The 576716-nt window shown below is 35.0% G+C and overlaps 2 protein-coding genes, 1 non-coding gene and 2 pseudogenes across 3 annotated transcripts; 2 read left to right on the forward strand and 3 right to left on the reverse strand.

Annotated features, from left to right (window-relative positions):
• Positions 1-2318: 2318 nt before the first annotated feature.
• Positions 2319-2906, forward strand: LOC129509790 (transforming protein RhoA-like; annotated as a pseudogene).
• Positions 2907-91680: 88774 nt separating this feature from the next.
• Positions 91681-467733, reverse strand: HCN1 (hyperpolarization activated cyclic nucleotide gated potassium channel 1). Its single transcript, XM_055324802.1, has 8 exons — positions 467312-467733; positions 419862-420285; positions 256587-256748; positions 197138-197356; positions 154071-154217; positions 135048-135288; positions 96122-96286; positions 91681-92776 (listed from the first exon to the last, which is right to left on the reverse strand). Exons 1-8 carry the CDS (start codon positions 467731-467733, stop codon positions 91866-91868), a joined length of 2691 nt encoding a protein of 896 aa, XP_055180777.1. The 3' UTR covers positions 91681-91865.
• On the reverse strand, positions 217448-217551 carry LOC129510074 (U6 spliceosomal RNA). The gene has a single exon (XR_008664516.1). It is a non-coding gene; the product is annotated as a U6 spliceosomal RNA (small nuclear RNA).
• On the forward strand, positions 402221-403244 carry LOC129509341 (casein kinase II subunit alpha-like). Its single transcript, XM_055324803.1, has one exon. The coding sequence runs from the start codon at positions 402353-402355 to the stop codon at positions 403151-403153; it is 801 nt and encodes a 266-aa protein (XP_055180778.1). The 5' UTR covers positions 402221-402352; the 3' UTR covers positions 403154-403244.
• On the reverse strand, positions 442213-442439 carry LOC129509673 (guanine nucleotide-binding protein G(I)/G(S)/G(O) subunit gamma-5-like; annotated as a pseudogene).
• Positions 467734-576716: the final 108983 nt, after the last annotated feature.

A 576716-nucleotide genomic window follows, 5' to 3' on the forward strand; every position in this document is an offset into this window, starting at 1 on the left:
GTAACTTTCAAAGTGAGAGTTGGGTCACATGCTGGGCAGAGTTAAGATCATGCTTCCAACAAATCCAATGCAATTATTACCCTTTAGAATTCCTGGCCAGTTATGCTTCAATTAAATGCAGTACTGTTGTTCTTCAACTTCTTTCTTTTGTTTTGTTTTTTGTCTACAGAATATTATCTATAGTGTACTATTGAAGCAGATATAATCCAGTTCACTAGGTATAATTACAATTCACTACTTGCCCTGCACAAATATAAGACTGTTAGAAGATTTTTCCAAGATTTCACAAAGATGGCCCTAAATAGCAAACTTTCTTTAGTTTATATAGTTTCATTTTGGCACTTTCAAACACCAGTGGCTGTACATCATTTACAAGATTTGGAGAAAGAAGTATTATGAAAGAATAGACCAAATGTCACAACTTGTTAGCCTCTTTTTAAATAGATGCTCCAAAGGATCATTAGAATTGCTATTTTGGCTCACCCTAAAATCTATCAGTGAAAGAAACAACCTGAATTTCTTCCTTTCTGAGACTGACAGAGAAATCAGGAATGTCTATGGAATGAATATACCTTACTAGATTACCTGGTGTGATTAAAATCATTGAATGTTATTATGTATGGATTTGATTACCTTCACTGTATTAATACCACTTATGTAGATCTCTAAAAATGTGAACCTCATTCCCAATAGGTAATGTGGAAATAAGTAGTGTATATTCGACACTCTGGGAGCCTGATACCCTTTACGAGTCTAATAAATATTTTAGATTCTCTTTTAAGAAAAAACATAAGTAAATGTTAAAATTAAATTTTCATAAGATTTCCGTGGATCTCTCCCCAGTAGGACAATTGACCCCAAGTTAAAAAACACAATTCTAGAATAATTTGAATTCTTAATTGCTAGTTATTTTTCACACTTCAACCACCACTGGAAGGAGGAATCTAAATCTTTAGCAAAAAGTGTATCTCATGATAATATATTTTCTATTTAGCACATGAAAGAAATAATTAATATGAAGTTGGTTACAATAAAATGAGAAGAAAATAGCAAAAGTGGAAAATATGTAATTAAATAGGTTTTGTGTCCCCTGCCTTACTATGAAATACAGCTGGGTATGATGTCCAACCATGTTCATCCTAGGACAGCTGACTGGCAGAAGAAAAATGATATCTTTCCAAGTACATATGTAGTAAACAAATGGCAAAAATATATAATTATAGGATTGTTCTTACATTCTGCTGAAAATGGCTATAGTTTATTTTCTTTCATTTCTTCATTCATTCGTTCATTCAAAAAGAACTTATTCAGCTCTGCACTTAACACTGTAGGAAGAAGATAAATAAAAAAATATATTCTTATTATACTCAGGGAATTTCAAATCTATTTGAGTTTCTTTCAATTTCCTTTTGAGCATTGAGTACAGAAAGGTTATCAAATTTACCTATTCCTCTCTCACCCATCAAAGTTATTTTTTCTAATAGACCCATCAAAGATATTACAGTAAAACTTTTTTGCCTATTTAATAAATGTACAATCATGCCATGGCCTATAATTTGGAGAAGTGTATTAAGAATGTGCTATGTATCTTTGAACCCATGTAATGGGGGCAAATAAATTGAGAATATCTTCTACTAGCAATACAATGAATAAAATCTACTTTTATCTAATATGAATTTATTAGTGCCATCATTTCAAGAAGATAAAGTAACATTTGGAACATCATATCTAATGATTTGAATTTGTTCAACATATTTGATGTTCGCAAAGGTTCTTTCCTCCTGAAAAATAACAAAGATATTAAGTGAAGTTAATAATAACGTGCACAGTTCTTGGGTAAACCCCTCCACCTTGAAGGTGAATCTGATGACCTCTAAATTGAAGAAGGTCAAAGAGTGAAAGATGGAATGAGTGCTGAGAATAATTTTCCTGAGAAGAGCATCAAAGGGCACAGGTATGCATGTCTCTCTTCCAGGCTTTAATCCTAGTCAACATTGGAAAGGATGTAGAGGAAGATTAGCAGGTTTGTTTAGATGACTGTGATGGGGCTTAGGGAAAGTTGCTCCAAAATATGCCAAAGTAGCATATTGATTATTTTTAATTTTAAAGTACTTGAACCGTCCTCCATCAGTTCTCTCATTAGTCCGCCGCGGTCTTCTCAGCCACCCGCCCCAGTCTCCGAGCTTCCCACTCACGGACAGGTGCACTAGGCCAGAGAGGCTGGACTGTGGGTCGTGGCCTGAGTGCCTTCATCTGAGAAGTTCAAGGCACCTGTAGAACTTCCGCCACACAGCCCATGGGTCTTGCAGCACATTTGCATGGCTGCCATCCAGAAGAAATTGGTGAATGTTGGTGATGGAGCCTGTGCTAAGACTTGTTTGCTCATCATCTTTAGCAAGGACCAGTTCCCAGAGGTGTATGTACCCACAGTGTTTGAGAACATGTTGAAGAGGTAGATGTTGAAGTTGATGGAAAGCAGGTAAAGTTGGCTTTGTGGGATACAGCTGGGCGGGAAGGTCATGATCACTTGAGGCCTCTCTCCTATCCAGACACTGATGTTATACTGGTGTGTCTCTCTATTGACAGCCCTGATATCTTAGAAAACATCCCAGAAAAATGGACCCCAGAAGCCAAGCCCTTCTGTCCCAATGTGCCCATAATCCTGGTGGGGAACAAGAAGGATCTTCGAAATGATGAGCACACAAGGTGGGAGCTAGCCAAGATGAAGCAGGAGCCAGTGAAACTGGAAGAAGGCAGAGATATGGCAAACAGGATTGGTGCTTTTGGGTACATGGAGTGTTCAGCAAAGACCAAAGATGGAGTAAGGGAGGTTTTTGAAATGGCCACAAGAGCTGCTCTGCAAGCCAGACGTGGGAAGAAAAAAATCTGGGTGCCTTGTCTTGTGAAACCCTGCTGCAAGCATAGCCATCATGCGGCTAATTTTCAAGTGCTGTTTATTAATCTTAGTGTATGATTACTGGCCTTTTCATTTATCTATAATTGACCTAAGACTACAAATCAGAAGTCATCTTGCTACCAGTATTTAGAAGCCAACCATGATTATTAATGATGTCCAACCCACCTGACCACCAAGGTCCTTCTGACACTGCTCTAACAGCCCTCCTCTGCACTCCCACCTGACACACCAGGTGCTAATTCAAGGAATTTCTTAACTTCTTGCTTCTTTCTAGAAAGAGAAACAGTTGGCAACTTTTGTGAACTAGGCTGCAACTACTTTATAACTAACATGTCCTGCCTGTCATCTGTCAGCTGCGAGGTACTCTGGTGAGTCCCTACTTCAGAGCTTTACTCCTTAACAGATTTTATTGGCATAGCTCTGTGATGGTCATCCAGTTTTTTGAAAATGTGCTTATCCAGAAAGGCTCAAGTCCATGCAGCTGTGGCAGAGTTACAGTTCTGTGGTTTCATGTTAGTCACCTTATAGTTACTGTGTAATTAGTGCCACTTAATGTATATTACCAAAAAATAAATCTATCTACCCCAGACTAGATGTAGTATTTTTTTGTATAATTGGATTTCCTAATACCGATATTTGTTGTCCCTGCAGAAAGTGTATTGTTTTGTTTTTTTTTAAAGAAAGTGTATTTGAAAATAAAGTCAGATGGAAAATTCAATTTTAAAATTCCCATTTTGTCAGTTTCTCTGATAAAAGATGACCCGCTTTTCCTGTTTTCAGCCCCACATATCCCAGTATCCTTCCACAGAGCTGGGCTAAATAAATAGGAATTTGGTTTCATGCCTGAGGCACTCAGACTCTTCAAAAGGTGGCATAACCTCTCACCTGGACCGCAGGGTCTGGCTCTAGTTCACAGTGCTTTTTCCTCACTGTATTCAGGTCCCCTACCAGAGGAGCCACCAGTTCTCTTGGGTGGCACTCAATTTCTTCTCTCCAGCTGACTAAACTTCTTTTTTTTCTGTACCAGTTAATTTTTCCAACAACTAATAGAAAAAAGGCAGTTTTCAATAAATAAATAAATAAATAAGTAAGTAAGTAAGTAAGTAAGTAAGTAAGTAAGTAAATAAATAAATAAATAAATAAATAAATAATAGTTACTTGAAAAAATGGTACCGGCAGGACACTCTGACCCTTCCACCTGTCCCCCTTGAAGCAGGAAACAAATCTCCCTTGTGAATGTGTACTCCCTGCACCAGTAGATAGAGAGACAACCTTATCACCAGGGACAGAAAATCCAGGGCTGAGAAGTCTCTGTAAACAAATTCTTCTTAGTTTCTTCACTAATTAGTTCCCAAGTCCAAGTGTCTTTGTCCTGTCAATTCTTCACAAATGTATTGTTTCTTTATCTAAAAAGTATATAAACAGCCTGCTTTGGTGAATTCTTGGGTCCTATATCTAGAGGACTTAAGTACATACAAAATTAATTTTTTCCCTGTTAATCTGTTTTGTGTTATTAGACCAGCCAAACAACCAAGAAGGACAGGTAGGAATTTCTCCTCCCTGACAATAGTAATGGCTGAACTACAGATGTGTTTTCTTTATTTGACCAAGTCCAACTATGGCTCAAGAATTCTAAGGAAGTCTTTTGAAAAAATTCCAATCTATTTATTAGTACCCAATTTTTGATAGATTAATACATATTTAAAATAGGTAAATTTGTAGAAGAGGTTATAATCATTACAGATCATTGTCATATCAATACCTTGAAAATTATTTGGAGTAAATGTAGATTTGTGGTAAAACTATCTATATATGCCTTCTAAATGGTCGACCTGGGTTAGGGCTTAAAGCAGAGAAAAAAACATTAAAGCAATACTGCAGCCAAATGACATCATTCCTTCCGGAACTGATAATATATTTGTATAATACATTGAAACAGGCCAGCTATATAATGGCTATGGAAACAGGAAGCTATGTAATTCATATTTGACTTTTATAAATATGAACGTAGGTAGTCTTTCAGTTTAGTCAAATGCTAATGTTTATCAATTATTTTTACCGTAATGCTGTCCAAGAATATTTCCTATTTTAGGAACCCCCTTTTAAGGCTGCAAGGGCTACAACATCATTGTAATGGTGAAGAATTTATTTGCAATATTAAAGTTTTACTTGGGCAAAATTTTCGAAACTCTTTATACAGATGAAGTACTTCTAGTGCTTGGCAACACATCTAGTTTTACTGTGTTCTATATTGCCATGCATTAGCATCAAAAACACAGCTAAAAATATCTGAAAGAAATGTTGTCAACTGTCATGAAATTTATCAAATTTATCAGCACAAGGGGCTTAAATCACTGCCTCTTTAAATGTATTGTCAAAAGTCGATGCAGCTTATGAAGCCTTCATTATCAATAGGTTCACTTTCATTCTCAAGGGCAAATCTTAAAGAACAATACCTAACTTAGAAAAGAATTTTCACATTTTGTGAAAGTTTTTATTAAAACTATTTCAAATAGAGAATTTGGCAAATATTTTCATCTATTTGAATGAGATGAATCTTTTCACCAACACCTATCAACTGTAAGAATGAATCTTGCTGAATCACTTTGTTTTGAGTTAAAATAAACATTTTATTATTTATCTAATTTTTTTAAACAAATCTGATTACAAGTGGACACTTTGAATACATCCTTGAGAGATTCTAATGCTGCTGCAGGACCTGCTTGGGTGAGAACCCACAGTTATAAAGCCTTTCCATTTTCCAACAGATAAGAATCCTTAGACACCAAGAAAAAACAAATCTCTTTAATCTTACTTTCACTGAGAACATAAAAATATACATTTTAATTCAAATCTATATTAGTCTGCTCATGCTGCCGTAACAGAACACCACAGACTGGTAGTTTAAACAGCAGATTTATTTTCTCACAGTTCTTGATGCTGGAAGTCCAAGATTAAGAGGGTATCAGGATTGGTTTCTGGTGAGACCTCTCTTCCTGGTTCGTAGCTGACTTCCTTCTCACTTTGTCTTCAAATGGCCTTTCTGTGCATGCACACTCCTGGGGTCTTTCTTCCTGTAAGTACTCTAATCCTATTGAATTAGCATCCTGCCCTTATGGTCTGATTTCACTTTAATTACCTCTTTAAAGGCCCTATCTCTAAATGCAGTTGACCCTTGAACAACTGGACTGTTAGAGGCACAAATCGCTGCACAGTCAAAAATCCATGTATAACTTTTGAGTCTCCAAAATTTAATTACTAATAGGCTACTATGGACTGGAAGCCTTACAGATAACCAAACAGTCAATTAATAAGTATTTTGTATCTTATATGTAATATATACTATATTCTTGTATATAGTATTATACTATACTATATACAATTGATTCTTCAATTGTAAGAATATTGTATATTCTTACAATAAAGTAAGCTAGAGAAACAAAAATGTTTTTAAGAAAATCATAAGGAAAATATGTGTACAATACTGTACTGTATTTATTGAAAAAAATCCACAAATAAGTGGACCCATGAGTTCAAACACATGTTTTTCAAGGGTTAACTGTATAGTCATACTGGGGGCTAGGCTTCTACCAGTGAATTTGGGGAGCATAATTTAGCCTATAACATTACCCTACTTGCAAAACTTGGTCAGTGACAGAAACATTTCCAAGGTTGATCTCATTGTTATAACAAATTAAATGATGCAATTTGAATTTATTTTAAAGAGTCCTTAAGAATTATAATATTCCTTGACACAAACCTATACTTACATCAGTGGGAACTCTGACATAAGTGGATCCTTTTGTTACTACATATATGTGCATGTCCAGGTTTTCAGCATATGCTACAATAAAAAAAAGTAAAAAACAATATTAGATATCAAAAGACATGAATGTTGTCAAGGCAAAGACCATCCTGCAATTAGAATTTTAATTTTTGTGACAAGCAAGTAAGAACATGCTTTCTTTTCAGATTTACTTTACAACAAAATTAACTATGTATTTTGCAATTGGAACTCAGAAACAGTGAGTAGAATGGTAGTTGCTAGGCATTGGGAAGTGGAGGAAATTGGGAGATATTGTTCAAAGGGTACAAATTTCCAGTTTTAAGATGAGTAAGTTCTGGGAATCTAATGTACAGCATGGTGACTACAATTAACAATATCATATTGTATACTTGAAATTTGCTTACAGAATAGATCTTAAATGTTCTCACCATACACACACACACACACACACACACACATACACACACATATGGTATGTGAGGTGATGTTTGCATCAATTAATTTTATTGTGGTGTTAATCGTTTCACAATGTAGATGTATATCAAATCATCATCTTATACACATTAACTTTATGCAATTTTATTTGTCAATTATACCCCAGTAAAGCTGGAAAAAGAGATATTACTTTGGAAGGATTATTTTTAAGTTGAATTTATTAAAAATATCACTTTCACTACAATAAAATCAACTGTACAAAAAATATTATGTATCTACAGACATTACCTGAGAAAGACTTCTCAGTGGTAACTGATATTTTTGCATGCATACTAATGTAGGAACAGTTCACTTAGTTTCTGAACCACATAGACATAATTCTACTTAGTCCTAATTAACAAATAACCTTTGGGCAAAATCACGCAGAAGTCTTCTCATTAGTAATCAGAGAAAAATCTTCAATTTTATTCAGAGCTGTGTTTGTGATTCTAAAAATGTAATTGGATTCCTCAGGTTCATCTTGTTAGGCTTGTGCTTTTCTCTAGCAGACACTCATATATATCTAATATGCTTATAATCTCTTTTTATTCTCCTTAATTATTTAACTTTAGAGGGTCTAGATTCATAATAATTACAGTACATCACATATACAGGCTTAATCACTGTTTGTATGATCTAACAGTCATTGAACTATTTATTCTTTGTGCCTCTACCATTTTCAGAGTTAAAAAGTCAATTTCATTGGGTAATATAGTTATTTGTTTTATACTTATGAAATAGTCCACACATACAAAAAGGCATGGAAAACAGAAATATAATAAGCCATGAAACTGTCACCTAATTAAAGAGAGGAAAAATGACTAGGGATTTTTTCTTCCTATTTCAGAGAAAGAGTAAATGAAGTAATGTCAGGTAAAATTATGTTACTACATGTCAAACCCAAATCTGAAATGGAAAATGTTATTTACCCTTTACAAACTAAATGCTCCTAATGAATAAATACCTAGATTTTGCCACACATATCAACAGTGGATAAGGTTAAGCTTGGTGTTTGCAAAGTATCGAGAAGTGATATGGACTGGAGCATCCATCACAGCTAAAATTGTCATCAAAATACACCTAACCACTGAAGTTATAGTATACACTCATTTTCACATGTGGTCTATAGTACTTACTTGCTTCTCTCAGATTATATGTTCTTATATTTTTCAATTCTTCTTTCAAGTGACTAGGAAAGTCTTAAGAAATGCACTGAACTGCATTCATCTAAAGTTCTTAGTAAATAAAAACAACAGTAAAATCAAAAAGAAGATGATAAAGATAATTTTGCAAGTGGAAATAATGGGGGAAAGATACTAAGGGAGTGAATGAATACGGAAAGAAATAGTAAAAGGTAAAAAACTGAAAAAAAAATAAGACATTACAGAAAAGTATAAGTTATTGTTGAACAAGAATACAATCAATACACCTCTAAGAGAATTCAACCACAAAAGCAAAAAGATTCTCTTGAAAATTTAATTTCACAACTATTTAATCCAATCTCTAACTAAATTATATGATCAAAAAATGGGCATATTAACTTTGCTGATGTATGAATTCATATCAGATAAAGATCACTGGGGATACTACTGAGCAGAATTTATGATAATCTACTATTTATTTATTTTACTTTTTTTATATAGGCCAGGATGGTGAGCTAAATGATGATTGAGACCATGCCCTGACATATTTTGGGTCTTTAAAATCAACATGAGATACTCCAAAAAGGAGAATCTCATGATATCTTTTAATTTTATTTTTTCCTGGCCAATTATTGTAGGCATGGGGGCCAATTTCAGAGACTTCTACTTGTCCTTTGTCATTACTTATACAGCTCTTACCCTTAAGGCCAATGAAGTAATGCAGTGTTTCGCCAACCTACAATATGTCCAGTTTAATTATATATTCGGGGGCTTAAAAAATGACAGTGGATAGGTCTGTAGACCCAGTGGAATTATGCTAAGCTGGATCTGATACAGGATTCTATTTACTACCTGGGCCCTGCTCTACAGAGGTTCATGATAATGTTTCAGGCTCCTAGGTATCAATGTCCTCAAGAATTCTGTGCCCATTGGTACCTGAGAATAGCTAAGTGTTTTGTTTTTGTTTTTGAAAAGGTCTAAAAGAACCATTATCATATGTACTTGCCATAATTTCTACTTGGCATGCCAATTCTGTTAGTTTTGAGTTTTTAAAAAATTGTTTCTGTTTTATTTTTCCTCTAGCAAACTGGCTCTGGGATGGAGATTTATAGACAAGAGGTTTTTTTGTTGTTGTTGTGTTTGTGTGTGTGTGTGTGTGTGTATGCTCTTAGACACAAAACCTTTAAGGAAGTGAGGGACACAGGGTTGAGAAGGAAGAGGTGAACTTTCATGAAGTTGAAACAGAGACAACCAATCCCTCAGTGAGCTTTTAGGGCTAGAATGACCCTTCAAAGTGATTCTAGATTGAGAAAAAGAAACTAGACCTTTTAACCACACATCTATCATTCCTTCTCACTGTCCTTTCTCATAGCCTTTTCTCTGTGTACACACATCCCTGGTTTCTCTTCCTCCTCTTTTTTTTTAATTTTTTTTAATTTTTTTTTATTTATTTATGATAGTCACATAGAATGAGAGAGAGAGAAAGGCAGAGACACAGGCAGAGGGAGAAGCAGGCTCCATGCACTGGGAGCCCGACGTGGGATTCGATCCCGGGTCTCCAGGATCGCGCCCTGGGCCAAAGGCAGGCGCCAAACCGCTGCGCCACCCAGGGATCCCCTCTCTTCCTCCTCTTATATAACACTAGTCATATTAAATTAGGACCCCACTCTTATGACCTTGTTTAGTTACCCTTTTTAATCCAGTCTCTAAATACAGTCACATTGGGGGTTAAAGCTTCAATATATGCATTTTGGGAAACAGCTGTCTATTAAAGTAAGGTTTTAGTAATATGTTCCTCTGGATTAGAGAGGCTTCTCTACATATTGACAATTCTCTTACCTAAGTATAAATGATAGGTCCTTCAGATCATATAAGGAAATGAAGAATAGACTTTTGTTTTCTTACTACACCATCGTGACTTACTCACATGTACACACACACACACACACACACACACGCACACCCCACCTCCTTGGTCCATCTAGTTGCTGGGTAGATTTTTAGGTCAGAAGTAAATTGAAAAGTTACACTATGAAGTCATCAGTACTGGAAAAGAGAAAATGGAAAAGTAAGGAATCAGAAATGGATTGGTCTCATTATCTCTAAGGGAATATAAGCATTTTCTCTATAGCCTTCTGTCAAAGTATAATTCTAAAATTAAAAAAAAATTCATGTACAATTAGATAGCCCATGTTATGACCTGGGGAACTAGATGGATGACAAACCTATTTCCAAAGGCATGTTGAAAAACTGGCATTCTGTAATCTATGAAAAGAAAATAAATTTTGAAATACTGTATTTGCTACAAAACTGATTGATTACCTATAGGACAATAAAACATAATTTTTGATGTAATATTCTTGAATGGACAAAAAAGAAAATCACTGTATTTTATTATTTTCCTAGTAACTAGTTTCTAACTTTACATAGTTGAGAAATGTCTAGACATAATCAATAGTAAGTAGTATGTTAAACAAAGTTGCAATTCCTTAAAGAGTAGGATGATATGGGGTAGACCAGTTAGACAATGCTATAGGATGCCATTACCTGCCTGAATAATCATCTTAGCCTTAATTACTGTCTTGGAATATTTCTTAATACTCTGGTGTCTTTTCCATGTAAACCAAACCAACGTATGGCCAAAATTACAGAAGCAAGAAACCAACAAATGGTTTTGTTTACTCTTTATATTAGGCCTACATTCTTATCAACACCAAAGAGGTTGTCATTATTACCTTGTAATTATAGTTGATTAATTTTGAAATAGGTCAGCCATGTTTACATCAGTACAACTGTGGGATCTAAATATTCTTCCTCCACATTATAAGTATTGAGTCTCTGATGGACAAATAATATTGTATATATATAATAATTATTAGGGATTAGGGCATAAGCACCTCTGTTTTACTGCTTTGTAAAAACTACAATAGTTCTGTAAAGCATTGAAAACAGATTAGGGTGAAAAATCCCCATTATGAATTGGATACAACACATTTTTTAAAGGTTTTTTTTTGAAATGTATTTAGTAATGAGAGACACACACAGAGAGAGACACAGGCACAGAGGGAGAAGTAGGCTCCATGCAGGGAGTCCAATGTGGGACTTGATTCTGGGTCTCCGGGATCACACCCTGGGCTCTGAGCCACCCAGGCTGCCCTGAATGCAAGATATTTTAATAATGTAAGGTATCATTGACCAGGATGGCCTTCACATTTCCTTCAGTTTGACTAAACTTTTGGTGGACTTCTTTCTGCCTCAAAGTCCCTAATTTCCCTCTCACACTGCTCCTTATAGAATTCAGATGGTCTATACACAGAGGTCCTTTCCCTCTCTACACCTAGAGAACTTTGTTTAGAAAATTTATAACTGTAAGCTCTTCTTTTGTCCCTATGAAAAGTAAACATTTCTGAATCCTCTTACCAGTTTTTCAACACAAGGATCATCTTTCTCAAGGACCTGGGACCCACCACACTAAAATCTTATCATCAAGGGAGATAACCTCCATACCTCGAAGTCTCTGTGTAAGGGTAGAGGCCTCACCTCTAACTTCCATGTGATTAGCAAACACAGATGGCCTAATTACAGACAGATATTTTAAAACTCAAGAAATAACTCAATAAGCTCAACACATCCCATCAATCAGCTACTTCTTCAATGTCCTCCAGTACTTTACCATGAGCTCTTCCCCGCCCATCAAGACCCTCCCATTCTTTACTTCAGCACTTGAGTCCAGACTGAGTTCTGGACTCTCTCTCTACCATAGACAACGACCTTATATAAAATCTCATTTGCCTATTTTTCCTCTGACATCATTTTCGATAATGACCTCCTCATTCACCATGTAACATATTTCTGAAATAGCTCTATAGTTTTCTGTCTTCCTAACTGTATACTAAACCAGAGTAAAATATTAACTCAACATTTCCACCTATGCTTTTATTCATAGAAAAGAAAATTTGCTTGATGAGCTGGATCAGTGTTGTAATGTTTGTTACTTGAGAAGAATAACCTTTTTTAAAAAAAGATTTTATTTATTTATTCATAAGAGACCCAGAGAGAAAGGCAGAGACAGAGGCAGAGGGAGAAGCAGGCTCCCTGTGGTGAGCCTGATGCAGGGACTCAATCCCAGGACTCCGGGATTAGAACCTGAGCCAAAAGCAGACACACTCAACCACTGAGCCACCCAGGGGTCCTGAGAAAAATAACTTTGAATGATAATTCTTAAATCTTAGCTCTAAATGAAAGAAGCAGACGTTTTTAGTTTGTTTGAATCAATTGATTCTTTACGTCATGTCAAACAAAAACATAGACTGTCAAACTACTTATTCTTCCATAATTTTAACACAAGAATAAAATAAATTTTTCACATGATCAATTTTAAAAAGATATTTGAAAATAACACAGATTCTGTTTAAAGATACACCAGGGACGCCTGGGTGGCTCAGGGGTTGAGCACCTGCCCCTGACTCAGGGCGTGATCCGCGGTCTCCCACATCAGGCTCCCTGCCTGGAGCCTGCTTCTCCCTCTGCCTACATCTCTGCTTTTCTCTCTGTGTGTCTTTCATGAATATATAAATAAAATCCTAAAAAAAATACACCAGATAATTGCAAGCCTATTAAGTTTGCAATTAGCTGATTATAAAATAATAAATCCTCACCTTTGAAAATTGAGAGAACATGAGTGATTTTTACGATTTACCAAAATGTTTGGAAGCAAAGGTAATTTCTGAAGATGTTGATGACTTAATCATTCATTCTTATGAAAAATTAACAGACTCCACAATAGCATTCTACAGAAATGGAATTGCTTAATTCTGGTCCTGCGGTTCCCTCCCCAAAAGCAAATAAAGATTTTACCCTCTTCAGATCTTCTCCAACTCATAGGGGGAAAAAAAAAAGCTCAACTGAAAGAACTAAACTCATCTATCATCAACGCGGCAAATGTGTTATTTAAAACAATTGATTCGGAAAAATTGAGCACTGACCGCTTCATTATATTAAAAAGGAGTCACTTAAAACAGCAGGGGTTCTTTAAATAGCACGCTCTCCTATTGTATTTAAAATGTGTTTACACATCATTAACTACTTGAAAGTGAACAAGGGATAAAGAAACTTGATGCCTAAAAATTAAGAGCCACTGCTATGTAAATATAACAGATAAAAATGAAGCATTAGTCATAAAAGGCATCTCAGTACTAAAATAAGTACATTCACAGGTAGTCCATTGATACTCAAATTTTCAGACACATGTTTCCAATATTCTGGCATCAGCCATGAACTGTGAGTCTTTCTGTTTTATAATTAATGAGCTTGTTCCAGGTAACTAGAGACCTTCCATTTACATAATCTTTGCTGGTACTTCATTGTCACTAGTATATTGGATTTTAGGTTATTTGTTGTTCTCTCTTCTGTCCCAAATCCCCTCCAAAGATATCCCCAAACCAAAAAACAAGAAAGATCTGACATCTGTCTCGTTGAAATATTCAGCATGTATATATTGAATACCAAGGAGATTTCTTAGAATAGAATGTATAGTGGTAAACAAGGCAGATAGAATCACCATCCACATGCCACTTTTATTCTAGTGATGAGATACGGAAACTGAAGGACTCTGTACAAATCTGCTTTTTGTCCCCTTTATTGCTTCTATTCTTGCTAGGACATGGACCCTCACTTTACACATTGCTCACGGTGCAATAGCATATGTCCTCCTTGTAAGGGACTACGAGTTAATGATTTCTCTAGAATCAGATAACATCTGAGGAAGGAATGATCAGACAAAGCCATTAAATGTGTATTCCAGACCACCAGTGCTTGACATCTCAACAACAACCCCTGACTCCAAGGAATAAGTGACTTAGGAAGGACACCTGGGCCCTCGTCCTTGTTCTAATCAGTTTTTTGATGCCCAAGAGGACACATATCAGACCACAGTCTTCGATAAATATCCCAGTCTCCAAGCAAAGAGACTTTCTCTCCTTTGTTTCCTGAGTCTCCTAGACACTCTGTACCTGTACTCTCTCTACACCTTCAACAAACTCTGCTCTCGCTACCTGTTGGTTCACATTTGATTGTGTCCCTGCCTCTAAGCTAGGTCATACTTGAAATTTAAAGATTTCTTTTGGGCAGCCCCGGTAGTGCAGTGGTTTAGCGCCACTGGGAGCCCGGGGTGTGATCCTGGAGACCCAGGATCGAGTCCCACGTCGGTATCCCTGCATGGAACCTGCTTCTGTCTCTGCCTCTCTCTCTCTCTCTCTCTGAATAAATATATCTTTAAAAAAAAATAAATAAAGATTTCTTTTTCTTCCAAATTTAGAGAGGTTCCATGACCAGCCTGAGTCTTGGAATAGGCTAACTCAGTAGTCCATTGGTACAATCAGCTGTTTTGCTGAACTATTATGTCTGTCTTAAGAACTAGCACAATTTGCTGAGGCTAAATCTAAGGGAAAGTATCAGATTCCTTCTCTCTTTTTGAAACACATTGTTTTGGCCATGTAAACATATGCCATGTAAGCATATTCATATTCATTTATAACATTTTTGTTCAATTTGATTTCTCTTCCCTTCTAGAGATTCTGAGTCATTTACATATTCATATGTACAATTAGTACACCTTAGTCTTCCATTAAAAAAAACAGAATTAATATTTATTGGATGCACAAGAACTCTAAAATCACTTTGGAGAGGTTATGGCATTTTGGCTGTCATTCAGAACAAAATTTTATAAGTAATTATTAAAGAAAGAAGCAACTTTTATTATTTTTTTCAGGATTTAAAAATCTCTGTTGACCGTTTAGATTGTTTTTTTGGAAGAAATTTTGATAACTATTTGGAAGAATGTACTGACTCCAAATAGACTAAAAATGATATTTATTCATACTTAAATTTCGTTTTAGTTTCTGAATATTAAAATTAAGAAAATGTATTCATGCTGTTAAAAAAATTCAACCAAGTGCATTTGAATATCTAATTATCTTTATTAAACAATTCATAAATCAGGCATTATCCCATCTAGCAAGTAGAAGGGAGCTCCGAAGGTCTACAAAAAGGAAACAGTTTTTACAGACTGAACAAGGTATTCATAAACAGAAAAAAAATTATTTCAGGTGAGCCCACCTTCCTTTGGGGACAAACAAGTCTTCTTAGGTGGATTATCTCACCTTCCTTTGGGAAAAGGAGAGGGCCTGAATGACAGATCACCTTATTGTTACTGTCCAGAAAATTTCTGACCAGCCAAGACTATATTTTGGGGGGATATTGGAACTGCAATTAGGTTAAGTAGTAAGCCCCAGTTTGGTGTTGACCTAAATGATACCATTTTTGGACCTGTGGTTTTCTTTTTAACATTGTTAATGTGATTTTTAAATTTTAACAAACCTCTCTGTCTTGGGTACATTTTTTTTTTCTTTCCTAATTCTAAGATTCTGTATAAAAACAATTCTTGAAAAAAAAATTCTTTTTTTCTTTGAGTTATAATTCAACATTGATGTAATTTAAAGGTCAATAAACAATGCAGACGTGATTTCCTGTCTTTTCCTTTCATTATGTAATTGTCAAAAGTACATTTTGTACAATAGGACATGCTGTCACCTGAATAGCAGTATCATTTCCACCTGTCCCAGCACTCCGCAGCACCTGCTCTTACTTGAGCTTGAATTCTTATCTCTGGTATTAAAAATTTCCATCTTAGACACAAAACACATTTCCATATCATTTCCTTTATTAATCACAAATATAGGTAAAACTGTAATTATAGTTTTTCAGGGTTAAGTTATTGTTGAAAATAGAATAAATCCAAACTTCTACTGGGAAATTTGTTTGGTAAATATTTCTCATGGTACTTTTTACTCTGCCTCCTGAAGAAAATGTTGTGTTTTTTTTTTTTTTTTTTTTTTTTTTTTTTTTTTACTTTTGGCTTTTGACTTTTGACTTAGTACAAGTTGAGAGAAAATAATATGGCTGCTCTACATCGACTTGCTCAAGTCAAATGCAGATGAGTAAGAAAATGCAAATCTTCCAAAGTTTTATTTTTACTACGTAAGGAATGCATATCTTTCATTGTGTGTATGTGTGTGTATGTGTGTGTATGTGGTTAACTTTGTAGAACTGGTTTTTTATTGCCTAAACAATGTATTGTATTTAGACAACTTCTAAAAAGTGAAGCATTTCAATACTGAGTGCTAGTTGCATTTCTTTACACAATACCTTAAGAAAACAGAGAATGAGAACACTTTTTTAAAATGATGATCCAAGACTCTCTATTTAAATCAAGCATGTTAATCTTGATCTACTACCATAATAAGCATTATATCTAGTTTTCACAATAGCAGTATAGTTTATTAAAAAAAACTTTTCAGGATGCATAAAAACATTCAGGAGTAACAAATGTTATAGAGAATTCTTACTTGCTCTCTCACTCCATGTCCTGGTGTGCTCTTGGAGAGTTAGTTTTAGAGGGTCACCTGGAATACCTTCCACAAAACTGCTGACAATATGCACCCCTTTGTGATTTAGCTTTGTGATAGACCTTCATGATGATGTACCAGCCTTTGAATTTAAGGTTCTGTGACTCATTTCTAAAAAAATAAAAAGTCAATTAACTAATTCCAGGAAGCACAAAATGCTGTGTTTGGTACTCTGTATTCTCTTTTCAGAACTGGTTTGTTTCAAATTTGTGCACCAGTCTATTTCCATTAAAATCATCAAGAACATGTCGGACATAAGAGAAGAGGTTCCATAGACTATTGCTCAGCTTTCACAGAGTACTTTAAGCCAGCTTCCATGAAAATGGTACCTGACACTCTGGTGAGTACTAAGGATAAACTCCATTGAGGCAGACACTGGTACTATCTGCATGGGGCTTATAGATCATGCACATAAGCCACTGCAAACTGTAATAAGGACTGTGAATGACATAGCATTTGAGTCGAGCCTTGAAGGTTAAGTAAGAGTTAACTACATACAGATGGAGAGAAGCTCTCCAAGCAGAGGGAAGCATATGTGCAAAGACTCTCAGGCTGGAAGAAACATAGTGCATTCTAAGGAACTAGAAGGTACGAGTGTTTCAACCTGCCCATTTGACACAATGGCTTTCTTCCATAGTACAGGTAAATATCTAGTCCTTCTGTTCTCAAACCTATGCCAGGTACAGACCTATGAATCTAATCATCAGAGTTTGGGGGGATCCTGTCCCTTTCTTTTTAGAAAATGTTAAGTTGTTACCAAATGCCACCTACATTAAATAAATCCTAAGGCAGAGGTCACTTTGCTTTGTAAGTCCAACTATCTTGCACTTATTATTTCCTCTGCCTGAACTATTCTTCTAGAATATATGTAGATGGTTCTTCCCTTCATTCAATTTTTATGTCAAAAGTCATTCAATGACAAAATCTTAAGATTTTTTCCTCTTCCTATTATCCCTTTTTATTTTCTTCCCAGCACAGGCTTTTTGAGAATATCTGATTTGTTTATGTGTATATTTATTTATTGTCTTATTATATACCCACTAGAGGTTAACTACCTCAAAGTCAGGGCATTCAGTGAAGTTTCTGACGTACTGGCATTCAGTAAATATTTGTGAAGAAATGAATGAGTTTTCCCACCATTTTGTCTTTCCTCCTCCAGTTGTCACATCTCCTGCTTTTGTTTTCTACAAGTATTGAACAAGTTTACAGGCCAATTTCATATACAGTCATTCTCAGCCAAAATCAAAACAAATATAATGATGATTTTCCATTCTAGAATACCTTTCTCTGCTCCCATTCCACACCTGTCTTGCTTCAAATGCTTTAGCTTGTAACTCAAACCGTGAGGTGGATTGACTTTCAGAATCAGCCGTGTAGCCAGGCAGTAATTAATACGAGGCAGACTAGTGAGTCAGATGCAGAATATTAGCTGGGAACCAGCAAAGTCACAGAAACAACCCAGCAAAGGGGTGAAGAATGGAAACTAGAGAAGTCAGATAGGCTGAAAACAAATATCAGGTTCAGTTTAAGACCAGAATAAACCCCATAGAAAGCTAATTCACAGAAAGCAGCTGCTGAGTTTTAATCTTCTATTTGTTTAAAGAGACCAAGTTAGTTTTACCCTCAAGAAATCATGTTTCATTCCAGACTAAGTGAAGCCTCTCTCCCCTCAGATTTGGAGCAGCTCTACCCCTCTAGCATCGTTTCTAAACTGGGTGGGTTCCCTTCCTGAAACTCCATATTCCCAATCTCTGAGGCTAGGGAATCAGTCTTTCAGAAGAAGGTCAGAGATTGGTCTCATTATTTAAATGAGAATTTCAAGGCAAATTTAAATTGTATAGAAATTTTCATTTATAGATTGAAAATGGTGCCCCACTTGGGGCACCTGGGTGGCTCGGTGGGTTAAGCATCTGACTCTTGATTTCTGCTCAGGTTATGATCTCAGGATCTTGGGATCGAGCCCTGTTTCCAGCTTCCAGTTCAGTGGGCAGTCTGCTTGTCTCCCTCCTCCCTCTGCCCCTCCCTCTGCTTGCTCTCTCTCAAATAAATAAATAAATAAATCTTTTTTTTTTTTTCAAGAGTAAGGTAGATTCTTTTCCTTCCAGCTGGGTTATACAGTGACCACTAACCAAGCAACTTAAATTTGCCACAGAAATTTAATGAGGAGGTTAATTAAGTCTTTAAATTTAGCTGCTACTAGATAATATTGTGTCTGGTGTAAACCTAATTGCTTATCATTCCATTATTAAAACTTCTATTCTTTTAGACATGAGAGCTTTTTGCTCTATAACTGCTCTTGAATTAGAAATCAATTTTTATTAAGAAAAGAGCAAATGCAAGGAGCTTAAGGTGTAAATAAACAAGATTCACCAGACTATAGGAAAGTTGTGAATACAATCTGGAATGATTGTAGCAAGCATGAGTATTTCTGATTGTGGAATTACTTCCAAATTGTGATGAAATTCTCTCTGCTTGATATTATTTAGTATTATCTAAACTAGAATCAGAAGAATGGCTTTTGAGGCTTATTCATATTTTCTCCCAATTTTTTAAATTTTTTTTTTTTTTTTTTTTTATGATAGTCACACAGAGAGAGAGAGAGAGAGGCAGAGACACAGGCAGAGGGAGAAGCAGGCTCCATGCACCGGGAGCCCGATGTGGGATTCGATCCCGGGTCTCCAGGATCGTGCCCTGGGCCAAAGGCAGGCGCCAAACCGCTGCGCCACCCAGGGATCCCTATTTTCTCCCAATTTTATAGAGTCAAATTGTTCCTTGTAGAATATTTCTTAAAAATTGAAAAATTAAAATCATACATGATACTGTTAAGTATCAGTAATCATTGTTGCTATTCTGATGTATATCCTTCCAGTCTTTTTTTCTACAATGTAATTTTAGAGTATATAGCCTTAAAAAAACTATACTAAAGTTTTTTTGGGTTAACCATGTATCATAAATAAACCTCTATAGCATCACACATTTTTCTCTTGCATCATGTAAAACTACTGAAATTAATTGCTCTGATTCAAAAGTCAAAATCAAATAGACCCTGATGCAGTTCAGGACACACTAGCCCTAAATTATGTCACCTTGGTATATTGAATATCTTAGGCTAAAGAAGATTTAAAAATATCAGAAGCAGGAAGTTCACTCTGACCTCCCCCAAAACCACCCTGCCCTTCCCTGAAACAGTCCTAAAACTCCCATGTGAAATGTATCCTCCCTGTAGCAGGAGGAAAGAAAACATAATTATCATCAGGGATGGGGAATTTGGAACTGAGAATCTGTGCAAATAAACTTTGTTAAACTAACCCTTATCTTCCCTGTTACTTCTTCCCTCTTTACTACTGTCAACCCAAACCCCTGTGTCTTGTCAATTCTTCATAAATATATTTTTTCTTTAGATATAACAACTTCTTACTCTGGTCACTCCTTTGGGTCCTCATTCTCTTGTTAAGGCTCACATGTATATATAAAAATTCACTAACATGTGTATGCTTTTCTCCTGCTAATATGTCTTTGTTATTTTAATGTTCAGACCCAGCCAGGGACCTTAAGGGGGTTGAGGAAAACTTTTTCCTCCTTATAACATGTAGGTATCCTAGATATTTTTGATTACCAGCGTGGATTTCAGATTTTCCTTTACCTCAAAATTCACCTATGATGTTTCTGGCCCTCGTAGTTCTTTTTCCACAGAATTCTATGGTAAATTATTGTATATAACTTTGAAAATAAGTGAAGACTGTAAAACCAATGACAAAAGTGTCTGTACTCTTGTTGCTAAATTTATTTCTTCTTCTTTTTTAAGATTTATTTATTTATTGTATATAGAGAGAATGAGCAGGAGGGGCAGAGGAAGAAGGAGAGAGAATCTCAAGAAGACTCCATGCTGAGCACTGAGCCCCATGCAGGGCTTGATCTCACAACCAGGAGATCATGACCTGAGCTGAATCCAAGAGTTGGATGCTTAACCAACTGAGCAACCCAGGTACCCCAAAGTTATTTCTTATAGGGATAAAGAATAAGATTTCTGAAGTCACTGTACATATGTACCAGAGTCGAATAATTCAGTGTACAGCAGAGAGAAGTCATAGGTCTCACTGTTAGAATGGAGGGTTACAGATAAGCAAGGAGAAAGGTAGAATGATGAAAGTGATAATGAGTTACAGCCAGAGGCATCAAAATGAATGCATATTAAGCTTAATGTAGATTCAGGTGAATATAGATAGAAAGATTTATGGATGTGTACACAAACACAAGTAAGTACACACATATACTTTTTGCTCTGCCAACTATGAGGGTCTGGAAACAATGATACCTCAGTAGCAACAAGCACATCTAGCACCGGAATTCTTTTTCTAATATCATCGTCCAATAAAATAAGCTGGGGATGATTCTAGTGCTGGAGGAAGAAACACACAAGATAAGCCTGGAGCATTGTATAATATCTGAAGGTAAGGAAGAATTCAGAAAACCTACAATGATGGGAGCATATCAAAAGGACACAGAAGCCAGCTGAAAGAGCTCCCATTGGTCAAAGATAAAACAATTTGAGCAACAAAATACAGTAATAATGAATTATAACCCATGATAGAATATAAATATGAGTTCATATTTATATAAATCACTTAGATATAAATAAATAAATAAATAAATAAATAAATAAATAAATAAATAAAATCTTCCATGAAGAAGAATTCCAAATATTTTTGTAGATGCTCTATTGTTATGTAGATGGAACATAACTACTCACTCCTTAAGGGTGGCATATAGTGACTTCTTTCCAAAGAGTTCAGTATAGAAAGGAAGAAAAGGAACAGTGCATAAACCTGACAAGTACGACCTCAAGGTTAACATCAGCAGTGATGTCATGTTGATAATAATTACCCCTGATGTGATGAGAATGGCACTTTACCTCTGTGGTTGTCCACGTAAAAAGTCACAACTCTACTATAATCATGAGGAGAACATCAAACATATTCTAACCAAGAAACATACTACAAAATACCTGACCTGTACTTCTCTGAACAGTCAAGGTCAAGGTCATAAAGACAAAATAATTCTTAGGAAGTATCACAGCCAAGAGGAACCTAACAGACATGCTGACCATCTGCAGCATGGTATCCTGAATGGGATTCTAAAGAGAAGAAGACCTTAGGTGAAAACTAAAGAAATCTAAATAAAGCATGGGCTTGAACTCATAATAATGTATAATTACCATTTCATTAGTTGTAAAAAAATATAACATAGTAATATAAGATGTTAACAATAGAGGAAATTGGGCTTGGGGTATACAGGATGTCTTTGTAAACCTTTGTAACTTTTCTGTGGTCCTAAAACAATTGTCAAACAAAAAATTTTATTGATAAATAAATAAAATTATGATCAGTTATGTTTCAATACATTTTTAAAAATAAAGAATAAGATTCTAGAAGTCCTAGAAGATAGCACTTGCAATCCATTGGATCTCCAGAAGTTTCTGAAGACTTATTATATATGTATAATATATATTGATTAATTAATATTAATTATAATATATAATATATAGTGTATAGCTATATATTAATAATATATTATTATTAATATATAATATATATAATAATGTATATAATATATATAAACATATATATCTAAATACACACATACACATAACACCAGCTATACACAACGAAGTCTCTCAATTATTTTTGAGGTAAAAGAATGTATTAGAAATCTCCACAGAAAATCACTTTTTTTCAAGATTTCTAAATAAACAATGACATTTATACATCTCTAACCATGCATATTCATAATTATTTCTTCATTCTGACCTGTGAGAGTAAAATTTAAATGCAAATGTCATGCTTTTCTGATTAAAGCATGCATAGTTCAAGCTCTTCAGTTACCAAAATAAGTGCATTCTATCTTCTGGGAAAGTGCTAAATATGTTGTACTGAATTATCTTTAGACATTTAAAATGGTGACTCCAGGGATCACTTAATTAGTAAAGACTTTTCTAATCAATTCAAAGGGATATTTTTGCACTATGAATAAATGGAAAATGCTTACTTGTCCTTTACCCAGGGAAAATAAACTGAGATACAGAGGTTAATATACAATAATTCAATTTTCATTCAGTTTTCTACCTGTGTTGACAGAGTTGAAGAGGCCAAATTACTTGTCACATCACAATGATCCAGTTGGGATTTTATCTAATGAAGGGTGAAGCCCTCTTAAAGATTTCTGAGCAACTGCAAAGTGACAGCGAGAAGGTTGAGAAATTATCCTTTTCACTTAATGGTACGTTTTATGGCCTTCTAATAAAGTATGTCTTCCAGAAGTGTTTACTAGGAGTCTATACTGTTCATTACATTTTAAAGAACCTTTTCTTATTATTTAAATATTTAAACATTTGACTATTTAGAACAGATCTTCAGTGAGTCACAACTAACATGTGAGTTGAGAAGAAAACATCTCTAAGATGTTCTACATTCTTTGCAGCCAAAGCCAATTACCTAAACAAATATTTACCAACCACCTTTTAATAAAAATTTCTTTGCTAGGCAGGAAATCTGCATTTCATAAACTATGAAATCAAAAAAGAGGATATACAGATGGAAAATAAGCACACAAAAATGCTTCACATTGTATATCATTGAGGAAACGCAAATTAAAACAGTGAGATACTACTACACATCTATTAGAATAGCAAAAATCCAGAACGCTAACAACACCAAATGCTGGCGAGCATGTGGAGCAATAGGAACTTTCATTCTTTGTTGGTGAGAATGCAAAATGGAAAAACCACTTTAGAAGACTGTTTCTTACAGAACGAAACATATTCTTACTATACAATTCAGCAAGAGTTGAAATCTTACCTCCATACAAAAACCTGCATATGGATATTTAAAGCAGCTTTATTCCTTTTTATTTTAAAGCAGCTTTATTCCTAATTCTGAAGCCTAGAAGCAGCCATGATGTCCTTCAAAAGATGAATGGATAAGTAAACTAGTATATACAAATGATGGAATATGATGCAGAAATGAGCTACCAAACCATGAAGAGATGTAGAGGAAACTTAAATGAATTTTATTTAGTAAAAAAATATATCAGTCTGAAAATTCTACTTACTCTATGATCTCAACTCTATAGCATCCTGGAAAAGGAAAAAAAAACTATAAAGATAATAAAAAATTCAATTATTTTCAGGGGCTATTGGGGAAGAAAGGATGAATTAGTGGAGCACAAAGGATTTTTAGGGCTGTGAAACTATCCAGTATGATGCTGTAATGGTGGATATATGACATCATACGTTTGCCCAAACCCATGGAATGTACAACAATAAGAGTAAACCTTAATATAAGCTATGGATTTTGGGTGCCTATGATGTGCCATTGTAGGGCCATCAATTATAACAAACGTACCACTCTGGTGAGAGATGTTGATGGTGGAGGAGGCTATGTATGAGTGAGGGTAGGGAGTATACAGGAAGTCTCTGTACCTTCTGTTCAATGTTGCTGTAAACATCAAACTGCCCCCCCAAAAAATAAAGCCTATGTTTTAAAAAGGAAGAAAAAAGCACAATACATTAATTTTTGCTGTGGTTATTTGGGTTAATTGACTTATTGGCACTGACAAGCCATAGGCTAATGATACACTATGATATGGTTGAAAAAAATTCCATAGGCCTTCTTCTTTCCTTCAGGCTAGGATCCATAATCTTTTTTGGTGCCATGAATCCTTTCAACTATGACGTCTTTCTCAGGATAATGTTTTACAGGCACAAAGTTTTAAGAAGAAAAGCAATTATATTGATATAATCATCAAAATATTAAGAAATTTGTTTCAGTAATATATATGCTACTTTAGTAAAACATGAAACAATAATACTTAGGAACAAACATAATGTCTACTATAATCTTGAAGTAATCATGAACATAAATATTGTTTAAATATATCCATAAAAACTATAATTTAATATGAAAGTATAGAGATTACTAGTGATAAAAGAGCAGATAATTCAAATAGCATGCTGTTATGTTTCCCTATTTTCGTAAATGAAGACAAAGACAGATTTAGATTTCATTCACCCTATCATTTTTGTATTTCCCCTGACAACAACTTTCTCACTGAGAAAACTTGTATTCATTGTTCATCCTGCCCTTAACGGTCTTTCTCTAAAATCACTAAGACTGGGTCAAATTTGCCCTTCCCATCTGAGCTTCAGTTTGTCTTCCATGGAGAGGCTTGCTTTGAACCTTAAAATCAGAGCAGCAAATCATTTACTTCCTTTACATGACTCACAGTCTCCTTATTCCTCTCTCTTCTCTTTAGGTAGGTTTAGTCCTTCTTTTTCACCTCAGTATCTGCAGTATTTAGAATGTTTCCTGGTATGCAGTAGTTAGTATTTGTTGAGTGAGTAAATGGATGATATCTTTCCACTTGTGCCCTACAATTCACAATCGCTTCCTAAACTCACAATCTGATAATTCTAGAAGTCTAAAGAGGAAAAGGAAAGAGGAAAAATCATGCTCTTCAAGGGAAACACCTTGTAGATACGTATATTCCTGATTTTCTTTGTCCTTTACTCCAGAATAAGTTCAACCAATTATATACTAAAAATAGAAAAATTGCAGAATCGACAAACATCTTTACGTGCATTTTCTTTGTTTAAATTGACATTTCCTGAAGGATTTAAAAATACCGCATCAAGAAACATAAAAATACTCAAATTCTTTGACACCATAATTCCTCTCTTATAAAATTAAAGAAGTAACAATTAATATAGGAAAAAAAACTTTTCTGTACATATATGATTATGGCATGTGTTGCTGCCAGGATAAAAAAAAGAGAGACTAAACCTAGGTAACAATATGGGATTGGTTGAACATAGGAATATATAGATTGCAGAATGTGAGGCAAAATAATAAATTATTTCTATAAAGGATTTTCAATGAATAATTTTCTTATACTCTTGAGTGAAAAAATTATGTAAAATTTTATACATAGGAGAATGGCATTATATATCTATCACTTATTTTTTCATGTATTAATTTATTAACACACTATTCAAAACAATAAGTACATGCAAATACAAAGAAATGACACAAAAAATTTCAATGATCCTTGCTTGGGAGGAATACAGATGATTTTATCTTCTACTTGCTCCTTTGTAGAATTTTTAAAATTTTCTCTGTCTATAGTATTTTGTAACATGAAAATACACTTAAGTCAGAGGCAGTACTGAGATGTTTATGGGTCACATCCTTTTCCATGCTCCACTATTACTGTCATCTTGTTCTGAAATGATGTGACCTGAAAGAGATAAAAAAAAGTCTTGATTTTACATATTAATTTACACATGGAATTGTTTGGATGGAGCCCCTGAGAAAGAATGCCAGAAGAGGCTGTCTCTGAATGGCCAAAAGATGACATCAAAGCAGCTGCTTCACCATGTGTGTTAAACTAAAATGTGTGCCCAGGAGATTCTAGGACATGGAATTCATGCTTCTATATCTCAAAGTCCCTAAACCCTTTTTCTTATATCTATTTTCCTTACCCTTTAAGACTTCAATTCCTGAAACTGTAGAAATCTTCTTTTCTATGTCTTGGTCTATGCATTTAGATGAGGGAGAAAATTAAAACTTATCAGAAGTGAAACTGAGCAATGCTGAGAGCCTGGGCTCCTGTCATTTCTGTGTCTTCTCTTGAACCCATCTGCAATCTGATAGCCCATGAATACTGAAACACTTCTTTTGAAGATTTAAGGTATACTTACAGTGGGCTTGTAATTATTGACTCCTGACAATTCCCACCTGGGAAATAGAAAAGATGTGAAACTTAAAGCAATATATTTTCTCATTTAGTACTAATCCATGATGGAAGACTATTAATTCTATATCTGAAATTTCATATACTACTATATTTTATTTCTATCTGTAGAACTATCCTCAATCACTGACAAATGAAAGGTGTCAAATTGGGTAAAAGGCTGACATACCAAACCTAAAAAGCTACAGTTTGGTTGTTTGGTAGAACATATCACAAAATAACTTCCACTAGAAGCAAAGAGAAATGAGCTTTAGTTGATGAAATTAGAACAATAGATCAGTGCAATGAGATCAGTGTGGGCTTTGTCTCTAAATCACAGGAGAATGTTCTTTAAAGAAGAATTTTGGGTTATACCAGGCCTACTGAATCACCAATATTCAAAAGAAAAGGTAATTCTGATACTGTCTATCCACATACTAGTACTTCAGAACTAGTATAAATAAATTTAACAATCAACGAATTCATTCATTCATTTATCCATTAATTTATCCAACACTTATTGATAAACAAGTCTGTGCAAGACACTGGAAATTCTTTGAGAAAAAAAAATAAGCAATGCCTCCCCTCTCCCATGCATCACAAGTCTTCTTACACTCTGCTCTGGGGTCTCCTCTGATATGCAGGAGCCTAGCAGCACAGCCTGGAACTATGAAGCAACCCTCAGACAATGGGAGATAGCAGTTCAAGGGTAAATGATTCCATTCCTTCCCTTCAGAAAGTTCTGGGAAGTATTTATACGCTTCTCAGGAAGTTCTGGCAAAATGAAGTCCCTGTTGCCCACTAGAGTAATCCCTCTAATCCTTATATTGGACTTTTCTCCTTCCCTACCTCACTCTGGTTTCCCAATCCAGCATAATGGGATCATCTCCCAGATAAACAAAGCCCAAGAATTTATTCCAAGTGGGGCTTTGGGGAGAATTGAAACCAAGTCAAAATTGAAAGATAAACCCCTCTTTTTCAGTTAAGGCCTTTAAGAAGAAGACACCAAGATACAATCAGATGCTGAGGATATTTCCTGGGGGGAAATCACCTATTATGCAAAGGAGGCTGAGAAATCTACAGACCATGATAAAAGCCTAACACCTGTGATGATGAAAGTTGGATCAGAAAAGTCTTAGACTGATGTGCAGTTCTAAGAACATTTTGAGAAAGCTCATCAGTCCTTGAGCCAACGTTGCCATTCAAAGTAACTCCATGTCTGCCAGGAATGATCCTGCCTTATTTTTAATTCCTGCCAGTCATTGACTAGCAGCAGCCAGCGGGAAATGTAGCCTTGGTGCATACTCACTGATGAATTTCAAGCAAAGCATTTGAATGTATATGTACATCTATGTATTTATCTATCAAGAGGGATTTATTATAAGAAATTGCTTCACATGGTAATGGAGGCTGAGAAATCCCAAGATCTTCAGTTAGTGAGCTAAAGACTCAGGAGAGTTAACGGTCTAATTCTAGTCTGAAACCAAAGGCCTGGGAACCAGAACTGATATAAGTTCCATTTTGAAAGACATCAGGCTCAAGATCCAAGAAAGGCCCATATTTTAGTTTAAGTCCAAAAGCAGGAAAAGACCACTATCTCAGCTCAATCATTCAGGCCTTCAAGTGATTAGATGGAACCTGCTCACATTAGGAAGGGTAATTTGCTTTACTCAGTCTACTGATTCAGATGTTAATCACATCTAGAAACATCTTCACAGACACACCCAGAATCAAATTTAACTAAATGTTTGGGCACCCCGTTGCCTCGTCAAGTTGGCATACAAAATAAACCATCACACATATCTAGGTTTAATTTGCCATTCTGCCCCTGTAGAATCTAGATGAATCCAGGATAGTTACTGTAGACTTCATACTTTGTAGGCTACCTAAGTAGAAGCTCTGGCTTCATCCGCTGTGCCAAATGTGGCATCATTGCTAAAGTATAAATATTTTGAGAAACAGCTCCTGGTGTATAACTGGGCCGAGAGAAAGAGAGAGAGAGAGAGAGAGAGAGAGAGAGAGAGAGAGAGGACACTTGGCCATGGGTGCTATGTACCAGAAATTCATTTATTACCTCCTATAAGCCCTTCTCTAACAGGCCACAATGATGCTTTGGAAATGTTTGGATATTCTTATTTCCCCAGGGTAAAGTCACCTAAGTAAATACCCACAGGTTCCTTTGGTGAAAAACTGGGGGAATCTTCACAGTATATTCTTGCTATGGTATTTTATGTTGCTTCCTCTTAGTAAACCAGCCAGCTCTCTGTCAATAGGTTCTGGATTTAAAAATGGGCTTGAATCTGGGATCTGAGCAAGAGAATGTGACTTTTTAACCACCCTCAGTCTCCTGTTCTTCCATTCTTACATCTTTTTGGTTGTTGATGTTAACCTTTAAAAATAAAATACTTGCCTACCTTTCTGTCAGGACACCATGTTCTGCTAGCCATCTTCACAACTCTGTGTAGGTTGAGCAAAGTGACTGGATCTCCCTTCAACCTGTTGGGCATTACAGAAATTGTTTGGCAATTAGGCATTATGACTTAGCCTCTATCACCTCATCAACTTGACCTCATCAACTTCATGGATATTAATGAGTCCAAGTCTATAAGGGCTTCCCCTACCACCATCCCTGACCTGCAGAGAGCTACTAATGAACTTCTTAGTGATGCCAATGATGATTCACTTACCAGATAATTTCTGATATATTTGGTAAATATTGTGTTCTCTGAGCCCTTCCATGGCACACAATCCTTTTGGGGCCGGTGTGGGGGAGGTTTTCTTAATTTATATCATATATCATATATCAGCTGCTCACTTCCCTCAATCTATTTTATTCCTTCCTCTGCCATGTTCCAGGGCAACTCAGACATTCTATTTTGTTCAGCATTGGCCAAGTTTCTTTAGACTTCAAAGAACCAACTTAGCAGTGAGTTTGTCCCATTCCCAGAGGCCTTTGCCACAGTTTCAAGTGTTGTGTCCCGAGAAAGTGCCCTCAAGACAGTGAATTATTGCTTCTCTAGTCTTGTAGTCTTCCCTTTCCACCCAAATACATTCCCAGGGGTGTTCTTCTGGCTCTTCTTAAGCAAGCAAAGATAATTGCAATAGTTATACTGTCACAGTACAAATTATAGTTCCATTTACTACTTTTGTAGACTTGGGAAAGTTATTTAATTTTCCTATGACTCAGTTTCCTCATATGCCTAATGAGGATGATATATTGATATATTAGTTCCCATCTCAGAGGGTAATTCTGAGTTATTAAACTGTAATGATATATAATATATGTTAATAATATATTATAATAATATATAACATATAATAAAATATATAATAAGAAAATATAATATATAATTTATATACAATAAAAATGTGTAGCATTGTGCCTGCACACAATAAACATTCAAGAAATATTAGATGCTTGCTGTGTAATGACCTGTATGTAAAATATAGGCTTGACTACTCTCTCTCTTTGGCTATCTTACATGACATACTGGGATATGAAGTGATCCTAGCTAGTTCAACCATGTATTAAAATACTGGACTACAAAATAAGCTGCTAATAACCCTACGTTAATTCTGTGATGGTCATAAAAAATAAAAGCTGATATTTGTAATTTGCAGCAACTTTTCAAAATACTGCAGAGTGGCACTGCTCCAGTGGTGTCTCTTAGTTTCTAGCCCTTTGTAGCCAACTCCCATTGTGGTGGAACATGATGCATTTTAGAAGCTTCTGTCAGCTTTCCTCTGGAATTAGGTATTTTCACTTGCTTTGGAGGCTGTGAACCATGAACTGTCTGTCTCTTTTAGCTTTTGATGAGCTGACCTTTCCATGCAACAGGGCCTTCTGGTTGCGTATCTTTGAGGATGAGATTGAGAACTTGGGCAAGATAATTTTATTAGGAAAATGGTACAGATTGCATGTGAAATGATAGCCCTCAAGAGCAGAGAACATCAGGAAAAAAAAAAAAAAAGTGTCTCTCCACAGCACCAGAAGGGGGCATAGATATAAACAGGACTTCACTAAGTATTTCGAATTAGACCACAAGGGAGATAGGCAGGGGAGACAGACAAAGTGCCCCAAAGTCATTCCTATGGGACCTTGTTATTGCTACAGGCAACGGCACTCAACAAGCCAGACTGGGGTACAGTCACTAGATAAAATGCTGGTAAAGACAGTGAGGCTTCTGGGGGACCACTGGGGCAGTCTTGCAATGGAAATACTAACAAAATGATCTGTAGGTGTTTCCAGAATTATTTTGAGGGCATATGCTCATGTTGGCTGTACTAAACCCCCATAAGCTCTACACTGGACAAGTAACAGTTCACTCAGCAAACATTGAGGGCCTACTGCACATACTTTTGCTAAGAGTATCTGGGTGGCATCTGCATGGTTCTGAATCTCAGCTATTTCTTAGGTATGTGACGTAACTTCTCTGTGATTCAGTTTCTTCACCTATAACACATAATTATCCTTTACAGAATTGTTGTGAAGACTGAGCGACCTAATGTATGTAAATTCTACCTGACATATGATAAACTTTCGATAAATGCAGTAATTAATTTCATTATGATTGTTCCTTTGGTACGAAGCTCTGCATAAAACATGGTCTATACCAGTTGGGGGCTTATAAAACTGTCAAAACTAATAACAAATGCATAGTGCAACAAATGCTAGAGTATAGTAGAACTCCTTAGAACTCTTTTAGTCAAGGGTAAACAGATGGCTTGGTGGATCTGCTTTATTAGCAAGAATGAATTTAAGAAGGGAAAAAGTAAAAAATAAAATTTTGAGAGACAAAGAGAGTTCACTTTTCTTCTTTCTTTCTTTCTTTCTTTCTTTCTTTCTTTCTTCTTTCTTTTTTTTTCTTCTTTCTTCTTCTTTTATTTTTGTGAAAGAAGAAAACTATTGTTAAGGCATATCCCCTGAAAGCTGCCAAAAATTGGAAGTCCTTTCCTTTAAAGAGGTACATACAGAGACAGCACTTTGCATATAGTACTATATACAATTTGTGTTTTTTTAAATCAGCATTCTGAAACATAGAATTTCTTGTTTTATTAATTATCAACCATAGGGGAAAATCCTTCTCCAAACTGTAGCTGTAATTTAGGAACTGAGAAATGGCTATAGAGAAAATTTGTACTGACCCTAAAGACACAGTGAAGAAGCCAGAAAGCTAAGAAGCATCTCATAACTCAATCTGGCATGGTCTGTGGCTTTTAATGGCACTTTACAAAAAGAAGCATAACGTTTTTTCCTGCACTGGGCTGTCTGCCAGGCAGCCGAGAACATTTGTACATTTATATGTGCACCTAAATCAAGAAGCCTTTCTCAGGAGCTAGAAGATGCCACCAGGTCTTTGGGATCTTGCAAATTGATCCTTTGTCCCAGGACATCCTGGGGGTCCAGATTATATGCAGCAAGGCTGGAAGTGTCCTGAGAACAACTCTGTCATTCTTTTAAGGCAGGTCAAGTCAATGTTTATTAAGGGGCTGAAAACACCTACATCTCAGTGCTCTCTTCATCCTGCTTCCAGATCTTTAGATAAGGCAGAAAGTTATTTTTAAATTGAACCTCGCAGTGGAAGATACTCTGGCAGGCCTTACTGTTCCCTTTAGCCATGCCTGTTTGATGAGAAAATTGTCAACACTTGTGACAAAATAGTTAAAATTGTTTCTCCAGTGAAATGAGGAGAAAATTAGAATATTTTTTCTAGGTCTTCTATTGAATTTCAACTTATTTATCATTCAATGGGACACTTTGGCTTCATATTATATTGTGGTCATCTAGGGTTTCCTCATCACATCACTACTAAAGATTAGAGGGAAAAGCTCCATGCCTTCCTCATAACATCCTCACAGTTAGGCAAGAAGGTATAAATACATTGTCCTATTTTTTAGTTCTTCTCTTCTTTACTTCCTGGGTTATTCTTTCAGTGTTCCCTTTGGAAAAACATTTTTTAAAAAGACTATTTATTTATTCACGAGAGACAGAGAAAGAGAGGCAGAGACACAGGCAGAGGGAGAAGCAGGCTCCCTCTGGGGAGCCTGATGCGGGACTCCATCCCAAGACCCTGAGACCATGACCTGAGCCAAAGGCAAGATGCTCAATGGCTGAGCCACCCAGGTACTTCTGGAAAAACATTTTTAAACAACATGTACTGGTCAAACTCATGCTTTCTTTAATGCATCTGTTCAATCAACAAGTATCTACTGAGTACATATTTTTTAACATAGGAGAGAAGATCATCAAGGTCGCCCTTGGTTTCTGTGTGTGCCTAAGCTGGGGGCAAAAAAATAAGTGTATGTGATCAAGTAAGCCATCACATCCTTCAACAGTTTCTATAAACCATCACTCCAATAAAGTCATTTATCATTTAATCAACAAGTTTTATTGAATATCTATGAAGTTCTGGGCACAGCTTTAGGCACTGGGGTTCCAGTGCTAAGCAGACACAAAGTCCCTGCTCCTAGGCTGCTCACATTCCAAAGGGATGGAGACACACAATAGCTGAATAGCAACGTACAATTTAATAGGTCAGGTAGTGAAAGGGCTAAAAAGAAAATAAACGCAGGATAACAAGCTAAATGATGATGGAAGAGATTTGTTTTAGAATGGCTGACCAGAGAAGAGCCACAGCTAAGGTGACATAGACTGGAGTCCTGAATGGAGGGACATCCCTCTCCAGCCTTCAAGAATTATTGCTGAGAAGGTGATGAGCAAGGGTATCCATGGCTTAGCTATACACCTGTCTGATTCTTTGGGAATTTGTATGAGCAACAGCTCCAATTGCTAGGGAGCAATGTTTGAGACAAGGGTCACCCTCTTCTGCCTGAAAAGTGGATGTAAACCCTGCTGGGAAAAGAAATAATGATGCTTGTTGGACCCGGCCCGGCCAGTCTGTGGAGCCGAGTGGGGGCAGAGTGAAGCTGTGCAAACATTAAAGAGGACAGTCATTCTTGAGAATTTCTAGTCTCTTCCAAACACAGCCCAAACTCATTTATTATCTCAGTCTCCCGAATCAAAGCTGTGAGAAGGGAACATGTCAAGATAGCAATGGAACAAGATAATGGGTGTAAAATGACAAAAAACAGGAAACCTCTTCCCCAATGATTCCAAATACTGTCACAAAGGAAAAAAAAAAAAGTCTGCTAGTTACGGAAAAGGCAACCAAAACTGCAGTTCAGCATCTATGAAACAACTTGCTAGCTTTGCCTGTCTAAGGATTCTGGTGAGCTACTGGCACGAATCATACCCAACTAGCAAATTAGCAGGGTTAGGAGTAGATACAGTGAACTGAAGCAATGAGATCTTTAAGTGACATAGTTTTGGTTGATGCTTAGCCGGGAGGCGCCTCACTTACATAATCATTATCTTTATTTTAAACCAAGAAAAAATAGAAAAGAAATAGGCCTTAACAACTGCGTATCAGTGTTCTGTTCTAAATTATATTTTATACAGGATATATTTTGTACAGGATTATTGGCTGATCTTCAGAGAATACAAAATTATAGTTTTTATTCCTTTGGTGACATCGAGAGGCAGCAACTGTATATTTCATGATGCATGGGAACAAAGAATTCTCACCCCAATGAAGCAGACCACATCACAAGATGGGCTGGTAAGGGTGGTCACACTTAGTGCGGTCATTCTCAAGTTCCTCTGTCATTTTTAATTTAGTTTTCTGATTGCTTCAATATATTTTCTCAGTTGTTTGCAAATTCAATGAGAAACTGAGTATCAGAAATAATGTCACTTCCAACAATGAGATAAAGTATAGTAAATAACTTTTATTCAGCTGTTTGCAGGGGATAATGTTTCTACATCCTTGGGATTACGTGCAACTTATCTTTCTTCCAGCTTTTCTTGATTTTTCAAAATTTCTGCTATAAATATCTATGGCTTTTATTATTTAATAACTTTACATTAAAAAGCAATAAAAGGGCAGCCCAGGTAGCTCAGCGGTTTAGCGCTGCCTTTAGCCCAGGGCGTGATCCTGGAGACCTGGGTTCGAGTCCCACGTCGGGCTCCCTGCATGGAGCCTGTTTTCTCCCTCTGCCTGTGTCTCTGCCTCTCTCTCTGTCTCTGTGTCTCTCATGAATAAATAAATAAAATCTTTAGAAAATAATAAATAAATAAATAGCAATAAAATTCTTCCACAGAATGATTCAAATCTATTTTCCATTCAGTTTCTTCTAGTGGTTCAGACTCAACTAATTCTTCTCTAATTGACAGCTAGGCCACTTACATATTTGAAGATAATTATCTTTTTTTGCTGTTGTTGTCCCCTCTGTCTAGTCTTGGCTTAGCATTTCCCTTCTCTCCACCTTGACTCCAGCCACATTTCACATTCCCTTCCTCATCTTAACATTGTCTTTAAGTGAGAAACAGTTATCTATAGAACTCAAACCTGAATGAAGAGCTATGGTATTTTTATTTAGAAAGGGGGAATCCACTGTGTAGACTAAAATAATGATTTTTCTAATATTTATTTTACCATGCCGCTTTATGGAAAGGTTCCAGTGGACTTAAAGCTTTATATTTGGTTTTCATCTACTAGACTAAATTATGGCTCCCTGCCCCCACACCCACCAAAGTTGTGCTTAAACAATTAGTTTTTCAAATTAAGACCTTATCATGTTTATAAATAGTAAATTTCAATTTCTTAGGTCACCTTACATCTCCAGGTGATGTTTTTTTGTTATGTTGTTTGATGTTATTTTGTTACTGCTGATCCCTTCATCTCATATAGTTTTCTATCTCACCTAGGTCCAAGGTTTGCATGTATGTGATGAGTAAAAATTTTTTTTTGATGAGTAAAATTCTTACACAAGTTATTAGTGAAAATGTTGAACAGATCAGAGTGAAGAAAAGATTCTTGTGACAAGTTATCACAGGCCTTCCCTCTTACTGGTCATGGGTTATTAATCAGGATTTTTTTTAATAAGATAATTAGCACTTACTAATGACTGCCCTTAAAATGGTCCTAATGACTTTGAAAATAGGTAGTGAAGAATGCTCGCCCTATCCCTTATGAGAAAATCAAAGCATTAAGAGGGTAAACTTGAATCCCAGTCTGGGTGATCTGACTCCAGAATGCAGGTTCATAACCTCCATCATCATATATGTCACCCATTCTTCTCCAAAATTTCTGGCTTCACTTCACTGTCAGATACCTCTGTGGTTGCTTTCCTTCTCATCTCGCTTATGCTCTCATAACTTTGGTTTGGCTCCCATCCACTGCTCCAAGACTTTTCTATAAAAATAAAAAATGTTAGGCTATCTTGAAAATGAGATCGTGTTGAACACATCTGTTCACTTAGATTTAGGGATTAAATATATTTTCCTCGGACAAAGAATCTCTGATCTTGCTTAACCTGGATTCAGTCAGAACTCCTTATTAGAATACTATAACATTTAAGTCTGTTCCAGCTGATCTGAGATGTAAGGGAGAATAAAAATCACTCTATACTGGAAAACTATCCACATAGGAAGATAAGGAACCAACATGGAAACCCAGAGTACCAGGGAATAAGAAGTCTTCTATCATCTGGAGCAACATCCCTACAGTGTACAACCTTACATACCTGAGAGATTGCATGTGACAATTAGCTTCTTGATGTCAGGAGCAAAAAAAGATGCTTCTACCTGGTGCTACAAAGGACTGTTTATTCAATACATCTCTTCTGCCCTTCACCTTCTTTCAGCATTCTGCAGAATCTTTCACCCCTAAATCTTTATTCATGATCTTGACCTCCAGTTTCTTCTCCACGTGATTTCTCTATTTTTGCACTGAAGTCATGGTAGGTGAAATGAAACGGCGGCGGGGGGGGGGGGGGAGTGAATCAAGCTGAGGAATCTAGGGATTCCAACTGCCTGCATGACAAAGGGATGCCTGACATTGGTCATGCCCCTTACCAGTAAGAGCAATGTGGACATCTTTAACATCCTTTAAGAAAAAAAGCTAAAGTTTTAAGGTTCTTAAAAATTCAGGTGATAAATATTTCTATTTATTTAGGAGACAAATTTTAATTTTTTAAAAAGTCTATTCTTCAAATTAATACCTGAAAATTTGATGATACATAAGTGATATAATAATAATCATCATATCAGATTCTGGGAATATTGATGGATTCCTCCCTTTATTTATAAAAGTAAGGAAAAAGAATAAAAGGATATTCATAATTAATAAATATCCTTTAGGCTATCAGTCATAAGTGTATATATATGGATATACATATATATTTAAATATATTTATTTATTTATTCATGAGAAACACACAGAGAGAGAGGCAGAGACACAGGCAGAGGGAGAAACAGGGAACCTGACATGGACTTGATCCCGGGTCTCCAGGATCACACCCCGGGCCGAAGGCAGATGCTCAACCACTGAGCCACCCAGGCGTCCTCGGTCATGAGTATATTGAGGTCACAAAAAATTTCCAGCAGTAAAACTGTGTTTCTCTGGGTCATCACTATCCTGTAGAATAACAGGTAGTCAAGCTTTATCCAAATTCTTGATTCTGTCATGTGGAGATGAGAAGAGAGAGAGAAAGGAAACATTCTAGAATATGTCACCAAATAACTTATGGCTTCAGATCTTTATAGGATGATAGGCTTCTGTCATCCAAAGGCAATGCATAGACATTGCACATACTACTACTATCTAGTCAGAAATTTACACTATTGTCCATTTGTCTACCCTGTCATTTGTACAATCTGTATGGGAAGCAATAAAATGGAGCTGTTAGGACAGTCACTGCTTCTCCCCCCCTTCCTTCCACAGGCTTCTGACTCTTTCCCTTTGACCTAACCCATTCTAGAGGCTCTATCTTCCCTTTTGTGGTAGGAGTTCCATATAAGTCTTATGACTCCTTTGGTCTGTTAATCTTATTTATCACAAATATGCCTATTGCCCATCAGGAATTGAGGTCCTTTGTCTCTCTCTTCCTATCATCTTAAAGTAGATTGAGCTCCAAGAAGACTACTCATTAACTCAGTATGCAATTACAATGTCTGTTCTTCTTATTCCCGTTTAAGGAATTAGCAAATTCATCCCCATGATTTTTGTCTTGGAAGAGCTTTTGTTACTTTCAAAACACTGAACTAATAATAAGGAATATCCTTTAAAAACAAAGATAATTTCATTAAGATAATTTTGAAGATTGGCATTCTAACAAATAGTTAATGCTAATTTGAGATCTTGAAATTTGTGAAAATGTTCCTAATGCTGATTTCACTTGATGGCCTATTCCTTGGAGACATTAATTCAAACAATGCAGTAGAAACAAATATAGCATGATCATTATATTTATATAATTCAGTTTCTGCATAAACTAGTGTGATGGGGAAAAAGCCTCCTTTTTCCTTATACACTATGTTCTTTTAGCATTCCTATTTAGACTGATGATTTCCCTTAAGGCTTACAAATAATTAATTTTCATTTTTATCAAGCTACCCTAATGTGATTGTCTATTTTCCCAAAAATGATACTTTTCTTCTCTTGGCAGATATGTACAACATTTAGCAGTTCTTCCAGCTTTTGTTGTTTTTTTTTTTAAGGCATAAGCACACACATTTAGCAAGAAGAAATTAAAAACAGAAAGTGTCAAATTAAATGCTTTCATTTCTGCAAACAATTTCACTACACTGTAAAGTCATATAACATGTCCTAAAAAAAAATAGAAAAGTTGAAACTACTGAGTCACAGTACACTAACCTTGGAAATGTTTTATTATGAAGCCAGTGAGATCGTTTCCACTTTTCTTACCATAATGGAATGAAAGGATTGTATTTGGTTCTAACTTAAAATATGTTAAATCTCTTAAAATATCTTAAATTTATTACCGAAATTTCTTTGTAACAGATAATTTTATTTCAAGTTTTCTTTTATTCTTGGAAATAAAGCAGGAGCATGAGAATATCTTCATAAAATTTCTTCCCTCACTACCTCTTTTACCCAATGAATGATTATAACAAAAATACATGTGTTAGGAAAAGGACCTAAAACATTGTTTTTAATTTTTGTCTCAAAGGATAAGAGCCCTATAGTTATTATAAGCATAAGGATCTCCAGTTAAGGAAAAGAGATACTACTTAAGGAATTCTAAAATGGAAGTATGGAAATGATCTATGAAGCTTAACCAACTGAGTACATCTCCTATTTCCCTGCTTTCAAATAGATATAATGTGGCATAGGAAATGATTACTAAGTGTTCCATATATTGTTAAAGGTTTTGGCAATATCCTGTTTGTGTGAATTCTATTTAGTAAGCTTTTTTACGGTGATATACCTTAGAAATTATAAATTATTTCATATTTAATCATGGATAAGCAAATATATAAATGTGATCTCTATGATGGTCAGATTTATTACCATTAGAAGTTAAAAATATGGAAAAGAAGAAGACCGGAATTATACCTACAATGTTGGATTGGAATTGAACTCATGTTTAAATATAAATAAATAAATAGAAAAATATAGACAGATAAATAGGCAAATATAAAAGTAGATGTAGATATGCATGTGAGCATTTATTTCAAAGCATTATCTGTGATTGGATTTAGAATCAAGACAATGCAGTTGCAATGAGCACACCTATTACCAAGATCGTGATTTCTAAATACCATTCTCCAATAAAAGCAACCCAATTTCTCATATAAGTGACTGGTTCCTGAACTGGTGCAAAGAATATATAAAAATCATCTTAAAGCCAGAAAGAAAAAGAAGGGCTCTAGGAATGATGGGAAATAAACAAAGCCTTAAAAAGGCTGTCAGTCACCAAATGTGGGAGAATTTTGTTATAAAAAAATGATATTAACAGATTATGACCCATAAAGCAAATTTAGATTGAGGGTCCATATTAATATAAATGAATAAAATAAGTAATTGGGAAGAAAGAAAATCTCTTATAGTAGAATTTCAATAAACATAGAAGAAATGATAGAATTACAAAATCACCATTTCACAGATATTATTATAATAAATTTGTTTAGGTAGGAATTATGTGAGTGAACTATAGTGGATGAACATGATAAGAAACAAGGTATTTACTGAGTCACAAAGAATTCACACAATATGTGTTAATTACAAAGAGTGACAACATTACAATGAACAAATCTGGTAGACATAATCTAACTAAGTGATCAAAGTTACCCAGTAATGAGCCAACTCAGTATCATCTACTTACTGATAACATGAAGTAAGAAAGACACAGTTTCACTTTTGTGATACTCCTACAAAAAGTGCAGATCCTGAATCTATTCATAAGAAATCTCAGTACAGGGACACTTGGGTGACTCAGTGGTTGAGCATCTATCTGCCTTTGGCTCAGGGTGTGACCCCAGAGTCCTGGGATCAAGTCCCACATCAGGCTCCCTGCATAGAGCCTCCTCCCTCTGCCTCTGTCTCTGCCCCCCTCTCTCTGTGTCTTTCATGAATAAATAAATAAAATCTTAAAAAAAAAGAAATCTCAGTACAAATACTAAAACACAATTAAGAAATACTTTACATGCAGCCTGGCTTGAACTTATCAAACATGTGAGGGTCATGTAAGTTCATGAAAGACTTGTCTTCCAGATTAAAAACATCTGAATATACATGACATGTAATTGTTATTTGTGATTCTGGATTGATTACTGGACCAGTGTTATAGCAAATAAGTGTATATAGATAGATATAGATAGATAGATAGATAGATATACACACACATATATGTACACATATACATAGTAATATATATGCACATACATAATACATATATACATACATATATATGTATCTATATATACTTCTTTGCTATAAAAGACATTAATGAGACAATTGGTGGAATTTTTTAGTAAATCTGTAAATTAGATAACAACATTGTATCAATGTAATTTCCTGATTTTGATTATTGTACTGTTATGTAAAAGAATGTTCTTGTCTTTAGGAAATACACAGTGCAGTATTTAAGAATCCAAATTTCTGCCTTGGGTTTAGGAAAGATGTAATAATCAATTTCTTTATTTCTTCTAGTTCTTCTATTCTCCACTTAAGAAACTGCCTCTGGTTCTTCCAGGATGGAGCAGAAGGAGAAAAGGTGTAAGGGGTAAATCATGTCTTTCTTAATTGGAATCAGTGTGATTTCCATTGGTGCTTTCTGGGCTTCATGGGTTTGAGAGGGAACAGATGGTTTTATTGCTTCACTAGAAACCTTCCTCCAGGACCACTTGACTGGGCTTCCCAAGGTATGGGCCAAGCATTTTCATCTAGCTATCAAATTACAGTTTTTCTTTGGTATCTGGAGATTTGGTACTTCAGCTTGTAGCCTGGTGTTACACCCCACTTCTACTACTGTCAGGCAAGGTTTAATATGCCTCCATATTTTCTGTGAGAGTCAGATTTGGTCTTTGAAAAATTTCTCCGTACTGAGAAAATCTTGAATCTAGAACTTCTCCAATGCAAGTACTTGTCTTCATTCAGAGCTTCCAGCAGGCTTATTTTGAAATTTAGACTTTTCGAGGTATGGTTTAGAGTTAAGGGCATATAGTTTATGCTCTTTCTTACTTAGCCTTTTCTCTTCTCCCATGGTGAAAAGGTAAAATGCCATGAAATCCTAACCCATTTTTCTCCAAATAAAATTCTCTCTCAGGCTTCTCACCGCTAATTCTTTTAGAGTTAAGTTAAGGACTTGTATGGTCTCAGAATTCTCTGCCTTGTCTTTTATAAATACTGCATGAAATGTCTATCACCTCTCTTTGAAGTGTGAGAATATTCACCACCTATTTTTTGTAGTTTTGGGGTTTATGACAACTTAACTGAAACTGAGACCAAAAAAAGTTTTATTTTAACATCTTAATGTATATGTTGCAATAATGATCATCTGAAAAAGCAGCAGGATCTCCTGCAAGCTGAAGTTTATACTTGTTGAGAGATGGTCTAGAGTAGCCATCCTAAATACATGTATTTTTACCAACACTAAAGTGCACTAAAGATTACTTCTATCATGTTTCTTGGGATTTGGTGTTTGTTTTATAGTTTTCATATGAAACACAGGTGAAGATAAGGTGGGCGTCAACAACTCAGGATAGAGATTCAAAGTCATTGATCCAAAAACACTGAAAGGAAGCCAACTAGGAAAAAAAAAACAAACAAAGAGTAATTGTCTGATATGCTATGGGTTGATTTTTTAAATTTATATTTAAAGTTTTAAACAATTATAGATTCACAGATAGTTGACAAGATAGAACAGAGAAGACCTATGTACCCTTCAATTTCCCCATTGGTTACATCTTACCTAACTATTGTACAATATCAACATAGGAATAAAGTGTATTTTATCACATGTGCAGACTCATGTAACCACCGTAGCTATCACTATACAGAACTAGCCTGTCACCACAAAACTCTATCTTGTGGTCCTTTACAATCCTTCTGCCCTTGACATCTCTAAACCCTGGCAACCACCAATCTGTTCTCTATCTCTGACATATCAAGAAAGTTAAATAAATAGAATTATACTGCATGTAATCTTTTGAGATACTTTCATTCAGGACAAGATCCTTGAGGTCCATCTAAGTACTTGCATGTGTGACTAGTATGTTCCTTTTTGTAGCTGAGTACTATTCCATGGCATTGATGGATTACGATTGAACCATTCATGTATCATACATTTGGGTCATTTCCTATAACTGCCTTTTACAAATAAGCTAGTATGAACAATCATGACAGGTTATTGTGGAGATGAGTTTTCATTTTTATGAGCCTAAGGCCCAAGAGAGTGATTGCTGGGTTTTATGGTAAATGCATGGTCATTACTGTAATAAACTGCCAAACTAATTTCCAGGGTGGCTGGATCATTGCACATACCCATTAGCAACATATGAGGAATGTCGTTTTTCTGCATCCTCGCAAGTATTTAGTATCATCACTATATTTTATTGATGCTATTGTTCTTATAGCTGTGAAGTAATAATTCATTATGGTCTCAATTTGCATTTTCCTAATGGCTGGTGATGTTGAACATCTTATGTACTCATTTGTCACTTTTTAAATTTTAATTTTATTTAAATTCAATTTTCCAACATATAACACGCAGTGCTCATCTCATCATACACCCTGCTTAATGCCTGTCACCTAGTTACATTATCCCCCCACACATCTCACCTTTTATTTGTCACTTTTATATTCTTTGGTGAGATGTCTCTTTTGCCTTTGTCCCATTTTCTGCTGGATTGTTATTTTTTGTTTGTTTGCTGTTGAGCATTGAATTCTCTATGTATCCTAGATATCAGTCCATTAAAAATATTTTCTCCAAGTCTGTAGTTTGGTTTTTTTGATCCTCTTAACAAGGTTTTTTCACAGAATTTTTTTCTTATATTGAAGAAGTTTAATTTAACATCATATTGAGAGTATGTACCCTTGATAAGATAATGTGATAAGAATGGCACTTCAATTCTGTGGTCTTCCTCTCAAAAACATATTATTCCATTCTGGTCATGAAAAAACTTCAGAAAAATTCAAATGAAGGAATGTTCTACAAAATACCTGACTTATTTGCCTCAAAATGTCAAGGTCATCAAAAACAAGGAAGTCTGAAACTGTCACAGTCTAGAGAAACCTAAGGAAACAGAAGTACTAAATATAATGTGGTATCGTGATAGAATTCTGAAACAGAAAAATGACATTAGGTAAAAACTAAGGAAATTCAAATAAAGTATGAGCTTTAATTAACAATGCATCAATATTGGTTCATTGTTCACTATGACAATTGTACAGTACTAATATAATGTCAATAGTAGGGGAAACACAGTGTAGGGTATGTGAGAGCTCTCTGTACTGTCTTCACAATAATTCTGTAAATCCAAAACTGTTCTAAAATTTAAAATTTACTTTAAAAATAGAAAAATAACTGAGGTTTAAACGTTATATAAATTGCTCAGTGAAACACACATAGGAAAAAAATTGGAGCTGGAATTTGGATGCAAGACTCTAGAACCAGAGCCCCAAATTAAACCAGGATTCTATAGGACGGATTAATGCAACTATGTCATTCTGCAAATCATGTAGAATTACAACCAAGTGAATTCTAAAACAAGTAGTACAACATGGCATAAAGCTGCTTACCAGAAAAGAACGTTTTGAAAAACCATTTACAGTATGAACTTTTCAAGATTACTTAAAAGAAGTTGTTTGATTAAGAAAATTGCATATACATACACATGCACACACCAAGGCCAACTATCCAAAACATCCAAATGTGGGTAGCAAAGTGAAAAATATTTTGCAAATTTCTTTTGGCAGTACATTAATTCTATTTCTAATAGTGAAAGTAGAAGAGGTAAACATGTCTTCTTTTTCAATCTTAATCAATAGGTAATCTTTTAAGTCTTAAATTTTTTAGTAAAAACTATACATATTTAAGGTACACATGATTTGATAAACATATACCTAATAAAATGATTAGTATCATCAAGCTAATAAATATATCCATATCCTCACATAATTACCTGTGTGTATGTGGGTGAGAGTGCCTGAAATCTCTTAGCAAATTTCTAATATTCAATACGATATTATTAACTGTAGTCATATGCTGTATACGGGATCTCTAGACTTATTCATCCTACATAGCTGCAACCTGGTACCCTTTGACTAACATCTCTCCATTTCTCCTACCTCCCTGCCTCTGGTTCTCATCATTTTACTCTTTGCTTCTATGGATTTGGCTTTTTTAGATTTTGTACCTAAGTAAGATCATTTAGTCTTTTTCTTTCTGTGTCTAGCTTATTTCACTTACCATAATGTCCTCCAGGTTCATCTGCATTGTGTCAAATGGCAGGATCTCCTTCTTTTTTAAGACTGTATAATATTTCATTGATTTATTATTCCATCTTAGTAGATGTTTAGCAAATATGTAAGGAATATTGTCCAGTGACTCTGAATTATTAGCTACCAGAGGTGTAAAATCATGATTCTTCCTGTAATTTTACTTGTTCACTCTGGTCTGAGCAAACATCTGGAGTGCTGGCTTTTATCAATGATCTTCCCTCCAAACACTTAATTAACTTAGGCTCTTTCTCCTTTTTTATTTTCTTTCCTTTCCACTTTCCCTCTCTTCTTTCCTTTCAGAGTCAAACACACACACACACACACACACACACACACACACTCCTTAAGTATATTTCCCTTATTAAATCCTGCTGGCAACAAACTAGAACAACAGAAAGGCTTGGATAAACCAATTAACACTAGGGTGTATATAGCTGACAAAACCTGAAATGTGTTAAATATTTGCATATTAATAAAGGACAGAGTATTTCCCTCAAGGACAGAACTTTTAATGAAGGAATTTTAGCAGTAGGAAAGCTGGTGCAGTTTTGGAGTTAGAGCCTGTCTGGACGCCCCTCTAGTTCTGTTCAATCCAACAGATTTGTGTCAAACCACAGGAGTATGATAGATTTTGAGAATTCAGAGATGTAAGATATAGCCTTAGCTTCCAACAACTCATAATCTAATGGCAGAGGTAACTCTAAAAGAGCATAATAATTGCCATAATGAGTAGAGAAGTATAGGAAGCTGGGAAAGAATGGGGAAGGGGAATGTCCCACACAAGGCAATATTGTAGAATAAGTATTAATCAGCAAATAGTGCCGAAGCTGGAGAAGGTGAGAATAGGATGAAACCAATCTTACATTCCTGAGATAACCCCCCCTTGGACATGATCTAGTATCATTCATATATATATATATATATATATATATATATATATATATACATATATATACGTATATATGTATATATACACACACACACGAATTATACATATATAATATATAATAAAATATCCAATTTTATATTAGATTGTCTTTGTTGATGATTTATAAGAATTTTTCATCTGTGTTCATGAGAGATAATGACTGGTAGTTACCTTTGTCTTAATGTTTCAGTCAAGTTTTGGTATCAGATCATGACTCGCCTCATGGAGGTTGCTTTAGATTTTGTGATAGATATCTTTTGCTTATTACAATCTACTTTCAAGTAACACACCATTTTACACACCAACTTCAGGGTTGTAGTAAATAAAGATCAAATGCATTGATATACATCAAACATTTAGGACAGTACCCGGTAATAGTAAGTGCTATTTGTTTGTTGATAAGCACATTTAGAAATTGTTTGCTTTTCCCCAATACAATGTGAGCTTCAGGAAAGAGGCATCTTCCTCTCTTATTCAATGTTGCATTCTAAATCCTTATGACATTTTGCTGAATAATTTTAATCAATGGTTTAGTTTCAAAGATGTTGATCGAGCCCAAATGCTTTTGGGAACAACTTGCTCTGTAATTCCTTCATTGGGATCTTTACTATCATTATCCCATAGCAATGTGGTGAAAATGATAGCTCTACCTACAACCTGAGGGCTCAGGAAAACTTAAAGCTATAGCAAAACTACTTGGGAAAGGAAAAAATAGTTATTTTCCTTGGCATGATTTTTTTTTTTTTACTTATCTCTTCTTGGATTTCACTTTCAATGCCTTTGGATATACAGATTAAAATAAGAGCATATGTCTTTAGCAAAAGGTCTGTTTTTGTCTAGTCCTTAATTCTTCCTAATAGGATGGAGGACCCTTAGAGTATCTTGTGAACTACATAGGAGATGGAGTCCTGTTAATTTCAAAAGATTAATGTTCCTTACCCTATCCTCTCTCTTTTCATCTCCTACCTACCCTCAGCCTACAAATGAATACATTCTTAAATGTCATTTGAAATAAACTTTGCAGGAGTTAAATAAATAGATTTACGTCTGAAGAGAGATATAATTTATGCCTTAGATTGGTCAGAATCGGACACTGACAGTCTGGAATATAAGCCAGTTTCACTATAATTTGAATTACCAAAGTTCATTCAAGCAGTATCTGTAACTCATAGTAGTGATCTAGTTATTCCCTGCTGCTGGACACAAAGGCGAAAGATTGCTATCACAGAACCTCCTGAATTTAAGAAAAAAATGAAAAAGAAGAAGGAAAAAAAAAAGAAGAGAAAGAAGGAAGGAAGGAAGTCCCCCAACAGCTCTAATTTCCTTTATAAGTGAAGAAGATGGTAAATTTAGACATTCTTGCAGTTCAATCATTAGTTATTTTAAATCCTTTGGGGTCCAAATATAGTTAACTGATAGAAGACTGTCAGCACATACACTTTTAATTTTGCAACTTGGGCTTCTTTCCAGAGTTCTCATATTTTAAAAATATTATGCATAGGTAAAAAGGGGAGCATATTTGACTAAACTTAATAACATCTCCAAACGGATCAAGCAAGTAAGTTTAGCACTCACTCCAAATTAGACTTAATTAACTTCTGATTTGAAATCAATTTTCATTACCAGATATTTTTTAGGTGCTGGTTACTTTTCACCACTCATCTCTCAGAATCCAAAAACCAAATATTGAGATTATGACCCATGACCTTCCGGTAACTTGTTTCTACTCTGCCAGCATCCTGCATTTAGAACATTAGTCTCATTCATGTAAGCACCACTTTCCTAAGCCAAGACTTCCATTAGGTCAAGATTAATGTAACTAATGAGCATTCTGTGCCCATGTTTAAACCCCCCTCCCAGCTCATCATTTGTACTCCCCCTTCACGATCTGTCATTATGACACAGTCACCTTTGAGATAATGAATGTTGAGCCAAGTTTAGAAATCCTATCACAGGCTTGATTCTCCTTTTTCCCTTCTCCCTCTCCCTTCTCACCTCATCCCATTGGCTCCCACCCTCAGGATAGCATTTATGCCCGTGACTTTTGAATTAATTAATAAGCATTTCTTTTGTTTATTGAATGAATAACTTCTTTTGTTTATTCCTGAAAGAATGTCTCAGGAAAAGATATAACACTTTTTTAAAAGTTTCAAGCATTGACCTTAATTTACCTGCCTTCCTGGTTATTCTCGAATCCTCCTGTCTTACAGTTGGACACACTAATGAGAGGAACAGTTACTACCTTCTCCCAAAATAAATCTGACTAATTGGGAAGTTTACAAGATTAATTGCAAGGAGTTTTGCAAAAAGTACTTGCCCTAGAAATGATCAACAATTTGGTAACATAAGTGCACTCTTTTGAATTATGATTCATTGAGAGCTTAAAGCTACTTTGTCTACTTTAGTATTTGTGGGCATAGGCTCCCTTTTAAAAAGCTGTAAATTAGACAGTGGTTATACATGGTTGAACTAATTATTTGATCTTATTTGATATAGTTAGAGTGAGTGATATCTGAAAATGGCATGTAAATGTATGGGAATATGTGAACAAAGTCATATAAACCAGTTTGCAAATATATAATACAACTATCTCTAGAAATAAATAAACAACTTTAGACTTTGGCTTTTTTTCCTTCCTCAATATATTCCCCACCTATTTAGATGCCAAAAGGTTAATATAGAAATTACATCTGTTTCTTCAGAATGGAAGGATCCAGATGAGGCAACCATTCTCCTGGAATTCTCCTAGGAGCTCCTGATGTCTGGGTCTAGTTATTTTTCTTGCAGAACTCATATGCTGAGGTGATAGAAGGAAAAAGGAGAGTAGATGAACAAATTGGCCTTGTAAATTCTTACACGTTTCTTCCAATTTCTCACTCGCTCTTCCCTCCCTGTGAAAGCTCCTGGAAGTGGAGTTTATCTGAAAGTCTTAACTGTGGGGTAAGTTAAGCATAAAATGAAGAAAATGCAATAATTAACATGAAAGATGATATTCTATTAAGCATCTATTCCTTATCTTCCACCAACCCCCGAACCCTTTTTTCTTTTCTACTTACCTAAAATCCCGATGTGAATTGAGAGTCAGGAAAATACAGTTCAACACCTAAAATTGTACTTGTCTTGTGTAGTTATCTAGTCAATTCATGCTTAAATGTATCATTACTCCAATTTAATTACAGCTCATTGAAAGGAGGTTATAATGTTCATAATACTGACATGGTGCAAGTAATTAACACATTTATATGTTTAATTGATTAACAATATCAAAACTCCACTGGACTTGGCAGAGTAAAAGATATATTTCCTATCTTTCTATCTCAGGATGGCCTTTATGAGGTAAGAAGTTTATAGCAGGAAGTGATAGTGTACAATCAGGGGAAAACAGAACATACTGGGGCTTCTTTTCGGGCTCAGGATCAGCAAAAGAGCTTAAGAGTAGGAAGGAGAAAATGCTGGTGGTGGTAAGTAAATGAGACCCTGGTGTTTCTGTGCTATGAAATGTCTCCCGTGGTTTTATTTATATATTATACCTCTTAATATTGGAGTTGCTCGATCTTCAGAGTGAGCAACAGTGAAATGAAGAATCCCTGATTTCAAAATTTCCTTTAGCCCGTTGAAGATAAAAGCATAGTACTGAGTTAAGAACATCAACACAATAATTATATCTTTGGCAACCTGAACATGCACATTCAGGTTGTATCAAAGTATCTGTTGGGCTCTGACCAGACTTTCTTAATATCATCCATTTTCAGACCAATTAAATTACCTCCTTAGAATACCTCATGAACACTCAATAGCACTTTAAGGAATACCCAAGGATAAATATTCTTTAAAAACAGTGTTTAAAGATCATAACCCATAGTATTAGAGGGCTTTGTCTTCAGCTTTAATCAAGAAATTACTCCACGGATAATGCATATTTTCATTTGAGAGTGAGAAGATGTAACCATTGAAAAAATTCCCAACTTTCTTTTACCCAAGAATTGCTTATGTTTCAGTGTAGGCTTTTATCAATTCTGTGTGCATAATTTCACATTTGTTTGATTTTCTCTGGGATTTTTGTTCTGACCTGCCTGCATGGATGAAATTACATATTGCAACTGATAAAAGATTGATGATGTCTATCTAAACTGTTTTGCCTGGTTAGAGCAGGTTTTTCCTAGCTTTACACTTTTAGTAGCTTATTGGGCTCGTGGGGATGCCTTGTGAGATTAGTCAAACACACTTCCTAATATTTCAAAAGGCGTATTTTCTGTCAGTCCACAAATGGGAATCTAAAATATATTTGATTTTTCTATGACCCTGTGAAATGTTGGACCACAGTGTATATCTCAACGTGCTGCTCTGCTGTTCCAGTTAAGTGGCATGTCTGTCATTCTTATATTCACTAAGAGTTCCTTGATTCTAATATCTGTTTCAGAAAACCACTCCAAAAGCTACAATCTTCATATATGTATGTATTCCATGTATTGTCACAAGGAATCGATCTGTTATTTGTAAAGATGGTTCTGATTTTTTGTTTTCCTTGTTTTTGAGTCCTAGTGGTGGGTTCTTGTGTTACCCAGATTCACTCACTAGTCATGCAGTGCAGAATGGCAGGAGACTGAGATGGGACACCTTGTGTCCTATTTATCTTCAATTTCATCCTTCTTTTTCTCTTGGTAGCTTCAGTTCAAGAATCTCCAAACTTAGCTGATCATTAGTACCTCCTATAAGATATAGATTTCTCAGCTCTTTCCCTGGAATTTCTGATTCAGTGCTTTTGGAATGAGGCTCGAATTTATCTTTTTAACAGATAGTCCTGACCTGAGGACCAAAACAATTTTGGCATAGAGGTTGCTCAATAACTCTTTGAATTGATAAATTAATTAATGAGAAATTGCAGTATTGCTTACTCAGCAAATTTGTATCTGCTATTTTTCCAGTGACTGAAAAATTAAGTGGAATACAGGAAGAAATATGACCAGTTTCTTGATGTTAAGGAACTATCTACATTAAATGATTAAGCAACAACCAAAGGCAACACTTGATTAATCATCAAAATACTGAGTGAAAGTGCTGCATTTGTTCAAAGAATAAGAAAATTGGAGAGGATAGAAAAGTTACCCAATTCATTAGCTTATCATTACTGAGCATCTACTACTTGAAAAACTAGTTCTGGGGAATCAGAAATGAATAAGACAATCTCCGACCTCTAGAAATTCTGGCTAGTATAAGATGAACATTTAAAATAATAAATAATGATATGACATCGATATGATTTTATGGGAACTGAGAGATGGAAAAAATTATCTGTGCCCACAATGGGTGTGTTCAAGGAGGGCTTAATAGGAAAGGCAATGCTGGAGATTAATCATGTTATTTTTAGAGACATAAGGTCTTTTGGGCTTCAGTATTGCTTGTGTCTACCAGGTAGCTTTGCATGCAAACAAGCTCCCCCTTCTATGAAGTTGGAGGATCCCACAAGAAGTTTGAAGGTCACTTAAACATCATTCCTACCGTTATAGGTTTAGAAATGTCAGATATAGGAGCCTGATATTTTGAAATTTCTACAAAAATAGATTATTGCATCATCTCAAAGACTATTTGAAATACAGTTTCAAATCAATTGTAAATAAGATCATTCCATTTTGAAAGGAATTTATGATGCTAATGTTAAGGTTGCATGTTAACATAACCCCTTGCTAATTGAGAAAGGTCACAGATTATTCTGGTCCGTGAATTATGTGACAATCAATAATTATGAGATGAGAACATGTGTTCCAAGACAAGATTGATACAACATAACTAAATAGGTCTTAAGAGGTTAGAGGAAGACATTTCTTTCCATATAGGAAAGCATTTGTCTCTCTGTTTTTGGTTGTTGTTATGCCATACACTTTAAGAGTATTATTTTTCAAGTACTTAATCTATTATTCTAAAAATTCAATCACTAAAAGCTTCTCAATCAGCCTAAAATCTCATGCAGGGTGGGTTTCATATGACACAAGGAATGATACAAGTTTATCTTGACAAGTGTAATGCTGATGGAGGCTGGGGTGAAGAGGAAAACAGCATAATGCTACCTCAAAAATAAAAAATATCTTCAAAATGGAGTCCATTATGAAGGTATCAGTGTTGTCTCTGGGGGAGGGATTCTCCATGGAATAGCAATAATACATTACTTTATTTGCAAATTTAGCGTATTAGTTTTATTGATGTAGTCCATTCTCTGCAAGACAGCTTACCTTGTCTTGAATAGAAGCTGAATATTTACTTAGAACATTTTAGCTATCTGGTCAGATAGCAGAAAGACATGAGAGTAAGATAGGAATACTTAACAAGGACACAGGTTATCAAAGGAGACTGTTTAATCTTATTCTTGAATATTTTTAAGAATAAGATTGACTAGGGTGTAGGGAATGTAACAGAAAGATAAGACAAGGAGCATAGGTCAGGTCACACTTGGGGGACCTTACATACAGCTGAGGGGGTTCACATTTTACTCTGTAGGTAAATGGAGAGTGACTAACTGTTTTCAAGCAGGGAAATGGAATGATTGAAGCTGGCTTTTTGTATTACTGAGACAGCAATAACAATAAAAAAATTTCTTTTCTGTATTTTATCTATTACAATAACATTTTAAAACTGCTGCAATTAATTACTTAAGAATTTCAATTATAATTTTTCAAAGATAGCCTTCCTAGTAGTCTTAAAGGTTTGAAGTTTTCAAATAGGATTTCTAATATCTAAGCCAGTAGAGACCTATTAGAAAATATATTTCTAAGATAATAAAAACTACCCTAGAGCGTACTTTATACTGTTTTTCTATGTAAATTAACACTTCAATACACTTCTTTTTGGGCTTATTTTTCCTATAAGGAGGATTCAAGTTACTCAGGACAAAGAATAGGAGACCAATACTGATAGGAAAAGAAAGGGTTAAATGTGAACTACTTTGAGGCTAAAAGAAAGTAAAGGTAATATTATTCAGTTAATGATGATTTGATCTGCTGTTCAGCATTTGTAATGAGCACAAAGTGATTCTATATTTTTTTAACCAACTAAAGGCCATTTTTGTTCCCATAAAATACAATCTTGCAGGAACAAGAATCACAGAAGCCATAACAGGGTAATGAAATCATTCATGGCAGTGAGGTCACAATGCTCTCTACAGAAGTACAGCCCCGGAATACATATTATGACTTGCTCACTCCAGGGTTGTGTTTGTGCATCCAAAGCTGATATGCTGTGAAGTAATCAGGGAAATTAGTTCCATCTGCACGACCACTTTTTAAAAAATCAATACTTGCTTGACTTTTAACAGGAAAGCTTGAGTAGAATATTTGAAGCAAGAAATTATCATTTTATTTTCAAGTTAAAAATAAAGGGAAAAATGCCTGCAGCTAATTGTGGCCACTTACACTGTATTTGAAACAATGTGGTTAAGAGGGAAGACAGTTCTAGATGCTCTCTAAAATAAAATAATTATATTAAAAGTGCTTTAACTCTTAAAATAATCAGGTGGTGTCATTGAGTGACAGTGACCAGTCTACAACAGCTGTTGTCCCTTCAGCAAAGTCTTCAGTTACATTGAATTGGATACTTTAGGTTGGAAAGTTGTCTGATGAAGAGCAGAATGTTATTTGAGTCATTATTCAAAAGGTAAGGGAAGTGCCTGGTCTAATGGTCAGCAGTGAACAGGTCAAGGATCCATTCTAACTTCTGAAGCCCAAAAGACCAGTGGAATCTAGGTAACCATGACTATTCAACTTATATGGACTTTCATCTAAATTAGAAAAGGAAAACTGGCAGGCTAAGTGCAATGAACTTTGTAATGATGTGGCTTTTAAACATGGATCTATCTTGCCTTTTCTCAAGGAGAAAAGAGGAGAAAGAAAGAATTTTAACATTAATTTCTAACTGATTTAAGTGAATGGAGTACATAAACAAGCCTATCTTATCTTTGGCATCAATACTTTGACCTTGGGAGTCTCCAAAATGGTTAGTTGACTCATTATATACCAACTTTAATTTTGTTAATAACTCACATCAGTATTCTTGCAAAGAAATTGATTAGATATTTATCAATTATTAAGCTATGTCTAAGACATCAAATATTTTTAGTGCATTCAAATAGTTTGACAGAGCTAATTTTGTTATACATTATTTATAATTTGTTATACATTAATTAATTAATTGATTATGTCTTTGTAGAACAAAAATAACCCCATGTGTATCAGCATTCAGTAACAGGGACAAGGTAATAGAAATAAATATATGGAGAAATTGTGTTACTATGATGTTTAATAAATGTCATGAACTACCGAAAAGTACAAACCTACTGTTCTCCTACAATTATATCAAAGCAAGCAAACAAAAATTAAAATGAAACAAAACAAACAAACAAAAATGAAAGTAATAGATTAAAAGAAATCCACCAAACTGAAAATTCTGAGAAAGTGAAAATTCCTGAAGCTCGTCTGGAAGGGGTACCAGACAGCCCATAACAACATGTTTTGCTAGATATGCACTGGCTTTGCTAAAAAGAATGCTTTCAGCTCCCTAGAACAATGTTATCTCAAGAGTTCGATTGAGTACAACAAACATTATTATTGATGAAAACATTAGGCACATACTGCCTTTGACTGACGGTATTGTTCTGTACTTTGCTTTCAACTATAAAATAGAAAGTCATCTGTTTTATGCTCTGCCAGAAAACTGTCATGATCTAGAATATAAACTGGAGTCTTGGGGGTCGAATCCTTTTTTTGCCACTTAGAAGCCAGTACCTTTGGTCAAGACTGAACGTTTTTATACTTGGGTTTCCTCCTCAGTATAAGAGAGAAAATAGCACCTTCTTCATTCTTGTGACAATTAAAGGGTTCATAATATAAAGGGTTTGGAACACTGCTTGACACATGATAAATGCCCAGAAGAAGTCAACAATTATTATTCATAAGCCCAACATTATAAGAGCGAGGTACATGGGTCTCATTGTAAAGTTCTCATTCAGGCAAATTTATTAATCTATCTAGGATCTTATTTTCTTTATCTCTTAAATACAGATTAGAGCTGTGCTTTCCAATATAATAGTCACTAGGCATATGCTCCTTGTGGTTATGTGACTAGTCTGAACTGAGATATGCTGTAAATATAAAATGTACACCTGATTCTGAAGATTGGATTTCTGCCTATCCCCCCTAAAAAGAATGTAAATATCTCAATATTTTTTTTTGTATTGGTTGAGGTGGTAATATTTTGGCTATAATAGTTAAATAGAAAAAAAAAGTTAAATAGAATATATTATTAAAACTAATTTCATCTGTTTCCTCTATTTATATTAATTCAGTAACTGAAGAATTTAAAATTATATATATACGATTCATCTTAAATTTCTATCAGACAGCACTGGTCTAGATAATCTGTTTTCTATATCTAATATACTAGGACTCTGATTTTACTCTGAAATTAAGAGATACTAATCACATATTTTTTTTAAAAAATAAGCTAGATAAATCAAGAAGGATAATATAAATATTTTTTACAATTTTGTACAAATATTTTACAAATATTTCTACAATATATCAAATTTTCTAAAATTTTAGAAAATTTTAAGATTATGAAATCCTAAAATGAGAAATGTCAATTTTGAGGAGTGGAAGAGGGAGAGGACAGAGGGAAAGGGAAAGGCAGAGGGCAGGAAGAAAGCAAAAGGCAGACTCCTTGCTGAACAGAAAGCCAGTCACTGGGCTCAATCCCAGTCCCAGTACCCTGAGATCATGACCCAAAGCCAAAGGCAGACACTTAACCAACTGTGCCACCCATCTTCCCCTAAAAGAGAGACATTTATAAACTTCTTTATGAACTCAGTCAAGTTGGAGGCCATGTCTTCTGCTTTTTTTTTGTACACAACTATCTTTAAATTGAGGAAGTTTAGATTGTATTCTAACACCAGATGAACATGACCTCAATTTGTTTCCCTGGCCCCACCTGTTGCCAATATACACTTTGGTTTCTCATGTTCTGAATGTCTTTGTCTGACAAGTAGAGGTGATATCTTCTGATAATGCTGAGAGAATTCAGTAAGTTGTGTTCATTGTAATACCTAGAATCTTATAATTCTTTTCTTTGTTAATAATGAGTAACAAGAATAATGGCATTAAGTGAAAGGGTCATTCTATTATCAATTAATTTGATTGAGATATAGCTGTATGAAAACCCTGAAATTAGGATTATTTATGTGTTTTAGTGACCAAGAGATTTTTTTTTCTTTTCCATTTCCTATGTTGTGTTTATTAGTTATTATTTTATTACTCCTTAGTTTTCTGTCTATCTGTGTTTTGGGTTATAAACTATAATTGAAATCACTACATCCTTTATAGCTTTTGTCACTGACTTTTTTAGATCAAGGGAGGAACTTACTACAGTGGAGCAAAATGTTTACAATTAAGAAAAGATAAGGGTAATTTATTTTGGTTTTTCAAATCAACTGACACACACTTTGGTTTTGTCAGGTTTATGGTTTTCATGATTTACATAATAGGGTGTATACATTATCTGAAGTCTTCTAGACTATGGAAGATTTGTTTTACTGCCCACTTAATCCACTTATAAATTCAAACGTTGGGTTTTTTGGGGGTACTGCGTGAATTCAAGAGTGGAAGGTTTACTTGTTTTTTTTTTTTTTTAAATGCTTTCATTCCAAAGTTGTTCAAAACCAGAATAAGCTTGGAAATAAAAACGGATAACATCTTTATATGAGAATTCTATATTTGTTCTCCCTCTCAAACAAAATAAAATTTATTCTCCATATTAGTTATCTAAATTTAATTATCATGCCCATCCTACACACTAAGCTGAAATAGCTTTATACACATTCAATTTTATCATCTTTCTATATAATATTCTGACTCTTATAGATAATGTGGTAGTAAAAATAGTTTTCCACTTAATGTATACAGTGTGCTCAAAAGTCTATTTACAAAGTTGGATCGACTCTTACTAGCTTGAGGACTTGGCAGACATATTCAGAGATGCTAATAGTTGACCTGGTGTCACCAAGAGATCTATCAATCAACATTTACTCCTTATATGAAATGGCAAGATTCCTTGTTATAATTGGATGGTCCACCAGCAAAACTTATTTCCTTAAGAAACAAAATCTCAATCCATATAAAGTAGTGCTTATGTCTGGACCTAGAATGGAGATATGGGTTAGTTTCTAAAACATCACAAATATTAGAGTGAATAGGATCCCAGAAGGTGCCAAGAATATGTGATTAGTATCATCTACTGAATGGTGAGTGTGATGTAGTTCAGGGCTTTGAGAACATTCAGATCTATAAGATGCCCCTATTGGGGATCAGCTGTACCATCTGGATCTATAACATGTGCAGGCCAATTACAAAGTATTTCAAAATAAGATCTTCTAATTTTAGAATTCTATTCTAAAATAGCAAGATATCCAGCTGGAGAGATCCAGTGAACTTCAATTTAAATAAACAGTTGGCTAAGACACTATAAAGCAAGTTAACTCAAAATGTGTTTTCCAAATCTTTGATATACAGAGTGGCCTTAACAGCGGTAAGAGTTATACATAGTGTGGATAGATGATGTTATATCACTTTGGAAGATGGATTCTTTTCTGCACATGCCTTTTTTCCATTTGCACAAATGCACTCAGATGATCTTATGGAATTATGGCAAGCATGAAGAATGCTCTGGCAACAAATTCTTAGCAGCGTTGACTTTCTCTGTGTGCCTTTTATAGGAAAATGTTGTTCAGTGTCTTCTCTGCTTTGCTCAAGCCAAGAAATTAGCTCATGGCCTTTTCGGGTAATAAGTACACTAGAAAAAAACTAATCTGACATATGGAAATGAAAGCCTCATTACTTCCTTAGAGTTCCCTAGGGTGCATCTTTATAATTTACTCAGTGAGAAAGCCTGAAATTGAAATTCTGAAAAGATCACTCTTTTAATTACCCCCAAGACTAAGCCAAGTCTGGTTTCTAGAGCCATTATCATCCTAGACAATTGTACTTAATCCCATAGTAAACCAATGACTATTATTCACTCTTGATGAAAGTCTTAGAAAAATAATATAAATAATTAAAGAATAATAATATTATAGGTAACATAGTACCTATAATTATAATAATACATAGGTAATATTTTAAACACATACCAAAAAACCATGTCCCCTTTTTAAAGGACAAATTTCAATTTTAAACTCTTTTCATTTGCAGAAAACACTTTTAAGCAAGGATGTGAAGGCAAATGGTGCTAACTGACTGCTATCATTACGTAACTTGATAATTTTCACATTGGTTAATAACGCATAATGATGGTGGTAATCAGGGCCACAGATGGATACTTATCCACATCAGGAAACACAACTGAGTTTAATTTAACTCTATGGGGAATAAGTGCCAGGGGAACCCATTCCCCCAGGAGAGGTGGGAGGTGGATAAATAATTCTCCACATGATCACTGAAATGCTTTATTATCTAGTGCAGCTCTGATAACTGATTTTTTATATTTAATCACTATATGTGACACAGAGAAATTTATTTGCATTATTTTTCACTTTGAAACTCATATAGGATATTCCACTCAGTGAGATACAGAATAAAAGTGACATGTAGAAGCAACAAGTCACAATGAAAGGCTGTGAAGGGCAATAATCTTTCATCCCCACACTTCCATCATAGTTTGCATGGTTGCTGAGAAAAAAAAAAAACAGAAATAGTATGCCTTTTCTTATTTCCTGAAGAAAGATAGCAAGGAAAAAAAATGTGGAGATGATATTATATAATGAAGCTTCTTGGATGTCTCAGACTCTTCTTTAAAGGAAGCTTTCAACATGAAAAATATTCATCACAAAAGACAAATAAGATTATTTACATAATGTGTGTGCAGCTAAATATTAATAATGGAGCATATTAATGCTCTATTTGGTTAAAAAAAAAGCACCAGCAGTGGCATGATATCTGATGTGATTAGATTATCTTCTCTACATTATTGTGTATCTGTTACCACATGAAACCTGTGTTTCATCTAAACTGAACATCTGACACATTTGAGCATGTTACTTTCTATGATTTGTTTAATGCTATTACCTCCGTAGATTGTTTATTTCTACTCCCATAAGCTAATTCTATTCCCACCAATTCCTCAAATGCTTCACAAACTTTACAAACCCTGCCATGGCTTCATAGCTCTTTGTACTCTGTTTCTAGACTTAAGCCCAGAGAAAAAATAATTCTTTCATTAATTGAAATTTTTCTAAAATCCAGCTTTCGAAAAAAAATAATCATTACCCCTCCTCCCACGTTCCAAACAACAGCAGCAACAACAATACAGCCAGAAAGTATTAAAAAATAAAAACAAAAAAACATAAGATTACAAAGACACAGTCTGTTTATAATTGGAAAAAATCCAAACATCTCAGTTTCTACGTTGTGATTATATATCTGCAAGTTTATCATGGATCTTCAGAAGTCATATTCCAAAGTCAGAAACAATTATTTTACAAGGACATTAGTACCTTTCAGTAAAAAGACTCAAGGCTTCATAAATTTAAGTGCTAGTTACAGAGTGTCCCTGTTTCTGTTTACTGATTTGCTTATTTATATACAAAACAAAGATTTTTGTTTCTTTATTTTTACCATGGTATTGGATGTACTTAAACTATAATGGAGGCAGGAGACAAGTCAGTCTGCTTACTCAGTTTTTAGAGATTTTATTATTTGGTAGCCATTTGGAATTTAATCATGATGACTAGTGTTATTATTAATATTTTAGGTGTTTTACCCTGATTAGAGCTCTTGAAATAGATTATGTGTTACTAAGGAGTTACCCAAGAAATTATTGAACATATTGAATTTTGAACTGGTTGATGTATGCTAATGGGTGCTAACTGATGAAGAGTATTAATTATTGGTTGGGCAGCAACTAGTTCAGACAATCATGGAATGTATTAATGCAATGAAGGCAGAAAGAATGAGTGACATCATGTGCATCTAACTCTTAGAGGCAATCATGTTCAGATGATGTGATCAAAACTGCTGGAAGTAACTTTTTAGGCTTGTTTTTTACCTCTCTACCACCCTCACCATTACTCATGTGGGTGGGTACTGTTCCCTTTTGCAAAGGGAAGTGTCTGTGATGTCTAATAACTTTGTTAGGTGGAAGTTCTCAGTACTGATTGATGGCTATGGACAAGAGAAGATGTTTATCTTTTAATCGTTTGGGGGGTTTTGTCATTGTTACTGTTGCAATTGAAAACAGTGAGGTCAAAGTGAAAATATAACGTTTCCTAAGAAAGAGATACAAAAAAAATCATGAAGCTTTGGAAGACATGAATGAATAGAAATATGAAGCTAAGAAGAGAAAATGAGACAAGTTATTATCTCCAGCTTTTGAAAACTGGAGAAATATAAACCATAGAGACAAGAGTCACAGAGTATCCACAGAAGCAGAGCCTTAGGGGAAAGACCTACCAAGGCACATTGTGTTCTGATACACGACTTCATCTCATGACATCTGGAACCGAGGCCAATCCTATGATATCTATACTTCTGTGAATATCCTTATCCACCAAATAAATGTGTTCTGTTCCTCGTTTCCCTGTTACATGTAAAAGACCACCATACTCTAAAATTTAATTTAATCTCATCTAGAAATGTCAAATTTCTGCATTGAAGCCAGTAGAAAGTGCCCTTATATAAGTCAGTATGCCTATTTAATGAACAGCTATATTCTCACCTCTTCAGTTAAAACCAATAGAATCACTCAATAGTAAAGAACCTACTGAATAACAAAAACAAAAATAGGTTAAAAGTTTCAGTGTCTGTCCTCAAAATGTAGAAAACAGATAAGGAAATAGATAAATATAGAGGGAAAGTGTAGTATGTTAAAAGCCAACACCAGTTGTTACGGAAACACATACAGCAGATACTTAACCCCCCTTGAGGAGTGGTGGAGGCATTTCCAGAAGAGATGACATCTCAGCTGATCCTAAAATGATAAAGAGTGGCCACCCAGTTGAAGAAGAAGAGTTTCTGTGGTAAATCACTCATGACATTTTTTCCACCAAATGTATTTTGCATGTATGGGCCTGACATATTTTTTAACTCTACAAAATTGCTCATCTAATGGGAGCAATTCAGAAACAAACTACATTCTTTTAATCTAGGTTCTTCCATAATCTATGCCAATCTCCTCTCATTTTCTCCTGCAGTTTAGCAGTCCTATTATCCATACTGAGTATTGATTTTATTTGCCAAATTCATTTCATCTATTCACACAAAAATATTTATTGAGTACAATACTAGGCCATGCAGTGATTAATTGTGCTAAATGAACTGTAAAGCTTTTTCTAATCCAACATTATATTTTTCCTAACATTTAATTTTAAAATTATTTATTTCATGACATTAAAAGGATCATACAATGAGCCATGATATACCAAACACCTAGATTCTTCAGTGAATAGTTTGCTATATTTATTTTGTTACATATATGTCTGCCTACCCATTCATTATTTCTCCTTCTCCTTCTTCTTCTTCTCCTTCTCCTTCTCCTCCTTCTTCTCCTTCTTCTTCTTCTTCTTCTTCTTCTTCTTCTTCTTCTTCTTCTTCTTCTTTTCTTCTTCTTCTTCTCCTTCTTCTTCTTTCTTCTTCTTCTTTCTTCTTTCTTCTTTTTCTTCATATTTACCCACTCATAGGAGAGAAAGAAAGAGAATACAGGGAAGGGCGGAGAGAGAGGATTGTCAAGCAGACTCCTTGCTGAGCACAGAACCTGAAAAAGGGCTCCATCCCACCACCCATGAGATCATGACCTAAGTTGAAACCAAGAGGTCAAACACTTAACCGACTGAGCCACCCAGGCACCACTATTTGTTCATTCTTCTCTCCCTCCATCATTCCATCTAATATTTTTTTGTTGTTGTTATCCTATTTAACTTTGTGGTATTGTTAGTTTTAAATCCACATGGATTGTATTTAAATAAGATAAGAATTCTCTAAATTACTTTCACTGCCTCCTCTAAGCTAAATAATCAGCTCCTTATATAGGCATCATTTAAGAAAAGTGTCATGGGAACTATATGTCATAGATCCTTCTAAGAAAATCAAGAATTGAAGAGATTGGGGATTGGTAGAGGGCAAATGGCAATTCATCTGGAGCACTATTAGTCAGCAGGGGAGAAAACAGCAGAGAAAGATGCATAGACATAATTATAGATACATATACATATATATTTGTTTTATCTTTAAGAAAAAAGGCATAAGTAATGTCATAGTAACACACTTTTACCTTGTTTGCCATGTTATTTAGATTTGTTAACGTATTGTTTTAGTTTGGGCTGCAATAACAAAGCACCATAAACTGAGTAGCTTATAAATAGCAGAAATAGATTTCACACAATTCTGGAGACTGGAAAGTCTGAGATCAGGGTTCTAAAATGGTTGGAATCTGGTGAAAGTCATCTTCTGAGCTGCAGACTGCCAACTTCTTATTAGAGCCTCACATGGTGGCAAGAAAAAGAGAGTTCTCTGGGGTTTTCTTTTGTAAGGCACTAATGCCAATCATGAGGACTTTACCCTCATGACCTGATTACCTCCTGAAGGCTCCACCTCCTAGTAAGATCACATCAGGGGTTAGATTTTCAACATATGAATTTTTGGGAGACACACTTAATCTATAACACATGCAATGCTTCAAAAGACAGTATCTGGTACATAGACCTAATTTTATACTCACAATTCACACACGCTTCCCTGTCCACCACCTGCTCACAATTTATCTTGCATCCACATTTAGCTTTTCAGAGGTTGCTCTAAATAGCTTTATAATATCACATTACCTAATCAATACCCATTTGAGGTAGGCTCATTATCATTTCTACACTTGATGAAACAAATGTTAAAAGCCTAAATAAAGACATAGCCAAGGTCACCTCACTTGAGATTAAAAGAGAACATTTTGGTTTGTTCCACTGCTATGCTCCTATAATCTCTGTTCTAATGATATAACCATCTTACTGGGGAAAAGGCCAAATTCAGATCTTAACCCAACATTCTCAGCATATAGTCTATGGTACCTGAATCCTCAGACAATTTCAAATGTTGCAGAAATACTCTGGAACTTGTAGCGGGGATCTGAAGGAATCTAAGGTAATACTTGGAAAATTTTTAAGCAAGTGAACTGAAAAACTGGGGCATATTGAACATTTGTTTGCACATCCTTTGAAAACCCTTCCTTTCTCTACTTTTGCTCTACTCCCAACTCTGTGGTAGTTAGCAGAGCTCTTCTCTTTTTATTATGCCCAAGAATAGCAGATGCCTCTTTTCCAGCTGCAAGACAGCTTAGGTATTTGCACTTAAGCAATGTATAGCCATTCAAGTTCATCCATTTCCAAATGTTGGATTAAAAGGCCATAATGACATACAAGAGTGACTATGGAGACCAATTTCTAGTGATGGTGGTAGCAGCACTCGCAAGCATTTGCTAGGGACAATGAGGCCAGTGGTTAAGGCTGTGTTAGTGTCTGGAGTTGGCAGGATTGGTGGAGCAAATGATTCTGTTCCACAAGAGAGGTAGTGATGTCTTCATCAAGTTGGTTCTTAGTCATGTTTTTGGCTAAGGAACGAATACTTAGTTTTTGTTCCTTCTTTTCTTCTGAACTGTTTCTTCTTCCTTTCTCTTGATATTGTGAACTACTTAAAATCTCTTTAAAAAAAAACCCAATTAATAATTGACTTAAACCATCATGAATAAGTGCCCATTAATTGTACTGGGAATTCAGGTAGATATACAAATTGGAATAAGTCCTAGTTTCAGATCCAGGTTTTCAGAAAAATGATGGGTTATTAGTTTTCTGTGGCTGCTATAACAAATCACAAGAAATTTAGCAGCCTAAAACAACATCTACTTATTATATCACAGATCTGAAGGTCTGAGTTCCTGGTATACCATGGTTCAGCCGGGCTTCTCCTTAGAGTTTCACAAAGTGGAAATCAAGATAGGTTATATTGTCAAGGTTGTGTTCCTTTCTGGAGCCTCTGGGAATAAAACTGCTCCCAAGCTCATTCAGGTTATTGACTGAATTCAGTTCCTTGAAGTCATAGAATTGAGGTCCCTGTTTCTTTGCTGGCTGTCCACTGGGGTCTGGTCTTTGTTCATAGGGGCTGCCTGAATTTCTTCTCTTGCTTTATTTGTGGTCTCCATTTAGTAACAATGGGTCAAGTCCTTCTCATGCTTCACATGTCTCCAACTTCTGAATTTCTCTTACTCCAGCTGGAAAACGTTCTATATTTTTAAGGGCTCATATTCACTAAGCCCCCTGGGTAGTCTGGGTTAGTCTCTCATTTTAAGGTCTATAACTTTAATTACAACTACAAAGATTCTTTTGCCACATGACACACATATTCACAGGGTACAGGGATTATGGTGTGGGCCATTACAGCTGGGGGCCATTCTGCCTACCACAGTGTTTGTTAACTGGTTCTGTTAGGGCTGAAGATAGTAAAAAGGAATGGTCTCTGGAGGCCCATGATCTTTAGGGGCAAAGTTAGTTACATTATCACCCATGGTTTTCTGGGATAAAATGCTCGTTGAACACAAGGCTTTAATGTGACCTAGAAACACAAGCCTAAAGGAATAAATGACAAACCCAAGATCTCTGAGATGGGCCGGCTTCTTTTAATTGCTCTGTAAAGCTCAATGAATTAGAAGAACCAAAAAACTTTCCTCAATTTTGGCTGAAGATATAGTTAAGAACTGAATCAGTTTCTATAAATGTGTTAAAGAAATTTTCTATGTCATTTGAAACTAAAGGAATGAAGTACCTCAAAGTTTGATTGCTAAGGTTACCTTGTCACAATGTCAATTGAGTTTACAGGCTCTGTGGGTTATTGGTTCTTTTGAATTTAAGGCAATAATCAGGAAATAAAGAGCTCCTGAAAACTGAAATGTAAATATACAGGAAGAATGAGAACTACCCAAATCTTCAATATGTTGTTAATTAAAATCATTCTCTATTTTCAGCTAAAATCATCATTATCTTGATGGAGACATTTACCTTGCAAGGGGAAGTCATTTTACTATATGCCTGTCCTTTATCATCTATCACTATTTCCAGAATTTTAGTTACTGTGAGATCTCACAGTGGGATGTCTGCGTGTTGAGGTCAGTAAAGCTCACATAAGTTGGTGGAGAGTTCCCAACAAAAGAATTGCAAGACATTGATAATTGCAGTAAAAATCAGGGGGATATATGTGAAAACTGCTTCAGAGAGTGTTAGATTTCATAGAGAAGTATCCATGTTTAGAGTAGGTTTTGGTTTGTTAAAATAGTACCAAAGATTCTAGATTGAATATTCTTGGTTAAGCAGCTTCAAATATCTTGAACTATCCTCTTAATTGATTGGCTAAAACCTGAGGTCAGTAGTAACTTACCCTACATGAATTTGAAATGCCAGAAGTCTTTGGTATATTGTGGAAGTAGGGATCTAAAAACTTCGGTACTAAAATAGAATTATGCATTACTCTTCTCTCTCCATCTTCTGATCATGACCCTGAGAATTATCTTGATCACACTAGCAAGGCCAGTGTCTTTGAAATGCTTTGTCGTGGCTGTTCTTTATAGGCCAGTGCTTTTTGGTAGTTAAAATGAGTTGCCTCAGTTATCAGTGTGAGATTAAATGGGTTCCTTATCTTCCAGGTGCCTTAGTTTGCTCATCTATAAAATGGGAGGAGATAGTAGTAGCAGCTTCCTCATGGGAATATTATGTGAATTATCTAAATTCATGTTTGTAAAACACATAAAACAGTGCTTGACATAGTAAATACTACATGACAGTTTCTAAATAAATTAATAAAGCTTTGGACTTCTTCAGATCAAGATGGAGTAACAAGTACCAACTCTATCTGCTCACCTGAAGCAACTCAAATATTGGGCAAACTATATGAAACAAACCACACTGAAGTCTTTGAACAACAGGCAACAAAGGACAGTGATCCCTGAGAAATGAGAAACAAACAAACAAAACCAAAACAACAACAACAACAAAAGAAAAGGAAAGAAAGAAATGAGAAACAAATAAGGTAAGACCTATAATTGCCCCAGCTTACTGCCTGAAGAGTTTTCAGGCAGTGGCTCAGGAAGGTGATCCCAGGCAGAGCCCGGTGGACTTCTTCAGTTGAGAAGAGAGAGCTGTGACTCTGGGGAAGACAAGGTGGCTGGAATGTCCAGGTTAGAATAGTGAGAGAAGCAAGATGCACATAGATAAATACAGGCAGCCCCAGAGGGTCACCCTCAAGGGCCCACCTAAGAACAGATCAGCAAGTACAGATGAGGATACTGTTCTCTGACGGGGGAAGACACAGCTGAAAGGACTAGAAGAATAGGGCTAGAAGTTCACATAGGGCAGAAAGCATGCCAACAGAAACCTGGAGTGACATAAAGGTATAAAGAACATTAGAAGTGCTTAATGCATGGTTAATTATATTTTTTTTCTTCTCTCCTTCATATATAGTCAAATGTTTAAAGTAAAAATAGCTACAATATATGGGAGATTTAGATAGAAGTTAAATGTATAAATAATTGGATCATGAAGGCCTGGAAAGGATAAATGGAAGAATAGGATTCTCCTACTAGAAGTGAAATAGTGTAAGATTAGATTAGATTAGAAGAGAAGATTCGATTAGATTAGAAGATTAGAGGAATGAGATGAATATATTTCATAGACACCCTAAAGCAACCACTTGGGTAAGGCAACAACGAGTTGGAGCTTGTAAGCCAACAGATAAAAGACAATTAGAAAAATATCCAATTGAGGGGTGCTTGGGTGGCACAGTAGGTTAGCCTCAGACTCTTGGTTTCGGCTCAGGTCATGATCTCAGGGTTGTGGGATTGAGCCCTGCATTGGGCTCTCCACTCAGTGTGGAGTCTGCTTGAGATTCTCTCCCTCTACCCCTCCTTGTGCTTTCTCTCTCTCTCTCTCTCTTTCTCTCTCTCTAATAGATAAATAAATCTCTAAGACAAAAGAAAAGAGAAAGACTCAATCCAGAATAAAGTAATAAGGGGCGTGGAGAACAAGGGGTGAAACTAAACATAAGATCCTAAACCCTCACTTATGTTTCCACTTTCTTGTCATACTATTTTTTAGCTCTCTGGAGAGAGTTATAAACATTTCTTTATTTTTCTTTTGCCTAGCAGTTCAAAGGATTCAGAGCAGTTGGGCTCAATACACATTTCTACAACTCTACTATTTACTATTTATAGCTTTTTCCTTTCTTGATCCTGGTGTAATGGAGCAGTGAAGCAAAAATCCCTTCCCTGGTGACATCCCAAATCTCCTTATTGTCACCAGTTATTTTTGTTACTACCAATCCAGGCAGAGCAGAAGTTTGACTTTGGCTACATTTCCAGGCCATGCTATTTTCATTTCTATTATCTTCTATTTTCTTCCTCAGGCATGGTATACTTTACTCCAGCATCTTTACTGGAACTAAAGCAAATCAAAATAGGACAGATACAGGTAAGCAATTCAGAACACACAGTGTGTTTATTGTCAGCCTTTAATCTGTGTTAGCCATTGCTATTTCCCCAGAAACTATAGCATTCCTAGGAGTGCTTAAGGCTGCTTAAGTAATTCTGAATGAATGAATGAATGAATCTTAGATAATATAATTTATATATTTTCAAGGTTGCAGTCTCTTTTTTTCAGGCCCTGTAAATGTGTGATTCTTATTCTAACTCTTTCTGGAAGAAAGAAAGAAAATGAATTTGGGGTTTAAATATTCAAATTTTATGTAGTGGGCATGTGATCTTGGATAAAGTAACTTCTAGGACTCTCCATTTCTTTGTTTGTACATAGAGACCTGTTAAAAGCTAAACTGAAGTATATTACACATTTTAAGAGTTTATTTGGGTAAAAACCTATTGGAAGGTGGTAGTATCAAACTGGAAGCAGTTAGGAGGACTCCGTGCATAGGAGTGAATGGAAAATTTTTCATACAGAAAAGTTGGAAACAAAGCAAGGAAATTATTTGATTGGCCATAGCTAAGTGTTTTCCTTGCCTATAGCTAAGCATTTGCCTTGTTTGAAAAAACCTAGTTATAATTTGTCCTTAGGTTTTTATTTCCTAACCTTGGGATATTTATAGGCTTAGGCTTCAGTTTGCTCACTAGGCTGTTAAGGTATTAGAACCACCTCAGTCTAATGGCCTCTTTAATAAATTTAACAGAGCATTATAATTACCCTTAAACAATGGTTGGAAGGGTTAAAGAAGGTTATTTTCTTAAATGTCAATGGCAGCTATGAGTACAAACAACAATAAACACGTTCCTGTTACAAATAATTGCCTGGTCCATGAGGGACTGACAAAAAAATAATGTGTCTCATTCTCTAGAGTCACTAAGACAAAATTATGTCAATTTCTCACTCTCTTGAGTTTACAGCTCACTGCACACTTCAGGTTCCTTTTAATGTCCCAGCTCTCCATATATTTTCTATTGTCCCATTAATGTACTACCTGCTACCTTGTGACTCAGAGCAAGCTTAACCCCTGTTCTGGGGTTTCCTACCTGCTGACTCATTTTATCTCTTACAATTCCCCCCAATCCTTTTATGTGGCATGTGGTTTCAACCCACCACTTTATATGCTTATTGCGCATCTTTGTAGACTCATAAAGGAGCTATTTTTAGTTCTTCAGAAGGGAACATTCATTCACCTTTTAAGCATGAATTTTACAGTTTATGGTGATCAGGGTTTGATTAAAGGAATCAATCCTATTAAAAAGTTGGGGTCTTTTCAACAGTGAAGATAAGAATATGGGAGCTTGAGAAAAGAGGGAAGTTTGAGAGTGAGGCACCAAACCCACTAAGTGCATAGTGGAGAGAAAATGGACTTGTTACTTCAAGAGCTCTCAGTAGTAGAGAGGAGAAGATTGGAGTTCCAGGAATAGAAAGAGAAGAAACCGTTGGAAGTGTGGCAAAACAAATATTTCTGCATTGGCTTCTGATTTCTTTCTTGAATGTCTAACTAAAGAATATTTAAAATTTAAAGTTGTGGGTTGTGTCCAACAAGGAAAGGTTCTGCGGGGCATGATTTGAGGCTGTGATTGAAAATCTATAGAGAAGTTCTATTTATAGATTTTATAGCTAAAGTTGAATGGGAGGCAACTTTAAATAATTTGTGTTTGCACGGAAGTAGATCTTAAATAATATGGAATTTCTGTCCATTAAAGGATTAGCCCAGAAATATCAATAGAACTTTTTACTGGCATTTCTGCAGAGCATAGTTAAGCCTAGAAACTTTAACTCAAAAGGAAAATTTAAAATTTTAGCAGACCAATATTCAAAAAACATTTCCATTTTCTTCTCTCCTTAAGGCATTGTGCCTCCAAGTGTTGTCTACCATCTACCTACTATACTTAAAAAAAAAAGATTTTATTTATTTATTCATGAGAGACACACAGAGAGAGGCAGAGACATAGACAGAGGGAGAAGCAGGCTCCCTGTGAGGAGCCCGATGCAAGACTCAATCCCAGGACCCCGGGATCATGACCTGAGCTAAAGGAGACGCTCAAGCACTGAGCCACCCAGGTGCCCCATACCTACTATACCTTGAATGTTTGTTAAAATGTATATTTCAAGACTATGCCTAGGTTCTACAGAAGCACTGACCTAAAGCATAAAGGAAAAAAACAAGATTCTACAAGTAAGGTAGTGGAGTGTGATATTCAAAGTACCCAAAAGATATCCAACTGTTGAAACACTGATGCTACACTTGGCTTAAACTATTTTTAGTTGAGTAAATGAGAAAAACATCATATTCTACCCCTAATTACACTAGCAGGTGTGCACCAGATAATCAACTCGACTGAAAATCCATCTTGGGTTTCTATAGGCTAGGTGAGAATGATTAAGGTTAAAACCGCAGGCCTTGCTATTATGGGGGGAAGAGTGTAATTAAAAACAGGATTCAGTGAAAGCAGGATTTGTGGAGAGAAGACCTGCTTATTTGTCTCATTAGTTCTATTTCAAGAAAACACTTCATAGGCATAAGGTAGGGGCATATGTTCAGATATAGTTACACAAGCTTTGTATAAAGATTTAATCCCTAATGAGACAAAGAACACTACTAGATACCAGAGTGTGGGAGGACTACAGAAAGTTAAAGATTATTTGATTTTATAATTCTGCTGTCTTGAGCTAATGGGAGTAAGCCTGTTTTTTTTTTCTTCCAGATACTTAAGGACAGAAATCTCTCTACCATTTGTCCAAGACTCCAAGTGAGACAATGACAGTTATGACAGGCCTTTTAAAAACAATATGGTTTTCAATATTTCAGCAAATATTTATTAACTACTTATGCTGTAGGCACTGAGGAAACTGGTGAACAAGAGAGAAAAACCTTGCTGATCTAGTAGAGCTTACATTTAATGGAAGACACACCATTCCTGATTGTTCCACTCTCTTAGTTGGATCAGAAACAATAGGCTAAGGTTAGCACTACCATGATTCTGGCCATACAACTCTATTACTTAAACTAAATAGTTAGCTTCACTGGCAACCGTGCAAACCTTCTGTTTCTATTAATCGTATGGTCAACTGAAATGTTTAGTTATCAAAGTTCAAAAGTTAAAAGATCTTGATAAAGCAGACTAATATAGTCTGGAAATTAGAATTACCCCCAAAGGGCAATAATAATATTGAGGGAATTGACCAAGTAATACAAGATGAAAAAGAATACAGTCTATTCTTAATTGAATGGTTTCCAAAAGTGTCTTAGTCAGAGATCATTTGATTCCAAGTAACAGAATCCATTCAAAGCAGCCTAGAAAACAAAAGATGAATTCATTAGAAAGATTGCTTCTAGCAAAATGGCAGCAACAGAGGATTCACAAGGTACTAAATTTTGGCTCTAGAAGGTCAAGAGGACACAGTTTCTAGTTTATGTTTTGTACATATGCACATGCCTGTATTATTTCTGTTCATACACCTGCTTTGCTTTATTAAGTAAATGACTAGTCCTCCAGGTTTATGTTGCCTTTTTAATTTTTTAGCTTTATTAAGGTATAATTGATACACTTAATGTACACCTCTAGATTAGTTTGGATATAGGCATACACTCATGATACCATCACCACAATAAATATATCTATTACCTCTCAAACTCCTCTTGTGTTTTGTGGTGTGTGTGTGTGTGTGTGTGTGTGTGTGTGTGCACGCAATAAGAACACTTAATATGAGATCTATCTTCTTAATATATTTTGAGGAGCACAATACCATGCTATTAACTATAGATCCTATGTTGTACAGTAGATCCCTAGAACTTGGTTTTGCAGAGCTGAAACTTTATGCTCATTAAGCAATGACTTCCCAACTCCTCTTCCTAGCTCCTGGCAACTATCACTCCATTTCCTGCCCCATGAGTCTGACTGTTTTAGTTACCCCACATAAGTGGAATATTCTGGTATTTATCCCACTACAGACCCAACAACAATTGTGTAATCACTTCAATCTCAGGAGAAGGATTGGTCCAGTTTATACCCAGGTGTTTACCTCAGTAGAATTGCGGATGATCATAGTGATATGGTCCACACTCACTTCGCGTCAATCATACCTGGCGACTCTAGATAACCTTACCATCTGACTTCTCCATCCCTACAGGCAGTCATTGAATTTTCCTGGGAAAAATTATACAACTGTGCTAGATATTTTCAATGAAGTATGTGATAAAAAAAATTGAAAAATACTCAAATGTGACCAACACTTTCAGATCTTTCCAAGAGTTCACATCTCTCTCCATAAACAATCTGCTTTCCCTCTTCACCCTCACTTGGAATCATGGCCTGGTCTCATAGTTCAGTATAACAATAGAAATCATCAACATGTAAGCTTCTGTATCTCCCAGCCACCCTGGACACCATATTATCTTCCGTATCCTTATTGTTGTCAATTACAACATTAGCAACAGCATCAAAAATAATAACAAGAGCAACTGCACTTGTCATTTCTTTTTCATTTTTTTTCATCTATTACAATGGAAAATGTGACTTTCAAAAGTCGGTTCCTTTACTGCCATTCATGGTTTTCAACCCCTTTCACTTTTTAAAAGAATCTTTTTCCTTTCAGTTATCAATTTTTAATCTGTTGTCAATCTTTCCTCTGTTGATCATAACCAGAAATATATCTTTATATTTATATACACTCAAATATTGTAAGAATCATATATAATGGCTAAGATCACAAATTGCACTGTTCTTTCAAAGTTTTTCATTGGAACATGCTGGGGAGAGAGCAATGTTTATAAGTCTCAAAAAGTAAATACATGATACATATAAGCCCATGGATCCTACTGAGAACCAGGCTTGAAATTCCAACCCTAAGAAAAAATTTCTTCATTACAATTTTAGTTAACAATATTTAAGTGCAATTTTATTAATGTTTCCAAGATGCTTCTCGGCAAGTATGCTGAAGGAAATAGTGACAAGAAACTTAAGCTATAATTTCAGATGTAGAATAAACTTTTGCAGAATCTTCTTTTTAAAAATATTTTACTTACTTATTCATGAGAGACATAGAGCGAAGGCAGAGACACAGGCATAGAGAGAAGCAGGCTCCTTGCAGGAAGCCTGATGTTGGATTCAATTCCAGAATTCTGGGATCACGCCCTGAGACGAAGGCAGATGCTCAACCACTGAACCACCCAGGTGTCCCAACTTTTGCAGAATCTTAAGTCACTAATAACAAAGTTAAGTTAAAACTAAAAATTAAATAAACTTAAATTTTAAAAATTAAATTAAAATACTAAAAATTTTTAAATTAGTGAATTCCAGTCAATGAGCAAAGCTGATGCCAGAAAAATATCTCTAAACTCTTTTACATGTTCTATTATATTCTAATATATATTATATCTAGATTATAGAATATATCTAGGATATCCTAATGTATATATATTCTAGACTACATTACATATCAGATTTAATTGTATCTCTCAAATATATTACTATTCTTTCAAAGAAAAAGAAATCTAAACTTCATTTCCTAATTTTTGCCATATGACATATGAAATAAATGGGATATAATATCCCCCATTCCAAAGGATTGTAATGAATATATAATGAGATAATCTATTAATATTCCTAAGATATGTTTAAAAGAAATGATTTATAAAGTATCTTATGTAGGGGTGAGCCTGGGTGACTCAATTGGTTGAGCATCTGACTCTTGATTTTGTCTCAGGCCATGATCTCAGGGTCAATGAGATGGAGCCCTGCAATGGGCTTTGTGCTCAGCGGGAAGTCTGAGATTTTCTACCTCGCCCTATGCCCCTCCCCCCGCTTGTGCATGCTCTCTCTCTAAATGAATGAATGAATGAATGAATGAACAAATGAATGCATGAATTAAAAATCTTTTAAAAAATTATGTAGTTTCAGACAGATAGTAGGTATCTAAAATATTATATATAATAAAATATAAATAAAATATTTATAAAATAAAATTATATATATATATATATATATATATAATATTCTTCTTTCTTCACCATTTTACTTTGAAAAAAATAAAATTCTACGGGCACCTGGCTGGCTCAGTTGGTAGAGCATACCACTCTTGATCTCAGGGTTGTGAGTTCAAGCCCCATATTGGACATCGAGTTTACTTAAAAAAATAAAATAATAAAATAAAATTATAGCTGTGTGTGTATCAGCAAATTAATGAAGGGTATATTTTAATGAAGATAAGACTACAGTCATGATCTCTTCACTAGAATGCTTTCTTTGACCTCTTCATTGGGCTAAGCTCTGATTTCCTCTCAAGACTAAACTGAGATTTCATTTCTTAAAACTAGGTTAGAGAACCTTCTGGTACCTCTTGTCTCCTGATTGTGAAGCTTAATCATAGGGATATGATAAGTAGTCATATCATAACCTCAAGTAGAGATTTCATTTCTTAAAACTAGGTTAGAGAACCTTCTGGTACCTCTTGTCTCCTGATTGTGAAGCTTAATCATAGGGATATGATAAGTAGTCATATCATAACCTCAAGTAGTCTCTTCCCTACTTGAATACAAATCCTGTAAGAATAGGATCATATTATCATATCATAACCTAGTGTCTTCTTTGTAATGGATTCTAAACAAATGTTTATTGATTGAACAGTTTATTTTGGGTATGAAATATTGAGTTGTTCAGTAACTCAATCACTTTTAATTTTGGAACTTCCTGATTGGCTAAACATTTGAGTGAGGGTTTTTTTCAATTGCAAGTGACAGGAATCCACCTGAAACTAGTTTAAACCAAATAGGGGAATTTATTGTTTTATAACCAAACTCCAAAAAATAGACAGGAGCAGACTTGGCCTTAAGGGATACTTTTAATCATTGATGAAGATGGTCAAAAATGGCTTTCTCACGCTGTCTCTTGTTTTTATTTCCTCACTTTTTTTTCCTATACATGGTTTTCTCCATTCAATAGGACGCCCAGTTTTAGAAAGTTTTAGAAAGCTCATATACTTCCAGTTCGACAATCCAAGAAAAGGAGAGTCTCTTTTCCAGCTGAAAATGTTCTGAGGAAGAACTTAAATCAACCTACCTTTGTCTACCCCTTGGATCAGTCACTATGGCTGGGCAAATGAGGCTTTACTAATTAGCTTTTGATGCAAAGCAACCTCAAAACTTAGTGGATTATATTACAGCCATTTATTTGTAATATAATTCTTTAGGGTGTTCGTTTGAAATGGGTTAATTGTGTGGTCCTTCTGGTCTTGGTTGAGCTCATTTCTATAGTTAGAGTCAGCTGCTCATCAACTGTCCTAGGATGGTCTCAGCCGGCATCTCATGTCTCTGCTTAATGTACTTTCTCTTTATCTAGCAGGATATTTTGGGCTTCTTATATTATGGCTGGGCAGGCTTTAAAGAGAAAGAGAGAATGGAAATATGCAAGGACTGTTGAGGCATAGGCTTGGATCTGGACTTTACTTACTTCTACATCCTGTTGGCCAAAAAAATGTCATAAGACCAGGTCGAGTTGAAGAGGCAGAAAGAGACTCTACCTTTTAATGGTAGAAGGATTATGGTAGGGCTTCCAAATGTTGAGGACACAGGCAAAAGTAAAGGGTTGTGGCAATCTGTGTTGTCTACCACAGAGGTAGAATATTGATAATGTATCATTTGTATACTTTATGAAGTATAGGTCAAGAGCAGAAGAAATAGTACAGCATATATATATATATATATAACTTTTAAATGAGATATCTTTTCAAAAATCATATATATGTATAAAAATTCTTAAATGAAACATCTTTTCACAAATCATAACTTTTTCTTACTTTAGAAAATCAGTAAGGGGATCCCTGGGTGGCGCAGCGGTTTAGCGCCTGCCTTTGGCCCAGGGCGCGATCCTGGAGACCCGGGATCGAATCCCACGTCGGGCTCCCGGTGCATGGAGCCTGCTTCTCCCTCTGCCTATGTCTCTGCCTCTCTCTCTTTCTCTGTGTGTGACTATCATAAATAAATAAAAATAAAAAAAAAGTTTAGAAAATCAGTAAGGTAATTTTTCAGAAATAGTTATAAAGTCAGCAAAATTTGAATATCAAACTGATTTATATTTTTGATATGTTAATTTGCAAATACTTTTTTTCATATACATGTATTTTTTAAAGATTGTATTATTTATTCATGAGATACAGAGAGAGAGGGAGAGAGAAAGGGAGAGCAGAGACATAAGCAGAAAGAAAAGCAGGCTCTATGCAGGGAGCCCAACATAGGACTCCATTCCGGGACTCCAGGATCATGCCCTGAGCCAAAGGCAGACGCTTAACCACTGAGCCACCCAGACGTCCCACACATAGATGTGTTTGATTTTGTCTTCCCAACTTTTATTATATTACAGGAAGCTTTTTACTTTATTTTATATTCCTCTGCAATTATCTCCCTCCCTGGCCTAGTATAATGTTAGTTGATTATATTTGCTGGTGTATTTTTAAAATCATTTTAATGACCAAAATACAAATAATTACATCTATCATCTATCTATCTATCTATCTATCTATCTATCTATCTATCTATCATCTATATGTCTATCTATGTGTGTATGTGTGTATATATTTATATACATAAAATTTGATTTTTGCCATGGCAGTGTGGGTGGCTAGTAGAAAAATGTGAGTTACACTTGCCTTTAGACATTAAAAATAATATTCAGCTAAGCAACAAATCAACCTTAAAATATAAATGTATTTTCACAATAGAAGTAGGGGAAGAAATGATTGACTTGAATTGCTAAGTCATTTCACACAACGATACCAGGGTAAAATATTTCAAAATTGTTCTTACTGAACACTCTTCTATTCCTCCCACATACACAATAGAAAAAAGAAATCGTTATACAGTCAAAGTAAATTTACATACTTATATACAGTCTGAACTCCCTTGGAGGAGCAAGAACAAGAAAAATATCTTTTATGTCCTTGGAACATATTTGTTTAAAGAAAAGAGATCTTACTCCTGTTACTTTGGGTATTCGTTTCTTCTCTAGCTAAGGATAATGGTGGATAAAATAATAAAGAGTGGATAAAATGATCAAGAGGAGCAAATATGAGATTTATTTATGTGGAAATGCCTGAAGGTGGTATGTGTTTACACATATTTGACCTCCGTTTTATGAAGACATCAATTCATCACTTAAAAAACATGGCACTGTTTCTACTTCCCTCAAAAAAAAAAAAAAAGAAACAAATTTTAAAAAACAGGTACATATAACAAAAGGGCAAAGAAGGACTGATGTCCTCAAAAAACGACAACAAAAAACCTGTTTTCATCATGAAGGCCTTGAAATTCTAGCAGTGGCTTTAATATATATCAAAACTTGATTCAAGACCTTCACATTTCATAACTGAGAAATTAAGAAATCTACCTAGAGTCATCCACATACATACACTCAGGAGGAGATGGGCAAAATGGCACTGTATATTTACAATAAATAATTTAGCCTGCTGTTTTCCCATATTCTTTGACTTTCTCATTATTTTGGGCTAAATAGTAACCAATATGAGGAAAGTAGGCTTGGGAAGAAACTTTTCCATATCAGGAAAATCAGGTGTTTTATAATAACACTGTACTTTTTATTATGTGAAAAGGAGAAAAGAAATACATACCTGAAACAAATGAAACATTCCATGTCAACTATTCTCAACTAAAAGAATTAAAAGAAATACATAAATTATGAGTTTTATAATCACCTCCCCTTGCTCTTCCACGAAAGAGTTTCTGCTAGTCCTTGGTGACTGAGCGTTTCCTATACAGAATGAAAATAATGGGTGGTGGAGTGGGAAACAAAAGACTGGCTGTGTAGGTTTTCTTCTGGAAAGGGTTTTTCCTCACAGAAGTTGTCTTGAAGTTGAGAAAGGGGATCCAAAAATATTAATGGGGTAGAACTGACAATACTAGCTGAATAGTTGAATGTATGAGGGTATGATTTTCAGATTCATTGTTTGGGCATCCGTGGTAGGCAGGATTAGTACATAAAATACAGGAAGAACAAAAGGCCTGGGAGTAAAATAAAGAGTTTAGTTTTGGACATGTTTGGGTAATTAATACCTGAAGAAAGCAGTTGGATGGATGGGTTTGGAGTTCAGAGGAGAAGATTAACTGGAGCTAGAGCATTTCGGGTCTAGTAAGAACTAACACTTGAACAGTGTTTGTTTTGTGTTCTGTACTCTTGTGAGCATTCAAACTAGAGGATGAGTCACTTAATACAAGAACCTCATGAGGAAAGTACATCACTGTTATCACAGCTCCATTTCACAGATGAAGCCATTTAATCTCAGTGAGTTTGAGCAACTTGCTAAAAAGTGGCAGAAAGTGGAAGTGGCTGAGCTACTGTTCTAAATCAGACATCTTGTCTGCAGAGTCCAACTACTACCCTCTATTCCTTCACATAAAACAGGTCATTGAAATAGTTTAGGAAAAGTGAGATAATTTATTCAATGCTTAAAATTGTGGAACATGTGACTTGATATTCTTGAAGTCTTTGCAACCTAGTGAGACATTTAGATGTCTAAATTTACAGATGAACAAAGCAACCCAGTTTATCCATACGTACTCAAATATGCAGTACAGATCTTAAATTCTGTAGGCATTGAGGAATGGGAGCAATAGTATGAGATGGAGTTACTGAAGGTATCTGACTGAATAGCACTAGCACTCTCTAAAATGGAAACTTTAGAAGTTGTCAAGAGCCAGGGAATGAAAGGCCTCCTGTGCCATGACAAACAGTTGGAGCTTACTGCTGATAGTAATTAAATGCCTTCAAAAAATATTAAGATTGGAAAGAGTTGAGCAGTAAAGAAAATTCAATGAGGCCTGTATAAGAAGAGGCTGCGTGATCATAATTAAAAAGGAGTCAGTTTGTGGAGAGTATTGGGGGAGAGGAGACAAGAGAATTTCCAATTGATATTTTAAGATAAATCCGAAGAAGAAAGAGATGGAAAATTTCCAATGATTTCTTGTAAGATTATCTCAAGACCTAAAGGATTACTCTCAGCCATCACATGAACTTGCAAGAGATGGTAAAATGATAAGAAATGGGAGCTTTTTCAAGAATTTAGGCCATGTGTTAAATGTGTATATCTTTTTGGCTTTATCTTTCCCTTCTTTCTCAATGTTCTGCTGGAACTAAATAATCCAGACACACTAACTGTCTTAGAATAGATGCTTTTCCTTGTTCAAAGGTAATAAAATAATCAAACAAGTGTAATGTACTAACTCGGCACTAAGTTGGCAACTCTAGGCTTTTGAGTAGCCACTTAACTTTGAATTGAGTAAAATATTAAGGAATTTACTAAAGAGATGTCAAACCATCACATTTTGTCTAAGATTGTTCCTCAATGGGAGCCTTACAAAAACACTGGTCACTTTTTGGAAACTAACTTGTGTCAGCATAAATGCTGGGCAATACATGATGATGTATTCTATCTTGAAAAATTCTGGTTTTATAACTGATATCTTAGTAACAATATTCTCCCAACTATTCTTTAAGAAACAAAAACTCCTAGCATAAAAAGAAAGAGAGATAGAGACAGAGAGAGAGAGAGGCAGATCAAGAGAAAGATTCCTAACCAGGAAGAAAAAACTGATGGTTATCAGAAGGAAGGTGTGTGTGTGTGTGTGTGTGTGTGTGTGTGTGTGTGTGTGCAGGGGGAAGGTATGTGAAACAGGTGATGGAGATTAAGAAGTGCACTTGTATGTAAGTGTTGTATCACTACATTGTACACTTGGAAGTAATATTACAATGTATGTTAACTGAAATTTAAATAAATTTAAATAAAAACTTTAAAAACTCCTATTGTAGACATAAATATTTATTTATTTATTTAAAGATTTTATTTATTTATTCATGAGAGACACAGAGAGATAAGATTCCAGGCTCTGCATCAAGTTTTTTCTATACAATAATATTCTTCCTAAAAAGACGTCTTGTTGGTTTTCTACTCAAATGCCATCAATGGCATTTGCCTGTTAAGTTTGAACATTTTTAGGGTTATAATTTAGGCCTTCCTCAATTTAACACCTTTTTCTCCATAAAATTTCTTCCCTTGAGTCAAATATACCTGGAAGAATTAAAGTGCTAATCAACTCACACTAAGTTTCTGCCAAATTATTTTCTTCCTGATGAAAAATAAAATGGAAAGATTTAAAACAATGGAACAGGGACATCTGGGTAGCTCAGCGGCTAAGCACCTGCTTTCAGCTCAGGGTGTGATCCTGGAGTCCCAGGATCGAGTCCCACATCGGGCTCCCTGCATGGAGCCTGTTTCTCCCTCTGCTTATGTCTCTGCCTCTCTCTCTCTCTCTCTCTCTCATGAATAAATAAATAAGATCTTTAATTTTTTAAAATAAAAAATAAATAAAACAATGGAACAATATGGAAAAGGGGGTTGGAGACTTCAGACAAATTCACTTTTATCATATTCACACTGAAATATAAATTGTAATTCTCATTTATGCATGACAGACTGTCATGTCTGTCATGCAGACTAGGAACTTGTCTCTAAAGTAAGAAATATGCTAAAAAATATGACTCAAGTGCTAATGGTTCCAGAGTCTAGGAGAACTAGGTATCTTAAGAGCATTGGAAATATCTAAGCATTTCATGTCATGTTCGATGGCAGAAATTCATGTCTGTAAATTGTAGCTTAAGTTAAATTGCTAACCTGCACATACACCTCATTTTAAGAGAAACATAGGCAAAAAAGGTCACGAAGTACTGTGACTGGTATATGTAGGAAATTATCTCCCATGAAAATAACATGTCTTTTTCCTAGTTATATCCCCAGTACAATGCGGCAACTAAATTCAATCTCTAAAAATAAATTAAATTTAAAAGTAAATTTCTTTTTCTGCCTAACAGAGATTCATCTCTCCCCAAATCTGTTAAACTGTAATATCTATTTTAGCAATAAACAGTGCATGAAATGAACATCTCTAGGCTTCTGTTGATGGGCCAAGTGTCTGGTTAAATAGATGCAGCCGATTTGAAACTCCTGGAAGCTTCCAATTTTCACTCTTCATAGTTATTGGCTTATTTTAGTTTTTTACTTTTATCACCTGTCTACAGACCTCGAACAACAATGTTCACCATAGTGACTCTAAAGTACTCTGACATGAGATGGATGCTTTCTTTGTGATTTATCACAAAATGATAGTGAGAAGTTTAGATCTCAGCTCCTGCTGGGAACAAAGCTTTCAGCACAAAGGCCTGATGATCTCCCACAGAGAGCTTACCAGCTCAAAGGATGTTACGGTTTTGTAATTGTAGTAGGGGATTTTAAAGTATCAGTTCTAAAAAAAAAAATCGTCTTGTATCTTCTCCCTGGGATCTTGTTGTCCAGCAATGAACCTGAATTTAAAGGGCAGGGCAGGGCAGAATGTCAAATTCTTAGGGGCAGGATGCTTGCTTCAAACCAGAGGAGTTCAATGATCTGTAGATGCCTACAGAGCTTCAGTCACCCAGTTCCTATCTCTCTCAGAACATCAAGTAGGTGGTTGAACACTTAAACTGGATCTGCATTTCAAAAAGGAGAGTACTTGGAATATATTTCAAAAAACTGCTGCCTCTTCCTAAATAAGTCATAAAGACAAGTCTTTATATGTGTAACCGAGTCTGCGTGTGTGTGTGCATATGCATATATTTTAATTATCATCAACTTCATCAACAACAGTGACTACTGCTCTCTATTGCAGGTTCTTAATTTAAGGAGACATGATTATAATAATGTCTAGCATCACATATATCATACATGGCGACCTGTCTGGAGCTTGACCTCTCATGCACCAGGCTTCAGGATAAATTCTACTGACACATGTTATATGTGAAGAGTAGGCTCATATTCCCACCTCTGTGCATCTCATGAAGAATATTGCTGAGGCCAAAATGCCAATTAAGGGACATTGTTCTCTTGCTATTTCACCTATTACAGGACAGACACGAGAAACTAGCCTGATCAGTATTCAGATTGACTGACATCAAGAAGACTGGTTATGTGGTTGCTTACTGTTCACGGAAGTCATCTGGAAATATAAGTTGCCGAACACATGGAAATCTTAGGTTCTGAAGAATGTTCTAGTGAATAAAAGTCTGAATTTCCCTGCAAAATCAAGATTGCATGCCTAGCTCCTTCTGCTGGGAAACCTGGGAGTTAGGTATCAGGGTCACCTAGTTCACATTCCAGGTAACCCAGGATGATTTAGAAAATGCTGCTTGTATCTAGAAAGTTTGATGTGAGTCAAGAGTTGCGATAAACTCTTTGCAAGTTATCTCACGTAGTCCTCCCCAATTCCTATTCCCTTTCTCTCTTCTCTACATTGTTTTCCTCCAAAACTCCTTTCACCATCTGAATTATTTTATTTTTATTTATCTGTTATGTATTTCTTCCTAGAATGGTATAAACTACATGGAGGCACAGATTTATGTCCTTCTTGTGTCATATTCATATTGTCTAGAACATATGTTGACACAGCACACATGCTCAAGAAGTGAGTTTGAAGAACTAATTATTTTTTAAAGAACTAATCAGTTTAACCTAAATTATAAGTAGAATTAATGGTAGTATAATTAAATTATAAGTAGAATTAAATCAGTTAGTTTGACTGAACCTCTAAGGTGACATGTATGACAAGAAAATGGAAACAAATGAAACCAAATTCAATGATTAAACAGCAGGAATTCCATGCAACATGGAGAAAATATCATGGATGAAAGGACCAATAGACTTTCTTCAGATGGTGACCATTCAGGTGACTCCTCTGGCTGTTCAAGAAATCAGCTTCTATTGGGCAATCTGGAAGACTAGCTAATTAACAATTATTACAAAATAAGATCTATATTCTTTCTACTTTTAGTCATTTTAAATAACTATATTCTGCATTTCAAATTTCATAAATCTGATAATGGGAAACCTATATGAAAATAGAGTATACTTTGCTAGTTTTGAATTAATTTAATAAATGTTTTCCTTGCTGCTGCCTCTTCTTACTCACTTTTGTTCTTCCTAATCCTAAATCTTTACTTCTTTTTATAAAATGTACTATCATATAAAAATTAGAATATCTGTTCAACAGTAAGGGTATTACAGAGAGTGCAGCACAAATCCCTGTACAATAATCCTTCACCCTATCAATACCTCCTTTTTATAACTAATATTTTATAATAGATGCATTTCTCTCCTGAAATGGTAATCTTTGATAGAATCAAATTTAAAAAATAATGTTATGCCTTACATGTAATATGAATGAAACCTAATAAAAAGATATTTGTAGTAAAATAATTTTAAAAATAATGTATAAATACTAGCATGCAGTTATATCAGAACTTTTCTGAAAGATCCTCATTTTCCCCAGACAAACCCACACTCTAGGGCTTGGTACCCACTAGACTGAAATTCTACATAAAGAATTCTGCTCTTGTAAGTGCATGAGAAGATATGTACCTTGACAGTGTGCAGTTTTGTGTGAGTGTGCACAGTATTTGATGACTTCTTATGTTTAAGTTCTGGAAAATTTTGACAACTTTTCACTCTTGAATGTGCTCTGGTAGTAGCAGAAACTCCCCATGTGTACCTAGCAATTTCCTTCCTGCTGAGCCACTGCCAGTAGGTTTGCTTCTTTCTGGGTTGAAAAGCTGCCTTTGGTTGTATTTTTAAATTTCTGAATAGGCATCACTTTTAAGTCTCTTTATATACCTACTTTAGTCCATACTATCCAGTCTCCAAAATAGTCATGTTCTTCTGGAAGGGAAGTGCCCAGGATTTATAGCGAGGCTATTGTTAGTGTGTTTTAGATAAGTCATAAGTTCTTATCTATGTCAGTTCTGAAGCACAAACATAAAAGTGCCTCATTTTCCCAAAATTCCCATCTTCCTATTTTTTTAAAACATATTTTATTTACTTATTTATTTATTTATTTATTTATTTATTTATTTATTTATTTATTTATTTGAGAGAGAGACAGAGATAGTGACAGCAGGAGCTAGGGCATGGAGTACAATGCAGAGCTTGATCCTGGGACCCTGGGATCATGACCTGAGCTGAAGGCAGCCGCTTAACCAATTGAGCCACCAGGCACCCCTCCTTCCTATTGTATTCTGTATTTTTAATATCTTGACACTGAGTTCCTATAACCTGTGACTTCTGCCTTCACCTGTGCATTTCCATTGTCATTATAAACTAACTAGTTCTCCATCATTTTAAAAATTTGTTATTTATGAAGATTTTGTGACTTCCTTTGGAATGCATATCTTTGTTTAAGGCATCCATTTTTAGCTCCACTATACACAAAAGCACATGATTATTTGAGAGGATTTATCATAGCAAATAAGCAGATTAGGAAGCACATTGTTAAGAAAGGCCCATAAAACACATCTTTAAAAAGATTGAGGGATCTGTAAAAACATGCCAGAAGGAAAGTAAGAAGAGAGAATGTGGAACTAAGTGATGGAAAAAAAAATCAGTTCCTTTATAATAAACCGAATTCTGTGTTACATATTCTAAGAAATCTTCATAAACTCTGCAATGTCATATTCCCTTTTGTTCTTTAGAACTAGACGCTACTTGCTATCAAAATGAATATTTAAAGCTCCTTTCAGATATATATTTGATCTCCTTTGTTGTCATTTTCCCTCTTTATAAGCACATACTTGAATTGCTTTTCCAAAGTGGATTGTCAGCAAAGCTTGTTTCCTTGTGAATCCAAGGGCTTGTAGCTCCTGTAGATCCTGAAATAATTCCTGATAAGGTGGGCAGATACTTGTTTATGTATAAAAGATTAAACTAGGATAGTTTAAAAACTGAGATGTGCTGGGCCTTTGATTTTGGCTGGTGGTCAATCTCCTGGATTTATCTTGCCTTTCTACCTAAAATAAATGAATAAAACCACTTTTCAAAATTTCTGAAGCCATGGTCTCCTTATATAACATGAGCCCTTGAGTCTGTCAAATACTTTGTAATTGGGAGATAATAGCACCCTAAGAAATGTCACAGCTTCTCTTGCAAGAAACTTAGCTGGTTTTGGTCTTTATTTTTCTTTTTTTTTTCATCAAAAACACATGCGTTTTAAGAAATATGTTGTGCTTGCGGGGAGCCTGGGTGGGTCTGTCAGTTGACCATCTGACTTTTTATTTCAGCTCAGGCCTTGATCTCAGGGTTATGATTTTGTGCCCCACATTGGGCTTCACACTGGGTATGGAGCCTACTAAAAAAGAAAGAAAAGAAAGAAAGAAAGAAGAAAGAAAGAAAGAAAGAAAGAAAGAAAGAAAGAAAGAAAGAAAGAAAGAAAGAAAGAAGAAAGAAAGAAAGAAAGAAGAAAGAAAGAAAGAAGAAAGAAAGAAAGAAAGAAAGAAAGAAAGAAAGAAAGAAAGAAGAAAGAAAGAAAGAAAGAAAGAAAGAAAGAAAGAAAGAAAGAAAGAAGAAACGTGCTTGAGACCATAGACAGGAATTACTTTAGATAAGCTGTCATAGACACCTAACATTTTGCAGGTATAAACTAAACTCCTTACATAGATATAACTGTTGAAGTCACTTAAAAATACATGCAGGGAAGTTTACCTTTTACTTTCCTACTATATATGTTACAACTTAAAAGAAAAGGCATTTCCCAAACCTACTTAGGATCAGAACTTTTTCTGGGACATATTATACTGGCTATTTGGAAAGTAGTTAATATTCATGATAAAATTCTTGAGCAATTTTCTGACAGACTTTTAAGAAATTAAGATCTCTACAGAGAATATTTCCTTACTCAACTAATACTCTGATTTATAAAGAGGTTAATGATTTTTAACCAGTAGTTTTCTAAAAGATGATTGTCAAACCAATAATTTTTTTCGTACAAAATAGTTCTACTTCAAAGGAATCTTTGCATTGACTTGCTAACTCAGAACCCTCTTGTCAAGTTTAAACTAAAACTTTGACATGTTTGTAGTCAAGTTAACTGAGAAATTGTTTGAACAAACTAGCCAAAGTCTCAAAACTTGCCAACATTCATAACTTGAAGCAATTAAAATCATGTAAAAGTTTTCTGCTTATGTGGCTCATGTGGAGGCAGATAATAACCTGGCTTCAGAAAGACTAAACTTTGATTATGGGTACCAATTATTATCTGAGAGTTTGAAGAGTCAATGCCATTTATTCATAAAAATGTAGAATGCCATATGCCAATAATCATCCATTTAAAAATAAATGAAAACAAGCCCAAATTAGTGGCTTTGATCATTGTTTTTTTTTTGTGAGAGTAACAATAACTTAGGTTAGATATAAAACTATCAAATTATTAGACCTTCATAAATAAATCACAAATCTTTAGATTTTTGAGAGTTTGAATTTGGGAAGACATATATATAGAGAGATGGGTGGGGAGTGAGAAAGAGAGAAGTAGAGAGAGTCTTTTGGAACATGTCTAGGACTTCAGATGCAATTTATGAGCCATACATATAAAAACAATCACATTTTGTTTTTAATCGCAAATAGTGACACTAAAAGACATCATTTCCTGTGAAGGAAAATAGGGCTTCAGAGGAGTTTTGGCTAACTCCTAAAATGGAATCTACTCTTACTGAGATATACCACTGTTGAGACTCTTCCTATCAACTTGCTTTGAGTCCTAAAGGCTGTTCTGAACTGTTGGGGGAGTCAAAGGTATTTTGATTCATGTGAACATCCTTGGGATATGTGTTTGGTATTTTAAGATATTACTGTGAGGAGGACAGTAATCACCTGATCTTTTAATATGTTTGTTAACAAGCCAATATAGTTAATTTACTTTGATGCTTGGTATGGAGATATATGGAGAATGCATGCTGTATAGTGCATACATACCTTATCTGTTAAACACTTTAATTTTCTCAAATGAGATATTTCATTGTTAGATATCAGAATATCATACCTTGATCAATTCAGAAATGCACATTTTCAAGAGAATTTTAGTATGTTAGGTTGATAATAGATCTTAGAGGATAGTTAGGCAAACCATTTTTATTTTGAAATGCTTGGAAACTAAGGCCTTGGGCAAATACATTATAAGAAACAAATGAGAATACATTCGGCAAACTTCTTTTGAATCTTTTAAACTTTTCTGAGTTATGCTCTTTCTTCTCTCAAAACAAATTCTCCCAAATCTGAGCAGTTTCCTTCATAAATTTAAGAGGAACCAAAAAGTCTTTCAAAAAAATATCTTTGCCTCTACAAAGCTAAATTTTCTCTGGGGAAAGATATGATTAGTCTGGTAAAAAATCAATTTGTTTCTTTTCGGTAAAATTGCTTCATTTTTAAAAGAATGTCTGAATAACTCTGAATCACTTGTATTTATTTATGTAAACCTAATGAAAACTTAAAATAGTCCTTAGCTTTTGAACATTATATTTACTCAGACATGTTCAATTAAATAAATAAATTTTTATTAACTGTTATTATTTAAACATTTACAATTAAAAAAATGAAGAGATGTTTCCCTTTGGGAATAAGTGGCCACTGATTCTACATTGGGATGTATAGCCCCCCAAACTACCCATCTTTGTTAATCTTTGAAGTGTAATGCCTTCTGTAAGATTTGGAAAATCTTTGGAGTTTTAACCAAAACTGTTTCATCATTTCTTTCTGTTCATACGGGTCCTCACTCTCATATTCTTAAATTCTCCTCCATCCCCTTTATGTTTGTCTTAAGCAAAGCAATTTCCATTTCAACTTCTAATCCCCTGTTGTCCTGTTCAGCAAACCTAGGATTTTCCTTGGTATCCAGCCTCTCTGCAGGGTTGTGTGGGATTCTAAATAGTTACACCCCCACCCCCCAGCTCCCCCTTTGCTTTCACAAATGACTTTTCCTGTCATGTTAGCAAAACACACATTTCAACATGTATCCACTCAACTGGAAATCTTGGTTTCATAAAATTAAGAAGACAAAGCATAAAACTGTAACACCATTGGTCCAATATTAAAAGCTCTTTAGGAGGTTTAAAACCGGATTTCCCATTCATTTTATGCTCTTCTTTGGCCTAAGATAGTGGCCAGCAGTAATGAAATGCCCATGGCCCCAATCACCTGCTCTGGTGAACATCCATATTTTTAAAAAGTGCGTTTCCTTTGTCAGGAAAGGTTAATTCTTTGTCCGGCATTTCACACATTACTCTTGGAAACAAATCCAGAACCTTATGGACAAGACCTTTTTATATCGACTTAAATAATTCTCAGGGTGTGATGGGGGCAAATAAGGGCAGGGTCTCTGACACAGAAACACTTCGAAGCCCCTTTTTGTCCCATCAGAGGCTCAATAGGAAGCAGGATCAGGATGAGGGAGGCAACTGAGGCAAGTCATGGAAGCACAGGTTTGGATCTTGTCTTCATTTAAGATCGTATTGTGACATTCGGTTCGTCATTGATTATTACTTTGGTTATTTTTAAACATTGCATTAAAATACTGTTTGCCTTGGTTGCTGAGAGCTTTGGCACTTCAGATTTTGTGTACGAGGCCTTCCTCATGTTAGCTCGTGCTGCCTGGCTGAGGGAGACCAGCTCCCTATCTGATCGTTCAGTGACAGAAGAGAATATGCTTGAATTTGGGGGATAGGGAACAATGATTTCAGTATTCAAAACCTGAAAAGAACAAAACTGCCAATATTTTCTTCTAAATAATTAATATAATTATCTTTGTTTTGTTATAGATTTGTGAATAGGCCACAAAATTATTCTTATGCAGAAAAGCTCATGCTTCACATGTCCTAGAGTGATAAAGAAAATGATGAAGAACAAAAGGACAAATATTCACAGAAATGTCCATTGTCCCTGGGGAAGGAAGGAATGTGGCCTTTGGTCAAAAAACTCTAAAATGGGAAGAGGAATAGGAGTCTTCTCACTGGATTTGCTCCTACATCCTTGATGAATTTAGGTAGAGTAATTTATACTTTCTTTGCTCCCTTTTAAAAGCAGGCCTTCTCTTCATGATTGAATTCATTGTTGCCAGTTTATAAAAAATAGATGGCATTTTTAAAAAGGACAGAACCAAAATTGCTTAAGAAAGTCACTACTTTTCAGGGCCAGTAGCAGGTATACTTAACTCTGAATACAAGCAAATTTTCTTTATTTCATCTTATTTTCCTGGAGAAAGGACATATTAATAAAGCTATAGAACTGAGCTAACAATTCAGTGCATGTAGCCGGTCACACTTGCTTAAATTTGCAACCATTACTTTCAGGACTCAAAATGCCTATCCTATTGATGCTCAGCATCCAATTATTCTATGAGGACTCCATTTCTTTTGCATTGCACAGAATAAGTAATTTTCAACTAGGAAGAGCATGTGTTAAAATTTTGCGAGGTGTAGTGCAATTCTACGAGCAAAACAACTAGACCCGTATCCTAGAAGGATAGAGGCATAAGAGAGGTAAATCTTGTTCAAACAGCTCAATGTCATAAATTATGAAAGTAAAACTCGTAAGAGCAAGTTAGCATAGTAAAATTATAAAATTAAGAAATATAAACCCTTAAATTTAAAAAGAAGTCATGAAGATTAAAAAAAAAATAGGCCTGAAAGAGGATAGAGATCACTTCTATTTTAAAGTGTAAATAACTTGGGATTTGAAATAATAGCATCTAAAATTTAAAACACACATATTGTTTAAATCACCCAAGTCCTTTAGGAACTATTCTAACTTGACTGTGAACTTTGTAGTGTCTTGCAGATGTTATGCTCACTTAAGCTTACAGATGGCAAAATAACTGCCTTTTTAAAAGTGGGATGGTGTCCGTCAGGGAATCATTCACTTATGGAGTGGTCACTGAGACCCAGAGACAGGCTATTTATTTGATGAATAGAGTCTATTGCCATTCCTGCCATTTGTCCTTACAGTTTTCAAGAATTCTTCATTCTGTGCAATAAACTCTATGTCAGGCTCTTTTAGATCTGATTCAAAATCCACTTGTAAAGGGAGGCTCTATCACTGAAAGCCTTTGCAAGGCCCACGGCTATCATAAATGAGGTTTGTATAATAAATTATCGGGTCACTTTTTTTTTTTCATCTCTAAATCTAATAGCACAGAAATGACTGTGTTTTTGAATTGGGCAACAACCACATGTTAAGGAGGCACACAGAATTAAAAACTTCATCTAGTACTACACAAAGAAGTAAAACACAGGGATAACTGGGAGACCCATGTTCTATTTACCTTCCTCACTACTGTCATAGGCTATAATTAACTTTATAATGACTGTCAAATATAAGCCCTCTTGGAAATCTTATGAGGTAAAGGTAGAAGAGGCAAATCTTTACTCATTAATAAAACAAAACATTTGATTAGAGTATATTGATAAAATAAAATATTCATGATTTTAGTTTATTTTCTGTTGAATTTATTAATAATCTTTATATATATTTATATATGTATGGCTTTGAGCAAAGACAAAAGAAATACTCTAATTCGTCCCTGACATACAGTTGTTTTAAGAATCAGCTATTCTACTATTTTTCCAGCAGCAGAGAGACCAACCTTTTCAATAATACATTTCTTTCTGTACAGATTAAAACTCCATACTTGTGGGCTTGACTATGTACAGAGAAAAGAGGTCACTTTTCAACTAGCAATGGACTTTTATATTACAGGAATGTGAGTCAACTTTTTTTCTTAACCTAAGCATATATATTCATTCATATATATGTATATAATTTACCCTGTGCCATTTTATTAGTTTAACATATAAACCTTAATTTTTTTGTCCATTCTGTTACAAAGTGAATAAAAATTTTATGGTTGCACTGAAAGACCATGCAATTCAATTTTGCTTATGTTTCCCAATAGTGCTCAAAATAAAAAACCAAAGATTTATATATAAAAATATTTCACTACCAAACCCATTAGTGCTATCAAATGTAAACCTTTAATAATTTAAAGGACCAATACATGATCTTAATAAATTGAAGTTAATTCTCAATATTTTAATAAAATAAAGGAGTTTTGTACTGATATGTAAATGGTCTTGCAGCTTTCCCAAAGGCTCTAGGGAGACTGAACAATCCCCTTCTTACACCAGTCCTGACATGCCATCAGATGTCACCAGCATGTTAATGACAACATTACATTGACTAGCATTGTTGATAACTTCCACACAAGCTGGGATCTGTTAGAAATGAAACATAACAACTCATTTTGGTATAATAGGTATTATATCCGTAAAAGGCATAACAGGCAGCATGGATCCATTTTAGAGTTTTTGCTTTTATTTTGTATTCTGTCCTCAAGTCTGTCTGGAGGCCCTGCCCCATTGAATGTGTGATCTTGTTAGGTTCTTCTTAAATGTATCGCCAGGGTCAAAGATACTGAAGACCTCCACTTTAGGTCATCCTCTTAACTTGGGTTATTTACAGAAGTCGGTTATTAGGGATCTTCCAATTGTGTTCCAGTCATCCACCACATTTGTGGGGTGCATTAGGCACAAATGATTACTAAGGGACTTCTCTGAGAAGAAGCAGATGTTCACAGGTCATGGAGAGTTAGGGAAACAGACAAACAAACAATGCTCACATTCAATTTGCCCCTGGCTTTCTGTCATCACGTCCATACATTTTCCAGCACATTCCGAATAACAAACCTCCTATCTAAGGGCTATGTTAGTCACCACATGCCTTAAGATTTACTAACCATTTTATTACAATATACATAGAACAAAGTGTGTGCTCCCAAAAAGACACGATGCTATCATGTGTTTAGTTATTTTAAATTAACACCAAGGTAAACTACCAACTATCAACAGTGAAGACACAGAACACACTGGCAACTCCAAATCAAGCTGTGGTTTACAAATCATCATTTAAATAATAGTAATAATAGTAATAATATTAAATGAAAGTGAAAACCTCACTTCTAGACTTAAGTCAGAGATCCAAGTCAGCCTTATAGGAATTTTAAGATAGGCAATTAATGAATGGTTATACTTTTCTAGAAATGAGAAATACTGTAAGCCTCTCCCTACAGTGACTGATCTGAACCTATTTTTTTTTTTTTTTCCCAAAAAGCATGCAGGGACTATTTTCAGATGCTTGGTTATGGCAAGAAGGAAGAAAAGTAATGATTTTTGGTGTAATACAAGCAATTTGTAGAATTGAGCATACAGTTTTGCATAAAACATTGCAGGTTAAAATAATATTGTAGGTTTCAAGCCATTGCAGTACAGTTGAATAACTGCTACAATTAGGTTTTGTAAAATTTCAAACTCTAAGTTTTGAAGTGAAGCAATAAAACTAAATTCTTGAGTGATGACTTTTACCTTCATACAGCACAGAATAGCTATTTTTATTTGGGTTGAAAAAGTTATTTACAACTAACATTGATTGAGTCTTGGTAAAAGTCCGATAACACATGAAGACAAATATCCCCTCAGCTTTCTGAAAGATCAGTGAACGTGTCTGAGGTTAGAGATATTCGTAACAGTGGCAATGCTAGTCTCCAACCGTGGCCAAGCATCCCGTGTGTTCTGTAACCTAATTCAAAATTGAAAGCACCAAAATACAATTTAGATCTATAAAATGGGATTCGCTATTTGATTCTCCGTAATTAATGATTAACAATTTAGATGCAGAGACACAGCTAATGAAAGAAGTTTTAGTTGGTGCTATTCAGTAGCTCACTTGAGTTGCCTTTTAAAATCAGAGTTTTGTTTCCACCGAATCCAAGAACTCCTCATAAAGTAGAAGAAATACACATATCAAAGGAAGTCAGTAAAAGTAGGTTAAAAATAAATGATCTTACAACAACATTTTAAATCCTTTAATGAGTCAAAGAAAGGAAGACATATAACACTGAATGCTAAACAGGTCTTTTGAACTTCTCTTGGGAATTTAGATAGATATTGAATAGTAGATATATATTTATATATTTTACATTTTGCGTGTAGGCCAGAGCTGTCTAAAATATCTCTTCATAGTAGGCTAGAGGAATCTATCAGGAGATAGAATAAAATAGGATCTGAGAAGATTCTCAGTTTATCAGAGTATTTCTTTCTGCTTTGACAATCAGCAGGGATCATAAATTCGAAGCAAATCGTGGCTTTTCGGCCTCTGGGTCTGCAGTTAAGACTGAGGAAGACTCTCTGGGGAGAGCCGCTGCTGGTGGAGGGGGCGCGGGGGGCGCTCCTCGGTTCGGGGGGATGGCTCCCGAGGACATCTGTCGGAACAGGGTGACTCGCTGGGGGACGGTGCCCCTGCCCCCCGCCTGCAGGCCCGGGCCGTGGACAGCTGTCACGGGCTGAGGGATGGAGGCCAGGGACTCGCCCACAGTGGGGTGCGGTCTGGACATGAGCGTGGCGACCTCGTGGGGCAGCGAGGGCTGCGAGGCCGACAGGGGCCTGACCTCGCGGGTCAGGCTGGCGTTGTGCAGCGCCTGGGTGCTCCTGTGCACGTCGTTCCTCGGCGTGGAGCTGCCGGGCGTCTGCGGCGGCTGCGGGGGCTGCGGCTGCGGCGGCGGCTGCGGCTGCGGGGGCGGCGCGGGCTGCGGGGGCTGCGGGGGCTGCGCGGGCTGCGGCTGCTGCGCGAGCGACAGCTGGGACGCCGTGGGGGAGGCATAGTGGAAAGTTCGAGCGGCCAGCGGGCTCTGGACGGGCGGGCTGCACACCGCGGTGGTGTAGGAGCAGGGCGACAGCACGGCGGAGGGCTGCGGGGTCTGGGTGCTGGGGCTGGGGGAATGCAGGTTGCCGTGGGACAGGCTGGGCGCAGTGTACACCGGCGGGGACTGTGTCCTCGCGCGGGAGGTCGGAGTCGCGGTGGAGGAGGTGGCGTTCAGGGCTGTCATCTGGGGGTAGTTGATCGGGGCGATCGCCTGCACCATCTCGCGGTCGTGCTTCACAATCTGCTTCAGGATCTCGTTCTCCTGATTGTTGAACACACCGGTGTTCAGATCCTTCTGGAACTTCTGCAGGAGAATCGAATTTTTCTTCCCTGGCAGCGAAAGAAAGAGAGCCACTTAGAGAGCCTCCGGAGGACGGTGGCACGCCCGGGAGAGCGGCTCCCGGAGACGGAAGCGGGCCGGCGCCTCGCACAAGCGGCTTAAAAGCCAAGTACTCACCTCTAGACCCAAACGCACGGGCGCCTCCTGCCCCCCACACTTCCTCTATCTGTCTGGGAAATCTTACCTCCTATGCAAGTCAGGTTGAAAAGTCTGTAATATGGGCAAAGCCACCTTACAGAAGAAAGGGAGAGACTTGACACGAGAGCTACTCTGAAGAGTGGGAGAAGAAAGGGCATTTGGGGGTCAGGATGGGCCTGGAATCAAATTTAAGTTTAAAGCTACCTTCCCCCACCCCCCCACCCCCAAAGGACAATAGGACATTTACTCTGTGACAGGTACTCTACAAAAGGCTTTAGGTAAATTTGTTTTATTTAATCCTCAACTCCTGGAGGGGGGTGTGTTTGTAACCCCATTTCACCCAGAAGGAGAACGGGGACATAGCAAGGTTAAGAACAATGTCCAAGAAAACCTGGTGAATAAGAAACAGGAATGGGGAAGGGAGATCCTTAGGAAGGACAGCCAGCCAGCCACATGCATTTGCATCATGTGAGTGCTTTCTAGAAATGTAGTCTCTTAAGCCCCATCCTACTTGCTGACCAGGGCGCTGCATTTTATTAAGATCCTCAGGTGATTCGCACAGGCAAACTGGAGAAGCCCTGTGGCAAGTCCTTTACTTTTGACCAGTGCCCTATAACTGTGATCTCCGCCCCCCCCCCCCCCCAAATCATATTCTTCTCATCTCTGGAGCTTTGAAAAATACTGATTTTTGTCTGGAGCCTACCAATTAAATCAGAATAGCCAGATTTCAATACTTTGGAAGCATATTTCCTCAGAGGATTGTTATGCGTGGCAGGTTGAGAACCATTCCATTTTCTGGAAGGTCTTTGTGAGGATTAAGGGGTATGGTTTATGGCAGGTTCTCAGCTCCCTCTAGAATCTCAATAAGCATTACTTCTCTTTACTGCCACTGTCTTTGGAGTGGTTTGCAATAAGTAGACATTCTCTGGCAGGATAACGATAGAATCAGAATTAGATTGATGAAAGAGGGAAAAATCAGCGATTTTTGGTGACATCATTGATAAAATAATTCCCGGATAAGTATTGTAACTGAAAAGTGAATCAATTTGCCATATTACTAAATAAAGTTAGAGTTAGAAGGGATGTTTTTTAATGGAAATATATGTTATAATTTACTGCTAGAAAACTATCATTTTAAATGACTTCCAAAATAAATGCTTGTCTCTCCTTATAGAACTGTTTTAAATTTCTAAAGAAGAAAAGCTGCTATATTAGTAAAAAATATAAATGCTGTTTCAGCATATTGCCTTAACTAAATATGTCTACATATATAAGCAAAAGACACAGAATGGAGAGGGACAATATTTCTTTGTGATCATGTGAATAGTCAACATTTCATAATGCAAGTATTTATGAACTTGTGGAGAAATACTATAATTTTAATGCACTGTTCAAATTTTATAAGGATCAAAACTGCAAATGCTTGGTGCTTATTAGCAATTTTATTGTCTCTATTATTGATTGTAAGCCATTTCATGCAAATTTTCTTATAAAAATTAATTGGAAAAAGTTAGAATAGAGTGAAGCTGTATCAGATTAACATAAATTCTCTATTAAAATATCCTCATTTTAATGCTTTCTCTAGAAGACATCTAGCTGGCTTAGGAAAAAACTCATGTGCTCAGAAATTAGTCTCTAGCTCTACCATGAGCACTCACATACCACAAAGAGGTAATTATCTTCAAATTAAATAAAGATGCTTTCAGGAATACCCACTTTTATGGGCACTGTCTCGACACTATGTCCTATTACATGTCTAAATTGTCAGTATGATTTTCTAATCTGTGTGTTATGTCTAATGATAATGTCCAAATACCACCTTTACTTCTCCTAATCTAATTTCAGGCCCCTATGCATCTGTCATCCCACTTCTGTAGAAGGAAAGAAAGACACAAAGTGCGTAAGAAAAGCTGACGTAAGACTACATCAATAAAAAATCCTTACCTTAAATAAGAATGAAGCACTTGTTTACTTCCAAGTGATCTCAACCCCATCTCCTTTGAGATCATTGATTCCTTCATCCCTCCCTACCACCTCTCTTCAAGAATATTCATTGTGTACTAGGTACTGTGAATTTAATAGTGAATTAGACATGACCTCTACATTCACGAATCTTAGCATCCTTAGAGCGGTTACAGTAATAAAAGCAGTATTGTGATGGAGGAAATTCCTAGGAGCATGAGAGAAACTACTCAAGATATTCAGCGTAGGAGTGGGTAGGAGATCACAGAAGCATTCTACAGGGGATGGAGTAGAATTAAGAGGGAAAGGGGGCAGAGCAGGGTAAGGTGGGGAAAAAGGATTTAAGTGTAGAAAATGAATGCATACCACCTTCTGACATTAGAATGTTCCAGCATATCTTGGGAAGCTAATAGCAAGCCAATCTGATCTAACTTTACTATAGCAATTACTCAAATCTTTAAACTAGAGTAACTAATGAGGTCTAATTTATATATTCTTATTTGAGAGCAGAGAAGACTTTAAAATAAGTTGATGTTTACAAAGTAAAGCATCTATGTAGGGTACTTCTATCAAGGCTTTTCCTGCTTGAGTCTGTATTACAAACATTTCGAGAAGTTTCTACTGAGACAATTAAAGTGTACAAGCTTTCAGTTCTCAATATAAAGATAAAAATGTAAAGTTGATACATAAATTTTTAAAAAAAAAACCTTGTGGTAAAATTATTTGGTTTGTAATACAGACTCATACTATTGTATTTTTAGTTCTATTTTAGTGCTACCTAAAATTTTTATCATTGCTTTTTACCTGAAGATTCAAATTGTTTTGGCATCACTGGGGAAATCAGATTGAACAGCTAGTAAAAATAGAGATGATTAAATAAACCCAGAATACTTAGAGAAGAGAAAGTTAGTAGAAATAAGGCTAGAGCTAACTGCTATTTCTATGCTAATTAATTAGGCAACCTATGATAGCATTTAGGACTTAACAATTGCAAACATGTATCAGCCCACTGGAGCATAACTAAATTGTACACCAAAAATGATAGAAAGCTGAAGAGAGGGCAGCCCCGGTGGCCCAGCGGGTTAGCGCTGCCTTCAGCCCAGGGCGTGATCCTGGAGACCTGGGATCGAGTCCCACGTCGGGCTCCCTGCATGGAGCCTTCTTCTCCCTCTCTCTCTCTCTCTCTCTGTCATAAATAAATAAAATTAAAAAAAAAAAAAAGCTGAAGAGAGTACCTATCCGATCTAGTCGGTCAATGGCAACCGTCTCAAAGGCTCTCCTCATCATTGGATATTCCTCCAGGACCTCATTGAAATTGTCCACAGAAAGTGAATAAAGACGGCAATATGTATCAGCTCGAACACTGGCAGTACGGCGTCCCTTGGTAAGCAAGCAAATCTCTATAAAAACAAGAAAGAAAGATTTATTTGGTAATTTTGGTTCAAAGACCGCTAAGACTCACAATTTTAACAAAGTGTCATGGTGTGATCAACCAATGATTGGCAGCGTTTTCTATTTTATCAGTAAATTTCTTCTGACAGTAATATCCAATGGACAATACTCAACTTTAAAATAATATTCTTTGTTAAATAGTTAAAGCTTTTAGTTCAAATGGAAAGCTGAACTGAGGTTGCCTATCCTTCGGCCCTCATTCCAATGCATCTGAAATAACAATAAGAATGTAGAAGAGGAAATCATAAATACACAGTGGAGTTGAATACTGGAAGAAACCATAATGAGATAAGATTTTTATAAAATTTGGAAAGCAAAAAGCAGATCATATGATATAGATAGAAACCAAAGTGAACCCAAACATTGGCCTAGAAAGTTCTAAGATCAAGAAAAACTGGACCAAGGATCCTGAGGAATGCATTTTGGGCATGCCTCGTGTAGTTCGCATATTCCCAATGAGATTGGTATAGAAAATTATATTCCAAATGCACAGAGAGGCTTTCTATTTCAATAATTTCTAAGAAGATTTTTTTCTTGAGAACTGGATTTCCAAAATATAGTAAGCAAACATTTGCAAATTTGGAATCCCTTATTTGCTAGCTAAATAAATCTGCAAGTGATAATTTTTATTTTGTTTTCCTAAATTTAATTAAACTGTATATATTTTGAGTTTTTAAAAAATTCAAAATAATTTAAAAATTTAGTTTCAAATTTAAATTTGGTTTCAATTTAGATAACCAATTTGAAAAGAGAAATGAGAGAAGTATTTCTGAATGCACAATTTCCTAACAAGGAAATAACAGCAAAATAATTATTGAAAGGGGCTAAATTCACACTCTTCTCAACTTAACTAAGTTCAGTTCATGTTAATAAACACAGTGAATTGGGATCCCTGGGTGGCGCAGCGGTTTGGCGCCTGCCTTTGGCCCAGGGCGCGATCCTGGAGACCTGGGATCGAATCCCACGTCGGGCTCCCGGTGCATGGAGCCTGCTTCTCCCTCTGCCTGTGTCTATGCCTCTCTCTCTCTCTCTCTCTCTCTCTCTCTCTCTCTGTGACTATCATAAATAAATAAAAATTAAAAAATAAATAAATAAAAAATAAACAGTGAATAAATTATGTGGTAGGCATTATGTACTTGATCCTGGGCTGGAAATATGAATCAAACAGAATATCAAAGTTTGAGTTACTTATATACTGATGGTTTTAAAAAAAGAGTTCATCTTAATTGGGAGTTCATTTAAATGCAATCTGGTAAGAACAATGATACAGACGGTGGGCATTCTGGAAATATTAAGAAGCACATCTGAACCAATCTGGGAGGATAGCATTTTAGGAAATGCCACCTAAGCAACGACTTATGTTGTTGTTCATGCTGGTAAACATGTTGAAAATTTAATAAGTAATATTGTGGAGTGTTCATGCTTGTGTGCATGTGTGTGTATACGGGGAGTATGTAGAAAGATGAGTCTATATTGGTAAATATTTAAACATAAAGCTATTATGACGCCATAGGATTTTCTGGCCACTCTAACCTAAACAATGCAATTAAAGGAAGTGTTTTCAGCACTATCCCAATATTAAATTCCCATTGGTCACTCAAGTACTAATGTCATATTATATAATTTATGATTGGCACATTATGGTCAATAAGCTGATGAGAAATGTATTACTTCTAGGTGTTGCTTTCAAATCTGTGCAAGTTGTCATGTAGAATGGTTAGGTTATAAGCCTCATGGAAAATAACTAGCTAAGATGTAACAGAGATCTTAAAAAGTATCTGTTATCTTCAACCCAGAAATTTCACTGGACAATCTAACCCAAGGAAATAGTCTGTAATTAGAACAACATATACACAGTGATATATATATTTATTTAAACATCTGAAAATGTGAGAATGCACTAAATGTTTAACAAGTCAAGATTCAACCAGTTACGTGGCCACTGGGTGAACTATGTGGCAATTATTAAAAGTGAAGCTTTCAAAGTCAATGTGATAACAGAATGGTTGTGAAAGCTTAAATGAGAAAAGAAGGAAACAAGATTGTAAATACAATCTGATAAAGATGATCAAAATGATAATGATATCTACCAATATGCCTTGTTCTGGATAAAAAACATTCCTTTTTGCAGATGTGTATTTTTCAACCTCCCTTTATATAAATTATTTTTATTTGTGGTGTGCATAATTTTTATTTTAAAAACTTCAAAAAATTGATATCTAAGTGCACAGAATAGGAAACAAAAAAACAGGAAATGAGGGAATGCAAACCTGTTATTAGTGATTACTACTGGAGGAGATTTCTTCAACTTTACCTTCCATTCTTTTCAATATATTTTTGTTTTGGCCCTTAGATGTTTAATTTCCAAATGCTTTCCATTTTCCTATGTTTATTGCTCTCTCATTATATCCTTTTCTTCCATTATAGATGTAATGTCCACTCTCTTCTGATGGGTGTTAAGAGTTCTGATTGTGAATGACACATATGAACAGACCTCAGTATGTTTCACAAACATAAGTGGAAGAAGCAAGACATGAGTCCACACATTATACGATTCCATGTATATGAAGTAGCCAGAAAAGGCAAATCTATAGAGACAAGCAATTGGTTGCTTGGGATAGCAAGTGGGAAAGGAGAGTGACAATAAATGGGTACAAGGAATCTTACCAGAGTGATGAAAATGGTCTAAACCTGGCTTATGGTGATGGTTTCATAATTTGGTAAATTCACTAAAAAAATTGAATTGTACATTTTAAATGGGTGAACTGTATATGTAAAATATATTGCAACAAAACTGTGAAAATGAAAAAAAAGGGCTTTGGTTTCAATATTTTATACGTTTATATTTTAAGTCCTCTTCTGTTTTCCTGAATTCTTTCTCTTCACTACTTCTGCTAGGTCTACTCACTACGTCTAGATCTTTCCCTTAAATGTTTAATGCTTTCTTTGGGTAATCCATTGACATCTGAAAAGTCTGGTGAAGTGGCATAATTTGTTGATTTGGAGCTTCTCTTTAGAGAAATGAGATGGGCAGTCTGTTCTCATATGTCCTTAAATGCCAGAATGGAGAAGGCTTTACTCCAGGATCACTAACCTCTGTTCTAGCTGTCCTAGTTCTCTGCCTTCTTCAATCGCTTTCATAGAAGAATATTGGGAGAACCAATGCCTGGAGAACAGGCTGTTCTGCAATGTGGGGTGAGGGAGAGAGAGTCCTTTGTACCCTATGCAGGCCTTGGGTAGGTCACTTGTTTTCTCCCTCACTTTTCATTTGGCCCTCTTAGTCCTAGGGTCTCAGCTGGGAGCCATTCTTCGGTTCTGTCAGGCGATCTGCTCCCTCCCCAGCCACAGTCTACCTATATCCATATCATCTATATCTATCTATCTATCTATCTATCTATCTATCTATCTATCTAGCATCTATCTATCATATATCTATATCTATATAGTCCAAGTTCCTTCTGTTTTCCCTCCAAGCTTCAGTAGTAACCACTAGCATACTTAAAACAAATTTTTGGCTTAAACAACTGAAATTTTATGTCATCACAGTTCTGGAGGCAACACAAACTTCTTCAGTCATTATTTCTTGGCATCTCCTCAATAATTTGTAGTGAGAACCAGAACAAATGAAGGTATATTCATGAGAGGAGAATTAGTCACTGGTCAGTGTGAAAATCACTTTAAATAGTCCCTTCTTTTAAAGCCTCCAGACTCTTTGTTTCTATCATTAATAACAAAATGAAAAAAATGCCACACACTTAGCAATGAGAAAAGCAAACCTTCTGATCATAAAAGAGTCTTAGATTTCATAAACTGAATTTCCAGATTCAGTATGTGAATGGAGCAGTTGCTTCTCTGTGAATTAATTTTTGCTTAATCTTAAAGTTATTTCGAAGATCTACTTATTGAGGGAATACAGTCCTGTGTCAGGTGTTACAGAGGTTTTGTGTATTTACTTGGTGTGTGGATTAGGGTTTAGGTAAAAAACAGAGAAAGAAAAACCATTTTATTCATCTGTAACTCATACTATCCTTTAGGTGCCTAAGAAATTATGTATTTATTAGTCTGTCACTGTTTTTATTTTTTTATTAGATTTCCTAAATATTACTTATCTCCCTCGTCAGTTTGACTCATTTTAAAGACAGCAATCATAGAGTGACATTACTGTTAGCTTCCCTGTGAGTGCAACCTTGAGTTTTGAGCCCAGAGAAAATTATTTTAAAAAGCTTATGCGTACATCAATGATAGTGGATGAATTCAAGACCCGCACTAAGTTCTATTCTTAAGTTTTAGATAATGTAATATCGGGTCCTTGCGAGGTATAATAGAACTTGCCAAAAGATTTGTAATAGAACTTGCCAAAAGATTTATGTACTTTCTTTAAACAACACAACATATCTTTGTGGGTTTTGTGCAATATCCATAATGAAGAAAGTATCTAGAAGGTCTAGTAATATTTTCTTCAGTGTAGATAATGTCGTTACCCACCAGGTAGAAAATTAACTTGCTTTTGGGTGCTCAGATTGACGTCACACAAAAAGCAAAACACGCAATGAAATAAAATTGAACTCCCAAAGAACACACTAAGTGCATATTACAGATGTAAGCTTCTAAAAGAATCTTACGGCATATTTTCTAGACCATGTTGCTTGTTCCAATCTCTCTACTTTTCTTCTCATTTATTTACTGTTTGAGAACTCAGCTAGGAATTTCCCAGTGGTGCAATCACTGCTTTAAGAATTTTAATGCTGGGGGATCCCTGGGTGGCTCAGCAGTTTAGCGCCTGCCTTCAGCTTTGGGTGTGGTCCTGGAGACCGGGATGGAGTCCCACATTGGGCTCCCCATGTGGAGCCTGCTTCTCCCAATGCCTGTGTCTCTGCCTCTCTCTCTATTTCTCTCTCTCTCTCCCTCCGTCCCTCTCTTTCTCTCTATCATGAATATATAAATAAAAAAATCTTAAAAAAGAATTTTAGTGCTAATTTACTTGGAAATAAATCCCTTTATCAGGATACAAATTTCTAAATTATAATCAAGAGCACAAGTATTTGAGGACTTGACATATCAATTTTAATTTTGTATGATTCTCCTGTTTTTCTTTACAGGATAAGTTATTTTCTTTACAGGGTAAGTTATTTCAGTTACTGAAGAGGATAACTGACAGTAATGCACCCTATTACAGGCACATTGGAAAATTGTGTTCAATTTTAACATTATGAAGAGTATGTCCCAGGAGATTAAATTTGACTCACCACTACATAAATATATATACTTTTAATAAACCTTAGGGTATGAAATACAGCAACTACTCAATGCTATTTTTATTGACATTAGTTAACCTTGATTATAAGCATTTCAGGCTATCTGACATTACTGTCACCTATATAAAGTCATTTTATAAATGGCGTCAAGAATTTTGCAACTCAGAAATACTTCCATGACCTCTAAAACAGAGTTTGACATTGCAGTAACACAGAAACTTACTAGAACTTATGACAGAAATTTGTAAGGTAATAAGTTTAACCTGAGGTTCTAGAATTTATTGGAAAATGTGTACTTGGTTGCTCATAGTAACTTAAGCAAGAAGCTGCTTCCTTTTTTGTATCCAATATTATGAAGTAAAAACAATTCTCCATTGTATATCAAAATACTAATTTCCTGTAAATTACTTAGGCTCCTAGTGTCTTTCCTATAATTTACTTGGGCTAACAGTGTCTCATAGAATGTGCAAGAGGAAATATCATTTTTTTGTTGTTTTCTTTCTATATTTGTAATCTTTCTATATTTATACTAGTGAACTAGTAAAATATCACCTCTTTTCCCATAGGAGGTGGTAACATCTGGCTTAAATCAATCTGCATATCAAGCTTGGCTTGCAGAACTTGAGATGTCACATGGATTTGAATAGGAATCTAGGAAATTTGGAGTAGAACATTGAATAGATGTAAATTTGTAGTATTTGATAGATTTTGAAATATTTCACATCTTTTTTAAGCTTCTGAAACAGATTGGATATAACATATTTCCAAGTTCAGATATTATAAGTTATGTATATATATTACAATAAGTAGTCTAATAACTGGAACATTCAATTTTGCTCTATTTTCTGAGATTATAACTGATCATTTCAGTTCTCATAGACACAGTCACATTCGTACAATTATTAGTATCTTCTACCACTGGTCATGCTGGCATTTATATCATCTAAAATTATTGCTTTGCTAGAAAACATCTTAGCTCTTCTCCATACATTTTGTCAATTCATCTCTCTTAAAGTATAGCAATTAGGGTGACCACCCGTGGCTCTGAGTATTGGCCTAGTAGTGGCATCTCAGACAAGTTAAGCATTGGCAAAGTTGTTACAAGGATTAACTAAAATAGTGCTTTAGTGAGCCTCTCACAGTGTGGGCACTCCTAAAGCATGAGTCCCTTCCTTTCCCCCTTATGTTCCCTCTCTTCTCGTTATATTTTTCTCCTTCGTGATTTTGACTCTACCTGCTGGAACAAAGGAAAAAGTAATGTTTCATACATCAACTAACTGTTCAAATTTGTGAAATACAATTATCACCTCCCACACCCTCCACCCTCTTGTAAACAATCTGTTCATAAACTAACCATCCCAATTCCTTAGACTTCTCTAAGGAGTGAGAAGATTTTACACCCATAGACACCCTTCTTAATTATCTTTGTGTCTCCACTGTACTTGATGGTCGTGTTTCTTAGTGCCTACAGCACACTTTCAGACTTACTTGTTTATGTGATATTGCTCTAAGCTAACTTATAAGGTCTTTAATGAAAAGTACAACCATCACATTTACAATATCTAGTGCTTGCCATAGATTTAGTCATGTAATATCATTGTGGTTCAAGAAATAAAGAATGAATGAGTGAATGAATAAATGAAAAGCAGAACAACTTATACCAGTGTGCAAATATTTTTCATAAAAGAAAATGCTCACATTTAAGCATAATATTCCAAATAGTCTTATCTTTTTGAGGAGCTCTGACCCTATCCACCAAACGTTACATTGCTCTTATCTTTTACCCGGTTCCTATTAATTGCAAACATATCTGTGACATGATTGTTTCATGCTGTTGGATATACAGATGTTTTCATTAAGGTTATACTTTCCACTTCGAAACCTCTCATCCCTTCCCTTTCCTTATTACGGATGTGTCTTGAAATTCCACTGTGACTCCTTCAATTGCCTAAGGTCTGCATAAAATCTGCTTTACACAATACTACTTATAAACTGTTATCTACTATATATTTATACTACTTGTCTTTGGCAAGTTAAAATACTTGATGGACTATCTCAGTAATTTTCAAGATACCTGTTGGGTAGATAAAAAACAATCACTGCTGGCCCCATGTTAGTCCATGTGACATACAGAAGATTAAAGGGGATATGTTATGTGATTGGAACAAAAATCACATAAAAAATATCAAAGCTAAGAAGGGTAAGACCGTACTTTTCCTGATTCTATCCATCTTTAAAAATCCACTGGACCACTCCAAATCTTTCCTTTTGATTTTAAATCTCCCAACAACTCTTTAAAAGTTAATCAAACACCTTGAATTATAAATGCCTTTAAAAAAGCAGCCAGCTTTTAAAAATTGATCAAATGCTTTTGGCTCTTAGCTACATCAAGTGTGTTTTTTGAAGTGATATCTTGACAGCTCTGCTCTCCTATGTGGTTTAATATGCTTACACCAAAAAAAAAAAAAAGTATAGCAGAAATAATAGTCTAAACAGAAAATATATTCACTAGGTATTTAAGAGGCAGATGTACTACAACCAAACAGTTATTTGTCTACAAAACTTTCTCCTGGTCCCCTCTCTCTCTTTCACTCACATACACACATACAGATGTGAATGATTACATAGGGTTTTAAATACACATTTTCTTGGTTTATTCGATGTACCAATTAATGGTCAACTGATTCATACTGGAACCTTCAATGCAGTGCCTTCCACACTTTAATATGCATAAGAATCCCCTGGACCTCTTGCTAAAAACAGACTAGGATTTAGTAAATGGGGATGGGGGCGGGGGCTGACAATGCATTTTTCTAACAAGGTTTTAGGTGATGTCAGTGATGGGCTTTTTTGGGGAAAAGTCTTTCAGCTGTCAGATTTACATCTAAAACAGGCTTCCATGTTTAAAAGAAATTGGAAAAATGTGGCAAAAAGGAATGGAAATTAAGGGATGGTATAATTTTTTATTTATTTATTTATGATAGTCACAGAGAGAGAGAGAGAGGCAGAGACACAGGCAGGGGGAGAAGCAGGCTCCATGCACCGGGATCCCGTCGTGGGATTCGATCCGGGGTCTCCAGGATCGCGCCCTGGGCCAAAGACAGGCGCCAAACCGCTGTGCCACCCAGGGATCCCTAAGGGATGGTATAAATTCAAGTCAACAAATGACTTTCTTATTGCACCTTGAATGAAAATGTGGGGAATATACAAGAAATGAAAGAAAAATCCTTAGAGTTTATAGTTGATTAGAAATCCAAACACAATATGTAAGACAAGCTTCAGAATAATTCCAGAGCTAAAGCATCTGCTAGGGACTTTAACTTGATAAAAATCTCAAAATTCAGATAATAACATCATCTGTTATAATTGATTTTTGTACACTTTTGGGGACAAGAGAAGGCCTAGGTAGACTCTGAAAACAGTGTAGGAATTGCATTGCTTAGGTCCCGAGGATGGAGAAGACAGATAAGTGGGAAGGGAAGGAAGATGGAGTGTGATAGTATCATGAGCACAGATTCAAAGAAGAGGTTGGGTAGAGGGTTTCCATGGAACTGTAAGGGCAGCTTTCTCAGGACCAAGGGAGTTTGAGTAGAGACAGAGAATATCCCTCCACAGATAAGAAGTTTGGTCTTGATCGGCAATATTTTTGCAAGGCTTCTGAAGGAAACAAGTTGCATGTAGAGTATTGATTTAGGAAAGAGTAAATGCAGTAGAGCTGGAGGAGTTCTGCCTCTCGGTATCTTGCCATACATGGGAAAAACATTCAGCCTCTCTTTTTCTAGAAGGTAAACTTGTTCTCTTTCAAATTGTTTCCTGATACAGGAATATTAATCTAGAGGTGGCTTGTAAAATGAATGGGGAGGGGTTCCTACCAGGTAAAAAAAGATTTGTAAAGAAGTTTCTATTATAATTTGGGTATGAGGTAATGGGGATTTGCCTAAAATAAAGCTGTAGCCTCCAGAACAAAAGTGACCTCTTTTAAGAATTATTGTAAATGAAGCTTCAAAAGAACTTGAAAGGTGATGAAGCATCTGTGAATTGTGAACCTGATGTAAAGGCAAACCACTAGAGGATGTCTGCTTTGAGTAAAATAACATAAAAGATTGTTTGGAAAAAAATCAAGCAAAACTTTGGCATCCGGAGAAAAATCTCATTTCATGAAACACTTCCTGACATGAAGCCAATAGTTCCTTTTTATAAAATTGGTTAGATGAAGCATTTTTTGTGTGTGTTCAAGTTGGTAAGCTTTCACCATGTGACTGAATATGTGTATTAACAAATGCAACCACAATTGATGCCTACGTCAAAGACTAGCATCCCACACCTGGCCAGCAGCCTATAGGGTAGCCTGGCTGGAGAACTGTCCCTGATGGGGATGCTTTATATTGGATTGTGACTGACAGGCCTAATTATATCTTCTCCTGGGGAGATGGAAAGCGAGGAATGAACAGCTAGGAAAGTCAGAGATTGCATATGCTATGGGAATGGTGTATCCCTAAAATGGCTCCTGGGGTACTGGAATTGCTATGGCTTCCTGGAGGGCAGTCTTTCTTGCCATAAAGTCAGATGACTTTACTGAGGTGGTTTGTTGTGCTTCCTTTCTTCTTAAAGAAAGCTAACCTGAGCTTGACTCAATGCCACTCAGCCTGAAAGTACCTGACTCCCACACATCTCCATCTGTGACCTCTTCCTAGATATTCATGCCAGTCCATTTTGTTAAAAGCCTCTTCCTTGTATTTTCTTACCCTCTCTTGAGAGATTATAGTGAGTTCTTCAAGTCCAGTACATGAGTAGTCATAGAGAGGCCTTGAGGAGAGTAGAAAACTAATATTCTACCTACAGAGTTTCCATTTTCTACTTCTGAGTAATCCAAGATATCAGTAGAGAGGCCTGCTGGATATCTCTTTTTGTGTAAGGTAAAAGTAAAAATTTGTCAGACAAACAAAGCAACCCTACTACCACTCCCCACCCAGAAAAAAGGCACAATCACAAATTCATCCTAACACTGGTAAATATCTATTGATATCTTCCCCCTCCAAGAAATATCACTGTATATGACAACAAAGAAGCAAATTCAAGGTAAATTTTATGATTTTACAATCATAAAAATGGCACTTAGGTTCTGAATTTAAAAGTTTGCATAGAAGTTCAAGTATGTATTAATGATAAGAAATAATCCGCATCAATGATTAGTTGGTTTATTTAGTAGTATGAGGTGATAGAGGTAAAACGCATATGCATTAAAGGGATAATAATAAGTAAAATACATTTTACAGAATGCTTTTGCTTATGTTATTCAGAATGAATTAAATTGGGATTAAAAGCTAATTTTAAAATTAGAGGATATATCATGGTTCCTATAGCCAAATCCAACCTTCACATTTTTGCCGATTTTTATTATATTATGCATAGTTTTCACATTTTAAAGATTTGTGAAACAATATATAAATCAAAAGATAAATAAGCAACAGAGACCATATGTGGTCCATGAAGCCTAAAATATTTACTATGTGGTCCTTTACAGAAAAAGTCTGTTAACTCCTAGGTTATATAGATTTTTCCCCCTTCCAAATAAATGACCTTTATCATATCCTAACTTAGACGAATAAAATCTGAAAAGAATAGCAATCAGTGGACTAAAGATGCATAAGTTATGTTTTAGCTTGTGATTTCAAGCAAAGTGAGCTAAAGAATTGGGTCATACGCCCCAACAGTTTATCTAAACTACATTAAAAAATTCTTTCCTGACCTACTTGGTCAGTATGATAAATGGACATCAGGAAACTCTCCTATCGGAGATGGTCTGACTCTCACCCTGGAGAAAAAACATCTTCTCATCCTTTATAAGCTTAACTGAGATATAGCCACATCTTTTTCAAACTATATCCAATAGAAACTTCACTTAACCAGGTACTCAGTTAACCAGGATTTCCTTCTCAGGTTTGTGGAGAAGGTAGGGATAGAAGGAACACATCTCATCTTTTTTTTTTTTAAGATATTATTTATTTATTCATGAGGAACACACAGAAAGAGGCAGAGACATAGGCAGAGGGAGATGCAGGCCCCACGCAGGGAGCCTGATGTGGGGAGCCCCATGTGGGGAGCCCCATGTGGGACTCGATCCCAGGACCAGGATTACGACCTGAGCCAAAGGCAGACGCTCAACTGCTGAACCACCCAGGTGTCCCGAAGGAACACATCTTAATGATAAAAGTTAAAGGAAGGGTTCACTTTTCTTCTACTTTTTGCTTATTAAAATTTTTACTGTAGAATATTCTAAATACTTTTAAAAAGGCAGAATAATATACTAATATACTGTTACGATGCTAGTAGGATAGCATAACATCATAGTCTAATGAACTGTAGAACAGTGTAAATACTAATAATAAAATAAATTTCTAAATGTTCACCACCCAGCTTAAGCAAGTACTAATTAAGAGCTAAGTTTGTTTCACTAATACTTCGCATATTTCCCCCCCTTATTACTCTGAGGTAAATTGCAAATATATTAATTCAACTGTAAAGTTCCACTATGTATTACTAAGTATACTCACTGTAATATCATTATTATAGCAAAAAACTAATAATGATTTCTTAATATTATCCAATATTCAGTCAGTGTTCAAATTTCTAACTAGGAGCAAATTTGCAGGTCACGTCACAACTCTCTCCCCTTCCCAGAGGAGTCTTCAGCAGAAACATCCCCTAGGACCTACAACATTGGGGCACTGGGTGGATCAGTCAGTTAAGGACCCAACTCTTGATTTCAGCTCAGGTCATGATCTCAGGGTCATGACACTGAGCCCCACGTGGGGTTCCATGCTGGGCATTGAGTCTGCTTAAGATTCTTTCTCTCCCCTTCTCCCTCTGCACCCCATGACCAGCTTTCTCTCAATCAATCAATCAATCTACATCATTTAAAATAAATACAAGTAAGTGTTGAAAGATAAATGATATGTAATCTATTATAACACTATGCCAGGATAAGAAAAGTATACTTATATATTTCAAAGAAAGAATTAACCTATTTTAAGATACTCTCAATTGAGTCTCTTAAATTGAATTTCAAAAAGAAATTCTGCTTTTGTTGAGCACACTAAAATATAACGAGAATAACTTAGTCCTAGAATATTGATTTATCAAGGTATAATTCCATTACTATTTTCTACACCATCATTATCATTAGCAGAAATCCCTAAACAGAAAGAAGGATAACAATGGAAACTTCAGAGACCAAGTGAGAATGAAGGAAGAGCTGAAAGGATCTCAGGAGAAAAGCAAAATAAATGCAAGAATGATAATTCTTCTTGTCAGATTTGTATTAATTATTGGATGTGTGTTTCATTATATAAAATTGAACGAGATTCTCTGGACCAGAATGTCTCAACCTCAGCCCTATTCATTTAGGAGTGAATAATTCTTTGCTGTTGGGAGCTGTCCTGGGCATTGCAAAATGTTCTGCATCTCTGGCCTCTACTTAATAGATGCTAGTAGCAAATCCTTCACCTAAAAGCACTGGACTGATGGATTGACAGTAGTGCTGATGAGGACATACAGTTGGTCTCATCTCTCCATAAACCTTGCCCTAAAAAAACAAGGTGGCTGGGGAGCCTGGGTGGCTCAGTCGGTTAAGTGACCAGCTCTTAATTTTGGCTCATATCCTAGGAGGGAACTCTGAAGTGGGCTCTGTGCTCAGTGGAGAGTCTGCTTGAAAGTCTCTCTCTTTCTCTTGCTCTCCCTCTCTGCCCCTCCCCCACTCAAGCACGTTCTCTCTGTCTCTTTCTAAAATAAATAAATAAATCTTTAAAAACCCCACAAAAACCCAAGGTGGCAAATCTGCTATTGCTTTGTGTCTTTGTACAACTTTTGTATCATCTTGAGAATAGAAGCTTAAAATTATGTTTTGGACCTCAAAGCATCTATAATTAAACTCCTTGGGGCATTTGCTTTAGTTATACAATTTTGGGGGATAATCTTGAAACACTGTAAAATAAAACTGATCACTTTGTTAATAAGAGAAAGCTAATATTTAATCACATTAGAAATCCTTTTTTGAAAGCTCCATCTATTTTTCTTTTCCATTCAAGCATCAGATAACTCCAGTTGGTTTACAAGGATAAAAAAAAAAAATTGCTAAAGAGTCCATGGCATTTAGATACAGGAAAAAAATGAGAAAAGGAACATAAAATTTAGTGTTAATAAGTAGTAACCAATGTGCAAATTTTCTGTGACAGAAAGTTTAAATTGGGGCGTTTTGATAGTGTGTGGGCAAAAAAGCATTTGAGAATATGCAAAAACATAATACAGAGATGCTCTTCTCTTTGGTTAGCTATATAATATGATTAGGGAAATGTTAAAAGATCCACATATGATGGTATTTCTTTTGTGCTGGGATGCATGGTTAAATTGCATAATATTTTCTCTGATACAAAAGCAAAAAGAGGTTTTTATTTTTGATAGAGAAAAATGAATGAAGTATGTCCAATACGTGTTATGTAGCCCTGTTACATAATGAGCAACATCCTCAACAATACACTTACTCTTAAGACCAAGACTAATCCCATAGAGTAGATAAGTGGGTGTGTAATCCATGTTACCCCAGTGGAACAAACAGGCAATACTAAGCATGGAAACCCTCATCCAGAAACTGTTTTATTGTTTTCAATGCATTTTTAACTGTCTAAAATTATTTTATTTATTGATTTCTTTTCTTTTTTACTTATCTGTCAATGGGATGAGGGCAGGATATAATTTCTCTTCCTCGTGTTGCCATTATCTACAACGGTAGCTGACACTTTGCAGTTGTTCAATATTTGTCGAAGAATGAATAAATCAATAAATGAGTAGTTGTGATATGTTTAGATATTATGAACAACTAGCATATTTTAAAAATTGTTTAATTAAGACCGAAATATGGTCAGTACACTTTTTTCCAGATCTGGACACAAGTAAAAAGACATTAAAAAGATTTTTAAAAAATCCTCCATCATCATCAGTACATAAAAGAAAAAATATCATAATATAGAAAAATATTTTAGTATAAAAATAAGAGTAATTTCAAAATAAAAAATACACAAAATAAAGACATGACAGTTTAATAAATTCACCTCTAAGGATAATTTACTCCATTGTTCTTTTTAAAAAAATTATTTATTTATTCATGAGAGATACACAGAGGAGGCAGAGACATAGGCAGAGAGAGAAGCAGGCTCCTTCTGGGGAGCCTAACGTAGGACTCGATGCCAGGACCCTGGGATCAGACACTCCACCACTGTGCCACCCAGATGCCCATACTCCACTGTCTTATACTCCTTATTTCAACACAGACCAGAGAAAAATCCAACACAAACCTGCACCAGCTTGCACTCTAGGCTTTTGAGAGGCAACAGTAATAAGAGGCTTTCCATCATGATACGTGGAGATGGCATGAATAACCATTAATGATTGCTAATTTTATCCTGAGCTCGTGTTTTTCCAAGCTCCAGACTACGGAGTTAATCTAATGTTGAAGTGTTAAAGTATACATGTGGTAAATGATGCTGAGTAATCAGTTTTTGGGTCAGAGATTTGTCTTTATTCTCCTTGTTCTCATTGCCAAAGTTCTTCCTGCTTTAGTTTCCCTAAGGTCTAGTACCTCTTTTTTTCTCCCACAAAAAGGTTAAAGGATGACATGTATCTTTCTACCACTGGGCTGAGTTGCCTTTTCCTCAGCAGAGACAGCTGGAGGCATTATATCAAGGATGTTTGTTTTTTACAGCCTAATTGACAACTGGGGTATTAGCATAATGGGATAGGGACTTCTTTTCCTCTCTTTTAGGTACTATTTATGTAACTTTAGAACATTATATACAAATTCTAGATGTTATAAGGTTCATCTATAGACTCAGCCTTTTTTGACAACAGAAACATCTTGTAATACACGCAATGGTTCTATAACCAAAATGATAGTTGTAAATGTGGAAATGGCAGAAACTTATGAAAGGTAGATAAGAAGACTGAATAGGACCCCTAATGAGAGGAATATCAAGTTTCTTTTGCTTTTCCTATTACTAGCTCAGAATACTAATGGAAATAGGTTGTTCTAATATTAAGGGGAGAAGAAGGGGACTTTCTCAGCTAGCATTCCTCATCTAAAACATACAACACAGAAAAGCATTTCAGTGATTATTTTATGAATTCTCACAAGGATGGTACATAAATACTACCATTCTAGATGCAGAGATGCTAAGTTAATTCATTATTGTAACAAACACTTTAGGACAATAGGACTTAGTTCTCTCTAGGATCTATCTGGTTCAGAAGGGCTGAGGAGTAGTAGATGAAATTGGGAGAGGATTAAGTAATTATAATAGGTTATAATAGGAACAGAGATGCACTCTTGCAATTTTGTGCAATTCCTCATGTTTGTGAGGTTAATGTAGCATTCTTTTCTGCTCTCATGTTAGTGGTAGCTTTCAAAAGGGAAATGAATTCTCCTAATTTCTTGTGAACCAGAGCCATCTTAATCTTCATTTCATTATTGGAGGTCTCTGGTATGGCAAACAGACTATTGATCCTTCTAGGCAATTTATAAGCTGTCTGTTCTACAGGCACTCATTCATCAATTCAAAAAATAGATACTGGATAAGCTCATGGATTAAGTTACTGAAAATGTGGCAGATGTTGGTGAGAAACTGTATATATGACCAATATAACTCCTGCATACTTAGAATGTGTGTAGTCCAGCAAGCTCTACACCTAACTCATCTCTTACTCCCTTTCACCTCCACCCTTGCAAACCTGCTTTATCTATATTCACTATCATGTTAAATAGCATCACATTTACACAGTTACCCAAACCCAAAACATGGTGCCATTTGTAAATTTTCCCTTTCTCTTATTTTCCATAAACAGCTGGATTGTAAGTTCCACTGATTCTTTCCTTTAGCATCTTTTCACATCTTTTGCTGAGGATTACTTTAAATCTTCATTACTTCTTGTCTGGGTTATTTTTAAGACTCTCCTGTCTATCTGCTTGCATGGGTGCCTCCCTCTATGAGAATTCTTATTCCTTAATGCAAATTTGGTCATTCCATCCTTCTTGCCCATTGAGTGTAGGATGAAATCCTAATTTCTTGCCAAGACATAGATCCGCATTTACTCATCTCTTGCTACTGACTGCCTCCCACTCTACATTCCAAACAGACTGAATACTGTATGGGCATTTCTTCAAATCACCATGCTTTCTGTATTCTCTGCTTCTACACTATCTGCCCCTTCCATCTGGAATGCTCATTCCACAAACATCTCCTCAATCCACTACCTCCCACACAGCCTTCAGGACTCAAGGTAGCTGTCATCTCCTTCAGAGAGGACTTTTTGAACAAATTCCTCCATCTTAAATTATTTTATCTTATGTTCTTAGTGAATTGGATTGTACTGATGTGCATATCTATATGACTTCCTACATGTTTGCTTTCTTGAATACATACTGATTACAGGACATAGTGACTGGAGTATAAAGAATGGTCTCAATAAAGCTTGTTGAACAAATGAATATTAGTCAAAGCATAGACTGTTAACATTGACTAGATAATGTTATTTATATATACTCTAATTACAATGGCTGGTATGTCATAGGTCGAAAATGATTTTATGTCATCGGTTGAGAATGATTTTATGTCAATAGATCAAGTAGGAAATATTAATGTGGAATAGGGAAACACATGATTAATAAAAAATAAAATATATTTGTCTATACGTATGTGTGTGGAAGGTTATTTCAACTGAAGGCCTACAAAGCCCCAGGCCAGAGAATAGAATTATGAGAATAGAATTATAAGGTTTGAAGAGATTCAGTTTAGTAGGCAGACAAAGATAACCTAATTGTAATATATTCAACAAAAAGGTAGAAATAAGCTGGAACTACTATCAGAGAAAGGAGCAATGCATGGATCAGCCTGGAGTTCAGAGCAGACTTGCTGGAAGAGTAAGTCTGAGTAAGCCCAAAGTAGGTAAGTGAATGAGATGAACGAAAAGCTTTTGCCATGAAAATGCTACTAGCTATCCACTTTGGCCATGAAATCTATATAAATATTTCACTGAAAATGATATATCTCATGGTTATCTCAGAATGGGAAGACATTAAGATATAGGGTCAATCAGTGTAATCATACCTCCCTATGGCAACTATTTACTAAATGGATATGTAGATGTATGTGAATATGCCAATACGAGTATGGATTATTATAAATCAATGTTTCATTTTGTGTCTGCATCTACCTTACTAAAGCACACCTAGTATTTTACACACACATACACACACACACACACACAATTTCATCACTTATCCCATGGAACTGCTCCATAAAGTGAGTATTATTATCATTATTTTACTACTACTGCACTTGGCTAAAAGAATTTGATTAAGTTACTTAAGGCTAAATAACTAGTCAGTAATAGGGCCAATATTTGATTCTCATCCTGTGTGAGGCCATACTTGTTCCATCCTGCACCTTCACAGATATTGTATTTGCTGATTAAAAGGGAATTCCGTTTTTTAAAAGACTTTCTTTATTTACTAATGAGAGAGAGAGAGAGAGAGAGAGAGAGAGGCAGAGACACAGGCAGAGGGAGAAACAGGCTCCATGCAGGGAGCCCGATGCGGAACCCGATCCGGAGACCCCAGGATTATGCCCCGAGCCGAAGGCAGGCACCAAACCACTGAGCCACCCAGGGATCCCCTAAAAGGGCATTCCTAAAGAGAATATTTTAATACATGGTAAGCCCTTTCTTTCCCAACAAACATTTTTGAAGTATCTTAGAGGAAGAAGACTATATTAATATAAATTACTGTGAAGATAAAAATTAAAAGTAATTGAAACAAAAATATATTTAGTTGATAGCTAAGTAGAAGGAAAGTGATCTACAGCATAACTCCAAAGAGACTTAGCATCTGTGCACTGAAACGCTCATTTGAACAAGTCCAACTGTGTTTCCTAACTATGCCAATCCTTTCCCTTGGCTAATACAGAATCCAGTTTACAGAATATATCAAACTGCAGCCTGCTTGCTGAGAGGAGCTGAACGCTGCTTTAATTTCCCAGCCGGGAGCTGGTATTTCATCATGAACCAGGCATATTAAATTGTTGTGTAAATGGAAAGACCACAATGTAGGCCATATGGCAGTTTCTCTTTGCAGAAGAAGAGAGACCTTCAAATCAAACTGTTAAGTCTGTGAACCATTTGATGTCACAGTCATTAGTTTGGAGACACGGACAAGAGATTTCTTTATCTTGTCTAAGTGTTCTTCCCTCCTTCTGCCCCATAAGAGTGATGGGTCCATTTATAGTTGAAAAAAACAATCTAGGTCAAGCTTAAATCTATTATACTGTGAGTGAGATGTCCAGAAGTTTCTGTTCCATAACAGAGGGAAATATGCTACTTTAAAATCAATTTTCCAAGTCCACATTTGGGTCATGTTTCTCTGTGGAATGAGTTGGACGGATTTCAGATCATTGGAAATGGGTTTCCTGAGGTGATAGAGCAAAATTAGTTTCATATAATTTTTTCTCTGAAACAGACCATTTTCAACCTCTACCCCAACTTTTACTTGGCACACCACTGTTTAGCTTTTACGACTCAGCTCAGACATTACTTCATTCGTCCATCCAGGAAATTTATACCACAGTCTGTCTCAGGTATATTCTAAGTGTTGCAAGTGTAAGACAAGAGACTTACACCCATGGAACTCACATTTCATAGAAGGACATGGAAAACCTCAAAAAAATAAGATGACTTGAAAAATGACAATTACAATAGAAAAATACAACAGAGTAATATGATGGAGTGATAGTGCATGTCTAGAACATCATAATCATAGAACTGTTGATGCTTCAGGACTTTTGATATCCATTTTAATAATTTCCATTCATTTTAATGATTATGTTTTTCTTAAAAAATTTTCTTCTCATTTCAAAACACATAGCAGTTTCTGAAGCTTTGACTTCCAGTCTAAGTTCCTCACTGACATGTTCAAAAACTCATTTACTCTCCCCACTGCTGTTGTAGCAAATTTTTGTTCAAATCCTTGCAACTATGACAATGTCACAAATTACAGATCTTTTTATCAGGGATCCTTCGTGAGAAAGCAAATCCTCTCCTTCAGAGTCACCTGGCAGAGTCAAACCACTTATCCCTTTCAAAGGATAATCATTCTCTCTGTTCTTTGGAGTTCCACCTTTTCCCTCTCCCTGACTACTCCCAGGTCTATAGGTATTTGGTTCTGGCACAAGTGAGCCAATAAACACAGCAAATGCAAGGAACTGAACGATGAACCCAAGATATCTTCCTAAAATGTTATCTTCTGGGCTGGAAATGAAATTACATGTCCCTTGGTGCCATTGGTTTTTTTCATTTTCACTCTTCTTATATGATTATAGACTTCTTGCTCAAAAGCCAGTGGGAATTAGGTTTATTCTTAGGTATTTCTGAAGTCCTACAGACACAGACACTTTAAAAACAATGAATTTCATTTGGAAGGGTAGTAAACATTTTTACTGAATCTTTTTTAGCTTTCAGGTAGTAAAGGTATCTGTATTTTGGCTTCTTATTCATTTCTGTGGTTCCAGAGCAAAATCTCAAGATTGTTATCAGAAAATGTAGCCAAGACCAATTATCACCAGTTTTGATTCTCTCAGTCCACAGTTTTAGTGACAAAAGGGCTTGGCTCAAAGATGCTCAAACTAATGATGGCAGGGATGTTAATTTTGGCTTTTTTTCCCCTAAAAAATAAATATACTTTCCAGCAAAATTGCAAGGTATATGTCTATACACACACACAAAAAAAGGTAGTTATGATAAATGAGTGTTTCAGAAGGGCTTCATAAACTGGAAATGACCTAGGATTTGTTCAGCAACACTCTGTGGTTTTCTTACACATATGGTATCAGACACCATCAGACAAATTCTCTTTGTCTACAAAAGACAAATTCAAGTTTTTAGCAACTACGTAATTAAGAAACTTTACAAAACTAAGCCTTTTGGACAGCAGCAAACTTTTACTGGATCAAGTTCACGTGGGGGGAGGGGTTGTAATTAAGTTTTAAAATTTCCTTTCTTGATATCTTAAACAGGGATAGAGTCTTATCATAAAAGCCTAGGATGCAAAATGATACTTTCAGAATGTATTTGCTCAAGTATGGTCATTTCCCCTAATTTAGCTTGCCAGAAATTTTCCATGTAGGATTATTTGTCTGGAGCACAAGTATTTTGAAATTCTATAGTATGTATTATTCTTTGCTGTAACATCCTCTTGTCCTTGCACAACTAATCTTATTGCAGCACAAAGAAATCAAATCAATTTAGAAAAATTAATCTCCATCTATAACACATATCTTTGTAAAGCTGTGTCACACAATGCAAGGAAGTGATCAGACATCTGTGTGTTTCACCCAAACAGAAGGTCAATCAAAAATTTCACACTGCAGAATGAGCACATGGCTTAGTTCAAGCCCCTTTTTTTTGCTCTGACCTCTGCAATTATAACCAGAATGCCTTGGTACTAAAGGTACTGAAGCCAAAATCAAGCCATTATCAACTCCAAGATTCTCAGAAACTTCTCTCTGTATCACTTCCTTTCTAATTAGATAAAAGAAGGGGGAGATACACAGAAGACAGATATGGGGGTATTATTTTGGTTTCTCTCTAAAGATGTATAATGATAATATATATATATCTCATTGTCACATCACAAATATATAATGATAATAATAATTTTATTTACCTATTTATATTATTTCTTTAAAAATGTAACCTATTGGAAATTGAGTCCATTTGTATTATGTCATCTTTCTCTTCCAACTTACAGTAATACATGCACAGACATGCATGTTGCACATATAAAAATGATTTCAGTATTTAGTAAATATTGCACCAATATTTCTAGTCTTTTATTGAGGCAGAGAGAATCAGTGGCTGTTCTATAGTTACGAGTATGTTATAAATTCCAAGAAAACAAGAAATTTTAACGTGCTTGTTTTGTCTTTACTATAAGAAAAGTAAACATGTGCTGAATTAATAAGTGAACCATTGCACTGCACAATGAATTCAATTAAGATTTCAAATGCTATTTCTTTAAACAGTCTGATCTGTACTAGACTTTAATATTCTCATTCTTGTCCAATTTGACTGTATGAGTGGCTATTAACTGACTTGCTAGTATCAAGAATATTTAGACATATTTTTGGAAACTTCTATTTCTTTCTTTGGAGTCACTCACTGCACGCCAGTAAAACATTCATGTGTTATTAATGTGTTAATGTGTTTCTCTTCTGACATATGTTATCAGGTACAAAGAGACTTTTTAAAACTTCTGGTATTTTAAATTTGCTAAATACACTCAAACATTTCAATAAATGTATAATACTCTGCAAAATAGGTGTTAAAATGTAATTTGAAGTGCATTAGATTTTTTCCACTTCATTATCTTTTTGCTGAACTATTCTGACAGGTAATCTCACTTTCTCCTTGTTAGTAAATTCAACTACAAAGAGTATCTCCATAGATAATAGATAGGTCAAAACAGTCACACTTAATTGGAAAATGCTTAGAATTAGTAATTTCAGGTTATTTAGCAAGAGTCCAGAAGGAATTTGTGCTCATGTATATGTATGTGTGCAATGTGTTTGATAATTCAGTCTAAGAAGAAAGAATCCTTATTTTCTGAAATGCTATAAAGTAACACCTTTGGTAACAACTTGCAGAAAATTCACCTGTTACTCTATGAAGAGTAGTGGCCTAGAATGATAGTGCATTCCTGCCCCTGACAATCTGTGTGCTTGTGCATGTCTTAGGCTCCTCATTTGCACAAGGTGATGAGATAATGGATCAGATCCCTCCTAATTCTAAACTGTACAAAAATGTTTCTGAATAATTCAGCTTTTGAAAACATATATATTTGTTCTTCCATTTCCCTCTTAATGCATTTAAAAATTGATATTGAAAATGGTAAATATTACATATTTTTGGAGTTATTTTAATCTAATATGGAGTTATATGTATGTGAAATTACTTAGTATAATGCCTGGCCCATTAAACACTGCTTGTTTGGAGAATTTGGATTCTATTGAATTCTATGATATTATTTCTTGTGTGTGTGTGTGTGTGCATGCACACTCACGGAGTGCATATGGTCAAGAGATTAGGATTTTCAGAGTTAAAGATATCTTTGATTTGAAAAAGCTTTCAAGATTATTTATCCTATCTCTATATCCCTATTTCCCACCATTTACACACTTGATTTAGAGTGAATTTCTTTGCTACTGGATTAAGACTAACACTGACTCCGGAGAATAACACAAATTGACAATCAGATTCTCCTGTGTTGATTCACTCCACATGAGCACTGAATCAATAATACCTCAGTAGCATACATGCATCTGCTGCCCTAGAGTACACCAGCACTGCTACTTTCATTGCTACCTAACATCACAGCACATACTCTGTGCCGTTCTCAGTATTTTATATATGTTAAATCATTTATTCCCCTAAGCAAGGCTAATGAAGTAAGTATTATTATTACCCTGATTTTACCACCTCTGATTTTGAAACAGGGGTTTGGGGAAGATCGTGACTTTCTCCAGGTACAACAGCATCTCAAGATCTGACTTCAACACGTACACCCTTAAATAGTACCCTTCTGTAACACCACAAAGAGCTTTTCAACCAGCCTCTGACACTTTCTATTTTTTTTCACTACCCATAAAAAAGATTTGTAGTTAATTTTTATCCACTAGAACATGAAACATCACAAATATCACTTGCCTCCATTTCTATTCAGAATGCCAGGGTCTTGTCTTATAAAATACCCTCAAAGATAATACTACAAACACAATATACAACCTTCATTAACTGAAAAAATATGATGGACTCTAGAATAGGCCAGAAGACATTTTGGATGCTCAGAAAGCTATTAAAACAAGCAATTTGGCAAAAAGATTACATCCTCAAGAGTCGAATTCCAACATAATCATAGTACTGGATGACTCCAGATGATGATCCCAAGCCCCTAGATGTTGAAAAAGTTGCCTGGGGACATGAAGTTGGGTCCATTGACAAAGATGGGACTAGAGCCTGGCTCTGTGGATGCTGAGTACTTTGCCACATCATGCTGTTTCCTGATCCTTTTTTAGCTTTGTTCCTAAAGATAGAATTTGACTGTTTAACTTGAAATATTATGACAGAGGAATAACAAAGCAAGAAAATATGCTTAGGCTTCTCGGACATAAACTTTTAAATTGAATGTGGTTCAGTAGGGAAAAATCACTGGGGCAGTTGTATAGTTTTAGTAATGTGGACCTTAACACTTGAAGGGGAAGGTCTAAATTTAAGAGTAAGTAAAACCTGGGCACAGAATAAAAAGCCTCTGTTATTAGCACAAGTGGGAGGCCACTTGGAAAAGGAAAAAGCTAGAGATAGAGTTGAAATGAGGACACAGTGAGAAACCAGCCATCTGTCCACCAGCAATGATGCACATAAAGCAACCCACAGGATACCATCGCCTTCCGAATGAACATGTTCAAAGAGTGGATTCTTAAGATCATAAACAGTATGTGTTGGGCATTTATCAAATAAAACCTTAACAATGTTTGAAACTCAAATACTACAGTCTGGTAAAGAGCCTGGCATGTTTCATATGCATATCTGTTAAGTCTTACGTAGGATAACAATGTGACTTTGAGAACGTCAAAAAAATTTGTTTCCAAGGGTATACTTAATGCCACAAACCATAATATTTATTATACCCACAGAAAGATGGTCTTATTTCACCTCACCTCACTCTAAGCTAATAGCATAGAACAGAAAAAGTGAGAGGAGAACAAGATCATAATTAAAACTAAAAATCTGAATCCAAGTTCTTTCCATACAGTTGCTCTACTTGCACAATTTGTTGAAGTGTGCCTAGCTAGAGACACACTTGTCCCTCATTTTTTTCTCTTAGATTCCAAAAATACAATGAAGTATGATAATGGTCCTTAAAAAGAGTGTCCCAATATAATAATAGTTTGCACAACTTTTATCCAAAGAACTCAAAATGCTTTACTAATGTTAGCTCATTCATCATACCCAGCTGTGATGGAGGAAGAGCAGATCTGCTGAAGTAGGGCAAGAAGTACTTAGTCAGCAATGCTATGCTGAGGCTTTGAAAGCCAAATGTGAGGCTGGAGAGCAAAAACACAGAAGCAGCAAAAGAAGTAATCATAAAGGAATCTTGCTACTCTGTGCAGCAGTAAGATATTATCAAAATACTAAGCCTAATATCTAGTTCACATTTGTGACTTCTGTTAAGAAGTTGTGGAAAAAAATAAAGAAGAGTAGACATTATAATTTCATGTTTGAAAAATTGAAAAGAAATATAAATAGAGAACATTTATTAAAGTTTGGTAGTTGGCTTAATGATATGAAATATTATTCAATTAAAGATGGCTCCAAAATTAGATTTGCTGCCACAAATACTGATTCAATAAAAATGATGTACCTGAAAATATGCTAAGGTTGAAGATACAAATAAAAATGGTAAATGATCTTCTATATTATCGATATAATATAGGAGTATCTTAGTCCTGTAGCCCCTGTTCATCTTTTATATAAATGCTGCAAATAAATCACAAGAAACATTAGAGATGGAGAGAAAATAAAAGAGTATAAATAATATATAAAAGAAAAAAATAGTCTTAAAAGGATAGCCATCAATTTAGTTTAATTGAAATATAGATAATTCTTATCATAACATTTAAAGCATGTCATCATTGTGTCCATCAGAATGCTTGGAGACACTTCGTCCAACACACTAGCTTCAGTATTCTTTGTTAAATTTGCTATTAACAATCTTTCATTTTAAAATTCCTATTTAGTCATTATTTCAAGTGTTATATCCTAGAACTCATTTATCACCAATAAGTTACTTGAAAGAAAGGAGCAGAAAGAATAGAGATAAAGAGTAGAGACAAGGGAAAATATGTTCAACCAACCATCCATCCATCCATCTTTTCATCCATCCATCCATTTACTCATTGTACAAGTTCTTACTGAATGTGTTCAATCACTGTGCTTTGATACCTCATGTTTAAATTGGAAGAAACCATAGTGTCTAAGCTCATAAATTTCATAATTTAATATGAAAGACTGATATATAAAATAATAATTAAAATAGTTTCAATAACAGGTTAAGATTAAAGTGTTATGAAAGTAGAGAGATAAATCACTGTCAAAGGTGAAAAAAATTTTGAGTGGTATCTTAAAAATACAAGAGGCAATGTATAAGACTGAGGAGTGGAGAGGGATGTTTTTTAACCAAGGGGATCATCTTTGCAAAGGCAACCTTTGCTTGCTTAAGAACTAGTAGTCTTAGGAGCCAGTTTAAGGGTATCTAGAGGGAAATATATGAATTGAGATTAGGAAGATAGGTTGGGCCAAATTGTACAGAATTTTGGAGATTATGTTAAAGGATATGGATATTAATCTTCATATGGAGGCCAGGGGTCACAATCCTTGTGGAAAGAAAAAAAGCTGCAGAATGAATGAAAGCAGGAAGTACATGGTGTTGGAAGCTCCCCTTTGGGGAATCCTGGGAAATACAAATGGAGTAATTTGGGGCTTCAGAAAAGAGCACATTGGTTCTTCTCCAATCATGAATACAGATTTACTCTAAGGAGAAGACTTAAAGAAAACATCAATCTGGGAGATAGTTTTCTCTTAGATTATCCTTGGTGATGTACATCCTGCTTAAATAGTTTTTCCTCCAGGTACACTTGACAGAAAGCCCTGCTACTTTTTAATCTCTGAGGTATGCATACAAAAATGGGTAAAAAAAATCCTTCCATCTGTTCTATATTACCAAAAACTCCTCTAGTAGCACACAAGTTTATCATTACAAAAATTATCATTTGAGTAAAACAAGTAAAACATGAAATCCGAAGTCTACAATAATCAAAATTTAGAAATTTATATTTTCAAAAGAAAAAATATATTTTAAAATATTCAAAATAATTTTATGTTTTGAAGTGAATCATAACTTAGATTTGTTTCAGCTTGCAGTATTATTGCAATATCATATTTTTTAAAAACCCGTATTTTCCCTGAAATCATTTCCCCCAGTTTCTGATGAATATTAAAATTTAAGAACTAGGTAGAGACACATTTTTAAAATTCAGTGCATGAATTAGAATTACAGGTAATGATTAGGAAGCAAACTTGCCCTATAAAGATTTTACTTTGGTAAGTTCAAGGTGTGTCCTGGTATGGCCTATTTACAAAGCTCCAAAGATGGTCCTTGTGAACAACCACAGGGATATAGGAGAACCCGGATTTGTAACAAAGACCTTTCTATTTTCCATCCCTTTTCTTTCACCTCTTCCTCCTTTCCTACTTTAGTAAAGAGGGAAAGACATTATGACTTCAAAATACCTAGATTATCTGTTTTTTTTTTTTTTTTTTATATATTGATTTATTTATCTGTTTTAGAGGGAGAGAGAGCAAGGGGAGGGGCAAGGAGAGAGTGAGAAAGAATTTCAGCAGACTCTGTGCTGAGCATGGAGTCCGGGATGGGGCTTGATCCCACGACTTGAGATTATGACCTGAGCCAAAATCAAGAATTGAACACTTAACCAACTGACCCACCCAGGTGCCCCCAATAAAACGTCTTCTTAATGTTCATCCTGATTTTCATTGATTGTCTCAGACACTTGGATTTAATTTTTTTATTATGCATTGGTGCATTTATACATAACGTTATAGAATCATAGAACTGTGAGGTGGGGACACAGATGGGGATTAACATCTCTCTCACCTGATGACTTAGCAAAGCTGTGGTTGTACATTATCTGGTATAGGTAGACTCCTAGGTGGGCTAAAACTTGTAAAAAAAAATCTTCCAGATCTGTCTTATCAGTATTAAAACAATTATTTCATCAGCCTAATCTAAGAAGAAAACACATGAGGAAGCAAAATACAATAAAGCAAAAAAAAATCGACAAGAATATGTATCGTTTTTCTCTGCTGTGATCTTCTCATAAATAAAATGGAAGGACTGAACTAATCAAGTTTTGAGCTTACTATCAACAGATACGTTACACTTTCTAGAAAATCTGTATCAGCTTTTAGAAATGTACAGTTCACCAGAGGTGGCATCAACTGTAAACTACAGATTGGCAGATGTTTCAGTCCTCTTAAAAATAATGAATAGTCATCATGACAGGGATTTCCTGTGGTTTTTCAAATCTGTGGCTCTAAATTTAAAAATGCCAGATGATCATTATCTGGCCAAATGCATTTTGGGCATAAAGATTCTAAACGTAAACATTAGCTATATGAAGTTCCTGGCAGTCTCCTTAAGACTGGCAAAACATTAGACATTATTAAGCAGCACCTAATATCAAATTATTTATAATAGCAGCAGTTATGGGAATTATTTTCCTTCTAGTAGGTTTGTTTCATATGACCAACCATAAGAAGTACCTATGAGACAGATATTTTGAAGGAAAGAAAGTTGGGAGGCTGAATTGGTTAGAACTCTTTGGTGTGGAACGGCAAGCAGCTGTTAAGAGGTGACTAGAGATAACAATGATAATGAATTACATTATATTTGAAAAAGAGAGGCTTTTATTTAAAAATCATAAACTATTGAAAAAAGATATATTAAAAAAAAGAAAAAAGAAAAAGATAGATTACTTGAAGTTTTAATAAGGCATATTAAAAACACTTTACCTTACTCAGTGGATAATGTATTAATAATATGATTAATTTAATAAGAGGAACATATGAACAGATTTCAAAGGTGTTTAAGAAATGCATGTATAAAAGGGCCATGGATGCCTTTGTAACGAAGCTAAAGCTTAGCTGATGTTTAAAGTTTATATCCTAGAGGACAACCATCACGCCTTCTCATAGGAGAAGGCTATATACAGTAGACAAAACATAGGCTTTGAGTTCAGGACATTCATAGCTGAGTTTGAAACATGATTTTGTTGCTTTTCAGGTACTGGCCTTGGCCAAGGCTTATTTTATAACATTTTCCTCAGAGGAAGAGTCAGGAGGAGTTCAGGAACTCCTCTTCCTTTGAACAAGACCCTCATTCCTTCAACACCCGAAACTCATTGCCTCACCATCCACCTGGCCTGAGCCATGATCTCACAGGTTGCTTTATCCTCACTCACTGTCACTCCCAATGGGAAGCCTGGGACTTCCTAATTGATCCTATATGCCTGGACCTACTCCTTAAGTGGGTGTATGGGCAGGGAGGCATTCCTTACGCTTCCTCCTAGCTTTAATTTTCCTAGAAGTATTTATCGCTATGTGGTAATGTAGTTTAATATTTCAGGAATTTAGTTTTCCTTATTGAATTTTTATTTCTAAAATTTAAGTACTGTATAAAATAAAAGCTACATGATTGGGGAATTTTGTCTATTTTGTTCACCGCTTTATATCCCCAGGGACTATGAATGTGCTAGGCATGTACTGTATGTTCATTCTCTTGCACTGCTTCTCCTAGAACATTACTTGAGACTTCTGTTGGTGAGAACACTGGATGAGATGATACGTGTGCTGACCTAACACTTTCCCCAGCCTTAAAACACACACACACACACACACACACACACACACACACAGAAAACAACAAATCAACACAAAAACTTCTCTGGGTTAAAACAAAACAAAATAAAATCAATTTCTTCTAGAAATATATTTTGTATTATTGTAGAAATAAATCAAGTCAGGCAAAGAATACAAAACTCTGAGTTTGGTCATTCTTTGAAAAGTCTCTACATTTCACTATTCTGCTTGCCATTCAGTTGGAATGTTCTGTGTGCTGATTATGTTCATTTAATTCAGATATTTGAGAAGAGTGGAAAGAGTGTTCCTCAGTTGGTCCCTGCTCTTCTGTTTAATTATACTATGAAGTTACTGCCGTTGGCCATGCAAATATAGAATCAGTATAAAACAAGAATCTTTCTGTTCATTTTAAAATTCCATATCAGATACTTAAAGAGGCATGAATTATAAACCTTGACATGCTAAATAAGTACAATTTGTTATTATTAGGTTTCAGCTGCTTTTCATGATCTTATTTGGAGTTTAACTTGAACAAATATCAACTATATGCATAAAAGAATTGAAAGTGATATAGATCTATTTTTTTCCCATAAATTACCTATCAAAGGATTGTGCTTTCAGTACCCTGGGGTGCACTAATAGCCACTTTAGGTCTCCATAGTGAAGATATAAATGTGGCTATCAGCATCGTCCCCAAACAAAATATTATTTTACAAAATTTCTTACTGAAGTGAGTTGGGTTGAATAAGTACATATTTGACTCTTATAGGAATAAACTATAGGAGAAATATTTGCTAAACTGTTAAAAACTGTGAGATGACCTCATTGGTTAATTTAATAAGGCTAAATTTAGAACTGATCATTTATGTCTCAAGAAATTAGTAGAATGGAAAAAATATTCTGTATAGAATTGGATTTTTTTTTTTTGAGTGAGTGAGAGAGAGCGAGCGAGCATGCATGGCAATGGGGGTGAGGGGGAGGAGAGAGAGGCCCAGAGGGAGAGTGAGACTCTCAAGCAGACTCCACACCTAACACAGGCCCAACATGGGACTTGATCTGAAGACCCTGAGATCAAGACCTGATCTAAAATCAAGAGTCTGACACTTAACTGACTGAGCCACTCAGGTGCCCTTAGAATTGTATTTTATTTTTTAATTATCTAGTAATTGTAGACCATTTCATTTCTTTAAAAAATAAATATCCTTTAATCTTATCATCTTATGTATCACTTACTATCAATATAATTTATTATTTAACATATTTGATATTCTGTAATTCTCCTATTCAAATATGTGTTTGTTTTTGCTCTGCCACTCTATCTCCAAATGTTTCCATTAAAAAAATTAAAAACAATATAAATAAAATGCAACTCATGCACTATGCAATAGCTTCAGACCAAAAGTGCAACCTATTTAGAAATAAGCAATAAGCAATAATAGGGGCATCTGCCTGGTTCAGATGGAAGAGCATGCACCTCTTGAGGAGTTTGGATGGGTCTTGAGTTTAAGCCTCACTTTGGATGTGGATATTACTTTAAAAAATAAATAAACTTTTAAAAGTATTTTAAAAAGAAAGAGTAATAACAAATTACTATCTAAAAAATGCAATGGAATTTGACCAAAGCAGTATAGTCAGATTTATATGTACTCAAATTGCAGTCATCAGAATGAAGAATGGTTAAGAAAAATATACTAAATTTTTTTCACCCAAGAAGCTAAAAGAAAAAAAGCAAAAAACTAAAATCTAAAGACAGTGAAAGGTTTCATAAAGAAAACATTTCAGAAATTCATGAAAGGAAAAAGCACTTTCTTTGGAAACACCATGAAAATAACAAGTACTAATGCAAGTGATTAAAAAAAATGAGAATGGCATTAGGAAAGAGATATATATTATAGATTTAGATGTGATTAAACAAATATTAAATGGCTTTCAGTTTTAGTTGTGACATGCGTAGAAGTTCTTACTCCCTCTTAGTAAATAAAATAAAGAAAAAATAAAAAAATACAAAAATAAATAGATATTCTGTGTACATGGACAGGAAGATAAACTGTCGGGCAGCCCCGGTGGCTCACCGGTTTAGCGCCACCTTCAACCCAGGGCATGATCCTGGAGACCCGGATCGAGTCCCACGTCAGGCTCCCTGCATGGAGCCTGCTTCTCCCTCTGCCTGTGTCTATGCCTCTCTCTCTCTCTCTCTCTCTCTCTCTCTGTGTGTGTGTCTTTCATGAATAAATAAATAAAATATTAAAAAAAAGAAAGAGTAAAATACAATTAAAAAAATAAAACAAACTGTCAAGACGTCAATTCTTCCCATTTTGATCTATAGATTCAATTCAATCAAATAAAAATCCTAGCAAGTTATTTTATGGATATTGACAAACTGATTCTAAGTTTACACAAAGCAGCAAAAGGCCCACAATAGGCAACCCAATAAAGTTGGAGGATTGATAGACCCGACTTCAAGACTTACTCTAAAGCTACAGTAATCAAGACTGTGTGGTATTGGTGTAAGAACAGACAGATTGACCAGTGAAATAAGACAGAGAGCCCAGAGACAGACTTTTATATATATAGTCAAATGATCTTTGATAAAGGAATAAAGCCAATACAATGGGGAAAAGACAATCTCTTCAACAAATGGCGCTGGAACAAGTGGACATGAATATACAAAAAAAAATAATAATCTAGGCACAGTCTTTACACCCTTCACAAAAATTAACTCAAAATATTTCATAGACCTAAATATAAAACATAAACTATAAAACTCCTAGATTACATAGGAAAATTTTAGATGCCTTCCTTAGATACAACACCAAAGTCACAACCTATAAAAGAAATAGTTGAGAAGCTAGACTTCATTAAAATTAAAAACTTCTTAAAAAAAAAACCCAAAAACCAAAAAACAAAAAAAACTTCTGCTCTGCAAAAGAAAATATCAAAAGAATGAGAAGACAGCCACAGACTGAAAGAAAATATTTGCAAAATACACATTTGATAAAGAACTTTCATCTAAAATATACAGTCTTAAAACTCAACAATAAGAAAACAACTTGATTAAAAATGGGCCAAAGACCTTCACAGACACCTCAATAAAGAATATATACACATGACAAATAAACATCTGAAAATATGTTCAAGGTCATATGTCCTCAGAGAAATCTAAATTAAAATACAAGAAATCACTGCACACCTATCTAAATGGCCAAAATCCTGAAGACTGACAACACAAAATAAATACTGGTGAGCATATGGAACTACAATAACTCTCATTCATTGCTCTTGGGAATGCAAAATTATAGCCACTTGAAAGACAGTTTGGCAGATTCTCATAACTAAAAATACTCTTACCATATAATCTAGCAATCACACCCTTTGGTATTTACCCAAAGGAGTTGAAAACATGTCCACAAAAAACTTGGGTGTTTATAGCAGCTTTATTCATAATTGCCAAAACTTGGAAACAACCAAGATGTCTTTCAGTAGGTGAATGGATAAACTGTGATGCATTCAGACAATGGAATATTATTCTGCACCAAAACGAAACAAGCTGTCAAGCAATAAAGAGACATGGACAAACCTTAAATGCATATTACCAACTGAATGATGACAAAAAGGCTGCATGTTGTATTATGACAACATATGACATTCCTGAAAAGGCAAAACCATGGAGGTAATAAAAAGTTCAGTGACTGTTCCAGAGAGAGAGAGAGAGAGAGAGGAGTAAATAGGGAAAGCACAGTGGATTTTTAGGGCAGTGATAATATTCTGTATGATATTATAATGATGAATATATGTCATTATACATTTGTCAAAACCCATCAAATATAGCATACCAAAAATGAAACCTAAGGCAGATCATGACTTGGAGTGATTATGATGTATTGGTGGAGGATCATTCTTGAGGCCATTCTGGTGAGTGATGTTAATAATGTGGAGGATGAGCATGTGTGGGGGAAGGGAGTATATGGAAAATCTCTGTACTTTCAAATTGTAATAAACCTAAAACTGCTCTAAAAAAAACCATAGTTTTAAAAAAATTAAACAGTTGCAGAAATAAACTCTTGTATATATATCAAATGATTTCTGACAATGATACCAAGATCATTTAAAAGTAAATGATAGTCTTTTCAACAAACAGTGCTGGGAAAATTAGACATCCATATGCAAAGAATGAAGTTGAACCAATACCTAACACCATACATAAAAATTAAAAACGGACCAAAGACCTAAGTGCAAAACCTAAAATTACAAAACTCTTAGAAGAAAACATAAGAGAAAGCTCCACAACATTGGCTTTGGCAATTATCCCTTGGACATGACACCAAAGGCACAGATAACTAAAGAAAACAGACAAATTGGACTTCATGAAAATTTAAAAATTTTGTGCATCAAGATACACCACAAGCAGAGTAAAAAGGCAAATAAAATATTTGCAAATCATGTATCTGATAAGATATTAATATCCAAAATATATAGAAAACCTCTAATATTTTGTGAGGTGGTGAAACTATTCTATATGATATCATAATGGTGAATACAGGACAGTAAGCATTTGTTAAAACTTATAAAACTTTATAAAACTTTATAGCACAAAAAGTAAATCATATGGTATGCAAATTAAAACAATAATTTAGGAAGTCAGAAGTTCTCAGGATAGAATGCAGAATGTAACAAAAGGATATAAATGCATTATAAATGTTGAAACAACCTCACTGAAGGAGATTAGGGAATAAGATGCTGACCTAAGCATCTTTGCAAATGAGTGAAGAGGCAAAAAGAACTTTACATGAGATTTATTCTCCAGTTGATTAACTTATTTCCTATGGATGTATATTTTTACAATTCTAAAACCACTATACATGCATATTACCACTGAACAGTTTGGTAAATATACAGTGGAAACCAGATTTCCTACTCTTGAGTGAAGTGTTATAGATAAACAAGAAAAGAAAGTCAAAATAATCCATATGGTAATGGATTAGAGTTGGAAATATCAGTAGAATGAAACCTTGCCCCCCGTACTCTTTAAAAATAAATAAATAAATTTTTAAAAAACAAAAAACCAAAAGCAAACCAGAGGATGTTACAAGTAAATGGGATCTGAATGAAAAGAATATATTGGGTAAAACCTGGGAAAATCAGAATAATGTGTACATTAACAATGTATCTATATCGGTTCATTAATTATGACAAAAGTATCATAATAATGGTAAATAAGAAACTGGGTAGGACATATATGGAATTCTCTGTATAATCTTTGAAATCATTTTCTATCTAAAATTGTTCCAAAATTAACACTAAAAGTTTACTGAAAATAAAAAGGGGACTATGTATACATATATATATATATATATTTATATAATGTGAAAATTATTTGGAATCTTCTGGAGATTTTGTTTTTACATGCGGATGTTTGGATCTCAATTCCATTCAATTCCATCAGAAACTCTTAAGGTATAATTTTGGTTCCAGCATCAGATTTTATTTTTTAAAGCTTTTTAGTATTATGAATAACTGAGTTCTATGAATGGAATGATTACTCATAAACAAGTAGAAAACTGAAATAGCTTTAATATCCATAGGAGACAGAGATTCAGACACAAGTGGCTTTTCATGTGAAACTTAAGAAGCCTTCAAGTATTAGGCAATGCTTAGATCGTTTAAGCTTCCTTAAAGTAGAGAATACATTTTTTAATGGTTTTCTTACTCTCTCCAAGAAGTAAACAAAACCTGATATCCAAAATTAGGTAGGGGATCACAAAAATAAGCACCATTAACAATAAATAACAGCCTAATTTCAGTTATAGATGTTACAAGGTGTTGAAAAATAATAATACGTCAGGACAAACTAGTTTTTATCCTAGAAATGATTTTATGGTCCAATACAAGGATATTCATTACCATAATTGACTTTACTAATAGTGTAACCAGATAAATTTAGGGAGACAAGTGTTCCAGACTTCGTATAAAACCTTAGTCATATTAACAAATACAACTGCACAGTAACTAAAAGTTCCTTTGAATTGACAAAATGTATGTTGAATGTAAAAATACATTCTTCATACATAATAATGCTTCCACAAAATCCTTTCCAGATGTTTCTATATTTATAACACCTTCCATTAATTGCATCAAAAATGTTTTCTCTCCCAAACCACCTATCCCTACACTTGGCCTGTACATGTACACTTTTTATTTTTTATTTTTTACTCCATCAGCTTTCAATTACTCTTTTTTCTTTATTTGAACATTAATCCTCTGTGCTTTCGAAAGTAGACTTTTTTGGTATTAGCTTTCCAAAACTCTTTTTTCCCCTAGTACAATGCACAAAGGCTTGGGGGCTAATGAGGCAGCACAGAATCATGACGAAGAGTGGGAAGAAGGGGAAGCTGGAAACTTCAAAAGTATCTTTCATGGATGAGAGAGAAAGTCAAGGAAGCTAATTATCTTGAGTTGATATATTTTGTTCAGCCACAATAGATTAATGGATAAGAACCTTATGGTTATTTTGATATATTCCAAAAAAGCACTTAATAAAATTCGAAACCTTCCCTAGTTAGCATTTCTCAGCTGTTATTGAAGAAAACTTCAACTCAGCATATATTTATTTTTATATAACAAAATGGAATTGTCTTTTTCTCAACTGCTAATTTGATTTGAATACCTTTTTATCATTACTGATTTTTTTTAAGGGACTCAGATGTACAGACTGACTAATCTTCAATGAACAACAACAAAAAAATATATCTCCAATCTGGATTTACTGATTCAGAATCCCTGGTGGGTGGGGCCTGAGCATCTTTGTCTTTAAATAGCCCTCTGGTGATTTTGATGGACATGCTGAAAATCAGAGGGAAGATAGGCAACTACACTATTAATTTCAGTGTGAGGTAGACAGAGACCAAGACTTTAGAAAGCTATGAGAAGTACTATGGAGACACAGAAGTAGGAGACATTGATTCTGACTGAGAAGTCTTCTAAAAAGATGGCATACTATAAAGTCTGTGAAGGATGAACACAAATTAGCAAGGACCATTTATTCTATACCTCATTTCTGAGAAGGAAAAGAGCTTCACTTGAATTGCCTCTTACAGGATAAACCTATAGATATTTGAGGACAGATTTCTTGCCTTTTCCTAAGAAAAATATTTCAGTTTCCTGGTGTTAAGGAATATTTAAACATTAAGCTTGCCAATTCTGATACTGTAGTACCAGAGGTCTAATTTAATCATTAGGTTTCTGATGTTTTGATGGAATTGGTAGAAACTAAGAAAAATGTGTAATATCCCTCTTCTGCTTGTTCTAACATTATTTCCTCTATGCAAAAGAGCCTCTACTGGCCATATATTAGCATAACAGCTCCTCTATAGTTTTACTTTTTTTGTCTCAATGCTATCTGGAAGCATCTTTGATTGGGATGATTAAAGCCCCTCTATGGATCAGCATGTATGCTAGAAAATGTACAGAACATACAATTTTCTTCCTGATATATAAAAAACTAGTGGATTTAATATATGTATATTTCTTTTCCCCTGGGGATTCTCTCTCTCTCTCTCTCTCTCTCTCTCTCTCTCTCTCTCTCTCTCTCTCTCCCTCTCTTTTAATTGACACAATATGTTAGTTTCAGGTATACAACTATATAGTAACATGGAATCACTCATGTCAAGCAGTAGCATGTCAAGGAGTGACACAAGAACCAAGGGCATTGGAGGTAAGATCAGATACTGCTGAAATTAGCACCAGCTGACCACACACTCAGAACTGATGACAAGCAGAAACAGAGGAGGTCTGAACACAGATCAAATCCCTTTAAAAAAAGGAGGATTTTTGCAGCAAATTGTCAGACTTTCAAGATACTGATCCTTTCACATTTGACCACATCAAAAAGCTGCCCCTGAAGCTCTGCCAGATTGCTCTCTGAACAGAACAGACACCCTCCACTCCTTGGACACAATAAGCAGCACACGCCGAGGGCTGACCCCGACACACCTGGGGCTTATCTCAACTGTGTGTTCACAGACTGACTTCATGTTTGGTTCATTAACTTCCTACCGCCTGTTCTACCTCGTTTGCTGTGTAACTTGTCTTGTGCTTTGTTTTGTGTGATGAGTAAGAAGCCGAGTTAAATGAGTAGTAAAATGTTACTGAGTTTGGAATCCTGAAACTGCTTTACAATTATGTCAACCTTGCTTTACAATTGAATAAAACTGACATTGTGGAAAGACACAATTCACGTGTGTGCCTTCATAGCATGTTCGTGACAACAACATAATACTTTGATATTTATATATATTGAGAAATGATCACTGCAATAAGTCAAGGTAAAATCTGCCACCATATATAGTTACAAAATTCTTTTTCTTACGATGAGAACTTTTAAGATCTACTTTCTTAGCAACTTTCAAGTATGCAATACAGTGTTATTTGCTATTGTCACCACAGTGTATATTATATCAGCATATCATTAAAGAAGTACTTTAATTTTTGCAGAAAGGATGAAATCTTCCATATGTGATGGTGGAAAACATCTCTTTTGGGGAAAAATACAGAATCTTGCCTCACACTATACTCACAAATATATGCTTGGTAGATTAATACTAAAACATAGTATTCAAAATGTAATCAAAGTATGGATAATAATTAGTAGACTGTAGTAAAATAGTAATAAAATGCAAAAGTAAATAAGATAGAGGTAGAGATAGAAAAAAATTTAGTAATTTTACAGTGTACAAAACCCACCCAAGGAACACAAAATCTCTAATACCTTAAGGGAAAGGAAAGGCAGGTTCATATCACATCAATGATAATGAACTTGACTGGCCATGGGGTGCCCAGATTGAACATAATTGTTGGATGTGTTTGTGAGGGTATTTCCAGATAAGATTAGCATTTGGATCAGTAGATTCAGTAAAGTAAATTGCCCTCCCCCATGTGAGTGGGAATCATCCAAATCACTAGAGGTGTGAATAGAACAAAAGTAGGAGGCGGGGGTGCGTGGGGAGTTTGACCCTATTTTTCTCACTGCTTGATTAACATCTCATCTCATCTTCTACCTTCAGACTGGATGCACACCTTTGACTCCTCTGGTTCCCAGCTTGGGAAGCCAAACTAAATTCTCCCACCAGCTTTCCTGGGTCTCCAGCTTGTAAATGGCAGATCACAAGACTCAACAGCCTCCATATTTGCTTAAGTCAATTCCTTTCCTTTTGTATATATATTATCCTATTGGTTCTGTTTTTCTGGCGAGCCCTGACTTACACACCACTCAACCAGAGGATGCATTCCTCAGCCTTTCTTATATGTAGAGGTACTCTGATAATTAAATTCTGGCCAATCAGATATAAATAAGCACAACATTGACAATTCTAGGTATACCTCTAAAGAGAAGTTGCTCACTCTTCACTTCCTCTGTCCCCTTCTCTGTCTCCTGTGGGTCATATCTAACATGATGGACAAGAAATAGTTCCTCTGGTATAAGAGAGAAAAGCACTCAGATGGATGGCAGACCAACAAAATAGATGATATATGGGTCTCTGAAAGCTGTCTTGGGGAGAGGCATCTGACCCTCCTGGAATTTCTGCATGAGACAAAAATATACTTTTCATCTGGTTTAAGCCAGTGTTCATAAGTTCCAGTTTGGGAAGATAAAAAGATACTCCGACTAATACAGCAGCAAATGTACATGTACTGAACATGTGACACCACTGATATGTGAAAACATACCATTATAGACAATTTTTATCAGAATTCAAATACAAGTTCATAGTCAAAAGCCACAAATCAACATTCTGATATCTCCAAAATTTTGATAAAGATACATAACCAAAGCAACATTCAGCCCTATTGCATTTTCTTTTTCACTAACCTCCAAAGTAAGAGCCATCTGTCAGCTTCATTTCCTTACTGGATTTTGTGATGACACCAGCAACACCATGTTGAATGAAATACATTTTTTTACCCACAGCTCCTTCTCGTATGATATAATCTCCAGGTTGAAACACCTCAAATCTCAACTTGCTCAGCATGGCAGTCACAAAATTGGGATCCGCATTAGCAAACAGTGGCATTGTAGCCACTAGCTTCCGACAGTTGAAGTTGACTATCTCCTAAAGATGGCAAGGGCAAACAAATATGAAGAGAAATATTAATTATATCAGGAAGAAAACCACATGCTTAAGTTAAAATCTACATATAACATAATATTGCAATTTTAGTTTAGAACCAAAGACACATAAATTCTTATAATCTGCATATCTCTTCAAAGCGAGAAATTATGTTTTATTTATGTGTAGAAATTCTGTATTCCCAGCACCTAGTGCAGTATAGGCATATATTAAACAATCAGTAAATGTGAATTAAATACGTATGCCATACCTTTTATAACTTCCAATTCCTTTACTATATATAAAATTAGAACTTAAATGTGGAAGAGTTTTGGTTTCCCTTTTATCTTGTATGAAGAAAAGAAGCCACACTACCTCCTATTAGCTATAATATTACTGCTTCTGTGCTCCATTGCGTTGAACAATCTAGCTTGCACCTACTGACCAGAATTCTGAAACAAAGGCCCAGCTGCCAGACAACAGCATTTTGATGTTTTTTTCTTCATGTTATTTACATTAAAGTAAGGACGATGTGGGTGTGCAGAGAAAGGTTATACAAAGAAGACTCCAATCTAACTATACTTTATAATTGTCAATTCAATCTGTTTCTGAGTTAGATCAGACGATCACTGTTTCTAAAGCCTCTTGGGTTTCCACTTGAAGTCTTAGAGTGGAGGGGCCATATTTTCTTTTTCCTGAATTGTTTGTTTGTTTTATGTCTGGAACCAGGCCAGTTCTAAACTATAGTTACACATTTGATTTCATTCTGTAGATCTGGTCCAGATTAGACATAGTAGTATCTCTTTGGGCCAAAATAGAGATATGGGACCAAACTTTTTTTTTTAAGATTTTATTTATTGGAAAGAGAGAGAAAGAGAGAGAGAGTGCACAGGCAGGAGGAGAGGTAGACGGGGAAACAGATTCCTGGTTGAGCAGGGAGCCCAATGTGAGGCTTGATCCCAGCACCCTGAAATCATGGTCTAAGCTGAAGGCAGATGCTTAACTGACTGAGCCACCCAGGAGCTCCTGGGACCAACCATTTTTTATCTTGCAAGTTAGATGTGTTAAGAGATAAACAGTAGGAATTAAATTTTACCACAATGCCATTTCTCAAAAATCTCTTTTCCAATGAGCCCCAAAGGAAAAGGGTTAACCCTGAATTTGTGATTTCTTTTAATAGACATAGATACTGAAGTAAACCCTCCTAAGAGATGGGAAGAAAAAAAAATTGAAAGTATTAACAGAGGCTGAGACCTGAATTCTTGCTTTGAGAAAATATGTTATACAAACTAAAGGATTCTAAGACTGAGGGGAAAAAAAAAGTTTCAATCTTGCTTCATGAAATGAATGACCTGACCTTATTCCGGAATATGTAGGGAAATTCTAGCTGATATAGGGAGGACAAAATTTGGGGTACACCATTGAAAATAAAGTATTTCATCTTTAACAGTATTATCTTGTCAGTTGTGCAGAGCAAAGAAGAGTCTCTAGTGGTGGGGCTACATGGAGGATGGTACAATATCTAAAAATCAGCTATAATAAGCAAAAAGTGAACACAGCAAAAGAAACAAGAGAAAGATGTTACATGTGGTATCTACTGTATCTACATGTGGTATCTACTGGGTATCACCCAATCCCAAATAATGCTCACCTGACTCCATGGGTGGCTGTACTGAGGACAACTTGTAGTTAATTTTAACTGGTGCTGAAGAGCCGGGGTGGGAGTTGGGACTATGGTAAGTTTCAGTTCATAGGAAGTGCTCAGTAAATATGCATTCAGGTATGGAAGACGGAAGGAAGGAGGGAAGGGGAAAAAACAGGGAAAAAGGGAGGGAAGGAAAGAAGGGAGATGGAGCTTCAGCAGTGGAAAAGAGTGCCTACAAAGACTAATTTTGTTCCCATTGGGAGATATTTACTTAAAACTCTTAGAAAGCTCTCTCAAGCAAACAGCTTGAGAAACAAGTCTCAAAAATATGTATGTAATATGTATAAAAATATGTTTTTTATTATTCAAAATACTTTGATACAAAAACTTCATGAAGATAAATGGTGAACCACTCAAGGTACTCAGGGTAACCTTAGGAGTTGAAAGAAGACACACAGAGGTCATTAAAAGGACCAGATTGATTATTTGAGAATTAATGATTTCACATGTAAAATGACATTGAATACTGTGGAGGAAAGTGAATGTAAGTCAGGTTACAGAGAAAATAAGAATTTTCAAACAAAAATAATACAATAGGGAATTCTTTTATCTGTGTTCTTAGATTTAAACTACACAAATTTTTCTCTTCATTGTTCTCTCACCATTTATTTTAGAAAATAATTGGAAATATATTTTATAAACAATTTAACTGTTCTTTATTTATATGAATAGCTCTTTTTCTATTACACATTGCATATTCAGGTACACCTATTGTAACTGCCTTGATTATAACACCATGGGGATAATTTCATATTATCGTTATGGCTTAAAGGAATCCATTAAATTTTCTCTCCCTCTCTGTGGAACTTTTACCCCCAATGTGACAACTATCAGATTGAACTATAAAAAGCATTTGATAAGAAAAAATGTAATTAGACAGAAAGTTATTTGCATTTAAAAGTCCTCTCTGCCCACAAAACTGGCTTGCTTTAAGCTTAATAGACACAATCATGTGAGTCTAGAAATGAAGCAAAACTTTTAAAAGCTCTTCTCCATCAATCACATTTCTTTATAGCACATTTTCTTAAGGAACATATTTAATTAAGTTATTAATATCTCTCCATATGTAAAACAAGACTTTTAAAGCTCCGCCTCCATCAATCACAGTTCCTTATAGCACATTGACTTAAGTAAGACACACAGTTATTAATATCTCTAATTTCCATCCAGATTCTTTATGGCAGTTGTTACAATGTGCTATTTTAGCAATATGTCTGGCCTGAATTAGGAGTAGTGACCATATCCATTAAATTGAGGAATGCTCCATTTCTAAGGGTATCAGACATGGCCCTGACCTTAATAAGGTACTCCAAATTACCAAGCTTACTGCCAACACTTAAAAAATGAAATTACTTCTTCCTGGAGCATCCTGTAGTAACAGAAAGTATAGAAGTGCTAACAAACAAACACAAACATCAAAAAAAAAAAAAATCCCGTAATGATGAGTGTATTTCAAAGAGGGTCAAATGAAAGAGCTACCAATAACTAAAGCTTTAACGATTGGCAAAACAAGGTAAACAATGCAGTATAAGATTAATTCCAGAGTATAAACTAAGTAATCATGAGATCATATTTACATAATATAATTAAACAATTGAGTAAATTAAAAAGTAGGGGAAAATAGACAAATCTGTTTAAATTCCAAATAAACTTTTATCTATTAAATAAAAGCATAATTAATGCACGCAACAAACAACTATAAAGAACCCTGCATTTGATCTTACTTTGACGTGTAATTTTATTTCAGATATGAAAGTCTTTCATTTTCAGTGGTCCTTCATTTTGTTTTGCTAACATATAGCAGAATTGTTTATGTTCATTGTTTAGTCACAGACTAGAGGTTATTTTTTCAAGTGTCATACAGAATAAAGTGCACAAATCTTAAGTGAATTTTTCAAATGCATAACCATATCCTCTTTATCTATTCATTTGTCAATAGTTGGGCTCCTTCTATTCTTTGGCTATTGCAAATAATGCTGCTATAAACACTAGGATGCATGTATCCCTTTGAATTTGTGTTTTTGCATTCTTTGGGTAAATACCCAGTAGAGCAACTGCTGGATGGTAAGGCAGTTCTGTTTTTAACTTTTTGAGGGGCCTCTGTACTGTTTTCCACAGTGGGTGCACCATCACTGATTTCTCTTGAATATTTATTTACCTTATATTGGAACTGCTGGATGATAAAGTAAGCTATATTTAATTTTAGTAGATAGTACCAAAAGTTTTCTAAAATGATTGTATTATTTTTTCACATACAAACAATATATAATTTCCAGTTATCCTACATCCATAGTAAAATTTGATGTTATCACTCTTTAATTTTAGCCATTAGTAGGTATGCAGACATATATTATTGTTTACAAAATCTTTCTCATTGTAATTTTATCTTACTTTTTCCCAGTGATTACTGTTGTTAGGCACATCTTTATAGGATGACTGATCAGATGAATATCCTGTTTGGTGAAATGCCCTATCAAGGTTTCCTCATTTTTTTTTTTTTATGTTGTTGGAGTTCTTTTTATAGTCTTGACATGAATTCTTTGTTGGGATATATATTCTAAACATCTTCTCCCCATCTGTGACCTGCCTTTTCACTCTCAGGGTTATCTTTTATTTTTTATTTTTTTGGTTTAACTTTATATATACAGAGTTTGGTATATATATATATTTAAATATGGTTTAAATATAATTTAAATATGGTTTAAATATATATTATATATATAGAGAGAGACAGCGCACTTCACAAAGGATTTTTTTAAAAGATTTTATTTGTTGGATAGAGAGATCAAGAGCGAGCACAAGAAGCAGGGGGAGCAGCAGGCAGAGGGAGAGGGAAATTAGGCTCCTGATGAGCTGGGAGCCCAATGCAGGACTCGATCCCATGATTCTGGGATCATGACCTGAACTGAAGGCAGATGCTCAACTGACTGAGTCACCCAGATGCCCCTGGCTGCACAAAGGATTTTTTTTATTAATTTTTAAAAGATTATTTATTTGAGAGAGAGAGAGAGAGAGAGAGAGAGAGAGAGAGAGAGACGAGCTGGTAGGAGCAGAGGGACAAGCAGACGCCTTGTTGAGCACAGAGCCCAATGGAGCTCGATCTCAGGACCCTGAGATCATGGTCTAGCCAAAGGCAGACGTCTAACCAACTGAGCCACCCAGACAACCCACAAAGGATTTATTTTAACCATAAATCAGTACTTAGGAATCATGCAAACTCTGAGACCCTGGGAAAGCTTAAGCAATATTTTTTATTATTATTTTAAAAATAGTAATATTTTAAGGCAACCTGAAGCACTGCAATTCTTTACTGATAATTTAAGTATCACTGTGGAAAGTTCCATTTTGTGAAACATTTAGTTCTCCTCTATTCTGCGTTATTTTATTCTACACAGGATAGTTCTAAAATGTTTTAGGCATGTAGCTATAAATATAATTACCATCATTACAATAATGAATCATAGAGTATCTTAACAAAACAGAGCTGCTGTTACATTGCTAAATTCCTACACCCAACACACACTATATTTTTAGACTTTGCAGAACACACAAGACCTTCCTTCTAAGAACTTATGTTAGATGTCCAATGGCATCCAGACATATAGACTTCTATATTAACTTCAAACATAAGGAAATAAATATAGTCAAATATATATCAATTGATACTTTATCACCTAGAACATCCTGTAAAAGAGTGCTGGTGACGTTGCCCTATTCCTGTCCCCTATCCCTGCCCCTCTCAAGTTCAGTAGCCTGGACTAGTGAGAATTAGAGTAAGTGAATGTGTTAGAGTTTTGTCTTTTTCTTTTTTTTTAAGGCAAGGATAATTTTAAGAACGAACATAATAAAAATAAAAGAATATTATCCTACACCTTAAGTATTACTACCTCATTTTATAGAAGATACTGAATAATCTGCCAAAGAGCACATGCTTGCAAGAGGAATAGCCATGGTTTGCTGGGCAACCCAGCTAACTTAGGTTTTGGGTGGATTCTAAGAATCCATCTTGCTTTTGCACATATCTGGAATTATCACAAACCCTAAAGATTTTGGTGGTAATCATAAATTTGTTCTTTTGAAATTTACACATTTTGAGAGTTCAACATGAATATTTGTTAATTGTGGGGTAGTAAACTGGTGGCTATGAACTTGGCTGTTTTTATTTTACAGCAATTATATTTTAAAAATCTAAATCAATGCCTTTATTTCTTGGAAAATAAAAGAAACTATTCAGGATTATTCCATGGATCCTTGCCCTCATCATGGATTTCATGTAGACAGCATCAATTTAAAAAAAAAAAAAAAGGCTTCAATGACCTGCCAAAGATGACATTCTCTTCCCTGTTACTCTCCGTAGGAAGATGATAATCTTGTGGACATACTTAAGGTATTTTTTACTAAAATACCAGGCTCAAATTCTGATTTAAAGAATCTGGAGCTACATCTCCAAGGGTTATGGCTCAAAATCTCTACTTTTAATAACACACTCAAAGTTATAAGTAGTCAGGTTTGGAAACCATGCTTCCTAAAATAAATATCTAAAAGTTTACATCTAGTTGAGGGAAGAAGATATATATGTATATATTCAGTATAAAATGGTTGAAAGTAGTAAAATAAATATAGGTTAGCCTCCTCTCTCTTTCTCTGTGTGTGTGTGCACACACATGTTCAATCCCTGATTCCAAAACTAAATGGCTCTGTGCCCATACAAAAATGACTCAGATTCTTCTAATCTTAATCTTCTCATCTGTAAAATGGAGATAACACTAGAAATTCTATCATAGATTATGATAATTAGCACACGTAAAGCATTTAATGAAACTCAACATTACCTGTTTTTAACCACTATAACTTAAAGGTATACTAAAAAACAATATTGGTTAAGATCAAATGAATTGTGCAGACCATATATAGCCTATACTTTCAAAGAAGCAAATGTTTTCAACAAGTGCTTAATTTAGTAAAAGAATATTAAGTCAGGTTAAAAAAAAAAAAGTTGAGTTGGGGATTATTTATTAAAAACCAAAGTTAAGGTGAGTGTAGAGATTCCAAAGAAGAAAGTGATGAGATATTCTTAGGGCAGAGTCAATGAAATTCCCTTTTTGGCTAAAGTCAAGGAATAAAATAAAGAATTCTTACAATAAAGCTGCTCTATTGATATAATAAATTTGGAGGGTGAACTGTACATACACATTCCATTATTTTTTTTTAAGAAGGAAACACATGAGGCAATTTAAAACCAATTTTCCTCAGCATCCCCAACTGGCTTATATTGATCTGGTGGTTTGCCTTCTAAATTGCAAGATGATTGACAGCATGTGTAAGAAAACCATCCCATACAGGCATACCTTAATGTTTAAAAATGTCCTTAATATTTATCCAAACATTGACTAACAAGTTAGGTATACTTCAATTTCTTAAACTGAAAGCATTTCCCTTGATTTCTATGTCTTATTAGGGAATATTTAAGATAATCTATTTCTAAAAAAAAAGATAATGTATTTCTCTAGTTGAGATAATCTGTCTTATATTTTAGAATTTATTTTTTTAAGATTTATTTATTTATGGAGACACACACAGAGAGAGAGAGAGAGAGAGGCAGACACAGGCAGGCTCCATGCAGGGAGTCCAAGGTGGGACTCGAGCCCTGGGCTCCAGAATCATGCCCTGGATTGAAGGCGGCGCTAAACCGCTGAGCTACGGGGGGGGGGGGGGGGGGCTGCCCTGTCTTATTTTTTAAAAGAAACCTTTAATTGCAACTCCTAACTAATTTGAATATCAGAAACTATGTAATAAACTGCAAAGCTAAGGAATATTTGCCTTTAACATGTATTTTGGGAAAGTTAAAGGGTTTAGAAATAGAAAAAGGAGGATTGTTGAATTAATATAGAATGCCTCAATTTTAGTGTACTGTAGTTTTCCATTTCATTAAAGAAGAAGGAAATCAAGTATTTTTGTATTAGCAAAGAGGTGCATTTGAAAAAATTTCAGAAAGAAATGAATATACACACATCTCAAAATATATAAAAGAAAGAAATCTCTGTATTCTCATCACCTTAATAAGTGTTTTAATATGTTTATGTGTTCCCTTAAGACAAATTTTTATGCACCTTAATATACTTTTAATCATAATATGCATTCAGTATTTGTTTCTTTTTTTCCTCATTTTTATAATATAAAACATTTCCCATTTTGAGACATGGTCCTCATTGCTATTTTTTTTTAAATGGCCACTGGATATTTCATATTGTATTAGTCATAGTTATATTAAGAAAAGTCCAAGAGAGGTACAGAGAAGTAGTCTGCAATGGCCTCTTTAATACTGACATTTTTTTGTTTACTTGTTTTGAAATCCAGCTCTATCATTAGTTGCTAGATTAATAGTCCCTTCAGATTATGTTAAAGGTAACTATCCTAAGATCTCTGCATATACAAATGGCCAATTATGATGAAGTGGCTTAAATGAAATCTGACTGCTTGTGAAGCATAGATCAGAACAAGACAAATTTTGGAATGGACAAATTCAAACATTTTGATGTCTGTTGTTTCAGTTCTCATATGCATCTAATTTGGTTTTGAGGCATTAAATCACATTTAAGCCTTACAATATGAATGCAAATGAAGTTTGAAATTAATTTAGTCTTAGCACAGTCCCATTGATTTGCCTTCCTAGAACATGGAGACATATCGCTCCATTAGATACCAGGCAGAATGATAGCAAGTGACAGAAAATTCTCTTAACATTCATTTAAATCTGATTATGATTATGAAGCAAAGAAAAAGAGGTAGAAACAGACCAACCAAACTAAATCAAGGAATTGTGTATATTAACAACATACGTGTTCACTGGAGACTTTGTGTATCAGCCCTGCTGTGTGGTATTCTAGGCTGAAGCCCTGTAAAAATTTGTATAAACTCCAACAGAATGCAGCTCCAGTGGCCTGCAAGCTATAAGCACGATGTAAGAATAATTTGCATCATAAGCCTATCTGACTTGGTAAACACAGACTGATGTGAACAGCAAAAAAAGCAGACAGATGTCCAGAAATATGCTGAACTAAAAAATATTATTAAAACAGAACCAGCAGATAGTAGTGTGAAATAGAAGACAATCCTGAGAGGTGTTTGGAGAATATGATAAGACCCTATGTTTGAGAATTTAAAATACAATCCACATAAATTCATTTTTATTGTTAACAGTGATTTTATCATTAACAGTGATAGAAATAATCTGTGTATAATAGTATATGAACATGTACAAAGGACATGAGGAAATCAGGCCAGGCCCTAAAACCAGGCAGGCATCCTAAAATGCATTAAATATTCATTTATATGTTAACATTAGTTAAACTTGCAGGGAGCACTGCATGTGTTGGCAAGTGTTACGGGCTCAACATGATGCATATGCTGAAATCCTAATTCCCAGTACCTCGGAATGTGACCCTATTTGGAAAGAGGGTCTTTACAGAAGAAATCAAGTTAAAATGAATTCATTAGGGTGGGCTTCAATCCAGCCTTCCTGGTGTCCTTATGAGTAGAGGAAACAGATACTGGAGATACGTTAGCACAGAAAACAAAACAAAACAAAACAAAACAAAACAAAACAAAACATGAGAGGTCATTGGAGGAAGGCTTACTCTTTCTTGTAAGCCGAAAAGAGAGGTCTCAGAAGACTCCAAATCTGCTGACACCTTATCTCAAACTTGTAGCTTGCAGAAGAGTGAAAAAATACATCTCTGTTGTTTGAGCTACACAGTCTGTTGTATTTTGTTAGGGCAGCCCTAGCAAACAAATAGAACAAGTTAGGCTGGTAAAGTGTGGCAGGAAGAAGGAAGCTGCCCCCTTCTAATTATCTGCCAAGACACAGGGGAACCCTGGCTCCCAAAGTGAGGGAGTGGCAGCAGCAAGATATATTCATGATCCAGTGAGGGTCACTCTGAAGTGACATGGAACACAACCCATACCCTTCAACAGCTCTGAGTTCTGGCAGGTGGAAGTAGCTCTAAAGATCCAAACCAGGGATACAAGATTGGGTGCTATTTTATAAGATTAATTTTGAGAATTTTCATTATATATATATATATATATATATATATATATATATATATATATATATAAAACAATTTTATAGTATCAACCATTCCTGAGTGTGCAGTCCACACGTATGTTCACAATGCTGTTTGACCACCACCACATCTAACTCTTCCATCATTCTCAACAAAAACTCTGGAAACCATTAAACAATAATCCTCCCTTCCCACTCCTCTCATTCCCCGGTGACTTCTGTTTAACTTCTGTTGCTATGAATTTGTCTATTTCAGGAACCTCATATAAGTGGAATTATATAAAAGTTGCATGGAACTAATTTTTGAAGTCCTAGAAACAAACAATGCCACTAGGGAAAGCTTGGTGGGTGGTCGGGAGGGAAGTAATGAACGATGTTTGAAAAAATCAAGGAAAAGGCCCAGTTGGTCTGGCTCTCCCTCATTATGATAACACATTTATTTTCTCCACTCCTCTTCCCTGATATCCCTTCCACATCCTGACCAGCACTTGCTGGTCTTTTTACTAACAGCTATTCTAACAGATGGGAAGTAAGATCTCATTGTGGCTTTAATTTGCATTTCCCTGATGATTAATGATGTTGAGCACCCTTCGACATAGCTGTTGGGCATTTGAATATCTTCTTTGGAAAAAAAAAAGTCTCTCCACATACTTTGCCTATTTTTTATTTGGACTACTTATCTTCTTGCTATTGAGTTGAGTCCCTTATATCTTTTGGATATTAACCTCTTATCGGATGTGTGGTCTGCAATATTTCCTCCCATTCCATAGGTTCTTTCACTTTGCTGATTGTGTCTCTCACTGTGCAGAAGCTTTTTAGTTTCATGTAGTCCCACTTATTTATGTTTTATGTTTGCTTTTGTCACTTGTGCTGTAGGTGTCACATCCAAAAAAAATCACTGCCAAGATCAACATCAAGAAGCTTTTTTTCCTGTATTTTCCTCTAAGAGTTTTATGACTTCAGGTTGTACATGTAAGTCTTCAATCCATTTAGAATTTCAGTATGTAGTGTCAGCTTTCCTCTGGCAATTAACTCTACGTGAACTTTTTACATTTCTTGTATTTTTAGTAATGTACTTTAATTTTTTTTTCACAGCTTATTTTTTCCCATGTATTTATATCTTGTCTCTCCGCAAGCATATGGTAAGCACTTTGAGACTAAAGCCATATTTTATAATTTACCTTCCCATTATTCCTGGATCAATGTTTCGCACACATCAAAAAAATTGATAAATGTTTGTCTATTTGTTTTCCAAATGCTAAGTTTGCAAGGGAAAATACACACATAGAGAAAGAAAAAAACTCAATTTCTTTGTTAAGCAATGTGACCAAGACCAGGCCAGTTAAAGTTTTTCTAGTCTTTTGTTACTGTGCCTGTTACATGAATATCTGATAACTTATAAGATCCTTGTATAACTTTACAATTCTATGATTCTAGCCTGTTTTAGGTAATCTTAACTAAATACATTTTAGAGGGTTTTTAAAAATCAACAAGTATATACTTTAAAAATGATTCAGAATTGCCCAAAGTAAATATGCATGCAAATTATGCTTTCTTCTCTAACAGTCTATTCAACAAATTAAAGGTCAGAAGGACAGTATGATACTCTCAGCCCGATTCATGTTCTGTGAAAATGAAATATACTGACGTCCTATATTCTACTGGGACACATGATCTGTACCTATTTTCAGCCCATGGCTCTTCACACTCCATTGTTTAAAAATAGATCAGTTCTGAACTTTGGAGACAGGCTCAGAAGGGCATTAACCTCTTTCTTGACAGTTAAGTTTGCCATTTTGCTCTAATCGAATAAGTATAAATCTGATCATGTTAAAAATAGACCTCTTTACTTTGTACACATTCCAACAGGCTTTCAGTAAGCAGAGGGGGATAGTTCACTGAGTTTTTCTAATTGGATTTTTAGTTTTAAATACACTGCCTGCTTTTGCTAAAGCTTTCATAGGTCTCATGATCCTAACATTTTAATGCCAAATTTTGATGCTAAGACATTGTCTCCAGACAATGTTAAAATGAAGTAAGATCTTATCAGCAGATTGTTTGAATATATTCCAGAAAGAAGGAGACATATGATAAGGTTGGATTTGTTGTCTCTCCTATGTGTGGCCTAACACTCTCTGTCTGACCCTCTCATGGCACTTACATGCAGTTATAATTAATTATTTAAATTTTTGTCTCTCACTAGGCTGCAAGAGCCACAAGAGCTGGGACTTAATCAGAGTCTTCACTGAATCTTAGAAATATCAAAAATTAAATTTTACTGTGCACGTTAGTGTGTGCCAATGCATTTCTATTTTTTTAAAAATATTTTTTGCTCATTTAATCTTTATAACAACTCTACATGGTATTTATTACCACCATCATCCACATTCAAAAATGAGGAGAATGAAATACATACAAGTTACTAAATGGTTGGTCCCAAGTCACACATACAGTGAGTTGTGGGACTGGATTTACGTATGTGTGTATGTATGTATGTATGTATTTTTATTTATTTATTTATTTATTTATTTATTTATTTATTTGGACTGGATTTAAATGCAGCTGACAGAACCAGGGCCACACTCTTAACCATGATTCTGCAAAGCCCCTCCATAGCAGCTTCTAATTCATTGTTGTACAACTGAAAGGATATAAATGACTATTAGTGGCACTGACAGTATCATAAAATGAATTTAAACTGAAGAGTTTAAAACAATAAAACTGGATACTTCTGAGCAGCTATGGGAAAATAGCATATTATAAGTGAATGGAAGAAGAAAGAAAAGTTATTTCCAGGCAGAGCAAGGAAAATAACAACTGGAGTATGGAAAGGTTTTTAGAGATTAAGTTGGGTTTTGCAGACTAGAATACTAGAATTTTGACTAGATACAGCCACAGAGGAATAAAGATTGAAAATTGTAGATAATGAAAACATACATCATAAAATAAGAGCTTTAATTTACAGTGCCAAGTTTCTGAGAACCATCTTCAAGATTTTTCTCAGAATATTCTAGTTGTTCTGGTCCAAGTATTTTAGTTCACAGTGAAATGAAGACAATTTTTTAAGATGATTTTACTTCTCAGAATGCTGACAATTCTAGTGGGGCCAGAGCTCATGAAACAAAAGGCTAGTTTAGTTTCCCTGTCCAAACTGAAATAGTGAGCCACCTCACTATTTGGTAGACAATTCAGGGTGGCAGATGAAGCTGTGTGTCCACCCTTGGGTTAGGCCTGGACACTGGTTCCACTCTAGAATTGTCTGGGAAGACTTGGTATGGAATATAAAAGATGTATTGTCTATTCCATTGATATTACTGCATTATAGAAATTGGACAGAATATCTATTTACCTTCTATAATGGTACTCTATTGAAATATCTCCTTTTCTGGGGCACCTGGGTGGCTCAGTCAGTTAAGTGTCTGCCTTTGGCTCAGGTCGTGATCTCAGAGAGCCTACTTCACCCTTTCCTTCCCTTTTGTAGTCTCTCTTACTTGCTCTCTCTCTCAAATAAATAAATAAAATCTTAAAAAATAAATCTCCTCTTCTCTCACCCTGATTGTACTAAATCACTAATGTAAATGTCTAAGAAAAAAAAAAAACGTTTGAAAAGAAAAACAACCACAAGTAAAATAGGACATTCTGGCTTATAGTAATAAAAACAAAAATCACAGAGGAATCTAAAGGTGTCAGCATCCTTCTGTTACACATGAGAAACCACATTTTCACAATATAATTGAAAGTGATATTAGGAAAATTCTATGGCCAGAGTACTTCATAGTTCTGGGCATCCCTTTTTATCTACACAAATACCACTGTTTTGTTGATAAAATGCTCTCTTTGAGTTCAAATCAATGATTCCTTGAGATGATTTGTGAAATGTGAGATCCAAACTCTCTGTACTTATTTATCAAATAAGTAATCATTAAGTATATACTAAGGACTGAAGTTATGGTGGAAATCAAGAAAGACAAAGTTCTTGTCTTCTTGGGTCTAAGACAACACAGTGTACACAACAAAAAGGCTTATGGAATGGAGAAAAGAGTTCAAGAGAACTAATTTAGGTAAACTTCTCAGGAAGGCCTCTTTGAAAAGGTGCCTTTTTTATAGAAACAGGAACAATAAGAATGAATCAGATATTTGTTGAAGGCATATCAGCAATTTGTCCCCAACATAAGAAAAGATTAATGTATGCACTATAAACCTAATTTATGCCACAGAAATAGAAATGGAAGAGTGCATTCAATGTAGTGTCTTTATAGTGTCTACTAATAGAATTAATTTGCATATGGACTGTATGAGATTCTTGTAAGAGCTTTCAAAGGTCATGCAAGTGAAATTCCCTCTGCCATTTTACATATTTGGGAGTCTTCATATTAAAAAGTATTCAGACACATTGAAAAAAAAAGCTGGGATATAAATGGATAAAGTATAATATGGGCTTAATTTATTATGAATATAGAGTAATATTCACATTCCTTAACATTGCATTTTATATTTTTAAACAATAGATCTTTTTCATATGTTTTTGAGAGTCTGAAGATTTAACTTACCTTTCAGTTCTGTATATTCCTAAGTACCCAGACCTGTGTTAGCAGAAATCACTACTCTTTAGTATACAGTAACATCTCAAATTAGGCTACATATTTTCATAAAAATAGGCCTTCTACACAATGAAGTATTTTAAATTAAAAGTCTTGTTGCAATATAAAATGGTGGTTGACTCAAAATTGAACATATGATTAGCAATTATATATGGCATGTGTGTGCGTGTATACCATGCATATCTTATATTTTTACCTTTACTCACAAAATAAATATCAAATAATCCACCTTCTGCATGTTGAGTATTCTACATTCACTTGTTTGGCATTTATGGTATTAGTCACTAAATGTCTTCTCTGCACCAGGTACTTTCTAGATACACTAGATACTTTCTAGATACTTTCTAGCAGCACAACACTGACCAAAATATGCCTTTGCCAAGTTGATGCCTTAACTTCTAAGTTAAAAAGATTTCTTGGGATCTACCACTATGACTTTACTACAGTAAGTACATAATACTCCAATTTAATAGGGAGCAAGATATATTTCTTGTTTTTATTGAACTTTTCTTCAGAAAATATCTGGCTTTTTTAGGTTCAAGCTTCATTTAAATAATGACTCCTGTTATCTCTCTGCTATGTATTTTCTTTCTTTCTTATACTACTTATCTTGTTACCCTTCTAATAATGTCTTGTTAACTTGATATAATATTAAGTGTAGGCTTTTGCATGATTCTGATGCCAGACGAGCAAAGGCTGAAATGCAAGGAACAAATAGAGAACATTGTTTTCACCTTCTAAGGTGTTAAGTGTCTGAGCATTTAATGATTCCACTTACAAAATCTTTAACTTTATTAAGTAGTCACAACTTACTCTGTTTTTCATTCATAATTCTGTTAAAGGCCATTCACTCAGTAAATACTTACTGAGTTCCTACTATAACCTGTGAATAAAAATATAAAGATCAAGGCATAGTCTCTAGCCTCAAGAAGCTCATAGTCTTAAAAGAGATAAACAATAAACTGACAAATAGTAAATACAATGTGAGAGACAGAATGGTCAGGGAAAATTTATGAAGAAGTTCATGTGTGTTAAGAGTGCTTAATGGGAAGTGGAATATAAGCTGAACAGAGAGGAGTGAAGACAGAGGGAGTAGCATGAGGAAAAGCAATGAGGCAATGAATGGCACTCTTCTTTTCCCCAGAAACTTATGAACAATTCCCTGTTGATGAAGTATTAATGAAAAAAAATAAAGATGAAGGCAGGGCATGGAGCATCTCATATGACACGTCAAGTAAGTTGGACTTTTTCTTGCAGGGGATGAGAGAGCATGATCAGGTTCTAGGAAGAGAGTAGAATTGTCAAACTTGTATTTTATACTAATCAATATGGTGGCTGTGTGATGGTATGCGTTCAAGCTAACTCCCCACTCACAGGTGGGGAGACAAGTTGGGAGTGCACTTCAGATGCTGAATTAAAAGATGCTGAGACTCTGAATTATGGTATTTGAAAATATGATGAAAAACATTGGTCATAATTTAGTGACTGAAGAGTTGTAGGAATTAAGGAAATCGTACATATGGTTTCATTTGGCTGTGGATAGGTGTAGGGGTAAAACTGAAAACTGCACTTTTTTTCTATTGAAGATCAGAGTAAATTAACGTGTGGCAAGAGGAAGGGTAGTTAATAAAATACACATGATTAAAAAAATGTTCTTGTTAACCTGATTTTATAGTACACTGCGTTTTCAGCACAGAGGAATGCTTCTCATTTAAGCATGCAATTTTAGGGCTTTTACACTCACTTTTCTCCTGGCTTTCTGTATTCCCTCAATGACATTTTATGCAGGAATCATAACATTTCCCTGTTTCTTTGAAATATATCCTTAGTTATATAGTGTCTTCCTGTATTTTGATAGTTTTAATCTCATACTATCTCTTGGATTACCTTTGTCTCCCTGTTATGGCCTCTCCCATCCTGCCTTTGAACCCCTTTAACCTCTTGAGAACCCAGCCTGGTTCCAGTTCCTCATCTCTGCCTTTCAATGAAGGGGATTTGGAATTTTTTAAATTTAATTAATTAATTAATTAATTAATTAATTAATTATTTTAGAAGAGAGAGAGAGAGAGAATCTTATGCAGGCTCCACACCCCCACAGAGCCCAACACAGGGCTTGGTCTCACAACCCTGAGATCATGCCCTGAGCCAAGGTGAAGAGTTCCATGCTTAGTGGACTGAGCCACCCAGGCACCCTAGGGGATTTGGATTTAAAACAAATTCTATAATCCAACAAAGAGATAAAGCAAAGCATATTGATAGATATTTTTAAAAATTATTCATTATTTTATTTAAAAAATACAACAAAAATGAAGTATGAATTGTGTTTCCCGAAGTCAAAAAAAATTATGACATTCTTATTTGAGGTATTTGTAAAGAAAATAATTTTGTAAAGAAGATTTTTGATTCCTATATTGACAAACTTTTAACTGGTAGTTTAAGGCTCACAAAATTTTTTCCAATGACTTTTAAAACATGTAGAATCTTAGGAATGGTTATAAATGGTAAGGACATTAGTTGCAATGAAAATATTTATTCAACATTTAATAGATGCTACATGTACTAGGAATTTCAAGAAAAAATTAAACTATAAATAAGCCTTTGCTTTTAAGAAACTTTCAAGACAAAAGAGGAGAAGACAAATAAGAAACACTAATGATAGCATAGACAGAATGGATAAGGGGCACAGAAGAGTTGTGGACTCTGCTCATTAGGGGTCATAGAAAAGAGAAATGAAACCTAGCCTGGAAAAGAAAAGCAAAAGTGATAAATAAAGAAATATTATTTGAACTAGGTTTTGCTAACAGATGACAGACATTTCTGAAAAAACATATGATGTAAGGTGAGAAATTATAATTGATTTTTGCAAAACAGCAAGTTGCACAGTTTGGCTGTAGGCCACTTTGGAACATGTAGAGCAGCAGGGAGGATAGAGCTGGAAAGTTAGCCAGGATCAGAGCACAGAAGGGCTGGAATATGAGCCTCGGGAGGCTAAATCTGATTTACTTTGTATGTAAAGAGTGAAAGTTACCGAGTAGAGAAATGAGTAGCTTGTATAAAAAAAAATAAATAAAAAAAAATCTGGCAGTGATGTTTTAAATGGTAGTTAGAGAAAATAGCCCAGAGGCTGGAAGACAAACTAAAGAGACAGTTCCAATTGTCCATGTGAGAGGACTAAGGTTCGCGTAACAGCAGTGGAAAAGGAAACAAGGGCACAGGTGTGGGATGTACTGCTGCAGTGAATTGATTGCACTTGGTGATTGGACAGGAAAAACAGAAAAAGATTCAAAAAAACAAAAAAGGACTACAATTTTACATTCAAAATGACTTGAGAGAATGACTAAAACATTTACTGAGAGACATCAAAAGAAAAATGGTTTAGTGATGGAAGATAATGACCCTATTACATAGCTTACTACACGCACATATATATAGGGTTAGGGGAAAATCATGTAGATTTTAAGAAAACAGCATATTAGCAAGAACTTAGAGCTCAAAATTTATAGAATTAAGGTGCAAGAAAAAAAATAAATAAAAAAAAAAAACAAATTCAGAAATGAAAGCCAACGGCTTAGTTACGGTTCAGGGTCAAGGAAGCCCAAAAAAGAGATTCAGGATGTGTGTTTTGTTAACAGCTTAAGAAGTACCAATACAACCTGACAGATAAAGGTTTTTTGATGAGTAACAGGTCACTGATAACTTTCCAGGAAATGATTTTGCTCAAGAAGTGGGGATCAAACCACAATGTAATGATTACACAGAAATCTTTTGAGAAGGTTGGTAGTAAAAGAAAGAAGGGAAAGAAAAGCACTGTAAGAAATACAAACAATCAAGCCAATATTCTTTCATCTAGGAGTGACCAAAGCATTCTCCTGGGCAGAGAGAAGAATTCTAGGGAGGGATGGAAAGAAGATACATGGCAAACAGGTGATTACCAAAGTTGAAGTGTTTTAATGAAGAAATAGGAGGAAAAAAAAAGAAATAGGAGGAAACGAATTACTTGAACAAGTCAGGTTAGTCTGTAATCAGGGCCTAAGGAATAAACAGGTGAAATGAACATGGGAGGAGAAATCAAAAAGAAGATACAGAAACAGTTTAGTAAATATGAGAGACAGAGTGGAAGATGTAGACAATGAGGCCACATGAAGGACTCATAACTAGGGATACAGAGGATAAAACTGTTCTGACAATCATAATTAGAAGAACAATTTTCCAGTACTTTTTCAATAATTTCAATAAGTCTGTATACAGGGGAACATATGGGAGAATAAAGGCAAAATATATGTATCAACATTTATTCTGTGTAGTGTCATAACATGGACTTGAAGATTTGCCACAAAAAAAAAAAAAAAAGAAAAAAAGAAAAGAAAAGAAGCCATGACCATATACCATGGGGATCAAGGACTACAAATCTTACCTCTCTCAGAGGATCATTGAGTTCATTGAGAATGTTTTCTTCATCAAAGATTTTGCCTTGGTATCTGTGTTCATAGTAATCATGTATCTTCTGACGCATATCAGCTGGTAACTTATGGAATGACATGTATTGTTCCACTTGTTTGTACTGTGAGGAAAGGAAAAAGGGAATTAGAAAACATTGTTAGACTGTATGAGGAATCATCATGTTACTTGGTTGTGCCAAATTCAGTGACATTTGAATAACAAATAAAAAGAAAAAAATCATTTGAGAGGAAGGAAACAATGTACAAGGATATAATGTATTTACTCTGCCTCACAAACTCTGGGAGGAATTTCTTTAGGGAAACATTTCCTGTAAAGAACTGAGATGAGGAGGGGCATGAAAGCAGTTCAGAATAAATTAAGAGTGTCACCCCAGAAAAGCCAGTGATGGTACAAGAAAAAAAAAATGTGATGTTATTTTTTTGGAATCTTTTTGTTTAGCTCTGTTATAAAAGAAGTATGAAGTTGAGGTTTGGCCCCTCACCTGGATACAGAATCTCCTAAGTTTGGGTAGAAAAAAAAGGTTTTATCTTAGACCTTACAGCAAAAGGTCAGACCTAATTAAAATTTGAATTTAGTGACAGAGAGCTTGGAAGCTGTCTCCAAGTCTTATACTCAAGCAACACAGATGCCCTATAAAGTAAGAGAATATGTCACTCTTTAATTTAGGACTTAAGAGAATATCAGGGTGAGACTAGATCCATGTAATTTTATATCTAAAACTTAACTTAGATGTTAAATTCACTTAACCGAGTAGTTCTTAAACTTGATTGTTTCTAAAACTTGGGGTGAGGTTGGCATTTGGGAATGCAGATTTTCAGACTTAACTCCTGAGATTGATTCCCTTGATGTATCTGCTTTTATGAATTTACACACACACACACATATATACACTTTGAAAATAAATTCCTAGTATTCAAAAAGGCACGTAGAAATTAACTGGGAACTTATTAGAAGAGTTTCAGGCTTTACTCCAGACCTATGAAATCAGAGTCTACATGTTAAAAAAAGATCGTCAGATGACCCATACACATTTAAGTTTGAGAAATATTTCCTTGATGCTGCAAATGCAGGTGATCATGAGTGTATACTTTGAAAAAATTAATTAGAGCCCCCCAAATGAGTTTCATTGTACAGATGATAAAACTGAATACAAATTAAAAAGTAGGAACCAGAATTGGATAAACATACTGGAATAAGATTCTTCTCTTAAACAAAACACATTTGATGTGTTTTGGAGAACACATGGAAATTTATTTTCTCACATCTTTTCCTGATAACTTAGCTTTTACTAGAAGATAGAGGTCCCCAATTCCTTGTCTGTAATTAGCAAAGCTGTGATTAGTACTCAATAGCACATATATCTAACCAGAAACAGCAACCTATGTCATTTCTTCATTTTTTTTTTTTTTTTGTACATACCTTACTTTCACAGAACATTCTTATTTTTAAGATATTCCCTTTTGGAGATTAGTATCCTTAAAGGAAATACAACTTTGTCATGAGACTTCCTTTATTCGGTCACCAGACTGTCCCCCAAGTATTTAAAGCCTGCAGGCCTATATATATCTCTCTCTCTGAAGCAACTTGATTATGATTTAAGGATTTTAAATTTAGGCACCAATGCTGTCACTGTCGTTGTGTATAAGTGGCTTCCAGCATGTACTTGAGAAAGATTGGCTAGTTCATCCTGAAGAACTCGAATCTGTATGCCTACCTAATCTTGGTAACCCACTTCTAGAGACCTGGGAGTCTGTCTGCTTGATCCCTCATGCAGCTGGTCTGAAAGTAAGAAGTTTCAGTGACCTCTAAAAGACTGTTGTGTAGGATAAAGTTGATTTGCAGCTGGGTTGAAAACTCTACCTTTATTTCTAGAGACACCTGTGCATCTGAGTTTTACTCTTAGCCAAAAAAAGAGGGCAGTGGGATATTTGATGTATTGTTTAGGGTCTGAGCCTTCACCCAGACTTAAACCCTAAGTTTAACATTTGCACTAATGATTTGCAACCAGTCTATCTGGTTTGACTATTTTAACTTATTTAAAGAGCTACTGAGAGCTTTGTTTTTGAGCTCCTGAAGCCAATCCAAGGCTCTTGCACAGATTTTGGTGGCTCAAGTCAGAAACTCTGCGTGTTCCACATGCCTAAAGATGAAGCCCATCATGCTGGGGAAAGGCTCTTGGGTCTTTGATGCATGTCTGCATCCTCTTTCTCCAAAGCACTGTATCCTTTGCCTTTAAACAAAAGCCTCATATGAGTAAAGTCTGGTGAATCCTGTTAAACATTCAAACTTGGGAAAACAATAAAACAGCTTAAGAGCATAGGACTGCCTCAGTTTTAACACTTACTGCATTGATGACAGTTCTAGACAAATAAAGGACTCAACTTGTTTCAGGATCAGTAGGGGTCAAGTAATCTCTTTATTTTTCTCAAAAAATTGCTTGCCCAAACACTGCTTGGATTGGTGAGAATCTTTAAAATTAACCAGGATACTAGATTTCTCTGTCCTTTGCATGCATTTCTGTGGGTGTGGGAGACAGCATTGCAAGTTAGTAGTATTTCAGTTCATTTTTATGAGATCTATGGCTATGTGCAAAGGCCTATTCATCTAGAGAAACAAGAAATCTGCTCAGTATCTATCTTGAATTAGAAAACTAATCCTTAATTAGCTAAATACAAATGTTACATATAAAGTTATTTTTATGGAAAGTCAGGATTGGTTGAATCTAGTTAATTTTCCTCATACAAATCATTTAATCCCTTTAGACTTTAGTTTATTAGTCTACAGTAAGACACTACTACACCAAATGAGTTTCTTTGCTCTTTCAGACTGAAGTTCTATGAATATTTTTCACTTAATCATACAGTTGAATTTGATTTTTGAACCTATAGTATATATTTCAAACATTAATCAATTTATAATAATTATTGATCTAACAAATATTAGCTGATTGCTGTGTGCCAATGGTTTTCAAGGAGCAGTCAGGATGCATAATCCACCAGTATCACTGGAGAGCTTGTTAGAAATGCACATTTGAAGTTTTCACCCCAGACCTACAGAATCAGAAACTCTGAATTACAAATTCTAGCAGTCTGTGTTTTAACAAGCCTACCCTACACTAATGCCAAGTATTGTGTTATCTTAGGACATAAGAAGCAATTTGAGTGAGAATAGGGGACAGAAAGGAACTTCAGTTTTAATAAGTCAACCTTACCATGTCCATGGCACATCCTAATGCTTATATGTAGGTCAGGCACTTAGAAGAGAAAAAAATAAACAAAGTCAATGACTAAGTGATCACCAAGGGAGAATGTGTCAAATAGATTAAAAAAAAAAAAGTGGAACCTACATTTTAAAAGCAGATGAATCATGGAAATTGATCAAGTTAAGGGAACTGAGATTAACTAGCCAGATGGGACAGAACCAAAAAAACTCAACTCAGCCAAGAAGGACCAAGTTTCAAGGGGCAATGTAGGGGTAGGGGGTACTCAAAAGGAACATATTATAAGAAAAGAGGTATTGTACCATAACCAGTGAATTTGGGAATTAAATAATTATCTTTGTTAGAATATAATACTTATTGAAAATAGGAGCTTTCTTTTTGTCTGTTTCCCTCATACCTAACAAGACTTGCAAAATTGAATGAAAATGTGACCTGCCTGTGATGTGAAGAATAAAAATAATAAGTTACTCGTTGAAAAAGACACCTAGTGGTAGGCGGATAATGGAATCAATGAGGCATTGGAAGTTACATATAAGATGACAAATTCAAAAAAATGATAAAATGGAAAAGTTTCTGTTAATTGCAGTACTATACTGTATGCGAAAGATGATTAATACTCAAAATAGTCACTGAAGAAGGGACTTTTGAAAAACAAAGTTGCAAATATAATTTTTTCTTGAATATATAAAATCAGCAGTTCATCTTATCAGATCTAAAGAGACTATGATGATCTTAGGTGATGATCAGGTGATGATCTGAGGGTAGTAACAGCAAAACCCACACCTGGCACTGTGCTCAGTGCCCTCCCCTGCTCCTCCCTCTCTCTAAAATAAATAAATAAATCTTTAAAAAATATTAAAGAGACTATAACATCATTGCCATTTAAAATTCTAATGAAATTTTATTTTCAAAATTTTCTGTGTGGTTAAAATATAAAGGGAATGCACAAACATGATACTAAAAATGACGTCTAATACACATAATGAAGACAACATTCCATTATTAAACTCACTCACTCCTCCCATGTTACCACTTTCAAAAGGTATTTTGTCTATATTGCTAAGTAATACGTTTGTTTCTTTTTCTTATGTGGGTTAATTATGGCAACATTTATTGACTTTTCACCATGGAAAAGTAGTGTTAGCCACTGACAGCCACCCCTATTTTCTCACTTTCTCTCTCATTCTGCAGTTGTGTCCCTAGTGTTAATTCTTCCTTTGGTTTCCTTTGCAACTTTACATATTTATATCTCTATAGCTTGTTTGGAGAATTCTAGACAAATTTACCAAATGAAATGTAACAAACTTATTCTTTCATTTCTACTTTTTAACTTTTGTCATCTTTACTTTTACAATATATAGGTAGATTATAATTTTATACTGCAATTGAACCTATCAAACCATACAGCGTTTGCATTACTCTGACTGTTTACCACAATGTTAAGTACAGCATTTGATGGCATTTCCTTTCGTTATGTGGATTTTTAATGATTTTTATTTTTTTGCACAAGAAATTTTCTTCCAGCATCCCTATCCTAGCTGATATCCAGTAGGATTTCCCTTTATAATATCCCTGGTTGAGTTCCCTATTTTCAGAGCCTATGTTTCTCTTTTGGTTTATTTATTCATATTGTGGGAGTCAATCCCCAAGTAAACCACTAAGGAATACTAAATGGGATATAAGTTTCTTGAAGCTTTTCTTGTCTGAAAATGTTTCTTAAACTCAGCTGATAACCTGACTACATATAGAATTCTAGGGTTGAAATTCTCTACTTGGATCTTGAGCCTTTGCATTTGATCCTTTATGCTGGATATGATCTATGTTTCTTATTATTTATTTCATATATCTTGTCTGCATTTTCTCTTACATTTACGTATATTCTTTACATTTTCTCTACATTCTCTTACATTTCTCTTACATTCTTAAATATTTCCTGAAATTCGTAGAGTTAATTTTAATTTCAAATATCTTCTCTTTTTCTTTCATCTTTTATTTCCATTATTTTATTGTATTCAGTTTAGAGAAATACTACTAATATATGAGTTTTAAAGAAAAAAACATTGTAAGGCATACTTTCATCCCTGAAATGTTTGGGACGTCTAAATAGAGGTAAGCTTAAGTGTCCACTGGATTTAGCTTTAGTAAAGGCTTTGGTGATTTTGCTTTAAATGGTTTCATTGGAGTATGTATAGAAATATCAGGATTAGGGGTTATTACAAATAGATTGAAATAACTTGAGAGTGAGTGGAAGTAAGAAATGGAAGTGAAAACATCAAGTATAACTCTCTCTCTCTGACCCTTTTTGGTTAGGATGGGAGAGCCAGAATCATAGCATGGTAAATGTAAGAAATTCAAATAAATTTAAAATAGAAGTTTTAATCACATTTATATTATTTTTATATCTATGATTTATACCCTTATCAGGAAATGGAATCACCTTATTTTAGATCCACTACAACTTCATCCCAATTGTCAAGACCACCAGATCACGTAAATTCGAGTGCCAGAAGTTTCAGTAATTTTCCATTTCCCTGTAACACCATTTCTAACATTCTAGTCAAAGTAACAATCTCTCCTTTAAACTCATTCCGAACTTTCTAACTATATTATCTGTATCTATATGTCTCTGTCTGACTGCAACTCTTATTCTTTTCCATAATCCAGGCAGAAATCTTTTTAAAATGCCAACTTTATTGTCACTCCTTTCCCTTAAGCCTTTTAATGGCTTCCTGTTGCTTTCGAGATGAAGTTCTGACTTCCTAGCCTATCTGGCCTTTTCCTGCTCTACAATATACATTTTCCCTTTGCTCACTATGCCGTAGTATATTGAATTTCTTTAATATTATTTTTTCTTTTTTACTTATGAGAGAGAGAGAGAGAGAGAGAGAGAGAGAGAGAGAGAGAAAGGCAGAGACATAGGCAGAGGGAGAAGCAGGCTCCATGCAGGGAGCCCAATGTGGAACTGGATCCTGGGTCTCCAGGATCATGCCCTGGGCCAAGGTGGTGCTAAACTGCTAAGCTACTGGGGCTGCCCTTCTTTAATATTCTTAAATGTACCCTAGTCTCTGGATGCTCACACACTTTCCTCAATCTGCAATGATGTTCGACCACATAATTTCCTGGCTAGTTCCTATTCATTCTTTAATTTTCTTCCTCAAATTTCACTACATCAAGGAAATATTCTATGACACCCGGCCGCCTAAAGTCCTCTTGGTATGCACTTAGAAAAAATGCTGAGTTTACACCTTAGTTATTCTAAGAGCATCTACAATTACTTGTTAATTGTCCTTGGCCCTCTTGTTCACCACTGAACTGTTAAGGTGTTTGAATGCAAGTAGTCACTGATTGAAAATCTGGTTATACATTTTCTGAAAATTCTCTGGGTAAAAGAGACTAAGAATGTGATATCTGACTCTTTTTCTGTTGTAATAATGGTATCAATGAAGGATACCAGATATGGAGGTTCTCCCACAAGGACTGAAATTTTGAATTCATATTTCATTTTTAAGAGTTGTTTTGTATATTAGAGCACATTTACTAAATATGAGATTCTCTTGAAGTTACCCTGGACAAATTCCATTCTTTAAAGAATTTGCAGTTTCTGTCTTAATCTGTGGTATCAGGCTTTATGTCAAACACAGCTCTAAGTAGGAGGAAATTATTGATTAGAAAAGAGAAACTGCCTTCTTATAATTCCAAAAATGTTTATAACAATTAGGAAAACAGCAGAAGTTAATAAAAACATACGTAAAATATATTAATTATATTAAGTAATGAAATGATTAACCGATTGCCAGCACTTCCCATGCTCTCTACTTTAAAATCTCCATCAAGATTTTCAGTGTGGGCAGCCTGGGTGGCTCAGCGGTTTAGCGCCACCTTCAGCCCAGGGCCTGGTTCTGGAGACCTGGGATCGACTCCCACATTGGGCTCCCTGCATGGAGGCTGCTTCTCCTTCTGTCTCTCTCATGAATAAATAAATAAAATCTTTAAAATTAAAAAAAAAAAAAGATTTTAAAAGTGTGATGATTTCTTTAAATTTAACTTTATCCAATAAGCTAGGATTTTTATTTCGGGGCTATATAGAATAAAATCATTGTCTTAAGAAGATTAGTGGCTAATTAGCTGATTAGAACATAAGTGATTATTTAATGACTTGTTAGGATTTCCTTTTATTAAATATGTATTCTCTTTGAAAATAAACAGTTTTCTTCATCACCAAGACAGGCCTGTGTACATCTGAAAAAGTAGACAGTTTTCAGTTCTCCAAGCATGATTTTACATACTGAATGCTCTTGGAAGATAGGAATCAGAATGGATACTTTTCATTTTATTATAAAAGCAAATTCCATAAGAATGAAAGGTAGTATGGTTATTCATAATTACTAATTAACTCAAACAGACCTCTCAAATTTTATGATTCTAACACCAGTCTTCAAATTTATGAAACATTGCATATAAGTAGTCAACTTTTTGTTGAAATCTTTCTCTTAAGAAGCATTGAATTACTCTACAATGTTGTTATCTACTATCTCAAATCACTGTTTACAATGTAGCACATTCCCAGAGCAGATTCTTAACCTGTGGGATGTCTTTGTAATTTAAGACTATAATGATAGGGCCAAGCTAAGATAGGAGAGTAGTAGGAGGACTCTAGGCTTGCCTTGTCCCTTAAACACAACTAAATAAATATCAAATCATTCTGAATACCTAAGAAATTGATATGAGGACTGAAAACAAACTATACAACTTGATGGAGAACATATTAGAGATTCATTCATTAAAGAACATATGTAGCTGAAAATGCAGTTAAATTAAAACACGTGCTTCATGATAAATAAAAATACATCATTGTAAAAATGGTGTCTGAAATGACATTTTTTCATACATAATGAAAAATTGCTGTAAATTTTGTATTCAATGCTTATATGTTGTGGATTTTTATCATAATTTTAAGAATAATAAAAATTAAATATTTAAAATTGCCCTTTAATAACAGATAATCATCGATCACTTTTTTTTTTTAGAGTGGGAAAGACAGAAAAGAGGAGAGGGGCAGAGGGAGAAAGAGAGAGATATCTTAAGCAGGCTCCCAGCATGGAGTCTGATGTGGGGCTTGATCTCACCACCCTGATATCATGACCTGAGCTGAAATCAAGAGTTGGATGCTTAACTGACTGAGCCATGCAGGTTCTCCAATTATCACTTTTTTTCTTTTTTAAAAAAACTATTTAAGCCAATCATCATTGAATTTATAACTAAGCTATCTTTTTTTTTTTTAAATGAAGATATTTTTAGTATTGCCATTTATTTACATGGTAACTGAAGCCATGGTTTCTATTTTGATCCCACATTTAAAAGTAAACTAATCCCGGGATCTCTGGGTGGCGCAGTGGTTTGGCGTCTGCCTTTGGCCCGGGGCGCGATCCTGGAGACCTGGGATCGAGTCCCACATCGGGCTCCCGGTGCATGGAGCCTGCTTCTCCCTCTGCCTGTGTCTCTGCCTCTCTCTCTCTCTCTCTGTGACTATCATGAATAAAAAAATAAAAAAAAAATAAAAAAATAAAAGTAAACTAATCCCTATATATTACATATATATAGTTGCATATAAACTAGCTATGTGTGTGTGTGTGTGTGTGTGTGTGTATTTGCATTAATCTAGCTCTATATATAGCTAGGTTATATGCAAATGAGTTTATCAAGCATTATTTCTAAAATATTGAAAATAAGATTGAATCATTTTCAAGAATTATGCTATAAAATCTTCAATTCATATATACTGAGGAGGAAGTTTTTTTTTTTCACTGAAATGATGGCTTTATTCATATTCACAACTAGTATTCTTTTTTAAATTGAAGCAGGAAGAAGTTTCCTTTCCACAAAAATGAATTCATGATTCATGATTTTTAAAAAAAAAATCTTTTAAGCAACACGATTATATCAGAATAAGTCATATAGTAAGAAAAGTATCCTAATATACCTAAATTCTATTTCCAATAAATTCAATGAGGAAAAAATTAAAAGCAAATAACACAGGAAGAAAAGTAGATGGTTGAACAGTTATCTTTTCTGCAGAAGTTTGAGTGAAATATTTCTACTTCATCTTCACTTTTTATCTTTTTTTGAAAAGCTAGGTAATGAAACATGTTTCTCTACAAATAGAGAATTCTTCAGCTGTTAAGATGTGGGGAAAGCTTTTTGCTGTAATGTAAGTATCTACTTGGCCTGGAAAACTCAAAATTACAACCTACCAGATGATCTTAAAATCCTTACAGAAAATATTATCAGATAAAAAGTATTATTTCTCCATCCAAATGATGTCTTCCATATAAACATATACTGGCCCTCTGGTTTATGGAACCTAAAGCTATTCATTCAAATATTTCACAATGGATTATATTTTCATAAATTAAAAAAACAAAAACAAAAACAAAAAAATCTCAAAAATTGTTTACACTACATAGTTCATTCTTTCTTTTATAGTTTGGTTTAAAAATGGACAGATTCTCAGAAGTTTTCCAAAAGTTACTATAACACTGTTTAAGACTTAACTAAGCAAGTAATTAAATAATAATAATAATAATAATAATAATAATGAAAAGTCATTGTATTTAGCAATCAAAAGAAAGCACTTAATTACAAAGCAAATTGTTCACAGAAAACATTACTAGAAATACAATTTTTTAGTAATTACAGAATAAAAGTCAAGGGGATAGATGATCACTAGAAGTTGAAAGCCATTATAATTATTATAATAGAGTTAAAATGTATGCTTGGATATTTTTAAAAGCCTTTTCCTGATCTAAATGGTTTTCATCTTTATTACTATAGCTTTTCTTGTGTGTGTGTGTGTTTGTGTGTGTGTGTGTGTGTAGGAAAATGGTTTTTATCCTTTATTTAACAAGAATACAGATTGACATGCATGATAACTGCATCACATTTCATTTTAAGTGGGACCACTTAAACATTCTATGTTTTCTAAACACCTTTATTTCCCTCCTCCAACATTTTTTTCATTCACAGATGATGATCTTACCTAAAATTTCAAAAAGAAGTAGAAACTTTCACATAAGAACATCGATTAATTCATTTAGAATGATACTCTATTTCTTTCCTTCTCTTCTTGCTCTTCTGACAATGGAAGTGTCTCTTCTCCCTTTTGAATCTTATTTTTCAGCTGTGTTTGAATATCCTTTCTTCATCACTCCTCAGAAACATTATCTTTTCTCTCTATATATTGGCTCCAGCCAAATAGCACTTAATATACTCACCTCTCCACTTAAAATAATGATAATAAGAATAAGAATATGAATAAGAATATCATCTAACTCATAGATATGGCATATTATCTTCTTGGCATTCAACTAAATACTCATTTAATTGTCACAAAAATCTTAAAAAAGATTTCTGCCAGTATCTTCACTTTACAGAGAATGAAATTGAGGCACAGAGAATTTAAATAACTGGTGTAAAGTCACACAGCTAATTAATGTTGAAACCAGGTATGGAATCGAGGCAATCTGGATCCACTGTCTGTGCTCTTACATGCTATGTGACAATCCTGTCTTCAAAAAGTGACTCTCAATGGAGCATGAGTAGCCTTCCATCTACCACCTTATGCTTCTTCCTTTTCTCAACCATTTTTTGAAGAGTAGTTTATACTCATTATCTAATTGCACATTTCATTAAACATTTAATTTTAGCTGCTCTTCCTTCTATTCCACTAATACTACTTTTTATTTCCATGATTTTCCAATGCTTATCATGATACTTAATTAGATACTTTGCAAAGATTTTCTTATTTGGTATCTGGGTGGCACGGAACATGAGTAGCATACACTATTGATGTACCATCATGCAATCCCTCTCCCTTTGCAAAATGGCCCACTTCTGACCTCAACTGTACCTGTGGTGGACAGTGCACATCAGGCTTTCTGTCTCAGCACTGAGAAGCTTAGAAAACTTGCTCAACTCAAAGTAGAGTTACATGGAAGTTTGGGATTAGGGAAGGTTGGAGGTAATACCTCCCAGGGCAACATTCAACCAATGGGAGACTTGAGTCTACCAATTATGGCCACACTTCCTATTCTTCAGAGAGAGAACTCTAAGGTACATTTTACATGGTTTATCAGAGGGTCCCAGTAGGACTAAGTCTCACCTGCTTACATTGGAAAACAAGTCTAATTGTTCAGGGGCTTTCCCTTCCCATTCTCACACTTCCTGCTTCACTATCCTGCTTCTTGAAATTACTCTCCAATAAATTGTCTAAACCACCAAATCCTTTCCTTAGGTTCTAGCAAGAGAACTCCAACTAAGACAACATAACTATTGTTCCTTTCCTCTTAAAGACACCTTATCCCCTGGTTCTCCATCTGTATATTCTTCTAGCTCTCTTCTCTTTTCTGGCTGCTTTTTGCAGTCTTATTGTTGATGGCTCTTCTGTATATGTTAGTGTTTCCAAGGACTATGCCCAAGGCCTTTTTTTCCCCCTTTTCATCTTACATATTTTCCCTTAACAATCCTTCCCACTTGCATGACTTCAGTTATTATCAATATATCGCCAATCTCTAAGTCAATAGCTCTAGCAGGAAACTAATCCCTTATCTTCATATTCACATGTCCTTCTTCCTCTTAAGCATCTGCTCTTAAAACATGTTTCAAAATCACATCAAAGACACCATGACCCAAATTGATATCATCCCCCTTCTTTCTCCATACCTTCCTTATCCAACCAGCAGCCTAAGTTATAGATCTGGCTTAAAAGACAACCGTCTCTGTTTCCAACATATGTTTATCGTCATCTTCCACAAACTAACCATATGCCTTTGAAGTTGATTTTAAATGTTATTTTTTCTGAGTATTTTTCTCTGATACCTGCCTCAAACTTTAATGTACGTTAAAATAACATGGCGATCATGTTAACCCAAAGATTCACATTTAGTATGTATGGGGTTGGAACTAAGGTTTGGTATTTCTAACAATGTCTTCAATGATATTTATCAGAAAATCACAGAAGTAGGAATCTAGATTAGATTAGATGCCTCCATAACACCAAACCATACCTTGGCTCTTTTCCCACTATCATAATTGCTTATTAAATTATCTATATTTTCTGCTAGACCATAAGCTCCTTAAAGGCATGAGTATTCTCTACTAGACCAACTTGACGAGTCCTCTTACCATTGTATCTCTATTCTCTCTTTAATACAGTGATTCACACATAGTAGGTGTTTAATATTCACCAAACTTATTAGTTATATATAATCTAAAATATTATTTTATTGAGAAATTATATTATTTGGTCTTGATTGAAAAGCAGATTTAAAGTACTTATTTGAAGTACCAGCACAAATGCTGCTTTTCTTTGACAAAATCAAATATATGTAAAACATTTATACTTTTTAACCTTTTTAAAAATTAATTCTAATGATACATTAAAGAGAAATATCAAATACCCATTCATAGTCACAAAATGTTTAGCATTTTTTCAAAGTAGCATAATATGCCTTATTTCAAGTTGTAATTTCCATAACTTAGTTCATTAACTTTTAACTTAAATGATGTCATTTAATTTTCAGAAATTAGATAGTGAAGGAAAAAGTGTTCCCTAAACTATAAAGCCTGTTAGCCATAAATATAGAAGTTATATTTCACAGTGAGGTTAAATCTTATAGGCTACACATAATTATAACTTTTAGACTAATAATAGGGGCTAGTGTAGAGTGAATAAAATGGTATAAATAAAAAAATAGGTGCATTGATTATTGCCACATCATATTCTGTGTCTGTGTTTGTGCATGTACATGTATGCTATGTTGTGTGTGTATGTGTGCACACTGTGTTGTGTGTGTATGTAATTCTTCAATGAAAAGATTCAAGTTTAGATATGTTGGATGGAATTCCACTGGGAAGATATATTCACTCTTTTCAGTGAAGAGTTGAATAGGTTGCTTTAAAGATTTTATTTATTTATTTGAGAGACAGAGAGAGAGAGAGTGCGGTGAGGAGGGGCAGAGGGAGAAGGAGAAGCAGACCCCCTGCGGAGCAGGGAGCCCATGTCAGGGTCCTTGCTTATAGGACTCTGAGATCATGACCTGAGCGCCAGGCAGATGCTTAGTGAACTGAGCCACCCATGGACCTATGAACAGTTCTTTTAATAGTATATTTCCAATATTCTCTTTCCACCAGGTTCAGCCAAATTTTTAAATCATCAGTGATAGCTATGCCTGGATGGCTCAGCAGTTGAGCATCTCCCTTTGGATCAGGATGTTGTCCGAGAGTTCCAGGATCATGTCCCACATCGGGCTCCTGCATGGAGCCTGCTTCTCCTCCCTCTGCCTGTGTCTCTGCCTCTCTCTCTCTGTGTCTCTCATGAATGAATAAATAAATAAATAATCCTAAAAATAGTTAGTGATGGATGATAAATTATTTATATAAGCTTTGTGTACATGCATTAAATAGATTAATAATTTGAAACTAAGGACATCATTTAAATATCACTAATATTCTTCATTATTTCTGGTCAAAATATTTCTTAGTATTAGTGACAGCTTGATTTACTTTTGAAAGTCTCTCAGTAATGCAAATTATTTTAAAAACATATTATGAGCAACTATATGCCAATAAATTAGGCAATCTAGCAGAAATGGACGCATTTCTGGAAAACCACAAATTACCAAAAATGGAACAGGAAGAAATAGAAAACCTGAACAGGCCAATAACCAGGGAGGAAATTGAAACAGTCATCAAAAACCTCCCAAGACACAAAAGTCCAGGACCAGATGGCTTCTCAGGGGAATTCTATCAAACCTTTAAAGAAGAAACAATATCTATTCTACTAAAGCTGTTCTGAAAGATAAAAAGGGATGGAATACTTCCAAACTCATTCTATGAGGCCAACATCACCTTAACCCCAAAACCAGACAAAGACCCCACCAAAAAGGAGAATTATAGACCAATATCCCTGATGAACACAGATTCAAAAATTATCAACAAGATACTAGCCAATAGGATCCAACAGTACGTTAAGAAGATTATTCACCATGACTAAGTGGGGTTTATCCCTGGGACGCAAGGCTGGTTCAACACTCGAAAGGTGATAGATCATTATCAACAAGAGAAAAACAAGAACCATATGATCCCCTCAATAGATGCAGAGAAAGCATTTGACAAAATACAGCATCCATTCCTGATCAAAACTCTTCAGACTGCAGGGATAGAGGGAACATTCCTCAGATCTTAAAAGCAATCTATGAAAAGCCCACAGCAAATATCATTCTCAATGGGGAGAATGCCTTTCCCCTAAGATCAGAAACACGACAGGGATGTCCACTCTCACCACTGCTATTCAACATAGTACTAGAAGTCCCAGCCTCAGCAATCAGGCAACAAAAGAAAATAAAAGGCATTCAAATTGGCAAAGAAGAAGTCAAACTCTCTCTCTTTCTACAGATGACATGATACTGTACATAGAAAACCCAAAAGACTCCACCCCAAGATTGCTAGAACTCATACAGCAATTCGAGCAATTCGGCAGTGTGGCAGGATACAAAATCAATGTCCAGAAGTCAGTGGCATTTCTATACACTAACAATGAGACTGAAGAAAGAGAAATTAAGGAGTCAATCCCATTTACAATTGCACCCAAAAGCATAAGATACCTAGGAATAAACCTAACCAAAGAGGTAAAGGATCTATACCTTAAAACCTACAGAACACTTCTGAAAGAAATTGAGGAGGACACAAAGAGATGGAAAAATATTCCATGCTCATGGATTGGCAGAATTAATATTGTGAAAATGTCAATGCTACCCAGGGCAATTTACACATTTAATGCAATCCCTATCAAAATACCATGGACTTTCTTCAGAGAGTTGGAACAAATAATCTTGAGATTTCTGTGGAACCAGAAAAGACCTCGAGTAGCCAGGGGAATATTGAAAAAGAAAACCAGAGCCGGGGATATCACAATGCTGGATTTCTAATTGTACTACAAAGCTGTGATCATCAAGACAGTGTGGTACTGGCACAAAAACAGACACATAGATCAATGGAACAGAATAGAGAACCTAGAAATGGGCCCTCAACTTTATGGTCAACTAATATTCGACAAAGCAGGAAAGACTATCCACTGAAAAAAGGACAGCCTCTTCAATAAATGGTGCTGGGAAAATTGGACAGCCACATGCAGAATAATGAAACCAGACCATTCTCTTGCACCATACACAAAGATAAACTCAAAATAGATGAAAGATCAAATGTGAGACAAGAATCCATCAAAATCCTAGAGGAGAACACAGGCAACACCCTTTTTGAACTTGGCCACTGCAACTTCTTGCAAGATACATCTATGAAGGCAAGGGAAACAAAACCGAAAATGAATTATTGGGACTTCATCAAGATAAAAAGCTTCTGCACAGCAAAAGAAACAGTCAACAAAACTAAACGACAACCTACAGAATGGAAGAAGATATTTGTAAATGACGTATAAGATCAAGGCCTAGTATGGAAGATCTGTAAAGAATTTATTAAACTCAACAGAAAAGAAACACACAATCCAATCATGAAATGGGCAAAAGACATGTACAGAAATTTCATGGAGGAAGACATATACATGGCCAAAAAGCACAAGAGAAAATGCTCCACATCACTTGCCATCAGGGAAATACAAATCAAAACCACAATGAGATACCACCTCACACCAGTAAGAATGGTGAAAATGAACAAGACAGGAAACAACAAATGTTGGAGAGGATGTGGAGAAAGGGGAACACTTTTGCACGTTGGTGGGAATGTGAACTGGTACAGCCACTCTGGAAAACTCTGTGGAGGCTCCTTAAAGAGTTAAAAATAGAACTTCCCTAGGAGCCAGCAGTTGCACTGCTGGGGATTTACCCTGAAGATACAGATGCAGTCAAAGACTGAGAGACCTGCACTCCAATGTTTATAGCAGCAATGTCCACAATAGCCAAACTGTGGAAGGAGCTTAGGTGTCCAACAAAAAATGAATGGATAAAGAAGATGTGGTCTATGTATACAATGGAATATTACTCAGCCATTAGAAATGACAAATACCCACCATTTGCTTCAACGTGGTTGGAACTGGGGGGTATTATGCTGAGTGAAGTAAGTCAATTGGAGAAGGATAAACATATGGTCTCATTCATTCAGGGAATATAAAAAATAGTGAAAGGGCTAAAGGGGAAAGGAGGGAAAATGAGTGGGAAATATCAGAGAGGGGGACAGAACATGAGTGACTCCTAACTCTGGGGAAACAAACAAGGGGTAGTGGAAGGGGAGGTTGGCAGGGGTGTTGGGGTGACTGGGTGATGGGCACTGAGGGGGGCACTTGACGGGATGAGCACTGGGTGTTATGCTATATGTTGGCAAATCGAACTCCAATAAAAACACATATATATAAAAAAAGAAAGTCTCTCAGTTTGTTTTTAATACAACTGTTTCTAATTCATAGTCCGTGGCTTTCCAAAATTAAAGCAACTAAATATCTGAGGATGCACAACAATTACTATGAGTAAATATCATCTGGAGAATAATTAAAAGAAGACAATGATTTAATGACTCACCAGCAAATTACCATGGGGAAGCAACATATTTGATGAAGAAAGGAATTTTTATAGTGCTTACAATTTACATTCTTTTGGATTGATTTGTTTTTTAAAAGTGAAAAATTGTAACAAAATACCATTCCTTCTGTATAAATTAAAAGCACATTTTTCTTTAAGTGCACAGTATAAAATAAGATTAAAATTGATGTCATTATAGTACTTAAAAAGTCTGACATGATGTGGTATTAAAAAGTAGTGAAGTAGCACACATATATATTAAACAAAATCCGTCAAAATCCATGTTTCAGACCAGACTATTGATCAGTTGTCAGTCTCACCACAAAACAATTTAAATATCTCTGTTAATCCAGTGGAGAAGTTACATTATATAATTAATACAATAATCTTTGGTAAATATCTACTAGAGAATAAGGAGATGTTTTTAGTAGAAAGTGCTAAGTATAGCACTGGAGAATGAGAAAAAGCAAAGAGGTCTTATTAAGCAAGGCCTAGCTTTAGAAAAAAGGTATTGGTAAATGATTTCAAAAGAAAATATGCACCCCCCACACAAACATACAAAATACATACATATGTTTGTATTTTGTGTATATATATATCTCAACATACAGAAATATCGATTTCTGAATATAACATACAGGTAACGCAAACTGAACAACAGTATTTGAACTGGCAATTATTTATTAATATCTATTGAGATTGCCTTGAGTTTGGTAGCAAGCCAGCATCATATTCATTATGTATAATATTACCTAAAAAAGGAGACACTTTCAGAAAACTAGTTATGGAATTTATGAAAGAAAAGAATCTAAGGGAGACTCCTGGGTGGCTCAGCAGTTGAGGCCTGCCTTCTGCCCAGGGCATGATCCTGGAGTCCTGGGATCGAGTTCCACATCAGACTCCCTGCATGGAGCCTGCTTCTCTCTCTATGTCTCTGCCTCTGTCTTTCTCTCTCTCTGTGTCTCTCATGAATAAATAAATAAAATCTTAAAAAAAAAAAGAATCTAAGGTTTCTCAACTCAAGTATGATAAAAACTAGTAGTCACTGGTTGATCTAAAATATGACTGGCTTTCCAGAACCAAGCCAAAATCATATGTTCCAAATTACTTTTCCTGAAGTAACTAGAATAGACAAAGACATCTCATCTAACTGACATAAATTCGTAAATTCAGTGCCTTGTTTAAGTTAGAACCATTTAGGAAGAGAATACAAAACAAGCTTGCCAGGGAAACACCTTAGCAGAAGATGAGAGTAGCTATGTACTTAGAGACCTACTGCAAGGCCAGTAGTATCAGACACATATGGCATCAGGCAGGTAATGAATTGGCTGTTACTGGCCAAGCAAGGTAAAGAAGTAGGTACAAGAAATGGAGCAATGGGTCACTCAATATCCATAGTCAAAGCCACGTGAGGACAGAAAGCAAAGCAAAGGAGTTTCTAATCCTGTTTCACTCAATCATAAAGGGGTCAGAGGTTTACACTGTTTCTAATAATCAATAAGACTTTTTGTTTATTTATTCTGAATGGAGAAGAGTAGATTCTGTTTCATTTGGTAAGTCTTTATGGCTTCATGTTATAATTTCTCAAAATCAGCTAAGACATTGAGATGATGGCACTAGTTTGATATATTTCATTTCTTCTCAGTATTAAATGATTTTAAGGAGGCACATTCAACCAATAGTCATTGCTAATGAGCATCTTTTTAGCTAGGTGTTTAGTCATTTTAGTTAGGCAATTGGAATGGCTCATAGACAGTTATATAGAAATGATAGAGAAATTTGGAAATTATTCTAGTGTGCCTTTTTTGCATTAACACTCATTGATAGGGAATGCTGTCTTCTTTAAATTTTCTGCTTTAACTATATATATATATATATATATATATATATATATATATATATATATATATATAATATGAGAAGTCCTATCTGCAGACTTGAATTCCTTCAATCCAGACTCATATGTCCAATTGCCTCATTGGCACCTTCACTGGATGTGTAATAACAATTTCACATTTAACACATCCGAAGCTGAAATCTTATCTCTAAACTTCATTTTGCCACAGTAGGTCTTATCTCTTTTTATCATATAATGATGGTTTTTTAAAATTATTAAAAAAATTAAATTTATTTATTCATGAGAGACACAGAGAGAGAGAGAGGCAGAGACACAGGCAGAAGGAGAAGCAGGCTCCATGCAGGGAGCCTGACATGGGACTCAATCCTGGGTCTCCAGGATCACACATTGGGCTGAAGGTGACGCTAAACTGCTGAGCCACCGGGGTTCCCTGATAATGATTTTCTACCTGTAGCAGAGAGCAAACACAGCACAGTTGGTTTTGCAATATTTCTTTCTTTCTTACACAACTGCTGTCAGCAAATTTTATCAAAGGCTCTTACTTTTTTCTTTGCATCTCTATTGAAGTATAATTTACATAAAATAAAATTTATGAATTTTATCCATGAACAATCACTGTGATGCCCATTGTAGAACATTTCCATCACTCCAAAATGTTCCTTCATTCTCCTTTGTGGTTATCCTATCTCTTCAACCCTGACCCCAAGAAACTAATGATCTGTCACTTGTTTTTCCTTTTCTAAAATCCCATGTAGATGGAATGACACAATATGTAATCTTTTGAGTCTGACATTTTTTTTCACTTAGTATGACATTTCTGAGATAATCCATAGTGTTACGTATATCTGTAGATATTTTCTTTAATTTTTTTATTGTTGAGTAATATTCCTGGATCAGCTTATTCAATATATTCACTTATTCATCTCTACTCCCTCAAACTTGGTCCAGGTCACTATCATCTCTTACGTGGATGACTTCATTAGCCTTCTAACTCGTCTGTTTCACTTCTGACTGCTCATAATTTAAGCCTAACCCAGTAGCCAGTATTATCCTCTTAAAATGTAAGTCTCATCATGTCATATCTTTATTTAAAACTTTCCAAGTATTCCAGTCTTAGAGTGAAAGCAGAAATCTTTCAATGGCCGACAAGGCCAAATGTGACCCAGCCTTCTGCTACTTCCCTATTACCATTCTTTTTGCTCAATGAGCTTCATTCTGATTGGTACCTTAAACCTGGAAATACAGGAAAGAGTACATGAATATCAGAAAATAATAAATATATATACCTGTCATCCATTTTCCTCAGTGGTGAGAAATTTAAAGCCTTATAATATTAATGTAAGCTGTAAAATCTATTCTAAAATTTGAACTTTTAAATAAATTTTCATATTGAGACATGTGGCTTTAGTCTATACACCTAAAACATCCCAATGCATGTATCTAAATTTCTCTGCATTTTAGTTGTACTTGGTAAAGTGTGAAAATTATAATTGACTTGATCATTCTGGGACATAAGCTTGACAAAATTTAATTATATTTAAGCTTAGCTAAAGCTGATTAGGAGAACCTCTAGAAATGGATAATTTTAGCTTTAAATTTTGTTTAATAAAATTTTCAAGTTTGTAACAACAACGAAATATACCGTGTTAAAGAATCCAATGTCTGATGCAAATCTTACTTTTACTGAATGAAATTCAAACAGACTCAGCTAATTTTTACTTGGGAACATGAAAAAGGTATGAGATTTATATTTCCTTTAGAAATGTAGCACTGTAGGCTCTATTTCAGTGCTAATGGAGTATATTAAAATACTACAGTGTGCGAAACAGAATAATGTTTTTGTTCTTCAAATAGACATAACTTTGAAACTGTTTAATAACTATGAAACAATCAGCTCTTCACACATTCACATAACAAACACACTTCTCTAATATTATCAAATAAAAAATCCCACATAGGAATAAAACTTCGAAAATAAAAATGAACTTGGGATCAGCAAGCTACTATAAAATAAAGGTGTTAACTGAAAAACTTGACTCATTCAGGCTGCCAACTTTCCTATCTTAAAAATAATATTCTAGTACTTTATGTTTTCTATACTTATGTAGATATTTTTAGAGCTTCAGGAAATATCCAGCACATCTCCAACACAATATTATAGTTCAGAATAGAAAACCTGTTGATATATAAATTGTTTCATATATCTTCCATGCTTTACCATCAAGATTTTAAAAAGGGATGAAAAATTTAAGAAATTATAAATAAAAATATAAATCAAATGTTTAAATAGTAGAACCCACATAGATTTTTTTGATTGAATTTGAAATTTTTTATAATTAAAAATAGTTTCATCCTAAAACAAATTGATATTTACTATTCATTACATTCATATGCCTCTATTTTGTTTCCAAATACTTTCTCTACCTTTATTAGGCCACAGAGACTGTTAGTGACAGAACAAAGAGTAGCAAAATATTCTTCTGATTGCAGAATAATGTTCTTAGATAAATAAAAAACACATAGAAATGTTAAGAAATGTAATGTGTGCATACAGTTTGAAAGAAATAAGGGACAGTAAAGTAAATATTCAGCCAAATTGGACATTTAGTAACTTGGATTCTCCTTTTAATTCTTCTTATTAACACTCCACAGATGTACCTATTTGTTGAGAAGTTGTGTGGTTGCCTTATATTCACTTAAAGAAATAGGGAGAGGAGAAGATTTTCTCAAGGCTGGAAAAGAAAGAAAAGGCTGTAGAAGTTAGGGTGTAAATTGAATAAGAAGGCATCTGGACAATAAGAATTATAAGAAAGCAATCTACGTGTTTTAAAATTTAGTGGGTCATGATAATAGTAATGATAACATTTCTATAGTGATCTACAGTTTACCAAGAGCATTTGTTCTTCTCAACTGCCACACGAGGCAGGAAGAGCCCATATGATTATGTGTATATCTACATGAAGCTAATGAGAGTTGAAGGAGGAAAATAACATGCCTATGGACATTTAGTAATTTCACTGTGGAGCTAGGACTCTCAACCATGTTCTTCATACACAGACCATATGCCTATATTTTCTGTGTATTATATGTTGCATATTGTTAATGAAGCCAGTGAAAACCTATTGCAACTTCCCAACATTATTTTTTAAATGTTGAGAAGTTCAGCCCAGGTTGAGAACTACTGGTATAAAATAAGGAGAAAACAATAGGTGTTTATAATATGAAAAAAAATACATCATATGAAGACTTGTTGAAAAGAATAAGAATGCTATGCTGGAAAAGAAAATAACTGAAAGACCACATTTCATTTAGCATGCACTGCTTTTCCAGGCAGAACTTGACAGTAGGAGTTCTAGATGCTGAATTAATAGAAGGCTTGACGCTCACAAAATTAAAACATTTCAAAACAAATGTGTGCCTTGTGAAGTTGTAACCTCCCTGTCAAGAAAAGTGCTCAAGCAAAAATGGATAACTACAAAGCAAGGAAAATAAAAGATCACTCAGACTCTAAGATTTTGACACTTTTTCATTTGTCTTGAACTTAACTTCCACTTCTTAGTTCCTGATTAGTTGAGATGTGTATTTGCTAATTATTAATAATAAAACAGATGTGCTCATTTAAAAAATGACTTGTCTTATAAAATTTAACAAAGAAGAGTGTGTCCACAGACTGTAGATAATGCCAATATCCATGTCTTCTTTTAAGAATTTTTTTTTTTTTTTTTTTTTAAGGAAGGAAAACAGCAGAGTTGAAAAGAACTTTGCCTTTGGAGATAGATGTGAATTCAAATTCAAATTTTAGTTCTGTTGCTTCTGGGTTACACAGCCTTGAACCAGAAACTTGACTCCTTTGGTCTATTGTTAATCTAATCAAACAGTGTAACAGAAATTATAGAAACTAAATTTAAGGACTAAATGTAATATGGCATAGAGTAGTGCTAAATAAATATTAGTTTCCTAAATTATGACCAACTTAATTAGTACCAATTTCTTACCCTGGCACAAGCAAAGACACCTGTGAAAGATGGCTAAGGAAGTTCAGATATGAAGGGGTACAAAAATTCATATGTTTAGATAAACACTGAAATTAAAAAAAATGGAACATGAAGATATTTCTTTGTCTCCCCAGAGATTTCAAATTTGGAGCTCTCTGCACTTCATAAATCAAACAGCTTTGGAATTCTGTGATTCTAAATCATTCTCAAACCCTTTACTTGATGGCCAGAGTAAACATGGCATACTGAACATAATTTAAATTGTTTTTGATGATTCATGTAATCATTAGGAGTAACATTTTCTATACTCTACACAGTACATTAGTTGCTGCCAGGATATTTCCATATTTCTGGATTGCCTTTTCCTAGGGCTTCTGCTTAACTGCACTTCTCATTTTAGAGGCTCTTACGTTGTATAGTATTGTTGGCTTCCCACTAATTTGCCCTGCTTACTGCTGATGGTGCTTCTGTAGCTCCTTTCTTTGTGAAATGATCTATTTTTTAACTATAACTTTCCAAATACTTGGAGGTCTGTTAAGCACACAATCACCTGCAACCAAATCTTTACAGCCTTAGTTGTCAGACTGCTGTTCAAAGTAACCTAGAACAAAATTAATGGTTTTTAGTAAAAACAGCTAAAAAGATGTTAAGTATTTGAGAAGCCAAGAAATGCACACTCTTTATAACTACAGATTGCTATTTATTTACCTAAGACTAAGGGGTTTTTTAGCTTAATTATTTCTGGTTTTGTCACTGACCTACTTGAGATTGTTGCAAGTCAGGTAGCTGTGTGATTGGACGTTACTATAAAAGTGTAATGCCATAACAAACTAGGTTGTAGTTCTAAACCCAAAGGTAGTGGAATAAAATCCCTCAAGTGGGTTACATAGGGAAATGTTATTTAGTATTAAAAATAATTGTTAGCATAAGCCCTGGAAGTCTTTTATAAGAAGAAGTTAGATAATTTTAAGAAAGAGGATTTCCTTACCTTATATCCCCAACCAGCATTATACATTATGAATTATGTTTATGAGGATGACCCAAAAGACATTTAAGTGCCTTTGGATTGGCCCAGGGAGATTAACATATATTTAGTATAAGAAGGAGACATTCAGAGCTGGAGGGCACCACAGAGATAATTGTTGCTAATCCTCTCATTTCACAGATGAGGAAAAGAGGCCCAGAATGGCAGATTCATTTACACAAGTTCCACATCTAGTTAGTAAATGTCAGGAATAAAACCAGGTCTCTGAATTCTTAATGTGATGCCTTCTCATTATTCCCATGGCTATCATACCATTCAGCGTGTTTTATTATCCTTTGGTACTCTGAAAAAGTTAATTCTTTGGCCACATTTTTATAACTATTGCTATAGCTTGAATGTTTGTGTCCCCACTCTCCCAATTTATACGTTGAAACCTAATCCCCAAGGTGATAGTACTAGGAGATGGAGATCACCTCCCAAAGGAGGTGAATGAACAGAATTAATATCCTTATAAAAGTGGACCAAGAAAGCTCCCTTGCCCCTTTCTCCATGTGACATTACAGTTATAAAGGCACCATCTATGAACCAGAAAGCTGATTCTAACAAGATTCCAAATCAACCTGTGCCTCCATCTTGAACTCTCCAGTTTCCAGAAACTATTAGAAATACATTTACGTTGTTTATAATACACTCTGTTACGGCATTTTGTTATAGAAGCCCGGACTAAGACAACCTTGTAATAATTAATAAGTCAGAACACCAATTTCCTTAACAAAACCACATAAAGAGACATTTAGAAAAGTTCCTAGTGATGGAGAATTGTTCCCTTTTAGAACAACAGCATGTGTTTCCTTTGAGCTTGAAGATGAGGCTGGAGCCAGGCAACATCAGAACATGTTCTTCAGCTCTCATAAGGAGCAGAAGAACCCCTCCCTTTGAATGGGTTCTCTAAACAATTGATGTTCCATCAGTCCATCCATCCATCCATCCATCCATCCATCCATCCATCCATCTATATCCATCCATCATCCATTGATTAATTTTACAATGTTGAGTCACTGACAATTTTTTCTCTCATGCAATTTTCTATGATATGTTCCTCTTAATCTGCAACATTACCCTAGAAAATATTCACTTCTTCTTTATCCATACAATGGAATATTACTCAGCCATTAGAAACGACAAATACCCACCATTTGCTTCAACGTGGATGGAACTGGAGGGTATTATGCTGAGTGAAGTAAGTCAATCGGAGAAGGACAAACAGTGTATGTTCTCATTCATTTGGGGAATATAAATAATAGTGAAAGGGAATATAAGGGAAGGGAGAAGAAATGTGTGGGAAATATCAGAAAGGGAGACAGAACATAAAGACTCCTAACTCTGGGAAACGAACTAGGGTTGGTAGAAGGGGAGGAGGGCGGGGGGTGGGGGTAAATGGGTGACGGGCACTGAGGGGGACACTTGACAGGATGAGCACTGGGTGTTATTCTGTATGTTGGTAAATTGAACACCAATAAAAAATTAATTTATTAAAAAAAAGAAAATATTCACTTAACAGTATCTGACTGTGTAGCTTAGAAGTATGCTTTTTTCTGAAAATAAATTATTATAATGATTTTAGATTTTGTAATTGAAACCACATAAAATATTTTATTTTGTTATCTGAATTTTTTCCAAGTACAAGTTAAATTTATTGAGCCTATTTAGAAAATATTACCTAACAGATTTTAGGTTAATACTTTAAAATTATTTTTTCAAGAATAAAATCTTCATTTCAATGGTAAAATGTCTATCTCTTTTCTTCCCATAATTTTTGTTAAAATGTAAGTAAAAATAATTATACATATAAAATAAGAGGAAATTATTTCAACAAGAAAAATAACAGGCAATAACTGGTTTCAGTTTTTAAAGAGTCTCATGTGAAAAGAGGTAAATGAACCTTGACTAAAGTTAAAATAGAAGAGAGACTCTAAATTTATAATCTCAGTGGCCGAAATTGTTTAATTTTTATTCATTTCACTTAATAAATATGCCACATGCTAACTATGAACCAAATGCCATATTTATTTGGTGATCTATGAATTAAGAATATAAAATCATCCTTTCTGGCCTTATAGAAACTTTCAGTATAGTCATGCATATTGTGAAAGCATGAAATGGCTGAGAGAAAGAAAAGGAGAACTCTAGTTAAGTTTGAAACACGTTTATTTTATGTATAATTTTGATTAATTCTTTGAAATTAAGTTAAACTTAACTATGGCTCCTCCATCTCAAGTGAACTCATTCTTTAACATAAAAATGATAACAATTTCCTGACAACTGTTCAAAATAGATAAAAATATGATTTGTTTTATATTTACAGTTAATTTCAAACAACCTATGAGACAACAGTCAATTATGAATTAATCAAAATAGCCTTGCATTTTGGTTTGGAAAGAAGGGAATCACCCTGGTAAAATCTGAAATAATACCATAAAAAATGAAATAAACCTTTAGCTTTATAATTACTTATATGCTTGAGAAACCTTAGATCCTTTTTTTTTAAGATTTTATTTATTTATTCGTGAGAGACACAGAGACAGAGAGAGAGGCAGAGACATAGGCAGAGGGAAAAGCAGCCTCCATCCAGGAAGCCCGCTGTGGGACTCAGTCCCGGGACCCCAGGATCACACCCTGAGCCAAAGGCAGATGCTCAACCGCTGAACCTCCCAGGCATCCCTAAGATATATTATTAAAAGGAAAAGCAAGAACTCAGAGTAAGTTGAAGTGTGCAAATTCACTATTTTATATACATGCTATGGATATCCCATGCATGCTAAGAATACACTCTGGAAGAACATAAGTTATATTGGGGGTGACATTGTGGGGACATAATGTTCTAAATTGCTGAGTTCTGGGTTATTAAACATGTTTATATCATGAATGAAGAAAAATCTGGTTTAAATGGTAAATTTTGTGACATTTATATCTTAACCACAGAAAAATTAAAACAGCTTAAGATTTCATGACCCTGAAGCCTGGTAAGACAGTTTCCTGTACATTGTGTGTCCTTACTAGACCTATGGCTCATTTCGTATACCATAGATATAGAAATATTATCTTTTAGTGTTGGAGGATCTGAAGAAAATCTTTTTTTTTTTTTTTTGTTACTTAAATAACACAGGAAACCTCCTGGGACTAAGCGATTAAGACATCCTGTTGCTTGCTCAAAGTGAGGTTAATTCCTTTACCCTTTGTAAAACTAGAAAATATTAAATGTTATTTCTTTTCTAGAGAAAATGGCACAGTCAAGATAAGTGTGCTGTGAGCATAGTAATTATTAGCAGCTATCTTCAGCTACTCTGAATCATACCGTGTTTTCCATTAGAAGAGAGTTGTTATGATATCGCAAAGCTCTTTTCATGGGAACAAAGCTAGATTCCTTACACAATTTCTTAACATTCATTTATATAAGAATCTTAATAATAAGTATAGGACAGCAGGTGCAGAAATGAAGAACATGAGCCTTTTAGTAAGGTATATTTCACATGAAACCTGATATCTTTAATGATAATTTAATATTTTTCTGAAAATACTCAGAGAATTGCTCAGAACTTGCATGAATCTAAGCTATGATAGAGGAATGTCAGATAAGTTTCTACAGAAAATAACAGCCCCTACAGTGTCCCTCCTATTGTTCTGGAAATATCAGAACCAACATTATCATGCAAATATTTGCTTATTTGTTACAGATCACTAGACAATTGGGATTTTTGTTTATTTAATGCCATCACATTTTCTTTTAAATTATTGCAACTTTTTGTACTTTTTTTTTGAAAAATGAAGACTATTTTAAATCATGAGTACATAATTTCCAAATATACAAGTTTTCGAATTTCCTGAGGAAATAAAAAAACAATATTAACTTTTGCTCATTTAAAATAATGGATTATTTCAGGCTAATGTCAAAAATACTTAATATTTCTCTGTAACATTTTAATATTAAAACACAAAAAAATACTAACCAAAGTATTATTTCCACATACTTTTACTCCAGAAAAACAACTGAATTTATACAGCATCAGAGAAACATGAACAAAGTTGCTAGCAAAACCCATGGAACTGACTGACTTATCTATATTCTAAAACAGTGAAATGCTGTCTTGCATGTGAGATAAATTTTTACAATCCATTTATACTACAGTTTCTCCAACTAGCCAATAAGAAAAGTAACTGCTCTACAAGCTTGTTTGCAGATTTTAATGATAAATGCTTAACAGTCACATTATGGCCTCATGTTTCAGATTTCTCTTCATTTATTCGGGGTTTTATAAAGTTGCTTGCTGTGCCAAGCACATTTTCTTTCAGATAAATGAGAAGGTTTGTGTACATACCTGATTGATAAATGTAATGGGATATTAACAACCCTTGGACATTTGAATGGTGTGTACATTACATTAAATATAGTCAAGATAAAACTTTGCAACAATATGAAATCTGTGGGATACTATTTTGTCATCAACAAAGATCATGGACATTGATTTTCTCAAGTGTAAATGCACTATTTATAAAGCTGAAAGTACTTAAACTGCATTGGCAAAATAACTTTTTAGTAAAAAGTTATTTATATCTGGATACAGTGCCCACTTACACTCTAGGTCACCAAGTAAATGGGCTCAACCAAAGAAAAATGTAAATAATTTGCTCTGACTTGAGCATCATTGCTTTTTTCAAAAAAAAATGTTTATACAAATGCAACAATCTCGGAATAGTAATTTTAGATTACAAAAATGTCTTTGGATATTTGGTCTGTTTTGGAGGTTGGAAGATAAATGCAAAGGCTGACCCGTAAAATACCCATGATAATTTTATCCTCTTTAATTATGCATCTCTCCAAAGCACACTGGGTTAGAAAACAAGAATGAATTGCTGCTTTGTATCTTTGCCACTGCTGGCTTGATGTGTGAATATGGAATATAATTTAATCTCTCTGGATCAAAGGCTTCCTATCTCTAAAATGTGAATTAATTGAGAGTAAAATCATAAGGATACCTAAACAGAAAAAAAATCTTCCTTCTTTACATTAACCATAACATTAAAATGTAACCTAATATATTTTAAGCTAAGGAAATATTTATGCCAATGTTGTCTATACAGCATTAGTTACCTGGGCAATGATTTAAAAAAATGCAGATATATTCTTAGAGATATGTTCTGATACAAGTGAGCTCCATGCACACTCATTCTTAGAATATTGATTATTTTGTTTGTTATGATTTTTTAAAGTTGCATAGATTCAGCCTCCAGTTATAAATATCTAAAACAGAGATGGAAAATGGGATATTTTATGATATTTCTATAAAATGTGATGATATTGCATTAATTATGCTAGATTTTTCAGATTTCTAATACAAAGAAACATTGTTGTGATTGCATAAAGAATACTTTATTAATTTATTAAAGTTAGAATCTAGTCATCTGAATCATTTATAAAAAGAGAATTGATTTGTAAATTTAATTTTTAAAATTCTGTGATTTCTCCAACGCATAACTTCCTGTAGCTTGCATGACTAGGAGGCTGTAATATTGCCAAGAAGCCAGGAAGAATGAGTCATCCAACCAGAAAACAGTGTTCCAATAAAGAAAACTTCCAGACAATTAAGACTTTTACCCATTTACCGTTTCAAAACATTTAATATATTTCAGAGGAATCATTCCTCAAACCAAAGGTAAAATATCCTGATACTTTAAGTAATGTTTACCACCTTTTTTAAAATATATTTTTTGGTATTTCTTAGAATTTTTATGTTTGTTTTTAACCACTAAAAAAATTTGGATGAAAAAATTGGAGTATTTAAATGGTGAATGTAATTTTTAAAAAAGTAGGTTTAAGCAAACTGGAAAACAAAATTCCACAATTATCATCTACTTGAGCCTCATGTGATTGTCTGAGAATGTTCACTATTATTGAAGGAAGCACGAACTATTCATTATTTGCTGGCCACTGCTACCATGTGGTTCAGAGCCTCCTCACCTCTTAAGTATGTGTGAGCCAAAATTCTCATATAGGACTGGCTCAGCTTTACAATCTGCCTGCCATATGTCATCAAAACAGAGGAACTCTCATTGTAGTAAAAATACATTTTATAAATTGATCAAAATAAACTGGAGCCCAGATGCAGGATGGGAGTCCTCCAACCAGAGCCTGATCTAAATCAGTTGAAAGCTACCCAGGCAGACAAGGCATGGCTCTACACTACACTGTGCCACAGGACTGGCTATTTAGTTGTGGAATGTGGTTTTTATCATTTTCCCATTTCTGCTCTTGCTGTGGATTCTTTGTTGTTGTTGTTTTTTTTTTTTTCCTCCACATGTACCTACCTTTAGCAGCTCTCTATTTGCTTCTATGATGTTGCTTTTCTGCTAACTTCAAGGGTGGAACTTAATTCAGAGAGTCATTATTACTAGCAATCTATTCACTCTGAGGAAAAAGTGGAAATAATCTATTTGTATCATTTAGTAGACATCCTGAATCCCTTCTAAATATTACTTAATACAACTGCAATACTGATGTTGAAGATTATTTTCCATTAAATATGATAATACTAAGTATTTTATTTTTAAAGCATTTTTAAAAAGATTTTATTTATTTATTCACAAGACACACACAGAGAGAGAGAGAGAGAGAGATTGAGAGAGAGAGATTGAGAGAGACAGAGGCAGAGGCAGAGGGAGAAGCAGGTTCCATGCAGGGAGCCCAATGTGGGACTCCATCCTGGGACTCTGAGACCTCACTCTGAGTCAAAGGCAGACTGCTGAGCCACCCAGGTGTCCCAATACTAAGTATTTTATTTTATTTTTTTTAATTTTTATTTATTTATGATAGTCACAGAGAGAGAAAGAGAGAGAGGCAGAGGCAGAAGCACCGGGAGCCCGATGTGGGATTCGATCCCGGGTCTCCAGGATCGTGCCCTGGGCCAAAGGCAGGTGCCAAACTGCTGCGCCACCCAGGGATCCCAATACTAAGTATTTTAATGGTGACTTTTCCTCAATTGCTTAAATAACTTTCAAATTTTTGGCTTATTAATTTTAATAGTAACTTGGTAAAGTAGGAAGACAGCAAGAAATCTCTTAAATTGAATATATTATTCTAAGATAATTTTATTTGGCAAAACCAAAGCAGTGAATGTGAGACGTAATCATCTATCTTATATTATTATCTGAATATATGTTTGTACCCTTAAGTAAAATATTGGTATAGTCAGAAAAAAGTTGAAAATATTTTGCATCAAAGCAGTTTAGACTTGCTTCTTTTGTATAGTAGAAGTACTTATTTTGTATTTGAGGTTCACACTATCAATATACTAAGTTCAAAATTCATGAGTTCTCATGTACTGTTGGTGAGAATGCAACCAGTGCAGTCACTATGGAAATAGAAAATTAAAAATAGAATTACCATATTATCTAGTAATTGCATCACTGGGTATTTACCCAAAGAATATGAAAACACTAATTCAAAAGGATATATACACCCCTATGTTTATTGCAGCATTACTTACAATAACCAAAATATGGAAGCAGCCTAAGTGTCCATGGATAGAAGAATGGATAAAGAAGATATGACATACTAAAGTAAACCAACAAACCATGAAAAAGAAAAATAAGAAAGGATCAGAGAAAATCTTCAGAAACAGTCACAAAACAAGTAATAAAATGACAATAAATACATATCTATCAGTAATTACTCTGAATGTAAATGGGCTAAACACTCAATCAAAAGGCATAGGGTGTCAGAATGGTTTATAAAAACAAGACTCATCTATATGCTGCCTACAAGAGACTCATTTCAGACCTAAAGACACCTGCAGTTTGAAAGTGAGGGCATGGAGAAACATCTATCATGCAAATGGATGTCAAAAGAAAGATGGAGTAGCAATTCTTGTAGCAGACAAAATAGACTTCAAAACAAAGACTGTAACAAGAGACAAAGAAGGACACCATATAATCATAAAATAATCCAACAAAAAGATATAACAATTGTAAATATTTATGTACCCAATATAGGAGCACCCAAATACATAAAACTGTTAATAGCAAGACAAAACAAAACAAAACGATAAAAAAACAAAATGTAAAGCAAGTAATTGATAGAAATACAATAATAGTAGGAGATGTTAACACTCCCCTTACATCAATGGACAGGTCATCTAAACAGAAAACCAACAAGTTAACTATGGCTTTGAATGATACACTGGAACAAATGGACACACACACACACACACACACACACACACACCAAGAAATAGACTCTTTATTACAGAGTACTGATGGTTACCAGAGGGGAGGTGGGTGGGTAGATGGGTGAAATAGGTGAAGGAGATTAAGAGCACACCTATAATGAACACTGAATACTGTATAGAATTGTGGAGTCCCTATATTGTATATCTAAAATGATTATAACACTGTATGTCAACTATATTGGAATTAAAATTAAGCAAAAACAACAAAATTCACAAATTTTGAACTTATTTCATACATTCTTCAAAGAGAAAAAAGTCTGATTTTAGAGAGTGAATTATAACACTGTGATAAATCTGGTATCATTTTGTTTTATACAAAACAAAGTATTTGTTTCACTGAAAATGGCAGAGAAAATCCATGTTAGTGATTCAGAATGAATAATCAGATCACAGTTGAAAAGCCAGAGGAAATAAAATTATTGGTACATAAGTATATAATTGATCTTAAAAAATATTTTATTTAAATTCAATTCTCCAACACATAGTAACACCCAGTGCTCATCTCATCATGTGCCCTCCTTAGTGCCTGTCACCCAGTTACCCCAATCCCAAACCCTCCCCCCCTTCTGCAGCCCTTTGTTTGTTTCCCATGGTTAGGAGTCTCCCATGGTTTGTCTTCCTGTCTAATTTCTCCCCACTCAGTTTCCCTCTTTTCCCTTATAGTCCCTTTCACTCTTTCTATTCCACCTAAGAATTAAACCATATGATAATTGTTTTTCTCCAATTGACTTAATTCACTTAGCATAATATTCTCCAGTTCCATCCATGTCAAAGTAAATGGTAGGTATTCATCCTTTCTGATGGCTGAGTAATATTCCATTGTATATATACCACTCACTTGGGTTCCCATCTTTCATTATTAGTGAGATTATATAGTTCTTTGGGTCACTGAACTGTTGGATGTCCTCCTTGGAGCAGCTCAGCATTTGCCCTAAGTAGTATTTATTCAATGTGGAATGGCCTCTTTAATATTTCCACCTTGTTTAATATTTCACCTGCTAAAATTGAAATCTTATCTGGGTCTTTGTAAGTTAGCACTAGCCCATATGCCTAATGCCAAAGAATACCTGGCCATTTCCACTTTCCTTTAATCTATTATGCATATTGTTGACTGAACGCTCTCCTGGAAAATCTCAAATAAAATCTAATGTAACTTTTCTGCTTCAAATTCTTACTAGACTCTCATAGCAGTTAGGCTAGAGTACAATATGGTTGAATAGGCCTATGAAGTTCCCCCTAATCTGATACAAACTAATCTCTCCAGTCTCATCCAGAACCATTTCACTCTTCTCTGCTTTAATCGCACTTTTCTCTCTGTTCCTGAATCATGGGAAACTTTTTCACACTTCAGTGCTTTTCCCCATGTTGCTCACTTCACTATCTCCCTTCTACTCATTCTTCAGGTTTCTTCTTAAATATCATTTTTTCTTCTCTCTTATCCCCACTGCATCTCATATGAATTGAGCCGAAGTCTAAGAGATTTAAAAATCTCTTATCATGTCTTTACATTTCCCTTCATAGCACTTTAAAATTTTTATAATAATTTATTGTTTTCTATGAATCTTGTTACTGAGTGTCACATTTCCTCCCATCCCCACCCACTGTACTATATGAAACTTTATGAGGGAATATACCATACCTTATTTGCCCACGTTTGTGCCTAGCATCTACTACTAGGCCCGACACATAGTAAGGTTTAATAAATATGCATTGAATGGATAAAAAATGGATTATTTGAGATCTGACTCACATAAAATCTACCTCTGAAGACTACCTACATCACAATTCCTTATGAAAGAATGTCATTTCCAAGGGTTTACTAATCTGAGTGTCCCTGCCAATTTACAATTTGTGTTCCTGTTGAACATGTTGTATTAATCTATTGGCGAGCATTTTTGTAGTGATCTATTTGATCTCGGAACTTACAATCTAGGTTAAGAGTACACCATATGTCATGCACTGCTGTGGTTTATTTTACCATAAGACAGCTTCAATTACTATATCCCATTGTTAAAATTTTGCAATTTTCCAATGTATAATCTCATCATTTCCATATTCAAAACTATTATAGATGCACTATAACCCAATCGTATTTCACAGTTTTCCCTAGCAAGTTAGTTTTTGCTTTATTCAAATTAGACAATTCAATATTCCCACACATATCCACCTCTGGGCCTTTGCACATTTCATGCCTGTCTGCCAAGAGTTTTCTCAAAATTAGGGCTCTATTCTTGGACATCTGTCTCATAGTGACTATCTCTGCCTGATTTCCCCTGGAATTCTTCAAGGCCCATTTCAAATGGGCCCCAATGATCTGACTAGATAAATGCAAATTACATTCAGTAATTCTTAACCATTCTGGGTCCTTGTCAGATTAGTGGATCCCTGGAGACCAAGCTTCTGCTCTGTGAGAGTTTAATAATGTATTTATGTCTTATGATATGTAAGGAGCAGAAATACAAGATAGCAACACACTTGAAAGAGAACTTCAGGGAGTACATTCAAATGCAAATTCAAACATTTCTAAAAAAAATAAGTCAATAGATCAATCAAAAAAGAAAAATGGTATAAAATGTGACTCTACTTTAGAGCTATGACAAGAAGCTGTCAGATGAGCTATACATGATAAATGTAAACTGCAAAGAATTAAGTGAAAGATTGCTAAGAACCAATTTTTACCACTTTGTACAGTCCTGAAACCATGAATACTAACAGTAAATATATGGGAAATTTTAGCCTATAATGTAAAATACTGGTACAGAAAGTATCACTGAGTAAAAATGGATACCATATCTCCCAGTGGAATATATTAAAATACAAAGGTTGGTTGAAAATTAGTGGTATAAGAGATTTTCAATTGGCAAAATTCTATTTTTCACCTTAGTTAAATTAACAGGCTCAAACGCCTACCCTTTACCTATCCCTATCTTTATAACACTACTTATTTAATATAAGAAAACTTTTTCTTAGCTGAAATTGTAAAGTATTATCATTCTGCCAGGAGCCTGATTTGTTAGCAGCTCAAGAGGCCACACACATGAAGCTAACCCAAGGGCTACTGCACTGCTGTTTTCCTAGGAGAAAATCTCAAAGATAGTCCCAGTCGTACGATCTCCTTGGCTTTTGAACATTTGGCAGTACTACCACTTTAACATACCAGAGTACGTTAAATTCAGCTCCTGGGAAGCAAAAGTATATGGTATAGCGGAATTGGAAATCTTTCTGACTAATTAAGGAACCATGTGGGAGTTGTGCTCATGGCATTCTCATTTGTAAAGGAAGGAAGAAAGCCTTTACGAATAAGGAAGAAAAGCAAGTGAAACATTTTACTGAATGCACATGCATTTTAGAGCTATATCTTCCCCCTAAAATTGTTCCCGATGAAAATGAAGGCATTGAGCCATTTTTAATTTAAGCATTGGGTCAATTTGATTTTCCCAGGTCAAGATCATTATAACTTCAAAGCCTCTTTGCTCTTCTGAAAACAAATAATATCATAGCCTACAAAATCAGTAAATCAAATTAGCACCTCAACTGACTAAATTTCTTGATAATAAAAATAGGTTGAAAAGCAGGATATAACTATTCTTTTCTTTTTAACTGAGTAATAGAATTACCTACACATTATTGTAGTCACTACTCCATTTTTTTCTTTTGCTCTGGTCATAGTCCTCTTTTTATTTTATTTATTTTATTTTATTTTATTATTTTTTAAGACTCAGAATTACAAAAAAAAAAAAAAAAAGACTCAGAATTACAGGATGGCAGTGATAAACTCTCCCATCCATCTGTTTGAGACAATGGGTTCCAGCATATCCTAAAGGAGAACACAATCCTGATCAACCCAGAAACTAAGAAATTCATCAACCCTGATGAGCACTTTGATAATATACCTTTTACTTACAGAGAAATCAATCTCAAAATTCCAGAGGGGAAAACATACTTAAAATTAAGTTTTTATCTGTGTTTAAGCTAAATACATATGCACATTAGCAAGTACTTCCTATAACATGTGAGGCAATATCTTTATGATACATTTATATACAAGTAAATAAATAACAACAAATATGTTTTAAAGATATGGTCATGTACACTCAAGTAACAGCTTTCAGAAAAGTTCAAATTGTGAACTGCTACTACTACTCATGTTAGAATAAAGGCTGGACTTGTAAACACTCTAAATCCTCATTGTTTCATCTGTGTACTCTTGTGTCTTCAGTATCAAAATACCAAGGTCTCTATGTATAGCACTGAATTACACAATAGGTAGACACAGTTGTTCCCAATATGGTGCTTATACCTCTCTGAACAGATAAAATATACACAATAAGCAGATTATTATAGGTTGAGATGATTTGTGAAGATGCCACAGCCCTCCAAAGGGAAGGGCATAACCAATGTGAACAGTGAAAGGGGTAAAAATATATAAAGGGGGTAAGATGAAAGGTGTTAACAAGACAGACTCATTTGGTTTGTCGAGAGAATAATGATTATCTGGCTGGAAATGAGGTTTGGTTGAGAGTTTTATAAGAGTTGAAGAGTTGATTTGCATCATTCTTCCTCTACTCAAATTATTTTTGAAGGTCATATTACCAAGACAATGTCTATATTAACCATATTAACTTTATTCTAGCTGATGTGAAATCTGTTTTATTGCGAATGAGATTTGAGTGGATTGAAAACGAGAGCAGATCTTGGTGCTTAGCCTTTTGTCTCTGGTCATACCATTAGCTTATACGAATTTGGAAGATTAGACTGATTAAAAAAGAAAAGAAAAAGATTTCTATGGAATAAGAAATGTATGTGATAGTCCTGATTATAGTTCTTCATTTACAAGGAAAGGATAAGGATCTATGGATTTTTAACTAAAACCAATAAAATATATTTGCCTGGACTAGATTTAAAACATTATGTTTTAGGTATGATTACATGAAATTATATAATTTGATATAGTTTCATATAGGATTATATACAACTCATTCTATGATTAAGAGACTAGATATGTTCAGCCATACCTTCTTATTCCAAAGGGCCTTTAATGAGCATCATATAATCTCTTGTGGAGATGAAGAAAATTTTATCATTGTTCTTCTAGATAAAATTAGATTTTAAATCTCTTATTATTAAATTGAGAATATGACACTTTAAAAAATTTATAGAACATAATCAATATTTGAAGCCTAGAGTAGCACTGGCTCACTGTCTTATGCTTTACCATTAGACAAAGCATTGCCTATTTAAAAAAAAAATCAGTGCTGCACCTGTCTTGGATTTATACACTCTACTTCCTGGATCCAGAAAGCTATTCAGTGTATAAAAATATTTCAATTTGATAATTTCCTCTTATATTTAAAGTGATTCTTTGGTCATATTCAAATTTTACATTAAAAATCTTTCATGGATTTCTGCCCATGGACACTGCTGAGTGAGCATCATTAAAGTCATCCCTCCCATTGCTGTCATGTCTAAATCAGAGTCTCCCAAAGATCCTGAACAGCTGCAGAAGTTTGTCTGAGATCTGAGCTTTGAAACAACCAATGAAAGTCTGAGGAACCATTTTGAGCAACGGGGAACACTTACAGATTATGTGGAAATGAGAGACCCAAACACCAAGTGCTCTAGGGGCTTTAGGCTTATGTATGCCACTGCGGATGCACCCATGAATGCAAGGCTATGCAAAGTGGATGGAAGAGTTGTGGAACCAAAGAGGGCTGTCTCAAGAGAAGATTCTCAGAGACCTGGTGCCCACTTACTGTGAAAAAGACTTTTGTTGGTGGCATTAGAGAAGACACTGAAGAACATACTCTAAGACATTATTTTGTTTTCTTTTTTTAAGATTTTATTTATCTATTCATGAGAGACACACAGAGAGCGAGAGAGAGAGAGGCAGAGACACAGGCAGAGGGAGAAGCAGGCCCCATGCACAGAGCCTGACGTGGGACTTGATTCCGGGTCTCCAGGATTACGCCCTGGGTTGAAGGCAGCGCTAAACTGCTGAGCCTCCTGGGCTGTCCTAAGACTTTATTTTGAACAGTATGGGAACACTGAAGTGATAGGAATCATGACTGACCAAATTAGGGGCACAATAAAAGGCTTTACTTTTGTAACGTTTGATGACCACTGCTCTGGAGGCAAGAGTGTCATTCAAAAATGCCACACTGTGAATGGCCACAACTGTGCGGTAAGGAAATCCCTATCTAAGCAAGAGATGGCTAGTGCTTCATCCAACCAAAGAGGCTGAAGTGGTTCTGGAAACTTTGGTGGTGGTCATGGAGGTGGTTTTGGTGGGAATGACAACTTTGGTCATGGAGGAAACTTCAGGGGGCATGGTGGCTTTTCTGAGGTGGTAGTGGACATGGTGGTAGTGGAGATGCCTATAATGGATCAGGTAAATATGGGAACAACTTTGGAGGTGGTGGAAAGTATAATGATTTTGGAGAAAATTTTTGAAGGCAGAAGCTCTGGCTCTTATGATAGCGGAGGCCAATACTCTGCCAAACCATGAAACCAAGGTGGCTAAGGTGGTTCCAGGAGCAGCAGCAGCCCCGATGGCAGTGGCAGAGGTTTTCATTACTGCCTTAGCTTAGCAGGAGAGGAGAACCAGAGAAATGACAGAGGAGCTAGAGGTTACAACAGATTTGTGAAGTCAGCCAAGGAGAGTGGTGGCAGGGCCTAGCCGCTACATAGAAGACATGTTTTAAACAATACTCATGTGTGTGTGCAAAAAAACTCAAGAACTGTGTTTGTGACTAAATGTGTACAACAAGTCATTTTATTCTGTGGAAAGTATAACCATTCTAACAAAAGGTTTTAATGTAGATATCTTTTTTTTTTGCATCATGTTGTTGATTGCTACAGGTAATAGTCTGATCATGATGCTCAATAAATGTGTCTTTAAAAAAAATCTTTCATGTACATCAAGTATACCAAGGTGAGTGGGAAATTTCTTATTCTAAATTCATACTGTGTATTGTGTTAAAATTCTTGCTTATTACAGAGGAAAAACTGCACACCTAAAAGCTGCTATTACTATAATTACATGACAGGAAAGAGAATGACAAGTCTAAAAATAGTAGTAGGTTCCCAGGAGTGCCCAAGTATAAGAACTAAGTTGTGGTAGTATAAAGACACAGTATGATCAAAAACAGTTTCATCCCCTGAAGACTAGATGAACTCCAGACTTATCTAGAAAAGAGAGTAACTACCCAAGGTCAGTTAAAAAAAAAATATATATATATATATATTACTCACTTTGGGGAGTTTGTCTAGAAAGATATGTTCCAAAGTACATGCCAATCAATTAAAATACATGGGAGTTTTGCATGGAGGGGAAACACAAGTTAAATGTTCAAGGTGCACATGTGATCCAAGAATCAAGACTCCTGGAGGTCTCAATTCCATCAAAGCTCCACAGATGCTAGGAGGGTAGAGGGAGAATTTTCCTGATGGGATTAGTGAGGGGATTTCTTCAGAGAGAGGGATTGTTCTGCTATGAAGTCTTTTCCCCAGCCCCCATAACTTCTAACACTTGACCTGTAGGTACAGCTTCAAGAAAACCACTTGAGGATCTCTGAAATAAGATCACATAGTTGGGAGACACGGGTCTGGGGATTGAGTCTCACATATGAGAGAACCCATAAATAACTTGTAGACAGGGTCTGATCCTGCCAAGGAGTTAGAGAAGGCTAGACACAGGTTCTTTATTGCTTTGGTGATGGAGACAGCTGATTAGTGAGGGATGGGTTAAGAGAAGGATGCAGGGGTGCTTCTCTATGGACCAGACCTGAGCCATAGAGTGCAGTGGGGCCAGCATTCTATCTTGGGTCTTAGCCAAGATTATCTCTTGGCAGACAGAGCAAGAAGCCCAGAGCAGAAAAAGGTTAGAGGTAACTACTCAATTTGCAGGACCTCATTTAGGGAAGTACAGGTGAAAGACTCAATGGGTTTTACCTGAAGAGCTTAAAGGATCTTATAAAGGAAGCATCAGCTCTACCATCTGCCATACCCACCAAGGGATACTAGCTTAACAAATGTAGCAGATGATTAAAACTGCCTCTTCCCTTCCTTTTAACCCCTCTCCTTGTGTCTTTTCCCTGTTAACAAACAGAAGTTCCTAATAGGAGAGAGGGGAGAGCCTATGGAATATGTTTACCTTCCTCATTTTGGCTTCTTGCCCCAAAAAGTTCTGGGGGAGGGATTTTTTTGATGTTGTTCAGAAAAGATGACCTTTGCTAAATAAACTCAAAGTGACAACTGGAAACAAAAAATAGGATCTCTTTTGGTTATTTCTGAAGTTGAGATTGTTCAATATGCTGGTTAAAGAAAGTATGAAGCTTGCTAATGATCCAGAGCAGAGCATCAAGAGAGGTATATTTTAAATGCCACCTGTCTCACACTATAAAGTCTCCACATCTGACAGAAGGGGAATATGTTACTCTCTGAAATGTCATAGAACACAAAACACGATGACCCATGAAATCAGCAGCATACATTGTGATTCAAGTTAGAATTTAATCTGCAATGCTACAGGGTGAACATCATCGCAATTTTTTGGTCAAGAGAGAAAAGATGATGATGATGATGATGATGATACTCTAGCCCTGACAGATTATCATCATTGGTAAATTGTGGAGGTAGGGATCTCATAATCAGAGGACCAACTGCTACTGCTTAGGATGACGTAACAACTTCGGGTTTGGGAGACCCTGAATGAACAGATGTTCCCTAGGAAGGCAGAATTAAATGACTCTGAGATTCCAAACATGCACAATGGGTTGGATGACTTGCAGTAGACAAGTGCAGTAGACTAGATTTGGATCAACACTTTCACTAGAGCCCAGCAGTTTGGTGAGTGATGGAGAGACAATAGAATGGTATGTTTAGGAGTGAATTCTGGGGTAGGTTAGGTGGGTTGAACACCAGTGCATTCTGAATGGCTATATAGAATGTATTGGAGCTCACTTTTTTTTACATCAAAAATATGTTATTAATGGGTATATGGCAGTGAGAATAGAATCAACATCAATTTGACAGTCATTCATGGCGGATGGTTCCAATACACCTACAGATAAATATTAACTACAAAAAACCCCAGTTCCTTAAAAAGTTAAACATGAAATTATTATATGACCCAGCAATTCTTCTCCTTGGTACATAAGATCTCACATTATACTTGTACTCAAATGTTTACAGCAGCTTTATTAACAATAGCCAAAGGAGGAAACAACTCAAACATCCATCAACTGATGAATGGATAAACAAAATGGGATATATCCATACAATGGGGTATTAATGAGCCAAAAAAGAAAAGGTAATTAAGCACTGACACATGATACAATTCGGATGAACCCTGAAAACACTTTAAAGGTCAATTGCACTAATATGAAACATCCAGAATAAGGAAACCCATATATATATATATACACCTATAATCAGCTCTTTCTGATTAGATTGCTCCATATGTCAGCAAGTAACAAAGAAAAAAAATTAAAAAATAAAAAAAGAAAGTAACAAAAGACTACTTTAGTAATATCAAGAACATGATGAATTATGGCAGGCATCATAATACATTTGCTTATAAATGTCTATGATTGCATAGTTGAATAAATTGGGTTTCCAAGTTATTCTTAGCTTATAAAGCAGGTCTAAAAACATAAAAATAGGTGAATTCACTTACTATGACATACAATGGTAATTAATACAATACTGGAAACTGAAGATTTGTTTGTTTTTATGAAAAACATGTACAAATTATGCAGACTAAAGGGAGATGGTAAAAGAGCATTAAAAAAAATAATGCCAACTGGAAGAGAAAAACCAGTATAATAGAAACATATACCTTGTTAGTCTTATCTTAAATCCCGATATAGTTAGCCCAAATTCCTTTGAGTATAAATTTTCAGTCAAAGTCACCATTGTATAAAGTCTCCTCTCCTTTACTATGTGCTTTGTTCTTTCCAATTTAATTGAAGGCTCTATTTTAAAATGTTCCTAGAAGCAATTTTTGTGGTTCATCTTTTCATTGCTTCAGTAATAAAATACCAACTTGGTCACTGCAATAGTTGGTGGCAGTGTAATTACATTCAAGGGAAATAAAGTAACTGGGTTCCTTTTCTCCTATTGTGTGATTATAGTGTTGAAAACTTCTGTAAATAAAACAACAAGTGAAACAATCTTTGGCTATTTTGTAAGGAATTATGAATGTAGTCTGTTATCACTCATGAGGAGAAGTATTCTATACGTATTTTAATCATTACTTTCAGAAATGCTCTTTGGCAAGGTGTACACTATATACTCCATGCCATTCAACTAAACTTCTACATTATAATTCCTTCCTTCAGCTATGAAATACTCTTATTTGTCTGTCCTGAAAGTTAATGATGTTTGGTCAATTATATATGTACTGTCCGATTATCAAAAGTTTTGTCCCACACAAAATATTTCAGCATATGATAAAAGAATCCAATGAATATATCATTTCATATATTTACTTTTCTTCTCTCTTTGGAGAAAAGTTTAGAGCAGCGATCATTTTAATTAACACACTGTGCATAAGAATGCATGACAGCAGCTGTTAATATGCATTTTTAAGACGAGAGGGTGGGGTGACTTGTCTAGATGTAAGAGCAACATATGTTCAGCTAGGCATATGATTTGTAATATAAATTATGATTATAATGCAGAGAAACACAGAGGGACATGTGCAATAGCTGCCTATTTCCATTTAATCACTAACTTATTTTTCTAACATATACTAGAGAAGGCTTCATATTATTTTAACTGTTGAAATATGATAGAAAATGATCAATAATAATACTTTAGATCAGCATCATGCATTCTCAAACATGTAACTATACTTTCTGTGAACATAAATTCAGATTTTTAAAAAAATGCTATTCAAGAAAGGAAATGGAAACAAATGAAAACTATAACAAGCATCTTGAAGCAACCTTAAATTATCAAAACTGATAGTGTGTGCCTGCTTTATACATCTTATTTCATTATATTTTTGATGGAGTAGTACTTTAGTTACCTTGAACACTATTAATTTGATTTACAACCTAGCTGATTGAAGATATTAGAGGTAAAACAAATTACCTTCTCTTGGTACTGCCGTCTTGAGGAATCCAAAGACTGGATTAAAGCTGTGGCATGGCCAACAAACATGGCATAGCAGGTGGCCCCAACAATCATGCTCAGCATGGTAATCCAGAGGTCAGACATGCTGACTGGGGCCTGGGCTCCATACCCGATGCACAACATGTGACTCATAGCTTTGAAGAGTGCATATGAATACTGCTTTCCCCATGAATCATTCTAGAACAGAAGAGAAAAAAGAAAACAGGCTGAGCCATCACTAAAGCAGAATAAAAAGTAAGAGTGACCTATAAACAAAAACATTATAGAATGAGTATGGAGAAACATCCTTGTTATGGGACATTTACACAGACACTCCCTTCTTAATTGCTACTTAAATGATGTAATTTTTTTCAAAGCTGCTTACCACTAGGAAACAATCTACTGTTAATATTATGCATCCCTAGTCAGTTTTAGGTTTGTTGTTTTTAAAACTAAAATTTCTTTTGGGACAATGGTGTGACTATCATATAAAAATGCTAAGAATGGGGACACCTAGGTGACTTAATAGTTGAGCATCTGCCTTTGGCTCAGAGTGTGATCCAGATGTCCCGGGATTGAGTCCCACATCAGGCTCCCCACAGGGAACCTTCTTCTCCCTCTGCCTATATCTCTGCTTCTCTCTCTGTGTCTCTCTGAATAAATAAGTAAAATCTTTAAAAAAAATTCTAAGAAGGAATGTTGATGGGCTCATTCCAAAGTTTCTAGGAAATCTGGTCATTTTCTAGCTGAGAAATGGTACAGGTTAACATGAAGCCGATGGACCTAGGCAGAAGATTTTTTATCAAAACTATGATGTTTAGATTTAAAAAATCCAAATATATATTTGCATAGTCCTTAATTCTATATTTCTTAAATGAAAAATAAACATATTTTGGAAATGCAGGTGTGAATAATGGAAAGACTTCCTTAAAGTCCTCTCTCAGAGTAATGTAAATTAGAATTCATATGTCAGAAGTGATGATGGATGAATCTTGTTGGCTTTTTATAAAATAATACATACAATAAAATAAGCAAAATAATATTTTGGCAAACCCTCTGGACAAAAAATTTTAAAAAGCTGACTTCTGAAATTAGTTATTGCATGCAATTTGAGTCCTTTCAAAAATTTATACCAAGCTCAATTCTACAAAAATAAGTTATTCAATATCTATCCTTTGATAAAATTTAAAGGATTTTTTTGGGATCAATTTGTATCAAACCTCCTGGCCCAAGACTTACATAATTTATAAGGCTCAGTGCGAAGTGAAAATTTGGGCCCCTATAGTTCAAAATGTAGGAAAAAAATACTGTTAAAGATAATAATATATAAATTTTCCCCTTTAAAATATTTTATTACTTATAGTAGCAATAGTGATGAGTAATAACACAAATTTATAAATTTCAAAAAATAGTTTTGTGTCAAGAAACACTGTATTATTGTGATATATTGATTGATCATATAATTTTTCTGGCTTAATTTTCTGCAAATTCGATTTGTTAGGTCTTTAAAATTGATACAATTAGTAATTTCATTTGCAATGATAAAATTGTAAGTGACATCATTTGTTTTGGATAATGCAAGATCACAAATAATTTCTGATAGTTTCTGAGAAACTTTAATAAAGATCTTTCTGTTGATGCAACTATTAATGGGGTTAAGAGTATTTCATAGATTGTGACAACACTGAGATAAATTTTTGATTTAATATATAAAGTTTAGTACATCTGGAGCTGATGGTATTAATGGAACAATTTTTCAATAAATACAAATTAGTTTCATGTATGAATGTGATTTTTAATTAAACATTTTTTAAAAGAACTGTAGATTAACATGCAGATTATAAGAAATAATAGAGAACCCAATGCACCCTTCATCCCAAATGGTAACATCCAGGAAAGTGTGTACAATGTTACAACCAGGAAATTGACATAGGTACAATCCACTGATCCCATTCATATTTTTCCAACATACCAGTACTCATTTGTGTGTGTACTTAGTTTTATACAATTTTATCACAAGTTTATGTGTTCATCACCACAGTCAAGATACAGAATAATTCCATCACAACAAAGATCTCTACACTGTCTGTATACTGAATTTCATGTTGAATGTAAATGTATGCATTGACATTTTAGTATTTCCTCTGACATTTCCTGTAACTTGCTGAGGTTGTGCAAGAAGCCAGAAGTAGTTTCATAATTTGCACATATATATTTTATTCCTTTATTTTCAATTACAAGGAAAATTTAATTAAAAATTGTCCTCTTTGTTAATAATTGTCTCATTTAAAGTTTCACATGAAAATAGTGAAATAGTGTTATTTTCCATCAAATGTGATGATCTTTCAATTTAATCTGTATTTCTAGGCTGGTGGAAATTTGCTTTGCAATGTTGCAGGAGTTTCCAAAACTGGACATTGTAAACTGTGAAAAATTCTAACACCCTGACATGCCTTATTGCAATATTCACGTATACTCTCTATTTTGTAATAATTTATTGACAAAGTTTGCCATCTGAGTGCTGCAAGTGTTATCTTGGAATTTAGGGAGAAGATTTAATATCTGTGTAGATACTGCAGGGATAGGAACGCTGGGACTGATAGTCTGCTGTTTTCTCACCAAGATTCCTGTCTCGGCTGGCATGGGGGAGTCACTCCTACCTCCCACAGTCGTGCTGTTACGGTTGCTGCTTCGGGAATTGCTGTTGCCACTGGTATTCTGGCTCAACCACGTTGGGGACACAGCATTTCAGATTGCTGGGGCATGCATATGCATGCCCTGCTGTCAGGTCAGGTGCTTGCCTTCTTCGTTGCCTACTGTGCCTGCAGGCCTGAACCTGTGGATGCAGAGCTGCCACCCTGCAGCACTGTTGCTCATGTTCATGCTGCACTGTCTCAGTGGACCTCCCATACAAAACATAAGTTCACAGATAAAACTATTAAGAATATCAAGATAGCAGCAGCTGAGCTTCATAACAAGCACAGGGTCCTTCTGGAAGTGGGTGCCTATGCAAGTATAAGGTAATATCTCATGCCCACAAGGCCATTCCTTGCTTTTGTCAAATTAATTCTTAAATTCTCAGAAAGTATTAAGTTATTTAAAAATACAGTGAATATACATAGATCTTTTTTTTCATGTTTTAAAAGGCTTTTCCAAAAATAAAATTTATAGATTTTAAAAATAGGACATGATAAAGTTTAAAAGCCCAACTTCATAAACTTTGGAACTGCATGTGGCTGTGGGCAAAAATTAACCATCCCCATCTGGTTGCAAGAGTTAATTTTCTTAAACTGAAATTCATTGTTACTTATAAAATGAGGTCATGTTGCCCTATTTATCTATCTATCCATTCACTCATACATGTATGCATGTAAATGTATATGCATGTGTATTTGTATATATACACACACAAGTGTAAAAATGAGATTCAATTTTAAGAAAATTATTTGTATAGTATATTATACTATGCAGATATTATGACGGACCTATATACAAGTTTTATCTTTTCATACACGAAAATATGTAACTATTTCCATGAATTAACCTAAGGTTTCTCAAATTGTAGATATTCCAGGAACAAGAAATGGAGTATTCAATGAACAAAGGAATATGTCCCATAAAAATCTTGAATGTACATGTTATTTAAAATGAAGTATTAAAATTGCTGAAATTCAACTCAGTAATATACTGACATACTAAAAATGAATTCATTACAAACCACATTGCAAAATAAGCAAAGGCTTTAATTCCTAAGATCTATTCAAAGAATGAATAAAAAGAAAATAAGCTTGGTTTGTTTCTGACTGGCTTTAAATCTCTTCTGGGCTCCTTCAGGACTCCAATTCCCCTCTCATGGTGACTTCCATCAGTACATGATGATCTTCTCATGGGCCTGGCATCTGCCCATAGATTAGGGTTGGAGCTATGTCTCATCGATCACATTAGACTCTAAATTGCATGATTCAGTGGAGACACTAAATATTTTTAGGTGAAAACACTTGTTGAAAAAGAAAGGATGAATAAATATATTTTGACTGTGCTGTTAAATCTAATGCAAGATTCTCTTCCTTTTATGGGGGCACAGTCATGTTGTTAAGGCAACTTGATGGACTTAGATATAATGGGAATAATTCAAAAGTCCAATGGCATGACCATTAGAGACTGCACTTTAATTCTGTTTGCATTGTTTATTTCTTTGTTTTTGAGGGGAAGCAGTATGAGGAGCTGGAGAAGAAAGTTTCAATTTACCAAAGGAAGGCAGTTAGATAATAGCCAAACTATTTTATATAAGAATGTGTGTTGATGTCCATTTTCATTTATCTCTTTGGGCATACACAAAATACACAAATGGACCTTGGCCTTTCTCTCTACAAAAATGGATCATATCATATACACTTCTCCGCGTAAAGCTTTTATCACAGGAAAATTCCTCCAAATAATCTAGTGTTCAGATAATATGTAATATGTAATAAACTATTATTCATTATGCTGTAGTTAATTCTCCCATTTCTTCTAGTGTTTTCCAGTTTTTGCCACTACAGACTATTCTGTAATAAACAACTTTGTACATATGACCTTTATCTCTATTAAATATATTCACAGGAGTGTGTTTGTTGGGTCAAAGAGTAAAGTTTTCAATTTGTGCCAGACTGTTTCAGAGGCTGTAACTTCTCCAAAAATAAATAAAAATACACTTCATCACCTATGCTATTGAGATAAAATAACCACTGTTACTTTCACTTACATTTCTCTGACCACAAAATTTGAGAAGATTTTTATATACTTATTAACTAATTAGACTTTCTCATTTCTGATGAGATTCTTATTTTTTTTCTTATTAACTTGCAATACGTATATGAAGACTGGATATCAGTTCTTTAACTATTTGCTTTATTTTTAACTATTTGCTTTAAATATCTATTTCTAATTTACCCTTTACTTATTGATTTTTAATGATATAATTTGCCACATTTTAATTACTTTTTAAAGATTTATTTATTTATTTGAGAGAGAGAGAGTATGTGAGTGGTGGGAGACGGAGAGAGAGAATTCTCGAGAATCACTTCCAAGCACAGAGCCCATTGTGGGGTGATCCCAAGACCCTGAGATTATGACCTAAGTAGAAACCAAGAGTCAGACACTCAACCAACTGAGCCACCCAGGTGCCCCATTATTCTGATTATTTTATGTAAGAAGACAAATCTGCAATTTCTCTGTGAGCTGCTGAATTTCTGTATTGGTTAAAAAGATCTCTCTAAATCTGAAAGTATTCATATGTAAATATTTTGGAGATTATGAATTTTTTTTTAGATTATGTTATTTTTATATTGACATATTTACTTATTTTACCTGTGATTTTTTTTTATATATGTGGAACAAAGTTCATATTTTCATTCATTCTGAAAGAGCTGTTTCTTGAGCCTGTATACAACTTCTAACGAACTATCTGGTCCCCAGTGACATAAAAATGCCTCCTTTGTTATATATTGTCTACAGACATTGTTTGGTGTTTGTTTCTCAGCTCAATATTTTGTTCCATGAATCCATTTGACTATTTTTCTATGCTGTTATTGTATGATCTCAAATTACAGTGACTTTATAATCTATTTTAATATGCATGTAAAGCAAAGACCTTTCTCAATTTCAGTGAAGATTTTGACTGAGTTACTATGTGAAAAAAATTGAGCAAGACCATATTTTAAAGCGAAAATGTGGATACATGATGCTGGATATAGGATAGGCATGGTATCTGAGGGGAAACTATGGGTGAGAACAGTCACCAAACACAGATTATTCCTGTCTGTCTGCTTATCTATCTGAAGAGTTTCTCATAGATCAGCCAATCTAAATTATAGAGAAGAAACAAAACTTAATAACTAGGAAACACAGTGATGGCCAGCACTGGAGGGGTCAGAACATTCTTCGGTATAGTATGGGAGGCCACAAAATTTTTCAGCAGGAAATGATAAAATCTAACCTGTGCTTTAAGATTGATTGGAAGAATTGTTGAGCAGTGATTCTCAACTGAGGATGATTCTGTCACTGAGGGACCATTACTGAACTTTTGTTTTTTATAACTGGAGGAAGTGCTACTTTTAAAAAAGATTTATTTATTATTTGAGAAAGAGAGAGACAGCACATATGCATGAGCAGGGGGAGGGGTAAAGGGAGACAGAAAGAATTTTTTTTTTTTTTTTGACAGAAAGAATCTTAAGCAGACTCCCCACTGAGCATGGAGCTGACTCCGGGCTCCATCTCATGACCCTGAGACCATGACATGAGCTGAAACTGAGTCCAAAACTTAACTGACTGAGCCACCCAGGTGCCCCCGGAGTAAGTGCTATTACCATCTACTGGATAGAGGCTAGTGAAGCTGCTAAATGCCTGCCAATTCACAGAGAAGCTCCAGCAAAGAATTATTTGGCCCAAATTGCCACCTTTGGTGAGGTTGAGAAATCTTGGTATGGAGGATGGATTTAACAATGGCTAGATAAGGAAGTCAGTTTAAAAGCTATCATAAGGGGCACCTGGGTGGCTCAGTTGGTTAAGCATCTGCCTTTGGCTCAGATCATAACCCCAGGGTCCTGGGATTAAGCCCTGCCATTGGGCTCCCTGCTCAACACGGAGACTGCTTCTCCTTCTCTTCCCTGCTTGTGCTCTCTCTCACTATTTCTGTCTCTCTCAAATAAACAAAATCTTAAAAAAAACTAAATAAAAGCTATTATAAGTTTAAGGGAGGTTAAATGAAAACTGAAGTAGCATAAAGCTGTAAAGTATAAAATAAGAACAAAAATAAGAATGAGAAGGTCTATAGAATGTAGCATATTAGATTCTCACAAAATGGTAAAGGAAAAACAAAAATAGAATAATTCATAATTCGGGAGGTTATGGAAAATTTAGAAAAAATCATGCAATTTAGGCTCTTCTTTATGGAGGAGACTGATTAGGTGTAGGCATCTTTTCTGTTCTTCTACAAGACCAGAATCGTTCTTTTTAGATATTGAAGTGTGTATACACCCAGACCTCATGGGAGAATGTCAGTATTTAGGCAGCAGCCATGTGATTTGGAGGCTGCTGCTGAGAGAATCCCAAATGGAGTAATATTACTTTATACTGTTACCTCCCTCCTCTTTTTCCCCTCCTATCCTCCCCACCCGCCCCACCCACTGTTACAATCCCAACTACAAAAGCTTAAGCCAGAAAGATAGATTGATTGCAGAGATAAAATACAAAATACACAGATAAGTAAAAACATAGTGTGTCAAACAAATGCTTAGAAAATAAGTTAAAATCGGAATACAAAATATAAAATATTTTTCAAGTTATCCTTGGAAAACAGTATGATGATAACAACGTGCATGGCTCTAAAGTGTTCAAAGTACCAATTATTACATTAACTTAGTCAGTCTTACCATCATATCATTCTTCTCAACACTATAAATGATAACACTGAGGCAGAGAACATAGTGACTTGCCCAAGGTTACAAAGTGTAAAAAGTTGAAGATTCATTGTTTCAAACCCAATCTGGTTCTATGGACCATACTTTTAGCTACTATATGACACTGCTCTTGATTTTATAAACCTATTATATTTATAATTTCAGGCAAAATATTAAGGCTGAAAGACTAACTGATCAGTCCAACTCTCACACGCAATGTTGTAGAAAATTAACAGCAGGCAAAAAAGGAGATGTAAAGAAAGAAAAACTAAGTCTGATAGGGTTTGGTGAAGGTTCAGGAATATTTTCATTCCCAGTACATCCTTTTTTTTTTTTTTAATGTAGCTGTTCTCCTTTCATCTTTTTTCAAAAACAACTCTACTGAAGTTTAGTCTACATCAATAATAATAACATGAATGGAGACCATAAACTCCAAGTGCTTTACCATATAATCCAAATATTACCAACTTACATGTAACTTGAATCCTATTGAAAGTAAACAAGTCACCTGTTAACTCTGATTTAATCAGGGTTTCTCTTGTTTTCATTTTAGTCAATGATTTATCAACAAATTGTTCCTTATAGATTAACTTTTTATTATTCAAAAGTGCTCATTCATTTAATTCATCACTGAGGCATCACTGAAATTAATTATTGTTTGAGGAAAACATATTGAGCCCAATTAGTGGGAATATATATAAGTAAATTTAATTATTCCATCTGGGAACTTTCATACAAAAAATATTTTAGGTTTATATTCCCAGCTTAACTTATTTTCTAAGCATTTGTTTGACACACTGTTTATGTTGTTACTTAATTTGGATCAGGGTTAAGGGCTATGGCAAAGAAAGAAAAGAAATCGTTATTCTAGAATGTCCTAGACCTCCTGACAGGACATTCAAACTCAAACTAAGCCACAGGAACAAAAGTTTCTCTGGTCCATCATCATTCATATGAACTAAAATTTTGATAATTTAGAAGGCCAAAACACTCCATTATTGAATACCTGAATGAATCTTCTTTATCATTTCAAATCAAAAGCAAGTATGAATATGTTAAGTAGGCAATATCTTAACAAACTTGGCAATATCAAACTTGACTCAAATACATACATCAATAGCTAAAATATCAAATTCTGACCAGTTACAGTTTACTTCTTTAATCACTGAATAAACTTATCACTTACATCAGTTATAGCAATGCCAATCAGATAGAACGATACATTAAGAATTTCTTAAGATAAGAAATATAGCTGAACATAATCTTCCTGAAGTCACAAGAAGTGTAGCATTACAGGTCACCAATTCAAAAGGTATGATCACTTGAACATGCCATGATTTTACTTTATCTGTGTATAAGAGAATGGAGTCAGGGTAAGGAACTGTTGTTCTCCATCAATTTCACAGTTCTGGGGGTATGGTAATAGTGGATAGGTATTGGGAGCAATCTTTATACTGATTAGTGATTGAAACAGAATTATAGTTGTTTCTAAGTATCATTTGAACATTTTTATTCTTTGAAGTATGTCCCCTAGAATTATTGGATTTGTATATTACAAACAGAGACATTTAAGAAACATCTTTGAGGAGGTCTTTATTTTAGTCGAGTTAAACATCATTTGTGAGTTTTTGCTACAGATCATAGTAAGTGATAATATCAGTAGGAAGACACAGTGCATGCAACTCTAAGGATACTCAGGGAAAGGACTGACAGTTATGTTGCATATAAGGTCAAAATGCAGAGAGCAAGAAAGACTCTTTTCTTTCTTTAGATTTTACTTATTTAATTATTCATAGAGACACACACAGAGAGAGAGGCAGAGACCCAGCCAGAGGGAGAAGCAGGCTCCATGCAGGGAACCCGACGTGGGACTTGATCCCAGGTCTCCAGGATCAGGTACTGGGCTGAAGGCGGCGCTAAACCGCTGAGCCACCCGGGCTGCCTGAAAGACTATTTCTTAAAAAAAAAAAAATACATGAGGTAGCATTTTCCCCCAGTATAGGTATGCTTTGAAAGTAAACATTAATGCCCCTGTAGGCAAGAAGAAAAAGAACCTACCAACACTGTGCTTTGATTTCATAACTTGTCAATCTAATTCCATAACATTAGCGCTTTATTTTTAAAATGTACTATTAAGTAATGAATTATTTCCCTCCGATTCACATGATAGAAGCTCTTGAATTCTTGAAATACATATTTGTATTCTTGATAGCATTATCTACCAAAAATTTAAATGTCATGATTTCTAGAAATAACACTTTAAAAAATATATACAATTACATATATTTTTTAATTGGAAACATGTATTTGTTTTTCTTATCTGTACTGTTTTGATCTGCTTACAAACATTTGTACCTCTGATATCAATCCTTTTGCTTTATAGAAGAGTTGAAATAGTTTTAAGCAATAAAATATAAAATTACTGCATAACTAGATTACTGTTGCCTTTATAAAAGGAATGATATTTGGTCATTTTAAGTTCTAGACTTGTTCCCTAGTCAATTAATCCCTCAAATTCTAAGTGTATGTTTTCTTACATCAATAATGATAAAATACAAAATCTGCATTAAGTAGATTTATCAATTAAAATGTAATGATGCTTGAGATCATGGATATTTTTTCTCATATTCCTTTTAACATTGGTTGCATTATTGTAAAATAAAAATTAAACATGGGGTACCTGAGTGTCTCAGTCAGTTGAGCATCTGACTCTTTATTTTGGCTTGAATCATGATCTCAGGGTCCTGAGATTGAGCCCCAAGTGGGGCTCTGCACAGCTTAAGATTGTCCCCACTCCATCCCCACCTCTGTCACCTTCTTCCCCTCCTCCTCACTCTCATACTTTCTTTAAAAAATTAATTAAATTAAATTAAAATTAAACATATCAATAAATTATTTCTTAATTTGGTGGGTCTATTTTTTATACTAAGAGTTGATTACCACTTCTTAGAGGAAGGCTCTAAATCAGATATTTCAAGTTTTAAATGTGATTTTTCTATAATTAGTGCTTTGAGCAAAATATTTTCATTGTACAAGTAAATATTAGCAAATATATTTTACGTATTTTTGCACATATATCAGTAAATATATTTTATATATGCATAAATATAAAGGAACACTGGAGGAGATTAGCATACACTGACTACTTTATTCCTTGCAAGGTACTGTTATATCAACTCATTGTTCCTCATAAAATTCTTGAAACCTGATACTGTTCTTACAAGTAAGAAATGTAAAGCTTAGAAAAATTAAGAAACTTGCTGAAAGTCATACATTTGTGAGTGCCAAAGCTGAAATTCAATCACAGGTCTGTCTAAACTGCAGTATAAACCATCTCCATTCTGAAGATCATAGCGACATATTTCATTTATATCAGTAAAATTCATAATTCTAATGCAGAATTTTCAAGCATTTTAAGAACATAACCATGGCACAGAAATTCTCTAAAATATATGTTTTCATCTCAACTAGCAAAAGGGAACCTCTACTACATCTTAAGGGAATTTAGAGGAAAAATTATGTCAGGTTTTCATCAGAGAAAACCTCTAAGGGAAAGTCCCCTCGAGAGTTTGAGGTCAATAAAGACGGTTGGGTCATATAATCGTGCTTCACTTTAATGTTTTCCTACTGGCCAAGAATGCTCAAAGGGTCCTCTCCCTTTACTCCTATGTCCAAAGCCCTGGATGGAGTCAACTATCCTGGTATCTAAATAGGAAGAGTCTCCTGGAAGGAAGTCCTTGTCTGAGGCTTAATTTTTCAAAGCATGGAAGATGCACCTGAGGCAGAGAGGCAGGTTCAATCTGAACCACTAAAAAGAAACTGTTTCACTAACACCTGGCCAAAGTGAAATAAGTAGTGATATAATATTGCCTAAGTGCTATTATTTAATATGCACCTTTAAATTAATCGTATGGGTTTTAGCAAAGCAACTCTGCACCTATGGTTTTCACATTAGTAGATCATCTCTTTTGATGCTATTCTCAAGTTGTTTAACTCTGCTAATTAGAGGTTTTAGCATATTGGTCGTGTTAAAAACTGCTAAAATTAGAGTGAAATTGAAGTAAAACAAAGAACCTCAGTCCTTTTTTGCTAGGCTCAAACTTCTGCTCTTAATAAGGAAAGCAGAAACCTAGGACATAAAAGAGGCAGGACTTAAGAAGCTTTTCAGGGATCCCTGGTTGGTGCAGCGGTTTGGCGCCTGCCTTTGGCCCAGGGCGCGATCCTGGAGACCCGGGATCGAATCCTACGTCGGGCTCCCGGTGCATGGAGCCTGCTTCTCCCTCTGCCTGTGTCTTTGCCCCTCTCTCTGTGTGACTATCATAAATAAAAGAAAAAGAAGTTTTTCACCTTGAGTGTAGTCCTTGGGTGGTTATTGTTAATAATTAGGACAGAAGAGGCACCTGAGTGGCCCATTTGGTTAAGCTTCTGACTCTTAGTTTTGGTTCAGATTGTGATCTCAGAGTGGTGTTGAGTGAGGGACAGGCAGGGCTAGGTAAGGAGAGGCTACGTGATCAGGCTTGCAGAGATTACAAAAATGCCAGGGTGTAAGTAAACCAGAGATAAGGGAACAAGCCAGACCACCCTGTCCTAGGTGTGGGCAGGGAGGGTGTCCTTTTTATGACAGTTATCTGTGAGCAACAAAGAATGCCCAGACCCCAAAGAAGCCATTAAAAATGTTATCACTAGTCCTTACTTAAACCAAGACAGCACAAGAATCTCAAGGCCACAAGTTTCCCAGTTAGTTCTCAATAAAAGACTACCAATAAAAGCTCTAAATGGCAACCCAACCCTGTTGGGAACCCTCTCACTCCTGAGACCTTTCTCTGTATCTTTACTTAACAAACTATTGCTTTACTCACTCTCCTTTGTCTGTGAGATTCATTCTTTGACTCCATGAGACAAGAACCAAGCTCTCCTGTATCAGTGCAATCCAGCCCCACGTCAGGCTCTGTGCTCAGTGCAGAGTCTGCTTGAGACTCTCTGTTCCTCTGCTCCTCCCTTCCTGCTCCCCCTTCTAAAATAAGTAAATAAATCTTTTAAGAAATAATTAGAACATAAATTATTACATACACAATTTTTGTTTATAGAAATGTTACCATATGAAAAATAAGGCATTAGATTTTTCCTTCTAAATAATCTGCATATATATGTCAATTGCATGATAGTGTAATGTATAAAGAATCTCTACTTTTTTTTAAAGATTTTATTTATTCAGGAGAAACATAGAGAGAGAGGCAGAGATATAAGCATAGGGGGAAGCAGGCTCCATGTGGGGAACCTGATACAGGAGTCGATCCCAGGACCCTGCCAGGACCTGGGGATCATGACCTAAGCTAAAGGCAGATGCTCACTCAGCCACCAAGCGCTGTGAGAATCTGTACTTTTTATGAAGATTAAATGAGAGGCATCATATAAAAGGCTGATACATAATATGGTGTTTAGGTGTTTTCCATCTAGCCTAGTTCTCTAAATGAAGATCTAAATTTATTAATAGTGTGTGGACATGTGTGTGTTTTCATTTAACAATTTGTTTATAGCACTTTCTACTGCAAGATACAGCTCTAATCTCTTTATAGACCTATACATCATGAAGAATTTTATTAAAATCTGATGTTCAGAGAGCAGCATAACTACAGAGAATTTTAAACTATATAGAAAAGAAATGTGTAAGTTTACAAGAAACTTACTTGGTAATTGGTTATTGATGCTGAGGTTAAAGCTAGCTTTTCCACTATTCCAAAAGTAAGCTCTCACCTTTAATAGATTCTGAAATCTTACCCCAGTAAGGGTAGAATTTTCCCTTAACATTTAACACATACATGTAGCAGTATGATGGTATGATAAATAGATTTCTGTTTTTTTCTTATTCTACCTGGATTTTCTACTGGGCCAGGCTTGACCACCAGAGATAAGAGGAGCTAGTGAAATAAAATAAAAGACTTGACCCATTAAGCATTTTTTTTCCTATGGTAGATGGACTTATTTCCATAGATTCATAAAAAGTTGGAAGTGTATGGGATCTGAGTGAAACTCTATCATTTTGATGGGCAGTTTCAGAATATCCCTAATTTTAAGATTAAAATAACCAACTAACTAAATACATACAAAGTAAGCGTATTCGGACTATCCAACTCTATTTTAATCTAACACGCAAGAAACAATACATTTCAAAGGTATAGAAAATATTGTTAATTGCTCATGAGCTCATTTAGTTTGCCTAAGAATTGAAAAACAAAAAAGCCCTCATTTCTCTACATGCTTGCAATATTGCTTCCATTAGCTTTTGTGTAGTCACGATAATAATGGAAACACCACTACCAGCAAAAAAATTGAGTATGGTTTATACAGATCTCTTACAATAACAATCTAATTTGACCTGGTGATTATCACAGCAACCTTATGGAAACTAGAACTGCCTTTATTATCTTCATTTTATTGAGGAGGATGAAGTTTAGAGCTTCATTAACTTGCCTGTGGCCTCATGATAAGAATTAGTATCTCTTCATTGAGTATCTGACCTGTCCATTGCAGATATAGTACATTTTAAGCTGTAATTGCTTAACAATTGATATCCTGTACTCTGCTCATGTATGGGTATTTAAGAGGGAAGAAAATCAACCATGGTTTGGGTTAAACCATCTCTGTCTTGAAGGTGATAGTACAAATCAAATTATTAATACATTCTATCTGAGTAAAATGATGAGGGTAGCAACTATGATCTGAATTGCCCAACATTGCCATAAAGTTACCTATTTGAGAAAAATGCTGCTTATTAGGTCAGTGGCTAATTAAATTGTATAGAAAACTATTCCCCTATGCTAAAGTTATTTCAATCACAAGTTTAAAAGATAAACTATCTCAGTTAAAATTATGTTAATTTAGAAAGATTCTTTCTTTTCTTAAGCCAAAGAAATGTATACTTTCATTATTCTGGAACCTAAAATTTTGATATCCAAGTCAGCAGGACTTTGATTCTTCCAACTTCCAGTGGAGGCTGTAATTATAGGCACTTATGGGCTTGCAGCGACATCACTCCAATCTCTGCCTCTGTTGTCATACTATGTTTTTCTCTTCTTGTAAGTCATGCTGGAACAGGGCCCACTCCGATGACTTCACATTAATTTGATTATATCTGCAGAGATCTTATTTATAAATAAGGTCAGATGCTTGGGTGTTAAAACTGCAACACATCTTTTTTTGGGGGCAGGGGCACAATTCAACCCATGAAAGTAACTGCTCCAAATTGGAAGAGTGAGTTTGAGTGTGGAAAGCGTAAGTCTATGTGACAATAGCAGAATACAGAACCTGCCACTTCAACCATAGTCTGATTTGTGTGTATTTGTAGCAGGCACAGCTTTGAATTCTCAAGTGAAAACAAAAGAGAAAGAAAAAAGAGATGCTTTTAAAATTCATCTTATTTACAGCCAAGGAGTAGCAACACAAATCAGCAACAGTACATGTTACTTAGTTCTAAAGGCATGACCTTAAATTGCAGATAAACAAGTAAAGCCTTAAATTATAAGTAACACTCCAACTTGATATATTGATTATGCAACCTAACAGGAGAAGCCTAGGAAATCCTCCTCTGTGTAAGGCTGTGTAGAAAACAGAAAGATTGAACACTTATAGTTATTTTTAGCGGCCAAACTCCAACTTAAAGCTCTTACCCTATGATGTGTGCTCAGTGCAATCTTAGTGTGGAAGGCTTCTGTGTCAGTTACTGCTCTCAGAGACTTTCCTGCTTTGACTTCTTAAGTCCATTTAAACCTTCTACAAATGCAGGTTTTATAAGGTCTGGACTGTCTGATCTCATGTACAACTTCACAGAAAACTGAAACACCAAATAGTACTTAAGAGAGGCAAAAAGCAACTTCTTGATCAATAGAATCAAACCAAAGATACTATATGCTAGTATTTAGAAAAGTTAAATCCCTCAGTTGTCTCTGATAAATCAATTCTCCATTCACATTACGTGTGTGTATGTGTGAGTGTGTGTGTGTGTGTGTGTGTGTGTGAAATGAGAGAGAGAGAGAGAACAGGAATTGATTGATCTTCAAGGCTTAGACTATCTCATTTTAGCGCTCTCTCTGAATTCAGATATAGATTGACTTAAGCAATAAGCAAACAAACTATAAAACAGAAAAAAAAATTCAGGGACACCCGGGTGGCTCAGTGGTTGAGCATCTACTTTTGGCTCATGGCATAATCCTGGGGTCCCGGGATTGAGTCCCACATCGGGCTCCCTAAAGGGAGCCTGCTTCTCCCTCTGTCTGTGTCTCTGCCTCTCTCCTTTGTCTCTCATGAATAAATAAATAAATCTTTAAAAAAAAAGAAAAATAAAAAAATTAAAACAATCTTTTTTGTTTTTTCTCTCTTTTCTTCACTTTTTCTAGCTTTTGATTCTACCAGCTTATAAGAAGACTAGAAAAATGGTGATTCAGACATAATTCCCATTTCTGATGCACTTGTTTCAATTCTTTAAAATCAGAATAAAAATATATGGACAATTGTCCCATGTTTAACCATGATATTACTATCCAAAAACATATTCTAGCTATTTTCCTATGGCTTGGAGAGGAAAACCAGGGTTAGTTTACTTTTAGAAAGTAATTTTTAGTCTGCTTATACATGATAAAAAACTATGACAATAAAAAGGTAAATGCTAGCAAAACTGAAGTATCCCTAAATACTTCAGTAGAATTCTTATTTCTGGTTATAACATTACCTAATGCTAACACCTCCGTTAGTTTGACCACTTTGGTTGTGACGCATAATAATCAGTGTTTCTTGAGAAGAGCATATTGCTTAGTGCAATTCCTGTAGGGGACTGACCTATAATATATCAATTAGGAAAATGCTAAATTTTCCAAAAACTTATAGGTTATAAAGAACATATCCAGACACATCATATATGTGTCTTCCTTAACTTCTGATGTGGAAGGAAACAACTGTGGCTTACTAGCCACGCAAGAGAATGTCTTAACGATTAACAGCGTACGTTTCTTGGTCAGTAGGGACTGCTCAGAAAGAAGAGGTAAACATTCAAAGCTTAATGATTTCTCTTGTGCATCACTTCCATGACTCATGGCAGATTTTCCCCAGCTAGTTCTAAAATGATTAATCTGCTCCAATGAGTCAATAGTCTCTCATCTTCACATTTCCTTAGGCACTAGTGACAAAGGTTAATAAATCATACAATAGTATTCGTGTGGGTGTGTATGTGTATTTCTACTCCAGGCTTACCTAGAAAAGGTATAGAGTAGTAGGCTCCCTGGTGTACATTGTGTGTGCCATCCCTGGTAGCACTGTGATACTATGTTCCCAGGACAGTGGAGATGGAAGCAGCAGTAAGCCTCAGTGAGATAACTGTTCACACTGTAGATGAGGTTTGGGATAAGAATACCTTATTTTCCAATCAGAATCGAGACAAAGAATGGCATACTCAAAAATCTCCCCATACTGTCTTCTAAGATGCTAGAAACTACCTAGAGTCTTTCTGTTTTAGTTGATGAAGTCAATGTTACAATTTCTGGAAGGTTATAATTTAAACGCCTGCATATTACTACTAAGTCATTATTCAAATATCCTCTTTCCCTGGCTGGCCCCACTATGGTTTAGGATTGACTCCTAAAACACCAGAATTGCATGAGCATAGGCTAGCATGGGGTGAACAGAGCATGAAGAACATCCCAGGATAAATTCTTTAGGGAAGGACAAGGCTTGAATGACATGAAATTAAAGGCAAATATCAGAGACAGGATCTTCCAAATGAAAGAAGATAGGATGGGAGTAAATGTGTACATAAGATGGGATATATATAGGCCGATTACCATTGCTTTGACATATCCATGCTTACCTTTGTCTATCACTGGAAGTATATTATGTGGTTAAAATGGAATCATTCAAATATTCTTTTTATTCACTATTCTGTTATGGTGAGGTGGCATGCTTGGTTAGTGGGGAGTCACCCTAGAAGGTTGGCAAGAGATGAAAAATCAGATACATAGGTTTTCATATGAGGAATAGAAAGGGCCACAGAACTTAGAATAAAAAATGAATAACACACAGGAGAGTAGATCCTAGAGCTTTTAGTATTTATGATGAAGGTGGAATCCAAGCAAGGGGGTAGGGATACATTATAGTGAGTCAGGAAGAAAAAATAAGGAAGGAAGAAAAAAAGAAAATCTTTTCATTTTTAGGTATTTCTACAAATTTACTTGAAATTAACAGTATTGAAGCAAAGGACAGCTTTATTAGAAAAGATAAAATATATTGACATTCTTTGTAAGCCAGCAGGTGCCATTAAAACATAAATGACAGTATCACTGTTATTATTAGTACTATATATTGATAATGGCATGGTTGCCTGAGAATACTAATTATACATGCCAATTCGAAGATACTCATATTTGATTCTTATTATGTATTTTCTCCACAATTTGTAAGCTACACCAAGCAAATTTCGTAAGTAAAAGGGGTGAGTATTTTAACAAAGTTTAGGTAGGGAAAGTTTAGAGATGGGAAAAAAAGAAGAATGTTTAGCATTTAGAATAGTAATATAATCACAAGAATAAGAAGGGGCAGGAAAATTGAATTAAAGTAGTGATATTGATGGCATTACCCATACAGGGATAAAATATTATTTTACAACACACTAAGACATTTTAAAAGACAAATTTGACAGTGAACTAAGGCATTTTCAAAGGCAATAATCTACCCCTTGGAAAATATCTTAATAAAATAGATTCTTGGAAAGTTATCTCTTTCAGGAAGCTAAGTGACCAAAAATATCCCTATGACTACAGAATAAAAGGGATTAAAGCTAAACTGAAAGGGATTAAAGTATTCAAAGTCCAATACATTTTCTTCAAAATTTAAGAGAAACGGCTGAGCCTGGTAGTATTCTGAATGTTAATAAAATGCACCATTTGTTCAAGAAAACAAACCTTGAATACCAACTGACCATTGCTATCCCATCAAAATACAAAGCTGAAGGAATCACACCAGTTCTGATGCTATTCACTAGATGGAGACATTCTTTATATATTCTTATTTACTACTGAGTGAACTATGACAGGTCTCATGCCAATCAAGAATTTAGTTATTTAGTAATCTCGTCTCACTCTTCCATGCTGCTCCTTCACATAAAACAAGCAAAAAGCCCCAAACGAATTTAGTTTACTCTCAATTATTTAGGTGAACAGAGTTCAATATGATTCATCGAAGGATGCCTGGGTGGCTCAGTGGTTGAGTGTCTGTCTTTGGCTCAGGATCCTGGAATCAAGTCCGACCTTGGGCTTCCTGCTCAGTGGGGAGTCTGCTTCTTCCTCTGCCTATGTCTCTGCTCTCTCTCGGTGTCTCTCATGAATAAATAAATAAAGTCTTGAAAAAAAAATACGATTCATCAAAATAAAACAGACCACTCTCCTGACCTCTATTCCTGTCTACCTGGATGTTCCCTATTTGGCTTTAAAAAGATATACCAAAATCTATGTGTCCAGACTATATTCAGCTCACCTGAATGAACATCAATGAACTCTACTGTCTCTCAACCCTGCCTCCCCCCTGTCCACCCCCCCTGTGCCATCTCAGTATCACTTAATTGACTACCAATCTTACTTCTCTTTCCTCCACTGGGTGAACCGAAAGCATGCACACAGGCAGGAGAGCATCTAAACAGTATCTGCTTCCACTTTGGGACCTAAATATTTCTCAGGCTAGCAGTCTGGAAAGTACTTGTTTATCACAAAACCAACAAATGCATGCAAATAACAACCATTAAGAAGAATCCTTCTTTTGTCCCCATTTACATGCATTTATGCTCTCATTCCCTGCCTAGGACTTTCCTTCAGGACACCTTACAGTGTGGTTAAAAAAAAAAAAAAAAAAAAAACACCCAAAATGGTGTCACTTAGGCCAGGTACTCGAATCTGAGATCAATACCTAGTTTAATTGCAGTTTTAATCTCCTCCAGAAATGTAGTCTTAATCAGTTAGTAGTATTCTGATGGGTTCCAATTGAGTCTGGCAGGGGCTCTCTCCATCCCCTAAGGAGGAGGAAGGAATCTGTCTGATAAGATACCCTCCACTTCCTTCCAGGGAAAGCAACCCTGTAGGTAACAATTCTTTTATTTTGCTAATAACTTTCTTGCCCCACCCTCCTTCCTGTAAAACTCTTTCATTTTGTAGAACTCCTTAGAGTTCCCCTCTACTTGTAGATGGGATGCTGCCAATTCATGAATCATTTAATATAGCCAGTCAGATCTTCAAATACACTAATTTGATTTTCGTGTTTTAACAAGTGTCACTTGACTTGTGGCCCTGCTTTTGGTCATTTCTGTTATCATGGGGTTACAATATGGAAAATGACTTGGCATCCATAATAACCATGCCCATGTTCAGTGCACTTCTTCCTTGATTGTGGCCCTTAATTACTCTGAGGTCAGTTGCTTCCCTTCTAAGGTTTTTTTTTAAACCAACTTATACTTCTGTGATAAAAAATATGCTATAACTCAATAATATCATACTGTAAGCTCTAATCATCTTATAAACAGTGGTTAATATGGAACTAACCCTTCTGTTCTTTCATCATTGTTGGACTTTGATTCTGCTCTTTTATTTCTAAAACTGTATGGGGTTTATTTTCATTGTTTCTTTCTCTTTTGAATAGATAGAGCTCCTTTTTCTGACAGTTTTATTGAGATATAATTGACATATAACATTGTATTAATTTAAGATGTAAAATACAATGATTTCATATATATAATATATATTTTATAAAAATATATATATATTGCAAAATGATCACCACAAAAAGTTTAGTTACCATCCACTAGCCCACACAGTTACAAAAATATAAGGAATACTTCACACATTTGCATGTCATCCTTGTGCAGGAACCATGCTAATCTCTGTAGAGTTCCAATTTTACTCTGTGTTCTCCCAAAGTGAGCACTAGAGCTCCTTTTCTTTATTCCAATGGGAAACAATTTTCCACATTTTTCTTGTCTGGATTCCTACAAATTACAATTTACCTTCTCTACTTAATCCTTTCCAGTCTGTTCTTTGGAACAGCCAGCAACAAGTCCAATCTAGTCACTTCCTTGCTTAGTTTCCTCATAGTCTCAAGAGTTAAGTCAAACCTACTAAGGGAATCATAACAAGCTGGTCACCATGCAGTCCCTCCCTGGCCTTCAGCAACACTCCTTAACTTTCCTAACTCCTATATGAAGACCCAGACTGCTCTTGCCACTTGGAATCACTTGTAGTTCCCCAAACAGGACAATTCATTCTCCTCCGTGCCTTTACATAGGTAGCTTTTCTCTTACTCAGTATGCATTCTGACCTCTTGCCTCTCTGCCTGGCCACTTCAGCTAGTCTTCCAAGATGCAGATCACTTTGTAACATTCTCAAATATCTACCTTCATCTCTCCAAGTCAGTCCTTCCAGCTGAGTTCAGCTTCTCATCTCTGTAGCCCAGTACCTAATGCTTCCATTTATCATGTGATTGCATTGCATCATCCGTTTACTTGTTTGCCTTCAGCAGTATAACCAAAGATCCCTAAAAACAGGGACCATATCCTAACCATCTTTGTATCACAAGCATCCAGTAATGACTGATATTAATGGAATCTAGGAAAAATATTTAACTGAGAATAACAATATTCTAATATCGGTCTGTTCTCTAATGTTGACATAGCTACCTTGAATTGTGTTGGAAGTAGAAAAGGCAGTACCTTCACTTGAACTACAAAGGAAACCAGTATCTCTCATTAAGGTTCAGGGTATTTCCACTGTGAAGTATGAACTTTAATTTTAATAAAATTGAACAGATGACCTTACCAGTTTGATCAACTCTTCTCTCATTGGTATCTGTATAGCAGATGGCATAAATAACTCAACATGTATTTAACTAATGATTTTTAAAATTGAAAAAATATAAAATATTTCAAATTTATTAGGTATGCTTTCCTTCGTGAGTGCCTTCTCAGGGGATTAGCCTCCCTGCTAATTTTCAGACATACTTTCATATGGTTCTCTCCTCACTTGTTTTCTTTTGGGAGGAAGGCAAATGTCCTTTCACAATGATATACTTATGCTTTTCTGGACTCAAAGTGCTGAGAGTTAAATTTGAAACACCACTTTTTTTTATTTTCATTTTTTGAAACACCATTTTAATAATGCAAATATCATTTACATATTTTCATCAGGCAAAGATGGAACACATACCCAATATACATCAACGGACAATGACCTAACAGAAGTTGCTTTGGTTCCCTTAGATGAGAATGATCTAACATTGACATTGGAGGTTACAAATGTGGTCCGTTATCACATGTGGAACGGAATGAGACTAGCCTAGTGAAAACAGTTCTTAGAGGTGTAGGGAGGCAAGCCCTTGTGGAACATATATAAAATGTGCAGTATTATTTATATGGTGTTCTTATTTAGCTTCCCATGATTCTTGTGCCTATGGAAATAAAACAATGAAAAATACTACTTTTGCTTTCCAAATATAAACAATCGAATATGATTATTCTCAATATATTTCAACGTTCCCTTTAGGGTAGAGAATAAAAGTGGTAGAGGTTTCTCCATATTAGAATAAGTAATGAATCCCTTGTGAGTAGGGGACACTAAGTCATCCTTTTTTTTTTTTTTTTTTTTTTTTTACTATTCCTCACCACCCTTAACTCCTATAAAAATGATGATGGCAGTGCAAAACCCTGGGTTGCCAAATTTTAGGATTTCTTGGGCTTCCCAGAATCATTCCCCATGTATGGAACAAGTAACAGAGAACACATTTAAATATAATAAAGTTTGAGTGTGCTTTGCCAACAACCCTGAACAGGTTAACATTGAGAAGGGCCGAAAACTCAGTAGGTAATGAGAACATCCAATGTGGTTTTCTCTTAGTGCAGTTTCAGGCATTAAATATTAGTGAATTGACTGTTTTTGATAGATGGCCTGAGGTATTAAGTAGCTACTCATGATTTAGTATTGAACAAATTACCACTAATAACTTTTCTGACCAAGTTAATGTAACATTTCTGTAATATATTATGATCTGGAAAAATCACACAGCAATTATCAGAAAAGCAATTTTTTAAATTAGTATTTGGTACTAAGTTAGGCCAAGGTCAGAGTTAAAGGCAGAATCAATAGTTTGTTTTTACTAGGTCCTTTAGTATTTGACCTTTAAACTGCTGTTTCGTCATTCCATAGCTATTGCAGAGTAAGTGATCATGTTATATCCAATTTCATTACTAAAATAAATACAAGGTCATTGCCTCTAGCAGGTGACTGGAAAGAATACAGTGCAATCTTCTTATTCATAATACCCCCCAAAAAACTAAGAATTTTTCTCAAGGCCTTTTGAATGTACTTGGAATGTAAATTAATGAAACAATAGGTTACACCTGTAGTCAGCTATGATCAATTTAATATGGCCAAACAGACAAAAGCAGTTTCCTTAAATAAGAGCTACCCAGGGTCTTATTAGTGCAGAGAGAAAAAAAAAATCAAGGTCATGCTAAAGGTGTATGACTTCATGGTGGAAAATTTCAATCCTCCAAACACCTCCCAGAAAAGAAACCAAAAGCAAGAGGAACAATAATCATTAAGCAGATTTCAAAATCTCATTTAGACCAATGGACAAATACTAAGGAAAAAGAGTAGAAATTCTAAATATACTGAGGTATATGTTTTTACAGAGTAAGGTTGACAAGGTTGGCAAGGCATGGTATGTCTCTTATTAGAATGGCATATAGAGGGGTATATTGGTGGCTCAGTGGTTGAACAGATGTCTGCCTTTGGCTCAGGTCGTGATCCCAGGGTCCTGGGATCGAGTCCCACATCAGGTTCCCCTCAGGGAGCCTGCTTCTCCCTCTGCCTATCTCTCTGCCTCTCTTCTGTGTCTCTCATGAATACATAAAAAAAATCTTAGAAAAAAAAAAAAGAATGGCATATAGCATTATCACCACACAAGTTTACATATGAGAAAGTAGGTACCCTGAAATTCTAAAGCAGCAGTTTCATGTGAATTACATCTTAGAAAGAAAAAGGTCTATGAATTGATTTTAGAAAAAAAATAAAAATTTTTACTTATCTTTTAATCCTATCTTGCCAAATTTAGATTGATCAAAGAAAAAGTGCTTATAATGTACTCTGCTAAAATATAAGCAACGTAAGGTGAAAAAACATACTTGTTAAATGATATTTATTCAACAATATGCAAACATAAAGATTAAACATGTTTGCCTCATTATATTTGTTTCCAACTATTTTAATATATAGTTAAATTTATATTATATAATATTTATGCATATATAAAGTGAGGGCAATCACCATCACAGAGCTTGCGTGAGCTAAAAAATAATGGTCATAGCATTAATTGACTTCTAATCTATTTAATATTGTTTTTGCAAGCAGCTTTCAAAACCAAGCAATCTAATCTTTTCTAAATGGCATTATAGTAGGAAAAAGGTCATGTGTTTAGACTGGCAAGCCCACGAGGAAAATAATAGTAAGTTTCTAGTTAGACTCTGATGTGATAAATCAATAGAACTGTCAACAGCTGGGTCCTGAGATTAACACAGATGTGGGAAGAGAAAGCAAACATAACTGTGGAAATGGAAGCAAATACTATGCTTACAGACAATAGCCATCTGGGAATCGTTTCTTTGAGCAGGAGTTATAAATCAAGGCAGTTTGCCTGTAGAAAGTTCTAATACCTTTTTGTAAAAGTACTTAATTATAATGTGGAGATTTATCCTAATTCTATATGCCATTGACATAATCCAACCCAAGAGTATTACCAAAGCATAAATTGTACATTTACATTGGCATGACTTCTCTTCACCATAGAATATTCAGAGGTAAATAGTAGTTTGGCATTTACATCCTTTTGTATCAGGAAGCACTACTGATGAAGAATTTCTATTTTTGCCAGATATCCTCTGGAACACTTAAAGGAATTCAGGATGAACATCATACTATGTCAAGACTGGGCTTGCTTAAAAGTATCAAATATCATGTGCTTTGCTTGGGGGAGCTGATAGTGTGGCATGTTATGACACTATACAAGCTTCCTTTGCTGAATAAACTTAAAGGACTATAAGCTATTATTTCATACCCTGAAAGACCCAAGGCATAGGTACTAGGATGGGAGAGTCTCATGGAGACACTGGAACAGTTTACCAAGTGGATGTTTATCCACCACTTGCAAGTAATGAGAGGTATGTCAGATGCAAGTAATCAGTATCTTATGTGAGAGGCTGATTCCTTGAAATCATGAAGAATGAGAGAGGAATAAGTGAATGTCAGCATACTAACCAAGAGCCCAAAGGAGTGCCAGTAACTAGGATGTTGAAGCAATCAAGAGCTAGAAGTCCCCTAAGATATTTGTGTAAGTGAAGTGTTGCTATTTGAAAATAAGCTATGATACTGGAAATCGTCCTTTCCATGTCTGTCTTTCACCTTTCTCTGCTCTTTACTCAGGAAACTGATCCTTGTAGATTACACTTAACAGGATCCCTTGCCCCTGATTTCCAGCTGGATTCAATCGCCTGACAAAGATGCAAGGGAAGAAGGAAAATGTAATCAGTATTTTGAGCTTCCACTTTGAAGAGAGTGAATTGGCGATATTTTCTGTTAAAGTTAACTCCTATCGATGTGGCCCCATTTACAAGACTCCCTTTTCTGACTTTCAGTGTTGGTAACAGTTCTGTGATAACTCTCCCTGGGCACCATGCTATTCCCTGTGGTCACCAATATCCCACTCACAATGTGGTAAATGATCCTCTTTTATTTTTTAAATTATTAAAAAGATTTTTTTCAAGTATAATTAACACACAGTGTTATGTTATTTTCAGGTATAAATATAATGATTCAACAACTCAATAGTATTCAGTGCTCATCATGATAAGTGTACTCTTTATCTCCTTCACCTATTTCAGCCATTCCCCCTGCCATTCACCTCCCCTCTTCCAACTACCAGTTTGTTCTCTATATTAAAGAGTATATTTTTTGGTCTTTTTCTTCCTTTGTTTTGTTTTTAAAGATTTTATTTATTTGAGACAGAGAGAGATAGGGTGAGAGAGTGTTCTGTTTCTTAAATTCTGCATATGATCGAAACATATGGTACTTGTCTTTCTCTGGATTATTTCACTTAGCATTATATTCTCTAGATTTATCCATATTGTTGCAAATGGCAATATTTCATTCTTTTTTTGTGTGTGGCTGAATAATATTCCACTATCTCTATTTTCTCTCTTCCTTCCTAAGGACAAATATTCGGACTGCTTCCATATATCGGCTATTATAAATAATGCTGCAATAAACATATAAGTACAAATTTATTTTTGAAATAGTGTTTTCATTTTCTTTGGGTAAACACCCAGTAGTGGAATTATTGGATCGAATGATAATTCTATTTTTAATTTTTTGAGGAACCTCCATGCTGTTCCCCACAGTGGCTTGGATTCTACCAAACATTTGAAGAAGAGTGAATATCTATTCTCAAACTATTCCAAAAAAATAAAAGAGGAAAAATAGATTAAAAAGCCAGTATTACCTCAATAATGAAACCAGATAAAGACACCACAAGAAAAGGGAACTATAAGCCAGTATCTCTGATGAACATAGATGCAAAAATCCTCAACAAAGTATTAGCAAACTGAATCCACAATACATTTAAAAAATTATTCAGCATGATCAAGTGGGGTTTATTCCAGGGGTGTAAGGGTGACTCAACATTTGCAAATCGACTGATGTGATACATCACATTAACCAGAGAAAGGATAAAAAAAAAAGTGTGATTATTTCAATAGTTGCAGAAAAAGCATTTGACAAAGAACAACATCCTTTCATGATAAAAACTCACAACAAAATGGGTTGAGAGGGAACACATCTCAACATAATAAAGAGCATATATGAAACAGAGTGAACATACTTAATGGCAAAAAACTGGAAGCTTTCTTTGTAAGATCTGGAACAAGACAAAGATGTCCACTCTCACCACTGTTATTCAAAATAGTACTTGAAGTCCTAGCCACAGCAATTATATAAGAAAAAGAAATAAAAAGTATCCAAATTGGTAAGGAAGAAGCTTTTCACTATTTCCAGATGACATGATACTATCTATAGGAGACCTTAAAGACTCCATCAAAAAACTACTAGAACTGATAAATGAATTCAGTAAAGTCACAAAATACAAAATTAGTGTACAGAGTCTGTTGCTATTCTATACCCTAATAGTGAAGTAACACAAAGAGAAACTAAGAAAACAATCCCATTTACAATTATACCGAGAAAGATAAAATATGTAGGAATAAACTTGGCTAAAGAGGTAAATGTCCTACACTCTGAAAACTATAAAACATTTATGAAAGAAACTGAAGATGATACAAATAGAAAGATATCCATGCTCATGGGTTGAGAGAACGAGTATTGTTAAAATTTCCATACTACTCAAAGCAATCTACAGATTCAATACAATCCTTATCAAAACACCATAAGCATTTTTCACAGAATTATAAATCATCCCCTTTTTAATACCTTCCTCTACTTTGTAACTTCAGAATGCCATCTGTTCCTGTGGCAACTCTACCTGTGTACTATTTTAGATAGAGAAGAAACACATGAAGATACAGAAATAAGTTTCTCTGAAAGTCAAGATATGTCATCTCAAGAGACCAGTCACTAATAACTCTATGAACCTAGGAAAGTTATTTACCTTCTCTAGGTATCTTTTCATTAAAATAAAAAAAAATGGACTTCTGGAATCTAAGGTTTATTTCTGCATCTAATATTTCGTCTTTCTATTATTCTAGACACAGAAATCTGATTATAAGAGAATATATATGTTATATCACACCCTTCTTGTATCTTGGGGCACACTGCTGATTGCTTTATCAATATCCATTCCCTTTTCCTTACAGAATCCCCAAAGTTTTGGGATGGGAATGTGGTCAGCATAATAAAATAGGATAGTTATACTTTTTGGAAGAATGAGGCAACCTAGTGATTCATTACTGGTCAATGAGATAAAGTCAAACTTATTGTAGAGTTTTTGGAAACATAAGAGGATGTCCCAATTGGGGTTGCCTTTTCTGCCATTTGGCTTTTCTCTTCTTGCCTGAAATATGGACTTGATGGCTAGGGTAGGGAATCCTTCCTGAGAGTGACAGCAGCAGTTGCATCCTACAGCAGATAGAGGGTGTGTGCTGATAACATCATTGAAGTGGCATCCCAAACCTGGATGACCTATCTTTCAGTTTTTCACCTGGTAGACCTTATTTAATGCACTTTTGACTTTCTATAAAGTTGTCTATGGAATATTATACTGCATTGAAAATGAGTGCTTTGCAGCAACATTCAATGACATGGATGAATATGTCAATAAAATAGGGCGCCCGGGTGCCCCAGCAGTTTAGCGCCACTTTCAGCCTAGGGTGTGATCCTGGGGACCTGGGATCAAGTCCTGCATCGGGCTCCCTGCATGGGGCTTGCTTCTCCCTCTGCCTGTGTCTCTGCCTCTCTCTCTGTGTCTCCCATGAATAAATAAATAAAATCTTTAAAAAAAATAGTCAAGGAAGCCTATCCTATGAAACAACACACAGCTAATTAACTTTTCCATAAAGTTAAAAAATGAAAAACCAAACAGTATGTTTTGAAAATTGTACTGTGGAGATGCATGTTTGTTTTTATAACTGTTTTTTAAAGGCAAGGAACTGAAAAATATAGAATTCAATGTTGAATGCAAATTTTCTAATTTATAGATATTAAATGAATATATCAATATACATATGTATATGTAGCTAGATACTTTCCATTTTCAGTTTGAACACCTATGTATGCAGCACAAGTTAAACATGCTAAAAGTCCAATGTCTTTCTCCATATATGTCTACAAATATTTTTTAGGCTCACTTTTTTACAAGTAATCAAACTTCTTCAGAAAACCTTCCAAATTCTGATTTTCCTTTCATTCTCATAATTTACCAGCTTAAAAAATATGCTATCAATCAAGTATCTCATCCATTTTACAACTCTGCCATTCAAACTCCTTCTGTTACCTTCCAGCTCTTTTGCATTGCTGGGATGTTAATGGAAGAAACATCAAGCTCAAAAAAAAAAAAAAAAGAAGAAGAAACATCAAGCTCAAAGAGGAGACTAGACACTAATTATTGCCTGTGGTTGGATAGTAAGAGACACAAAATCCTTCAGTGACAATCGCTTACTTTCAGCTTCTTTCAGACCAGCATTCAAAGTTCCTCACAATCAGGCATCAGTCAACTTTTCTAATTTTCTTACCTTCTCTATCTCAGTCCTTCTCCAGAAATTCCACCAGAACCAAACCCCTTCTTCCCTCTAAACAACCCATAGACTTTTCTGCATCAGAGTCCCTCCAAAAGTGTATTTTTGTTCTCTTATATTCTACATGCATGGGAGACTCTTCTTTCTATGGATTTAAATTCAATTCCATTCTTTAAAATCCAGCTCAATTTTTATCAATTTCTTGGCGATATTTCCTTGGAACTGCTGCAACAGTTTTCATTAGAAAAAAAATCACTTGCTAACACATCTGTACCATCTCTTCTGCTCCCATCTCACTTGTCACCATCATATGCCAGGACTTATCCCAGGGTCTGGCAGAGGATGGAAGTTCAGTGAAGAGTTTCTGATTGCCTGGATCCCAAGATATTTGCAACTACTCTCTTCAACTACTATGTTGGGATTTTCTCTAAAGTGTATAATTTTATTTTTCTCTTGTCTTCCCAAGTAAAATTCTTTGTTAGAAATAACTATGTCTCTCACATACTGTTCTGATCTTGCCAAGTTCATTCCTCATAAAAAGTACTCCATAGGGATCCCTGGGTGGCGCAGCGGTTTGGCGCCTGCCTTGGCCCAGGGCGCGATCCTGGAGACCAGGGATCGAATCCCACGTCGGGCTTCCGGTGCATGGAGCCTGCTTCTCCCTCTGCCTGTGTCTCTGCCTCTCTCTCTCTGTGACTATCATAAATAAATAAAAATTAAAAAAAAAACAAAAAGTACTCTATAAAAATTACTCATTTACTTTAAAAAGATAAGAACATTAAATTTGTGATTAAGAATTACCTCAGATATTAATTGCTTTACTTTTAAAAAATACACAAAGAAACCAAATGCCTGCTATAGAAACCAAGTGATTTCTATAAAAATTAGGAAGTTGACGCTATCTTCTGAGTAAGGTCACCTATGAAACATAATCAAAAGCTAGAGGAAAAAACAAACAAACAATAAAAACAACAAAAACTCAACACTTCATAAGCAAATTTACCAAAATATTCCAAAGTTTTTGAGAAAAATGTTACTTTCATTAGGCAGATGGCATGGAATACCACTATTAATTTATAATACTATTACACTATTTCCCAGATTGCATTTGAGGATTTATTTTCCTTAATAAATCTTAACATATTCTCAGGATGCCTGGGTGGTTCAGCGGTTGAGCAACTGCCTACAGCTCAGGGCTTGATCCTGGGTCCCAGGATTGAGTCCCACATCAGGCTCTCCACCGGGAGCCTGCTCCTCCCTCTGCCTATGTCTCTGCCTCTCTGTGTCTCTCATGAATAAATAAATAAAATCTTAAAAAAAATCTTAATGTAGTCTCAGGATACTTATTTTCAATTTGTTTATTGCTGACAATGTTGAAATTTGTAGCATTAATGTAAAATACAGAAGTGTCCTCTCAGTATTTTAGGTCTTCATTAATAAACACATTTATTTAGAGTAAACCAGTAACTCAGTAGAAGAATAATTTCTACTACTACTGTCTATACTGAACACATTTTCATAGTGTAGATATGTAATATGTAACAGTGTGTGTGTGTATATAATATGCACTTACATATACACACATGGCTTATATGTTACTCATAGGAAATTATTCACATCACTAATGATAAAATATGTTATAAATCAAGGAATCATTTCTTGTAATTTTCATTAACAGTACATAGTTTGGGGGTTTAGTACTTGAACATAATGAAATCAGAGAAGATGGCATTGATGTTTTATTACAATTACCTAGCATATAATGTCTATTACACAATGAGTAATTAACAACAGATGAATGGTGGTTTGTGATTTTCTTGCCAGTCCTTTAAACGTGTCTCTTGTTGCAGGGAATAATATGAAGTCATTATCATAAATTTAATTGCAGTGGTGTATGTTCACAATTAACAGCTTGTATCGTTTTACCTTATTCTTACACAATAAAGTACTGACTTATATAATTTAGAGTCACATAATACTAATTAGCTCCATCTGTGTGGCATTTTATTTAATACTGAGAAATCCAATTATGGGATCATTTGATAAATTAAAAAATCATGCCTCAAATCCTTGGAGATAAATGGCATGAGTGCATGAAAGAACTATAGGTTAATTTCTGGTAACATATTAGTAATCATAACAAGATGTGAAATAACCCTTTCAAGTATTACAGAGTCATTTAGTAATGTTAGCTGAGAACATAGTAGAAGATATTTCATATGAAGATGGTAGTAATGGAAAGAAAGAACGAGAGAAGGAAGATTGAGAGGACAGAATAATCTAATTCTGTGCAAATGAAAGAAAATAAACAACTAACCATGCAAAAGACTAAGTAATGGAGCAGTGAGAGACGCCATGTTCGACCTATTTGAATTATTCCATGTTATACAGTCTAAAATGAATTACAAAACATATAAATAAAATGAATTGCAATCAATTTGTGATTATGGACTAGAAAAGTAATGTGATTGATTTTTATTGTTTGATTCAGGGATCAATTAAGAAATTCTAATAACAGGAAGGTAAGACATGAAATCATGTCAGGAAAGAAAGGAGGATTCATCTATAATTTAAATATGAAATAGTGACCTAAAACAGACAGATATTTGGGAATGGCAGAAGGAACACACACACAAAGCATTTGAGAAACCAAGATTTAGAACTTGATGATGTGGAAACGAAAATGAGTGAATGGTGGTGGTGTAATTCTGTGGGAATGAGAAAGTAGATACCAGGTGTTAACCTTCCTGAGCCTAGACAAGCAAGACTCTCCCATTCCTTCTAACCTGAAGAAGGACTTCATATCTCCCTGCATTTATTCCATTTAACTGTTTGAACAGGCAAACTTGTTTAAAGTGTGATGATCAGTCATTGAAACGTCCCAGATCTCCTCATGGAGGAGCAAGAATTTTAACAGGATCTGTCCCTGAGGACGACGGTTCAGAAGTGCTTAAAATCTGCTCTTCCTGTGAACTCCGAGAAAGTTTCCTTACATATTTAACTAGAGAGGAAAAACACATTTCTTCTCCGATCACCTGGTGAACTAAAGGAAAGGAAAATGTTCAACTTTGGTGCAGAGAAAAGGAATTCACAAAACAACAAAACAACTTAGTGGTGTCTATGTCTATACTATGGAAGGCATATTCACATAGTCTTGCTGTGCTTCAAGTGAGAGGGATAAACTGCTTTGGCAGACCAACACTTTCTCTGAGTTGAGTCCTACACAGCCAGCTGACACTGGTCAGCTCTGTATTTCTTAAAATGTTTTCTTCCTAAGTTGGTTTTTACTGCTGCCTGTTTCCAAGATACCAGGAGCTGAATATATTGCAATTTTCTACCTTAAATGTCAAAACAAAACAAAAACACCTTGTGGCTGTCCCCAGAATGTACTTCACTGTCCTATCTTTATTTTTTTTTTTTTTGATCAGTAGTCTAAAACCCAGGTTTCAGTTAGTTAAAAACATTTTTAAAAATTCCACAATTTTCTATGTTTAGGGTTAATGTTTAAGCCTTATAGCTACTCTGCTGAGAAAAATCCTTTCATCTTTTTCTAAAATATCTGAATATTTATGTGTTCACCAAGATCCATTCATCCTTTCCTTTTACATAACCCTAGTTTCTCTTGCAAATTAGCTTGCAAGTATCAAATGTTTTATTAGGTTTGACCAAGTTGAAGATTTTGGTAACATCATTTGCAAGAAAAAAAATTGTCTTTCTGCACTGATTTGTGTTGGAAAAATGTGATATTTCCAACATATAGATCAGTGTATCAAATGTATGGTTCAACTGAATTGTTCTTATTTTTACTTGTGCTTATTGACCAGTTTTTTTTTTTAAACTTTACAACTAAAACAAAGTGTAAAAGGCTCATAAAGAATATAAGTCATCTTGAAGTCTGTTAGATAAACTAGGCAAACACTTTCAATTTAAATATTATTTTATTTAAAGTTTTGATTACTTAACACTGATGAAACTAGCTGATTGAAATTATGATACAATATGTAATGACATTGTTTCTAAGTCATTTAAAGTACAAAGGAGTATTTCATAGCCTTATTCAACTAATCTTTGGCTCTGAGGACAAATCCTACTTTCCTAAGATACTATGGAAGTAGTTCTTAATTACTTTTCATTTTGAAAATTTCAGGACTTTATCTGAAGGAGAACATTCTGTCTTTGGCCTGTAAAATCTGTACTACAGTAAAAAGAGGATGCACAGTGAGAGACAGTTCTTAAGTAAAATTCTGTGTGGCTTCCTACTAGCTGTTTTACATTGAGGAGGCACTTAATTAAATCTCTCTCTATTGTCCTCTACAAAAAAAAAAAAAAAGTGGATAAAACTTGCAGAATCACTACAAGCAGTAAGTGAGATAATGAATGCAAAGCCTGTGGCACTTAGGAGAAACATAACTGGTAGATACTTAAAAGCAAAAAGAAAAAAAAACTATTCTACACATTCTCACTATGTAAAAATAAATAATATACAATTTTATTTTAGATGCGATTTTAGTCAGTTTCAAATTTTCTGTTATGGATTAATTTCTTCTGTTAGCGCTAATGAGTTTCAGACTTTTATTTGTATTATTTTTATTTTTAAAGATTTTAAAAATTTATTTGAGAGAGGGGAGAGCAAGTAAGCATGAGCATGGCAGGTGGGGGAGAGAGGTGGAGGGAGAGGGAGAGGAAGACTCCCTGCTTACGAAGGCCCTGACCCCTGAGGCTCCTAATTTCCAGGACGCCAGGACCATGACACCATGATGCAGATCCGTAACCAACTGAGCTGCCCAGGCACCCCTGGACTTTTTCATATTCAAAATTCTGATCATCCATGTTAAGAGTCATTTAGGTTTTTGTTTTTCCTTTCTCTCTGTCAGAATGTCTGCTTTTCAATTTAGTGCTAACTTGAAGCAATACAGAAGCATTTATTTTTTAAAAATATTCAAGTCATTCTTATGTACTCCTTATGAATTTGTTAAAATGAATTACATTAGTTAACTTTGTGTAACTTAAGTGGTTAATAGCTAATTTATATACACATTTAATTATTAATTTTAACTTACTAGCAATGAAGACAATTGAACATTTTGTATGATTTGTAACAATTTAATATCTCTCATGTATTATTAAATCCATGCTTTATTATCATTCTGCAGCTTTTGAAAACAAATTTGGCCAAGGGACAAATATCGGAGAAAATAGAAAAGCAGAAATAAGGAAAATAGTCCATTACAATGGGAGATAAAAGGCTGAATTTCAAGAAACAAAAGGATAAGAAAGACCCTGCAAAAAATCTTTAAAATATATTAATGTAATATATAATAAAATATAAATTTTATATATAGTCTGAAAGGAGAAGAGAAAAAGGAATACAGGATTCAGAGAAAAAAATGGAAACAGAAACAGTAGATACTATATTATATTGGGGGAAAATACTTATACAAAATAATAATAATAATGGCCAGAAATTAATGAGAAATTATTATGAGCTAAATAATCTAAGAACTTTAAGTATATTATCTATTTTAACTGTCAAATAACATTAAAAGGTAGGACTATAATTACCTTTTTTTCACAGACAGCAAAAGTGATGCTTGAAGAAATTAATTGGCTACCCAGGGATCACAAAGTTTATAAGAAATTATGGCAGTTATATTATCAAGATTTTGTCCCTACAGCCACATGCCATAGTTACATATTATTATATAACAAGTGATTCTAAAAGTTGTTGGCTTAAAAAGCAAGTCATTTACTTTTCTCAGGAATCTGAAATTTGGGTGGAAATCAACAAGAATGGAGAATCTCTGATATTTGCAGCTTCACAGTGAATTTTTCAACTGGAGTAGATAATCCTCTACTAAGATGTCCCACATAGCTTACAAATTCATGTTAGCTATTTATTAAAACTTCAGCTGATGCTGATGCTTGGGGAGGGAGAGCTCTTAGATCTTTTTTTGGGGGGGAGTGTGAGGACATGAACTGTATGAAAGATAAAGAAAAGAAGCTATAATCACTTGGTTGATCCCAGTGGATTGTGAAATTTGTTAGAATTAAGGAAATGGAGTGATCTGGAAAGCTATGAGGTGGTGGCTGAGAGCAGAATGTTTGGAACTGAGATTCTGGAGGAAACAGAATTGGTGATGAAAATGACTGAAGAGAAGCCTGGGTGACTCAGTGGTTGAGCATCTATCTGCCTTCGGCTTAGGTCGTGATCCCAGGGTCCTGGAATCAAGTCCTGCATCAGGTTCTCTGCAGGGATGTGGCTTCTCCCTCTGCCTATGTCTCTGCCTCTCTGTGCCTCTCATGAATAAATAAATAAGGTCTTTAAAAAAAAAGAAAAGAAAAGAACTGTGAAGACCAGTGAGTGATTGTGGTAGAATGGAGATCATTGGAGGGGATGACTTTGAGGTGTTGGAAGGGACCTCTTTTTGGATATTGAAATCCATAAGAAAACAATAGGGGTAGTTGTGGACACAGTGACAGTGAGCATGCAGCTGAGACCTTCAAAGAACAAAGAAAACTAATTTGCATGGGTAGGAGAGATAGTGAGGTCAATTGGGATATGGAGTCAGGACATCAAAGCTGGATGTTGTAGGAAGAAGAGGATGACAGACTGTAAGCAACAATATAAATAAGAATCAAACTAGTTGTAAGTTCAAAATTATACTTGTTATAATATACATGTGTGTATACATATATATGTATATATACACAATACCTGTATACATATATATATAAATATATATACATATATATTTACCTCTAGGCATAAACAAAACCAAACACACACAAAAATCTCCCAGTAGGATAATTAAATGAATATAGAGAGCAGAACTCCAATGTTTACAACTTCTCTGTTTTATAGTTCAGGAAATTTTAATCACAAAAAGCATAGACAACAATGACATCCCCAATGATATCATTTATCCTTAATAATTTGCTGATTTGTTCTCCATTAGTGAGATTGTTTTAATCAATATCATGTTTCCAGGCAGCAAGGCACAGCTGCTGGTGCTCCTTTCTCTTCTTTTCTCCTCTTTTGTGGCTAGCCTGATAAAATGTGTAATTTTTATGTGCTTTCCTAAAGGTTAAAATGCCCAGGAAACATACATTTTTTTCAAACTAGCTGTCTCCTTTTTTTGAAGTGAAACTAAAATGGAAACCATGTTTTCCCTTTCTTCATTTTGTCTGCAAGTCCTCATTGTGTCTACATCTGTGCCTGAAGTATGGCAGGTACTCAGTTAATCTTTGTTGAATGACTGAATTGAAATGGCTAAAGGGAAAATTGCAAAGACTCTTGGTTTACCCTCACACCTAACCATTGTGATCTATGGGGAAGAATTAATTCAGGAATGGTGCATTAATCAAACCAGAGTGGTATCCCAGAGTTAAGAGAAACCTGAAGGTAAATTCCTCATTTCCTACAAGTAGGGTGCATTCAGTAGAGCTGATTTAATAGAAGGCATCAGGTTATAGCTCAGAGAGTGCTTTTCATTTCTCTGGAGAAAATAAGAAGAAATTAATTTTAAGTTTATGAGGGGTTTATAGACTCAATATTTGAGCCTTGTGACTCAAGGTAATAATTTATGGAGAAAGTGGTAAAATTTTCATTTTTATATAGGTGTAATGAGATTGTAGGTTCCTAACTATTGGTAACATCCTTGGAGAGTCACTTAGAATCTGTCCCATAGGACATCTGTCCTAGCAGTGTTTCCATCCAAAAGGTTTGCACAGTACTGGCATGGATATCTCTGGCCAGCCTTTTGAAATGAAGACTATTATTATTTGCATATTGCACAAAGCTTTGTCAGTAGGAACCCAGAGAAAAAGTGGAAATAAAGATTTCCAAAAAAAGAGAAGATGGAAATTACCGCTGATACAAGCCTGAGGGAAAGGGTTGATGTTTTCCTAAGAATAAATCAAATGGAGTTAAAATCATCAGTTGTCTTAGTTGTAGGCTGATGAGGTATTTAGCCAATTTCTGAATAATCAAAGAGCATGGATGAATTTCAAATAATGAATTTTGCCAAATTCTGGCACTAGCAGATTCTATTGCTAATGGCTAAGATTCTTGAGCGTGGAATACATGGCAGATATACATGCTAAGCATCTTATTTACTTATTTTTTTAAAGATTTTATTTATTTATTTTGAGAGAGAGAGAGAGCAGGGGTGGGGAGGAGCAGAGGGAGAGGGAGAGAAAGTCACAAGCAGACTTCACGTTGAGCGCAGAATCTGATGCAGGGCTTGATACCATGACCTTGGGATTGTGACTTTAGCCAAAACCAAAAGTCACACGATTAACCAAATGAACCATCCAGGCACCCATGTGCTAAACATTTTATAGACAGTGTTTATACATCTTATAAAAACCCAGTGATGTTGGCATCATTAGGTGTTTTGAAACTTTGAAAAGGAAAATTCAAAATAACTAAAATGATGTTCTATTTTCATAACATATTACATCTATGTTCTAAAAAATACAGTAATTTTCAAAAAGAGCAACAGAGTATTATAAGGATATTATAATCTTAGGTTGACATTTCTTTTTAAATGGCAATTTCTACATTATCTTTTTATTAAGACTAATGTAAGACAGCCTAAAGTCCAAGCTAATTGAAAACATCCAATATATTATAGAAAGAATACCATTAATTCTATTTTTGGCCAAAAGAAAATACCTACCTAACTTGAGATATAATTAACATTAAAAATTTATAAAGCAGATAAATATGTAAAGCATGTGTTTTGTGTACTATAAAGGAAAATGTATTAGTTTGGAAAAATAATAAAAGACATGACATCAATAATCAAAACATTTGATAAGCATTTTTATCAAGGCAGGTTTACTCTTGTGATGTATCTCTTACGGAACGGAATTAGTCAATAGATGATATATTTTACTTTTAAAAGTTTTTTAAACTTATTTTTTTCTAATTTCCTCTGAAAAATAAGTTATCCAAATGTGTAATATTTTTTTTGAGTAAAATGATACATAAAAAATGAAGAGGTAGACTCGGCTTTTTGGTAAACAGGTTTCCACAAAAACATATAGAAATAAGATAATACCGTATTTGTATTCTAGAAAGGTATCTTATTAATGACAAAGACAAAAACATATAAAGCATATAAAGATCTGGCAGACATAAAGGAATAAATTAGTTATTCATAATGACTTTTGGAAATGGGCTACACATTTAAAACCCATGAAAATAATGAAAGGTATTACACAAAGCTTTGGTAACCTGGAATCTAATAATCAAAATTCTCAATGACATTTTCTTATAACATTCTGTAAAGGAGAGTCAACTCAATTACACATGCCAAAAAAAAAAAAAAGGTTTTAGAAATAAACTCACCTAAACACAAAATTAGTAATTGAAACAGAGCTATATTTTTCTTCAATGGCATGTTTAAGGAAAACCAATCTGCAACAAATGAAATACTGACATGTTTTCAAGATAGTGTATATTTCAGATTTGAGGTCTGCTCCACAGAGACCCCAGAACCCAAAATATAGTTCTTGCTCAATAGGAAATTCAATTTAACTGAAGATTCTATCATTTGTACATTTTATCTGGATTTCCTGAATTATTCCATGAGTGCTAGCAAAATAGACTTTAAGCCTCAGTTTTCTCTATATTTACAAATATTTAACATACATATATAAATACATGACTATAAGAATGTATAGATAGCACTTGTGTGCAATATGCTGTATGGCTTCTGTGAATGTCAGTGGAGAAGCCTCCTTATGGCACAGATCTGCTTATTCCCACAGTTTTACTTCATGTTGGCAGTAGATTAGTCAGAGTCTTAGGGTTTGTCCAATCAGCTTTCACTAAGTCCAGCACACATAGCCAGTGATGAATTCATTACCTCAACCCAACAGACTATTTGAAATGCTACAGATGTTCTTCTTAGCTCAAACATCTGTTGCTCAAGACAGGGAGAAAGTTCTACATTTTACCACACCTGTGTTACTTGCTACATTATTTATTTCACATGAGAGGCTGAATTATCCCACTGAATTTTGATGTAGAAATTATGTAAAGAAGTTACCAGTTACAGTATAATAATAATGAAGAAATAGTAATCATTTACTCATAAGATAGTGGAAAAGAAATGATTACATATTAACAAGAGCTCCAAAAGAAAGGCACTTTATTCAACCTCCTTTGCCATAGCAAGTAACAATATATTTTATTACCTGGTTATACTGAATAATTTTGGAATATTATACACATAAAAGTTCTAGAGAGCATCTAACCCACTGGATTGTCACTTTATGCTGCAATCAACAGCATTGATTAGGTCTTTGAAGGACTTCGTGAGAAGGAAGCCTTAATTGGCTTCGAAATACTTTCTTTAAAGAAAATGAAAAGTCAAATTTCATTCTTGTTCCTGCCAAATAACCAAAATTCTAAATTTACAGTGTTTGAATAAAGGCACTTTATTTTTTCAAAGAATATATGTCCTAATGTCCTCCATTCATATTTATGGTATGGTACATGACAAACGTGTCACATTATGTTTTTAACCCAGGATACAACTTTGAAACCTGAGTGTATCAAAGTGAGTAACAATTTCCAATTGAGGTATGCTCTCAAAAAGAAGAAAAATGGCTTGGAATCTTCTCTGGCCAGGTTGATTAAAAAAGTAAAAGATAATGACAGGTGCTTCAGTTATCTATTGATATGTAACAAATCACCCTAAACTTAGCAGTTTAAAGTAATAAATATTTATTGTCTCATACAATCCCTGAGAATCAAGGGGTAGCTCAGCTGGGTGCCTGTGGCTCAGAATCTCTCATGAGAAGGTCAGTCCAGAAGTAAGCCAAGGATGGATCAATAGAAGAACAGGAGGAACCAACAACTTTCAGCTGCTCCATTGTCTCTTGACAGGAGACTTTATAGTGTCCTCTCAGAGGGCAGCTTACATGTGGCAGCTTGTCCCCTGCCTCCCCTGGCCCAAGTGATCCCAGAAAGATGGGAGGTGGGGAAGAAAAGAGGGAACCCAGAATAGAATGTGCACTGTTACCATATTTTATTGGTAACATAGAGCAATCCTGGTACAATGTGGGAGGGGATTACATAGGATGTGAATACCAGGAGGCAAGATCATCAGTGGCTGGCTGGCTACTACATGAGATGAAAAAATAACATGCTGACACATCCAATTTTGATCACCTAAAAGATGTGCCTGGCTGGGATTAAACTGGAAAGGTGGGTTAGGACAAGTAAGATGCAATGCACTGAGTTGTGTTTCTCCCTCTTCCCACACAAATTCACATGTTGAAGCCCCAACTCCCAATGTGATCATATTTGGAGATGGAGCCTTTGGGAGGCAATCAGATTTAGATGAGGTCATGAGGGTGGGACTAATTTTTACAGTGGGATTTGTCATGAGACTTTGTAAGAAGAAAACAGAGAGCATGCTCTCTACCAAGTGAGGACAAGGTAAGAAAATAACCTTCGGCAAGCCAGGGAGAGAGCAATCACCAGCAACCAACTTGACTGACACCTTGATTTTGGACTTCCTAGCCTTCAGAACTGTGAGAAATAAATATCTGTTGGTTAAGCCAACCAATCTGTGGTAATTTTTTTATAGCAGCCTGAGCTAAGACAATAGATACTAAAGTCCCAGATGTTAGGACAGAATGGTCAAGTCATTAAAGAGCTTTTGAGGCTTGGATTTAGACATTCTTGAGTAAATCACAGCTGTGCCATGTATAGTGGTGATATTAACAACGCCAAGCTCTAGTTCCCTCAATATAAAACTGGGACGAGCAATTTTGAGTTGGTGAAGATTAAATGAGATTATGTGAATGTGAGGGTTCCTTACAGATAGAAAATACAATTACTAAGTGAAGGACCGAGTAGAAAGAGGCACAGTCCCTCTTAATCTGGCATATAATAGTGGCTAATATGTTTCTTCTAGGGCTACCTATGGGAAGAATATGCATTTAAATCATGTCTTCATAGCAACCATTGTGAAAATAATTAGGCATAGCTATCAAATGTCTAATATGACAGTAATTGCATGAAAGAATTCTGTAATGTTCTAAATATTCCTCAGACTCCATGAACATCTTTTATTAAAAAATCTGCAACTCTTCTGCAGAGCTAAAGATATCTTTCAATTGATAATCTGTGCGTACTCTCACCTCATATTTATATTTTTAATAACACACTATCTCCATTTAATAAATTATTTTATATTTTCAACTACCATCAAAATTTCACTGGAAGGTCACAAAGAAATATTTTTCTTAGGAGTTTAAATGTGACTTTCTCTTCAGAAAAGTAGCAGGTGATGGAGGGAGGGGAGAAAAACAAAAAAAGGAATCCTGAATGTATTTTTTTTTCTTAAACTAAATTTAATAATAATTCAAATTAATCCCTCTCTAGTACAATCCCATATGCCTATCAGAGTAGCTATAGTGTGTATTTGATAAAATGAAATTTTAGATAAGAAAAACATATCATTATGTCATAGGCCAAGGCCAAGGGATACCTTAGTCATCAAATTAAATACATATAGAGTGATGTATTATTTTCTAGTAAGTGGTTTTCTTCTGGCAAAAGAAAAAAAAACAGTAAGTTAAAATAGGAAACATTTTAAATATGCTATTTGTTGCTTTTCTAAGATAAATGAGTCAAATACAAATCCCCCATTGTATTTAAACAGAGTTCTGTTTTGTTTGCATGAAGTTATTCTAGTCCCCTGCACTGCTAAGTAATGTGAGATAGAGCAAATGGCTCTTAGAGACATGGAAGATCCTCTTCAAGGTCAAAAGAAACTAGCCAGTTAACTAACAGGATATTATTTATTGTAGCAGCATTTTTAAATGTATTTTTCATGATTTCATTTGATATAAAGGCAAGTTCACAGAGTGCTTTTCACAAAGACTTCCTGGAAGTACTGGTATTAAAAGAGAATCAAGGTTAGGTAAAAAGAAAAATCAAACATTAATATTTGATGTCATTATATATATATATATATATATATATATATATATATATATATATTGACAAAGAATCAGTTTCAATTTGAGATAGATATTGAGAATCTTTCAAATAATTAAGACAGCAACATAAATCATAGAGCTCAAGCATCACTAAATATCAGAGTCTGCCAAAAATCAAACATTTGTTTTGGTTTCTCTTCATTTAACATGATACTGAGGGAATCAAGCTTACCGTCAATTATTTTTTATAGTTACAAGTTCAATTAAAATGTAGAATTCTCAGGATGTGATAAAAGCACCTAAAACAGTGCCTGGCACAGAGAAGACAATCAATATTTTCTGATTGACCGACATAAAGAAAGAATGAATTTAACTAAATTATTTCCCTTTAGAGAACCAAGAGTATTAAGTCTGCTTAATATTTATATCTAAATTAATTTCTTAGCCATTCCCATCTTTAAGACGAAATAAAGTTAGGTCCCTTCTCCCACCCACAGTACTAAGGAATGTGTCATATATATTTTCAAATCAGTCTGGCCTACTTACATAGGCCACTGTGACCCCTTTCTCTCTGCAGGTGGCAGGTGGCTGCTGCCCCATTGCTGAACCAAACACACCTGCTGGTGTGAATTTAGGACAAACTCACTTGCTGCTGTTCATTGCTCTGCCCAGCTGCCTTGAGCTTTCATTACACACTGCTGACTTCTGTGCTACACTAGACTTCCACGCTTGCCCCAAACTACTCGCTGCAATTCAATGTCTGGTGCTGTAGTATTTTCTGTGAAACAGGAATATAGGACTCTCTCCTCTGTGTTCTGCCCTGGTAGGGTTTTCATAGTACAGGCAACTAATTTAGCTCTCCATTTTAGAAAGAATTAATCCTCAAATTCTTCCCATTATCTACAAGGCCCTGTGATTTGGATGGCCCCAGATATCTTTCCAACATCATTTTTGTACTCCTGTCTTATTCTAGTCCAGTCATACCAATCAGCTTTGCATGCAATGTCCCTTCCTCCTGAACTATTTGCCTTGGGGATATTTGTGCAACTCATTCTTTCATTTCCTTGAGTTCTCTACCTGAATGTCATTTTTTCAGAGATGCATCTAAGAACAGTTCCATCTTAAATAGATCTGTTTGACACAGGTCACTGCATTCTGTTCTCTTGCTTTTGATTTCTTAATGTGATTTGTGCTACTTGGCATTATCTTTTAAAGCTCTTTATTCTGTTTATTTTCCATTTTCCTGGGGAAAAAAAGACAACATGAAGGCAACACTTTGTTTTATTATCAGTTTTTCCTATTAGGTCATTGGGTATAAAAATAAAATAAGAGATAGGTAGATAGATAGGTGATCGATTAATGCTAATAAAGCATTCTAATCTCATTCAAATAAGTGGATGCATATTGATTCTGTCACTATGGGGGAGGGAATATTATATCTAATTGCATATATAATACTTTCCCAAATCCTTTTCAGTCCAGCCTGAAAGACTTTTACACTGTTCAAAACTGCCTTAAAACAGCATTTTACATACTTAAAACTGAAGACCATTTCTGTTGTGATAAATTTAAGATGCTGTATAATTTTTTCTTTTATAACTGGAGTAAGGGTGATATCATATTCCAGAAAATAAGGCTCTTCTTTATCTGAAATACTTAGAATCAAAAGCTTGAATTCAGGTTCACTGCATCATCTGTCTATTATGGCTATGGCTGCAGTAAAGCTCTAGATCTTGATTTGTTAATTGATGGATTGCTCATCAGATACTTCTCAGCAAAAGGCAACATGAGAAGTGAAGAAGACAAGGGATATTCATTTTGAGAAAATACTTCTCAATAGGTTCTGCTTGAACTTTTGCTCTTTTTCAGTAACATCATAACTGCAAATGCATTTTATTTTCTTCCTTGTAATGACAAAAATTCTAGTGGATCATACTGAATTAACTCATCTGTCTTGTCTTCTATTTATGAATTTTATTTAACCCATTTCTTTCTCTCATAGCTGCCTGATAATTTATCATATTATTGAAACAAATTACCAAACCAGTAAGATTCATGTAAGAAGAAATCCAAATTCGTGGAACCCATCTGATAAGTTCAGGATAAGCCACTAATAGGACAGATTCCCTCTCTCCTATTTTCCCTATGTGCCCTTAACATTAATCGATTTTTCCCCTTTTGTAAATGGGAGAGAAAGGAAGAATTCTGTTAGGGTCTGAGTCTGAAGGAAGAGACTGATGCATATAGTGATAAAGCATCCAAGAAGCTTTAATGGTGTCATCCTATGAACTATTTGATTAATTCGAGAAGTTGGAAACTAATGGCCTGCTGGTTTGAAATCAGACTTTTTGATGTGCCCCCCTCCCCCTGCTTTGGAACACATACTATTTTTTAGAAAATAAAAATTATGTAAAATAATATATAAATATATATAATTAAATATTATAATGTTTCTATATCTATAAAATTATGGCATTTCCTATACAGATCTGAATGTCTAGTTTTCCTTGATAACTCTGGGCACCATTGGATATACATTTCCACATGACAATTACCAGCTGAAATTGAGAAGGCTGTGTCCCTTAGATGGAATAAGACATGTGTAGTTCACTGGAGCAAGAGGCTGCTTTTTGTCTTATATGTGGTCAAATTCATACTTCTATATCACTAGATTGGCTCCTGTAGGCCTTTTAAGTTTTCTATTGATTTTGAAGTCAGTTTAGTCAGGTCATACAATGTGTGGATAATGCCCTTTAATGGAGTTGACTGTATTTTCCTATTTGTTTATTTTTCCAAAGCTAGTTTAATTTGATAGCCTCAAGTTCTCATGTATTTATTAAATAATTTTATGTACAGTAAAATATATACATTAAATACTATTTTTAGAGAACAAAATTTCCTTATTGTTCTTGTTGACTTAGTTAACCCTTATAGTAGCTGGGAATACTTGGTTTCAAAAGTTGGGAAAATAGTTTTCTTTCCTGTCATGTCATGGAATAGTATAAACTATATTAAATTGTTATTTTATAATTAAGATTTTAGGAACTACCGTTATATATTCCACTGTAGTAAGCTACAAAAAAATCATAGACTAGGGCACTGGATTGGGTTGAACCTGCATTAATCCATAGTCAAGAATTATTTTATAGAATAAATTTCAGATATTTTCCCCATTTCTCTTGTCATTGAATTCTTCTGCACCAAAGTATTGGGAAATAATTGGAAAAAAATGAGCTACCTAAAGACTTTGAGTAGTTATGTTTTATTAATATTAATGCGATGTGTTATAGGTATTTGTTTGATTGGCTATTAATTTAATATAATTTAAGACCTTCCTCCAAAGTTTGCTCTGGATCCTCTAATGGAATGTAATTTCATAAATGAAAGATTCATAGAGAGAATGAGTTATCTTATGATCTGTTCTCTCTCTTTTTAAAGATCTGTTTATTTATTTTAGAGAAAGAGTGTGAGCAGGTGGAGGGGTGGGGGGAGGAGAGAGAGAGAATCTCAAGCAGACTCCCCGTTTAGTGTCTTACCTAAATCTCACCACCCTGAGCTAAAATCAAGAGTCAGTTGCTTAACTGATGGAGCCACCCAAGCATCCCAATCGACTCTTTTATCTTTAAATAAAAAGGTAAGTGTTTTTTGGAAGCTATTGGTTCAAATTTCCAATAATTTGGCTGCCATGAAAGTAATCAGCAATAAAACAAACAGCAAGTGCATCACAATTACACTAAGAATGCCATTATTTTTGGTGAAATCAATTGGGAAATAGACAACTTCCAACTTTCTTTCCGCAAGTTAAAAAGTCAATCTTTTTCTCTGTGATCCAAATGGAAATTGGCAAATGACTATCTAGAAGGATATTTTTGTTATAATTTAAAATATTTTCTTATTACTACTAATAAATAAAAATATAATTAATATTTATGAGACAAGATGTTAATAGTCTGTGGAAGTAGAGCCACATACTTTTAAATATCTTAGTCAAGGTGTTTTCATTAGTGATCTGTCATAATGAGTGATATAAATTTTTGAACTAAATTCAGCTACACAATAAGAGATGTATTACAAAGAAAAACACTTTGAAAAGTAAAGAGCCTCCATTTCTTGTTTACGTAATTGGAAATATGAGTGTAAAATTAATAAAATCTTTCTTATTCAATTTGGAGTAATTCTTTTCTCTCTGTTACACTCTTGACAGATTTTTACAATATGTAGGTGTGCTTAATTCTTTCTTACTATCTAAGTACCTTGTTAAATAATCAAGTGAATTATTTGAGAAAAGTGGTTATTGAAAACTAAAGTTAATTATTGATGTGTCACAATGTCCTTAATTTATCTTACATACAAATGATTTTATAAATGGATCTAAATTAGTTTTAAAAGCACCATTTCAGGCATAAAAGTAGATAACCAGTGAACACTTAATTTCAAAAAGATAATTAGGTATCTTCTGGTCAGAAAAAAATTGCCTATAGAATTAAAAGATCTTAGAATTTGATGCCCAAAGTTAAATTGATTTTTTTCATATAAAATACAGTTAGAATTTTCTGTTTCATAAACATGGGCAGAATCTCAATTATTGACATATACTGAAAAAAAAAACAGTCCCCCAAAACCCTATGTATTTTTCACATCCTTGTTTGAGCCACATTTGAATCTTGTACCTGTCCTTTGCCTTTTTTCTCTCATCTTATAAGACTTTATTCCTTGAAAAATTCATTCTACTAGACTCAGTTTATCTTCCTATATAACATGATATTCTTTTTTTTAAGATTTTATTTATTTATTCATGAGAGACACACATCTCTATGCCGAGAGAGGCAGAGACACAGACAGAGGGAGAGGCAGGCTCCTTGCAGGGAGCCTAATGTGGGACTCGGTCCCGGGACCGGGATCACACCCTGAGCCAAAGGCAGACAGACGCTCAACCACTGAGCCACCCAGGCATCCCTAAGATGATCTTCTTGAATATGAATTTATAACCCAACATATTAGCCATTTAATTTTTGCTTTGTGTTAGCTGCATCTTTGAGACTTCAACCAGTTTATTATTAATATGCTGAAAAGACCTCACATCATACTAATATGTTGAAAAAATATCATATCCTAAAGACATCCACTGAACACCTTCTATGTTGGTATAAATCAATGTGTATTTTGGGATGTGGGAGCAGAAAACAATAAATTATTAACCGATTCAATTCTATTTTCTGTTAGTACAAATATTTCATAATAAAATATTAAGAACTTTGCAGAAAACGAGTGAAGATATCAGTGAGGGTGACAAAACATGAGAGACACCTAAATATGGGAAACAAACAAGGGGTAGTGGAAAGGGAGGTGGGCAGGGGGTTGGAGTGACTGGGTGATGGGCACTGAGGGGGGCACTTGGCAGGATGAGCACTGGTGTTTCACTATATGTTGGCAAATTGAACTCCAATTAAAAAAAAAAGAACCTTGCAATAAGCTTGTATAAAGTCCATGTTCAAGCTAATATTTATCTCAAAGAGGAAATAGTGGACTGGCATATGTACTTTGCATGGTCTTCCCCAAATTTTCAACAAGTCTTTTTATCCCCCATGATATCTTCTAGATAAAGATTTTATTTATTTATTTATTTATTTATTTATTTATTTATTTATTTATTTATTTATTTATTTATTTGAGAGAGAGCGAAAGAGAGCACACGATCAGGGGAAAGAGGCAGAGAGAGAGAGGGAGAGGGAAAAGCAGCTTCTCAGCTGGGCAGGGAGTCCCATGTGGGGCTCAACCCCAGGACCCTGAGATCATGACCTGAATGGAAGGCAGCCATTTAACTGACTGAGCCACCCAGGTGCCCCCATGATCTCTTCTATATAATAGAAGAAAAAAGAGAAAAATGCTGATCTGTTATGACTTGCTTTCATTAAATCAGTGCTTGCTTTGATAAGAACAGTGCATTTTCTTAATGCTCACAAATAATTTCTTTCATAACTTGGTGCAATGGCTTACTTGGAATTAACATCAAACATATCAGGTTGCAGTTTACAGCACTTTTCTTCATTTTCTCATTGTAAATTCAAACATTATTTACAGACGGCATGGAGAACCAGTTCTTTCCCATTATCATGGTTTATGAAAGTCTATGCAATCAATCAGTCTACCTTATTTTCTCCAAGATATCACCATTTTAAGGTGCAATGTACACAGGCCAGCATATGGAGCTCACTTAGAGTACCAAAGTATTGACTTTGAATTCAATTTCCTAGAGTTTTCTCCAGTCTATTCAGTTTTTTAAAAATATTTTATTTATTTATTCATGACACAGAGAGAGGCAGAGATATAGCAGAGGGAGAAGCAGGCTCCCTGTGGGGAACCTGATATGGGACTCGAGCTCACATAATATAGAGCTTACCAAAACCTTTCTTAAGGAAGAGTTTGAATAGGATAACCATAGTAAAACCTATGGCCTTGAATTTTCAATATTCTAAGGCTTAAATATGGGCAAAATGACATACATTTAAAGTAAATTGTAAAATTTGGTGGGCTAAAATGTATGGTTGAAATATGGCTTTTTGAAAGAAATTGACTAATAGGAGGAGACCATGTGTCAAATAAGTGCATGTCTACTAGAAGTCTAGTATGTTGGAGAAGATTAAAATAAAGGGTATAAAGAAAACATTAATAAAGTGATAGGATAGAAGGGCATACTAGAAGGTGCTAAACTATTTAAAAATGGGAGGATTCATGGCACATCATAGCACTGGGAGAGAATAACAGTGATGGAGATTGAATACTTACTCTCCCTAAACCGGAATACTGATGAAATCTTGACTTGCTTAATTCACAAAATTATTTCCTTAAGTATAGAAGAAATGACGAAGGACCACTTAAACCAAAGTTGAATTTGTTTGTTAAGGTTGAATATTAAGAATCTGAAAGGAAGCATGCAAGTAATCTTAAACTAAACATGAGAAATAGTAATATAAAATGTTAAGCATGGTCAAGCTCTGGAACCAGATTGTTTAGACTCATCTTTTTTTCTCATACTTATTAGCTCTGTGGCCTTAGATAAGTAACTTAACTTATTTGTAGCTTAGACTCTTCATCTGTAATATGGAGATAATTATAAAAAGTTTTGAAGTAAATGGAAGAGTTTATACATGTCAAATATATAGAATAGTTCTTATATTACTGAGATTTTACACATAAAACGTTATTAAGAGTTGTAGTTATGTATAAGCTAGAACTGATTTTTCTTGTCTATAAATTTGCGTGTAATTCTCTCATTTAAAAGATGACTTGATGTAGCTTGAAGTAGAAGCAGATCTAGCATATACCTAGAAAGATTAAATGGCATGCAAGGAAAGAGTTTATTTTATCATGCATAAGCCTGCCTGAAGAAATCAAAAGACTTTGAATGTAGCTTTGCTTTTATTTTCCTACTTCCTACAGAATACTGGAGAAAATGGTTTGAATCCATTAGAGTAGCTGTATATAACATTTAGAATGAAAGAAACATGAATTTCATTTAGTAATAGTTGAAACAAAAATGAAGAAGTGGATAGACCCTTCACTTGGGATCCATTGCATGATAATAAATGACAGAATGTAAATGGAGTATTTTCAATCTTGTTTAATAATATCTTCTCTGAAGGTGAATATTTTAAACTGAAGAGACTAGGGACGCTTGGGTGGCTCAGTGGTTGAACGTCTGCCTTTGGCTCAGGTCATGATCCTGGAGTCCTGGGATCAAGTCCCACATCAGGCTCCCCGGGGGGAACCTGCTTCTCCCTCTTCTATGTCTCTGCCTCTCTGTGTCTCTTCATTCAAAGTTTTCAACCACTCGTCGTTCTTGCATTAATGGAAAATAAAGACAGTACAAGTAAGGAGACTGCTGTCCTAGCTCCACTTCTGTCACGAATATTCTATTTGACCTTGACCAGATATTTTGAAAGTCTCTTTCTTTATTCATTACATATTCATAACATTGATTGTTGTCTGTAAAAGTATCTTTAAAAGATAAGCACTGTAAAATATGACACTGTAAGTCATTCTTTATTCATGACTGAATAAGGACAGTTTGCTGAGCATGGTTGTGAATGGATATCACAGCAGAATGAATAAAGAACCAACTAATGATAATACCTGATTACATATACTAAATATTAGATATATGGTAGAAGTTACAGAAGTTATAACAGGTTATTATGAAAAAAAATTTGGCACAAATATACCTATAAGCATATTGCTTACTTACTAGATGATAAATAAAAGATCTTAAGAATAGAACTCAGCAAAAAAAAAAGTTAAGATATTAAACAATAGCTGGTAATGATAAAGAGTATACCTTTTCCTCCCCAACTGGAAAAAGTATCAGTTTTAAAGACACCTAGTAACTCCGCCAAATGGCCTGAATGGTGGAAACACAGCCAGAAGAAGAAAAGGCAATCTGCTTTTTGGCAGATTAGCTATTTGGCTCCTATCTTCTACTTCTATTTTTCTTTTTCCATTCTTCTGTAAAATAATGTATTTATCTTCCTTTTTGTTTCTCTTTCAACTTTTGTGGTCATTTAATTCCCACAGAATACTAAACCACTAAGACAATTTTTCTGTTCACACAATGCATTAGGATACAACTAAATGATAGAGAAATACATGAGAAAACATTAAACATGTTACTCTCACGCATTTTCACATGTAAATAGCATTCAGATCTATCATATGCAAGATTTTCAAGTTTGTATGTTTTTTATAAAAAAGCTATATGTGTTTGAAACTCTTTTTCATATTTTCCTAAGAGCTAGTTTTTAAAAGTTCTAATCGTTTGATAAAATGATAAATTATAGATAAATAACACTGATGGCTGAAATGGAAAATTATCCTCAAAAGAATGACTTCTATAATGTAGGTTATTACAAACTTTGATTTGATTTTCCTAGTATTTAGTGCATCGAACTATTTTTTTTTCTTTTTCCTTAAGAATTGATAACGAGTTGAGAGCAAAATTATGAAAGTGCTACGCAAAATGTAGTAATCATTTATTGGAGGATTAATGCTTTATTTTTAGTTTGGGGGCAGTAGGGAACTAGTGATGGGTACCACATGAAATGGTATTTTTCCCAATCATCTTATGGTTTTATTTAACTAAGTAAATTATTAAAAATATGAATTAATAGCTGTTCTTACAACAAATGCAATAATTAAAAAAAAAGATTTTTCTACTGGAAGTCTTTCCTAACTTGCAGGAATAAGGATCTTAGCTTATAACATTGATCATAATGGAGTAGGCTAACAGATGTTTGGTGTATATATGTATCAATTCCTTTGATGGAAGGTATAAGTAGACATTTTAATTAATATTTATTTCTATCCTAAGAATATATTTAGAGAAAAATATTGTTCAATTTATGATATACTCTAGAAAATGTTAATGGAATATAGAGAATATATTATGGCTCATTATTATCTCTTTCTATGAAATGCAAAAATTAGATGGCAAATTCTCAGTCTCCTAATTTTCATCATTATTAAACTTATCATTTTGAATAAATGTTTATATTCCACAGGTGGATGTACTCATATCTCTGTGCATGAAGTACAAGATGGCAGGTTGTACAATACAATCAGGGATTAATCAACTCTTGGTTAGATGGAGCAATGTTTCTGAGGCAACTGGCTCAGAATACCAGAAGAACTGGCTGGTAATACCAGAAGAGTATTTAATTGTTGGTCACATTGGACCCATCACCATATCCTCAAAGCACAGAGAAAGTGAATAAATGATTCTAACAAATATTTTTAAGATCTTATCTGATAACTTGCCTACAGTCGTTGGCATGTTGTAAAAATATATGTAAAATAACTGAAATAAAGATTCACAAGCCAGGTTCAATTTTTTTTCATAGAATTACTCATTCCCAGAATATATTACATCTTTATAAATAACAAAATACTTCTCAAAAATGAAGGGGCATATAATGTGACTGTGAAAATGTTCATGCTAAGATTTAGAAAATGTTCTTGCTATTCTTTTTTTAACATTCGTCACTTATCACATGGCTTTCTTCATGTCATCTCTGATTCTGCAACACATTTTGGGGTAGCATATTTAGGTCAGTGGTAGTGGGAGGAGGAAAAAAAAAAGATGAAATAGGATGCAAAAAAAGAAAACTGTAGAAAGCCCTCCACTCTGGGAAGTAACTATATATCTTGTCCAGAACATTATCTGAATACAGGTGATATAACCTATATAGTTCAGGTCTATGCAAGTCTCTATTTTCTGTAAAAGAGAGATATAACCTAGCTCTCTTTGGGAAGAGGGGACATTCATGTGAATTGCCTCATGTCCATATATCCGTATGTGAACTAATACAGTAGAAATAATCTGCTATTCCACTGATTCCCAGGTTGAAAACAATCTTAACATTTTATTCCAACCTCCATAAATTAATTTTAAAAATATTTTATTCATTTATGAGAGAGAGAGAGAGACAGAGTCAGAGACAGAGATATAGGCAGAGGCAGAAGCAGGCTCCATGCAGGAAGCCCGATGTGGGACTCAATCCCGGGACTCCAGGATCACACCCTGGGCCAAAGGCAGACGCTCAACCGCTGAGCCACCCAGGTGTCCTATCAATTATTATTATTTTTTCAAAAGAAATATGAATCCCTTTGCTTTTTTAAAAGATTTTATTTACTTCACACACACACACACACACACACACCACACACACACACACAGCTAGTACAAGCAGGCAGAGCAGTAGACAGAGGGAAAGGAAGAAGTAGGCTCCCCGCTGAGCAGAGAAGTAGATGTGGGCTTGATCCTAGGATCCTGGAATAATGACCTGAGCCAAAGGCAGATACTTAATCGACTGAGTCACCCAGGTGTCCCCAACCTCTATCAATTTAAAACAATATATCTCATGTGAAATCAAAATAAATGAGAAATTCAGAATAAGTGGGAAGATATAATTTCATTAACAGATTCTTTGGGACTTAAAGGCAGTAATAAAAGGAGAAAACTTCACCAATATATAAATACAAAATGCATTGAGTTTTTCAAATATTTTCCAAGTTTTTCTAGTGTTGCAACAATATATAGTTGTTTTCTGTAAAGATAAATTGAAAAATGATAATGGTTGAAGTTCTTTGGGACCTGTGAATTAGAATGCTATGGTAAGTTCAGCAGGGACTCAAGGGGAAATATAGATTCCATAACCAGCTCCCACACTGTTTGCCTCCGACTTTATGTAAACGATGTTATAATTCTTTGAGTCAGATTTTTCATTTTAAAAGTGGGAATGAAAGTGTTTTCATTTTATTTAGAATAGATGAAATAATGTGATACATGTACTTTCATACTACATTCATGAAAGTTTTCTTAACATTCATATTTGGAGAAAATACTGGGTTGCAAGATATTTTGTTTCCTTCCCCAATTTTAATAGGTGTCTCTTGTTAGATAAAGTAATTTAATGAATGGTATTTATTTCCATATATTTATTCCCATAAAAGAATACATGTCTGAGAAGGATCGATGCGGTATATGAACTGTTTCACTTCTGTGATTAAGTCATGTTTCTATCCAATAGAGAGCAGTCACCAGGCTGGCCTTCCTAACAGGCAGAAACAGGATGGCAAAGGAGAATCACAACACTCAGCAGGCTGCTGACCTATTTTATTATTATAACTTATTGGAGCTATGAATGCATTTTTTTTTCCTGTAAAGCTATGGTGACTTGTCAGCAAATTGGTTACATTTGTTAGGACTTCAAAAAAATTTTGTTAAAGCAATACATTCTATTTCTAAAAAGTCAATAATATAATAATACAATTTCAATTTTACAGAATTTCAATTCTAAGATACATTGCTAGACTTCAAGAGAGGAAAGACATGTTTTTAATTTTTAATTATGTTATCTTGGTTATATTGTTTCAAACAATAATTACTTAAATAGTTAATTGGGCTTTGTAAAACAAAAAGTAACCTATTTTATCTTAGGTTTCAATGTTCTTCTTATATATGAGGGCATGCATATAAACAATATAATCCATTTTTCCCTAAATAATTTGCTTGAAATAGAGATATCAATAAACAACTATCTTACCCAAGCCACCCTCCCCAGCACACATTTACTTTAATCATTACCGTTTTTGAGCTAGAAATGACTGACATGTCTTAATCTCCACTCTTTCTCAAGTTTCCTAATCACAAACCAGCTGATAGTAGTTGAAATAAATGTCTCCCTATTTTGTTTAGACTCCTCATAGACTTTATCTTAATTCACACAAAGCCACCACTAGCCTATTGTGAGTTAGAAAAAAAGTAGTGCTCTCTGGATGCCTAAATCAGGAGGACTAAATAAGAGTTTCATAAGAATGGCTAAATTTTCAAGTTTCTATAGCATGGCAAGAAAGAGGGCAATTATCTAGCTAGCATTCTTCCCCCTGTTTAGGAGTCTGGGCAGTGCAACCTTTCAGAAGCCTTAATTCAAATTCATATTAAGGGCTTTTGCACAGAATTTTCTATTTCCTTAGATTAGAAAATCAAAAATTTAAATCTCTATATAGTTTTTGACACCTCGAATGAAGTAGTATGAATGAAAGCATGTTTAAATATGAAGGCAGAAACTTCGTCTCATTCTCCAGTGTACATCCCCTGCCTAAGATAAAGCCTAGTGCAAAGCAAGCACTCAATAAATTACCTAAATGCAAGAATAAATAATATATATTCATTGCATAGTTGAACTACAGGAAAGTTGAGTGATTTGCCTAAAATCATAGAAGTTTTAACGGTAGAGGCAATTCTGGAATGTGTCTCTAAATTCATTTCTGCCAGATTTTCCCATCCCTATTTTGTCGTCTAAAAGAGTCAGAATAAGCTATGTTATGTTGTGGGCTACAAATTAAAAGGATGCCTCTGAATAAGGGGAGAAAAAAAAAGAACTGGAGGGTTGCAAACCAGCTTCTCAATGCTTAGACCTCTATGTGAAATATGACACTGCCACTCAGAGTCCATTGACCATAACCATCCAACAGGAAGGGAACTGGAGAATGTGGACTGTGTGACCATTGCGTTATTGGTAATACACTAATAACTTGAGGTACACTGTCACAAATGAAAATGAAACTTTGTAATAATCTAGATTTTTCCAATCAGATCTCTTGTTTTCTCCACATAGATATTATTAATTGAACCCTTCCAGACATTTATATATCTTATTTTCTGATACTTTTAGTATGGTTCATATAAACTTGATGAATTCCCAGTCTTTGAAATGAACTGAAACATTATAATACACAGCACTTGAGTTAGCTCAAATTATTTGGATTATGATATTAAACAAATACAACTATAAGACTAGATATAAATTTCTTATACTTATAATTCTTATAAAGTTAAAACAATTTTACAAATCAAATACTAACAAAATAATAAGTCAATAAACCTATCAGTGTAAATTTATTGTGATGGGAAATGTTTTGCTAAAAACAATAGGTGTGTACAATGTAAATTTAGTGCCTTTATGGCATTAGTTATTGTAGGTTATGCAGTTTAACACACTACTATATGAGGGTGTGGTATGTAAAAAGTGACTCTCCCATCTCTTCATTTTGACTACAGTGAAAATTTTGTAGAGCATTTGATATGATGTCACTTAGCCTTCATTTGATATAAATGGATCCCTAATTATTGTCAATAAGCGAGAATTATTTTATATGGCACAGGGTACTTTAACTACAAAAGCAAATCCAGACTCCATATTTAGAGCACTCATATGACTGAAGATTCATAATACTTTTACCCTGAAACCTTTCAAACTATCACCAGCATATATTTATATATTTACAAGATTGCTGGGAGAGAACTGTGGACTCCGTGAGAGTAAACCTGCAGATTTCAGTCAAAGAAACACTTCTATAGGAATCCACTATTTAGCTGCAAATCCTTCTTTATTCTGTAAAGTCATCCCCTAAATTATGACAAAATTATTATTTAAGTTCAGATGCATCACAATTTTTATTTTCTTAGAGTTTTAAAATGAATACTTCATAATTTTTAATTTAACCCAAAAACCAACACCTCTAATATCCTTAATAATGAACTTTACAATTTTAGTGTGATATTGCTTAAAAACAGTCAAAAAATGTGATGATAAGATTTTCAGAATTAATTTTATTAGACATTAATTATCTCACCAAGATTTTCATTCAACAGAATTCTATAATTCAAATATTTCTTGAATGTAATGTTCAATACAAAATTATATTATAAATGTAGAGTAAGATTAATCCTGTGCAAATTGGATTTTTCAAGTCAGTATCTCCCACCTCATCAATCCAAGTAGCCCACCATGCCTTAAAGATTGACTTTAAAAAAAATGGCATTTAAAGAATTCTTTCAATAGGAATTTAAAAACATAGCAAAGGAATTAACTGAGAGGAATTATGCCTACTTCTACAGAATGAACTGCAGATTAGAAATAGTTAAGATAAGAATAAATATATTGAACAAATTACCAGTTAAAGATATAGTATAGGTATAGCACTACTCTGGATTTCTCATTATAGGACATATATGGGTAACTAGCTAGTGATAAATAGATATAAATACAAACGTGTTTCAGAAAGATTTAAAATACATATAAAAAGATAAATGTACATATAAGTGAAAATATGATTAAGGAGGATTTAAAATAACATTGAAGGATATAAATCATTTAAGAATACAAAATATGAAAAAGAAGGAAGGTATGAGGAATTGACCCAAAACCCTAGTCTTTACCATAAATTATTTAGTATCAATGTCAAACATCATAAAATTGTCAAGCACATACCTAAGAATGAAGAATATCATGTCCTGCATCTACCCTGATCTGGCTTCTCACTTTCTTTCCCAGCTTGATTTTGCTTTTCTACATCTATATCTCATATCTGTCTTGCTGCTTTTTAGTGTCAGAGCTCAAATGCTGATATTCGAGTGACTTTCTACTGCAATCTGTGTTTCTTAACTATTTTTTACAATCTATGCAACACAAGATATTCTACTGTGGTTTAGAAGAGAAATTACATAGTCAGGCATTCTAATCTCGCTTCTATTAATCTAGTAATTTGTGTGCTATAGAACAATTAAATTAACCTTTAAAAATTTCAGATTTCTGAACTGGCAACTTAGGGATAACAATGCTCACCTCATTTGTTGCTATGAGGACCAAATAAGAACATATTTCAAGGCACAAGGGCTTATATACAGTAAGCAAAATATATACATGTAGGTTGTTTTTTTATTACATTGGATTTTTTACTTCTTTTAACTCCCTTATTGTTTAAATACACTTTGCTTTGCTTTGCTGTGATGGAAGGTATTCTAGAATTCGATGACTTTGGGATAGAAAATGACTATCTTCAAGGTCAAATGACATGAAGATTCTCTAAATGATACAAAAATTGTCTTTTTTTTTACCATTATCTCCTTCATATCACAAGTATTCACAATATATTTTTGGTCTTTATAGTTGAACATAGACTTAACTGTCTCCTACCCTTGATATTAAATATGAAAACAATGTTAAAGAAATGTGAAAGAAAGTAAGAGCCAATTTCATAAGTAAACCTGCCCCTCAAAAAAGATGCAAGAAAAAAACACTGCAAATACAGGAAAGGTATTTTGTATAACATTAGGATATCATAAAAGTTTGACTATGCTAGATTAAATATAAACACACAAAGCAAACAGACACACTTAAAATGTGATCAAGATATTAAAATTTTTCTTCAATAAATGCGCTTAGCACTGGATATATTAAGTAGTGTATTCCCATATATTATAACTACGCAACTATATGTACTTTATGGATATTCCAAAATAGTCCCTTAACTCCTTTACTAAAGACAATTCCTATTTTTCTGAAAGATACTTAATGGTAATTTAAAAAAAATTATTTGTTAACTTAAATATTAATCTGTGCCGGTGATGAATTATCTTTTGGCAATAGTGTTAGTGTTTTTATACTATACACTCAGTCAGTAGCTACAGTATAGAGCTGCTGTTTTTGTTTTCCTTCCACCCCCACCAAAATATCTTAGTAATGTCTTCACAATTTTTCCTTCAGTGGTAAGTAAAAAGACATATCTATAATTAAGAAGAATTCATAAATTTGAAAAGTGACCTGATCAAACACCTTGCTTAGATTTTTGCTTAGGTACAGAAATACAAATACAGTATTTCTCAAATGAACTTTTAATAATGAGTGGCTAGATTAAAACAAACTACAGTTTGACCTACACTGACCATAAAGTACAGAACAAAACAGTCAATTATTTGACCTAATGGAACAGACATTTTGTGTTGAGGGCACAAGCAAATATAAATAACAGTGTGTTTAACTAAATTCTTTTAAGATAAAATATAAACCAGTTGGGTGATAGATTAGACAGAGTGGTCACACAGTGGCTTCAGTGAAGTAGTGACATATAAGCATATATAATGAAATGAAGGAGAGATCCAGGTAAATATCAAGTCTCAAAGAAAGCAGTTAAAGAAATAAAGAAGGAAGGGAGAGAAAGGATGGGAAGGAGGAAAATAGGTAGGCAAGAAGAAAGAAGACCAGACTTCTCTGCATGTAATGTAAACTCCTCTTTTCTTCAAATACAGAGACTGAGCTATAGTTATTAGAAGAAAAACATACATGTTCTTAAGATGTACACATCATTTCTACAATAATAAGCCCAGAAATTAATATGGAATATTTTGGGAAGAAAGAGAGTATTCGATTTATGCCAAAGTTAAAATTTTGTGAGTCATCAAACTTAAAATTTTGTGGAAGAGTCATAAAATTTATCTTCCGATATTTACTATTCTTTCAATTCCTTTGTAAGTATTATACAATATAGATTAAAGCACATGTTCTTTTTTTAAAAACTCATGTTCTTCAAATTAAATGTGACTATTAATATACTTAAGTTAATCAAATTTATATGTAAAATATAAAAATATTATAAAATATAAAATATTTTTTATGAAAATTTATAAAAATAAAATATAAAAATATAAAATATTAAAATATAAAATATTTTTAAATATTCATACATCTTTCAGGTTAAAGTGTACATCTGAAACTAATGTAACATTGTGTGTCAATTATACTAAAAAATAAAAAATAAAGATAAATAATGGCTTTACCCTTTCCATGAAGCTTTTCATTGTCTTCCCTAGCAAAAATTACTATCTAAAATACCATGCACATCACACATATCTCATTGCATATATACTAATATACATGTCTCTATATGTTAAACACCACCTAGAATTGCGTGTCTTAAAATAGTAAATGCCAAAATCAAGTAGAAAGAAAGGAGTTATTTTAAGCAGTAGACAGTTTTAGAAGAATATTGTACCATTCTTATAAATATGATTGTACATACATATGTACATATGTGAGTGTACATGTAGCTTGGAAATAAAATATGCCTTCAATATACACAGAGTAAGATACCTAAAAAATAGATCCCATAACACATTCCCCAGAAACATTTCATATAAACAAAATGTAGTCATAGAAAAAGCAGTAGAATATTTGATTTTACATCCATGAAAGCAAATTAAGTTTTCTCTAAACATTTACAGAGAAGAAATTAGATCATTCTAACCTAAACACTTAGAAATCTTTGGCAAAACATTGAATATGCAGTGTGTAAAATAATACGAATTACTTACAACCATTTCATTCAGAGACACCCAGCAATCTGGTGGGAAATCCTGCAGTAGTGGTACTAAGAACTGAAGACAGCCATCCCAGTGGCATAGGAGCAGCATCATGCCGATGAGGTTAAATATTCTCACCACTGCACTGGCAAGGTCATATGTCATGTGGAAAATCTGTTGACCAAAATATAAAATCAATTCTTATAATGCTTATCATCAATTTTCTTTAAAGTCAAGAATATTACCAATGTCAGAAGACACTGACATTATGTATAAGTATCGATTTAATAAATACGTGGGAAGAACTTTTGCAAATAGAAACAGAGACATTTCTTTATCTTTACATTGAGGCCTGGCACTCTGCTCTATGAGTACTACAACCAACTGTGGGTTTTCCACAAAGAACAGAGATAACATAACTACATTAAATGCATGTGTCATGTTTTAAAGATCATTGTTTTTTCCAATAGTTTTAATTTACTGTCCTTTCTGCACAGTTTGGCAATGTTGCTCTAAAACAAGTTAATGGATTTAACCTTCTTCTTTGCTTCTCATCCCTTCTTAAATTAACAGATTTGTCAAAGGACCAAAAAACAACAAACAAAAAACACAAAGACCGAAAATCATAAGCAAAAGTAGATTAATTTCAACATATAAAATAATATTGAGATTTAACTGTAGTGAGTTTTATAACTATATGAGTGTAGGTATTTCTTTTATTGTGTATACTGAACATGAATAGCACCTTTTGAGTTAAAAAGTTCTCTGAAATCGGTTAAAAAACAATTGTGCCACACTTCTTAAAAAAATAAAATTGTTAATTCCCTTTCCTGTGAAGCTTTCTCACTTATATTTTCATGAAATCCAATAGGACAGGTAAGATTATTTCAGAAAGCACAAAACAGGACAAATCAATGATCTCTATTAGAACTTTGGGAGTGTAAATTTACATATAGCTGATATCTATAACTTTTCATCCATCGAATATTACAAGAAATTAAATGAGAACCTGAATCCTTTCTTTAGCAGCTCATATATTATATCACTCCCTACTACTAATATTTCTGCTTATATTTTACCTATTCTAGAATAACAAAAGTCACTTGAGAGCAGACCTACATTCCAGAATAAAGGGTTTTTTCCTAATTGTTAAAAGGCTATTGAGTTAATGAAATCAATAAATATGCATAAATACACAAAGAAACAACACTTTGAGATATTTAGGATCACATTTGTATAATTCATCAAAAGACTAGTCTATTTTTGAAGTAATGAGGACACCATGTATTGAGAAGTTATCTGAGAAACAGAAAACTCACAAATTTTATATTTTGATTTATAAACTATATCTTTGTAAGGAATAGTCTATAGTTCTTAAGAGGTACATACTGATGTATATGGAGGTAAAATTACAGTACATCTGGGATTTTGTTTTTATAAAATCACAAAATCTGTCTTTAATTATTTTTCACTTTGACACATTTCTAGAAGCCATTAATTCTTTCTTTAAACAATCTTCCTTTTTGACATAGTAATTATAGTGAACAATTCTCACTTTCTTTCTGGAAGTGTATCCATATTCTGAATCCCTTTTAAAGATAAGATTGGGGTCCTAGATTTTAAAGGCAATGGGTCATGTATTTTTATATCATCTATACACAGAACAATTAATTTTAAAGAATTAGGAATTTTATTTTTCTTTATGTTACTTCTTTTAAAGATTTAATTTACTTGAGAGAGAGAGAAAGAAAGAGAGAGAGAGAGTGAGAGAGAGCATGATCGAGGGCATGGGCAGAGAGAGAGGGAGAACCAGGCTCCTGGACAAGCAGGGAGCACATGGGGCTCGATCCCAGGACTTGGGCTGGGTTCACTATCAGCACAGAAGGCAGATGCCGAACTGACTGAGCCACCCAGGCAATCTGCTTCTAAGTTATTTTTAAATTTGGTTTTGTATTGGCAAACTTACAGAAAAGTACTTTTGATGTTATTCCCCCTGATATTTCTTGGTCACTAAATACGTAAATAGAAATCCTAACAAAATTTTCATCAATAATTTCTCATTAAAAGCAATACAACAAAATATAATTTAAAAAGCTTTCTACTATTAAAGTAGGAAAATATAATGGGCATGGATTTAAAGATTTTTGTTTAGTACTGGAACCCTATACATTTTTACCTAAGGATTTCCTGACAAAATGGTTCAATATGGCTCGAGTAAGTGTTGCTTTGCTATGAAATTGGGTAAAGGTTCAGAATATAAACTTGTGGGTCAAACAAGGAACTAATCATCTTTCAACTTGATTATCTGAAATAAACAATATCTGAAAACTCTCTGCCAAAGTCTATAAATTATAAGCATGTAGGCAATCATGCAATTATGAGACTTTGGAGCAAAGTCTGGGATGTTAAAGAGACCTAGGTCTTGTTCCTAACACATCTGACTTTTATGGCTTTTCCACTTTTTTTGTGAGCATTTAGATTATTTTTTATGGGGTTTTAAAGAGATCATTTATAGCAATTTATACCACATGCAGTAATTCAGCAATTCCTTTAAGAAAATCCTATCATTTCTGAAATGTTTTCCCAAGAAGCATAACCACCATTTTCAGAAAGGAAGTTAATGGTGATACAAGGCCTTTCATAACATAGTTGAAATGCAGTTTTTGTTCCATTTTGCTTCCATGCGGTTACTGAACTCCCGATTGTAACAAGAATTAAAGAATTAAACCTATTTTCTACTCCATTTCTTTTTTTTTAAATTTATTTATTCATGAGAGACGGGGGGGGGGAGAGAGACAGAGAGAGAGAGAGAGAGAGAGAGAGAGAGAGAGAGAGAGGCAGAGGGAGAAGCAGGCTCCATGCAGGGAGCACAATGTGGAACTCAATCCCAGGTCTCCAGGATCATGCCCTGGGCCGAAGGCGTTGCTAAACTGCTGATCCACCCAGGCTGCCCTCTACTCCATTTCTATTCCAACCTTATATTTCCAACCTCCATTTCCTTTTTATTTCTATTTCCAACTTCATACAGTACTAATACTAGATTCATGTACTAACTCTGCTATATAGACAATACTCAGGAGCAGTCTCCCTTTTTGGTCTTTAACATTCTGTGTTCAAAAGTAATTTTACTTTTTGGAGCTACCCCAAAATCTAACTTTGGAAGAGGCATGACCAGGTTGCCTATCCGGACACTGGTCAATACCAGAGGTTATATTCAAATAGACAAATCTGTGTATCTCCCTCTCAACTTGTCTACCTGATAAAAGGACATCATAATGTAGTATAACTTGTGATGTATACTTAACGTGTAGAGTGCTTAGGTTCAAACTGTCTCTTGAGCTCTTATTAATTAATACACCCTGGTAGGCATAATCATTTCACTGACTGGTTGTTGAGACTATTGAAGGCTCTCTTAAAACCTTGGTCACAGAAGATTTGGAATAAGAAAACTATTCCCTTATGGAGTACATTTATATAAAGACACATTAACCAAAAAGGGAAAAATCTGGTCCAGTTCATGCATAGCTACAACTTCTCATTGTCTAAGGGCAGCTTGTACGATAAATCTAAGTATGACTTTACTCAAATTTCTGATCAAGTAGCTAATACCATTCATTAATTAACATTTTCTTTTTTTTTCCATCTACAAGGTAGATATCCTTAAGTGATAAATTCCCATCTAAATCAATTATCTTAAAGCTCCTGCATGCAAAACCCATTTCATACAAAAATGGCATCACGTATGACCCTCAATAAACTGTCAAATGAATGAATGAGAATATTGCATTTAACAATAATAGCATAAGCACTTTTTACGATCTTAACAGTGTGAAGCTCTGCTTTCATGTTTCAAACCAGATAATTTTTTTAAAGATAACTCTATAATTTTCTACCTTCCAAGTAATATGACTTGAAACCTGATTTGACTGCTCAGAATGTGGGTAGCAGTAAGACAGGTTGCTCTGACCCACTCTCAATATGCTGCTAAGTGGGACTTGTAAGAGTCAACTAAAACAACAACAACAACAACAACAACAACAACAACAACAACAACAAAAACCTTAGAATTCAGGTAAGTTTCAAAAGCAGCTCTTTAATTTTATTTTCATCACAACTAGACTACAAAATATGTCAGTGGAATGCACTGTGCTTTGCATTCATCCAGCTCAGAACACTGTGTTGTTCATATAACTTCAATGAAAGGCATGATCTGGTCACAGATTCCCTTTGAATTCTTTTTATAATATTATAGTTCTAGAATTCATCCAGTTGGAGCTTAATGCTTCTAGATAAGATAGCTAATTAACTCTCCAAAACTGAAGAGTTCTCTAAGATAATTTGATTCAAAATCTCCAATTCTGCCTTACTATTTGCAAAATTGTTTACCATGTTTTTTTGTTTACTTGTTTGTTTTTTGCTTTTTTGGTATATTCCATCTTGTTTTTGAAAGGTTAAATCCCAAACTGTGCTGTAAGGCAGTATCCATAAATAGCTGACTTCTTTCAAACCATGTCCACATTCTTTCTTGATAAACTGGATTTAGGGGGTTTTATTATTATTTATTTATTTATTAAGATTTTATTTATTTATTCATGAAAGACCCAGAGAGAGAGAGATGGAGACAGAGACACAGGCAGGGGAGAAGCAGGCCCCATGCAGGGAGCCCGACGTGGGTCTCCAGGATCCTGGGTCTCCAGGATCATGCCCCAGGCTGAAGGTGGCACTAAACCACTGAGCCACACAGGGATTCACAAACCCTCCCATTTTTTTTAAATCTAATAGTTGGATTATGATCAGTAGGACCTTAAGTACCTTTAACCATTTGGTGTACTGTGTTTCACCTAACTACAAAAATTGTCAACATTAATTTAAGACTTTCCATAGCATGCATTCATCTGTCCCTTCTCTTTGGCTTCATGAACAGGAATCTTTCAACGTCTAGGTTTCTTCTGTGATCTCAATAATGATTCAAGGCCTCAAATATACCTGAAAAAATCTTATCAAAGTAACCTTAAGAGAATCAAATGGGTCAGAAGTGATTCTTTTGACAAATAACATTCTTATTTTTAAGGGTTCAGCAAGGCCGGCTACCTTTGTTTCTTTTGTTGTTGTTGTTGCTCTTTATAAATCTGCACCTGCATAAATCCAATTACCTTTTGTGTGGAGTGTCTATATGCCATGTTGACACAGAATACAAGAAAACAAACACTTACCAACTCAGTCTATTTCACAGCTCCCATGTTATCCAGGATTCAAGGTGTGGTAGCCCTAAGTCAATATTTTAAGAACCCTATTGCACCTTCTGCAATTCTTAGCTTGAAAGTGATCCCGGTTATCTTACCATGCTTTCAGTACAAATTGCAGAATGTTTTACTTGATCTATGAGAGAAGTGCACTCTTCGCAGTAATCTCTTTGAACACTGAGCAGTGACTGCAGTTCCTATCCTATATAGGATCTCACTCAGAATGGCCAGCCCACAACTTTCAGAAAAGTCAACTGCTGAGGCTTCTCATCTCAGCCTCTATAAGTACTCAAAGTGCAATTATTCACTCCACAATCTCTTGCTCACCTATTGTCAAATTCTCACACTATTGAGTGCTTTCTTCTGGGATTTTTTTTTCCACTTTCCCTTCCAAAATTCTCCTTTCATCATCAACTAACTCTCATACACCCTCATTCTCTTTGTGACATTCTCCCTCTCCTTCTCTGCTTTTCCTGAGATGTAGGAGTCTCCCTCAACCTCTTGGATAGCCTCAGTTTCCCTGCTATCTTTCTCAAACAGAGTTGGTTCAATTCTTTCTTATTTCATAAGCCTTAGGTTCTGATGGTAGTGGCCTCATTTTCTCAGCTTGCTTTTGCTGCTTTCAGATCATTATTTGTCCAGCTGTATTAAAAACAAAACAAAACAAAAAACCTTTCTCTTCAGTGCTCATCCATTTGGCTATTCCGCTCATAATGTCCCCTCATTTCTGCACAAAATAACCTCTCAATCTCCAGCCTCAGCACATCTTCATTTAATAGAGGACTCTGTGTTTTTCTATTTCCTTTTCTTTGCAAAATGTCAACTGCTGATTAATCAAAAAAAGCTACTTTCTATACCTGAGCTACTGACAATTACTGGAGAGGAAATTAGATTGTGGCTACTAATTTTTTTTTTTAAATAGCAACCTTATTTGAGACCTTTATGGTCTATTCATTTCCTTATTCCTAACACCATTCATCCTATATTTTTTCCTGTCTTCCTACCTCCCCAAAGCTCATGACTATCCTACTCAGTTTCAGATTACAATTTTACCTTTTTCAGAGGAAACACATTCTTATGTTTGAATCCCCTTGACTCTGACCCTTCATATCTTCCAACAAACAAACCTTTGCAGCTTTTCTTACTGGCCTTTTCCTAATATCAAAATAAAGCATGCCTTTTATTAAAATGAATCTCTACCAACTTTTGATATTAATCTAAACTTCTTTCTCCTCCAGGAACCTAAATAATTAGTTCACAGTTCCTCAGTCTCTGGGGAAAACCAACTATCTTCCCAACGGTTGTGGACAGATACTTTTGTAAAGTTCAGCAAAAATGAACTAATACATAAATGAAATTTAAAAACCTATGACATATGTTATACAAGCCTACTGCTTATGATCTTGGATGTGGTGGCAATATCAAATTACTATAATTACTAGATTACTTTTCTCTTAAAAATTATTAACTTCTACACTAGCTTTACCCCGAATGTGTAGAAATAAAATTTCTCATTTCTTCAAAAACATTCCAAATTGAAAAAGAATCTTCATTGCCTAGGTACTTAGCTAATTCTCTCTCTCTCTTTTTTCCCCTTTATAGTCTTTCCAGTTTGGCTTCTCAAAAAAATTCTCCTCCCTGGAATTTTGAGGCAGAGAGAGAGAGCTGGCCTGCCTTCACCCACCTTTAGTGGGTAAAGTGGTTTTCTTTTCTCAGTTACATGTGCAAATTACCATCTGGTGCAAAATCTGATTTCCTGAAGGACGTATGTGTCATAGCTACTTTGTGCCTCTGTCCCCCTCCCCCTTCTCCATAGATGTAAGGAGTGTAAAGATATTTAAGGCTGACTTCATTTTCCCAAGTGGGAAATTGAAGCTTAAGAAAAAAAATACATCTACTTGAGCATTCTTTTTGAAATGGCACAGATATATCATTGGAATTATAGAGAAGAATATGTCTTATCACATGACTCTGCAGTAAAACCAAATAGTTCTGATGTGGTCATAACAACTACTTATCTACAGAAGAGGATATACTAGTTATCAACCATGACTATTAAAGCATGGAGTATAGTCGCTTGTGTGTGTATTATTTTGGTCATGTCCACATATTTCTTTAATATACATATGTACATATAAAGTTTAAAATTCAATTTGAGATATTTTAATTGTAAAAAATTGTCACATTTCTTATATATTCCCCTTACTTCTATTTAGACTCTATGACCCTTTCATCACTTTGCCATTTTATTGTATATCATCTATTTTTAATTATAGATATTTTTATATAAGATATTAATTGCATATACCTAAACATTTAAAAAAGTAAATCTTTAGGCAAAATTGTTCTTCAAGTTGCTTCATGTTAGTTTTACTAGTCTGACAAAAAATCCAAAAGCATGAGAAATTAAAGAAACATAAAAATGGTGAAATTTTGTAATATACATTCTTTGAAGATTTCTGGTAGGAAACGATGATAGGAAACAGTTATAATGTGAGGTATAAAAGTAATGAAAAGTGGGAAACACAATGACTGGGGGCATAGAGTTGACTCAGCAAATCTTTTTTCTTCCACAGAGGTTACTCCATTAACAGTGAATTTTCATAAATGGGTCAGGGCTAAAGAATACCTAACGGAGATAAAATGTTTCTACTAAGCTTATTCATTTTCCTTTGAATTTCAAGTCATTATCAGCTGACGACTGGGAATAAGTCAGAAACAAAAGTGCTTATGATAGGTTACATTTTTTTAACTGAATATAGCTACATCTTCACATTTAAAAAATTCCTTAAGAAAAAAAAAAGTACATCTTTTTAACTTCTGTAAGGACTATGTTGTATAACAGAACATCTATTTATTGGACTATGCCCTGGAAAAACCAAAGAGCAAGCGTGACCCCCTCATGTGCTTAATTTACTTTAGGAAGTAGTTTACACACGGGAAAAACAAAAAATTACAAAAGAATATTTAAAACGGCCCTATTAAGAGGAAAATGTGATGGATTCGTATTATGGGATAACTAAATGAATTAAAATCTAACAATTTAAGATCATTGCCTATGCTTCTATTACAAATTTCAAATTGCTATAACTGTAGACAATATACACATATGTATAAGATATATTGAAAAATTTAAATGAGGAAAGTAAAAACATATATTTTTAAAAAGATTTTATTTATTTATTCATGAGACACACACACAGAGAGAGAGAGAGAGGGAGAGAGAGAGAGAGGCAGAGACACAGGCAGAGGGAAAAGCAGGCTCTATGCAGGGAGCCAGATGTGGGACTCGATCCCGGGTCTCCAGGGTCAGGCCCTGGACCGAAGGTGGCGCTAAACCACTGAGCCACCCGGGCCACCCCTAAAAAAACATATTTTATGAGGGATCTTTGCACCTTATTTTATTTTTTAAAGATTTTATTTTTGTTTATTTACTTGAAAGAAAGAGAGAAAGCAGGAGCAGTGGGAAGAGGGACATGGGTAGAAGAGGGAAGGGTTTCTGCTGAGCCAGGAACCCAGCTTGGGGCTCCATCCCAAGACCCTGGGATCATGACCTGAGTCGAAGGCACACACTTAACTGACTGAGCCACCCTGGCATCCCTGCACCTTATTTTAGTAATGGCTGTGGGAAGGCTATTTCATGCTTAATTTAAGGCACACTTAATTTCAGAATAAAGTCAGCACTAAGATACTGATTGAATGAAATTTAATTATTTTTTTTCTGAACTTTAAAAAAATCTTATCTTGAAAATTCAAAATGAAAAATTTATTTTTTTAAGATTTTATTTATTTATTTGTGTGTGAGAGAGAAAGCATGAGCAGAGGGCGATGGAGAGGGAGAAGCAGACTCCTTGCTAAACAGGAGCCCAACTTGGGGCTTTATCCCAGGACTGTGGCATCATGACCTGAGCCAAAAGCAGATGCCTAACTGAGCCACCGATGCATCCTGAAAATTTTATTTTTTTAAATAAAAAATTAACATTCACTTTCTATTATCTAGTACACAGTAAAAACGGTATTCAAGTTAACAATCATAAGTGGTTACATAAGTTTGTGTGTGTATGTGTGTGTGTAGAGAAAGAGGGCGAAAACTAAAACTAAACCACATTAGCAGTATTCAGTAAATTCTGTAGCTCTTGTGAATGAATTTCAAAGATATTACCATAACACTGTTGTTTTTACAGAGAACTGGGGAATAATTCATTTTAGAAATAACATAACACAAGTAATAGTCTCATTTTTATCTTTATAGTTTCATGCAATTGTTTGTTCACTCTCTTCACTTTTGTATAGCTGCAGTTTCATCAGATTTGTAATATGTTAGACGCTCTAGTGAGTATAAATGTGATTGTCTCTATATTTTGAGCTACAAATAGTAAAATTATTCTAGTTGTTATCAGTTCATTTCCTAAGCCTATGAAACCAATCACATGGATTCGTGCTTTTTGAAGGACAAAAACAGACCATACAATAGAGTGGATAAATATATTTAATCTTTGTAAGATGATATTTTATTTTGGAGACTTCATCTCATTAATTTGTATTTTAAAATTAATCTAAGTGATGAACACTCTTAAAGCAGAAAGACCACGTCAGTGTTTAAGTTCTAATGACTAAATTATAAAAGCAAACAATGAAGAGGATGTTTAAATTAATTTTATACATGGTATAAATTGTTTTCCTACAGACAGTATCTTGTTGATATTATATAGTCAATACATGGCCATTGAATTGCTTTGAAATTACCAAGTAAGAATATCACATATACTTGTAGTCTATTCAGATATGTCATCCAGAAATAATTTTTGTACTAAATCCTCAGTTAATCAAATATTGTATAAAATTCATAATATATTTTGGTGGTCTCTTGTGAATATTTTTAAGTATTCCCTTATGGTATTACATATTGTTACATCTTCTGTTTTCTATAAGTTCTGTGAGAAAAAAGATTGACTGCAATATTCTTGGTTTCACATTCATGAACTTCCTTAAATTGAAAAGTGAAAATTCATGTTTGGCTTCTTAACCAATATTTTTGGCCTAAAATATTAAAAATTGTAGTGTTTGTTGTACGGCGAAAGGTTTAAAATTTGAACATATATATTTTCATGGAACATTGAATTGCTAGGTACATAATATATATTTATTTTTTACTTTGAGCTATCATTTTGCCAATCTTAGAGATAAATAATAAGGTTAACATAAAATTATAAAAATACTGAACAACAGTTTTTGCAGTGTAAGAACTTTAAAAAAAATGCCTATTGGAGAAATGCAGAACTTGAAACCAGGAAACTAGATTTCTAATTCTCACTTTGAATTAATTAAGTGTCCAAAAATTTGCCTTAGCTTTTCAACTAAAAGAAAGGAAATGGAGAGAAAACGACCCCTGAAATACAATACATGTTTAAAATTCCATAATACCTTTTACTTTAGGATTGAAGAAGTATAATTTTAAAAAGTGAAAACACAGAGAAGCCAACTACACACACACACACACACACACACACCACACGTCCCAAATGGAAGATGAAACAGAGGTAAAACACTGACTTATATAAGTAATTTCCCTAAACCCTTGTTTATAAAACAAATAAGGTAAACAAAAATATAATAAAATTAATAGTAATATAAATATGTGGTAAAATAAAATGCAATAAAGGACATTTTATTTAAATTAACTGTATGATGTCTTTCTCAACATCCCCAGCCTCCACTCACCATTTATAGTCTAGAAAGATGGTGTGCAAACCAGCTCATTGCACCATTTTCCAAGAGAAGCCAATAGGAAAGATAAGAGAAAGGAAAGCTGCCTTCGGAAAAAAAAAAAAAAAAACTATTAAGATGAAAACAATGCTTCTTCACAATTTTTTAGTGGTAGCCATAAGAATTACCTCATGCATTGGCATGTCATCTTGATACTCTGGCCAGGTGAGCCAGTCAAGTTAAAAAATACTAATTTATTTGAGTGGATTTGTATCAGAGTCACTCTGGAAGAAAAAAACGGTTCTGGAATTATCTTGGCAAATGCCTTCTGAAACAAATCACTAAGTACATGATTTTGGGCATTAGGCCATAAAATACAGCTATAAATCTTAGTGAGTAAACCACACATGATGAAACCCAGTAAGTGAGAAAAACATATTATTATTGCAACCTCCCTAAAAGATGCTTAAAAAATAAATAAGTGTTACCAATGTTGCTAGCAACCCAAGAAACATTTAAATAAGATTTGATCTATTGGAAAATGGCATGATTTCAGATTTACTGGCTGGACACTTTCCAGAACCACATATGCACTATAATGCTTTGTCAATTCAGATAATAGTGCATCAATGTATTTGCTAGACCACCTGAAGTGTTGAAAATACTTATGTATCAGAAACATTATAAGAATTACATCAAATACTCTATGTGGAAGGACCCTCAAGAGTAACAGGCTTTTTTTTGGAATACATTTGATTTTTCTTATCACCAAAAACACTTATCAGTATTGGCTCTGTGCAGAATAATGGTAGGCAATGGATTCTTCAGTGCTCCTGGAATCACCTCCACCACATACACACTCATGCAAATACTTTCTTCTCCAGAATCACCCACCTGTTTTAAGAAGGGCTCATTTTGGGATGTCTGGGTGACTCAGCAGTTTGGAGCCTGCCTTTGGCCCAGGGCATGATCCTGGAGTCCCAGGATTGAGTCCCACACTAGCCTCCCTGCATGAAGCCTACTTCTCCCTCTGTCTGTGTCTCTGCCTCCCTCTCTATGTGTCTCTTGTGAATCAATAAATGAAGTCTTTAAAAAAAGAAGGGGTCATTTTTCTCTAGACCTGCTGCAGGATCACCAGAATTGTTGCTCCTTTGAACACATTTTGTAGTAGCCACACTTAATCTCAGTTTATAGCTTTTGGGGGGCAGGGTGTGGTTAGGGGAGTCGGGACATGTATGAGATATCTTTTTCTCTTTTATTCCTTTAACAACAACTTTTCTGAGTATAGAATTTTAGATTGAAGATCATTTTCTCACAGATATTTAAAGACTTGTCTCCATTCCTTGCAGCATCTAGTGAACTATATCTTTCCCCAAATATGTGTCTAATTTCTTCAATGAAAGGATGAGGAGTTTTCCATGTGTGTGCAGGGTGTGAGAGTGGGGTTGTAAGTAATGATTTGTGGAGTTGTCATATTGATCTTAAATTCAGCACTTTTCTCTACTGCTCAGTTACGTTCTGCATTAAGCCTTTGACTTCAGATGCAAATGCCTCCAACAGTTCACAGGACAGACTGGTTCTCACTTCTTTTGCAGACCATTTTGTAGTATATTTCAGGGTCTGATTTTTCTCTCCATGTATAATACTTCACTCTGCTCCCTTAAATTTAGAATCTTGTTAGAATTTTGAGACCTTTCTCATCTAAATAAGAATTCCCTAGTCTTGTTCCCTTCTGTCCTATAGATGCACTCTTTTTTTCCACTTGGTTTCTTTCATTGTACTGGAGGGACAAAATACCCACATATTGTGTCTTATCTGTATTCCCCAACCAGAAACCTTGTATTTTCTTCTCAATTGTTTGAATTGTCAACCCAAACATAAAAGGCCTTCTATAACTCAAATTCATAGCTACACATTCTTTCTGGAATAAGTGTTTTGTTCCAATGAACTGCTGATCTATTCAATTGCCAATAAGTCATTCTTAAACTAGTTTAAATTTGCAACATAATTTCCAACCTCTAAGTTACCTTCCCTCAATAATTATCCTTAGAGTTTTTGTTTCACACACTTATACTTAAAAAATACATTTAGAATCATATTGTCAGGAAGCCTTGGTAGCTCAGTAGTTGGGCACCTGCCTTCAGCTCAGGTCACCATCCGGGGATCCGGGATTGAGTCCCGCATCCGGCTCCTTGAGAGGAGCCTGCTCTTCCCACTGCCTATGTCTCTGACTCTCTCTCTTGGTCTGCGTCTCTCATGAATAAATAAATGAATCTTTTTTTTTTATAAGAATGACATTATCAAGTCCTTATCCCATTCCTAAAATTATGTTGGTCGTTGTTGTAACTGATTTAATTCATTAATTATTTTATGTCTGTCATTTTTTTCAACATTATTATCTCATATCTCCAACCTCCAGTCTCAACTTCTTAGTGAACTACCTTCTCACCAAATATAGTCTACTTGGCATCTAGAATTATCATTTTACAATTCAAACTTGATCATATTCGTTCTCTGCTTGAACTTTTGTTAGAGGTCCAAAGACTCTTCAAATGTCCAAACCCCTCAGCCTATTATAAAAAGCCCCTTGTGATCTGCCCTCCATCTGCCATTTTACCATCATCTCTCATACCTCCTTTCTAGGTATTCCATGCTGGGGCAGACCAAACTCGTCATAATACCCTTAATAAACATCGATTAGAGCCTGTATCTGTTTACATACTATTCTTTCCTGGTACAAGGCCTTCCATTCTATCCCTTTTCTGACAGACTTTCTTCTTCATATTTCAAAACTTGGCTCAAACATAGCTTCCTCAGGAAAAGCTAACTTGACTTCTCCAGGGAGAGAATTAAGAGTTTCCTCTCATGGGATCTAGCCCATAACTCTATGAAAATGCTTTATACTTGACTCTAATTATGTGTTTATATGTCTGTGTTGTCACTAGATCATAAACCTGTAGGTCAAGGACTGTATTTGCATAGCCAGTACTTAACATGTTTACAAAATATAAGAATGTGAACAAGAGAGGAAGGAAGAAAAGAAGGAATGGGTGGGGTGAATAAAGAAAGAAGTTCCCAGTTTGGAAACAAGTGGCACATTTTACTAAATGGGGACCTTCAGGATTACTCAAGATTATTATATATTTTTTTCGAATTCTGCGTGCGTGATCACAGAATAGAGACTCTGATTTGAAAAGAATATCATGTACATGTAATAAAATAAATTGCATATAAATTTTGTGTGTAATTTTGGTACTCATTAATTCTGGAATATCTGTCATCTTTTGTTCCACTCTGGTTACAAGATCAATGTCAATATAGACATTGTCATCACAGTCACTTATCTTTATTCAAACTTTTAATTATCAAAATTTACCTCTCTGATGACATCTTTTTTTCCTTTCTAGTTTTTATTTTTCATTATCTTACTCTCACTAAACTGTTTTTTTAAATTGTTTAAGGTGGATACTGTTGGAAAAGTTGTAATATTATTATTAGGGCCCAGATAATTTTGAGTTTGTGTGACTATTTTAATATAACTAAAAATATTGGCCTTCTCTGATATTGGTCTCCTCTGATATTGGATCTGACAACATAAATCCCACTGTATTTTAAGGAGTTCCAGATCCATTATCAATTTGAGCTAATGGGCTAACCCTGGAACAGACACCTACACTGAGCCAAAATCCACTCTATAAAACAGAACATTTGGACTTATTCCTGTTAACTTGGCATGATTTAAAGTCAAGAGGATTCAGTATTTCTGACAAGTTCTAAATGGAGGAGTCCAAAAGGTTACTATCATTATTATCTGGGCTTTCACCCAGCATTCAAACTCACAAATCACTGTCATGTATTCTGCTAAATTCAGCAACGATTCTGGGCTCCACATTATTTCATATGTTTGGTATATTTATGTAGCATGAGACCTAATAGAATATAATATTTTTGTATTATGCTTAGTAGTGTACTTAGAAATAAAAACATGGCAATTTTATTTAAGACTTAATAAAGGTGAAAGTTTTAATATATCTATGTCTCTATATACTTACATTTCTGTAACCCTTTTTTTTCTAACTTTCTTCAAAAAATATCAACATTTCCCAAAGTAAACAGTCATCATATTGCAGGGGCCAATTTCTGGGTTGCATGTCCAGAATGTGAGAAATTCTAAAACTTTTAGAATTAAATTTTAATGAAAATATTTACAAAACATTTTTAAAAAGCAGCAGGTGGGCAGCCCAGTTGGCTCAGCGGTTTAGCACTACCTTCAGCCCAGGGTGTGATCCTGAAAGACCTGGAATCGAGTCCCACATCAGGCTCCCTGCATGGAGCCTGCTTCTCCCTCTGCCTGTATCTCTCTCTCTCTCTCTCTCTCTCTCTCCTCTCTCTCTGTGTCTCTCATGAATAAATAAATAAAATCTTAAAAAAAATAATAAAATAAAAAGCAGCAGGTGAAGTAGCTAGGTCATTTTTACCCTGAAAGGGAGACAAAAGCATTTTCAAGATTCCTATAGATGCAGTCAATACCACAAAGCTCTTCTAAGGGTTTTAGAGTCTCTAATATCCCTCAACCAAATTGATAGATAACCATCCTTTAAGAGAATCCTATAGATTGGATTGTGTATCCCTCAAATTCATGTTGAAGCCCTAACATCTGACATAATAGTATTTGAAGATAGGGCCTTTGGAAGGGAATTAGGACAGGGGGGTAGAGTTTTCATAAAGGGATTGGTGCCCTTATAGCAAGAGACCAGAAAGCTTGTTCTTTCTCTTTCTGCCATGTGAGGATAAAGCAAGAACATGGCCATCTGTGAACAAGAAAGAGGGCTCTAACCAGACATCAAATCTGCCAGCACTTAGATCTTGGACTTTCCAATGTCCAGAACTGTGAGAAATAAATGTCTTGTTTAAGCCACTTAGTCTATGGTATTTTATTATAGAAGCCCCAGATGACTAGGAGGGGACAGAATTAATTCTGCTGTAAATTTGCAAAGCAGAAGTCATATTCATTTAGCAAACTTAAGCCATTTAGCTAAATATATGAAAAAGGCATACTTATTTAAATATTCAGCTATAATGTTATAAATGAGAACGTAATGTGAAACCACTGAGTGGTATGTAATAAAACCATTATTAGGTGAATAGTGTGTACTAGTGTGAAATATGTGTGTTTTTAAATATAAATGAAAAATCTTTTCATTTTATGTTCAAATAGACTTGTCTCTTAGGGCACATCAGGCCACAGAGAGCAAGTTCAAGTCCTGAATAGACTAGGAAGTCTACAACAATGTTGATAGGGTTTGCAAGACTGGAAGTTAACACAGAGTACAACTCTTATTGCTGTACTAAAAACAAAGTGAAATGGGATATGCAGCAGGCAGGTTTAAAAGTAGACTCACTAGCAAAAATTCAGAGCAAAGAGGACCTAACACTAGGGGAACCACAAGGTCCAGACTCTTCCAGGTACAGTGGGACCGTGATCAGCATCCTAAAATCAAGGAGATTCACTGCCTCCATACAACTGGCCAAACCTAGAAATACTTTGAGTTTCATGATCATTCAATTAGTTGGCAACTATTTTTTATTTGGCTTTCTTCTCTTTTTTTTTCTTTTTTTAAAAGATTTTATTTATTTATTCATGAGAGACACAGAACGGTGAGAGAGAGGCAGAGACACAGGCAGAGGGAGAAGCAGGCTCCATGCAGGGACCCCGACGTGGGACTCGATCCCGGGTCTCCAGGATCACAACCTGAGCTGAATGTGGCGCTAAACCACTGAGCCACCCAGGCTGCCCTCCTCTCTTTTTCTGTCCCTCTGCTTCATTTGTATTCTAGACCTACATTAATGTACTGAGTTTGAGTTTCTGCTTTCTAAATGGTTTCCCTATGTTTGGGCTGGCTTTAAACCAATGAGTTCTTCTTGATGGCACTGTGTGAAGTCAATCTTAAACTCTATTCTTTATAATCTGCCTTATACCTTTGGTTTGTCTCCTCTATAGTCAGTTGGTATGTGCCAAGAGTGGAGTTTTATGTTGGCCAACCTAGGCTCCATTTAGAGGGAAAAAAGAATGAAAGGAAAATTTAATCACATTTGATATGCTCTTCTACATTTCCCCCCCTTAATTTGAGCAATTTTTGAATATTGGGATACAAAGATATGGTTGTCTCAATCATCCTTTAAAAAATAAAAAAAAATAACGCAAAACAAGAACAAAAATAAGATTGGAAAGAACTCTCCACTTGAATTCCCACCTAAATATCATTCTCTTTCATAGTAACTATCTACACTTCCTCATTTTCTACTCATTGTCTTAGCCCAGTCTCATTTTGTGCCCATTGTCCATATCAATGTCCTCAAGCAATTTATGTTTTGCAGCCTATGTTTTTTTTAACATCTCCATTGCTTTTCACATTTTTGATTATTGACTTTCTGAAACATTTCACTCTCTTAGCTTTTAACACATCCACACTATCATACTACTTCTTTTAGCCTCATTCATAGATTTTATTGTTATTGTTGTCCTTTACTAAAAATGCACTTTCTCTAGATGATTCCTCTAATTATTCTCCTAAATATCTCTTCTTATAGAATATGTGTTCCATATTTTATTTCTCTAGTTTTTTTTTGTTTATTAACTTTAACATATGCTCTAAACTCATGTCACACTCAATATGTGCCAACTTAAACTCTCTTTTACTGAGCATTCTGTATTTTGGTCATTTTAGTTAGTGGCAAAGACATATATCCAGAAAGTGAAGAAATTTGTGCTTCAACCTTAACTATTCTCTTTTTATCATCTTCTATTCCTAGTAAATTTATCTCCTAAATATTTTGTGCCTTTCTCCCATTTATATGTTTCTTGACTACCAGTAATTCACATTCTCATCAATTTTAACCTGGATTGTTATAAAGACTCACAACAACTAAAGGAGTATATTCATTGATGAAAGCTTACAAAAACTAGAGCCAATCAGAAAAGCAAATACAAAATTGGGCTTAATGCTACCACTGACTTTACCGTTGTTAATATTTTGGTATTGGTCTTCCTAGATATTTTTTGCTATTTGCAATCTCTCTCTCTCTCTCTCTCTCTCTCTCTCTCTCTCTCTCCATATATTTTATTTATTTTTTATCTCCATATATTTTAACATGTACATATATTTAAAAGGAGAAAGCAGTGCATAATTTTTTAAAAACCAGTCTTTCATTCAAGAGTACATAATGGGCTTTTACCCCCTTAGAAATAAATGTATTATTCATGATTATTTGTTATAGAGCTTATTCTATGCATATGAATGGAATTTAAAATTTCTATAGGGAGAAGAAATGTGTGGGAGATATCAGGAAGGGACACAGAACATAAATACTTCTAACTCTGGGAAATGAACTAGGGGTGGTGGAAGGGGAGGAGGGCGGGGGGTGGGGGTGAATGGGTGACGGGCACGGAGGAGGACACTTGATGGGATGAGCACTGGGTGTTATTCTGTATGTTGGTAAATTGAACACCAATAAAAATTAATTTATAAAAAAAATTTCTATATGGAATATTGTAGGTCAGGCTCTAATTGTTAATATATAATTAAAATATCCACTTCTTAATTCATTGTATAAATGAGCTGAAGTTTATCCAACCAATCTTCTATGACTGGACATTTAGTGAGCTATTTCAAACATAGCTTAAAATTTTGTAATTGAACCATACCTATAAAAAAAAGAAAAAACAATAAATGTCCTCAGCATTACATATGTGACTCTGAATTATCCAACCTTCTCCTCTATTTCTAGTCTATATCCTATTATTCTAGAATTAAAACATCTACAGAAACTGACAAATAATACAATCACACTGTAAGATCATTTCAATCTGTATACAGGGATATATTTAAATGCTAATAGATTTGTTACATGCTTCAAATTAGAGATTGAAGGTCATATATTCTTCCATTTGGACCTACTGTAAGCCAGACACTTTGCTAGGTACGGATAAATCACAGGTGACCAAGGGGAGCACAACCCTTGGAATATTTATTCTCATGTAACAAAAGGGGGTCTGCTTTACTTTGGCTTAAGCAAAACAAACAAAAATTTAAATACAACTAACCCTAGAAAATCATATATTTTTATCTTTTGGAGGAAAAAAATGAGGGGAAAACACAGGAGACGAAGGCTGACTGGAAGCATGGGACACTATCACGATGACGTACTGAAGTTTCTAGGGTGTAGTGGACAGTCAGGATGTAGATGCAAACCTGTTGTGCCTGCAAGTAAGAGAACCAACAAAAAGCACAAAGATACATGGGGAATATGTTAACAAAAGTAAACATAAGCTCTTGTGTTTCCTCAGCGATACTAACTTATATGTACAACTGGCATGTGCCGGGTCTAAATTCAATATTTATATGAAGTATTTCAAGAAGGAGGAGTTAAGATGGCAGAGTAGTAGGGGAACCCTGGGCTTGTCTCAACCTTTGAACACAGCTAGATCAACATGGAATCATTTTGAACAACTAGGAAATCAATCTGAGGATTAAGAAAACAATCTGCACAACTGGAGGAAAGAATGTGTCAAATGCGACGTTCAGGGACATGAATTGGGGGAGGGAAAAGCTTAAGTGCCTTGGAGGAGAGGGAACCCTTTTTCACAGAGAGAAGTCAGGGAGAGAGCAGGAGAGAGAGAGGGGCATGTAGGTTTCACACAAGACACTGTGGTGTGGGGTCCCCTAGGTGGCACTGGGAGACAATATTCCCCTTCCTGATCATATTTAGAAGAGGGTATACTGCATCTCCAAGGACAAAAAGTCTAAGAGGTGCCATTGAGTGGTAATTCAACAATAGGGGACAGAGGCACATGTGGAGGGACAATAACCTGGTCACAACTTTTCGCTGTGCTTCACCATAGACTACAGGCACCTGCGCAGGTGTGCAACAGTTTTCTGGGACAGAACCATGCTGGATGCAAAGCCTCAAGGATCTCCTCTGGGGTAGAGGAACCAGTCTTCACCTTGCTGGGTCTTTTAAGATTTGTTTTGAATTCCAGCCACCAGCCAGAGATAAAATACAGGAGAACTGTGATTCTGGGTGTGCCAATGGCAGGGATCTGATGAAAGCCTGGACACAGGAGGGGAGAGTCTTCACTGTTTTGTTAGGGTCTCCTAAACAGTGGTGGCCAAGAGTTCCCCTCTCCTGGATCAGAGGGCAGGGTGACACCACCTTCCACCGGACAACTCACCAGAATGTCAGACTTCAGAGAGAAACACAGAGCTCCCAGTGGAGTCTAGAGTCATATACACCAAATCCTGTCCACACTATGCCCTGCAGGGGCATCTTTACTAGGGAAGATCCAATTGTAAACAGGTACACTGGGCCTCTCCCTCAGAAGACCAACACAGAAATAAATAAATAAATAAATAAATAAATAAATAAATAAATAAAACATACATACATACATACATACATACATACATACATACATACCAACACAGGCACCTAAATGCATCAAGTGTACTGTTATTTTTTTAAATATACATTTTATTTTTTTTTATTTTACTTTTTTTTTCCCTTTGGAATCAGGCTTACAGTTTTTGTTCATTTGTTGGTTTGTTTCTTTCCTTTTCTCATTCTTTGGATCAGGCTTCTTTTTTTTTTTTTCTTTTCTTTTTTCCTTCTTTATTTTATTTTGGAATCAGGGTTATAGTTTTTTGCTTGTCTGTCTGCTTTTTTGTTCCTTTTATTTTTCTCTTTTCTTGGACCATGCTTTTTTTTTAAAATTTTTTTCTTTAATCAGGCTTATCTTAACAAACAAAGCAAAGGACACATAGTTATGTAAACGAACTAAATGTTCCAATCAAAAGACATAGGGTATCAGAACAACAGGACCCATTGATATATCCCTTATAAAAGACTCATTTTAGACAAGATATCTCCATACTGAAAATGAGGGAGTGGAGAACCATCAATTAAGCTAAAGAACATCAGAAGAAAGCTGGAGTAGCCATACTTATATCAGAAAAACTAAATTTTTAACCAAAGACTATAAATAAGAGGTGAAGAAGGGCACTATAACATAATAACGGGGTCTACTCAACAAGAAGATCTAACAATTGTAGCTATTTATGCCCCAAACTTCAGAGCAGCCAAATATATAAATCAATTAATAACAAACTTAATAAAACTCATTTACAATATAATAATAGTAGGAGACTTAAACTCTCACTCAGCAATGGACAAATGATCTAAGCAGAAGATCAATAATGAAACAATGGCTTTGAATGACACACTAGATGGACTTCACAGAGATATTCAGAGAATTTCATCTTAAAGTAGCAGAATACACATTCTTTTCAAGTCCACATGGAACTATTCTTCAGAATAGATCACATACTGGCCACAAATCAGGTCTCGACCAGTATAAAAATATTGAGATCATACCATGCAAATGTTCACATCAAATGCTATGAAACTGGAAGCCAATCACAAGAAAAAATTGGGAAATACAAAGAGGTTCTGTCTCCCTTTCTGATATATGAACTAGGGGTTGTGGAAGGGGAGGAGGGCGGGGGTTGGGGGTGAATGGGTGACGGGCACTGAGGGGGGCACTTGACGGGATGAGCATTGGGTGTTATTCTGTATGTTGGCAAATTGAACACCAATAAAAAACAAATTTATTATTAAAAAGAAAAGAAAACAAAAAAATCTAAAAAAAAAACAAAAACAAAAACAAACAAAAAAAAATCCAAAAAACAAAGAGGTTAAAGAACATCCAAATGAAGAATGAATAGATAAACCAGGAAATTATAGAAGAATTAAAAAAAAATAGATGGAAGCAAAAGAAAGTGAAAACACAGTAGTCCAAAACCTTTGGGATATAGCAAAGGTGGTCATACAAGGGAATAATATAGTAATACAGGCCTTCTTCAAGAAACAAGTCAAGTCTCAAATACACAGCCAAACCTTACACCTAAAGAAATTAGAAAAAGAACAGAAAATAAAATCAAATGCTAGAAGAAGAAGGGAAATAATTTAGATTAGAGTAGAAATAAATGATATAGAAATTAAAAGGACAGTAGAACAGATCAACAAAACCAAGAGCTGGTTCCTTGAAAGAATTAACAAAATTGATAAACCTCTAGCCAGACTTATCAAAATAAAAAGAGAAAGGACTCAAATAAATGAAAGAGGAGAGATTACAAACACCACTACAGAAATACAAACAATTTTAAGAGAAAATTATGAAAATAAGTATGCCAACAAATTAGGATATCTGCAAGAAACAGATAAATTCCTAAAACCATATGAACTACCAAAAGGAAAACAAGAAAAAAAGGAAATTTTGAACAGACCTAAAAACACCAAAGAAACTGAACTGGTAATCAACAACCTCCCAACAAACAGGAATCCAGGGCAGGATGGTCTCCCAGGGGAAATCTAGCAAGCATTTAAAGAATAATTAATTAAAACCTATTCTGAAGCTGTTCCAAAAATAAAAATGGAAGAAAAACTTCCTAAGTCATTCTATGAGGCCAGCATTGCCTTGATTCCAAAACCAAAGACATCACTAAAAAGAATTACAGGCCAATATCTCTGATGAACACATATGCAAAAATTCTCAAGAAGACACTAGCTAATTGAACCCAACAGTACATTAAAAGGATTATTCCACCATGATCAAGTGGGATTTACCCCTGGGCTGCAGGGGTGGTTCAATATTCACAAATCAATCAATATGTTACACTGCATTAATAAAAGAAGGGATAAGAATAATATGATCCTCCTAATAGATGCAGAAAAAACATCTGATGAAGTACACCATGTATTCTTGATAAAAACCCTCAAGAAAGTAGGGATATAAAGAATATACCTCAAGTCACAGATGCCATATATGAAAGACACACACCTAGTACCATCTTCGATGGGGAAAAACTGAGAGCTTTTCCTCTACTGTCAGGAACAAGACAGGGTATCCACTCCCACCATTGTTATTTAACATAGTACTAGAAGTCTTAGGTTCAGTAATAAACAACAAAAAGAAATAAAAGACATCTAAATTAGCAAGGAATAAGTCAAACTTTATTTCTTTCCAGATCTATGTAGGAAGACTCCACCAAAAAATTGCTAGAACTGATACACAAATTAAGCAAAGTTGAGGATACAAAATCAATGTATCCTCAATGTATGTTGCATTTCTATACACCAATAATGAAGCAGCATAAAGAGACATCAAGGAATTGATTCCATTTACAATTGCAACTAAAATCATAAGATACATACCTAGGAATAAGCCTAGCCAAAAAAAAGTAAAAGATCTGTACTGTGAATATTATAGAACACTTATGGAAGAAATTGAAGCTGACACAAATTGAAAAACATTCTATGCTCGCTGATTCAAAGAACAAATACTGTTAAAATGTCTATAGGACCCAAAGCAATCTACACATTCAATACAATCCCAATCAAAACAACACCAGCATTTTTCCAAGAGCTAGAACAAACCATTGTAAAATTTCTATGGAAGCACAAAAGCCTCTGGATAGTCAAAGTCATCTTGAAAAAGAAAAGCAAAGTAGGAGGCAGCACAATCTCAGACTTCAAGCTGTATTACAAAAGCTGTAATTGTCAAGACAGCTTGATACTGGCACAAAAACAGACACATAGATCAATGGAAAAGAATAGAAAAGCCAGAAATGGACACGTAACTATTTGGTCAACTAATCTTCAACAAAGCAGGGAAGGATATCCAATGGAAAAAAAGATAGTCTCTTCAATAAATGGTGTTGGGAAAACTGGACAGCCACATGCAGAGAAATGAAACTGGACCATTTTCTTATACCATATACAAAAATAAATTCAAAATAGATGAAAGACCTAAATGTAAAACAGAAAACCATTAATCCTAGAGAAGAAAATTGGCAGCAACCTCTTTGACCTCGGCCACAGCAACTTCTTAGTAGACACATCCCTGGAAACAAGGGAAACCAAAGCAAAATGAACTATTTGGACTTCATCAAGATAAAAAGCTTCCGCACAGTGAAGGAAACAATCAACAAAACTAAAAAGCAACTGACAGAATGGGAGAAGATATTTTTAAATGACATATCTGATAAAAGGTTAAATATCTAAAATCTATAAAAAATTTTCTCAAATTCAACACTCAAAAAACAAATAATCTAGTTAAGAAATAGGTAGAAGACATGAGCAGACATTTTTCCAAAGACGATGGAAAGATAGTTAAAAGATACATGAAAATATGCTTAAAATCACTTATCATCAGGAAAATACAAGTAAAAACCACATAAGGTATCACCTCACATCAGTCAGAATGGCTAAAATTAACAACTCATGAAATAACAGATGTTGGAGAGGATTCAGAGAAAGGGGAACCCTTCTGAACTGTTGGTAGGAATGCACACTGGTGCAGCCACTCTGGAAAATGATATGGAGCTTCCTCAAAAAGTTAAAAAAAAGAACTACCCATTGATCCTGCAAGTACACAACTAGTTATTTATCCAAGAGATACAAAAATATTGACTCAAAGGGGGCACATGTACTTCAATGTTTATAGTAGCACTATCAACAATAGCCAATTACAGAAAGAGCCCAGGTGTCCACTGACTGATGAATGGATAAAGAAGATGTGATTATATATATATATATATATATATATATCACAGAATATTAATCAGCCATTGAAAAGAATGAAATCGTGGCATTTCCAACAACGTGGATGGAATTAGAGTGTATTATGCTAAGTGAAATAAGGCAGAGAGAAGCAAATATATGATTTCACTCATATGTGGAATTTAGAAACAATACAGATGAACATAGTGGAAGGGAAGGAAAAATAAAATAAGATAAAAATTGAGAGGGAGACAAACCATAAGAGATTATTTTTTTAAGATTTTATTTATTTATTCATGACAGAGAGAGAGAGAGAGGCAGAGACACAGGCAGAGGGAGAAGCAGGCTCCATGCAGGGAGCCCGATGTGGGACTCGATCCCGGGACTCCAGGATCACACCCCGGGCTGCAGGCAGCACTAAACCGCTGAACCACCGGGGCTGCCCCCATAAGAGATTCTTAACTATGGAGAACAAACTGAGGGTTGCTGGAGGGGAGGTGAGTGGGGCGATGGGCTAAATGGGCAATGGGCATTAAGAACGGCACTTGTTGGGATGAGTCTTGGGTATTACATGTAAGTAATGAATCACTAAATTCTCCTAAAACAAACTCTACACTGTATGTTAACTAACTTGAATTTAAATTAAATAAATACCTGCAATATTTAAGTGTGTCAATATTTAAAAAGTTTAACATGTAAGTGAAAATTTTATACTTTTGTACTAATATTTACCAAAGACAAAATTTTAGAATTATTGATTGTAGTATAGCATTAAAACTTTTTCTGAAGTGTAGATAAAATATCTACCCTTAAAATCATATTATCTTTTGCAAAAATAATATATATTATATATATTTTATATATATATATATATATATATATATATATATATATATTTCCCCAAAGAATGGTAAATTTGAGGAGATGTTCCATCCTTCAACTGGTGGGGAACTTCAAGAATGTTCTTTAGGAGTCCAACATGAGGCTACTATTAATGTTCTTAGAAGGACTGGTTGCCCCTAGGGGAAAGGACATGGCTCAGCTGCAGTGAAAATGCCTGCAACACTCAGTCCATGATATCAACTTGAGTCATGAAAAACAAGCTCAGAACCTGGCAACCTATTTGTGTTTCATAGGATTACGGAGCTTGAATGAGATGGAACATGCTTATATAGTGGAGTGTTTTCACTGTAAGATAGCTCTGATTTTGCATAATCAATACGACAGTAGGTAGAATGCTGAATGAATAAGCATCTATTAAAAAATACAATTTTTTAACTGCAACATTCATTCAACAGGGTGCTAACTTGCTCTTGTTTATACATAGAAAGAATGGAAGCCAAAGATCACAATTCTAAAATTCAGGGACTAGTATTCTCCACTCCCTTGGATGCTTTTCCTATTCATTGTGATAAATTTCTCTATCTCTGCAACTGGTTTTGGTTCCAACTACTCTGAAGGGTGTTTGTGTGTGTGTTTTCTCACATTGTAATACATCTTTACCTTTGACATTCCTGATTATCTTAAATAACAAAAATTTTGTTTTATATTTACATTTTGCTGAAACAAGTCTAAATTAATCTAAAATCTGCCAGTTAAATCTCTCATAGGGGATTCCTGGGTGGCTCAGCAGTTTAGTGCTGCCTTTGGCCCAGGGTGTGATCCTGGAGTCCCGGGATCGAGTCCCACATCGGGCTCCCTGTGTGGAGACTGCTTCTCCCTCTGCTTGTGACTCCGCCCCTCTCTCTCTCTCTCTGTGTGTGTGTGTGTGTGTCTCCCATGAATACATAAATAAAATCATTAAAAATAAATAAATAAATCTCTCATTATGCTTTTATAATTATGTGCATATGTTTTACCTAGAGTCAGGGCAATAAAGTATAGATGGCAAAAAAGCACATTAACACATGATGACTTACATACATTTTTTAACTTAAATTCAGTTTTACAAAGAATTTATTAACCCTTTGAAGAATCAAAAATAACATGCACAAACCCTAATAATTGTCAAATTATTCATCTGAATTCATAAAAAATATTTTAAAAATTCCTTTTCATTGAACTTAATAGAAAAAGGCTTATTCTCTTTGCAGTTCAAGTGAATAATACATTTTCAACACACGACTCATGTTCTATTTGTCACTATGAAAGATTAAAAAACAAACATGTCTTCCACTGTGACATAACTATAATGATATTATATAGACTATACACAACAGAGTTTACTTCAAGGCATGACTCCATTTAACTCTAAGTGAATTCAACATCTTTCTAGATAGACATCATACAATTTTTCATTTAAAAAGAAATAACTTCCCTTTTTTAATAGCTTTTTCTTAAAACTATTGCTACTTTGTTCATTTTTTTGTTCATAAATGCTTTACTGAAACTAGGAAACAATAATAGAAATGGTTTGTGAGGTATCCCTTTATTCCATTTGGGGAATATATATATATATATATATATATATATATATATATATCCAAATATAGTGTCTATTTCCCTAAAGACAGAAGGCAACAGCTATAAATTAGAATGTACAGAAACCTTAATTATATTTTTCTGTAAAAATATTTTTCTTTATTCAACAGAATGGTACATTATTCTTCTATAAAGAATATACACTGGAAAAATGAACAAAGTAACTTTTACTGCATTTAATAAAATGGAGTTTTATTCTAATAGAAATTAACAATGTGAAAAGAGGGGCTAAGCTGTGGTAATCACACACAAATTTAATTTTCAAATTATATAACTATTCAGGTAGAATAAGCTCAAAAATGAAAACAATAACTAGTGCTCACAATTATAATTGTACCACCACTTATTTTTTTTAACAATTTTAAAATACTTCGTCATTTTATCATTTAAAAAAAAAGCTTTAAAGTGGCCATGGTTGCCCATGTACTTTTTTTCACCTTCACTACAATGTCATCTAATTCTTTTATAAACTTTAGTGTCAGCGTAGCCTTCACTTCTAGAGAAACCTTCCCTGTGTCTCTTGGGATTTCAGTGGAAATCCTCCCCTATGTGTTCCCACAGCACCTGCATGCTTTTTTTTAGCACTTATGCTGAGGCATAATTGCCTGTTTATTTGTCCTCTTCATTAGGTCATATACTCCATATATATAAGAACTGTGCTTTGTTTTTCGTTATATTTCTAGTACGTTACACATATTTTTAGATTTGCATAAAGTTCAATAGTTATTGAATTAAATATAATAAGAATTTAAACAAATTTGCAAGATCATAGATCCAGCTGATTTTGCTCTATACTATTCTTACAATACATTCATACCACCCTAAGGCATCCTTGATTGAACCATTATAAAAATATCAGGACATGACATCCAGCCTAATTTCAAAATCTGACCTACCTAGGATAAATCAGTATGGTGTCAATGACAACACTTTGCTTTCTTACCAAACTAATTAAAACTAATTAAAGCATTCTTCCAGAAACAGAAAATCTATAAGTTTTATTACTTTATTGAGAAGATCTGAGATTCAAGCAAAAGAGAAGGTGGTAAATCTACTATCATACTATACCAATATTGTTAAAGGTTATGAGCACGGGCACATTGCTCATGAAGTGAATCATGAGGAAAACAATATCATTGTTCACAAGGGTGATCTAAAGTAGGTCCATAGAAGAAATATGACCCCCCCAAAAAAAAATACCTAAAATGTGTTTTGAGAAATAATGGTCAAAGCCAAGATTAACTCTATTAAAGTCAAAAGCAAGTTTTATATAAAAGAATACAAGAAGAAGGAGAAAAAATAGCTCATGGATTTGTTGGCAAGAGCATCAATAAAGTTGGTAATAACTGTTTATGAAGCTAGCATAGGCAATAAATAAAAGAAGGCAGAAGATAGATTATTAGAAAAGAGCAATAATTTTTTAGTAAAAAATTTAAGTTAAAGGAATAACCTAATGTGCAAAAATATATCACAAATAGACAAAGGAAAAACTAACATCCAAATGGAAAATTATGCAAAGGTTATAAATATGTTTTGCAAAATAAAAAATAAATTTTCTAATAAAAATATGAATAATGTTCAATCTCTAAATAACAAATTGTAAAACAATTTTTAAATGAGATACCATTTCTTACCAATAATATTGGTGAATTTGGGATATGTTGTTTTACTGAGGACAAGGAGAAATGGACTCATTCACAATTTGTTGTAATAGAAATTGGTACAACATTTATGTAAAAACTGACAATGCATCAATATTTCAAAATATGTATATGTACAATATTTCAAAATATGTGGATATGTGTACATATGGCTGAGGTCCAATATGTACATATGGCTGTCAATATACATCAGTGAACAAAACAGACAAGGATGTCTACTCTCCTGAAGCTGACATTCTAATGGTAGAGGAGAAAAGTACACAGACAATACAAGAATACAAAAAATAAATACATAAATTGTGTGGTATATCAGTAAGAAGATTACAAATTTTATGGCAGAAAAAGAAAAAGAAGAGTGACGTCAGAAAGATTAGTAAATGCAAGTGGTTTAGCTAGAATGGAGGAAAGGTTTTGCATTTGCAATATAAACAGATTATCAGAGTAGGTAGGGCCTTGCTGAAAAAAGGCTTGAATGAAGTGGCAGAGATAGTCTTAATCTTTCTGGAAGAAAAGAATCAAGAATCAGCCAATGAACGTAAAATCCCTAATGTGAATGCATATCTGGCCTGTCAAAACAAAAATGTTAGGTGACCAACACGGCTAGAATGAAGGGAGCAGAATTTTCCTAGAACATAAAATCAAAGAAGAAATGTGTGTGTAGTGTGTCTGTGTGTGTGTGTGCGTAGTGTGTGTGTGTGTGTGTGTGTGTTAATCTTCTGGGGCAAAACAAGATTCTAAATGATGTCTAAAAGTTAGCTAAATCAAAAGGTAGAAGGCAGAGGAATGAAAAGGACAGTGAATCCATTAGACAAGATGTGCTGTGAGGAAAGATGATATTGGTGGTTGCAAATAATGAATGGCTTTACAAGTCTTATTTAGGAAAATAAGAATGTTATCTTATGAGTTTTAAATAAGGGAATGAATGACCAGATATGAATTTTCCAAATACCGCTACTTTAGCTACACTGGAGAATGATTTGTAAAGGACAATGTTCGGCTAAAATGAAATTGCTTTCAAACTCTTGTTGAAAGAGCTCAAGCCTGAGATAATGGTAGGCTGAAATTGTGACAGTAGGGGTCAAAAGCAGTTTAACAAACAGAACTGATGGTCTTGATGGTGGACTGCTTCTGGAAGAAAGGAACAAGGCAACTACTCCCACATTTCTAATGGTGCTATGTAAGTGACTGGAAGTATCCAGCAACCAACATAGGAAATATAAAACAGTTTTCACAGGAGAAATTATTGAGTTTCAGTGTTGTACAATCTGGGATTGAATTCCCCATACCTTATCCCATTGAAAATATTCAAGGAAGATGGAATTGTGGATATCACATCCCCAGAAGAGGGATTTGGCAGGAAGTAAGAATTTGAAAGGCACTGGAGTATTTGTGGTCAGGATCACTGATAGTCTATAATTCATCATTGTGTTTATAAGCAAAAAACCTCAACATTACTGGATAGACAATTAGGCAAAGTCAACCTTCAATGAAGTCTCAGCCTCAAAGACATGAGGTTTGGAATCCAAAGATGCTTTTGTGCAAAGAAAATGGAACATCTTCCCTTTGGATGAGGAAAACTGGAATTAGATTCATGACTGTGAAAAATGAAAGAGGCTGGGTTTTCTGCTATCACCAAGATTCCCAGTACATGCTACACAATTTGCAAGACCCAGTGAAAAATGAAAATGCAAGGCCCCTTGGTCTAACAGTATTATTTCAAGATGGTGTCAAAAGAGCATTAAACCAAGCACAGGGTTCTTCAAAGCCAGTGTTCTGCACAAGACACATACCCATGAAGACAGTCTTCCAACTTCCCAACCACATCTAAAATCCCAAGAATCAACAAGATATCCCTGAAGAGTATGTAGAATGAAAAAAAGGTGACCTAAAACATAACCCTGAAGTCCAACATTTTGTAAAAGCTAAATAAATTTCTTTAAAAAAGTACTGAGAAACAGAAGTGAGTATAATAACTATGCTTAGATTGATAATAACACCTACTTTCCTTATCATAAATTCCTAGGTTTGCAGTATATAAATTCCTTTCTAAAGTTTAAATTTTATAATCAGAAACGAATAGTTTAAAAAAATTCCAACTCTCTCCTTTAAGGGAAGAGTTTAGAATTGAAGTAGTATTGATGCAATAGAGTTAGGTTTATAGGCTAAAACTCTGGTTCATCATACTGCTCAAGAAGCTCGATTTAGGGTCAGATTATCAAAATGATAATCTAACAAAAAAGACATTTTCCTTTGGGTAATACAGTATTATAGTTTTAGTTCTGTCATCATTTAGATTAGGAATCATTTTATACAATATTTTGAAAATTATTTAAGGTAAGCTGAAACATGTGACAAGTATCAAACTAAGCTGCAATAACACAGCAACAATTATCTTTAGCCTCTACACATCCAGCTCGCAGAATAGAAAAAAGATAATTTAACTCTGACCTTTCAGATAACGTTAGCATTATCTTCTAAAATACAAGAGTATCATTTAAATTAGAAACAATTGGTAGGGATCCCTGGATAGCTCAGAGGTTTAGCACCTGCCTTTGGCCCAGGGCCTGATCCTGGAATCCCGGGATCCGGTCCCACGTCGGGCTCCCAGAATGGAGTCTGCTTCTCCCTCCTCCTGTGTCTCTGCCTCTCTCTCTCTGTCTCTCATGAGTAAATAAATTAAAAAAAAATTAAAAAGAAACAATTGGTAAAGGGGTATCTGAGTGGCTCAGTTGGTTAAGCATCTGACTCTTCACTTCAACTCAGGTCATGATCTCAAGGTGGTGGGATTGAGCCCTGCACTATGCTCTGTGCTGAGCATAGAGCCTGCTTATGATTCTCTGTTTTCTTCTCCATCTGTCCCTCACTCTCTGTCCTTCACCTCCCCTTTCCCTGCTTGCACGTGCATTCTCTCTCCCTCTCTCTCAAAAACAAAAACAACAGACAAAAAACACAAATAAAAATCCAACTGGTGCATTCATTGTGAATAGCAAAATTCAGTTTTTCTAGGATCTTCCTTCTTAAAAGCAAAATGAATTATCACAGGAAAATGCTTCTCCATGTACTCAACTGTTTTCCCAATCATTTTCCCTTATTGGTTTGGTCACTATTCTCTAACATTTTCATTTTCAGAATCTCTTTCCTCGGGAGAGAATAGTAGAGAGTAAGGGTGTTATGCTAGGTGAAACTGCTAAAGAAAATTTTGTGCTGGCAACTGCAACCTCCACTATGAAAGGGGAAGTAGTTCACTATCCATGAAAATATTCATCATGAGAAGACTAAGATAGAAGTTGTTCTAAAAATACAAAAACTTAAAAGTTCAGAAATTTATTTCATTGAATGTAAACAAACTTTATTCATAACGGGAGTTAGAGTAATAGCTTATGCTGTCAATTTTCTCTTTGTGATATAGATAAAAAAAAAAGCAAAAAAGGGAAGCTCCTATGAAAAACATTGTTTTTCTCCATGCGATTATACTACTTGAAATTTCACCTTATTAGCCCACTGATACCCAGCATTTATGAATTTATCTGAATTATTTTGGATGTATTTAGAATTTTAATGTTATAGCCTAAGGTAGGACATTTCATAGGCAATGTAAACTTCAAATTTTGTGTAGATTTTTGGAGTCTGTGAAATCATGGTTTGACTCACAACTGCCACTTTCTCAGTGAGGAGTGGTACGTTCTTTTTTTAGGATTTTATTTATTTTAGAAAGAGAAAAAACACAAACAAGGGGAGTCGTAGGGAGAGAGGGAGAAGTAGGCTCTATTAAAGCAGGGAGCCCCATGTGGGGCTTCAACTCAGGACCCAGGATCATGATCTTAGCTGAAGGCGGATGAGCTGACTGAGCACACCCAGGTATCTATTCCAAGGAGTGGTAGGTAATTTAACCTCTCCAAGCCTCACTCTTTTTACCTGTAAAATGAGGGAAGGATCCCTTACTTAATAAAATTATGGGGATTAATAAGTGCACTAATAGTATGCATTCAACTAGTATTGGTTCTTGTTTTTGATTATACATCTTTAACACTCTGAAAAGACACTTTAAATTAATATAATTAAAATATTAGTGGATTATTATTAATTATTCTAAGATAATCTTGTTAGGCTGTTTCCAGGAAATATTAAAGAATTCAATATTCATTTCATATTTTCCAGATATTCATTGTGATTTAATAAACTAAACTATTTCTTTTATTTTCAAAGCCATGTGTATGTAGTATGTTGTAGTATCTAACTTCTGAAATCCATATGTAACTGCTTGAACATTTTACTTCTTTTCCTTGAACCTCTCCTACCTAGTTCCAGCATGTTTCTGGGTGCATATGTGTGTACAAACACACACACACACATATATATTTACAAGTATTTAAATGAAATATTGCACACTTAACTTTAAGCATGCTTTTATTACATAAAAGCTTATAACTAGTTTTGAGTTCATAACTTTTATTATTACTAGTAAACAACTAAGTCATAAATATGTATTCTTAAGAAGCAAGGGTAACAAAAGAAAGAAGTTTTACTTACCTCCATTTACTTCAAAATAGCCCAAGAAAATCTAAAATTATGGTCCTAATTATGGTCCTAACCTGGTAAGCAGGTTAGATATGTTCAATTTTCACATCCAAGCAAAAGTATAATAATACTAATAGTAAGAGTAAGAGGAGGAAGAAGAAGAAAGAAAAAAAGGAGAAGAAGAAGAAGAAGAAGAGGGAAAAAGGGAAGGAGGAAAAAGAAGGAAGGAGAAGAAGGAGGAGGAGGGACACCAGGAACAGCAAAAATTGGAGGAGAAAAATGAAAAGATGCATTCCAAATGTCTTAATAAATGTCTTAATAACATAATATTATATGAAACATGAACATTCATTATATCCTGGCAATGCTAGAATTTTCTGTAGCTCCCAACATTTCTTAGTAGATTTTATATTAATCATTCCGTTTTCTGCAATAACCAATCAGATATGAAAGTAACCATTCCAAGGAAATTGGCTTTTTGAAGTTGTCAGTATATAGCAGGTAGTGTAGAAAATGATTTTTCATAGCATTCATTATATCTGGAAGTGCTATAACTGGTAATATTACATTTAATGCTTAAGGTAAAAGAAATATTCATTTCTCCAACTTACTGAGTCTCATGATTTTTAAACACATGAAATCCACATTGTTTACTGGTCACTTTAACAGAACATTCCATACTTCATGTTGTATTGAGGAGAATCTTTAATAAGTAAAAGAAACATGTAAAGCATATGTGCATGATGATAAATCAGTAGTGAGAATTTTTGCATCAACTTTAGTTTCATTACAACTATTTAAAGTCGTGTTTCTCTGTTTCCCATAGAATTTGTGACTCCTCTGACTCTTGGATCTCTGTTGCATACTGTTCTTACTTATTTTTATAAAGTGATCTTTCTTTATTTTTTTGTAATCAATTTAAGGGCAAGAGTTTCATCCTAATTGTCCTTTGATTCATATTGCCCAGTACAGTGAATGAATGGATGGCTTGTACAATGTAAGTATATCACATCCCATTAGTGATTTTAACATTAGTAACTTGATTCCGGTATGGTAGCATATCCATGAATGGTTTTAAAATAATGACAAAAAAAATCAAAGTCTTTCCTGGCATCTTTTTTAACCACAATGCTATGAAACTACAAATCAACCACAAGAAAAAAATCTGGAAAGATCACAAATATATGGAGGTTAAATAAAATGCTACTAACCAATAAATGAGTCAACCAACAAATCAAAGAGGAAATTCAAAAAAATACATTGAGACAAATGAAATTCAAAAAATACATAGAGACAGATTAAAAAATACATAGAGACAAACACAATGATCTAAAATCTTTAGGATGTAGCAAAAGTGGTTCAAAAAAGGAAGTTTACAACAATACAAGCCAATCTCAAGAAGCAAGAAAAATATCAAATAAATAACATAAACAATCTAGAAAAAGAAGAACAAAACCCCAAACCAGTAGAAGGAAGGAAATAAAGATTTGAGTAGAAATAAATGAACTAGAAACTAAAAAAATAATAGATCAAAAAATCAGGAGCTAATTCTTTAAAAAGATCAACAAAATTGATGAACCTTTAGATAGATTCATCAAAAAGAGAGAGAGAGAGAGAGATGACTCAAATAAACAAAATCAGAACTGAAAGAAGAGAAATAACAACATACACCACAGAAATGCAAAAGATTATAAAAGAATAGTATGAAAAATTACATACCAAGAAATTGGATAACCTAGAAGAAATAGATAAGTTTCTAGAAACATATCACCTACCAAAATTGAATCAGGAAGAAATAGAAAATTTGAAAAGAACAATTATCAATGTTATCAATGATGAAATTAAATCAGTAAAACAAAAACAAAACAAAACAAAACAAAACAAACTCCAAGCAAAGAAAATCTAGTACCAGATGGCTTCACAGGCAGAATTCTATCAAACATTTAAAGAAGAGTTAATACCCTATTCTTTTCAAACTTTCCCAAAAAATAGAAGAGGGAAGAAATATTCCAAATTCATTCTATGAGGCCTGCATTACCTTCACATTAAAACCAGATAAAGACACCACAAAAAAAGAGAACTATAGGCCAATAACTCTGATGTACATAGCTGCAAAAATCCACAACAAAATATTAGCAAACTGAATCTAACAATACATATAAAAAATCATTTGGTATGATCAAGTTGGATTTATACCAGGATGCAAGAGTGGTTCAGTAGTTGCAAATAAATCAATGTAATTTATCAAATTAACAAGAGGAAGGTTAAAAACCATGTGATCATTTCAATAGTTGCAGAATAAGCATTTGACAAAGTACACAGCCTTTCATGATAAAAACTCACAACAAAATGGATTGAGAGAGAACATATCTCAACATAATAAAGGTCATATATGAAAAACCTGAATGTAACATCATACTCAATGGTGAAAAACAGAAAATTTTCTCCCTAAGGTCTGGAACAAGTGATGGTCCCATCACTTCTATTCAACATAGTACTGGAAGTCCTAGCTACAGCTATTAGACACATAAAAGAAATAAAAGACATCCAAATTAGTAAGGAAAGTGTATAAATTCCACTATTTGCAGATGACAAGATACCATACATAGAAAACCCTAAAGACTTCAGCAAAAAACTACTAGAACTGACATATGAATTCAGTAAACTCATAGTATACAAAGCCAATGTACAGAAATCTGTGACATTTGTATGTACTAATAATGAAGCAACAGAAAGAAATTTAGAGAGCAATCCCATTTACAGTTTTAGTAAAAATAATAAAATACCTAGGAATAAACTTAACCAAAGAGGTGAAAGAACTGTACTCTGAAAACTATACAACATTGATGAAAGAAATTAAAGACTACACAAACAAATGGAAAGACATTCTATGCTCATGGATTGCAAGAACAAATATTGTTAAAATGTCTATACTACCCAAAGCAATCTACAGATTTAATGCAGTCTTTATCAAAATACCAACATAATTTTTCACAGAACTAGAGAAAATTATCCAAAAATTTGTATGAAATGACAAAAAACGTTGACTGGCCAAAACAACCTTAGAAAAGAAACACAAAGCTTGAGGTATCACAATTCTAGATTTCAAGTTATACTACAAAGTTGTAGTAATCAAAACAGTATGGTATTGGCACAAAAATAGACGTATAGATCAATGCAGCAGGAAATAAAGCTAAGAACCAAGCCCACAACTATGTTCAATTAATCTTTGACAAAAGAGGCAAGAGTATGCCATTGGAAAAAGTCTTTTCAACAAATCATGGTGGGAAAACTCGACAGCCACATGCAAATGAAACTGGAGCACTTTCTTATACCATAAGAAAATGAATTAGAAATGGATTAAAGACCCAAATGTGAGACCTGAAACCATAAAAATCCTAGGAAAGAACACAGGAAATAATCTCTCTGACATTGGCCAATAGAAGCAATTTTCTAGATATGTCTCCTGAAGCAAGGAAAACAAAAGCAAAAATAAACTATTGGGACTAATAAAAATAAAAAGCTTCTGTGCAGCAAAGGAAACAATCAACAAAACAAAAGATAACCTATTGAATGGGAGAAAATGTTTGCAAATGACATATCCAATAAAGGGCTAGGAATCAAAATGTATAAATAACTTTTAAACCTCAATACTCCCAAAACAAATAATCCAATTTAAAAATGTGCAGAAGACACGAACAGACATTTCTCCAAAGAGCACATACAGGGGCCAGCAGACACATGAAAAGATGCTCAACATCACTCATAATCAGGGATGTGCAGTCAAAACCACAATAAGATATCACTTCATACATGTCAGAATGGCTAAAATCAACAACAGAAGAAACTTCAGGTGTTGGTGGAACCCTCTTGCACTGTTGAGTGGGAATGCAAACTGGTGCTGCTGCTCTGGAAAATGGTATGGAGGTTCCTCAAAAAGTTAATAATACTACCCTATGATCCAGCAATTGAACTACTAGGTATTTACCCAAAGAATACAAAATAGCAACTCAAAGGGATATAAGCACTCTGATTTTTATAGCATCATTATTTACAATACCAAATTATGGAACAGCCCAAGTATCCACCAACTGATGAATGGATAAAGAAGATGTGATATACATATATTATTCAGCCATAAAAGAGAATGAAATCTTGCCAATTGCAATGACATGGATGAAGCTAGACAGTATTATGTTAAACGAGGTAAGTCAGTCAGAGAGAAATGCCATATGACTTCACTGATATGTGTAATTTAAGAAACAAAACAAGTGAGCAAAAGGAAAAAAAAAAGAGGAAGGGATGCCAACAAGAAAGAGTCTCTTAACTCTAAAGGACAAAATGAGATTTACTAGAGAGGAGGTGGGTGGGGGAATGGGAGAAATAGGTGATGGAGAATAAGGAAGGCACTTGTGATGAGCCCTGAGTGTTGTATAGAAGTATTGAATCACTATATTGTACACCTGAAACTCATAATAAACTGCATGCTAACTATACTGGAATTTAAATAAAAATTTTAAAAGAAAACCCCAATAAAGTAATTTAAAAGCTTAGGGCAGAGTAGAAAGAAGAGTAGGGAAAACAAGAAAAGTGACAAAGGCAGTATATAAATAACACATTCCATGATAGGAGAAGTTTTGCTACAAGATGAATCACACACATGGTTACACATTTTAATCACCAAACCTAAGAAACAATGAGGAAGAATAAGGTAAAATTTTCAAATAAATTTTAAAAATTATCTATGTAATAATACATGGGGTTTTCATGTCTGTGATTTGCTAAGCCATTTCATAATACATCCATTTTTCTAATCTTCATCCATCATTTTTAAATTAAAATTACTGACATCCTATTTATAATTATAACTTGATTCTATGGCACCTCTTAAGCTAGGGCTAGATTGAAAATTATTGAGATCAGAAATATTTCTGATATATTTCAGAAATATTTCTTTTTGGTTGCTCTGCTTTTCTTCTGGTCTGTACTAAACTTTGAAATGCACTAATAATACAAAAACACATTCCCTTTATACAAATTCCAACAGTACAGAAACATGTAGAATAAAAAGCAAGAGTCTTCTTCCTCCTTTGCAATTATCCTGTATTTTTTTAACTGGCCAGTTTACATTTCTATATCCTTTATCCTAATATTATCAGAAAATCAGTGGTAGAATGAATGACAGATTAAATTCCTAAAACATAAAAAAATAAATAAATTCCAAAAACATGTCTCTGATCAAATGATCCCCTAGTTTCCATGATTTAGCATTCTCTCCTGGATTAAATAAATCATTCTAGTTTATGATTGAAGCAACTTGCATCACAATTCCCAAAGTGTGGAAATAAACTCTTACATGTACTCTTTGCTCATGACTAATTATTTGTATTCTCACAAAACTGCTTACACCTTCCCATATGTTTACACCTTCCCACAGTATTTTATACCTTTCCACATGTAGCTCTTCGTGAAAATTCACATCACTAAACCTCATTTATTAAAAGCCTGCTCAGTCTTTTGGGTCCAGTAGCTCTTCCCTGTAGCCAATTATAATAAAAAAGCTCATCAGTGGTTTCTCTCTCTGCTCTCTAAACTTTCACTTTGCAGTTTAAATATGCGAGTATTTTATATTTAATTTTTAAAACAAATAATTTACATATTTCCCTAAATTTTAATCACTTGGCATACCTCTAGTTCTTAATACATATTTGTTAAATAATGAATCGCCAAAAGGGGATGGAGCTTACTATCTACTGAAAACTCTGACAAGTCTGAGCATGCAAGAGCCAGCTGGGAAAGACAGCATTTACATGAAGGCCTATCAGCCTTCAAAGAAAGAAAGGATGGACATGTCAGAACTGGTGATTTGTTCTAGGACTAAGAGTTTCAAATGAGAAGAAAGGACAGTGATCATGCCTTCACCCCTGGGCAATGCCTGTAATGAACATAAAACTTTCTGGGAAGGTCAAGAAATTCCAGGGACAAAGTAGGGTAAGTTTTTAAACCTGAGTGTGAATCTATTCATTGTCATTAATAATATGTTTCCCAAGTCAGGCTTGAGAAATCTTGCCCTGAATTATTTTTTCTATCAGTACACTTTAAGAAACTAGGAAAGGAAGTCAATTAACAGAGATCTGCAACATTAGGAATATTGCATTAAATGCCATCTTTAGAAGGATCGCAATAAAATTACAAGATCGGGATGGGGATAGCATCTTATAGCTGTCAAGTGGTTTTTGTGAGTTATCTTTCTACACATTCAGAAAGCACTTATCTGCTGGTTTTAATATGCTAATATTTGAATATAAGGCTCAAAGTTTACATAATGTACACCAATTTATGCAGTTGGTTAATGGCAGAGAAAAAAGTTTAATAGCCGTGATATATTGCTTAATAATATCTAATGATTCAATAAGAGCTGCATGAGAGCCCAAGTATAAAAAGGATAAACATAAAAGAAATGATGTCAGTAGAGCAGCAAAAACACCACATCAGGAGACTGTCTGGCCATGTAGTAGCAGAAGAGGAATTAGTATCAATGGCTATTGACATCTGTCATAAGTAACAACAGACATACACACCACCTTTTTCTCCTTTCAGGAAAACGGGTTATTTAAACAACTTGGACTTCAATTATCTGCCTAATACAAGTTTAAAGCTAGATATTAATGTGGTCATATATCATTTATTTGCATTTTCTCGTATTTCAGTCAGATGGAAAGTAAGAAAGCACTGGATATAGGGTGATGGAACAAGACACGATCAACCATGAAAGGGGGTTAGTGAGAAGGTGAGAAAGTTTGGAGAAGAAAGAGGAGTGATTAAAGCCATGACTAAAAATTGTGGTTAGGCAGTGCATGAAGGGCTGATGAGTGGGAAGGAGCACAAACTCTGACATAGCAGTGGAAAGTTAAAGGAAATAATTTGGGGTATTATGGGAGGATGTGAGAGTGAGACGAGAACTCTCTTGGAGAGGCATGTTTGTGAGAGCTTGGCTTTAGCATCTGGCTCCCTGCCATATGTCCTATTCCATTTTCCTTTCCCAATTTCTTTCTTTTTATTATACCAATTAATTAGGAGATGGACACAGTCTGGTTGAAGGAAAGAGAGGAGTTTTTGGTTTTGTCTTCTTCCTTCTCCCATAGAATCATTATGGCAGAGTCCAAGGAACATGGCTTTAAAGTTGGTGGGATCCAGGTATGAATCTACCTTTATCTGTTACCAACTGTAATTTGTTTTGAATAGTTAGTTCAACCTCAGAGCCTCTGCTTCCTCGTTCATAAAATGGAAATGGTAAAATACATACTTTGGAGGACTGTGTTGAGGATAAATTAAAATCCTCAAAAAATTTTAAAAAGCCACCTAAGATAAAAATTTGGTGGGAACTCAAAAGATGAAGATGGGTAGGCTTTTTATTATTCTCATTTTCTCTTCATTTGGCTGATCTGTTCTTTCTTCTTTTGCTATCACTCATCTGATAAGTTAAATTCTGCCTCCACTAGTATCAAGAACCTCAGAAAGATAAAAAAGGAGAATAAAGCCTGAGTTTGAATCATTTCAGAGATTTGTTTATCCTCTCCTGTGCTGTAACATATGGAGTTAGAAGGTAAGCAAGGTTCACAGTGACAGCACCAAAGAGTGGGGAAAGAGGGTCCACCCACAAACTGCATCTGCCCAATTCTTTGATGTGGAGTAGGGGTATGTTCTCAATTTTATGTAAAAGACTGCTTCTGTAGCTGCCAGCACTCTATACACTTTGAAGGAGACTTCAAGAGGTTCCCACTCATAAGCTCCATAGAAATTCTTGAGTTGGCACTGTTGAGAAATATCAAAAGGAAGGCTTTCCATAGCAACATAGCTGGGGGCGGGCATCAAAAATTCTAAGATCATTCAGGAACCTCCAAAGAGATTTCTGAGCTTCGGCAGCTTGTGGAATCAGAATTTCCAGAAGTGCATTTTATACAAATCTTCATTACGTTCATTATGTTCTTATGCAAACTAAACTTTGAACATTATGGGTGCATGAATAGTGCCCCTAATCTAAGGCACATCTATATATAAGCTATAGCTATATATATGAACTATAACGTATATACATGTATATGTGTGTATATATACATATATATGTATATACACTAGCTATTTGCTGAAATATTTGCTCTACCTATTTGCTGAAATATTTTTAAATAATCGATCTAGTTTAAACATAAAAGGGTGTGGTAGAAATTCCAGGCTGCCCATCCAATAGCGCTTCACCCCTTCTTCCTTAAAATAACTTTATATCGATATCGTCAGAAATGTTTCTAGTTATAAATTATATTTTTCAGGCTCCTTCAGAAATAGAAGTAGGCAATAAATATAAATGGAAGTACTTCATTGGGGCTTCCAGGAAGGCTATTTAAGAAGGAAAGGGGAGTGGCTCAAAGAGGGGAGTCACATTTTGCCCTTCTTCTTTCAAAACGAGGTCACGAAGGTGAGGGTTCCAGCACCCAAATTGTGATTAAATTGTAACCTTGACAATGAAAGCCATAAGCTAAGGTTGATGGAACAGAGAGGAAGAATGGCCTGGGTCCCTGATGACCACAAAACTGTTACGTAACCCTTAGACTTCAATTGTTATTTAGGACCTCTAATAATAATAGCTGAGCCTGGTTCTAACTGCTACAGAATTTGTACTTTTATTGTTATTACCTTAAAAAATAGATTGGAAAACGTTCAAAGTCAAGTGAATGTCAATGTTTGGTCCATAAGTGAGTATCGATTCAGTGTGTGAGCTCCTGCTGGGTGTGTGGGAGCAAGGCTGGCCTAGAAATCATTAGGAAGAAGAGCTGCTCTGAAGGCCTGAACACCTGTGGTATATAGGGCACAGGTGGCAATCTGGCAAGTGTAAGCCTGGCCCTTTGAGTCATGGCCAAAACTCAATTTGGGTAAATTCATTACCCATACATATGCCCTAATTTCCTAATAGATTTCACTCAGGTATGGTAGTTTTCTGCTTAGCTTCCTTATGTTATCACTTACTACATTTGTTAAATGGAAAAAATCATGTTCCAGGAAAATATCCAAAAGCAATCGATACTTCAATGCAGGCTCTAAAATAATCAGTTTACTTAAATCAGTGATGACTTCATGCTGTGCAAATATCTTCCATGCACACTTTATTCCAGTTCTTTTTACTGAGGCATATGACTATCAATACTGTTAAACTCTGAATGGAAACCATGTTCTTTACCTCTCCTATCTTCCCCAGTTTTCTAATTTGTCTTTTCTCTTGGATGCCGAATTACAAACTTAAGGAGATTACTACAAAAATGAAAATACAGACAATAACAAAATGAAATTTTTGTCTTGTTAAAAATTATGCCTAAGCAATAAAATTGTTTTCATCATTAAAAATAATTTCTATTTTATAAATTTCCAACAAGTTATATAATAGAGAATTTTTATACATTTTTTCCACTTTTAGATTTTTGGTTTAATTTTAAAGCTGTAAAAGCAAAAACGTAAAAAGGGAAGTATTTATATTTTAACTTAGCAAGCTAGCCATTCAATGGTGCCATAGACTAGGGATTAATTTGTAATTTATCTTTTATAAAACTACCACCTCCTTTTTTTTTCAAAATAAAGTCAAAAAGAAATTTATTCATGTACTTAGAAAAGTAAAAAGTTGGCAAAAGATGATAGTGCTGTGGTTTTCAGTTTTGTATACTAGAGAAGATCAAAAAGGTAAAGATTAAGTCATTCCTAAATCAGAAAGCTATATTCTCATTCATGGTACAGAGGGTGAAGGTCAGTAACAGAGGAGCATAAACACATAGCATTAGTAGTGATAATTTCCTGTGCTTAGAAACAGCTTTGGAAATTATCCTCCAACATGGATTTTGTAATAGAAGGAATCGTAGCTATTACATATTGATTAATTTACATGTAACCCTTCAGAAGCATCAAGATTGTTATTATCCAATTATTTTCATTTCATACAGAGCAATTAAAGAGTTATGGAAATTAAGTAACTTAACCAAATTTTACCAAGCTAGAAGAAGTGGAGCCATATTTTAAATCCATTTTGTTCATTGTTAAAATCATGGCTTAAAAATCAACATCTCTGGTAACTATTCTTTTGCTAAGAATCATATAGGAGATAAAAATTACATGTGATGTTAAATAAAAGACATACACCTCAGGGATGTATCCAGAATTACAAACCGCCAAAGCTTGTCATACTAGCTATAGTTCCATCTTTTATGGGGAGATGATCATTCTTTATCCTATGATTGATGACACATATTCCAAGGTGAATTTTTAAAATATTTAATATAATGAGTAACATACCTAAAAAATAAAATGGAACACTAACAAATAAACGGTGAAGAATTATCTTACTATACTTATGTAGCTCAGGCTAACTATAGGTGTGGACTTATCTCCATGAAGAACAATAATATCTCATCAAAATCTTCAATGCGCTATTTAAGTGAACTATTTTAGGACTATTGTAAATGTCATTATTGTAAGAAATGATGTACTACAGGAATATATATATACACATATACATGTTTTAAAAATTATATTTATGCATATAAATTAAAATTTTTGAGTTTTTTAAATTAATGTGTAATTAATATAAATCTTCAAATATGAACGCAATAACAGTACCCAGGCAAATCATCTATTTTAGTTGGTAAAACATATTCACAATTATCCTAGCTGTCCAAAGGCCAATCTCTGCTGTCTACTTTTTTTTTTAAGATTTTATTTGTTTATTCATGAAAGACACACAGAGAGAGAAAGGCAGAGACACAGGCAGAGGGAGAAGCAGGCTCCATGCAGGGAGCCTGACGTGGGACTTGATCCCGGGTCTCCAGGATCACACTCTGAGCTGAAGACGTTGCTAAACCACTGAGCCACCCAGGCTGCCCTGCTTTCTACTTTTAATGAGTATCTCTTCTATATTTCCATTAGTGCTCATCAGGATTTTGCATCCCCTTTAGCAGTAATTGTTTCTTCCATTCTTAAGCTGTATACTTGTAAAAGATACATTAAAACTTTGAACATTCCTCTACCTAATGACAAAACAAGTTGAAACAATAATGTCACTACATTAACATCTTTAGGTCCTTGTCCGCAGTGTATTCAACAATAATTTTGAGTACTGAAAAATGTATCTGAATAATATACTTAAAATACAAATCTAATTTGTATTTTGATACTGCATAGTATCAATAGATACTTAAGAATTTGAAAATAGTGAGTACACATCTTTTGCCATGTCTTGTACTTCGTGAGTTTATATATAAAGAATCAAAGTTTTATGTGGTGACACATTCAGGTTTTCTCAAAAATATTTTTGTTCAATATCAAATACATTTTTGATAACAGTACTGTACAATGAAAAGGTAAGAAAGATGATGGAAATTGTGCAGAACAAGCTCTATATATTTTTTGGTTAGAGCAATGTATGGTGAACAAATCACTATTTTTGATATATCTAGGGTATTTCAAAATAAAAAGGCATATTCTATCAGAGATTTACCCTAATGTGAACACCACAAACATGAAAATCCATGGTCATAAGTGACTGTTAAATGTGCATACACAAGGGCACTTTCTGATCTTTCATTCTTCCTGAGGAAATAGAAAAAATAATGTGAGTTCTTGTTCCAATTTCTATGACTTGAACACATTTTATAGTTTCAAAATAACCTAAAGATATTATTATTATGAAGTAATGTGTTAAATTTATCAAAGTTTGAAGGACACTGCAGTAAAAACTTAGTGAAATTACGTCTTTCAGATGGGCATGTTTAGATAGGTAAATAAAACAAAATTAACATATTCAGGTCAAGTTCTTAGAAAATGCAAGATTTAACTTGTGTACCATGTGGGTGAACTAATCTGGAAAGCCCGGATTAAATAAAGTCACAGCCAGATCCCATTGGCTGGGTGACAGAGAAGAAACACAGGTCTTGAACTGGAGATACTAATTTGACTTTTGCTATTTTAAAATGATATAACACAACTGATTTTTATACTTATGAGCAGATGGACTGTGAATATAGTAATCTTGGCTAGAGAATATGTAACATGTATTAAATAAGGATTGTCTAAATTTGGATGAATGCATATAGGACTTACCACCAACATCTGCCATTTTATCCCTTGTTTAAGTCTTGGCTCAAATTTCCATTTCACTGAGGCTTTCCCTGACCACCTGGCTTATTACTACAGACTGCTTTCTCCCAACACTACCCAACACCTGTGTTCTCAAATTTCTGATCCTCTTACCTTGCTTTTTTAACATAAAATTTGTGATTTCATAACAGTATGTAATTTATTTTTTATTATGTTTATTTCTGTATGCCTCTCTATTAAAATAGAAACTTCACAATAATGGAAACTTTTTTTCAATGAAGGATCCTAAGCACTTAAACATTAAGAGATACTTATAAGTAACTCAATATGTATTTGCTAAAAGACTAAGAGTATTTTGTGTTGAGAAACATTGAAAAAATATTTAATTTTCACGTGTTACAGCAATTTATCAAAGAGCAGGAACTGTTTATAGTCTGTTGTAATATAAAACTAATACAAGTCACTTGCACTTTCACTGGATTCTGAATAATACTCTTTTAAAAGACATAGGGCATTTTCATATTGTCATAAAATATATTAAAATGCCCTTGGGGCTTACCAGAGTTCGTAAAAATTGATCTTTAAAATCTGCTGTAATATTTCTATATTGGAAAAATGAAAGCGATTCAGAAACTCCAAAGGTTGTAGTTCTGTTTTGCTTAAAAGGGATGTAGTAAGTTAAAGAATACTGGGGGAAGTACCCAAAGCTATATAGCTATATGATAAATAATATTACAGCTACTGCTATTCCTCCATCCATCTTTATACTTAACAGTCTATGCATCTTCATGGTCTATGATTTGATACCGGGTCTTGGGACAACAATTCTATTCAGAAATTAAGGACCTATAATTCTTCAAAGCTCATGTCAAGGCAACAGGATTTATGTTAAGAGAATTTCTATCCCTGGGGGCCCTGGGGGGCTCCCTCAGTTGAGTGACAGACTCTTGGTTTCAGCTCAGGTCATGAATTCATGTGTGGTGAGATCAAGTGTGTGTAGAGCTCCATGGTCAGGAAGAAGTCTGCTTGAGATTCTCTCCCTCTTCCTCTCTCCCTTCCCCTTCCCTTATTCATGTTCTCTGTATCTCTCAAATAATTAAACAAATCTTAAAAGAGAGAAAGAAAGAGAGAGAGAGAGAACTTCTAGCCTTAAAGCTTTGATTATACAATTCACTAGGTAAAACAGTTACTGAGTGCTTGCAACAAAAACAAATCATACCACATTTTTGCCCTCAAATATTTCATGAAGTATTGAGAAAGCCAGGAATATACCTAATTGATTCTGATAAAGGTAATGCCTTAAGAAATTCTGAAAAAGGGAATAGTGAATCTTAAGTTCAGAAGAGTGAGGGATATTGCTTATGGGCTTCACAGAAGGCAATATATTTTATTTGAGTTGCAGTTTGCAGTAGGATTTCTCAAGCAGAGAAGAAGGCTAAGGTATAGCATAAAACTACCAAGATATGAAATTTCATCATATTTTTTGGGAAAAGTCAGTTTTGTGTGATGGGAAGCAAGGGCATTTAGGAAATATATAAGCACTCTGGATGGAAAGAAAAGTTGAAGTGAAGAGCCATGGAACTCATCAAATAGCATTTAGATTTTACTTTGGAAGTAACAGTGAGGAATGCCTAAAGAAATGTAACAAGAAAATAAAATAGTGTTTGGATCAATTATAGAAAAAAAAGTTTTTACAAGAATAAGTAGCCTGACAAGTATACAAGAACTGCAGGGCTACAGAGGTTAAGTGATTCTTCAGAAATCCTGTGAATCTCTCACATTCAAATACACACACAAGGAGAAAGCCCCACAATCAGTGATTAAAGGTATGGTCAAACTGGACCCTAGTTTCTTTTTAGCCAGATCTGTACCACTATGGCAACCAGCTTAAATTTCTCCAAAGAAGGCACTAAACAATTGAGCATGATGAGCCTACGATAAATCAACCTATTATGTGGTGTGTAATCTGTGTGATGAGTGCACCAAAATATGGTCCCTAGTCCTAAGACATTTCATAAATTGATGCGAGATGGAGCAGTATCTTGAAATATGGGAGCTAAATAGATGAAACATGTTAAAAAGAAAATTTGAAAAAGAGGGAGCAACATGAAAGTAAAAGAGAGAATTGCTCATTTGGAAAACTGTTTTGCAAGGAAATTCAGTACTAGGTCATAGAATACCAACAGTGTAGGAACAAAGAAATAAATTTGTAAGGTAAGGATAGTCAGGAGTCAGATCATGTTAGGATTTGCCTTGCAGATAGATTAGCTATGAATTCATGCTTTTCACAATTGATTGGTCTTCTCAGTGATGTCTGACAAATTTAGAGGTCATATCTTCTTTACTTACTACATCTAAAATATTATTTCTAAACAGTCATTTCAAACTTTTGCATTTTCTTCCAGCCTCCTTCTCAGTATTCTCACAATTTTAGGATTTTGTTCTGTTTTTCTCAGAAATGAATACTGATGCCACAATTCCCAGTCTGCACCTCCTCATTATTCTTCCACCCCAGTTCCCCTCTATCACAGTAGAGTGGCCCCTGCTGCTGCTAACATAGCTATCACTACCAAATTGTTTAATAATCATCTTTTCTCACTCTTCATACCCTTTCTCAGTGCAAGAGGAATCTCACTTTTGTCAACTGTAGATATACTTCTGCCTTTGCCCTAGAATTAATACCGCCCTTTTCTAATTATACTTAGCCTTTCTCTACCAATCATCCTTTGCCTCGTCTATGACATTAACTTCTCCTTTTCAAGTGGATATTACACATATGAACTTGTTCAAGGACCTTCCATCTTAAACCGGGAACCCTCCATCATCTTGCCCATTCACCGTTGGCCTCTCTGCCTTATCAACCTTTTCTTTTCTTTTTTTCTTTTTAAAGATTTTATTTATTTATTCATAAATGACAGACGGAGAGAGAGAGGCAGAGACACAGGCAGAGGGAGAAGCCGGCTCCATGCAGGGAGCCCGACGTGGGACTCGATCCAAGGTCTCCAGGATCAGGCCCTGGGCTGAAGGCGGCGCTAAACAGCTGAGCCACCTGGGCTGCCCATAACCTTTTGTACAAGAAGCCATTTCACTAAGCCATCTTTCAGGAAGTTTCAGCTATAACACTCACTGTGTGTGTGTTTGAAAATTAAAAATTAGCTTGCACTGTCCCAGAACTCTAAGATATTATTTGAGGTACATATTTTGGATGTCACTTTTTCTTTTATTTCTAGAGAGGTATATAAGCTAACTCATATTTGGTAAGCCTTGCCATGTCAAGCCTTATCCAAAATCAGCCTCAAATTTACCCCTTAGTGTTGTACAAGTTTTGCAGAAAATGTTATCTATGCTCCAAATAATATATAATACTTTTGAGATTTTATCTTAATTTTATGCAATCCTGCCAAAACTGAATTTGGGGCTTTTACAGGGTGGTTTAGCCTACCGATATGTGGCTTGATCTTCACACTGTCCAAATCTTTGCCACCTGTTCACAGTTTCTCCAGCATCTACTTTTAGAGTAAGATACTAAATAATCCTGATTCTACCATTCTACTATAACAATTAAAATTGTAATTGATTTCCTCAGAAGTTATGAAGCTAGTTGGAGTTAAGTTGCATTGGTATTCTGGTGTGTGTGTGTGTGTGTGTGTGTGTGTGTGTGTGTGTGTGAATGAGTGTGTGTTTTGTGGATGTAAAAGCTAACAATCTTCCAAGGAGTAGCTCCTATATTTCCTAACATTTTAAATGTTCCTATTTTCTTTCTACACCCATTGTATTGTCTAGCATATGTATTGAAATGTATGCATCTTCATTTGGAAATCACAAGTCTGGAAATAAGAACCAATTCCTTGTCTAGATTCAAACTCATATAAACAAAAATAATGGAGACCACCTTTTAGTCAATTCTTTCTTTACTACTCCATAACCAAGCTATCTAAAGGTTCTAACTTTAAAATATATTCAGAGCCTAGCCTCTTTAACTACATCTTCCACTAGTAGCTTGGCCCTAACCAGTCTCATCTCATCTGTGTCAGTACAATAACTGAGACATTTACACCATTATCAACATGGCAGCCAGATCACTAAAACATAAGTCATATCATACCATTCCTCATAAATCTGTTGTATTTTAATACACTAATAATGAAGCAGCAGAAAGAAATTAATAAAGTAATCTCATTTATAATTGTACCAAAAATATTAAGATACCTAGGAATAAACCTAGCCAGAGAGATTAAAGACTTGTACTCTGAAACTATAAAACACTAATGAAAGAAATTGAAAATGACACAAAGAATGGAAAAATATGCCATTTTCATAGATTGGAAGAACAAATATTGTTAAAATGTCTATACTACCCTGCAAAATCTACATATTTAATGCAATGCTTATGAAAATACTAACAGTATTTTTCATAGAGCTAGAACAAACCTCCTAAAATTTGCATGGAACCACAAAAGACCTCAAATAGCCAAAGCAATCTTGAAAAGGAAAAAGCAGAGCTGGAAACATCACTATTCTGGAATTTAAATTAGGTTACAAAGCTGTAGTCATCAAAACAGAATGATACTGGCACAAAAATAGACACATAGATCAATAGAACAGAATAGAAAACTGAGAAATGAACCCACAACTACATGGTCAATTAATCTTTGACAAAGCAAGAAAGAACATCCAATGGAAAAAAGACAGTTCCTTCAACAAATGGTGCTGGGAAACTGAAGAGCAACATGCAAAAGAATAAAACTGGACCACTTTGTTACACTAAATACAAAAGTAAATTCATAATGGATAAAAAAAAAAAACGAACCCTAACTTTGAGACTTGAAACCATAAAAATCCTATAGGAGAACATAGACAGTAAATTCCTTGACATCGGCATAGCAACTTCTTTCTAGACATGTCTCCTGAGGCAATGGAAGCAAAAGCAAAAATAAACTTGGGACTACATTTAAAAAAAAAAGCTTCTGCACAGCAAAGGAAACAATCAACAAAACTAAAAATTAACCTACTGATTGGGATATTTGTAAATGACATATTCAATAAAGGGTTAGTATCCAAAACATATAAAGAACTTTTAGAATTTATCACTCAAAAAATGAATAGACAAATTTAAAAGTGGGCAGAAGACATGAAGACACTTTCCCAAAGAGTACATACAGATGGCCAGCAGACACATGAAAAGATGTTCAACATCACTCATCATCAGGGAAATACAAATCAAAACTACAATGAGGTATCACCTCACACCTGCCAGAATGGCTAAAATTAACAACACAAGAAATAACAGATGCTGGTGAGGATGTGGAGAAAGGAGAATCTCTTGCACTACTGATGAGAAGCAAACTGGTGTTCCTGCTCTGGAGAACAGTATGGAAGTTGTTCAAAAAGTTAATAATCAAACGACCATATGATCCAGCAATTGCACTATTAGGTATTTACCCAAAGAATACAAAAATACGAATTCAGAGGGATACATGCATCCATTCTTTATAGCAGCATTATCACCAAAAAATTATGGAAACAGCTAAGTGTCCATTGGCTTATGAATAGATAAAGAAGATGTGGTATATATATTCATATATTTTTACATGTTATATTTAAATATTATTCAGCCATAAAGGAGAATGAAATCTTGCCATTTGCAACATGGATGAAACCAGAGAGTATTATGCTAAGCGAAACAACTCAGAGAAAGACAAACACCATATGATTTTACTCATATGTGGAATTAAGAAACAAAACAAATGAGCAAAGAGGGGGGCAAGTGGGAGGGAAGAAAGCCAAGAAAGCCAAGGAACAGACTCTTAACTACAGAAAACAAACTGATGGTTACCAGAGGGGATGTGGGGGAAGAGGGATGGGTGAAATAGGTGATGGGGACTAAGGAGGGCAGTTGTGATAAGCATAAGGTGTTGTACAGAATTGCTTAATCACTATGTTGTATACCTGAAACTAATATTACATTGTATGCTAACTAGGGTTTCAATAAAAATTAAAAAAAAAACAGAACCTTCAAATGATTTTCCAAAGCAAGCCAGTCTTCACAACGGTTTACAAGGTGCTAGAGCTATACTGTCCACATGTGGCTGGCTACTGAGCACTTGAAATATGGCTGGGTAGAATTGAAATATGCTATATATATAAATTACACACTGAATTTCAAAGACTTAGAATGAAAAAAATGTAAAAACATTGTTGATAATTTTATATTGATTACAACTGAAAATTTTATTTTTCATGTTTTGGAGTAAATAAAACATACAACAATAATCTTATCTGCTTATTTTTTATTTTAATTTTTAAAATTAAAAAAAGATTAACTCTAGTAGTTAAAGTTTTGGATGTACCGTATAATGATTCAACAATTCCATACGTTACTCAGGGCTCATCATGATAACTGTACTTGTAATCTACTTCACCCATTTATCCGCTTATTTTTATATTTTTATCTTGGCTAGTAAAAAAATCAAAACTTACATATATGGCTCATATTATTTTTTTTGTCTTGGAAATCACTGTACTAGAGCATCTGGCTATAGGTACTTCTCTGAGCCCATACCCTAATTCCTGCCTCATCTCTGGCTGAGTAGTGACCACACCGGTTTCCTTGTTCTTCCTTCATTACTTATGTCATGTGCACACCTGCCTAAGAGTAATATCAAATTTTATGTGCTTTAAAACTGGTGAATTGGTGTGTCAGTCAGCTAGGAAATTTTTGTTAAGTGTCGACAATGCCAAATAGTCTTCTAGCCACTGAAATTTTATAGTAAACATAATAGACAGATGCTCTCTATACCCAAAGAGCCTACATTCTACCTGGAATATGTTATAATGCTCATAAAAATGCAAATTGTAAAATCTTCATTCATTCAATATAATAATTGATTAAATATCCGAAAGTTAGCAAACTGAAGTATAATCTATTGAGATCAAAAGGTAGAGAACTTTGCGCTAGAAAATATCATTGCCACAGAAGTGAAGATGAGTAATTCAGACAGACTCAACAAAAATCTGTCTCTCTCTCTCTCAATCTCTTTCTCAACCATACACATTACCCAGGTTTTATTTTTCCCATAGCTCTTCTCTCTACCTAAAATTATTTTTTGGTACTGTTTACATATATATTCAATTACTCTGAAACTAAAGGTAGGGTCAATTCTGGTTTAGGATAGTACACGATAAGCACTCATTACATATTTATTAAATGGACATATTAATTAAATGTCAAATATATTTATTTAGTCATTTAATTATCATTGTTATTCTAAGTTTTTTGAAGGAAAATCAGTATCCTAACCTAAAGTAGAATTTGACTATTTTGAGAGAGCCAATGACTATTGTGAATTTTAACAATTATTTCTTTGCTTACTATTTTAATTATTCTGAACTTTAAATCAGATGGCTAAATAAGAAGTCACTGTCTATTACAGAAAATACTTGGTAATAAATAGAGAAAAATTATAGTTAAAAAGTTGAATGTTAATACACTGTAATATGACACATGTTATATATATCACATGTAATAAATATTTTACATAATAAGATTCTTTAAAGCTTCTTATAAATCAAATTATTACACAGATCAATTATATTAAACAATAAAACACATCATATAAAGTTTTGCTTTTGGTGAACTTTATAAAGATAAAGCTTTTTTACACATACATATTCATGTCTAGCTTTTACTGATACTCAGTTTTTAATTGTATAGAATTATTAATATAAAAATGTTTTCATAATAGCATTTTTGGTACTAATTTTACCATTTACAAACATTTTTACTTGAAATTAACAACATCTAAAAATACACAATTTCATTCAAAATCTCACTTTGAAAAAAGTAATCTCACTTTAGGAGACAAAAAATAAAATGGATAGAGGATGTATAATGAAAGTGAACACATACTAGAAATATTTTTTAAGGTCTTTACAATTATTTCTAAGAACAGCTTATTACTTCAATATTTCCTGTCTCTTCAATCAAACAATGCTAAAAATAACATCAATAAAAATAATATTAAGAATGCCTTGGAATATAGCTAAGGTAAACAAACATGCAAAAAGATACTGTTTGCTACAGCTAAAATAAGAAAAATATCATTGAGTGAATTTTCTAAAATGATTTAGAGACTTCTTTCTTAAACCTGGAAGCATCTAGTGTCACCTGAGGTTTTTGGATACCTTTTGGAAGCTTTATTACTATTAATAATCTAACAATATGCTTTATCTTTTCAGTAATTCAAATTATTTCCAATATTAATTCAATTATTAATCAAAATTTTGAATAATCATGCTGATTCTTATTCAAAAGAAAAATAATCATGCATTTATTTTCCTAAGAATATTACTAACCAGTAAACAAAATTTGTACATGTTGCTTGAGATTTTTTTTTTTGCTTGAGATTTTTAATAACTAGATGGACGTCAAGCAATGAAATAACAAGTGATCAAATTGAAAGGGCAAGTTGCAGGGACTCCTAAATAATTTTAGCTTTTACAAAGACACAAAGTGTGTAGGACTTTGGAATTTTATTTTTCACAGCTCATAAAGAAATATATAAATATTCCCATTAAGACATCAGTAGTAATAATTGCTTAAAATTTAAATCATACTGGTTTCAACCATATCTTCTCTACGTTAACAGTGCAGTTTCCATAAGAAAATAAAATTCTAAATTCCTGCTGATTGAGTAATATATTAGTAATAATAGCTGATAACACATGACTTAAAACATGTAAACAGATCAAAAGTTTATATCTTTTTAAAGGTAACTTCAAAGTCACTTCCTGAAGGTGAGCACTGTCACTAAATTTCTTATGTTTCTAGAATTTTTTTTGTGTAAATACTTTATGTGTGCATGGACACTCGCATACACACACCTTTTTAAAATGAACATAAACAATATTTATACATGCTTTATTTACCTTGCTCTTCTCAATTATTGTACTTTGGAAGGTTTTCTTTATTAACACATAGAAAATTGTTTCAATAGAGTGTTAAGAGTTTAGTAGTATTTTAATATACAGATGTCCTAACATCTACTTAACCAGTACACTGAAGATGAATTCCACTTTTGGGGTTAAAATAACTTAAATCATAAATGGCATTTTGAAAATATAAATATAATCAAAGAAGTTAAACAATTAAATCACACATATAGTTCCATCTTCAAAAATCTACTCACTGTTAGCACTCTAATATATATCTTTACTGTATATTTACAGTATATGGACAGTTAGAATGAACTAAGATTATGCATGGGTTATTAAAATTAGTTCACCTTCATTTACTTCATTTTACCTAATAATGAACTCCTTAAGAGATCATATCTTATTTCTTATTTTATCTCTAGGCTTTCAGAAAAAAAGAAATGTTCAAAAATACTTTTAAAAGTAGTTTTATTTTAAATAGTTAAGAACTAAGTTAATGCTAGATTCTTTCTTCTGCTTATTCTTCTAAGAAATTGAAATATTAAAAAGCCTCCTGAAATACAAAATTTCAAAATTTTTAGGCAGTACTTATTAGTATGTCCCACATTACCTGGACTGAGATTATACTTCCTTTAAATCAGTTGCTAATTTCATTTGTGTTGGAATTGCCCGGTCAACCAGGTTGTAAATTGCAGGAAAGAAATAATATTTTATAAACCTCTTCTCTTGGGGTGCTTGAGTGGCTCAATGGTTGAGTGTCCATCTTAGGCTCAGGGCATGATCATGGGGTCCATGGGGTCCTGGGATCAACCCAGCATGGGTTCCTGTGGGGAGCCTGCTTCTCCCTCTGCCTGAGTCTCTACCTCTCAATCTGTGTCTCTCATGAATAAACAAATAAATTTCTAAATAAATAAATAAATAAATAAACAAACAAACAAACCTCTTCTCTTTCTCACATTATTTGATACAATGGTGAACATGTAGTTAGTTCAGGCTTATTAGAAGATTAAAACTATAATGTATCATTTGCATTATATTAAAGATAATGTCAATTTCAGGCTTTGGAACAAAAGCTAAAATATTATTTAGTGTTTTCCAGTTGCATGTTTGAATAACCTCTTCAAGATTCAGAAGGATATGGCCTCACAAATTAAAATCCAAGTGCATAGAAAAGATTTTACTACACTACACTTTTGTTCCATATTTATCCTGAAAAATAACAAAATTAGGACTCACAGCAAATAGATGAATTTTGGTTGATTTTGAACTGAAGTTAATGTATAAACAAAGATAGCTAAGAAGAGGTGGATGGGGTAAAGGATATATATATATATATATATATATATATATATATATATAGCAAAGTAGAAAGAGAAATCAGAATGTCCCACATTCTATAAAACAAGCTTCAATATCAACAGTAATCAAGAATGAATGTGATTTCAAACAGGAATGGGATCTACCATTGTTTAATGATTAAGATAATATTAGGTCAAATAATTTTGACTCTATCCATTACTAGCTATGTACAAGTTACATGATGTGCCTTCACATTCCCACTTTTATATTCAGAATAATAGTATCTACCTAATAAAATTGCTATGTAAATTAAATTGCCTAAAAGAAAGTCTGAGCATAGTAATCATGCAACAAATGCTAGCCAATAATAATAATAATACATCATTCCATACCTGGGAGGTTAACAAAGATAATAATGATGATGAACATTTAAGGGGTACTTGGGTGGCTCAGTGGTTGAGCATCTGACTTTGGCTCAGGTTGTGATCCTGGGGTCCTGGGATTAAGTCCCACATCAGGTTCCCTGTGGGAAGCCTGCTTCTTCCTCTGCCTATGTCTCTGGCTCTCTCTCTGTGTCTCTCATGAATAAAATAAAATCTTTAAAAAAATAATAATACACATGCAGTGAAATGCCAGGACACCTGCACCCCAATGTTTATAGCAGCAATGTCCACAATAGCTAAACTGTGGAAGGAGCCTCGATGTCCAACAACAGATAAAGAAGATGTTGTCTATATATACACAATGGAATATTACTCAGCATTGGAAAGGACAAATACCTACCATTTGCTTCGATGTGGAAGGAACTGGAGGGTATTCATGCTGAGTGAATTAAGTCAATTAGAGAAGGACAATCATCATATGGTTTCACTCATATGGGGGATATAAGAAATAGTGAAAGGGATTATGAGGGAAATGAGGGGAAATGAGTGGGAAATATTAGACAGGGTGACAAAACATGAAAGACTCTTAACTCTGGGAAACGAACAAGGGGTAGTAGAAGGGGAGGCAGGCGGGGAGATGGGGAGATGGGGTGACTGGGTGATGGGCACTGAGGAGGGCACTTGATGGGATGAGCACTACGTGTTATACTACATGTTGGCAAATATAACTTCAATTATATATACATATATAAAATAATGAATGTTTAATAAATAACAATGTTGGGTCAGAGAAATTTTTGTGTACTGCATGTGAAAAACTCTGGCAATATTGAAGTAGAAATTACCTATTAAAAAACAGAAACAATGCAGATGTTGGTATATACATATGATAGAATACAATAGTTGAAATGAATAAACAAGTAAATTAACGGAAAGAAACATTTATCTCTCCTTCCCTATATGAAACATGGTAGGTTAACAAAGTATTTGATGAAATGTTAAAATATTCAGTGAATAAATGAAGAAGGAGTATGTTAATTGGAATTTCACTGTTTTGTGACCTTTAATGAAATAATGGATTTAGGCAGTGGCTGCTAACATCACAGCGAGAGACATTATGTTCCTTCTGACATAAGCACACACCACCACCTGTGATACTGTCTTGCCAAAAAAAAAAAAAAAAAAAAAAGAAAAAAATTACTGTGAATCTCACTACTAATTTAACAGAAATAAAGGGAAGAGAACATTTTGAAATTAACAATTTCCAGACCCCAGGAAACTTAAGGCAAATGACTAGGTTTCTCCAACAGATAAACAGCAGAGGAAGGAGAGAGAGAAAGACACAGAGAAAGAGGCAGAGATAGAAATTGATTTTAGATCTAGATTCAGACTAAATAATATTTAAAATAAAAATTATGGGGTGCTGGGTGGTTTAGTTGGTTCATAGTCCAACTCCTGATTCCGGCTCAGGTCATGATCTCAGGTTTGTGGGATGGAATTGTATTTCTGGTTCCTGCTCAGCATGGAGTCGGCTTGAGATTCTCACTTTCCTTCTCCCTCTGCCCCTCACCCTCCTTGTACTCTCTCTAAATAAATAAATAAAATCTTAAAAAAATTAAAAAATATATTTTTTCTAAGCACAATAGTATTTTTTTAACTTTCTCATCTAACAGTTACTTATTCAGATTTTAATAAACTGAATGATATTCTTCCTGGGATTTTTTTCATGATTGTATGTGGAGGGAAGTTTGCATATAGATAAAACAAACTGTCCAAATATTGAAAATTGTTGGAACTTGGGAAGGTGAATTAAAACTAATTATATCATTTAGTTTTGACATACTTAAAATTCCCATAATTTTAACATATATTAATTTTTACATAAAAGAAAATATGTATTTTACCACTAGTTTGATTTTTCATCAATAAAATATTACTATTACTGAGCACCTATTAGAAATAAGGAAAGGAATGTTAGCTAATCAGGCTTGCATTAACATGTCTTTCATTATCATTATCTAATAAGGGTGTTATTATGTCTTAGTAAGTTCAAACCTAAATAAACCAAAGTGCAATCTTGTTCATCTTCTCTTTGCTGAAGTAACAAGAACAATATAGTTCTATGCACTGAAATGAAATAAAATTGACATTTCTTATGTTAGATAAATAATGATTGCAATTCACAATAAAAATAATAAAGTGTACTTACAGATTACATTTATTTATCTACTAAAATAGAGTTCAGACTAAGATTGTCATTTTCCATGAGAAAAGCAAAAAAAAAAGAATTTTGGAAAATGTATTTTATTGTTTTTAAGAAAACTTACATATTTTACTTCTAGGAATCAATCTATGAATAACCACATTTTCATGTCTGTCAACTAAATGAGTGGTGCCAGTTGGGTGTTATACTATATGTTGGGAAATTGAATTAAAATTGATAGATGATAGATAGATAGATAGATAGATAGATAGATAGATAGATAATGGATAAAATGAGTGGTGCCATTTACCTGCTGAAGGACACCAGTCATTTTTGGGAAACAAAATCCATCTCAAATTTGATTGCCAGTTTGAAACTTCTAGAAAAAATAATGAAATATCATTGAAATATTAATAATAATTGACCACACTTTTACATGTCTGTACCTGTTTTCTAGTTTTCATTTTAGCAAAATAAAGGGAAAAAAATCAAGCAACACAAATATAAGTTGTATTATCAATACAAAGAAAATTACAACTCAAATATATCTTGTTAAATTATTTTTATCTCCATCTTTATTCATGAGTTGGAAGGCTTTAAAACCTTTCCCTGAGAAGAAATTGTTTGCTTAAAAGTACAGCTCTTTAAAGTGATCATGGTTTTCTTACTAAATAGTCCTTCTTTTCCATTCATTTAATATTAATCCTAAATATTATACCATAAAAGCTCATTAAGGACTCTTATTAACTCAGAGGAAACACTTTGAAAATATTTAGAAGAGAAAATGTTACACATTTAGTAGCTACAAAACTGCAAACTAATGGTAACATTTTATATATATATATATATAAATATATATATATATATATATATATATATAAATTATTCCTACTGTCACCATCAAGGATAAAGAGATACACTGTTAATGATAAGAATAAGGAGATCATTAGTCTTGAGGTTAAGGAGAAAGGAGAAAAATAAATTTGTAAAGGGAATGTTTCATAGTAAATCAGAATAGAGTTTGTATCATGAAGCTTTTTTTTTTGATAGAGCATAGACATTAGCACGTTTTACATCATTTAAGAAAATACGTAGAAAAATCTAGATTTTTAGATCAGCATGGACCACACTCAAGTGAACAATTGTGCAGCTTATGTGATGCTCCATAGTTTCTGCCCTTTTCCTTCCTCTTCCAACTTGCTTATTTATTGGAGAGGAATACAGCCAAGTTCAATTCATCACTGCTACACACAGCTTCCCTGCGATGCTGCCACTGGCACCCACTCCCTCCATCTGGCCTTAGTCTGAGCATGGTTTCCTCTACAACTGTTACCAGTCTGTTGCTATAGCAGCAGCTGAGAGGGCTAGGACAGTATGGGAAAAGAAGGAAAGCACATTCCATATCCATGCCCCTTGTTGAGATTTTGAAATGGTTCCAGTGTCCCACTGAAAATGTGACAGAAAAAAAAAAAAAAAACACCAAAAAACAAATAAAACAACCCAGCTTTACAAAAAGCATTATGATAGAGAAACACTTTTTTTTTCTCCAAAGGAAAATAACATGTATTAGTGAGAAGCATGTCAACCCTGCAAATTGAGAATTAGGAACATACTCCCATAGTTGGAAGGGACGCTGAGGGTTATATAATGAAGGAGAGTATTTAGGCCTTCCATAATGGGAGTTCTAAAATACGTTCTAAGCAAAGGTGTTATATCTCAATGTTTGCAATTCTTTTTTAAACTAAAAATCATGCACTTGCACTAACTTCTCAAATTCTACATCGATATTTAAATCAATATACAGGTAAGCATTTTCTAGCCACTATATTATAACTCCACATTAAAAGTCACCATTACCAATATTTAATTCCTGATTTTATTTTATTTTTGAAATTCCCAATTTTAAAATGACTATAGTGTATACACCTTCAAATATCTCCAGAAATATATCTTACCAGAATTTCACTGAAACTTATTTTAACTTTATAGATTCTGAGTATAATCAAAGGGATATACAAACTTGTATGCAGGAAAGCAACATAACATAAACCAAGCACTGACAACTAAAGGGAAAATAGAAATCAACGAATGCTAACCTTAGCTTTTAAAAAGTTTACAGTCAAAGCTTTTGGCAAGTAGAACTATTACTGACCCTTAAGGTTCAGGTGATAATTACTGAGTTGGAAATATGTCTTAAAAGGTCATCTTATCTTTCTCCTACCTCCAAGTAGGAATACAGAAAAATCTCAGACAAAGGCTGCTGCATACTACTTTTGAAAGCTACAGAAAGTCAGATTGTGCCACCTGTCTTACAATCCAAACTATTCTCCATGTTCATAATTTTCACTTTTTTCTAATTTAAATAACAGAAGAGAGATGGCTCACTTTCCCTCAAATACTCAGCATTACCTCTGTTTCTAGAATCAAACATTGTGCATTGTCTTTTCTGAGAAAAATGAGGGAAAGAGGAAGATAAGGGTCATGTTGTACAAACAAGCAGAGCACTGAAGAGCTTCGAAGCACAGGGTGACCTCAATGAAAACACTGACATTTTCAAGCATCCTCACTAAAGGTCAGAATTTCTTATACAGAATATCTATGATCTAGTGTTTGTCATTAATGTCTAAAGAAAGGGTGGTTTTAAGAGATGATAGGTAAGTCTGAGACATTAGGAGGATATGAGTGAGCTGTACTTCAGTCAGAGTTTGAGAAACTAATAGATAAAACCACATCCAAGGCCAGGATTTTGCCTCCAGACTGAAGCATTTAGAAAGCCAAACCAGCTACAGCTGGTGAACTAATGATTTTTAGCATCTTGGTTGCTTTAATTTTATCTAAGTGATCAGCATGCTTTTGAAAAATGCCACTATTATATTTTGAAAATCCTGCACATATTTACTAAGTATCAATCAACCCTGCCCAAAGCACCCATATGAAAAGAATATTTACCTTACTTTTGAGGTAAGGAAATCATGAACAATATACAGCAGGCTTCTTCTCTGAACGTTATAAATTGTTACAAGTAATGCTAGTATTTAACGTCTTTGCATCACGTCATTTTCTGCTAAATCATCTTTTACAATTTTAACTATGAGGATACCTTTACCCAAACAAGAAGAGTGAGATTAGCACTCTATAAATGTAATATCCTAAAGGTGGAAGTAACCCAAGAGATTTGGTTGTTCAGGAAAGTGAGACCCATTTAAGCTATTTGGATAAAGGACATCACATGTATATTGAAAAATTCAACTATACATGCTTATTGTCTGGAGAAGAGAGATAGATAAAGAACAACATGGAAGGAAGGAAGGAAGGAAGGAAGGAAGGAAGGAAGGAAGGAAGGAAGGAAGGAAGGAAGGAAAGACAGGAGGGAGGAGAGAAAGGAAGAGAGAGAGAAAACATTTGAACAGTTCAGAAGATTCCAGTCATTGCCACACTTTAGGCTTATATGCTGCAGTGTGAGCATTGAACTGCACTCAAAAATGTTCAGACTTCCCCTTCTCAGTGTATATGTGTCTCTTAAGGTAAGAGCATCTCAGTGGGCCAAGTGTGATTCTTGTGTTTAAAGACAGGACTTCTTTCTCTAATATGGCCCCCAAATGCACCTATGTGCAACTAAAATAAAGTGGTTAAAGTGATATATTCAAATTTGAGCATGAAAACTGGCTGTGTTAAAGCTATTGACCGATATTATCTATGCTGCTGTTTGAAGGATTTTCAGGTTTGTTTGTTTATTATAATGAGATACAATTTGGAATCTAAAAAACATGATCCTTGCAATGCATCCTGTTTGTGGACAGTAATTATTCAGACCTCCACATCATGACCCGGTTCTGGCACCCTCTAGGCCATACAGGATTTTGATTGTAGAATCATTGTGTAAACTTCTGGTCATTAATTGGGCTTCCTTGTCACCTTGATAAGAAAAAGGAAGCTCCTTAGATATTATAGTAGATACTAATATTGCCTTTTTTTTTCAAATAGAACATCACACATTGTAAATTTGTAAAGTTGAATTATAGCAACATCTTGGATCTGCCAGAATTTTGGTAGGTGATAACAATGCTTGGGTGAAAATACACAACCAGTTTATAGGACCTGTGATCTGCTAGATAAATGATATGACTCTGTATTGAGATCAGAGGTTCACAGCACATACTTCAGGAGCACAGAGGAAGGTGTGACTAGGCTGCCTACATGAGTCAGGGAAGATGTCCCTGAAGAGAGAATGCTGTCACTGAGTCCTTTTTTTTTTTATTAGTGATTTTATTCATTTATTCATGAGAGACACACAGAGAGAAGCAGAAACATAGGCAGAGGGAGAATCAGGCTCCCTGAGGAGAGCCCCATGCGGGACGCGATCCCAGGACCCCGGGATCACGACTTGAGCCCAAGGCAGACAGACACTCAAATGCTGAGCCACCCAGGTGCCCCTGCTGCTGAGTCTTAACAAACAATTCAGAGATTTCCATGCAGAGTGTAGAAAGCAAAGGGCTTCTCAAGTAGAGGCACGTGTACAAACGTGACATAGGAATTGAGTCATTTGTTCAGTAAATTGCCTATTATAGGACTAGAATATAACCTCAGTAGGGCAGGGATGTTCTTTTAACATGTTTATTTTTAAATTTCCTCCTAGGTCCTACTACAGAGCCTGGCTCACAGGGGGTAGTTATTTATTTATTTTAAAGATACTATACATTGATTTACAAGCGGTGGGGAGGGGGAGAGAGAGAGAGGGAAAGAATCCCTAGCAGATTCTGTGCTGAAGTGCAGGGCCTACCTGGGACTTGATCTCATGACCCTTCATGACCTGAGGTGAAACCAAGAGTCAGATGTTTAAATGACTGAGCCACCTGGTGCCCGTCACAAGGGGGTCTTTGGTAAATCTTTATTTAATTAGATGTAAGGGGCTGAAACACATATCTGAAGTGGGAAGCTATGGTCAATAGATCAATACGTATTCAAGATTCATATCATAAAAAAATCTGTTTATATCAAATATAATCAGGATTAGGTTTGACTGTGAGTGAGAGGAAAACTCCAAATAACGAAGGGTTAAAAAGGATTTTATGTCCCTCTCTTTTAAGCGTTGACGTCTCAGGTCTTGTATGATGACTACATGAACAACAAAACTCAATTCTACCATGTTGTCATACTTCACCTGGCTGCTCTATCTCCCACCATCATAACCTCATTCCAGCCAGGCATAAAGAAGGAGCAAGAAGAAGGGTATACCTCCTCCATTTAAAGACCAGAAGAATACTTAAAGATATCGGCTTCATTGCATCTTCATTAACTGTCACATGACCAAATTGAACTGCAAAACAGCTTACAAATAGATTAATTTCTATTATCCAGATCTAGTTAATGTTTAGGGGTTCTATTAAAGGAACAAAACAGAAAATAAATACTGGGGGACAGGTAATCTCTGCAACCCAGCTTAATGCAGTTTGGATTTATCATACAAGTAGTATGTTTTAAACAGTTACTTAATTTGATGAGAAGGTTTTGAGTTTATTTTACAAAGGTTAATAACACTCCCAGTAGCAATGAGCACTCCCAGCACCCTGATCTTGGTTTCTAAAGCCACTTTTCATGAACTCCCAATGGCTAAAAGCAACAAAATCAGGAACACAGTATCAGATTATGATCCAAAGTACAAAATAATTTTGTGAGTATTAATGAGTCCTTAGTAATATAAATGAATGATTGAATCAATACATGAATGCTAGACAAGATAAAAATTTCCTTTGCTGAAGGATTCCAAACAATTTATGTAGATACACTCCCCTAAAGAAGACACAAAGCTTCCCATGCCTTAAGAGTAGGCTTCCCATAATGACTTCCTTTCAAAGAGTATAGTATGGTAAAAGAGAAAAGAAGAAGCTTGATACTCGAAAACCCCCAAAACACTACCTCAGCCAGATAATCAAGGTAAATATCATCAGTGATAAGTTATATTCAGGTATATACCCTTGATATGAATGTGTCATCAGAGAATAGCACCTTATATCTACGGTCTTTTTTACAAAAATTCTTAACTCTTATGTATGAGAAAATATCAGGTAAACCCTAACTGAAAAACTATTGTCCTCAAACTATCACTAAAAACCGAAGAAGTCTAAGAAAATATCATAGTCTAAAGGAGCCTAAAGAGACATGAGGACTTAATGTAAAGTATTTTTTTGGATGGGATCCTGGAACAGAAGAAGAATATTAAATAAAGAAACTAAGCAAATCTGAATAATGGCATGTACTTTAGTTAATAACATATCAGTACTGGTTCATTAGTTTAATAAGTGTACAGTATAGTATGTAAGATGTTAATAAGTAGGGAGACTGAGTGTGGGTATATGGAAATCCTCTGTACTTTCTTTGCAACAATTTTGTAAATATAAAACTTTGTAAATATAAAATTTTGTAAATATAAAATATAAAAAATTAAGTTTAGTTAAAAATTTATTTTTTTTAATTTTTTTTATTTATTTATGATAGTCACACACAGAGAGAGAGAGAGGCAGAGACACAGGCAGAGGGAGAAGCAGGCTCCATGCACCGGGAGCCTGACGTGGGATTCGATCCCGGGTCTCCAGGATCGCGCCCTGGGCCAAAGGCAGGCGCTAAACCGCTGTGCCACCCAGGGATCCCTAGTTAAAAAGTTATAATACTGAGTTTAAGAAGGTATTCAAAAAGAAGCCAATTTAATTAATGGCCTGTAAGGTTAAGGATAAGATCTCCATTCTCACACATCCTTACACTCTGTAAGTGTGTGAGCAACTAGCTGGCTTTCCTAGATGGATTCCCTATCTTTTCACTCTATTTGCAAAACCTTATTTTATCTTTCACATTGACTATAGACAAAAGCATTTCAATCACATATAATTTTTATATATATTCCACTGGTCAAAATTTCTCTCTCTCTCTCTCTCTCTCTTTTTAAGTAGGCTCCATGACCAGTGTGGAGCCCAATGTGGGGCTTGAACTCACAACCCTGAGATCAAGTCCTAAGCTACAATCAAGAGACAGATGCTTATCCCACTGAACCATGGAGGCTCCCCCCAACCTTTTTTTTTTCCACAAAATGCTAGGATCTCCTTAATGTTTTCTAAAAATTCAATGACCATGTTTTCTGGAATATGATATGGTTAATGCAGTCGAAAGTTCTAGAAAAACGCTGCATAGCCATTGTGTCAGATGTAACTCATTTTCCCAGTATATGGTTAAAGATCTAATTTCAAGCTAAAATAATAGAAAGCTAGTTCCAAATGACTAGTTTACAGACCTAACTAGATATTAATATATTAGTGCAATACAGTGAGATCATTTTATTGATGATTAGTCAATAATTTACGTAAGATGTAGAGATGGAAAAATATAATCTATTTTTTCCATAAGACTCAACAATTTTAAAAGTCATGTCCCATCCATGTTTTTTATTTATTTTTTATTGAATTGGCTCTCTAAAACCTAATACTCTAGAGAACAAAAAGTTGTAGCACTTATTTCCACAGTAGCTATTGTCACATCCATAGAAAAGGTCCTATAAAACATATCCTAAATCTTACAGAAGAATTCAAAACGCTGCAGATGAACTAGAAAAAACATTGAAAAAAATTGTATATGGTACAAGTTGTACCATGTTGCAGTAAAACAAGTTTGATTTAGCAAAACATAGACCTGATTGACAGGGAAGGTGCACATTCATCTTTCAGTTTTAGATATGAAGTAATATTTAATAGAACAAAATTCTTAATTTACCAAGACTTATTTACTATGTTCTAACACCACACACTGACTTAGATGAATAATAACAGCCTCGTCTTCTAAAAAATTTACTGTTTAGTGAAACATAAAGATGCAAAAATATGGCATTACAATATAATGTGAATCACCTTTGAGAAATGTCCATAGAGAATTAAGGAAACATTGGGCAAAATGACATTATGTGAAACAAATGCCTTAGATCTTGGCATTAGTAGATAACATGCACATATCCAGAAAGTAACTGGAAATTAAATTTTAAAAAGGTGTGAAGAGTCAAGAATCAAATATATCACCTATTTAAGCTAGGAGAAGTACTACTCTTAGAAAAAACTACTACTTATGATAAACCAAGAAATAAACTTATGATATAAGTATCTCAGAAGCCTGGAATAAGAGTTCATGGAAAGGTATATCAGATTTTTAAAGCAAAGTAGGAGGGGAGTAGGAAGGTAAGAGAGAAAAATGCAGCAACACCATTTCCTACATGATGAAATTGTAGAAGCAAAATAATCCCCACCTGCCTTAACGATGCTCTTTTCAACTATATGAAATCATCCAGATTAGGAAAAGCAGATCTATAGACTCACCATCTATAGACCCCCACAGAAGTAGGGCCTACTTAGAGCTAAGTAAGTAAAAACTAGAAATTTGCAAGTTTCTCCATAACAGAACTATTTTTAAAGTGACACAAATTCTCTGAGGCTTAAGAGGTACCAAGGGACAAGAAGTAAACATCTAGCATACTGATCAACTTCCTTGGTTTTTGTTTTTGTTATTTGTCGTTGTTATTTTTGTTTGCTTTGCTTTTGTTTTTGTTTTTTGTTTTTTTTTTTTCTTAATAAGCTTTTACCAGTTCACTGTTTCTGCAAAAGGACGAATTAGAAGCTCTATTCCACAAAATGTCAATAGTAGGCATATCTTAAGCCTAATAAACAAAATATTAGAATGCAAAATGAAAATTCTCAAAAATTTATCCTTTTTATCTCCTGAGTTTTAAAACAAAGCCAAAATTACTTATATATCTATATCACTTGTGACAGTAGTTTTAAAACTTTATATTATAATTCAACATCCTTAGGAATCAGTATCCTAAATTTTTAAAGTCTACCTCAAATATCCTGCCTTGTCTTTCCTTCTATTTCCTTACTATCTCCTTCTCATTGCTTACATGAATCATGAAATAGCCTCCTAGCTGTTCTCTTCACTTCCAGTATTTCTGCTTCAATTCAGCACTCTTGTAACCAGAAGCGTCCTTAAAACACTAACTTGATCATGTAGTTCAAAACCTTCAAGGATTATTCTTCAATAAAGAATTAAGACTAAATTTCTTGATGATTTCAAGACCTAGTACAAGATGGTTCAAATTTATTTTTCAAGGATATTTCTCCCTCCCTATGTAATTATTTTTGTTGGGATACTATCTTTCTCCACATTCCTTCCTTCTTGTTAATCTGACCCCTTGAAATCACCTTTGTCTCATCCTTTCATAGCTGCTGAATTTCTCCCCATCTTTGAAAATCAAGTTAGGAGGAAATATTTTTAATAAAGCTTTTAACAGAACACACATTGCTGAGTATTTACAGAATTGATTTGGAACATATTCATGTTAAGAAACTCCTGACCAAAAAAAAAAAAAAAAAAGTTCATTGCTTCATGAGTAAATTCATTGTTGAAGATGGTTTTTTTAAATTTTTTGTTGAATTGCAATTTGTTATCTTGAAACTTCCATTCAGTTATCCTGAAAATTCTAATTAAGAGGGAGTATATTTAAATGCTATTTGCATTAAATTTCATTGGATATAAGGTTCCTTATTTACTTTCTGTTTATTCAATAGTAGTTTGAGATAAGAACTATACTAGATGCATGCCAACAAAACCTTATTATAATATATAGACCATATGTGCATAGTTTTCATTTTAACATATGGAGGACAGAAGGAAAATCATAGTTGATGTCAAAACACATGACAACTGCTGCTACACCATGTTCTGTGAAGTCCATTGTGCTGTATTAGTTTTTTTTTCCTTATATATAATCTAGTTAGTTGCCCCAGAACATTTTAACTATTAGTAATAGGAGCTTCTTAATTGTCTGCAGTCAGATTAAAGAAAATCAAGAACTTAGCATATTGGCCTAAAACCTAAAACTATCAGCAGAGTCACTGTTGAAACTACTGTCGCCAGTCAATTACTCATTCAACAAAAACTCACTGAATATCTGTTGATGTCTTAGAGAAACATGAAGAAAATTATGTTGCTATAAGTACTATTCAATTCAATTCAAGAAAAATGTATTAAGCTTCCACTCTATACAAATCACTTGCTTAACTAAAATGATATGCTCTTATCTTCAAGGCTGTTATTGAATAGCAGTAATGTCAAGTATGGAAGTTATTATAAAAACTAGAGGTGGTGAATATGCAAAGAGATATAGTATTCATTCAATGATACCATAAGCAAGTAAGACCACAGCTCTATTAGAGTTCTGCATGGAGTGGATATATAGAAATTGTTCACCTGTCCAGTCAGCTACTTCACCCTCTACCCAGAACCACATTTTTAAAAAGATTTATTTATTTATTCAAGAGGGAGAACAAGTGGGAGAGGGAAAAGCAGACTGCCTGCTGAGCAGAGAGTCCAACACAGGGCTCAATCCCAGAACCCTAGGATCATGACCTGAACCAAAGGCAGATGCTTAATTGACTGAGCCACTCAGACACCTCAGCATAACTACATTATAAAACATCTTTTCAGATTCTAGAGTATTTGCTACTGGTTTCAAATAGTAAATATGTAACCTTTGAAATGTAACCCAAATCGAGTAATATATCCCATGGGATAAAATAAAATATGAACCCCTCAAGATATTTTATTAAATTTACCATTAATATTATTCTTTCATTTAAGAAAAATATAAAAACATTATGAATAGAGAAGGTGACTCTTTGTGATATATAAATGCAAGTCAACTTTTAATTCATGAAGCAGTTATTATTTTAATATCTTGGCCTTTTTCTTACTTTATATTAATATCCATCATATGCATATCTTGCAAAGAGATGGTTTACTTTATCATTACACAAACACAGAGATCATTCTCAGGTCTGCCCTTCTGGGAAATGTCTCCTCACCAGAGTGGACCTCTGCAAATTCCACCCATTCTTTTAGGCACAGTTCACATCTCCCCTCAACACATTCCTTTCTGGCTGTTTCAACATTGAGCAATGTTTCTCTCCTTAAACTAGGATAGTATGTGTGGTCTACAAAAAAAAAAAAAAGGCATTTTATTAAAGACAGTGTACCATGCATATTCCCCAAAAATGGTTCATGGCATATAACACATGTATTACATAACTCATTTTTATATATATTAAGATTTTATTTATTTGCCAGACAGAGAGAGAGCATGAGCACAGGGAACAGCAGAGGGAGAGAGAGAAGCAGACTCTCTTGAGCAGGGAGCCTGATTTGGGGGTTCCTTCCAGGACCCTAGGATCATGACCTGAGCCATGGCAGAACTTAACCAACTGAGTCACCCAGGTGCCCTAAAGCTCATTTTTTTAAACAAAGAAGTGAGAAGGGATATTGTTGCTTTTTGTTTCTCTTCTTCATTTAGTCCATTCAGCAGTTTCCTTGAGACGGAGAGCTACAATGGCCAGAATTCAGAAGTAAACCTCCTCCAATTACAGTAAGTCATATCTTGAATTTGGTAAGTTATAGTAATAGAGATTTTTATCGGTAATTATATAGGAAATTTATATTTTGGTTTTATAAATTAAATTTTGTCCATCCCAGGATGATTTGCATATAGGTCCATGGAATACATCATAGAGTATGATTAATGATTAATATGATTAATCATATGATTAATCATATGATGAGTAAGCTCAAGCTAATAATGCCATTGGGGGAGGTTTATTGCCTGGAAGATTATTGAAGCTTCGCCCATGATTTTTCATCTTATCACATTAACATTCTATATTATTAGAGCCAGAATACATTATGTATTTAAAAATGATGATATGCAAATGGACAAAATGGGTAAGTAGGAGTGGGAGATACAGGCTTCTAGTTATGAGAGGAGTAAGTCATAGGGCTAAAGAATACAGCATAGAGCTTATAGTTAATGGTATTATAATAGTGTGTATGATAATACAATTGTGATGAGCATAGTATAGTGTTTAAACTTGTCCAATCACCATGTTATATACCTAAGACTAATTTAACATGTGTCAACTATATTTCAATTAAAAAAATAAATATTTATGATCTATTCCAAATCCTGTGGCATATTATAGATTCATTAACTTATTATCTCATCTAAGATGTAAACAAACTTTTGTGAAGTTTGTTCAGGATAATATTTGAGAGTATAAGTGCATAGGTTTTAGACATAGTCCTTGCATATTTAACTACGTTTTTTGAGTGAGAGAGGTGAGACAGAGAGAGAGAGACAAAACTCATGAGTGGGGAGGGGCAGATGGAGAGGGAGAGAGGCTCCCTCACCCAATGTGAAGCCTGATAGGAGGCTCAATGTCACAACCCTGAGATCATGACCTGAGCCAAAATCAAGAGTCAATGCTTCACCCGCTGAGCCAGCCAGGCATTCCTTTGTTTAACTACTTTCTAAAGAAAACCTTAGGGTCTTGTGGGAAAACTGTTAAAAAAAAAAAAAAAGAATCCTTGGAGTTTTTATTAACATATTCTGATTTCACAAACAAGAATAAGCCAAGGGCATAAGTTGCATGACCTCAATATAGATTCCTAATATTTATGGTTAATAAGACCCTGTATATAATCAACCACAGCAGGAAGTGCTTCTACCTAGATGTAATTTCTTTGGGGGTAAAAATGGGGATACATTCTGATTACTGCCTTCTTTTTAGTTCTAAATTGATACATTGATACTACTTTTGTATGAGTTGGTTGTATGTGTTCTTCTAATCTTCACCCTACTCCCACCACATACACACAAGCATACATGCATGCATATTCACATACATTTGCATTGTGGAAAATGAAGATATTTTTCCAACCCATAGAGTATCATATAGTCTCAAAAGTTATTTTATCTTTTATGGCAGAGACTGCATTCCCAACTGGCCTCTTATTTAAAAGCACAACATGATTTTTGTCAGGGTCGGCACATTAGCTAGCTAAAAGGCTATATTTTACACTAAATCTTAGATGTGTCTGTGTGGTGCAAGTCAAAGTGTTAGCACTGAGGTTCCAAGAAGACTGACTCAAATGATCTACATTCTACTATCATTGGCTCTTTATCTCTCCTTTTTGGAAAAAAAGGAAGGCTGTAATTGCTTGAGTTCCAGCAACCATCTTGTAAATATGAGGATAAAAACACACCCTGGAGATGGTGGCTCAGACAGCTAAAAGGAGATTACTGCATCTCTGAAAAAACCATGTTGTCACCACACCAGCTTCTCAATGTTTATCTTTGGACTTCTCTCAACATGGCGGGTGGAGGGGAAGGGGACAAGGGAAGCAAAGCAAACAAAAAACAATCTTAAGATATTATAATTTGGAGTATTTGGTATATGTATTCCAATGTAATCCCTAATGATACATCCTAATTTCCCCTAGAAATAAGACATCCAGATAAACTTATCTAAAACCCAAGTAATCAGTTTTAGTTGATGACACTCAGCATTTAATTGGCTCATACCTGAAAGGTTCATATTGTAAGTTAATTTATCCAGTTGCCTAGAACTGGATACAGCTTACATCTCTTCAATGTTTGTAGAAGAAGAGTACAGCTCTTCTAATTAGGGGCTTTCTGAGTAATTTATTAGCATTTTCTTTGGATAACGAGTATATTTGGTAACAACCCTTAATTTTTTCAGGATAAACTATTAAGAACTTTATCCATGATGTAGAACATTTGGCACCTCAATCATTATTTCTCTTTGCATTAAATAAGAACTTAAATTATTGTAAGCCAAAATCTCAACTCAGTTTGTAAGCATCTCATTTATCCACATCTACAGAGCAGAGGAAGAGCCACGTCTTCAAGCTCATGTCCATGTCAGATTTCTCACACTGTTCAAAAAGTCAGCACCTGGACAGAGACATGGTGGTATGGCAGCCTGATCACAGAACTGGCAGGATCACACTGGCTACTGGGTAAAGCCTCTGGTGGCACAGGGATGACCGGGAGTCTGAGCAAGAGAAGAATTTGAAGGAGATCCTTTGAAAGTGGAGGGAACCCAACATACATACAGCCTGAGAAGGCAAAGAAAATATGCGACATGGCCCTGCTGGTATGAAAAAAGGTGCAAACAGGAGCCTCTGTGGACATTTCGTTTGGATGAAGACAATCAGAATTGCATGAGGATAATTTAGAGGAAGAATCCAACCAGGGGATCGTTAATCAGCAAAAAACAACAAAAAATTATTTGGTGAGTACTCTGAACCAAGAAGTTCTTGAAGAAGAGGAAGAGAATATTGGCATATGAGGAACAAAAAAGTAAACTGAAGAAATAAGAGAAGTCTTTATAGGCTCTCAGAAACATATGCATTTCTAAGAAAAACTGACAAGATACTGAGTGACCCAAAGTAAACATACTAAAGATCATAAAGATATAGATAGATGCTATATTCATATGCAAAATTTATATACATACGATTTTTACAGAGGGTACTTGAGACCATCCTGGAGGCTGAATAATAGAACAACAAAATCACCCAAACCAAATTACACTACTATGCTATTATGAGGGAGAGAGAGAGAGTCATGTTAATCATAGGCAGTAAAACAAATTCTATTACAAAGAATTTAATGCTTCCACATAGAGAAATAAAAGCCAAAGTCTGGTTCCTGAGATTGAATGAATCTGAAAGTCAGAATCTGAGTTTTCTCCTTTCAACTCACCAGGATAGCGGATAGACCAATTATTGCTGGCACTATGAGAAGTTCAAGATGCCCAGATGAGACTAAGGGAAGCTGTTTGGTCTTAAAAAAGGGTTTCTATTTTTTTTTTCTTTGACAAGAATAGGAAATACTGTAAACATAACTTACACATGCACACATACACTCTTTCCTCTCTAGAGACCTCTGATTTGTTAGTAGATAGGCTCAAAACTGGGCCATAATTATTCTACTTCCTACATGCTGAGATTTGTAAGCAATGGATCTGTAATCTTTTGAAAGCAATCAATGTTTTTTGTTTTTTTGTTTTGTTTTGTTTGGTTTTTTGTGTTTTTTTTTTGGTTTTTTTTGGTTGTTGTTTTTTTTTTTTGTTGTTTTTTTTTTTTTTTTTTTTAGGACAAGTAGTAAGCCATCTGTGAACTTCTTCCTGGTATCATCTTCCCCTGGGGCAGAAAAAGAAATAGGTGTGGATTGTGAGATTTTATCACATAAGTTTTTTTAAAAATTTTTTATTCAATAATGGTTTTCATGTCAAATAGCTGATATACGGCTCAAAAATCTCATTATTTACTGGGACTTGCTCTGGAAAATGTAGGAGGAACAAAAAGGACATATTTATTTTTGGCTTTTACAAACTTACTTGTATTTATTCATTTTAAATTTATTTCCCACTTTGAACGTTTATCTCTTTGTAAAATATGAAATAAACTTAACCAGGTGGTTGAAAATATTCATAAGTAGTTTCTACCTCACAGCCTGGCTTTCTATAAATACATGTATTTTCATCTATAACAGTTAACAATTGTTATCTCTGTTCTTAGTACTGTAAGACTTAATATCATTGCCATCAAATACAGAAAGCAGTCTGAAAAAAATAATATTTTGATACAGATATTATGGGCATGAATCATAACATCAAAACTATAGGCAGTCATAAATAGTCTAGGTCTGGTGAAGGTATGCTTAGATAAATCCACTCTGGCAGGGCACGTGATTGATGCTGGACCTGACTGATGTTTAGCCTGTTTCATTGGAGTAGTCTTTATTGAACGTTACTTGGGCATTATACTATTGGCTACAAGAGAGCATAGTGCAAACACATGCTTATGAAACTCCTTTTTTAATTATCTATAGAAGTATATTGAAGCCATTGTTCACTTCATGACATGCTCATCTCTTCAGGAAGATCACTGGAGATTAATATTTGCATCTGGTCTCAGTATTTGGAATTTGGGCGCATTGCCTAAGTAATTAATTAATATTTAACATATTTATACCATGATTCATGTAACTGAGTTGCTTTTGCCTTCACATTGTCTGTCAGAAAGCACAGAGCCATATTTGTTTTCCAAAACGAATACAATAGATAAATATAAATATAATGCTACGGATCTGCGTAATATGGCGTTTCATGTACTAATCTTATTCCTACATTCATGATTCTTTCCCTGACCTTATGACTCTTTAGTTTTAATTTTTTCACCTATTAATGTTTAATATTATATAATGCTTATTTTTGTTAGCTACCTGAAGTCACTTTTTGTGGTTATCTGTAAACAGAATATGCAAACATTTAAAGAAGATAGGCAAACATTTAAGAAATAAATATTAATATATGCATCCATTCATTGATTATATTTTGAGGGCTTACATTATGCCAGAACCTGTGTAAGTTGCTGACTTTACATAGGGAATAAATAGCTTTTTAAGGAACTTCCCTTATAGATGGAAAGACTTAAGCAAATCATTACAACACGCAGTGATTAAGTGCTATCATATGTACAATGCCCAATAACAGTATACAGGGTAATCAATTCCCTTTAGGAGAGGAAGCACTGTATTAGTCAAGGTCCTGTCGGAAAAAGTGTTACCTACAAAGCAGATACTTCCATAAGAGTTTAACAAAGGGATTATTTCAAAAATATGTGGAAAAGATTTAGGTGAACAGTAAGAGATAATGCATGCCCCTGAGACTTGCAGCAACAGGGAGCCTTTTGAACACCTGGAAATAAAGAAACAAGGAGAGAGAGTGCTTTCAGAATCTAGAGGGGACAACTGTATGGAGAAGGCACCCTAAGGAGAGCGCACCATGAAAGGAGAAACAAATGCCCTGACTCTGCTTGCCTATTCTCTCTTATCTTCTGTGGATTCCCATCCTGCAAACTTAATAAGAAGCCAGAGGACAAGGAGCTGTAGTAACAAAGGGCCACAGACTGGGGGGCTTGCAACACAGAAACTTGTTTTCTCAGTTCTAGAAGCTAGAAGTCCAAAATCAAGTTGTTAGCTGGTTCCTTCTGTTGCCTGTGAGAAGGAAACTGTTTCAGGCTTCTCCTAGCATCTGTTAGCCTCACATGGTCCTTAGTTTGTAGATAACATCCTCTGTTTTTTCACATCATCTTTCCTCTGCGCATGTCTGTTTCTGTATCCAAATTGTCCCCTTTTACAAGGATGGCAGTCATACTGGTTTAGGGCTGTCTAACGACCTCATTTTAACTTAATTACTTATGTAATGACCCAGTGTCCAAATAAGGTCACATTCTGTGGTGCTAGGGGTTAAAGCTTCAAGATATTTTGAGGAGACACAATTCAATCCATAACAGCAAGGATTCTTATTAATGTGGTCTATATATTAGATGATTTTTATAATTTTCCTTACACGGGATCAGCAAACATATTGCCTGCCAGTTTTCAATAATCTTGAATTACCTCTGTTATTAAAAAAGGGAATTATTACCTCTGGCAGAATAATTTTACAGAGTATTAGAGACTTTTCAATGTAACTAAGACTCAGATGATTTTAAGAACATTCTAGAATCTAGATGTTCATGGATGACATTGCTTTACTGAGTTTAAATTATTCCTAAATTTTAAAAGACTATATAAATGAAGTGACTTTAAAATTTTATCCAATTGTATTTTTCTGTATTACCTAATAATATAGCTTAATATAATAAGACAGTGATCTTATTCCATTATTTTAAAATATAGAAATTTACTTTCTAACAGTCCATTATTTTAAAATATAGAAATTTACTTTCTAACAGTAATTTGATTCTCCTAAATTATTATGAAAGTCATCTATCTAGAATTAGTTTTGCTTTTATTACCTTTCAGCTTCATTTCAGGTCACATATTTAACCTTACTGTATAAATAATTAAATATCTGAGACAATTTTAACAGATTATAGAAATTATCTTTAAAATCTTTGGTTAAAATCTCTACTGTCTTAAAAATTAATGTTAGATTTACCCATTTGGATTAGATCACGCATTGATTTTCAAACCTGTGCACAATGATTTTTCAAACCTATGTGGCCCTCAGCAGCAATCTCAAAATACGAGCATTAATCAGCACTATTCTCCTACCACCATTATTTAGAAAAAAAAATGTTATTTGAAAAGATAATTAATTTTGCTTACATTGCCAGCAGTTTCACCAAGAAGATTCTGTGACTTAGGAAAAAAATTTTAAATGTGAGTCTCTTTTCATTAGCAAACTGAAAAGGAAAATTTAAAACTACAAGCACTGGTTATCCTAACCTTGATTAAAGTTCCCTTTTCTCTAATTAAAAAAAAAAAAGAAACCACATAGAGCATAACAGTTTTTCATAGTAAATTAAATTTGTAAAACAAAACTGTCCTTGTCTGCAATGAATATATACATAAAGAAAAACTGAGCAATATATTATTTTGCATCTAAGTTAGAAATAGTTGAACATCTGCCTCAAGTAATTGTAATGATAAGGACAAAGATGAAGAATTATTCCACATAACATGAAGCCAATATATTAAGTCCTAAAAAACTCAATTGCTTCTTTAAATTCTATTTTAAATATGATAAAGATAAATATTAACAAATAAAAATAAATTAAGTATGTTTTAGGAAATCATTAGGTCCCCCAAACCAAAGTCAAATGCAAATGAGGAATGTGAAGATGAGGTAACTGACTTGCACAAGGCCACCAAACCAGTCACTTGCACAAACTGCAAGTGAGTCAAGGAATTTACTATAAAATTCCAGATTTGAATTCCCAATTTTTGCCACCCATTTCTCCCATTGTTGGGCTCATGTGAGCCCTTTCTTTAGACTTGGTCCTACCTCAATTTCTAGATGAATGCTTACCTTAAGCAGGAGGGATTAAAACGCTTTATCTAAACTATTAAGAATATAGGAAGAAGAGGCCATTATTTATCTGACAGGATCCATGGGCCTCAGTTTCTGCAACTGGCCTTCAGCCTCCAAGCATATTCCAAACTTTTCATTCTGATAATCTGTTTATTGTCTTCTAGGTCCTGGACTCCATTTTTCTCTTGCCTGTTCGAATCCAACATTCTTTCTGTTTAGACTAAACTTACCTTCCTTTATGCAGGCCTGGTGATGGTGGCTTTGCCAACTAGCTCTTCTGTAGATAATCATTTGTTCTGATCCTTTGGTTTTGGAAAAATTATCTCTCCTAGAATTTTCTTTTCTTTTGCTTTCCCATTGCTCCTATCTTTCAGCTATCAAGATTCATTTCATGGACGAGATTTTTTCCTTCCTGGCATGCAGAACTAGGGATTTTATGCCAACATCTCATAGACTGCCATTCCAATATAAGCCTTCCTTCCCAGATCCTTATCCTCTTACTGTGGGCCTTGTTTTAGGTTCTAGTCTGTTTCAAGCCAAGCTGTCATGCTCTGTCACACAGGCTTCCAATAATACTATCATATTAATCCTCCTGCCCTGCAAAAGTACCCTGGGTGTTATTTCCTCCAAATTGCAGAAAATGGAAGGAAAGCCAAGTAAAATGATTAAGGGCCAGTCCAGGTTTTGGCTCTCTACCAGAAAGTTCTCCTTCTTTGCTCTCCTCCCACAAACACACTGACATTCACATCCCTTTACACATAGACAGAGACAGATACTCTTCCTTTGGGATCAGAAACTTCCTTTACTTTGTCACTAACTCTTTCCTTCTGTATCTCCCTAAACTGAATGTGAGAAAACTGAGGGAAGAGACCATGTCATTTTTTATATATGTATTTCAATTACATGGCATGTAGTACACACATATAACAAATGTTTAGTAGATTAAATTGCTTAAAGGGACATCGCCTGTAATGGTGAAGATAGGATCTAAACCAAACTACATCTTATTCCAATGTCAAGGCTGATTTTTTTTTTTAACTCAAGTATACTCCATAGTCCTAAAAAAATAATAAACTTTAAATTGAAAATAAAACCAATAAGTTTGTTTTTTTAAATTTATTTCTTTACCAATATGTAGGCCAATTATTCTGGTGTTCTAATCTTATAAGCAAATCTAGGTTAAAGCAATGAAACCTTTACCTGTATGCCAGTGCATTCTCAAAAATAGTAAACAGAACTATTAACTACTTATGAAATCTGAAAAGATACATTCTAGAGGGACATTTTTCCTTTAAATATATCTGGACCATCTTCCCTAAATCCTATCATTCCTGATTTGTACTTATAAATTAAGGTTCTCTGTTCTGAGAGTCATCTATTAATATTCCTTTCAACAATATAACTAATAGCTTACATTTCATATATATATATCATTATAGTTACACCAAATGTTTTAGACCAGTATTGACTCTTAGCCTGCATGCACTAGTACTGTACATCAGCGGTCTTTGTTTTATTGATTGATATTTTTATTAAAACTCCTAATAGAATTTTTCATTTTGAATTTTGGTTCTTCAAACAAGTTTAGGAGGAGGAAAAACAGGCATCATTATGTCAATCTTATCAATGTGGAATCCAAATCTCATGGAGGTTAAGTAACTTTATGAAAACTCATACTGCTTAATAAATGATAAATAAGCAAAAGCCTCCAGAAAGAAGAAATGGAAAGACACCAAAGAAGACATTGTCTCTTTTCAAGTTTTGCCTTAGGGCCTACATTATCTTCAAAATCTATCAAATGTGGCAAGATAATCTTCTGAAATATCTTTGCTTGTGATTTTTAGTCTCAATGATAAGGAAAGTATAGACCACATCATTGAAACTAAAAGCATAGGTTCTGAAGACAAATCTAATTGGCATGGTAATTAAAGATCACAGATATGATTATGATAAAGACGAGTAAAATTTAGTGAAGGTACCATTGGATTTACTGAGTCTAAAAGTTTAATAGAGACAAATAGGGCAAGAAATAATCTTACTCCTAAATGAATTCAAACACAGTAAAGACTGACTTATATTTTAAACTTTAAAATAAAAACAGATCATTTATAGGTCATCTATTCTCTCCTTCATTGCCACTGAACTAATGCTTCTTAAAGTACCCAAGATCTTTTTTCTCATTCAGCATAAAGGAGGAAAAGTTCTTCATGATGTATTAATGTTATATTGTTTTTCTTTCCTTCAAAGAAGTAAAAAACCCTTTCCTAAATATGTCCTTCTTTGACTCTACACTAAGTAACTCTAAAGAAGGCAGAACTCCACTTTCTCTCACCTCCCTAAAAGTATAAATATTATATTTTAATTTACTCTTTCAATATGTATAAGCTCATTAGCCACTAATTAGGTAGATAATAAACAATGAGGTCAAATCAGAGCCCAGATAAAGCCAATTTCCATGATTTCATTAGACAATTAAGAAGTAGAGACAAGTATAAAGTTCTCTTTGGAGATTCATTCTAATATTGAGGCTGTCCAGTGTATTTTATTTGGTATGTAGGCCGCTGTTCACCTAATAACTATACCAAAGTAATGAAGGAAATGCTGTGTGGCTTGGTGCGGGGGGAGAACAAGTAATAATGATGACTGGAAAAATCCAGAAATGAAGAACATATTGAAACCAAGTCATTTTGATCAGATCCAAATGGTGTCTGGGCAGAACACCAAATTAGGCAAAATCAAAAGTACTCACTTAAAATTTAAAAATGGCTACAGATAAACATTTTCTCCTAAGGTAAACTCTTAAAATCTAGTTTTCTCTATAATGGCCAAATAATTATTTTATGTTGTATTATGAAGATTTGATACATTGGAATGACAGAAAAACTATTAGAATCATGTAATTAATAAGAACTATATGCATTTTTAAATGTTTCATAATTGTGAAATCCTAATCTGGATTTTATGTATAAGTATGGTTGGTTGAAAAAATTATAGCCAATGAACATCTTAAGCTCTTGGTTTTCACGATAACTATGATCTGAAGAGTCCTCCTAATACTTACTCTCAAAGGACTTGTTAAAAATAATAAAGTTTAACTTTAATTAAATTCCATTTTCCAAAAAGATAAATAAATTAAGAAGTTCATGTGCATTAACTTAAATCTTGCATTGACTTTATGAGGTACGTCCTATCATTATCATCTCTTCATTTGACAGGTAACATAACTGACAGCACAGGGAGGTTTCCATATTTTTCCAAGGTCACCCATCTAATAACAGGTGGAAACAGGAGTTACCCAGTCAGACTAGATCCATAGGGAGAGAGGTACAAGAGAGGACATAGAGCCTACTGGTGGCGGAATCTTAAAAAAAAAAAAAAAAAAGCCACAGTTCAGATCCGAATGGCAAGAAATACCGGGTATAGTTTACCAATCTAAAATTAAAGTAATATTCTCACACACACAAAATCATCGCATGAAAAAATATAATCATCATGCTTAAAGCTGCACTATTACTTCTGTCCCAAATTCAGTTATTTTATATTAATAATCTATGAGAATAGTGAAACTGAGTAATCCCTGATAATTTTTTCTTCTTGCTGCCTCTTCTCTTCTAATTGGCACTGTTAATTCTACTTCTTAAAAGGTTCTCTAATTTGTTCTATTCTCTCCTCATGCCCCCTCTTTCTACCACTTCTACTTTAATTGCTCTTGTCTGGGCTTTTAAATAGTCTCTCCACTGAAATAGGTCTTCCTATAAACCATAAATCTGATCGTGGTGTTTTGCTGATTCCGTTTCTTACAAGGATAACCTTGGAGGCACTATGATGAAGGAGTTTGAAGCAAGAAATGCTTTTTTCAAGTGCCATTCCAATATGACATCTCTAAGATGCTTTCCCAAGTGATAATGTCTCTCCTCTATGTTTCCATAACATTTTGCTCATATAATTTTAGGACTCATCTCACTTTAATAATATGTGAAATATCATCTTCACTAGGCTGTGTACCTTCAAAATAAGAGACTAAAGACCTTAACAAACCTGTTGAGGCTAAAACATTTGAGGTCATAGAAATGTGTAGCTCCAGTAGTTTATTTGCTTTTATATTTGAGCAGATAGAAATGATGGAAGATAACATTGGTCATTGTTGTAGCCTTCTGTTTGGCAATTTTTCTTTATTTTTACTCCATTTTTCTAAGAGAATGTCATTTCCAACCTTTACTCAGCCAATAAAATTTGATTCTATATAGTCACTTGAGTATAGCCAAGGAATCATTCACATTCACTTTTGTTTAAGAGAAAACTAGATTGAGAGAAATTATATTTACAGATCAGGAATTTAAGTATATTTATTTCATCCATTATCTATTCTTAGAAGGAGAAAAAATCTACCTTTGGCTCTTTTGGGTTTTTTTGTTGTTTGTTTGTTGTTTGTTTGTTTTAGAGAAGAAGAGAGGGGAAGAGAGAAGGGGCAGAGGAAGAGGGAGAGAATATCTTAAGCAGACTCCGTGCCCAGCAGGGCTCAACTTCATGACCCTGAGATCATGACTTGAGCCGAAATCAAGAGTCAGTTGCTTAACTGACTGAGCCACACAGGTGCCCCCAAATCTACCCATCAATTAAAACAAATGATCAGAGTGTTACATATGTTTTATTTTTATCACAACATATGGTACTAAGGCACTTCAAAACTGAATATTAAGAGATTATCCTACTTTATTTGTTGTCCTTCAGCCAAGGTGGTGAAAATCTTTCTACTATATTCATTTGGACCAGCGTACAGTATTCTGTGTGGAATTTTTTATAGAAAGGTATTTTTATTATGCAGCATTTAATTTATTTAGACAGTGCTTAACCTGCACTTTTCCTGCAAGTGGAACTTTGTAAAGAAGAAAAAAATTATGTAATTCCCTGAGATATGATGCATTCCAAAGCATAGGTTCTCTTTTTTCTTGGAAACTGGCCTTATTCAAAGTGGCTGTAAGACAAAGCAGCCTGGCATGAACTGGCTCTTGAGAACATGCCACTGACAGAGACAAATGAGTTCTAATGAGTTTAGGGGAAGTTTGACAGCTAAGATGTTGAGCTCTGAGGGAAGAGCTACTGCACTGAGAACACAATTCCAAATTGTGTCAAGGTTCAGGATAGCTTTGGAAAAATCAGTGCCATTGGTGTATGAGGCATATGTTTCTTACATATAGTCTTTTTTCTTCTTAGTAAATATTGCACATTTGTAAATAGAAACTGATTAGAAAAATAAAGATCCTTCATGGTTCATTCAAGTAACTATAACACACAATCAGTGAACAAACAAACAAATAAGTAAAAGCAAAAATCATCTCACTAAGGTCTAGGACTCCAAGTCAGTTCCTTTTTATATCCCCAGAATTCAGGTCTATTCCAGGCAAATACCTCATTAAAATGTCATTTCAAGTTTCTCTAAGTCAAGTGATGTAATCAAGTCAAATTCTTCGTTTCTTTGCTAAGAATTCTAGAGAGACAGTCTCACATGTATTGATTTGCCTTTCCAAGATGGACGATAACCTCATTGATTCACATCCTCATTAATGTATGTCAATATTATAAGGAATAGGAAGTATTTTCATTATGCCACACCTCCATGTGTACCCTCTGATAAGCACAGAGCTAAACTATACAGGAGCATGGCAAGAATTGGGGAAAGGCTCCCCCTCAGCTTTTAAATGTAGGGAAAAAACAACCACCACCAAAAACAGTTCCTTTGGGTAGCTTGCCAAGTGAATAAAATTTGGGTAGCAAAGGCTGAGCTGTAATTCAGCTCTAACTCACCACTCAGGGACAGGCTTTCCTGTGTTGTGCAAACTACATGATCCCTTAGAAGATAAAGAGTGCTGACAATAGGGTCATTAGTGGAGCATGGGGGCATAGTTCTATGGGCTGGAAGCCATCTGCTAAGTGGCTAGTGGAGAGAAGACAGAACAAGGAGTGCTATATGCTGGCATCATTTTAAGATGCATTAGCTAAAAGTGTTTTGAGATTTATAAGAAAATCCAGTTCTACTGGGCACAGATTTCTGCTCTCAGCCACCTATGGAATATTACCCAAAACCCACATCATATGCTCTGAGATGTTGATTTAAATAGGGAAAATAATAAATCATTGGCTGTGGATGGAGATCGGTGTGCTTTCCAGGGGTTTACTGTAGGACCACTTCTGTCTGACATTTTAGAGTAATTTCAAGACACTCCAGAGAGGGAGAAAACAACTGTCTTACACAATTTGTAAAAAACTAATAAAAGTTTATGAAGAAAGATGAAGAGGTAGTTTGAGCTTAACATAGCCCGTAGGGCAATTCAAAGCAAAAAAAAAAAAAAAAAAAGTAGGAATCAAGCTCAACATGCATCAATTGGTTCAGCAAAAATAGTTGGGAGGAATGATTTTGGAAATAAAAGAGCTAACCTTATACTTTGCATTCATTTACTAAATAGCCCATTTTAATTGGTTACAAGCACAAGGTTTCTTTTTAGAGCAGAAACATTTCTTACAAAGTATAAAATTTAAAATGTAAAAAAACATTTCAAGCATAACAACATATTTTAACATGCACATACATTAATTATATGCTTGACTTGAAAGCTTTTGAAACAATAAGGCCTAGCAATCCTATCTTTTCAACATAAAATATCAGTATTTTGCTCAGCACCACAATTTACATGCTGGGGAGCTAAACAATGCACTTATATTAAAATGGAAGACAATAGCATCATACCCTTATAGTAATTGTAAAATAATGCAAATCATACAACAACATAATTAAGGGAAACAATCTCTACATATAGCAAAAAGATGAATAAAATTTGGATCTTGCTATATTGAAATACAAAACTGGAGACTATCATACAGTACAAACATGTTTGGCCCTGAACTACATGCAACAGATGTAAATGTCTTAATATATTCCTTAATTGTATCCTTACAAATGAGGAAGATGATAGAGAGCAAAACTCATCATTCAGAGATGTTATGTATAATGCAATATCACTGTTTTGCATTAAATAATTATTTTAATAGCAAGTCATTTCCATCATTTTATTCAGTGTTTTTTTTTTTTTTTTTTTTTTTTTTTATGATAGTCACAGAGAGAGAGAGAGAGAGAGAGGCAGAGACACAGGCAGAGGGAGAAGCAGGCTCCATGCACCGGAAGCCCGATGTGGGATTCGATCCTGGGTCTCCAGGATCGTGCCCTGGGCCAAAGGCAGGCGCCAAACCGCTGCGCCACCCAGGGATCCCGATTTTATTCAGTGTTGAAGTTACAGTCCATCATATTTTTTCAACATTTTATACATTTACTACTGATATTTTTATTTCTTTTATTATTGAGCTGTTCAGACTCTAATAATGATACCTGATGGGTTCTGCTTGATAAAAATATTTCACCATGTATTTGTTCTTTAATTTTAGCAGGCATTTCTAGCTTCATGTAATCTTAAAATTAAAAAAGAAATGTATGCCTATAAAATGAGGCAACAAAATATATCCCATACAGAACAAAACATATACACAAAATATACCCCAAGGGTGCCTGGGTGATTCAGTCGGTTAAGCATCTGCTTTCAGCTCAAGTCATGATCTCAGAGTCCTGGGACTGAGCCCCATATCAGGCTCCCTGTTCAGCAAAGGGTCTGCTTCTCCCTCTCTCTGCTAATGCACTTTCTCTCTCTCTTTCAAATAAATGAATAAAATCTTAAAAAACCAAAACCAAAATATATCCCACATTAAATGGAACAAAACTGGGATACAAAAAGAATTGTGTTTATAACTGACTTGGTCTGACGAAACACACAAATCTTTGTTAATATGCTTTAGTTAGTGCTCGCCTTAAACATTTCATTATATCCATGCAGAAAAATATGCTAATCTAAGAGGATAAGGCCTAACTTATTGCTCTGTTACACAATGAATATAATCTGTGGGCTGTACTCCACATGTATTGCTGCAAAATGCTTGCTGTAGAAATGAATCTATGTAAAGTAATGACGGCAGTGCCACACTAGCTCCATAAAGCTCCTGTAAATGCCATCCTAATTAGGTAGAGAATACAATTTCTTGATGGTCATAAGCTATCTATCATTCAGCTCTCCTGAGCTATGACCTAGCGGGCATCCTATCAACAGCTCTGTTCTCCAAATGCCTTGAATGTGACTTGCCACGTGCTGACCATGTCATGTTGTCTCTTTGCACACGCCTAGAACAGCCAGCCACCCTTGCTTTAATCTAGCAATCTCCAGACCTGTTTAAAATGTTCACTTCCTTAAAGACACCTTCTATGACCTTTTTAGACTGGTCGAGTAAAGCAGCTCTGTCCTTTCAGCAAATCTTGAACATCTAACCACGGCACTTATCATAATTGTGATGTGATGGCTTCCAGCCCACAGAAGCATTTATTTTTTTTTTTTTTTGTCTGACATCCCAGATAGGAAGTGGACTCAGCAATAGCATAAAAAACAGAATACTCAAGAGAACTACAAAATCTAAGTGATATAATGTGAGTTTGACTTCAGAGTCCCCAAACATATTTGAACAAAAGTGAACAAAGAGAACACTGTGGTTTACTATCATTTCTTTTTCTTTGTGGAGGAGATAATCAGAAACTAGAAACTGGATAATGAGTAAAGGAAAAAAGGTACAGAACTTACAAACAGTAAACTCAAGTACAGAACAAAAACTAATAACCACAATTTATATAGTTGTAAACGTTTCCTTAAGCAGTTATGACTCTGAAATAAGCAATAGGCTAATGAATTCCCACACTGTTAACATAAATACACTTGTAGACCTAAAAATATTTTGAAAATACTATATGTTTAAACCTTGATTGTACATAATGAAGAGGAGTTAATTCATATATTTTTTGTAATTCAAGTGAAAGAGGCAGATAATTAGAAAGGAAATATGAATTGGAGATTTAGTCAAATAACATTGAAGAAACAGCATATCATTACGATCAAGTCACATGCAGTCAAAATTCTTCCATACATTCTTCATCATCAATACCATAAAATCTTAACTGATATTTAGACCAATAGCACTGACAGGCTGCTTGAGTTTTAATCACCAAAGAAGGGTTACCTCATGTTCATTAAATATCATGATATTTATTGGAACGTGAATTGAATATACAGTTTGTATGTGTGTGAGTGTATGCGAGAGTGTGTATGTGTGTAAGAAAGAGAAAATGAAAGAAAACCGATAAAGAAAAGCAAGAGCATAAGTAATACTAATTCAAAATAAAGGCTACCCCTGGAAGAAGGGAGAGGAGGTAATACTTTTACAGAGGGTCTTCAAAGGCTTTAGCATTGTTCTATTTTCTAAGCTTAGCGGTGAACCTGTAACTTTTGATCAGCATTCTTTAAAGAGGACATACATGGTAAAATGTGAACTTTTTACATAAAACAAAAATCCATTTAAAGTGGAAGAAGAAAGTGAACAGCCACATAAGTCAGAAAAGATAAATTCTTTTCCTGAGTATTACTATTTCATTTTCAGGGACATGAATATGCGGAAGCATGAGCATTAAAATGTTTTTCAAGGTTTATTGCTTAATACAGGTTTTCTTTCTTACTTCAGCAGGAACAAGCATAGTCCTAATTGATAAAATAATAAGAAGAAGAAGAAGGAGGAGGAGGAGGAGGAGGAGGTTGTTTGGTTATAGAATACAGCTTTGTCTTTGCCTCTCCAACCATTCACATGAAAACTAAAATTGTTTTTTTCCTTCCTAACTAGTGCATTAAGGTTGAAAATACACACAGGCAATGTCAAAATAACCAGTTACAGCACAATAAAATGGAGATATTTTTCTCAAGTATTTCTAATACCCTAACTTCATTTTGCTAATTAATTTCCCAGTAAGCTGATGAATGCTTTTTTGTATTTTGGACTAGAGTAGATCTATCCCATCCCATGCTGGTATCTGATTCTGTTGTATGTCAGAATTTTTTTTTCTAGTGCTTATCTTTTCTTCTTTCAATATCTGCTAATGTAGTTTTAGTGCTTTTTTTAGTCAGCCAAAGGAAAAGAAGCCTAAAAAAAAAAAAAGACTTTCTTTCAGATTAGCAGGTCTTTGGGAACATTTCTGTGCTTTCTTTCTGAGGTGTTATTTTGATGAGCACCATAGTGGTGACAGTGCATAGAACAGCAACAGTTCTGTTAAAGGACTAAGTGCCCTCTACTAAACTCAGCTAAAAACTCTGTCAAGTAATAGGCACTGGAAGTTACCCAAGAAGTCTGAGTTGTCCTGTTTATTTTCCAGTGACAGGATTTCAGCTCCTTGTGTTAAGTTTGTATTTCCAACTGAACTTAGCAGAAATCAGATCTTGATGAAACTGGGAGAAGCTACTGCACTGAGACACTGAACAGCATCACTTTAAAAAATGTTCTAGCCACTCAAAGTACACTGCATGTTCAGGCGGTTGGAGATTTGTTCCATACACAAGAGATGTGAGCTGTTTTAGAGCAAATTTAATTGAATGCAAATATAAATAATAAAAATATAAAGGTACTGATCCTTCTGTCTTTGCATTATAATAATTATTTTTTATCTCAACCTGTGTCAAAATAAAATAACTCCAAACTGTGTTGGTGCCACAGATTAAGTTAACTAGATTCTAAAGCGTCATGAAGTTTTTTTGTTGTTGTTGTTGTTTTTGTTTTTGTTTTTTTTTTAATCATGGAGTTTTTAACCAAAACCAACTACGGTTACAGTTTGAAGAGATGACAGTCCCCAAAGCTGCTAACTGGCATCTTTCTTTCTCATTCTGAAGAGTAATATTCTTCTAATTTTAGATTCTTCTTATTCCTATAAGGAAGAACATTTTGAATGCAGATGTATATTGGGAATGATTGCTGTGTGGATTGAATTTGGTAAATAAGGAGCCATCTCAAAATCAAAATGACAATCAAAACCGTTATAACCTAAAACTGAAGGTTTACTTTATTTACAGTGATTCTATACTAAAAACAGTGATTTAAAAAAAAAAAAGATAACCTTAGTGTAAAATACCAAGAAGAAGCCTATGGAATTGTGTTAATTTCCTAATTAATGATAAATGAATCACTTCAGAAATAACTTCTTTTTCGCTGTTATTAACATTCAACTCACATAATCTTTCTTGCTCCTTAAATTTCTTGGTATTCCAATTCTTTTACAAAATTTTATCTCCTTACTGGAGTATACACCCTTGAAAACACAATCTTGTAGTCTGTATTCAATAACCATTGTTTAAGTCATTAGGTGAAGGAATGATGCATAAACAAATGAATGAATATTGCTATTTTTGCTCACTTTGAACCCAGTTCTAAGTAACTCCAACTATACTGGCAAAACACACATGATACACCAATTAATTATTTGAAAGGTATAAAGTTGAGGCTGACTTACACATTTCTCAAATTAGCAACTGAGGCAAGAGGAAGCGCTGGAACAGTAAAAGCAGAATGGTCATTTTGGGATGGAGAATTTCTGCTATTATCATGATTATGAGGTAGCTATTGACATTGAGGTAGAAATATAAGCTATGGAATAGACAGTATAATATCTGAGATAGGATGCACTCATTAAAGCATCTTTGTGAGATCAAATGAGCAGTTTCCCTACTCATATCAGGCTAAACATAATGTAGAACTTACTGCCTTCTGAGTCTTCTTGCTTAGTATCAGTATTGTATGTGTGAATATATTCATATTTTTATCTATATTTTAACATTTGAATGTGTTTTGAACCCAAGTGCACAACATATATCAGTGTTTATTAAAATTGATTTTATGGATCTTTTTTTTTTTTGGATGAATCATTCTTGGTTGTGATATTTTAGGTCCTGATTCTGTGTGTCAAGGTATTTTTTAATAATATCAAGAATCTGTTTCATCTACAAATCTTGTAAATAAACATTCAATGTCTTGGTCTAAGAAATATATAAAATATTTAAAATGCTGGTGATGGGTAGGTCAAAGAAAAGAGTCCCTCCATTAGAAATTGTCCATCAGGGGCAGCCCAGGTGGCTCAGCAGTTTAGCGCCACCTTCAGTCCAGGGCCTGATCCTGGAGACTCGGGATGGAGTCCCAAGTCAGGCTCCCTGCATGGAGACTGCTTCTCCCTCTGCCTGTGTCTCTGCCTCTCTCTCTCTCTGTCTCTCTCTGTTTCTCTCTGTCTTTCTCTCTCTGTTTCTCATGAATAAATAAATAAGGCCTTTAAAGAAAAATTGTCCGTCAGACTGATATTAACCTTTTTAATCAAGGACTTTGTGGTAATGTGGTTATGTTAGTCCAATGTTTACTAGTAAATACATTACCAATCACTTATTTATATCTCACCATAAGAAGCTTTGTCAAATACCTAGTAGTATTTCAGATATAATGCATCTTCTATATTTCTTTGTTCAATCAGAATAAAAAATTTGTGAAAGAAAAAAATAAGATTATTTGAATATAACATTTCAAGTATTATACTTACCAGGAGCATCAACTATCATCACTTTTTTTCCAGAATTCAAAAATTGTATATTTAATGACTGCCTAGAATTGCCTAGGGTCTATAATCAATCTGTTGATACACATATCTTATCTCCCCAAGGAGTTTATAAACTTAAAAAAGACATGTACTCTGGAATATTTTAATTTTTTTTTCCACCAAGACTAGTAAGTACCAATGCCCTGCATAGCGTAAGAATTCAAATAACACTTTATATAAATGTATTTTAGAGGCTTATATTTAACAAAAAATAAATGATGGTCATCATCCTGCATTACTAGATTATATAAGAGTTCCCTGTTTATGTGAATAAACAAGAAATTCATTGATTTTTTTTTAAATCAGTAAATATTGTAATAAATGAGCTTTCCATTTTTTTGGACAAGTGCTAAAGCTTCCATTGCTAAAACATGTATATGTTGGTCCATTCCATAAGAATGGTACTTATTTAAATGTCATCTTAAACTAGAAAAAATGTGGCCATCATCTTCAAAAATTATATTTAATATATTTAGTAGCAACAGTGGAAACTCACAAACTTCCCATCTGCACGTGCTTACAAGAGTGGTATAAAACTCATTTGTAGATTGAAGTTTCCTTCAATGTAGTTTCTAGGAAACTGGTTATTCATAAAATCACAGCTGCAGCTAATTTTCATTTCTATGGATTTTGCATTTGCGAGAAAAAGAGAAAAGGGATCATACTATTTTTGAAAGCCATGAACAGAAAACTAAATTACATCATTTTAAGCATAGAGATCTTAATAATTCACAGAATGGCAACTCATTATCCCTATTCTTAAGTAAAATTTTGATGCATATGAGCATCTTATAATAGCCCATTATATCTATCTACTTTACTGCCCTAAACTTTAGTAAGTTACTGAATATTCTGTGATATGCATATCTGACTGTCAGAATTTTCTGCCCAATATTCTGGTTGTGTACTATGATAAAGAACTCATTGGTAAACAATGGACAACTAATCCATGACCATAGTGAAAGATGTATCATGATCTTATTGATTATACATTTAATTTCATATCAAACACATGAAAAAAAAACACAGGAGGATTTTAGTAAAATCTGCCCAGTTTTTTTTTTTGGGGGGGGTCATGAAAAAATATATCCATAGGTTCAAATATAGATAAAAATGAATGATATCCTGAGATACTAATGAAACTCTCAGATGTCATCATGGAAATGATATCTTTAAATAACTATGGAAAATTAGAAAGTGGTAGAAATTTGAAGATGAGTAAAGTTATCTTTATTTTCAGAAAGAAGATAAAACATTACCTCACAAAGGACGTGCTGATTCAGATTATAGTCAACATCATGATACAAAATTTCCTTGCTAAAGGACATTCATTTTCATATTAGATTCTTTTCAGAAGTAATAGTTATTTCTGGCAACTATCTTTTTTTGCATTTTGCCTGTACAATTTAGTAACTGTGGAATATGATTTTGAGTAAGTCTATTAAGAATTTAGAATGATATCCCTCCATTAAAAACCAAAATGGTGATTAGAAAAACAAAAGGAATTTATAATGAAAATAACAATTTGGAGTTTAGTAGAGAATTTTTCAAACAATGACTATTTCTCAATTATGTATAAGGTACAAAAGCTGTCTGGCTATTTTTAAAAAGTGATTTTATTTATTATTCGTAAGTAGCCAAAATGATAAGATTAAGCAGCATAAAGTCATTAGTTTTACATACATCCAAATCCTAAAATACACTTAAAATACATGCACAGTGACCACTGATTTGCTCTCCCACTGACATTTTTGCCCATATTTTAACTGCACCTCAAGATTATCCTACATTCTTCAAGAAAAATCCATGAACAAGATAGTGATTAGCAGAAGCAGATTCATCCTCAAATTTTGCATCTGAGCTTCAGTAAGGGAAAGGCTGGTCTATAAATAACATCTGTAGTGAAATCTATCACATTTCTCCAAAGAACTGCAAAGGCTTCATTAAATCTGACTTCTCCATTAACTTCAGCAGCAGTACATTCCCTCTTTAATGTTTGAGCAGTACTTCCCATCTCTCAAACTGCGAATTTATAATGCAGTAGTTGTTGACACAGTTAGGCTTAAAAAAAAAAAAAAAGTAATGAATTCAAATAACATAGTAGTCAACAAATTAACAGTTTTTTTTTTTATTTCAACTGGCAATTGAAGTGTTCCTTTGCAATATAGCAACATCTTGTAAGTATACAACCCTCCAAAAAACCCTACCATGTCCGTAATATTATTTTATATTATTTATTATTTCTATCCATTATTTTAAGTTAATCAAAAGACTTGAAATATGTTCTTAGGTAAACAGAGAAGATTTCTCTCACAAAGATATCATCATTACATTTAATTATGTATTGGAAATGTCATGTCTGAAACAGTTTAGTTTTGTGTTTTGTTTTGGTTTCCATTTTGGTTTTTGTCAGCTTTACTTTAAAAAAGGAATTGAAGATCAGAGCTTACAAAGACACTAAGGAGGATTGAAGAAGTCTAGAAACATGCTATCTTTTTCTCACCCTCTCAGAAATAGCATTTATCTTATAGGAATGAAATCTCAGGAAGGTCATAATTTTAATGATGAAGATTCTCTCCTTGATCAAATAAGTTCTAGAAAGGAATTCTCTGAAGTCTCTTCTGAAGCATGCCCTGATTTTCAGGCTTCCATGTTCGTATTTTCATCATCCAATTTTAGCAAAAATCCTGTTCAGTTTATTCAGAATTCCCCACTGAATGCACATCCTCTTAATAGCAGATGGAGATGCACATATTGAGATATAATCTTCAAAGAAGATTAGATAATTTGAGAATGATAAAATTAGTCACCATCAAAGATACACCTGCAACTACCCTAACTTTAGGAATGCAAGAGTGTGGTGATCCCTGGATGGCTCAGCGGTGTAGCCCCTGACTTCGGCTAACGGCCTGATCCTGGAGTCCGGAGATCGAGTCTCACATCAGGCTTCCTGCATGGGGCCAGCTTCTCCCTCTGCCTGTGTCTCTGCCTCTCTCTCTCTCTCTCTGTGTGTGTGTCTCTCATGAATAAATAAATAAAATCTTAAAAAAAAAAAAAAGAATGGCAAGAGTGAAGTATTCTGTAATGTATTCATCCACTGGATTTGGTATCTCTGCTCTTTTCCACTTTAAATTCTAACTGGACCTCAACATCCAACTTAGTTATAAGATGGCTGGCCTTGCCTCAGCCTCAGTCCTAGACACCTTAGTCTACCCTTGATTTTAACTTCTCCTACTCCTTCTGCCAGTTAACTCATAGCAACTGCCTCATACAGGGCAAAAAGGAGCCTGCAATTTCGCAGGACTAAACACATAGTGGTTGATTCTCATTAGCAGAGAGACCCACTGAAACACAGTTTGCAGCTATGTGAAATGATAACTCCCAGGGAGTAAGTTTAAGGTCAGAGGTGCTACAAAGGAGGTCCTCAAGTTCAGAGAAATTACGATATTCTGTCTCTTATTAATCTGAAAAAAATTAATACATAAGGCCCTCATTAATCAAATGTAGTGCTGTCTTGTTCTCATCCTTAGAACTTAATGGAAGCCAGGCCTGATCTGAAAGGAAGGGTCTCAGCCCAGGGTTTATCAGATTGCTATTTCCTGAAGACAGAGCACCTAGCAAACTTGGAAAGCTGGTTAACACAACAAAAGCTATTCAGCTGGACACTGCACTACAGCCTTATCCACCCTGTGGGGATTCAGAACAATCCTTAAGGAAACCTGAAGGAAACATAAAAGACCAGCTATATTGAGTGAGGAGCTGTTAAATTGCCCATTAGTAATCAGTGTGCATTTAAAGCCAATTTGACCTTAAAATGTGTTCCTCTGGTCTGACAAACTGTGTAACTTTCTTCTGTATTATTATTTTTTCTTAATATTTTATTTATTTATTCATGAGACACACAGAGAGGAAGAGAGAGGCAGAGACACCAGGCAGAGGGAGAAGCAGGCTCCATGCAGGGAGCCCGATGCAGGACTCGATCCTGGGTCTCCAAGATCATGCCCTGGACTAAAGGCGGCGCTAAACCACTGAGCCACCTGGGCTGCCTTGTATTATTTCTTAATAATGTGCATGATCATCTGTAACACTTAGCCTTTCTCTGAGTCTAATGGAGGCTCAGAGATAGGGATGAAGCTCAGGCATGAAATGTAAATAGAGATTTCTTTTTAATAAAAAAAAAGAAACATTTTTACATTTTTATAGTAGTTTTGATGAAGCTGCTTCAAAATGTCCCTAAGGCAAACCACCCACATCAAAACACTCTTGTTCAGAATAAACATGTTCACAATCACTTTCCTTTAAAATCTTGCAAAATGTTCACCTATGTCATTATGTCATTTAAGAAATCCTAATTTTTTTTCTTAAAGAGACAATAGAAAATTTCAGGAACATTTCTCAAATTATGTAACTAATACATATTTATTTGATTTAGACTTCTGAATTTTTCTCCTACATATATCAGTTTAATATTGTAAGTAATATTATCTTCCTTTAACTAGTAATAAGTAGATTGACTGCTATAAAAATCCCCAAAGTCTGTTCTGTTGTGTTTCTGCTGAAACCCTATCTCAAATTTATCCTTCTCCTCTTATATTAACATATTTCCAAGAAAGTCTGGATGTCAGCATAGAAAGTAAGAACCTCCGATAATGTCCTAACCTTTCTCAGACTAAAATGAGCTTGTCAAGGCCATTGTTCTCTGTCTGCAGCTCAACATTCTTTTCTAATTCACTTCAATATATTAGTCATACCTCACCATGACTGCATGTGAACTTCTACAGAGACCTTCCTTTCTCTAGCCCAAAATCCCTTAAATAACACTTTACTATCAGAGCATTTATTTCTCACTCTCCTGGTTTCCTTCTTCCATTTGCTGCTCTATTCCTATTTAGTAATGGGACAAGCACTAAAGACAGAAAGAAATTCTTGGCCTTTGACCTTTTTATTTACCCCCAGGACCATACTCACTTCAGTTGTCTCTTAACCATTTCAAAAGTCCCTCTTGGAACTCTTTCATGCAGAATCTCCACAAAGTTCATTATCTCCCTTACATGGTTTCCATCTATGTCCCCTTTCTTAGCCAGTCCTATCGATTCCCCTATAATTCTGTGATGATGACATTTCTTTCCCATTCCAACCTCCTCTCTGGATTGTCAACTGGCAGATAAGGTTCATCTTTTGAACTCACCTATCTACTTCTCAAAAATCACAGGGCTAAAGCTGGACTCACCTCTCAAACTTGCGACCCACTTCTGACTTGTGGTTTTCCTTGAAACTTCACTTTCAAATCTCTTCCCATCCTTGTCCATTCAGTTTCCTCTGCTCCTGGCCTATTACTCATGCCCCTTCCCATGGACTTACCATAAACATCCAAGGTCACTGAAAGTTTAGAGTCATGTTTGTTTTAACTGCCATTAGGAGAGAAATATCAGGCCCCTGGGTGGCTCAGCCGGTTAAGTGTCTGTCTTGGGGGGACACCTGGGTGACTCAGCAGTTTAGCGCCTGCCTTCGGCCCAGGGTGTAATCCTGGAGACCAGGAATCAAGTCCCACATTAGGCTCCCTGCACGAAGCCTGCTTCTTCCTCTGCCAGTGTCCCTGTCTCTGTGTGTCTCTCATGAATAAATAAATAAAATTTTTAAAAAAATGTGTCTGCCTTGGGCTCAGGTCATGATCCCAGGGTCCACAAGCAGGGAGCCTACTTATCCTTCTCCCTCTACTTATGCTCTCTCTGTCAAGCAAATAAATAAAATCTTAAAAAAATAAGAAAAGAAATATCAAATCTCCCTAATGTCTTACAATGTACCTGATGTTCACTTCCAGAATTTGGAAACTTTTTGTGTTTTTGTTCTGATTTTGCTTTTTCCTTTTCATTATGTATGTATGTATGTATGTATGTATGTATGTATTTGTTTGTTTGTTTATTTATTTATTTATGAGTCCATTCAGGGCCAAAATGGAAATAATCCTAGTACCTACACCATGCTCAGTCACTGGCTGGAGGTTTTCCGGGAAATGAAAGATTCCAGCTCGAAGCTCTGGAAACATAAAGGTAGTAACAGCTGGAGGCTGTCATTTTGCCTTTTCTTTCTTATTCTCTTTTATTCAGTGCCATGCACATTGATCTAGAAACCCCAAATTCTCCAAGGTCTTTATCATTAAACCACTTGAGTTTTCAATAGGAAATAATTACTGCTTTTACCTCTTTTACTGTCAATTACTTTATTAATTTTTCTTTCTCTTCTTGTTCTATATTATGAAGCAAACAACGTACAATAAAAAGGTGTTAGTATATCACATACTTCTTCCAAATTGCTTGAAATGCCTTGTCATTGCTACTGAGTCAGGAATATAGGGAGTTCCATTCATTCTTATTATTTGTTCATATGCAAATTCCTTAGTAATATGCTGAAATTTTATGTCTATTATGTGTATCTACATACCATTGCAAGTGACAACATGGAAAGAAGCTTCCACTTCAATAGCATTTATAAAAAGTATTACATGGATGAAATATTATTGGATAAAGTAAATAACATTGGTTAAAATTTTTAATTAGGTATATAGCACCTGAACTTCTCAGAACTGACTCTTTGTAATAATGTGTAGTCATTAAGAGCACAGACTCTGGATACAGACTGCCTAGGATTTAAACCCCAGCCCAAACAAATTACTTAACCTCTCTGGGTCTGCCTTGGTAAAACAGGGGTAATAATTACATCTACCTTATAAGGTTGTTATGAGGTTAGCTGAGTTTATATATGTTAAGGGCTGAATTGTGTATCTCAAAATTCATGTGTTGAAGTCTTATTCCCAGTACTTCTGAATATGACTGTATTTGGACACAAGATCTTTAAAGACATAATTAAGTTAAAATGAGGTCATTAAAGTGGACCCTAATCCATTATGACTGGTATCTTTATAAAAAAGGAGACAGAACATAGTGGAAAGACTATAAGAAGAGAGAAAAGATGATGATCTACAAGGAGAGTCTTAGGCCTCAGAAGAAACCAATCTGAGTCTCCAAATCTGTGAGAAAATTAATTTCTGTTGTTTAAGTTATCCCTTCTGTGATATTTGTTACAGTAGCCTCAGCACTAACAAACTAATAAAATATACACAAAACACTTAGTAACTGCTACATAACTGCATTCTCTTATTTCAGAGTTTATAATTCCATGTGTTCAATGCTTAAAATCCACTTAGTGCATGATCAAACCAGAACAAACAGAATGTGTTCATTGTTCTTCTTGCATTTGTTTTTTTAAGATTTATTTATTAATTCATGAGAGACACAGAGAGAGAGGCAGAGACATAGGCAGAGGGAAAAGCAGGCTCCCCACTTGGAGCCTGATGTGGGACTTGATCCCAGACCCCAGAATCATGCCCTGAGCCAAAGGCAGATGCCCAACCACTGAGCCACCCAGGCATCCCTACTTCTTGCATTTAAATATAGAAAAAAAAGCACCTGACAAATTATAACTTTGAAAAGACTACCTAAAGTTGTACATCACACATCCTACTGCATAGGGTCTTCTGAACATTGGCTCTGAATTTGGAATGAGACCATAGAATAATCACTATAGACTCTTTCAACAGTGCCCTTGGCATTTTTCTCAGCCTAAGCCTATGTAGAGGCTGACACAATTAAAAAGAATAAAATAAAATAAGTGGGCTTTCTTCCCAGCAGCCTCTATTTCTTTCTAAGAAAGGCAATTGAGTGACTTACCTTTACTTATTTATTTTTATTTTATGGTGAGTATATGAGTATTTCTTTTTTTTATATGAGTATTTCTTAAACTGAGTATAGTTGATATACAATATTGTCTTAGTTGAGGGTTGTACCTTGAAATAAAGCAAAATCAAGTAATCTTTATTCTAGCCTTTCTGTCCAGAAAAATCAAGCAGGATACAGTGTCATATGATAGCAGTGACAATCTTTCACTGATATTTGCATGAAAGTCGTTTTCAGAGATGGAAGTATCAAATTCCTACCAGGAAACCATTCCTAAATTATTATGTTTCAGGGCTTGCTAAAATGAAATATATAGTATTTTTTTAAATATATAGTATTAAATGTAATAAAGAATTTGTCTGACCTTTGCCCCAGGTTCCCAGGAGGGAACCCAAATAATAGGAGCATCTTTGTTATTTATGAGCTCCTTGCATCTCATCTGGAGTCTATACTGAGATTACTCATGATGGAGGCTGGTCAACAGAAAGATGAAAGTGAAATGGGGCTTTAGGTCAGCCTGACCCCCAGGGAGCGGAACAGGGCTGGAAATTAAGTTCAGTCGCATGACCAATGACTCAGTGTTTCAATCATTCATGAAATCTCAATAAAAATTTTGGACACTGAAATTTCCTGATTGATGAATGTGTCAATATAACTGGAGGGTACTGCTCCCTGTTACCATAGGGGAAGGGCAGGGAAGCTTTATGGGTGAGATTCCCCCAGATGTCCGTGTATGTGTTTCTTCATTTAGCTGATCCTGATCTGTGTCCTTTATAAGGAAACTGTAATGCTAAGTGTAAGGCTTTCTTGAGTTCTTTGAATCATTCTAGTGAATTATCAAACCTGAGGGGGGCGGTCACCGGATTTGTGGCCAGTTGATCAGAAGTACAGGTGGCCTGGGAACCCCCAAATTTGTGGCTGGCATTGGAAGTGATAGCTGTCTTGCTGGGTTTCATGTCCTTAAACCTATGGTGTCTGACATGAATTCCAGGTAGTAAGAATCACAATAGGGTGTATTGCAGTAATCCAATCACACACATTTTGTGGTTTTCTTATTCTATTCTTCTCTGGGTTCATGAACATGTCATAGCATCCTAATCTACTAGACTCTGTTTCCCAATCCTCTTGCTCTGAATACCGATCAGCAAAATGTCAGAGAAAAGGTCCTGGGAAAGCCTGATGGCTTAAATTTAGGTAATTTTACACACACACACACACACACACACACACACACACACACACTGCAATTAAGATACTATGAATGAATATCTGGGTAAAGTTAACAGCCACAAAAGTAATTCCTTGAGATGAATCCTGTGATTTGGGATATTAGGAAGGTGAGAATTGTCAAAGTGAAAGTGATAAAAAGACCAAAAGGAGAAGTGTCACACTTCCATTCTACAGATCACCTCAGAATAAAAATAGCTTAATAAATGAATACTCTTGTATGAATCAGACTTAATATAAATTGAATGATTCCCTAACACCACTGCTGACATTTTGTTTTCGGAATGGAGAAACAAGTAAAAGGCAAAATTAATCTGATTAAGTAAACTATACAAGGTATGTGATAGACCATATAAAACTAGAACTTGAAGAAAGAAAGTATGTTGCATAACAGAGTGATATTGAATGGGAGAGTACTGTAACATAGCTTTCCTAATAGGGACAAATTTATATGAATACATTTTAAGTATCTTTCTTTTTTTAATACATTTTAAGTATCTTCATAGTTTTTCTTTATTTTTTACTTTTTTTAATAATAAATTTATTTTTTATTGGTGTTCAATTTGCCAACATACAGAATAACACCCAGTGCTCATCCCATCAAGTGCCCCCCTAAGTGCCCGCCACCCAGTCACCCCCATCCCCCGCCCTCCTCCCCTTCCACCACTCCTAGTTCGTTTCCCAGAGTTAGGAGTCTCTCATGTTCTGTCTCCCTTTCTGATATTTTTCTTTAAACATTCTCTTAATCAACCCAGGGTAAATAATTTAATACTTGCCATATCTAGATTTTTCTTTCTGTATAGTGACTTTATGAAGTGAATTGTAATATACACATGGAATCTCTGTATCATTTCACTTATAGGTTGAATATATGTTGAAAGAAGCATAAGGTTTACAAATATAAGATTTACTTTGGAATTTTTACATGTAAAAGGGCGATCCCTAAGTATTCTCAAATCAGAAAATTAAAAGAATATAAATTATTCCCACAAAAATTCCAATAACATTTTACATAGCTCATAATCAAATTTTTGAAAATGTTAAATTTATTCAAGCACTTTTTAGTAAACATATAATGACTACTTATAAGTATTCAATCATATGCCAGATACTTTTTATAAGATGTCTAATAAACATTGTCTCTAATCCTACCGATTTGATTTCTATTTTACAGATGAGAAAACTGAGTCCCAAAGGGAGTGATATAACAAATATAAAGGTCTGAAGCAGCTAAAAGTGGATTTTATGTAGCTCTCTCCTATTTTTGTTTTGAATTTTGTTTCAAGTTCTATAGAAGTTAATTTAACTTTTATTTGGTAGTAGGTGTTCTTTCAACTATGTCTATGGGTTAGGGCAACTTTTTACTTGTAAACGTACAAAGACATAAGACATCTGGGTAAAAGTAACGGCCTCACCACTGACCATCTGTATCCTCATATCTAATCATATATGTAATAAAATTGTTCTTATACAAAAGATAATTTGTTGATTAATCAAAAATTAAACATTTAGTTAATTTCATTCTGCTCCATAGAGATATTTTAAATGATTAATCATTTTCTGGTACCTCACAAATGCATCTCCCATTCAATATAAATATTTGAACAAGAAAACTAAGTGTGGACGCACCCACAAGAAACTTACCTCCAACTCCAAACACCTATCCTACTAATATATCATATTCACATTTAAAAAAGTCAATGTACACTTTCTTGGCTGTTTTAAGGGTGGACCTTTAAGATAGCAATTAATTATGTTCTGGCTATATATTCTTTTGAGTGGGTCCCATTTTGTAAGAGCAAATACACCAAGCATTATCTTCACTCTTTATAAATGATCATATTTCACAGACAATCTGGTTTTAAAATAAGCTTTCCATAATTATCAGTAGTAAGGAACATGAGATGATAAAAAGGAAGAATCTCAAATAAACAAGGGACAGGTGGCAGCCTGAGTTACATCTGTTATTAATCTGTATCAGAAGGGAAGGAAAGAAAAGACAGCAGGAGAAAAACATAAAGGGATTTGTAAGGCACACTGGAGTTACACATTTGTATTTGTTAAGAGCTTCTTTCTTCCTCTGCCTTATAAACTAAAAATATCTTACGAAATAATCCAGAGTAATTATCTTGTCAGAAGAATCTTCTGTGTATTGTAGTCAAATTAATTGAACAAAAATTCATCATGGGAAGAATACATGAGAGAAAAAGCAATGAAAAGGTAAATTAAAACTGAACTGTTGGATTTAAGAGTCCATCCAATGGAACTGACAATAAATTCATGAGTTATGATACACAAATTGGGCATTTCCTCCTTTGATCCTTTGAATACTCTGCTACATTCCCCCATGTTCTACCCAGGGAACCATATCAAATTCTTCATAGAATTTTTTATCTGCAGAAACCAAAGGGAGTAACGAATGAAGGGAGTGTCATCACTAAGCTGACATCTTTCCTAGCACATAGTAGGCTCTACTCACTCTGTAGCTTTGGGTGGTCTCAAAAAACTAACCCACACAAGACAAATGATTTTCTCTAGAGAATACATAATGATGATTGTCCCACCATCACCAAACAATGTTGTAATGCAGAAGACTATTTCCTAGAGAAGTAATACTTTACATGCACAGCAATCAGCTTGTGTTGAGACTGCTAAGCAGTTATAAAAATAATAATAACCATGTTATTTGTTAAGACCCCTCTCTTGGTTTAAGGATTATTGTAGTTGAACATGATTTAAAGCCCTGAGGCAAAAGTACTTTGAAGGATATTCTCATTCTGGCAAGAAAACAAAATTGAACTGCATTCTCTGCATAACTTGATATGGTGGTGTAATGAGAAGTGGATAAGAAGAACCTGAATGCTGTGATTTCATTGTGGTTCTATTCAATTGAATAGCTCTAAGAGGTCAATACTATTCTCTCTCCAACAGAAGCCAGAATTGTTTCTATCATCCTAACAGTACAATTACTTATTTTTACTCATTCCTCTTCATCTAAGATTCTATTAGCACTGACCGGTATAATGCCACCTTGATTATACACATATATGGCCTCTTTTTCTGAGCTCTATATTTAGTTAGCTCCTTTTCAGGAATAAACTACATCTAATAATGTGGGGAAGGTAATTTCATTTTAAAGAATACTCTCGTCATGAGTCTCCCACATTTGTAAGTGTAAAAGTTAATACTAAAATACTCTTTTTTCATTACTCCACACTTTCTGCAACTAAGTAGTTTGGTATCTGAGTATACAGAACTTTTCTGCTTATATTAAATGAAGTCAGAAGTATATTACCCTATATCTTAAGTTAGAATATTAAATTTCTTATCAAGTGTCTAATAGCCTGATGCAAAGGGCAACTGCAGATAATGTAAATCAAAATCCAGAATACCAAAAGAGCATACTACTGGCACAATACAAAACAACAATCACAAAGTAGAAATTGATAATATTTTTTTACCCAAAGAGTAAAGAGGAAGGAAAAATAAAGATAAAAAGAACAATGAGGCCAACTTAAAAGATTCTCTTGACTACAGGTCCCCATGTCTGAGTGGAGGGTCATCATATGGCTTTCGCTAAGATTAGATCTCCTGCACTCTGAGATGGGTTCTCCCTATGAATAAAAATGCCTGAACAAGAACTTTTGGGTGGTGTCTTGTGCAATTAATGGTAGCTTTGCACAGGTAGAAATCCTTTGAATTAGGACAAATCAATATTGGGGTAAGCTACACACATGTACTAAAAGTGTCACTGTCTCCCTCATTGCTGTTTTCTCTCTGACAGAATTCAGGCCCACCTTCCAGACCTGAGTTTCTGCAGATTTATTCACTTGAAGACAAGAGATGTTTCAGGATTTAATCATATTGTCCCTAATTCATAAGGAAAATGTACTTGCTTTTAAAATTATGTGTAGGGATCCCTGGGTGGCGCAGCGGTTTGGCGCCTGCCTTTGGCCCAGGGCGTGATCCTGGAGACCCGGGATCGAATCCCACATCGGGCTCCCGGTGCATGGAGCCTGCTTCTCCCTCTGCCTATGTCTCTGCCTCTCTCTCTTTCTCTCTCTGTGACTATCATAAATAAATAAAAATTAAAAAAAATATGTGTAGTGTACAGAATTTAAGACAAGATGGGTTAATTGCATCAAAACAGAATTAAGACATATTGACTGAGTTGAAATATACTCATCTTCCTGCCTTACAGAATTTTCTTTCTCTCTTTTGGTCTTCCTCTATTAGTAGCTCCCTTCTTGTTCAACACCTAATATGTGCCAGAAACTGTTCCTGGCTTTGTGAAAACAAAGTCAAATAAAGAGTTTTAATTTCTCATAGAAGGAGGGGGAAAATATTGGTAATAAAACAACGTCCTGCAGGGTGAAATGTTTATGAATATTCCTAGAAAGAAAGGAGCTGTGGGGACAGAGAGCAGAATAGTTTTGAGCTATCATCAGAACTAAACATTGGCATGCAGAACTAAATCATAAGGATTACTAACAAAAATTAACTAGACACAGAGGGTAAGGGAGAGGAAGGTATTTATTTTAGACAAAAAAAAGTACAGAAAGCATGATGACACAAAAGAACACAGATTCTCAAGAAAAGGTAGAACTGGATAAAGTGTTTTGTTGAAAATATTGATCAAAGAAGAATAGCCATTTAACACAGTGACTATCAACCAAATGATGGTAAAATTGAGTTCTAACTCTGCCACTGAAAAAGCCATTTTTGTGTTATTGGTATGTTTTAAATTCTGGATTCAGCCATCTTAGCTTGATTCTTAAAAGTCTGTTATACTTGATTACATTTCAATATGACCATACGTTTAAGCCTGTACCATATCTATCTTACTTTCCATATGTAAGATGACACAAGAAGAAGAAGAAGAAGAAGAAGAAGAAGAAGAAGAAGAAGAAGAAGAAGAAGAAAAGACCATGGTACATAAGATGTTCACTAAGAGACTTGTCTAAAACCATATTGTTGGGCAGCCCAAGTGGCTCAGCGGTTTAGCGCCACCTTCAGCCTGGGCCCTGATCCTGGAGACCCAGGATTGAGTCCCGTGTCGGGCTTCCGACATGGAGCCTGCTTCTCCCTCTGCCTGTGTCTCTGTCTCTGTCTCTCTCTCTCCCTCTCATGAATAAATAAATAAAGTCTTTAAAAGAATTAAAAAATAAAACCATAGTGTCAGTAAAGACTTAAAACAGGTATCAATCTCATATATGATAAGGTCTGTCTTTTCTACTCTAGTCATTTGTGGCCAGGGCTTTGTTTTCATTTTTGTATTTGCTCTCTCTACTATTTAGCCATCATTGTCACTTGTAATTACATATCAAGTAAACCATAATTAGACCTTTTTCTCCTTCTTGAGCTACTTTCATCTCAGATTTTTTTTAATTACATTTTAGGGGCACCTGGCTGGCTCAGTCGGTAGAGCATGCAACACTTGATTCTCAGATCAAGGTCGTTGAATTCAAACCCTACATGGGATGTGGAGCTTACTTAATAAAAACGTTAGTAAGTAAGTAGTAAATGAATACATAAATAAAATTGCATTTTGAACAAGGCTTTTTTCTTAAAAATAGCTGATCTTTAGTTGACTTTTTACTTTAATAAACAGGATTGCATCATGAATACAATCCAGTTTCCCTGTAGAATTCAGGTTAATTTTCTGATCATGTTAATTTTTCAGAAGAAAAGTCAGAAACACATGGTAAATTAGGCTGAAATAGTATTGGTCCCAGAATGATCCTCTTTGCTTCAGTTTATCATTTATAGGTACATTAATTGTGTCTCTCAATTATGTGAGAATTAAACACTTAATATGTGTAGTTTAGATTTCCTTGAAAGAAAAAACACTTATTAAATGTCCATAATTATTATTCTTCCTCCCTTCTTCCTCCTCCTTCTTCTTTGTTTTTAAGAAGAATCATATTAAGTACCCTACCATTCACTCAATTGGTAGGCAAAATGTAAAATAAATAAATAAAAATAAATGCCCATTGAATTTTAAAGTATTCTCTGAATCTTAGAAGAATCATGACAATAAATAACTTTTATTCAAAAATATTAAATTCACTTTTTAAAACATAGCTTTATTTTTAAATTATGCAATCATGAAGCTTTTGCCCATGTGAAATGATATATTTATGTTTTGGAAATTAATTTGTCAAATGTAGCGATGTTGAGAAGACTGTTACATATAGCTGATAGTCTGTTTGACATGAGAAAGTTTAAGAGTTCTATGAGTTTGCTCTTAGAAACTCATAAACACTACACATTTAGCATTACATTTATTTGATTAAATCCTATGTTTTTGTCCTGATTGTTAATATTTTACAACAAAATTAAAACTACTCATTATAAATTTCTACAGTAATATGAGATTTATCTCATTTTCAGTCTGTGGCTGTTCCCATAAAATTCAAATATTCAAGTTTTTCAACAGATATAACTTTATATCTAAAGTCTTAATACTGCTAATGGAGGCTTAAGAATAGCAAGTACAATTTTAATTAATCTATATTTTTGTAAAAATATGGATTATATGGACTTATTACTGTTGCTATTATTTATTATTATTATTTGCTTTGGGCCAGGGTTATAACGTTTTCTGATAAATTTAACATATAGAGATGATTCCCTTATATAACTTGATGAGAAAAACAAGCTTAATTTCCAAATCTTCCAAAGGGACTGGACTAGTGGCAATCCACTGACTGAAATACAACATTTCCAGGTACTTGCAAAATGGATTATCTCAAATTGTGCTATAAATTGAAAAAATAGATGAAGGGGTTAACAGGTATAAAATTCAGTTCTAAAATAAGTAAGTCATGGAGATGAAAAGTATAGCATAGGGAATATAGTCAACATTATAAGGTGACAGATGCTGATTATACTTATCACAGTGGGTATTGAGTAATGTGTAGAATTGTCTAAATATGTTATGTACACCTGAAACTGATATAACATCATATACCAATTATACTTAAATAATAAAATTTAAGAAAAAATGTGTTACTAAATGTTAGTGTAAATTGAAGCGCGATCACTATTTTTAATTATCAGAGTTATATTTTAATTTAAAACATGACCATAAACATGTTTTATCTGTATTTAATTCCAAATGATCTTCCCTCTCTTTATCAGCCCACATCGCCCAGGCTATTTTTTATTATATCTTTAAAAGCTCACTTAGATTCTTCTGTTGTCTACTTATGTTTCTTTCATTTTACATTTTCCTAAATTCCATGTCATCTGGAGCATGGAATCTACTGACACAGTCATTTTTCATAATTCTGTCTCCATGTTAGGCAGAAGGCTAATCTATTATTAAAGACTTTCAGCAATAGTCTTTCCACCAGGATACTAGCTCAGCAGTGGGAGAGATACTTAAGTGAAGCAATAATTCAAATTAAGTAATCTATTGTTGCCATCATGGTTTACTCAGAACATACGGAAATCGGCAAGCAAAATATCTTCAGTATTAGATGGCTACAGCATTACTTATATCTTTTAACTAACTTTTATCCTGATATCCTATGCACCCTAATTTGTGAACTGGATAGTTGAACTGGCCTAGCTATAAGCAAAATAAAACCAAAACAAAACAAAACATCTGACATTGTTATCGTTTTAATTTTAAAAAGATTAAAACTTTGAGTAATAAATACTCATAGATCAAAAGACAAATTTAAGATGAATTCTTTGAGTTTTTATTACTTTTTTTTTTTAAGATTTTATTTATTTATTCATCAGAGACACAGACAGAGAGAGGGGCAGAGACATAGGCAGAGGGAGAAGCAGGCTCCATGCAGGGAGCCTGATGTGGATCTTGATCCCAGGACTCCAGGATCATGCTCTGGGCTGAAGGCAGATGCTAAACCTCTGAGCCACCCAGGCAGGGATCCCCTATTACTCTTATTCTAGGGTTTATTTGATCTTTCTAGCACAAATATACAAAAACATTTAATGTGTAAAAAGTCACCAAGGGGATTGCAAATTCATGTGTGACAATTTGTCTTTGTGGCAAGTAACATTTTTTCTAACCTGCTCATAATTTATACTCTTGGTATTAGCACTGATGAGGATTATGGGCAATCTTGCCCACTTAATCTAAATATCTGATATACTTATATCATTGAATAAAATAGAACAGAAGTGAGCAGCTCCGGTGGCTCAGCAGTTTAGCACCTCCTTAGCCCAGGGCATGATCCTGGAGATCCGGGATCAAGTCCCACGTCAGGCTTCCGGTGTGAGGCCTGCTTCTCCCTCTGCCTCTCTCTTTCTCTCTGTGCCTCTCATGAATAAATAAAAGAAATCTTAAAAAAAAATAGAACAGTAAGTCTATTTGTGTATTTTACATTTTCAATCTCTTCCCTATCAACACTGAGTTAATTAAGCAGTTCTGGTTTCTAATGCTTTTTCCTTCCTATAGCAGGCCCCAATGGTTGCCAATTATGGCCACTTCTTCAATCTTTGCTAAAGGCACAGTGAAGCTTGTTGGTAGGTCCACTAGTCTCCATGTAATTCGTATAAATCCAGATTAGTAATCCCACTTCTTTGTGCCAATGATTGGTGTAAAATTAGGTATGTGGGGAAAGCTTCATGAGTGCCTCTTGGAAATATCTCCTAACTCTTAATAGGAAAACCAGAGAAGGTGCTTTTCTCTCTTCCTCTGGAATTTCTGTCATATTGTGATCTAAGGTAAGCTGAACTGGAGACCAAAACTGACAGACACACCGAGGATGGTTAAAAGCTAACAAAAAAGAGGCTGGAGGCACCAAGTTAATCAAATCCATACCTGCCCTACCCCGGGATACATATTATGAATTACAATAAATACTAATTTTTTTAAAAAGATTTTATTTATTTATTCATGTGAGACACACAGAGAGAGGCAGAGACATAGAGGGAGAAACAGGTTCTCCATGGAGAGCCTGATGTGGGACTGAATCCTAGGACTCCAGGATCAAGACCTGGCTGAAGGCAGATGCTCAACCACTGAGCCACCCAGGTTCCCCTAAACATCTTAATTTTGAAGTGAATAAGAGTTATAATAAGTTTATTTATAAATGCATTTGAGAGCATGCATGCCATTCCTCATTAGGCATTGTGATGTATGATTCAATCAGAAGACTGTTGATTTCTAAGCTGTGACCTATCTTCCACTCTCCTCTCCTTTCACTTGTAGACATGATGTCCATTGTTATCTTTCACTCCGCTATTCCTCACTGTCAAAACTGTTTTGGTAACTAACTAATGTCGAAGGATAAGTAATAAATACACATCCTTCAAGAGGCACTTCCATTCTAAGTTGGGACTTTAAATCAGACCTTAGCCCAGAGGAATGGAATATCTAATCAAAGAATTACAGGAATTGTGAAAGACTTGGAAGGACTTCTCACTGTCCTTTAATATTCTCCCTATGGCAGGTACATACTTAGTCTGTTCCTTGGCCTTACAACTTCATTCTGTCAGGAGTGTTCAAAATACTTTAAAGAGAATGAACTTGGATATCCTGAGGTTCACTCGGGGCTAACATATTAAGGATTCATCCATTTGGAAAATATCTGCAAGTATTTCTCATGAGAAAGCACGGCTGTGTCATTTTGGTATATGTGGATGTACAACTGTTATATTTCAAGCCTCTATAGAGCCATGATTGAGGTAATAAAATCATATTGCTTTTTTTTTTCTTCAATTGGAGAAACATGTTTCCTTTTTTTAAATAGTGACTAGCCTCACCATACATAAAAGATGTTCAAGGATGGATCATTGACTTAGCACTCATTGATTCATTCAGCAAAATCATGAGCACCTATTATGTGTCTGGCACAAAGGTAGCTTCTGGGGATTCAGCACTGAACTCAAGTCCCTGTCTTCTTCATGGAGGGACTTCATAAGATGTGAGTGAGAGGAAGATATTAAAAAAAAATTGTGGAATGCATAAAATGTCAATGGTGATTAGTGATGCAGAAGAAAAACTGCAGAGAAAGTAGAATAGGATAAGTCCTGGAGGCCTGCTTTTTTTTTTTTTTTCTTTTTTAAATGAAAGGTTGTCAGGAAGGGCCTTATTGACAAACATCTGAGCAAACAGCTGCATTAGCAATTGCTGTGCAAGATATTTTTGGTATACGTAGAAATTCTGAGTGGGAGATTGACAATAGGAGTTTATTAGCTTTAAGAAATGTCCAGGTTTATCTCTGTCTCTCCATGTAAAGATCTCTACTCAAATTTCCCAAAAAACCTCAGCTTCAAGACATTAAAAATAAAACTCGTCATCTTCTCCCAAATCTATTTCTACTTTCCTTCCTCTTACAACTTAGTGAGGAATATGACCACCCAGGAATGGCAGTCCAAAAACCTGGAGATCATTAAGAAAGCCTTCCTTTAACTCAACTCCCAGGCTGACTGAGGAATTTTATCACCAGGGAAGATGCACTGTTCTACTAACTGAAATCCCTTTGCTAGTATTGTCTTGGTGTAAATACAGCTAAATGTGAGTTCCTTTTATTTATTTATTTTTTTAATGTTTACTTTATAAATTTGGCCACTTCGACAGAGAACAAAATCCAACAGAAGAGGAAAAAATGGTTTTGTGTGCTACTAACAGGAACAGTGCCTTCCAGAAATAGACTTGCAAATTGCTCCCCCAGTGCCATCCCATTCACTATATTTGCTTACAGACAAAAACTATGTGGATTGAAAATGTTAAGATGATTGATTTACGGTATTATTGTTGACTGCTAACATTTAGCCTTGGGAAATTCCACTCTGAGTGGAATTTTAACAAATATTAACTGAGGTTTCTGGGGCGGGGCAGAGAGGGTAAGGTATATTATGAGAAATGTTTTTAAAATTTGTGTTTAAAAAAAACACTGAACAAAAAAATACAAGAAAGAATACAAGAAATATTGTTAAGGTCTGCCCTAAAAAAAATAAGGTCTGCTCTCACAATATTAAAATCTGTAACTATTATTTAAATTCAAGATAAGTAGATGCTCAATAGTACATGCACAATGAAACAGCTTAGAACGGATCATTAAATATAATATTAAATTTGGAAAAGTCATTGAATGATATAGATTAATTTTATGCCATGAGAATACATAGCTATTACATCTGGAAAAATTTACATAAATTTTTCCCAAATCCCCAACTAGTCCATCTTTCAGATTCTTGAATCATCCTAAACCCAATCCTTCACCTGTGCCATCCTCAAGGAAATATCCGAAGGCTATTATTCTTCTGTTTAAGCTTGAAATATTTCAATGTTACAGATCACATTTTTCATGTCTTTATACCAAATGAATGACTGATATTCCTCATATCTACAACAGTGTCTCTAAATCTACACCAGTATTATGGGCTGGGTTGGACCATCAACAAGCTATTTACTATCAGTTACTCTCACTACAAAAATACTTAACTGACAAAAACTATTAACTTCCTAATACAGAGTGTTGTGGAAGATAAATAAGATGAATAAAATGATTCTTTCTTTCAATGTATTACAATCTAATTTAGGAGAAAAACACGCATAGAAATTATGCAACATGAGTAGTATATGCAGAAATTGCTAGAGGTCAGAGGAAGAATGAAATTCTTCTGCCTGGAATAATGCAGAAAGCTTAATAGGGAAGGTGACATCTGTGCTGGGCTTGTGGTTTGGTACAACTTAAAAAAATGTCAGTATGGAGAATTAGCTGTGCTATATCATGTTGTATTCAGTTGAATATACATAAATTAGTTTCACAAGTTATCATGTATTCAATTTCTAAAGGATTTTATAATTTAAAATATATGCACATAAGAATGTAGGGGATATATAATTATAGGCCTAGCATAGATATATTACAATAGTTGTTTATTTAATAAATAATTCATAATTTTACCAAAAGATTTTGCCTCTAGTTCTTAAATAACAAATCTTTCATATGGAGAGAAAAGGATTTAAAATATAATTAGTAGGGATGCCTGGGTGGCTCAGTGGTTGAGTGGCTGGCTGCCTTTGGCTCAGGGTGTGATCCCTGGGTCCTGGGATCAAGTCCCACACCAGGCTCTCTACAGGGAGCCTGCTTCTCCAACTCTGCCCATGCCTCTGCCTCTCTCTCTCTCTGTGTCTCATGAATAAATAAATAAAACCTTTTAAGAAAAATTAAAAAATAATAAAGCATCATTATGTTCTAGTCATATTAACATTACATTGACAATACGCAAATTATAAAATAAGCTTTATAAGAACCTTTCTGACATTGTAAACCTTTTCTCATTAAGTATTGTTTTTATTTTTTCTTACGTCTGAGATCTAGTTTCCTTAAATGTCCTTAGAAATATATAGCAATGTATCTGCCCTTTGAAGTGAATGAAGAAAAAACAAACCCTAAAAAAAAAAAATTAAGAGAACAGTATCATTGTCTGGATTGATATTAAGTATTAGGAATTCTCTAAGTCATATTAACCAAAGATCAGGCTGGTTGAAAATACTGTAGCTGCACTTTTGTACCCTGTCTCTAACTCATGGTATCTGAAGAGGTGCTTCTAACTCCTAGAAGTGAGGAGGCTCACAAACATTATATAATATGATTGGTTACAGTAGAGTTAAGCTAACTTAAACCCCTTTTCTCTGACAGGTGTCGTAAGGAAAGATCTGGATGCTTTCATTGCTTATGTTTACCCCCGTTTTTCCTTTTGAATGATCCACCACTGGGTCCTGAGAAGTCAAATGGGCTAAACAGGCTCTCCTAGAAGCTCAAATTAGTAGGATAAAAAGCCTACCCTACAAGTCTCACATGAGCATGTCAGAAATGTCAGTGCCAGGCTCGGAGCACATTCTAGACAGTGATGACGTAGTTTCTTCTTGGCAATGAATATAAACTGACTTTAGGTTCAGGCTTGACAGTCAACTATCTGAAGCCTTTTGACCTATCATGAAGCACATATTGTTCCTTTCTTGTTGCCATAGAGAGAAAAAGAAGAAGAAAATGCAGCTAGTCAACTTCTTTCCAGTGTGTCCACGACTTCATCCCAGTGTTTCTAGGAAGCATTAGATAAGAGTGGGAGGTGGTGTCACAGTTTCTACAGTGTCATACACTGTCTCTAATCCAGTTTTGGAGACTGCATGACTCCTGAATATTAACAGCTCATTCCTACTGAACATAAACTTTTCCCAGGCACTGTTCTAAGTGCTTTACAGGTACTAACCTACTTAATATTCCCAGGATACTCCATAGGTAGACATTATTAATATCCTATTTTACAGATGAGAAGATGAGGCATGGAGAAACACTACCTTGGCCAAAGCCACACAACTAAAACAACAGGGCTGAGAATCAAACCAGGCAATTTTGCTCTAGGAAAAAAAAAAAGATATTTTCATTATTCTGAGATGGAAAGATATACAAAACAAAACTAACACAGTAAATCCGAAGTGACATCTCAGTTACACATTCACTATACTCTACTGTTATTCACTCATACGAGGGGGGACTCATCAGTACACATGTGTAACTAATTTTTGCAGATGCTATCACTTATTTCTTTATTTCAAATTTCCTCGAGTAGTTTATCATATCAAAAAGGATGTTTTAACCAAACTTTATCATTTGTCTTTACACATAAATATTATAAAATCTAGTATAATCAAATACACATAGAACTATTGGATAAATCCAGATTAAGACATGAAGTTTTAAAATTTGAAGATATCCTAAACATTTAGTGCAGTCCTCAAAGCTGACGAATGAAAAATAGAACTTCAGTGTTACTGATGGTCAAATCAATTCCTAACAGCTAATTTGGATCAATATTTTTTCCTATGGGGATGCCTGGGTGCCTCAGCATTTGGGCATCTGCCTTCAGCTCAGGACATGATCCTGGACTCCTGGGATAGAATCCCACATCAGGCTCCTTGCGTGCATTTTGCTTCTCCCTCTGTCTGCGTCTCTGCCTCTCTCTCTCTTTGTCTCTCATGAATAAATAAAATCTTTTAAAAAATATTTTTTCCTCTGAACTAAGCGGTGAGGTACAAAGTAATAATTTTCTACAGTTATCATCAAGTTCTAGGTGGTAAATGACCTCATAAAAGTTGGGCCCCATCAATACCACCTCTGTGAACATCCCATGTCCCATCTGAAGGGATGCGCATGAAGCGAGGCTCTTCTTCCTCTGGTCATGTTTCTGTCCTCTACAGATGTCTCCCAGGGACTCTCAAAAATCTTGCCCACAAAAATAACAAAGAGTGAAATTATCAAGGGGAACATTTAGTTATAGACAGGACTCCATAAAAACAGAAAAAGAGCACACCCAAAAAAGGAAGTTAAATGAGTGCTGACTTGTAATTGAGTTTTTAATTTTTAGCATTACAATCCAAAGCTTAGAGACTAGAAAAGAAGCTACAGAAAGAAAAATAAAATATTTTCATACTTTGGAGGGAAGGAGGGTATGTCACACATCAACTTAAATGGTAAAATAAATCTTTGAGTTACATATCTGCATGCTTTCTAGAGAGCACTATATGTATGAATAGGAATATGTGTTTCTTCTATCCAGTAGTAGTATTTCTACAGATTCTGGCAATCTATTTAATAATTCTTATTTATCCAATGATTGCAAGTGTCAACTAGAAGGAAAAATCACCTAATAGTTAAGCTCTATAAAATATAAATTGACATTTGAACAAACTGTCTAAACAGAACAATTCCATTATCTATAAATTTGCAGGCTCATGGGGACGCTGGGTACACCTTTGAGATACTGCAGCTTCTTTGTCCTTTACTCTTGACATTGCCTATCTAGTCTTAGAAAATAGTATCAATCAATCATCAGAGAGAAGATAGCAACTGAATGGGTGTGAAAATTATTCCAGTTATAGATATTTTTTCCTCCTTCAGTTTTCTTGTTTAAGTGAAGAAAACTTATTTTCCTGGTGTACCTTTTTCAGGCTCTAAGATTCTAAACCCTGGGGTAGTTTCTGTAGTTTCCAGTAGATTCTGACTATAGAATTATTGATAGTTAATTTCAAATCTTTTTTCACATTACTTTGTTGAAATGTTCACTCCATGAAATACCTTAGCCAAATATCACACCATATTAAGTAACATAGTATATTGTGATTACAGTTTCAAGGGTTTTAAATATTGAAAATCTTAGAGCTTTTAGGATTTATAAAGAAAATAAACAGAGAATAAAGGGATGCTTAAGGGATGATGTAAAATGATTAAAGATATTTCACGAATTAGACTGATCATGAAACATTATTGGGAGTTCATTATTTGATTGACTTTAGATATTAACATAATCTCATTTTTCATAAGAGTGAAAAATACCTTAAAGAAAATAAATAATAGAGAATTCCATTTAACTGCTGATTTTCAATTATCCATGTATTCTTCTATTTATACATTTCAATGGCTTCAATAAAATTTTATTTCATTATAGCATATGTTCAAAATCAAATATATTGGTTTTCTTTAGGAAATTTTCCTGGAATAGGCTTTTATCTTGAATCATTATTCATTTCTCTGTACTTCAATACTTAAGAACATGTTTACAGAAATCTAAATAGTTTTAATACAACCATACAAATTTAAGCAAACACTTTCATGCTTTAGAGGGATCTGTATTTGCATAAACAAAGTCATAGAATAAGACCTTTTAAACCATCCTAGAAGATGCCTATTTCAAAGTAAGGGGAAGAGAAAAGCTATTGAAGATTTAGAATTAAGTTATGTACTTGTTTCTCTACCTTCACTAAAGCGCATTGTCAGAAAATTCTGGTTACTTCTTTTTAAAATATATCATTGGATCAAATTTTTCCCTTTTGGAAATTTTAAAATATGTCTTAATATACATTTACACTTTTATCTTAAAATATTGTTTAATAAAATCACGGACTGTTTAATTTTCAGAAAAGAAAACTAATTTGGAAATAGATTTTTTCCCTCAAATCTTTTGGATCCTCAAACAGAAATATTTTTCATATACTTACTCCATACATAACTTTCCTTATTTTCAGAATAATCATTTTATTAGTTTTTATAGATGCGCGCACACACACACACACATACTCTGGTAGAGACAGCCAGACTGACAAAGACCTAGACATGCACAACACATACATACAACACACGAGGCACAGTATGTTGTGTGAGTATTAGCAAACAACAAGTTCAGTTTTTCTCATTGCAACCTTACTTATCCCTGACGGCGAGCCATATTTAGCAAGACAGTAAAGCTGGTAAATCTCTGTAACACCTGGGCAGAGTTCCAGTGGGAATACCCACAAGTTTAACAGACAGGCAAGAAACCTCATTTAACCTTGCTACTGCCAACAGAAAAATGCAGAGGAGTAAAAGAAATGTGTTCTAGGCTTTCTAAATGGCCACAAATGGATAGCTCTTTTTGTTACTATTATTCCTTAATTTTCCCTAAATTTAGAGTATCGTTATTCCTCCCTGAGCCTGGGCCAGACACTTTGGGAGGTACATTAACACTTTCAGACCTCTTAAGGGACTCTTAGAGTATTCAGGGGCAATTTACTACATGGATGCCTTTAGTGAAATGAAAGTATTATCAAGATCAAGCCTCCCTTCCTCAGTGCCTCAGAGCTCTAGCACTCAGAGGAAAAAGGTACTCTCTGTGAGGTTTGATGATGGTGCATCTTCTTTGCTTTAAGCTGGCCAATATTGCATCAAAGTATCATGCTATAGTAATTCTGCTATTTTAAATTCAGATAAATTGCTACCTCTGGCTTCCTTTCTTTGAGTTGAAAGAGGAGGCATCAGTTTTGATGGAAATTATAGTGAAACCATCCCACTGAGGCACTCCTGACTTGTCTGTTGAACATGAGGAATCCTGGAAAGTAGTCTAGTTCAACATGTTGACCATGTTGTCCAACTTTTCTGTATTGTAGTTTTCTGAACTGAAAGTAAAATCATTAGATTGAATGATTGCTAAGGCAAATTCTAGCTTTAACATTACCTTTTAGTGATTAAACCTCAGCATTAGCAATGCCACATGGGAGTCTTCTAGAGACAGAAAGAAGTGAGGGAGGGAGAGAAGGAAGGAGGGAAAAAAGAAAAAAATATAGATAAAATATAAATAGACACATGTCCCCCACACAGATTCTCTACTCTCTAAACTACAACTCTAGCACAGCACTAGTTCCTTAGTCCAACTATGTATTAGAGATATACCCTTGAATTAACCAAATTCTTATGTCTCTCACTCCCAAATAACCTCCCCTTGCTGCCTTTTTTTTTTTAGTTATAATGAAAGGACAGCAGTTACAGCAGTGTGAGTATAAGAATGGAATTAATTAGCCACAAGAAGGAAAATTACTCGGAAATTGTGGCCTGTAGAATGTGACTGTAGAATGTGACATCTAAGAACAATCTGGAATTGGAGCTCAGGGCAGAACTGGAGGTGAGATATACATGCAGGAGTCTCTATAATGGGAAATTATGGATATAGAATAAGTTTACATGGAAAGAAATGCAAATGATAAAAACAAGTAATAGAGAAAAAAGGTGTTGTTGTTTTTTTCCCCAAGTAATAGAGATCAATAGGCATTGAGATGCAGATACATCCAAGCTTTCAACTACATGCCAGAAGCTTTCTAACATCCAAGCTGCCAGGACCAGTCATGCACAAGAAGAATTTCAGTCCCTGAGGCTGCCTTACTAAATGTGTTTATTTCATTCTGATTCTTACTGGGTTGGGAGCTCTAAGGATAGTCAAGCAATGTATAAGTTAAGAAATAGATGCCCAAACACCCTGTGGAGCTTTGTTTTCTCTAATTTTGTTCAAATAGAATAAGTTTATCTCTTGAATACTTCATCTTTAAGTTTCAATAAATCATTGTGTCTCAAGATATAATTAAATAGACGTTTGTAAAATGAGCATAAACTTTGAAACCCTTTAGTCCAGCATCTTATTCTGGCTCTACCATTTAATAAGATACGTGACTTTACAGTTTTTATTTGAGCCTATGAGAAAGTTATGTAATATCCAATCAATCAAAAGGCATTCTGTGTCTCAGTGTCTTGTGGATAATAAGGGTATTGGCCTCACTGATGTTATGAAGAATTAAATAAAGCAGAGTATAAACATGGCCTTGTCTATAGCAGGTGATCAAAAATATTAGCTATTCTAAATGACCATATCACAGTAACTATACATAGTGGCAATGCCTTACACAAAGTCTGCAATCTACAAATAATTCATTTAATCTGACTCCTCAGTCAAGAGAAATTCAGCTGACCAAGTAAAAATGTCAAAGAATAGAAAGATTACATATATCATCATGCATGGGTCAAGAGCACACATGGAGACAGATAAGAAACAAAGAAGTGGCAAACAGCAAAACTCCAACTGCTACCTTTTCAGAACAGAGTAGTGGAACATGAACCAGCTAGGTGAGGCTGTGATTTCTCCCTGTCAAACTGCCATTTAGTGACAGTTTTTAAACAAAGACCCCCATGGAGGATTTAGGTAACCAATGACTCTTATGAAATTATGTGCACAGTTCTATATTATGCTATGCATTTATTTTCATCGAAGAGATTCCATAATTTGCACTAGAATTACATGCTGAAGGGAAAGTTACCAACTGGACAAAGTAGAATAGCTCCAAAACTTTTGCATCATACAATATAAAATTGGAAGAATATCTAAAGCGAGACCAGAAAGAGTAAGAAAAAGAATAAGTATTTAAAATTTCCTTCAAAGCAAACAGTACTTTTATCTGCTTGGCTGTTAATTATTTGTTCATCTTAAAAGTTCAGATAAAAACTGCTGAGGTTTCATTAAAAACAAAAATCACTACATGTCTGGGGCTTAGACTACTTTGAAGTTCCTCCCATATCTGAAAGTTCCTAGGAAATCATAGACAGTGAGTTGTTTTTTATCACCGTAGGGACAAATAAGTTCTGTAATGTTTTAGACTCAGATGACAGATGCCATGGGATAAGTGGCTATGTCATTGGTTAAGTAGCCTCTGTGAGTAGGTTACACAGTATTATTTTCTATTTTTAAAACCTTTTTCTTTTCTGTGCTATTTCACTGCAACAAATATGGGACTGAATTCACTGCAGACCTTAACATGAAGCTTTCTTTTTTCTCTCATTTAGGCCACACAGAGACAATAAGCTGATAAGAAATGATAATTAGATCATTACTATTGGTGCAGGCCTGCTGACAACTCAGCACCTACTGGCTTCAGGAGGATAAAGACTAGAAGCATCATCAAGCCAGCAAGGGTAAGCAGTGAAATGTGTTTACATATGTGGCCATGTCCTTTTATAAGAAGAACAGATTAAGTAAACACTTTGATTTGCTCTATAAAAAGTTATAGTTTAAAGCACAGTTTCCCACTGTGCACTCTCTTTCTCTCTCCCCCTCTCTTGTATGTGTCTTGTGTGTGGGTGGGTGTATCTTAATAATGTCATCTGACTAGCAATAAGAAAAAGGTGAGTTCTGAGCAAAAAATTTAATTAATTGAATCAAAAATATGTTTTCTACTCTCTCTCCCCTTTTTCTCCAGAAATCCCCATCTCTTTTTCAAGAAATTCCATATACCTCACATCAAAATGTATTAAATTACTCCCATTCCTAAAATTATTGTATGTTTCCAGTATTTAATAACTAACTAGGGTCACTGGAATTCTCACTTGTGATGAACGTTTTAGTAGCTGTAAGAACTTTAGAGCCCATGCAAATGCTCTCTTTCATGTAAAATGATACTAAGAATGATATCACCCATTAGAAAATCCTGCCAGAAATTTACAGGCCAGCTCCCCTGGAAGGAGAGGTCCTAATAGCATCTCACTTTGAAGCTATCAGACTGGAAACAGTTAGAGGAGACAGAAATGCACTTTGTTGATGGTTCCTGACCTGAGAAACAGCAAATTCATAGAGATATTGAACAAATCCCTCGTTGCCAAGAGATTCGCAATCCATTTAAGAAAAAAAGCACACACCACCCAAGATGTTAAGTGAGCATTCCAGCCAGTGGGTATTATTGAGAACTTCAGAAAAAAAATGGCCTTGTGGGTTAGAGAAGTTAGGAAACACTTTTCAGAAAGTGGTATTTAAATATACTTCAAATAGACCAAATTTGTGTCTGTGAAAAAAAGAACACTAGGAAACTAGATGAAAAAGAATCTAAAATGTGAAGCTAAAGTGTATGACTTTTCTCCTATTGTTAAGTAAATAAAATTTACTACTTATTTTACTTACCAATTCAGATAAAGATATGCTAAAGAGGAGGGGGATATGCATACAGGGCTGAACAGAAAAAAAAATTTCCCTATTTCTGTTTTTTCCTAATCTCTAGTCAATTATCAGAAAAAGCTATAAATGGACAATGCTTCTGCCAAATGAGAGAGTATGCGAGGATTCGCACTATTAGTCCATCTGGGATGGTGGTGGAGCATGTCTGGCCTTTGTTACAGATCTCTGTGTCAATTGACTTGTCTTATTAAGTTTTTTTCTTTGATGGCTTTGAACAACAGCAAAGAAATCTAATGAAGTGTTCTGTCCCACTGTGTGGGTAAGTAATCTCAGCAGCCTTTTCCAATAAGGAATAGCTTTCATAGAACCTCAGATGCTGGAACCTGAGGTTCTATATAGAACATCAGGGAACTCATTGAAGAGCTCTGGATATAAAGCCAAGAAGGCAGGTTTCCATGTGGATTCAGGGCCTGCGTATCTCACCTGTGAAACAAGAGCCAGGAGATGACAACTAAAATCAGCTTCCTTCTATCCCTAACCCCTCTCTAATGACACAACGCCAAGAAACCAGGTGATTGCTTCTGTTACAAATATGTATGAATGAAAAATAAATCAGATCTGAGTGAGGGTCTAAAAGGTGTTCCGGTGAGTAAAGCATATGATTTTTGGCACATGAACTTCATATCTATTTTGGCACCTCTGAATCCTTTAAAAAAGTGTAGAGTTCTAATCATTTGATTAGATATAAAGGAGTCTATCTACTACATAACTTTTTTGTTTAAAATGGAAAAAAAAAAAAAAACAACGCTTACATGTCCTGAGAATGCACCCACATCTTCTACATAGAAAGTGAGAGTGAATGAGATGTATACCATTAGGGCTCAATTGTGTCCTCCTAGAGTTCCTATGTCGAAGTCCTAACCCCCAGTACCCCAGAATGTAATTACTTTTGGAGATAAGGTCTTTCAAAAGATAATTATATTAAAATGAGGCTGTTAGGGTGGGCCCTGATCTAGTGTGACTAGTATGTTTATAAGAAGAGGAAGTTTAGACACAAAGATACCAGGGATGCACAACTACAGAAGAAAGACCATGTGAGGACACACAGCTACAGTCATCTGCAAGCAAAGGAGAGAAGCCTCAGAAGAAATATCAAACCTACTGATACTTGGATCTTGAATTTTCAGTCTCCAGAACTCTGAGAAAATTAATGTCTATTGTTTATGGCACCCAGTTCATGGTAGTTTGTGATGGCAGCCCTAGCAAACTAGTACATGTGTCTTTATCACTTTTGGTTTACCTAAAATAGTTAAAAATTTGGCTGCTTCTTGTTGAATGCTTTTGGGATTGGTGACTGGAAAAAAAGCACCAGTCTCTCGTTATTTCTCCTGTGATGAAGATAGAACCTGTATCTACAACTTTGCTCTTTTCAGATCCAAGTGTCTGAGTGTTCATTAAACTACTGACAAATGCACATGGCTTTGGTACAGTGGCATAAAAGCTTGTATTTTTGCATTCATATTTCATTTCTATTCTTATTAATAATCACTGAAAGTATGTGTGTTTAAGGCCTTTTCCCCATTGTTTAGAAACAATCTGTACTTGGGCAGCCTGGGTGGCTCAGCAGTTTAGTGCCGCCTTCAGTCTAGGGTGTGATCCTAGAGACGCGGAATCGAGTCCCACATCAGGCTCCCTGCGTGGAGCCTGCTTCTCCCTCTCCCTGTGTCTCTGCCTCTCTCTCTCTCTGTATCTCTCATGAATAAATAAATAAATCTTAAAAAAAATCTGTACCTACATAATATTAACACCATCCAAACTGGTTGATTCAATCAAAAATTTGTCCAATTCAAGCAGTTATATGGAAAAGTGTGGAATTTTTAAAGCATCTCATAAATGCTTTAAATGGTTAAATGCATCTCAACGAATTATTTTTTAATAGTCAATACCAGTGGCATAATGTTACTTATATATTATCCTCATAGAATTTTAAGGAGGTAGAAAGAGAAGGTGTATAATATCATAGATACTAAAATGCATAGTGTCATAATATCTGATATACTCTGAATCCATTTCCTGCTTTAGTATCTCCAAAAAAATTTTTACCAATTAATTCTTTTTTTGTTTTTTTAAGACATCCTCTCAAGCATACACTTTAAGATTTATATGGATCAAAGATATTCTAATGGCTAGAATATTTGCCAAATTGTTTCCAGTACCCTTCTGAATAAAGAATGTAAAAAAAATTGTAAAATGATATACAGTAATAAATATGAATAAGACAATTTGGCCTGGAAAGGCTGCTAAAAGCTAGTGCATTCTAGCATCTTACAGATGAATTCTGAGATGAATATTGGATAATAGTAAGTGACAACAGTATCTTCTAGGTAATTTTTAAATTTAATTATTTCATGCTCTCTCCATAGAATATTTAAAAAGGACTCTAAGTATAGTATTAAATGATTGAATTGTTATGAGAAGAAAACATATATGGATTCCTGTATGCAATTTAAAGCCTAAAGTCTTGCCCACAAGATCTCTACCGCCAGCAAAAGCATTAGATGGTAATCAATAGTGGAGTGTTGTGCCCAAAGGAAGAGCATAAAGCAAAATGCAGTCTTGCCAGTTACTTAAAACATTGCCAATATGGATTTTTAAAATATGACTAGCTGTATGACAAACTTTCCATATTAGTTATGACTTGAAGCTACAGTGCCAAGCATTTTTAAAGAAAAAAATCATTTCTGGTTTTCTTTTTGATCACTGCAATAAAAGATTATGTTTGCTATTGACTAGTTTTTTCTTCAGTTTCCAAAATCACTCTTGGGCAATTTCTACACACTCAAGGGAAAGTGGATCATTAAGATTGCTATTCTGATAACAAAAATAAATCATTTAATGTCTTCAATTCGGGATAATTCCAGGTCAGAGCTTTCAGAGACAGCATGGTCATAAAAACCAGTATCATCTTCTCCAACACATGGCCAATAAGATGGAGTCTTATGTAGTCTAGGAACAGTAATGAGTGTAGTGAAACATTGAGATCCCATCTACACACAGTTTTTTTTAAAAAATGATGAAGAAAATCTTATATAATTAAGTTTTCTTAAAGAGAGGAGGTTGTCTTCAGTATAAGAGAGGGTATTTTTTTTAAAGATTTATTTATTCATGAGAGATACAGAGAGAGAGAGAGAGAGAGGCACAGAGACACAGGCAGAGGGAGAAGCAGGCTCCATGCAGGGAGCCCAACGTGGGACTCGATCCTGGGTCTCCAGGATCACACCCCAGGCCGAAGGCAGCGCTAAACCACTGAGCCACCCAAGCTGCCAGTTTTCTTTTCTTTTTTTTTTTTTTAATGTAATAACCCTACTTTGAGGTTTCAATATTACAATGGGTGGTTTTTTTTTAATTTCAGACCTTTCTGTATTAATATTTTGTATCAAGAGTATGCATTCAACAACCAATTTGCAATATGATGATGAAGACCAATTTTACACCCCAACCCATCACCACATATACCCTGTCATTATTTTCTTCTTTGCATCTCATCTTTAATAGAAGCCTATTATGTTCCACCTGAATGCTATGCATTGATGCTAATAAAAATAGGCTCCCTGCCCACTATGAGTAGTAAGTACAGTGAGTTCTTTATTTCTCAATTTTTGAAAAAGATTTATATTTTAGTGTCTTAAAGCAAATATTTTGAAACAATTTCTTTCCCCTTAGCCATTTACCTTACTGTACTTTCCTATTGCAACAAGTTTGAAAATGGTCACATATAAAAACCAAATAATTCCAGCTCTAACAGTCTAAAAATCATTTGTGTCAAAGAAAACTTTTAATTCCAGAGAGAGACTGAAAAACCTTAACTGTCCTATAAGAAGGAAGGCAACTGAATGCCAGGTATTTTTCTAAAAAGCATTCCAGTTTCTTTCATGAAATAAATATAGTATTTTAATCACAATCAATTAGCTCTTTATTTCTTTGTTTTTTGGCATCTCAGATAATTTTGGTTATGATTAAGTAAATATTCACTTCATTTTTATGTTTCAGAATAAATATGAGTCAACATATTGAGGGAAAAATCAAAGAAAGTATATATAACAATTAAGGTGTTTTGCTTTTTTCAAATAGATTTCATTTGTTAATAGCTACTGAGTACTCATAACAGATAATGCAAGACAAATATTTAATTTTGAATGGGAACCACTGAAACACTTAGAACTTTCCTTATAAAGAATGATCCCTAAAATAATTGCTCACAAAATTATTGAAATGAATTCAAAACTTAAAGGGAATGATATGTTATATAAAATCTACACACAGAATCAAAGGAATGGCAAGTAGAATTTTACAAACAACTCAATCACCAATACATTTCTAAGTGGGTTAACCTAACTTTTTTCCTTCCTTCCTCCCTTCTGCCCTTTTTTCCTTCCTTCTTTAATCTTCATAGCAACAGAATGAGGAAAAGAAGACTCATGCTCCCATTTTATAGATGTGGTTATCTGGAAGAGATAAGCCAATTGCCCATGTCTAAAGTGGTATGACTCGTAGGTGGCAGATCAAGATTCCAACATAGGCAGAGTAGTTGGCAAGTACACACTCTTAACCACTCATCTAGTAATGTCATTATTAAACTTATGAGTTAGGAATGTTAAAGAAAGTCTATGCTTTTGACATACTAAAAAGGTCCTATCAATAAATAGTGACATTGTAAGAAATTAGGGAGTCAATCTCATAGGTGACAAAACATATATTAACTACTGTTCTGTGGTCTGCAGATAAATGATCCTTCAAAATGTATTAATAATAAAGGGACAGAAACTGCATGTCATATGGTTACAGAAGTTAAATATATCAAACTTTTAAAAAATGATATACTTGAGCTAATGAATGCTTTAATGTTAAAAACTGGACAACTGTCTCAGAGAAGACATTTAGAGAATCATTGAAAGAACTATAAAATAAAACTAAAGATATAACTTCAAAATACCAGACAATGATTTTCATACCTAATTCACAAATATGGGCAAAGGGGAATGTGGCTTTATAATTAGCACATTACCCACACTCTGCATCTAAACAGTAATTTACTTTAATTACAATTTATCAAACAGCACTATTTTGCTGGTTGGGTTGGACAGAGAAATAAGAAGAGTTAGCCATGCCTCAGCAAATATATAAATCTTGATCTTGCCTTACTATATATCCTGATAATTTTTCTGCTGTATTTTCATAGAAATTAAAAGTGAACATGAACATTGCAACTTTTTATTTGTAAGACTTATCAAAAGCTATTGAAAAATAAAAGAGCATGCTTTCTTACTGCATAAGCATATAATCTAAGTCAAATAGGCAATAAAGCAAGGCAAATATTCTCCCAGTAGCTGACATATATTTGAAACAGGTGTTCAACATTTGTAGATGCTTGAAATTAAATGCTTACCTTTATTTCTGACGATAACCAAATACTTAATGTTCTTAATACCTCATTCGAATGCTGTGTCTTTTTCTTTTTTTAAAAAGATTTTATTTATTTATTCATGAGAGACATAGAGAGAGAGTCAGAGACACAGGCAGAGGGAGAAGCAGGCTCCATGCAGGGAGCCTGACGTGGGGACTCGATTTCAGGTTTCCAGGATCATACCCCGGGCTGAAGGCGGCGCTAAACCACTGAGCCACCCGGCTGCCCATGTTGTGTCTTCAAAATAAAAACATGAATATCTTTACCTCAGTAATTCTTTTTCTAGAACTTATTATACAAATTAAATGTAAGACTGATCAATGAGCTATGTATGAGAACACAGCTGACACTTGAACAACATGGGGTCAGGGGTACCGACCTCCTATACCACTAAAAATCTGCTTATAACTTTGAGTCCCCTTAAACTTAACTACTAATAGCCTATTGTTGACTTGAAGCTTTACCATTAACATAAATAGTCGACTGACATATATTTTGTATATTATATATATATATAATATGTTGTATTATTACAATAAAGCTAGAGAAAAGGAAATGTTATTAAAATCATAAGGAAAATACATTTACTGTATTATATTTGTCAAAAAAATCCACATTTTTTAAAGATTTTGTCTATTTATTCATAAGAGATACAGAGAGAGAGAGAGAGAGAGAGAGGGGCAGAGGGAGAAGCGGGCTCCATGCAGGAGCCCAACGTGGGACTGGATCCTGGGTCCCCAGGATCACAACCTGGGCCAAAGGTGGCGCTAAACCGCTGAGCCACCCGGGCTGCCCCCTCAAAATCAGCATATTACGTGGACCCATACAGTTCAAACCTGTGCTGTTCAAGGGTCAATTATACTTTCTGTGTCATTGTTTCCAGTAGCAATGAGTCGGAATCAATTCATGTCTGTTAGGAAACAGTTCATTATGCAGTATGGAAAAACAGAATAAAATTCTGTGTCATTATTTAAAATTTTAAGGTAGTTCTAGGACTAATATGAAAAGATGACCATGATATAGTTTGAATTTCACTGTCGTAGTATTCTGAAATGGAAGAGGAGCAGAAAAAACATACTACCTCTGTGTGAGAGGGACAGTGAAACTTTGCAAGGGGTAGACTATTTGAAATGCCACAGTGCCTTTGAGAAAAGAGGGTAACTGTGATGTTAGGATAAAGATTCTGGCATGAGGTGGCAGCAAAAGTTGCTTCCAGGGTAAACTGAGGTCAGACCAAGAAGGGTCTTGTATATGTTGCAAATAGGTCAGAACATCATCCTGCAGAAGATGGAGAGTCATGAAAGGAGTTAAGTAAGGAAATGTAAGAGGATAAAACTCTGTGTTTAAGGATTTGACAGAGGTATAGAAAGTATATTTAAAGAGAGCTGTGATGGACTCTCAGACATAAATGTCATCACCAGTGTTTATTCTCTCTTTACTTTGAAACTTTTTCCTTATGGATTTTACATTCTGGCAGTAAATAACACCGAGAATGTAAGAACTTAGGACAAGGGACATTGAAGTAATTAGCACCCTATGAAACTATCTGTAAAAACATAAAATCATGTATCTGCATCACATGTAACTGTGGATGCAGAAAGAATGGACTCAAAAGTTTAAAATAAACTTGGTTTTGAAATACATGCTGAATTTTTATTCTGAAATGAGGAATTAAAGTCCATTTCAATTTTATCCAACTGTATTACACACACACGCACACATGCGCGCGCGCACACACACACACACACACACACTTATTCTAACTCCAAACTTCTTTTTCTTTTAAGATTTTATTTATTCATTCATGAGTGACACACAGAGAGAGGCAGAGACATAAGCAGAGGAAGAAGCAGGCTCCCTACAGGGAGCCTGATGCAGGACTTGATCCTTGTACCCAGGGATCATGACCTGAGTCAAAGGCAGATGCTCAACCACTGAGCCACCCAGGCATCCCATCTGACTCCAAACTTATTATGATGAAACATTTTTTCTTAAGGCTTTCATGTTACTAGATTGAATAATTTTCATTAATTAAGATACTAATGTACTTTTGTAAACTAAAACTAGCTTAAGAACTTAATGGAGAATGAAGAGAATTTTAGATAAATAGGAAAAATTTTAAATATTTTTTAAATCACACACCTACCTTGTTTCATAATAATCAAATTACTTTTAGGAGCACCTGGGTAGCTCAGGCAGTCAGATGTTCAACTCTTGGTTTCAGTTCAAGTCATGATCTCAGGATTGTTAGATAAAGCCCCACATAGGGCTCCATGCTCAGAAGGGAGTCTGTTTGAGATTCCCTCTCTCCCTTTGTCCCTTTCCCCTGCATTCCTACTTTCATAAATAAATAAATAAATAAATCTTTTTTGAAAATGAAATTACGTTTGCATAGTGAGAAAGCATGTGTCCATAATACAATTACTGTAAAATTAAGAATAGAGTATTAAGATTATTTTTATCTAGAACAACCTAAAGAAGCATTTTCTTAAAAAAACCTGGCTTTATTTCAGGTTTTTTAATGAAAATAACTTGTAAAAGATAATTAAAAATACAAGTATTTTGAGCTGTGACTTTAATTTTTTCTTTGAAATTTAAGTCCTATCCATTAAGTTCCTGATTGATTAGTTTCATTCATTTCAACCTTATTTTTTTAAAATAATAACCATAAATAATCCTAGGATTTATATAATTACTATTTCAGTGTCATGCCATAGAAGAGATAGTAAAATATAGTTCTCCTTTTAAAAATTCAGTTAATTCAGCCTACAAAGACCACCAATGTCAAAACTTTTCAATTCTGACATAAAACATGAATAACTTGGACAGTCAAGTTTAAGCAGATTAATGTTATGAAAAAGCAACTATCTATGGAAGAAAGTTCTGAACATAGAGCAGAGATTTTCAACCTTTAAAAGAAGTTAGACACTTTTATGTAGCTGGAAAAAATTAGGGACCTGAAATACTACTTATAAGTATTTATATTGTCCATACATAAATGTTTGCAAGCAAACTTTCCAGAGTTTATACATGAAGCCTATTCCCAGATTTCAAGCCTCTGACACACAAATAACAGACTACATCACACTTACAAGTGTAATGACTATCTTCTGATAATTAAATATCACTATATTATTTCTAGTGGCTTGATTTATTTTTCTGTCTCTTCCTTCTTGCTTAGATAGTGTTTATTTTTTCAAGTACTAGATAAAGCCCTAACTCCCCCAGAAAATCATCTTTGATTGACTTCCAACCTTTAATGGTAACTGTGATCTGTAGCATTCATTATCTTTTAGCTTGTGAAAGATACTATTCTAACTTTCTGACTCAATGGGTTATACGCCTCTTGAAGAGAAGCTGTTTGTATTATAACAATTTCCATTTCCTCTGCATAGTTTAAAGGCTACTACAGTCATAACTGGAGTCAAAGCACAATCATTAATATCTAAATCATTTTAATGTTCCCATTTTGAAAGATAACTCAGTTTTTATATAATCCCAAATATGAGATAATCCAAAATAAATATTTGTTTCCAGAAACTTAAAAGTGTATATTTTTCACTGTACTGATTTATATCTGATCATATTCTTTTGTGTTCTTATCCTTCTTTTGGTTTGTGCATAATTATCCTACTACACTGATGAACCATGAAAGCAGACAGTGTATGTTTCAAACCCAGGGGGGTCCGGTTAAAGTTACTGACAAATATAATAACCATTTATCTTTATTTTATCACTTTGCCCCATTCTGCTTTCAAATGGCTACGTGAAAATGACCCTGGATGACAGAGGGGTACTTAGCTTTATGCACTGGGTATGTTCCAGAAAAACAAAGAGAAAGAAAATGCTGAGAGATGCATATTTTTATTTTAGGCTATCATTAATTGGCTGCTATCCTTAATGGTTATTTTCAAATAGTTAATTATTTAGAAAAACAAATAATGGTGGGTGAAGGAGTCTACTACTTGATGTAATTTAATTTCAATTTAAAATCCTTAGTAAAATAAAAAGAAAAAATGTATATCAGTAGTCACCACCAAATTACTATGTTTTGCCCTTTGTAGTAGGAATGTTCTCAAGTATGATCCAGGGTATTGAAGATAACTTATGGGCTTAAGGGCATGTCAAATTTAAATGTAGGAAAAAAATGGTTATTGTGACTAAGTTCAGAAATGCATTTTGAGGGATGCCTGGGTGGCTCAGTGGTTGAGCATCTGCCTTTGGCTCAATCCTGGAGCCCCGGGATTGATTCTCACATCAGGCTCTCCGCAAGGACCCTGCCTCTCCCTCTGCCTGTGTTTCTGCCTCTTTCTCTGTGTCTTTCATGAATAAATAAATAAAATCTTTTAAAAAAAGAAATGCATCTTAAAAATCTAGTGGTTTGAGTTCAGGTTTATTCTTGTCCAGTATAGAGGGCAGGGAAAAATTATGTACTAATGGCACCCCAGGTCCTATTTTTTCAATGTGGCTAAGGTGTTTGTAACAACAAGCATCTGCCATTCATGTGATACTCATCACTGATAATCAGGACTCCTCTATTAAACCAAACTACCATTTCCAAATGTCCCATCCTCAATACCTTGCTTCACAGATCAGAAGGAACTCTATATTTTCATTTCTGCCCTAGAAGATGATGCATTTCCCTCATTTATATATGTTATCATATACATATATGTAATGAATTATATATATAATGAGTTACATATATGTGTGTATATATATGTATACATATATATCCATCTATCTCTTGATTAGAGAGCAGTTCACATTATTCTAAGCATTGAGACTATGCCCAAGTGACCAAAAAATTGAAATAAGAGTAATGATGATAATAAAAACCAATACATTTATTGATTTGGCCCACATGTACTAGGTTCTATGCTCTAATAGTTTATCTCATTTATTCTTCACATTAATACTGTAAGATTTTATTATTTTCATTTTACAGATGAGACTCTCAGATGTTTAAAGAACATTTTCTTTTTTTATAATTTTTATTTATTTATGATAGGCACACAGTGAGAGAGAGAGAGGCAGAGACACAGGCAGAGTGAGAAGCAGGCTCCATACACCGGGAGCCCGATGTGGGATTCGATCCCGGGTCTCCAGGATCGCGCCCTGGGCCAAAGGCAGGCGCCAAACCACTGCACCACCCAGGGATCCCTAAAGAACATTTTCAAAGTGATGTTGGAACTGTGCCATAGAATTATAATCTTTAAAAAAAAAACAACTACGATCTCTACATTACATTGAAAAATCCAGGAAAAGAGGAGAGAAGTTAATGAGAAGACATTCTTTGTCTCCCTTAGTAAATTAAAAAAGAAACTTAGTTGATCAAAATATATCAGTGAGCTCCATTTTTCCTTCATATTTTTAACCAAAATAATCATATCATCCTAAATATAAACAATTATACTTCCAATACACAATCAAAAACCTAGAAATGTCACTGACTCTAATCAGTCATCAACTATGTCCTACATACCTCATCAATTATCCTAGGGCTGAAAATGCCTGCAACAGAGATACCACCAAGGAAAAGGTGGCAACATTTTTAGCAGGAGCAAAAGGTGGGAACAACGATGAGGAAAGTACTTGTCAAGACCTAAACAAAATTTTGAAAAACAGAAAAATGTATATTCACACTTAGAACTTCTGACTAGAACAAGATCAGAGAGAAAGGAAAAGAAAGAACATTGATTATATTTAGAAAGCAAAATCAGCAGGACTTAGTCATTGATTGGATGGAGAGTCTAACTTTTAAATGACTAGGTGGGTGGTGTGGCTGTTGAGATATATAAAAAGGAGAAGGATCATGTGAAGAGTGTACTTTTTCACATACTAAATTTGATGTAGTACACAGATTTTTCAAGTAGGCACATTCAGCAAGAAGCTGGACATATGAGTCTCAAAGTCAGAAAAGGAATCGAGGGTGACACGTGGGGAGTCATTAAAATTTAGGTACTTGAAAAAAAAACTTAGGTACTTGTGAAATGCTGATACTTACTTTAAAATTATGTTAACATTTCATTAGTAGAAAAAGTGGGGAATCTAATAATCAGTTATATTAAAGTCTTTGAGTGACAAAAGTAACGAAGAAAGTGGAAACCAAGCTCCTCAGAAGTGTTTTCACATATAGACACTAACTTGGATTATAACCACTGCCAAAAAAAACCAAAATAAAACAAAAAAAAACTGCCCATGTCTGTCTGCTGAGAGGCCCTAGAAGCAATGACACCTAGGGAGCAGTGGGCAACTGGGTTCAGGTCTTAATTTCCAAACACCATTCCAACAGGAATAGGCTAGAGCTCCCAGAAGGAATTGCAGATTCAAAGGCAAAATAAGGAAAACATAAGATGAACCTGAAACATCATGTTGTGCCATACAGTAATGCTAGAAAAAAAAAAAAGGTTGGAGATCTGCCAAAATGACTCAGGAATTAACCTCAAAATGTTGACTATAGCTGGAATAAGTTGAGCAACAAAATAAATAATAAGAGTACTGGACTAAAATCCAAGTAATAAAATATTCATGAGTCCACGGATGTAAATAAATGATTAAATAAGAAAATAAGGAAAGAAGAAGAGGCAAATTTTCCTCACTGAAGAATTTCAAATAATAAATGTAGAAGAAAGGAAAGAAATAGAAAAGTCACTGTTCAAATATGACAGTAATATTCGCTATAGCCAAGCTCCACTAAAGACTGGTGAAATGAGTGAACCAAATGCTAAAGGTAAACAGGACAGTAAGAGAGTCTGTGGTGAGTTTAACTTAGGTCTAGATTCTCTGATACTCTTCCTCCAAGTAGTAGAGATTAATTTCCTTCCTCTTGAGTGGGGTCTATACTTACTTACTTCTCATAAATACAATATAGAAAGGGAAAATAGTAACTTCACAGGATAGAAACCCTGCAAATACCACCCTAATCAAGTGATCAAGGTCAACATCATCCACATAAGTCATGTTGATATAATGTACCATGATAAAATGTAATAAACAGGTGGCCCCTGAGGGCTCAGTTGGTTATGCCTCTGACTCTCCATATAGCTCAGGTCATGATCTCTGACCTGGGATGGAGGTTCTGAGTCAGCCTCCCTGCTCAATACGGAGTCTGCTTCCCCTGTGGTGCTCTCTTTCTGCCCCTCCCCCCACCTCATGCATACATTCTCTCTCCCTAAAGTTAAATAAATAAATCTTTAAAATAAAGGAATGAAAATGGCACTTTACCTAATATTCTTCTGTGAAAAAAAGCCGTAATTCAAGTATAATCATGAGAAAACTTCTGGGAAAAAAAATTCTACAAAATACCTGTCCAGTACTCTTCAAAGTGTCAAGGTCATGGAAAACAAGAAAAGAACACAGCTACCTCTAAGGAGACATGATGATTAAATGTGATGTGGTATCCCGAAAGCAAAAAATATGAAGAGGACCTGAGTGGAAAAACTGGTGATAGCTAAATCAAGTCCATAGTTCAGTTAACAGTGTCATATCAATAAACACTATACCAAAACTAATTTCTTTGTTTCGATGAATGTAACATGGGTATGTAAAATACTAACATTAGAGAATCTGGGTGAAAGACATATAGGATCTCTGTCTAAAAGACATATAGGATCTCTGTCTAATATTTTTACAACTCTTTTGTAAATCTAAAATTATTTCAAAATAAAAAGTTAAAAAAAAAAGATCTCACTGGTAGCAGAAGAGGAGTATAAAAAGCATTAAGGGAATAAGGTATGTCAGGAAATCAAACATACCTGCCTCGTTATTACACCAAGGCCAGAGTTCTGCTATGTAAATCACAGTTTTGCAATCAAAAGAGGGTGATGATCAGAAACTCTAAAACACATTAGAGATGACCAAGCAACTTCTGGCAAATTTCAAGAAGTTCAACCATGTATGTGTAAGCATAGTAAGGGACAATCATGAGTGTCGTTCAAACATTCCCCTCATAGTATTTCTCCTTAACTGGTAACCTTGTAGTTACTCTACCGACACAACTATAGCTTCTCATATAGTAAAGACAAATGAAGGCAGGGAATAAGTCATTCATTCATTCATTCATTTAATCAATTATTTATCGCACATTATATACCAAGCATTATTCTGGGAGATTGGAATACCTTGATGTTATCTAAAGATGGAATAGACGATAGAGACCACCTAATCTCATCCCTGATTATTCGGATGAGAAAATTGAAGTCTCAGGAGAAGTACAAAACATGTTTGTTTCCTTTGTAACTAGGAAAAAATTCTCCAACCTTTAAGGGTGATTTGAGCTCATCATAATGATTTTTTCAGCGAGCTCTAACTTCTAGCAACCTTTATTTCAGGAACTTGGAACTCACACTGTTTAATCTTCAGAAAACCCTTGCTAGATAAATCTTGTAATTGTTCTACTTCTTTTTTTCCCCCCAGAAGTGGAAAAGTCAGGCTTCGAAAAGGTTCAATGCTTTTCTGAGCTCATGTTAATGAGATAGTGATAAAGCTGAAAATAGAAGTCCCTGGTTCCTCATGTTTGCCTTATTTCACCTCATGTTATCACACTGAATTGAATTCTATTTTTCTGTAGTACTCTATCAGAAAAAGGTGTCCTGAATCACACTGTAAAGCATGAAAGAAGGAGACTCCAAAGGAGCATTACTATGTACTTATGAGACTCACAACATGTACCTCATCAAACACTTTTCCTCTCTATTTTTTTAAAATATTTTATTTATTTACTCATGAGAGACACAGAGAGAGAAACAGAGACTTAGGCAGAAGGAGAAGCAGACTCCCAGCGGGGAGCCCAGTTCAGGACTCGATCCCAGGATCCTGGATCATGCCCTGAACCAAAGGCAGATGCTCAACCACTAAGCCACCCAGGTGTCCCAAAATTTTTCCTTTAAAGGACAGTTCCACTGATTTCCTATGATGATCAGATTTCTTAGTCCCTCTGAATCTGAGTTTCCTCATCTCTAAAGGGATAAATAATACCTAACTTTATAAGTATTGTGTGGATTATTTGATACAATGTGTATGAAGTGCTAGCACAATATCCATAAATGCTAAATTAAGTTTTCTATTTCCCCATCAATTTTAGCCCTATAAATCAAACTAAGAATATGAAATAATTGAGCAAGAATTACTTGTAGAGCTAGGTTAATATGAAAACAACAAAGGAGGAAATTAAATATTTGGTAAATGAAGTTTTTTGGAAATATTTTAAATACCATAAGTATAGATGCTAGGACTATAAAACATAATTTATCAAACAGTCTGAATCTTTGATCTACAAGAGTCAAAATATGTCACGTGGGGCATTATAAATGGGATTTTTATAAACAGATTAATCTAATACAATTATATGAACATTAATACTTTTTCAATTAATAAATTGAACAGGGGATCCCTGGGTGGCGCAGCGGTTTAGCGCCTGCCTTTGGCCCAGGGCGCGATCCTGGAGACCTGGGATCGAATCCCACGTCGGGCTCCCAGTGCATGGAGCCTGCTTCTCCCTCTGCCTGTGTCTCTGCCTCTCTCTCTCTCTGTGTGTGACTATCATAAATAAATAAATAAATAAATAAATAAATAAATAAATAAATAAATAAATAAAAATTAAAAAAAATAAATTGAACAGAAAAATATGTTTCATTTACCATTTTGTGTATTCACTAATAGGACCAACTATAGAAGACCAATGGAATATATTAAAATCAATTCTGTTTCTGATTTTCAAGCACATGGTATAAAGTAGTTTAGAAACTACATATGTGTTAAACTTCGTATTTTTCTTAACATTCATCCAAGGACTTCCATATGGTATGATTTAGAAGCCATTTTAAGTAGGCTAATCATCCCCCTTTCAACTTTTAAACAGGAAATTTATTTATAAACCTAGTTCTTCATGGATAATAGATGGGAAATTCAAATGATTTATCAATAGTTACAACACTTCCAGTTTTACAGTTTAGTCATATTTTTATTTCAAACATTTCCTTTGGGGAAAAAAAACAACAGTGACAATCTTGATCTATAATTTCTGAAAAGAAAGGAAATAATTAAGCAACAAATAAAAATTATGTGGAAGTAATTTTTTAAAATATTTTGCAGCAAGTGCTGTGGGTCAGCCTGCAATAGGATGGTTCAAGATCTACTGCTCATCATAATGAAAGGTGAAAGATGCTAATCATCTTTTATAACTTTAGAATTCACCATTAAAATCTAGCCGTGTCCATATTTAGGCACTCATGTTTCCCTAATTTTAAAAAATGCACCTGTAGCAGAATTTTTTCTCCAAAAGGCCACAGCCAGCTGGAGAAAAGAGACAATTAAGCCTGATTGGATGACTCAGCAATAAAAATAGGAAGCTAGCTGGATGAGAAAGGATGAGCTACAAAGAACTAGATTGTCAGGAAGGGGCTCTTTGGGAAAACAACAACAACAACAACAAGGAAGTGAAAATAAGTCCATCAATGCAAGCAAACAGAGAGGTTAAACTTTTCAGCTAAAGACAAACCCATTCTCAAAAAGAGTATAGCATTACCAAGTCATCTAAGCCTTTCCTCAGTCAGATAATAGCAATATGTTGCTTCCTGTTCTTTCCAGGGACAAGTGTCTGATCTTTTTGCAAGGAACATATTCCCTTCCTCTTCCTCCTCTTGTTACCTCCTCCTCAACACTCATAAATCCATTAACTTCATGATTACGTGTATCCAGGGAAGACTTCCTTTATCCTTCCAATTGGGTTAGCCTTCCTTAATAAATATGCCACTTTTTAAGTGTCTCCTCCTCCTTCAGAGTACATAGCCCAACAGTATATGTGTTTAATTTTAATATTTTTAACATTTATCTCCTATGCTACTATAAGAGCCATCAGAAGAGATCTTGTGCCTGTTTCCTTGACCACAGTATGCCCTGGGTAGGTACACAGTCAATATTCATTGTAGAGTGAACAAATCCTGAATGAAGAATAGTGAGGCAGAGATGTGATCCTGTGTGCCACTGATTAGTTCCATTAGTTTGGACAGGTTCACTTTGCCTCTTTGTGTCTCAGTTTCCCCTCAAATCACTTTTCTCTCTAAAATTCTAAGTTTTAATAAAAAAGGTTATATAATACCCTTTTCTTGACTTAGTCATTAAATTCCCCCAAAACCTTAACCTTAACTACTCTAATATTATTATCCTGCATTCATTCCTTTCTCATTCTCTATTATTTCACTGAAATTGAATAAAGGCAGTTTTTCTTTGCAAATAGAAGAAATATCTCCTAGTAACTGAAGTGAAGAATACATCCTATTCTAATTCAAATGAGTGATGAGATCATTTAAACACTCATTCGACAAATAAATCTACTGAATCCTCGAAAATAGTGCTAGGTGAAGGGAACAAAATAGTAAGTAAAACAAAGCTTCATTTTTTCTTAGAGCTTTCATTCTAGGGATAGTGGGGCAAATATATGATACATGAAGCTATGATAAGTGCTATCAAGGAAAAGTTAAACAAAGAGGATGAAAGGTGAACAACAAGGGGGAAGACCACTACTTTAAGGATAGTCAAGGAAAATCTCACTTGTAACTTGACCTCCATATAGAAATCTGAAAGAAATGAAAGATGAGAGAACATCTGGCAAAAGAACATTCTGGATAGGGGAAAGAGCTGATGCAAAAGCCATGAGTTAAGGGCATTCTTGGCAAAGTTCAAGGGACAGCTGGGAGATGATGTGGTCAGAGGGAAGTATATAAGGACTATGTAATTGGAGAAAAGATTACAGAGTAGTTGGAGAGTCAACTAATGTGGGACCTTATGGGTGCATTCATGGGATTGGAAGCCACTGGATGATTTGGAGCCATAAAGTGAGATAATTTCACTTAGGTTTTCAAAGGTGTGCTCTGGTAGCTATATGAAAAAGTCGAAAGGGCACAAGGATGGAGGTAAAGAAATCACTTAGGAGGTAACCCTGGTGGGAGATGATGGTAGCTTGAAACAGAATGGTAAAGGTAGAATTGGTTAGAAATGGTCAGATTTCAGATATATTTTAGAATAGAGTCAATGGATGGGATATGGAGATGGTAGGAAAGAGGAGTGAAGTAAGCAATGGCTCGCTAGAGGCAGGGAAATGGGCTATAATTGATAATGAGGATCAACACATCTATCTCACTTGCAGACTCAAGGACGAGCAGAGGAAAAGAGAAAAGACTAGGTATCAGTTTGAGGGGGGGGAAGTTGAATATTTAAAGAAAAATTAGATGTCAGAGGAGTTTTATGGATAAAACCTCTAGCTCCAGGGCCCAGTGGAGTGTGGGGGGCAGTGCTTGGACAAGGTCATGGGATGAAGTCAGGATGGTAGATTATAGAGCCATAGGAGGATGGGGAACAAATGGTAGTCTGTAGCTTCTAGGGTTTATAGAGGTAAAGTGGGATCCAGGACATCCTGGAATTAGTCCGGATGACATGTCTGAGTGTGGTGAGGAGGCTATGAGTCAGCTCTGGCGGGTGGATGCCTTTTTTTGCCAGAAACCTGTGGTGCTCTGAGATGATGAGAATGCACATGCTCTTTCTCCTCTGCCCTCAAGTTCCTCACTAAAATATTATCTTTGGTTTTCCTCATAGAAATGCATGACCAATGAGCATGTAGCTATTTGAGGTACTGGGTTACAGGTTAGTAATAGATAAGCATTTATCTGCAAGTACAATTAGTGAGGTTTTACCTTCTCCTACATTGAGTGCAAAGATAAAGCAGGCCACCCTAGTTTCTCCAGGTTTGCCTTGACCTCACATTTTTCTAACACCTCACACCACTGTGCTTCATGAACTAAGCACAGGCACATATTATAAAGCAATGCATATTTAATTCATGATGGTTCTGTTCTTGATTAGATATGAAATTGGTAAAATACACAGAGCTCTAATTAAAATCTTTCCCTCTAAAATCACAGAATAGAAAACACTCTTAGCTTAGGAAGGGGAATTTTTTTTAAAGTTAAGACTACAGATTTTTTGAAGTCCAAAAGGGTATGAGAAACATATCAACAATATGTTCACAAGATATATCAATACAATGCAAATAAAGTTGTAAAATGGCAGTAAGCTAAGCCTTGATTAGGGTACTTTGTGAAATGTATTACCTTATTACGGACACCTAAACATGATAAATAAATATTTTAATGCATTATTAGGCCACTATTTTTATTCACCTGTATAGTTATTACTCTGGCCTTATTTACATACAGGGCATATTTACAGCAAAAAGAAGAAAATTTGGAATGATATAGGCAAAAATTTTGTGTTTATGAATTATAAGATTCCTTCTACATGCTAAGCAGTGTGTTCAGGCCCTGCCCTGGGCTTTTTACAGATCTATTAGCTCATTCAATATTAACATTCCCATGAGTTATCTATTATCCCTACTACACAGGTAGAGAAATAAAGGCTCAGTAGAGTTACAGAGCTCAGAAGCAGAAACAAAATTTCAACCCAATCATGTGTACACTGATCACATCACATTGCTGTCACTTATCAATTTTATGATAATTGTGAAAGACTATTCATGTCAATTGCAAATAAACATCTAATAATGCTTCTTTGTTGTAAATAATTGCATGACTATCTAGACCAGCAGTTCTGAATATTGATGTGGAAATCACTAAGATACCACAATCAGCAGTGGTGGCTCCCGGAAACATCCTTTAATAATCACTATTGAGTGTTCACCATGCACCAAGTATTGCTTAAGTACTGGGAATATGGTACTAATATAGAAAAAAGAGTTTTTATTATCAACCAGCTAATATCTTAGTGGAGACACAGAGAGTAAAATATCAGTAAACACATAAAACTATTCTAAGTGCCAAGAAGTAAAGACTCGTAACATGAAAATGAATGTAAAGAAGTAATAAAATTAGCTAAAGGGGATCAGGATATATCTCTCTAAGAAGATAACATCTGAGCTAAGATTGGGGAAACAGAGAATACAAGCAACAAAAATTCCTCTCAAAGGACCAAGCAAGCTTCAAGGATCAGAAATAAGTCTGATGAAGCTAGTGAATGGTCTGGAAAGGGGGAGAGTGATGCAAGTGGAGTCTGAGAGGAAAGAAGGTGCCAGATCACACACAGTCTTGGTGGTCATGCTAAAACATTAAAGCTTTATTATCAGACATTGGAACATTTTAAATCAGAGGAGTCAGAAGAATTACAGGATCTAATTCAGAAAAGAAGGAAATATAAAACAACCTCACAGGAAAGATATTGTATATATTATTATATCACAAATTATAAATTATAATATACTATAGTATTGATATGGTATATTATATAATCAATATATTAATTATATTTTTATGAGTATACAAACACACACAAAGAGAAGTGTGATGTGCGTGTGTGTGGCGCTTGGACAACACAGATTTAAACTGTGTGGGTCTACTTATATTCAAATATTTTTGGATAAATACAGTATAGCACTGTAAATGTATTATCTCTTCCTTATGATTTTCTTAATGGTATTTTTCTCTAACTTACTTTATTCTAAGAATAAGGTATATAATACATGTTACATACAAAATATGTGTTAATTTACTGTTATTGGTAAGGCTTCTAGTCAACCATAGGCAATTAGTTAGGCTTTTGGGAAGTTAAAAGTTACATGCAGATTTTCAACTGCACAGAAAGTTGGTGCCCCAGCCCTTGCACAGTTCATATAAATGTATACATATACACATACATGTATATATGATAAACTGGATCCATTCATTTGCCTACACTTCTACTCCAAATATACTTCTCAAAGTCAAATGTCTAAGAGCTGATGCCGAACAAGATGACTATGCCGTTAGGCAGGAAGGAATTCTGTAATTCTGATAATTCTGATTTCATCTTGTTCTTCCCCTCTAGATGACAGATATCTTTTTGGTAACTGACACTGAAATGTAGAACCTGCAAAATCAGTCATTTATCATTCCAAGTCACTAGAAGGCTTCATATCTGGATAGCAGGAATGTCTCCTCTTACTAAGTTACAGATGTGTCATTTCTCTCCCAGAATAATTGGCACATGATTGTCTGTGATCAGTTTGCATCATGAAAAAGGAACGTATGACATTTCTCCCATTCTCTTGATAAGTTGCTTTAGACTGAGCAGTCACTCCAAATGCTCCTGTGTGGACCAGGTAGAGCCATAGGGAGTTTCTTTCACTGATCTGAGGCAGAAAGAGAGTTTTTCATCAACTGTTCATTATGGCCTCCTATATTTCTCGTGTAACATGAATTGTAATACTAGTAGATGGTAGATTTTTTAAGCCCTTTATTATCACAGTAAAAATTTAGCACATCTACTTTGTACCATATACATGTTCTCAGAAGAAAATAAATTCTTTGTCTATAAAACAAAATCTAAGAACCACTGATTTAGGGTATACAGTCAAGATAAATACAATCAGGTGTATTTTTAACCTAAGAATATAATGTTAAACTTCAGGTAAAAAGGGCATAATGGGAAATAAACATTACTTACTTGTTTGAGTGGCAGAGAAGGTATTATAGTTTCCTGATTATTATTATTCATGAGTTTGTACATTAGACTACTGTCATAATTCCAAATATGCTACTTTAAAAAGAGATTTATTTATTTATTCATGACAGACACAGAGAGAGAGAAGCAGAGACATAGGCAGAGGGAGAGGCAGGCTCCCTACAGGGAGACCGATGTGAGACTCAATCTCGGATCCCAGAATTAAGCCCTGAGCCGAAGGCAAATGCTCAACCGCTGAGCCACTCAGGTGTCCCCCAAATATGCTATTTCTTAAAAGAGTGATCATTCCATGGTTTTATAAACCATTCACAAGCAAAGTATCAATAACATTCTCAGTCTATTTGTGAAATTTTAGATATTTACTTATTAAATATATCACATTTTATTTGTGGAACCTATGAAAGTATATGGGGAAAATGAATATATGAATTGCCATAGCAGATTAGAGACCTGGCCAACTAGCAGCCTCTTGGACATTTCAGTCTATAAGAAGCACTAGAGCATTGTTAAGACAAATATGGAATAAAATGTCAGTCAAGGGATCCCTGGGTGGCGCAGCGGTTTGGCGCCTGCCTTTGGCCCAGGGCGCGATCCTGGAGACCCCGGATCGAATCCCACGTCGGGCTCCCGGTGCATGGAGCCTGCTTCTCCCTCTGCCTGTGTCTCTGCCTCTCTCTCTCTCTGTGTGTGTGACTATCATAAATAAATAAAAATTTTAAAAAAATGTCAGTCAACTAATGTTTTCAAATTTGGTTCTCCTCCTTATTTCAAAATGCTGTCCTTGGAACGTCGAGGTAGAGATTTCTTTGAGATGAACTTAAAAAAACAAACAGCAACAAAACCTAAAAAGTTAGGGTCCTCTAACATCACTGAGTATTTTACAGGATGCCTGTTAGCAGACCATCAGAAGTCTGAACTTGCACCATGCAGTCCATGAGGCCACTTACCGAAAATATTTGCTACTGTTACTGCTTTATTATCTAAATTGTAAACTCCTTCATATGGCTCTCAAAAACTCACCTGCTTTGAAAAGAATTGCATAAGTAAAGACAGAACAAAAGCTACAGACAAGTAGGAAAAGATTTTTTCTGAAGTTTTATAGACAATGTTTGGTGAATAGAAATATTAATGAGCAAGTAACTTTGTATAAAATGCTTATTAGTGGAAAAGCAATTCCTCACTACCCCTCACCGAATACATTTTGAATATAGACTTAAAGAACAGTAGTTTGTGGATGCCTTGGTGGCTCAGCGGTTTGAGTGTCTGCCTTTGGTTCAGGGCATGAATCCTGGGGTCCAGGATCAAGTCCCACATTGGGCTCCCTGCAGGGAGCCCGCTTCTCCCTCTGCCTGTGTCTCTGCCTCTTGAATGAATGAATGAATGAATAAATAAATATTTTTTAAAAAAAGAACAGTAGTTTGAAGAAGCCCCAAATTATTTGCTTTCATAAGTCACAGCATAATATACCTGATAAGCTAGGAAAAGAAGAATAAGGATCATAGAATACCAAGCTTGGGAAAGCTATTTGAGATTACCCAATTCGACTATTTTTTTTTTTGAAGTGAAGGAACCAAAACCAGAGGAAAGAATCTAAAAATATTTTCCAATCTAAGGAAAGTTTCACTAATTCGATCATAAAAATAACTATAGATTCAAGAAACTAGAGGCATTAAAAGGAAAATATTGTAGTCACTGGAGAAGCATAATCATAATGGAATGACTGTCACTGGAATGTGTTTTTAATTTCTCAAGGTTGTTAATGCTCATAATGTTACTTATATTATCTAGTCATTTTTTATTCTCATTGTGCCAAAAAATTATATCAAAGAAAGTGCTTTATATATTACAGTATATGTACAATACTGAAAACTTAAAAATTGAGCCTCTAATATATGCTTAAATATTTGGAGGAAGAAAACAAATATTTGTTTTCAGCTTCCTTTGAAATGTGTCAAAGACCAAAATTGATAGGTGAATAAAAAGATAAATATATTACACAGCAATTGTTAATTTAAAAACTATGTAGGAAATATATAAGTGCTCACGGTTGAAATTCTTTCAATATTTCTGTAAGCTTGAAAATTTTCATAATACTTTGTTGAGAAAAATTAAAAGTTTAGAAAGATTTGCTATTCTAGAATCCATTGTAATTGCAGACATGGAATCTCATATTTTTCAACTCTTTAGAGGGGTCCATCATTTGTTTATCTACAAAGGGGCATAAAAAGGTATATATGCATTTCTACCTAGACATATAAAAACATATTCTTGATTATTATTCTTTTTGTTTACTACATAACATTCACTGGATATATTTCATCCAGAAGTATTCCTGTATTGGCAGATCCACACTTCCTCTAGGTGTCTGGAGACTGTGGTTAAGAATTAGCTGGAACCATGTCTCTTTTGAAAATAGTGATCAGTATCAGAAATGAAAACACAGTACAAATTTTGCTTTACAAGTACCAGTTTAAAAAATGGAATGAAAAACATTTTGGCTAGTACTGTCACGCTACCTTATATTATTTCCCTCTAAAAGTGCTGAGTGAGAGGTAACTAAAATGCTCTATTATTCTATCATAATAAAATTGTTTAAATAATTGAATAAAAATAAGGCCCTAGACTTCCTGAATATATTTTGCATTCTTGTAAGAAACAGTTTTGACTTTTCATGTGCCTCTTCCAGAGTATACAAGATCACATACTGAACCTAAGTGTTACTTGGTATTATAACCAAGAATTATTTTCGTAATCTTTTGTATACAAAAGGGGCCAACCGTATGTTTGGCAATGCAAATTGCCTATACTGATTGAATGTATTGGGTGAAACTAACCCAAAGCACTGGGAATTTTACTTGTGGAAGCCAGAATTTAACAAACTAGTTGTTAAAATTTTAAATGGCTATAATTTAAGCCATGGCTAGTTTCGGATTAAGCATGCAAGGTCAATTTAATGATGCTTTTCCATGAAAAAGCTTTTTATGATGCACATGTTTATTGTGTTTGCCTCGTCCTTCTACACAGATATAGCTGTATGAAACAAGTATGCCATATATCACAATTTCCCTGCATCTGTAAAATCATGTAAGTCACATAAAATAATGTAAGTCATGTAAATGCAAAAATTAGGATGAACTTGTTTCATATTATATCATACCCATCTCTGAAATGAAAAATCTCTCTATAAAACATTATTCTTTATTTTAAAACAAGGCATACATATCATTCTGTTTCTGATCATAATGGAGTAACAAGGACCAAGCTTCTCTTCCTGTCTTAAGCCACTAGAAAACCTGACAAACTGTATGAAACATAGGTTTTCAGATACTGAATCAAAAGCACAGAAAAATAATCCCTAGAAGAGGAGCAAATAAAGCGAGCCCTAACCTTGCACCAGCTCCCTGTCTAGAAGAATTTCCTGAGCATAGTGCAGAGAAAAATAATCCAAACAGAGGTCAGCATTCTCACAGAGTCAAGAGACAGGTGGAGAGACAGGGAGGTCAGGGTGAGGCAAAATACCAGAGCTGAGGGAGGTGCCCAGAGAGAAAGCTCAAAGATCAGCCGAGGAATTCCTTTGAGTCTTTGGCTAAATATTCATCTGCACAGCATGTGAAGTCACTACAAAGGCCAAGGAAAGAACGATAAAACAAGAGTAAATGGAACAGAAAATATATGATGAAATAATGGCCAGCATTTTGCAAATTTGATAAAAACTACAAATACACAGATCCAAGGCACTCAACAAACTTCAAGTAAAACAAGAAAAGCATCCTAAGGCACATAAAAATCAAATTGTTGAAAAGCAGGGATAAAGAGAAAATCTTTAAAGCAGCCACAGACAAAAGTCATTACCCTACAATGGAACAAAGGAAAGAATGATATCAGACTTCTCAGCAGAAACAACACATGCAGGAAAAAAAAAAAATCGAGTGATATATTTATAGTACCAAAAGAAAAAAAAAAAGTCTTCCTAGAATCCTATATGTGTGCAAATACTTTTTAAAGATTAACAAGATAGGAAACAAATGTTGTAGAGGATGTGGAGAAAAGAGAACTCTCTTATACCCTTGGTGTGAATGCAAGCTGATGTAGCCACCTTGAAAAAACAGTGTGGAGGTTCCTCAGGAAATTAAAAACAGAGCTACCCTATGACCCAACAATTGCACTACTAGGTATTTACCCCAAAGAAACAGATGTAGTGAAACAACAGGACACCTGCACCTGGATGTTCATAGCAGCAATGTCCACAATAACTAAACTATGGAAGGAACCAAGATGTCCTTCAACAGACGAATGGATAAAGAAGTTGCGGTATATATAATGGAATATTACTCAGCCCCCAGAAAGGATGAATAATTACCATTTACATCTATGTGGATGAACTGGAGGGTATCATGCTTAGTGAAATAATTCAATCAGAGAAAAACAATTGTTATATAGTTTCATTCAAATGTGGAATATAAGAAATAGTTCAAGGGACAATAAGAGAAGGAGGGGAGACTGAATGGGGAAAAATCAGAGAGGAAGACAGACCATGAGAGACTCTTAACTCTGGGAAACAAACTGACGGTTGCTGAAGGGGAGGTAGGTGGGGAGATGGGGTAACTGGGTGATAGGCATTAAGGAGGGCACATGATGTGATGAGCACTGGGTGCTATACTATATGTTAGCAAACTGAATTTAAATTAAAAAAAAAAAATAAAGACAAAACAATGAGTGCCGAGCATACAAAAAGAGAATTTATCAACAACTAACCAGCACTACAAGAAATATTAAAAGAACTTCTTCATATAAAAGAAAAATGATACCAGATAAAAATTTGGATCTACACAAAGGAACAAAGAACAGGAGTAACAGGAAGTATAAAAAGGTATTCTTGAACTCTTTTTAAATAAAAACCTTAAGGGATCCCTGGGTGGCGCAGCGGTTTGGCGCCTGCCTTTGGCCCAGGGCGCGATCCTGGAGACCCGGGATCGAATCCCACGTCGGGCTCCCGGTGCATGGAGCCTGCTTCTCCCTCTGCCTGTGTCTCTGCCTCTCTCTCTCTCTCTCTCTCTGTGTGACTATCATAAATAAAATAAATTTAAAAAAAATACCTTAAAAGACTAGAGCATAAATAATTACAATATAGCGTGGCATTTATAATGAGCATAGAAGTAAACAGTAGCAGAAAGCCGGCAAGGAAACCCTGGAAATATACTATTTTAAATTTCTTTTTTTTTTTCTATTTTAAATTTCTTATACTGTATGTGAAATTATGCAATACTATTTGAATGTAGACTGTGATAAAGATGCATGTTGTAACTGTTAGAGCAAGCACTGGAAAAAATGAGGCACTGTTACTAATTCAACAGTGGAGATAAAACAGAATGTAAAAAAATTTAATGTAGAGCCTCGCTCTGGTCCCTGCGCCGGCGGCTGGCGGCCGAGCCGTGTGTCTCCGCCGCCGCCGCCGCCGCCATATTGTCTGTGTGAGGAGAGGGGAGCGCGGCCGCCGCCGCCGCCGCCATATTGTCTGTGTGAGGAGAGGGGAGCGGGGCCGCCGCCGCCGCCGCCATATTGTCTGTGTGAGGAGAGGGGAGCGCGGCCGCCGCCGCCGCCGCCGCTTCCACCACAGTTTATAAAGAAAACAGGTCAGAAACAAAGTCTTACCCCCAACTGCTTCTGAACACAGTGGCCGCCAGATCTCCAAACACCAAGTCCACCTTCGTTCGCCAACCTGCCTGACATGTCGGACCGTGCCCCGGCAGGGCCAGAGGTCACACAGCGGTTAATAGGCACGGACGCCGAGAGTACTGGGATTATGAGTCCCACGCGGTGGAGTGGGGTAATCAAGATGTCTACCAGCTGGTTCGAAAACTAGGCCGGGGTAAAGACAGTGAAGAGTGTGAAGCCATCAACATCACAAATTATGAAAAAGTTGTCGTTAAAATTCTCAAGCCAGGAAAGAAGAAGAAAATCGAGCGTGAAATAACGATTCTGGAGAATTTACGAGGCGGTCCCAATATCATCACACTGGCACACGTTGTAAAAGACCCTGTGTCACGAACCCCTGCCTTGGTTTTTCGAACACGTAAACAACACAGACTTCAAGCAATTGTACCAGGCGTTAACAGACTATGATATGCGATTTCACATGTATGAGATTCCGAAGGCCCTGGATTATTGTCGCAGCGTGGGAATTAAGCATAGAGATGTGAAGCCCCACAATGTCAGGATTGATCATGAGCACAGAGAGCTACGACCAATAGCCTGGGGTTTGGCTGAGTTTTACCATCCTGGCCAAGAATATGATGTCAGAGTTGCTTCCCGATACTTCAAAGGTCCTGAGCTACTCGTAGACTATCAGATGTACCATTATAGTTTGGATATGTGGACCTGGGGTTGTATGCTGGCAAGTATGATCTTCCGGAAGGAGCCTTTTTTCCATGGACATGACAATTATGATCAGTTGGTGAGGACAGCCAAGGTTCTGGGGACCGAAGATTTATATGACTATATTGACAAATACAACATTGAATTAGATCCACGTTTCAATGATATCTTGGGCAGACACTCCCGTAAGCGATGGGAACGCTTCGTCCACAGTGAAAACCAACACTTTGTCAGCCCTGAGGCCTTGGATTTCTTAGACAAGCTTTTGCAATATGACCACCAGTCACGGCTTACGGCAAGAGAGGCCATGGAGCACCCCTATTTCTATACTGTTGTGAAGGACCAAGCTCGAATGGGCTCATGGATGGATCTAATTCAATGTTGTAGCATGCCAGGGGGCAGTACCCCTGTCAGCAGCGCCAATATGACGTCAGGGATTTCTTCAGTGCCAACCCCTTCACCCCTTGGACCTCTGGCAGGCTCACCAGTGATTGCTGCTGCCAACCCCCTTGGGATGCCCGTTCCAGCTGCCGCTGGCGCTCAACAGTAATGGCCCCTTCTGTCTCCTGATGCCTAAGCAGAGGTGGGGGAGTCCACGCTCTCCTTGATGCAGCTTGCGCCTGGCAGGGAGGGGTGAATTACTTCAGAAGCACCGTGTCTGAACCGCTGCTTGTGGATTTATAGTAGTTCAGTCATTTAAAAATATATATATATAATAGGCTGATTTTCTTTTTTTTTCCTTTTTTTTTTAAACTCAAACTTTTCATAACTCAGGGGATTCCCTGAAAAATTACCTGCAGGTGGAATATTTCACAGACAAAACTTTTCCCCCCTTTCAAATTCAGTTTCTCATCACTAAAGAACAAAGATGAACCGATGAACCAGCCTCAATCCTGGCTGCTGCATTTGGGTGGAGATATCTTCCCATGTGCACCATTGCTCCCCCACCATCCCACACTTTGGGGGGTTTATATCTCATACTCTTCTCCAGAGATTACAAAAATGTAGCTTCTTCAAGGGAAGTGGGAAGGAAGGAGGAAGGGAGGATCCAACCTATAAGAGCAGTGTACTGCTGGTCACTTTTCTCACTTTACTTCCAGTGCTTCAGTGGGGTTGTCCTGGTAAATCTAGTGGAAATATGTCTTAGTTTCATTGAGATGCTGAAAATCTACCCAAAGTGCAGAGAGTTCCTGAAAACTTCTCTTCAGTATGAATCATGTCTTACTGACCTAACCCTAAATCCAACTCACTTCTACTTTTAGTTTCAGTTCAGTTTAAAATTCTAATACCTTCCTTCCCAGGCTCCTTATCTCTGTCCCCTCCCCTTTCATCTCCTCACATGTGCTATAGCTGGTGGGAGGGGGAGGAAAAACCTTTTTCAGTTTTCTTTGACTTGGCCATTTTGAATTCAGTTAGTTACTGGGCTTAACTTATTGCTTTTTACAAAAGAAAAACATTGTCTATATAGGTTTCATGCTAGCAACTCTTTAAGAGCTAATGGAAGATGTGGCCACACCGAGTTTCATCTTAAGCTTTCTACCTTCTTTTATTCCTTTCTTCCCCTTCCTTCACATGCCATCCAGTGAGAAGACCTGCCCCTCAGTCTTGTAAATGTATCTGAGAGGTAGGAGCAGAGCCACTATCTCCAGTGGAACTGAAATGGTAGACCTGTAATGGTGGGAAAACTATAAACTCTTGTTCCAGCCCTGCCACCCCTTGCTGTGTGTATATATATAATACTTTGTCCTTCATATGTGAAAGATCCAGTGTTGGAATTCTTTGGTGTAAATAAACGTTTGGTTTTATTTAAAAAAAATTTAATATAAAAGGAAGCAAGGAGATAGGAACAAAAAAAAAACCAAAATATACATGGAATAAATAGAAAACCAATACCAAAATGGTAGATTTTTTTTTCAAAATGGTAGATTTAAACCCAATGATAGCAATCAAAATATTAAATGTAAATGGTTAAAATTAAAAGGTAGAAATTACTAGATTTGATAAACAAAAGCAAGACTTAACCATATGCTGTCTACTCATTTGAAAATAAGAACTCAGGTTGAAAATAAAAGATGGAAAAAGATAAGATGAAGTGGCTACATTTACATCAAAGTAGATATCAGAGATAAAAATAGTCATTTTATGGCGATAAAAGAGAATTCATCAAGAGAACATAACAATTTTAACTATGGATAAAATTCATAGCACGGCTTCAAAGTACATTTAGTAAAAACTGGTAGAACTAAAAGGAGAAATGGCAAAATTACAGTTTCAAATTTTAACCTCTCTCTTAAGAATCACCAGAACAAGCAGTCATAAACTCAGTAGGGATATAAATGATTAGAATTACCACTGTCATAAAAAAAAAAATAGAATTACCACTGTCAATTGGAGATGATAGAACACTCCAACAAATAACTGCAGAAAACATATATTTTTAAGTGGATATAAAACATTCACTAAGATATCCCTATTCTAGGCCATTAAACAAATAACAATAAATTGGAACAAGGCATGAAATTAAACAAAGACTAAAGATATAATAGTAATAGGAACATTACCAATAATCTAAGAATTGTGTTTGATTTTTAAGTATTTTTAAAGAATGAATTGTTTGAAAAATGAAATCCAAACAAAAGCAATGCATTCTAAAGAAAATGGACACATTATGAAGCATTCTCTCTACCTGGTTGTATAATGCTTGCATTTCAAGCGTTCTCAAGATTTCAGTACAATAAATTTTTCTTATAAAAAATTATTACGATTATATCATATATTAATAACACTTTTTATTCTCTACTTGATTGGGCAAAAGTAAAAAAAAAAATTAAGCATTATAATTCTCTTTAATGTGGAAGATAGGAAATTAAATTATGCAAATATCTATCCACATTTAATAAATTATTAAACTCACACTAAATCTGATGTTTTGAAGCTTGGAAATCCATACTTCCATTAATAGAATGATTTAAATTCCTATTAAGGTTGAGTTCACTTACAAAAACTAAGTAAAATGAAGATTGCTTTATAATTGATATACCCATGAGGCATCTCTGACTGAATCACCCGTGATAAGTGCCTGTTCCTTCTGGTGCCTAAAGGAATGTCCATCAGTTTTAAAAGCACTTTGCAAGCTTAGGAAGGATGTCATGTGATAGTAGCACTATTGTCACCCCGTCTCATCTCTTGTCTAAATTATAATAATGCCACTTAATGGATGTTCTACCTTAAATCTTACCTGCCTCTTTTTACAAACCATTTGTATGCTGGTTTCAGTCATATTTACATCTATGCAACAGGAGAAAGGGGGGAAGACATATTTGTTACGATTTTGGGAGATGCAGTATGCATGAATTTAAATCCTTGCCCTGTCATTGACTCGCCCAGTGCAACTTAGGTAAAGTGTTCACCTGTCTGTGCCTCAGCTTCAGTTGTTTAAGGAATAATGATACTATCTACTTCATAGGGTTCTTTGGGGGATTAATAAAATCAATATTTGCAGTGCTTAGAAGAGCATGTAGTTTCATAGGAGCATTAATGTGAAATAAATACATTACATTGTTGCCTAAAACCATTCAAATGTTTCTTACTGTCCTCAGGATACTCTATGCTCTTTAATTTGACTTTCAAAATACCATCTTTATACCCAAACTATGTAGTCTTTGTGGACTACTTGAAAACACTCTTAAATGTCTTTTCACTTAAGAAATATTCCCTTGGCTATGACATCTTTTACTTTTTTCTTTAAGTCCTACTCATAGGTCTCAGTTCATATATCACTTCCTACAAGAAGCCTTCCCTAGCCCCCAAAACTGTGATACATGTTCACAGAGATATCTGTTATTTTTTCCATCATGGGGCACTATATTTTTATTCCTTTTAGCTTATATGATTAGACTGTATGCTATTTAATAATGGAAACTGTTTTCTGTTTACTGTTGTAATCTATATGCATAACATATACTATGAGTCCATTACACATTAAACATGAAAGAATGAATAACCTAATAAATGATACAGTGACTATATCATAGAAAACTATAGCATGTTTCCTCCATCATGACCTCATCAGTAGCTAGAAGGGTGTTTGTCTTAAACCAAAAATATCCATGAGAGAAAACCAATGGGATCATCAAGCAAGTCCATGATTTTAGTTTGAATAGATCCAGGGGTAAGGCAATTTAGCCACAGGCCACCATAGTGATCATTTGAGACATACTCTGCCTCCATGTGTCAGCTATTCCAACCCCTAAAGTAATCCTATTAAGCAAATAGCTCCAGCTCTCTGCCTTCCAGGTACATAGTGGATCATTCTTCTTTACTTTTTTGTGGCTGGATGAGGTCATGTGACAATTTCTAGCCAAAGAGTCATAGAAAGTGAAAGTAATATATATCACTTCTGGTCAGATTACAAAAATGTCCATTAACACCCTACATAGCGGGACACCTGGGTGGCTCAGCTGTTGAGCGTCTGCCTTTGGCTCAGGGCGTGATCCCAGGGTCTGGGATTGAGTCCCACATCGGGCTCCCTGCACGGAGCCTGCTTATCCCTCTACCAATGTTTCTGTCTCTCTCTGTGTCTCTCATGAATAAATAAATAAATAAAATGTTTTTTTTTTTAAAGATCCTACATAGCTTTTTACCTCCTTGTGAAAATGACTGGCAATCATTAAGATGCAAGCCGCTTAGTCAGTCTGCATCCAGGTGTCAGGCAACAAGAAGCAAGACTGCAAGCCAGCCTATGATGCATATGTAGTTAGTGGAAGCAACATATAGACCTTCCCTGCAAGAAGCTACCAAGATATCTTGGGCTGAGTGATAACACTTTCAACACTAAAAAACAAAAATAAAATTTGGTCTCCATGAAACCATTAATAACTCACAAACCACACATTGGGAAATACTGAAAAAGATTTCTGAAAACTCTTAAGAGCGCAAGGGAAACACTCTTGATTTGTTTTGTGGGCCCAAGTTTGTAACAATAACATGCCTGCATGACTGAACTGGGAGGGAACTATTTTGATTATTTTCTTTGGAAAAGAAAATTGAACATCTTTTTTCCTTTAGGAAAATTTTAATAGCATAATTTGGAAAACAAAATTTATAGAACCTGTAAAATTTTATTACATTTAAATTGCATTTTTAACACAAATCATTCATGTACTTTATATGTCAAAGTAATTGAATAAAATAATTATCACCTGGATATCTGTATTAGGTAAAAAGGAAGAATAACTAATCTGGTATCTTTGGTGTGGCAAGTTGAGTAGGTTATTTTTCCAATTTGGAAGTATTCTATTTTGAATTTAGTCATCTCACTAATTACTTTTGTTTTTTTACACAACTTTTCTTCTCTATTTTGAAAGGCAGAAATAAAGTAATACAGCAACTAATGAACAGATAAAATCAACAGTTTTCCATCTAAGGAGTGGATCACATTGGTTTATTAATGCCCAATAATTCATTCCTCAGTTGAAGGAATAATGAAATGTATTATACCCAAAGTCTTGAAATAGGCTGCATTGGTACTATGCTAAGGCTTCCTGGTGTGTGTGTGTGTGTGTGTGTGTGTGTGTGTGTGTGTGTGTGTGTGTTGGTGTGTGTGTCTCCTGATAAGAGAATTATATTTCTTTTTCTCACAGTTGTAAAAAAAAATACTGATAGACATTTTGTTTACACACTTTTTATCAAATCTTCCAGTGGGAAACATGACAGAGGAAGACAGGGAAAAATCCCTGCTTCCATAGACGTATAGGTGATAAGGGAGGGACTTGGATTTCTCAGGAAGCAGAGAAAGGAGATGATTTTCTGAAGGCTAACATCACAGCTAGAGCATCTGATTCCTCACTTCGAAGAACAGAGGGTGTTAACTAGCCTGAGGCTTGGAGTGATTCCACTGCTTGCTGCTTCTCTCAACAAGAGGGACAACAGCACTGCCACCACAACAATGAACACAACATCAATAAACAGTCTTACCGCTGAAGGGATTTTTGAGAGAGTCTTTGGTAGAAAGAATATACTCCTTTTGCATGTTAGACTCTATCAACACATGGGTTCTTTGGAAAGAAAACTATAGCACTATGTGCAATAGCCACCCATGCTACCAGAGCTTCTGTGTGGGAGCCGAAGCGGGGAGGCACAAAGAAAATGAATATTATACTTATGCACATAAGGTGAACACAATGCAAGCATTTTGAATGGAGCTGGTGTTGCCATAATTACAGAATAGCTGATTTGCTGAATGAAACTCAGTTTCTTGATGTCTCTTAAGGATTGTTCACTTAATTGTGATAACACATTTTCTGGTTAGAAGTTCCATACAAGAACATCTATACTCTATAGAAAAGAGCAAGAAGGCAAGTGAGAGAGAAGCTAGGTTCTTTTTTTGTTTTGTTTTGTTTTGTTTTGTTTCTGTTTTTGCAAAATTCTCTCACTAATTGCAGACTTTGGAATACTGTATGTGAAATTTAAATGTATTGTTCTTCTTGAAAATTTTTCAATATTTAGGAATCTTTCATAAACGTGTACGATCTGAATGAAATGAAAATGTTTCATATTCTAGTGTGAGGAAGTCCTTTTGAAATCTCAAAGCAGTTTTGGTATTATTTTAAGTAAAATAGTATCTCTGTTGGTAAAACTCAGCAGATTTTAGGAAAGCATGGTATTTAATAGCCCTTTTTGTTTAAATGACTCATCAAAGAATGGTAGATACCTGGCCCAGATACCACCACTCTTCACTCCTGTTCCATTAGCAACTTTATAAATTGATTGAACTTTGGGAGTCAGACTGAGCTGAGATACCACCTCAGAATCATTCCTGAATTCTTCCATTCAATAATTTCCAATACATAAAAATTTACACATATCTGTTATGAGTGTTGATCTCCTTTTCTAATCCTTCCACTAGATTATAAAATCTCTGTTAGCCATGGTTGTTGATGATCTATCTTTGCATTCCTATATGTAGCAGAGTGCTCAGCATGAGGCGGGTTGCCAATTGATATAATATTAAATACTATATTTGGTAATCATATAAAGATATGAAGTTGGCAAATGAGAAGTTAGGTAAGTATTTAACTACATACTTTCTCATTTTTATTTAGAAGAGTTAGTATATAATTACATATATAGTGTTTAACTGGATATATAGAATCATGCATTTGAGAAATGTGCGACTAAACAGAATTCTTGCAAAAACAGTAGTATTTTGCTAGACCATGTGCTAACTGGAAATTTTTTCATCCGAAGCCACAGAATCATCTTCTAATTTCAAGACACAAGATTTTTGGAACATCTGAAATAACAATTCAACTAAATGGGAAGGGGGATGGTTGATTTAGTTGGTAAAATTCCCAGCAATAACACTTACAAACATTAAAACATTCATCTTTGATATTAGGCAAATACTAGTAATTTGGCAACAAGGAAAGACTTCAGCAAAAGTGTAAGAGATTTTTTTTTAAATTGCTTGCTGGCATCCTCCTCTTTTGCAACCCAACTAAACTTCTTACATCTCAGTGGAAGCCTTCTCTTACACAAAGGCATCTCTCACTCAAGTTATCATACTATCATTTTCATATAGAGAATTGCTCTCAATGACTTGAGAATTACTCTCACTACCTGCCAACCAATAGCCTGCTAAAATGTCATTTGGTAATGGCTGAAAGCATGTTTGACTGTCTAAAGGCTACTCTTGAAGCTGAAAAAGCCATAAAACATAAATGAAATCATTCTCCAATAATGAGACTTTAGTCATTAATATCATACTTTTCAAAAAATGTATGCAAACACAAAACTAGTCAGTCATCCAGTACTTCAGAGTCTCTTACTCGTAACCTAGCCTTGCAAGTCAGGAGATAGAATACATATACTAGTTTTGGAATCCATATATGTTCAAATGTTATTCTAAAGTTAATACTTGATGTGAGTCTAAATTACAATAAATCTAGAAATTCTTTAATAACTCTTTCCTAACAAATTACTAGCATTTTTTGGTAATTTCTGTCATTATAAAATTATTTTGCTGCTACAGCAAATATGTCCAGAGGGAAGAGGGGAAGTAATCTTCTATTGGGTTAAAGACTATCTAAGACAGCATTTCTCTGAATTTCAGATTAAATAAAAAGGGGGAACCATTTTAATTGTACAATGTTATTAAAACCTACACACTTGAATGCTTATGATTCACTGCCAGTTAATTGGAAGCAGCTATTCTGGACATTAATCTTCCTCTTCAGTATCATAAAGATGAGTATTTTCACACAATGGAGAATTCCCCCCATACTCAAACACTATAACCTCCACAAGGTTAGTAGATACCCCCAATAGTACTGTTAGATACTATTAGGCAGTTACATTTCTTGGATTCTAAATTACAAAGCACATGCTACCACAATCTAAATTCTACCATTTACTCTCTGTTATTATTTAAAATATTGAGGAAGATGGGAATTTTATTCTTGCTGAAATTCTATGAAAAAAATATTGAAAACAATTTAACTGACTAAGCATATCTTAATATACTCTTTTAGGCTTCCCACATTAGAGTTTACAAAGCCCTTTTACATGAATTTTCTCTTCAAGTATAAAACAGCCATATCAAGCCAACTAGAAGCCATCAGCCAGATTTTTTAATGAGAGAATGGCATCTGGAAATCACTTGCACAAGATACTCCTGATTTTTATTTTAATTAATCTGAATTTCTTGTATTTTGTATGTTCATCCAACTCCTATGTCCACAAAAGTAACAACAAGAAAGCAGAATATTGAGATAATTAGCACATTATGGCAAATATTCCCATTGATGATCAATCTTAATGGGAAATCCTTTTTGAATTCACCACTTCTGATGAATACGATTATATCAAAATAGCTATTCTCCTTCTTTGCAACTGCTTTAAACTATATAGAACCCTGAGACTAGCTTTCAGATTCCTTATTCAATGTCTACTTTCACTTTAAGATGTAATAAGAAAAGATTTTGACCCTCTTTTAAAAAAAAATGGCCTAAATGGCAGGCTTAACTCAAAATAGCCACCAGAATTATATAACCAACCAAATGTATTTCGTTTTCACACTAAGACACGACTCCTCTAATACAAAATCTAAAGTGCATACATCAGCAAGACAGAAAGAGAAGTCAAAGTAGGTCTTTCTCAGCCATTATCCAGTGTGATTGAGGATTCTATTTTTTTTATTCTTGAGCTTTCATAATGGATATGTCTTAAGAAAACTGACTTTCAGTGACAATTTCTAATGTATTTCAATGACTACACTTTGCCCAATGAAATAGGTAACAATTATTGCTTTTGATATAAGGCAAGCATAACTTTGTTTCCTAAAATGTTTCAAATTAATTTAAAAAATCTTTGACATTGTATCTAAAGTAAAAGATAGGTTTATCATATACTGATAATAAAAAAGCACCATTTTCCCTTTATGATTAGATAAATATATTTGACATTCCCGTAGGAGTGAGCTTAATTTCACTTCATTATTCATAATAATAAAATATTCTCAGGTGTCACTATAACATGTTCCAATTTATGTCATGTCTCATCACACCTCTCTTGTTTGTATACAGGTGCACCACAATATACAAAACCAACAAAAGTGACCTGTTCAATTGAGATAATTACCTAGATAATTAAAGTAACACATGTTTATTAGGAAACACTCTGGAAATTGAACCATAATTCAAGTTTAAACCAGAATCACATCGTAAATGTGACGTCCAATACTCACGAACCAGTGGCATTCACAATTTTCACTCTAACAGCAGGCAGATGAGCAGAAAATAGTAGTAGCCATAATACACGTAACTGTGTGCACAATGGAAGGAAAAACTGAAACTTCTTTCAAGAAACTTCAGATAAATCTGAGGCTGAATGCATTTTGTCCTAAATTATTTGCTGATTTATTTGCTACTTCAATTCTCTACTCAGTATATTTCAGGCAGAAATAATGCATTATTAAAATTTATTCATTTCTTTTTTTAAAAGATTTTATTTATTTATTCATGAGAGATACAGAGAAAGAGAGAGGCAGAGACACAGGCAGAGTGAGAAGCAGGCTTCATGGAGGGAGCCCGATGTGGGACTCGATCCGGGACTCCAGGATCAGGTCCTGGGCTGAAGGCAGCACTAAACCGCCAAGCCACCGGGGCTGCCCTATTCATTTCTTTTAAGAGAGATAGAGAAAGCATGTGTGAGCAGGGGAGCCACAAAGAGATAGAATCTCAAGCAGACTTCTTGCTGAGCATGGAGTCTGATGCAGGGTTGGATCCCAGGACCCTGAGATCCTGATCTGAGCCAAAATCAAGAGTCAGACACCCAACTGACAGAGTCAGTCAGGCACCTCTATAAGGGTGTATTTTATAATCTTGTAATTCCTCTATTATAAACATGAGAAATATAAAAATTGAGCAATGACTGGCATTGGTTTGAACTAGGATGATGATAGGGAAAATTCAGGGAGAGTACTGGTATTCAAAAGACCTTCAAGAAGTAGAACAAGTAGGACATGATTACTGTTAGCAACAGAGATTGAAAGAGAAAGAGAAGTCAAGGCTACCTCTTAGATTTTAAACTGATAAAAGGAAATGAGAAAAGGAAAAATATAAAAGGAATCAAGAGAGAAGGAGAAATGGACATCCTGAGCTTGAGGATCTCAAGAGATATCTTTATAGATGTCACACACTCATTTAGACTTTGAGACAGGGGTACATAATTTGAAACTTTAGATATGAGTCTGGCTGTTATCAACATATAGCCATGGAAGTATATAAAAACATGCAAAATAGGAACATAAATTGGGCCAATAACATAGACTTAATAAAGTCTAGTGTTTTAATCTTAAAATAAGGGTCTGAACATTTCAGATATGATCTTGCTTTTTTTTAATGTTAAACTGAGATTTCCATGTCCAAAGCATCAGAATTATACAGATCTGCTGTGGTGCACTGAACAAAGAGAATTCATAAAATTATGTATATCACCTCTAACACACACAGACATATACCCACATACACCTTGTTAATCTCTACTTAATTGCCTTCACCTCACAACATTTTATATCCAAATAGAACTCATCACATTCTACTTTAGAACTTCGGAGTATCTGTTAAAATATCATCATAAAAAATACACAGTATAATAATTCTCTTAGAATAAAAATAATTCCTTAGAGAAGGAACTTAAAATTTTTGTTTTACCTGAGGATAAAGTATAGATAAAGAAAAATCATTTTCGCATATATAAATATCCAGAGTCGTCTATTTTACCTCGACATAAATAGCCAAGGAATTAGGTGAGTTTAGGAGAGTGCAAGGGAGCAATCTCCAAAGAAGACAATTTTGTTTTTTTTTAGAATATAGAACCCTGAAGTAACACAACCAATAGAGGACACCTAGTGGTCTTTAGCAGAATCAATACTTGCCTGCAGAAATATTAAGCAACTCACTACACATGCGTAATGATGTTGGTGTCAGCAAACGTGTTAATCTGAGAAATATGACATCATGAATCTTATTATAGCAATATTATATATATAGACATACATCAATGTAAATGTTTCAAACAATTTCCATGCATCTCATTCCTTTGAACTTCACAGCTGTTCTATTAAGTTGTTTAGGCCTAAATAAGTCGCTTTAAAGGCTTCTCCTAGATTACATGGAAAATAAAAGGCACAATTTGAATAAAGTCCTACACATATTAATTTCCAGTATAGGGTTCATCTCACATCACATTTGCTGGTATGAAATACAAATATCAAATATAACTGTATCAGTAATATCAATATTAGTATATATTGTATACACTGACATAGTACATATATTATGAATGTATCACTCTATTAATATGATAATATTAATTGTATCAAACATAATTGATATTTAAATTATAAAACATTACAAAAAGACTTCATATAAGACCTTCTCATATTTTATTATTAGCACAAACAGTTCAAGGGTAAGAGTTCTTGGCAAAGTTAAATCTCCCTTTAGGTAACTAAACAGTGCCCTGCTTGGCGCTGGCTACATGTAAGAAAGGCAAATTAGTGATACATTCGTCTCTTAACTGGTATTATTAGGTCCATCCTCAGTGACCTCCAGTCCTCTTCATTCCATAGCACTCCAAATGTAACCTTCCTGACTAAAATGCCTCAATGACACTTTATTAGGTCCAACATCAGCACAAATTCATGTCTATGCCCCCAAACTCACTCCGCTTACAACCTAGACTCTGGAGGTGCAGCACTACTGTGTGTGTTAGGCTGCTTCACAGTGCAGGTCTTACTAGAATGCTCCTTCCTGCCCCGTTTTGTTCAGCTGGGAAAATCAGACTTCAGCTTTGAAACCCAGTTCAAGTATCTGTAAGCCTCTCCTCTTGTGCAAAAAAGCTGTGTTGTTCACTCCCTCCTTTATTCTGCTACTTTCCACACCATCTGTGATTATTTGCTCACATGTCTGTTTTTCCTACAAAGCTGGGATCTGCTTTGAATTCTCTCATGCAGCATCTGCACATAGAAGCTACTCAGTAATTGCTCGCGAGTAAAGAATGAATATTCCCTTGCAATTATTTAATGGATTTAGAACATGGAGGATTGCCATGTATTTAGGGAATAGGCATGCTCTGATGACCTTTCTGAACTCTGTGTTCATGTGCAAGGAAATTCAAAGGCAAAGTTGACACTGCCTGTTTTCTATAGACATTTATAGCCAGCCAAAGAAAAGGAAAACACATATAAATAAGCATTAGCAACAACACTATCAACACGAACGATTCCAAGAAGAGCCAGCAGAATTGCCCAAATTCTGACCATTACAGCCCAGTCCATCAATATCAAATATTTTCTGAAGATGACTTTGAGGCTAATTTTTAAAGGAGTGATAGAACAAAAGAAAACACTTTCCAAATTTGAGGTGTGGCACATGCAAAATTACCGAAGCAGAAAGACTCATTCTCTGCAAGAACTGTAAAACTAAAAAACAAACAGGAGAGAGTTGTTGGGTACAAATATGAAGTGACAGTAGTGAAACAGGGAAACAGTTTGCTGGAGAGCCTTGAAGGCACAGCAAAGAAATGCAGATTTGATGTGATAGGTGATAGAGAGCCTCTCTTAGTTTTAATAGGGGCTAGGTTTAGGAAAACACTGGTGTTTGCTTATAGCAAATCTTTAGAATTTGATGTGTTTTCTGAAAAAATGAAAGTAGTTAGAATATGTATTGTGTAATTATAGATAGGCAATTTATAGCAAGAGTTAGTTTCTGATTTAAACCAATTAAAATGCTAAAATTAACCAAGGACAGAAAACACAGTCTGCATTAGCTCCCTGTGGAATAAATTTCCTTATTGATGCTGTGTTGTTAAACATAATTTGTATATAAACCTATCTCTGAGCTAACATAAAAATCTAATATTGATTGCTAGAAGAGCATCTCAATGTTGCAAACATTACTCATCTAAAATTACTATAGACATATATGAAGTTCAGAACCATAAGCCCTCTTCCTGCCTCAAAAATGGATCTAGTTAATTATGGTATTTCTAAAATCTACACAAGGAAGATTTAGGGAACAAGAGACAGTAATACAAAATAAAATATTATATGTGTGTGTCCCAAAGCCATAGTTATACAAGCATCATGCATTTCCCACACTTTTTTACACATTTCTCATGAAGAATTTACACTTTATGTGACACTGAATCCTACAGAAAGATAACCATTATAGAGAAGCATTTCTCTTTTCAATTACTATTTCCTAAATCTCAAATAATATCAAGGGTTATCCCTCTTTGATAAAATGGCTGATATCAGCAGCTGAGGGATTTAAGGTTCCTAGAATTTTTCACCTTTGCTGGCTGACCTTTGCTGGCTGAATAATCTCCCATTTACTAACCTCTTAATCTACCTTTCATCTCTTCTGGGTTTGTGATGGTCCCAAATTGTTACTAATATTCTATTTTATTTCCAGAGATTTCCTCACTTTGTTTCTTTTAGGTCACAGAGAATGGGTTCCCCCCTGTGACAGGTGATAAAATAACACTCCAGCCTGAGTCACTCTTTACCTGAAATACAACATTAACAACAATGACAAATTAAGGGATTTTTTTTTCCCAACCAAAATACAAGAGTGGGAAAAATATACCTTGGTTTTTTGGAGATTTTAGGAAAAGGAATGTCCTGGCCTGATTCATCTAAATTGCCACAGATTTTCACCTCACCTGGATATATATATATATATATATATATATATATATATATATATATATACACACACACACACACTCTCAATATAGCATCAGAGAGCTCTAATTTTGCATCTTGAAGCCATTGATCTTAGAATTGCTTTGTGAAAATTAACTTCCTTCCTGAATCTTTAATTCCATGTGTTTCATAAACAAGTTGGTCAAATCACCTCTTTCCTCCTACATTAGCCACTACATTCAACTTTAGTAATGATAGTAACATAAGGACTAAATTTTAAAGTTTCTGTATTTCATTCACAATATTTCTCTAATTTATTTGGCTTTGGCACTTCTTGTTGTTTTTCAGTTGAACTAATTCAGACCGAAAAAAAATGTATCATTGAAGATGGAAGCAGTTTCCTATAGAAGGCAGCCACTTTCTTTGGGAATGATTCATTTAGAACAGTGGCAGCTTCCAGACTTCACACATTACTTCCCCAAATTTGCTGAATTTAGCATTAGCCAGCTTGGTACTAAAACACTCGGAACTCAAAGACATGTGGGTGAACTCACATCTTCCTCTGCAGTCTTATTCCAAATGCTCACAGAGCAAAATCTTCTGGTTTATTTGTTGTATTTTTTACATGTAAACATATCCTGTTGGGCATTCATAAAAATCAGGTAGAGATTTGCCAATTTGGAACTATTCAAGTTTCTCTGTGCTTTTGGTGTGAATCATATAGGTAATAAAATAATGAATTTGTATTAAATTCTGGATTAATTATTACTCTTTCTTCTTTGTTTAGCAATATTTCTAACAGGCATCTAATATCCATGATATATGAGATTTTACACAGGATATCATATAATCAAGAAAACATTCTTCATTTAAATGAGTTTACGGTTTATTCATCATCAAGGTCATTTGTTTATGAGAAAGATCTTGCCAACTCACAACTCTAGCCTCAATGTGTTTGGATACCAAATATCTGTGAGTGCATATTAAATTGCATTTTACAGTAATGATGGCAGAGAGCCAATAATCCTGAATTATATCATGGCATCTTTAAAACATCATCATGTAACACAGATCCAGGTGACTATAACTGCTGCCAGGAACCAGAGGGCAACAGTGTAAGGAGTGTCCTCTTCTATGACTGCATGGCCTGCCATTTTATCTGATAGGATACCATCTGTTCATCCTGCTGCCATTCTCTAGGGTATTTGGGTTAAAGCTACAAAACATTGAAAATAGTCACATTGCCCATTGTATTTTTAATTGCCTGGCTATTTATAGCAGTAACTTTTCCTTTTACAGGATATTCGTTAAAAAATGTTACTATGTTTTAAGAGTTAAGTAAATGTTCAACTTTTATGTTGCATAGACACAATCTTAGTTAAAAGTTTCCTACAATTTCTTATTCAATCTATAAAATGGTGGAATATTAAGGTATTTATCATTGAAAGAGGGTATGTTATAGTAAGAAGCTATATAGTTTTGTGGTCAGGAGCATTTGCTCTGAAGTCAGACTGCCGAGGTTAGAATTCCAGCTCCAGCCTTTACTAACTCTATAAATGTGGGCAAGCTACTAGGATTATTAGGAAAATGAACAAATCCATGTAAAGAATAAAATACATTATTTAACATATAATAAGCCCTCAATAAATATTAACTATTATTATCAATAATCATCTTGCTTTGATATTAATCTCAAATATAATAAAGTTTAAGAACCAAACATTTATTACATTTTAGATGGAATATGCTATATAGAGACACTTTACAAGATGAATCCAATTTCTGAAATATGCTTCATTTGATTTTGAATATAATCCATATCCATATTTTAAGAATGTTCCATTTTTATGCCTTTCAGCAGTGTCTTATGCAGTGTTTTATTATTGCATGTCATTTCCTGAAATCCTGTGAACCAAAATGTCATTGACAAGCACACACAAAACACTGCTACAGTCTCACAGAAAGCAGAGCTAACGTTCACATAAGTTCCATTTTAGGACTTGTTTAAATCTAAATTCCAAAACATAATTCTTCCTAAAAATGTTAAAAAGCATTTCTGTAGCGAGTAAAGCAATAATTAATCTATTGCCAGTACATTGTTTCCATGAGTCTAGGTTTAGGCACTCTAAGTCTTTTTGATCTTTGTTTTATGCAAACAATAAATTCAGGTTATAATTAATTTTAAAAAGTAGACTTAGAAGGAAAATCAAGTCAAAAAGGTTATGAAGCAGACCCTGGAATTAAGGACATAAATGTCTTTGCTCGGTGATGGTACATTTAACTCAGATCTTTGGAAACTCCAGTTGGCTGAGTCCTTTCAGGTCCCACCAACTTCGTAAGAACAACAGATGCCCTCTTTAGCAAAATATTGGCCAGATTCATTATATTTATTCACTGTACTATTTGTGTTTTCTATGTAATAATTTCCCTCCTGGGTATGCTGTTTTTCAGTATTTTGAAATGAATTAATGGGGAGAAATTATAATAAATAATTATAGGCAAAAGCATAACACTGAGCAAATTATGCTAAAATCAGTCTACATGTACAATCGGAAATATTTTTTAAAGTATGTTTTCTTCAAATGCAAATTCTCGAAATTTCAATATTAGAGGGAACGTAAACTAGATTATCTCATAGAACTAATGATACAAAGTAGATTAGCAATCAGAGCCTACACATCTTTGTCAAAGATGGTACATGATGCGTATTCATGTTAAATAAAAAGAAACTTCCTATGGTAAAAGAGGGATTGCATTGGTTAGGATAAGATTTGTTGATTAAAGAGGATTTGTTTTTAAAAAGAGACTTAACTGGCATAAAACAATTCTTTTGCAATCACTATTTTTTTCAGTTGATTCAAATCCAGTATTTGATCATACCTTTTGAAGATACAAATATATCCCTTATGCACCAAAAGGAATACATAGAATTTCCTTCTTGAATTTCATAAAACTCATTGTACATAGCACAGGTGTTCATCTTAAAAGTTAGAGTTAACAATCTTATGATATATAGGACTTTAAAGAAGTAAAAGATATGTCTTACCTCTTCCCACTGATGTATGTATCTAATTAACCTTGAAAGTCGTAATAAACGCAAGAGACTGAGAATTTTTGTAAACCTCACAATGCGAAGTGCCCTGGCTGTCTTGTAAACTTCTGAATCCATTCCTTTTTCTACAATGAGAAAGATATAATCCACTGGGATTGATGAGATAAAGTCAACCACAAACCAGCTTTTTAAATAATTCATCTTGATCACTTTAGGGTCCAGGATGATTTCAGAACTGTCTTCATTGACAGTGCCAGTCCTAAAATTCATTATCAGGTCCAAAAGGAAAACTGTATCTGATGCCACATTGAAAATAATCCATGGTGTTGTTGTTTGTTCTGTAAAGAATGTGATTCCAACTGGTATGATGACCAGATTTCCAACCATCATGATAAGCATTATTAAATCCCAATAAAACCTACAACAAATAAAAAAAATCAGATTTTAAGATATAGACAATAACCATTCTTCCCATCATAAAAATATTACTGACTTACGGTTAATAAATGAGTAAAAGAACGAAGTGTTTGTTTTGTAAATAAGGTAACACTTCAACGGCTATAAATTTAAATCTAAGTAAAATTAATAGATTTCTAAAGCAGAGCATTGTGTTTATAGAATTCTAACAATTATTTGATATGAAGTGTTACTGAAATGAATTCAAGAACACTCATTACCTCATATATCTGGTAAAAAAAGCAAAGACTGCCTCCCCTATATTAACATGTAATATATAGATGGAAATAAAAGAGAAGTATAAGACCCGAAAAGCCACCTTAAAAAACCATTTTTGTGAAGATTCTTTAGAGACACTTTGAAATACCTTATATGTCAAATTACCCATCAATCATCAATTAGAATAAATGCTAAAATGCTTATACACTAAAAATATTGGTACTAAAAATTTATACTATCTCTAGGAGTACAGATGAGGTCAACCATAAATTGCAGGCTAGCCCATGGCTTTACAGTACTCCAAATATTTATGCTTTCTTCTTTTTTAGTTTGAAATGAGAAAACTAATTTTGTTCTGAGGCTAAAAATTGAACAGACCACTGTAGATTTTAAATTAGAATCTACCCAAACTCACATTTTTATCACTATTTCACTGAACAACTACTTTAAATATATTCCCACTCTTTTTTCAAATAATTCTTTCTTAAAATGTCTGACAATTTTCAACACGTCTATGATTACTAGCTACTTTTTGAAACATTCTTACCTCATCTTATATTAAAATTGGCAGAAAACCAATATAATATAGCATAATATATTTAATAGAGTATAACTAAGTTCATTGAAGATTATTGTAATATCATTTTCATGCAGTTTATTTAAAATCTGTTGACACTGTAGTGAACTGACTAGGTAATAGACTACTTATATATATTTACAGTATACTTATAAAAATGAAGAAGCAGATCAACCATTACAAGCCTATAATCATGAAATAGTCTCCAAAATCATGAGTTACTTCATCCTAGTCATAGGTATACTCCTCTGGCAGTTTTGTTGTATAAATGAGGTAAATTTCTTTTCTTTTTTTTTTTTTAAGATTGTATTTATTTGAAAGAGAGCATGAGCAGGGGATTGGAGCAGAGAGAAAGGAAGAAACAGACTCCCCAAGCAGAGCACGATTTGGGGCTTGATCCCAGGACCCTGGGATCATGACCTGAGCCAAAGTCAGATGCTTAACAGACTGAGCCACACCAAGGTACCCCAATGATATAAATTTCCATGACAAATTTCTGTTAACCAAGATATCTTTATCTTACATTAATTTTCCTACTTAGACTATTTGAGCTACATTTTGGCAAGGTATACAATTGCATAAACCTTTCAGTTACTATTACCCCTGATTATGAATGACTTGGGATAAAAGTAGTAATGCAAGAAGGAACTATAATAGGGCTTCTCTCCCCTTGTCTCCAACACCCAGGATTATGTAAAAAAAAATAAATGTTTCTCATGTTGAAGATTTCATCAGTCTTTGTGTCAAAACGCACCTACACATTTATGGACAAGTATATACATGCCCATGTCAATCGTATATCGTGCACTGTCAATTTCAATGACTTAACTTCTCTTTTATCCCCCTCCTCTTTTAATGGAAATGCAAAATGTGGCATTTATACACCAAGGATAGGGGAGAGATGTAGAGGAGATGCAATAGTGTTATAGCTATTTCACAAAGAAGTGACATCATTGAACTCTAAAATGAAACCATGTGTGTCCTGAGGATTTTCACTTTTCTGGACACTGTTATCAGTCTCTTCTGTGAGCTCATCTTTCTGCCTTCCCCTTGAAGGCTATTCCCCTGGGTTTCACACATAGTCTTTTTCTCTTCTATTCTACACATGCTCCTTGAGCTATATCACACACTCATCCATGTCTTTATGATTAATTCATAACTAATGATTCCAAAAGCTCCACCTCTGGTCCATTCCTGTCTTCTATGCCTCCTAACCTCCTCATCAGCAGCCCATTGAATCTATCCTCATGCAAATCTCACACACACGTCACAGCAGGCATATGCTCAAACTCATCACCTCCCCTCTTGTATAGATTTCTCACATGTTCCCTATGCCAGGGAATGGAACAACTCTATACCTTACTTGCAAGCCAGAAACCCTGGAGCAATCTTAGAAAACTCCTGGCCTTAAATCTACTCAATCTCACATTCAGATCAGTCACCAAGACTGTGGTTCTAACACCTACGTATAAGTTGTATTCATCCATTTGCCCTTTACAATTCCCACTGCAACTATCTTCAAGTAGAAATTCCTACCAGCTGTTTAATTTGGAGACAAGTTATTTAAATTCTCTAATCCTAAATTTTCTCATCTGTAAAATGAAGATTATTATAGCACTAAATGTGTAGAGTTTTACAGATTAAATGAAATGATATATGCAAATCATAAATCTTGGCATTTAACAAACTGTGGCACACAATGCTGGTGGCCTACTTAGTATTCATGTACCTTTCCTTACCAAAAGAAAACCAATTTTGGGGGAAGCAGCCAGAAGTCCATTAAAAAATACTTTCTTTTACAGACATCCTTATATTTCTCTCATTAAGACAGAAGATATTTTTAAAGAAAAAAAAAACATATTTTATCCCTCTTACTAAATAGAAATGAAGAGGATAAAGTGCCATCTATTCATTGTTGAAGCAATAATTTTTATCACACCACAGCTTTTTATTGGTGGTACTTATTATGGTCTGAAACCATCAGAAATCTCATTATCAATATAAAGCTCCATTAAACCTTATAATTTCCTTTTAAAGTATCACTGATTCTATTTTACAGACATAAACACAGATCTTGTTATAGACTTTGCATAATATAACACTTTCTTCAGTTAACATGGATTCATTCCTTATCTAGCCAAGGAAAATACAGTTGTCACCCACTCTAAAAGTATGATATAACTTCTGTTTTTTTCAGCAAAGAATATGTTCCTGAAAACTGACCTCATGAGACTCTCTTGCCTACCTGCCCACAAGTTTCTTTTCTTGACTCTCTGTTCTGAAAATGTTGCTTGAATACTCAGGCTCACCCTTTGCTTTAATTTTCAATTTTTTAAGTCTTATACATGTCATTATAGAATAGTCTTTCCTATTCATTCCTCTTTCTATTCCCACTGATATCTAGTTTCAGCAGAACTAGTTCTTGCTTAGAATAGCTCAAGTCTCCTGTCTCTGGAATCTGACCAGTTTTACCCATCAATGCCAGAGCAACTTATCTAACACATAACTTGGCAGGTCAAAAACCATCAATGACTCCCTTAATTAAGTAAAAATAACTCAGCCTTGTTTTCAAGGCACTCTATAATATAGCCTCCTCCTCCCTTCCCAGCCTCTTCTTTAACACGTTATGGCAAGAACATCATTTCTTTTTTTTTTTTTTTTTAATTTTTATTTATGATAGTCACAGAGAGAGAGAGAGAGAGGCAGAGACACAGGCAGAGGGAGAAGCAGGCTCCATGCACCGGGAGCCCGATGTGGGATTCGATCCCGGGTCTCCAGGATCGTGCCCCGGGCCAAAGGCAGGCGCCAAACTGCTGCGCCATCCAGGGATCCCAAGAACATCATTTCTTAAGTGAGAAAGTACTTATTCTTACCTTGCCATCAGGCTCACCTAGGTACATGCAGGAGATACAGTTTCCTCCAGTCTATTTATTCTTTTTCCTATTAGCACTCTATCTACCTTCAAGCCTTTTTCTGATACTGAGTTTCTTAGTTTTTTTTTTTTAACCCCAGAGCAATATATATTTTCAGCATGGTTCTTATTTTTCCTTTTGTTTACTAGTTATTTTTTTTTAAGATTTTATTTATTTATTCATGAGAGACACAGAGAGAGAGAGAGGCAGAGACAGAGGCAGAGGGAGAAGCAGGCTCCATGCAGGAAGCCTGATATGGGACTTGATCCAGGGTCTCCAGGTCTCCAGGATCACGCCCTGGGCTGAAGGCAGCACTAAACCACTGGGCCACCAGGGCTCCCAATTATTTTTGTTTTCTACATCATTCCTGGATTTAAATTCTTTTAAAATTTTACTAAGTTTTTAATTTTAATTCCAATATAGTTAACATAAAATGTTATATTAGTTTCAGGTATACAATATAGTGATTCAATAATTCTATGCATTGCTCATGGATATAAGTTCTTTGAAGTTCAAAACTTTATTTTTATCTTCTGTTTAATTTCTACAGTAATGTAGACAACATCTAAGATAACAAATACTAAAAGATACATTAAGTGAATTTTTAATAGAAACATACACTTCATTGGGTATATTTAAATAAATCCTTTTTGATAAGACACAGAGTCACTAATGCAGCAAATAACTTCTTATACTTTATACAACTGGATTTTTAGTAATTGAGGGTTTTTATAACATAGAAGACATTGTAACAAATTAAAAAAGGAAACAAAGAGATTAGGAACATGTTCTGAGGTTATATAGCCTGAAAACAAAAGCAGTTTTGGATTTGACACTTGGTTTGGTATATTATAAAATCCATCTCCTTCTATTCATCCTGCTTTAGAGAGACAATATTTGTAAAGAATATTGGTTGGACTTTAAAGGCAGACTAGGGTTCAAATCCTAGTTCCATTAGCTCTAGGGGTTTGGGTAAGGTATTTCACTGCTGTGAACTTCAATTTTCTTCTACTACTCTGAGTTTCTCTGCAGGAGGATTGCATGCAATGATGTATGCAAAGTGTACAGAACCTATATATAGAAATTTTCTCTAAAAAACCAGCAAAGTAGAGAGGGTACTCACTGGGAAATGACAGTCTTGACAATTACAGTAATCACCTAGGTAACCATTTTTACTTTATACTCAAAGTGGATAAAATAGACAAAATAAATGTATTTCAATTATAATTACTGTATCATTAATCACTATAAGTTTAATTACTAATAAAATAATTACTTTTCATAGACAAATTATTTTTTATGTTAAAAATCCATTTACCCCTGTGAGTTTTTAGAATAGAAAAAGTAGCATTGTAAAGATCCGTCCATGATATTAAACTTCGAGGAACTGAAAATTCAATCATGCTTCTTTCTTTCTTTTTATCCACTTGCATATCTCTAAGGCTTGTGGTAAATAAAAACACCTCCCCCTCCCCAACCAGAGTTCTCCAAGATCCTTCAGGTTTTCCTACTCACTTACAGTAGTTTTAGTAGTTGAAATAATCTGATGACAAATATTCCTAGCTTATTGCCTTAAAGAAATTTAAAAACTACCACATGCCTTTCAATGTGTCTAACTACGGAGTGAAAGGGTCTCTTCTCCCTTGCTCTGATGAAATAAATATTTGTCATTAAATGGAACCGAGGAAAGAACTTCTGGTTATAGCCTGGAAATTATACCCTATTTATATGTAGTTACTATTTTACCTACGGTTGAAGTCAAATTATCTGAACCTGTCCTATTATTCACTTAAGACTCGTTGCTAAAAATTATATTTTTGGATATGAACCATAAATTGGACAGTTTATGAACCAAATTATTTATCAATCTAAATAAATAAATAAATAAATAAATAAATTTCCAGCTGGATTTGCTTTTTATTAAACACACAATCCTTGCAATTATCTTTCAAATTTTATTTAAAACTGTTTTAATTATAAAAAGTCCAATAGCCTGATTATTAGATACCTATCTTTTCTTTTGAATATCATCGAAACTAAATGTTACATTACTATACAACACAGTGATTCAACAAGTCTGTTATGCAATGTTCACAAGCATAGCTACCAACTGGCATCATACGATGATATCACAATACCATTGACTACACCCCCTAAGCTGGAGCTTTTATCCCTGTGACTCATTCATTCCATAACTGGAAGCCTGTAACTTTCACTCCCCTTCACCCATTTTTGGCACAGATCTGTTGAGAAATGAAGTGCCTTCTCATAAATGCTATGTCCTCTTTATAGTACCATCAGTGGCAATTCACCGGATCAAAACTCAAGCAGCCAATACCTGAACTCTGGTCTGAAGGGCTCTCAGACATCTTTCATCACCATGTAGCCCTCGCTATTTTACAGATCACTCATATTTGGGTTGATGTTGTATAGGATGTATGACTTTTCTAGGCTTTGCAAAGAAGTTTTCTTGATCAGGTCTGCTGGTCTAATGCCTTAATGTCCTGCAAGGCCACATTGGTTGTCTATGGGGAGTGTGGAGTGAAGATATCAGAAAACATATATAATTTGAATATAGGCAATTTGAAGTGAAAATACGCTAATTTTCTTAATACAGTAAAACCTTGCTAAGAACCTATATGTAGGAAAGTTTAGCCTAACTTATGGATAAAACTAAGTTAAACCATATTTGAAGACATTTGGAAGTTTTCAAGTAAATATAGCAATTTACCCAATGAAAATATGAGATGGGTAGAAGGTACATTATATTTTAGTTAATATTGCATATTAAAATGAGCTAATGGTATGGGAATTTAATTCCTACAATCCAGGCAAAAGCAAACATGTTTTTCTACCTCCCTCCTTCTTCTGCAATTGCACTTAACCTTTTCGCTGCCAACCCTAATGGCCTTATATTGGTCCATCAGTATTTTACAACATTTGAGTTCCTATTTGAAACTCTCTCAAACCTTTGGTTTCTGTGATTCTGCATTTTCATAGTTCCTCACTCATATCTATATATTAGCAGAAATTTATTTTCCTCAACCTTTCCTGACTCTTCTCCCTCCATTACAGTAGGTACGTGATCATCTCACTCAGCTTCCCAGCCCTTCATCACTCTCTTCTTTGGTCACATCAACCCCCAAATGCTAATATGTGAACATAATATGGCAATTTAGTGAATATGCTCACGTAAGTGATTCTTAACTCTATCACTGTCCTTAACTTGTGAGACGGAGTTACACATTTTTAACTGTATTCACCATCATTAATCCCAATGGAACAGCCATCTCTCAATAAGGTGAAATCTAAACCAATTAACCTTATAACCTAAAAATAATTTTCCCAATATTTTTATTTCTATTTATTATAGCACGGCATAGCGGTAGCAGTTTCTCCTTCTTCTTTTTTTTTTTTCTTCCCTTTTTTTCTTTCAGCCAGCCATGAGGCATAAAACTTAAAAATTATCCCTGATTACTCTGTCAGCCCAGCTCTGGCACTTGATCGTTTGCCCAGCCTTACATTCCTTCTAATACAATAGTTTTCATACTCAGCTTTTTGTTTTGTTCCATTGCCAACATCCTTTATGAAGTTTTTATTATATCATTATTCTGCTTACTAATTTTCCCGTTTCTACCTGCCCTAGTAAATTACTTTCTATTTATATCCAGACTTTCCTATTGCTTGCAAAATGAAATGTAATCATTCAAAATATCCAGTGTGTTCCAATTCTATATCTTGAAATTTATCTTTTTTGTACGTATATGGTCCTCAGCTAAATTTAAAAATACAGTTTTCCAGATTCTTTGTTTTTGCCACTATCCAACAAATGCCTGGGATTTCCTTCTCTCAAACCCAAAAATCAACTTTTATATTTCCCTCTGCAACTGCAATGGTCAACTTATATGTCCCGCTGGGGTTCATCTCCCAGCCTCTAACTCCTACCTCAATTTCTCTATGTGACTTTCAGCGTTTGAGAGCACCAACTAATGAACAGAGAATATCCTACCAAAATATGGTGTCAATAATAATGATAGACCATTTAATAAATAATGTCTGAAAATACTACTTTTGTACTTATTTCTAGCTAAACTATATGCCAATATTTATATTTAAATTGACTAGCAAACAGTATAAGTACTTCTGATTTCCCAATGACCAATCATATCAATCACATGTATGTTAAGAATAGACTATTACAGGGATGCCTGGGTGGCCGGGCAGTTGAGGGTCTGCCTTTGGCTCAGGTTGTGATCCCGTGGTCCTGGAATCGAGTCCCACATTGAGCTCCTTGCAGGGAGCCTGCTTCTCCCTTTGCCTGTGTCTCTGCCTCTCTCTGTGTGTGTCTCTCTTTCATGAATAAATAAATAATTTTTAAAAAAATGGAGAGATTATTACAAAATTATAAGACTTTAATTAAAGTATATGACCATTTTTTTCCTTTAGATAGTTTGGAAATTAAGTAAATATGAGCCTTTTTTATTCATCCATGAGTAGTAGGATTAGATGTATATTTTTTAACTATTCTAATTTTCTTGTTTTAGACAACAGGAAGAAAAATGTCATTCAGGGTATTTCCATTATATTATTCAAATTTACTTTAGAGGAAGGCCACAACTTTCATTCTACTGAACCAAAACACTTAATTCATGTCTTAATTCATGTCACACATGAAATTTTATTTTTGTAAATCTATACAGAATGGGAAAGAACTCCCTGAAGATTAAGTAGTTCTACGCTGCAGTTTTCTATCTTTATGGTGACATATAGATTTTCCATAAGAACAAAAATTCTTAATTATAAAAGGTGAGTACAAAATATATAAAATAGCTCCTACTGCTTAACTTAGAAAAGTCCAATCTAAAACTATTTCTTAGCTTCTTAGTATTTTTGTTTGATTTACCATAAATTGATTTTTAAAAGTTTTGTTCTCTACTGTGACTCTCCGTATTTCATTCCTTTAAGGAAAGTATAAATATACTCAGTGATCATGTCAACCAAAATGTGTTCTAGCGCCTTCACCCTAGTGTAAAATTCATTAAGTTGATGTCCACTTTTTTTTTTTCAAGTATTTCCAAGGACAGGCTAAAAGAAACTCCATATTAGCGTCTTATCAATAGATAGTCTCATTACACAAACATTGAGGAGACTTTAATTTTGAAGTTCAATTAAATGAGATCATAAGGGACTCTTAATGACAGAGAACAAACAGGGTTAATGGAAGGAGATGAGTGGGGGATGGGCTAGATGGGTGATTATAGATATTAAGGAGGGTGCTTGTGATAAACACTGGGCATTGTATGTAAGAGATGAATTACTGACTTCTAGGCAGGGCTGGGTAGGGGGCCATAGAAATAGGCTCACAAAAATCCCAAAAATGTGGAGATGAAAGCAAAGCAGAGATAAATAGACCAGAGCATCCAGTCCCAGGTGCCAGAGGTGGGGTCTTGTATAACAGCTACTTGTGACCAACAAAGAATTTCCAGACCCTGAAAAGGAAGTAAGCCATTAAAGATGTTATATCACTAATCCTTACTCAATGGTGGTATCGATAGATATGTTATAAGATTTAGGTCCTTGATTGGCTTTCAGTGAAAGATCAACCCTACAAGCCCACAGTGGCAACCCTGTCCAGACCCCTCTCACTCCTGAGAGCTTTCTCTGTATCTTTACTTAATAAACTTCTATCCCTCTACTCACTCTCCTGTTTTCACGAGTTTCATTTGATTTTGTGTGACAAGAATGAAGCTTCCCATATCATTGTTGTTAATAATATAGGTCACTTCCCTGTGTTTCTTGTTACTCTTCAAATCCCAACAAACTGGACGCCTGGGTGGCTCAATGGTTGAGCATCTGCCTTTAGCCCAGGACATGATTCTGGAGTCCGGGGATCAAGTCCCTCATCAATCACCCTGCATAGAGTCTGCTTCTCCCTCAGACTGTGTCTCTGCCTCTCTCTCTGTGTGTCTCTCATGAATAAATAAATAAAATCTTAAAAAAAAAAAACCAACAAACCTTATCCTCCTCATTCATGCCTAAGTTCCCAAAGCCACACAGATCTTTTGCATTATCGCTCCAGTGTGAGAGTATCAAAAAGGTTCAAAATCAGTATCAAAGCACATTATTGTGTGCCCACATCTGCAAAATATTTACATTTTTATGGAAGTTCTTGAATGTGTTCAAGATCTTGATTTCTGTGTATAATAATTTACCTCATTAAGTATTAAAAAGGAAAGCAGCATCAGGGCAATAAAGTATAAGTAACATTTATAACAGGTGCTTTGTAAACATTGTCTCATTTGATACTGAAAACAGAGGTTGGATGCATTATCCAAATTTAAGAGGAAACTGAAACCTATCCAACTAAGGGACATTCTGAAATTCTTACAGGGAAGAAATGAGTAAAACCGCTTTTGAACCCATGAACAACTTTCATGTTTATACTCCTTCCACCATTTTCAATGCTTTAAATAAATAAATCAAGCATTTAAGAGCAATATTAATACAAAGCAAAACTTTCCCACACTTGGTAGCATAGTAGGGCAGCATAGCCACACTTGGCACCCACCTTAACCAGTTACCTATCTGAAATGAAAACAAGATTGTTTTCACAAGGGAAGTTCCAAGCTCTTAAAGGGAGTATACTATGGTGCTGCAACTATGGCTCAATGGTTAGTCTTTGGTTTCTGTGCCTTTCAATACAGAAGCCGTTGAGAGTTTACCTACATTCCCAGAGAATAAACATGATAGTTCATGTGCCCCTATTCCTATACAGTAATACACATCTAAATAAAGAAGCTATGAAATTGTCTATTTCAAAGAGGATTTCTGAATTCTTTCTAACTTGGCCTACAAAGATATTTCACTAGTGTATAAACCAAACTCAACTCAAATGCTCTAAAGGCAAAAAAACATTTGGAAAGTAAAGGTCAAATTTAGTACCAAATATTTCCTCCAGATGGTTACCTCATAATAATTACAACAAATATGAATTGGCTACCTTCTACATAGTAGGTACTGTCCTAAGCGCTCTAAGAAATGCAAACAAATTACATACAGATTCTGACCTCAAGAACTTCCGACTTAATAGGAAAATGAAAGCTTGTACTTAAATAAGATGGGAGAAGGTTCAAGACATGTTCATAAATAGCACACTGTAAGTACTCTATAAGTTTCCAAAAGAGGAAAAAAATTGGTCATCCATTTTAAAAAGTACTATTTTTAAAGAAATTCAAAGAGAGCATTTGCTGAGGAGGTCCTGAAGTTGTATTATTTACAGCACAAGCAATTTATCAACAAATACATACTGCTTACTAGGCTTGTCATTAAGCATACAAAGAGAATTAGATACAGCCCCAGTCCTCAAGAAAAGCAAGTGTAGGGGGCAGCCCCAGGGGCTCAGTGGTTTAGTGCCGCCTTCAGTCCAGGGCCTGATCCTGGAGACCCGGGATCGAGTCCCACGTCAGGCTCCCTGCATGTAGCCTGCTTCTCCCTCTGCCTGTGTCTCTGCCTCTGTGTGTGTGTGTGTGTGTGTGTGTGTCTCATGAATAAATAAATAAAATCTTTAAAAAAAAAATAAAAAGGCTTGTTAAAAAAAGCAAGTGTAAGAAAGATAAACAATAGTACTTTCTAAAATATTATTCTATGATAGAATAGAGCATCCTAGAATACACCAAGGATAGAGATCAAGTCTTCCTTGGGGGAAGGACAAGAACTGGGCAAGATTTCACAGGACCAGTGATTGATACTTCATTTACACACTACAAAAACTTGTGTTGGTGTGTACAACGCCATGTACATTCACTGAGTGCTAAAGCTGTGATAGTTTCTAGGCTGCTACTAGGAAACCAAGAGAAACAGACATGAGGTAGAGCTAGAGGGATTAAATATCATAAAAGCTATAAGGTCTGGTGGCATATTTACATTTTTAGTTAATGCTGTAGCTGTTGTGATATCAAACAAATCCAAGGCTACATCAAGCATTTTTGCTTCGTATATTTTAAAATACCTGTTTTCCTAATTAAAACAAGGTATCATGATCAAGAACAGCCAAGTGTATGATCAAATAAAAGCTCAACTGAAAACATAATTCTGCTTATAGTTATAAATTTCATAGTACCATATTTTCTTCAAAATACCTTTAGGAATAATCAGTACCTACTTATTTAACAAACAACTTTTGAAGTTGAAAATTATTCATGTCCATGGATTTTAGGTTCTACATGGATAAATAGAAATATTACTTCCATTAAGTTTACTTTTTTTCCCCTAAAACAAGACTAAAGATGTTGTTTCATACTTGAACTACATTGAAGTTTTCACCCACTGGCAGCTGCATATTACCTAAGGAGCAGAATGGCTGCTGTGTCAAGGAAGAACGTGCTTCTACCAGGAGCATATGTTTCCAGGTCTGTAACAAGTATCGAGGGTGTGTGGGCAGAGTAACATTTACTGTGGAATATTTAAGAATTAAGGACCAAGTTTCTTTAATTGTCTGGGTAATTCACACAAACACTCAGTCATATTTTAAGCAGAACTGCCAGTATAAAAATTTTCAGTCCCCTACAAACAAATTGAATGAATACTGCAATTCAGTCTCCATATATGTATGTTTCTAAATAGATGTAACTAGAAATATGTTAGGCACCTCTTCCTTCATCCCTTCCTTCTTCATTCAATGACAATTAGATCATTTTTTTTGTTTTAACATACAATTTATCCACAATGGGATGTTGCACCACAGATAACTGAAACCCATTAATAGGTGGGAATTACATGAGCTTTTTTTTATGTAGCCCCATGCCTTGTAGGAAGTTTTAAAACTAATTATTAATTTATTAAATTCTGCAGGAGGTTTTTGTGACTTGTACATTTCAGTTCATTTTTAAAAGATGTGGCTTCCACCTTCAGGTAAGTGACAGGCTGTGTGTTTAACTTCTTCAATAGCTAAAAAAAGCAAATAACAAAAATAGAAAACTTGTCAGAAATAAAATTTCCAAGTTTTCTTGATACCAGAGAGATAATTGGGGGAGAAAAAAAGACTTAAGAACAGATATTATATATGTGTCAAAGACAGCAATTCTTGAAATAATTATTTTGCCGTGTTTTGAGATTACTAACTCAAAGGTCATTATTTCAAAACCCATAGGGTGTTATATAACAAAACATTACAAGAGAAGTATCAACCTATAAAATATGTTCATGAGAACTAAATCATGCCGAAACTGCTGGCAATTTAAAATCGATGTAAACATCTTAATTTACATTCCTACCCAATCTTTCTGACCTTTTCTCCCGCTAATCCTCAACCTGCTCACAGAGCTTTAGACAGGCTAATCTAATTACTTGTCCTTTGTGCCTCCTTTTCTTAATTTCTTCTGTACTGCTCCCTGCAAGTGCCTGGAATACTCCTCACCCCTTTCTTCTTTTCTTTACTTTCTCCATCCACTAGCACAATCCTAGTCTCTGGGCCACAGTCACTCCTCTTTTTCCTCTGAATCTGAGAGGTGCATGAACCTTAGAATGTATCAAACCTAATCCAGGGGCAAAGAGTGGCACCTCCAAAATATCTTTTTGGGTGATAATGAGGGGATGGCAAATTGGCAATGTGGAAGAGGAATTTGCGATTTGAGTAAAAGCCAGCAGACCGCTTTTGCTTAGAGTTGTAACTACTGGTCAATAAAAAAATAACAACATATCCTAAAGATACTTAGTCACACTTCATACGAGATTGCAAAAAAAAATATTTGGGTGGGCACAAGCTCTCACAAGCCTTCCCTTGGTATTTTTATAGAAGGCAATGACTACCCCTTATTGATGAATGAAGAAATAACTTTCACACTTGGCCAAGTGCCCCAGTCATACAGTTTCTAAGTACCTTACCTTTTCCTTCACACACACACACACACACGCACACACACACACACACATACACTTTGTATTTTTAAATGTGTGTGAGCAATTTTTCTAAGGTCTATTTCTCCAACTACAGTAGATATACTGTACTCAGGAATCATATGTGTCTACTTTTCATTATATCCCCATTGTCCTTTTCTTTTAAAGAGATTTTTTATTATTATTCATGAGAGACACAGGCAGAGGAAGAAGCAGGCTCCATGCAGGAGCCTGATGTGAGACTTGATACCAGGACCCTGAGCCAAAGGCAGATGCTCAACCACTGAGCCACCTAGGTGCCCTATACCCCCACTATCTAATACAGTGTCTGCAACTACAGTGAACTCTAAATATCTGCTAAATAAATGAATGCATGAATACTCAAGCCTTTAACAAATAAAGGTACTGTATTATAGCTTCAGTAAATAAATATCTATCTCTTGAATATATCTGTTTTGGGGACCTTGATATCATGAAACTGTGGATAAGCTGAAAGATGTCCAGAAAAGAATAGCAGGGAAAGATAATTAAAGAAATAGGAAGCCCAACTTCTGAGAAAACACTTAAAAAATTAATACATAAAATGTAACTAGATTAAAACTCTGAATAAATGTGAACAGATTCCACACATTCTTATAAATAAATAAGGACTTAATCTAACCACAGTACAAGGGTAGAAGAGGAGCCATGGAACCCATATTGGCTAGTTTTATAAACCCCAATCACCCTCAAGAAATGAGCCACAGGGTTAAGAATGTTTAGAAGGATATATTTCAAACATCATGAGTCCCTGAGGTTACTGAGTGGTTGGTTTGAGATCTGGCCTGCAATCTTCCCAGAAACCTATGCTAGTCCAGGGTAGAAGCTGCTATTTTCATACTGTTTACTAAACATGCAAGGGTTTATTGCAGTATTATTTACAATGACCAAGGTATGGAAATAATCTAAGTGTCCACTGATAGGTGAATGGATAAAGACCTGGTATGTGTGTGTACATGTGCGTGTTTGTATATGTATGTTTGGATATATAAAATGGAATATTATGCAGCATAAAAAAGGATGAGACTTTGCCATTTTTGACAATATGGATAGACTTAGGGGATATTATGCTAAGTGAAATAAGTCAAACTGAGAAAGATAAATACCATATGATTTCACTCATAAGTGGAATCTAAAAAACAAAACAATGAATAAACAATGGATAAACAAACAAAAAGCAGAACCAGACCTATAAAAACAGAACTGATGGTTGCTAGAGGAAAAGGAGGAAGGAAGATGGGCAAAATGGGTGAAGGGGTATAGGAGATAGAGGTTTCCAGTTTTGGAATGAATAGGCTGTTGGAACAAAAGGCACAGCATAGGGAATAGAGTCAATGATATTGTAATAACGTTGTATGATGACAGATGGTAGCTACACCATCTGTGGTGCTAATGCTCTTTGGTGAGCATAGCATATTGTATAAAGATGTTGAATCACTATGTCGTACACCTGAAACTAATGTAACATTGTGTGTCAACTATACTCAATTTTTTTAAAATCCAAGGGAAAACTTTGTTTCAGAGCAATTTGTCTTATATTACTTCTCTGAGTAAAATTTCTATGCCAGACTTTAAAAGAAATAAAGGTATTATTTTAGAATGACAAACCCCTTTACATTGAAAACTACTGAGTTTTCCACTATATATCAAGAAAAATAACAATGGTTTGAGACATTTTAAATATTAGTACAGTGTCAAGCATACCATAGGAAAAAGACTAGCAGAGATTGATGCAATTAACAAATTCATATCAAATTAAATTGTAAAACATGTATTAAAGGAAATTTAGGATCAATATAAAGTGGTTTGAAAGTTATCAATACAAAAATTCTAGAATATTCTAAATTGATGAAATTCTAGGAATTAATACTGGTAATACAAATCATTATTATAGCTCTATTTTGCTACCCTTCAACTTGGTTGTCAAACTACTATGACATTGTAGGAGTTTGACAGATAATAGCAATTTCTCAATTGCTATAAAACAACTTAGTATTCATAAAGTATTTTCATAGTAATCATTTTCATTGTATATACTCAAAAGTTCTGTGAGACATCCAAAAATGTTTTACTAGCTCTATGTTTAAGATGAGAAACCTAAAACAAAATGGTATGTGACTTAGTCCAAATCACTCAGCTAGGCAGTGGCATCTAAGACTTGATAGTTGTTAGTCCTGATAACTAACCTAGAGTTCTTTCCAGTATAATCTATGCATCATATTTATTTTGATCTGTAGTTATTAGTATTTGTACACCAAAAAAGCAATATGGTTTATGCTATAGCTATAGCACAATTTTCATTATATGCATCAGAGTGTCTTTACAGAAAATAATTGATATTAATTCTCAATATAGAACATCACAAATGCAAAATTATGTACTTAACTCTGCTCCTCTCTAAATATGTAGTACTGAAAATGCATCCTAGATAACAGATCCATAATTTGGACAGTGATATCTACTTATTTAGTTTCAAGCTTTATGGATATTAGCAGGCAATCAAGCATTCTATTGAGTAGCAGGAGCCTTATTGAATAAGCATAACCTTGGCTTTTTACCTTAATATTTTCCAACTTCATTGTTCTTTATTTTTTTCTCTTTACTTTAAAATAACTTTATAGAAAAATTAGTCTGCTGTTACCCTGCAATATTTGTGTCATATTTGTGTTTACTATTGACCAAAATAATTTCTGGATGTTAGAAATAAGAAAAAACCTACTTAAAAATATGAGTGTGACAGGGCAGAAAGAATATTAGATTGGATTCAAAGTGCTTAACATCAGGTATTCAGTATTACCTAGACCTTATAATCTTGAGAAAATCGCCTCTCTCTAAGTATCTATCTTCTTCCTTGTAGAGACTGAACCCAGATAGGCTCTAAGAATCTTCTCAAATCTAAGAGTCTTACTTTATAGGAGATATGTGTATGTCAGGGCTAGAAACTGAGAGTACTGAAGCAATTTTTAAGAAATTTAATATGAAAACTAACGGGAAGGTAGAAAAGAAGGAAGTAAAAAAAATCCTTTTCAGGGAAAACTAAGATGTGGGACTGTCTGGATTCGAGAAGGAAGCTAAGAGAGTCCAACGAAATGGTGACTTATACCAGAGAAACTAGAAAATGATAGCACGGAAGCTTTGCAGTAGATGGGGAAGATTATAAATTCCATTTTGGATATAATGAGTTTAATATGTTTCATATTCGCATGATGGAAGACAGTTGGAACTATACTATTCTAGAATTCAGAAGAGATGCCAGGGCTGGGGAAACAACTTTAAGAGCTTTTGCATAGATTTGAAAACTAAATCTACTGATGGGAGAATATAAGTCCTCCAAGGGAGAAATTATATAGACAGAAAGGAGGAAAGAGCCAAAGTGATGGTCATGAGCCAAGTCCACTCTTAGGCAACAAGAATAAGAACCAGGAAATGAGACTGGGATGGAAATCTCTGAGTGAAGGAGACGGTGGCTTGGCACGGAGAGTACAAAGAAACATCTTTCCAAGAATAATGGAATGACTAATCCAAAATAGTTCTATACATTTAGTTCATATATCTCTTTACATATTTTAGTAATATATTCCTCTGCCACTTACTTGCATCATTGTGATAGTAAAGTTTATCTAAAATGAAAATTGAATATTTCACAAGATTCAGTTTTAGGAATAAACACATATTTGCATTATCTGTCATTAAGCTAGATTTCAATAACCTGAGCCAAGGGAGGACAAGTCATCATGTAATTATACTGATCAGTGTGAAATGCTGTGTTTGAATAATTCACTTAAACATAGTATTGGTAGTGTATATTTCTCACCTCAGACCAAAAAAAATTATTTTAATTAAAAAAATGTTTTGATCTTTTATACTTTGCAAGACATCATGACAAATATAAGATGTATGAATCTGACCAAAATGCAAGGTACAACATGATCAATTCACATAACAATTTAAGAACATAAACAAAGCACTCTGGAAATTCAGGAGAGAAGGAAATTGAGGTACCTGAGTTCAGGGAACTTCATTCAGGGGACTAGAGGAAACTGCAGGAAAATGACACATAGCTGATCCAGAAATTTTGATAGATGACAATGATGTGGGGCCAGAGACAGCATTTCAGGTGGACAAAAAAGGATTAGGAAAGTCCCAAAGGGAGTAGATACAAAGGCTATAGCTTCAGCATATGACTTATTTCTGGCAGATAGCAGGTGTTCCAAATACATTTGTTGTATTGATGAATGATTAAATGAATGAATTAGCATGCAAGCATTGGAAGATCATATGATTCAACTAAAATGTAGTTGTATTAAGATAAACAGAGGTAGTTTTGGTTAGTGATAATGTTACTGTTCTCTATCTACTCCCAAGAATTATTGAAAATCACCATATTCACTGGAAAATTTGAGCTCAAATGGCAGAACACTGACCTTAAAATTAATTGAATTATTAAAATTTATGGGTGAAAATTTCTGACCCAAAAATATAATCTCTCACATATGATACTACAGACACTTCAATAGCTATCATACCAGCCAAATCTTGAAAATGTACCTTTGGACAATCTAAACTTTCCCAAAGTTTTCACATAGAATGTGTATAAGGACTACATTCATCTTTATGGGCATGGCTTAGTTCTTTACCCAACAAAAGGGTGATGAGCAGTGATGCTAGTTTAAGAACCATATGCACAGAAGTGAAATGAGTGATGAAATGAGTGTGAATGACTGGATAATTGATCTTAACAGCTGGTTAATTTTTCTAGGCCCAGCCAAAAATTGCTACTGAGCTTTTGATGAATTCCTGAAAATGTGGTTGACAGCAAAAAATATGTAACACACCTGCTTCGAAGGAAGAGGGAAGGGGTTGATGAAGCTATATCTGACAGGTGAGATCTGGACAGGTGCAATGAAAGGGACAAGAGAAATAAAAGATGCCAATATATCAAGTGTGGAAGCATTTGAGAGGCTGGGCAGAAATCAACCCTTGCAGAGCAAAAGAGTGAATTCTGGAGAAAAGTTGAAAATAGAGATGGGGTACCATTACAAAGAAATTTAAAAGTAGCCAGAAGAATTTGAAGTCAATATGGAATACAATAGAGAGATTTTGAAGTTCTTAAATAACTGAGCAGCATAATCAGATTAGACTTTTTTTTTTCCTTTGGAAATGTGTTGTGAAAGCTATGTAGATGATAAATTGGAATGGAATGTGAGATCAGTTAGGAGGTGATAATCCTATGGTGTGATTAGGATGATGACAGTCTGACTAGGTTGAAGAGTATGGGAATAAAGGGGCAAGAAGTTCTACTTTGTAACAATATCTAGTACAGAAATGCAAGGAAGGTTATAAAGGGAAGAGGATTCTGAAATTTACAACCTGAGACCACAGAATAAAGGTGCTGAAGGGCCATCCAGGTAGAGAAATGAGTAATTGAGAAGACCTGGTTTTATGGTAAGATTTCACTCACTTTAGGATATGTTCATTTTGAAGAGGCTGAACATTTTACACTGGTAAAAATGTTCTGTTTTGGTTGAAAAAAAAATGGGTCTGAAGTAGTAGGAATACTGGGGATAAGGAGTGGACATGCTGGTGTAGCAATCATGTGAGCAGAGGTGGAGTGGTGAGTGTAGGAGTATAGGAGAAATAGAAGAATGATGAGAGCAGAAAGTTCACAAAGCAAAGGTTAAAAAAAAAGCACAGGTATAGCTAGGAAACAGGTATGAGAAATGACACTCAAAATTTAAGAAAAATAAAGATGGAGAATAAAGTTTTGTGTTGACCATTCAAAAATAGATTACCATTACAAAAGCAATGGTGGTGTGGTAGTATAAATAACACATTACAAATTGTTTATTAATTAATTTATTTATATAGCTTTGCAACATTCCTCATCTGCCCCACTGTGATTGGGTAAGTGAAGGTGCATATATTTATATATTTGTTTTCTACTTTTTGAGACTAGGAGAAATCTAATTATATTTGGAAGTTGGTAGTATGGAAATTATTAATACAAATAGGTATGAAGAATAAAAACAGGAAATGTAGTTGCAGATGATGGGGGAAAATGGGATATAGACCAAAGTGGAGAAATCTTCTTTGAATCATAGATGTGATATATTCAGTTCACACAGACTGAAGAAAAAGATGGAAAGGCAAAATTTAGGAACATAGAGGGGGAAAAAAGCCTTGAATCTTCAAATTATGCTTTATTGGAGTCTTTTTTCCTTGAAAAAAAGTTAATTGCCACATTCTGAATCCAACACATTCCATATTTTTTAGTTAAGCCATGGGAACTAGACAAGAATTGTAATTCCTAGTTCAGGCCCTCAGCTTCTTTAAAATATTGCTCTCAAAGGAGCTTATACACATACCAGTGAATTTTCCTTAAGGGATATAGGTGTTAGTCCTCAAGATGGAGGTTGCTAGGAGGAAGTCTTCTTCCATTAGAATATTACATAATTCTGGACTATGCATTTTAATGGGATAAATTTGTAAAATGTCAGGTTCCTACACTATGCAGACCCAAGGAAGCCTCCAGTTACTGTGCTATAACTTGTAAACATAAATGTCTCTAATGTTTGATCTACATCAAACATACGCTCTATTACCTCAGGATTTATCTGTTGCCAGGAAAAAAAAATCTAATTTTTTTCCAGAAAATTATTAAGTCTTCCTTTTAATGTATGTTTTTCAAAAAATACAAGCAACACATTTACTCACATAATCCTACAATGCAATAAATTACAATGTATCTATCCACAAAAAGGAGATTTCCCCCAAAATCAGTTTTATTCAAAAAGTGCTAAATAACTAACACATGACAAAATGGATTCAAAAACACATTCCTAAATCTCATTTAGTTTATAATAATAACTGATAAAATGGATGATACAAGGAACTTAATGGCCCTTAATCACATTTTAAGTCATACAATCAAATCATTTTTAATATATATCAAGTATTTTAATTTTTTGGAAAATGGCAATACTTGTACTTAAACATCTGTTAAATGCATTATCAATCAGAAAATCCCAGCCCATCTCTCGTTTCTTTTTTAAAATTGATTTTCCACATATCTATCTTATCTCCCACTATCCTTTCCTTTCTATCACCCATGTACCCATGTGCTTAAAATGTCTGCTTTGTCCTATCTACACCACACAAATCCCACCTCTCATTAAAGTCTAGCTCAAATACCACATCCTTCCATTAACTCTGCAGAACCTTCCAGCTTGAAGTAATCACTCTGTTCTAGGAACTCTAATATCCATTACTAGAAAAGCATTTTCAACATGCATTAGATTATCTGCCATTATATATGTGTGTGTACATATATATATATATATATATATTAAGATTTTATTTATCTATTTGAAAGAAAGAGAGCACAAAAGAGAATATAAGCAGGAGCAAGAGGGTTGGGGAAAAGGGAGGGGCAGAGGGAGAGGGAGAATCAGACTCCCTGCTGAGCAGGGAGGCCCAATGGAAGGCTCAATCCCAGGACCCCAGGATCATGACCTGAGCTGAAAACAAATGCTTAATGGACTGAGCCACTCAGGTGTCCACATATATATATACTCAATTTCAACAGAAATGCCTATCTGTATTTGTGTACATATATTTGTGACCAAAAGTCACAGTCACAAATTACTGTTAGTAATATCATCAGAGTGGCAACAAGTATCCATTAACAACAGCATGCATGAATAAATTGTGAGTAATCATACAGTGAAATACTAGAAATAATAAGTTACAACCTTATGCAAAAATATATATAATATACATTATGTAATTATATATGTATTATTAAAGTAACTATGAAAATGCTTCATCCCTAAACCCTCCCACCCCCACTGCACTATAACGCCCCAGAGATCAAGATTCACGTTTAGTTTTTCTTTGAATGTATTTTAGTGCCTAGTACATGGCTATATATATTTATAACTCAATACTTATAAATTGAGTAAGTTTTCATAAATGTAATATTCTTATTTTTTTTTCAAATATTCTTTTTGTAAACAAAAATCTTTTATACAAATATTTTATTGTATACGGCTGCCAGCATATATAAAATAATTATCCTTGTGAAATAGAAATTTATGAAAATTCAGAGAGCTAGATGTTCAGGACCGACAAAAGTAGAAGTTCATATAGTATGGCACATGCTATAGGGATAAACTTTTGTACAGGCTTCAAATTTAGTTCACTGGTTCATGAAAAGTGGCTTAGAAAACCATCCAAAGTATTCATTCTACTACAAAAAGGAACAGACTTTCTGGGGTCTGAAAGGATTAGTACTTGCAGATACTCTAGTCAGCAGGGGGTCATGTGGAGCATTCTGCAGACAGAATTGTTTCACATCTGCAGCTGCCTGGGAAATCTTCACACCACTGAGCCAGAATTCCATCCAGAGCTGTCAATCACTTTCTTCATAGTGGTGGAGGAACCAGGATAAGTGTAATATTCTTTAATAACTACCATATAGGGAAAAAAATCACGAAGGTGGATCAACTCCAGTTGTCATATAAATATTCAATTCAATATATTCACTTCCAATTGTAAAATTTTGAACAAAATGTTTCACTATAAACAAGAGTTAACTATTAAGACTTTTTCTTTATGAGGCTGGCATAGTTTCTGTTCTGAATTACTATTAATACAAAGGAGTCAGAGATGGCAGAGAACCTGCTATTGTTACAAGCAAGGAGTTTCTTCTAGCAAAGCCACTAAATCTAACAGAAAATAATACATCTTTAAACCATCTTTAAAATTTATCATCCATATAAGGAAGATGTTTTTGTCAAGTAAGTGTTAAAAACTCTTTAGTTAAAAACCTATATTTAAAAATGCTATTTCTCCCGATTTCAAAAATATCATGAGGAAATGGGAGTGAGAAAGAGAGAGAGTATCCTGGAATAACACTATTCAATACTGCATCTATTTGCTTAAATTAGTTTGACTACTAGAATGCACTTGACCAGTCATAAAACATAGAACTGTGTGGATCACTCAGGCTTGTGCCTCAAACTAAGTGTAAGCATCGCACCAAGACACGTATCTACTCTGCACAAGGGGTGCCTTAATTATTGGTATACTTCTGCAGAAAGTGCGAGAAGCTATTTTGTTATACTCATCTACAAAATGTTGCATATCTTATGAAAATGTTACTTTTAACATCATGATAATGAACTTCAAAAGCTAGAAATAACAGACAGTAAAATCTTCCTCAAGCCTCAGTGAGCCTGACTAGTCATACTGTATTTTTAGAGGACATTTCTCAACATTACATGTATTGCTAGTATGCATCTGCAAACTATAACAAAATACATCATCAACACAATTTGGATCAAAAAAAAACTGAATGCCATCAAGTAATTAAAAACTGGTTAAGAACTTAAGTCAAATTAACTAGGGATGCCTGGGTGGTTCAATCAGTTGGACATCTGCCTTCAGCTTGGGTCTTGATCCCAGCATCCTGGGAATGAGCCCCATATCGGGCTCCCTGCCTGGTGGAGAATCTGCTTCTCTCTCTCTCCCTCTGCTCCTGCTCTCTCTCAAATAAATAAAACACAAAAAACAAAATAACAGACTAAGTAAACTTATTTTGTCTGAAAGTAACTACTTTGGTCTATGTGTTTGTAACAGAAAGCCATCTTAAACAACTCAGAAATACAAATGGTGTCATAAAAAATAAAGAGAAATATTACATAAAAGCACATTTTTTAATTTATTTTATTTTATTTATTTACTATAGTCATACAGAGAGAGAGAGAGAGGCAGAGACACAGGCAGAGGGAGAAGCAGGCTCCATGCACCGGGAGCCCGACGTGGGATTCGATCCTGGGTCTCCAGGATCGCGCCCTGGGCCAAAGGCAGGCGCCAAACCACTGCACCACCCAGGGATCCCAAGATCACATTTGTTAATTGAAAAGGCTTGCAGCCTCTCCTATGTTTTCTAAATCTTTGGTTGTTAAAAGATTATTTTAATTATATTTTAAATAAACCTTTGTTTTAGGATAGTTTGAAATTTAAAGAAAATTACAAAGATAGTGAGTTCCCACATACTCAAACTCAGTTTCCCTTATTATTACATCTTATCTTAGTCATTAGTAATGAACCCATATTAATAGAATATTATCAACTATAGTCTATACTTTATTTAAATGTCCCTGCTTTTTAATTTTTTTTTAAATTTTTATTTATTTATGATAGTCACAGAGAGAGAGAGAGAGGCAGAGACACAGGCAGAGTGAAAAGCAGGCTCCATGCACCGGGAGCCCGATGTGGGATTCCATCCAGGGTCTCCAGGATCGCGCCCTGGGTCAAAGGCAGGCGCCAAACCACTGTGCCACCCAGGGATCCCTAAATGTCCCTGCTTTTACCCAATGTCCTTTTTCTGTTCCAGTATCCTGTCCAGAATACTATATTACACTTTAATTGTCATGTCTAAGTTCTTATTGGTTGTAATAGTTTCTCAGATTATTCTTAATATTGATGACCTTGACATTTCTAAGGACTATGGGTAGGTATTTTGTAAAATCTTCTCAACATTGGGATCATCTGGTGTTTTTCTCATGACTAGACTAGGTTTTGTGGAGGAAGACTACAGAGACAGAGACCGCATTATGTCAAGAGTATATAACTAGCAACATGACTTATCACTGTTATTCTTGAGCACCTTGCTGCAGTAATGTTGGTCAGGTTTCTCAACTGTAAAGTTACTCTCATTTTCTCTCTTACTTTAAAAGAAGTCACTAGTGGCAGCCCTCAACTAAGGAGTAGGGAATTATAGTACACTTCCTTGAGGGTTGAGTATCTACATAAATTATTTGGAATTTTTGACATGAGAAGTTTGTCTCTTCTCCATTTATTGATTGATTTAATTATTAATATCAGTATGGATTCACGGATGCTTACAATTTGGGTTAAAATTCAATACTCTTTTTTTTTTTATTTAGTTGCTTACTTTGTTCCATCTTCGGCCATTGGGAGCTCTTTAGGTTATCTTTTCAAATTCCACCCAAGCATCCCTAGTCATTAGTGGCTTTTTCAAGTAGCACAATTCTTCACTTATATCAGCATCACAAATGGAGGGTTAGAGGTGATAGAGGAATGTGTGTGTCTTCAAATAAAGTTTTCTATAGCTACAATCAACTGATAAGACATTCTAAAATAGACCCCTAAGCAACCATCACAAACTTGACCTCATGCTCTCTACCACGAGGAAGGCACAGCAGAATCATTCTAGTACTGTTTTATTTCATTACTCACAATTCCAAGTATGAATATATGTATTCCCCCAAATCATTTTCCACTACTTATTTTCACATTTTAAGTGACTTTTAATGTTTAAGAAAAAATATTTTTTCTTTGATGAAACAACAAAGACACTTAAATAATAAGTGAAAATCTTTTAGGCATTGTACCAAGCTTTCCATGATATAGTTATGCTTTAAATTTTAATACTAAAAGGCTAATTTTCATTGACTTTTAATCTATACATACACACAAATTTGCCTTAAACCAAGCTGCTTGCTATGGATTAGGTAAACTAATTTTTTGGATTAAATACTCAAATACAGGATATATATTTTGTCACTAAAATTAATATTAATAGTAATATATTTTTATTAGCTATAACCTAAGTTTTGTGTCCTTTTCCATCTCTTAGAATCAATCTAACATTATTTTAAATATATTTTTAGTCATTACATGTAAATTAGGAAATGGTGTTACAAATTGCCAATATTTTTCAATTATGATGAAAATTGAACATTTTCTTAGTATATTTTGAGTACAGGGGCACCTGTATTCAGTCAGTTAAGTGTCTGCTTTTGGCTCAGGTCATGATCTCAGGGTCCTGAGATTGGTACTTGAGTCAGGCTCTCTGCTCAGCATGGAGTCTGTTTCTCCTTCCCCCTCTGCACCCTGTGGCCCCGCTCATGCTCTCTCTCTCTCAAATCAACAAATAAAATCATATATATATGTGTATGTATATATATATATATACACACATATATATATACAGACACACACACATATATATACACACATAAGTACACATGTGTATATATATGTGTACATATATATATATATATATATATATATATACAGAGAGTATTATTAAAAATAGTTCTGGGATTTAAAATAAAGTACAGAATGAATATATTTTCAATAAGAGATACATGGATACAAAAGCATCTACTATATGCTGAATGTAGGTGTCACAAAGCTTCCGACTTCCCAAGCAATTATTGCTACTTGAAAAATATAGATAAGTTGACAATATAATTTCCTGGAAAATATGATTTGGTAATTTTTCTGAAACTATTACTCTCACTACTACTCTAATTTCAGAAGATATATCTTGCCCATACGTCCAATAATTTCCAGCACCTCTCTAATACCACGTATGATACTAGCTTTGCTCCAGATTTAGATAAAGAATGAAATCAACTTTTGTCTCTTATGATATCTTAGGCCAGCCAAGTCCTCCTTTCACTTTACTTGTTAGTCCATTATGTCTATTACCCATTCATTCAAACCTTTCATGGCTATTCAATCCACACACTAGCTCTTATGGCAGATCATCTGGAGCGTTCATACTCTGGCCCACTGAGTCACTGGTGACCCTTCATGCCAACACGTCCTCCAGCCACACCCAAACGTGGGTAGAGGCTGCAATCTGAATGTTCTCTGTATACACAAAGATGCAGAACTGTTAGAGAAAAACCACACAATCATGCCAAGGATGGCACTACAAACTTAAGTTCTTCATCCTCAGCCCTGTTTGTTATACTTGACTGTACCTTTTGACCTTTCCCTGGATCATCCGAAAGTATTAAATCAGCTTTACCTTCAGGAAGAGCCAAATAAGCCTAATATGATTTAAGGGTCATCTCTGTACAGCTCCCATTACCCACCTGCATTAAGTAACTTGCATCATTTCTTTCCATTGTGAAATGTATTTTCTACCATTAGATATAAAAATAGAAGTAAAAAAATAAGATGAAGTCAGTTCAGCATGCATTTACTTAAATCTAAGTATCACTAATAATGATTGGGGCCAGATACTTTTCTGTTTTAATGGAAAAGAGGCTTAGGAGTAAAAAGAGAAAAATGCTGTAGGAAAAGGCTGCTGAGCAGACCACAGATTATTCATACTTCACAACTTTGCCTACACGCCACCCAGTTAGTCACTAACTGGATCAAGACAAATACGGAGCTCTCCATTGCAATTTGTGTATGCTTCCCTGCTTTACATGATTTACAAAGTATGCATGTGTACATATGCATATGTGTGAGTATTTTAACATGGCTGAACTTCATATACATGAGCTTTACTTCCAGAAGTAAATATACAGGTATAGTTATTTATCAGATACATTGAAATACATTGTATCACATATATTAGAAGTCATATAAAATAAAATAAAGCACATAATTGCACTGTGTTTTGATTTTTATTACTCTATAGTGAAATCAGAATGACAATTTCACCATGCAAAAAAAAAAAAAAAAAACAAATTAACCATGGTTAAAATAAGATATGTTTGGAGTTTATCATTTAGGACACTCAGGTACATAGTAGGGGAGGGAATAAAACTAAAAGAGGCAAAAGACATAAATGCTCTGGGAAAATTTTGAGAAAACAGAGGAAAGAATAGAATGGCTAAAATAACCAGAAAATGTATGCACTCTCAAGATAATGGAACATGAACTAAAATTGAATTCCAAGAGAATGCAAAGTAAAAGAATGGTAACTAATACGCTGAAAAATTTGAGGGACATCTATGCCTTGAATAGGAATATACTTACATACAATCATGCCAGAGGAAAAATTGGACAAAGGCTGTGATGACACATTACATAAGGGAATATGTAAATATACAGTGTGATCCCTGACATGTACTTTTAACTATTTTTTGAATTTTAATTATTAATTTTAACTATTTTTAACTATTACCTATCATCAGTGTATCTATCTTATTTACCCAACTAATAGTGGCAGAAAATAACTTAAAATGTTATCAGCAATTGCTTCTTCACAAGTGACATGTGTCAGGTTTTTCATTCTATCCTCACTCACACCTAAAACTAGTGGTTCACCTCCCTAATTCCTACTTGTCTTTGAATTTTAAATTCAACTGTCACATTTCATAGAGGCTTTTCCTAACCCCCTGGATTAGATTAAGCCCCTAGCTCAATCCTTCCATATATTACCCTGTGGTCTTCCTTTGTTAACACTGATCATCTATCATTAGTCATTTAACACATCTTTCACCCAAGATTATAAACTCCTAAAATCGAGGAGTGACGCCTGCCTTTTTCAGTGCTCTATTCTGGGTCCAGCTTAGTGACTGGCTCATACTAGGTTATTAGTAAATCAGTATGAATTGAATGGCATAGCTGTGAATTTCAGAGAATTTCTCAGAGCCCTGCCTCTTGGATTCCATTCCAAACTTCCTGGCTCTGTTTTATTATCTCTAGCTTAACTCTGTAACCCAACACTGTTTCTCTTCCTAACTCTAAAGTATAGATAACTAAAATTGTCTATTTGGCTTTTAATTTTGGTCTTGTTCTTAAACATATCAAATAGTTAAAAAAAAACATACAAAAGTAGAGACACATGAAAGACAACTGAATATATGTGTAAAAAACAAGCAAAATATAGTAGGAACACTATGGTATTGGTTGAAAGATAGAAGCGGAACTATACCAGAAGCCAATGGATGAATCATAAGAGAAAAGTAAGAGAGAAAATGGACCTAAACCTAAAAAGTGATGGTAAAGAAGTAACAGATTTAGGAGGCAGAATAAGTAAGGCATGATAAGTAGGGTGTGTGTCTATGGGTGTGTGTGTGTGTGTGTGTATACATGTGCATGTGTACATGGCCACGTGCAAGCCTATACACTACAGGTTGAATGTTAGTGAAAAACAAGTAGGAACATAAAATAATGAGATTCAGTGTTAAGTACCATCATTAATCACTCAATCCTTGAGGAAACATAAGCTGGAGAGCAGATTTGGCCATAAGGTCAAAGGTGACATAATATATCAAAGGGGTAGTTGGATATGTGGTCTGATGCTAAGGAATATGTCCTGGGCTAGAATAGGCAGAGACAGTTCAAGGCATGGTAATGGATGGCACTTCCTTAGGAGAATATGTACAGTTAGGAGAGACAAGACCTTGAAGAAGCTAGACCTTGAGAACCAATAACATTTAAGCGATAATGAGAAAAGAGAAGGGTCAGAGAAGTCAAAAAGGAGTCAAAGGTCATTAAGAGTTCAAATTAAATCAAGTCTGAAGAGTGTTTACTAGATTTAGAAACAAGGAGATTAAATGGCATTTACAAGATTTATTATTTGATTGGTTGTGTTTTTAATTTTTTTTCCTCAGTGTTTTGTTCAAATAGAAAGCCAGATAATACAGGATTTAGGAATAATGATAAGCAAGGGAGACAGAGTGAATATAAATTCCTCTTTTCAAAAGTCTGTAAAAGTAAAAAGTAAATTATAAAAGTATCAAAAATAACTGAAAGCCAAAGGTTTGTTTCATTTTGTGTCATTTAAATTAAAGTGTTTTGAGTGTGTTTCTCATAGAGAAAGAATTTAAATTTACCTAAGTTAGAGAAGATAAATAACAAATTACGCTTTTGAATTATCCATTATTATTAGAAAATTCTGATTTTGAAGATGGAACATCACTTACCTCACTTTTCCAAGAATTTAAAATTAACTCTATTTTTAAACAGGTAAGTTTCAGCAAGATTTTCCTTAATTCTCCATTATCTCTGCTTCTGTTTTCATTTCATTCTGTTTGAGATTTGGGTTCCTCATATTACTTCTATAGCTTCATAGTCCCAATAAGTAATGGGAAGTTGTAAAATAATTGTTTTTGGATACAGTGATTTCAATAGGTGGAATATCCTGCTATCAGATCTCAAGAAACCAGAGAGAATGATCTCAGAGGTACAACAGGACCATGGTTTTGGGTAAATTTCTTGAACATCTGCCATATATAACTTCACACACTGTTTCTTGCCTTTCTTAGCTGCTTTTTTTTTTCAGTAGATTCAAAATTTAATAATCTATTATTCTAATGAATTCCAATTTATAAGCTATCTAATATATAATATTTACATGGTTGTAGACTGCAACCTAGTAGTAAACATCGACCTTTTCTTTTGTGTAATAGCTGTATCTTTTTCAATAATATCTGTAGGTAAAGTTTTACAGCTTCTATTTCCATACACATCCAAATGCCTTCATTATGAGGACAGCACTTCATTGCTATTTTCATTTGAATAGTCACTTCATTTTAGTACATAAGCACTATCATTTAAAAGGATAGAAAAAAAAAACTATAATGAAAGCAAATTAAAAGTATTTTTAGGAAACAGAATTGTTTTCACTAGTTCTTCTGTTTTCTGGAGTATTAAACTTAAGTAGAGCCAAAAAAAAAAAAAAAGTCTTAATGGTTTTATCTCTGTATTAGTTACCTGCCTGGATAAGAAAATTTCAATTCTCAAGATTTACCCTTAACTCTTTATTGTCAAATATTTAGCTTTTTATAAAAAGAAATAAGGATTTTGAATAGTTAGGTTTTTACACCTAGAATTCAATCCAATATGGGGAACTGAAAGTGAGCTTTCAGAAAAATGCAGTGAATATTTGGCTAATCGGGCAACATTTCCCACTCAAGATCATCACCTAAGTCACTAAGGTTCTTATAGCCAGGAAAAGATATAAATTCTAACACTACACTTTTTAATCAAGTCAGAGAAAAAGACTGAGTCAATTGGGTCAGGATATGACTAAATTCCTCTGAGACAAGTTGTTAAGATCCTGGGCTCTGAGCCAGATCCCTGGGTTCAAATCCAAGCTTGTCTACTTGGATGCTGTCTGACCACCTAACTGCTCCATAATCTGGTTTTCTAGACTGTAATGTATCATAAATAATACACATTGTAGGGTTGCTCAAAGGATTCAGTACTATAATATAAATAAAGACATATAAAATAGTGTCTGACACATAGAGTTTAGCAGATAATCCTGTATTTTGACTCTGTAGAATAAATCACTGACTGTTGCTTGTCCTATTTATGCCCAGTTAAAACATTTCAACATTATTTCCCTCATTACATTAACGTAAAAATAACTGTGATAAAAATGCTTAAAATTCTTATTTATTATGGACATTTAGTCAGCATAGTAGCATGCTTTTCAAAGAAAACAATGGACAGTATTTCCAGGCACACAGATTGCATATTTTGTGAACTTCATTCAAACTCAGATAAAGTAGAACCACCTCATGTCTATTTATGGATAATAAAATGGGGGTGGTGATCACCTTGTTTAAATACTTGATAAGAGAAATAAAAAATGTAAAACTATAAAACTAAGCATATTAAAAATCATAGTGAAGTTATGTTTCTAGGAAGGAATTTTATTTCCAGACATCACTAACTTCTAACTATCACCTTGCATGGTTATATTTCCTAGTCATTAAATGTTTATAGTGATGTGCTTGTGGTATCTGTCGCATTGATTTAAGAACACATTTTGGTCATTACTATCTCTTGCTGTTTGCCTGCAGTGAGCTCTCACATAATTAGGGCTGAATACACTGCACTTTTAAAATTAAACCAAGCCTCTGGGAAAGAATCATGGAAATAGATGGTTAAAGGACACCCAGGCAATTAGCAAGCATGATAAAGTTAAAAATTGAAGATAGGAAAGTAGGTTAAGAGCTTTTCTCTCTCTTTCCAACATGATGTGTTGATACAGAAGGAATATACATTAGATTTATTTTACACAGAAAAGAGATATAGTAGCAATCTACATTTTAGTGACTATGTAAATCCCTTTACTACTTTCCAATGGATTATTATACTTTTTAAGCACAAAATTCTGAAATAATTCTTGACTGACTTTAAAAATTAACCTGAAAATACTTTATGCTTTCTAGAATCACAATAGTGTAACAATAGAATAATAAAGACTTAACAGTTGAATATCTGAGATAATTTTACCCCAGCAATTATTTTTTTTTTACAAAAAAAAAAAAAAAGCAAAAGTATTGACCATCTGTGATGGTTTGCAACAAAATTCCCAGAAATAAATACTAAAAAATTATAAAATTTAGCTGATAATTAAATATTATAGCATGGGTGTATAATTATTTTCCCTATTGGCATTCTTTCTCTCCAACAAAAGTTAAATCTTCACGTGCCTGTCTTCTTTACTAGACAAACAGCCTCTGAAGGATCATTCCTGGTAGTTTCATTTTTCTCACATCTAAAGCACCTAGTGCTCCCTGAAAACATACTCAGTACTCAGTATTTACTGAATGAGTGAATTCATGAATATAATCCAATGTCTTTTAGATAAAGACTATTATTTACTTGTACTTATATATTAATCACTTAAAAGGATAATAAAGAGAAACTAAAAAGGGAATTTAACCTTTGTTAAATATCCTCTAGGTGTCAAGCACCTTTTACATAGTATCTTATTATCACAACATCCTTAAGGAGACAGATAATATTTTCTCAAATTTTACAGACTAACTTCAAAGGGATTGAACATCTCCTCAAATCAAGTTAGAAGAGTTAGGGTTCTGACTTTTCTGAGATCATGTCTGGGTCATTTTCCCACCATAAAGTTGCATTACGTTGCTTTGCCTTAGCATACTTAGGGTTTTGCTTAAAATACAAATCAGATCTATGAGTAAAACAGAAAGGTAAATATTGATATTACACTTTTTTTTCATTATAGCCTGATCTTTCTTTTTGAAAATCAATATCTCTTCCCCATTGTTTCCTTATTTTTATTGTAAAATAAACAGATACAGAAAACAGTGGTTTATTATAAATCAAACATCCTTGAAACCACCACCCAGGGCAAGAAGTAGAACTTTATCACCACCACCTCCAGGAAGCCCTTCCATGTGTACCATCCCAATCACAGCTCTCTAGGGCCCTCTGAAATAATAGTTCTGTTGACTTTCATAGTAGTTGCTCCCTTGAATTTCTTTACACAGTTTCATCACAATTATGCATTCCTAAATTGCATAGTTTAGTCTGCCTCAAACCTCCATTCTCAGAGTGTCTCATAATCTACAAATTCCCCCACACACACCCCATTCTTTTTCTTACTATTTATCTGCCTGGGTGGCAGGCCCATCGATTCTCCAACACTGGATTTGGCTGATTACATTTCAGGGTCCAAATTCAGCATGTTCCTTAGCCATCTGTATTTCCTGGAGTTTGGCACTGGGACCCAGAGGCTAGATGAAACTGAGATTCCATTCCCTTGGCAAAACTATGGGTGGTGTGTGCTCTTGAATCGAGAAAATGCAATTCTTGGTTTTGCTCTCTCTTGTTATTAATGGCAATTGATGCTCAACATCTAGATGCATTAATTGGATGGTAGTGGTAAAATGGTGATTTTCTAATAATATCATTACCTTTTCACGTATTAACTTTAACAATCTGTAAAGACACCCTTCCTGATCTATTATTTGGCTGCACATTGGTTCAGATAAGATAGGCAAAGCAGAGTAAACACTTGATTTGTTTATTTACCCAAGTTTCAAGGTAAGGAATTGAGTCCTCGTGAGTTTCAGAGGTTAACCATTTTTTTGTATCATTATGAACTCAAACGTAAACATTTGCTGAGTGAATTTGTTGAAATTCTCATCCTTTTTGAAATTCATCTTGGCTTCTTCTTCGAATTGGCTCCTGATTCCTTTCTATATACCGTGGCAGTCATTGATAATTTCCTTATTATTTGGTATGTAAAGTTGTTTCAGGCCCTTAATACATACTTCCAGCCCCAGTCCTGGGATCAGCCATTTTTCCTCTTGAAATTCCTGCAGACTTCTTGCTCTTGGACTGTGCCAATCCCCTATCCCGGTTTCGGTTGCTTCTCCAGAAAGTATCTATTGTTTAGGTAGGAGGCCTGCCTATTCTCTGATCTAGCAGATAACCTTGATTCTCATTATTTTCTTCCTTCAACCTACAAGGAGGTTCAAAAACAAAAACAAAAACAAAACAAGAACAAGAACAAAAAAAACAAAGGGCTTACAGCGTGTGCAGGTTTGTCCCAACCTATTTATTTTTTAGGTTCATGGTGATAGTTTTGCTATAAATGTTGCCCACGTGTTTTGGGTTTGGCCATCTATCTGCTCCTTTTTTTATGTGCAAAAACTAAGCTGCCACTATCTTCTAAGACTCAAGTTCCTTTTCCTTTTAAAAATTATATCAACTTCAATTTTCTTTTATCAAGACCTATGATATCCTTTCCATGAACATTACACAAGGATCACTTTGTGCTTATACAGAAAAAAATTGGTTGGATTTTTTTTTTTTCGTAACTTGGTGAACACAATAAAAGAACCTACTTACCACAGAGCCAAAGTTCAAAGTAATTTTCTTTCAAAACACTGATTCAATATTTTATTAACTATACCTATAGAAAAAGTGTTAATTTCCAATTCCCTCACAATACGTCACTGTTATACCAAGGCAACACAATTTGGCAAAAGGAAAAAAAAAACATGATACATACAAAATAGTAATGTTATTCCTTCTTAAATAATGTTATTCCTTCTTAATGTCTTTGCCCAAAGAGAGATATTTTCAGCTCTATTTTGATGAAGATAGCATTGATTCCAAAGGCAATGACATTTAAATAGCATTTATGGGGCTGCAAAACAAGAGTCATCCCAAGATACCCACAACATATATTCCCCAATTTTTTAAAACCTACATAACAGCAAGAATTACAGTAACCGGAATTAATACAAGTATGTATGCATATTATTTTAAATAGCTTCAAACTTTATTTCTCAATACATGTATATGTTTGTTAGGCTATCTGCATTAAATTAAAATATTCCATTTTGGGGGATCCCTGGGTGGCGCAGTGGTTTGGCGCCTGCCTTTGGCCCAGGGCGCGATCCTGGAGACCCGGAATCGAATCCCACGTCGGGCTCCCGGTGCATGGAGCCTGCTTCTCCCTCTGCCTGTGTCTCTGCCTCCCTCTCTCTCTCTCTGTGTGACTATCATAAATAAAAAAAAATAATAAAAAAATAAAAATATATTCCATTTTTTATAGCAAATATAGGGAGAAAGGCCATCTGGTTGTTGAAACTTGTGTATAAAAACCAAGACTGAGGATAACGTTGCTAAAATGTCTTCATTCACTCATATTTACTTTATGTCAGGCATGGATCTAGGCTTGGGAATATAGTGCTTTATATAGGGGTTATAGTTAAGCCCCTAAGTGAGGCTTAATTATAGATGAGGAAAGATCATAATCAAATTAGATAAATGGAATACTTCATGTAATATAATAAATTGTGTTAAGTTCTATGAAGAAAAGGCAGGGCAGAGATATGGGGAATAACTGATAAGCAGGGCTTTGGACAAGGTTGAAATTTTACTCAAGTTATATTTGTTTATATCTTTCTACTATTATGAAAAATATTATAGTGATCATCCTTGTATCCAAGTATTTGTGAACAGGTCATATCTTTTCTGTAAGATAATTTACTAGCTTATACATTTTCAAGAACTTTTTATAAGGGTCAAATAGACCTTCAGATAGGTCTTCAGAGTACTATGTTGGAAAGCTCTGCCCCATGGTAAAATTATTAAGTAATTGATTAATATTTTTCTAGGAACTCTGATTTCAGTTTTTTTGACCTTTTATAAATTTAAATGTTTTTGGATTGAGTTTTACTGCAAACTGATGAGAACAGACTTTATTCGACTATTTTAATTGATTAATACTACATATTTTATAACTTATCTTTTATACATTGATTTATTTTTCAAATTTTTTAAAATTTCAAATTTGGGTATATAGTTTATATTTTTGGCTTTTGTAGTCAGTGATTCTTTTTCTATTATATATCTTCAATTGTGGTTGTTAATACAATATTTTAACATATTTATCTTATAATCATCCATCCTACTGAACTTTGCCATTACTTTGATCATTTATCAGTTGGTTCAATCAGCTTTTTAAAACAGGTAAACAGCATCTGCAAAAAATTTAGTGTCCCCTCATTCCAAATATGTTTCTAGCTATACCTTTGTGCCTTACTGCTGATTGACCCATCAAGGACAAACCTCTATTAAATCCCTGCTGACCAAGTATCTAGCCTCAGAACTAAACTTCTTGGTTGGGATTTCTCTACCTCTCAAGACAAGTCTTTCTAGCTATAGTTCTAATTCTTAAATGGCTCATCCAAACAGAAGTCTGTCTCCAGGTATCGTCCATCCACTCTACTTAGTATCGTATTTCTGTGTAAAACATTAGATAGTTCAGGAAGTATTAACTTGGAGTCCAAAAATAAATGTGCTTGCAGGGAACCACAAACCTCTTGAAGTCACAGACAAAATTTTGTGAATATATGCACTTTTCTAGGACAGAGGATCCGCAGCTTTCATTCGATTCTTAAAGTATTCTATGAGCCTGACAGCCTAAGAGTCACTCAATGGATAGGCATGAATGATTAGTATAATCAATAATTAGAGCTAATGGAATTCTTGGGTTATTTATATTATTGAATACATGCACAACCATAACTAGGTGGTGTCAGCATATATCTCTGCTCTTTTATATATCAAAAAATACATCTGAATCCCAGGTAACATATTTGCCTCTAATCTTCAGCCTAATTCAGTTATATGATTATTCAAAACAAATACCATATGTATTACTCAGAACAAAGAACCTTTTTTAAAAATAATTATTTAAATAATGAATAACTCTTCCATAGAAAAAATAAAGAATACTATTTTCCCTATCCATACCACTAATATAACATCCAGTATTCATTTTTTCAGCCTCTGCTCACATCTCTCAAATAACCAAGACTGTATAATTTTTAATAAGGTATATTATCCTTAAAAAACAAGGCTAACACATTCTGCAAGGGTAATAAGTGACATCTGCTATAAAGTGATGTAAAAAAATCTTTAAATCATTCTTTCAAATTTGCCATCTTTCTTAAATTATATTTCCAAATAACCATTTTTCACAGACTATTAAATTTGACAATAAAAAATGAAAGAATTTAGCAAGTTATGAATCATCTTATTTGGCTCATATATAACATCTAACTGATTTGAAATAAGATCGCAAATTGTTTAACTATGCCACTTTCTGATGAAAATAAAGATTAACAGGAAGGAGTGCAAGCAACTCAATGCCTTTAGAATTTTCCCTAAAAGCTATTCTAAATGTTCAATACCATAGCATTCTATACCAACTTAGAAGATAATAACAGTATATCTGGAAAATTTTGCAGATAGAGGATTCATTAAAAGTTTTCCGATGCTAATTGCTTCACGAATGAATCTGTTTCACATAGCACACACAAAAATTGCCATTATACATCAGGGCTTCTGCTGCCCAGACTTCTAAGATAAAAAGAAAACAGAACAGCCTAACACTTAACATGGCCCTGCCTTCAGAGATACATTTGCCTTAAAGAATTCTGAAGATTATTAAGTATGTATAAAGATAGTATTTTCTTTTCTCAAATAGTTCACACACCTTAATTCTGTTTCAATTTTAATTTTATAATAATAGTTAACACATAGCATTCAGTATAATCTCTAAGCACTATGCATCTAGACACTATAAAATATTTATAATATTAACATAAAATATGTATCACTCCAACAACCTGACAAGATACATATATTATTTTCCTCATTTTATAATTGAGGAAACTAAAGCCCAGAATTTTGTAGAACATTACATTATCATTTAACTTCCAGTATTTTTCCCATGTGTTGATATGTAAATTTCTCTTTGAAAAGTTTGAGTTGTTTGTTTTTTTATGACTCAGTTGTGCTCTTAAGCTTCTGTGTGAGGACCCTTGGTAGGGTCTTTTCCTTTCTTGATGGTGAGCACTCTGAATTTCTCAGAAAAGACATTTCACTTCCTGCTATCTGGAAAATTCTGTTTAAAATGTCTCTGTTAAAATAAATAAATAAATAAATAAATAAATAAATAAATAGTCTCTTAATTCCATATATCCATTTTCACACTTTGTTCTCATTCTGAAACTCTTTTTTTAGATTTTGACCTTATGAATTATCCTTTATTTTGTTTATATTTTCTATTATTTTTTTTGCCCTAATTCTAAGAGATTTCCTAGACTTTATATGCCAACTTATTACACGTGAGCATTTTCTTCTTACTTTCTGGCTATTCTTTTCATAGCAATATTTTTCTTATTTCATACATAAAATATCTTCCTGAAGATATAATTCATAGACAAATTTTTAATAATGTTGTAATTTCCCTTAACCCCAAATGCCTCTCTGTTCTCTGGACTTTCTTTTGCTGTTTGATTTAGTCTTCCTCTCTTACAATGGAGACTTTTCTCAAAAGACCCATAACCTTTTGCTTACATATCATATTAGATGATAGAATAACAAAATATAATTACAATCTCTACATATGCAAGGCTTTCTGCAAAGTCATTAGATAATGAATAAGAATTTTTAGGCCTTGAAATGTCTCCCTTTGGATATATTTTTCTCCAGTTTCCTGCTTGGGGAGAATTGAACTGGCTCCAAGCATTCTGATGTTAAGACTGAAAGTTCTGTATTCACTATGAAGACCCTCATTTAATCCGCCTGGTTTCATCCTGGTGTTCCTGAATACTGTTTCTTAGCTAGTACTTCATGTCCTAAACACTTCTGGGGTTCAATGGTGAAGTACTGTAAAAGTAATTTACAGAAATTTATAATTTCTCCATTAGTCTTCTATTTTCCAAAATGTTTTTGAGATCTCTTATTCTCTGCTTTCTCCTCTTTCTTCTATTTATTTATTTATCTATGTGTTTTCTCATATTATTTTGGAATGGTTTAAAGAGGTAAGAAGAATAAACAATTAGGTTTAATCCATAATGTTTCCCTGAAGGTTAGAATTGTTTATCTTAATAGCCTTGCTTCCCTTTAGGTAAAAGAGTTGGAGTGACAGAATTAAGATTCAGAAGGGCTGAATTCCTGGCCCAGTTCTTACAATCTATCTATGTCACCATGTTCATGCTGCTTAACCTCCCTGCAGTTTCATTTAGTCATCTATACTGGGCAGAGAAATGTAATAGTTGTGACAAGTCCTTGCAGGTGGCAGTGGGGAGTGAATGCTAGGTATTGCTATAGGGAAAGAAAGAGCTTTCCTTATCTGGATTTACTAACTCTAAGATTAAATGTGTGTACATCCTGGTTGCAGATTAATTCTTTATCCATTTATTGAATATTTGTTAAAAGTCTTTTATGATGAGCCAGTAACTTCAATCCAAAGAGAAATGAAAATACATCTCTGCTCATGAAATTGTATAAGAATATTCATATCAGCAGTAATCATAATAACTAAAAGGTAGAAACAATGCAGATGTGCAACTGATGAATGGATTAACAAAATTTGGTATATTCATACAACAAAACAGTATTCAATAAAAAAGAGAAAGTATTGAAACATGCTGCAACATGAATGAAACTTGAAAATATGCTAATTGAAGTAAGCCAATAACAGAAGACTACATATCATTCCATTGAAACAAAATGCCCAGAAAAAAAAAAATCTCTAGAGACAGAAAGTAGAAAGTAGGTGGTTGCTTATAGCTATGAGGGTAGAGGGAAAGAGGAGACAGAAATGAGTGCTAATGGGAATGGGCTCCTACTTGGATAATATTTTCTAAAATTCATTTGGGTAATGGTTGTACAACTATGTGAACATACTAAAAATCAATCATACACATTAAATGAGAATTATATTGTATCTGAATTATATCTCAAAAAATTGTTAAAAAATTGAGCATCTGAGAAAATTTAAGCAGAAAAAAATCTCTTATGTGTACTTTTATGGCATTAGGAATATAAAATTGGGTAATATTGAAGAGGTCATGGAACTTAAATTCTAGTGAAGGGACATACATAAAATATAATTATAAATTCCAGTGAAATTAGAGACTCAAATAATTAAGCAGATGGTAGAGGTTGAGGGTGATCACAATGATTAAACTGAAATCCAAGTGACAAGGAGAAGCTAGCTGTGGTGCAGATTGACAAAAAGTGAAAAGAGAATTTTAGGCAGTGAGCTTAAGTGTCACATCAAAATCTCTGGGACAGGAGAGAACTCAGCTTACTGTAGGAGCTTAAAATTGACTCAGGAGGCTAGGAAACAGTGAGGGAGCAAGCTGTGGGTGATAAGATTACATAGATAAATTGAAATTATGCAAGAACTTGTATAGATGTAGCTCAAATGTATATCTTGTAGCTCAAATGTATTCTAAAAGTAATGGGAAGCCTCTGAAGGGTTGTAAGCAGCCCGATATTATTAGACATTAAATCATATTATCTGCTTTTTAAGATTACTTTTCCCACTCTATGATGAATAGAATATAGTTTTGACTTTCTGTCCTAACACTGCTTATGCACATCTAAACAGAAATATCAACCACACTGGTAAACCTACATTACTCATAATTTTTAAAAGTGTCTCAACTGGTGGCAGTATTAAATTGGTGAAGTCGATATGGATAGAATCTGTAAAATGTTCATAGTCAGTAATTCCATTCCCCGAACTCTGCCCAAAATATAATGAAGAGTAACACACAAAGATGTCCACTGCAGCACTATTTAACATGAATGTACAAAATTTGTAACTAGTTGCTAACTCTGTTTGCATGTACTTAGCCTTACTAATTTAGAGTTATAGTTAATGTCTTGAAAATAAAAACAGGTCTATGTAAATAAGATGATCCAATTGTAAATCCAGAACATATATAATTCTGCTACTTTAAGTGGTCAGTTATTAGGTGAATTGGTTAAAATATATGATTTTATTTATTTATCCACGAGAGACACACACATACAGAGAGAGAGAGAGAGAGAGAGAGAGAGAGGCAGAGACAGGCAGAGGGAGAAGCAGGTTCCATGCAGGGAGCCAGACATGGGACTTGATTCCAGATCTCCTGGATCACACCCTGGGCCAAAGGCAGCGCTAAACCATTGAGCCACGTAGGCTGCCCTGGTTCAAGAATATTATAGGGAAATTAACTAACAAACTTGAAAAGGGTTATCACATCAATTTTTGTCATTCACACTTGGGTGAAATGTGTCAGATAACTGTTCAACTCAAAAATAATCAATGTCAATATACATGCTTATGTGCATAATCATATACAGATGTCCCTTGGATAGTTTCTACCCACATGCACAACATACACACACACACACACACACACACACACACAATATAGAGAATTAATAGAACAAAGATGGTTTATTGTGCAAAAACACAGATAATTCCATAATTCACCAGGAAGCATCACCATAGTCCCTTGATTTTTTTTTTCTGGAAAAATAACGGTAAGTTGTACATCAAGGTGCCTTTACAATGAAAATGATTTGTAGAAGAAAAGTACTTAGTATAAGTAAAAATAGTCTCTTTTTCCTAGAGTAAGCAGATTTTTTTCTTCATTACCACCACCTCTGCTGCTAAAATATATAGTGTCAGCTTAATTCATAGTTTGTTACTTCTTTATAGAAAATGATAAAATGGAAATTTGTCACAGATTCAGAAAATGTTCAGTATTCTTTATGTAGTGCTATGGTCTACCATAATTTGTACTGTAATTACAAGAAACTGTATTTGAAATTCCTCACCCCTAGCCCAATCATTGTCTCTAAGTACTGAAGTAAATTATGTGCTAAATAAAACAATTGCAGTTAGAACGGCAAAATGTTCACATGAACATCACATCAGATATATTTTGCTTGTCTCTTACTCACTTTGGGATATAAGTTCATTGAGTGGAATAACGCAGAATTAAAAAATACTACTTAAATTCCCTTTTGGAGGACAGCCCGGGTGGTTCAGCAGTTTAGCGCCGCCTTCAGCCCGGGGCCGTGATCCTGAGGACCTGGGATCGAGTCCCATGTCAGTCATGTTCCCTGAATGGAGCCTGCTTCTCCCTCTGCCTGTGTCTCTGCCTCTCTTTCTCTCTCCTCCCTGTGTTTCCCATGAATAAATAAAAATATTCTTTAAAAATTGCCTTTTGGGATTGGTGTTGTTTTGGTTTATGGTTTTTGACCAAGTAGATACAGTTTGATTATATTTTGTCAAATGAGCTCTGGATAATAAGTAATATATTGTTCCAATGCATTATTTGCATTACCCATCAACATCCAAGTTCATAAATATAAGTCTACATAATTAAATGTGAATTGGTAAAAATGCATCTGCCCAAAGACTCTCAATTTATACCAGTCCCCAAAAGTAGGTTTAAAAGGAAAGTTGCTCAGACAAAAATGCAAAACCTCTTGTAACATTTTAGTAGTACAGTATCACTGTCATATCTACCAAATGTAATGAAATAGTGAAATAAAATTTAGCTTTATAACTTACATGTATACTAAGAAAAAGTAATAGAATAAATTCATACTTCCAAATATTTCAAATAATATCACTTTAATCAGGCCTAAAGCCACTAAGGGAAACTTAATTGAGGGGAACCTGCGTGGCTCAGTGGGTTCAGCATCTGCCTTTAGCTCATGATCCCAGGATCCTGGGATCGAGTCCCACATCAGGCTCCCCCTGGGGATCCTGCTTCTCCCTCTGCCTGTGTCTCTGCCTCTGTGTCTCGAATGAATGAATGAATAAATGAATGAATGAATGAATAAATAAATAAATAAATAAATAATTTTTAAAAAGAAAAACGTAATTGAATTTAGAAGCTATTAAAAAGTTCACCTAATAGAAAATAAATTCCTAAGGTAAATTTTGGATGTTGATATGGAAAGCAAATAGAGGATCATTTCTGGGAGAGTACAGACTGCATTCAGCACAAAGATACATAACAGTAGGCTAATTAGTCCTTAAAGCCCAGAAGGTTGAATTGTTTTTTCAGGAGAAGCTCCTGGAAACAAAGGTTTCTCTCTAACTTACTGTGTGAAAATGGGTGAAGCCTCCCTTCACTAATGAACACATCAGTGATCTCTGACATCACTACTATTAATGGCTGCAGCACGAGGCAGGAATGCAAGACCAGAAATGGCAACATCTTCAGGAAGTGACTCCTGTCTCTAGAGTCCTTATGTACTTATGACACAATAAGCTTTTCGTACAGTTATTCACACTAATTGACGAAAAGCAGTGAAAGAAATAACAAGTCAAAATATCAAATCTCCTCCTTTACCAGAGGCAAGATATTGGCTGACGATATATATGAAATGGGAGCATTATCTATAAAAGAGCCCTTATATAAGCTTGATCCAGAAAAATAATATCAGAATCCTTGAAATGACAAAGAGTCCGGTGATAAATTCTTTCAAGGTAAATTATACACATAATAAAAACCATCTGCAAAAGTACTCTACTCTTCCAATCCACTTGAATGATAGTATCATAACTATGGATTGACTCTGAGAGCACAATGCTAGGTCAGTGTCAATTTTTTATTAAATAAATATAAAGTAAAATTTTAGCTAACAAATATATAATCACTGTTAGTGATCTCAGAAAATCGCACTTAACCTCCTAATCAGATACTTACTTGTTTGTGTGTGTGTGTTGTGCACATGAAACTCAGTAAGACTGAGACCATAGCCTCACTACACAAAGCTCAGTGTAATTTTACTTTTTAAGGAACTATTTTTTTTCTAGTTTGGGTGATGACATACCATGATATAAACAAAAGCATAAGAATTTATTTACTAAACTCTCTAGCTCCCACCCAATTATTTCTAAAAAACAAAACGAAATCAAGTCTTTTGAGAATAAAATCAAAGGCTATGTTCCTTCGGTAGGCTCTAGGGGAGAATCCACTCCATGCCTTTTCCACCTTTCAGACACTGAATGCCTTCCTTGGCTCCTGGGACATCACTGTGATCTCTGCTTCCATCATCACATTTCCCTTTCTGCTACCCAGTTATTTCTAACAGTATTGGGCGTATTTGATAGTTGACTCTTCTTTAGTCCCTGAAGATTTCTAACATCATCCTCCCCTGAGAAAGAAGGGAAATACAGAGCTTCTGCCCTACTTACACCGGAGGTAGAAGAAAACTACCTGCCAGACACAGCAATAGCTCTCTGGGGCTGGTGGCTGAGAGAAGCACCTAGCTAGTTCTGCAGGAGTCGCAGTGGGAGCACAGCCCGGCCACTAGAGGGAAGTGGAAAGGGACTTGCCTTGGAAGTCATCCGGAAATGGGATACTAGATCATCAGCACAGTGTCAAAATCCTGACATGCCCTGGAGTAGCAGGCTTACACTACATTCAGCGGTACGGGGCTGACCAAAAAGCAGAGTGAGTAAATTTCCTTGGCCATGCTAAAGTTTATGGAAGTATCAAGTATCAAAAACAACAACAACAACAAAGAAAAACCCTTTATTTCCAGTATTCCCACAACCCTCCATGGAAATTTATTCTTAAGTGTCACTTTCTCTGTGGCTAAATTATAACTGAACCTAAGTTAGGTGTTATAGGAATCATGGCAAAACCCTGCCCTTAAAGTGTCTTCTGCAGGAAGGAGCCTGAGGTGAACAGATCGTAACCATAACATTTCTATTATGTTAGAGATTATTCCCATATTGCTTTTCCTTTAGGGAAAAAAAGTACTACCAGAATTTTGTCTTTCTTGTTTCTGCTTTTGTCATTACATTATCCTAACATGTAACAGGTTTTGAGAAATCTTCTATTGGTATTAAGTAAGATCATATAAAATATTAATGATATAATAATATTTAAATATCTTCATATATGCAAATAAATAGGCAAATGATTACTTCTTAGTTTTTTTTTTGTTTTAGAAAACTGGTATATATTGTAATTATGAGTTTTAAAATCTACCTTTTTCAGATACCTTCCAGCTAAAACCTAAACCTAGTAATAGTTTATGTCTGTCATTTCCTTTTTCCAGTTATGCGTGAGAAAACCAAATATTGCAAACTACTCCACACTTGAGTTTGCTTGGAGTATTACCTCACTTCTTCATCATTTCTTATTTCTTTGAAACGTATGATAAAAATAAACCATCGTCTGATTTCAGTTAATTTCTTATTTAGTGACATTTTTTGTTGTTTTTAAAAGACATATTTTGTCTCAGATGACTCACTTGAGAAACTGTGGAGAATCTCTAATTTTATGAATTTCATTAATTCAAAAGATACCGGTACATCATTCCAATTCCTGAAAGGCAGGAATGTTTTTATCCAGTAGGTGTGAAAGCTTAATTATTTAGTATGTGTCACCATTTTGAAAAGTGTAATCTCTTTCCACATGTTCAGGAATCAAAAGTATCAGAAGTAATCAAGAACGCTCACTTACTTGAAGTAAAATTAAATAAAGTGTAGCATTTTATTCGCATGTGAATAGCGGACTACATATATTTCTGGAAACACCATGCTTGCTTTTGTTATTAAAGGGTGTTTCCGTGTAAACTTTTTTCATGATGAAAAGGTAATAGGTTGCAACATATTTCCACCAAGGACTGAGGTAGAGATAATATTCCACATTTGATTTTAACCTTTAAAATTCTAAAGAACATGAACCTTAAAACAAGGTCATTTGTAGGTTCGCTTCATCTTCCTGATGAAGGAAACATGGTTGATTATTTAGTAGATCCTCCCAATGTAAACATCATTGCAGGTCCAACTCTTAATTTGCCATAGACTATAAATGTCATGAGATTTTACAAGTCTTCCTTTGGACTTTGTAACATGTTTTGTTTTTGTTTTTGTTTTTTTTCAAATAAGAACCTTAAAATGATGCACTTCCTAGATTCCGTTCGTCCTATGCATAAATAATAGGGGCTACTGATTTCTGAGACAATATCATAAACTCCAAAGAGGGTGAAGGCAGTAACTCCAAAGCTTTGGGTGGCAGGAGTTTGCGTTTCCCACAGCTGAAGTCCTTCAGAACTGTGGACAGCTCCTGCCAAGGCAAAGAGTTGACCGCAAGGTCCCTTAACCGAAACTCAAAGCAACGCTGCTTTTTATGGCCCTGTCTGTGTGCTGTTTCGTAGACGCCTATTGAAACTGCTCAGTTTGCACACAGACTCCTTCCACCGGTTCCTCTTCGAAAGAGTTCAGTGAAGTAATAAATAAATAAACAAATAAATAAATAATAAATGCCACCCTGAGTTTTCTCCTTGCACACGGGAAGCCCAGCCTTACTCGGGAGCTGCAGGGCGTGCGCACGCTAATAGGAGGATCTCCTTCGCGACCTTCATTTGATAATCCCTAAACGTGCTGATAACCGAATGAATACTTGGGCGACGAATAAGACGGGGAAACGTCTTAATTCTAATGCTCCGAAGAAGCAGTCTCCCTGACAGCTAGCTGACAGCTCTCTCTGCCCCTGCTCCCCAGTCGGGGAGACGGGGAAAGAGATTTGTGAAACAGACCTGCAGTCAAGGTCAAGGAAAGGGTGTCCCTGGGCTTCGGGGAGGGGGCTCTGGAAACTACCCTCGCCCCACCCCCACCCCCGCCTCCGTTGCGGGAACTCCAAGCTTCCTGCCCCGCTGCTGCCCAACCTGGCCGCGCCTGCTCCGCTCAGATCTCAAGTCGGGGACTATCCCAGCGCACACTGCCCTTCCGCAGGCTGCCAGCCACTATTCTGAAGAGATGCACTGAGGATGCCCAGTGCCTATAAGCAGATGGAAAAATAAATAAATAAATAAATAATAATAAAAAAAAAAGATTAACATTCCCCAGGGGCGAGAAGCGGCTGGAACGGCCAGGACCTGTGAGTCACTGTCTCCGCGCGCCCCACCCTCTCCCCGCAAGCCCGGGAGCGCCTCTTCCTCCCGCTTCCCCAGGACCCGCTTCCCCGGGGAGCGGCGCCAGGACGGGTGTCACCCCAAAGACGAGTCTCTGGCCGCTTCCTTACACTCCCCATCTCCGAAGTAAAAGTTTTCCCGGCACCACGGCGACTTCGCCTCCTGCCATCCGGAGGTCACCGTGGACTTCTTCCCCGGTGTGTCCCCAAAGTTCCCGAGGCGCAGGAGGCGAGCCTCCCTGGGATTGCGGGCAACAGGAGCTCCTCACCACCGCGCCCCCAGCCACCACCACCCTCCTCCCCTCCTCCTCCTCCTCCTCCTCCTCCTCCTCGGCGGAAACTAGTTGAAGAGGGGGGCCAGGAGCCCGAGCGCCAGCCGCCCGGCAGCGCCACCCCCGGCCCGCCCGGCGAGCCCTCCCTCCGGGGCCCCGGCGCGCCCCCTCCCAGGCGCGGGGAAGCGCTGCTGGAGGGCGCGCCCCGGGAGGGACGGAGGGAGGGAGAGTGGGGCGCCCCCCCGCCCCCCCGGGGAGCGCTCACCTGAAATCGCTGTAAGGGTGGATAATCCAGAAGCCTGCAGTTTTAACCCTTTCCTGCTCCTTCTCCACCGCCTTCTGGCTCCCGAACATGCGGAGCGAAAATTTGTTGACCCCGGGCTGCAGCATGGAGGTGAACTGCCTCTGCATGAAGCCGTACTGCCGCCGGGGGCCCTCGGCGTCCTCGAAGCCCGCGGCCGGCTCCTCGCCCGCGCCGCCGCCGCCGCCGCCGCCGCCGCCGTCCACCTTGAAGCACACCGAGTTGCCGTGCTCCTTCGCGCCCGCGCCGCCGCCGCCCGGGGGGGTGCCCAGGCGCTTCTCGGCCGCCGCCGGCCCCGCGCCCGTCGCGGGCGCCTTGCCGGGGAAGGCGCTGCTGCCATCGTCCCGGCTGTTGGACGAGGAGTTGGGCTTGCCGCCTGCTTCCATGCCCGGGCGACGCGGCCGGCGACGGCGCGGGCTCCAGACTCGCCGGCCGCCCGGCGCCGGGGGCACGGAGCCCGGGGGGCGCGGGCGCGGGCGCCGGCGGGGGCGCGGGCGGGGGCCCGGGCCGGCTGCCGGCGAGCCCCGCTGCCCGTCGCGGCGGCGGCGGCGGCGGCGGCGGCGGCGGCGGCGGCTCCTGCTTCCCGCCCGCGCCGCGGCTCCCTGCGCGCCTCGCTCCCGCCGCCGCCGCTGCCCTCAGTGGCTGCGCTCCGGGCTCCGCCGCGGCTGGGGCTGGGGCTGGGGCTGGGGCTGGGCTGGGCTGGGCTGGGCTGGGGCTGGGGCTGCTCGAGCGAGGCGAGGCTCCGCGAGGCTCCGCGAGGCTCCGCGCAGCCCTCGCGCGCCAGCGCCGCCCCTCGGCCGCCCTCTGCCGGCCGGAGACGGCGTCTCCCCGCCCGCACCGCGCGCGCTCTCCCTCCACTCGTGCTCCACTTCTGCCCAGCGTGACATTGAACTCAGGAGCCCTCCCAGACATTTACGTGCGCGTGTTGCGAGAGCCCCGGTGCATGTCTTGCGCGTCAGAGGAGAGAGAGAGGGACAGCGATGCAAAGAAACGGAGAGAGACGGAGCTAGCCGGGGTGCGCGTGTGTGTGCGCGCGTGTGTGTGTGTGTGCGCGTGTGAGCGCGCGCGCGGCCCAAGGAAATAAACATCCTGAAACTCACACGGTCTGAGGTGACAGATAGGAAAAGGCAGAGAGGCTGGCTCTGCACGCTGGAAATGGACGTGCAAAGCTAGATGTACGAAAAAGAAGTAAGATTTGATCATGGACAACAAATTCCATGAGTGAAAGGGAAGTTGCGCGCGTGTCTGTGTGTGTGTGTGTGTGTGTGTTCTGGAAGGAGGGGGACAGCGAAAGGGACTGGATCTGGGTAATCGGGAGTAATCAGCTGCTTGGGGCTTTTCAGAGGAAGATGTGACACCAAGGGACAGACAACTGACCTCCTTACACTCATCCTTGTTTATTCTTCTCCAGCTCCTTAAGCAGGGGATGGGATTGCTTTTCTTCCCAAGGCCACTCACGTCAACACACATGCGAACAAGTCTTCCAGCTGCCAACTCTGAGAAGAAAAAAAAAAAATGTGTTAGGGAAAACTCGCCAGAGCTGACCTATCTTTTTAGATAAGTTATGTAATCAATAAAACACACCAAGAGGCATGCATGTTGGTCAGTGTTCACCTACACCTCACCAGGAAGCCAAGACGTCTTGGAATGTAGGCGGAATGTAATCAGCATTGCAGAAGGGGGAAAGTATTCTCAAGAGAGATTTACAATGTGCTACCGATGCTGAGGAAAGCATTCTGAGATTCCTTCTATCCCCTTGGTGTCTCTCAAACACACTAGATTAGTTAAAGGAAGCAAGATGTGCTGCCAAACTCGCCAATCACTCAGCAGGGCAGCCCTAGAGTCTGAAGAGCTTCAAGACTCCCAAATGCCCCAAAACATCTGTTCCAGATACAAGCATTGCCTTCCTGCCCGCAGCCTCTTGAAAGGAAATCCTGCCCTGCCAAGAGTCTCCGATCTAAGGGGTTCCTGTCAGCTACAGCCACATTTTGGGAGGAGAGGAGTGAGCACCCGAGGGAGGGAATCTGTGGCTCACTGGCAACCAGTGGCCTAGGATGAAAAAAAATGGGTGGGGTCAATCGAGGGGCTTTGCTTAAAAAACTGAGCAGCAATGAGGCCAATTAACAAGGCGAGAAGCAAGGATAAAGACAAAAAGAAGACAACCGGATGCTCTCATGAGGGTTTAACAGCCTGAGAAAGGAAGCAGAGGACAGGAAAAAAAAAAAAAAAGTTAGAAAGAAGCAAAAACAAGAAGCCATTAGGCCTGTGTTCTAATTCTGTAAGACTCCCCTTTCCATTCCACTTACCATAGCCTATGCTAAATCTCCTTTTTCAGTGAGCTCCATCCTGACTCAGACACCATCTGTTTTCAAACTAATCAAAAACCAGAGCCCTAAGAAATAAGTATAGGTGGCCAAATTTCAATGGTAAGAAATAGCGAAAATATGAACAATATAGTGCTCTGATCTAGCAAAGTAGGGACTCTGGAAACCCAAGGGGTTATATGAGGATACCAGGTGCCAAGGACAGAAGGAAGCCAAAGGGATGGATAAAAACAAACACTGCCTAAAGCACAGCTCTTCCTAAGAAAGGCCCGATTACTCAGGCAGCTTTTCTTTATTAGACTAAAGATGTTCCCTACTTTTCTCCTATTCTGCATGCTCCTCCAATCACTCTATTTTCAGTCATGGGTATGACAATGTATATTTTAACATAAATTTTAAATTTTATAATAATTTAAAAATATACCATCTAAAATGTTATGCTGACTGAGTTTAAGGCAGTTTCTCTTTTCTTCTAGCCAATCCCTTTATTTGTTCTATTTCAACTTAATCTTAATCATGACCAGGCAGTTATTTTAGTCGGAATTTTTCTCAGTTTCAATGTCCGTACCTAGATAATAGGACAGAATTACTTAAAAAGCATGTTTTCAAAATACAATGAAGAAATGCCTACGTAGGGTCATGAGTCACTGTTTGCTCCAGGAACAGCTTTTGGGCCATTTGTCATTCATTTAAACTCTCAAAAAAAATACATTATTTTTTAAATGTTGAGAATGTGCGTGTTATATCCATTTATTGACAAAATATGTCAGCAAGAGAAAAAGTCAAGTTTCTTCACTTGACTTCCAGACTATTTATTTAAAGTTGTTTAGGATGTAGAGTTAAATAAAAAAACTTACTTAGAAAAAAAGAAGAAAGAGCTTGCAAGAAGATTAGAACGGAACGAGAGCCAGAAAAGAATGAAAGCAGTGAGAGACACAGACAGACATAATCGGCAAATATATTTTAAAATATGACCCGATCATGAAACTAGACTTCTGTGGCTAGAATGGACGAATTTCTTCCACTGTTTAATTTTCTCTTTTATTTCTGAATTCATTGCATTAGTTAGAAAACTTTTTTGACCAAGTTAGAAATCAGGGACTGATTATTTTCTCTGAGCAGGATTGGGGAGGTAAGAATTACAGATGAAGCTAAGTTAGGTTCTGCAATTCTTTATCTTGACACTCCCCAGCCACAGAACTAAATTTTACTTTCCTATTGTCACTTCCTTTTCTCCATCATGCCATCCCCCTTTAACCCACTCTAGGCACAGGCCTAAATTTTGAGAGTAACCTCTTTTAGCAGGTTTCCATGTCTGTTTATTGATAAACTGTCTCAGACTGAAATCCACTGGGTTAAATTAGAATTTTTTTTTCGATCATCTTAGAAATAGGACTACCACCATGTTTGAATCTGTGTCATTAGCTGTCCATGATGTCAAAGTGCCTTGTATCTCAGAGGAATCTAATGACTGAGGATTCATCAGAGTATATCACTTATGAATCTATTTCATGAGAGTGTCCCATCAGTGGTTGTAATGCGTGCTGTTCAGTACATACAAGGATCATGCATCTTTTAAAATGTTCTCTGTTTCCGTTAATACTCTGCTTAAGATCAAACTGCAGACAGCAGCAGAAGATTAATATGAAACTAAAATAAAATCTCTATGCAGCAGACGCAGGCACATGTGAAATGAGACAAAAAAGATAGATGGGAGACTTGAAATTTGACAGCTTATTGGAAAATTCTCAGTGAAACTTAAAAGATCTCAAAGATAAAACATTTTAGTTCCCTTAGTAGGGTAGAGGAATATGTTAAACACATTCTTCACATGCAGGAAAATGGAGTCAAAGCTGTCTCTGTTGAAGAAGGCAATGGTAAGGAACAGTGAAAGGAATGGTTCACCACAAGCAACCTCCCAGGCTCTCTGTGTCTTACATACAGGCAGACTCGCCTATCTATCTGGAAAGCAACTGCCAGGATTATGCATAATGTGAAACACTGGAGCTATTAGTGTCACAAGACACTCACACCCAGCATGTCTGCCATGCGTGGTATTTTCAACTGATAATATCGTCTCCCTGCAAACCCAGAAGAATCAACTGCTTAACTGTCATAATTAATACCAGAATTTTCAATGTTGATACAAAGTAAACATGGAAAAGTTAGATAGAAAGTGAAGGGACAGAGAAAGTTATCCCATACAATAGTAACCAATAGAGAGCAGGGGAATGTGAAGAAAAGTTATGAGACATAACTTAAAAAGTTATGCAACAAAGGGGGATATTATATATTAATAAAAGTTTCAATATACCAAGAGCATATGATAGTTATAAACATTCACACATCCGATGTCAAACCATCGACAGATATGGAACAGAAACTGACAGAATTGAAAAAAAGAAATGGATAGTTCTATAATAATAGTTGAACACTTCAGCACCCTACTCTCAATAATGGACAGAACAACCAGACAGAAAATAAATAAAGTACAGAGGATGCAAACAGCATAGTAAACCAACTAGATATAATAGACATATATAGAATACAACAATAGCATAAACATTCTTCTCCAGTGCACATGGGACATTTTCCAGAATAAACAGTAGAGTAGACCACAAATTAGCCTCAATAGACTTTAAAAAGCAGATATCATACAAAGTGTCGTCTCTGACCACAATGGGAAGAAGACGTCGGTAACAGAAATACAACTGGAAAACTCACCAATTTGTAGAAATTAAGCAACTTATTCTTAACTGATGGATCAAAGAAGAAATCATAAAGGAAGCATAGAAAGTACTTAATATGAATGAAAACAAAAACATAATATACCAAAACTTATGGTACACAGTGAAAGCAATGCTGAGGGGGAATTTATAGCCATAAATGCTTACATTAAAAAAAAAAAAACAAGAAAGATCGTAAATCAACGACCTAACTTTGCAACACAAAGAACTAGAAAAAGAAGAACAAACTAAATCCCAAGCTATCAGGAGGAAGGGAATAATAAAGATTAAAGCAAAGATATATGAAATAGAGAACAACAGCAAAATAAACCCCAATAAAAACAAATAACAAAATCAAAATTAGAGGGGTGCCTCAGTGGCTTGGTCAGTTGAGGGTCAGACTCTTCATTTAGGCTCAGGTCATGATCTCAGGGTGGTGAGATCAAGCCCGGTGATGAGCTTTGCACTATGCACAAAATCTGCTTGAGATTCTCTCTCTCCTTTTGCCCTTCCCCCTGCTTGCATGTTCTCTCTCTCTCTCTCTCTCTCTCTCTCTCTCTCTCTCTCTTTCTGTAAAAAAAATAAATAAAATCTCGTTCTAAAAAGTTAGTTCTTTGAAAAGATCCACAAGATGTCAAACCTTTAGCTGGATGGACTAAGGGGGATAAAAGAGTTAAGCTACTAAAGTCAGAAATTAAAATGGGAATATTATTACTGATTCTACAGACAGGAAAAGGATTATAAGAGAGTAGTATGAGCTACTGTATGCCTAAAGGAAGTGGGCACATACATTTCTAGAGACACAAAACAGAAAACCTAAATAATAAAGAAACAGAAAATCTAAATAGACCTAGAGCTAGTAAGAGGAAGAAATGCCCTGGACCTGATGGCTTCACTGGTAAATTTCATCAAACATTTAAAGAACGATAAATACCAGTGTTTCTTTTACTTTTCCAAAAAAACTGAAGAATACAGAATACTTCCTAACTCTTTCTATGAGATTAGCATGATCTGATACCAAAGCCAGATAAATATGCCAAAAGTAAAGAAAACTCAGTCCAAGACTCCTCACCAACATTGATGCAAAAATCCCTCAACAAGGTAATAGTAGAACAAATTCTGTGGCATTTTAAAAGAATAATACATGACCAAGTGGGATTTATTCCTGAAGATTAGTTCAATATAAAAAATCATTCAACGTAATACACCACAGTAACAGAATGTAGAAAAAACAATTCACATGGCAATTTCAGTTAATAAAGAAAAAGCATTGTCTTTATTTATACCAGCTTACTCTGTGCTGGGCCCGATGTAATATGCTCCACAGAAATCTCACTTAAACTTCACAAGGCAAATATTGTCTCCATTTTGCAGACTAGGGTGGAGAACTTATTAACATTAAAATTTGACATAGCTTTTATGAGACAAGACTACCTCTTGACCACGATCTGAGTCTAATGCTTTCTGTGCTCCTAACTGAAATAATGTACTTCCTATTTTAATATGAAGTATATATATCAAATACATATATATATATACATATATATGTACATATGTATTTCCCAAATCCACATGTTACTTGGCAATGAAAATCATTAAATATTTCATTACCAGATGACAAAATGAATAAAGGAATGAATAAACAAGACAAACCAGGGTTAATAATTTGCCAACACTTAAATGATGAATTTTACTTTCTTTCTTAAAGTCACGTTCTCCTTTGACCTTCCACTTCCAAGGCCAAACCTCATGACCCATTGTCTGAGAGAGAGGAGGTGGTACCCTCACCAACAAGGAGGCCATTGATTGACTTTGAGACTCAGAGCTAACTTTCTCCACCTCTTTAGCAAGAAATTTCAGAGGAAGTCTGGAAATGAAGTTGCATACTATTATAAATGAGACTATTATTGTTTTTGTCTCTGAATCAATTAGAATGCATAAACTGGTTAAAGAAGATTAGATTTCTTGATTCTAGTTGTCCCTAGCAATTGATAAAACCTTGCATTTCAAGGTTTTGCCTATTTGTTTTGTTCTCCTACCTACCCAGACCAATAGTGACCATTACTTTACACTGATCCATTCACATCCCCTCTTCTTCAGATTTATTATTTTTCTTTTTTAGCTAGAATACATTTGTATTTTTAAAATTTGTTAGCATGTAGTGTTTCATTAGTTTGCAAACAACAGTTTTAATTTTAAAATAAATGACCTGGAGTTAGGGATAAAGTTTTAACTGGAAAAGGAGGGTAAGGAATCACATCAAAGGGCAAACTTTGACCTTATTGGAATAGAGAAATGAATTAAACAACATTCCAGTATTCTGAATTATTGGTGTGCATTTAGAGAAAATTACTTTTCCTTTTTGGGATATATATATGTGTGTGTGTGTGTGTGTGTGTGTGTTTATGTATATATGATACATATACATATATATGCTATGAATATTTTAATATTGCAGTAGGGAGCCCTGTATTGATTTTCTTTGAGTTAGAGCCTTTTCCTAACTGCACATGATTACAATTGGGCTCCGATCACAGGACTTGATTCAAGCAAGGTCACATGAGTTATTCTCCCAGAATCTGAGGTCTTCAGCATAAACTAAGCAAGAACATGGGCAGTTTTAATAGAATTTTCTACAATAACAAGGTAGAGATGCAATCCCTTGTTTCTCCTACAGAATTCCATAGAGCTGCCCTAGTATGTCTTGGTGTTCAGATCTTCCTTTAATAATATGAAATTCTGTGCTGCATGTTCTTTATTTGTCCTTTTAGATTCAATATCTACCCTTCTCTTTCCTTTGGTTCCTTCAGGCTGACAACCGTATACTGCATGACCAAAGATACTATGTATTATGACCTCTCTCAAGGCCAATAGGAAGGACCAGTAAAAGTGAAGTGCCAGAGGAGGAGAAAAAGAATAAGCTTTTTACTCTCATTGCCCCTTTTTACTCCCCTTGTCCTATCTTCTTCACCATGGTTCTATCCTAGGCTTCTCTCTTCCATGGCCACAGCTCCTACTGCCTTCTCAACGATGGCTATAGCTTTTGTCCCTTCAGTAATAATTTTCTCCTTCTTGCCATTTTAAGTAATGCCTTCCTCCTGTGCCTACTTTCTTTTCTTTTTTTTTTTAATATAGAAACTTTTTTTAAGATTTATTTATTTATTCATGATAGACATAAAGAGAGAGAGAGAGAGAGAAGCAGGCTCCATGCCAGGAGCCCGATGTGGGACTTGATCCCAGGACTCCAGGATCGTGCTCTGGGCCAAAGGCAGGCACTAAACCACTGAGCCACCCAGGGATCCCCTGTGCCTACTTTCAATATGGAAGTAGGGTCCCCTTAATTTCGTCCATATCCCTGCATGCCCTAACTCCTTCCATTAAAATATCTTCAATTAAAACTCTTGAGTGTGCCACGTTTTGCATGTTAAGTTCTTGACTAATAAAACTTCCTAATATAAGTCTAATGGACTCTTTTGTCAGAGTAGGCATCTGTTTCCCCATCAAAGGACTCATAGGTACATCAATCTTTCTATCTGTATTCCTCAAAACTGTTTTTTTTCATTATGTGTATATGTGAAAAATATTAACTAAATATATATGTATACTTCAATATGTGTTCTCTAAGAACATTATTCAGCAACATTTGGTTTTATTTAGGAAAGTTTCTTAACCCATCTTTTTTAAAACAATCTTTATGAAACCGACCACACATTTAAAATACATTTTTCTATTCAGATAAAAAAAACAAATAAACAGAAAATGTGGTCTTATCTTTGATTTCTGTTTCACTTCCAAGTCACATCCAATGTGTCAACAATTACTACTTTCTCTAACTTCTGAGTCTGACCACTTTTCAAGACTGCCTCCTCATAATTTCAACTCAAACTCTACAGCCAGAGTGAGCATTTTACAACAGAAGCCAGACCAGGTCATTCCTCTAATCCCAATCCTCTCAGGGGAGAACTCTCCCAGGAAAAGCCACAATCTTAACAGTGACCTCCTAAGCCCTGTTAACTCTCTGATCCCATTGCTTACCTCCCCCCAACCCCCAAACTCTGCTTCAGCCATACACACCTTCTTACTCTTCTTAAAGTTCACCAAGGACACTTTTGTCTCCAGATCTGGCAAGTGCTGTTCCTCTACCTGCAGTGTTTACTCACACCTTACATAGGTGTTTGCTTTAGGTGATCTCAGTAAAGCTTTACCTGATTATTTTACATAAAAGGCAACTCCTCCTATTTCTTCTACTTCCTCCACTGCTCTAGACACTAAGTGACATCCTCAATATTTTACTTTTTATTTTTTATCTGTCTCCCTCACTAGAATATGAGTCCATAAGGCTCTATTCACTGCTGTCTCCATGACTTAGAACAATAACTGGCATCTAGTCTTATTCAGTAAATTGTTTATGAATAAATAAAATATAGGTATAAATATAGGTAAATAGGTATATTTTCTCCCTTTAATAAATTTATAACAAAAGATAATCATGCATTAGTAAATACATAAGTATTTCAGACCATATTTTAATGCAATTGACTAAAGGCCTAAAGAGATATTCTTACCAGGTGAAAAAAAATTCTCTTATCTTTATCTACATTTTCTATGGAAATATGCATTATAGGCCCAGGGTAATTTCATGCCAAATCATAAAATAGCAATGAAATTACTGAGTCAGTGTTATAATTGAAAATTATTTAGGTGACTTAATACAAGAGAAAAATGACCCTAAATTTTAGATTGGATAATATTTCTTTTCTAGAAAAAAAGGAGAGAAGAGATGTTGGTATATTATTAAATGAACACTAAATCGAATTTGGGTAAGAAAAGTCCCACTTGTGAGTGATATCTTTAAGCGGGTGATGTCTTAGTAGAAACTGGAGTGGCAATTTATTATGTTATAGAAGTTGATGGAATTAATAATATATTATATTTAGGTCTTTAAGTGTATAAAAGATTAATGAAAGGCCTGTATTCATCAGAAGCCTTGGAAGTAGTTAAGTGACACAAATCAACTTATTCATCCAGGACCATTACTTGACCAAACTGCTCAGGAATAGCAAGGCTTGGAAATAAGGCAAATTAGTCATCCCAAGGGCAGTCCAAAAAGTCAGAAACTCACAGATTCATAAATTACCGGAGCATAAAGTAGCTTTAGGCAACTAAAGTTCTTGTCCTAGAGTTCAGTTCAAATAATTGGTACTACAGGTCATGAATTAATGAAAAACACTTTTTTATTTCGTAGGTTGACTTTGGATGCACTAATAAAAATTGGGAGTGTTGGTAAGCAGTGACTGGAATATTGACGAATGAGCCTACTTGGGTAAAGACAGAAGCTTCTTAGGAAAACTCATACTAAAAAAAGAAGCCAGGCACCATGAACCTGAACCACTAAAACAGCTCCAAGATAAAGAAGGATGTAGTGATTTTGAGATAGTGTTAGTGCCTGTCACTCAACTTCACCCTTGCCCACATCATGGATGTCTGAGTATCTAGCAGCAAAGAAATAAAAAAAATCTGTTTCATTAACATGTATGAAGCATAATGGAAATGGATTATTGGCATCTTTATAGCAGTGTAATACTAAAGGTGAGACAGCCACTCTTTCTAGCCCACACCTACTTAGAGGTATTCAGATATACACTTGCCACACACATAACACCAAGCAGCTCTAAAAACATAATGGCAACTGAGCATCAGAACTGTTCCCTCTAAGAGGAAGTAGAAGTCATGGAGACCAACTGGAAATGTCTTGTCTACCATGCAGAGGCAGTCCACTGCAAGATCTTCCAGGCTTCCTGGAGCAGCAAGCACTACAGAGAGGGGATCTATTTGTGAACATAGAAACAACACTCCTTGTGGACTCATTGAACATACAGGTATCTTCTATCCAATGTGTAAAAATATAGCTGTGTAAGAAAAATTGGGGATGAGAAAAATAGCATTGTAATTCTGCCCTTCAATTACTTTCTTAAATTAGGAAGATAGTAATAACTCTTCTTCAAATGTATGTGTATGATTTTAAGACCAATAAGTAATATCAAGTCAGTTCTAGTTTATTTAGATTAATAGAAGCAGCAGTTAAATGGTGAAGTTGGCTTGAGGGATTTTGTGCTTCTTAACATCCACTTCTCATCCAACAGCCTTCCAATTTCACTGTGAGTAGTGACTTCTTCAGCTGAGCTATCTTAGTGGCCCATGTATTAAGCTTCTCTGTCGTCTCCTACAAAATCTAAAATGAAGTGGTCTTAAAAAACAAATCTCTCTTCTCCTCATTCTAGGAGAGCTAGGGGAGGAACACATGATCTGAGTCCTTTCTCTCCTGGGATTCTGAATCCTGAGTAGAGTGCCATAAGGACAGAAAAAAAAAAGAATACATATGATTTGCTTACGTATTCCAGCAATGGCACATGAATTAGACTTTTAAGCTCTTCCTGCCTCAAAAATAACCTGGATATACTTGGTTTCTGCACTCTCCAAGCTGATTTCTTCAGCTTTCTCTTCAATTTTGTGGATTTCCTTTTTGCTAAAGTTAGTTTCTATGGCTTGTAACCAAATATCTTAATACAGATATTGGGTGGTGCCGGAAGTAGGCGGTGCTAATATAAACTACCATGGTCTATTGTTTATGTCCCCCCAAATTCATATGTTGAAATTGTAATCCCTAAGGTAATAGAATGAGGGAGTGGCCTTTGGGAGGTGACTAGTTAGGAGGGTGAGCCCTAATAAAGGGGATTAGTGCCTTATCAAAGGGGCCTGGTGAAGGTCCCTAGCCCTTCCTCCATATAAGTGAGAAGTCAGCAGTCTGTAACCTGGAAGAGGGCCTTTACCCAAACTTGGCTGTGTTTGCACCATGATCATGGACTGCCAGCTTCCAACTGTGAGGAGGAAATATCTGTTGTTTATAAACCACCAACTCTGTGTTATTTTATTATAGAGGTGGAAAAGACTAAGATACAGGCCATCAGGGAGACATGGGATATTTGAAATTGGTTGTATTGCCGAGACAGAACTAAAGGCAGTAAAACTCCCATTCATATTCTTGTAATGGAATCTAGAAACTGACAGTACCAGGTACAGTGGCAAAATAGCTAACTAAGTGTTTATCTGTGGACACTCAGTACCACTTATCCATTGAGAGCAAATTTGGAGAACCAGTTAACAATTGCTATGAAACAACATAAATAGCATAAGGAATTTCTAGTTTATTATTTTCACAGCACTTATGACTATCTGAAATGTTCTTATTTGTTAAAATTACTTTATTTTTGTCCTTTCCCCACTAGGTTATAAACTCTATGAAGGCAGAGACTTCCATTTTATTCACTGCTCTCATCTCTAGAGCTGTTGGTGTATGGTGGGTATTAAAAAATACATGTGCAAGGAATAAATTAATTACAGAATAGTGACATAGTGTGTCTGCTTCTGACAACGTGCTCATTATTAAGCCAATATTTCTCAGCCATAAACTGACCCTTCTATCCTGAAATCTGGGATTCTGCATACCACATTTCTCTTTTGCCCTATGGTGAGGCTCTTCTAATAGGGAGGGCTGTAGGAGACTGGAAAGCTAGACAAGAGAAAAGAAACACATTTCTCCTGTTTGTTTCCTTCTCTTGTGCCCTTCACATAGCAATAATTCTTCACTGTGGCACTGATGCTGTTTCTAGGAGCAGCAGTTTGTGCTAGTTCGTGGAGTTTTTATACCTCTTGACCTCCTAAGTATGTTCTCTCAGAGATACAAGCACCGACTGAGAAGGACTCCTTCCTCAGGAGTCAGAGCCTGGCATCCAAGGAGGGTGAATGAGAAACGGGGGGAGCTTCAGTCCTTGCTTTATATAATTCCAAATTGCATGAATCTTAGGGCAGCAAGACCATAGGTCTGATGAACAAAGAACTGATTTCAGCCAACACTATAGAGAGTCTAGGCCTCACATGCAATTCCCACCCATGAGCCAATCCATAGACCCTGAATGACTTGAATGAAGAGAATGCCTACATATTAGGAAGGACCAAATTATGAAGCTAAATTAAGTTTGGTGTTTGAGCCCCTGGATTTTTCAACTTGCTTTCCTTCTCATCCACAAAACTGTTTTCCTTTTGTTTCTCTACTCTGTCCTTCATAGACCCCTTTTCTTCTGTTGTGCCCACCATTTCCAAATAAACCCAATTCCTGGGAATTCAGACAACCTCTACTGTCAACTGGTCACCATGGGATGGATAATAGTAAAGGAATCACAGGTAGATGACCTTGACAAGCTTCAACGTCCTTACCTTTGGCAGCATTGGGAGGACCCAGTAGTGTGTTACTATTTTTAAAAAATATGTAAACATAGGGGCATCTGGGTGGCTCAGTTAGTTAGCATTTGCCTTCAGCTCTGATCATGATCTCAGGGTCCTGGGTTTGAGCCACTTTTCAGGATCCCTGCTCAGAGTCTGCTTGTCTCCCTTACCTCTCCCTCTACCTCCCCCTTCTCCATTTGTGCCCTCTTTCTCTCTCAAATATATAAATAAAATCTTTAAAAACAAAAAAAATATGTAAAGATAAGATATTTTTCTTTTTCTTAGGAAGATCTTTCATATTGCATAAGCTTCAAGTCCCATCAAACTTGGGTTCGCTTCTGAAAAGGTGGCAAATGGAGGTTTAAAACAATATAACACCTAACAGTAGGCCCAGTGGAACCATAAATGTGATTATTTACCCACTTCCTATTTTTTGCCAAAAGTACCTATTAGCCCAAGACAGTGACTCACTCTTATTACCCTCCAGTGTGTTCTGAGACTCAGAATTTGTCCTGAGTTTTTCATTTTTAATAAAGTATGGAGCACATTATTAATATTTACAGAAGAATAGGTCAGGAAGTGTTTGAGAAGTCTGCCTCATCTAGTAGTAGTACATGAAGCATATGAAGTAAGTTGAATTCTTACTGGAGTGCATGGTTAAATCTGATAGATGACCAGAAACAACTCATGTATTTTTCCCCAGTGTGTTTCAGAGATTGTGCATCTAACTGACCTGAGCCAGAATCAAGAGTTAGACACTTAACTGACTGAGTTGCCCAGGCACCCCAAGATAAAAGACATTTTTAAAAGTCACAGAAAAAATTCCAAAATGTTGGTTGGGATTATCTTTGGGTAGCAGGATTATAGACGAGTTTCATTTTCTTCATTATTGCTTTCAAGAACAGCATGAAGGCATTCACTGATAAAAGAACTTTGTTTGGACATGAGAAGCTAGGAACAACACCTAATGCCTTCAAGCCTCCCGTGAGAGTGGAAGAAACAGGCAATGATGCTGCTAATATCAGCCCTTGGTATACCAGTTTATCACTGATTCCATGGTGCAGCCTGCAAGATGCACAAAACCAAACAACAGCACTTGGTGAAGTCAAAGTAATAAGATGCAAAATTTTTGTTATGAATAAATATGATGTTGAACACAAATGAGATGAAATTGAGACATGCTATTTGCTACAGCACCTGAAATTTGGTGAAATGTTAAGAAAGTACAAAATCATAAAGCATAAGTCATAGACATAACATTGATGAGTTTTAACTTATAACATGTTAATTTAAAACGGTACCCTGGCATGGTTGAAAATATAGTATGAACCTTTGAAAATACTTGGGCAGAAATGCTTACATATCAAATAGATAAAAATCCCCCCCAAATAATTATCATTCTACTTGACTTCTTTTTAAAATTTATATAACCAACATAAGTAATTGATACTATACACAGAGCTTTAAATTTTTACAAAAATTACATTTTTGAAAAATGTTTTGGAAAAGAGCTATAATTACAGCAATACAGTAAAATGAATTTGTTACTTAATTATGCTCTAAAAAGTACATAATTTTAATATAATTCCTTGGTGCCCCCTTTTTCTGTTAGAAAGCATCCAGTCTGTATTTGGATTATGTGGTCAGCTAGCACCCGACCACCTGGGGAGAAGCATCTAAGTAGATTCCTAACCAGAATAAGTTGTTCCAGTAAGAAGGGCCAAGTCTAGCCCTAGTATTCTTTCTCCCAATCATCTATTTAAATCAAAAGATGATGTATTTAAATCTAAAAGTCATAGGAATCTCTCTAGTTTGTCAAGCACAGGATAAAAAAAGGGGGGTGGGCTGGGAGGTTATCTCGCAAAACACAGGTGGTTATTGTAAACAACCTGATTTTCCAGCTGTGGTGCCAGCTGTGGACTGACTGGTGGAGTAAATCATCATAGCCTCTTGCATCTGGTATGCAGCTGGTAGCCTAGTGAATATTTCCTTCCCTAGGTCCCATTTTTAAAAAGTCGTTACACCTCCAAAAGAATTTTTTGTATTTTTCAATCCCTGTCTTCTGACATCATAATCTTCATTACGCAGAAGCGTTTTCAACACTCACTTATATCCTCAATTAGGAAAAACATCAGAGGGATATTATCCTAGCATAACTGTAGCATGAGATACATCTACAATTTATTTGACAGCCATCCATCCTAATATCTTCTCATAGTACTTACTTAAGTCTTTCTGTATTTGGAAAATTCAATGCTACTTTTAGCTAAACTGATTTTCTGGATGGTAGAGAGCCAACTGAGACCCCTCTGGATAAAATTACCTATTGTCATTCCAATTGCCATATCTTTCCAGTCTTTGTCTTGATATTTATTTATTTATTTATTTTTCAATGAGACAGAATGTGTGACAAGCATTTGTTTCATGCTTTTAATTAGATTCAATACAAAAGTAGAACAGCTGACTCAGATATTTATCTTGTGAGCCTGATTTATGCTTTCATGAAATCATAGTGTGCTAGATGAAGACTGGTGTCCCAACTCAACAGGAATTATAGTGGTATTTGTCTTTTCAAATGGCATCATTTAACTAAGGAATAAGGAAGGCTGGCTTTCAAAACACAGTGGCTGCCAGTAACCCGAAGTGCACTTCTGAGGGGTAACTTCCTGCTGAGTATTTGCTGATAAACTTGGAACTGATATACTGCATACATCAATTCAAATTTAGCTGCTTCAAAGATAAGAACATTTTAAAATAATACTGTTCAGAAAGGAAGAGTGATCAAAGAAGATGGGAAGTGTGAGTGGGGGGGGGTCATAACAGTAAAAGGAGAGAAATTGCACAAGGACTTCTTTTTCTTTTCTTTTCTTTCTTTTTTTTTCATATCAGGACGCTCTTGGTTTTTTCATTTCATGATTCTACTACATCACCAAAATTATAGTCTTTGGACAACATGAAAATTAGTTACATTAAAACAAGAAATTCTAAAAATCTAATCTTTCCAAATCCTGACTTTGGATGATATAGAAAGCTATTAATAACAAATACTGATTGTCCCATTAAAGTTTCAAGATTCATTAAAACCAGCAATGTTCTAGATCAGGAATGGCAAATACTCAGCAAACAAACAAATAAACAAAACCAAAAACCCAGCCACTCCTTTCACTCATATCTTTGGATATGACTAATGGATCATTGCATTTTGCTTCACTGAACCCAGATGAGTTCTAGGTAACTTTTTAAATAGCACACTGGAAAGACCACCACCTGGTTATAAGAATCAAACAGTATAACACTTATAGCCCTCTCCTTTCTGGATAAAATACGGGATCCAGAATGCAGTGTTGCCTTTTATCCACATTCTATCTTCCCAACATCAACATCTTCAATACGTTCGCCTGCATGCATAGGGGCAAAAATGAGATACACATGAAAAGGAAAGAGGATTTTTCACAATTCTCATTTGAACACTCTTATATTGCTGAGTTAATTTTTATTCTTTAGAAATCAAACTAATTTATGGTAAATACTCCCACTTTTAGCACAGTACACAACTCCTACATTACAGGAAATGAACTGTTTCCATTTATCACCTCCTATCCATCTAATGTCTTAGATGCTTTGATCTTCCTATCACAATCACAAAGGAACTAGGTCATTTCAAAACATAATTCTATGTTTATTTATGAAATTTTCTTCAAAGCTCACTTCCACTGCAGAAGTCTGCCTTTCCCATGGTATCTGTTGTTTCTGGCATTCTTACAGGATTGATATTTCTAAGACTGCAGAGTATTTTATTCATTCCTTTTGGATTTCATAACCACAGGTCCCAAAGATTGAAAATACTAGGGAAAGATGAGAAACAACAACAATCTATTTTTTCTCCTTCCAGGCAAGTACATTACAGTAAGTGGAAACCCTGTGCAAAATTTAAAAACTAATTTTATTGAACATATTATGCACATTATACATACAAACCTGCCTGACTTATTACTGGAAGCTAGTGTTTCTAACTTTATGTTGACTGGGGAACACGCTTAATAAATTACAGGCCATCAGAATACACTGTGATTAAATCTGCTAGAAGCCTTATAGCTACTTCCCAAAGGAACAAAATTCAGAAATATTAAATTATTTCTTACATTTCCAACATTTCTACTGTAGGGTATTCTGTGCCAAATATTCTGCGGGGAAAGGTCACAGAAGGCCTTACAGTAAATATGTAATCATGCCTCTGATTTTTTTTTACTAATAGAAAAATCTCTCATTTAAAAAATTATATGTGGTTTGATTATATTTTTGAAAATTTATACCATTTTACCAAACATATTCTGAAAGCCAGGTACTTAATATAAACATTTATTATCTCAGTGAATGATCAATACAAAGAAAAATGAACTTTTTTGTACATTTTTGGAAACACTTAATCCGTAAGTCAGGCACATATTTCTTTCACATACAGATTTCAAAGAGTTGGAATTTCACAGATATAAGCCCTCTTGAAGAAAGGAATGTAAGACAGTATTGATGTAAACTCTGATAGCAAAATATGGTTAAAAACAGTTCCTTACTTTTAAGAGCCTTTCATTTAAATATTAGCAGTATTAACTGGTTTATTTATAGTAACACTAATTATAAAGCATTTTTTCCCATGAAATAATACGAATATAAGATTATTTCCACTTGGGGAGCTTGATGAACATTGAAATATTGTAGACCTAGTTATCTGTGACAGATAATGACACTTAATTGACACATTTCATCTGGTACATTTTTTTATCTCATGATCTGTTAAATTACTCAAAGATTTGAATTCAATGGTTGTTTTTGATGAAGTTGAGTGATCTCTTCATATAGAATATTATAACACTACACATACTTAATTTTGCTCTTCCATATTTCCTCCCTTTTCCTTTTTCCTTTTCCTCCACATTCCATCCCTTGACTCCCAATTAACAGCAAAATGCAAGAACAATTGTCATTATGAAATCCCTACTACATCCCAACCACTGAGTTTTCTTGTTATTTCATTTAGTCTTCTCAATCACCCTACATTAGAGATAAATTTCAGAGACTTTTTATCTCAAATATAGCAGATACAGGATTAAAATCCTTTCTACTTCAGCTATAAAGAAGCTAGTTGGTTTGAAACCATGTGATAACTGGTTCCCAGGTGTATATAGGGGCTTACTGACTACCATGAAAACTTATAATGTGGTCAAATTTATATTTAAGAATGCTTATGTCATCCTAAAGCTCTTTGGTCAAGCAATTAGTTCAGAACTTAGAAAATAAAATAAGGCTGTACATGGCATGCCAAACTAGATATCAGGTAGATCTTACACTCCAACAGAAGAATGATATTAGCAATGTCTTTACTGGACACTTACTTCAATGGCACCATTTCATTATCCTAACTGGTATATCTATGTGATTGATCCACTACTTTTCTTTGGTGGAGAAGTGCTTTTAAAATTGCTTTTATTTTTTTAATACTTTCTTAATTTTAGGCAGTGAATACATGTATTGATGCCACCGAATAAGAGGTATATACACTAATATGAAATATTTTCTTAAAAATTTTTAAGCAAGATAAATGTGGTGGAAACTCCTAGTCTTTACATTTTATTATAACCAAGGTTAATCTTATGTATTGCTTTATTTTTCCCACTCTTTTTCTCAAGCTTGAAATCTTTCTTAGTCACTGCTGCATATTAAGAACACTGCTCTTTGTCTGCACTCCTACAATGCATTCTTGCTTTCTCTCCTCCTTCTCCAAACACTCACAAAACAACTGCTTCCTTGTAGTGTATGTGTTGCTTCTAAGCCAAATTTAGTAGAATTTTATAAATGCCAACAAAGCATGGGAGGGCTGGCAATCCAAACATGATTACCATGTTCTTCACTCTGTACAGCGAGGCTTTCAGAACCTAATACACAGAGATTATTTTTTTCTTTGAGATATTGTATGAAATATATGTAAAAAACAGTCCATTTGAAGTCAGACAATATGGACTAGGTTTCTATTCCCTCAGCGTACAGTTGAGTGAGTGTATTCTTTATTTTCATTTGTAAAATTGGAAAAATAATATGTATTTTCCGGGTTGGTGGTAATGACTAAATGAAAATATGTTTAAGGCATATATAAATATCGCATGTGACGATAAACGAGAGCTCTATTTCCATTTTCCCACTTGGCTTCCTTTTCTGACTAGATACACATTTTAAAAATCATTCTATCTTCTTAGCCCTTTATTTATCATTATATATAATTGATTCTGCAATAACCAAAATAAATCACAACCCAAAATGTAAAATGTTTCACAGAACATTGTGTATATGTACATTTGAGTCATATGTATACTGCCAACACAGTATGTATATGGGAATGAAAGGAATTATAGGGATTTCTTTTTTATTGAAAAGTCAGGTATCAAGTAATTTTTTATAAAATAATAAAATGATAGCTTGAAACATGTCTCAGAATATGAATATCTTATCCTTACCTGAGACCAGACTTGACGCTACTTGTCAATTTTCTTCCTTTCATTCTCTTGAGCTTCCTTATCTATTTTTTCTTGGTGTTTTCTTTCTTTAAAAAAATGTAGGGATCCCTGGGGGGCTCAGCGGTTTAGCACCTGCCTTTGGCCCGGGGCGTAATCCTGGAGACCTGGGATCGAGTCCCACGTCGGGCTCCCTGTATGGAGCCTGCTTCTTCCTCTGCCTCTCTCTCTTTCTCCCTCTCTCTCTCTCTCATGAATAAATAAATAAAATCTTAAAAAAAATGTACACAACCTTCCCCGCACACGCACACACAAATCTCTTTACCTTTCACCCCAGCTCCAAATTCCTTTTCCTCTTCCTTCATTTGCTTTCTTGATGCCTGACACCAATGTTCCAGGACAACATTTGGACATATTTATCTTCATACCCAAAGCCCTTACATATCTCACATACAATTAATGATTTTCTACATTCTTCGGAAATGGGATTAGAAATTGTTTCTGTTCATGACTGTACTGAAAATAGCAGGCTTAAATATCTGTGAGGTGTTCCCCCCAAAATAAATTTCATTGGTTACAACAACTAAATTTCACTGCTTACAAAGTGCCATGGGGGAATTATGCCTGACCAAAATTAAAAGAATCAAAATAAGTACAAAGTATGGGGGGAGGAAACCATCTCTGATATTAACAAACATTTATTTATAATTGTCATCAGGTAATCAGAGACCAAAACCTAAAATCAGTCTCAGCTGTTCTCTTTCCCTTACCTCAAAGTACAATTTGATAGATAAGGTCTGTTTATTACTTTTACTTTTAAAATTTATTCATTCAACAAATGTTTATTGTGCCTGATTCTGTCCTAAACACTGGAGAAATAGTATGAACAAATAGATCAAAGTGGACGCGGTCATGGGGCTTATATTCTGGAGTGTGTATGAATAGTGGGTTGGAGAGGGGGAGGCAAGGGAGCAAGACAATAAAACAGGTAAGTAAAATACACAGCGTATCAAAAATGCTTTGAGAAAAAGTTAATTTGGGGGAAAGAGTATAGGAACTGTCAAAGAGGAAGAAGAGTGTTTTGCTGCTCAGAGAGCCAGATGGGTATTAAAATATAGGGATGAAGAATGACCTGAGAGTCCCTGACTTCTCGTGATGACTGATGTAAATGGGGATAAAGCGCATAATGAGATTTTTACTGACAGTGTCACCACAGACAATGATGATGAGGGTGAGGTGCTGGGAGGGGGGAGAGGAGAGAGTTTCTTGCCAGGGGTTGAGAGAAATAGGGCCTCCCATTTGTTCCTGCCAGAGAAGGGCTTCTCCCTCAACACTGTTTCCTCCTCCCCAGCATTCCCTAGCCTTGTTCCAGTTCAGGCTCATAACAGCTGCGCCAGGACTTTAGTCTCATTTCCTGGAGTCCATTTTCCACACAAACATAGAAGACTACCTGAAAAACAAATGTGGCCGTGTTACTTAGTCTCCTGCTCTAAACCCTTCTTGGTCAAAAATCACAAACATATAATCTATCCCTCGTTCCTGGCTCATATTTTATGTTCAAATAACACAAGGCTGCTCTTAGTTACTAGCCCAGAGCACACTACTGTAGTCCTACATACTTTTCTTTTGCCACTTTTTCACTATGCTCTTTTTTTTTTAACCTAACTATCTCTCATCCTTCAAGTCACAGCTTCAGTGTTTTCACTTCCAACAAGCTTGTCATCAAACCAAGTTAAAGCACTGCTTCTCAGAGTTACCATCCTCTTCTAAGCACATCTTTTATATGGTATCTGAAGTACCATGGGTTGTTTGGATCCACAAGGGCAGGGGTAGAACATAGCTAAGTGTCTGTTAAACTAACAACAACAACAAAATAAACACACTACAGTGAAACTGTCAATCCTGCTTTGCAACCTGGAATGCAGTCTCTCTAGGTTGTCTCCAATACAGCGAGAAATTATTTTGAAGTTTAAATTTTTCTTATTTTTCTTTTCCCCAAAATTTTAGTTCATCAGTACCACGTAAATTGCTCCAAAGAGAAGTAGGATTGTTGAATGAAAAAAAAAGAAGGCAAGTAAGGATCTGTGTTCTTTTTTTTTTTTTTAAACTTCCAAACCAGGCTTTGAAGTATTAAACAAAATATCCAAGGAAAGGTAGGCATACCGTTAGGGTAACACTGAAAGAATATGAAAGAAAATTGAGGACAAGTAACTCCCTTTTCTCCAGTTATCTAAAGGAGTGTCAGCCTAGATGTGGGCAGAGATTGAGGATGATGTTTATCTTAGGGCAGAATGAGAGGTGGAGAAGAGAGTTCTGATGTATGGTGACTTGGTATAAAATGTCAGGGTCAGTGCTGCAGATTATCCTGAGTGTATGAAGGAAGGCCATAGCGTATCTAAGTTGAGGGGCCATGTTAGCTCCTTGCTGTGAGGACCTGACAACTTAATATAATTCAGCCTTTATATGGTCCAGAAAGATACCTTCCTGTTCTTAAGATTATCTGACTGAATTGGCTTGTGTGACCACCTCCATCCCCTTGCTATATCTCACCACCACCTCCATTTCTTCCCAGGCAATCATAAGCTCTTCCTTAGCAGATAGAAGGAAAGAATCTCTGACATCCAGAATTACACAGGCAATGTGGAAAGGAGAAATGCACTGCCAGGCTAAGGATATCTCTGTCTCTGTTATGCATTGTTTTAGCAGCTTAACTCACAGTTTAGGGATGGCCAGATGGTCCTAAGAATCACCTACCTGTGAAGACTTTGTATGAACACGACAAGTGAAGATAACTCAGCACTAGAATTTTAGCTAACAATAAAGTCTTACTTTACACTTTAATGCTGCCTTTTAAATGTATATTACGGTAAGTTTCAAAGGTATAGAGAAGTGTGTATTATAACCCCATGTCCATAGCATCATCCAGTTCAACAGTTGTCAATTTATTGGCAATTGTGTTTCATGCATACTCCTCTTCACTATCCCTAACCAAGAGTATTTGAATAAAATCCCAAACATCAAACAATATCATTTGTAAATCTCTCATTATCTAGCTTTAAAATAAAAATATTATTTTTATTAAACATAATTACAATAACTTCTATGTCACCTTAAATTTTAACACTTACTTGTTAATATCTGGTCACACAAGCCAATTCAGTCATATAATCTCAACATTCAAATATCCTAAATTGTCTCTTAATTCTTCTTATATTCAAGATCCATTTTCCCAGCTACTTTAAAAATATGCATTTCAGTATTATTAACGACAGTCTGAAGATGAGTTCACAGATTTAAAAGTATGTGATTTATTTCAATCCATTGTAGTTACTATTATTTACTGTTGTTCAGGTTGTCCCATGACTGACCAGAGAGTACTTATTCAGAATAAACCTGATGTCTTTTTATCATGTCTTCAATGGTCTTTGATGTTTTTATGTGCTTGCTCTCTGGTGTGATAGGATGTTTCAGGTTACTGTCTACCTCCTCTGCCATTGCTAGAATCAGGCATTTCTTTAAAGATCCCTGATCCCTTTTAAGAAGAAATTACATTTAGAAGAATGTTGCTCCTTTAAAAAAATGATGCTAAGTACTTGGTAATTCCTTCATAATTTTTTTCAAGATTTTATTTATTTGAGATAGCAAGAGCACAAACAGGGTGGAGAGGGAAGGGGAAGGGAAAGAAGGGAGGGGAGGGAGAGGAGGAGGCATACTCCCCACTGAGCAGGGAGCCATGATGATGATGATGATGATGATGACGTGTGGCTTGATCTCAGGAACCCGGGATCATGACCTGATCTGAAGGCAGACACTTAACTGACTGAACCACCCAGGCACCCCTTCCTTCATAAATTTCTATTTATTACTTGACTAAAACAACCCTAAATCCAAGATTTATTTTTTAATGAGAGCTTATTTTAAAAGTAAGTAGCCTTTTGTATGGGGCTTTAGTACACACTTGAACTTTGACTAAAAATGAAAATAAGATCATGACATATAAACTATTTGACCCTAATTCTGTGCATTCTTAAAATGAAAGACTATTGTTTTCCTATCACTTACAAACGCAAACAAAAAAAAAGCATCTCCATTTATAGTTCTAAATGTAATAGAGAATCTAGACTGTTTTTTTTTTTGATACAAGGATTTCATTTCCTACCATCGTCTCCCTTTGTAATCTTTGACAAAACAGATGACCACAGAGCAGGGAGTACCCAGAGAGAACTTGTACACAGTTTTATAGCTTTGTTTTTTAGAAGCAGTACCTGTTCTTAAACTAAATTTTATAAAAAGTCTTGATTTATAACCAGACAGAATTAAGGTGCTTTGGTTAAAGGAAGCAGCCAAAAGCCCTTCTCTCCTAGGCAGCCCTAATGTGTCTCCAGGAAATTTACGGCTCCAGAGACCGTAACTTGAATATCACTTATCTGTGGCAATTTTGTATTTTATGGAGGAAGAGACTAGGTTATGATAAATTTAAGTGTTTTGTCCTAGAATAAGATAACTCTGGATTAATGGTATCTAGGCCTACATCCTAAATTTTTTAAATTGATAACCCAGTTATTGGATCACAATTACCTATGTATTTCAAGGCATCCTTTTTAAACTATGAAGTAAATATGCATACACTTCTTCACTTGAAGGTTTTTTTATATGCTACAATCAATTAATAAATGTGAGAAATATTAGAAAAGTTAAATATTATATAACACATCAGTATCTCTTTTGCATCATCTCAACAAGTCATGAAATATCAAAATGTCAATATTGCTCCATTCTTAATGAAGAGCTAATGCTGTATACTGTGTCACTATTAAGGAATAATTTATTATACTGCATCACTATCAAGGAATCATTTATTAACCCAATGATGATATCATAATTAATACAATTAGATTTATAGTATTTAATAGGGATTTATGCTACATATTGTCTACAAAAAAAAGCTTACAATTGACTTTTTGAATGTAAATTGACCACTCTTGTTCTCTTGTAAGACCTCACTGAAACAATATGGACATTACATTATAAATCACAGAATATGGGGCACCTGGGTGGCTCAGTCAGTTAAGCATCTGACTCTTGGTTTTGGCTCAGGTCATGATCCCAGGATTGTGAGATCAAACCCAAGGTAGGGCTCTGCAATCAGCAGAATCTGTTTGGGATTCTCTCTCTCCCTCTGCCCCTCCTCATGCGTTCTCTCTCTCTCAAGTAAATAAATATAATCTTTAAAATAAATAAATAACTACCTCCCCTATGAGCCAGGCTCTGTAAAGGAGGAAATTTAAAAGTAAACATGTTAAAAAGTATCCCTGCCCTACTGAGATTATATTCTAGCCCTATGATAGGAAATTTCCTGAACACAACTCAATCTTGTGTCATGTTTGTAGACATGCTTCTACTTGAGAAGCCCTTAGCTTTCTACACTCTGCATGGAAATTTCTGAATCTTTTGTTAAGACTCAGCAACAGCATTATCTCTTCAAGGACCTCTTCCCTGACTCCTGTAGGCAGTCCTGGTCACTCCTTCCCTCCTCTGTGCTCCTGAAGCGTGTACTATGAATCTTCTGTCTCAATATGGAGTCATATAATTTATCTAATAGATTACAGGTCCTAAAACCTGGTTGTGTATTTTCATCCAAGAATTGTTATCATCTACCAAAATTCTGGAAGATGCAAATTGTTGGTATAATTCAACTTACAAATTTACAATGTGTGACATTCTATCTGAAAAAAAGGCCATATTAGTATCTACTGTACCATCTAAGGGAACTCCCTTTTTCTTATCAAGGTGAAAGGGAAGCTCAGTTAATGACCAGAAGTTTGCATGATGATTCTACAATCAAAATCCTGTATGGCCTGGAGGGTGTCTAAACCAGGTCATTTTGAGGTCGGAATAATTACCATCCACAAACAAGATGCATTGCGAGGATAATGTTCTTTAGATTCCAAACTGTATCACATTATAGTGAACAAACAAACCTGAAAATCCCTCAAACAGCAGCGTTGTTTATATCTGTTAATAGCATTTTCTCTCTGCCCCTTCTGTACATGCTCTCTCTCTCAAATAAATAAATAAATAAAATGTTCGAAAAAATAAAATAATCCACATAATGCATGTTAACAGACTTTGGTTAAGGAACCTAACTGGCTCAAAACCTGATCCTCTTTTCCACTGTGTTACACTATTATCCCTCATAGATCATATAGATCAATGGAAGGAGATGCTTTTAAACATAGAACTCAGATTTTTTATCTAGAGCTGAATCTCACATTATCACTTTTTGAACATAATTAGGAAACAGTTCTCTCTTTCTGCGAATTGTTTACTCTCTCTTGTGCATGCTACATTTATAATCAATTTTAAATGATTTTTAGACAATTTATGAGGTAGCTTATTTACTCAGAATGACATGTAAGAACAGAACTTATTTTAAAACTACTTTAAATAAGTTTCCAAATACTATATCCATAAATATAAAGCACTGTTAAAGTTTTTCCTGGGAATGTTCATCTTATCTAAGTATATGCTGATGTATCATAATTCCCTCCCAGTCATTCTGAGAGTTTAAAATAAACCCTAATGTGACCTACACAACAAACGCTTGTCCCACATAAAATTACAGGAACAAATTTTTACTGGATACCTCGGCAAAACTCTTTCTTGCCCTTAAAGAGCATTTCTGAGGATAGAGTACAGTTACCTTAATAAGAACTGTCACATAATAAATTTTCCTCAGGGCATGAGGATGAATTCTGTGCCTTGGCAGAAGGTATGGATTCAGTAGTAGAAAAGCATAATATTTTTTAAGGACTAAAACTCATTATATCTACTATTTTAAGACAACCATATAAAGGATACCTTGGAATTTGGTCTGCTATATAGTTAACTCTAAAATATTATGGTTATGACTAATTTTGGTTTAAACCCATGATTTACCAAAATTATATCCCAAAACATTTACCTGTAAACTAGTAGCAGTTTACTCTTTTCTAATTTTAACATATTTATTTCAACAGTTATTGAATTTTCAAATACACTCAAATTGTCTGTGATACAAAATATCCAATCACAAAAAATCTCTTCAGATTTCTGATCTCAGAATGATGCATATTCCTTCCTAAATATGACATAAAAACCTTGATATTATATATAAAACAAACATAAAGAGGGGTGCTTGGGGGGATCATCAGTTAAGTATCTGCCTTCGGCTCAGATCATTATCTTGGGGTTCTGGGATTAAGCCCTGCATTGAGCCCCACATCAGGCTCTCTGTTCATAGGGAGACTGCTTCTCCCTCTCCCTCAGCCCCTCTCTGCACTTGTGCTTACTCTCTTTCTCTCTCCCTTGCTCTCCTGCTCTCAAATAAATAAATAAAAATCTTAAAAAATAAATAAAACAAACATAAAGAGACTCTGAAAGGTAGAGAAAAGAAGGCAGACTGGCTAGAAACTTTGGTACCCAAAGAATGGATCACGGTACTTCTCTGGGTTTCTTTTTACTTCATATATCTCAGACTGAGAATTATAGAGAATGGCAACCAGAAAACATCAACAGGTAGAAACAGAAAAAGCTCTAGCACAAGCACGCTTTCTGTTTAGCCAAAGGACCAAAAAAGACACAACCTAGAAAAACTTTTGGACAATAACAACTCTACACCAGGAAAATACCACAGAAAAATTACTTCCTGCACAATAACAAAGGCCAAAGGGGAATCAAGACCTCCCGCCTTCTAGGCTATAGTAGATCTCCAAACCACTTTTGCCAAGATGATGTCAGATCAAGTAGACAGCTAAGACTTTCCTTCCCACTAACCAATAACATTTCTGCTTCATCTGCAGTGTCAGAGGAGATTATGTGGGGTTCCCACTCAGGACTAACAAGGTAAGGTGTCTCTTCTTCTCCCCACTGGGGCAATGTCAGAGAAAACCTACTGGAGAGTCAGGACTTCTATCAACACCCAGTGATAATAAGAACACCTCCATCAGGTTGTCAGTGGAAAACCACTTGGTAGCTGGAACTCCTACCACTGTCCCACAATAAGGAGGAACCGAACTCCCTCATGTATCAACTGAGGATGTGGGGAATTTGGACTTCTACTTCCACCTTGCATTAATGAGATGCCCCTACCTTCTCCTTCTGGAATAGTATCAGAGAAAGCCAACTAAAATTGGGGCACTTGGGTGGCTCAGTCACTTAAGCACCCAACTCTCAATTTCAGCTCAGTTCATGATCTGAAGGTTATGAGATTGAGCCCTGCATCAGGCTCTGCACTGGGCATGGAGCTTACCTAAGATTCTCTCCCTTTCTCTCCCTCTAGCCTTTCTGCCTTGCATGTTTGCTATCTCTCTCTAAAAACTAATTAAATAAGTACATAAAAATAAAAAAAATTAAAAAATTAAAATAAATGAGATTCAGTCTCCTAGCACAAAATATAAAAATGCCATTTAAGAGTCATTTGTCATACTAATACCAAGAAGACCTCAAATGAATCTTTAAAAATGCCATCATGAGATGACAGAGAAGTTGAAACTATCTAACAAATATTTTAAAGCAGTCATAATAAAAATGCTTCAACAAGTAATTATGAACATTCCTGGAACAAATGAGAAAAGAGAATGACTTGGTATAAGAATAGAAGGTCTTTGGGCAGCCTGGATGGCTCAGCGGTTTAGCGTCGCCTTCAGCCCAGGGCGTGATCCTGGAGACCCAGGATCGAGTCCCACATTGGGACCCCTGCATGAAGCCTGCTTCTCCCTCTGCCTGTGCCTCTGCCTCTCTCTCTCTCTCTCTGTGTGTGTGTCTCTCATGATTAAATAAATAAAATCTTAAAAAAAAAGAATAGAGGTCTTAGAAAAAAATTGAAGATATTAAAAAGAAGCAAATGGAAATTTTGTAATTGAAAAATACAATAACAAAAACTCAGTGGATGGGGTCAACAACAGAATGGAGGGAAAAGTGGAAAAATCAGTGCACGACAACATAGAACAATAGAAATTACCCAATCTGAACAACAGAGAAGACATAGACAGAATAAAAACATGAACAGAGCCTCAGGGATTTGTGGCACTAAAATCAAAGAAGAAATATCCATGTTGTCAGAGGCTAAAAAGTACTTGAAATAATAGTTGAAAACTTCCCAAATTTAGCAAAAGACATATATCGACAGATTCAGATGGCTGAAAAATATAATAGAAAAATGAAATAAGATAGAAAAAACAGAAAATAAAATGTAAAATGGCAAACATAAGCCCTAAAATATCAATAATTAAATCAAATTAAATTAAATAATTTGCCAGACGTGAGGTGCCAAAAAATATACCCTCCTATAAGCTGTCTAATAGAAAGCCATTTCAAATATAATGATATAGACATATGAAAGTAGTAGAAGAGGCTACATTAAGCCAATAGTAATAAAGGAAACCCTGAGTAGCTATATTAATATCAAATTAGACATCAGAACAAGTTACCAGAAACAGAGAAAATGTTATATGATGATAAGAGGGTAATTCCACAAAGAAGACAAAGCAATCCTAAATGTATATGCACCAAGCAAAATATGTGAAGCAAAAAAGTAGTAGAACTGTGGAAATAGACAAATTCACAATTAAATATGGAGATTTCAGCTCCTCTTTCTCAAAAATTGAGAAGAATAACTATAAAGAAAATCATCAAGGATATAGAATTCAATAGACCATCAACCAACAGAACATAATTGACATTTATAAGAAAAGTAGACCAAACAATAGAATTTACATTCTTTTCCCATGCTCACAAACATCTACTAATTTAGATTATATCCATGGCCATAAGATAAACATCAATGAACTTAAAGAATTGAAATCACATGAAGTATGTTTACTGAATACAATGGAATCAACCTCGAAACCAATAACAGATAATGAATCCACAAATATTTGGAAGCTAAACAATATATCTTTAAATAATCATGGTTCAAAGAGGAAGACTCAAGAAATTTTTTAAAAATATATTACACTGAGGGGCACCTGGATGGATCAGAGCATTCAACTCTTGATTTCAGCTCAGGTCATGATCTCAGGGTCCTGAAATTAATTAAACCCTGCAACAAGCTTTGTGCTCAGTGGGAAGTCTGCTTGAGATTCTCTCTCTCTCTGTCTTTCTGTCCCTCCCACCTGCTTGTGCACAGGAAAACATGCTCCCTCCTTCTCCTTCTCTTTAAAATAAATAAATAAATCTTTTTTTTTAAAGACATTTCATTGAATGAAAATACAGGAAAACAAATGTGAATGAAAACACAACCAAAGCAATTTGGAGAGGGAAATGTATAATAGTAACTGTATACATTAGAGAAAAACTCTCACATCAATAATTTAAGCTCCCAACACAAAAACCTAGAAAAATAAATGTAAACTAAGCCCTCAGCAAGAAAAAGTAAAGAAATAAAGATATGAACAAAAATTAGTGAAATTAAAAACAAAATAATTGGAGAGAAAACAAACAAAAATCTAATTCTTTGAGAGAATAACAACAATGACACATCTCCATCAAGACTGTTGAAATAGGGATGCCTGGATGGCTCAGTGGTTGAACGTCTGCCTTTGGCTCAGGGCATGATCACAGGGTTCAGGGATCGAGTCCCACATCGGGCTCCCTGTGAGAAGTCTGCTTCTCCCTCTGCCTTTGTCTCTGACTCTCTCTCTCTGTCTCTCATGAATAAATAAAATCTAAAAAAAAAAAAGAGAGAGACTGCTGATATAAAAAGAACACAAATTACCAATATCGGGAATGAAGCAGGCAATATCACTACAGGCCCAGTTGACATCAAATGAATATTCACAGGATGCCTAGATTGACTCTACACACATAAATTTGACAATATTGATAAAATAGACTATTTCCGACGGGGAGGGGCAAGATGGCGGAAGAGCAGGGTCCCCAGGTCACCTGTCCCCACCAAATTACCTAGATAACCTTCAAACCATCCTGAAAATCTACGAATTCGGCCTGAGATGTAAAGAGAGACCAGCTGGAATGCTACACTGAGAAGAGTCCGCGCTTCTATCAAGGTAGGAAGAAGGGGAAAAAGAAATAAAGGAACAAAAGGCCTCCGAGGGGGAGGGGCCCCGCGAGGAGCCGGGCTGAGGCCGGGGCGAGTGTCCCCAGGACAGGAGAGCCCCGTCCCGGAGGAGCAGGAGCTGCACCAACCTTCCCGGGCGGGCGGAAAGGGGCTCGCAGGGAGTTGGAGCAGGACCCGGGAGGGCGGGGATGCTCTCGGGCTCCCGGGGACACTAACAGACACCTGCGCCCCGGGGGAGTGCGCCGAGCTCCCTAAGGGCTGCAGCGCACGGAGGGACCGACCGGAGCAGCTCGGAGGGGCTCGGGCGGCGGCTCCAGGGAGGGGGCTGCGGGGCAGGAGCGCGAATCCACCAGCGCAGGCCCCGGAGCACAGGGCGCAGGGACACAGCCCAGGATCCGGCCTCCCCCGGGACAGGCAGAGGCCGGGAGGGCCCGAGGCAGCGAGGACGCTCCTGCCCCGAGCTGAGCAGATCAGCGGCCCCGCCCCGGAGCCTCCAGGCCCTGCGGACGGAGAACCGAGAGCCCCGAGCCCCGTAGTTCCTGCGGAGGCTGAATCCAGGCTTCCAGAGTTGCCATAGCAACTGCGGCTGTTCCTCCTGGGGCCCCACGGGGTAAACAACCCCCGCTGAGCCCTGCAGCAGGCAGGGGCAGAGCAGCTCCCCCAAGTGCTAACACCTGAAAATCAGCACAGCAGGCCCTTCCCCCAGAAGACCAGCTGGACGGACCAGTGATACTCCCCCGTGTTCCAATACAACTTGTTTTTGGCCACTCTGCACTGAGCAAAATGACTAGAAGGAAAACCTCACTTCAAAAGAAAGAATCAGAAACAGCCCTCTCTCCCACAGAGTTACAAAATCTGGATTACAATTCAATGTCAGAAAGCCAATTCAGAAGCACTATTCTACAGCTACTGGTGGCTCTAGAAAAAAGCATTAAGGCCTCACGAGACTTCATGACTGCAGAATTTAGATCCAATCAGGCAGAAATTAAAAATCAATTGAATGAGATGCAATCCAAACTAGAAGTCCTAACGACGAGGGTTAACGAGGTGGAAGAACGAGTGAGTGACATAGAAGACAAGTTAATGGCAAAGAGGGAAACTGAGGAAAAAAGAGACAATCAATTAAGGGACCATGAAGACAGATTAAGGCAAATAAATGACAGTCTAAGGAAGAAAAACCTACGTTTAATTGGGGTTCCCGAGGGCGCCGAAAGGGCCAGAGGGCCAGAATATGTATTTGAACAAATCCTAGCTGAAAACTTTCCCAATCTGGGAAGGGAAACAGGCATTCAGATCCAGGAAATAGAGAGATCCCCCCCTAAAATCAATAAAAACCGTTCAACACCTCGACATCTAATAGTGAAGCTTGCAAATTCCAAAGATAAAGAGAAGATCCTTAAAGCAGCAAGAGACAAGAAGTCCCTGACTTTCATGGGGAGGAATATTAGGGTAACAGCAGACCTCTCCACAGAGACCTGGCAGGCCAGAAAGGGCTGGCAGGATATATTCAGGGTCCTAAATGAGAAGAACATGCAACCAAGAATACTTTATCCAGCAAGGCTCTCATTCAAAATGGAAGGAGAGATAAAGAGCTTCCAAGACAGGCAGGAACTGAAATAATATGTGACCTCCAAACCAGCTCTGCAAGAAATTTTAAGGGGGACTCTTAAAACTCCCCTTTAAGAAGAAGTTCAAGTAACTCTGAACGTGAATGGGCTTAATGACCCCATCAAAAGGCGCAGAGTTTCAGACTGGATAAAAAAACAGGACCCATCTATTTGCTGTCTACAAGAGACTCATTTTAGACAGAAGGACACCTACAACCTGAAAATAAAAGGTTGGAGAACCATTTACCATTCAAATGGTTCTCAAAATATACCCTAAAAACTACAGAACACTTCTGAAAGAAATTGAGGAAGACACAAAGAGATGGAAAAATATTCCATGCTCATGGATTGGCAGAATTAATATTGTGAAAATGTCAATGTTACCCAGGGCAAGTTACACGTTTAATGCAATCCCTATCAAAATACCATGGACTTTCTTCAGAGACTTAGAACAAATTATTTTAAGATTTGTGTGGAATCAGAAAAGACCCCAAACAGCCAGGGGAATTTTAAAAAAAGAAAACCATATCTGGGGGCATCACAATGCCAGATTTCAGGTTGTACTACAAAGCTGTGTTCATCAAGACAGTGTGGTACTGGCACAAAAACAGACATATAGATCAATGGAACAGAACAGAGAACCCAGAAGTGGACCCTGAACTTTATGCTCAACTAAAGCATAAACTTTATACGATAAAGGAGGAAAGACGATCCACTAGAAGAAAGACAGTCTCTTCAATAAATGGTGCTGGGAAAATTGGACATCCACATGCAGAAGAATGAAACTGGACCACTGTCTTGCACCATACACAAAGATAAACTCAAAATAGATGAAAGATCTAAATGTGAGACAAGATTCCATCAAAATCCCAGAGAAGAACTCAGGCAACACCCTTTTTGAACTTGGCCACAGTAACCGGAGAAGAACAAACAGTGTATGTTCTCATTCATTTGGGGAATATGAATAATAGTGAAAGGGAATATAAGGGAAGGGAGAAGAAATGTGTGAGAAATATCAGAAAGGGAGACAGAACATAAAGACTTCTAACTCTGGGAAATGAACTAGGGGTGGTGGAGGGGGAGGAGGGTGGGGGGTGGGGGTGAATGGGTGACGGGCACTGAGGGGTACTCTTGACGGGATGAGCACTGGGTGTTATTCTGTATGTTGGTAAATTGAACACAAATAAAAATTAATTTATAAAAAAAAATAAAATAGACTATTTCCTCAAAAAACAAACTACCGCAACTCATCAAATATGAAATGCATTTTCAGTAGTTCTGTAACTATGAAAGAAACTAAATTCGTAACTATGAAGTCCTCCAAGAGAGAAATCCCCAATCTCAGATGGTTACACTGGAGAAGCCCACCAAATGTTGGAAGAATTAACATCAATTCTATAAGTCTCTTCCAGGAAATAGAAGAGAAGGGGACCTTTTTCAATTCATTCATAAAGCTAATATTACCTCAATAACAAAATCAGTCAAAGACAATACGAGAAGGAAAAATATAAACCAATATCGATCATAAATATGGCAACAAAAAATCCTTAACAAAATTCTAGCAAATTCAATTATTCAATATACAATAAGTTACACAGCATGACCAAGTGGGGTTTATTCCACAAACGACAGTTCAGTATTTGAAAACCATTAATATAATTTCTCATATTAACAGGATAAAAAAGAAAAAAATCACAAGATCATATCAATTCAATAAAGCATTAGAAAAAAAATCCAATGACCATTCATAATAGGAACTCTCAGAAAAATAGAAATGCCAAAGAGCTTACTCACTTGATAAAAAGTAATACTAAAAAGGATACATCTAACATTGTACATGATGAAAGATTGAATGTTTCTCCTCTAAGACTGGAAAGAAGGTAAGCATGTCTACTCTTACCTCTTTCATTCAATATACTGCTGTTCTAGCCAGTGCAAAGGCAAATAATAATAATAAAGAATAAAGATTTAAAAGGAAGAAATACAGTCGGTTGATAGATATAAGAACCTGGATGAATCTCCAGAGAATTATACTGAGTGGAAAAAAAAGCCCCCAAATTAAATACTTTATAATTTCATTTATGACATTCTTGAAAAGACAAATTTACAGAAATAGCAAATAGATTACTGATTGCCAGTGGTTCAAGAGGGAATATGGGTGGGAGAGAAGTGGTTATAGTTACAGAAGGGCAATATGAGAGTTTTTGTGCTTATGGAAATGTTTTGTTGTCAGTTATATTGCTGCCAACATCCAGGCTGTGATATTGAACTATAGTTTTATAAGATGTTACCACTGGGGGAAACAGTACAGGGGTATATATGCTCTCTGTATTAATTCCTATTTGTGAATTTGTAATTACCTCAAAGTAAGAAGTTATATTTTTAAAAGTGGAAACCAAAAGCCTCTTCCCATCTGAAGCTAGTTAGGACACAGGAGAGAAACAAATCTTAAAAAGTAAAAACAGAGGGCAGCCCCGGGGACTCAGTGGTTTATCGTCTGCCTTCCACCCAGGGCGTGATGCTAGAGACCCGGGATGGAGTCCCACGTCGGGCTCCCTGCACGGAGCCTGCTCCTCTCTCTGCCTGTGTCTCTGCCTCTCTCTCTCTCTCTCTCTCTCTCTCTCTCTCTCTCTCTGTCTCTCAAGAATAAATAAATAAAATATTTTTTAAAAAAGTAAAAAGAGAAAGAAAAATTTTGAAAAATATACTACATTGCACACACAGATTAGTACAGAAAGAACTAGGAAAGAAGTGTGTCAGCTGAATTTATCTGAGTTTTTATAGTGAAGGGAATGACCTGGGGCTTGAAGAATGAGTGGGCTGTGCATAAGGATGTCCTTGGAAGGTGAAGATACCAACACTAAGAAATTAAGTAACCAACTGAATATCAGAGAATTGCTTCTTAAAATTATACTGATATAAGCAAACAAATAGAACAAGCAAAAACACACAATTGAATCCTATCTACCTCAATCTTATTTTAAAAATGGAGAATAAGGAAAAGTGGTTCCAACTTAGAAAATTCAAGTCCCTTTGGTGGGTATGATATCCTTCTTTTACATATAATCTCATAATTATTCGAAGATCTAAATTGCTTAATGCTTTTAGGGTTGGGAAAATAGTCTTCATATTAAAATCAAGTAGGCTCTAATCTATCAATAATTCCTCCTGACGTATATTTATAGGATTATCTTAGGTCTTTTTTTCCAAGTAGCCCTGAGATCAAGGTTTGTATTTCAGTCATTTACTAAGGAAATACTCTCAGGAAAAACATGAGTGGTGAAAGCAAGATAGAGAAGAGAAAGAAGATACGGAAATTTGCAATTTAGGCAAAATCCAATGGAGGGAATGTTAAACCTAATTCTGGAAATCTTGGAGTTTATCCTAACCAGAGGCAATAAACAGAACTTTTATATTCTCACACCAGTCAGTCAATAGCTAAGGATCTTGAGATGAGAATGGGTGGATACAAATTTCTACGTGCTTTTGGCTTTCTAACTCCATGGATACAGCAGCTTTAGTAGCCAAGAGAAGCCCTGCCAAGAGAACAGTAGATGCTAGCCAGAAGCAGAAGCACACAGAACCTGGGAAGCCATGTACAGAAATAGTAAAAGTCATCTGATGGAACCTGAGTAGGATCTCTGACAATGTCTGTTCACTACAGAGTTGGTACACATATCTCAATTTAGAGCAATTGTGTTAAAATTTCTCAAGTGCTATAAGACATCATTAGTCTTTAGTTAGCTCCAGACCTGTTTCAGACCCTGAAGCACACAGCATGTAGTCTCATGGACACTAAACAGAAAAGAAGAAAGAATGCTGAAAGAGAGTGAAAGAAAGAAAAAAAAAACGAACAAAAAGAAAGAAAATGGAATTAATTGAATGCCTTACAGTGCCAAAAAAATTGCACTAAATAATTTATATTCTTAATATTATTTAATACTTATAAAAATTCTACAGGGTAAATTATGATTCCCATTTTGCAGAAAAGATCAAGTCTAAGAAAAATATGTAATTTGCCCGATGTCATACAACCAGAGATCAATTACAAATCTTTCTGATCTTAAATTCCATGTTCCTTTGAGTACCCTGCTACCAGCCTTCCAGAAAGGAAGAAACGGATTGAAGGAAAGCAAAATGAACTCAGTTACTTTATAATTTTTCCTATCTCCAGCTTTTCCTGTTCTAATATTAATCACTTCTACAGTCTAATTTTTCACTAATGCATTCAATCAGTAAATAGCAACCCTGCTACATGCTGTCTGTATCTTGAAAATAACCACTTTCAGGTCCCAGGAACTGAGGAATGAAAAAAAAAAACAACAGGAAAATTCTGCTCTCACAAAGCTTATATATTTCTAGTGGAGGGAGGCACATAGTGAATAGATAATAAGAAAAATGTATATGTTAGCTGTTAATGAATAGATAATTAAGAGAAACTTCATGAATATTAAGTCCACTGATCAAAATTGATGAATATTTTTAGAGACAGGTTGTAGATCCAAAGCAAGAATTCATTTGCTATGATCAAGGAATTGCTAAATGGAGTGAATAAAAGTGAAAGGAAGAAGAGTAGCTGTTGACTTCAGAAAGAGAGCTGTGATGTAATTGCAAAGACTAGAGGTAGAGAAGTTGAATAAATAAGCACCTCAGAAGCCATAAAGCCTTTGAATTCTAGTCTATGATGGGAAGCCATTGGATTTTTTTTTTTAAGCCAAAATGGCATGATGTTTTTAAAAGGATGTCTCCCACTCCTTCATTGAGATTTGGTTGAATAGGGGATGGAAGCATGAAACCAGTTAGGAAACTAAAGCAAAAAATCCAGGCATAAAATTACAGCATTTTTTTATCAGAGTGATTTTGATAAAGAGTAATCATAAGAGTCTAGATGTTTGCATTGAGTGTAGAGCCAAAAGGATTTACAGATGTAGGATGTAAGAGAGGAGGCAAAAACAAGGTCTCCCAATTGTACAAGTTGGCAGAATGAGGTTGTTAATTATTAAGATAAGAAACTGAGAAAGCAAGAGTTCTATGGGGGGTAGAATATAATAGGACAGAGCAGGTAATTTTGATGCTAATAATTTGTCACTCAGCTTTACATTTCTTTAGAAAAATGTCCTTGATGAGTAAAGAATAAATCAATAAGACTATTTCATTGTACTCTTTCCCTGTTCCATTGTTATACCTTTATTCTCTTATGTTCTTGTCTTTTTTTTTCTGTTTTCCTCTTTTTTCTCTCTCTCTCCCTCCCTTTCTTCTTTCTTTTCTTCTTCCCTCCCTTTTTTTCTCCCTGCATATAACTTTTCTCCATTTTCAGACATCACTGTGGTCATGATTGTGCAGGACAGAGGGTCAGGATTGCATTCAAGTATGATGTAACTTTTGGAAAAATATTCTGAGAGACTCCTCTCAATATCAGGAACATGATTGAGGCATTGTTGGAAAGCTTTGATTCATCATTTGGTTTTTATAACTCAGTCAGTTTTCTTGCGTTTGTTAAGTAGATAGTAAGAATTTCAAAGACAAAGATCTTTCTACACCTGTTTTCATATATGACACCTGATTTGTTCAGAATCACAAGTTCCCCAAATTGTAAAGCCAATTAGATGGGAGCTATTTCCAGAAAGAAACAAAATCATTGCAAATTCAGTTCTTCTGAATCTTTTTACTTGTTTTACTTCTAATTATTAACAATGAACATTAATGTATTCTATTATTAGTATGGAAATGATAACTAAAGGGTATTTTTCCAATATACATTCTCATATTTTTGACTTTTTGAGTCCTTTTTGGAAACTGTTAATTTGCTATGCTATATTGCTATACTTATACTGCTCCTTAAATTAAAAAATGTAAAAAAATAAAAAAATAAACATAGCTAAAAATAATGGGTCTCATGGAAACACATAAATGTGGAATCTTTTAAAATCTTGTTTTTTTTTTTTTAAGTAAGATGCAAAATATAAATCTTTTTTGGGCTGCTTTGACCACCAAGGTCAGAAGCAATGTTGGCTCCCTTCCAAGGTGTCCACCCCTTTGGGTATCCAGTAGGTCAGGGCTTATGACTCCTAATGAGTAATGCAGTGGTACTCAAGCTGTTGCAGATGGGATGGGAATAGCAAAAACCACGCCTCTCTAATTACATGTATTAGCCCTCTAGCATTGGGATGCATTCTAACATTTTAGGATGGGGGGAGCCAGCTGAATAATCACATGGGAAATCTAAATCCACAGGAGCTGCCAAAGTTGTCCCAGATTCTAGCTGCCAGACGGTCTTTACACTATTCTGATATTAGTATTGACAGCCTGTGTACCTCCTGTGGATGTCAAAGCCAAGGTCAAGGCCAAGGGAAGTGAACAGGCTGTCAACCTAGCATAACGAAAACAGGTAAGCACATGATAAAGGCAATAAGGAAGTCTCTGTAATTGGCAGAAATGTTGGGCAGAAGCTATAGGTCATGACATTAGTGGAAATCTATGAGATCACTCCTTCCTTAATGCTCCCACAGGAAAGCAGAAAAATCAGTACTTGATGAAAGGTCAGCATTTTATGGACTGACTTCCTATCAGCTATACCTTTCAAATGTCTTTCTTTTTTTAGACTTTACAATCTTTTCATTTTTAAGACCGGGTCTTTATTATTAGATGTACTTGAAGAAAAATGAATCTATCTACTAGTTAGGAATTAGGCAATCTTATGACTTCAGGCAATTTCAAATGATAGAGTTATTTTATAATAAACTAATGGAAGAAAAAAATTAAAAACTGACCCCATCACTTATCTGTTTAGGAAAGGCTGTATGAATAATAAATATAGCAATTAATTTACTACGTGGATCTCCACTCTGAAATACACTTAAAATGGGAATGACAGAGTTACAATTTAGAATAAAATCATATGTGAATATAACTAAAATTATATTTGAATTAAATTGTGTATGTAAATATCATATACTTTACATAACAATAATGCTAATGATCAGTAAACTCCTCTATCATGCCAGATCCTATGCTAAGCACTGTTACATAAATTATTCATTTAATTCACAAGACAAGTCATTCAACTAGGTTTATATGTATGGTTGCTTAAAGAAGTCACTTACCTAGTAAGTGATGAGTTTGGGCCTGAGAACTACACTTGTCTGCCTGGGAAGTCTTTATCCTTAACATTGCAGTGTCCTCTCTTTCTTCACAACTGACTGAAAAGAGAGTCCAAGTGATGAAGGAACATTCAGTGAAGTAGGGGTTTGAGAATGTGGCAAAAAGCTGAAGAAGGTCAATCTGGCAGGTCCTGTTCTGTTTCTAATTTGCATTATGATTTAATTATATCTAAAGCTTCTTTCCACAAATTCCTCATAGTTACTTAAGGAAAAAATGCTTAATATAAGGTCTTTTTTTAAAAAAAGATTTTATTTATTTATTCATGAGAGACACAGAAAGAGAGACATAGGCAGAGGGAGAAACAGGCTCCCCATGAATAGCCTGATGTGGGACTCTATCCTGGCACCCTGGGATCACAACTTCAGCCAAAGGCAGATGTTCAGCCACTGAGCCACCCAGGTGCCCCTTGATATAAGTTCTGATAAATGGGTGTGAAAATATTTTTTCTTTTAATACAAAAATAAATAGCCAACTATAATAAATGTATGTAGCATACATACAACTATAATAAATGTATGCTACATATATCCTCTTCACAAGATGAAAAAGCAGGCTCATTTTCAAATGAAAATAACAAAGGCAGTAACCTCGCTGGATCAGAATTGAAAAATATAGTAATTTGAGAGTTATATGATAAATAATTACGGATGAAGCAAGCGATTCTGAAACTTCTAGGCTTTTTACAACATTGTTAATTTTGGGGGGAGCCTGAGGAGGAAAAGATACACCAAATATGAAATGGAGAAAAGCAAGGAAAAAGCCTCTGGTGATGAATTGAAAATGTCAGTTTCTGTGAACACTCTTGATTTTTAAAATATGTGTGCATGTGTATCTGTATGGATATATATGTGTGCTGTTATATGTATAAATCAGTGTGTGTGTGTATATGTGTGTGTGTGTTTATCCCAGTGATCAAAACTGTCATTACTGATGAGGGACGTATACACATCATGTGCATCCCGATGTGATTCCCTGAGCATAACACATAATCACTTAGGTATCTTTCTAGTCAAAAATGTGCAGTCTGAATGTAGACAAACCCCAACTGAGGAAGAATACTAAAAAGAGAGAGAGAGAGAGAGAGTTCTTTAAAAATGTTGATATGTGCAAGAAAGACTGTGGAAATATTTCAGATTAGGAAGACTAACCCATAAACCTAAATGCAAAAGCTGATTCTAGACTGGATTTATTACAGGAAGAAAAACAACTCTGTAATGAACATTTAGGTTCAATGAACAAAACTGAAATACTTATGGTGGATTAGAGAGTATCCTATCAATGTTAAATATACTGGAATTGATAACTGCAAGACAATATCCATATTCTTAGTAAATACACACAGGACGATATATGATATCAAATCGTACAGAATATATTAATATATGTGAATGTGTGTATATATATATATACAAATAGGTATATACCTATATGCTCATATATATATATATATATATATATATATATATATATATATGTGCATAGAGAGAGAGACAGAGACAAATGAGATAAAATGTTAAAAATGACAAGTCTGAGTTAAGGGTATATGCGCATTATGTTTTGTACCACTCCTATTCTTGCAACTTTGACATCATTTTAAGTTTGAAATGAATTATTGAATTAATTTTTAATGTTTAATTTAAGTTAAATGATCATTTTACATGATTGCTCTTCAAACATTTATCCAAATTGTCAAAACCAATATTAATATAACAACATAATAAGGAGCCTGCTAAATTTAAATTTTTGTAGGTAGCAAGTAATGATCTTTAAATTTTTGATAATTTTTTTGAAGAAGGTGTTTTTATTTGTTTTATTTTTAAGGTGGGAAAGATAGGAAGATTATAAGCCATAAAAAATAATGAGAAGGTAATGAAATATTTAAAAATCAGAAGAAAGTGAAATATATCATTCTATAAATACCTTTAAATGTAACTTACGTGTGATAGACTGGTAAGTGGGTACTCTATCCTGGTGGATTTATGAACTTTACATTATAAAGACATAACAAGGAGATCCCTGAGTGGCTCAGCAGTTTAGCACCTGCCTTTGGCCCAGGGAGTGACCCTGGAGTCCCGGGATCCAGTTCCACGTCAGGCTCCCTGTGAGGAGCCTGCTTCTCCCTCTGCCTGTGTCTCTGCCTCTGTCTCTCTGTCTCTCATGAATAAATAAATAAAATCTTTAAAAGAATATATAAAGACATAACAAAAACCTGAATGGCTTTCATACCCAAAATAAAAACAAAAATAACATACGGCAAATAATCAGATAAACTATACAGGTATTCCTGATAAGAAAATAGATAATTTTTTTCTTGTGTCAAATGGTATAAAACATCAAATGATGCCATAACAGTGAGACTTTGAGTAAATATGAAAACATGTGAAAAGGTGAAATTTGTTTATTTCAATGGAAAAAATTTTACATCAGGTCCCAAGAATGTTCTCATAATTGAAATATTTAAAATACAATCAGGGGGCAAACTGGGTAGTTCAGTTGGTTTAGCATCCAACTCTTGATTTCCACTCAGGTCATGATCTCAGGGTGGTGAGGTGGAGACCCTCGGTGGGCTCTGTGCTCAGTCGGGGAGTCTGCTTCTCTCTCTCTCTCCTTCTGCCCCATCTCCTCATCCCATGTCTTTCTCTCTCTCTCTTTCTCTCTCTCTCCCTCTCAAAAATAAATAAAACTCTAAAAAAAAAATAAAGTAAGTTCAAAGATTCTTGGGGAAAAATATTAGAGGGACATTTTGCTCATCTCCAAAAAATGAGAACTTTAAGTAAAACAAGGTAATAATAAGAATATCGTCAATATTTATAATTATCATGAGTCCTCAAAAGTTATGTGCATAAGAATCTCTTACACTTAAAAAAATAATGCAGATTTCAAGGTGTCACACTCAGGGACTTTGACTCCTCATTTCTATGTTGATAGTGGGCTACACTATGAGAAGCACTTTTGTAAGCTCAAATGGACTTAATTTATGGATATCATGATGTTGGACAAACAGTTGTTCAATTAATTAGTCATATTTAATAGTCCCTGCGTATATTTGACTATCACGTCCACCTTACATTTCCACTCTTCATGGTTGTACCAGTCTCAAAATGTGTGTATTAAATTGATAATAGATCTCTAGTAGTTAGAGATGGGAGTTAAGAATGTTACCTTGGAGTTGCCCACAACTTTGAATACCATCAGCATCATGTTTAGAAATAAGATATTTTGGTATTTGAGGATAAATAATATTGGAAAATGACCATTTAAGTTGGTTGCTCAACTAAATAACTTTTAGAATAGTTTAATTTGGACTTTCTATTTTGAATGCAATGAAACAAAAACGTTTAAATTATTTTTTGTATTTAACAACATGAATAATTATAAACATGAGTCTAATATTTGAATGGTGAGAGAATCAAATATTTGTCTCAAAAACGATATACTTTTTTCTGACAAAATATTAGGATATCACATATTTACAGCCTTTATATCATCACATGTGACTTTCATGACTAAATTATCCCTCAAAAAATCATCACATAAAAATTGATTTGGGGCAATAAAGACATCAGCATTTGTATCAGGTAGTTATTTGATGGTCAAAGTGTTCTCTTTTGAGATACCTACTGTTCTCTCATACAAGTTTGTCTAAAAATTTAGCATGTCTAAATACACACACAGACAATCTTCATTCATTGTGTTTGTTTAAGAATTGGTCATTGTTTTGCATGTATTTCTATTATAACTCCATTATATCTTGCTGGGTGATAGTTTGGCATTGGGTTTCAGCAGTTGTCTAGCATCATATTATTGGCTTCATGAAATTTTGACAGTGCCAGTTTTACTTTGTCATCAGTTAACTCTGTACTACATTTTACTGTTATAAGCATCCAACATTTCACAAAACACCAACCGTATAAACACTAGAGAGAAATTTGAATTCAGACTATTTTTATAAGTGGTCAATTCACTAAAGAATTATGTTGTATTCTGAATATTCAGCTTCTCATTTTACCTTGTAACCATAGGGACATTTTTAAAAAACATCGGGAAATTAGAACCACCTGTATATGGTTTCTGGCATACGTTACTGCTCCTTGTTATTCTCCTAAAGATTTTGATTCTTTTCCAAGATTCCTTGAACCAACAATTAAAGCACAGCTCATGTAAGACTGTTGCACTGGATCAGAAACCTGGATGAAGACCAGTATCCTACCTAATTTGCATATGGACTTCCATTGGAATGGCTACAGTAGCCTAGGGAAGCATTGGGATAGTTCCAGTCTCATGGGAAAGGACAGACTAAAGGACCCTCAAAAATAAAAGATCGAGCGACTGACATCAAATTTCCAACTTAAATGTCATTGCATTTCTCCTCAAAAGAAAAAGCAATGGGCAGATAAAAGTTCTCTGTTAGGAATCACTTATTGATTAATTCAGTCAATAAATATGTACTAAATATTTTCCATGTATCAAACATATATGTTGTGTCCTACAAGTCAAAGGTGGTAAAGAGAAAGTACATAAAATGAAAAAGAGTGGAGAAGTTATATTGTTTACCTGATGCTCTACCTTTATAATACTGGAGGATTCTAATATTCCTAAACAAATCATATAATCTGATATGTCATTTATATATGTATGACATATATGATACGTATTATATTTGCATATGTAACTCATATGATTTACAGTGAAAAATTATTCTGAAAATAAGGTTGAAATAAATGCAGATATTTTATTTGCTTGTTTTGAAACTACTATGCAAATAAAATTATATCTTAAAAAGAGTACTATGGCCACTAGAAAATGATTTGATTCTAAGTTTTGAGGCCTACTTATCAAGACAAAAACTTAATTGTTCTATCCATTCTTATAATCTTCAGATTTTTGTAGAATCTACAAACTGAAAACTATGCTTATAATGTCAAGGCTTCTTTTCAATTTTCAATGGATTGTTTCTCAGTGTTTGTTATAGCATTTACATCTGGATTATGTAACAGAGCAATACTAGCTCAATTATTTTTAAAAAGTGTCTAGATAATTTCATGAGATTGTCACTTGTACTCCTCATATATGACCTACTTAAATATTATTAATCATTCATTGTCAACTGTTATGTGCCCAGCATTAATTTTTTTAAGATTTTATATATTTATCTATTCATGAGAAACACACAGAGAGAGAGGCAGAGACATAGGCAGAGGGAGAAGCAGGCTCCCTGCTGGGAACCTCATGCAGGACTTGATTCCAGGACCCTGGGATCACAGCCTAAGCCAAAGGCAGACACTCAACCCATAAGCCATCCAGGCATCCCTGTGCCCAGGATTATTTTAGAACTAGAGAATTCTTGAAATGAAAAAATCACATTGGTTTCCGCCTTGGAAGGTTACAGTCTACAGTGGAGACTGACTAAACCAAATATAAAGGAATTTTTTTATTGCGAGCAAAGCTGACTATTTCTTACAGAAATACAACAGAAAAAGGGAAAAATAGGGGTGCCGGGGTGGCTCAGCAGTTGAGTGCCTGCCTTTGGCTCAGGGCGTGATTCCAGGTCTGAGGACTGAGTCCCACATCGGGCTCCCTGAGAAGAGCCTGCTTCCCCCTCTGCCTATGTCTCTGCCTGTATCTGTGTGTCTCTAATGAATAAATAAAATCTTCAACAAAAGGTGGGGAATATAATAATGACCACAGAAAATTATTTATAAAAATGATAATGATGAGATCCTCTCTGAGCTTGACTTTCCTCTTCATTGTCTGCAGCTGGAGGATTCCTGCCATTCCAGGTACACTCTGTGTGAGCTTCATGCCAATTTTTAAACTTCCCTCACATAAGATTTGGGGGGGTGATGCCAGGCGGAATCAGACAGTTATTAGCACAGTATGTCAAGTGTTCCTCCTCCTCCTTTTGTCTCTCTCCCTTTTGACAGTCAAGAACTTATGATAAATTAGAAACTATGAAGCCAATTGCTGCAACGAGTCTCTCACCAGCAATCTCCCTGGCAAACGTTCCTGGCTCTGGGTGACAGGCGCTTTGTGAGATATCTGTCATTCTCTCCTGCTGGGCAGGGAACTTGGTGACTGCTGCCCGGGATTTCTGTTTGAGCCAAAGGTTTATTTGGCTTTCCAATGAACTCAAAAAGAGCCAAAAGATAATAATAGCTAATATATATCAAGCACTTAGTTCAAAACCCATTTCAATCACTTTAGGTAATAAAACTAGGGCATAAATAAGTCCTCACCGACTCTCAACTCATGCCTTGAGAAATGTCCTAAAACTAGTCAACTCTCACTTAGAAAGCAGTTTGGATAATCTAATCTCTATCCCATTGAGGGATACATAATCAATTTATGAAAATATTATGTAATAATACATTGTTTAGAGTTATCTTAAAATAAATTTGATTTCTCTGACATCAACTGTCATCAGCTGAAGATAGAGATTTAGCCAGACGCAAAATATTTGCCCTGTAAAATTCATGATGCCCCACCAGAAAGAGAAAAAGCATCATATAATTGAAAAGCACTCAATTTGGAGTCCAAAGGTTTGTGGTTCCAATGCCAGTTCCCTATTTTACTGACTCATGTTAGCAGTCAAATCATAACCTTATCTGTAATATAATAATCTGAGATGTCTATCAGGATGTGCATGACAATGCATATAAAAAGGTCTTTGAAAAATTTATATACACATTAATTGTATTTGGGGTTACAATGTACTATTTATATATTTGTCTCTGTATAGTCTTCATAGGATCAAGAACTGTCTTCCCCATCTTTATACTTTCCAACAGCACCCAGCACTATGCCTTACTCTACATAAGAACTCAGTAAATATGTTTATTGTTTTTTTGTTTCGATTTTTATTTTTTAGATTCAACCTTTGAATAAAGCCAAAGGTAGTATTTGTGTTATCATGCCATCTTTAAATGAAAATTTAATATATGTAACACCTGTATCTTATAGAAATATGCTTAGGGCTTTTTAAATATCACTATTATACCTATAATACCAATTATATTATTGTTTTTCAAGGTGATTATCTAACCCAGCTCCTGCTACATTCTTTTGACATAGGCACATCCAATAGTTCCATCTGTGCTCTTTTTTTTTTAAGATTTATTTTAATTTATTTGAGAGAGAGAGAGAGAAAGTACTCAGGAGCCGGGGGGGGGGGGGGGCGCCGAGGGAGAGGGAGAAAACCAGACTCCCTGCTGAGTAGCAAGCCATTCCAGGCAACCCCAGTCTGTGCTCTTCAAATAAAGTCTAATTATCCTAAATGATAATTCAATTGATAATAATGGTTCTGTTTTACTATTATATTTCACCAACTAAGCAACTATTTATCTATTAAACTTAGATTGACTTGAGGGAAGGGTCTTTTTGATATATGATAGAATGTAAATTATGTATTATTCAAAAGTTTCATTATTCAACAAAAGTTAGACATAAATTGTTAGCATTTTCTATAAATTATCTTAAAAACACATTATTTATGATATCCAATGTTTCTGAATTATTTTGGATTTTCCGTGATCTCTAAGTGTTAAAACTAATATATATATAATATATATATTATATATATATTCCCATGATAATTATGGAGATTGCTTTTATTGTTAAAAAATTATGAAAAAAGAAATATGTTACTGATATGTAAAGTGGTGTGTCCAAAAGCCAAAGTTGAGTCAGTGAACCTCTGAGAACTGAGGAATTCTCACACAATTGACATGACATAGCTTACTGGTCCTGCACTCACACCTGGGCAAGAGGAATTTCTGTTCTTAAGCCTGAGAGTATCCTATATATTACAAATGTTGAATACAAAGATGTTCTTTTTTGTTTGGGAAAAACCTAAGAAAAGTTTTGGAGATAATAATCTAGACTATGATGAAAACCACAAGATGAATGCTTGAGCTGAACTGAATCACTCAAGACAGAGGGTGTGTGCGTGTGTGTGGGGGGGTGTTGAGATGGAAAAATTGTAGGCTTTGATTGGGAAAAACAGAGAAAGAATGACTGCTTTAGTAACTATCCCAGATCTTTGAAGGTGGGTAGCATGGATATTAGAACTGCCTAGAAATTCTGAGTCAGAAAAGTGATATGAGGAGGGAAGAAAGCTGTTCTTTCTGGCTCCTTGGTGAGCTTGAGTAGGCCGGTCCAGTTTCCATCACAGCTGTTCATGACAGGTCCTGTCATCACCAACACCTTACCTTGTCACATAAGGTCCCTACTATCATTTCAGCTTCTAGAAAGCAGGGCTGGCTGCAGAAAACTGCTGCCTTTTAGACTCCAGATCCTAAAATCTATACCCAAAGAACAGTTCTTGATGAGGGTGGAGGAATTGAGAGGAACAGTCTGAGCCATGAAAACAGTTTGATTTATACCTTCTACATATTTAGAAATGTGTTTGTGGGCCTCTTGTTGTGGGCTCTGCAAATGTGGGGAAAGGACCTGTAGTTTTCCACATCCTCTCACTAACCTGCTTCCCCTCAATCTGAAGAGAAACCTGTTTCAAAGTATTGTTCATCTAAGAGTATATTTGCATTGTTGAAAGTTGGGGGAAAATACCAATCTACCAAGAAGCTTCCAAGTAATGTGATTGTTGAGTAACCTAACAAAATGTCACCAAACCAAACTAAATCTGACAAGTGTATTTTCATTACGAACTTACAGGACTATCTACAAATTCCTAGAAATGAACTTGTTTGACTCTTTTCTACTTTATTTTTTTAAAAGATTTACTTATTTATTTATGATAGACATAGAGAGAGAGGCAGAGACACAGGAGGAGGGAGAAGCAGGCTCCATGCCAGGAGCCCGACGTGGGACTCGATCCCGAGACACCAGGATCACGCCCGGGCCAAAGGCAGGCACTAAACTGCTGAGCCACCCAGGGATCCCCTCTTTCCTACTTTTAGATGAGAAATTTAAGTCAAGAAGCATCCCCCATTCATTATTTTTTATTCAACACTTGTGTATATTGTGTCAGGTAATAAGCGCCAAGAGGATTGTTAAAGCAAAAGAAGAGAATAAAAAGTGAAAAATGGATCCTAGGTCAGTTGCAGTGGTCATTTGAAAAGGTGGTGCCATTAGAAAGGAGATAGGAATAAAGAGAGAAAAGGGACCACGTGAGTACATAGGAGAAGATTACTGAATGGACAGAACCACAAATGCAAATGCCTGAAGTAGAAGAGAACGTGTTTGTTGTACTGAGATAGCGAACAAAGATGAAAGAGCAGAAGAGATGGAATCACTGAGGTAACCAGAGCCAAATCCCGTAAGGTTCTGTGTGCAAAGATTTTAGATTTGATATTGAGTGAGTTGGGCAGAAATGGACGTTGGAGACCCAGAGAATGACATTCTCTGATTTATGAGGATATTGGATCCCAGGGCTGACGCATGGCATGGACTGAAAGGAGCAGGGAGACCAATCAGAAAATAAGATATTAAAGGCAATCTGGTGATCCAGTGTTTTTTCTGCATGCCTTAGTTCCTCGTAAGGGTGTTGACATTCTTTAAAAATCATAACCCTTTCTTATCTTTAAATGTGTTTTATTTGGTATTTCCCTCAAAACCAGAATGGGATATTATTTCTTTTGGCCCTTCTCTCCTCTTTATTACTAGTGGGGAAAGCAAATTTGTTGAGATGGTGTAAAAATAGTGTTTTCTGTTGCTGTTATTATGATTTAAAGTGCAGCAAAATTAAAAAGTTAAGTTGAACATCAATAATAGTATTTTTTTTTTTATTTTCCAAAGTAGCCTTTGATAGTATGCTTCTCTCGGTTAAACTGATCCTGCAATATATGTACATTTATGCATTTATACTCATATTTTATATACCACTATATGCATTTATATTATAATACAGAGCATTATAAATATATTAAAATTATTTAAAATGAATATACATTGAATTGTTAAAATTTCAGTGGATCATTCCCCGCACTCCTACAGCTATACACTCCACTTTGGACACACCACCAAAGTTATAGAGGCCTAATTCTAAATTACATGAATGTTAATAGTCCCCTCCACTGAAACAACCTACTGCAACCTTTCCTGGAAGCATAAAATTTGTGTACAGTTCTTGGGATTTTGCAACCATCTCTAGGAGAGAGATCAGTAGAAAGACATGGAAAAGACTAAGCAGATGGGATTGGTAGAGAAGAAAGAAGACAGAAGTAAAAGGATTCTGAGGCTCACCCAAGGTAGTGCTGCATGAACTGAAAAGTGAGTTAAAGAGAAAAGTACAGACATATTTCACTCCATCTTTCAGGTTCTATATATTTCTGACTAACTATTCATGATGTTGTTTTCTTTCTGCACTATACTATAACTATATGCGCTTCTAGATATTGAGCGCATTACTCAGGTGTCTCTTCCCTTAGCTAATTTTACCTCCATCCATCTCTATATATGCATGTCTGCATTTATATTAATCTCCACGCCTATATCTCTATATGCAGATATATATATCAACATGTCTATCCATCTATCATTTCTCTATATACATATATATATAGAGAGAGAGATTATATATCTCTATAGAGATCTATTATATATATAATATTTGTGGAGTTGTTGGAGAATTTCACTTAGCATATAGATATCTCAAGATTTAACAGCATGTTCTACACATGGCTTCCTGAGAATGGTAGGAAGCTGATTTTACTGCTTAGTTCAGAGCCTCTACTGGTGCTGTCATCTCTTTTCCCTTCATTTTCCACTACTGACTTGAAAACAAATAGGGATATGTAATGGATAATTTGAAAAATGTCCCAAATATACATGGAAAAAAATTAGAGCACTCTGCAATGCTTTCAATAGGCAAGATGATTGAAATTCCCCATTATTCCATGCTCAAGCTAAATGCAATTTGGAATACCCTTAAGATTCTGGGTGAATTAGGCAGAAAGTACATAATTCCTTAGAGCAAATCATCATAGTTTCTTTATTCTCAAATCATTAAACAGTTTACTCTTGAGCCAATAAGCTTCAACACACACACAGATTGACTTTGTCCTTAAAGGGTTTCTCACGCTAAGGAAGAAGGTAAAACCTCACACTGAGCCTAGTAAATTTCCTGGGCTTCTCATAATGCTTCTCAGTGTTTGCTACTTCTCATAAATGTGACTGCAGCTGTCTCCTCAATTCCACTTTGTTTTTAATTTTTTACCAAGATGATTTCTCTAGGCTTAAATGTATCACATCAGTAGGCAATAAAGAGAAAGAGAGTAAGACACATTACTTATAAAGGTATATTTTTAAAAGGCATTTTCTCAGGGAGTTCTAGGCTATATTATATCTGTGTAGTGAGGACTTCATTTTTATAATTATGATTCCATCAAATTTCATAAAAAATAAGGAAAAACATATAAAATATCCAACTTCAACACTCTGCTTTATCAAATCTTAAAATAATGACATAGCTGTTTATCTTTTATTTATGGAGTTAAGACTGCAGATGCATTTAAGGCCCTAGTATGTATCCTCCCCAAAACCATTCTCCCTCTCTCTCCCCAGAGTTAACCATCATAATGCTTTTTATGCTCATCATTCCCTTGCAAATCTTTATCATTTTAATCAATCTCTATATATCCCTTAAATATATAAGCTATGATTTTAAAAGAGTTTAATAGTACTGGTGATAACTTTGTAGTACTGAAATATTGTAATCTTTTTGTAATTGTTAACACATTGTGTATATCATTCTGCAACTTGCTTTTTATTTTTACTTTTTGCTTCTTTTACTTGTGGAAAAGATAATAGGCTAAAAAATTATTCTTATACCTTACATGTCTTATTTCACTAAAATGCTTTCTTTCACTGTTTACTTCCTTACCATTTTTCTGCTCTCTCTTTCCTTTAGTTCTATTATTAAATAAATGCTGGGCTTCTTGGTTTGATTATCTACATTTCTTACATTTCTTCTGTTTTCTATCTCTGTGTTGCCTTGCTCTGCATTTTAAATTCCCCCCCTCTATGCCTTTTAATGTGGCTATTAATTTTCTTAATTACTGTGTTTTGGAAACAACTTTTTCCTGTGCTCTCATAATTCTCTTTTAAAGCAGCCCATTCTTGTTTAATAGTTGTACCCTTTATTCAAACCAATTTAAGTATGGAAATTAGCTTTATGGTTTACTCTGGTTTTGAAAGTGATTTCTGTTCTCTTTAATATTAGTTATCCCGTTTGCTCATGTAAGCTTCTCTCTCCTATGCTGCTGATTTTCTTCAACTGTCTTGTGATCTTGGTTGTCAGCTCATGTTTGTGAACAGAAGACATGGTCAACTAAAATGGGCAACTGGTGTGGGAATCTTCTCCCATTAGGTAGGCCTCTTTTAACTAATAGGTCTTTCTTTGAATGGAGTACTGACGGTTGTTCTGTATATGGGTAGACCATTTCAATGGTTAAGGATATTTCAATGGCCATTTCATCTAGGTCACAAAGGTCAGTGCAGCCCTTCCGCCAACCTCCAGTACCACCACAAGCCCAGCTTTAATCTAGAGACTAGGCTGACAATTGCAACCTCAGCCTTTTCTAAGTATATTATTAGATATTCATTCATTCATTCATTCATTCATTCATTTTCTTATTTATTTAAGAAATGGCTCTCTCCTTTTAACCTGGGTACAAATAAACTCCATATCATGACAGCTATTTGCTTTGTAATCTCAAGGGTGCATTTGCAGAATTAAATGGAGCTGACTAGCTGTTTCCACAGATTATCTTAAATTAAGTACCATGAATTCTTCCCAATGAGCCTGCTGTTGAAACAAGATGGCAGAGAGCTCTGTCTGTGAATAGAGAACTCCTATTCTTAAATCAGAGTCTTTTGGGAAAGACAGCTTTATGGTCTGCCAGATTTTTTTGCTGATAGGTATTCTCTTATTTTAAATAGTTTTATTTCAATGAAATGTAAAACAAAACAAAATAAAATAAGCAAACAAAATCAGATTGCTTGTGGAGCTTCTTACTGCATGAAAAATATTGTATATTGCTTCCAACATCCTGAGTAATAAATTATTATGCCCATAAGGAGGCTTTACTATCCAAGCTGCTCAGAATCACCCTCCTTCAATCAGCCCTATATCCAATAACCACATGGGCTTCCTGGGAGCTAATCCATGCTGATAAATTGGCTGCATTCCAATATCCCAGGGTTGGAGACTGCCAAATTATCTCAGGCAAAGAATGCCTTGTAGGTGACACTGATGAGACAACTTGAGAAACCAGCTGTGATGTGGGTGGAAAATGCATGCTTCACCATCATGTGGAAAGTTGGACTTCATTGGCTCTCAGCTGCCCTTAAATTTGGGATGGAACTTGATTCTCTCTCTTTGCCAGCTCTCAGAAGGCATGAGGGCCAACTTAGGTTTTCTCCTAATTTTTAAGCAGTTCTCATACATCCTGCTGCCTGGAAACACAATAAATCAGATCCTAGTCCCTGAAAATATATGATTATACAGGCAATCTATGACCTATGAGAACAATATTTGTTCCCCAATTATACGGAACTTAGGTGCCACAGACACAGATGTCTACTTTCTCAAACAGTCCATAAAAACTCAAGTTAACTCATAATCTAGATGAATTAGAAGTAAAAGGAGCCATAGTTCCAAGCTTATGTGATGTGTTCAGTGGTTTGTAAACCAAACCCCTCTCAGCCCCAAAGGTGGGAGGACTACATTAGTAAAGCCATGGGGAAGAGATCTAGTGATTTCCTTAGTCACATAGCGCTATGTCCTCTGAACAATATAACCACCCTCTCCTATTCATCTTTAATTTCTGTTAACTTAATCTAAAAAATAAATTTGATTTGTATCTTTCCTGCTTAAAAAAATATAATAGAAATGCAGAGTTTCTATTTCTCCTGACTGGAACCCTTTCAAACTCATTTTCCTCAAAACCTTACTTTCACTTCCTCTATGAAGCCCTAACTCTGTGGCCAAGTCAACTCCTTCCTCTTTATTACTTTGGAAATATATGGATTTTGCCCCCACTCACACATCTCTGTTTTATTATGGCAAAGGTGAAAATACCACCTTCCCCATAACGGCAACTGGTAACATTGATCCCCAAAACAACTCAGTACAAAACAGGGCTGCTTCAGAATTAAAGCAAAAGAAAACAAACAAACAAAACAAAACCCTTTATATGAGTTTCTTTATGTGAGTTTTTAAATCCTATTTTAAAACATAAAAGAAACAAATCCATCATTGGCTGCACAGTCCTAGTCCACCACCCCCTCCAGCCAGGGAGCACAGAGGAGACATCTGGGTCCTGCTCCACTCAAGGATGGGCTGATCTCTTTAGCTGGTATCCATTCTCACGTTATTAGCATCCAGGTGGGCGTCCAACTCCTCTGCAGAAAGCTGCTGCTTCCAACTCCTGCCAGTGCCTCCCCGGGTACCACCGCCACCATCATAAGATACATTCAACAAATAGTTATGATAGTTCATTGTGATAGATTTGCCTGCTGTCCCCTACTGAAATGGGTACTGTGGCTTATTTATTTTTGTATTTCCACAACCCCGAGATACAAAGTTTTTCCAAAACTGATAACTCTACCTTGTTCTGGTAGAAGTATGCTGAGATAAAAAGCATTTCCTGGTTAAAATGATTAGAAAATACTGTTTTTTTTTTTTTTACTATAGAATTTTCACTATTATTTATAAGGTGTTTTGAACCAAAGTTTCTAAACTGAGAAATAAACTTAACTTCACAAATTACAACTTTTTTGTATACCTATTTACATATCCTGAAATTTTTTTGCAAAATATGGCTAGAAACTATTAATCTGCAACATAGTTCTAGGTAAAAAAGAATTTAAGTATTTTTGTTATTATTTATGATGATTAAAAATAAATTAAATTGGAAACATCTCTTCATTGATTTTATGTAATAGAAATTCTAGGTTCTATCAGAAAGGCACTTTTTTTTTTAAACTGAACTGTTGGATCTGCTTCCACTCTCTTCTATTCTGCTTGCCAGGAATTTGCTACACAATTCAACTATAAAAGGGCTTGTTTTGACAAATTAATTAAAGATTAAATATGGACACCCATATTTAATTCTATAACTTCTATAACTTCTGAGTGCCAATACAACTAGAAAAGATTGATTTTGATTCAGTTCAAGGTATATCCATGGATGTTAGGGAATGTATTCAGTACAATAATGATGCCTAATTTTCTCACAAATTCAAGAAATCTTTAAAAGCTATCTATAATAAATATATGTACATATATAATACCAGGCTATATATCATAAATACATAATTTTTCTCCTCCTCACTCATCCTTTTCTACTCTTTTGACTACTGACCTCCTAAGGGTATTTTTTTCCTTAAAGTGTTATTCACTTTTTTAAAGTCACACCTAACTGTGGTTACAGAATATCTGCCTGATTTAATCCACAGAGTACCAGAAAGATTAGCCTCCCCTGCATACAGGTGCTTCTCTGGAGAAATGTAAATTCTCCCAGAACTGATGTGTTCCTCGATTCCTCTCACGGTCTGAGTAGCCTGGATAATGTAAAGCACCACAAGTCATGGTTTATGGCCTCACACAGACACTTTCCTAAATGATGATTCTGATAGTTCACAGAAGGATGATTGAATATCTCCATACTCTATACACACAGACCAGCTCAACTGGGATCTCTTCAGCCAACAATACTTTTCATCCTTCTGCACTATCCGGATCATGAATATTTACTGTAACCTACGTAGTCTGAGTGGACAATAAATAAAATCCTGGGAATCAAATAGATTTTAGGTTAGAGAGAATCTTTGAAACACTTGTTTAATTATTGGAACCTAAATCTTAAAAACTGTTAATGCTACATCCTAGTTATCCAGGTCTTAAAGACAAAGAAAACATGTATCCTAAGCTGGGGCCACCATATTTAACTATTTAGTAAAAGTAGACAATAATTATTTTGATAAAAGTGATAAATTGTTTATTATGACAGGTTTCAAGGATGTATTCACTATAGAAGCAAGCTTTAGAAGGAGAAATTTGAACTTCTTTTTTGCTAAAATTTTATTAGAACACAACTTTTGTTTACTTTTGAGTTACCTTACATCTTACTGTGGCTGATACTACTATCTCTAGGAATGATAAATAGCTACTCTACATTGAGCATCCACTGTATGCCAAGCACCATGCTCAATATGCCATAAACATACAGCAATCCTGGAAGTAAATTTTATAATTACGATTATAGACATACCTTAAATATAACTTCTTTATGAAAAGTAGTGTCTATTTACACTACCTTTCTAACCTAGAAGACAGGCTCTCACTCTTCTTCACCCCCCAACCCCAAAATCCATCATATTAGAAATTAGTAATAAATGGGTTATTTGCTGAAAAATTAATGACACAGAACTGAATGTTCTAGTACATGTAATACAGAAAAATATAATACAAATGCATACTTAGAAATCTCTAGTTTCCCACAGTTATTCCTCACCTAGCAATTACCACTTCTGATATTTCTGCCAAAAAAAATTTCTCAACCCACTTGACTTTCCCCAACCTCAGGATCTCCATTGCCATTTTTCCATCTTGACAACTCTGAAACTCTCTATGTCTTTCCAAGTTTTCTCAATCACAAGTATGTTAATTCCATCCATCACAGATAGATAAGAAAATTGGAACCAGGGGCACTTAGTTGGCTCAGCTGGTTGAGTGCCCAACTCATGATTTCAACTCAGGTCATGATTTCAGGCTTGTGAGTCTGAGCCCACATCATGCTCCAAACTCAGTGTGGAATCTTCTTGTCCTTCTCCCTCTGCTCCTCCCACCATTTATCCTCTCTCTCTCTCTCTAAAATAGATACGTAAATAAAATCTGAAAAAAAAAAGAAAAGAAAAGAAAACTGGAACCAAAGACTTTAAATGACTTTCCCAGAGTCCAAAAAATTGTAAGCAATAGAGCTTGAATTCAAACCGGGTTCTGTATTAAGACAAAGTCAACCATTTCTCTGTTTCATGGGCCCATTTATAGAAAATTCTTTTCTTTTGGCATTCTAAACACAATATTTAAAAACGATTAATTAAAGAATAAGAGAAATAAACTAAATATCTAAATGTGGATATGTCTTATCATTCTAAAGGTCAGAAATAAACATATAAATATGTAGAACACATTCCTAGGCTTTGCTACTCAGACAGTGGTATGTGAAATTGAATGGCCTATCTTTTGTTCAAAACTTTTTAGCAATGGAAATTTGTAAATATTTGAAAATATTATTTAATCTAGAAACCTGAATTTTGATTTTAGTAGATTTTATTCAGTGTATTAATTTTTATTTCTACTAAATGCTAAAGATCTATCTTCAGTGATGACTCCTCTATGAGATTGTCCACTTAAAGTTTGTCTCCATTTTCAAGCACCTATTGCCTCTAAAATTTTAGCTTTAATTCATAAGCTGCTTTACATTGACTGTAAGAACTCCATCTCTACACATCATTAAAAATTAGTTGATTCTGTTATCATACATGCATAGCAGATAGTCAATAGATGCTTTTTTAAATTAACAGTAGCACAAACCCAGTGTCATGTGCAGCTTTATGCATGGAAAGGGACAAAAACTCTCCTAGATTTTAGCAGATGTCTCAAGGCAAAACTAATGTACCAATTCATTTTTAGAGTTGAGATGCTGGCTTATATATTGAGTTTAAAATGTGGAAGAGATTCTACAGGCTATGTAGAATCAAACTTTATATCTTGCCATGAAGATGGCAAGATAAACTTCATGGCAAGATAGAACTTATTTTATATTATTTAAAAATTATGCACAAAAAGATTTATTTTCCAGTAATACATTAACTATCAAAAGTAGATAACAAATCTTTTTTCTTATTTTCTTTTTGTTGATATTTATAATTGTTTATATCCAGTCTTAGAGCATGCAGTTCAGTCATTTGGACATAAAGAGTTAATTGCCATATCAATCTAAGGTCACATCACCCAGAGCTGCCATAATTCTAAAAAGAGCACTTAGGTACAGACTAGACTGTTCCTTAGACTCTCTCTGAAAGGAGATACCATATACTGCCGGGAGGCAGCATGAACAGAAATTGAAGAGCGAATTATGAACAGTGTGGCAGTTGAAGTTAATGGTCTTACTCCCTTAAATTTCATAGTTTCAAATATGGTAGCATCATTATTTGATTATTTGTTCTCCTGAATCATCAAAATAGTAAAGAAAATCATACTCTAATGGATGATTAAAAAACACCTTAATGCCCAACATGAGTTATATTTAAATTATTTAATCCTCCTTATTCTCTCTTTCCTAGCATGGGAAATTTAAAAGGGGGGGATACAGATAGATTGAATTTAGTAAAACCAAGCGGAAGTGATTGAACAGTTGTCTCCTTTCTGCACTTAAGAAGGTATACTGCAGATAACATCTTGAATTCAAACAAAATCTGATTGTTTATTGTTTACCTAAGACAATGAGCCTTGGCTTTGTAATCAAGCAAAATTCACTTTGCTTTGCTATACTTGCAGTAAGAAAGAATACTAATAGTATCTCATTACACAGTAGCCATTTCTCCATTTAAACCTAATATTTCTACATGGAGAAAGAATACTGCATGCGGGCCTGAAAGTAATTGATAGCAGACAAAATTATCATAGGTTTCATATCAATGGGGTAAATACAAGCTACTTTTCAACAGTCGTTTGTTAGCTTTCTAAAAAGAAATTTATACAGATACGATGTGTTTTAAGAAACCTTGGGACCCATTAGATTTATAATATCTTGCTGGTAAGCCACTTTGAGAAAAGATTTTATGAATAAAATACCATTCCAATGGCAAACTCTGATTTAAGCATGTTTCATTTTTCTATGCTTGATCCACTGAGGCAAATATTGCTGGGAAAATGCAGAAAAACAGAATGTATTGTTTCTAGTATTGAATCATGATTTCAGAAGTTTAAATGGACACCTAAGATTGAATAGCAACCTAAATGTTTATCTTCATGCACTTCACTTTTCCCATTAACTCTGTACCTCATTTTCCTCTATCCAATTTTTACAAAATTTTCAATTTTCTTCCAATGTTTAATTTTTCATCTTCTATGCATAAAAGCTTACATCTGCATCCTTTATACCCTCTTTTCTCTTATACCAGTAAGGAAGATCTCCAGCCTTTTATTTAAGGTCAGTCTTATACTGGGGATCCTGTTGTCTCCACAGTTTTCACCAAAACACTTATGGTATCAATTAGTCCTACCCTCTTGTGTATAAAATATTTCCTTCTCAATGAAATACATTATACCAGTTAGAAAAGATTAAAAGATAAACCCTCCTCTAGTTAATATCCTACCTTTCTATCTGTGACTCAGTGATACCTAGTTTCCACTGATTTTCTTATGGAAGAATTTTCCATAAGATATCCCACTCCAAATATATATATATATATATATATATATTATTATATATATTTATATAAAACACATTATATATATAATGTATGAAGGGTGTGTGTGTGTGTGTGTGTGTGTGTGTATGTGTAGGGGAATTATGAATCCATTATCTCCTATTGTAACTACATTGGATAAATTCCAGGTCAAATTTTCTCCTCTTCCCTTCCCTTCCCTTCAAATTCTCTCCTCTTCTCTCTTCTTTTCTTCTTTTCTTCCCTTTCCTTCTCTTATTGTCTTTTGTAATCTTTCTTTCTCTCTCTATATTTTTTTCCTCAGAGAGAGAAATATACATGTATACATATATGTATATATATGTATGTATATATATAACTTACTATACCTATTTTATGCAATAAACTATAAAGTATATGGCATAAGTTCTGATATCACATCTCAACCCTTCCTATGTATCTGTGGCTTAGAGAATTGCCTTCCTCCTAAGCTTGAATTTCTTGTCTCTTTAAGTACCTTATATCTTTCCCCTCCCATCAGCGTTACCTTGCTGTAATATACACTTCTTGGTACAAGGCTTTTATTATTGATTCATTCATCCAACATTTATTGAACCTCTATACAACGTCAGGCCTTGCTGTAAGGCAGCAGATATAGTAGTGAACCAAAGAGCTCCAAGGACTATGGTCTCATGAAGAAGGCTACTAAAAGAAAATAATTACATAACATCACTTTATGCAATTTGTAGGGTTTTTTTTTCTTATTAACCATAAAATGTTTGCATAGTACTATAGCTCTAAATTGTAAATCTGGGACGTTTGTGTTCTCTGGATACTGTGATGATGATGATGATGGAAAAATCTCCTTCCGTTTAAAGATTAAACAAAAAACAGATCTTTAATTGCATTAAACCATGATTCTTCCCAGGCAACACTATTAAACTTTCCTCAGTCACAGTGGTCTGGAGTAATACTGTATAATGGCATCAGTCATGATTTTAAGTGGATTAGATGGGATAAAGCAGATAGAACCAACAGATGAATGTTTTTCTATAAGATGGTTTGCTTGACTTTCCGCAAAATTTTGAAGTAATCCTAAGAAAGGAAAGGGATGATAGCACCCATTGGCCTCTACAGTACTCCTCAGTCTAAACTAATTCCTTCTGTTCATAGGAATGAAGTGGGTTAGCTGGTTGTCTCTGTGTATCCTCCCTTTAATATAAAAATATTGGTTATATATTTTGTAGTTTTGTTGAAGAAGATAGGGTCTTCATTTTTCATCTCTAATGTGTCCTCAAGAGAGGGTTAAAAGAATAAAACAGTTGGCCTAATATAATTTTTTTTTAATTTTCTGTTTTCTATCACTAATGGAGGTCTGGCTTTAAAGGTGGGGCCAAATTAGCCACTGAACATTCTGAATCCTTAATCATTAGTAACTCAGACTACTGACATCAAGTTTACTGTTAGAAATATAAATTAACCACACAAGTAGGAAAAATATTTAAAAGGGCAACAGTTAGTTTTATTTTCCTTTTATTAATTGTCCACTCTACTTTTAACTATGAAAAGTCAGAAATACAAAAATCAGTTCATCCCATATAAAGGTAAGACCATGTTTCATATGCAATTCAGTTTACTAAGGTTTTACTGAAAGTGTCAACCTCAAATCCTTTAAGATGATTACAAGAGCTCGGTAAACATATACATAGTATTAAAAAAAAAAAGCTAATTTGGGCAGCCCCCGTAGCGCAGCGGTTTAGTGCCGCCTGCAGCCTGGGGTGTGATCCTGGAGGCCCAGGATTGAGTCCCCCATCAGGCTCCCTGCATGGAGCCTGCTTGTATCTCTGCCTCCCTCTCTCTTCTCTCTCTCTCTCTCTCTCTCTCTCTCTTTCTCTGTCTCTATGAATAAATAAATAAAATCTTAAAAAAATAAAAATAAATAAAATAAATAAAGCTAATTTTCAGTTAATTCAAAAAAAGAAGAAGCAGTTGGCTTTTGATGGGGAAGCCATGAACCCTGGATATCCGGACTGATCCTAAAATTTTAAAGATGAGAATTTTGGAACATATTAAATTAAAATGTGTTTCCATATATTCAAAAATAGTTTCAGTGCAGTGAATATTTCTATTGTTTGAAAATATAGCTTCATTAATTCTAATGATTTCTAAAATTATATTCACTGGCAAATATAGCATTTGGATTGCCTGGACTCAAATGGAGAAAGAGTTCTCAAATTTGTTCACGATAAAAATATTCGTAGAATGCTTATGAGTGTTATGGCCTCAAGCTCATCTATTTTGTGCAATTTCTAAGCTAGAAACTTGGCTAAATGTGTGAAATCACTGAACTGTATCTGAGTTTCATGCACGGGTGCTTGCATTTCTTTACGTTACAAAAAGCTTTTGAGAAATGGAAGGGATTAATAAATTCAGTTATGTTTAAATTAAATATGATTTATAGCTTTGTAATGTATATATCTATGCATTCTACTTTAGAAACAAAGAGGAAGCTTAAAAATTGCATCTTACATAACTAATTTTATAGCTGAATTAGCAATTTCCCACCTCTAAATGCATATCATTATTATGTCTAAGATGTTTTCTTCCTGGAAACACTGTCCAAAGCTGTGTTTTGTGTGATTTTCTGGGAGTTTAAGTCAAAGATAGCACAACAGAGCTTCTTCTAGGCAGCAAATGGTCAGAGTAGTTCCAATCAGAGCTAACAACCCTCTTGCGTTTAAAATGTTCCCAGGATGCTGTGGTGGTGGTTGTTATTTTAAACTGGGGCTGAATTTTTATGTCCATAGCTGCATAAATGGACATATATCTTATGCACCAGGTTCTTGGAGAGATAAAAGGAAGAAATAAGGGAGAGAGGATAGAAAATTATTAAGGAGTAAAAAACAAAAACAAAAACAAATGAGTATCTCTTTTTCCTTTTTAAAATGTGTAAACACACATTCATACACACATACTTGTATATCACACATACATTGATTTATTCTATATCCTTTTAATGATAGGAATTTACAGTCATACAGAGGGTGGGAGAGCAATATAAATAAATACATACATAAATAACTTACAGCACATTTTCTTATTTTCTTTTTGAACTCATCTTAATGCTCTGTTCTTCCTCACCCAAATGATGTTTTCTACTCCACCATGTAAACCCCTCAATTCACTGTGAAAAAATTCCTTTACAATCCTGAATTTGTTCAACACTGTCTACCTTCAACAGTTTCAGTACCAAAATAGAAACCTCTTAAAGTGTGAAAGAAAGGATCATCATATCAAGCATAATTTCATGTCAGCTAAATATGCAAATTGGAAGAGAAAACATCAGTTGTTTTACATGATCCAAACCCACCCCTGTTAAGTGATACCACACTATAGCAGAGAGTAACACCACATATAGTAGCATCAATTTTTGAGGATGACCTTTGTCAGGAAATTCATTATTACCCATCACTGCTCTGTTGGAAAAATATTATTCACATTTTACAGACAAGGAAATGAAACATAGAAGGTTAATTACTTGATCCTGACCCTGACAAAAACTCAAACCCTGATACCAGGATGAGAAAATTCATTGGGAGGCTGAGATTTGAATTTAGTTGAGGCTTACCCCACAACCCTTACCTTCCCCAGTACCCCATGTCCTACATTTTTGATGTAGCAGGTGCTGGCTTTTAATTATCAGGCATGTTTATGTGGGGAACAACAACACGTAGAGAATAAGATATAGAAATCCTAATAAGGAATATTTTTACTGCATGTAAAATAAAAAAAGCATATGTATGACTAAACTGTTTGGTCCCACTGGGATGAACCATAACAATAACTCAAGTATTTAGTGGCACTGTACCCTTTTTCTCTCTGTCTCCCAGTTGCCAGATCATTGATACTTTCCAACAATCAAGGAATAAGAGGTTTAATTAATTGTCCATTAACTACGGGTGACTGATAGCAAATGCTGTGAGATCTAGTTTATACTTGATTTCAAAAATAGGTCAGGAATCATAAAATGCCATTTTTCTTGATGTCTACTTATTGTATTTATATTATAGGTCACCAGAATTTTATTTGTTTTTCTTGTAGATGTTTTTATTATGAGACAAAAATAACCAATGACATACTAAATATTCTAGATTTACATTTTGAAATAAACTTGTCACTCCAGTGACTGAAAATGTCTGAAAATCTCAAAGACTGTATAGATACACAGGTTTCAGTAGTGCAAACTCTATGAAGCAGCAATGCTTTCACATCTAGATTAAATACACTGTGTAATTCCAGAAATTATTTAGTTGGATTTCCATTTAAGTTTGAGAAGGTATACTAAATTTGTTGATAATATAGCTCACAGTTTTTCTAAGGTTTCTGGTCTTAAAACCAAGGGAAAAGAGGTTATTTTATTAAAACTCAACCACAGCAAGTCAGCGTAGCTTGGAATTCACTTTTTGTGCCATGTTTTCTTTTATTCTCATTATTTAAAAATTGCATCATCTAAGGCATTAATGCTTAGGGGAAACGATGGGTTAAGGTGATAGGAAAGTAAGTGATGTAAATATTTATCTTCTCTGAAATAGAAGGTAATTGACTGTCCAGTATTTATTTTGGTTTTTTTTTAAGAAATAACTAAGTAATTGGGATTTCCCCCCATACAATTTCTATCATTATATGTGCCTACATTTAGCCCCTATTTAATAGTCCTTCCTATACATAAGATATTCTATACGGTATTAAAAATTTATAACCATATTAAGTAGATTTTATTATCTCTATTTTACATGTTAGGAAATCAAGAGTGAATATACTAGTTGCCTGAGTTCAGTCTGCTAATGAGTGTTAGACTTAGCATTACCATCCCAAAATGATCTGCGTTATCATCACTATACAACAGTACATTTTAACTGGATTAAGAAAATAATTCCTAGGAAAGATTCATTTCCTGGGAAAGATTCATTTCTATTCACTGATTTTTTTCTTATTGCACTCTGCTTCTGGGTCATAGTATATAGGTTATATTAGAGTATATCATGGAAAAATTGAAATAAAAAATAGTACTTTATCATATATTATTTATGACATTTAGTGGTAGTATTATGGCATTTATTTGTTGTTCTTGTGATTGTAGTGTAATTTAAAGAAGACAAACACCAATCTGATTTGCAGTAGCTTGGAAGATTTTATTTCTTTATAAAGCTAAAGAGTTACAAGAAAGATAACTAAAATGATCATCAAGGCAACCTCCAAAGTATACATTTTTGACCAATACTCAGATAGTAACAGGCAACTCTCAACACAAAATTTAACATTTTTCCCAGTTTCGATGTCCAACATCACCCACATCAAGTGACAAAAAGCTGAGGGAATACCAGGTGAGGTATGTGCTGGTTGCTTGAGCAAACATACTACCCTTTTTAGGGAGTATATCTTCTCATCTTTGATCTATGGGTCATTGGTATTCTGGGATACCTAGTACAAAACTCGGTATTATTAGAGACCTTGACAATCACATCCCACTATCAAAATTAATACAAATAGGTCACTATAAATATCTTGGATACTTTCTATAATAAGACAGACTGAAATTTTCTACAAAAAAATGAAATAAACTTATAATTAGATAATGACACATAACGAATAAAGAGATTTGACTAAATATGAAATATATCACTTAGTCTTGGAGAAGTTATGACTTCAGACCTAATATTTTAAAATTAGAAACCTGAGCTACCCAATGTGAAAGGAAGTCCTTCTACTAAATAGAAGACTAAAACACCTTTGCTCTTACAAAGCATAGTAAATACAGTAAAATAGGCAGTTTTGAAAAACGTTATGACAGAAGTTAATTTTAAATCTTTGTGGATCAGCTATTTGAGCATCATTCCCATACCCATTTTCTCTTGATATCTTCCACTACAGTGATATCCTTTCAGAACAGCTTGCAATTACATTCTACTATATGAATAACTTTAGCATATGAGATGAAGTTTCAAGTTCTTCAGTAAAAGTTTCTCACCAAATAAATAAATAAAGCCTAATTTCTTATGGAGATTTTAAGTGTTTCCTCTATTCTTCTAGCCAGGAATGAAGATACACTGTTTAAAAGAAAAGTGGCCATCTGATTGCATAAAATCTGTACAGTGCATAATATTGATCAGATAAATTGTAAAGGATCTAAATAAATGTAAATATATGTTATATTTAAGGATCAAAATGCTATAATTTTTAAGATACTTGTTCTTTCCAAATGGGTTTATAGATGCAATCCCAATGAAAAATTCCAATCAAAATCTCAGAAGTTTTATTTTTTTTTAGAAGTAGATAAATTGATTCTAAAATCCCATGGAAATGCAAAGTCTAGAATACCAAAGCAACTTTGAAAAATTAAAAGAACTAGCACTATTGACTTCAACCAACTGCAATCTAATACAGTATGGTATTGAAATAAAGATTAACATATCAATGGAAAAGAATCAATTCTACACATAGACTCACATGTATATGATCAATTGATCTCAGCAAAGGTGTAAAGGTAATTCAGTGGAGAAAATCTTTGGTCTTTTCACCAAATGGAATAAAGGTAATTTAAAACCCCCCAAAATTTGGATATCCATATAAAAAATAAACATCAACCCATATCTGCCACTACATTTTTAAAATCAACATAGATTAAGTATAAATGTAAAACCTAAAACTAAAACATTCTAAAAGAAAATGCAGGACAAAAATCTGTGTGACCCTGAGTTGGGAAAAGATTGTTTTTAATTTGAGACCAAAGGCATAATATGTAAAAGACAAATTGATAAAATCAACTTCATTATCATTTAAAATTTCTAATGTGCAAAGCGCACTTTTAAGGGAAAGAAAAGACAAACCATAAACTGAGAGAAAATATTTGCAAGTCACATATCTGACTAAGGGCTTGTATTCAGAACATAAAGCACAATATTAAGAAAACGAACAAACCAAAAAAAAAGGGGGGGGCAAAATATCTTAAAAGTCACTTTGCTAAAAAAGATATTAAGATGGCATATGAGTACACCTGAAAGATATTCCACTAGTCATTAGGTAAAAGCAAATAAAAATCATAATGATATACCACTAGATTTAAATAAAAAAAGACTGACCATGCCACTGTGTTAATGAGGATATGGAGCAATTGAAAGTCTCATACATTGCTTGTGGAAATGAAATATGATATAATCACTTTGGAAAACAGATCAGAAATTTCACAAAACATTAATATTCACAATAAATTTATTGTAATATATTTTACTGTATATTATAATGCATAATACAATATAAATGATAAGATAAAAATGTGTTAAATAAATCACGATAATTTAATAAAATAGGTACCATATGACTCAGCCTTCTAAAGAGGAAAGAAAGTATATGTCCATACAAAGCCTTCCTTTTTAAAGAAAAAAAGATTTTATTTATGTATTAGAGAGAGAGTGAGAGAGAGCACAAGCAGGGTGAAGGGCAGAGGGAGAAGCAGATGCTCTGCTGAGTAGGGAGTCCAATGCGGGGCCAGATATGAGGCTGGATACTGGGACTCCAGGATCATGAACTGAGCTGAAGGCAGATGCTTAACCAACGAAGCCACCCAAGAGCCCTCATACAAAGCCTTTCATACAAATGTTCACAGCAGCCTTATTCATAACAACCCCAAACTGCAAGCAACTCAAATGTCTTTCAAGAGGTGAGTGGATAAACAAATGCTGAAAGATCCATGAAATGGAATATTATTGTTATAAAAGGGAATTTGCTATTGATATGCATGACCTCATAAATTAATCCCAAAATAATTATACTGAATAAAGGAAGCCATATAAAAAGGGAGTATAGGGATGCCTGGGTGGCTCAGTGGTCGAGCACCTGCCTTTGGTTCAGGTTCTGATTCTGATGTCCTGGGATCCAGTCCCACATCAGGCTCCCTGCAGGGAGCCTGCTTCTCCTTCTGCCTGTGTCTCTGCCTCTCTCTCTCTCTCTCTCTGCGTCTCTCAGGAATAAATAAAATATTTTTTAAAAAGAGGGAATATATATTGTATAATTTCATTTTTATAAAGTTCTGGAAAATTAAAACACAGTGACAGAAAGCACATCAGGGGATGCCTAGGTGGCTCAGTGGTTTAGTGCCTGCCTTTGGCCCAGGGTATAATCCTGGAGTCCCGGGATCGAGTGCCACAGCGGGCTCTCAGCATGGCGCCTGCTTCTCCTTCTGCTTATGTCTCTGCCTCTCTCTGTGTGTCTATCATGAATAAAGAAATAAAATCTTTAAATCTTTAAATCTTTAAAAAAAAAGCATATCAGTATGGATGAAGGAGATGAAGAGGAAAGGAGCACAATAGGATAATAGGTATGTGAATAATTTTTGATTGTGGTGGAGATTCCATGTGTGTATACATGGACCTAAATTTATCAAATTGCTTACTTTAAATACGTGCAGTTAATTGTATGTCAAATATACCCCAATATTTTTTTCTTTTTTAATGTTCAAAGGAAGGCTATATTTCATGAAAGGAAGAAGATGCTGGAAATTGGCAAAAACAAGAGGCCATCATACCACCAAATGGACAATAATAATAGGCTTAGTTATTTAGGAAGCCAAAAAGACAGGATGCTTGATCTCTGTTGGGATCAGCTATATCAGCTGGTATACCAACACTGGCCCTCTTAACTCCAGATTTCTTATAGTGGAGGAAAAATAAATGACAAATGACTTATTATTTAAGTAACTCTTAGGCTTTTGTTGTTGTTATATGCAGTTGAATGCAATTCGGACTGATAAAAATATTAAGGTATAATGGATGGAGCTCTGCTTAAAAATGACAAGATAAAATCAATTTGTTCAGAAATATGGGCTGATAAACAAAAACAAATTGAAAAAATAAATACAGCAGAGCAGAATAAAGAAAAGATAAATGATACCAAGAACCAAAAAAAGGATTAATAGTTACACTTTGACATAGTTCAGTTCCCTGGAATTTTGAAGTATTTGGGTTTAGCAAGTGGTGAAGGGGAGACAAGGAGCTAGAATTGGAAAAGCTGTAGCCAGGCAGGATCTAGAAAAGTAGAGGATGGCTATAAATGTAAATTGCACTCAGCTGGAACCCAGAATCTGGTCATCAAGACAAAATAGGGATTTTATATAAGAGCAGACTCAAGAGCATCACTGGTTCTTAGCAAAGATGGTTAAGTCAAATTATGGACATCCACAGAGTGCAAGAATTGGAAATGACCTAGGAAGAAACAAATGTCAGAAGCCTGATTCCAAGCAAATATTAGCAACTGGCAATTTTAAACCAGAACTAACTGTACCTAGGGAAGCAGTATAAGGCAATTATGCCAGAAAAGCTTCATTTTTAGAGCAGAATACATACAAAATGTCTATTACTTTTGAATAACAGCTGAGATAGTATCTGCACATATAATAAACAAACTGCATAACACAGATCTTGATAGTGTAGAATATGATAAAAAAAGATAATTAGCAACATACTTGGTTCAGTTGCCTTTTAAACAGGAATGGTAACTTAAACCAATGCAGACATAAAACTTGCCAATCCCTGCTCTTTAAAGTAAAATTTAATATTAATTATATATCGTAATTTCTATTCTTCATTTCACTTCATCTGTGCACATTTGGCAAAAATAATCTGAGCCTGTTGTTTCAACTTTCTTAATTATGGTATAACCGAATCCATAGGAAATTAATTCAAATCCAAGACAAAGTAACCAGACAAATTATTCAGATTCAAGACAAAGTAACCAAAGTAACCAGTAATTCAAATTACAGCCATAATTTTAATTATTTGGATATACTGGAGAAGCCATTTTATCCAATGGGATCAAGATTAATCAGTTGGTTAATAAAAAAAGGTCAATGAAATTGAGGAATCATAAAATTAAGTTTGCTATATTGTGAAATTATTTTCATATAATAAACAACTTCAATGCATCTATAAGATTTTGAGTGTCAGATTGATAAATGGATACTTCTTCTCTAGGACTCAATACTTTTTTTTTCTTCCAATTTTCAAACCAGCTAACAAATGCTGTGCTAATAACCTTTGGATGTAGGGCCAACATCTTTACTTTATTTTTTTTAACATCTTTATTTTAAATATCCCTCTGTTGACTGAAGTAACCTATTATCTTTCCTTCATTGTCCACATCCATAATGTTCTACCTACAGTTGATTTCAAGTTTTGCTTTCTTTAAAGTGAAATGAAGATAGAACCTAAAATCACTGAGAAGCTCTCTAACTGCAGTCTTTTTCAGAGTTTAATGATTTTTCCACCCACAGCTAATTTAATAGTATTCTAAAAGCAATGCACCTTCATCAAGTTTTCCCAAACTATTCAACAAAGTTTTCAAAGAAATAATTTTCTTTTTTATTTACTTTTCATGGGTTTACATAATATCTGTTTAAGTTATATAATTGTATAAGTGCAATTGAGACAAACTGCTTTCCAAAAAAACTCAATTAAACCCTACAACCAGTGAACATTGAGTTGTCTTTGGGGCCATGCAGAAATATTGAATATTCTTCTTGGATTTGGAGAATTTCCTACATTCTGAGTTAGGCTTCCCTGAAGCAGGAGCTGGAAATTTTCTTGGTCAAGCTCCCTTGCAGCTTAGATCTGGACACTTTAGGAAGGAGGTCAGTTACTTAGATTCTCTTTCTGTGGAGAAACTATAGCTACAAGGATTGATTTTCTTATGGGAATGGTGGTGAAGATTTCCAGCAGCAGTGACAGAGGTTCTGATATGAGGTTGCCGCAGGATGCCTGACTGCATTGACTTCAAGCAATGCCACTTTGGGACCCTAGCAAATGATGCATTATTTTAGACTGTCTCTCCCTATGAAACAGGGACTCCCTGAGTTGAAAAGGAAACACCTACCTGAAACACCTGTTTCTAGAATATATCTTGACAATACAAAACCTCAACATTTCCTGGCCAAAGGGGTTTTTTGTTGGTTTTCAAGTTTTTTGCTGGGTCAGTCCTCTTGAAGGCTAACTGTACCATAGTTATGTATCTCTAGGTTAAGAGGTTTAAACTGGGGCCTGGGGTATCCACATAAATGTTCATGAGGACCCTCTAGGGTAAGATGGAGTAAGATGTGAGGAGAGAATGGGAGCCATGGCCAGAATTCAACTCCGATTCCACTGTTTCAGAGCCTCATGTGTTGGGAGAATTATGCCTCAGAGGCTGTGATTTTGGTTTTCCTGGGCTATCTCGTGTTTTAGATAAGTAACTTTTCTGCTTAACCTATGTGAAGGATGCTCTATTATAGGAAACTGAACTCTAATGATTAGAGAAGCATATGGAAAACACATCAGAGTAAAAGTCTGCAGGTTTACCAGTGGGCAAACTCTTTGCTGTGAATCTTCACCATGTCCAGTTTGTTTGCAAGGGGAAGTGAGAGACTAAATAAACTAGTAAGTAAGGTGACAGTTGGCTAAGAGAACTTTTACTCTATTTCTGGACATCATATGTTTGGGCTTTAATTATTTGGATTCATGTTTCAGGATGACCTGGAAAGCTAAGAGGACATGCTCTGGTAACTTTGTAAGCAGTGTGTAACGAGAAGAGAAATCATCAGATTAAAATACAAAATGATAATGCTCTTTGTTCTTCTGTCTAGCAAGCTCTAAAATAACTATAAATTATATAGTAAAAAACCAGCATCCCAGAGTTCTTTTCTAAAGGATAGATTCATTATAACAGTCATAGACTTTACATATTTGGATAATAACAAGTACGAGATAAACATTCACAATAGAAATATAGTAGCTATTGCATTTAATGTTGTAAACTTATAATTAATAAATATTACTCCCTAGATTTTCTAAAAGGCCAAGTCAATATCACAGAAAAAGTCTTTTTTTTAAGATTTTATTTATTTATTTATTCATGAGAGACACACAGAGAGAAAGAGGTAGAGACACACAGGCAGAGGGAGAAGCAGGCTCCATGCAGGGAGCCTGACATGGGACTTGATCCTGGGTCTCCAGGATCACACCCCGGGCTTAAGGTGGCGCTAAACCGCTGAGCCACCCAGGCTGCCCCAGGGAAAATGTCTTTAAATGTCATTTTAGTCATTCTAATATCTCCTAATCATGGCTGATGTAAGACATTTCCTCTGCAAATCATGCAAACACATGAAATCTTCTTGTTTATTTCTTTATTTTTTTCCTTTGTTTTTTTTTAAATTTTTTTTTTTATTTATTTATGATAGTCACAGAGAGAGAGAGAGAGAGAGAGGCAGAGATACAGGCAGAGGGAGAAGCAGGCTCCATGCACCGGGAGCCCGACGTGGGATTCGATCCCGGGTCTCCAGGATCGCGCCCTGGGCCAAAGGCAGGCGCCAAACCGCTGCGCCACCCAGGGATCCCTATTTTTTTCCTTTGGAAGGTGGTTTGTATTGAAAAAAATATTTTCAATAATTTAATAAGGATCTATTTTAAGACTTTATTTCAATTAAAGATTGAATGTGGCAAACACTAAGTTACTGGTACTTGATGAATTTTGTGATTTTCTGATACAGTTTATGGATTATGATTTTACAACAAAAATGTTCTCCATTATACACACTATTCCTGAATTATAGCTAAGTACTAAGAAATATGCGAATTAGAATTCAACATTAGTCAAAACTTAACCCTAAATTCTTTGAGCAAAAAAGTGTCCTATTTAACATACTTAAAGTTCACAAACATTAAAAATATTTGACACTTTTAAAGGCATTAGCCTCTAAAGCTTTGAGGTTAACTTTCACATTAATAAAGCTCAAAATAGCATGTTATGAACAGGAAATTGACTTACTGTGGTAAAATCCAAGTTTCCAGTAATACATCCTAGTAACAGTAACAATTTAATGGATATTTAAAAAAAATCTATGCAGAGCAGAGAGATGTTTCCACTGAGATATGTGCAGGCCTGCAAATGAGCTTCCTACATTGGATGCTGCTTTCTAACTCACTCATGTAACCATAACTATTTTTGTTTCTGAACTCTCTCAAATAGAACATAAGATTCTCTGTTACTTATTTTTTCATAAAGTGACAAAGGTGGCAAAATATTCAAGTATTCAGCATTCTAAATCTTTTTCTCAAGGGAAAACGCTGATCTCCTAACACAGCATGGATGACTTTTGGTTGTCTACATTGTCTAGCTTCTGCTGTTCGCCAATTTGACCATCATTATTAATTATATATTTTAACACATATGTAATGCAAATCATAAAAATACTACTGTTAATTTTATGTACTTGAGCTCTTAGTTCATAACTTCACACAAAAATGTAAGGAAAACACAATACACATGCTACCTCCCAGTGGCTACTCATAGGAACTACTCTTTTAATTGCAAAACAGGGGTTGAAGCCAGTTTTGGTTTGTATTCTTGAAAACAGTTATTCCAAAGTGAATATTTTAGAAACTCCTGTGATGAACTACAGTTAAGATAGTTAACTTTGAGGGGGGTTAAGATAATGGGACAGGAAATAATTATGGAAGTAAACTGACATTTATAACCCCTGGTAACAGAGTAATTTTTTAAATGCATTACAATAAATGCTTTTATCATGAAAAATAACATTAAGGGTTTAGAAATCATTAACTGATTAAATCTTTGTTTCCAGTACACAAGTACATGTGCATTTTTATAACATAAAATACCATAAAGTAGTTTATAGCAGGAAAGAGAAGATGGAAAAGAAAGGACAATGGAAAAATCTGAGAGACTTACAGAGCATAGCAAAAATGGATAGATACTGGAAAAATTCCTGATGTTATATTAGAAGAAAAAAATATATTTTCCCTTCCTTCTTTAAGATTTGTATCTGTTCTTTATATATTACACAATAAATCCTTAGAAAAAATGCTTGTTCTTAACATTATAAAAATATCAGCTGCTATGAATAAACGTTAATACATAATATTGCTGTCAGGGTCTATTTCCCAGACAAGATTCATAACTATGGACAAGGAAGGGGGTGGCTAGAAATACACACACACACACACACACACACACACACACATACACACACACACACCCCTAACTAAACTAGGAAGCAGAAGACTAAGTCTACAACAAAATAGTCATTCTGAGGAATACAGATATTCTCAAGTACCAACCCAAGGGTGTAGACACAGTCTTCTCTGTGAAGAGAATACCTAAGCTCTTGAGGGAATTAGGAATGTTCTTTAGCCCCATAAGAATAAACATTACAAAAGAACGAGAGTACTTTATTAAACTGAGTTCCTACTTGAAAATATGCTCAAGATTAAGAGAAGCCTACAAGACAAATTCCCATGTTGAATAACACTTCCAGAAAATGAGGCTACTACTGCCTGACATCCTCTTCATTATGTTGGACCAGATATCTTTATGCAACTCTGCTTTTATTTGACTTCTAATTTACTCTTCTGATTTAAGCTATGGGTATAAGTCCTCTCTCCTGACCAATAGGATCACAATTTCTCAATCCCTCCTCTAAGAGTTTAGCTTAAACTCATTCAAGTCTGCCCTCTACTAACTTTTAAACTAGTTGCTTGTTCTGATATATTTCTATAACATTTTGACCTCTGTCTAGAGGTTCCTGAATTTTCATACGCAAAAAGGATCACCTGGACTACTTATTTTATGATGTAGTTTCCTGGCTGCTTCTACCCCTCTATCCTCTGGAGATTCTCAAGTCAATTAGACCTGAGGAGGGGCCTGGAATTTTGGATTTTTAATAAGTAAATGGTTCTTGTATCAGAATTGGATAAATATTTACCTTTCAATGACCTACAGATCCTACCATACTCTAGCAGCCTAATAATCCAATACCAGTTCCTACAGTAATGTAGTATTAAGCTTATTCTCCAACACCACACACAAAATAGGCAAAAAACTGAGACTAATACTACAGAAGTCAAAATTTGCATTCAATCTTAATAAAATAAGAGTAACTCCTGACCATCAGGAGTTCTGCAGTAGATGTTTCTCAGTGTTTCTGAGATCAACCATATAATCTAGTCAACTCGTTATGTTTGCCTAATTTGCAAATTGAGAATCTCCCTTCCCCAGATTTTTTTTTTTTTAAGATTAGGTGAGTTCCCTGGCAGAAGGATATGTTGAGAGCATTCTTGTTCAAAGAGCAATTAGCGTTATATAAAATTATATTTACTTACTCAAACTGGTTACAATCTGAATTCCTATTATCTAGCCATTTTTAGACTGGGTCCATGTCTCTTTGTGTATACTCTCTTAACTGAGTCCCTTTTTTATTTTTTTCCAGCACCATACATTTGATCAGTTGCTTGATAGGATTTACGTTATCTAATTGTTCTCTGGCTCCATTGCCCTTACTGGAGAGGTCCACTTAAAATAATAATAATTGCTGTTAAAAATAGTTATTTCTTCATTGCATAGATAAATTCCAAGTCTTGGCTCATGTAACTTTCCCAATTCAGTTGCTGCCGAGCTTGTAGTTTACCATCAATCTTTCTATCAATCGTTCTAGTAATCAGGAGTTTGTTTTCTGGCCCCTGCTTCCTGAGAAAAATGTCCTTTAGGTAGAGAAAAAGTTCTGGAAATTCAAGAGATCTTTGATTGCTTCCTCTATCACTCAACCTCAATCACTGCCCTCTTAAATAAAATTTCCTATAAGCATTTGGTAGGATTCTTTCATGGAATCTTATGTAGTTCTACACCCTGTATTACTTAATCCCACCTGGGGACTCAGCCCACCAGGATCCCTTGATCAATAAATATTGTTCCACATCTAAAGGGTAAACAGCATTCAGAACCTTTTATGATTCAAGCTAAAGGCCTGGGGCCTCCAACAGTATTTGTAAAATAATTTAAAGAATACCAAAAATATTTTATGAGCTAAGGGTCAGCCAATGCCTGCATGAAGCCATAACTCAATAGGAGTGACCTCTAGGCCAAGAAGAATTTCCCTAAGATTATCAAAAAGAAAACACCTCTACACTCAAGTTAAGTCCTTGTCGACTAATTGCATTAGAAGAGTGACTAATGTAAAGAAGAGTAACAAAGTTTTAGATTACTGAAATGAAATGTAAGAATTGGAGGTTATGAGGCTAAAAAAATCAACACTGGCATAATCATAAAGTAAATCATATGCCAGATATAAAACTTCATTTTTTTCTCTAAAGTACAGGGTATCTGTAAAGTTTTAAGGCAGTTGAGGACATAATGAAAATAGTGTTTTATATCTGCTAAAATTGGGAAAAATGAGTGGTAGTGATGGATAAAGGCAGGAAGACCAGTTCTGAAGCCACCAGCCACTTTACTAATCCCAAGTAGAAATTACCTAAACCTTGGAATGCCTCGGTGGCTCAGTGGTTAAGCGTCTGCCTTCCACTCAGGACGTGATCCCAGGATCTGGGATCAAGTCCCACATTGGGCTCCTTGCAAGGTGCCTGCTTCTCCCTCTGCCTATGTCTCTGCTTCTGTCTTCATGTCTCTCATAAATAACTAAATAAAATTTTAAAAAGAAAAGAGAGAAAGAGAGAGAAAGAAAGAAAGAAAGAAAGAAAGAAAGAAAGAAAGAAATTACCTAAGCCTGAAATAATAAATTCAATGGAAATAAGTTTGAATACTATGTATCGATGAGATATTTAGAAAAAAAGATCAATAGCATTTGACCCAGAAATTCCACCTCTAGGTATGTGCTCAACAGAAGTGTCTGCATACAATCATCAATAAGACATGCATAAAACATTTATGCTAACATTATCAGCAAGAGTAAAAAACTGGAAACAATTCAAATGCCTATACAAATAGAGTATATAAATCATTGCATTTTATACAATGGATACCAGAAACAAAACGGTACATATTATATGATATTCATGTTAGGTAAATAGACAATTTAATCTATGGTGCCAAAAGTCAGAATAATTACTACCATTGGTAGGGAATAGGAATGGAGAGGGGCAGTAAGGTTGCTTCTGGTATACTGGTCATGTGCTGTCTCCCAATTTGGCTTCTGGTTACTTGGTGAAAATTCATCTAGTTGCACATGTATGTTTAGTGCACTTTTCTCTGTGCTTTCCTCAATAAATAATTCATTTAAAAATGAAAAAAGCTGAAAGACTAATTAGAATAAAGAATAGAATGAGCCACAACAACTGAGGTTGATCATATAATCATTTTTTCATTTCTTAAATTTTATTGAGAATGTATTATGTATTTTATACGGCAGACATGTGCATAAAATGCTGTGGAAGTTTTTACTTATGCTTTAGAGGATTGGGAAGGGCTACATGAAGAAGATAGATACTTGAACTAGAAATGAGAGGATGGAGTAGGATTTTGTCAGGTAGAGATTGCAAACATGGCATTTCAGGCAAAGAGATTATTACGGTATAACATTGAATGTTCAGAATGAAGTGGCTTGAATGAGAGTTTTAAACTTTACTACATGGAAATTAGAGGAATTTGAAATGTTTTTGAAGGTATAGGAGGTAATTCACATATGGAGTTACAGGAGGTAAATCACATATGGAATTTTTGGGGAAGACAAGATTAAAGTCAAGAGGATTCAGGACAATATTGTAATGGTCATGTTGAGCAGCTCCAAATCTCTGTTCTACCATTGTGCCAGGAGAAATGGAAAGAGCAATAGAAATGAGCATCTATGAAGAGCCAACATCTATGGAACTTGATGATGCATGGTAGGGTCAAAGGAGATATAAAATTATTGTTAATATGGGAGATTCAGCTATATACTGACAAGTAGATTCTCAATATGGTCTGCAATAATCTTCATCAATGTAACTTGTTCTGCTTGCTTAAAAAGGATTCTCAGATCCTACCTGAGAAATACTTAAATCAGACTTTCTGAGGATTAAGTACAAATACTGTGTTTAAGTAAGTCTTTCTTGTGATTTTTATAAAAACTTCTTTGTGATCTATGCTTTTATCTGATATATCAAAAGAGATACTATGCCAACAGAATTGGTAGACCTCTTATGGAAGTTACTACAAATGAAATTTAAGCTATAATAGCACATTCCAATCCTCTTTTTCTCTATAACATTGAGAACGTTCTGAATTATATAGAATGGAATTGGAATGGTGAATGCTTTGAATGAGAATACATCAAGAGTTCAGTAAATGAATCTCAACTAGCAAAGAAGTCTGAGGTAAAAACTTGCTTTGTCTTTAGAGTAAGCAGCTGAATTTAATTTCAGCTGCAACTATGTTTTGAGTCTCTTTACATCTTCTGCCAAGCTGAATTAGTTGATAACTGTGAATCCTAATGAAAAGTCTCATTTTGCACAAGAAAAAAAAAAAGAGATGAGAAGGTAACTATACTTTTCTTGCTACCATATCTAAAAAAAGAGTTTAGCTTCTCTGGTAAGAAAGTGAACAAACTTTATCCAGACATGAGGCCAAACTCCACAATTATAATCAAGAAGAGAAAATATCAAGACATCCAAAGAATTATCAGAAACTACCTTCAATATTGATCCTTAATTACTTGGAAATTTTATGATGCCCAGGCTAGTTTGCTCTATCTGAAGTGAATATTAGTGGGTGTTCTAGGCAATCACTATTGGGTAGAGAAATTTTGTATGGGTGGTTCTTAAGCCCTAAGAGGAATGATTAAATATGGAAACTCACCTCAGAATCATCCATAGTCCTTTTATTTTAATTCTGAAGCAACCTCACATCCTGGAAATCTCAATCATGGCCCATGGTTAGTATCCTTACGTCTGGACATGTGTCTTTTCCCTACTAACTCTCTAATAGGAAACTTTACATTTCTCATTTCTCCTTACCAACCAAGTATTTGAGTTTCTGATAAGCAAACTGATTTAAATAAAAATGAAACAAACATTTAACTGAATTTACATTCTTTCATAGAACTATAATTAAAGTTCATCCTTTTTAAGTGTAAAGTTCAATGGGTTTTGACAAATATACACAGTTGTATAATCACATCACAGTCCAGTTACAGACTGTTTCATCACTTCAAAATATCCCAAATGATTCTTTACAGTCAATTCTCACATATTACCCTTCCCTAGCCTTTGCTATCTCTGGTATGATTTCTGTCCCTATAGTTTTGCCTTATCTAGAATCTCATATAAATAAAATCACACAGTATGGAGCCTTTGTATATGGCTCTTTCATTTAGCATAATGCCTTTGATATTCCTCATGCTGCATTTGTCACTAGTTTTTATCTTTATATTGTTGAGTAATGTTCCATAGATGTATAATAGTTTTCTTTATCCATTCTAAATTAACATATATTTGTCTTGTTTCCAGTCTGAGGTGATTATGAACAAATACACAAAGTTTATGTAGGATCTTTATGTGGACATACATGCCTATTTCCCTTGGATAAATACTTAGGAATGGGATTGCTGTAAAATATGTGAATATTTAAGATAAAAAAAAAACCCTGAATTCAGATCTAAGGTTCTGATCTAAGGTTCATTTTACTGTATTTACATCAGAAGTCAACGTGTTACGGATTCATAGATCTTGGTAGAAGACACAACTCAAGATACAAAGGACATCATTAATCATACCGCAGCAAGCAGCAAGCAGCAACGTGTATGCCTCACTCCTCCTTGACTCTCAGATCTCATGGGAGAGTTACAGAGGACCTCCAGGCACATCCTTATGTGCAGTGGGTTGAGTTACAAGAGTGGAACACTGAAGTTGGGGAATCTACCTCTTTTAAGTCAGTCCAGTCTTTCTCTCAGAGGAGATATCACCTCATCCTTCAGTGTTGCTCAGTGTTTGGCCTTTCTTAATATCCAACCTACATGTATGTATCTGATAGGACTCATGATAGCAGAAATGAAATGGGAGATGGAGACTACCATCAGAATTGTTAGGAGGTTTATTTGTTTTATTTGATAACAGAAGTGAGGCACAGAGAGGCTACAAATAATTTTTAAGTTTCTGGTTCAGTCTGGTTTGGTGACTGTCCAAAAGCTGGCATCACTCAGAGATGGAAGGTACTGAGCATGCCCTCCTAAAAAATGAGGTTTGGGTCATTTCAAGTTTGAATCATCTTTGTGATCATTCTATTCTAAATAGTATACTGATAATTAATGTTCTACTGAATTTCTTGTATTATAACAGACCAACAACTGCAAAACAAATCAGGAGGAGGGACTGAAAGAAGCATGAGAAGCAAACAAAATTCCATTATGATTTATACCTAGGAACTTAAAATTAACACCAGAACAGAACATATCTATTAACCAACTGTTCTCTGGGATTTTTCTAAGGTAGAAGAGAAGAGAACAGCCATTGCTTGTTGCCTTTCTTTCATGGACAAATTACTTGTAAGTGAAAAACAACTTCAAATCTCTGTGGCTGGAATTTTCTGTTGTTTTTGTAAACTTTAGAAATATCCTTTTAACTGTTTTCAAATATTTACTTGAGTCAACTAAGCCACTGACATTGTGATTAAAACAGTCTTTATTTCCTCTCTTCCTATTAAAGAAATTAAAATATAATATGATAAAATTTAAAACTCTCCCTTTCTTTTGTATCATATTATGGAACAAAAAATACATATTTAATTGCTGATATAAAATGATTTAAAGCCAAAAGAAAATTTGATGTTTCTTGAAGGAACTAAAAATCAATAGTTTCTTCTTCTCTGTGTATTTAGAAGAGAGAATATTTGGAGAAAAAAACACAGGTGAGAAAGAATTTTATTTCTACACTGGCAAAAGAAAAAAAAATCCTTTCCAAAATCCTTTTTCCTTTTGGAAAAAAGAAAAGATTTTATTTTATTTTAATCTTTATTTGTGAGGCATTTTTAAAAAATTTTAAGGCTCATGAGGCTTCTGGGGGGTGGGGGGGAAGTGTCAAGTCCTAAGGATTAAAATAAGAATGATGAGTGGAACTGATTTTGATCAAGATTCAAATGTTATGAGATTTAACTAAAAACTGATTAAGTTGATAAGAAAAAATTTAAGAATGATTGTAATTGGAATCATTAAAAGAGGTAATGAAAACAAAGGGTTCTTTTTCAAAATATAAAATTACAAGATCTATTCCTGATACCTGTCCTCTGTTTGGCTCAGTATGTCACTCATCAAAAGCTACAATCCAACCAGAATTAGTTTTTATATATGGAATATAAGGCATCTTATTAGAATCATAAAATAATAAAATGTGAAGCAGCTTATATGCTCTAATTCATATCCATGTCATTTTGTGGGAAAACTGAAGACCGTGTGCTAGTCTTCTTAGAGAATAGTAAATAGGGAAGTTATTTCCACTGAAAAATTAGCATGCTTGTTTCTAGGCAAAGAGACTCAATACCCCTTCTCTGCTTGAATATCATGGCAAATAATGTTAGTTTTGTAATAAATTCCCCCAGTTTAACATTTTAAGAATATATTTGTATTATATGTGTGTGTATGTTTGTATAAGAATATATGTAACTCTGTCGTTACATATATAATTATTTTAATCAATACTTAGTGAGTGCTTTCTGTATTCCAATAACTCTATTAGATACTTTAAATTCAAAACTAAAGAAATCTCTAGTCATGGTACGCATGATCCATTAGGAAAGGGAAATAATTTCATTAAAAATGTCGATTCCTTAATACTCCTCTTTACATCTTACTAATTGAATAATCAGCAGACTGATGGCCAAAAGAACTGATTAGCCTTGCATGTGACATCAGAAATGGCTTCCGAGAGGAAAAATTGCTTACTCTGAATTTTGCAGGATTTACAAACTGAATGAGAAAGATAAGTGTTTTAATGATGGGGTTATAGTACACAGAAAAAAAAAAGAAAAACAACTATAGAGTTGCACAATATCAGAGTGATCTGGGTAATAATCAATAGTCTTATATGTCTGGAGTATAGTAGTGGTACATAGAATGGTGGGTAATGAGACAGGAGGAATAGGCCAGAGCCATTTTGTTGGAGCACAGAATGTCTCCCTAAGAACTTTTAACATTTCTAGAAGTCAATAGAAAGTAACCCTCTACCGAAGTGATTTGAATAGTGAAGTAAAATGTCAATATCTGCAAACTAGACATCTTTCTTTAGAAGAAATATAAAGAATAAATTGCAAAGGCAAAGATTAGAAGAAAAGATATGAGTTAAGAGGCAGGTATAATGTTAGATAATATTGCTTGTCACAGAGGCACTCATTTATAGTATATTCTTTATATTTTACTTGGTTGCATGTCTGCCATTTATGATATGATTTATTAAAGCCACTTAAAATATTTCTGTAAGTTAATATTTGTACATAGGTGTGTAAATGTAAATATGCATATATGCATTCAAGAGTTAATATTAAATACAAACACACTACCTAATACATTGAGGCATCCTAACTTCTAGGGATATTCTTTTTACTCTAATAAAAGATGCAGATGCATTATTTAGAAAAGAGACAATATCAGTCTAGCCTCACTGAAATGACATATGATAAATTAATATGATATATAAGTGATTTTTGTTGTATGAGAATTTTGGATAAAATCCTCATAAAATAAGTTAGTACAATGCTATTATGACAAATTTATGACCATAATCAACCACAATTATGAAAGTTATATAAAATAAGCATGTACAGCGTTAGAGAAGCAGGAAGAGCTAGAGGCAAAATATTTTAATGAAAAAAAGGTAAAATTGAAAATGCTCATAAGAATAGTTATTAAAAAACATGATAGTATCCACTGCCCTGGGAACAGTGCTCAACAATTCCTTTCCCCAAACTGGAAATTGACAGTCCCGAGATTACTCCCATAAGGACAACTTAAAAAAAATCTAATTTATGAAGAATCACTTTGGAAAGTACATTTAATTTATTTATAAGTTTAAAAGAGATTGATTTCTAGTGTCATTACTTAAATGACACTAGAAATGGAAAAGACATTGAATTTTTAGTTTTCAGAACTTTTTATTTATAAAATTCTAGTTATATTGCTTTCTTCTCACTTCATAATTTAAAGAAATAAAGAGGGAGCTCATTTTGAGTTACACTTATTCTAAGTTTGGTATGCTATTCTTTTATTTTATAAAAAGAAACATGAATTCTGTTTTATTTAGGTGTTTCAATAACATAGAAAATAATTTATCTATATTATTCTCCATTGTGCTATTAATATTATAGCAGTATACTTTCTCAATGAAAATTCAAAACACTCTCTTCAGAATTAACCTGGATGCCAGACAGGGAACATGATGATTCTTGTAAAATACCCACATTTTTCCCACTTATGTATGACTGGATCAGCAACCCTGAACTCTACTGTTTCAGGAATGAAGAAATAATACATACCTCTATACTAAAATTTAGAGTTGAGATACATAAAGTAGAAGGAAAAATAAACAATAACGTTATATAAAATGTTCAGACCTTTGTTCCAATTATTTTTGCTCTGTAAGAAGTCACTTCCCAAGCAAGCCCATTGTTCTAAGATGACTCTGCTTTCCTTCTAAATTGGAAATGTCTTTGATTAAATAGTGAAGGAGCTGCAAGATAAGACTTACAGTAAATAAAAAATGTTATAGTTAAATATCTCTAAAACTATCTCCCTTTTAACAATGGATATCAATAAGAAATAGCACCAATCTGGAGCATACTTGATGCTTCATGTTGTTCAGATGGGAAGAAAAATACCCAAGAATAGCTGCCATGTACTTTCTGTTTGGGAAAGACTTCTGTTTTGACTTGAGTTTTGGGAGATGAAAGATGACATCTTTTTTTTTCTCATGCATTACCCTGGGGTGAACATAACATTTTTAAAAACCATACAAAAATGGGGGAAATAGGACCATGATGTTAGATTGTGAATCTGTCAAGTGTTCAAAGAATTTGAACCTTGGCTCTCCTACTTCACATGAGGAGTTGTGCTACTCAAAGAGCCTGCAGTGAAACATGGTAGGCAGAATTTGACAGATAGCCATGTGAGGTACTCAAAAATATATATCCTTGATTGAAAAGGCTGGAAAGGACTAGATAAAGTGCTTAAGAGGATTGTGGCATTTAATTAACAAAGTTTACTTACTCGGTATGACTTTTCAGAAATGACACAATACCAAATCATTATTTTATTATCACAATAAAAATAACCACCGTTTGTCAATTCATGTCATTTGGTAAAAAATGCAATTTCATTTTAGAGGTTTGTTGCTTTAGACCACAGGCAGTTATCTTCAATAGCTAGATGAACAAACCACAATAATTTCTGTATCAATTATTTTTTTCGTAGCATAGCAAACCACCCCAAAACATAGGAGCTTAAAACAATAGCATTTACAATTTTCATGTTTTTGACTTGATTGTTCTTATGCTCTGAACCACTTTGTGGGGACTGGATGGTCTATGGGGACCTTATTCCCATGCCTGACCCTTTAGATAGTATGGCAAGGATGGCTAGCTAGTACATATAGGTGACTGATGCCTCTCTCCATGTGGTCTCTCCTCCTCCAGAAGTGAAGCCCAGTTTATCTGCATGTTGATGGAAAAAAATGAGGAAGAGCAAGTCTCAATGTGCATGCTTTTTGCAAACCTCAACTTGTGCTATGCTTGCTAATGACCACAGGCTATTATAAGTCATATGTCCAACCTAGATGCAACATCTAGAAAAATAAACATCATTTCTATTTATGAGACTCTTCAAATGTGATTATCATGTTTTTCCAATCTACCAAAGTGTCCTAAAGTGTAGGAAAAAATCAAGTATTTGGTTTCCGAGTATTGTAACAATTTTAATAATCTGAAAGAGAATCCACCTAACAGCTCATTGCAGCATTTATTTTAGGTATTTCCAACCCAGTTTTGACATTGTTCTAAACCCTCAGAAAAAGGACATAGTATTCACCAAGATTTTGAAATGTTGAGCCCATGTGCTTTTTCTTTTTCCTAAGTATTTATCATATTATATACTGTTGTTGGCAGAATGATGCCCACTCACTTCCAATTTCAGGGAACACAAATATTTTTTGGTTCTGTCCCAGTCAAGAGCAGGCTCTGCCTCTCTCCACCTTACTGAATGCTTCAGTCTACAGATGTCCCCTTGCCACTCTCCTGAGGTATCACTGGGACCGGCACCAAACAAGGACCAACAGATCAGGCTACAGGCCACATTCTCTGAAGACCTCAAGTGATCCCGGATCCAGGGTCAACCAAGGAATCTGCCTTCAGCAACCACATCTCAAAGTGGACAGGGGTTCATCATCCCAAGAACCATAACTTGGGCACCTTATTTTTATTTATTTGATTTATTTTTTTAAGAGTGCAGTTTTGTAGATGTTAGAGGGGTTTTTATTTCCTTGATTAACATGATTTTCTAGGTTGTAGCATCTAGGACACAGCAGTGACCTCAGCGTTAAACTTTTATTTCTGCTCCCCTTTTCAGAGACCTAGGTAGCATGGCAAGGGTTTGGCCACTTCCTGCCCAGCCCTGAGCCAGGCACCACCACTACCTGAAAACTCTATCAGAAATTAAACTGGTTTCTCCAAATAAACAAGCAAATAAACATATAATGTACACTTGGTGTTTGTTTTGTTTTTGTTTTTGTTTTTGTTTTACCACCTGGTGCACAGCTATGTGTAAAAAGTTTGCTAAAGCCATCCATCTGCACAAGGGACAAGTGGGGGAAATGAGTTCATCTGCCTGCAAAAGTGAGCAGGGATTTCAGGATATAAAATTGACTCATAGGGATCCCCGGGTGGCACAGCGGTTTGGCGCCTGCCTTTGGCCCAGGGCGCGATCCCAGAGACCCGGGATCGAATCCCACATGGCTCCTGGTGCATGGAGCCTGCTTCTCCCTCTGCCTGTGTCTCTGCCTCTCTCTCTCTCTCTCTGTGACTATAATAAATAAATAAAAATTTAAAAAAAATTAAAATTGACTCATACCTGATTCCAATCAGTGTATTTCCCTATGAAGTGAACCATTCAGCTCTTACAAGGTAGGGTTCCTGCAGGTGGCCAGATTATATTGTCCTCGGGTCACCCACAGGTTGGTTTCTAGTACAGGGTTAGACTCCAAGGTTAGACTAGGGCCTCTTTTGTCTGCATCTTAATCCCTATAATTTATGAATGTGTTAATTTACATGGCAAAAGGATCTTGGCAGATAATTAAATTAAGGAACCTGAGATGGGTAGCTTATCCCAAACTATCTTGTTAGACCTGATGTAATCGAAGGTCTTTCTAAATGAACAAGGTAGGCAAAAGAGTTAGTGTGAGAGTCAGAGGGAGATTTGAAGATGTTTACTGCCATCTTTGAAAATAGAGGAAGAGCTAAGGCATACGGGTAGCCTCTAAAAGTTGGGAAAGGCAAGGAAACAAATTTTCCCCTGGAGCTTTCAGAAGAAAAACAGCCCGCCAACACCCTCATTTTATTCTGGTGATACCCATTTTGCACTTCTGGTCTCCAGAACTGTGAGTTAACACATTTGTGTTATTCAAAGCTACTAAATTTGTGGTAATTCATTACAATAGCAATAGGAAACTAATACATATATGTATTATTATACTCTTGCTACTTATTCTGACCCTGATAAAATGTAAATTTCAAAACAAATTAATAAAATGCATTGTATCTCTGCTAGATCTGCTATTCATTATACATTCCATTTTTCTGTTAAAGGCGTTCAACAGATACTATTCACATACACAACCACTAAATAACCTTTATTTCCTTCTTTTCCTTTGCCAATGAAATCCTGCAGCTCCTATCATCTCCAATGTCTCAAGAATTCATCCTCTCTTTTGTCATTCCAAATTTACTAGATCAGTCCCAGTCTCATTATTTCATGTTATGACTATGGCAAAAGCTTCCTAAATGGTCTTCCCCTGCTTTTCTCCAATTCTATTTATTCTAAGCATTGTTGTTATCAGATTTTTCTCCTATAATTAGTATGATTACATCATATCTTTTCTAAAAAAAAAATCCGTGGTTACACACTGCCCACTGAAATAACATTAAATTTTTTAGACTGCCAAAGTGCTCTGTAATCTGATGCCAAGCTACTTTTCTTAGTCCTTACTATTTTTCCTTCAAATTCCCTGACCACACAATAATGTTTCCCATACATACCTCACTTTGTTTTTTATCTTTGCCCACTCTCTTCTGTTTTCTGAGAATGTACTTTCTCACGTCACTATATTTCAAAGTTCCACTTGGCTACACTCAAATAAAATCTCCTTGATATCTTTGCTCAAAACTACCTTCTTCCACCTTTGAATGTCCATAGATTCATCTTTCTTTGTGAAATTACATCATATACTAGATATCTGTCCTCTTATTGACACATATCTTTTAGCCTTTTATTCCTGCACTAAAAATTCAAATTTTCTTCTATGAAATCACTGTTTTTCCCTCTTCATTTCATTTACTTCAAGTGGATCTGATTTTATTTTATTTTTTAAAAGGTTTATTTATTTATTTGAGAGGAGAGACAGGGGGAGAGGTCAGGGAAAGAATCCCAAGCAGACTCTATGCTGAGTGCAGAGCCCAAGGCGGTGCTCCATGTCACCACGCTGTGAGGACCTGAGTGGAATCCAAGATTCAGATGCTCAATTAACTCCATCACTCAGACACCCTAACTTCAAGTGGATCTGATTTTATTTCTGAGTCCAGAGGTATGTGAAGTTGGCTTAACCAAATATAATTTATTTTACAGAGATTGGTTCCTAGCTGGCCACATCACTCTATTGAGAGAGTAATATGGGACTGTAGCTCCTAGTTGTCTTGCCATTCCAGAATCCCCAAGAATGAAACAAATAGCGTAGAGACCAAAGCTGAGTGATGAAGTAACAATGCGTCTACTGACTAGTTTGAACTGAAACCCGTATAGCTGGGACTCTTCAGTGATTTCACCCAAGTTTATCTTCTTTTTTTTCCCCATAAGCAACTTTCTCAGGTATTCTAGTACCTGTAACATAAGGAATCTAACTGATACACACAAAATATAGCACCTCATATTTTATATACTCGGGAATACAGATGGTTTCATCCGATAGACTAAACAGCCTGAAGTTAAGGTTTATTTTTTTTATTTTTTGAAGGTTTATATATTATATATATAACTGTATATCATATTCCCTTGCTTATAATGGGATTATATGTAATCAGTGAATCAGAGGATGACTTTATCAATAAAGAGGGCTTTTGGGGTGCCTGGGTGTCTTAGTCGTTCAGCGACCCACTCATGATTTTAGCTCAGGTCATGATCTCAAAGTCATGAGATTGATCTCTGCTTTGGTCTCCACACTCAGCATAGAGTCTTCTTGAGATTCCCTCCACCCCTCCCCCTGCTTGCAAGTGCTCTCTCTTTGTCTCTCAGATAAATAAATAAAATCTTTTTAAAAAAGTAAAATAAAGGAGATTTCCTTTCAGTTAGCAAGTATATAGGTTAAGGATATTAGAATCACAGATTTGGAAAATAATGTTTCCCTATCTGAAGACAGAAGAGTAATAAACCATCCAACAGATTTAAATTATTTCCTACTTTTAAAGATCTCCAGAGAAAGATTAATATCTTCTTACTAAGCTCAGTATCCCTAATAACTCTTTTCAATGTGCAAATTTTACTATCTATAAATTCATTCTAGAAAATCTAATTTATAGACTTTGTGCTGTCATTTAGATTATTTTTCAATTAACTTTAATATGTGATTCAATTAACTTAATAATGTGACTATTAAGCTACTGTCTCCTAGCTCCATATACACTCTTTCATATTTTGCTTTGAGATTCTGTCCTGGGACTTTGTAAACTATATTTCTTCTCTGCAAGGTGGCTTCCTTTTTTTAAGATTTTTTTATTTTTTATTTTTATTTTTTTCATGAGAGACAGAGAGACATGGGCTGAGGGAGAAGCAGGCTCCATGCAGGGAGACTGATGTGAGACTCGATCCTGGGACTCAGGGATCACACCCTGAGTCAAAGGCAGATGCTCAACTGCTGAGCCACCCAGGCGTCCCTAAGGTGGTTTCCTTTTAAATTCAGCTAATATAAGATATCAGATAAATTGGTCAGTAGGGGACATTAGACTGAAAGTTGAGAGACACAGAATCTTCTCCTCCCTCTCTCCATGCTGTTCTTATCAGCACCACCAAAGCAGCATTATAATAGGAATCTGTTTTTTTGAATTGCTTAGATGATGGTACTTGACCAGGTGTATTATAAACATGTATGTGGTATTAGTCTAGAGCTGTATGTCTTAAAAAACAGAAGTTTATTTTCTCACAATTCTAGAAACTGGAACTCCAAGATCAAACCAGAATTGCTTTCTGGTGAGACCTCACTTTGTGGCTTTTAGATCGACACATTCTTGGTAAGTCCTGGCGTAGCCTTTTCTCTGTATACGCACTGTCCTTGCGTTTCTTCCTCCCATAAGGAGAACAGTCCTATTGGATTAGGGTTCCACTCTATGACCTCATTTGACTTTAATTACCTAAAAGCCCTGTTTCCAGTCACATTGGGGATTAAAGCTTCAACATATGCATTTTGGGCAAGCATATTATGTATTAGAGATACATAACATGTCTGTGTATTTTTATTGGACTCTCCTATGTGTGCATTCTGCAGTGAAAATATTTTACAATCCAATGTTAAAAATTGTACTGTCTTGTTTCCAGAGTTGCATTTTTTTAAATTAATGGACTATTTTTTAGAGCACTCTCAGGTTCCCAGCAAAATTAAGTAGAAAGCAGAGTTTTCATACACCTCCTGGCCCCACACATTGTTGCCATCTTGCATCAAGTGGTACATTTGTTCCATGAAAAGAGTGCCTCAGGAGAACTAGCAGAGGATTGTCAACACTGAGTATCACTGTAGTTATCAAAGTAACCATATAAATAGGAAAGAGGACCTGGATAGTCCAACTGCTGGACAATGAGAAGTTCACAGAAAACTTCACTACAGGAAGACTCCTCTGGGACTGAATAAGAAATTTTCCTTGCACAGGGGGAATCTGTGGCATCTTGGGGTTTCATTTCACTGTATTTTTTCTGTTGCAGGGTAGATTCATTGAATATCTTTAATAATAATAGTAATGTTCTGCTACCTTATTAACATATTTGCAGGTTGGGATTCAAAATTTTATCATATATAAAGCTGTCAACTGGTGAAACTATTCCAGGTTAGGTTTCTGGATAAGGAATTGGTCTGAGATAAGGCACCTTTCTAAACTAATCTGGTTTTATTTGTTTCCCTTGTTGTTTGAGGTTTTTAATTTTGTAAAATTAAAATTTTACTAAATCCTCACCTTTGAAGAGGATTCCCAAGTAATGGCTGCAGTTCCTCAAAGATATGAGTCCCTTTTAATAAGATGTTTTAACTACACTAACAGATTCGCTGTGCTTTATCTTACAGAACAAAATTGACTTTGACAGTACCCAACAAATTGCTGAATTATATGACTTCCTACCCAATGCAAATATATTAATCTGCAAGGCAGAAATCAGTTTTCAAAAGAGCCTAGTAAAATTTGGGAGTAGGCTGGCATTAGAATACTTTCTCTAAATACATTGAATTTATGCTATACTTTTTATGCTCTGTTCATAAATATGATTTATGAGAAACATCATCTAGAAAACACCAATAGCCCTCCCATTTTACAGATACAAAATTGGAATTGTGAGGAAATAAAATGCTTTGCCCTAATTCACCTTGCAAAATGATGCTGAAATCGAATAATAAATGTAGGTATCCTAATTCTTTTTTAAAAAATATTTATTTATTTACTTATGATAGACAGAGAGAGAGAGCGAGAGAGAGAGGCAGAGACACAGGAGGAGGGAGAAGCAGGCTCCATGCCGGGAGCCTGACATGGGACTCGATCCTGGGACTCCAGGATCGCGCCCTGGGCCAAAGGCAGGCGCCAAACCGCTGAGCCACCCAGGAATCCCCAGGTATCCTAATTCTTATTTAACTTCCATTGTGCCAGGCTCTCTCTTTGCTTGTATGTTACAATAAACTGATTCACAACTGCTGACTCAGAGTATTCATTTCGGAAAATTTTAATATCCCAAAACAAAATTAATATTTATATTACACGAGGAGGATATGAAAGTGAAAAGACTTAGCAGATATGCATTGAACTAGTCACTTGAAAGCTAAATTGAAAATAATAGAAGTGACTATCTAGTATGTATGTTTATTTACTCAATACCCTCCATTTAAAATCTTGCTAAACATACAAACTCTGCTGATAGAAACTGCCTTTATTATTAATTTTTTTCTTCTTTAAAAATAAGCTTTCAATGTCTTATTATATCTAAAAAGCAGTAAATCTATGAATTAGATAAATGGAATATTTATAGGAATCAAAGTCGCATTTCGTAAACTGTGGACCATGGAAAAATTGATCCTCTATAGTAACCTTACTATGGATATCAGTAGTCCTGTCTCCCTTAAGTAACTTTTAGGCAATTACTCATGAGCAGCTTGAGAATGTGGGGGTAACGGTGATATACAGTGGAAAATATCATATTTGTTCACATAAAGTTGTTGAGCAAAGCTGGATTTAAAGCAGATGAAAGAAGGTTACCAGGATGGGAAGAGGTAAAATTAGAACAGACATGAAGGAGACTGGACAGAAAGATAGGAATGGCTTTTTGGAGCTGAAATAGCTACAGGATTTTTCTACCCTTTAGGTTGAGCCACTAATGCCACTGTCAAATATGAGAAAGCTGCCCCAGAGCAACTTTAAAGGAGAGACAAGTTTTCTGCATTAGTTTATCAAGTACTTTCCCTTCCTTACTTACTGAAGCTGAAAGAAAAAACTAAAAATAAAAACTATTGCCAGATATCTAGTTTCATATAGGCTGGCAAAAAAAAAAAGAATTTTATAGCAAAAGTAGATTAATGGAACTGTAAGTTAAATAGATTGGGGAAAATGTGAAATCTTTTCAAAATAAGCTATTTTAATTTAATTAATGAATTAAAATAAATTGAAGGCCACAGAGAGTTTAGTGCAATTCTCCAATAAGAATTTCCTGTAAAGAATTTCAAAGTCAGGCTCCAGTTCAAATGATGATGTAAAAAGATCCTGAACTCATGTCCGCTCATGAACACACTGAATCCACAGCTACATATGGAATCATTTCCTCTGAAAAACAAAAACTAACTGAGAAACACCTACAAACCAAGCAAACTAAACTAAATCTACAATGAAATAGGTACGAGAGGCTGAGATACAGTCTTGCACACACTGCCCCCAAGCTCAGCAACCCACAACTGGATAGAACTCAAAACCCTGAGGTTTTCCCTGAGGAGCAAAGGGTTTGAACTTCACAAGGCACCTCAACTTTTAAGACCTGCATCTAAGAGATGAACCGTCAAAATATCTAGCTTTGAAAGCCAATGGAGCTTGCACCCATGAGACCACAAGCTATAGCAAACTCAGAAACAATTAAAGGGTTCCTGCACAGGGACTCATCTGACCCAGAGGCCAGTGCAATTAGCTGACTGAAAAACACCCAGACTGTGCAAAAAGGGCTCATTTGATCTTCCTAAACATTGGCTTGAGAGACAAACATCTAAGTTAACACACATCTAAGGGCCTGCTGAAATAGTCTCTGGAGACAGAGGCTAGTGGACACCATCTTTGTGCTTTCCTTCTGGCTCCCTTCAGCTTGCCTGTATCTCCCAGAAAAGAGGTATACAGAGACAAATAGATGTATGAAAATATATTCAGAAACCTTTGTCATTAGGGAATTTCAAATTAAAACGATGTTTTACATCATTGCATACAAAAATTTGACAATGTTAATTGCTGGTGAGGATATGGTACAAGAGCAATTCGTAATTCATTGCTGGTTGGTAGGCAAAATGGTACAGCTACTTTGAAAGTCTGTAGATTCTTACAGACCTAAACACAGTTTTACCATATGCTGCTAGGTATTTACCCAATTGATTTAAATACTTATCTCTACACAAAAATCTGCACAGAGATGTTTATAAAGCAGCTTTATTCATAATGACCAGAAATTGAGTGTGTCAAGATGTCCTTCAATAGGTGAGCATATAAACAAAGTATTGTACTTTGTATGATAGTGTAATGACACATACATGACACTGCACATTTATCAAAACCCACAGAAGTGTAGTGAATGAATCTTACCATATGCAACATTTTTAAAAGGTATTCAGGATGTTGGAAAATTCTAGACTGGAATGCAAAATGCAAGAAATGCAAGAAAATAATCTAACTGTATTACAGATATATGAAACAGCCTCATTTAAGAGAATGAGTGGTGGTGGCAAAGAGGTGCTGATCTAACTTTGGAAATGAACTGAATGAGTAAGACCAAAGTAAAAATAAATCATATGTAAGCACATAATCCAATTAATAAAGTATGATCCATGAGACTATTGGTTAACAATTCTAATATTGCTACATAGGTTTATTGAAACTTATTCATTAATCAAATAAATATTTAGAATATTGGGGACAATAAAAGACATTAAGATCTTCCAGAGGGAAAAGAATCGATTCCCATAGAAGTAATGAAGCAGAATGGCATTGGATTTCTCTAGTTGCAACATTAGAAACTAGAAGTCAATGAAACAATGTTTTCATGATTCTGAAAGAAGAGGATTCCCAAACTAGAATTATATAAATAACAATACTGTCATTTACTCATAAGCACATAATGAGTATTTTCTTAGACATGCAATTTCTCAAAAAGTTATTTTCCCTGAATCCTTTGTCAGGAATCATGATCACTCCATCAAAACAAGAAAGAAACTGAATGAAGTGGAAGGCACTGGCTGCAGGATACATGGGCTGTGACCCATGACAGAGATGAAGGAAATTCCATGATGACATTTGTGCAGCAAAGATCATCTACACTAGACCAAATCAAGAAGACAGAGGGTTTCAGGAGGAATATCTTTAAGGAAAAAATGATGTATTTTATTATTTTCCAAATTTGTTAGCTTAAGAGGTGATATGCAGTATTGCAGAGAATTTGGTGATGAATTAATAATAGAGAGAATTCAGAGCTGAACAAATAAAAAAGAGATAATTATTTATTAGCCCCTAGAAAGCCAAAGGAGTATAAAAAATTGAGATCATTACACACTATTGGTTCAGTTGTGAATAATACTTACATAGTCTTAAGAAAATAAACTTAGAATTGTGCTCTAAACAAAATTATGATATAAAACTCATTGAAGATATGGAAAAAAACAAAGAAATATGTTTGGGAGGGTAATATAAAAGGACTATATCCCCATCTTCCATACTGGGAAATCAGTAGATACTATCTAAAACTGAAAAATAATGTCAAACATGATTGCAAGCATGATATTTAGAAATTTCAAGATATATATTCAGGGAAGTGTTTTCACATGAGTAGTGACACTCAGAATGGGAGGAATAGAGCAGGGACATACATCTCAGGCTCTGCCCCTGTGTAGAGCTATTTAATTTTCTACATTAGGAATATATGAGATTGTCATCTAAAACCTAAATAAAGTTGAACATATTGAATGATGCTCAGTTAACCTAGCATCGTGTCAGTCTTTAGAGAACAGTTGTGAATTCAAGGAGATTTTAATGGATATAGGAAATGAGTTCCTTATATTAATTAGCAAGATATTTTCAAAAATGAAAATGCTATATTTTCATCACTTTATATAACTAAGAAAAAAGTTGGTGGAAGATTTCTTTATTAGGTAGCCAGTACACAATTACTTAAAGGATGAGAACATGGTTTAGCATCAGCTGTTTATGAAATGGATTGTGAAAAAACTCCCATAATATGGGGGGAATATATATCACTAGATTTGCAACATATAATTCTAAATATGCAGAAGTCATTTTCTTTTTTGAAAAAGCTGAAATAGAAGAGAAGTGAAAGTCAAATGACAACTGAAGAGCATTTTTTTATCGCTTTCATTACTAAATTGAAGAAGTACACGTCTGGGTGGGAGAAGCATTAAGTTCTGACCTCAAAATATAACAAAATCACATTTTAAAAGCTCCTTTGTCTTCTAAAACCTCATACAAAAATTTCAGCCTACTTGCATTTCCATTATCCTCCAACACAGTATACAACAACCAGAAATAAGTGCTATTTAAGATAATTATATTTGAAAGCTAAGGAGGAGGTAGAAGTAATTAATCATAGCTTCAAGGAACCATGAAGATCTATGAGCCAGCAAAGTATCCAGAGAGAAATGATGTTCGATTTATTAATATGTGATCTATGTATATATCGTATATGATTATTTGTGAAATCATCTACATATCCTCTGCACACCCTTCTTTTAATTATGAAATTACTTCTTTTTTATGAAATTACTTCTTAGGAAGAGTAATACCTACTCCAACACACTATAATTGTTACATTGTAACAATTATCAAAAACCTTAAGCAATTATCAAAAACCTTAAGTTATATTAAGCAATTCTTTAATTGTATAATAGGTAAACATAGAATTTTTTTCCAAAAAATATCCAGGATACAAATTTTGTTTTATAAAATATCACTAAACATGTGCAATTTTATTATTCACTGTCAGAGTGAAGTAGTTTTACTGTCTTGAAATTTATGGCACAATTATGGTCCAGATGGCTTCTATTCTGATTTCTGAACTGTCACATGTCACTTTTTAAAAATTCAACCTTTAAAATATGTATATTATATGTGAGTTTTTTTAATAAATGGAAATGAAGATTTAGATGTATGGTATGTTTTATCTTCATGGCAAAGTTTCTCTTCTTATCTATAGTTACTCAAGGCATGTAGGAAGACTGGGAGGGAGTCAAAGATCTAATGCAGGGGTACTTGGGTGGCTCAGTCAGTTAAGCGATTATGGGTCCCACTCTTGGTTTCAGCTCAGGTCATGGTCTCAGGGTCCTGGGATGTAGTCTGTTTGTCCCTCTTCCTCCCCCTCTGCTCCTCATCCCACTCTCTCTCCAATAAATAAATAAAATCTTAAAAAAAAGATTTTTAAAAAATCAAATGCAATTAACTACTTTTAGTTTAGTCAGAGAATTTCCATAATCACTAAAATAAACCTGTTTCATTATGTTGCTTCTTTTACCTGAAATATCATTCTCTCCCACACACTTTCCTATTATTGACCACTTAATTACTTAACAATTCTTTTTATGAACCCTTGGCTAAGATCTTCCCTGCTTTTTCTGCCATAGTTTGTTAACATGTTTATATTTTAATTTGTATATTTATACTCCTGTCCCTAACAAGGTAACTGGATGTTCTTCAAGAATAAGAAAGCCATCCTGGGGACACCTGGGTGGCTCAGTGGTTGAGCGTCTGCCTTTGGCTCAGAGCGTGATCCTGGAGACCCCTGATCAAGTCCCACATTGGCCTGCTTCTCCTTCTGCCTCTATCTCTGTGTTTCTCATGAATAAGTAAATAAAATCTTAAAAAAAAAAGCCATCCTGGTCATCTCCACACCCACAGTGTCTAACAATATACCTGTCAAATCTATCATTCAGTTAAATATTTGCCAATAGAATGAAAAATTAAGTTTAAAAATTACAAATATCATAGGGGTCATTTGTGCTTTTCCCCACTTTATCTGCTGGGTCATGCCATTCCCCCACTTTATCTGCTGGGTCATGGTGTTGTTCTTACTACCTGTATGAACTCATACTAGAGTACCACTCAGAAGGATTTGTTTCAAATATTTAGGAAGTAGCCTATTATTTATGTCTATGAAATTTTAATGTGTATTTATGATTTGCAAGAGCTTAGTTTTAAGTACTGAAATGAATAGCATCTGTTTCGTAGTCATTGGTGCTGTAGACGAGTATCTGAATCATGATATTGAACAAGGTAACTCCTAACTGAAACATTTTGCTTTCTCCTGCTGATCTTCATAGCCTTCCTTGTGCATTTTTTCCTGCTTTCCTATTCTCCTTCTTGTCTTGTACCAATCATGTCCAGCATCATTGCTTATCTCTATCACTGGTAGTTATAGTTAACATTTAAATGGCAACAGAAGCTTCATAAAAATAGTGTCAGAGTGTCTCCAAAAATATTTATTGAACTGTAGCGAGAATATAGTGTACAGTTAGAAGTATCTAATGGTAAACTCTATCTCCACACATTCAATTTCATTTTAAGCTCAAGGTTCTTCTGAATGAACTATAGGGCCTCTTCTATTTATATCTGAGCACTCTGACTGTCCTGCAAATGCAGGACAAATTTATTCTACAAATAAATTCTGTAGAATTTATATTTTGTGAGAACTTTAGAAGAAAACAGATATCCATTGGTTGTTTTCTTTTCCTCATGAAAATACAAACCCACTGTGATATGATGCATTCAATTTTATTATTTTATATATACAAAAATAATTTAAATAAAGCTGCAATAATTTTAACCACATCCATATAAGGAAAATCAATCCAGATTGTATACACATATGCTCCAACTTTCATTCTCACTCCATTTTATCTTCCTACAGAGAGAGACTCAATGAGTGGCAAAGAAGTAAGTAAATGGGGTTAGCACAGGTGCTTTCCAAAGTGAGTGAATGCTTCTCTGATGTAATTCTATTACACTTACTGGCTCCACTGTGCTGTAGTATACAGTCTTTTTTATATTATCTTGTGCGGCTTGGAGTTCACCAACATTTGTTGTTTTGAGGAGATGTACCCAACCATTAATACAGAGTTCATCACTGCCATTGCAAAAAGCTTGCCACTATAGTTTATTCTCAATAGTTTGTCCTTTCTTTGTCATCTGTAATAGTAGGGGTATTTAAGCAGGCACTTAATGAGAGGACTGAGAGCCCTTGCTAATTGGGCCATTAATTAGGCCACTCACTAGCTACCTATTCCTATTACAAGGTCAACTATTATTAAAATGAGGACTATTTCAAGCCAGGAAACCAAGAAATGCTATCTTTGATCTCTTACACAGCCACCAACTGGTCATTTTCCTTACCATTTGCATTGTGAAGCTAACAGGCTCTGTAAGTATCAAGGCTATTTAAGAGAGCCCTATGGGGCAGCCCTGGTGGCTCAGTGGTTTAGCCTTGGACCCAGGGCGTGACCCTGGAGACCCGGGATCCAGTCCCACGTCAGGCTCCCTGCATGGAGCCTGTTTTGTCCTCTGCCTGTGTCTCTGATTCTCTCTCTCTCTCTCTCTCTCTCTCTCTCTCTCTCATACATAAATAAATTCTTAAAAAAAAAGAGAGAGAGGGAGAGCCCTATGGGTCTTATACATATGAAAGAAGCAAGATTCATTCCTCATAGGCTATAAGCTATGCCTTAAAATGCCCCTTACTTGTAGGCTGCCATTTGGTTGTTCCACCCTGCTTTGGTCTTCTGACCTCAGGACTAGAATGTGTAGAGTTAAGAGTGGTTTCCTCATTTAGATCACCTAATTTAGCACATTGCGAGTAGCCCTTCCATACTCAGCACTGCCTTTCACATTGCCTTGTCCATTATTTGCACATCATGTATAATGCCTCCATTATTTTAAGCTCCTCTAAAGACAGAGTCTTTAAGATCCTCTAAGGATTTCATCGTTGTGTTCACTTCATGAGAGCCTTGAAAAATCATTCGTATTTGGTATACACTAAATACATATGTATTCCAAGCAGCCCTAGATAGGTCCTAGATGTCCCCAAAGTAATTATCTCTATTAAAGTATTATCCCACTTAATTCTGTAGCTCCCTTAGCATATCTTTGCTTTGAACACCATGTCACAATTATAATGTTCTTTAAAATGTTGTTAATATGCCTTGTATTAATTCTGTCTTGTTAGCTACATTGGCAAGAGCTACATGTTTTCCTGTGATGCTTTTAAATGAGCCCTGAGGCTAAAATATTATTGGCAGATCCAATAAAAGGTTTAAACATTGTTAGGTTGCATTTCCATGACACAGAGAGAGGCTCTCATTTAGGACTTCCTGGCTCACACAGATAGCCTCCTTACATGTGATTTCTTATGTTTCAAGATGGTAATGCATCCCTAAACTAAAATCAATTTGTAAATTCAATTCATATTAAAAATACCAGGGAGTGAAAGCCAAGGCACAGAATTAGTGAGGCAGATGTAATACAAATATAAAATATAAGTAATTTCGTTGTCAGCCTGATCTTCACACTTTTTATCTATGTTTATCCTCCTTATTCTAGTTAAGAACATTTGAAAATAATTTAAGCAACAGAGAAAGATTTTATGCTAAGCAATAATCAAGGCAAGAAGAGGATCCAGAGGAAGATATGACGACTAAGTGTAATATGATATTCTGGATGGGATCCGGGAACAGAATAAGGACATTAGGTAAAAACGAAGAAATCTGAATAACATATAGACTATAAAATGTTCTTAAATGAAGACAAAAACTTCCTGAACCAAACGTCACACCTCACCTTACAAATCTGTATTATAGATCACTAGGATGTTGTTAAATGCCACTTCAGTTTTTAGTAAAAGCTATTCCAATGATATGATGAAAAAGAGAGAGCTCTGCTTTCTGTTATAAATGATGGAAAATTTTATAAAAATACATGTATTCCTATATTATATATAGCTTCCTTTTCTACTTTTATAACCATTAACCTATCATTCCATTAAGTTACAGTGTAGATTTTATGGTATGAATAATTCCATTGCTTATTATTTATAATTAGTTTAGGAAGTAAAACAATCTTTCAATACTTGCCAAAGCTCTGTCATATAGGGGACATCCATTTCTCATCTAAGAACAATGCCAAGGCACATATTCTGTGCTTCTCTGTCTCACTACTTCTATAATATGTTCTCTTTCACTTCCTTTAAAAAATATTTGGCTTGTCCACTCAACCTTAAATCTTATTCTTCATTTGTAGTTTCCCTAGATTTTGGATTCTCAGTCTATGAGAAGATTGGAAACATATTTCCAGAATGGAATGGAAAAAAAAAGAATTTCTTATTATTATTATCATTATTTATAGCTCTATTGGAATCTCTAGTTTTAGAATCTATACAGATCATACTTTGTATTAGGAAACCAGGTGGAACCATAGATTTATTCATATCAATTTCAAAATATTTAGATTCAATTTTTCCATAGCACCAAAACCTTTAGCACCATTCACCTCAGTCCTCATTCTCCTAGTCCTAGACTAGGGTAAAAAAAAAAAAGAGTGTGAGCAACATGAGCTCTGGTCTGGGAGGCAAAACATCTGGTTTCTAAACAAAACTAGATTAGAATTGGCTATTTATTCTCAGGCCAGTTCTGTGCCCTGGCATCACTTTCATTACTGACGAGTTGAACTCCTTCTAAATCTTATACTCTGTGGATCTGAGGTGGAGAAAGCAAACAGAAATAGGATTAGAGGAGAACCATGGGATCCCTGGGTGGCGCAGTGGTTTAGCGCCTGCCTTTGGCCCAGGGCGCGATCCTGGAGACCCGGGATCGAGTCCCACGTCGGGCTCCCGGTACGTGGGGCCTGCTTCTCCCTCTGCCTGTGTCTCTGCCTCTCTCTCTCTCTCTCTCTCTCTCTCTCTCTGTGACTATCATAAATAAATAAAATTTAAAAAAAAAAAACAGGATTAGAGGAGAACCAGAATAAAGAGTTGGCACCAACAAAAGCAGAAAGGTATGGCTCACCTAGTTGGTCTCTCCTGAAGCTCAGGTTAGACATAGCCCCCTCAAAAAGCCTCTGTCAGCATACTCCTTAGCACAACTGCCCAGAACGCCTCTCCTCATGCCTTCACAAGAAATAAGCTCTCCCTTTCTGATATTAATTAGTGTATCATTCCTTTTATAATCACTTTAATGGTTTCTGTCCTTGATTATAATTGTTTATGCATACCTCATCTTGAAAAATGTATTAAATGAGGAAAAAAACAAATTAATATATGAAAAAGTATTATGTTAATCTTACATGGGCACAGTAAGTAAATCAAAATTAGAATGCATCTGACTATATCTTCCATGCCTGAGAAAATTAAAAGGTTGAACAAATTGTTTGAAAAGCATTACAAAGTCTTTTCATACAGCATAGAAGAAAACATTAGTATCCAAGCAACTCAGATAAAATGCTTTTTAGTCTGGCAAGCTTAAAGCAAAAAAAAAAAAAAAAGAAAGAAAAGAAAAGAAAAGAAAAGAAAAGAAAAGAAAAGAAAAGAAAAGAAAGAAAGAAAAGAAAGATGAGATGTATGCTTTAAGAGAAAAATTACTGGTAATTATACCCCTCTCTTAGATAAGCAAAACTAATTCTCAGTCTTCAGTCTATCACTCAAACGTTTATTCACGTACTAGGAAAGAATCTAAAGCATACCCCCTGCATTTAAGACACTTTAAGACACTTCTCAATTGATAAAGAAGATGAAATGAAGACAAATAGTTCTTTAAATCAGGTGGAGGGCAGATCAAGTGCCAGAATAGTGACTTGGATCAAAGTAGTATGCCTTTCCAAGGATGGAGACCTGCTTTAGATTCAGCATGGGGCAAGGCATCAGAAAAGGCTTCATAAAGAAGAGTAACTTGAACCTTACCTTGAGTAGATAATAACTGGGACTTAACTGAGGTAAGAGGAGGTATGTGTGTGTGTATGTCTGTGTGTGTGAGTGTGTGTGTGTCTTTGAGTTGTGTGTGTACACATGCTGTTTTGCTTTCTTTGTTGTATATATTCTGTTTGCCCCTTTGGATTCAGGATTAAGTTGCTTTCTTTTGGAAGAAAGAACTAATCAGACTATAACAGAGGTTTCTCTAATGTTTCATGTTGAGTTCAGCTGGACAATGGTAATCTTATGCTCAAAAATCAGAAGGTCTAGAAGAAAGTTAGAGTATTTATTCCTCTGAATCCCATACTAATGATTATTTCTGGCAGGCCATGTCCACAAACCAAAGGCACAACAATTTTTAAGATCATCCTTTTTAAGATAACTCTTTGCTTCCAAGTTGTAATAAATACTCTAGATTCCCTCAAGACCTAGGATGAATAATAAGTACACTGTTACTAACCTAGTAGATAATTCATTTTCCTTTGTGTATTTTCTGTAGCCTGCCCAAATCTTTGTAACTAGGTCTTAAAAAATAATTCTTGAGTTATTCTAACATGAGCATACCATTGGTTTTATCTTGGAACACTGTGTGATGCCTATGGCCCCTGTGATGAATAGCTGGGAAACATGGAAGTGTGTACACATGAAAGAATGATCAGAATAAAGAGACTCTACATTTTGGGCAAATTAGAAGCTCTGAACTTAGGGAAGGTAGAAGAACACAACAATTTCATCCCAAAAATTGATATTCAGGGACATTCTTTAAAACAGATGAACAAGAGAATGGACCTTTGGTAACTTCCTGCATTTTTTATACTTCCTTCTCTCTTTTCTGAGCTCCAGATTCCTCACAAGCAGACCATGTGGTTAAGCCTCCTCAGGCATTTGTCTCCCACTCATCTTACTCTAAGATATTCTTGTTTTGTATTTAACTATTTATTTATTTATTTATTTATTTATTTATTTATTTATTATTTATTCATTCATTCATTCATTCGAGACAGAGAGAGTGGCAGAGACAAAGGCATGCCAGAGACAAAGGCAGAGGGAGAAGCAGGCTCCCCATGGGGAGCCCAATGTGGGACTCGATCCCAGGACCCCGGGACCATGACCCAAGCTAAAGACTGACATTCAACCACCGAGCCACCCCTGAGTCCCAGGATGTTCTTATTTGAAGTTTTCTAAAACAAGGTTATTAATCTGGGGAATCAGATGTCATGCATTCAACTAAAATTATAAAATGAAAAGTGTGTGTAGGGTACCTGGGTGGTTCAGTCACTTAAGCATCTGTCTTCAGCTCAGGTCATGATCTCTAGGTCCTGGGATCGAGCCTCACATTGGGCTTCCTGCACAGTGGGGAGTCTGCTTCTCTGTCTCTCCCTCTGCCCCTCTTCCCTGCTAGTTCTCTCTCAAATAAATAAACAAAATCTTAAAAAAAAAAAGAAAAATGTGTGTAAATGTGTATTTGTGAATTTTTCTTAGGAGAGAGAATCATTGGCTTTCATTAGACTCTCACCTGGGCCTACATTTCTCCTTCCCACCACACACATTGTTTTAATGTGAATTGTCTGTTGACTTCAGATACCAGGCACATGAAGGTATCTAGTGGTGCATTTAACATGATGGATACGTAGTACACACATTTTGTATTATTGGTCTACAGTGCAGTTAATTCCACTGTAGTGTTCTTGAGTCAAAATACTTGGGAAGCAGGTCATGAATCTAATTAGCTGGGAGACATGGAAATTTTTCTTAACCTTTTGATTCTAAACTGTCCCAGGTATAAAAAAAGAATAACAACAAAATTTTTATAGAAGGGGATTATTATGGGTGAAAAGTAAGAAACGCTCATTGAAAACTCCTTGTAAACTATAAAGGAATAGTACCTAGCCAGGAGTATTTTTATTTTAAATAGTACTCTTGCCCTTTAGCCCAGATAATTTCTCATGATGGGTTCAAGCACCATTTTTGCATATTTTAGTAAGTTATTTTACATCATATCAAGAAGTTATTGTTAACTGATTCTGAAACTAAAGGTCTTCTGAAATTCTTCTCATGACAATTTCTACACAATTAACTGCAGCAATATCATTTTATTTAAGTTGGAAGCATTTTAAAAATTGGAGTTAATATCCTTGAAAATGTTCTGCCAGTAATAGTATGTATTAAATCATATATTATCAATTTCTCACTTATTTTATGAGAGTTTGAGGTAGTTAAAAAGCACATTTATTTTAGTGCCTTGAATCAATTCATTGTTGTGAATCTGAGACACCATTATCACAGTGAAGAATTAAATTTTTTTTAAATTCAACTTCTGACCTTCATTATTATGTGATTCTGAAAAATTTGCTAAGCTTCTTTCAGTGTTTTCAACTAAATTGTGGATACTCATGTTCACCTCATACAAAGAGCATAGATAACATGATCTTCTTTATGTTTCCTTTGCATCCTAAGTGTGAATAACTGCCCATGGGACTGTTTTGCTAGACTAAAGACATGGAAAGCCTGGGAATTTACCTTCTTCTCAGGAAGATCTTTAAACAATGACTGACTGGTGCCAGCTCCCTCCATTACAACTGGAATACACCCTGAGGCATAACTTTCTCTATAGACATCTCTGAAGGAGCAGGCTGATGCTTTCCTTCATAGAGCTTTGCCTACATTGCTTATAAGTTGCCTTCCTTCTATTCCCACCCTAGCGCCCACCTCATTCACTTAGTGGATTCACCCAGGAGCCCTTTCTCGTTAGTCACTGGCACAAGGATCCTCATTCAAGGTCACTTCCAGGAAACCTGAGCTAGTCACAGAGTCCAGAATATTATACACAATCGACAATAGGGGATGCTATAATAATACTAACATTAATTATTTCTAAAAATAAAGCAACTTCCAAAGGTGAATATTTTATGTTCATGAAATAACTCTTGGAGAATATAGATTACTATATTTTGGAACCAACAAACTGCATTCACCCAAGGCCACATACTTTAAAACATAATTTCTTTGACAGGAAAGGATATGTGGAACAGTATCTTGACCAAATAGATGCTAAATGCCATGTCCCCGATAATCCTTATTAAAAATTCTCTAGCATCTGCTGAAATTTAAGTGATTCTTCCTCCGTAAGTGAATATAATTATCTTCATAGCTTTGTCTATGGATTAATCAGAGAATCAAACTTTGGGCTACATTTCTATTCAGAAAAAAAAAACCATAAAGAATCTCCACATAGTTAAATATACAAAGCAAAATACTGTTTGAGAGTTGAATAAAATAGGGCCATAAATCAGAATTCCTCAGTCCTGTTCCTTCTGTTGACTTCATATGCTCTTAAATCTATTAGTTAATCAAATTTGGCCAATACTTTGTAAGATGAACTCTGCCCTTTATTTCAAAGGATAAAAAAATTTCAAATAATAATAAATTGATTAAATTTCTCTGCTAGCAAGTGTCACATTAAGCTTTAATATGAATCATGATTTATTGGTAATTAAATACATTTGCAGATTACATTATTCCGAAGAACTGCAGGTTTTTTCTGATTTATTGGATTGATTCTGATAAGAAAGTTTAAGACTTGAATTGGCTAGATGACTGTGGGTTCTGAATTAAGAAGCAAAGGTCTTGGATCATGAAAGCTTTATTTTATGTTTTCCTATGCAGTTTAGCAATAAGAAATATTGAAAACCTCTATTATCCAGAATTTTTTTTAAATCTACTAACAAATCCACACAGTTATAATTTACATTCCAATTTGTCTTAGAAGTTGTGTTTTTTTCTTTCCACCTTATTGATATATCTGGCTTGCTAATACTGGACATGATGCCAAGCTGCTGAGGAGAAGCAACTTGGAAACCCAAACACACTCAGGAGGTACTTGTTTCTATAATGCTAAGAGCTCAGAGACTATAAGGAAAACTATCAAGAAAAAACCTTCGAGAAGCCAAACCACCAACAGGATCCTTCCTCTTGTCCCTATTCTTTGTTACAGAGTTGGTGTTACTCTAAAGATTAGTAAAAACAGTTCTGCATTTATTCTATGTGAACCAGTGTGTGAAACACTTTGCCTGAAACAATTTAATTCACGAGGTAGATAAATTTATTATTCTTATTTTCTGAGTTTACCTTAGTAGTGGAGGTGGGAATTAAATCTAGCAATCAGAGTCCACAGTTTATGCTCTTATCCATTATAATATTCTTTGATGAAAATAGAAAATATGATTTTCTAATAGAAAGAAGGGATTTTGACTAACATAAACATTGGTCAAAGTTACACCCATCACCTTGCTCTCATAAGTATGCATCATGACTTTAATAAAGTAACTTTTTAGACCTTAAATGTTCTTTCTTCCCTATGTTGTAACAAGTCCACAAAAGACAGGTGCTTAAAGTGGGGTTCCTGAAACTTGTAATAGATTTTACATATTTTATTTCTTTTTAAAAATGTGATTTATCCTGCTACTATGAATGCTTTGTCAAAATTTCAATTGTTATATGACCTGAACATTTTACTGACTGACCTAATGTTTTAAAAACCACATGAATTCTTACTGGATTCCCAAAGGAGCTGCAATTTCAAATATCATATTTCCATGGCACTGCATGCCTGCTGGGATGGAGTTTCAGTCGGTTATTTTTTTCTCATGTTGTTCCTAGGGATTTTTTTTTGTTCTCTTTTGTTATATTTATATTTTTATGAAAGAAACTACAAAAAATTGCGAAGAGACATAAAAAGAATTGCACAGGAAACCAAGAAGTGGCCTGGAAGGAAAGGAAAAAAAAATGAAGTATCAGACTACTGCATCTTGAAACACAATATTCCAGATAAACAGACGTGACCTAATCTGAGGACATGGGAGGAAAGGCATGAGAAGCTGTAAAAAGTAAATTCTTCATGAGTGAGGGGATTCTGAATGAGTGACTCAGATTTAATTCCTGTTTGTCTCTAGTTTGTCACCAGAAAAGGCTGGTTTATACACAATACAAATTCCTCATGCTCTAGCCACCCTGGCCTTATGGGAAGATTGCTTGTGTGTATAAACGAATGGAGTTGTTTCAGGAAAGAGCTCAAAATCAAGGAGTCTAGCCTGTAGCGCCAGAGTGGCAGGGAAGATCACAACTGAACGTAACAAAAAAAGAAAGGTCTTTCCTTTCTCCTACATCCTAAGATGAAGTTAGATCAGCAATTAGAGCTCATGGCTGTCACCAAATCACACTTTTTAGAAGACAGTAATAGCACTAGACTACCAGATTTATGATGAATGATAAAGGAAGGAAGATATTTCAGAAGAGATGAGTTGGGGAATTCAGAGCTGCTAAATTTAACTATGAAGATAGATGTGATTTTAATTAATAGTCTAAGTCGATAAAGAGATACATACATTACATTAATAAGGGATAATATGTACTTTAAACTACAGTTGAGGCATTGGATCTGAAACCTGGAGTCTTGGTTTGAGTTTGCTACACTGAGAGCCCAGCCATGCAAGAGGTCAGAGGCCTGCAGCCCTGGCATCGGTGCCTAAGAAGAGAAACTCCTAGAAGAAATGATGAGGTCTGCTCCAACTAGCATGCAGCCTTTCCCAATACAAGTATTGCCAAGTGAAAATGTTATAGGACTTCACATAGAAGGGGGAGAAAAATCCTTACTCACGAAATCTTAGCTAATGCAAAGTAAAATGCCTATAATATTCTTTTGGTGACAGATTTAATCTTTCTCTACATTTGATCAATTACTAATTCAGAGGAAGGTAATACTTTGCAATGTTTATGGTAACACTTTGCATGCAAAATTCAATGCACAATAAGTTTATAATTTAAATTATTCAGTCAACTAAATGCAGACATTCAACTAATGCAGTTATGTCTTAAATCGAATTATGCATGGCAACAAGTTTGTAAGTTTGTATAACAAAAAAGCCTTTATTACAGAAGAAAATTAAACTTAACAGCAGTTCTGACCTATGCAACTCACCAATTGTACCCAGCTTGCTTTAAGAGAACTACACATTTAATGGCCTCATGCTCCACTGAATGGCAAAATTTCGAAGGCTATTTCTAGCTAATACCATCAGCCCAACAGATCTGCATACAACTTTCACAATAGTAAAGCAAATGGACTGTTCTGTCCTGAGAACACAGAACGAGCAGAAACAAAGCATAGATATTCAAAGTAGTCAGTTAAAAATCATCTCTACATGTTCATAGAAGAATTTATTTTATTTTATTTTAAAAAATATTTTTATTTATTTATGAGCGACACTGAGAGAGAGGCAGAGACATAGACAGAGGGAGAAGCAGACTCCTTCTGGGGAACTGGATGCGGGCCTCAATCCCAGGACTCCAAGATCACAATCTGAGCCAAAGGCAGACGCTCAACACTGAACCTCCCTGGCATCCCAGTAAAATGAATTTTAAACAAAAAGAATTCAACAAAATGGGCAAGTTTTGCTTGTCTATGTACTAATAAATATCTGTACTAAAGAGCTCACATTTTAACGCATTATAATTTTCTCAGTATTCTCTGGCTCTTCAAAATGTGTTCAAGATTCCCTTGATATAAAACTTAACAATCATGAGAGAGACATTCATAAACCTTTTCATTGGACTGTGGATGTCTTACAAGTATGGGTTCACTTTTATGGGTCCAGTGTTTAGTAGAACACCTGGCAATAGAGCAGTGTTTTGATAATGAGTTGAAATGAAATACCTTAGTTCTCTTACTTCATTGATTTCTGCTCTTCCCAATCATCCTTTTCTTCCTTCTTTTTCTCTTCCAGTCCTTTAAATTTAAACATTCCCCAAGATTTGATGCTGGACCTCCTATTTCTCTCAACCATGACATCTTTTATCAATGCCATTCATAATAATGCATCACATTTGAAATGTCATTTCTTCTAAGACTTCTAAAGTCTTTCCATATCTTCTTCAATTAGATGAATTTTCCTGACTTCTTTAATCCACAGTATTCTGTACCCTATTTTTGCCCCTTAGTTTATTTGGCCCTATAATATAATAGTAACTGAAGGACTTATATCTTTAAGTCAAGAGTGTCTGCTCTCATAAATTGGAACAGAAGCTAACCACTGATCCAAAATGATATAAGCCATATTATTTCCTAAATCTTAAAACCAAAGTCCAATTTTAAGAGAAGGAATCATTTCAAACCAGAATAAAATGTATATAGTCCTAAAATCATTGGCCAAAAACAAAACAGACACTCAAAGTTACTCTTTAATAGCTAATTTTATTTGATTACCAATTTTTTAAAGTTTCCCCATTTTAATTTCTCCTTCTGCTTGTCCTCAGCTCCCCACATTGTTCCTTATTTTAATGAGGAAAAAAAAAGGAGTATCAAAGGTGATTTTCTATAGGATGCCATGACCATAACTATCAACTACCTGCCTTTATACATACGGCTCTCTCTTTGAAAAGTTGTCAATGTTCCTATCTAGAGCCAACTCCTCCACTTCTGCACTGGATCCCATCTCCCTTAATTACTCAGACATTACTCCAGTAATTGTCTACATGATCCTCAATCATCATTCCTCACTTTTTAATACATCCCATCAACAAACAAATGTGCTGAAATACCTTCTATCTTATGAGAGAGAGAGAGAGAGGGAGAGAGAGGGAGAGAGGGAGAAAGGAAGGAAAGAGAAGGAAAAGAAAGAAAGAAGATAGAAAAGCCCTCTAGATTCCTATATGGTATCACTCATTCTTAAAATCGCTTCAGGGCACCTGGCTGGCTCAGTCACTGGAGCATGTGACTCTTGGTTGCAGGGTCATTGAGTTGAGCCCCAAGTGTGGTATGAAGTTTGCTTAAAATCAATCAATAAATAAAATAAAATTCCTTTTATTGTCTTTACTGGTTTTCTCTTACTTCTTATCCCTGCACCCTCTCAGATTTTCTTTAATCCAGATTTGATCTCACTGCTCCCCTGGAATAGCTTATCTTAGGGTGACCGATAAATTCATATTGATAAATCCAAACATTATTGCTTAGTCCATATTTTTAACTTCTGCTCTTCATTTGACACAACTGAAACACTTTCCCCATTCAGTATTACCTTGTTCCACGTCTAGGCACTTGAAGACTGGCCTATATGAGAGAAATGGTGTCCTAGAAAAACTCCAAGGAAGTAGGCTACAGCAGAGTGCTTAATGGAATCGGTCCAGATGCTCCCTCAACTATGAATTTCCCAACTACACAACCTAAAAGCAGCACACTACAAAAGCCAGGATCTCTCTCTTCAAGTATCTGTCCACTGAGTCCTTGTGTCTTCCCCGAGAATGATGGGTTTTTTCAATTTTATTTGGTAATGGCTTATTTAAATGTTGTATCTATATTTACCAGAGAACTGATATATCATTTTAAATTGTTATGTATTATATATATCAGACTTTGATATTAAAGATAAGCTGGCATGATAAAATCAATTATAATGCTTACTATAATTTCTGTCAGGGGTAAATGGGAATTGGGAATTGGAATTGGGTAGTCCCTTTTCCAGAATTCTCTGCCTGAATCCCAATCACAGCAAAATTTACTTGAATCTATTTTCTTTGATCACAAACAGAAAGATTCTCAAGGCAACATTATTCCTTAGTTATGCTATGAGTTTCCTTAGTAAGCCCAGACTCTTGCTTTTATCTTGAATGCTTTATTGATGAATACCTTGCATAAATTTTATTTCGTTCACATTTCCTACTTTAAAATGCTCAGAGCTGTCAAAACTGTCCTCAGATTAAGACGTCTAAACCATTATTTTATTTTCTTGTTTTTTATTTAAGATTGTATTCATTTATTCATGA

The sequence above is a fragment of the Nyctereutes procyonoides genome, unplaced genomic scaffold (genome assembly GCF_905146905.1).
Source record: "Nyctereutes procyonoides isolate TBG_1078 unplaced genomic scaffold, NYPRO_anot_genome, whole genome shotgun sequence".
NCBI lineage: Eukaryota > Metazoa > Chordata > Mammalia > Carnivora > Canidae > Nyctereutes > Nyctereutes procyonoides.

What these genes read in the sequence shown, in the direction of transcription:
- HCN1 (XM_055324802.1), bottom strand. Translation starts at nt 467,733, where the DNA reads ATGGAAGCAGGCGGCAAGCCCAACTCCTCGTCCAACAGCCGGGACGAT. An exon ending in CACCCTTACAGCGATTTCAG is followed by an intron (nt 420,286 to 467,311) that starts GTGAGCGCTCCC and finishes TATTTGTTGTAG; the next exon opens with GTTTTATTGGGATTTAATAA. An exon ending in ACATACATCAGTGGGAAGAG is followed by an intron (nt 256,749 to 419,861) that starts GTAAGACATATC and finishes TTTGGTCAACAG; the next exon opens with ATTTTCCACATGACATATGA.
- LOC129509341 (XM_055324803.1), top strand. Translation starts at nt 402,353, where the DNA reads ATGCGATTTCACATGTATGAGATTCCGAAGGCCCTGGATTATTGTCGC.